General features: G+C 39.6%; 7 protein-coding genes across 25 annotated transcripts; 3 read left to right on the forward strand and 4 right to left on the reverse strand.

Annotated features, from left to right (window-relative positions):
• Positions 1-364: 364 nt before the first annotated feature.
• On the reverse strand, positions 365-36,023 carry CDHR3 (cadherin related family member 3). 2 transcript variants are annotated; one of them, XM_048302321.1, is made up of 19 exons: positions 35,886-36,023; positions 32,414-32,616; positions 27,554-27,722; positions 25,199-25,284; positions 23,404-23,498; positions 23,195-23,299; positions 19,483-19,631; positions 17,960-18,149; positions 17,526-17,694; positions 15,962-16,061; positions 15,718-15,816; positions 14,887-15,113; positions 13,063-13,234; positions 11,367-11,611; positions 8,624-8,796; positions 7,243-7,256; positions 5,764-5,795; positions 4,320-4,368; positions 365-1,577 (listed from the first exon to the last, which is right to left on the reverse strand). In XM_048302321.1, exons 1-19 carry the CDS (start codon positions 35,953-35,955, stop codon positions 1,264-1,266), a joined length of 2,661 nt encoding a protein of 886 aa, XP_048158278.1. In that variant the 5' UTR covers positions 35,956-36,023; the 3' UTR covers positions 365-1,263. The 2 variants fall into 2 exon arrangements, with proteins under 2 accessions (XP_048158278.1, XP_048158279.1); XM_048302322.1 differs by lacking the exons at positions 25,199-25,284; positions 32,414-32,616; positions 35,886-36,023 and having other exon boundaries at positions 27,554-27,686.
• Positions 36,024-59,013: 22,990 nt separating this feature from the next.
• On the forward strand, positions 59,014-179,620 carry ATXN7L1 (ataxin 7 like 1). Of its 7 annotated transcripts, none has more exons than XM_048301508.1 (14): positions 59,015-59,281; positions 59,775-59,843; positions 97,369-97,473; positions 139,492-139,714; positions 147,357-147,640; positions 152,372-152,454; positions 153,307-153,563; positions 156,150-156,342; positions 158,596-158,717; positions 161,310-162,261; positions 166,151-166,225; positions 168,814-174,303; positions 175,680-178,562; positions 179,455-179,620. In XM_048301508.1, exons 1-12 carry the CDS (start codon positions 59,167-59,169, stop codon positions 168,820-168,822), a joined length of 2,487 nt encoding a protein of 828 aa, XP_048157465.1. In that variant the 5' UTR covers positions 59,015-59,166; the 3' UTR covers positions 168,823-174,303; positions 175,680-178,562; positions 179,455-179,620. The 7 variants fall into 7 exon arrangements, with proteins under 7 accessions (XP_048157464.1, XP_048157465.1, XP_048157466.1 ...); XM_048301506.1 differs by having other exon boundaries at positions 59,016-59,281; positions 169,263-174,303; XM_048301509.1 differs by lacking the exon at positions 97,369-97,473 and having other exon boundaries at positions 169,263-174,303.
• On the forward strand, positions 179,087-180,896 carry EFCAB10 (EF-hand calcium binding domain 10). Of its 2 annotated transcripts, XM_048301519.1 has the most exons (5): positions 179,087-179,338; positions 179,455-179,619; positions 179,896-179,980; positions 180,335-180,395; positions 180,499-180,896. In XM_048301519.1, the coding sequence occupies exons 1-4, from the start codon at positions 179,239-179,241 to the stop codon at positions 180,375-180,377; spliced, it is 393 nt and encodes a 130-aa protein (XP_048157476.1). In that variant the 5' UTR covers positions 179,087-179,238; the 3' UTR covers positions 180,378-180,395; positions 180,499-180,896. The 2 variants fall into 2 exon arrangements, with proteins under 2 accessions (XP_048157476.1, XP_048157477.1); XM_048301520.1 differs by lacking the exon at positions 180,335-180,395 and having other exon boundaries at positions 179,096-179,338.
• Positions 180,897-181,573: 677 nt separating this feature from the next.
• On the reverse strand, positions 181,574-192,655 carry RINT1 (RAD50 interactor 1). The gene is made up of 14 exons (XM_048301513.1): positions 192,380-192,655; positions 191,141-191,336; positions 190,743-190,984; positions 190,400-190,573; positions 190,173-190,322; positions 188,905-189,061; positions 186,963-187,073; positions 186,549-186,774; positions 185,799-185,936; positions 184,864-185,063; positions 183,445-183,659; positions 182,618-182,798; positions 182,416-182,534; positions 181,574-181,815 (listed from the first exon to the last, which is right to left on the reverse strand). The coding sequence occupies exons 2-14, from the start codon at positions 191,315-191,317 to the stop codon at positions 181,602-181,604; spliced, it is 2,304 nt and encodes a 767-aa protein (XP_048157470.1). The 5' UTR covers positions 191,318-191,336; positions 192,380-192,655; the 3' UTR covers positions 181,574-181,601.
• A 489-nt stretch (positions 192,656-193,144) lies between these two features.
• Positions 193,145-215,010, reverse strand: PUS7 (pseudouridine synthase 7). 5 transcript variants are annotated; one of them, XM_048301516.1, is made up of 19 exons: positions 214,908-215,010; positions 213,579-213,827; positions 212,093-212,152; positions 211,057-211,435; positions 209,191-209,275; positions 208,959-209,060; positions 208,148-208,292; positions 206,176-206,193; positions 203,769-203,880; positions 202,436-202,513; positions 200,669-200,797; positions 200,328-200,453; positions 199,953-200,014; positions 199,434-199,594; positions 198,435-198,561; positions 197,632-197,733; positions 195,721-195,850; positions 194,542-194,633; positions 193,145-193,858 (listed from the first exon to the last, which is right to left on the reverse strand). In XM_048301516.1, the coding sequence occupies exons 4-19, from the start codon at positions 211,404-211,406 to the stop codon at positions 193,722-193,724; spliced, it is 1,956 nt and encodes a 651-aa protein (XP_048157473.1). In that variant the 5' UTR covers positions 211,407-211,435; positions 212,093-212,152; positions 213,579-213,827; positions 214,908-215,010; the 3' UTR covers positions 193,145-193,721. The 5 variants fall into 5 exon arrangements, with proteins under 5 accessions (XP_048157473.1, XP_048157471.1, XP_048157472.1 ...); XM_048301514.1 differs by having other exon boundaries at positions 209,179-209,275; XM_048301515.1 differs by lacking the exon at positions 214,908-215,010 and adding an exon at positions 214,316-214,537 and having other exon boundaries at positions 209,179-209,275.
• Positions 215,011-235,400: 20,390 nt separating this feature from the next.
• SRPK2 (SRSF protein kinase 2) lies at positions 235,401-372,488 on the forward strand. Of its 5 annotated transcripts, XM_048302413.1 has the most exons (17): positions 235,401-235,474; positions 235,574-235,652; positions 328,876-329,027; positions 334,837-334,945; positions 335,500-335,587; positions 335,833-335,920; positions 341,397-341,503; positions 343,870-344,035; positions 346,095-346,120; positions 347,586-347,832; positions 348,801-349,289; positions 353,061-353,161; positions 353,252-353,359; positions 362,917-362,986; positions 363,705-363,797; positions 364,230-364,322; positions 370,824-372,488. In XM_048302413.1, the coding sequence occupies exons 1-17, from the start codon at positions 235,459-235,461 to the stop codon at positions 371,006-371,008; spliced, it is 2,217 nt and encodes a 738-aa protein (XP_048158370.1). In that variant the 5' UTR covers positions 235,401-235,458; the 3' UTR covers positions 371,009-372,488. The 5 variants fall into 5 exon arrangements, with proteins under 5 accessions (XP_048158370.1, XP_048158373.1, XP_048158372.1 ...); XM_048302416.1 differs by lacking the exon at positions 363,705-363,797; XM_048302415.1 differs by lacking the exon at positions 364,230-364,322 and having other exon boundaries at positions 235,403-235,474.
• A 1,811-nt stretch (positions 372,489-374,299) lies between these two features.
• KMT2E (lysine methyltransferase 2E (inactive)) lies at positions 374,300-433,510 on the reverse strand. 3 transcript variants are annotated; one of them, XM_048302410.1, is made up of 27 exons: positions 433,189-433,510; positions 424,530-424,586; positions 414,789-414,973; positions 408,038-408,149; positions 407,461-407,690; positions 405,748-405,828; positions 405,516-405,574; positions 399,220-399,392; positions 398,187-398,225; positions 396,350-396,562; positions 394,781-394,911; positions 393,595-393,712; positions 393,335-393,444; positions 392,210-392,471; positions 390,222-390,320; positions 389,321-389,485; positions 388,029-388,337; positions 385,958-386,212; positions 385,639-385,783; positions 384,602-384,855; positions 384,388-384,444; positions 382,915-383,478; positions 379,761-380,062; positions 377,914-378,002; positions 377,702-377,815; positions 377,457-377,548; positions 374,300-376,572 (listed from the first exon to the last, which is right to left on the reverse strand). In XM_048302410.1, exons 3-27 carry the CDS (start codon positions 414,857-414,859, stop codon positions 375,058-375,060), a joined length of 5,559 nt encoding a protein of 1,852 aa, XP_048158367.1. In that variant the 5' UTR covers positions 414,860-414,973; positions 424,530-424,586; positions 433,189-433,510; the 3' UTR covers positions 374,300-375,057. The 3 variants fall into 3 exon arrangements, with proteins under 3 accessions (XP_048158367.1, XP_048158368.1, XP_048158369.1); XM_048302411.1 differs by lacking the exon at positions 424,530-424,586; XM_048302412.1 differs by lacking the exon at positions 377,702-377,815 and having other exon boundaries at positions 433,189-433,509.
• Between the last annotated feature and the right edge of the window lie 52,040 nt (positions 433,511-485,550).

The raw sequence follows: 485,550 nt of genomic DNA on the forward strand, positions 1-485,550 counted from the left end.
GTATCATTGTGGTGTTCATTACACGCTGGGTTTCTGACTGTGCAATGAAATTGGACTCAAGATCATTTGTGTTTGTTAGGGAAGTTGCTCCTGAGTCAAGACACTCCTTTGGAGCACAGCAAAGAGCCACAGCACCATGAGGGGTGCTTTTTTGAAGTGTAGGATCCTTGGTGAAATTACTGTGGATTTCTCCATCCAAGTCCTTCGTTGTATGACAAAAAACAATGTATGTGAGAGACTGAATAAAATCTTCATGGACCGCCCCTGCTCAGGTTAAACCAAGATTTTCTTTTGCCAACTGATAACAGTCCCTCATTGTCAAAAAACTTTTTTGTAATCAGGAAAGAAAACAAGGCAAGACATGGAGTATTAAGTCATCGTTTATATTTGTTTTTCTTCAGATTAAAATAATTTTATAAAATCTTGTCAGGTTTGCTTATTTTATGTGAGGTTCTTAGACAGAACTTACATTATACATGCTCACACTCAGAAAAGATTATTTCACCCCGTGTATTTACTGTCATTATTCTTTTGAGTATGTTCCACTTGATTCTGTAAAGCAGTAAATGTGCCAGAGGAAATATCAAAGGTGAAGATATTGAATGCTGCTAGTGTTACAAAAGATAAATAAGCTGAAAGTGTTGACATGACAGCCTGAGATACCACAAGAAGCTCTGGGTTTTCTCTACTCCAGAACTGCTTTCAAGCCATGGTCTTTCCTACAGCAAGATGGGAGGGCAAGGAAGGGCTGAAATAAAATACTGAATGAAAAGAAAATATTTTCAGCTTTTACCAGCAAACATTTCTACCCTGATGTGCTTTTCACTCATTTGGTTGCTCAGCAGGGACAGGAGATCTCATTCACTGGTGAGAAAGCACATCTGTGTATGCTGCCATTCCCAAAGGCGCTCAGAGGATGTGACCATGTCTGCTGGAGGTGCAGAGCTCTTCTAGGGGAAAACTACCACTGGAGGAGGCAGTGGGCACTGAATGCTTCTGTCTGTGACTCTGCTTTGTTTCCTCTTCTTCTCTCCTGCTCTTACATGCACCTGCCAAAGGTACATCCAGATTCATCCTGCCTTTGGGTCCGGTTTGCACACCTTATGGCCACCTTTTGCTTTACAGCTGAGATAGAGCGAAAAATCTCATCTGACTATTTGGCTGTTCAAATCAGGGGTCAGTTGGGAGGCACCTTGGAGTCTCATGCACTCTGGCATAACAGCAAAGCAGAGTTCATTTTGGGAGATGAAGTCAGTTCCTGCCTTAAGGGGCTGGTGAAGATAATCCCCTGTCCTCAGACTCCTCTTTCTGCTTTTGCAATCTCAGCCCAGCCTGGCCTGGTGTTTCTGATTGCCATGCTGAGGGCTTGGCAGCCGGTTTTGTTGCTGCAGTCAGCTCTTTCCTCTTCTCTGAAGGCTCTTTTTTGCTTGATGCCTCTGGTCTCTCTGTCCCTTGGCCACTATTGTCTGTGGCACTGGATGTTACCTGCACAGCTAGCATTGGCTGAAGGGGCTCATTGCTCTTCTTCCACCTCCGGGCCCCCGACTGTGTATTGAACTCGTACACTCTGCCAGTAACTTGCAAGAACAAAAAGACAACAGGTTAAAATCATTCTTGCTTTAGCAGATTGGGACATGGCCATTCTCAGCATGGGGTTGAACTGAGAAATGTGAAGCACTTGGAATTCAGCCAAGCTGGGGAGGTAGCCCTGAAAGGGAAAGCGTCGTTTCTATGGGGACCTGGGTGTCGCAGTGGCTGCTTAGAGGAGACGCTGGCTGTTTTGCCGCTATAAGAATTGTCTCTGCAGTTCGGGGAATAGAGATATTTAAAACATTCCCATTCCAAAAAAACCCTCAACTTTCTTATCACCCTATAACTCTATCCAAGTTCCAGCTACCAAGGATTAACATGGGCAGTGTAACAAACACATCCATAGTCGTGAGGACAAAACTTCTATCTTTGGCCATACTGAGCACGACCATTATATATGTCTGTGCCTATTTTGTCATGTAGAGTTGCCTACCAGAGGCAGTAAAACCTGCTTAGGAGCACAATATGCCACATACATCTTCAGCTCATCCGGACTGACCCAGGATTTGGAGATCCAGTGAGTCTTGGCTGCATGCGTTCCTTCTCCATTTGCACAAAATGCTTTCCTCCAGGCTTGCCATGCGCATTGCCGTTAATAGAGTGAAGTGTTTTGTACAAGTACATATTCTCTCATTTATAAAAAATATTGTTAAATTTGTGTTGTTTAGCACACATGTCTACCTTTCCTTGTCAGAAAGATTTCTGTCTCTATTCAGGGTTTATGGCTAATTTCTACTTGCACATTAAAAGCAAATATATCTTCTCCTTCAGTTCATTGCTACTAGAGATAAGTCAAAAAATTGCTGTGTGTCCTGTGTGATTGCCTCACAGTCCAAAGCACTGTATCTTGCTAAACAGAGAATCAGGAGCTATAATGGCACTTTCTGTAAACATTAGTAATAGGAGACAAACAAAAGACCATTAAGGCTTGGAAAGAAACAGTGTCTACGTGTTACTACATGTTGCAGTTTGTATCAGAATTAATGATTTATGACGCATTAACACAATTTGAGCAACTCAAGATGAAACTGGATCTCTTTACATGTTATTTTTTCTGACTGCTTACAAGGCAGACATGTTAAAGCAGCCCAGATCAGAAAACAGCTTCTGACCATCCCTCTTAATCATATTCAACCGATGATGTCCTGGGAATTATTAAATCTCATTTCCAAACAAGCAATTTTGATCCTCTAGGGTTTGGGATGAGCTGTGGAGAAGAGAGGGGAGGAGTGGGGAGCACACATTTCCCTGCTGCCCCCCAGAGCTATGTTGCAGCCTAATGCTTGTGTCAGGCACAACACGAATGCTGTGGCTCTGCATGACAGTTTGGATGGGCTCAGACATCCTTAAGTCCAGTATGGTCAGGTTTGTTGAGAAAGGGAGCCCCAGCTATCCTGCAAGAGCACTGGAAAGCAGCTCTTGCAGTAGCCTAGAGACTATCCATTTTTAGTATGTTACAAATGCAGTTACTCAGGGAAAAAGCAGGGATTTTGGAGCCCATTCCTCCAGATCTCTATAAATAGCAGGTGAGCTTGGACCTGGATCAAACTGGCCTTGAGCAGCCTTGTGGATGGGCTTAATTGCACGGTAGGGTCCCACTTGTTTGCCCAAACTGTGTTTCAGTCTCCATGCCTAGTGTTTCCCATTAGCTCAAGGCATCCAACAGCCCTGAGCCAGCTAATAAGAAACACAAGTTACAGGCACTTGGGTGGAAATTGGCCAGATGAATCCAAGCCTTGAAACAAGCCTGCCTTCTGGGTGATTTCTAGACCTATTGTTTTAGACCTATTTTCAGATCTATTTGTTAAAAACCTATTTTGACTGATTGTCACATTTTACCAGCTCCCCATCTCTATGCTGGGGCCATCAGCCATTAGGGACAGGGCTGGGCACCCTAATTCCAGGCCAAGCATCAAACTAAGGGGCTCAGGCAGGGGCTGTGTTTCAGGGCAATGAGGTAAGCCAGATCAACCCTTAGGAAAACAAAAATATTTTTCCTGCAATGAGCTCTGCTGCAGAGCAGTGGCTGTCACCTGGGGAGCTGGATAAGCACACACCTCCCAGATCATCCTGAGGTTTGTAGCTTTTGCCTTATTTTCGCTTTTCCCAGCTGGTTAATCAGATATGCTCAGAGTCAGCACAGCTGGAGCCTGGTGACACAATCAGTAGCTGTTGCCAGCTGATGGCCTTCCCTTTTCTCCCCAACAAGCGATGCCTGAGCCTTGGATAAACAGCAGCAATGCACTGTTGCTGCAAGGGAAGAGGTTTGTACAGGAGCCAGTAACTCACCCACCCACCCACCCTGCATCCAGGGAAAGGTTTAGGAGATGAAGGCAGTACTTCTGCAGTGACATTAACCTCCTGGCCATTTCCCAGACATGAGAAGAGTGAGACCACGTAGTTATGACAGCACCAGATCAAGAGACTTGCAGCAAATTCCTCCTCCTCTCCCACCTTCCTATACCACATCCATATATGCCAGTTTAGCAGAGGAGTAGTGAACAGTCTGACCATCAGATGTGTGCTTTCAAGGACCATAAGTATATTCTACCATTATGAATGCTACTAAGGCACTGTCTTGATTCTCACTATCTGTGAGATATAGCTCCCATTCCTTGGAAACAGCTAACCTGAAATATGAAAAACCAATGTTGAACCATATTTAAATCAACTAATCCAGTTTGTTTCCAGCCTAATATTCATATTCCCTGTTAATTGCTTTTTATTACCTGGGTCTATGGCTTCTCCATCAAAGACAGTGTTTAGCTTTGTCATTGTCTGTGAAGAAACACAAAATGTGAAATGAAACCTGTGAATTCGTCAAGTCAGAAGGAGGAGCAGTGACTTGGAAATGGTGACCTACGTGAATGGAGGTAGATTTGTATGACTTGTATATTGCATTCCTTTAGGATGGGTTTAATCTAAACCGGCAACAAGAGCCATTTGTGGTGTATTGTTTCGCCACTAGATGTTCAAAGGAGAATTAATAAGACATGCTAAATGCCTCCACGTGTGTAGCCACAAGAGGGTCTCCTCCTGTAGATACAAAAATGCTGCTAGCAAGGATTTTCTTGCTATTTTCTAAGTCCGTGAGAGACTTTTCTCTCTCACAGAAGAGGTAGCAGAGTTCTGTAAACAGCCAAAAACCTGCAACCTTGAAAAGTCTTGTTTATGGTACAGTAGAAAAATATTTTGACAATGGATGTTTTAGGATTTTAGCCAATCACCCCAAGGGGTGGCTGATCCTTTGTCCAATTAGACTATGAAGAAAAAAGTCTACAAAAGAGTTTGTAAAATAATTAAATAAATCAATCTTGCTGCACAATTCCGGCCTGCTGGATCTTCTCCTCCTCCCTATGGCTGCGGGACACGGTGATACACCCTAGGGCCCAGGCCTGCGGTAATATTTGGTGGGGTAATATCCTCCACCCAGAGTGGGCTTGGGAATCCCCTCTCTGAAAAACTTGGGGGGAGGGAGTTCACTAATCAAAGTGCCTTGCATAGATTCACAGAATATCCTGAGTTGGAAGGGACCCACAAGGATCATCAAAGTCCAGCTCCTGGACCTGCAAAGGACCACTCCAGGAATCACACCACATGCCTGAGAGCATGACAGCCTTTGTGCAATAATGTCTATGAAAAGCAAGGAGCCCCAAGATCCAGGAGCAAAGAAACATCTCCAACAGTGGAAACATCTATGATGTTTTGCTGCAAACAGCTTATCAAGGCCAAACTCTTTACAGTTTGGGTATGCTGGCATACCTTACTGGTTGCACTCAGGTGGGTCAGAGTTGGCTGCACAGGTCAGTGGTGTCTCAGCAGTGCACCACTGCCATCAGTGAAGCTGGGGCACTTGTCATCCCACCTCTGCAGCAAGTCTCCCTGTCCCTGTTGTGGGCACAGCCTGCCTGACCTCCCAAGTACAGCATTTTGGCACTTGGAAGCAAAGGGGCCCCAGGGCAGGTGAGCACCCCTCACACCCCATGTTGTTTCCAAACACAGAGGCCAGTTGGGACAATGAAATGTTTTGCACTTGAGGGCAATCCTTTTTTCCTTGCCTATCGTTTTTATATTCTCTGGAAAACAGACACCTTTCATAGAAAGGGTCCTATGATCGTATTGCATGATGAGGCTGGCAAAACTGGGGTTTGTTTTGAGGCCAGCAGTACTTACCACAACCACTTCTTTCTTAGGCTTCTTCTTTTCTACAGAAAGGAAAATGCACATTATTAATAACCAGAATTTTCTGATGATGACTATAAACACTAAAGCCAAGATATCCTCAAAGAAATAGACATTCTTGCTACTCAAATGCTGAGACATCTTAAATGAGCCTTACTTCTTTTCAAATGCTGAGTGACAATCCACAGTTGCCAGTGACTAATCAAAAGTCTAGCCTTGAAAAGTCAGTAATGAATGAATAACAGTGGTTTATTAAACAGGTTTCCATTTCTAAATAATACAAACAAATACAGAAATTCACCTTTGGGAATATCTGAACAAGAAATGTAGATTATTGTTTTCCATGAATGTTTGTAGTTGCAAAGCTTGTGTCAAATATCAGCTTGGAGACAAAACATGGAAGAGCTGCATTTTCAGTCAAGTAAAACTCGGATTGAAGAACAATTTGGTTGTGTGTCAATTTGCCACACTATTAACTCATCCCACATGCAAACAAACACAGCAGCAGTGCCATGGGCATCTCGACAGCATGGATTTGTGGATGATACCCAACTACTTGCTATGATTTCTTCTTGCTCACTCCTTGCCAATTTGTTTAATGGCCTTTCTTTGGAGAACTGTGCCTGACCACAAATGTGCTTTGTGGCCAGGTATGCAAAACTCTGAGGTGCTGCATGTGGATCTCAACCTGAGCATTGATGGGAAACCTGTTCTGTCTGGCCTTTGCTGCCCAGCATCTGGGAACCAGTTTTTCAGAAAGCAAAAAAAATCATTTTTTGGAAACCAGCCAACACTGAAATGTCTCAAACTGGGCAACCAAGAGAACAGTTAATTTTGTGGGGTTTGTTAGTCCTGTGTTTTTTCCAGTTGGGAGACACTGACTGAGGAAAGGGGGAATTACAAAACCAGGGTCCTACTGAGCCCATATGAGCAATGCTCTCTAGCAGAAACGTAATGGGACTAAAAGGAGCAAGACTCCTTAAAAAAACCATGCTTTTCCATGTGCAATTTATCTCCCTGCTAAGTTATACAACCCCTTTAAAAGGACCAATACTTCAAAATAAATCTTTATGTACATGAAGTAATGGTGTCAAGGGAGAAAATGAAGGGATCAGAGAACATGGAATTAGAGTGGAGAGGACTTTTGAAGGTGCTATAGATGGATGAGATTATTTTTTAACAGATAGCGTATAAATTGTGTGTGAAAAATACAGTTATTCTTTAGCATCTGTGCCAGAATACCAGACTGGGTATTCTGAATCTGGGTTTTGCCTAATAGCTGATAGATTTGAAGACTAAAAGGGCCATGAAATCACTTTGTCAAGCCTCACATAATTGGCCAGGATTATCTAATCTCAGTACCCTTCTACTGTGTCAATTTTTTATCTAGAAATTAATTTACATATTTTACACTGAATCAAAAACAAGGTCTTGTTCTGAAGCATTAAAATATAGAAAAGAGGTACACACCTGGAGCGTTTATCCTGTAATGAAAAGAAGATTAAGAGTGTAGTTAACAAATGTCATAGTTTTGCCTACACAAAAAAATCATAGTTTTTGTTCTCTTTCACTTGGCAAGAAGGATGTGTTTCCTCAAATTCTGAGATTTGCTTGATTTGTTTGGTTTCTGGTTTTGCTTTCACAGAAAGCCTGTATCATTTAATGCCGCTCTCAAACAAGAAAACAGCCCTGAGCATTGCTCTAACAGTTCTTCAAGAAGGAATGCTATTAAAATAATAAAGTCTTATTGATGATAGCATAATGGATTTATGTAAGCTGGGAAAATATATTTTCAGATATTGTCATTTTTTCCATTCTTGGAGGAAGTCAATTTTTTGGATCTGATGTGCTCAGAGAATACCTTTTAAAATATTTGAAAGGTTGTAAATGTTTTTGAAAACATAGAAATTGCTTTTTAATGGGAGAGCCCGGCTTCCAATAAATCATTTCCCCAATTAATAAATAATAGCAGTATCTTAGATTCATTTGTCATTTTTTTTCACAAGCTGGTAAATGCTTTGCACACACGATTTGAACTATAGTCACAGTCATATAGTACCTCTTTACATTTAATCTAACTTCTAAATTGTTGTCCAGATCCTGAGAATACTTCTAGAAATCCCGGGGTTTTTTTAATTCCAGCCACTTAAAGGACTGCTTATCTTTGTTTTGTGAAGAACAAAGTCAATTTAGAGGCAGCCAGGTTCCAGCCCACTGAGAAGGCAGCAAGCAGGGATATCTGCACTTCCCACAGTGACTCAGAGCTGGTCCCAGGTGCTTCCATGCCTTTTGCCAAGCACGAGCACTTAGAGGTACTGTGAAGCTTTATGGGCCAGAGCCTTGTAACTGGCTTGGGTAAAACTCCTGGAAATCAGCAGAAGTTCTGCCAGAACAACAAATCTGGCATGAGAACCAGTATTTGCAAGGAACACTGGGATCTGTAGCTGAGAGGGAGGAAAATGCATCCAGTAACTACCTAGATAGGAGCTCCCTTGGAGTGGGAGTCAAATACAAACCAAAATATTTGTGGTCAGCAGAGTCTGGCACAGGCTCTGACTGAGGCTCATGAGCATAGTTGCCTTTAGAGGTCATAATTGCTAATTCCACTTCCACCTTCTGCTAACGTTAATGTTACTAAACCATGAAAAAAAAGCCACGGACACATTTCCTGGATTTCATAACATTAACACAAATATCACTGTAGCTTGTATTAGCATTTACTGCAGTACAGGGCATGCCGCTATAAAAGATTTAAATCATCGATACCATCACGGCTGAAAGGCCCGAGCCATTTCTGTCATTGCCAGGTGCTGCTGGGGACTTCCCCAGGGTGACACGTAAGAGGACTCACAGAGGCGCTCTCCCTGCCGGAGGGCAGCGGGTGCGGAGCCGCGTCAGCAGCAGGAGCCCCAGGTAGCCCAGCAGCCCGAGGAGCAGCAAACTGCCGAGGGTGATGACGAATGGCACGTACCACGCCGACGGAGAGTAGAGGTTTTCCCTTTTTGTCACAACAGTGAAGCCAGGCTTTTAAAACAAGACAGGAAGAGTTCCTCAAGGCTGCGTACCGACACCAACAGCACCTTTCATCTGGCTGAACTTCTGCACTGAGGCACCCGGCCCGAGCTTGCCCTGGGGCTCTGCAGATGATGGGCAGAGGGAGATGGAGGGAGACAGTGATTCATCCTATGTGCCTGCCTGCTGACTGCCAAGGCAGCTCAGATGGCTGGGATGGACCACTGAGCTCCTGGGGCAACCAAAGGCAGGTGAAATGGAGCCCACCCACAAGGCAAAGGGGAGGTTCCAGATCATGTTTCAATATCTTATATTAACACAAGCATGTCATGGAGAAGTTTAAAAGCCTGAGAGGCAGCCTGTAAGCACACTGTTGGAGGGTGGGCAAGTTCAGGGAATACTACCATTACTGAGATAATGTTTTCTTGTTATCTAAGGCAAAACTGGAAGTAGGTCATCTTCACAGCAGTGATCATCCAGTCTGCTTTGTAAGAGTTGAACCCTAAGGAACTGGGTTATTGTATAAAAAGAAATGAAACTCCTTCTTTTTTACCCAGTGACTTGTTCCAGAAAGGAAAAGCACACTTCCTGAGCAGTTGCAATCTCCCACATCTTCCTGAGTGTCAGGAGACACATCTCTGAGCTGGCATATCACTTGGTGCTAGCAACCCATTCATTAAGGTCCCATCATGAAACTATCCTCACACATTTCAGACATTACTCATTTGCTCTACCTGGTTCATTACCTAGTATGGTACTATTAGTTTTGATCACCTACTGAAGTTTTTATTTAATTTTCTGTAAGACGTTTGTAATAACAATGAGTACGAAACTGAGCAGGCTATCTATTTCTTTCTAGTTTAAGGATAATTTTGAAATAACCTACTTAGTCTTGTCAAAAAAAGATACATCCAATGCTTAGAGAAACTCTCAAATAATATCACCACCACCACCACTTTATTCTCATTTGGACTAAAGTCACAAGAGACTTTTTGTGACGGGGTTTCTTTTCTACACTACCAGCTTTCCAGTATCTGACTCATTGAGTCGCTGCACTGAACACATGTAAAGGGTAGTGATGGGAGAACTTGCTCTAATGGAAGTGTTCTTCTGGAAAATAGCCTGAAAGTGGAAGGCTGGTATCTCTAGGGAGACAGATTTAATGCTGTGGTATGTGGTTGAGACTGTTTGTATTTGTGGTAAAGCACGGGAAAGAAATACAGAATAAGTTTATTCAGCTTAACTTTTCATTTCCACATCAAGTAGGGGGAGTAGAAGGCAGTGAAAAAATCATTTATTCCTTCCCAAAAGAGCATTAGATAATAACAGAGTTATTAATCAGTCTGAAAATTTGGATCTAAGCATTTTCATAGCAAAGCAACCAGACTTGCATGGGCTGTTAGCAGGATTCTTTGGTTCTGGCTCAGTTACCAGTAGCCTCTAGAAGATCCAGACCATTTTACTGCAAAAGGGTCTTTTACTACTTCACTTGGAAACTCATATTTTCATTCCTGCATGCAAGAGAGAAAAGGGTAATGCCATCTGCAGGCAGGCAGGGAATGGATGGACTCTGGATGATGGACGATGGTGCAGCCAGGCCTGAAGGGGTGACTGCTACAAGGATAGGGACAGAGTGGTCGGTACCCTGAGGCTGTGTTACATCTATAGGCAAGACAAAAGCAAGCTCTCTTCACATCATGCACCAGCCTGATGGAAATCAGCTTCAAAATTAAACTGGTAAGCCAGAGCTCAACTGGGACGGCTGTGCAGAGAAGTGAATTCTATTGCTGGGACACAGGCCCACACCTCCACAGGCTGTGCAAGGTTAGATCCCACTCGGGCTGCCAAAAGCTGTGCAGGCTTCCTCAGCTCAGCTATGGACCACCATATGGGCAAGGAGCTCAGGAAAGACCCATCCCACCCCTCTGGATTTGCTGTCGGAAACCTGCTGAAAACTCAGTGACACTCTGAGGCTGTGCACAACTGCATCAGTTCTTGACATGCTGCTCCAAGTTTTACACGACAGTGACCTCAGGGATGGGAAAAGGACCCTTTCAAGTGATGAGGATTTCTTCTTGTTGTTGTTGTCTGTTTCAACTTTGGTAGGCACAGATTAATGTGCTCCAATGATAAAGAAGCACAAAGAACTGCAAGGCAGCTGGGGGAGTGAATAGCTATGAATAAAAAAAGAGGTAGTGCAAAATGCATGAGGTAATTTTAAGGTTCCAGACAAAGGTTAATCCCTGCTCTTTCCTTATTAATAAAGCTGCCAAAATCTTTAACTTTCCAGTTGCATGGTAATGGCAGCCTGCCCGGTCCTCTGGCTTCCTGCCCTTTTTGTTTTAGAAACTGAAATACAAAACACATGTTATGACGCTGTACCTGGGACTAATCCTTCATCACTAAGCACGTCAACCATCTCTGGCTTCATCATAAGAGCACAGGGCTCAGAACCTCCCAGCACTAGATGTACTCTAGGTTTTTGCTTTCCTTTTGCATACATCTATCCTCTTTTTTCCACTCCTGTGGAGATTAGTCCATAAAAGAAATGCAAAACTGGACAAAAGTTTTAGTGAACTTACTGTAGTGGTAGTGACAGTAGTTGGGTTTGGGATAACTCTGATGCTTAAAGTCACTGTTCCAGTTTTAATTGAGTGTGTAGTTTTGTCCCTGGCAGATACTAAATTGTCATCTGTTATGTGGACGCGCAGACTGTAAATCCAGTTTGTATCAAGCCCACTCTCATAGTCAAACTTTGATGCGAGAATCAGACGAGATGTGTTGGAGCCAGCACTTGGTGAAAAGATGAAATGATTGTTCTTATTGCCTGCAAAAAGGTAACACCAATATGCAAAAATATTTACTTTAATTCCACATTAATGTGTGTAACAAATGGTGAAGTGTGGTGAAATGTCAATGGCAAGAAGAGTTCCTTGAGCTGCCCTGTACCATATAAAATAATTTAAAACAATGCAGTCACAAAAGCATTACAATATAGAGTAAGACCCTCTATGGGGACATAGCAGAGAGGAGGCTGTGGAAACACTTCAGAGCCATAGGGCACACAAGAAGTCACCTGAATGACCTGAACTTACAGCCTGGGGAGCACCCAACAACAGCCAGCTGGGGTGAGGACCCTGCACTGTGGCAGGGGTCATTCTGCTACTGGGGTGTTCCTGGAGTGTAGCTCCAGCCTCTCTCCATGGCTTCTCCATCTGCCCAGAGGCAGTGGCCTTTGAAGAGGTCCCCCAGAAGAGAGTTCATGACTCAGTGACATTGGTTGCCTCCAGTGCTTTGTCAGCAGCATGGGGCAGGGAGGAGAGTTCAGAAATACTGGCTCCCCACCCCTTGCTTTCTGTCCATTGTAGCTGGAGAGCTGCTCATGGCCTGGGCTGCAGGCAGACTTGACCTTGAAGGCCATGCCTATTTTACAGTGCCTATTTTACAGCCATGAGATGCTCTGTGGCTCAGAGGCCAATGCATGACACAGCTCAGGTCTGTAGCGCCAGGACACCAGTGTGGTCAGACACTGATTTATCAACATAGCCATTGTATGGATTCATGTGTCAATACTATGTCCACAGAGCTCCTTCTGTGGCATCAAGGGACTGCAATAGGACAGATTCTCTCTTTTGATGCTCACAGCTTTTTACTGACACCTGGACATTCTGCTCCCTTCTTCACAGCAGTCACCTCAGCAACAAAAGGAGGAATTGCCCCAAGACAGTGCATTCCCATTTTTGTGAAGCTGTCATCCCATACCACTGCAGTTTTCCAAGTGGATGCAGCTGATCATGAAGTTCAAACAAGGATTCTTAAAATGAGGGTTTATTGCATATAGCATGGACCTACGACATGCAGGTTCGAGCAGTTGTTTTCAACGGTGCACCAGCATCTAGAGGTGAGATATGCAGAGTAATAGAACTTTCCATCATTTCTCAAGATTTACTCAGCAGTAGTTGGAAGAGAAATTTGACACTGCACACCCTTCCAGCTCATTCTTCCCAAGTTCTTTTCAACTGTGTAATTAATAGCCGATTAATTAATGTGGCATGCAATCCAGCCTTGCAAGGGAGTGGTTCTAGCTGCTACCACCAGTAGTACCAGTAGCCAGCTTGTGCAGAGAGCAGCAATGTAATGATGTGCAAAATTTGTGGATCACAGCTAGCTCACCATGAAAAGTAGCACACAAACTATATTAGACTTTTGTTTATAAATGTAAGTGCAGCATCTGCATTCACTATTTTTTTTCACTGCTCCCACACTGTGACACAGTACCTTCATTAATGAAGTAACGGAAAGACCTGGGATCAGAATCACGATCTTGACATTCAATCCTGAAGCCATTAATATTGGTCCCAACAGCTAAGCTGACTGGGATTTGAAGTGAGAAGAAATTGGGTGAACAAACTGGTTCTTCATCATTTACTTCCAAAACATTCACAGTTACCTGGAAGAAAAGAGGAATAGCAAGCTGAAGCTGCTTCCATGTGCTGAGACAGAATTTTATTCATTTCAGAAACTGTTTGGCTTTGCCCATTTTGTTCTTTTGATCAACAGCTTTTGAAGAGCACTGAAGTCCCCTTTCAACCTAGTTCCTGCCAGAAAATGTCTGTGATTCAATTCTTGTGATCAGCGCTCTTCTGGGATCATGTTCCTTAACCTGAGCCATCTTCCAAAAGTGAAGGGTTTTCAAGCTGATATGTCTGACTGTTTGAATAACCTGAATTGTGTTATTGTTAAAATGAGATATAATAATAGTAACACATAATCATTAAACTCCCTTCCAAAACTCTCAATTTGCTTCACAATCATTAGTTAGGCTTCTTAACATATTTAATAACCATTCAGAGCATGATCCATGGAAGGAAGAGTGTTTATAGACTGTTCCCAGTGAGAAAGAAATGCTGGTAATGGCCTCCTGCATGGCTGAGAGCACCCACAGAAGCACCAGATGTGTTTGATGTCATCTGGGAATAGCTAGATAAAAGAAAAAGTTACCCTTCTTAAAGTCCTTTCTTCTAATGTCTGTTAGTCAGGCAACAGACAAGCTTGACATTGTTAAAAGCTTCTGATGCTGAATTGTCATTTACCATCACCTTGAAGCATTATACATGATAAAGAGATTAAACATCTCCTAGCTAGCAACTCTATAGGTGGTGCTTGGCTGGAATGAAAAGCAAGCCTAGTACCTGTGTCACCTCAAGAGATGTGCAAAAATCAAATGTAAAGCAGTCATGAGGGGGAAAATGTGAAAAGAAGTAAAAGTGAGTCTGTCTGTGAAGGACAATGGGGTTGTTTGAAAGAAATAACTATAAAATACCTTTGTGGATATACCATCTGTAATTTTTCTTCTGAATAAAATAGGTCTGGGCAGCAAACCTAAGCACAACCCTGCTGTTTAAAGTTATCTTGGTACCTGGCATGGTCTTAGCTCCTGCCAGACAGCACCATCAGGGAAAAAAGTAGATCATGGTCAGGGCAAGGTACAACTCCAGCAGGCCAAGCAGACACAACTCTACTGGGCTGGCCCTCTGACATTAACCCAAGAGGCTGCCCAAGCCCTCCTCCCATCCACATCCTCTCTGTACTGCTCAATCAAAACACAACTCTGATGCACTGCAACACAATTCTCACATGGACACTTTGCAGGGAAAGAAAAATCACAGACAAAATCAAATGTGTATTTGAGGGCCAAGGGACACTACACAGGTTCCAAAAAGGATTTGTCACTAAACATGGCTACAACTAGGTTGTGCTACCTGGCTTCAAGACCCTGTCCTTTTTCTATTTTCTAGTACCTCTGTATCCATAAAGAGTAACTTAAGTTGTCTAGGGCACAAAAAACAATTTCACTGCCAAGATAAAATAAGAAAAAAGTCTGAGAAGCAACCACAGTCAAAAAGATTAAAGTATTATTTTATCCTTTTTGTAAGAAATAAACCAACACTGAGTGAAAAACACCTCTTTCATCTGAGTGATATGACTGGGAAAGGTTTGACTTTTACAGACCAAAGTGCTTTGTCCAATGTCTTACTGTTCTTACCAGGAAGAAGAGAGAAAGTGTAGATAAAGGGGAAGAAGTGGAGTGGGTTTACTCACTGATGCTGTTGTAGACTTCTCTTGGTCTGAGGCCTGTACTGTGAACATATGTTTCTGAGTTGTTTCATAGTCTAATCCAGCTAAAATCCTCACATCTCCTTTCGTTGGGCTGATCCAGAAGATATTTGTGTAATCCCTGGTGCCTGTTCCAGCCACAATGGAGTAAGTGATGACATTAGGTGGCCAGTCCTTGTCTGTGGCATGTACTCTTCCAATGCTAGATCCAGCTGAGAGACAGAAAATCCATATTTCACTAACATTTAAAGTAACAGAAGATACAGATGAAACTGAACTAATGATTTGGTTTAGAGTTTTTCACCCAAGAAAATTAAAGCAACAGCGTGAGAAGCACTATTTCACTATGGTGTGCTATGGCTTCCCTGTGCATGGTCTGGTAGCAGCAAATACCAAAACACAAGAGTCTGTAGAGAACCTCAGAAGAAGTGCTCTGTGGCTGGGCCAAGGGAGTCCTCACTCATCTGTGTCAGTCTATAAAGGTTTCTTTGCACCACCACAGTCCCTCCAAAGGGCTAATTTAGCAAGAGCGGAAAGACAGTCTAAAACAAGACATTTGAGTTCAGTTCCTGGCACTGTCACAGATTTCTTGTGCAATTGCTGAATTTGTCTGTGTCTCAGCTTCCATCTGTACAATTGGAGTTTTTGCCAGTTTAGTCTATTTAAGGGTAGTAGGTGGTTGTATGGTGAGACCCTAGTTGAACAGGAACTTTGAGCCATTTGCCTTATTTACATATATGAAAATTCATTTAGAGCAAAAATGCACTTAACAAAATGACAACATTATTTCTATCATGTAGGTGCTACTTACTGTACCTTTAGTAATCTCTGAAACACTAAATACATAAGATAAATTACTGAAGACTGGAAAAAATTCATTCACTGGCTTTATCCTGATGTAAATGTAGATGATATCTGGAAATATAACAGAAGATTAAATCATAGTTAAGTATGGCTGTGAAATTTTCTCATGCATATATTCAAAATACATATGGTATTCCTCTCTCCATGCTGTTACAGCACAGAAAACTATGAAAAGAAATGTAAAAGGGATACTTGCTTGAGTAATTAGGATGGGCAATATCTTGCACCCTGACAGTCAAAGTATAAACTTCAACTCCTGGATTAGCTGGACTTTCTAAATCAATAGTTCCGGTCATCTAAGTTAGAAAGGAACACAATTGTATTTATACTTCCATACATGAAATCACAGTACATATGATGACAATTGCTATTTTCAGCATTCTGTAAGTGTGATCTGCCCCTTGGATATATAGAACTGTTCCATAGGAATAACACAGGCTATTAGTCAATTCCAGGATTGAATTCCAGGCTTTTCCTACATGCTCACACTTCTGCCAACAAATTTCTTCCCCTTAAGTGCAGAAAGTTTTATCATTTGGATCATAAGGTCTTGACCTTTACCTAGTCAATTCAAAGCATGTGTAAAGAGCTGGCTATTTACCCTGCCCTTTGTTGGCTCAACAAGGATCTGTGATTGCTAAACAGTAATAGTTACTCCTTGAGCTCATGCCTGCAGACATTAAGCAAAGGTATCAGGTCCAGCCACAAGTGCTTGTCCAGGAACCAAGTTATCACTAAATGGTGGCTCGCACAGATTTAAATCCTAATCTCCCAAGCTCTCTATCTCGCTGTAGAAGCCTCATAAACTTTGGGGCAGCAGGACTAACACAGAGGCATCCACTGCTGGTTGTCTCTGCAGGGAAATTCCTGGAGGAACAGGTTACTTCACATAGTCTGTACATTGTGCATACACAGTGATCAAAGGCTTGATTGACAACAGTCATACCCTGTGCAGCAAGGAAAATGCTTTTTATGTTGGCAGATGAAGCAGCTAAGGGCAGTGCTTATTGACAAGGAAACCTCAGATCCAAAATTAAAGTAAACCATACAAAGCCATTTTACTGCTCCTGTAGCACTCCTGTCTTTTAGACAGAATGCCTATTTTTCGTTGTTTCCCTTTTTCTGCAGTTGCCCACAGTTCTTTCTAAAGCAACAAAACAACCACCATTGCACATGTCCAGGAACTGGTGGGGTTCTGGCCAATGCAAGTTTGCCAGCAGCTATCAGCATAAGGAATTCATATTTTGACATGCAAAATCACAGAAGTGCAAATCCCACCACACTTTTGTGAAAATTTGCCACTCAAAGTGATTTTACAATTCTGACCAATTACTGAGTTACTGAGTGTGAGATTTCTCAAGTATTTAAATTCTTCATGCTGAGTAGCAAGGATCTTCCACAGTCTGTCATGAGTAAATGGGTATGAAATGGCATCAAATTTCTTTGTTTATCCATATCAAAGTTGGTGCTTCACACTCCCTAAAAAAGAATATTTTTTTTCAATCATATCTAGCACATTTATTTAAAACTGGAGGAAACAGTCTCTGTTCACTAAATTCTGTAGAATCCTTAGAAAGCATCCTATCAAGGGGTATATAGTTCACAACTAGTCAAAACAGTCATTCTCCACATCATACCTACTGTGAAATGGATGACAGTAATTCTTTTTTCTTGTACAATGAATTTTAAAAACCCTTATAATATTTCATAACTTGACTTTTGTAATGGGGTAATCTAATATAAAGCCACAAATGACTGACCACAAGTCTTCCAGACACAGTGGAATCCAGAGAAAAGTTATTGCTTCCAAAACCAGATAATCCAGTGAAACTAAATTGGTTGTTTGATGGATCAACATCAATATCTTTACAGTAATTTCTAAGATCAACAAGAAGTGTCCCAGGAGCCATATTTTCATTTGCTTCTTTCCTGTTTAAAACAAGAACATTTCCCGTCAAAGTAACTTGTATTTCTCCTTTTGAACTCTTCATATATCACTGGCCAAAACATTGATTTATTTTCTAAGTGAAATCCTAGATCAAAATGTGCAACAATGGAGGAAGCAACCCAGAATCTGACCCATATGTTGTGATGGACAACAGCCCTGCAGAATGGGCAGGCTAACAATAAATGTCCATCTGCACACTGGTCTGGGGCAGCAAGGCAGCACCAAGGCAAGGGAGAGGCTCCATACCTGAAGGCAGAAGGATTGCATTCTGGTGGGTTGTCATTGATATCGTCAACAATGATTGTGACCTCCATTTCACTGGCATGGCCACTGCTGGGGCTGTCCTCTACTCGGACTATCAGTGAGAGGTTAGGATGGAGCCGCAGCGGAAGCGCATCCCGGTCAATTCTCCCAGTCACCTGCAGCACTCCAGTTGCTGTCAGAGAACAGCCAGAAGTCAGATATTCACCATGGGGGGAAGAAACAAACAGTCATGGTGCATGTGCAAGAGGACAGGGCAGTTCAACAGACAGGTAGCAGAATAAAAAGTCTTCTGTTGTGTGCAAATCATGGCTGGTTTAGTTATTTTTTTAAAGTGGTACAAAATGGCTCTGAACATTCTGGGTAAGATTAACGGCTAGATACCATTGCTCAAAAATACACCTTAGGAGGCCTCAGCAGAGGGTTTGTAAAGCATTTAGGTTTCCCTTACTCTCAAGCTTCTAGTGCAAGCCAGAGTCGAGTGCCTTCACAGAGCAAGGACAATGAGCTGCTAATGCCTGTCCTTGCTCCCTAGCTAGTAAGACAGCTTCACTTTCCACTGTTATCATTTAAGCATCCTTCAGCACCTCCAAATCTACTCATACATCAACAGAGCTGCTCTTAGCTGTGACAGACTGCACCAAGTGCTCTGGTCAGCCATGCACTTAATACTTTTTTTCACTTCTGTTAGCCTCTGTTCAAAAAGAGAAGGTTTTATGGCACAGTACAAGTAGTATTCTCAGAGCACAGAGTTGAAAGAACAGTGCATATATCCTCCGCCTTTTATAGTGTAATTGAGGAGGAAGGTGGCAATACAAGGCCAAAAGGCATAGGGAATTCAAAGCATTTAAGGATCATCCTGATCCCCCACAGCACTGTGTTTTGTGGCACTTCTTATAACTGTGATAGGCAGTTCTAAAGCAATAGCAGACAAGGAGCAAAGCCATCACTGAATGCCAGCCCTGGAGCAAAAACCTCTGGGGAACAGATGTACAGATCCCAGACAGTATGAAGAAGATAGGATCACCACGAGAAAGAGGCCTCTTTTGGATGGTCTTGCCTGAGGAGTGTCTTGAATAGAGCAATGAACCTGAGATGTAGATTTGCTGTGCACTTAAATGCTAGAGAGGATTTCAGGCAGGAGGGAGGACTTTATGGTCTAACTACCTGAAGCTCTTTCAAGAACCCCAGAAGGGTCACTGCAGTCCTCAAATATTAGAAAGAAGTCAGCAATCTTAATTCTGCCCAAGGAACCATCACCCTCGAGCCACAAGTCAATATTTGTCAAGAAGTCAGCTTTGGTCTACTTTCTTCAAGATATCTTGCCAAGTCTTGGTCAGCTGACCAAAGAATTCGACCTTAATAAGGGACTGAGCATTCCTTTTTGCTATAAGGAGCCACAAAATAAAGTAAGTCTATTTAAAACTAAGTCAAGAATAATTTCTCCAAAGTAGATGGTCTTTTTTTTTTTTTTCAGATGTCAGAAGTCACATTTTTCTTTGTCTTACCTGGATTTATGGAGAAATGTCTGTCAGATGACTGGATGCTGTAGAAAAGTCTGCTGGGAGAGTCTTCATCATCAGGATCTTTAGCTGTTATATTGGCAACAATGGTGCCCGGGTTTTGTTCCTCTGGAATCCTGTAGATCCTTTGTTTTCTACAAGATAAAATTCAGCAAAGCGTGCATCTTGTTTGCAAGGGCAGCTGATTACAGATTTAGCTGAGCAGCCAGTTGTGGCAGCAGAGCCATGGCCATGCTGGGCTCAGAGATGGCTATTTGCATGTCTGGATAAATACCCCAGGCATTGGTTCTGCCAGCTGGGCATGTAGCAGTAGCTGAACTGGCATGTGTTCATAAAGCATGACACAGCCACACAAGTAAGTGTTCTTTCCTTACAACTTTTCCACAGTAAAAGCAATTTGACTTTCACAGAACCATGGAAGTTGAAGAGGTAAGGGGCTGTTAAGTCATGCCATCCATCTCCTACAGAGCTGCCAGCTCATAAAGCCATTTGCTTTAATTTCTTCATTTTGCAACAGAAAAGCAAAAATACAACAAGTAATGTAGTCAATCATCTTTTGGAATGAATGCTGGAGCCTTCTTGGGGGCAACAGTATTACAGAAAAGCTGAGTTGTCCCTGCAGTAGGTGAAGGCAGGAAGGAGCACTCTTCTGGATGCCCAACAGATGAATGTGCCTCAAACTCCCAGCAGCATCTGTCTGTCTGATGCATTTTACATTGGGAAAATGGTTCTCTACTGCTGCTGTTTGGTATGCCAGTGCTCCCAAATTTCCCATGATTTTAGTTTTATAGGTCAGATATGGTCTGGCAGGCAATTGTGCAGGATTCCTTACAGTGGTTGCAGTTTGATGTTCACGTGGGTACTCAGGTGGACAATTACAGTACTTGAACCACATGCAAAAATAGGCATGGGCCAGAACCCAAAAATGGTGCAAGGAATTTCAGAAGACTGGTTTATATTACTGAAAACCACACGAACACACACACATCTTCTGATTCTAGAACTCAAGGAGAGTTGAAGGTCATCAAGAGTTAAAAAAAGCATTAGAAGTGTGTTAAAAGACTAAATCCTTTTTGCCCTTTTTAAACATCCTATGCTGCCACTTAGGTAATTGACTGGTCTGTAGTTCCCAGTACAGGAGAACATGAGTCCTTTGTTGTTCTCTGAAGACACACATCATAGGGCACTTAGCAACTGGAGCAGAGAATTGCAGAGACAGAACAGAAGATGTCATGTCTCAAGGCCTCCACTTGCAATTTTTAAAATGGTTAAGAAGACACACTATCTTCAGCTCTTCTGTCAGATCATATGAAAAGAGGCAAGCATACAGGAGAGAAATCACATAGGATTTTCCCAGTAAAAACACCTAACTTACAGCCAGATGAAAACAAGGAGTTTATGAAACCTGTTGTGTCAGTGTATTTACAAACTTTCTATATCAGTCTTGGCACTGGATCTCTTCCCTCCTTGTTCTCCTGTTGCTTCCTGAGCCATGAAGAAAGAAACAGATCCCATTCACTCCCACAGCTCTAACTGGTTTTGGCCCAAAGTAGGAAACTCCCTAGGCCCACTGGAACCCCAGCTCCAACCTCTCTGTGAACAGCAAACTCACCCCAGCTCCACCCTCACAGCCCTACCAACCCTTCTGCACCCTGCACTGGTTGTTGTCCCATCCCCACTAGACCTTTTGGGAAGAAGCAGGACATTACCAAGCACATCCCCATAACACAAAGCACCAGGACAGCTGGAAAGGACTTAGGGGCTACCTCCTACACAACTACATCTGGGAAGTGTCACGTTGTCCATCTGTCTGCCACCTGCCAGTAGCTTTTCACAGGATGGTTCAAGCAGATATTTTAGTCACTGCAATGTAATTGCAAAGGAAACGTATGTTTGTTTTCTTGCCTTCTCCTTTGTTTTCCTGACTCCACAATTTTCCATTGATTTTAACAGCCACAATTTCAAAAGGCTGAATGCCAATATAGTGTTGTGAACACCAAAACCAGATGTGCTTGCATATACTATGGGAACAATTTAAAAAACCCTTTGAAACTCTATCTTGACATCTATGATCAGGGTAAAATAAAGGAGGTTTGCTAACTCGTCAAGTTTCCTCAGCTCCCATTCCAGCACTAATTATTACAGTGTCAGGAAGTACTTAGCCCCAGCATACAGCTCACATTGTAGCAGGAGACAGGCCATACATGTGCATATTAAGGATAGATCATGAAGTGCAATTTAATCTAAAATTCTTTGCAAACAGAACTGCTCTTTCTGGTCAGTAATGTCAATCTAAAAGGGAGAAGATTCAAACAAGTACCAGACTCTATTTGTGCCATATGAGTCTTGGAACTTAGGTGTTACAGATTCTCAAGTCACTGCAGACTTCACTGATTCAAACAAGCAGATAAACATTTTAAAAAGTTCTTTTAGCATTCCAGACACAAGGATGAATACACAGAAATGGCAACATTAGGAGGGAATAATCAGTCTAGAACGCAATATGCAGATGTTGGCACTGGGAAGAGGATTCCTCCTGCTTTCAGAAGTACAGTAACATGGAATGAGCTGTTAATGTTATTGTTTATTGCAGGCATGAGGTTCAAGCATTAAATAGGTAGCAACAACAACAACAACAGCAACAACAACAATTCATGCCTATTTCTAGCATTTAATTCTTGTGTCTTCAGATTCTTCACCCCTTTAACCATCAAGGTCCAGATCCTTGGTCTCAGCCCAGGATCTGTCTCAAGAATGCTCTGGCTCGAGAAAACACCCAGAAGATTTTTCCAAACAAGTGGTTGGAACCTCCTGGTGTGGCCCCAGGTTCTATCTTGTCTTCACTTATGCAGAGACGGCAGGAGAGGAGCCATCTTAAATATTCTCAGCAGGGATCTTGGAGAGTCTCACAATCAGGAGACATAATGACAGTGCCTTAAATCCCATCAGTGTCTCATGCAAGTGACAAAGATAGATCAACAACAGAGCAGATCAGCTGTAATAATTGTCATGCTCCTGCTTCAGAAACTACCATCCATTGTGCTCTCTTTCCACTGCAAAACAGCCTGCTTGTAGCACATGCATATTAGTTCCCATTTTTCCAAATTTTCAATATATCCTGACTCCTTTAGTCTTCAAAAGCTGTTTCTGACTTGTGTGTTATGACACAATTTCCTGCTTATGACACAGTAAGAGACAACATGTTTCAAAGATCACCAGGATTGTTTACAAGTGTGTCTGGGAAGAAGACTGATCAAAAGGGAGACTTTTTATGTCTAGACATTTCTGCATGAATAAACACCATTATGGTGAAATGCAGACCTGCATAAGGAGCAAATCCTTTATGATTGTATTCACACTGGGTGAAATTAAGCTCCTTGTCTGAACTTGTCCACAGATCTTTGCATAACTTTAACCTCTGTAAATGCTAACAAGTAAAACAAGCTTGTTTGGCTGTTCTTAGCACAAAGGCAGAGCCTCTTTAAACTATTAAGAATACAAATAATAATTAATGAGGGACATTAGGACAAGGCTTTCCAGTATAAGAATAGGAATCACAGCAATATTAAAATACTTTTTTCAGTAGTGTTTTGTTGTCATAGTTATTTGCCCTTATGTTAACCCCTCCCATAGCTGCCAAAGCAGAAAGCCTGAAAAAACACCTACATTTTGAGTGCAGTGGAAAATTTTTACTCACGTGGTAAAGTAAGGCCTTTCATCATTGGTATTAATTATATATATATTCACTGTTTTAGTTGAGTTGAGTCCACCTGGATCTGTCACTGTTACTTTTAAAAAGTAACTGTTAAATAAGAAAAACAGAACAAGAATAATTCCATGTATGTCAGAAAATATTTCTCTGAATACTATAAGCTAATAGGCCACGAGCATAAAACACATTCTCACCAATGCGGATCTTTCTCATAATCAAATTCTTTTGTGGAAAAAATGTCTCCACTTTCCCTGATCAAGAATGGTACTGTTGCAGGGAGCAATGAATACTGAAATGAAGAGAGTAAGGAATTAGTCTTTTTACCTTAAAACACCCTTCCATTCATTCCTTGCCTTGTAGAACAGGCCAAGTTACAGTGCAGCATTTGCCCCAAACTGCATAACGAAATGCTGACACACAGATGCCAGCACACCTGCTCACCACACCCTGGTCATAAGTGCTTTGCTTACAGCCCATGGAGAGTCACAGGCACTGAGATACATTAGCACCCACTCTGTTTTCTACCTCTGTGGACTCCAGGTCTGCAATGAGAATTTCCCAGAGAGGGCAGCCAGCAGGACCACAGTGCTGCAGGCAAAAATCAGCTTTGTGGTGGCAGTGGCCTGCATGCACAAAGGAGAAGTGAGAGAAGGGGCAAGGCTGGATTTGGCTGGACATAAGAGCTGGAGGAGGAAATTAAGTTTGGGACTCCAGATGATTGAAGAGGGCAATGAGGGGAGAGTGGACTTTCACAGAGTACATGAGGGTGTAAGGCTGAAGGGTGTTCACAGCCTAGTGCTAAAAGAGGTAGGACACAGCATCAGCCACTTTGTGCTTTGCACAACAGCAAGAGGTACCACACCACTGCAGAGGTGTGGCAGGGAGCAGAGCATACCCACACTGTACACAGGAGTCAAAATGCAGCACTGTGCTCCCTGTGGCCACGAGGTAGCTACTACACACCCACCATGTCCTCCCCTCTATCTTTCACATGCCAAGGCAGCACAAATAAGCCCTCAAGGACATTTCCTTTACTAGTCCAGGCGTTACTAATACACATACAGTCTGAAGTACGCAACAACAGAGGGTCATGCACCATGCAAATAACCTGCAAATGCCACTGAGCAGACCTGCCCAAGGACGTAACAGCATTTCTTCAATTGCAGCTTCTTACGCCTCAGATGTTTTAGGGGTTAGAAGGCACATGGAACTCACTGTCATTGCTTTCAAACACAAAGCAGAACTAAACCCCCACAGCTCTGCTTTACTTCTCACCAGCTCAGTCTGACTGGGCAATGACTGAGGACAGACTTCAAGCTAATTGCTTTCTTGAATATCGCTAAATATTGAAATAGCATCTTTCTGTTCAGTCCTTGAATGTGCTGTGTTTTATAAAGCCAAAGTCAATAAAGCAAAGATACAACACAATTCCTAGGTAAGTGCACTTACTTTTCCCCAACTACCAACTTATCACTTTCCAGAAGTTTTTCTGAATACCAAGAGTATTTTTAGATCAGCCAACACATTTTCCCAACTGAAGGTCACAGTTTGTCCTGGGATTGTCAAAAACCTGAGATTTGTTTGCCTTGTAAGTGATTTCTTTACTGTTTCATTTAAAAGAATTTACATTGTGATACAGAAGGTTGAAAATTTTATTTACTTTTAGTCACTCTCATCTACAACAAACATTTTGCGAGCTTTTTTTTTTATTTTAAATTCACAATTTCTACTGTGTCTCTGATTAACTATATCAAAATCTGCCTTCAATATCCCTTAATTTTGGAAGGCTGAGAACTTAAAATACAGTTTGTGTCCAGGCATTAAGGCTGTTTTTTCTTAGTTCAGTATTGAGAATGCTTCTTTTTTTCCAGATTAAACCTTTTACTGTGTTTCTGATAAGGAAGGAAGTTGTTGAAAGATGATGGTAATTCACATTTCAGATACAGTGGATTATATAATCTCTAGGGTTTTTTGTTTAATACAACTTACTTTGAGTTTTGCATTTTCAGGATCAGCTGCATCAACTTGGTAAATGCGTCCTGGAGGTATCCCTTCCAATATATAGATAGTCACAGCTGCATGGATAAAAGTGTACTGGGTAAAAGTAAAGGACACAGCAGCAAAGAGACTGATGCACTGAAGCTGCCAGGACATATTACTGCCTGCTGCATCTTCTCACTCCACAAGTGTAATTCCAAAATCATCACAAAGATCACAAATAATCAAAAGATAAAAAGAGACTAATTACATATCTGTAAACAGGCAACCATCACTGCAAGTTTCAATATGAATTGTCCCTTCAGGGGAAAGACTGATCTTTCCCTTGAGCTGTTCACAGGTTATGGAGTAAAATTATGCATTTGGGCTACATCTGTAGGGTTTTTTACTAAGCAGATGGGGAGAACAGAGTCCTGTCCTAGGTCGTCATCACCATCCCCTTCCTGTCCACATCCTGTGCCCTGCCAGGAGAGCTCAGAGCCTTTCCTCTTCACTTCTGCTTTTGCTTCACACCTGTGAGGCAAATAAGTAGTGGATGGTCTGCACTGACTTACATGTTTGCTTTACTAAGGGTGATAATTCAGCGCAAGGTACATTTCTTTCCATGCCAGGGATTCTCACAGCTGGGCTATCCCATACTGGACCACTGGCAACAGGCTTATCTCTCGTTGGGCAGAGCAATTAACAGGACAACAGATCTTTAGATCACATTATTTGCTTTATGCCCTTTTGTGTCTGCTGGATCTGCTCTTTCTGGACTATTAATTTCCACTGTGACCCCTACTGCCTGCTGCTTCTCATCAGAGCAGTGGGAATCCCAGAGCAGCATAATGAGTTGTTCCCAGAGGACAACAATATGAATATAAAGTTTAATGAGAGGGAGATGCTTTTTCATAAACAGCAAATGTGCAATTAGTGTCTAATTGTGGCTGGTACTGTTAACTAAAGCCACACAGTTAGACAGATCAGACATCTGTGCTCACCAATTTATGGCAGCTCTAGCTGAGAGTTAAGCTGATGCATTTATTTGTAACAAGCTCCCACGTAGTGTGTTTCATGCTGTGTCGATCCCCTGAAGTGTCACATTTAATTATTATTAGATTCCAGTGGCACCCATGATATGCAAGACACCAACTATAGCAAGAAGATGACACAGCCTCTTCCCTGGGAGAAGCTAATTTGCTTTACAAACTAAGTATTGTATGGAATCGGGGATGTCGGTGTGCTCAAGAGGCATCAGCGAGGAGGGCTGAGTGTGAGCAGGCTCTGAACCTCTCCGTGTGGAGCAGGCAAAAGTCAGGCTGCAGCCGTGCTGCACTGCTCCAGTGTGGTCAGTCCAGACCTGGGGGGTCAGCAGCCAGCTCTGAATACCTGCCACAAAGGGATCCCAGTTTAGTTTTCAGATTTTTTAAAACTGCATATTGAAGTGTGCTTGGCCATACAGTCCTGTTAGGACAGCCAGTCTTCGAACAGGCTCTCAGTACCTTATGGAATAAACTGAACTGTTCTGTCTGCTTGTGAACATATAATAAATAAATCATTATATTCTGTTGCATCTGGTACAACTTTTGCAGGTCTTCTTCATTAGTACATAAGCAAGATAAGATCTCTCAGAGAGTAACACAGTTACTTCCTATCCTTTCTATTGATGGCAGTGTCACTTGCATCAGGTGATGACCTCGCAGCATGAGGTGCAAACCTGCACTGGCCACAGCTGCAGCCCAGGCTCTCCAGCCTCATTCCTAAGGCTACTGCACATTCCTCCCATTGCATCTTTGCCCCTGGTCTAAAAGTAAACTCGGTTAACATCAACTGCCCCATGAAGGAGAAAAAACTCTCTACCTCTTTTCATTTGCACCACCATAGATCACAATCTCTGAGGTCTCACTCTTAAGACTAATTTTCCACTTAATTTCTCATGTGAAGGTGCAAATGCAATATGCAGATATAAAACATCTGCAAAGCAATGTTTTTATGGTTTTCCCACAGAAATTCTTGCAAATACAATATACACTTGTTGAAATTTATCTTGCTTGTCCACATACATATTTATTGGTATCATTTTTTTTCTTTTAATTCTTCAGGTGCTTCAAAATGGTTAAATAATTTTAAACAAAATTTCAAGAAAAATAAAAGGACATTTCCAGAGATGAAGCATACCAACATTTGGTGTAAAGCAAAGCTCTGACAAAAACATTGTCCTGTTCCTCTCTTGCTTTCCTAAAGGAAAATGCTTAGACTACTTTAGCTAAAGGCACTGTATGAACTCAGGTTGGTTTTTTTTTAAGCTGATGACAATGTCATCTTTCCAAGTATGGTTCTTTTCAAATTCTACTATTATCTTACTTTGAATTGCGATATTTCCTCGAAATACAGGATGTTCATTTTTATCTGTTACTTGAATAGTCAATATGTTAAGGTCAGTCCTTCCATTTGTATCTTCAACAAAAATCTGCAAATCAAAGCTTTTTGGCATCGTTTCATAATCTAGGACAGGATTTCCAGTGGTAACAACCTGAAAATAAAAGATTATTATTAGCACGTGATGCAAGAGATGAAAGTTATAGTCCAAATGAGTGAATACAAATAAAGGGAAACTTTCAATCAGTAAAGACTGAATGTTTTAGATAATCTTTTACTTGTTGGCACATTCCTCGTCAGTGGCAAAAATGTGACAGAAACAGAGTGAAGAGAGCAAAATGTTGTGGCCTCATGGAGTAACTCAAAGATTTTTTATGTGAGGAGCACTTTGGAGAGGAGAAAGCCTGGAAGGAGCTGCCCTGCCCCACAGGCAATGCTTTGTCTTCAAGTTCAGGACTACATCTTGCAGGTACGTGTCTGTGCCAAGTGTTTTCCTTTCCACACCAAGCTCCTGGAGCAGTAAAGGCATGAGACTGAGAATTCTGAGGAAGCCTTGCAAGACACAAGGGCAGCTTCACTTTTTCTGTGAGTGAGGAGCATGAGGAGGAAGATCTTTTACTTGAAATCAGGAGTGTGGAGGCAGGAGATCGTATAGTCTAGCAAGTACCAGAACCTTTCTTGTGTACCCCGTATATAGGAGAAGACCTGCAGGAAAACCACAGAAGAAGGGAGCTGTTGGGGTCTCCCCCTGCCATGGGGTCCTGGGAGAGGGGCCCTGGGGGGAGGCACGGGTTTTCCCTGCCCCTGGTCAGCCTCATTCCCCACTGGTTGTTTTGTGTTCCCCTGTGTGGACAAGGACCCTCAGGTCCCGTGATTGCCACAGTTCCTCGGCAGATCCCAACCATGCGGCTGGAGAAATAAACATCTCTGAAACATCTATCAAGAATCGGTCCATATATATTTCTTTTCCACAGGCCTTGTTGTCTGATACATGTGTTACAGTATCTGCACTGTAAGAGGGAGCTTCATGGGTACGTTGTCTGAGAGAGGCATCAGAACTGTTTGGGGAAAACTCTGAACTAATAGAAAAAAAATACTCTAGGCCTTGAGTTTTGCAAGACTGATATGGCAAACATTTGCTTTTTTTTGTTTTCATGTTTTTTATTTCAAAGGCTTGCGGCTCTGCATATTGCCTCTTAACACAGAATATGTACAAGCACAAGACTGACATTCTATGAAAAAACATTAAATGCAATCATTCTGGATTTAGGATGAGTCCAGAGCAACAGGAGGATGCTGAAAGTTGTATGCCTTAATCTTCACTGCTGAAGTCAATAATAAAACAAGACCTTTCCTTTCTTGGACAAGAAACAACAAGGTGACAGTTAAGTTTCTTGTGTAGCTAAAAAACTGTGAAACTTGAACACAGAAGCAGGGTGCTGTGGAACTGGAGAAGGAGAACAGTTGGGGTTCATGAGTGTGTGTGAGGAGTAGCATGTCAGTGTATTACAACACTCCAGAATAAAGGGGACTGAAGAGGATGCAGAATGAGGACAGTGAAATAAATCCTTGGGTTTAGATGCGATGCTGTCAGCCGGAGGACAAACACAAAAGTGATGTCAGCACAGTTCGAAGACAGAAGTCAAAATAGAGCCAATTGACAAAAACAGTTGGAGGAGAGTGAACGGAAGCACAAATGTTTTGTGCCTTCTGGTACATGAAACAGCTGCTGTCTGGAACCTCGTGGATCTTTCTGTTACAATACTGCAGGAGAAAATAACTGTGTCCTGGATGGTGTCCTTTCCTCCTATACTGTACAGATACAAGTTTCCCATACAAGAGATGCTAACACAGAAGAAACATTATAAAAAGCTTGTCACACCAGTGGAAAGGTTGATGTCCAAAATGAATATTTGATGGAGATCTAAATACAGTAAACACATGCAATTAATTCAACATTTTAAATTGCCCAGTTCTAAGCAGAAATTATATCCTCTGAAGATTATCCCTCCAGTTCACAGCCAAATATTTTCATTGGTGTTGTAACTACAGCCCAGATAAATGTGTCTAAAAATACACCCTCCTTTTTAAAGGCCTTGGAAGTGAAGATATGAATCTAAATGGTCTCTTTCTAGGTTGCTTTTGAACCTTTTTGGAAACAGCATGCCACTGGCATAGGCTGTGAGCCACCATTCACCTTTCCTTCAGGCAGGAGCAGAGCTTACTGATGAAGGCAGGACTGCACACACTTGAAGAAGATGCAGGCTTCATGAAAGGCGATCCAGAGTCACTCCTAAACTGTCTATAACTCATCCCACATTAGAATTTCATGGCTCCCTGCTCCCCGCTCCACCACCAATATATTCAGAGTGCACCACTAAGAGCATCCAGGTAGTTTCAAGCAACAGCAGGTTTTCATGCATTCCACACATCTTCTGCTCTTGAGAACCTTCAAACAGGAGTAAGGTGAGGAAGAATGGACAGGACTCAGATCTCAGAAACTGTGACTTTCTCAGAAATCTCAAAATATATCAAGAAATGTGATATTGCTTTCTGTTGCTGCAACAGGACTAAATGTGCTTCATAAATACTGAAGAGCCTGTCCTAGCAGGTACTTAGCTCATCTGAAAATCCCATAATTCATTCATTAAATACTGCCTTTTTCTATATCTTAGCAAAGATTTAATGGCAGTAGATAGGGCTGAGGTATCTGGTTTTGGATCACATAACTTTTGTGAAATATTGTACAGATCTGCTACAACATAGCAGAAGTAATTAAAAGTAGCAATCTTCAAACAAATTAACTAAGAACACCTGTGTATTTATTCTTGCTCTGTGACTTGTAATTAGCACTCGTCTGCTAATTTGCAGAATTTGTATGTAGCTTGCTGTATGATTTTTTCATGACTGATATTCACTAGCTCACACTCTTTGTTCTAGTCCTCCAAGTGACTTAGGAAATGTTGAAAAAAGCTACAGTTCAAGCAGAACATAGAAAGGTTCACAGGCCATTCTGGTAATGTGGCTGTGGTATGAAATGGATACAAACTGGCACTTTGGACGAAGCAGTTTCCAGTCTACAGCTTTTTTGGCCATCCATTTTCATCCTTGTGTCACCTTGCACTGTGCTAGAAGAAGAATTTCTCCACTATCCTTGCCATGAAAAAAATACAAGAAGGACTTTTTGTCTATTATTTTTCCTCCAGATGAACTTCTCAGTCCCACTCAACAAGCAGCAATATAAATTCTTGTGCATCATAACACAAAGATGATATGGGACAGGAGGAAGCAGGTATAAAAAAGGACTATGTTTTGTTTTGCAACAGAAGGGACAGCTTTAATTCAAAATGCCAAAATAAAGCTTAGGGAGGGAGTCCTACATTATGGGTTCTCTGTCAGCAGAGACAGTTTAAGGGATGTATCCATTTCCTTCTGACTGTTACACAGGAATCAAGGAAAGAGCATGAAGCAGAGTTAGGGGAGGTTTAGGTTAGACATCACCCAGAAAGTGGCTGGACACTGGAACAGGCTGCCCAGGGAAGTGGTCACAGCAGCAAGCCTGGGAGAGTTAAAGAAGCATTTGGACAATGCTCTCAGGCATCTGATGTGACTCTTGGGGCGTCCTACATAGAGCCAGAAGCTGGATTTGATAATCCTGAAGGGACCCTTCCAACTCACCGTATTCTATAATTCTATGATTTCTTCAGATGAGCCAGTCCATGTGTTTGTCCAGACACACCCTATGCTTCACAGGTGAAAGAGGGCTTTTTTGAGAGGTTTTTTAACCATTTCACTGACCTGGCTGGGAGGCAGTAAAGAGCCAGCAGAGCTGGCACAAGTGATCTTTGTACTCTGTTGGGAGGCTGGAGCATGGGAGCCACAGCAGCTCCCCACAGGCACATCAGATCCATGAGCCAATACCACCCAGGGCCACAGACTTACTATTCCCAAATTTTCTCCCAGAAACACCAGCAAAGAGAACAAGAAAATAGCTCTTGTATCAGTTCTGTGAAAACCTGAACTTCCTTCCAAACACTCAGAAAAGGATATTCAAATCACCTTTTTAAGACTCTGCACCATTTCTATCTGTATCTATTAAAGCCACTCTTCAGTGTCACTGTTCAGGCTCAAACATACAAGCAAATTGCAATGGAATGACAAGTTATCATGCATCTGAACACTCATTGCCCATGACAAATGTGAACTAATACTTGCTAATTTATGCAACAATGAAAATCAGCCTGAAGTAATGGAAATTTCTCTGCATTTGCCATAGGACAGGAGGGTGCAATGGAGAGAAACAGGTCATAGATGTGTGGAAGGGTGATAACTTCTTACCTCAAGATAACTTCCTCATGTGTCACAGCCTTTGTTCAAAATTAAAAATTACCTGATTCAGCTTCATTTATTTTGGAAATGAGACAAATTAACTTCAATTCTTGGTGAGAGTGGCCAAATGGAAGTTGTATGTGGTTTATCAAATCCCCTTTCAATTCACAGTGACTTCATACATATTAAGCTGAAAAACTATGGATAAAACCTCAAAACAGAAGCAGGTCCTCCATGTCCTTCTTCACCTCTTTTTTTCTAAAAATAACATTTTTTTCTATCACACAATTAATGGAATTATTGTGATGAGTGATTTTTCCTAGATGCAATTAAAAATCATAATCACTATTGCTATTCATCTGTCGTATCTATTGCAGCATTTTCAAATACTACCACAGTCTGCATTTAAAACGCTTTTCTGATTTAAAAATGAGACACTGTGCACTCTCAGTGCTCAGTAATACAGGAAACATCAGCCTACAACTGAAAATTGCTCAAGCTAAACTTAAAACTCACCCTGTATTCAAGACCTCCTTTTGATTCAATGTCAAAAGCTTCTGTAAGTGGATTTGAATTTACTATGGTAGGAAGAATTGCAACACCTCCAGAAGCCAATGGAGAAACAGTTACATTAAAGCTATAGACTAAAACACCAGCTGCTGAGTTTTCTTCAACAGTGCTTGTTGCAGGTAAGCCCTTAAGCAACTGGATTCTTCTTCCTGCAAGATGGAAAGGAATGTAAAATTACTTCTGGGAATCTTGGGCTAGCAAGCACAGCTTTTGTCACATAATGAACACAAAATGCCCTGACTCTCTTTTTACATATGAGTGGGGGCATTGCATGGTAGTAAATCCAGCGTTAATGGCAAAAGAATCAATCTTTTCTGTAATTCAGTCCTATAGTGTTGTCATCTAGTGTGGCTATTGTTAAAGTATTATTGTTACTGCCTCATTTGCCTTCATATATGTCTTTATACAGAAGCAAAGAAGTCAAAAATGTTTCTATTTTTACATTTTGCTCCCTACACCAATTGCTGCCTCGGTTCACTATCCCATCAAAAAGTACCTTGAATCACACAGACCCAGATACTAAAGAAGCAATGGTTTTTTGTAGACTACAGTATCTGCAGCACCTATTTCCTCCCTTTTCCGTCTTCTAACTCTTTCTACGGCAGCTGTGTGCGAGCCTGGCTCTTCAGTAGTGTGAGTTAGTAACAATTTCAGGGGTGGTACTGTCATGTCTCCTGCTTTGAGCAAGGAAGAGCAACCTGGAGTCTCTGGAGAAGATGCAGGGCCACAAAAGCACCCTATGGTTCAAAACTGCACAGAAGCTGCACATACTGGTGAGGCATACAACAGATTTGCAAAAGCTCCTTGCTTATCCAGACCTTTGGACTCCCCAAACCAAACTTCTCACTTTTTCTGTCATTTAGCTTCTAGTGTTTGCTATTTTTGACAAAGGCCTGTTGTGCTTTATCTTATGAAGAGTGTCTAGAAAATACAAATCAGGACTGCTTTTGATGCCCTGAAACAACACCTTAGTAATCTCACATGCCTGAACCGGCAATGTACCTCAACACTTGGCTATGGTAGGCCTGACTGTTGCTTGGGGATGCTTCACTGGCTCATCCAAAACACTCTCCAAGCAAGCTGGCTGTGTTCAGCCAGACTTCCTACACATGGTGTGTGCCAAGAGGGAGACAGATACTGCCCACTCAAGGGCGTGGACAGACTGTTCATACACTAGCAATTACTGTGCAAAAGCCCCATTGAAGCCATGATGATTTTTCGCCTTTTCTTTTATATAGCTTTTATATATCCTCAGTGCTCTTAGCATGCATACTTCTAATTCCTTAAATCCAGTAACTTAGCATAGTCCTAATATTCCGTTAAGCCAGGAGACCAAACATCCTGGAGGCCTCGCAGTTGGAGGCCAGAAAGCCCTATGCTATCCTGAGAAACCAAGGTCCTCTCTAGAACACATCCTGTAAACTAAGATAGGCCCATCCAGGGGAAATTCCTTGGGATGGGGGGATATCACGATAACCATTCAAGCCTCTCATTGGGGAATCTTTAGATATGATATATGCTAATTTGCAAGGTCTATAAATTGTGTACATGATCTATCGTGTGTGTGCATTTCAGTGCATTCCACCTTGGTGAAGTGGTGTACCATAAGGATCCTTATTAAATACCCAGATAAAAACCCTTTCTTCCCTTAACCGTGTCTGGCTCTTAATTTTTAAGACCAGGAAGAGGCATCACCATGAAGTCTTTATTTTTGCTGCAGAGCTGCAAGGTAAAAAGCTGCTACAGGAACTAGTCTGAGACCGCTAGGGCTGCAGCCTAAGGGTCTCTCCACAGCTGCATGGAGATTCCCATGATCCCACACTGTAGATCATGGTTCATGGGTCATGTAGCAGGTTCATGAGTCACTGATCTGGCTGGGATTACTCTGGCATTTGTGGAAAAAATGGTGTTGGAGATACTCTACAGGTACAGGCTGGGATGTGGGAAATGCTGAGGTGGGAACTGCCTGGAAGAGTTAATCTGAGCAGGTCATATTGACACCCTGGTAGGACTGAGTTCAGCTGAGCTGTTACTGATTTATGTCAGCAGGAGCAAGACACAGTGAAGGACTAAGTTTTTATTTCTGTTCTTAAAGATTCTGGAAATTGTCAACAAAAATCACCCATGCAAATGAGGCTGGGTTGAGAGGGACTTCTGGAGATACCATAAGTGGAGCTGAACTTTGAATGTAATCTCCTGTGGACAGTACTTGATGAATTCAGTTCACTCATCAAGCCACAGTTCATTAATGGAAACCATTTATAAAAGCAATGAAATCATTTACAGCATTTAGAAATTTAGAAAGGAGTTGCTATTTTTGTATTATCTCCAAAGATTTCATTCGCTGTTTATTCGGAGTATGTCTTTCTAAATCAAAATTTCTTACTTCTTGCTCTTTATTTTGAACTGAAATTTTAGATGCTGCATCTAAATGGCTTCTTTTTTCAAACAATTTTATAAAAGCTCTCCTTCCATATTTACAAGTTCTTGCTTACCTCTTTACTTTGCAGAATGAAATATTTCTGAAGCAATTTAATTTTTTTTCAGAATTATCAATGTCAATCATTGACAAATGCTAAGTCCAAGACAAAGCAATAATGAAACTAGTTTGGAGAAGTTTATGCATATTTAAGACTTATTTATCTGTGATGTGCTAGTCTTTAGAGTGTGCTTGAGCAATACCTTCAAGATTTTCTCTACCCACAACCACACAGGTTAGAAAAATGCTGTTTTTCAAAGAAAGACAAAATTGGCAGGTAGTGTCCTAATCACAGTTTGGGGAACATCAGGAAAACCATCAAATACTGACAGGTTCCTGAGGGATGGCAGAAGTCTTACAGTTTCTTGAGAGCAAAGTGACCCTACCTGAGCAGGCAGCTTGCAGCAATACCAGTGCTTTGTGTGTCACGCAGACTTCAGACAGTTTGAAGATCTACTAAGTTGCTAAAGTGCAAATACTCATATTGGCAAATCTTCCATGTATTTACACCAATCAATGTTAGTGATGTTATCCTACTAATATTCTTCACAAATTTCTTTCTGTTTGGTCCCATTTGGTTGCTTGTTTTACTTTATCAAAGAAAAATGTTACCAATATTTGAAAGGGGGATACTGGACTATAATTACTAGTTATTGCTTCTTGGAGAGCTGGCCTCCTTTCCCACTCCAGTGCTGTCACACTGAGCAGTGGCTATTAGAAATGAAGCGCCTCATCCAACAAAGTGTTTTAGCAGAGTCATATTCTCTTCATTATACTGCTATAACCACAGAGCCCAATCTATTTCAGTAGGAAAATAGTTGTTACTTGATTTTTCCCATCCATGTCTGATTCCTAAATATGTATTATAAAGTTCCCAAGAGAAAGTATAACAGCCAACAGCATTCTAATTTTAGTAGCATAATGAAATCATGTTCTTACCAGATACTACTCCTAGCAAAATTAGGAAAAGGAGCATGGTCTTCATTGTCTTTACGACACTGTCCTTCATGTTCCCAGGCTGCAAAACAAAGGAAGATCATGGTATCTTTTCCTCAGTTTACTTCAGCTCCACCTAAATTCTTCCTCTTTTTCATGTTGTGCAGTGAGAAATGAAACAAAGGACTTGTGTCTCTAAGGGAGTTTCCAAACACTGTCAGCCTGTTTGCTTGTCAGGGAACTGCTCCTTGCTGACACTTCATTCACAGCCCTGGTCTGTACTTGGGAAAACAGCCATTAATTGTCCTTTCACTATAATCATCTTATTCAATGAAGCATTATGAAGAGAATTTAGTATGTTTTAAATCTGGAAATACCATGCTGCTTTCACCACTCTGGCAATGAGGTGCTCTCTTCACACACCAAAATAAAATATTCATGTTTTTTTACTCAAACCAAGAACCTGAAGTTTTCCTATTTCTCTATCAGAGAATCATTCAGACCACACACACTGCATACTTGGAGGTGCAGCATGTGTACATGATGAAGTTTGTACATGATGCAGCTTTGCTGTAGCTGTCTCAGGAACAGCATGAACCCCCATAGAAATGCACTGGCTCCCTTAGATTAGGCATTTAACTTGCTAGCCCACAATACAACCAACTTTTTTTAAACTAAGGGCAGTCCTAGCGTTATTTCATGCAGCATAGTAGAGAAGTGACACTAATACTGGAAGTGGATGCAATATATAGGTGCATTAGAATCAACTCATAGAATAATTTAGGCTGGAAGGGACCTCTGGAGGTCATCTAGTCAAACATCCTGCTCAAAGCATTAAATCAGGTTGCTCAGGGATTCATCTAGTTGATTCTCAACACCTCTGCACAAACTTAGCAGCTCTGCTAAGAGGCAGAATTTTGAGATTCAGATTTAACACAGCTGTGGAGAAACCTGACTGATTTGTGACCTAAGCTGGCATTTCTAGATGTTTCTGCATGACCCTCCGTGGTTGTTCCACTGAAAGCTGACAGTAGCTCAGAAAGTTCTGTCCCATGCTTCTGCGTTTTGTGTAGCACGAACACGTTAATTGAACACGCTAAACACGAGCAGCCAGTTTAAGACTGGGGCAGGCAGTGTTTATGCTTGCTGCATTCACACCTTAGACTATGTGCCCCAGAGAATGCTGCTGATACAATGGACCTGGAAAAGATCAGGAAAACCTACCGATTGGAACTGAACCATACCTATGTATCAGATACTGATTGGGCGAGTCATGAGAAATACTCATGTGATGGCTAATCTGCATCTATTTTAAAGTGCTGCTAGGACTTTGTGATGGTTTAATGTGGATGTGGCCACAACATATCATCTGGGAATACAGCCTGTAGTACTGAGGAAGCTGATCCTCCTTTGCCCCAGGAAATGTGTGCCTAGACTTGATGTTAGTAAAAAAAGCATGTGGAAAATCTCACTCTTAAATGACCTAGTTATATTGATAATAATGTAAATATGTTTATATTGGCAAAAAATTCTAACCTGTTCCTTTACCTACCAGGTCTTTGCCCATCCCTTCATATGCATTTCCTGAGTTCACAAAGAAGCTTTTGATCTGACTGGATATCTCACAAAGATGAGGTCTGTGTGCACAGGCATGAACCAGACTTGTACAATGTGATGTCTTGTACAGCGATCTTCTAGTAATTACCAGAACACTGTAAAACTGCTGCTAGCTTTATTCCCTCCTTTTAGTTGCAATATATAACCTATCCCATTATAAGGCTGTTTTTTTAAGCCTTGAAAAAACTATAGAAACATCTGGGATTCGTTTTAAAGTCTTTCAGATGCATTTCTAAATTTGTTTTGTATCTGCTTTGAGTGATAGGACTGATTCCATCCTACACTCTGAATAGCCAAGACTTCTCCAGAACTCAGAGGTCACAGTTTTATCCTTTATTTTCTTTCTCTTCTTCTTCAGTTGGAGTTTGGTGGGGAGAAGGGAGGACTGGTTTCAGTGTGGTTTGAGGTAGTTTCTTCTTCCTATAAATACGTTTCCCAGCTTCTTTATTTTGACCTTCCTTCCTCTGACAATGTACACAGATCTACTTTCAACAAGGGTTCAATGTCCATATACATAAACCGGACATTATTTGATATAGACACTATAGAGAGATACAGGAGACATGTATGGGAAGGGCATCTGGAACATACACATGCTTGAAATGCTGGCCTTTCCCAAACTTCACCTGGAAATGGAATGGGTAACTATTTCAGGTGCTAGGTGAATACCCATGGAGAATCTCTGCTTCCTCTCTAAAGGCCAGGCCTTTCAAGTAGTTTCTGTTAAGCCTCATGGTTCAAGTATGTTGTGAGAAGAGACTGTAGAGGTGACCATGGAGATGAAGGGAGAGCTAAGTGTAGCACACAGGAAGGAGAGTGTGGAGAGGAGCTCATATGGGTGGAGCAAGGGTGAGCAGAAAGGGCTCTGGCTCTTCTTCCTTGAGTCATTTTCAATATGTCTCATTACTTCCCTTAGATCACTCATTTTTTACATTCCTGTGAGTAGATTTCTCTGGTTTTCTGATTCAACATGCCAGGTTGTGAGGCATGAAGTGAAAGGGCAGCCAGAATTTTTAAAAGAGAGCCCAGAAGGGGTTGAAAATCAAGTAAAAAAAAAAGCATATGAGCTGATTAGGAACAGGTGAATTAGGAAAAGGTGAGCAAGGAAGAAGTTCACTGGCAAGTTTAGCAACAGCAGCACTTACACTGCAAGAAGTTCAGGAATGAGCTTCCTGTGAATAAAAAGCAACTAGAAGAAGAGAGGTCAAGGCAAAACAAGCAAGAATACAACCAGGGAATTTTCAGGCAAAATAGAGGGAAGATTAATTGGAGAAAATGAAGACATCAAAGTAAAAAAATGGGGTTTCAGTAATTCTTCGGTTTTCAAGATGATTTGAAACTTTATTTGGGTACTTTGGAGCAAAAAAAATGCAGTTCTGAAAATAATGTCTTCTGGATAATCAGGTAAAGTGGAGAATATGAGTAAGATGCTACATCTTGCAAGAAATTAAAGAATCCTGAGTCCAAGGAAAAGATCAACAGATGGGAGTATACACCGGTCTTAGGTTGGGATACAGAGAGAAAGAACATGGGAAGTGAGGGATATGAGATGGGAAAGAGCAGAACTTGACATGCAAGCTTTCAATTGCCTGTCCTTAGGAAAGAGAGGGATTTCAACAGAGGCCAGCTTCAGAGTAGTCTACTTGCATAACAAAATGTGTGGGTTCAGGATATTCAGCTGTTTTCTATGCATTTAATTCTCCATCAGCTTCCAGTCTGTCAGCATGAAGGAAATGTTCTCTTACTTTTCAAACACATCAGAGGTTCAAGACATAATTTTCCCATTAATGGTTATTTCAGCCAGAGTAGTGGCCCTCTTCTCCTTAGCCAGCTCATGGGAAAGTAGACATTTTGCTCTTACCGTGGTAATTACTCACCAAAAATTAAGCAGCCTAAGGAGAATTTTCATGTACCCGATCCAACCTCAGCTGATGATTATTTATTATTTTTATTTCATTAATTAAATTACTGAGACTGTCAGGTTTTATTTTCATCTCCTTTATCTTTAAACATTACAGCTTCTCCATCCACTGCCCTGGTAACCCTTCCTAAAATATTAAAACAGTACCTTAGCATCCTACACCAGAAATTATGCACTTTCCTTCAATTTCTCAGCTAAAAGCTTCCTCTGTATCATTTGTGAGTGACAAGAACAACATAAAAGTCATGGACTACTACCATGCTACCTTAATCTCACCTAATGCAATCTCATCCTAGCAAGGTCAGTAACCCATACAATTATCAAAAAAGTCCCAGACAGGTATTTTTCTAGTATTGACTTGTAAACATGTAACCCCCCATTAGTCACTACCTTGATAATTAGCTTGAAGTGTTAAGTGTTTGTTACACAGTGTTCGTATGATTCCATCATGCCTAGTTCTTTTTTGGAGGTCCAAGTTTAAGTAAAGAACAGCCTAAAATCTGGGTGAGTACACACAGAAGGCTGAAAATTATGCTGTTGTCTGTGCTGAAAACAAGTCCTCCCAGGACTCCAGCAGTTACACTCTCGAGAGATGAAAGCATTTTCCAGAGAAGAAGGAATCCTGAGATTCCTTCTGTCTTCTGCAACAAAGATTTTGAGCATTTATTTTAGGACCACTGGGAATATGAAAGGCATTAAGTTAGCAGAGACTGTTCTGATCCTTCCCATTCCCTCTACTCCATCTAGACAAATGGGGACTGAGGCAGACAGATGATTACAAGGACGTGAATTCAAGAAAGCTACAGAGGTACTTGAATCCTCCCTACGTAAAGATCAAGTGTCGTCAACAAGGCCACACAGAAACTCCAGAAAAGCCAGAGGCCTTAGTCCCACTCCCAAACTCAATCATGACAACTGTAAGACACCGTGACTGTAAAAAACACATTGTTGCCAAATGTTTTTCTCTTTGAGAAGTTCTTGTGCTGCTTAAAAATACTACATTTTCTTCTGCCTTATCAAAACATGGAAGTCAGTGATAACAGCTTTAATATTCATTCACCCAAGCAAAAGTAGATGTTATCAGCAAGTATTTTGCGTTTTATGGTTTGAGATGAATAATGTGTTGTGGGTAGAACACTTGGTGCCTGCAAGAAATTATGTCATTTGTCCATATCAGACATGTATAACACTCGAATTTTAATCATGTCTTCCAAACTAAGTTCTACTGCCAGTGAAGATAGAGTGAAAAATATGTTGAGGCCAATGAAGTCTTCCTCCTGCATTTACTTGTTATTGGACGAGGGCCTGAACCCATGCAGCAATACTTTGTACTTCATGATACAACATTTCCTGCATATTACACATTCGTTGTTGTAATTGCTTTGCCACCTGAGCTGTTTGGTAAATACATAAACGAGGATGTGAATAGCAAAAGGTACAAATGCAGCAAGAAAAAATGCTCTGGGAAAACATGGGTACACAAAATCTAAGGTTTCTATGTACACAATGTGATGCACTTCACTTAGTCAAGTATTTACTATATCATCAAGAATTACTTAAACAGGCCTTTGCATCATGAAACATGAAATACATTCCCTGTTTTATCAGCAAAAGGCATTTGATTATTTTTGCAAAAGCAATCTTGCATTTTAGGACAAATACTATGGACTTTGAAATAGCAACCCACAGAGAAGTGTGCAACTAATACAAAAGAGCATGGCTGGGCACAGGGTGAGGGCTCAGGTGGTGGAGTTTCACTTGGAGATAGATGGGTTTTTACACGTAAGTTCCTCCATCCTTTGAGCAAGAGGAGTGAGAGTAATTCACTGCTTCCTAACAGTGTGAAATTTTGTTTATGGTTTCAAGAACTTTGAGATTTTCAACTGGGCTCTGTGGCTCTCCAGGGAACCAGAAGAGGGGTGTGGTGTGTAAGGAGGGATGTTTCACTCTCCCCCTTTGTTCCAGAGTACTTAATTATTGGAAAATCATTAAAATGATCATGGTCTCACAAAAATCAACAACAAGCCTGATTTTGAAAGGAGCAATTTCAATAGACCTGGACCTCAATAAAGTGGTCCAAAGGCAAAAAAATCCTACTCACACAAAGGAGATATGCAATATTCATTGCTGGCCCTGTTCCTTGCTGTCTATAAGCTCTTTGACTAGACAAAACCTCCAGAAATAACACACAGGGAGAGGGTTAAATTCATCTGGGTACAGACACAGAATTACTTTTTTACAGTTGCTGAGTTTAGATTATGCTGATTTTACATGAGAACAAACATGAGTGGAAAAATAATCCACTTACAATTGACATGAGGCAACATTATATCTGAGTAATGATTTGACTGAATCTGCCACCACATTAATACACAAAAGGCAGCAGGAAATCAGTGCAATATTCCGGCTGTATATATTTCTTGCCTGTGGATTTGAGCGTCAACACCATGGAACAGCCCAAGACCATAAGAGCTTTCTTAATGAAACAGAAGATCCCACACAGTAAATCTAGTGTCCAATAAATGTTTTGACAGAGAACTGTGAAGCTGTAAAGGTAGGTGGATGAATGCACAGAGATTTTAAAAAAACCCTGCAGCCCAGATTGAGCTTACTCACATAAAACCTGGCTGTTATAATATGAGCTATGTCGGTGATAACAAGGAAACAAGGTCAGGATGTGTCCCGTTACTGTGTATGGCTCCCCTGACCATTGTAGGAGCTGGGGGAATATTGCCATCTAGTGCCACACAGAAATCCAGCTGTCTAAACAGAAAAGAGCCATTTAATTCATGTAGGCAATGGTTACAAAGCATCCTAAAACCCAGGGATATTATGTGCCCGGGACATCATTTTGGTCAGTGTTTTTGCCAGGCTTGTTATTAGAAATGTTATATTTTCTCCTTCTAAAAAATGCCTGTGTTGTGGGAGCCAAGTCATAACACTTTTGAGAAAAGGCCCTGTTCAGTTGTTCTGAGGTCGTGAAAAAAGTGCAAAATATTCTCATAGCAGTTTAGCAAGTAGCTACCAGAATGAACAGGATGCTGCTGAGAATGGGATTTATCTTGCCTGCCTTGAATTTACTAAAACATGGACCAGTATATGTTACTGTTATATGGTCACCCTGGGCTTCTTTTGGAAACAGAGGCACTACTAGGGCACAACTGGTGTGACCAGCTTTAGCTGTTGCTTTTAGGATGGGAAGTGCTGTACTTCTGAAACATCTGTTTCTCTGCAGAGACAATAAGGGGGGTTTGGGATGTCTGGTTCTGATGTTCGGATCCTTTGAACCTTCAATGCCTGTCTCTCTGTACCATTTTTAAACCAGATAGGCAATAATTTCAAGGACCTGTTGGTGGAAAAATAAATACCACTTTTAGACTTCTAAACCCCACGATCTCAGTAGCATGATTCTCATTCAGGTTGTGGGGGACACATGTACTCACACAGAAGCTGCTGCTGGCCTGTAGCAGGGTGCACTTTCTGCTGGGCAGGAGCACTGGGCCATGACACACTTCACATTCACCTCTGCGCGCAGCAGCATTATGAAGTTGCTCCCATTGTCACGCCAGAAAAGACCCTTAGGGGTGACAGAGCTGCTCAGTTCCCTTCAGCCAAAACCCCGCTGAGCCTGAGTTGAGGAGGTTTTTAATCAGTGCATATGTCTGAGATACTCTTAAGGAGGCTATCAACTCACTTATCTATGCTACCAAATACGTGCCAAATTACAACAATTTTCAGTCATTGCCCATCTGGAGCAGATTCAACCAGTGGTGGATTTTCAAAAGCAATTTGAAAATCAAAATCAGTTAAGTAATCAAATCTTCCAGCTGCAAATAATGTCCAGATTTTCAAGCTAGCAACATCATGTTTATATATGTTGACTTAAAATTACTTAAAAGTCCCACCAGTACCTCTGAGGTAATTGCCACGTTATTGCTTGTGGTTGTGACTTTTCCACTATTTCTACTCACTAGCCATGTAAAAGAAAGGATTAAATCACAAAGAGAATCAGAGTCAATAATGTAAAAGAATATTGTTTTTCAACCTGAGAAAGTTTTAGACATGCACCACTCCTTTTCTTTTAAATAGCATGAGTGCCAATTAAGCAAGAGGCTGCTAAGTTAATTGGCTTCTATTTTAAAAATCCATTATTTCACATCATCAGATATAAATCCCTACATTAAATATAAGTCCTTTCCTTTTCTACACTGATTTTAAAGATGTTGCAAAAAAATGTGTATTTGAAGTTCCTCCAAATGAGGAATTATTTGGGTAATAAAATGTCTCACAATAATAGTGTATAAAGTTACTGATGTCAAACTCTGCCAGGATTTTTAGGATTATTTTCCTTGCTTTTGTTCATTTGGCAAAGTCCTTGTATGTGGTATTTGAAAAGAAATAGAATATGTGCACTCTCCTGAGTGTCCATAATGTGAATTAAAATTCCATCTAAGAAGGAACCTGAAAAACAAAGGTGGTAGATTTATAAACACATTTTAAAGCACCTAGAAATGTGACTTTCCAAAGCCCTCAGTCTTATCATCTCAGTTCCCCATAACTAAGTTTAGCTAAAAAAATTCTAAGCTAACAGCTTCCAGAAATAAATAGCAAGAAACTGGCAGCAAATTCTGGAATTCCCCCATACCTCTTAGTCCATAGGGACACAGACTGACCTTTCAGATCACAAACCCAACTGATTTCCTCGGCCTTTTGCATGAAATGAAGCCTGACTCAGACAGTTTGGGTGTTCTAGGCAGGCAGGAAATGATTACTAACATTAGCTCAATATCTTAATTGCTGTACTTAAGAGGCTGCATACTGCTGGATCCAGCACAGAGAGAATGCTCTCACTGACTTCACAGGGATCTGGATCAGTCTTTTTAAGTTTGAAGGAGCAGGGGAAGTGGCAGGAAAGATGGATGGCAGGTTTTACCTGCTGGTACAAACTGTGTGACTATACTGACATTTGCACCAGTTGACCCTTTACGCCAGGACCTGCAGTTTTATGAAGCTGTGGCGTAAAATAGATTCACAAACTGCTTTCCTGTGCTAAGGAGCAGCAGTGAGATGACATGCCAAATCTCTTTAAGAATCAAGAGGCGAACACCCCAAAATGTCCACACACCCAGCAGTCCAGTTGGACGAAGTCTTAATGCAAAGAAGGGTGATGTCCATATAAGTTGAACATCAGCACCTATTAATCTTTTGTTTTAATCTACATTAATGGCAAGCAGCAGCGTTTGCCTAGTTTGCTTTACTGATATTTGCAAACCTCTGAGATTATTTCCTTGCATAAAACATTTTTCTGGACATGGACATTTTTGTTGATAAAACCAGACTAAGCAGCACAGTCCACTCAGTTGTTTCGTATCAGTCTGGGCTTTGTCAGGCTAATGTACCTGCACAACTGCTGGTGTTACTACACAGAGAACCGGCTCCACGAATTGAGACCAGATAAGAACTGAGCAAGTGGATTACTTATCCAGGAACAAATGGCCACGAAATAGGGGTCTGGGCAAGAAAATTCCTGTGGAACCACAACCTGAAACATGCCCTTTCTTTATGTTCAGAGGTATGGAGTAATGATGGTCCAGGTTGTGGGATACACCAAGAATGGGTTTTAAAGGTCCTGAAGCCTCTTATGTTGTTGTTGTTTGTGACTACAGAAATTTAGCCTTACTTCTGTTTAAAAGAAAAAAAAAGTGCTAAACATTATAATGTTAGCTTTTTTCTGTTGAATTAAATGCTCTGTGAAATAGCAGAGGGCCAGTCACCATGTCCCAGCTAAATGATTTGTTTGTAGCAAATTATTTTCTATTCTTAAGGAAAAAGAATTTAATCAAGTGTCAGAAACAAACTACGTCTTGACAGATTAGCAGGGTTGCTGCTGTTAAAATAAATTTGTTGCCAGATTTGTTTACAAAACTTATTTTTTCAGGGATGGTTGAACTTCCTGGAATTTGCCAATCTTTTGAATAAATATTGTGGAGGATTTGTAAAATGAGAATTAATTAAAACTTTTCCTGTCAGTGTCAACCAGACATTTTGCTCAGTGTAAATAAATTGCTTGAAAGCTAAAGGGAAGACTTTGAAGGAGATGGGTGGAGAGGCAAGGAAATTTGAGCACTGTCTTTCCTTTTCCAAACAAAATTTGGGATATAGCAACTATGACTAATACAGGAATTATAATTTATATATCAGATTTGATATATCCATTTTTAACTTTCTTCACAGTTCTGAACTGACTTCAAGATATTTGACTTCAACTTTCAAATCCCTCAGAGATTTGTTTATTTTTCTACAAGTCTTTTTGCTTTGGCTGATTCTGTACAATACGTGGCAGATGTGCTCATTTCTGGATGTGGAGCTTTTTGATACTGGCTCCTACATATGATTTGTGTTGCTCTCAGGAAGCCTTTCAGTGTTAGCTTGGATGGGTGGTATCAGACAAAGAGATAAGCTTACTGTCATCATCCATTCATTCTGCTGGGGTAAGGGAAAGAATCAGATAATGAAATGCTTGTCCTATCCAGGGAGAAAACAAGGACAAGTATTTGCATTCCACCTTTTCATTCACTGCAAGTTGGTTTTACTGGTGGGATTTTGGGAATTTTATTATTTTTATAAGTGATCATGACAAAAATATTCTTCACCTAAGAAACAGCAGACAGCAAACCTTCTATTCTTTCATGCATAAAGTCAAGGAAGTGTCACTAAAGATCCTTAGAATGATTCTTCTGTGACTCCATTGGAAAGGAAATCCAAAGATAGGTTTTCTAATAAAAACACAAACATTCCTCCCATTTAGACTAAGATTGTTTACTTTTTTTTTTTTCCTGGCAGAATGTCCCTAACCTGAGAAATTAATCCGGGACCAAAGCCTTCAATGCTACAATTTGGAATACCTTGTTTCTGGCAAAGCCAGGGGCAGATGTCAGTCTGTCAATGGATAGTCTACAAATGGCAGCAACAACTTGAGGGACACCATCACTGTCCAGGCAAATTAAGCACACAGGCCATCAGTAAGTCCGACAAATAAGTTACAAAACAGTTCATGGATTTCACAGAAGACACAGGATTTTAAACCATGCAGTATTCAGGCAAACAGTCTTTCTTTGATTCTTTAGGTATCAAATCAGAAGGATTGATTCTTCCCAGTCACCTTTCCCTAAAAAAATTCCAGCTTTTGAAATTACCGTGATTGGTCTTAAAGGTTTGATTGGTTAGAGCTACCACACACTGCTGCTGTACTAATTAAATTAAACTCCTCTGGGTCCATGCTTCCAAAGCCTTGTGCATTTGGGCAGTGTTTCCCACGGTCATATGTATGAAGCTGCATGTTGGCAGGATGGATAAGCATCTCTGCTCTAAAGACAGCCTCAAGCTTTTGCTTAAAGAGGCTAACACTGCCACTGACAACTAGGAAATCCTGGCAGATAGTCCACATGAATATCTCTTTCTATATTTGCACAATGTCAAGCACACTATCAGCACTGAATAAATAATAATCGTAGAAACCTGGAGTCAGCCAGGAAATAGCTGTGAATGAGACATTCATGTTTTAAAACCTGAAACTGCAATATTATTGTGTTATGATTCTGGGAAAACTATTCTTCTCCTTTTTCCCTCTTGTTTTCTTTTCCTAAAAGAGAAGAAATGCTAATACTGCTGCTAAAGGTACTAAAAAAAGCTTATTCGGTCCTGTATTACAACATTAAACATCTGAAGTGTTCTGGCTGTTTAATACATAAAACCCCTTTAAAGAGCAAAATGGAGAACAGTCCTGATTTTAAATCCAAAGAATTTATTTCTAAGTGAAAAAAAAAAAATATAGAGATGGAATACAACTGTATTATATGGGAGAAAAAGGGAGAGTAGCTGAAAAACAGTTTCACAAGGCAATCTTGCTTTTGATAATGTCTTGGCAAAGCTGAAATTTTTTCTAAATTTAATTGAAACTCTCTGTTTAAAAGGATTTACATTAGTCATAAATCTTTAAAACAATGAGCAAAATTCATGAGGAATTCAGTCTCCATCTCTATGGAAATAATAATGAAGAGCAATTCCCTGTAGTAAAACTGGTTGAAATTGGTAACTCTTATTTAATTCAGACTCCCGACAAACATTCAGGGTTACTCCTTCTTCACAAAAGAATCATTTATGTCTCCTTTTCTGTTCAGATGTAGGGCTAAGCATGTTTCAAGACTGTATTTTTATGGTTACAGATGAGAAGAAACAGATTCTTACTTTAAAATCTGATTTTATAGTTGCTGACAGGGATACACACACAGGGGTTTTTTTTATATATCGGTCACCTTTAACAGAAATACAAAAAGATCTGAGATCTGAGGGCTGTCTCAGTATAATCAAATTGCAATTAAGTTAGTCCAGAAGCATTTGTCAGAAGATATAATGGCAAGGATTGTAAAGGAGAAGAATAAACTGAAAACACAGAATGCCAAAAATCACCATCTGCTGAGATGATGGGAGTATCACGCTCAAAGCTGTTAAGGTGTTACTAGAGCTGTTGTCTGTTACAACATTAAACAGTTAATTGCAGTTCATGGGGTTTAAGTAAAAGGACTGGGGACCGCTTTTTACCATAGCAACCACAAAAAAGAAATCTCTTCCAGCACGTATGCAACACGCGCCAACAAAAAAGCAAAGAAAATAAATATATTTGGAATTCAGCATTTTAACTATAATTATTTGGAGAAATTCTTCTTTCCAAATTTACATTCAGAGCATCCTGGAGAGAATTAGATGCTCATTCCAAATTTACCAAATGTCTTTCCTGAGGGACAAGAAGATGTATCACATTCTGTATCTTTTCCCACTAACAACTGCTGGGATGACTCGTGCTGCTTAGGTAAACAGAGTAGGGAAGTGAAAGAATACAAAGGAAGGAGAACTTTATCATGTCACTAATATGTGGCCACTTGTGCTGCAGGCAGGGCATGGGTATAAACGCATCAGTCAAGAAAACACGTGTACCACTGCTTACCTTCTGCCACTCCACCATTTCTGCTGTGTGCTGAGGTCAGCCCACTTGTGATCTTTGAGCATCAGAAACATGTTACAGTGACAACATTTCTGATTGTTTACTCCCAGGTCAGATCAGGTCAAGTTGGAGAGAAGGACAGGAGAAAAGGAAAGTGACAGTGACATCACCATGCATTAAATACTAACAATCATGCCTTAAATACTAACACATAATATTTTGCTGCCAATGGAACTTCTTATCCATGTTACTTTTTGAATAAAATGCTGATGAGTTCAACCATCTTTCCAGACATAGTTCCATTTTGATGGAATAGTTGTTTTGAGGCATGATTTTTCTGAAGCCTTTGCAAAGTCCAGACAACTGAAGAGGCAGCAAATCAGAGAGGCAGCCCAGAAAATTACCAGGAACAGTGACCTAAAAGGTGAGCCAGGCAGGTGAAAAGCAATGAGGAGTGAGAAAGAGGGAGGTCCTGCTGGCTGCAATCCCTAGAGGATGTCTCAAGGGCAGGAGACAGTAGGAAGGATTGTGTTTCACTAGCCTTGAACTAACTAAAGGTTTGAATATGGAAATATTTTTAAAACATCTATTGTAGCTGCTGAAAACAATTATGTCTGTGGCATCTGCCAACTCTCATAATTATCTGCTGTTGTTTTAAAAATGTGTTTGGGAAATCTTGCAAAATCTAGGACCAATAATCCCATGGCTGACACAGCATGCTCTTAGACTCTTACACCGCAAATGTAGTGTGAGAACTGAACAGAACAGTTGGCTACATTAAGATTCAGACTGACAAAGACAGACTGACGGGGTTTTGTCAGCTGACATAAAAATTTCCATAGGCAAAAGTATTAAACCCTGAATAAATGGAGAAATTCACCCACATATGAGCACTTTCAGAACCCAGAGATGCCTTTCAAGTTTTCCCTCTACAAATCCAGAAGACACAGGTTCATGGCTCTGTGCACCTGTTAAGTTCTCCAGACAAGACCATTTCTAACCCCTCCAATGTAGACTTATCTCTCAATTTAAATTCATATTGTACTGCTATTAAATATTGTGTTATCAAGGCACTGTTGTTAGGTCTTTTCGCCACCAAATTCATTTTGTTTCCATACAACCTCTAACTTTGTATTTGTTTATAAGAGCATGACATAAGTTTTGCTCCATTGGTTACAAACAACTTTAGAAATACTCAGAAGTGCCCAACTCTACTGTGACATGAGCACATAATTCAATAAAATGCCACTGCTTATGCTAATAGATTTGAGTGAGTTGTATCAATTGTGCTAATTGTGATGATGTGTGAGAGCACAGAAAAAGGGCTCCACTGCTCCTGTAAACAGAAGAGTAGACATTTCTTTTCATAGAGAACTGACAGTCAATATACACTTAGACAAATAATCTACTGCAAAAATTTTCAGCCCACTATACATAAAACATCCTGATTTTGCTAGCTTTAATATATCACAGGCCACAATTGTAATAATATTTTGAAGTCACCAGTAGCTGCAGTGCCAATACTCTTCTTAGTGCAGAAGGAAACACAGGCATAGTTGTATCAGATTATTAGAGAGTCCTTAAATGTCAATATGAACGCAAGTAAAATTGTAAGAGCTCAGATTTAGCATACACAGAATAAGATTCCAATTCCATACAAGGAGGAAGAGGAGTTTGTGCTTAGTTCATGGTTTGAATTTGAATATTTTCAAATCATCTATTATTATTGTTATATATTATTCAGCAGAATTAAACACAGACAGTGGGAATCCACAGATGCCTGCTGTCTCCTAAAGGAACACCACTTTTTTATCTGTCAATTGAAAGATTTGCAAAACAATAGCCAGTTCTGTTTATAATCTTGGATCAAATGGGTATCTGAAGTTGAATTACAAGATTCTCAAATGCTAATTTTGTCATGATTTTTAGTTAATTTTTTTCCCTAAACCACTATTGTTCACTTTTCATCAGTCTTGTAACTTTTGCATATACCAGATGTCACATGCTGAGTATCTACAAGACTTGATTCCATGTACAGATCTGCACCACTGGATGTTATTAGCCAGTTAAAATGTTTGATGGCCATAGATGTACATAGATTCTCTTAATCTGAGCCTGCAAATTTGCAGTCTTAGCTCACAAGCATTTCAGAAGTATGCACCCTTCATAAGTAACATGGGATATTTTTAATAATGTCTGAACTTTTGTCTTCTTTACCAGCTATGGTTTCCATTTAAACCTGAAGTATTATGAGTAGCATGCTTATACTTGGATTGCTTAAAGGAAATAGTGCCTCAGCAACACTCATCAACCACAGGTTTCCAAAAAATAGACTAGCAAATGACAATGTATTTTTATCATTAAAAGGAGGATTTAATTAAAAAATTTTTTTGATCTGTGAGACTGTAACTGAGGACCATCTAAATCTGGTCTCTGCAACCACATTGCCTTTGTAAAAGGTCTGGTTAAGTCTGATGACAGAAGTTAAAGGTGGCCCATGAGAGGTTTATACAAGTCAATGCTTAAGTATCACATTTACTTTGGGTGCCTTTAGCTGTCAAGCACATCACTAACTATACTCCAATTCTTGCTAAGGCCTTTGAGATCCATTTTGACTGAGTACAGGACTTGCAGTGCTTATCAGAAGATACCACCTTTAACTCTTCCAGGTGGCAATGGGAATCTTATTAGGACAAAGGCCCTTGCAAAGTTAGCACATTGATGCAAGGAGCTACAAGAGAATTCCCTGTACAATGGATGAGACACAATTGATTTCTGGCACTCCACTTTGCAGCCTCAGCCAGAAATACAAGATGAACAGGCTTGCTTTCTTCTGTGATTTCAACATGTCCTCTTCCTGTATGAGCTAGAAGTAGGACATACTGTAACAACAGTCAAAACATTTCAGAACCTCGAGCAAGGTGTGATTGGAGCCAGCTTCTGGAAGCAGCAAGGGCTTGGGGAGCCATGTGAGCAGGCTGGGCCCTCTCTGCTCTCTGCTGATCCACGGACCAAACGTGACCTTACCAAAGGCATAGCAGTGTGACTCTTACTCAAACCTCTTTTCTGGGCGGCCCCAAACTTTCACAGCCAGGCTGAAGGACACTCGAGTGATTCCCAAACACTGAGGGACATCCTTCCCAGGCTGAAATCTTCTGGCAGCCCATGGGTGCCTGCCCTCAGCCCACTCACACATGGCACCTGGCTCTGCCAGAGATGAATCCTTGTTTACAGCGGGGATCAGTGAGCTGCTGGGAGAGGGAGACAGCCAGGGCACCAGCACTTGTGGAAAATGAAGGAAGTAGAGGCAGACCCCTGTGTTGAGGCCAAGGAGCTCCAGCCAGGGCCAGGGCAAGGTTGGGAAGGAGAGCTGGCTGCTGAGAGGAGGGGAGAAGGAAAGGGGACTTGCCCCAAGAGGAGAGGAATCATTTAGAGAGGAAAAGAGGGCAACTCCAAACAGCTTTGTGATGGAAGAGGTAGATCACAGGTGGGAAGGGGAGAGGTGACTCAGGACTGGGAGAAACCTGTCCTCCACTGAGGAGGAAAGGAGAGGAAAGTCTCCTAACTGCAAAGTAGGGGATAAAAACCAAGGCAGTGTAAATTGAAAGACATGGTTGCCTCTGGTGATGCAGCTGGGCCCAAGTGGGAGGGTGGTGAGAGTAGTTGAGAGTGAAAAACAGGCCCCAAACTGGTGTTTCAGTGGAGTAACCTGGCAGGAGATGAAAATGCACCATGCAGGGTTAGGGTAAAGTGACAGAGAAGTGGGAACAAAATCCAGAAAGGGAAGCGTTTGGGAGAAGGAGGGATACAAACAGGACAAATATGGCATCTATGTTGAGAAGGTACAGGAGAAAATTGCTTACAATGCATTGAGGGAAAGGCAGGAAGCTGCTGTTGTGCGCTGCCAACACACACAAGTGTGGCTGGTGAATGGAAAGTTATAATATACATTATTCATCGGGGCAAACTTAATTTTTAATGGAAGAATATTTCTATGCCTACCTCACGAGAAATGTGTGAAGATCTTTGGGGACTCATGTTTTGTGGTTTTGGTTATTCACATGGGCATAGTGAGAGAGCAAAGCACAGGAAAGCAGCACACTATTTGAATGCAGACTTCATACTGAGGCAAGGTAACTTTCTCCATGCCCAAGTGGTTTTATATCTCAAAATCTAAAGAACTTCACTGTGTCTTTCAAAAATGCAGGGAACTCCTACAAGTTTCTTCCTTTCTGTCTCAACTGGACCATTAAGAGCCTTCCTCTAAAATTTGGATATGGCCTTTGAAAATATTATTGTTACTATTATTTACCAAAAAACCTCTTTCAAATTAAAAAAACACAAAAAACAACCAAACAAAACTGATAAATATTTAGTAAGTATAATACAAGTGATCTGCTGCACCGGTGGTAGATACGTTTAATAAATTTAAGAAACAGTAAGAAACATGCAGCGACGATATTTTAAAATAATTTTTCTGTGATCTTTTCTGAGTACCTGCCAATACAGGCAAACTGAATTTTTAGCCTGTCAAGTACTCTGACCTGTCATTCATGTCTTCCAGTTTCCAAAACATATGCACTAGTCCTCACTCTTCTTCAGTGAATGCACTCCTCTGACCTGGTCTTATCCTCAGTTTCTTGCCACAAAAGCAGCTGATGATGTGTTAGACCAGGGACTCCGGGTAGTGTGTTTTAAGAAGAGAAATTGAGATCCATGTTTCATACAGTCTACACTATAGCACTGAGACTGGATGTTCAGGTGTTTGGTGGAGGTCAGGACATGGGAAATGTTTTCGAGGGAGAGAAAATTGGCAATTAAGATGGGTCTGAAACTGAATTCTCAGAGGCTCCTGACTGAAACCCGAAACTGTTGCAGTAAAAAAAAAGAATCTGTTTTGCTTCTCAGAAGCAACTGGTAAGACTTTGTGTCTAGTGAGGATACGTGTCTGCACTGCACAAAGCCCAGTGGTACACTGATAGTTACCATTGCCAGCTTTGGTATGACAAATACTCCAGCAATGGTAATAGAGAAGAAAATGTATCCGCTTGAAAAGACAGTACAGTAGTAGGTTAATGCATTTAGATGACAACCAACACTCGAGAAAAATTGTTTAGAACAAACTTTTAGGCACTGGAGCCAAAGGACATGAAATTTTTTTCACAGCACTTGCATAACTCTCTTGGGTTTGAAATGTGCAGTAACTGTTGATTTCAATCTCTAGTTCATAGCCTTTTTTTTGGTAGAATTTTTTCTTTAAACTTCACAGAGTCCAATGTAATAAGTTACCTAATTGTCCATCGTCTGTTCACAAATCTGTGTGGTACACCTCTCTTTAGACTTCCCATTTCATTGATTAGTGCTGCTGTGGTGTTTCAAGCATTGCTTTGTATTGTGTGAAGCAATTTGCAACCCTTTTTTGAGAAACATGTTTTTGTTGGGATACAAGAGTATCTCACTTCAAATTTCTTTTTCAGTTCTCCATTTTTTCTGACTGTTTCTTTTTTAAGTGCTAGCTTCTTTGGCTAAGATAGAACCGAAAGCATAATTCAGATTTTTTTTCTTGTGTTATTTCAGAGGACATTTCTCTGCTATAAATGTCTATTTAATACAGTTTTCTAGCTCAAGTCATCTATTATGGTATTCACATAGTGTTTGAGACACCTTCTGAAATTACAAAGAGGTCAGAAAAAGTACAGGGACTGCACTTTTTGCCAGAGAGGCTCTAGAGAGACTGGCTCATAGTGGCTTCTACATTTGGCTTGCTTGCTAACTGCTGAGTTGTTTTAATAGCCATCTTGTATACATCTTTTTGCAGAAACTTAGACACAGACTTTTTAAAAAGTATACAGTTTATTTACCGAGTTCAGCTACTCTAATTATCACATAGCATAGTAGAATGTTACATTGTATTAAAAAAGTTTCAGAATCAGTTTGGATGGAGAAATGCAGGACTACCCATTTGGTGTATTTTGCACGGTCTCAAGACAAACTTTTCTGGTAACCTGAGGTGTTGCTGTAGTATTAAGTAGAAACTTCATTTATCCACTGTGGAAAGAGAGACTGCAGATAGATAATCTACAGGTTTAAAATTAGCAAGGGTGTAAAAATCCACTATAAAAATCGTTTGCACACAAATCAACATACAAGTTAGTTCTGCACTCCTCAAAATGCTGAAGGAGGATTGAAATTCCCGTACCCCTGTGACTGACAGCCAGCTACTTTGCTGGTGCTTTTCTTATGCAATCTCCATCACTGACTATCTGTAAGAAAATCTTGTGATTCATTTACTGCTCCATTCCCACCAAAGTAGATACCTGGGTTCATATAACTGTCTGCTAAGTAATAATTTCTGCTATATAAAACAAAACCACTACTGTGGTAAATCCATTGCAAAACAGGATCCTGGGAAGTACTAATGAATCTCCTGCCAAACTGCTTAAATCATGACTTTGTCACAAGCATCATATGTTTATAATCTTGTTATGATAGTGAAGCCTTATACAGCAGTTTCTCTATAATACTTTTGTAGCCAGTTTAAAGCCATGTGGTGCATGTATTTCCAGGTATACATTATTATGCTGTTGTTGTGGCTACACATGCACCCTCAGCACTCTCATGGTATTTTCTCAGTGTACAACAGTATACTTGAAGTTAAATCATGTCATAATTTATTTGTACATGGTGACTACATATGATGCTCCTGATAGCCACATGTGAGAATTCCGTTTTAGCTTGTTATGTCTTCACATTCAGATTCTGAGAATTATATAAAAATGGTGGATTGATCTCCAAATAAGCCAAAGATTGATATGCAGCTTTGGATCTCTGCTAATGTCATCATTTTTACTGTGCTTTTACAAAGCCCAAGTCTTTAACTATAATTCTAATAAGTAGGTATAGGAACACATGATTTTTATCTTCTGGTTACTTAGCAAAAAGCTTGCATTTGGAGATCATTTTATTAAAAGACCAATGATATATGTATTAAAAAGATTAGAGTTGAGGTTTTATCTGTATTTTGCCATTTATTAATTAAAGGCCATAATTTGCTTATGGTTTACCTTTTTAATACCATGTTATGATTGGATCACTGTAGTATTTAGAAGCTGCAAACAAAATCAAGGCTGCATTACCTTGAATTCTGAAAAACCACATAGTAAAAGGAAGCTTCTGCGTGGCAATTGAAATAAAAAATCCTCAGGGACCAGGGAGGGAAAGAAGGACCTTTCCTGACTGACTTAATTATTTTTCTGTGGCAGAGTGACTTGTTCAAGGTCATAGAAGAATTACATTTCTGTATTGGTGAGCAGGTGGGAAAAAAAACAGCGGATGTTTATTCTGCACTTTTATATGTAGGTTTTTTTACTTATTTCCTAAGGAAGTACGTCTTCTGTGACCATGTTTGTCCCTTTCCCTCATTTTTTTTCCTCTCCACCCATAAGTTTTGTCCCAACTGATTAATAAAAACTAATTTGAAAGAGGAGTGAAAGTCTTAAATAGAATTGTCTTTCAATGAATTTTGTGGAAGCAGATGCCAGGAGGGAAGAAGAAATCATCTGAATGTTCTTGCTACAGTAAAGCTGCAGTTCAAGTTCACATTCACAAGACAGAACTACATATATTCCCAACAATGGGAAAACTTCTAGGATGTCAGATCAGTTCTCTTCCTATTTTGCTGTAAGGATCTGGAGCACAATGCACAGCTGTCCATGTTACATACACTAGTTTATTTGGCACCAATCTGGAGTGAAATAACAGGTGTTCCTGGTGCCGAAGTGAGGATACTTTTCTACAGCTTCAGGACTTGCACCTTACAAGCCAATGGAGACAAACCAATGGCTGGTTTGCTCAGGGATGGGGTTATTTCTTGGTGCAGATCATAGAGGCAGCACAGATGTAATCAAAGCTGAACTCACACTCTTTAAACAAAAGATGCTGCTCACAGGTAAGTCAGGCATATGTGTAGATGTGTCACTTAGGGACATGATTTAGTGATGGAATTAGGGTTAATGGTTGGACTCAATCTTAAAGGTCTTTTCCAACCTAAATGATCCTACGATTCTGATTGTGGAACCATTTGTTTAACGATAATGTTGTTCTTGAATACATATGGTAGGGAGGAGAAATTCCCTGGGGAGGGCTTTGGAAACCTTCCTCTTTAAGTCACCGGATTGTTTCTTTTTAGGAAGGAATTGGTACATCTTGAATCTTTGATTTTATATTAATTTTCCTTCATATGGTCTGATTCTGTTAAGAACCTAGACTGTAGCTCTGTAGTGTGTCATGGTAAACAGCATGTAGGTCGGTGCCATGTGTTAAAGCTGGAAAGTTTCTTCACTTTTTTTTTGCTTGTTTAGAGGCAGCTTGTATTAAACACTTTCCCCCTCCCCTTTTTTCTCAGTTGTATGGTTAGGAATTGCTTTACTACTTGTATATCCTGTGGTAGTGTTTAATACTAGTTAGACCTTTGGCCATCCCTACTTCCCTGAAATCTAATGTTGGTTTTCATTGCTGGGGATTTCCTGGGTGCTCACATGCCTTTCTTTCATATCTTGTCTCCAGATTCACATCTTGGGCAATCACACCAGTGTTATGGTATAAGCTGTGCAGTTTAACTTCTCTAATTATGAGACTATTTGGCCACTGTCAAGACATTTGCTCAACTATCTTGCAGTGAATTCGAACACAAGTGCCAAACATGGTTAACTATTAACTTCATGTCATTATTGTTCCATCTAAGGAATTCCATCTTGCTATTCCTGACCAGAGTTTTTCAGTATAGTGGGCAGAGTTTTCAACCTCAACATAAGCAGTTTATGTCTATTCTTTATTTTTCTTCCTCATTATGATCATGTCCTTATAATTAAAAACAACAAAACATACTCACTACCAGCTGAATTTTGTTAGACTAAGTAAAACTCTTCTCATATGATAGAATCTTAATTCTTCTATCTTTCTGATAACCCTTTCCACACTTTTATTTTGTAGGAAGAATAACTTAAACTGGTAGATAGAACTGTACTTAATATTCCTGAATAGATCTTGCCAGGGCTTTGTATTACACCACAACTACACTTCCTGCTTCTGGAAATTCCACATGCAGTGTATCTAAGGTCGTGCATCTTATATCTGCTTCATGATGGTTGCTAACAACCCTGTTGTGGTTGTCTGGTTTTATTTGAGGGGTATTTTGGTGAGCTTTCTGCTTCTTTGATAATGTTACTGAAGTTTCTTGTAGCTAAAGTTAACTTGACTGGAGGCACTCCGGCTAGGCCATACAGAATGAAAGCTATTAGGCTCACCTCCGGGTATTAAGGATGGGACCTGTATACTGCAGCTACTTTTTGGAAGAGGTGGAGCATGTTGACAGCATACATAAGGCAAAAAGTGTCCGTCCTTTGCCCTACACCTTTATCCATTTTAGCACTGTAAAGAGCCTAGTCTTAATGAAGCTGTGGGAAATTTACTTAAATCCATTCTAGACTGCAGCACCATACACCTTTCAACAGGCAGCAGTGCTTCAGCAACTCCTGTCCTTCCCCTCTGGCCACAGCTCCAACTCCTGAGCAGGCCTGAAATGTTGGTTTTTGAGTCCACATTAATTCCATGCTCTACTTCAGTATTGCCTCACAATGGTTTGAACTAGCAAAAAGTGAACGAGTGTCTGGGAAAAGATGCAGGACAGGAATGGGACCATGCAAAACTGATATCACCACTCTGAGACGTGTCTGTTGAACCATAAACTTCAGTCATCACCACCCCTAACGAGACTGCAGAGCTGTATGAAAGATGCTACATGTGGGATCTGTGAAGCTGCTTACATGAAACCAAGTCCTTCACCAGGAGTGTTTATGTTTGGCTTAAGAGGTGTGAGCTGAAGCAACAGGCTTATGCTGAAACTCCTAACCTAGATCAGGTATACTGAGCATAAAAATTTTCAGTTATTTTCTATTCTTACCTCAATGGAGAAATAAGCAAAAATGACACTGTCCTAAACTAAAAGCTTGTACGTTCCCTAGGCTATGTAGAGCGAGATGAAAACCTCAGTATTGTTTAAGAGTAGCAGGACCTGCGAGTTCAGAGCTGCTGTATCGTAGCCTAGAACACCAAAACGAGAAAAATCCCATTTGCAAACAGACGAAGCCTACTACAGATTAGGCGGTATTTGGACAACAAAATGGCTGTGGTTGTGGCTATAGGTGATCCACAGGAGCGCAGCTGGAAGTCGGGGAGCGGGGGAGCCCCAACCCAGCACTCCGGGTCCGATTCGCGGCCGCGCTGGGGCGCGGAGGGGCCGTGCCGCAGTTACCGAGAGCCCGTCCCAGGGACTTACTGCGGGGCGCTGCGAGACGCGGGGCGCGCAGCCCCGAGGCGCGCACGGCCGGCGGCTGCGCCTTCCCGGCGGGGCTCCTCGGCCGCCGGCCCCGCTCCGCCGGGCCGGGCCGGGCCGGTGCCGGAGGGGCAGCGCGGGATCTACGCGGGTCCGGCGCCCCTCGGGGCGGGCGCGGGCCCACTGCCGGCGGCGCGGGGCGCAGGCGCGGGGGGCGCGGGCATGCGCGCTGTGCGGCGGGGAGCCCGATCTGATAGGGAGCAGGGGCTGACACTACCCCCGTGTGGGCGGCGGAACGTCCCGAGGATGACGTGCGGCGTTCTCGAATCCCGTGTCTCGCTCGCTCGCTCGCCGCCGCCGCCGCCGAAGGAAACGGGAAAAGCAACAAGGAGGCAGGAGCAGGCGCGGCGCCATGGCGGCCCTGGAGCGGCCCGTGCCCAGTCCCGAGGCGTTCCTGGGCCAGCCCTGGGCCGCCTGGGTGCGGGAGGCCGCCCCCCCGCACACGCACGGCGCCGCCCCCCCGCACAGTAAGGGCAGGGACCGGCCGCGGTCCGGCTCCGCGCGCCGCTCCCCCCGGAGCGGGGCCGGGGTCCGGCCGGGCCGCCCCCCCTCCCCTCCCCTCCCCTCCCTCCTCCCGCCGGGGCCGGGAGGTGCCGCCCCCCCGGGCGCTCAGCTGACGCTCGGCCGAGCCCCCGTGCCATGTGTGCGGGAGGCGCACGCCGCGCCGCGCCTGCCGTGCCGCTGCCCCGCGGCGCTGGGCCGGCGCCGCGGTGGGGGAAGGGGGCGAGGGGGAGGATGCGCGGAGGGGCCGGAGGATGCCGCGGGCGGGGAGGGGGGGGTGAGGGTGCTGCCGCGGGGGGCCCGGCGGTTCCGGTCCCTGGCAGATGCTCCGACCATTGTGCTTTTGCTGTTGCAAATAGAAACACTGCTCACCTCCTCACCTCTCCTCCTCCCCTCTCCAAACAATAAATGCACACCTCAGGGCCCTCGGCGCTTCCTGACTCTGCTTCTCTTCTGCAGGTGTAGATCTGGAAGAGACTGGAAAGGAGGGTGGAAAAAGCAGGGAGGTTATGAGGCTTAATAAAGAAGGTAAGTGGATAGTGCTGGCACACCTCTCTACCTGTCTGTCTCTTAGTGGTTGTGGATGACTGTGGTTTGGCCTTGACAGGGTGGTCTGAGAGCATATGGATCTCTCTGCCTTGAAGAACGTTTCAGGGCTGGATACACGCAAATGACTGTCACTGTGTCAACTTCTTTTGAAGTATGGGTATAGCAGGTGTATACATGCAACTGACAGACATGGTAGAAGATAAGACAGTTCTGAGTCAAAAGACAACTACACATCAGTGGCCATATTGGATTTTTTTGTGGACCCTGTCCCTTGGTGCAACGTTCCAGTTGCTCCAGTGTGAAGTAAGCATATCAACCTTAAACATTATATTATTATTAGCAACTTAGTGGAAACATTTTCACTTGCAGTGAGAAAGGGTTCGTTACAGTCTTTGAGTTCATTCACTTTAGCTCAAATCGCATTTTATTCTTCGTTCTCACTGCTGAGTGTGACCTATAGTCAACTGAGCAGCTAGCATCAAATATTATCTTAGGTTACACTAACCCATGCATATTATGCAAAAACAAATAAAATGAGTCGTTTGGGTCATAAGTTCTTCTAGTACCATCAATGTGAACAGGCAAATTCCAGGTTAGTGGCATTTGCTAATATGCCAGGCCTGACACAGTTCTGTCACCTGCAAGAGGAGAAACTTTAGTGGTGAGCGTAGGCAAATCAAATTTACACATTTTGTTTGTGATGTGTGTCATTAACATCATGCTGAGGTAACACCTAATGCAACTAGTGAAATGGTTCAGGACGTTTTTTCAAGTAGCTTTGTGTTTGTTTCTGTTTCGTTAGGAAAGCACTTTATGTACACAACCTCTCTGTCTTGAGAGATGCTTCTTGGGAAGTCAGTTCGTGATGAACGATCCTATCATAGTGAAACTTTGGTGTGACTTACTTGTGCTGAGAGAAATCCTGCTATTACCTGTAATGTCATAATGTATCTTCTGAAATGATGTTAAGTTTCTCATTATATTATAGTTGTCATTGCACGTGCGTTCGATTTTGAGCATCTTGGCAGCTCAGAGGAATCTTATGTTTTCTAAACAAGCTCTTGATGAAAGAATTAATTAATCAGTAATGTAGATTTGTATGATAAACTATAAAATTGCATGGAGTACACATTAAAGTTATTTAAAATACCATAAAACTTCCTTTTTGAAAGACCTTTACAGAGATGCCAAGCTCGATTGTGTTCCTATCTTGATTCTTATGTGCCTGAACCTCTCTATTTTGTCAGCCCAAAGATAAGTTAGCAGCAGAACTGGGATTTTCATGTAGTTTATTTATAGGTAAAAGGTTCAAGGCTCTGTACATCTGTCAGTAATGTTGATTCAAAAATAATTGAACAAAAATTTTGCTACTTCAGCTGTGCCTTCATAAAGAGCTTAATTTGTTGAGATAAAATGTTTTATGCACAGAAGTCCTTGAACACAAATTCTTATTATAAGCTTGAGACATAAAGATTGAAGCATGTCTCTACTCCTTAGTCATACATAATATGCAAATTTTTTCCTAGAACGATTCAGTTTAAATTATCAGTTCTAATCTCGTTTGGTTTTTTGGGGGGTCAGAGACTCCATCAAAGGAGCTCTATTTAAACTCACTATCCAGAAAAATTACTTCCAAACAAAGTGTAATGTCGTTGCTGACATTATGATCATGACAGGTGTGAAGCACTTACTGGCTTTTATAGTACTTATGTCATAATACTGTGTAAAAAAAACCCAAAATTGACTGTTATATTTAGAAAATAAAAAGCCTTTAGGGATGTTATTGCTTCCAAGTAGTAACTTGTATTAGATCACTTAGAAAGAACTTCCATGAAGTTTGAATAAATTAGTATGTGTTGAAGTATTTCTACTATATTCACTTAGGCAGTCTGTTAAGACAGGTGTTTTCATCACACCCATCTGTGTGTCTAAACACCCACTGTAAATCTTCCTTGGATCTCACGATCTTTATTAATAAAGGTGGGGAAAAATATGAAGAGTTAGATTGGTCTGCAGGAAACATTTCTCATGTATTTGCAGAAATGCTTGTACTTCTACTCTGACCTTGCTCACATGTTGTGTGACATGTTGAATTTTTTTACCTGCTTTGTTCATAGGTAAGGGTTGTGGTTATGATAGGTCTGAATACAAAACACAACTCCTTTTTTTTGCTATCTTACCAACTTGAGCAGACCTTTTTTATGGCATCTGTGGTGCCAGGAGATTGCAAGTGGTGTCTTAGAAAAATCAAATGTTACTTGTAACTTATTTGTATCAAGTAACTGGGGGCAACAGACGGTCAGGATTTTAAGTATCAAAAATTACTTACCTGTTTGATAAAGATAGTGTAAAACCTGATCTCTCTGCACTTACTTCTTGACATATTTGTCTGCATTTCATCATCTTTAGTTGATATGACAGCTTTATATGGCCATTCCTTTGTAAGCAGTTAAGCAAGAAGGCTTTTTAGAGGAGTGAAACTGTGTGCAGAGCATGGTGGGAGCTAAGAAATGTGAAGACGTTGGTCTCCAGACCATGACAAGGTGTTTCACTTTGGTTTTGTAGAAAAACAATGGTGTTAGGTGGCAAAAAGTGCATCAAGTTAGCTTGATCCCTGCTTTGCTGCCTCCTTTCTGGTTGTGTACCATGCATGTTTAGAGCGGTGAGCTGCTCTTCCTCCTCACTTTGGCCTAGAAGGGGATGTGGGAGGCAGCATTTCCTGGAGATGGGGGGTAGGAACACTCCCTGCCTAATCCCTGCCTGCCCAAGGGGTTGATATTTGCATCCCTGGGCAGAGGGGTCACAGTCTGACTGCACTGTTCATTTCTGTAACGCAAAAGATGCACCGAGGCCATGTGCCCCCTGTGCCCCATCTTCAGGGTAAAAATAAAGACACAGAAGTAGTGCTCACTGCTTTCCTTTATTCTGCAGTGTATATGTAGGCAGCATAGAGGGAGAGAAATTCCCTGAATGTTTGTTCAGTTTTCTAGACAGAATTGCTTTTTGCATGCTGATACTTAGAGTAAGTTTTCCTATAGCAAGTGCAGTCTGTCCATGGTTGACTTTTACTGGTATGTGGGTTTGTAGAGAGGGGATTACAAGGTTCCAAGTGTTCACAGAAAATGAGAAATTTTATACATAAATGTTTGTGCCAGAAAAAAGAAACTTATCTGCTTATCTAATCAGGAAACAGAAACAGTATTGTGTAACTTATCTGACAAATCACTACCAAGCAACTGGCTTAGCTAAAAGAGGGGTTATCAGAATTAGAGCAGCATTTAGAATTTATGTTGAATTTTAAAAAGTTGAATGGCATATTTGAAGAATTGAAGATTTTCTTGCAGATAGCAGGCATAGTAAAAGAAGTCTTTGAGAAATTGTGTTCTGTAAAACATCACAGTAACTGTGTGCCTGAGGCAGGTACAGTGTTCAGTTATTATCAGCCATAACCTGTAAATGATTATAGATTAATTTTGGAGGCACGTGTTCTACTTTATACAGTATTTGAGAAAGTAATGGAAGAATGGGATTTTTTTGGTTTTGCATACAGAACTTGTATTAATAATTGTTTTAGTAATTTGCAAGTATTGAGTGCTGTGAGTGTTTGTAGGTAGACACAGGCTGTAAAGGACTAAAAGATATCCTGTGTATCTTCGTGAATTACAGCAGAGTTAAATATGACCTATGGGATTTAGGTCTGTGTCTGGGTACTTGGTGTCATAGTCAACTTCAGTTTCCCAGTTCAGTGGGTTTGTATTATTGAAGTTTCAATCTGATGATGTATGTGTTTTGTCATAGAGAATCTTTTCACTAACCATACTGATTCGTTATTGTTTGATGTTAAGAATGTTATGTAAAAAATTCTAATTGTTTTTCTGATTTGTGTTAAAAGCAGAGATTTTTTTATCTTTATTGTTCCGCCTCAAACTTGACCATTTTACTTTATGATTACACATGCAAACTGGAGTTTTAATTCTATTGGATAATTGTTTACAATGTATTTTTTTCCTATTTTGACTTCCCACACAAATATCTGATGGAAAGTTTTTTGATAAGTCCTTTGGCAACGTAAGAACAAAATTAAAGGGAGACTGATTAGTTTTGCTTTCAGTGTATTTTTAATTCTTCAGAAAAATATCTTGATGATTTTATTATTCTTCTTGGAAAAATAAGAAGTTAAGGAGGTTAGGTGGTGGTAGGAAACACTTCTATGGGGGTAAAAAGGATGTGACATACAGCGTTCTATTTTATGAAAAGCAAGAGGAAGAGAACTAAAATTATTTATGGGGAGATTGTGAAAGAAGAGAAGACAAAACCAGATGATTAATGTAAGCATAGAGGTTGGAGTTGACTTTTATTTCATTTTTTTTTGTTGTTGTTGTTTACTAGTGGTTTGCCCATGGTGCTATTTGTCTCCTTTAAAAACATACTAAACAAAAAAGAATAAAAACGTTCTTGTTTTTCTTACCTCCTTCCTCTTCCACCTTTTTGTGGTAGTAGGGAATGTTAGAAAGGGCTGCGAGGGAAAGACAATTATAACAAGGTTTTAAACACATACTCCGAAAGAAAGAAGTGAGGTTATTGAATTTAGACCACCATAGTTGGGGATTTGGGGTTGGTTTTGGTCTTGGTTTTGCAGTGGGCAAAAGAGAGGGTTGGATGTTGTCTAATTTTCTGTCTCTTCTCTGTAAGCCAATACAGTCTTCCAGAGGTATTGATTCTTAAAGAGATGTAATATTCTGTGGTGCTCGATGAGTGAAAGAACTGAGGATTGGCAGGGCAGAATGTGGCTGTTTTCAAGAGAAACTTTTTCTTACCATTCTTATCTTTATGCTGGGAATAAGAACAGTAAGCAGAGGTCCCCATGGGGTCTTTGTTTAGGATAAGAAATGACAGTGGGATTGAATTCTGGTGTGCATTCTGGTGTGTAAGTGACTTCTCAGTTCTGTATATGATATCTGGCTCTGATTTTTTTTTTTCATATGGACAGCTTCTGCAGGGGGGTGGCATGTCTCCTGGTTATGGCTGTCACCTCATTTAATGTGTTTCAAGGAATGATGACAAAGGAAGAATGAAACATTTTATATGATAGCGCCCAGAAAACTTAGTCAGGATTGTAGTTTATCTTCATAGTTACATAGTTATTTTCTGAAACCTGTCCTTTAGTTCTTCATCCCACACACTGGATAAAAGGAGTGGAGTAAGGCTCTCTGATCAGACATTCTGTGTTTTAAGTCAAGATTTTGATGGTTTTGAACGTGTATCTAAAACTGTTCTGCTGTAAATGACTTCATTAAAAAATCTGGTTTTGTTAGGTGCCACATATCTTGATGAAGTTCAGTATTTGTGCAACAGTTGTTCTGAAGAGGTTAGATCTCCTGTAGTTTAAGGTACCTTTTTTGATTGTGTGTGGGGAAACCATGTGTGATTCCCTGTCAACTGCCAGCAGTGTCTCTAACGATCTGTCTCTGACATTCCTTCTACGTGTTGTAATTTATAACCAGACTTGAGGAAGAGGGAAATTTATGTGTTTACTAGAGGGTACCCCAAGCCCTGCTGTCACTACAGAAAGTAAAAGACTTTGTCTACCTAATTTTGATTGAGGTATAAAAACGTGTGTGTTTTCTTCTTGATCTGCCTCTGTATGTAGTTAATAGTTTATTGATGGAATATAGATTTCAGTGTATAAAAAAAAGACTACACAAGAGCTGAACCATTTCCACTGTGAAATGGAGTAATTTCTTTGAAATGGGCCTTTTTTTCTAGTTAATTAAAAATTAGGACATTATCAGGTTCTGCTTTACCTTTGGGGCAAAAAAATACTAGCCATTTAAGCAAGGCTGATGTGTATGAATGAGATTAAAGCACTGGAAAATCCTATAGAAAACATTTCAAATTACATTTTATTTAAGCTGTGAATCACAGGAGTCCTGTAGGCAGAAAGCATAAGTTTCTGATAGTCAAAGTGAAAGTTTCTGGTAGTCACTGCATGCATTACTAAGATCACCTTCAGTAAAAATAGTATTGGTCCTATGAGTGTTTCTTAAAGAGTTAACTCCAATATAAGTTTACATGAATGCCATGATTATTTATTATTAAGAGTGATTTTGGAGTAACTAGCAAGAAAAATTTTTGCTTTATATGGGCATAGATTAAGTTACTGGATCCTTCTGTCTTCCAAGTTCAACTCAATGCAGAAGTTCTTCAGCTTGTCTTTGAAAAAGCTGGTTCAGGAGTTAATGGTGCAGGATGCCAGGTGAAGCTGGTGTCTTTAGGTAATTAATATGCAAAAAAACCCCTTGGTAAGTGCTGTCAGTAACTGCAAACAGTAAGGGTGTTTGACAGAGGTCTGTTAGCAAGTCTATAGCAAGAAATCTTTGATAGTTCTTTTGCTGGATGAGAAGGGTAGATGCTGTGAGAGTAAAAATGGCCCAGTTTTTTATCACAGTGCTATGCAGCTGACTAAGCTGACTCAAAGTGAAGAACGAATGCAGCACAGTTACTTGCAACTGATACGGAACAGAGGAAAACCAACTATTGCATGCATAATTTCTCTTTTTCTTTTCTGTGTCCCTTTCTACGGTTGATTTTAAAGGACTAGTTTTGTCATAACTTTTTGTATGGCTTATTAAAAGTTATGCCTGAAAGCCACTGATGTTGCTGGAGAAGTGAGCTTTCTGATTTCTCTTGGTCTTGTACTCATAGAAATGTCTTCCTTATTTCTGAAATGTTTTGCTTATTATTCAGCAATTTCCTTTCATATTTTACTAAGCTCTGTTAATAATACAATGCTTAAGCCCAACACATATTCCTATCTGTCTGTTTTCTTGGCAGTAATTAGAATTTACAATTATTTGGTCTTCCAGCTTTTTGGTTTCTGCATTCATGTATTTACGAAGTGTGTGCTGTTTGGCAAAAGAGAAGGGGAGTTTTCCGAGATCAGAAAGAGCATCAGCCAGAAGTAGCAACGAACTTGGCAACAGAAGTTCTAGGTTCTACACAATTCCGGTATCTGTCTAGTGCAGTTTCACTTAGTCCGTGGGCCCCTCCTGAATCATCTGTGAAACGGAAGCTGTTGTATTGTGACAGAGCTGTGCGTGGTACACAGGGGTAAGGCTGGCTTCCCTTTCCGTTCCCTGGGAGCAGGTGTTCAGCAGAAGAGACAGAAGGGTGACTGATGAAGTAGCATCAAGACATAAGGATGACTGGCAAAGGGCAAGAGTTCATGCGGTTTGGTTCTGTGTGATCTTCTATCTTCTCTATGTTCTTTATTTTTATATTTTTTTCTCTTATACAGTGTTTTATGTTTTCTGTCCAGTCATTCTTTCTCTTCCTTTTCTTCCTGCAGGGGCCTATACATACAGGGCAGGCAGAGTCTGGGAATTTGAAATTATATTTGGATTAAACACTGCTAATGTCATATAAATAGTAGTTGTTGAGAAGTTTGCTGGATCAAAATTCTCTTCTCTAGCAAGACAAAAGAGGATGGGACTGGACCTTTCCAGTGACAGAATAAGGTGTTTGAGCTTGTCATCATTTTGAGCTGAAATGGTCAGAATGGAAGCTAAGATTTAAAGAAATGTAAATCATTATGTGTGTTCATTTTTTAATCTCTGATAGGTATCCTGTCCTCAGGTGGCCACTTGTGATTGTCTAGATGAGATAGATTATCAGGTGATAGCATATTCCGTTGTTTTTTAAGCTGCTCTTAGTTATGTCATATTGAGACAGGATGATACGATGACTTAAACCTGAAAAGTTTGTTGGACCCATGCCACCACAAGAAACACTGACAGAACCAAAACCTTGTTTGTTTGGGTCTGATAATGGAGATAGAGGATAATGATCTGGAAGAATATAAGTAATTGGTCTCTTACTGCAGTGACTAGGGAGGCAGTATTATTATTTGCATGATCCTAATGCCTAGCAGCCCCATCAGACACTAGATGCTATTGTGCAGGGTACCAGCACAGGGAGGAAGGGTGTGTGCTTGTGTGTGTTGTGAAATTGTGCTGCAGAGAACTAATTTTTTAGTGTATGACAAAGCAGGAGTTTTAATATTGACGAACAAAAGGACTTAATTGCTCAATGTGATAGATAGTTGACTTTAGGCTAAACTAAAGTGGCTTTCTTAGAACTGTAGCAAGGAAAGCTTTAAGGTGATATTTGGAGGGCAGTGAAGTTATTTTGCAAGAGCTTGGAAGGTGTCCTTACTCAGGTGTAGAAATTTGCCTGAATGAAGATACAGACTGGTTGTTGAAAGCTTCGTAAATGGATACTGACATCATGAGCCAACTAGAAATGTGAGCAAATGGTGTGACAGCAAGTAGGATGTGGAGAGTATACTGTACACATGACAGAGGAACCTGGAAAGCAAAGATGAGTTGTTCCCAATATTTAAATTTGGACTGGAGGATTGTGCATAGAAGGATGCAGAGAGTAAAGCAGTATTACTATATAGAATAAGGAACTTTTGGAACAGTGTGAACAAGCAGGATAATGTTTGTCAGCATGAAAAAGAAGAAAATATAACTAATGTGAGGTAAAGGCCCAGACAAATCCTTAGCTTTTGAAGATGTTTAGAGCAGACTTTGTCCTAGGGATGCAAGACAGGAAAAATCATTTAGATATAGATGTAACCTGAATGAATGGATCAAGAGAGAAGTTACTGGCAAAGGTGACATAGTAGTTTATCATAGTATTTTATATCTGAATGATGGACAAGTTGATTATGCTGTCCAGGGTGATCAAGAGAGGAGGTGGAGAAGAGAGGGTAGGAGTGGTGAGATCTAAATTCTGTTCTATCTGTATCGAGCTGAAGCTAACAGCTACTCAGTGGCAAGAAGTGTCAGAAAGATAGAATGCAATTTTTTGTTTAGACATAAATCCACTGTATTTGAGACCTATTCTCAGGAACAGAATGTAAAATTCTCAGACATGAGAGTAGGAGCAAAAGATACAGCTCAATGGAGACCTGCTAAAAGACAAAGGAGGAATAAGGAGCCTGCCAGTGCTCTGTGAAGGGATTGGTACAGGAAGGATGGGCAGTAGGAGAGGGTACAGCCATGGAAGTCAGAAACAGAGAGTGAATGTTTCAAAAGGAGAAAGGCATTTAATTTTTATGAAGAATGCACAAGGGTTATGGGTGGTGGAAATAATTAATTTGTGATGTTGCAATAGTAAAAGGTTTTTAGACATTTTAGTGAGAATAGTTTCACTGTAGTGCAAGGGATAGATGAAGGAAACTCAGGCTGAAGTTAGAGACAAAAGTGTAATTTGTTATCAAGCAGAGCATAATAATGTTAAAGGTGAAAGAAAGAAAGAGTAGTGTAGTTAGAGAATGAAGAGGTCAGAAGTAGATTTCCAAACACAGAAAAGACTACCTGTCCTGCTGTTCTGTCAGAGCAGAAGAAAGGAGATGGGAGGTATGGGCTGATGTGAGTGAGGCAAGTGGAGAGTGGGACAGATGTGTTTTATATCTATTGTACAAGGAAGAAGGGAGAGCTATAAGGGAGAGAAAGAGAGTGGGAAGAGAGAATGTGAAATGGTTATTATGTTTTCCCTCTTTCTCTTGGAATAAATATTTGCATTCTATTGCAGAGAAAGAAATAGATACAAAAGAGAAGGTCTGAGGAGTGAGTCAAAAGTAGGAAGAAAAAAGGCTGAAATTGCAGGTGTGGGTTCAGCTCAACTGGAGGAATGGCACAGATTAGTAAGCAGCAGGAGAGAGAGAGAGAGAAAATGTACGATAACCTCATTTTCAGACCGGTTCTCTTTTCCACTGCAAATTCTAGGACAGGCAGAATACAGTGAAGAAAATGGATGTTTAAGACGAGCATGAGTTCAGGATTGGTGGAGTTGGACCTAGTACTGGCAAGCAGAAGCAAAAACCATCACAAAAAAAAAAAGCCCTTCAAGGAGAGGGAAGAGTGTCTGGTCATATCTATAAGATCGCATGATTGACATGAAAGTAGTAGTTCTGTTCCTTGCAGTGCATCATAAGTAGATAATATGTCTACATGGTCTGTCACATACTGATACTGACTTGTACTTCCTGCTTCCAGAGCTGAGACAAGGCCATGGAATTGCATTGTCGTGGACTGGGCCCGGGTAATGTCGTATGCTCAGGGTGTATTGTGAGAGCTTGGGTGCGGTGCTGCAGTAACCATGGTTGTATGGCTTTTGCTTGTCTTGCAGGGCAAAGCAGCTTGTTCCTGTCTACACGCTACAGGCAGGCATGCTTTATGATACAGCATTTTTTTTTTTTCTCTGAGAAAGCAGGACATAATAATTTAGAGGGGTTACATGGAATGGCTGTCATTCATGTCATTCAGTGTTTAAGAAGTTAATCTCACGTTTTCACATCTTTTTAGTAGATCTAAACAACTGTTTAAAGAAGAGGAGAATACTGTGGGAGAGATTTGTTCCCTCATGCACAGAGCATTGAGCCGATCCTTTGACTTGGAAGGCTTTATTCATTACCTTGCTTGCCTTTCCCAAGCAACTTTCTGCATGTCCCTGTATGTTATCAATGTTCAGTCATCCCAGCAGCTTATACACGTCACCATGCAGAACTGCTGAGAAAAAAAGGAAAGCAAAAAAATATTCAGATTTTCTCTTCAGGGTCTCTCAGGGTTTTTTTGTGCACTATAATGAAGTTTTGTGGTTCTGATCTGTATTCATGCTTTTGCTGTATTTTTGGCTTTTTAGAAGACTTGGAGAACCTTGGGCAAATATACTAAGAAACTGAATGCATGGCAATGGAAAAACATGAGGAGAAATGGGAGGAAAAATGTTTCAGCTCTTGAAATTATGGTGAGCTGTGTGTATAGTGCTTTTAATAGAGTCTTCGAACATTCTGTGCTTGGTGTAAGTTTTCTTCAGTTTCTCTCATAACTCACAACACACTGGGTGTGAACATTACCAAGCCTTGTAGGTATTTAAATTTTGAAAGAGGTAATGCAGCTTTACATATTTTTGAGTTTCTTGCTCATCAGGAAAAATTATTCTTGACTGCATTGCTCAGGGAGAGAATGCTACGAGTTTTATTTTGTGGCATTTATTATTCTTTCCAGCTTTTCAAGATACCTGTCACTATTCTGACTGTTTGTTTTTCAAGCTCCTTGGCAAATCAAAGGTATTGTAAACTTTTATCCCTTTCCTGGAAGGTAAGAGTTTATCCTCTGTGGGAGTTCTTGTAGGCTTTCCATTTGTTTTGAGTTTTTTTAACTTCCTTGTAATTAAGTATGTATTTGGAAAAGTTCTAAAGAGATGTGTCACATATGTGTTCAAATGATGTAATGTATGCAAGTGTTAGCTTTAAAACAGCAAGATATGGTCTATATTTCTGAGAGCTTCCAATACATTTCAGACAAAACCATAAGTAGTGTATGTTGTGAAGACAAAAATCAGTCTATGAATGTTGAAAAATTTCGTGCAGTAAGCTATTTTAAGGAGGAATTTGAAGGAGGTAGAGAATAATTAGTTGATGTGGAGGAAGGAGGCATCAAAGCTGATAGTATAGCACACAGGAAAGTAGCATACAGAACAGATTTCTAGTGAAAGCAGTTAATTTGTAAAAATAAACTCTCCCTGTTCTGTTAATATTGTCTTACTGTCTTGGAGCTGGAAAGCAAAACCAATTGTAATTGCCAAACTGCAAAAATAACATAAATATTGAAAGATAAATCTTAATATTTCTTAACTCTGTTCCCTAAACATGCCCTCTGTTCTCCAAATACTTAAACATTCCCTTTTTTATTAGGCATCATCTGTTCTCTTTAATAGTGCCCTAGTTTTGCTACTAGGTAAAAAGTGAAGACAAACTAACGCATTGAGTATGCAACAACATTTGTCATTCTTCTACACTCTTTCTTCTGTATTAGTGCTTTTATTCCTATTTGTTTGTATATTACAGGACTGGAGGGTAAAGTGACATACAAAATTCTAAAGAGTTTTGACTCTTGTTCTAGAACATCAATCTTAAAATGAGCCTGTTGTGTCCAAATTCCTCTGAAGTTTAAATTTTTTTTTTCAAGAGAACCCCTTGAATGTGGGCTTTCCATGGCAGATTTCAGACATGCCATGTGCAAGCATATTGTGCCATGAAAACAATACACAGAACAAGTGCTTTTAAAAGCCTGCTCATTTTAATACTGTGAGGTTGTGAGAGAGACTTTCCCTGTGTTCAAAATCATGATATTGAAGCTGCCTTGAGTAATAATCAGGACAGTGTGTATATATCCAGAGGAAGGGTATGACATACAATTCAAGTCAGTGTGAGGAGAGGCAGAGGGAATGAGTGGATGGGAAGAAGTCAGGAGAAGTAGGAAGTTGACTACTGATGTTTTTAGATCACCTCTCTTCATAAAGAGGCCCAAGGTGTCCTACCAGCTGTAGTGTGTAGAAATTAATCCTTTGTCACTGAAAGAGGACAGGCAAACATGGCTGCTGCTGCTGAAAGACCAATCGTACCTGCACTGGAATTAACTGAAAGAACACCGAAAGCCTACTGTGTACTGATGGGGTGTAATCCAGTCCTCACTGAAGTATGTTACTGCATGACAATATTGAAAGGAAAGGAACAATGCCTTATTTCTAGATTACAAAGAGAATACAGTACATGGAATGTATATATTTACAGGGGGAAAGAGAAAAAGCAAAATACTAAAGCATATTACCTTTTCCTATGACAGGTTGTGGTAGGCTTTACTGACTAGCACTCTGTTTACTGTTTTTCAAAAGTTGATGCTGCCATTGACACCAAATTTTACTCATTAAAGTAAGGACTGACATATTTCAAAATACATCGCTGGGGTTTTTCTTCCAAAGAACAGTTACCCAAACCACACTTATGACAATAGGTCAGTTCTTATTATGGCAAAAACCTGCAGTACTTCACTATATTTTAGCAAGTCACCACGTATTCTAGTATGGTGCTTTTCAGTAATTTTTAAATTACTTAAAAGCAGAATTTGATGTTACTGGTCCAAAAGCTAGCTAGCTTGCTCCTTTTCTGTGCGAACATTACAGTCATCTTCTTTTGTGCACCTGCTCTACCAGTGAGAACCGTGTACACTTTACCAGATATTATAGGATATGATTTTATAATCTCTAATTGGAATTTTTGGGGAGTTTTCTTTTTGTTGTGTTGTGAAAATGGTCATCCTGGATACTTCATGATTTTATTCAGGTTTCTTTTTCATCCAGAATAGGAAGGGGAACTAGCTGATGATACAGTAATAATTGAAGATTGTAACTGGCAATTAATTTTCACTACATGGGTAGATTTATAACATTAGCAAATCCTCCATGACTAGCCTGCAGCTCTGCCTTTTGTCTGGATGAACACTGGCTTTAGCCTGAAGCAATTTTTCGTTGTGCCCACCGGATTTTGCTGAGAATAAAACCTGCTGTGACCACCCAGCACCTCAAGAGGTGAATATATAAGTAAGCATCAGAACACCATAGTGCAAAATAGGCTGGGAATGTTGCATTTATTGAATGAAATAGTGGTTTAAAGAGGGAGCTTTAAATTGGGTAACTATTACATGATTGCAGTGTAATCTTTCTCTCTGCAGTTTTTCTCTTGTAAAATACAGACACCGAATTTATGTATTTCATCATACTTGGAGCTTATGCAATTGGGGTTAAAAATACATTATGTTTTTCTTTACAACAAACAGAAGTAAACTTGGTCATGGTCCATTCTGAATATTTTGTATTAGAAAGAACTTCTAGATACAATAAAAGTAGAGATGAAGGAATTGCTTTTGAGGGTTGGTTAATTTAAGTGTTGCTCCTTTTGCAAAGCACTCTTGAAGGAGGCTGAAAGTGCATGACTGGGAGAGTAGGGGGAGGTGAATACTGCTGCATTTTATACAGCTTTACTGAAATGTTGTATCCCAGTTCTCACGTCCACATCTGGTGTTGGAAAAACTGGAAGGAGTTCAGAAAAAATCTACATTAATTTGAGGCCTGGATAATCAGCTTTGGAATGGAAGATTTAAGAAGCTCAATCTATTTAGTTTATCAACAGACAGTAGAGGCTACCTGATAAGTCTATAAGTACTTAGACAGGGCAAAGGTATCTGACAGTTAGATGGTTCTTTCTCAGGTAGATTAAGGGGATTCTCATGGCTGGAAGCTGAAGCTAGATCAGTTCAGACTAGAAATAAGATGCAGTTTTCTAATGATACAACTAAATAGGAACAGCTTATCAAGGGATGTAGTAGACTTTCTGTTGCACAAAGTCCTTGCATAAGGCCCTGGTGCTTTCCCTGGAAGCACACAGTGCTTTAGCCATCCAGAAATCTTGGGTTCAAGGCTAAAATAATATGATGGAATTCTGTGGCCTCTTTTAGCATAGAAAGTCAGTACAGATCACAAGGAAGATTTTTGTTCTAACTCCCTAAAATTTTATACATAGTCGCTGCTTCTTTTGTTAAAAAAATAAGCTCATGTGAAAGATGAGGTGACAAAAGCAAAAAGAAGCTTTCTGATGTGGTGAGTGAGAAGGGACCATCCTTTAGTAGAAGGTAAAAGAGAAAGTAAAACTTTCCAATCTCGCTTTGTATTTTTCTGGTAAGCACTGGTAAAACCACTAATATCCCTCCAGTCATTAATTCTAAGGATAACATAATCATTTACCAGTGTAACTGTTAGCCTTTTCAGAAGCATTCAGATCGTTTGTGCCTTCTCATTGTAAGGTCAGGTAATTGACAGCTGGACCCAAATGCCTTCTTCGACTTTGTTTGCAAAGCAAAGCAATCTTTGTCAGCATGTTTTCCCTGGTGCTGCCTTCTTGGCCATGGATTTATGAGGACATAGCAGGTCAATCTTTGTAAAGAGTAAAAGGCTCTGTAATTTCTAATGAATTGTGTGAGAACTGATTTTATCCTAGTTTTGCAAAAGAGACAGTAGGAGTTGTTTGAAGGATATTAGTACTTGCATCATTTAGTTTGCCTCTTTCTTGTAAAATCATCACCAGTATGACTGAAAGTGTCACATTTTTTCTTGATTATGCCAACAGCAAGACCAATCAGTGCTGATTTAAGGTAGATTCAACTTAGATGGGAAATATTGTGTATGTGGGGTTAGAAGAATCACGTAACTTGCTTTTAGACGTTTTCTCAGCACCAATGGTCCTCTAACTCTTGTAAGCACTGTCTACAAAATAAGTGGAGAGCAAATGTGCTGCATCTCAAGTTAATAAATTCTTCACCCTCATACCCTTACCAGTACTGCTGCCTCCAAAAACTTCTAAAAGAAGACAGCATGAATTGGTGTTATAAAAAAGGAAAATAGTCAATATTGAACTTCTTTGTATTACATATTAGGGTTTGGGGCTTACAGATCCAACAAAAACTAAAGAATTTCAGTACTGCAGAATAGACTTTGTTGGTGGTGGTTTTGCTGCAGTTGGAAGGGCTAAAACAAATTGTGAATTGGACAATGAGGTTTGCTCCAAGTATGTGTTAGTGTGTGTTCTGTTGTAGAGCCATGTGAACTTTGAGCTTGGGCTTTTTCTGGTTGGGAGTATACAAGGTCACACGTATCCTGTGCTAGCTTGTAGTAGTACCATGAGGAGATTCTAAAGGCTCAGGAAATCTGAGTCTTCCTCCGTTCCTTGTTGTTGCCTGTGACAATGTTGCACAGCTTGGTAGGCATCTGATCCATCAGGTTTTGGCTGAGTAATTACAAAATATTTAGAAGTTTACATTTGGAGTCACCTTTAATGCTGCTTGTATAGTGAGCTGGACTGAATGTTTGGACTGTGTCCTTGTCATGGTCTCCTCAGTAGGTATATGCTGCTATCTAACAAATGTTGGATTAGGTCAGGATTTGCTGTAAGGCCTATATTCTCTGCAGAATACTAACAGCCATGCTAAGATCAATCAGATGATTGGTCTACTTAGCCTTCCCAGCATCATTTAATCCATACCTGCATTCAAGTAAATTGTGTTTGAGACTGTAGGAAATATGACAACAAAAGATGATATTTGCTTTGACATAAGGCGCTAAAAAGGGTAATTTCTAATATGATAGCAGGCGTTCAAGAAGGAGATGGAAACCCTGCAGGAGGGAAAGATTCATTAAAAATTGGAGGAAATAGTCAGATAAAGTTACTCTACTGGTGCAGCGTGCCTGGCCAAGGCAGTGGTGCTGGGGTGTGTATTAGGCAGATCTGTGTCACTATTGCTGTTGGATAAGGATCTCTAAAATGTATGGAAACTCTGTGGTACTGTAGAAAGCTCAAGGCTTCACCATCCTGTGAGGTACTGTTCCTCATGGCTGTCACTCAAGCTGGAGGTTAAGAGCACCAAAGTTCTTATATCTCATTTTCTTTCTACAGGAACAAAGTACATGTTGAAAAAATCATGCTCTACATTGTCATGCAACAGTCTCAAAGTTTAAATGGATTAGGATCATCATCTTACAAAAGTTGTGCTTGCTTCAGAAGAAATAAGGTGCAGAGCTTCAGAACCTCATGTAGCACATGACTGCACCAAACCATTCAGGGTGTTTTCTTGGCTTTTTGTCAGTGTCCTGCCTACCAAAAGGCAAGGCATCTTGAGCCATGTGTTTCCATCTTATGCCAATTGATTACAAAAAACCCGTTCCTCTCTTCCCCACTCCACTTGCCAAAATGTAACCGCGTGCTTCTGCAAGAGACAAATGACAGCAGTCATACCAGAAGAGTTCCTGTCCTGAAATGTGCAGAAGCCTGCTAACTTTCTAAACACTATATTCTTGATATGGCACATAGGTCAAATGCTGGCTCCAGAAGAGAAGTATGTCTATCTCTGTGTGTCTGATGGAGCTGAAACTGTGCTTTCTTACTGCCAGTCACCTACTGAGAGAGAGCCACACTGACCTGTCAGGAGGAAAAAATGTTATTTTTACCATAGTGACTCCTCAGGATGCAACAGACAGGATAGGTTCTGCAGTGTGGACATGGAAGTGTGGGATTGAAATACTTTGAGCTGATACAGGAGCTTAAGGACTCAGAGAGCTAGCACACAATCCTGACAGTTGCATCAGGCCATCTTTTAAATTGTGTGCTGGATACACTAGCAGCAAAGTGCAGCACGAATATACATTTGCAGTCTGAAAAAGATATAAAGCACATAATAACAAGGTTAGCTGGATTAAGATGAGGGATGGCACCAGAGCATTGCTATGTTTATATGCTGAAAATCTGCAGGCAGATTTCCTATAAACATATGCATATGTGTACACATATATTCATATATCTAGAAAATTGTCTGTAATCATGTTTGCTGTTGGGTTTCAAGATTTTTGTTAAGTATCTGTTGATTCAAAATGACCCTCTTTCAAGGTATCACTTATGTTCTTTGATCTAATGTTGCAGCCTTTATACAGTGTGCTGGGGCTCTTTTGTGTAAATGAAAACTGGTTTTAATCCGTGATACATTTGAGATTGCTTGTCTTATTTGGCTATTCATATTTTAATAATTTAAAAAATTACAAGAAATCATACTGTCATTTGTTTCTCTTTTGAGTTTCTTATTTTGCTCCAGCTGCCCCTTTTAGCTGAGTTTAGCTATAAAAAGCATGTATTATATACTCTTAAGTGGAACTAATATTTGGGAGTTGGTCAATGTGTCTGTACCTTATATAGCTGGTATTTTAAGACAGTCCTTGTCCATTGTCAATATTTTAGGTGAACTGTTTTGCTTGCCAGAAATTGCTTCCTGAGAATTCTTTCAGTGATGTTGCAGTAAAAACAGCAACTGAAAAAGAGCAGAAGCCTATACCTTGAGTTTATATAGATACAAAACTTCCACAGGACATACTGGTTTGAAAGACGTCTAGGGCTTAAATATGTTTACTATCAGTATTTAGTATATTGTCTTGCAGGTGTTTGGAACAGTTTGCCCTTGTCTTTATTAGCATCCAAACTGTTTCCTGCCCTGATCAGGTGACCTTTAGTTGACATCTGCTGTCAGTTAAACATTGTTGGTTCCTTAGTAGAGGAACTCACTGTGGCCTGGGGGCAGTGAGTCTGGCTGGGCACGTGTCACTTTGATTTGGCATTACTGGTTTGTTTCTCTCTGCTTATCACCTCCTTTGGGAGTGTAACAGTAAATGGATGGAAAGGGGGGTCAGAAGAAAATCAGATGTCCCGATCTCCGAATGTAATAAAATACCTAAAGTCTGAAGGCTTTTTTTTCTACAAAGGCAAATACCGTAAACGTGATACTTCTGCATTTAAAAAGTGCAGCCACCTTTTAAGGATATTGTTGGTTTCATTTTGGTTTGGTTAATGATTTACCCTTTCGGAATCAACAAACAGTTTTAATGCTTTAGTAACACACTTCTCTAAAGCACTTGGCAGGCTGCTTAATAAATTAAGCCTCTCAAGCTTTCTGTGAAGCATCACAGATGGAGAAACAGAGAAACATGGAGAGGCCAAGTGACTAGCTCCAGACATAAAATAGATCTCTTGTTGTGTTGCTGGAGTGCTTTGGTTAAATGCACCTACCTTTGGAGATTGTGTGAGGCTGAGGTGAATAAAAATAAATAAATTGCTGCATATAATTGGAACACATGACATGTTTTAACAATATTCACCTTAGACATATATCTTGTTATCTACACAGCATAGCTTGTTGTATCTGCATAGAAGCTACATCCTCCTTACCACTGATATTTTTATGAAAGGTAATGGAGGACCAGGTATATGTGTGGGAACTGGGAGACTGACCAGCCACAGCTTTACAATGCTGCTGTCAAGTTAAGTTTTAATTTTCCTTTATTTGAGGAGAGAAAAACTGCCTTTTGGTCTCTCCACAAAGTGCCTGTCTTAAGGGCTGTCTCATGGAAGAGATTTTGTCATCAGAATAAGTGTACTTTATTTCTTACTGTTCTTGTTTTCTTTAATTGTTTTCAAAATTTGCTGTACTTGCAATCAACCAGATGTAGGTACTTAACAAAATCCAGGTCTGTGAGACAGCACTGACAAAGCTTGCCTTGGAGTATAGAATGTGTACAGGAATATCTGTGGACTGCACTTCAGTAACCTGTGTACTGAAACCTTAGACAGCTTTGAAATGTGGGGTTCTTTTTCTTCAGAATTTGTGTTTAAATCAAAAGAGTTGGCAGAGTAGCAATTTGATGCTGCTGTGTATATTCCGTAGCTTGAAGGAGGCTTTCCTTCTCTTTAGCAGGTATGAGTTAATTATTTCCAAGAGACCAAATTGGCTCAGAGTGTTCCTGTGGAGTTGGTTCATTCAGAGAGACGTGTTTCAGCAAGGAACTTAGGTTGTATGTGTTAACTTCTTTTACATGGTTTTGAGTTGCTCCTGGCTTTTTTTTTTTTTTTGCCATAACTTTGTTTTTAATTAGAGAGGTTTGAGCAAGTAAAACGATGGAGGGGGTTAGAGGTGAGAGGAAATTACCCTGGAGTAGGATAGGCAAGAGGAGCTGGGGGGAATTCATACCGTGGCAGGAACTGGGAATGTATCATCTGAAGTTTCAGGGGATGTGTCCTGCCTAGTAGTGTGACCTCTTGCCTAATTTGCTTTGTGCAAGTGCTTCAGATATGCCTAATGTGAAGACGATGGGAGCTTGCAAATCATCAGAATCTGTTTGAAGGAGTCAAGAAGTGTGGTAAATGATTAAGGTTTTGTTTGCTTAGAGTGTCCTGAGTTTTGATGTGTCTGGGCTACTGACTGCTTACAGTTCCTTTGGTATTGTGTGTTCAGCGCTCTGCACAGGAAGATATAGGGCAAAGTTTTCATTAACAGCAGCACAACTCCCATTATGAATGATCTCACTCACCTTACATGTCCAAAATCTTTCTTAAAAGTTCAGAATATTGACTGTTTTGAAAATGAGAACATTTCTTCATGTAAGTCTGGAGGCTGTAAAATCTAGAAGTCTTCTGAATGTGACTGAGAGCCATGCAGTCAAATCCATGCATGTTGCCTAAGGAGATCTTTATATTCTCCTATGCAGATGTCGTGGTGGTATCAGTAATCCAGTCATTGAACTGTACTTTCGTTCTGTAACTTAATAAAGTGAAATGCAATTCCAGTGTGTGAAATAGCAGTTGACAATAGAACTGGAAAAAATAGTGCTGTATTATTTGCATAATTATTAGTTTGTGGGGTTTTTTTGCAAAGAAAAATATTCACCTGGAAGGAATGCTTCCGATTTTGGAGGGGTTTTTTGTATAGCATATCCTTTTAGTGGAATTTTAGTAGAGATGATTTTATTCACAATTTCATCAGCGGTTTTGCAACAAGTTTGACATTTTGTAATGCTCTGTTTCCACAGAGGAGTAAGTCCTTGTAAAGTTATTGAAACATGCAGTTATAAAGCACTTGGAATGTAAACAGTGATTGTGAGCTAGCTGTGAGTATGTTATTTTAATAAGATTTGGGGCATGTTTTGATAATTAACTGGGCATGAATGATTACTAGTGATTTTTATGGTAGTATAATTTCTTTTTCATTATTGCTCTCTTTTTATTTTTTTTCTCCTTTCTTTGACAAGGGGAGTGGTCATCTGTTAATTTTTGGTAGCTATCCTGTTGATACTAAACCAAAATAAATTAATTGTGAATGGCCAAGTGGTCAGCTTCTGAACTGTAAGTGGTAAATAGTTGCAGTATTCTCCTTGCTGTAAAATATAACTCGGAGATGAAACTCAATTTTCCCACTTGATGTATGTGGAGACACAGACAAAAATTTTGAATCCAGCATTAAATCTTAGTCATGCCTGTGTTTTCTCTTGAAAATGTTAGTGTATTGCTATTGAGTTTAATAGCCATTGACTTTGCTAGTGTTAGCTGTAAAATTCAGCTGGTGCATGAAACAGAAAATGCTTTCACTCAAATGATAAAAGAATAGAAAAGTAGTAATTACCAAGTTCTAATTTGTGTTTATGAAGAGTTTAGGATGATACAGTCAGGGAGAAAAAAAACCTCTCTTTTTCACTAACATGAAGCTATGTTGAAAAAATGTAATATTATAAGATTTTTAGTAGTTAAAATGCTGATCCAAGTATCCTTCAGGTATTGCAAAATAGGTAGAGTGATAAAGTTATAAAACAATTTTTCAGATAGTAAAGAAACTTATTAAATTGGTAAAGAAATTTATGGGTAAGGTGTCCAAACTGCCTTAACTGTATTGTATCATCATGTAACTATGCAGCAACTACGTACCCTAGTAACTTAAGAGGGTGTGCTTCTCTGTAGGTAGTGCTTTCTTTTTCACAGTTCTTGCAGGCTTTTTGCATTGCAGAAACATGTTGTTAAAATCAAAATTTTTTAAAAGAGTCCAGTTTTGTTAACTGGACTCTTTACTCTTAAATGCTTGTGATTGAGAGACAAGTTTTAAACAGAGTCAAAGAACCACATTTTAGGTACTGAATAATGTACTGCACTTGAACATGGAGACTTAAAATAACACATGTGGTATGAAACTAGTTTAGGAAGCTTTGAAGGTGCTTTGTATTTTAACACTCTGGAAGAAAGTGTATTTGGGACTTAAGAGTTTTCCTTAGGCAGAGGCTTTCTATGATGAATGCTTGAAAAAAAATGGACTGTTCAACCTTTCTGCTCTGATGACTACAGAATATCCTTTCTGTTGGAAAGTTGTTGGAAAAAATAGTTGTTATCATCTTGGAAACAAGATGGTATTTAATTGCAGAGTAGCTGGACAGATCATTTACAGAAGCTTCATTAACAGGGAGTTTGCATTAACAAGTTGTGTCTGCCACTCAGATGCACAGTTCAACAAAACTCACGTCTGTCAAAGAGGAGATTGGGAAGAAGTGCACATCACTAACTTTGGAGGTTTTTTGAATGATACTCCAAAAATGCACTTTACAGATGTGTATGGTCATTCTTTGTGCTGTGCTGAGTGGCGTGTTAGTGCTAGTTGGTGTTAGTATTATTTTTTTCTATACTCAGGTATTTAGACTCCTTAACAGAGTTTCACAGACTCTTTTGATTAGACTAACGATTCTGTCTGGTGTTATACTACCCTTCATTACCTTTCATTAAATCCATGCACCGCATTAATCTCTCACCAACCTGCTGGCAAGATTCCTGAGGCTGGTGCCTTCCGCAGCTCTGGTGCTGCAACAGCATACACAGTGCAGTCCTGCGCTGAGATGTGTTGCATCCCTCAAAATGTGCATGTACCTGTTCACACTGAAGCAGTTCCAGAGTTTGCTTCTGATCTGCAAGTTGGAGAACATGCAAACAATTTTTAGTGGACAGATGTTCACTTGCATGGCTGCTGTACCATATTCAGGCTATTTTCTGTTGAGGTTTTTTTTCAGAAGCTGAATTTTGTTGAATTCAGTCTTTTGGAAAAGTAGTAATACCAGTGGGTTTTTTCCAGATGAAATGCTGTGATAGGAATTAGCTGTCACTTATGCCATTGCAATTATCACATAAAGTTGCAGATGAGTTGTTAGCATTTATTCAAATGTGCATAAGAATGGATGTGCTTCTTTTCTTGTGTGATGCTTTTCGATAGTAAATTTGGAAGTGTTTAGTTATAAGTTACAAATGTACTTAACGCCTCTTGATATACAGGGAAAGACATTAAGAATTCAAGAAATTTGTCTAAAAGCTTTCCCCGTAGGGGATGAAGGAATGCAGGGTTTGACTACTTCTTTGTCCACTGTCCTGTCTGTTGGATTAAGCAGTAATTAGTAACAGCCCTCCAAGGATCTGTACTGTTAATGTAAATGGGGGTAAGGTTTGTTCCTAGTGATAATGTGGAGGATATTTTTGTTAAATGGAATTGGTGAAAAAATCTCTTAAGTGGTCTCTGTCCATGAATCTTGATGAATTTTTGTTGCTTTATGATGCTGGAGTGTACTTTAAATGCATGAGACAAGGCAGTGTATTTTTACTCCTCTATCTCCTTTTTCTTCTGTCAATTCAAGGCACTATCACTGCTGAAGCCAGATATGTGCCAGAGAGCTGTGTGTCTCTGAAAAGCTGTGTCATGAACTTTATCTAGGAAACCTCTTGTTCCAATGAACCTACAATTAGATAAATCATGGAGTACTAGGGGGCACAGCAGACTTGAAGAAAAAAACGTGGACTCTAAACACATGAAGAATCAGTCTTTAAACAGAACTGATTTGTTGATTTTTTTTTTTTTAGCTGTTGAAGAGCTAGCACAACACTCTTAATACTGGATGAAATAAATTAGCAACTGCTTCCCTACACCCCAATCCTCAGAAATAAATGAACAATTGCTTTGCACGCCCAAATCCTCAGAATAGTATAATGCTGGAAGGGAGATTGCTTCTAAGCAAAGTTGACAGGCATCAGACTGCAGCATAAGAAGTGTTAAGTGGTCTGTAGTCATGTACTTAAGATTAAAACTAGGAAAAACTGTTATCTTCCTATATTTTGAGTAGTTCATTTCACAAAAGCCGCCTTTTTCTCCTTTCCAGGAAGCAAAAAACCAGCTCCAGAGGCATCTGAAGCTTTCCCAAGTCTCTGAGAACAAGAAAACAAAATCATTGCATTTTTTTTTTTGTTAGGTAGTGAGTATTACATATGTGCAGGTGAGAATATGACATGTGCAGTATTCAGTGTGGCAGAAATCGAAGCACAACAATAATGTGATTGAGCTGACAAACTGCTTCTTTCTTTTATTAAAAGCTTCCATTAATAGCATTTATTATATTAGTGTGTATGCCTTTGAGTGACAGTATTAAACCAATGATTTGTCTCAGGAGTAGGTGCTGTGCAATATAACAAGTTGATGACAGATACAAGTAATAAGTGTGTATTCCATTGCTTTTCATTTCTTTCTTTTGCTTCTTCCATACTACTAGATGGGCAGGTTACTTTAGGCTTGCCCTGTAAATTTTTTTAAAGTCTTCAGAACTGAAATATCTTGATATTTCTGAGGGAAAATACTTACAGTTTCTTCTGCTCATTCTTTAGTTGATAAAATCTCCTCAAGATTCTTAAGGCCTTTTTTTGCTTGACGTAGGAACAAAAAACTTTATTATTTTTACTCTTATTTAATGGCAGCAAATTTCATGCGCCTATCTTGCTAGTGGAGTTTGCTCCTTTATAAAGTGGTCACTTTAACTGCAAAGGTTTATTTTTTGATTGATCCTGTATGTTTGAGAAACTGTTAGTAGCACTTCTGGAGGAAGGAGGGAGGTGGAAGGAACAGAATACCTCTGAATGGAGTGTGTATATATTCTTTAATATGTTCATTTAGTTCACTTTAGTGGCATACAGACTTGTATTGACCTGAGCCCTTCATCATCATGTTCTTTAAGGGTTGTGTCTGTTAGAGGTAAGAACACTCCCTGAGGTGTGCAGCAGGCTCTCGTCATGGACTCGGTTAGTCTAGCAAAACTGTGCTCTTGTCTCCTGGAATAAGGAAGAGACTACTGTACCAGCACAGAGTGCTGCATTGCCTGACTTGTTTGTCTGTAGGCAACATGTTGAACCAGTAGGAGCATATTCCTATCCTGGGAAATGTTTGTGGTGTGAATGTAAGTGTACTATATAAATCTCAGTGTAAGAGCTGATGAGGTATATATGCTTTTTCAGACAGTACAAGTATTTGACTGATTGCACTTGCAAAGATAATTATTCCCTTGAGAGCAGGATTCTTAAAATGAGAGCTTTTTTCTGGAGTTGTATGTTAGTGGAACTATAGGCTGCTCTTCAATTTGTAGAAATTTTTTAACTGTTTTGTCTAAGTGGCCTTGGGGTAGACATTTTGAATGTTTGGACTTTGGTTAGAAAGTTTCTCATTCATCTTTCTACATCTTGTTATCCATTAATATTTTTTCTCATATATTTTTCTTTGACATAAAGTCCTCTAACTGAAAAAACCCCACAGTTAAACACTTTGAGCAGTACCTTGATCTGTATGTCAACAAGAAAGAGAACTTAATCTATTTCATTTGGAACTGTGTGAAGGAAAAAGATGATGTTATTGAAAGTCTATCTGAAAGTAACTTTCCAGAGAGTTGAGTGACATGAGAGGCAATATTCCTGAAAAGAGGTGCTGTTATAGGTAGGAGGCAATACAGAAAAAGCTCAGAGAATTGGCATAAGAATTATTTGTGTCCTTTTAGGCAGTACATTTAGACAATACATTTCCATTTAATATCCAGCTGTTGATTAAAAATGAGCAGACACTCTCCATCTTGGGTGAGAAGAGAGTTATACTAAAATACTTGGCCTTGGATCTTGTTGTAGGGAGAAGGGAAAATCAAGGAAATACCTAGTATTTTGTAAAATTACATAGGTGAGATTAAAGATCTCATTTTTCTCAATGTTTATTTGCTTGTTTACTAATTGTTTTCCTTACTACAAAAATTAGTCATTGTCTGAGAAATATTATTTTGATAATGCTATTTTCATTGTTAATTTTTAATAATAATAATAATAATGTTATTAAAGAGCTGGCCTAGAAAGCTGTGAACATTTCATTTTTATAAGGCTTTCTTTAACCCTTAATAACTTCTGTTCTTAATCAAAAAAACCAGGATTTCTGTAAAGATTGTCACACACTGCTTCTAAAACATGCTGCAAGTTATCTTATTCGTTGCTTGTTCTATTGTCATAGTGAGGTCCCAGCCAAAATGAAGGGCCCCATTGTGGTCCCAGTGTATGGACAAATAGTAAGAGAATACTGAAAGGCTGCAATCTAAACAGGCAAGGCAGACAAAGAGCGTATTATCCTGATTTTAGAGATGGGATACTGAGGCACAGAAAAATCTAATCAGGGTCATGCAAGAATGTTGTTTGGGAGCCAGGAATTAAGCCAGCTCTCTCCTTCAGTCCAGTTGTACTGCCTTAAACCAGAGTCGCTCTTCTGCAGAAGATAATACAGCTTTGCAGGCGAATGCATGAGTGCCAGTTGTGTCTTGCTGAGTGTTTATGAAGGAAACACCAGTTGGAGGATTAAAGTCTGTTTCATGGCGGTCTGCACAGAAGAAACAGGAATGAATGGGGTTTTTGCCCATGGGATTTTTCTCCATAGGACCATTTTACTGCATAGATAACTTTTTCTTAGTGTGCATTGACAAGAAAATGAAAGAAGAGAACCTGCTATCCTTGTAGTATTTCATTACTAGCACTCCAAATGTTGGAATTACTAAAAGTATTGCAAACTAATTGTATTTAAAACACTTCTGTCTTTTTGCTGCAAATTCGGTAGTCCCTAATGTGACTATTAGTAGTCCTTAATATGACATATTCAACATTTCCTTAAAAAAAAAAAAAAACTAAAAGAAAATGTCAGTAAATATCAGAGAAGTTATTTTCCTTTCAGACTTTATTTTTCGGATCACTAATATTTGTTCACTCAATATAAGATCATTGAAGCCATGAGGGAAATGGGGAGAAATAAAGAAAAACCACTTTAGTACTCACTCTGACTTGCTCTAAAGATGATGTGTAGTAGAGGTACTGTTGTGAAGTTACAGATGGGTTATTAAATTATTTTGGTTCTTTTTCAACCAGCATTTGATATCTCCAAATCTTCATCACACTGCTTCTGCAGGACCAGTATGTTCATGATGTTTCCATACCTGTTTAGTTTATTTGGCTGTGTGTCAGAAAGCTTAATCATCTTCATGCAGAAAAATCAAAAGTTGAAGCATCGTGTATTTCTAAGTTATTGTAGTTAACTTGCAGATGACATCTCTTCCTGTGTCAAGGTGTGTTTTCCCAGCCTAGAAGCTGTCAGAGTCTACCTGCTGCAGAAAGTATGGATGTGGTGCAACCCTCTAACTGTTGCTAAAGGTCAAACGTCTGATTCTGGAGAGCTATACATCAATCTGAGCTGAAATTTAGTGCCATCATCCATCAAGGGTACTACTTGTGCTGACAAGTCTCATTTGCAGTGAGACTTCTCGATACATATTTGAGAAAGAAAGAATTGTTCTGTTGCTATATGGTGGTTTGTGGAGACTGCCTGGTCAAGGTGCATGACATTTGCTTTGAATAATGAGAGAAATGATTTCCAGCCATTCCTCTCGTTATGTTCCTCTCCATGCCCGTGGGATGTTAAGAAATCGGAATTCTAATGTAGAGACTGATGATTTTCCTGCACATTCCCTATCCTTTGTATGCACACCTGTGTGCAGCTATGCTCACTCTCCCAGGTTTTTGATAGTGATATGCGGGGTATGCCCAGCCCCTGCCCTGGAGAGAGGCCTGCTGAGATAAGGCGATTGCATAACCTCCCAGCAAGATCCCCTTGGAAAAGGCAGGACTTCGTGGTGAGGGTGAGAGAAAACAAGAACCATGATCCTCCGGGAGACCCTATGTAGATTCTTTGTAACCCATTGGCTTCTACCCTCTCACACCCACCCTTGTATCCCTGTAAGATTTACCCTTCTGCCCGTTTGAGTTTGGAGAGCTTGTCCCTAGCCTCGCCTTCACAGGGTGCGGACTAATAAAGCTGCTTCACACAGAATTGCTAAACAAGCCTCTCGTCTCTCTCCTCCTGGTCCAGCCTGGGGTTTGCCTCACAGAACAAAAGCTGGAGTCACTAAAGAGCTGACAGCCTGCTGAGACGGGCACCTTTCTGCGAAGGCATCCCCAGCGGCCGAGGGATCGCCGCAGACCTCTGGAAGACTGTCCCTTGCAGGACACTCTCTCTGGATCAGTCACGGCTTCCTGGCTCTGAGCCACAGACCCCAACCTGGCTGCGACTGCGATATATGTGAGATCTAAGAGAAATCCACTGTATCTGCAGGGTTAGAAAGTCCCGATCAGGTCTTTGTTGTGCTTTCCATACTCAGGAGTCTGGGGTCAGTTATGCTGTATTTTCTACAGATGGAACATCACCTCTTCTTCAGAATATGGAGTACATAGTCTGGATACTTATAAATAATGTGTCTTTTTTCCTTGCCCTCAGTTATTTAATTTTTGCTGTCATTGGATAATATTATTGCTGTCCTGAAGATTTCCAGATATAAGCAAGATGAAATTTGTAGCTGGAGGTGATATCTTTAATTAGACTGAGTATATCTGGTTGGGAAAATAGAGATATTTGGTGGCACACATCTTAAATCCCAAAAGCCAGATCTAAATGCTAACCTGTTGGTCTGTTTGAAGATACTGTTTACATTTACGTGACTCTGGTAGCTTGCTTTTGAACACATTAAAAGCCTGTTTCTTCCTTGTATTTTGCTCACCTAGATTTTTGAGGCATATTTGTGAAAAATTTTTTGTGATTTGTGGAAAATTTTTTTTTTGTTTGAGGCTTTTTGTTTGGGTGTTGGGTTTGTTTTTTTTCATTTGTTTATATCTTTGGATCTTAATATACTTAACTGGTATCTATTTTACAATGTAGCAGGATTTTCTTCTGGGTATTGACTTTGTACAGTTTTATAATACTAACTTCATAAGCAATGGCTCTAGTTCCTGAAATATGTTGTTATATGTAAAATAGAAGGCAATTCAAAATCAAAGTTCCTGAGGAAAGAGCTCCTTTAGATAATTTCCCTAAAGTGCAATCTAATAATTAAAGAAAAGTGTAAAAACAGTTGACGATTTTGTAGATATTACTGGAGTTGTTACAGTTGTCTGTTTTTCATATGTTACAATTACACTTAACCTTACTGAAAACTAGATACTGTGTAATTGAGTGATGTCCATTTCAATTACAAACATGGGTTTTACTGACTTTCACCCTGCTAAATTGTATTTTGTCTTGCTTTGCAGCCTTGTTCCACTTTCCAAATTCTTCCACACAGACTTGCAAGAGAAGGGCCAGTGCAGAGCATTGCCAAGTTGGTGAATGGGCTGTCTTTACTCTAGCTGACCCTTTCCAGTGCCATCCTCTGTCACTCCGGCCCTGGAATGCAGTGTCCAATGCAAATGTTCACTACTATTTATTAATATATTTTCGCAACTTTTAATGTTATATTTGCCCTTAATTTAAACTCTGATGGTAAAAAAAGTAAAGTGAAAGTGTTAACCAAATTTCTCATAGTCATCCAAACAGACCTCAGTGGTTTATAACCTGCTCTCTTAAATGTACATTGGTCTCTGAGTACCTGCACCCTGTGTGTCTGCAAAGGGGAGGTTCCTTAACTGAAGGGCAGGCAGGAAAGTCACTGTGTGCAGAAACTGATAAGGTGAAAGTTACCCTTTCCGATTACTTTGCACAAAATAACTGAAAAGTTAAATGGCAAAATGGGAATCTGGTTTTAAACATTAGTTCAGTAGTAGGAAGTGTTAGAAACAGATGGAATTACGTGAAGGTTGACTATATGCTTGTGGTGGTTGGACCCTAGTTGGACGCAGGTACCCACCAAAGCCACTCTATCACTACCCTCCTCAGCTGGACAGGGGAGAGAAAATATAGCCAAAGGCTCATGGGCTGAGACAAGGGCACAGAGAGGTCACTCGCCAATTACTGTCACAGTCCAAGCAGACTTGACTTAGGGAAATTAGTTGAATTTATTACCAGTCAAAATCAGAGCAAGATAGTGAGAAGTAAAACAAATCCTAAAAACACCTTCCCCTGACTCCTCCCTACTTCCCAGGCTTTATTCCCGATTCTCTACCTCCTGTCCACCCAGCAGCACAGGGAGACAAGGAGTGGGGATTGTGATCAGTTCATTACATGTTGCTTCTGCCACTGCTGCTTCCTCAAGGAGAGGAGTCCTTCCCCTGCTCCAGTGTAGGGAGGGTCCCTCCCATTGGAGGCAGTCCTCTACAACCTTCTCCAGCCTGAGTCCTTCCATTCTTCATGAGCTGCTCCAATGCGGGTCCCTTTCCATGGGGTGCAGTTCTTCAAGAACAGGATGCTCTAGTGTGGGTCCCCCAGGGGGTCACAAGTCCAGCCAGTGAACCTGGTCTAGCGTAGGCTCCTCTTTCCGTGGGGCCACAGATCCTGCCAGGAGCCTGCTGCAGCACAGGCTTTCCATGGGGTCACAGCCTCCTTTTGGGCATCTACCTGCTCCAGTGTGGGGTCCCCCATGAACCTCCGTGGTGAGACAGGCTGGTCTTCAACATGGGCTGCAGGGGAATCTCAACTCCAGTGCCTGGAGCACCTCCTCTCCCTCCTTCACTGACCCTGATGTCTGCAGGGCTATGTCTCTCACATGTTCTCTACATCTCTATTCTCTGTCCACAATTATTTCTGCACAGAAACTTTTTTTCTTCTTGAATATGTTGTTACAGAGGCGTTAATATGCTGATGGTCTCAGCCTTGACCAGTGGCAGGTCTGTCTTGGAGCTGGCTGGCACTGGCTCTGTTGGACATGGGGGAAGATTTTGGCAGCTTCTCAGAGAAGTCACCTCTGTAGCTCCCCCCACTACCAAAACCTTGCCACACAAGCACAGTGAAATGTTTCTGAATCTTTTTATATGTTACAAATTAATAAATACATTTACTGCTGTTTTTAACCGATAGGCAAGTAGTTTTATAAAGCTTCTTTTGGAGCCAAGTGTCTTCCTTTAATATTGCACAGATAGCTGTGTGACGGATTTCAGAGTAATCTAGAGAGGCACCACTGCTCCACTGCAGTTTGAACTGATCTTGGTCCTGTTGGCCCTCCTGCTGTCCAGTTCTGGGCTCTGCATTTCATTCTCCTCATGCTGATGGTAGCAGTCATGAGGTTCTGCAGCAAGGCAGCTTATGGAATGAAAATGTCAGAAAACCTTTTCCTGTTTTGTTCTGTCCTTCATATTGCTTTGCTGCTGATTCAGAGTTGGCTTGAATTTGACTCCTTGTGTAATCAGTTAATTGATGGTACAAGCACAAGGGAGGGGCAGGAATATGAAGCTTGGAGTCCAGAAGGACCATACCAGAGCCGGACTTTGATCAGTTTAAATTCTGAGTTGTACAGGGAGTGAAATAAAGGTTCCATAAGCAGACAAGCTATATTCTGCCTACCCCAGGAGCTAAGGGGCCCTGTGCCTCCATATAGGGAAGTTTTAAAAAGTATGTTTTTCAAGGAGGAAAAACTTACATTAGGTGCTGTCTTATTCTCTAGATGGCTTAAGACATGAAAAACTGAGATTTCTTGGTGTCATAGGTATGCTGTATACTTTTTGACATGTGAGTTTTGGGTTTTCCAGTATTCTTGTGATATGTTAATTTGGTAGTCCAGGCAATTCTGGTTCTATATTGCCAAATTACCTTAGACTGGGATGGCAAATAGCCTACATAAATTACATAAAAGCCTTCAGAATTGTAGAACAACAGCATTGTCACATTTTCCCATGCTTATTTCATTTTTCTCTTTATTGACATGTGGTGTCTCATGCAAAATAGTAGTCAGTGTTGCATAGCTTACTTTATAATCCCTTCCAAACAAAGGTTGTTACAAAAGATATGCAGATATGGTTAATCCACAATATTTGTTTAGATCACTAGTTCCCAATTATGAACTTCTGTTTTTTCTTTTATTATGGGTCTTTGGGAATGGAAAGCACCACTTCTATCTTCAGTACCAATGCCTAGATAAGGCAGTGGAGTACAAAGTCTTTCTGCGTCATTGGGGGTGGTATTTATTGTGTACACTATAATTAATGAACTATTCCCAGCATTCTTTAGGATTGCCACTGTCCTCGTGATTGCTCTAACCTGGGAGGCTGCATACCATCTGACCGTACTGGACTGGTTTAAAGGTGTCATGACCTTGACTCTTTACCACACTGACGCTTAAGTCTATTTGCTGCCTTTTCCCTGCATTTTTTTTTCTTCCTCACAGTCATGTTTCATTTATTTTTGCTGTTGCTGAGAAGGCCAGTATTTTTGTTTTCTTCTCATTGATTTTCTTTCTCACTTGGCTTTTTAGCATGCAGAATCTTAAGTGTCTTGTATTAGCACCTGAAGGGCATCAGTCAGGACTTATGACAGTTGTGTTTGGTCCTACATTAGTTCTGTCATGAATATTTTAATTTTATTTTTTCCTCAACTTTATGATTACTTTAACCATGACTGCATTTTTCGATCAGAAAAGAAATGATCTTGAGGATTACTTCGTGGTGCTGACCCTGAAGTTAGCCACGATTTCAGCAGGATCTTGGAGTAAATGACATCCAGCAATCTCTTTCAGCTTAAATCATTCTGTGATTAATTTGCAACTGTGACTGACATTTTCAGCGGTAAAATGCAATTTATACTGGAGAACTAATTACTGAAGTGACTTACTGGTTTTTGTGTAAGAAAGGAAAACTGCACTCAGGGGACAATAGACTCATGTTAAATGGAAAGGTGTGACATTTATTTCTGTGATAAGACCAGCCTGTCTATGCAAGCGTATTTAACTGCTTTCTGAATAATGCCCTGAAGATTGTCTTTTTATTGTTTCAGTTTCAAGTTTCAATTCATCATTCGAATGACTTAGTTTTTTAAGTAATCTTAAATGTAGAAGTAATCTACTGCACTGAAAGATTTTGTACGTTACTCCAGTTCTTGAATGATGTACAGATTTGTCACTTCTGTGGAACAAGAGGGAAATATTGGGCACATTTCTAGACACAGAGTTTAAAAACGTGTAACTCCAGGAGCCAGAAGAACCACATGTATTTGGTTTTGTCCATTGCCATTTTTGCCATTGCTTTTTTTTTTTAGCTTTTCTTTGTTAATTTTAAACCAGTGTGCAGTGTGTCTTGAATAGTCTTTCTCTTCCTCTCCTCCCACCCCTTCTCTCTCAGCACATAAACATCACTAATGTTTTTCAAAGCAGGCTTTGTGGGTATATTTAGTGGAGCAACAGATATATAAGTGAATGCTTAAAGTGTATATAATTTATAGCAAAAGATCATCATTAAAAACTTGATTTCCCACGCAATACTGTGAGGTCTTACTGTTTGACAGCCTTAATTCTGCAGTGAAAGAATGTTTTAGATTATTTCTAGCTTGTGTTTTATTATACAGTGGGATGTAAATGATTATGAATTATATAATAATAGAGAAGGAACTTCATATAAGTCATCTGTCTTTGATTGTTACTAAAAATAATTCCTTTCTGTGTGTTATTGGAGAAGATAAAAAGTGGTATCTGACACCTGCCTTTTTATGTTTGTGCCACAATTTGCAGAAGCAACATTTTCTGTTGTTTCTATGTTATTTGTGTTTTTAATGCACATTTCACCAAATTTTCTTACAAAACTAAGTCATATGGCTACAGCTCTTTTTATTTGCAAATGTTAGTAATATAGAACCTACAGGCAGAAGTTGTATTCACTTTTCAAGTACCATAGCAAAGTATAGACAAAGTAATATTTTAAGATTTTAATCTATGAAAGTAATTTCAAACAGTCAGCATTTGCTGTCTCAGATTTCCACCTATACAGAATATCTTTCCCATGATATGGGCCACTTTTGCATCCTGTAAGTTCAGTAGCTCATTTTCAAGAAGGCTTTTGTCATTGATAGTATCAACGGGCACGGCTGTGTCAGCTGTGTTTCATTTTGAGTGGATGACGATTCAGAAGTGTAAGGAGAGAGGTATGTGTGGATGGACCTTCTGGAAAGTGTGTGGGTACTGAAAAATAAGTTACCACTTCTTTTTACCATCGACAGTCTACTTTGAATCTGCTGGAAGTATCTTCCAGTAAAATGAGGGGACTGTGATGGGGGCTGTGGAGTGCTTGTACCTTGCAGAAGGGCTGGGCAGCCCTTTGTGTCTCACATTTGTGTCTGTACTGACACACAGGGAACAAGCAGGTCACCATGCCAGTGTGCAGGGAGACATGCACACCGTGGTCACTTTGTTTCACTTTCAGGGGCTTGGCAGTTTTTGGTAGAAAATAAACACTCTTTGCAGTTGCTTTTCTGTCCCTCCTTGTTCTTTTTGTGCCTTGATAATTATTTCAGTACCATTTGATAGTCACTCACCTTATTCAATAATTACTGCCTGTCTTTTTCAGTGGTCTTTCCTCTTTCCATGAAGAAGTCTTTCCTGCGCTAGCTTTAGAGACATATTTTCTTCCCCAAAAGTAATCTTTTCTGAAAAGCTTATCACCATTGCTTCTGACTAAGCAGGCAGGGAGATGGGATTATTGCCTTTAGAAGAGTTTTTTGTTTGGAGAAGCTACTGTCTTTTTTTGTTGCACACAGAAGGTCCAAACTGTCAAATGGCTGCAATCTGATCTAAGAATGGTACCAGTGTCCAAAATAACCTTTCAGTCTTGGTTGCTTTGAGTAGGACATGGCAGCATTGAACTGTTCTTATTAAAAACAGAAAAACCTGTATGAAAATATATATAGCTGTTTATATTTTCTACTTTCTTTTAAATTTCAAATGTTCCTTCCTTTATTCATTGTAAATTCTCTGATCTGGATTGCATTTTGTAATATTATTACATCTAATAAAGTGTATCCCCAGTTGGAATTTGTAGCGAGCCAATATTAATATCTTGTGCAATTTCTGTTGAAAAGTAATTTATATGTAATGTGTGTATGCTTACAAATCATGAGTTTAATCATGAAAAAAGATTTCTGCCAATTTTATTAACATGAATACACTAAGAGAGGTAGTTGAACCTGCTTGGACTTGATGAATTTTCCTCTTTTAAAAACTCTTGCATAGTGAGAGTTTTAAGGAATCTTAAAAGTCTGAAAGATAGTTTTTAATTTAAGTTTTTTATCTATTCTGATTCAATAATAACAGTATAGTTCTGTGCTGTGATTCTTATTTTCAACCTTCAGTCTTGTATCCTTGAGATTCTTGGATTATTTTAAGTGGACTTTTGAGAGGGGGCTCATAACTTCAGTTCATACAGAAAACTCACCTTTACAATGGACATTGGCCCCTCCACTGGGCTATTTCTAGGCATCTGCAAAATGAAAAAACTTCCAAAGTGCTGCTTCAGAATGTGACTTACTCTGCACCTGTGCATCCTTTTGATGCTGGTGTGTCTCTCAGCAGCATTTTGGTGTGTTCTCCTACGTGTCTGTGCAGTTTCTTTGTGTATCAACCCATATGGAGTATGAAAAAAACCCTCAAATGGTGGTATTTACCTGTTAGGTGCAGTGGTGTTTGCCAGGGTAGTGGAGCAAGCTCGCGGGTACCAGGACTTTGCCTTCACTGCTCTCTCTCCTTGACAGTGCCTGGTGAAAAGGTAGATGGTTTTGTGATCCTGTGAACTAACCTGATTCCTTTTCCCACCTATGTCCTTGAATGGTTTTCACCAGTATTAATACCTTATGTTTTTTGTAATTTACTTCCTGTAGCAAGAAATCATAAAAATTCAGATTCAAACCCAGCCAAGCTTTAGATGCCTCAGAGCTGGACATGTTTTAAAGGTTAGGATACAGTCCTGTGAAGGTTAAATCAACTTAAAGAATTTCAACTGGAAAACAGTTGTAACTTTTGTGTTTGTGAAGGGCAAAGTCTATATGTTTTCATAAGAAGATTGTCACCGTACCTTTCAAACAACAGAAAAAGATATTTTGAGATGTTTTAACCATTTTTAAAATATTTAGTAACTGTACTTAAATGCATGTTTTTGAGCTGAGACTTTGTGTCAAATCATACCTAGAAGAAATACTCCTTTCTGTGGAACTCACAGTGCTGCTATTGGAAATCCGTAGGTTCTGATCAAAACTATCCAGCTAAGAATTGCCAATGTAAAATAATTTTTAAGATTGCTGACTTACCATATTAAAACAATAAATAAAATAAAAAGACCTGTTTTAGTGGCTGCTTAGGGTTTTGTTTATTTGTTTTACCAGTAAGGAAGATTTGATTCAACCAAACTTTGCACTTTTGGCTTTGCCACTACTAACACTAATTACACCGAGGGAGTTTATACCTCACCACTGGAGTTCTTTTAAATTTAGGCTGAATGTGTTGGTTGCATTCATCTGGCTGTACTGCATTTAAAGGCTTGGTTAGTGCAAGACCAGCACTGCAAAGGTGTCATGTCTGGTTAACCTTTCAACTGGATTTCATAGCCTTGTACAAGCAGTAAGAGAAAGGGGTTTGGTTTTCAGTGGATAAAGGAACAATTCACATCATATCATACTATGAAATACCTGCAGGTTGGTGAGGCTGATTTGTGCCCAAGAATTCTTGAGTGAGCCTCTTTGGATCTATTTGTGGTACTGCCTGTATTCCCATGAGTGTGATGTCCCGTTCCTCTGGGCTTTTTGGGAACTGAAGACATTATACACTTCATTGTGCCAAGTATTGGCATCATAAGCAGTGATGTTACCTACAGTGCCAGAGACCAGGGCAGAATTACTTGCGAAAGTAGTTCTAGGGCCAAAATAATTGCTTTGGTTAAGAACTAGTGAAATAAGGTACCTGCTTCAGTCAGTTTTTGAAAGAAATTGCTATTTTTTAGAAATGCGTGACTTACTGCAGAAGTAGGATTTAGTTTTTGATGTTTATCAATCACAGCTGCTGTTGTACGTTTGTCGTCTCAGTTTTCCTCCTGTTTAAAAGGCACCAGGTTAATATTTCAGTCTGCATTTGCAAGTTCTGTAATAGATTTCAGATGCTCCTGAATACCACTGAAATTTACGACATCTTTATTTTTATAATCGGAGAGGTAGTGTGATCTGTGGGGCCAGTACTTGGCATGGGGTTACTAATGCAGCAGCACATTCATTAACAACACTGAGTATGGTGACATGATCCCACTGAAATGCATAAAAGTGACTGGAGTTTTGTCCTCTTAAGCTGAGCTATGGTAGATGAGTATGTGTGCTTGTTCTTAAGTTATAGCAATGAAGAGTAGAACAGGTTACCTCACTTGTAATGTTGGAGTTCTGAGGGCTTCAGTTAGTAATTTAAGCCCATTTTACTCTGTCTGTAATGGCTTAAGAATGCATGTATTGCATTATGTGTTTCAGCTGAGAGGGACAAGTGCCTGTCATCATCTGACTGTACCTGTCTGTGGATTTCATTAAATTCCTCATACCATCCCCAAGAAATACCTCATTAACCAACTTTGTCTTTTCCCACAGTATTTGTTGGGGACAAACAGCAGGGTGTTGGAACTAGGGAAGGGCATTTGCACAGAATCAGAAATTTCATATGGCATGGCATCCTGGCTGTATTTTAAGCTGTAGGGTCTTTGACCTTGGTTACTATAACTAGCTTTTAAGCAGGAGCCTTTCTCAAGCAACTTATAGTCAAGCTTGGAATATTATAACTTGGAGCATAACCTATGCAACGTGTTTTCTATAAGGATCTTTAGGCAGAGATTTTTAAAACAATATTCCTTTGTACAGTATTCTGTACAGACCAGTACAGAAATCCTTATTCCACTTCTTGGCAGTGAGTGTTAAGAAAAGGTGTTGCAGTCTGTGTTCTGACTCAGACTGAGGGATAAGACTGCAGCATTAGTACAGGACCTTGAAATCCAAAAGAGGGAAAAAACATCTCTTTAACATAGTAAGAAGCTCTTATGGAGCAATGCATACATTTGCTTTGTATAAATTAATATAACAGTAATGGCCCTACAGTATTTTCAATTTTTTTTCTTAATATATATTTAAAGCATAATTTCTAATTCTTGTATATATTTTTAACTTTCCCACAGATATGCACTTATTTGGCCATTATCCAGCTCATGATGATTTCTATCTTGTAGTGTGCAATATCTGCAATCAGGTAGTCAAGCCACAGGTTTTCCAGTCACACTGCGGTAAGTGAATGTTTTCTTTCCTGAATTACAGTGCCAAACTGGCGTATGGCTCTCTTAAGAATCATTGCATACAATCATAACAGAGGCGTTGCAAATAGACTTTTCTGGTTATCTTGTGTTCTTTCCACAGAAAATACCAGCAGTGCCTTCAAATAAGCGTATTTCCTGTAGAGGAAGTTAAAGTAGTTATTCTAGAAGCTGAGCTTTTCAAGTTGAACTTGTCATCATAAATTAACCTGTTACAATAAATAAATCCTGTTAGTTAGGGACTAGCTAGGCTAAAACTATTATGATCTAACACTGGATTGTCTTTTCTCAAAGCTGCAAAGTGAGGTCTATGATGCTGATCTACATTAACTAGAAGTTGGATGTTATGGATTGTTTTCTGGTGGGATTCATGCATAACTATATATAGGGTATATTTTTATATTTATCATAATGTTTAATTTTTTACAAAATTGGCATTTTGAGACACATTTCTTAAATTAACATTTTTCAAGAGAATCTTGAGAAGCAGCAGACATATGCAGATATTCATTTCTCAATTTAGTATTACAACAACGAGATGACGATTTTAATGTTGACTCTTTGAAAGCAGAGTTACTCCAGTTAGAAATTTTTGGTATTGATTAACAAACTACTTTCAATTATTTCTGAAAAACTTAATCCCAAGGTCTGGTTTATTTATTACTTGTCTAGTTGTTTATTTGTTATTTGTTCAGTGATTTGTTTCTGTGGTGATTTTTTTTTTGTTCTTTTGTTTGGTTTTTTTAAGATGTACAAAGAGTGACTGGCATTGCTAGCTTTGTAGGAGGTTTAATAAAATTTAGTTAAATCAAAATAATTTGAAGGCGATTGCATAATAATGAAAGGCGGCTACTACTGAGGATGGAATCAATTAAATACATTAAGAAAAAGAATAGCCCAGATTTTACTTGTCTAAATACAAGTAAACTTCACAAATCCTGTACCTCTTTTAGTCTTTTTGACAACAAAGCAACTCAGTAATGGAAAAATGTAAGTGGGATGGACAGAAAAGTAGTTTATTTTCTTGAAAGATATTATTACCAGATTACTGGCTTGTGTTTGTATGGACGGGCTGCTAACAACCAACCAGGAGCAACTGCATTCATGTTGGGAGGCAGTTTTAAGACTTGCCCCAGCTTTGACCTAGATTGAAATAATTGTGAAAAAATGGTAATAGTGAAATACAGCTTTTCTATCCAGTGAATAAGAAAAGATCTGAAAGTATTTTCTAGGGTGAAAAGGGCTTATTAATTTAATGGTGGGGGCAGATGTTGATTTTAGTGTGTTAACAAGCCATCCTGCTATTTCTTTTCAAAATTTGTTTCTTGCCCTTAGTCTTACATGGTTCATTTCTGCCGAGCTTCAGGTATCTTAGGATTCTTTCAGTGAGTAACAGAAAAGCTTCTCTGCATATGGTTGTAGGTACAGTGGGTACATAAACATTGAACTCGTGCATCAATAGAATGTGCTTCAGGACAGAGGAACCTGTGGGAGGCCTTGCTGTAGCCTTCCATAGCTGTGCTCTTTCCTGGGCATGAACCTGCTTTGGTGAGCAGTGTGAATGTTGGTCCTGTTTTCATGTAGCACGCATATAGAATGATGTTACTTCTAGGTGAGAGTAAATTACTCTGTGTTAGAAAGGATTTTTGAGCTCTTTGTAAGTAGTATGTTGCCATCAGTGTTAGTGTAGTGCATGTAAACTACAAAGATCCTGTCTGTTACTGTCTGGTTTTCTCTTTTCTCCATTACTCCATTATTTTTGCTATTCCATTTACTTCATCTTCATTATACCAATCCTTTTACACTGGTTGATTGAATGTTCTGAATTGCTTGATTTAAGAGCCTAAGGCCAATAAAGACTTGGAAAAAAACTAGGTTGTGTTAAAAAACTCCCAGAGAATAGTTGACCAAAGGTCTTGAAGATTGTACTTAATCTAGTCAGACTTGTTTCAGGAAAGGTATACTGCAATATTGCTGAAAGGGGTGTGAAAGAGCTTTAAATATATAAATTATTTTGTTTTAAAGAAGAAACAGTAAAGGTATTATACTAAAACCATACAAAAGAAGTTTTAGAAGATAGAAGGTTTCTTCAAGGTCTCAAGAATTGTTGTAAAATAACTAATAATTTTCAAAAAATTAATCTGTTAAAAGTACACCATCTTGAGTATATGAAATGAATCTACTAATTTATAGTTGTTTTCATAAGAAATGAATAAGATTTAAAGAAGAGCTACACAGAGATGTTATTAATTGTTCTGAAGTTGCATTGTCTGGTTAGAAAATGCTAAAAATCTCCCATTAGAAAACACATCAACTATTAACTGCTTGTGATTGAATAATTTTTTGCTGGATGTGTTATGGTTCCAGTAGTCCATTGAGAAGGTCTGGACAAGGCCTCATTTGCGACATAGATTCTGGCTGCACAGAACTTTTCTGTAAAGCAGGAGTATTTGATTTTCTATTCTATTTAGAGTTTTGTCACCTTCAGACACATTCATTTTGGTGGATCAGTGTTTCTTTAATTAGAGGATGCAGCAGAATGCTTGTAAATTCAGTGATGCTGGGCATGTCTGTCAGTATACTTTGAGGTATTTTAGACTATCATATTTACCACAAAATGCATTATTATACATGTCTTGAATTGCAGCTTCAAAGTTGTAACATGGACAATGGAATGAGAAAGCATTAGAAGGCACTACTGGTTTTTTGGCTCTTGTAGGTTGTATCATGGGGAGTCTTTATTGCTACTGACAAGGACTTGTAGAAATCTATTCCAGAATCTCCCACAAAGTGTGGTTTGTTGCTAATATCCCTGGTAAGATCCAATCCATATCCTCTCAGTAAGAAATTAGGTCCATGCCAGGCACATGCTTTATGTTTCTAGGTTCCCTGCATTGTAACTTGAAGGTCTTGGCTTCGGAGCAGCAATGGAATGTTTTAGTTTAGCAAAGGTTTTTGTAACACTTCTCTTGAGCCCTTGCTGGCATCTGCCTTTCTCCAGAGCATAAGAAGACCCACTGTTTCATTTGCCTCTCTTTTCAGACATGTGGCAGCCATCCTTGTTGATGGCTCTGGAAAGTTGTGAAAATTATAGAGGCAGATGTTGTTTAACTTTTAAGGGTTTGATTCCAGGAATATCAAGCAGAAAAAAAGAAAAATCTGGTTATGGTTCAAGCTATTTTTAATGGCAGGCAGTGCATCATAGAACCTTAGGCAGTAGAAATCAGGAAGGTAAAAGAAGAGATCTGGCTAATTAGAGGACTGACTTGCTGGGCTTGAGAGCATATATAGTGAACACAACACGAAGTTTGCTGTTTCAAGGTAACATATCTGTTCTAGCCCCTAAGTCAGAGAAATACTGAGCTATTTTTAAGAGCAGTTTCACATCCTTGCATCTGCAGAATAAACATATACATTTGTAAGGATTAAACTATTCATTTATATATGATTTAAGCCCACCTGAAAGAGACTTGCTGTTATAGGCTGCTGGATAAACCATGTAAATCAAATAATTTCTTGAGGTTGTTCAGTATTATTGTGCTCTTAAAAAATAGTATGTCGTAATGTCATCAACAATAGGGTTGAAATAGTGGTATTTACTTCTGAAGTCATTTTTTTTTGAGTAACATAGTGGTAGAGTATCTTTGATTTGCTTTTTTTTTTTTAATGTGCAAACATGTAGTTGTATTTATCCCTCCACAAAGTAGTTTGAAATGAGAAGTCAGTCTCAATATGCAGCTTGTAGCATTCCTAAGTGTACTTGGCATGTGAGGAACTGTAGTTTTGATTTTCAGAAAATTTTAATTCTTTCTCAAATGCCAACCTCAATGAAGATCACTTATTGGAACATCAAAATATTGTACCATAGTACAATACTGAAATAGGATAATGTTCTTGCTGTTTGTTTAGGAGACTTCTAGGCTGGCAATCTATGCTTAACTCTGTCCCTATGACTTCTGTTAACTCCAGTTCTGTGTCATTGTGAAATACTGGTGAAGATGGCACCCTGTGCCATTTCCCAGGAGACATTTTCATTTTTCTTAGTCCCCAGAAAGATTAAAGCTTCATATTCTTATACTGCATTGTCCTTTACTAGACTGAAGAGCATCAGATACAGTTCTGGTTATTTTTTTTAATGTTTTGTACAGTAATAGTCTCATTTCTTTGGTCTTTCCCATTTAAAAGGAAAATCTCTCATAAAAGGTAGCTGTGGCACAGTGAGGTTCAAGCAGTGTACACTTTTAGAGACCTTGTCAAGACATCTTGACTTTTGTTGGAGGAAACAAATTAATGATGGGAAAGTGTTAAAAAAAAAAAGTTGGGAGGAGGGAGGGAAGAGGTGAATTAGCCAAGCTAAATAGTGCTGCTTGGTAAAACAATAGGAGCAGTATAACCATCAAAGAACGCTTCCACACATGCTCTGGAACAGTTTCCAAAGCTGTGGATGGTATCTTAATGAATTGAATAGTTAAGATCCCCATTTGATGAAGTTGTATCATACAACTCAGAGGAAACCAATTTTGCTTCATCAAGGAGAAATGTCCACAAAGACCTCTATTTTGTGCTGATTTCTTTACTGGAGGCTCATTGATCCTGCCTGTCTGTAACGTTCTTCTAACAGGCTTCAAATTAAGAAGTAGAAATTCTTATTCCTTAAAAAAGTAAAAAAACCTATACTTGGTTTTCATTACTTGTGAGTTAGAAATCGTTGGATTAGTATCTTCATGTCATCCTGTAAGTTGCAAAGGGATATTTCTGTTTTATCCTTTCATTTGGCTGTGTGTCATTTAAAAGAAAAACAAACTAGAAAGTAATGGAGCACTGAAGAATATAAATAAATTATTTTCCCTTCTGTATCATAATTATTTTCCTGAGAGAGGTTATATATTTTGAATTACTCAGACTAGCTATTTTACATTGTGCTAGTTGTGTGTTACAATTTAATGAACCATGGTTAAAGACAAGAAGGGTGAACTTCAGTATGAATAAGAATTATTTGCTTTCTTAACACTAGCTTGAACATTACTAGTTAGCACCTTTCTTGCGTAGGGATTTTGGTAGAGGTGTCAGTGTCACATTTGACAGATTATTCTGGTTTTATATTCTCAATTATTCAATACCTTGTTTTTTATTAAATACAAATGTTTGGGGGTTTGTAATTGTTAATATTTTATTCACGGCACTTGACCTTTTGTCAGAGGCACTTTTGTGCCCTTAAAGGGCAATGACATTTTGAGTCGTTCTCCTTCTGTTACTGCAATTTTCTTTTTTCATAGCCTTGTCAAAACTTGTTCTATGATATCATTATTGATTAAATAACTTTATACTTGTCACATGTTTAGGTTTCACTGCGTAAAAGAATTAAAATAATAAAAATTGGTCTTGTCCCTACAGCTTTTTTTTCCAAAATGGAAACAGTAGCAGCTAAACAGACAAGATTCCAAGTTTTTCTTTTGGTAGGGGTGGGGACAGAGGGAAGATGGAATTGAATGTTTTATGTATCTTATATGTACATTTTTATTTATGTGATGGCCTAGGATACTCTGATTTTGTCTGACACACTAATTTCCATTGCTCTAAATTGGAAATCCCTTGTTTCTGAAAAAAGTTTCAGTAGCTTTACAGTCTTTCTATCAGAAATCTTGTTCTCAAGACAAAAGCCAGCAGCATAAACCTCTGTCTTCTGCCAGTGATCAAAATCTAAGCTGTAGTTCCTGCAATGGTGCCTGTGCGTCTGTCATGTTCACATCCTTGTAAGATTTCCAAGTCCAGCATAATGGCAGACACTGTGAAACTGGGGTCACCAGCTATCTTTTGCACCATTCTTGGAGTAGTCCAATAGTACATTCCTGTATGGACCATCCAGGCTGAGTGACTATTACCCATTAAGAAGCAAAACTAAACCAGCACTCCTTTGAATTATCTTTTTCCTTACATATTCTTGTAGTGACATATTTTTAGACGGTCAGCAATTCTTGAGACTCTGAATAGGTACAAAAACGCAAATTCTGCCTTTGTTTATTCTGTTACAAAATCTTGCTTTCTTTATATGCTAACTGCTAATAGAGTCTGGCCAGATGCAGAAAAGCACTTAGCTGCACAAAAGGCAATCAGCTGACATTTCAATACTTGATTCAAATGCTACAATGAAGAAAAATCCCTCATAGATGCTTGTATGTGTGAGAGTGTTGGTCACCTCTGTATTGGCTACTGTGCTCATTCAGGACTGGAAACGGTCCTGGGCTTTTTTATATTTTCACTGAAAGATAGATTGACAAGATGATGTTCATTCAAGAAAAATAATGACAACAAAATCCTGTCTTCTCTGTACTTACTTGTCCGGGAAGCAAGAGATTTTTATTTAGTAACCTTACTACCTAGGAGCTATTCTCTCACCTTCCACCTCCTAAGAGAGGAAAACAGGCCCTCCATAACCCAGGCTAAAGCAAGACAGCATATGCTTTTTTGCAGCAGAGACGTATCAGACAAAGCGAACCTGAATGTAGAAAGTAACACCAAGATCAAAGGGACGGACTGTGATGGGACTGAAAAATGTGCATCTGATGTTCAGAACAACAGCAACATAATATGTCTTCACCTTGCAGGTTGCTGAGACCTGCTCAAGGCTCGAAGGAGTTTGTTGTGCTTTCTTTACTTAGTCTAGCATGTGAATTAAAAGTGGAGCTGTGTTCAGACCTGCTGACCTGCTTCCTTAGAAGCAAGTAGCACAATATTGAATAGGGTTGGCTTTTTTTGGTATTTTCTGCTTTTTGGTATCATCCTGCTGCTTCAATTGCTTTCTTTCTTGTTACTAATTCATCGTCAGTGACAGAACCCAGAACAGGGAAGTTCAGATATGATACACGAAGAGTTACAAGGTCAAGAAGTGGTGTAAGTAAGAAGCTGACAACTTCCCACAGATAACTTGGCCTTGGGTTGATGTGTCAATAATTGAAAATTTCTTAATTCAAAAGATTCTTTGAATGACAAAGCAGGAACTCTTCAGCACTTTGAATTTCAAAGGGTTTTGCATTGGAGAGCAGTAAGTATTTAACGAGAGAATACATTCAGCAGTTAACAGAATGCCACTCGTATGCAGTTGCTATTCCGCATAATAACCTGCACACCCTCCCCCTGTTTCTGGTCCTGTGCATGAAATTGAAGTCTGGAAGTGAGACATCAATTAATTGTCTTTTCCCTTGATGTTTTCTATTAAGTTCTTTACAGTGCCTTGACTGTGCTGTAATTTTACAATGCTGATCTTAAATAAACCCACATAGGAAGGAGATTGAAAGAGTAATAATGACACTGGGCTTTTCAGTGCACTGGAAGTCTTATTATTCTAGTTTACATGTAATCCCTATCACTATAAATTAACTTATCTCTTTCACATCGTGTATTCATTGATCGTATTTGATTAGTGAACCTTTTTGTACTTTTTTACTTCGGATAAATTGTGGTAAAGGATGCAGTACAAACTTGAACTGGGTGTTGTCATGGCAGTGATGGGCGATATGTATCACATGTAATTTCTTTCAGTCAAGATTTTAATAGAGTTGTAGTTTTAAATAGTAACCAATAAGGATTTCTTTTAAGGAGTGTCCATTAATAGAACTCAGCTGTTGAAGGTTGACTGTAGCATTAGGCTTAAGTTTAATCTCCTACATACTATAATTTACAGGGCTGTGTTTAGTGCATCAGTCTTTCGGCTGCTTCATTGGTGGAGGGATGGGGGTTGTGATAGTGGGAGAGAGGAGAGAAGTGTAGTGAAAATTTTCTGTCATAATCTGTAAAAATCTGACAAAATTAAAATTTGGAGTATTCAGCTTGAAGTCTTCCATAACGTGTCTTACTGAGTAAGGTGGATGCTTTCTATCTTAGAGAAGGAGTGTTTTTAAAAATAATTTTTAAAAGACTTTATGGTCCTATTCCCAGACAAAGTCCAAAACAGAATTAAGAGCTTTTTGAAGTCACTGTTGGGAAGTGTTTTGGTGAGTAAAGGATAAGCAAGATGAAAATCCTTCTTATATCAAATTGTGGTGTACTATAAAGAGAGAAAATTTGAAATGGAACCTAAATTTGCAAAAGACCCAAATAACAAGTCATTGCTTCTTCACTGCATTCAAAAGTATTGGAGTGTTAAGAGCCCGTCTTGTCTCTCTGTTATCTCTTTGTACTTCCTGCATGTGATTAGACAAAGAAGATGTGGTAGAGTTTTTTGTGTGGGATGTAGGATTTTTTGGTAATAGTGTTTCACTTTGCATGTGTTACAGAAGGTAATTAACATTTGAATTAGCCACTACCAAATATTGTAAGTTCCATTTCAAGTCTGTAGAAGTCATGTCTGCATATAGCCCTCCCCACTTACCATGACTTTTAGTAGTTGCCTCAGTATTTTGGGTTTAGTTAATTTTCTGAACGTAGCCATTTCTACTGTGTTATCATTTAGCATTTTCTTTTAAAGCATATCACAAGTCTAGGAATTTCTTACTGTCCTTGTATTAAAATTTTTCTGTAAGCTGGCTCATAAAGTTGATTCCTATATATTAACTATTGGGCTTTTCCTTGCATAAGGAGTAGCACTTTTTTGGGGTAGTGTCTCCTCTGGCAGCTGAACATCTCCTGTGCCATGAGTTGTGGTTGCTGAGCCTGCAAGTGAGGTGACAGGTGGGGCTGGAGTTGCAACTCCTCTTGGGCGTACTTCAGAGCTGGAGAACTGGGCCTGGGAGGAGGTTGGATGACCCCAGAACACAGCTGTGGCACTCACAGCTGTCTTGTTATGCACACTGCTGAGTGGAAAGAAAACTGGAATGGCAGTTTATTAGGTTCTGGAAGTACTGCTTCTGAGAGGCTGAAGTGCTTCTTTCCAGCAATGTTTGTGTTGCCTTTCCTAACATCTACGGGCCACTTGGGGTGTAGTGGGTAATACAAAAGTCCATTGGCACGCAGGCAGATGGCAGGGTAGTCTTATGTCCTTGTTAATAGATGTGCAATGGACAGCAACTAAATTAAATATTGGGATGTATTTCAAGAACTTTTTTTTTTTTTTTCAAGCTGGAATTAGTTACATTAAATACCTTTCATGAAGAAATTATTTTTTTATTCGGTGTTTAAAAAAATCTCTTATTTTTAGTACAGGGAAATCTCACCTGTGAGAAACTCACTAGTACAAGGTTTGCAAATTACTTTTCCCACAGTTTTCAGTAGTAATATTTATCCTAGACTTTGTATACCTGTTTAATTTTTAAAAATATTTATTCTTGCTTATTTTAATGGGTTTTTTTTTTCATCTAGTATGCAAACATGTTTGTCACAGCCCCATGTTTAAAATCTATTGAGTTCTGTTTATTTCATTGTAATAATAGTACACAGCCTCTTGGTACCTGACTAGTGCCAAATCTATTCAAAACATTTTATTTGTGGGCATACAATACTGTACTTAAAGTTCTCATCATTTCAAATATATCTGAAGCTCCTTGTGTTTCCCATTTCATACTGCTGTAGTGATTCATATAATTATCTTAATGGCTTATTGCTATTATCTTTAACTGGTGATATTAATGTAATAATTGTCACATTAAAATGTAAAATACTGAATTAGGCCTTATTCTAAAACGTGTTTTATTATTACAGGTAGGTTAGGCACACTGTAGGCTTCAGTTTTCAAAATATTTTTTTTTTGCATTCATTTAGATAGATTAAAAATCATATTATTCATGATTCAGTGAGAGAACTGTTTAAAGTGTTATGCAAATAATGATGGACTACTGGTTCACCTTATTGAGTGTGTATTTTCATTATGATTAATTTTCAAATACTTGATTTAGCTTCCTGCACCAAAACCTACCTATTGTTAAGATGTCTGAATAAAATTTAGAAGAGTTGCCTCACCAACTATTTGTGTTTGTGAGGTTAGTGATGCTGTTAACTAGGAACATTTTCTTTGACTAGTGTTCTGGGAAATAACATACTTTTCCACCCACTTTTTTTTTGGGCAGACTTCTTGTTTCTGTGAAATACTCTTTTATCATGCCTAGCATCTGCTCTGCAACCAGGGAAGTATAACGAATAGCATACTTACATAAAATATCAAGCATTACATGTGAGAAATGTGTTTAAGGCAAGCAATAATGTATCATTATTTCATACACTTGCTTTCAGTTCATTCCATCTGTCTTATAAGGTATTCTTTTCATGAGTATGTAATCAATGTTGTGCTTTATTAATTGGGTAACTAGAGAATTTTGATTTTTTTAAATTTTTTAAAAATTAAATGTAGTTTCAGGTTTTAAGTTTGAGATTGGTGATTGAAAATCTATTTCACTTTTTAATTCAGTTGGTTAGGATTGACAGGGAAGAGTCTCTTTTCAGTGCCACTTCTACCTTAAAATATTGAAGCAGGAATACATCTGTGCAAGCTGAAATTTGGACCAGTAATTGGCCAACAATACTATAAAGGTCTATACTGATTATAGGTGACTCAGACGTATTTAGTTTGTGTGTCATGTTGACAGGACTGCAGGAACTGTGGAGACCAGTGCATCCTTGTGTGTTCTTTAAGCTTTCTCAATCTTGTGGAAGTACTGTGCATGTCCTAATGAGTCTGAAGACAAGTGTTTCTCATTCTGTGATTCTACATAGATGAAAACTGTAAGATATGAGTGGAAGTAATGCTTTTAAATCTGGCTAGGACAACAAAGGATTAGTTTGCAGTTTAAATAAATCTTTGTGTCACTGTCTAATACCGGATGTATGTAGCAAGAATGCTGAAGGAGCAGTAAAAGTTTCAGCATTTCTGCATGGGCAGGAAAGGCATAGTCAGGACCAGACAGATAAAGCTGTGAAGAAGAGCACAGTGCAGAACTGCACATTTAGTTAGATGAGTATAGAAATGGTGCAGCAAAAAAGGAAACCTTGAAAAGAAAAATCTGGTATTTGTCACTGTGCTGCTAAACAATTCTGTTGACACAGTGTGGGCTTTTTGAACCTAATGGAAACTTGAGAGCTATGGAGTCCCTTGGAAAGGATTCTTAAAACTTTAAAACTTAGCTGTACACTGTGTGAAGAAATACCTCATTTTTTGGTTTGTTTTTGAACCAGCAACAATCAGTCATTTCCTGTCCGTGTTCATAATAAATGTACACCATAACCCTCCTCTGTCATCACTCATCCAGTTTGACAAGTCTAAATTGGTCTAATTGTCACTTGTGGAAACTCCCGATGTCTTTCCTATGTGTTTTTATATCTTGCCTAACTCATCTAAACCATTTTGAAGGGAGGGAAGCAGTGGCATGATGTGCTGTATTCCTTGCCTAACGTTTGGTTTGCCTTTGTGACCACCACAGATCATTAAGATGATAATGTCATAGAACTGTAACAAGACCAGTGTTTCATTACTGTGTAATAATAATTGAAAGACCATAATTTTATATATAAAGTGAAGATCATTTTCTTCTTCCATGTCTGTCACTTTACGTTTCCCTACATTGATTTCATTTACTATTTTATTACACTGGTCAGTATTAGGTCTTTTTGCAATCTGTTGATTTTAATCTTTAGTACTCTGAGTAATTATATACCAAAAATCTTGTTCTCTCACTAACCACCACCTTTTTTCAATCATTTCTGGATATGTTGAATAGTTCAGGCACTAATACAGGCTCTTGCTGCATGCCATTGCTAAATTCTTTCTTTGAGGACCATTTTTGCCTTCTTTTCCTTGGCCTGTCAGTAGTTCTATAGCCTTTGGGTGAGGGTTGCAACCTTCTGTTCTGTCTCAACATCAGGTATCTTTACTTTAAGAGATGTGTATACACGGCCTCGTTTCACTTGGATGTTTAAGTAGACTGTGTCAGTTGGATTTCCCTTGTCCAAGCCACTAGTTCAGTTGGAAATGGGTTTTCCAAGTACTTTGGGGCATCTGGACCATAAAGATAATTTTTGTCATGACTATAAACAAAGCAAAGTTTTATTTGTGCACAAGTTTCTATGTTTGTGTGTGCATTTCTGTAGGTATTCACATATATTGCCTGACCTGTCCATTGCACCCCAAATGCAGTTGTAGCCTTAATTCTGAAATAACTACTAGGGAGTGGTTTATTGCCACTTCCTGGGTAGATGCAATTGGTAAAAGAACAGGATTTTTTTTCCTATAGCTTGCTGAAGAAGAAAACACAGAGGTTTTTCACATTAAAAAATGGCTTGAGCATAACTGATTTTTCTCTCATTTTCTTACCAAAATAATTTCCATGCCCATAGAGGTGAACTGTTGCACTTGGCCTGAGGTAAAATCTCTTTTGAGAGAATGGAAAAAAAAACCCCAGAGGAAATGAAATTTTAAGTCTGCAAAATTATTTCTGTTCCTTTAGCCACTAGTGTGGTGATTAGAACAGTAAATGTGCAGTGTGGGACATTCTCTTTACACTTTTCTTCCCAAATCTGAGGGGAGTTGAATCAGGGCACCTTAAGCAGGCTACCTGGTGTTGATAGGTGTTTTTTCTCCTTTCCGTAAAGAAATGCTAATGAAAATTGGGGCATCTCATCTGCCAGGGAGTGGTGGAACAATTCTGCTTTCGAGGCTTTGCCTGCTTCTCCAGTTGCATGTTTTATATGGAAAAGGAATGCAAAGGATTGAGAGGAACAGAATCACCTGCAGACTGAGGGCTTCTGCTACTGGAAAACACAAGTTCCAGTCCACACTGATTTCTTCTTTCCTTTTGGTGATTTATTTTGCATAAAATTACAGCTGTTGAACAGAATAACAGGGCAAATTCGTCCCTAACTTTGACAAGTAAGATACTTGGCATCTCATGGCAGGGTAAGGTTAGAAATAAAGGCAGTTACAGAATTGTCAGAGAATCGTATATTGATACTTGACGGGGAAAAGCCGTATTATATCAGCTGCTTTGTTTGCTGGTCCAGTGATAACTACTGATGTGTTGTGCATATGAGGTAATTTTGAGGACAGTCCGAATGCTCAGGTAGCAGTTACTAGCAGTGAGTTGGTTGGCAAAGCCTGAGCATTCCCTTATAATTCCATTACATCATTCATGTCTAGGTGGTCCAGTAGAGAGCTATGGGCCATACATACACTGAGTTAAATATTCCCTAACATATGGCATCATAATAGTACAGGGTAAAAAACATAATAGTACAGGGTAAAAAAACAAACCACAATGAAAAATGAGGTACCCTTTATATTGTCTCCCAAAAGCAGCAGAAGGAGGTGCATACAGCTGTTACACATAATCCTAGTACCAGAGTTCACATGTTCTGGCTTAGAATCCTGGGAGTCATGAAAACTTCAACTAGTGTTTGTAAGACAGACTGGGAAGTACTGGAGTATTTTGGCCTTTCTTCTCTTCCATGTCTCAGATCCCTACAGCTCCATAAGCATTATCTGGCAGACTGGAAATAAATTAGCTCAAAATTAGCCTGTCTTTGCGTTTGAAAAGGGACAAGAATGAAAGGTCAATGGCAATCCTGCAGCAAGGAACGAACTTAGCAGGGTTTGGGCGTTTTTTGTGGGAGCTAGGAAGAGAGGCAGATCAGGATATTTGCATATCCAGTCCATGTTACATTCACAGCTTTCACTCTAGTGTATTTTCATAAATTAGAGAAACGAAACCACATAGACTGGACTACCATGTCTCACAGACAATAGTAGTTTTGAGATCACTATAATATTTATTCAGCCATCCTCCAATTTAGGATTTCTTAGAAACAGACAGTTGAAAAGATTTTATCTTATGGTTAGCATGGGTCAAGGGAAGATACTTGCCTATGCATGCTCTTAGGTTGTTCCTCTTCAACACTTCGTGCCAGTATTTATCCACATGCTTTCCTGCCTTCCCATGGTGATTCTGTTAGCGCTCAGAGCGAATAGCTGGAGGGAGGCGTAAGGGAACAAAGCTGAATTGTTGCTTCTGCCCTAATTTGAGGATCCCCAGTCATCTTGAACTTGTGAGTGGCCTGTTCTCGCTCTGTGTGATGAAAAGTCAAAGTACAAAGGCAGATTTTGGGAATGCAGGCAGGAAGGAGTGAATTGTCTTTCTTCTTTGCATGTTCAGATCTGTGTCAGTGAAACCTGGCAAAGCTGACTTCAGCCTCTTGTGCTTTGCTTTCATCTGCAGAGGGATCCAAGTTACTCAGTATCCCCTGTGCTAGCACAGTTTTATTTCCAGGTGCTTATCTTGTGATGCAGTTACATGAAGGAATTACAAAGTTGTTGTCAGCATTTGTACCAGAAGCACTCCCTAAGAAGATAACTCATGTTTAATTTTGTATTTTAACTCACGGGTTTAAAAGTGACAATTCTATCAAGATAGTATCACTGAGATGAAACAAAGTTCAAATAAAGGATACATAGAGCTTCAAGTACCACATTTTAAAAAGAGAGCTATAGAAACAAATTCATTCCACTGAGCACTTAAATCCAGCTAGTTTAATGGAAGACTTTAACTATTGTTCATTGACATTTTGCTCCATAGTTGCATTTTATAAAACAGAAATATTTTCAGTTTTTAAACTTAGTTTAATGTCATTTTAGTAGAATTGCCTAATATCTTGCTTTTGTTGTTTTAAACTTTGATGTTTAATGTAGGGTTAGACTGACCATTTTTTTCTTCCCTAAAACATACATATAACACAAAAAAGAAAATACAATGTTATTATTTTCTTTAACACTTAGAGAATTATCTCTCTGAAAATTCTGATTAATGGGAAGAGAATGTATGAATGCCAGTTGACTCTTGGCAGTCAGAGTTGCATAATATCAACTGCTAAACAGGTAAAGCAGGTGGTGTTTTTACGTGTGTATGATCTAACAGAACTGCCTCCTCTGTTGCGGCAGCACATCGTACCTTCCCTTTGCAGCCTTTCCTTCTTTAGCTCTGGCAAATTGCAAACTATGCTCCACTCGGATCTATCCAGACAGGATTTTGAGGGGTCCACTCCTACTTTGATTTTTTGAAAAACTATTACAACCTTCATAGCTTCAATTAACATAATCGTCTGAAACTTGTGTGTGTCTGTGTAAGAGTCAGCTAGCTGCAGATCTAACCTGGATATTTTACATCTATGAAGGAAATTAATGCATAAAGTGTAGCTTAACTCAGCATTATAAGGCGTACTTTGGAGTTGTATGAGATGCTAAGGTACCATTTGCTCCATGATCTTGTGTTTTTCTTGTAAATTTTATGGCAGTCATTTTGTTTTCTTAGGTTATTACAGGATCTGCGTAAAAAACTGAAGTTAATGTTTATTTATGAAGTCTAAGTTGTGAGCTATTTCATCACAAGTAATGTTATGGAGCAGTTCAAGCAACAAACATCTGAAGATGCTCATTCAAATACGTCTTTATCTCTTCTAGAACTGGATGTCATACAATATGGTGTCTTTTTTGATACATATGTGTCTGTGAAGCTGATAGAATTGATGTTTGTTTTACTGCCAGTAGAAAACATTAAGTAAGTGCAGGGAGTTGTGACACAGGAAGGGGTCAGACCCTTGCTTCATTCAAAGAGGAAGCTGCTTGCTCCTCAGTATTTGTGTTGCAAATTGTTCCAGGCTTTTAAAGGCTCTATTTCACCCTGCCTGACCCTTCTTTTTTTTTTTTTCCTTTCTTTCCCTTTCAAGTAGGATTCTTTTTTTAGTGCAATTCACATAAGACATTTGCACTGGATGAAACAGCATCATTGTTGACCTAAGCCGGTTTTACTTGTTATGCTTTGCCTTTCCCATTTTCTGATATGTTTCACTTTAAAGCTCAGCTTCAGCTGACCCACACAGATCCATCCCAATTGGTTTTTTAAATATTCCATTTAACAGTTAGTTTTAGGAATGTCAGTTTGTTCTTAAATAATTGAACCCTCTAAGTGGAAGCAGAACCATGGTTATAGCACAAGCATGTTACGTTGTGCAGGTAGTAGCTGACTTCTTTGAGATCACCTTGGTTAGCAGGATTTATACTGATCTTATGTGGGAAAAATGGCTTGGGGATTCTAAGTCTGCAAAGTTTCTGCCAAGAACCTCCATGTAACTTTTCTAAAATTTGAGAGGATAAAGTGTGGTCAATGTAACATTAGCTAATTCTACTTTTTATGCAATTAGAAACTGCAGTTGGGTATCTTAACTGTCTCATTCAGATCACCTGAAGATATTCCTGGGAATTTTGAAACATTGTCTGTTTTTATTGTTATTAAAAGAAAAAAGTATACATATTTTAAAGAATTTAAATTCTGCTTTTTAAACTAAGAACAAGAAGTTTCTTTAGATCATCTAGAAATATGCATGAGAAGTTTTGCTGGGTAAAGCTGTAATAATTAATAACTTGTTTAAATTGAAGAATAACAGCCACAGTAACTATAGGAAGCTGTACTATGGCTTAAAATATTTGATTTTCATGTAAAAAGGAAGAATGATGAAAGTTTGAGAATCAGTATTATTACAAAATTTAAGATTTTATCATGTGGGCTTTGCACATATTGTCATGTGGAATGGACATGGAGACCTGGGCTTAATATTCTTTAGATGAATACAGCATAGACATCTATGTGTAAGAAACTCATTCAGTATTAGCTTTACAAAAGGAAAGTAAAGGGAATTTTCGTAAGATTACACTGACATTTAGCAGTTTATTTTAATTATATTAAAAAAATACTACAGGAGGAAAAGCTGAGCAACGTTATTTGTTTTACTGCCCTATTTCTTTCCCTGCAATACAAGAGTATCTGTTTCACGTTCCCTGCAAGTGTTCCCTGGTATGCAGTGCCTCCCCCACACTGTGGGACTGAGCTGGCCGAGCAGCGCCTCTCCCCATTAGTCATCACTGCCTTCCCTGGTGCTCTGTGCGGGAAAGTAATTCTTTAAAGCAGTTGCTCCTAGTTCATTTTTTTAAAGATTATTTCATAATGCATCATTGCTGTAGTACCTTCTTGTATGGACCAAATCTCTGTCACTAAGCACAGGCATTTTTATATGGAATGAAAAGATACACTGCAAATAAATCACTACTTATTTCCTTTAATCTAGTTTCCAAATTGTTTGACTTTTGCCATTCAAACACAGCTTCCATTCATGTGTTTGGGAAGCTTTTGAAAGCATATGAATGGTAATTTTCCCAGTTTTTCTGGAACTTTATGTAGTTCCAGCAATGTCTGCAGCTGGCTGCCTAATAAAAATGACTTGCATTCCTAGAAACATGGGGTTGTGCTGATGGATAAAATGACTAAACAGTTTTAAAATGTAACCCATTGCTGTTACATTAAAATATATTTTGGCTTAGTTGATATAAATCTAAAGTAAATTGTTACCTGCAGTGATGTTTAATAGTGGTTTTATTAATGTGGATTAGCCATTTACAGAAAAGGTCTCATCTTGTAGCAGTTTGCTTTTTTAACATTGATTGTAATCCATCTATTCTTACATTATTGAAAGGCTTCCACATGTCTCTTGCTTTAGTGATTTTTCTTTTCCTGATGTGTGGAATATTCATATAGTGTTATACGAAATGCAGTAATCACTTTGCTTGTGCTGCAAATGAACATTACTAACAGTTTCACACTGTCTTTCACACTTTTTTTTCTTCTGATGGGCAACCTATGTTTTATTTATTCCATGTTGACTATTTTGGTATAGTGAAACTTTGTTTTAATGTAGAACTTCATTTTAATGTAGTGAGATTATTTTTCTTAATTCCTTTATTTTTATAATTATTTTAATGAAAAAATGAGGTTTGAGTAACTAAGTTGGTTTAAAACAGGTTTGGAAAAAAAATGGAAGTTTAAAACTAAGTTTTACTAAGTAAATACTGCAACTGTTGTATTTCTAGTTCATATTTTATTTGAAAACTTTGGGGCAAATTAAATGTGCAAAATGCTTTTATTTTTAAGTTTAGGATATAGAGAATTTTCATTGTCAGGATTAGATTTTTTTTTAATGAACTGTATTAGTCTCTCAAGGAAGATACTAATATTATAATAGTGTCAAGTCCCAAGTCATGGAGAACCATTATGACAAATTCCTCATACTCTGTATTACTTCTCTAATAGTCTTTTCTTAGATATGCAGAAGTAAGTGATGAAGTAAGTCTGCAGTGTCCAGTAGGCTCAGCAACTCTAAGTGTTTTTGTGTTTTGTTCTTCAAAATGAAGTGTGCTTTTCCTTGGTGATGCACAAAGATAGTGAGTGAAGTTTTCTCTCGTTTTTTTATCCAGTTCTTTACAAACTCCTAATCACATTTCTCAAAATACTAGAGTTAGTTACTTATTCTTACTATATTTGTCACATCCTCTCTGCTGTCATAGCTGAAGGCAGATAGGTTAACTAAGACCAGTCAGTGTGGTGCAAGTATCACGTGATTGGTGCCAGATTATCACACTTGCCATTGTTTTCCAGAATAACACTGTTTGAAGTAGCACAGTGGTCAGTGATGTTTTGTGAGAATAAACTTTTGAGCCTTGATTGATAAAGATTGGAAGAGGACAATATGGGTTGGAGAGTCAGCTATGAGAGCAGCCACAGGTCATGAGGTACAGTGGTGCTGTTTTACAGCAAGGACTGATAACCAAGTGGCAATCATGGTCCTTGTAAAATAAGCAAGAACCTGTTTCAACAGCAGCAAAACCTTCAGTAGCTTTAACACATTATCATCTCTCTGGGATGTTGGTGACATCTCACTCTGTTGGTGATATCAGTGCCCTTTCTACAGCTCTGTTGACTATCACTGTGGCAAGGTGTCCCAAATGGATCTGAAGGCATGCTGCTGCAGAGGGCAGAGCATGCTCTTCACACCTCACCCTTTCTACCCAGTCCAGGGATCCTCTTCCCCGCTGCTATTCAGTTTATTATCAAATAATAGAGGAAAGCTATTCACTGTTTGTGATTTAGCAACTTTTCACCCTTTCTTTGGTTAGTTTCCTGCTGGTTTAGCAAGCTAAGCTCATCCATCACGGCAGCAGAGACAGTGCAAGGCAAAAGCAGGGAGAATACATGGTTCAGAGTAGCACTTGCACAGGGAACAGCAGCCACAATTAATTATTAATTCAGCTCTGCCTGTCTTCTCTAAACTACGCTCTTAAAAGCATCTTTTGAAAAGGACACCTGACCTTGAAGATGAAAGATTTACCATTTGAATTTATCTTAAAGTGGTCTTTTTCTGGGCTGTGCCTGTTCAGATTTGAGTTGGGTTTTTTTTTAAAGTTGGTACCTACGGACTGTTGACATCACTATATTGATATATTGGCAACCATATCCTCAGCTGCATCAATAGGAGTGTGGGCAGCAGGTTGAGGAAGGTGATTCTCCCCATCTACTCTGCTCTCAGAAGAACCCACTGAGAGTACTGCGTCTAGATCTGAGGCCCTCAATATAATGTGGACATAGACCTGTTGGGGCAAATCCAGAGGAGGGCCACAAAGAATGATCAGAAGGCTGAGGCACCTCTGCTGTGTAGACAGACTGAGAAAGCTGGGTTTGTTCAGCCTGGAGAAGAAAAGGTTCTGGCAACACCTTGGAGCATCTTCCAGTACAGAGGGGCTACAGGAAAGCTTTAGAGAGACTTTTTACAAGATCATGTAGTGACAGAACCGGGGGCAATGGCTTCAAACTGAAAGAGGGCAGGTTAAGAGTAGCTATTAGAAGAAATTCTTTAATGTAAGACACTGGCACAGGTTGCCCAGAGAAGCTGTGGCTGCCCCATTCCTGGAAATGTTCAAGGCCAGGTTGGATGGGGCTTTGAGCAACCTTATCTAGTGAAAGGTGTCACTGCCCATGGCAAGGGGGCTGGAACTGGATGACTTTAAGGGCGTCTCCATGCCAACCCAAACCATTCTGTGATTCTATGATCTAAGAATTGGTGGCAACATGATATTTTTTTTTGCCCAAAAGGGCTCTTCTCTAACAGAAATTCACAGCCCTAAAGAGGGATGTGGTGAAGAGTAGGTTTTAATGTGTGAAGTAAGCCTGTTAAAATTACCAGAAGACATAGAAAGTCTAGAAGACAACTCTAAAACTTCACACATTCTGACTGATTAGGATTAAAGTAAAAATTGTAAATTACAGAAAATGAGATTTAAGTGGGGAAAAAGTGGTGAGGACTGCTGGACTGCATGTCCGGAATATTGCCTTCTGCAGCGCTGAATTCAGGAGAGGAGGAACAGATTGAATACAAGTTTCTGCAAAAACTTTGTGAACTTTACAGATTGCTTACGGATTGCTTTTCTTGTATGTTATCTGAGCAAATGTATTTAATGAGTCTGCACAGATGTTACAGTTTTTCAAAGGCTGGGGATCAGAACAAAATAAGTAAGGAAATCTTTAATGTTTAAAACTTTTTACAAATATTTTTTAATTTTAGAAGTATTATTTTATAATATCCATTATACAGAGAAAAGAATTCTCTAAGTCTGAGGTGATACATGTGGTCATAGAGTAAATGATGGGCAAAAGCTGCAGTGTTTGATTCAGGAATTAAAAATGTAGCAATAAAACCTGTGTTTCTTCAATGCATGGAGATGACTAAAATGTGTTTTCTGCATGTACTTTTGTATGTTCAGATAAATCCACTCTGGACTATTTTTGAGGTACATGTCAGCAAGCAATTAAATACTGGTTTGACGGTTTCAATCAACTTCTGTGCAACTTGCAGCACATTCTTGCAGTACTGTCAAAACATGCATACCCACAGGACATGAAAATTATGTGAATTTAATTTAAATCTAAATCAGTGATTCTAATGTGAGACTAATTGAAATAAACCCTTTATTATCAGTTGAATTAAGTCAGTAAGATATACCAACTAGTACCTGTCATTGTGGAATTTCACAGCTAAGAAATATGATGTCGGGGTGCTTGTGAAGGTGTATGCAGCATTGCACACATCAAGCAACAGATTTGCTCTTGTTTGCTGTTAAGTAGTTAAAAGATACATCTGAGGCCCTGTAACACCTTAAGGAAGCAGCATGTATATGAAGACAAAAGCAATAAACTTTAGAAACCACTTCAATGTACAGCAGCATTGCTCCTGTAAAAAATGCTATTTTTGCATCATTTACTTGTGAATTCATTAACTCCTTGTGTATCGTTTAGCATTATTAATTTACTAAATATCACACTAAATTATATTAGTAAATATTATTTTTAAATACTCAAAAACTTCTAGAGCCATAGAGCAGTGGAAAACGTTGTATGACAGAAGTACTAAAAGATCTGTTGTCTCCATGAGCTCACTTGAAGAATTGCAGGTTTTAAGTGTTGGAGGATGTTGCTGGGTTAGTTTCATTGGTTATCTTGGAAGTGCCTAAGCACGATGTGTACCTAAGTGAAGTACCTGAGCCACCTGCAGTGGTACTGCTGAACTCATGGTACTGGTGAGGTGCCCAAGTGTTTGAAATCATCATTTATAAGCAATTGAGAACAAAGACTGGGTTTTACATGGTTGTACAATATTAACTCTAGCTATTTTGGAAGGACTGTGGGATCACTTCTTGGTACTTCAACTTGCCTAGATAGTTTAGGTTAGAAGGTTTGCAGCAGGAAAGCTGTGTCCAACTCAAAATGGAAACAGAACTTTTTTCTTAATTTTGTTGTTATGATAGTCCAACTTTAATAAGACAAACTGGTCTTACCCCTAGGGAGCCTGACCAAGAAACAAGAAATCCTGTGCTAGACATTAAATAAACACTTTCTGAAAAGATGATGTTTTCCTAAGAAAGCAGAGGGTAGGTTGTCTTTTCTTATGCTGCTAGAAGCTGGTTTTAAAATGTGATTCGCTTACATTTTGACACCTAAATGGACAACACCTTCTTGGCCTGGATAGAGAATGCAAAGGGAGAGAACCCTGTTTGTCATAAATCTCTGTATGAGTAGGATGGAGCAAACTTCATGCAAGGACTGACTGAAATCAAGTGAAACAGACTGGAAGAGCTGTTCATTGCCTCAAATATGGACAAATTCTGATACATGGAGAGGATAAGCAGGGAAAAAAGGGACTATCTCAGGGTATGGATGTACCTCAGTTTTTCTAGGATTTCCCAAAAATAATAGTCTAATTTATGGATTTAAGAGTGGATTGTGCAGTACTAAGGCACTCCTCAAGTAAACCAGCATTCCTAATTTTTCCAAGAGATTAAATATGAATCCAGAATCCCATGGGGTTTCTGGAGGAGCTGCTGTGAAAAGTTGGGATTGCTGAGGCATTAGTCTCATCTGTACAGTAACGTAAGCATAACTGAGTGTCTGTCAAGCACCACTTGTTAGTCAGAGCTTCCTCAGTACAACAGTTTGATTTGTTTATGAAGGTCTGTAATGCTTCAAGAGTAAAAGGATTGTCTTATAGGCCACAAACACAGCTTTGTAGAGTGTGTTTTGATCAGATGCTTGATCTGTTGGAGGAGTTGAGTCAGGATATTCAGAATTCATAGAAATCTGGGTCCCCTCTCTTCTTTTCTGCTGCAGGTAAGATGTCTGCAGAAATGATCAGTTAGAGCTTCAGAGATTCTTCTGAAATAATCTCTACAGGCAAAATCAGTACAATTTTGGCTGTCCCAAGCACTCTGACTCGCATTTCTCTAACACCTCTCTTCTGTCCTTTGCTGCTGAAATATCCATGGTACTGAAACAAAAGAAACCTGATTTGGGGTTCAGAGTGAGATTAATGTACAGATACAGAAAAAGCCAAAACACTTCATACAGCTGCCACTCAAATATACATGCTGGTATTTTATTGGGTTAAAGTTTTTTGCCTGAAGTCTCTTCTGGTTTTGCTGGTGCTGAATTGCCGAAGCTGTAGCCTTGTTTCTAGGTGGGGAAAAAACCCTGCATGTTGACCTACCTAGCAGTACAAGGAAACAAAATTAATTTTAGCACTATTTTAGGCCCGCACAGCTTTAGCAAGAAACATGTATACTCCCAACAGATTGGACTCTCGTTTCTGCATTTTAAAGTTTTAGTCCCAAAACACATTCCAGACTAGGTGGTTTCTGCGTGCCGGGTACTAAGAAATGTTGCTGGCTCAGGTAGCTTAAATGTGCAAGCTGCCTGATAATGCCAGTGTCCATCAGGAAAGCACTTAATATTTAAATTTGGGGCCTCCTGTTGAAAATTCTATGGAAGTATTCTGATGCACAGCATAAGAGTCTCCATAAAGTGCTGCTTGCATATCACTTTTTTTTCTTCAATAGAGACAAACCCAATTTTGTCAGTCCAAAACTTACTTACAGAGATCAGATATTTTCTTTTCAAGATAGGCTTAAAAACACCCTGATATCCTAACTTCTTGCTGACATCAGGCAAGTTAATGTCTGTATCTAGGCTTTGCTAAGTAGGCAGTCTCATTAATGTTTTTTTATGTATTATTACTATAACTAGAAACACATTGATAGCCTGAAAACATCAGGTTACAAAAGAATCATTCTTAGCTACTCCTTATTTCATAGCCCCTTAATTAAAGTTTGCAAGATGAGCAAAGAAAGTGATCCTTTACCAAAAAAAATCCTTTCCCCCATATCACCTGCAATGAATAGTTCTTTTAACTATTGACTAGTTTTGTTCTTAGCCTTTTTGCAGATTGTAGGTTCTGTGCAAAAATTTCTGTATTAAGATTCTAGAGTTTGAAAATAATTATTTACTGTGCAGTTTTCTCAATATGATTGAATGTAGAACTTGTCTGTGAATTAGCACAAACTGTTAGTATCACACTGTATAAAGAAAACTGTTTACAGAAGTTAGTCTATAAAGTAACTGTGGTCTTCAGCTCAACTGTAGAAGGCCTTTCCTATTTAAATAAATGTCTTGATATTGTTGATAATTTCCCTTTTTAGATTGAAAACTAAAGTACTGGTTATCACTTCCTGAAATATTTGGTTTAGGTGATTTATTGATGGATCACTTGAGATGCCCAATATTAAGGTACAGAAACTGTCAACGTCCTGATTGTGCCTTAAACAAAAGCTAATATCATCCTTGGTTTTCAGATGAATTTTTATTTTCAGATAGTGAAAGCATCACTTTCAATTTACTTCTGCTAGATTGTTTGCATGATTACTATGCATATTCCCCACCCCCCCTCAAATACTGATGTGTTGTTTTGTTTCTTTGTAGAAGTTAACCTTTCCTTAACGTAACCGTGGTATATTCTAAATATTCATGACCACTCAATGCTTTATGGCCATTCAAGACCTGTGATATGACCTTTATCACATGCTGACGTGAGGCAGCAATCAGCATTCACTTTGCAGCAGCCTTGCAGCCTTGTGGATCCCCAGGATTATGTGTTACAACATGCTTTGACAGCTGCTCCACAGGCATGAATCTGAGATGTACAAATAGGTATTAGTAGTGTGTAATGTCCTCGCCATAAAGTGATGGAGTTATACAACACAACCAGTAGTTTCTTTCAGCCTTCTGTTTCTCAGCTTAGCTGGAGCTTTTTACATATGTACATTTTTGCTGGGGTTTTTCTTCCAGTCAGCTTTAAACTTTTTACCTATTTGTCTTATTTATTTGCATGTTGATATTACTTGCCTATTATTTTTATACCTACTATTGTTTCTCTTCTGCTTATTTATACTTCCGTATTTTATTGTGTCTCATTATTCCTTGGCTTCAGTGGTTGCCTCTTCTGTGAGGCATTTATACCTGCAGTGAATGATTTCCTACACAGGAATCCCAGAAGGATTCAGGGCTATTTTATTTAGGTAGACTTATGTCTCAAACATACAGTGTTTTATTTTTTACTTCACCTCCCATGTTCAAGTTAAATTTAAAACAAAGCAAACAAACAAACAAAGCCACAAACCAACTTGTTATGCACCTTCAAAGATCTGTTGACTAAATTTCTGGGCTCCATTTTTGAGTCCAGTGAGTCAGGATGTCTTGAATCCAGTTCTCTCTCCTGTCCAATTGAAATCACTGCCAGAAGGACCCATACTGCCCTCTGAAGAGCTTACTTACTCTAACTAATCTTTGAGAATTTGGTTCTGTTTTCACATTCCCTGTTTTCTTCCAAGGCCTCAGGCAGAAGATTCTGTGATTAAGATAGAAACTTCAATAAATTGGGGCCATCCCTACTGCTGCCCCACTGGGATCCCTGCATAGTCAGGAGGGTGTGCAGCCAGGGAATGCAGCACTCCAGAGGACATCTTCCAGCTTAATTTCCTGAGGAACACCACTCCATGTATGTGTTCAAATATATGGAATTTAATCCTAAAACATTGTAAAATATCTTGCAGTGTGAGCTTGCATTTGTTGGTGTGTTTTGTGTTGGACACAGCTGTGAGAATAAATTTGCATTTAAACTGAGGTCCCATGCTGGTCTGCTGCAAATTGCTGGGTTTGGCTGGGTTCAGTGGACAATCCAACAACTACTTGGCTGCAAGAGGAGTTGCATGTATGTGAGAAGAGCTGAGTGGCTGCCCTTTTAAATATAATTGAAAAAAATTACTTGTAATGGTATCAGGTAAACATTAAACATACTGACATTGCAAATCTTGAGAGTTATGCCAATGGAAGTATTTTTGGTAACGTGGAACCCACCATTTCCAGCAGCAGTCAGCTGGCTGAGGGTTTAGCACGGAGATGCTTTAACACGTAGAGCTGTGCCACAGCAAAGCTCAGCTTGTTGATTGAACCTCTTATTTTGGGTGGTGACACCATAGCTGTGATATCTGCATACTTGTGAGTATGAAGTACTTGTAAGAAGAAAAATAGGTGATAAAGACCTTGTGTTTATCCAGCAGCTGACTGTAACAGGATCTTAATCCTGGGTCCGCTTGTACTCCACTGTGTAAAAATCAAAGATAATCAGATCCTCAGAAGCTTAATTTTTTGTTACCAGTTACCATACATTACTGTGTGGAGTTCGGAACCTGAGTTTGGAGCTCACGTGGACAGCGTGTGTATCCTTGCCGGCAGCGGCTGAAGCTGTGGCAGTATTGGTCGAAGGACTGGCTCTCCCTAAGCCTTCCAAAAGTAAATTAGAAGTTTGACAAGTTTTCAGGAGAAAAACCGTGAGTTAAGTGAAACGAGTTTTGCATTTAACTCTGCTGATCCTGAGCTTTTCACTGTTGGGGCTTTTCCTGCTCGGCGCGTGAATAGGGACGGTACGGAGCAGAAAGACGGATGTCGGGAGCTGGCGGCGGTGGCGGGTCCGGGAGGGGGAGCTCCGGGCCCGCTGCTCTCCCCCTCCCGGCCTTCTGCTCGCTTCCTCCCGGCCCGCCGCTCTCCTCCTCCCGGCCCGCCGCTCCCGGCAGCCTCCCGGCCGCTGACGGCGCCTGCGGCCCGGCGGCCCCCGCCGAAGGACGGCCCGGAGCCCCGCAGGCGAAGCTGTCAGCGCGCCAGGGGAAGGTGCTGCTGGTGGGTTTTGCAGCGGGGGGCTGAATGTGAGTCAGGATGGCTACAGATCCTGCCTTGCTTTGTTGCTACTGTGATCGAGCGGCGTGAGAAACCTGGTGCAGGAGCCGCAGGAGGTTGTAGGACACAGCTGTTGCTGGAGAAAAACATCCCCAGCCTCACATACCTGCGCGGTGCGGAGGGAGGTGACACGTGTTTAAGGGCTGTCGGCAACACCTACGGTGTCCGAAGTAGCTAAGGCGTTCCAGGGTGCGAGGATGCCGTCCAACTCCCGCCCCGCTCCGGGAGGGTGCTCCTGGGCTGCGCCTTGTGCAGGAAGCCTGAGCACAGCCCTGGCCTGCGTGACTGATTGTGGCAATGCCTCTTGTGGACCGAAGACCTTTTAAAACTGGCCTAATGGTTCACAGTAATGTAAGTGAGCAAATCAGGTACAGATCTATGAAGGTGGGGAGAGAGTAGCAGCTCATTACTTTAGCAAAGAAGGACAAAATAGATTTAATTATGAGTATTTTAGACTCAGAACAGGAAGTGCCAATACTGAAACTTCATGCATAACCAGAACTTTGACCCTTGGTTATCTGTACTGTGATTATTTTTACTTTTTTTTCCCAACTATATCAGCATGCTGTTGTGCAGATATGATAGTTCGTGTTGCTTACAGTCTTGGCATCTAATACAGTCTGTGATTTTTATTTTTATCTGCACAAATCTACACCAATTATTGCAAAGATTTTTAGCTTGAGAGCAGACACTAAAGCTCTGTTTGCAGCAGTCTCAGACAGGTTAAAGAAAAATGGATGCAGGTAACTAGAAACTTAGCAAGACCCATATTTTCAAGAAGTCACCTTGATTTCTCCCTTAAGTATGTAATGTGTTTTTATGTTCTGGGTTTTGTTTTGCCTTTTTTTTGGTATATTTCACATGTGACAATGTGCTTTAAAAAATAATGCAAACTATGTCTGATTACATCGGTAATAGGTAGTGTTTTAGAAATATGTAATTCACGGGGTTTTTTTTAAAATTTGAGTAGTAACATGACAGTGGTACCAAAGTAGTTTAAACAAAACGTGCTACTATAGTGGGAAACTGCTGACTCTTGAATTGGCAGCTGTCAACTTTTTTATGCCCTCTTTTATATGTATTCCATAGAGCTTTTAAAATCATGAACAAGGCAGTTGCTGAGTGTTTGCTTTTGGAAGCCTCAATATGGCTCTAGATGTCTAGGCTTAATTTAAAAGAAAGTGACTACTTTCATGATACTGAATTATTCTTTAAATATATCTGATTTCTCTCAGTGTGGAGTTCTTGGAAAGAGAGGGATTACCTGCAAGCTTTAAGGGCTAAATAGTATCAGGTTTAATGTCGGCATTACCGCTTTACCTCTGCTGTGCTGTAGTATGAATTACAGCTGGATTACTTGCTGTGTGCATGGATTACAGCCTCCCTCTATTTGTTCTAATTAACTTAAAAGGAGAAAAATGTAAAGTTCTGTATCTCTGTTACATTTTTCTAAATGGTTATAAATCTAAGTGACACTAGAAAACTTCCTTAGAGTTTTCAGAGGGAAAAAAAAAACAACCCTACTTGTTTACTTGAAACCAGTGTTATCTGATAGAGGTGTCTAAGTCTGTGAAATACTTGTCTGTTAAAGAGCTCTGATTTCTGTAAAGCGAGAAATGTCCCGAGGTATCTAACCAGTGTTGCTTTATATTTAATTAAAATACAAAACCGGCATAGAATGATTTGTTTAAAATTCACTGTGTACAGATTTTGACAGGTAATTACAAAGAGGTAGACAGAAGCCATACAAAATAATACAAAAGTAGTCCATGTAACTCTGGTGTTTAATAATTTTACAGTTAGCCAGGAAGGGGTGGGGGAGCATGTAATAAATAATTGTAACTCATAAATTGGCATAAAATTGCTAATGAGAGAGGTCCCTGATACAGGATGAATCAAGATTCCTTGTGAAAGAGGGCTCAGCAGGCCTATTTCAGTATACTGAACCTATGAGGCTACATCTGGAGACAACAATACCCACTGTACTTGCAAGGTGAGAGCAGCCTATTCTAGGAAGCAATTGCTGAAAGACTCAAGGTTATGTTATACAATGTACCCGGTCTCCATCCATACGCTGTAATTCAGCCATGGGTTAATACCAGGTTGAAGCCAAAGGTGTGCCAGGAATGTTTTTAAAGGGAAGAAGAGCAGAAAAAGGAATTGCATCTCTTTTTGATTCATGGTACGACTGCAGCTATAACATGCAATGCCCTGTGCCAGCTGCCACACTTTGTTCTGGGGCCTTCAGGCCATAAAAGTTCACTGTCCTTTTTTAAGTGCCACCTCTGATGTTCTCTGAAAGTGTTTCATAGTCTGTTGCTAATCAAGTTCTTGGCTAGAATTGATATCTTGGCGTGGGAGGAGCAGTAAGGGAGCAGAAAGTTTATGTAAGTGTGGTTCGCATGTATGTGCTTGACAGATGTGCAGCCAATTAGCTGGAAGTTACAGGCTGAAATTTACTGCGGCAGTAGCCCCTGATACTTAGGTATCTTTCCAATACTTTGAGCAGGGCATGGAGTTTTTTCAGTGAGTGAGTGAGTTAGTGCAGTGGTTTTATTTTTATGATCTTCCCTGTTTTGATGGGGCTAAGAGACAGAGGGGAGTGTTGACCTAATCTTGTTACAGTAAACAAGTGGTAAAGACTTTTAAACCTGTTGATGTGATTGTTGAATGTTTAACAGTCTTTTGTTCCCAGTTGTTTACAGTAATTGAGTCTTTCCCCTTCTAGTGCTTGTGCTGCTGTCCTCAGTGTGTATTCTAAGATAAATAACATACATGAAACTTGCAAATATTGTACAGCAGACCTGTTCTCTGGTTTTGTTTGCTGAATGTTACACCTTCCAAAATATGTTAGTCCCTAATACTGAGACTAGACTTCATGTCCTTAGGTAAAACAGCAAAGACTGACAGCAGACCTTTTGTAACTGCCACTACTATCACCTTTTAGGCAGCAGGCATTTAGGAATCTGAAATGTAAGGAGAAATAAGAGCAACTAAAACTTCCAGAGTTCTCTACTAAGTAATATCTATCATAGTGAATTTGCTTTTGAAGCGTTTTTTTTCCTTGAATTACTTTTTTTTCAGACCTTAAGCAACTTGGAAAGTCAAGGCACTTTAGGACTAGGGAGCAGGAAAGGAGGGGAGTAATAAGGTCATCGATTTAGGACCTGCAGATTTCCTCAACTGTTACAATGATCTTCTGGCCTCTTCCTCTATCTCATACTGCACTCCGTGACCCTCCGTTTCTAGCTATCATTTGAAACTACTTGAGCTGTTCAGTGTAAATAAACCTTTTTCTCTCAGTATTTAGATACAGTAGACAAATCCCAGGGATGATAGCTCAGGCATGGTTAGTTTTGGTTCACTTGTTAGCCATTGCTGGTTAAATCTGCTGTACGGTCTAGCTAACAATTGGCAGACTCAGCAAAAAGCTTTAGAAAAGACTTGTTCTGTGATCCATTTGCCAAATACAGAGTTTAGTTCCTCCTCTGTAATCAAGCTGGACTCAGTTGATTATAGCTGAGATTCATCATGCCAGTATCCTGCTTGTTGTCCTTTCCCTGCCTCTTTGGTCAAGTGACTCCCATTGCTGGAAAAAAATAAATTAAATCGCAAATTCCTCCAATTTAGAAGTATCTCTTGTTATCTCTAAACAGTAGGATTTCTTTCAACTATAGAACATGAATTTGATGAGAAGGGACAACTTCCAGAAGATCATAGTCTTCTGGAGTCTCTTCTGGAGTTTGCTGTCTCCTGACAGATGGAGAAAGGTTTCAGTCCTTGAGCAAGAACACAGATAGTCTGATTCAGAGGAAGCAATTGGTAGGTAAGAAATGTAATGTTGGATTTTTTCCATTTCCTTCCTTTTTTTTTTATCTACCTTTGTATTTCACTGTCAATTACACTTTTGGCATTGTGGCCAGGAAAACAGCTTCAAGCTGGGTTAATATTGCTGTGGCCGTGTTTTTCTTGAAGTTAGAAAAGTACTTATTTTAATTTTTCTCTTATTTAGAATACCTGGTTTAAATGACTTAACTTTAAACTGTAATCTCAAGTGATCTCATGGCTCAGTCCCTCTGCATGGAGGCCACCCCAGCTGTATTTGAGGTGCCTGCTGTTTGCCATGCTGGCTGGTGCCTGGCTCCTGCCTTGTCACAAGTATCTGGTGCTTGTCTGCACCCAGCTCCCTGGCGGAGGCTGCAGCCCTGACACAGAATGCAGGAATGCACACAGCCAGCTCAGGCTTGACGCTGTGCCTGAGTTAATAAAATTTCTTGGGACCCAGAGCATGGGGGTAACACTGCCAAGTGGTGGCTTCGTCTGAAGTCTTTGCCATTTTCCCCAGTGCTCTTGCCTTTGGAAATGCTATACAGAAACAACCAAAGTGACTCATTTAGATTGAAAAAAGGGCTTCAGCCTTATGCTGAAAAAAAAGATGCTGCGTAATTTTTGAACCCACAATGTCCCTGGAAGTGTAGGAACATTTGCACCGAGCTGCACCTCTGCTAATGAGCCCAGCTGGAGCTGATTTGTTTCTGCATCTCTGGTACAGATAATCTGACCATGGATAATTGAGTGTTGACTCTATAAATAACCCACTTTGAAATCCTTGTCTTAAAATTGTTCTCTTCTTCCTGTTAGCTTCCAAGCTTACTCTTTGTAGTCATTTTTGGCTGACCAAGGGTTGACAAACATATGTCCTATTCATTCTTCCCACCTGAAGTTAAATGTTACACCAAGCATGGATGAAAACAGGTTCTAGCACTATGAAAAGCCAGCTAAATCCGGGTAGGAAATAATCATCCTAATGTTTTACCTATGCTCCAATTGACTCTTGTGGTTTAAACTAAAAATTACTGACACACATGAAACATTTGATACCTTGGAAAGATACTTAATTGCATGCTGCTTCTCAGAGACATCCTGTTGCATTTATAATAGTTAAATGTCTTCAGGTAAAACTGGTTCATTTGTATGGACTTGCTTTAAGTTGGACTTCTAATCATCTTGGTTTGTTTGCTTACTGTCCATGTTAAAACTCACAAGAATTGTCCTGAGCTATGCCTTATTTTAATGAGATTTTTTTCCCCAATGAGCTTGTAGAAGTAATTATAGAGAGTAATTAGAATGCCTCATAAGAAAAATATCCTGTATCTTCAGCTGGTCAGCACCTACACTTTTTTTTTTTTTTTAACCAAAAGTTTTTCTAAAATATGGTATGTGTATGCTTCTGAGAAGATGCATGGAAAGTTGGAACCACCCGCACTGGATGACAGGTTGTTCAAGGCACTGGAAGTGGGAGAAGGGAAAACAGAATTGCACAGCTGTGCTGTCACAGCAGTTCATGCACTTTGGTCGGTAGTTGGACTGGAAATCACCCGTGTCTTTCACCTGTGCCATTCCTGCCACATTAATCTATAACAGAGACAGCATCAGTGGGTGAATGAACTTGGAATGCTTTAATGTAAGATCTGCATTCTAATGGCTGTGTGGCCTTGGAAAATACCTTTCTTCACACAGCATCTGAAACACTGACCATGCTTCAACAAACTTGGGAAGCCTGAACTTGAAAAAACTGCACAAGTGCCTATCTGAGAAAAAATTATTTATATTTATATTTATATTTATATTTATATTGGTATAGCAGACATTTAATATTGTAGACATAAAAAACTCTCATTCCAAGCAATGATGGGAAATTTGTTAAATTATGAATGGAGAAATAGTTTACCCAAAAGAAATAATTTGTAGTATGGGAAGTTCATTGCAGTGATGAATGGTCAAGAGGTGCATGCAGAGACAGAATATGAAGCAGTTGTCCCTTGTACTCTCAGAGGTTGATTTGCATTTATTTCATTCATGTGCAGTTATGTCTGAGTGTCTTTAGTTTGCACAGTTAGAAGTTATAAGTGATGCAAGTTAAAATGAAAACCAACTTTAGAACTGAAAAGCTGTATGCAAATATAGAACTAAAGAGTTTTTTAAAGGGAGAGGAACAGATTAAAAATGCCCTACAAACCCACTTTTGTATTTGGGTATGGTTTTCAGTGTTGTCTCTTGAGTTTTTTTCTGTAGAAGGTTTAGAGTTTAGTTTCTTGTTTGTAGGAGCTATTATATGTAATGAGGGAAACACGAACAAGTGACCTCTTCAGGATTTATTTTGCACATTCACTTTAGTGGCTGCATTTTAAGGGGTTATCACTTGTTATTCATCCAGCATTCTAAATAATAGATTTTCTTACCTTTGGCAAATAACATGCCTGAAAGATGAGTGAACTGATTTATCTAGAATGTCTGGAATGAGGAAATACTCTGAACTGACAGTTATGCTGCTTTTGTAAAGCCAATTGAAACTTAAATGTAAGCTTATTCAATTTCCAAAACAAAATAGTGTCCTTAGTTGGGCAGATCTGTATGGTTACCTGGATTTTGAAAAGTTGTCAGAATGTTCCAAGGGAATAAATTTGATGCCTGGGAACACCCATGAGGAGTTGCAAACAGAGAAAAGCAAGTAAAAAAAAATCATACATAGATCTTAGCTTGGATTTCCTAAAATATTATAATTATTGTAATAATGCTACTAGTAATAAAAATAATAATAGCAATAAACCTTATGTGATTATTATCTATTTTGTCTGAGAATTTTTAGCTCTTTGCTAATTTGGTTCAAAAATCTGAAGTTTCAGCAGTCTTGTGAAAATCAGCAACTGTGAGGAGACACTTTAATAATGTGGCCCAGAGAAGAGTATTCCATGTGGCAGTAGTACATTTGCAGCTAATACTGACAGCTGGCACATGTCTACCTGCAGACCAAACAGAGCTTATCCTGTCTCTTTGGGGAGAGGGACAAAGAACTGTGGATACAGGATGAAACAATGAGGGTGCTGGGAGACAAAGAAGCTCGGGATAACAGAAATGGAGCAATTTAGCATTCAAACCTGCATATTTTTAGAAAAAAAAATTCCATTATTTCTGTGCTTAGAAAACAGCTTGTTAAGAAATACATTGATTCACTGGGTGCTGGTTTTGGATCCCAAGTAACAGAAAAAGCCAGAAGGTTTAAACAACAGATTATATGCAAGTCCTGCAAATCTATTATTCTGGGCTATACTGTTTCTCTTTAAGTTATTTGTAAGGAATGATAAAATGAAATAGTGATATGTGATCTTGATATTGAATAAAATCTGATGTCCTGTTTTGCACAAAGCCGGATTAAGAACATGTCACCTAAAAAGGATAGCCTGTTTTCTTGAAGTCATAGTACAGCATTGTTTTTTTCCGAACCAGCTCAGTAGTCCCTTCTCACACTTTGATGGCTTATCTTTTCTTATCTGTAAAAAGAAATGCCATAATATATTTTTGGGTTAAGTAAAGCATTAAAGAAGTATCACTTTTCTGGTTTATGATAGATGAGGGGAAACAATTAGTTCTTAAAACAATAATGTACATAAATTACCTCTTTTTTTGTTATTGTTATGTAAATATAATTAAAGATGGAAATAGAGATACAGTGAAATATTCTACCTGATAAGTATAAGTAAATAAATAAAAATATATGTCATTAGATGACCTTGAATGTGAAAAATCTGCTTGAGGAAGCTTGTCTGTTACATGGTACAAAGCACGAGAGGATGACAATGTTAAGTTTTCCTCTTTTTTGCAACCATCTCGAGTGTTATTATTTAAGTCGTGTTTGAATAAATGAATAGGTGAGTTGTTTGTAAATATGTACATTTAGCCAAATAAAAGATTTCTCTTCACATATGAAATCACCCACAAAATTCTGATTTGTTGGCAGTATTTACCTTTGAGAGTACCGTGGCTTGATTGCTAGAAATATTTTAGAATTTCACCTGATGTGTCTGACCTAAGTTTAGGGCTGATAATACATTTCCATCCTCTGAGTACAAAAATGATGGGAATGCTGGTCAGGGGTAGTAAGATGCTGGTGCAAAAGGATGGTGAGGGCTGTCCTTGTGTAAGCACTGGACATAAGGTTTGAGGTGCTATTTAGCTCAAACTCTCGTTTCATGTTGGGCTTACCTGAGCAATGCCTCCAGCAGAACATGAAATTTCTGTGCATAAGCTTTCCTTGCTTTTCTTTGGTAGGCTGTCACTCAAAAAAGTGTGTAGCCAGGATTCACTTGCTCTGTTATTTCTTTTTTGCCTGGGGATTTTTGGCCTTGCTGAGCTGAAAAATATGTACGACTTAGAAAACTGTAATTTTTTCTGCAGTAGCAGTATGTCAGGTGGCAAGTGCTGGTTACACGTGTGGAATTGTGTCATTACAGGAGTGATGAATTCCTACTTAAGTCTTCAGTTCCTTTTTTTATCAAGTATAATACCCTAAATCATTAATATCCCCTTTTATAGCTGCAGAAACAGGCCTTGGCACTACAGTTAAACCCAGGTCTTCCTGCTCAATTACGTGAAGACTGACATTGTCACCAGGGCAGGGTATTCACACTTCTATTGTTTTCCTGTCTCTCTGATATTTCAGTGATACCTTGGAGCTTCATACTTATATCTCAAAATCCTTGTGAAAGAAGCAGGCAAGTACCCAGAAGCTTCAGTTTACATTTAGGATAATTAATGGCACTATTTGAAGCATTTTTTGACATGGTGGAGTTCCATTTGACCCTTCTTTCTTTTAATGCTTTTTACTCAAGAGGAATGAAAGTGTTCTGGGAAATGCTTGTGTGTGGCTCTTTATGGAATTTTGCCATTTTTAAGATACTTGGCCACATTAGTGTAAAATAGTGATATTCTAGGGATTATTTCTCATGTCTTTTATAATTACCCTGACAAATGCCAGGTTATCCCCCGAAATACAAAAACTTCCAGGAAAACATCAGGTTCATCCTACTGTGTTATAAAAAAACATTCTTCTTCTTTCCTGGATCAAGGAAGTAAAAATTCAGTGTCTTCCTCTAAATATACACTTACGGGTTTTGCTGCTTTTAATTTTGCACTTTGGTTCATTTCTGCAGTTACTTGAGTTGTATCAACAATTATAAAAAAAAAAAGGAGAGAGAAAAAAAAATCCCCTGCAGCCGTTTTCAGCTCGTGTTGTTCTTGGCACAGGTTCAGTTCTGGTGTCCAACTGGTAGGACCGAAACTTGGTGCTTAACAAGTGCCTGTAGTCAAAACAGTTGGTGTGTGCGAGCACTGATCTGGTATTTGCTGCGGCAGGTCATCTGCCGGATTTTTCCCCGTGTGCAGAATACCTAATCACGTTGCTGTGTTTCTCTGACGGCATCTGTGGCAATGTGAATCGCTTCACGTTCCAAAAGTACATGTTTACAGTCGTCGTAGAATCAGATTAAGTTGGCAGCCTGCTCCTCTCTGTAAGTGGCTCAGTTTACATTTCTTCTTCTAGCAGGATGTTTTGCATAATTTTGCTGATCCTACTCACTTGTAGACTTTGTGAAATGGAGAATCGTTTTAGTGGGTTTCTGTCAGAAAGCGAAGCTTGTGTTTATTGTAAATAAACACCAGCAGAACGGTGGTTATTTTAGCACTTGATAATTTCCCAATTATGTCATTTGACCTGGAATGAAGCTTGTGATTGTTGAGCAGTGTTTTGTGCAGCGGATCAGTTGGGGGGTTGGAGCTGGCAGTTTATTTCCTTTGTCAGTTTACAAGAAGTATCAAAATGAAACCGACTGTGCTGTTTCCTTTCCAGTGCGCAGTGCAAGAAGGGTGGAACAGTTTGCGGATATTATTTCCAAACTTTTTCAGCTGGACTTGGAATAGTGTTTTGTCAAAAAAGCTGGTAATGTTATCCTTCAATCTAGCAACATTATGCTGTAGTTTGCTAACTTCAAATCCAATTTTATTTTTGTTTAACCTCACGTACCGGGTTTTGCTAGTGTTTTTTCAGACCGTGGCTGCAAAATGAAAGTGCTTACAAGGTGTTTATGAATTCTTGTTATGAACCAGCTGCCAGTTCCTGCAAAATGACACATTTCTGCAAGAGTCTAGGTTGTTCATTTTCTGGTTGCTGGCTGTTGCTTTTCGGGCATGTGTGGGGTTTTTTTCTGTTTTTGGTTTTATTAGGATTAATGCCAAGTACATTTGCAAACTTTGAACTGGGATCAGTACAAGGTGGTAGGTTTCATTTACTGTTTATTGAAATTGTAAGTATACATTGCTCAACTTTACACAGTGAAGGGCTGTGCAACAAAGCACCTCAGGATATAATGTAAATAGAAAAACTGTAATTTATGCATAGATGGTGTATGAGTTACCATGAGTAACATATTCATCAACAAGACTATGAGATACTAAATTTCATTACCATCTGCTTAAATATTGTAAATGGGGAGTAACAGTATTCATATTGTGTTAAGGGCAGTTGGATCAGTTACTTTATGCTATTTTAAGTAAAAGGGCTGTGAACTCAAGTGTTGTGATGAATGCAAGCTTAAAAAGGAGTTTTATTATTCTATAAATGTTTACTAGCAGCAAATAACTTTCTTACCTTTCTGAGTTTTAGCAATTATATTTTGTTTCTTTTTACCAAGTATAATACCAAACTATAATCCATAACACAGGGTCTCTGAGTTATTCATGGGTCAACCTAAAATTGGCTTTTGCTTTAGGCCTCTTGTACACAGGAAGTCAGATCATGCTAAACAAGAGTAATGTTTCAAAATGACTCGTGCTGACAAAGTTTTAGTATCTGTCTTCAGACAACATTAAGGGGTTTTTTTCTTGTTTTGTTTCAACTATCTGAAAAAAAAAAAAAACACTGAAAGACGAAAAGCATCTCTTTCTCTATGCTCAAACTATATCATTACTTTTTTTCCTCCACGATTGTCTGTCATATTGATGGAGAAGACACTAACTGGGCAAAAACCGTTCACTTGATCAATTTTGAGTAGCACATGTTGGGTGAGAATGTGGATGTGGGTGGGATATACTAAGAAATGGGGTTTTGTTTCTAGTCCAAATTAGAGATATCTGCAGTTTCAGGATCACATAAAGATCTTTTTTGGTAGGAAACTACTATGTTTGACATATTTTACTGGCAACATACTTGCTGTAGTGTCATTGTAAGGTTTGCTGTGAGCTAAGTGAGTGTTTGATCTTGTGTGAAAGAGTCGAGGCAAAAATCTGAAAAGAGACTTTCTACTCAGAATGTGGTTTTGCCTCATTTTCCCACACACTGTGCTTGTGGCTCTGGAGCTCATGTTGCCCCTCTCTTGCTTTGCTTTTTTTGCTTATGATTAGAAGGAGATGTGGCGTTTCCTGCAAAACAGCTGCTAGTACTCCCTGGTGACCCATCAGAGAGGATCCAGTGGAATTACAGATTTAAAGGCAGACCTGGAGGACTTTGGCAGCTGCAGCAGGGAAAGGTAGGGGGTTGTATTGTGCAGGATGCAGGAAGGAGGATTAAAAATGGAGTACCAGGGCATAGGAGAGAAGCTCTGGAGATTCAGGGACTGTTAGGTCTCTAACAACATAAGGACTTCACATCTACAAACAATTCAGATTTGGCTGAGAAAGTTGGACTATATCCATGTTTCCATAGGACATGGAGAATCTCCTGGAATAGTTAAGGATCATTTGCAATGCCACTGATGCAGAGTTTGCAATGCACATTAGAATGTAGCGCTGGGCTTTTAGACTCTTGCCACTAAATAGAAAAAATAACAGATATTGATCTGAAATTGATTCTATAGAAAGTGAAATAATTCAGTGAGAGTGTTAAACTTTCCTCCGAGATTAATGCCATTAATACGTTAACTGTTTGACAGGATAAGTCAGATGTTGCTTGTCACTTGCCTACAGTGGCTGTGCTGAGACAGCTGAGAGGTTGCAGAAGGATTAATGTGGTAAAGAGGATTGTAACTTTGATTGTGCTCTTCTGCTCTTGGATTTGACAGCACCTGGTATTTAGAAACAAAACAGAATATGTGCTGTTATTTATGGGGAATGTAAGCATCCATTTAGAAGTATTTAAATGAATTCGAAAAGTTGTATTTTAAGCTGGAGCACACATTCATAGCATTGCTGAAAAGTGTGCAGAATTTAGGTTAGTATCTTATCAGTGATACTTACTGGTTCTTTAGTTGCCTTGCAGTGTTTTATCATTTCTAGGGGCAAAAACTTTCATTCTTCTTTAGTTTCATCCATGTCCACTGCCTGTGTCACTGGTGTATGTGAACAGGGACAGCCATGTCCACAGCAGCGTGAATACGAGTTTACCTCCTCAACTAGCTCTAGTCTGTCTACATATGAACTGCAAATGAGCATAGAAACTGTTACACAGATAACTGATTATCTCCTGGATATGCTAGTATGTGAATATTTATTATTTAATATTTGATTAATCAAATATTTAATATTTGATTATTCACACATTAATTTATTGCATAGGCTGTATAATAGCAGATTTGTACATTGTGTGTCATTCCTTGTATATATGTAAAATAGGAGCAGACAAATTAGTGAGAAATTTTAAAAACAGATGTGACCACAAAAGTCAGTTTGATAGAGGATCCACCACCACCCTGGTATAAGCAGTTGATTCTGACAGCTGATGGTGTTCTTCTTTTGTCATATATTCCCATTACTTCTCTGAAATGTATTACCAGCATCTAAGGGTGATTCGCTACCACATACATTGTAAGGAAGGAAGAAGTGAGTGGCAACTTGATAGTTCTTGAGAAGGAATATACTAATATTTAGTTAAAATTTATGCCCTCACCATCAAGATTTGTCTGAGAATTCATACCTTTGTCAAATATAGCCTCTTGCAACCATGCTTGCCCAGCTCAAACATGTAGCCATGTTTTGGGGAAGAGGAGAAGTAGAAGGAAATGCTAATTATAGCAGTTGGTTCTGATCTCAGGAATGACCACCAATCTGACACACTCTGCTAAAATAAGTAATTTTTTCCTTCCCTATCTTTTAAGTAAACATCTGCTTAAAGTAGTGGGATGCACTTTATTATAGTGTCATATTACAACAGTGCCTCTTCCACCATATTCTATATTAGAGTAAAAAATCCAAGGTTAATGTACCGGTTTGCTCTTGGGAGCTAATAAATTGAGAAAGTTGCCTAGGGAAAAGCACCAAACATATAGCTTGACTAAAAATCCAGTACAAAAAGACTGTTAGAAAATAGCTTGCTATGGCATGTGATACTTAGATGACTTTAAAATATAAATTTAGATAATCAGTATCTTGAATGTTCATCTTTCCAGAAGATGAATTTTAATAACAGAGTAATATATTTCATTTCCAAACTTATCCATAGGGCTGTTATTGATGACACAGTTTACTGGAAGGCAGTCAGGCTTGAGAAAACCAGTAACTGTGGTGAAAATTGGAGTAATTAATCCTAAGTTTATATAATATGTGTGTGGAAATCATGTTTTCTCCCAAGTTTAACTTTATATATGGCTTGATTTTGCTGGTTGCATAGCAGTTCCTTTTCATCAGTCCTCAAGTAATTAATGGGAAAGTTGCAAATTAATCACTTAAAATTGATTGAATAGTTGCTGAGAAGATTGGTAAATCTTGAAACAGTAACTATTATTTAATAAAATAAATAGTCTGTGAATGGAACTGTGCATTTTAGAATCAGATGTGTAGCTTACACAGGTGTTACCACAAATGTGAGGTGAAATGAATGCGTCCTGCGAAGGACTTTTAAAGGCAGGGACTGCACAATGAAGTGTGTGGTGGGGTGGAAACTGACAAATGATAAGGGGACATTTTGGGAGTGAGGAGAGATACTTTTGTATTTGAAAAAAATTGACACTGTTTTGTTCATCAGCTGCAGGAGAATCTGGAGGGAATTTCAGCATTGGTAATTAAAGCTGTGAATGTGAAGATATGGAAGTGCTTGATCTTAAATAGAAAAAGTCTCTGTTTAGTCATTGGAGATCTAACAGAAACAGTTGGGAATATTCTTTTTTTTAAGCATTTCTCTTTGTTCTTGAGGTATTTGCCTATTGCAAGTTAATCATGGATGAATCCTTCTGCTACTGGCAAGTTTTTACTTGTGAGGATACCAGACATATTGTCGTGTTTTCATTCTCTGTGGGAAAATTTTTCTTAGTTGTCCTTGAAATATCAAACTTGCAAGTGCAGGGTTGGTGATGCAAATACAAAACCTTCCCATGTATTAGCAGGTCACTGGTGCTTCCTTAACCTGCTCTTGGCTGACTGGGTGATGCTGTTCAAGCTCAAAGAGTAGCGCACCCACTTGGATTCTTCAAGTGCTGAAGGCTTTAGACGAGGAAAAATGGCTGCATGTTGAACGAGAGACTCCAGCTTGTCTGAAGTTCTCGGTCTACGATTTCATTCTGCTTGCTGCATTTGGTTACCGTGTTGGTTGTGGGGGTACCTGGCTGATGCCTGCTATGGAGGCTCTTGGTGTTTGGGCACCAGCAAGCTGGAGTCAGTGCCAAAGAGCCAGGCCCTGCTGACTGGAAAATTCCTCTTCCCCCAGCCCGTCTACGCTGCCCGCTGCTGCCTTTGGCTAGGGAGCACCAGGGCTGGCTCGCTGCAGGGTCAGCAGGCTGGGGAAAGGGTGCTTCACAAATAGGGCTGACAGGACTGTTCAAGACCTATAGAAACCCTCAAAAATCTTATAGCAAAAGTCAGCTCCTGTTTCTTGTAGTATTTTGTAGTTGTGTTGAAGTTCTCAGCACAAGCCTGTTGCTTGCTGCACACTGATGCAGCCGGTTGGCCAAGCATTGGCACTTCTACTCTGGAGAAAGATATGATTTGTAAAGAATGGCCAAAACAGTCTTTCTACTTAACAATATGAGTGATAGGACATTTATATTTTAAAAAATAATAATACCAACCAAACCAAACCAATTTCGCAGAGGCCTGTCTGTCTTGTGTGGGGTCACCCAGGCCTTGCTTTTTTGCAGTGCTTGAGAGGTCTCTGGTGCGAGCGAGAGCAGTGCTGACCTCCGGATGCCGCGTTTGTTACTGAGACATAAACTTCCTGGGGTTTTTTTTGCACGTGCCATTTGCTCTGTGTGGGAAAAAAACCCTTTTACCTTGAATGGTGCTTGGAGATAACCAAGTGAACAAGGCAGAGCCCACCTCTCTGGAAGGGCCGGGAACAGTAGACCTTTTGCTACTTTTCAGTCTTCCTGTTGTTTTCCTTATAGTTTCTCATTAAAATTGGAACAAGATAGTCATAAAGAAAACTGCCCAATAACCAGGTCACATGAATTCATCTTGAACCATTATAGGAGCAATCTCATGTCTGTCACAGAGCATTTTACTGAGTTGTCTTAGCTGTTACATACTCTTCTTTCTTCTTGGCATGAAGGAGCTGGGACACCAAGTGCACCTCACACAGATTTTCTGGTAGATTATTGCCATTTATTTTACTATTTTTTACACTTTTTTCAGAGCACTTCATGGAACTGATTTTCTCTAATTATCATTTGGCTTGATTACATTCACAACAGTAATGAACTGGTGTTCTTTGGAGTGATGAAAATCATTGTAACTAGCATAGAGAAGAACAATTTCCTCTTTCCTGACTTATATTTTTAATTTTAGCCTATGACATGTTGTAAAATTGATTCATTTTCTGTTACAGAACGAAGACACGGTTCAATGTGTAAACCTTCCCCTTCTCCAGCTTCTCCAGCCTGTAATTCCAGGACATCCCTAGTACAGATGAAACCGAAATCCTGTATCAGCGGCCATAACCCTGTCAGCAGCAACTCAAAGCCATTCAAAACGCCCAAAGACAATCTACTTACCTCCAGTAGCAAACAGCACACAGTCTTTCCTTCAAAAGTGTCACGGGATAAACCATGGTAAGTACCAAAATAATAGTTGCCAAAGATGTTGGTGTTCAAAGTATCTCTATGTATATATCAGAATCATCAAAAAAATCCATATTCTCATTTTACCTGAGTTTACATTTTAAGCCTCTGTACTTCTAAGGGAGGAAACTGGGATATTTTTAAATGAAGAAAAAAATTATATCTAGGAAGAGCAAGAAGGACTGGATTACTTTTTCAATGTTCCATCAAATGCGTTTTTGTAAGATGCATATAGCAAGTGAGGTGTTGACCCAGTTTGCTATCTTTAAGGTCCATCTTCCATTACACTATCAGCCCTTAGAACTGATGCTTTTAAACAGTTTAACAGGATAATTTTTGCTGAGTTCTTAATGTTGGCTTAGTTGATGTTCATGAAAACTTACTGGTTATAGTCAATTATCGTCAATAGCAGCTGCTGTTGGAGTTCATTCTGTATTTTGATAATGTTTGGTGCCTTATGACAAGAAAATTCTGGCTGCAAAAATCACTATTTTGGGGTGTCTTACATCATGTACTGTGATATATATACACATACAGGCTCCGAGACTGCCGTGCCCATCCTCCCGTGACTGTGATGATAGCAGCAGAGTTGCAAAAATATAAATGACAGCAGAACTGGGTCACTATTTTATCCCTTAAGAAACCGTTTTGTCTTTATTATCTGCAGGAAAGATGCTTTGAGATTAGGCCATTAGGTTGGTGACTTGAGATCTGGGTTGAGTTCCTGGTTCTGTTATGCCTTGGTCTCTTCAGCTTCAGTTCTCTGTCTGTAAATTTGAGATAGTGAGACTTCCTTTTTCTTAAGATTTATCTACTTACTTTATACAGATCCTTCCCTTTTATATGTCATATCTAGCATAAGAGGGTCATGATTTAAGGTAGTGTTCCTGGACACAACTGCCTTAAAACAGTAAACCATTTAATGCAAACCATTCACTCATGAGACAAAGAATAAACTCAAATTATGTTAAAGGAATGGCTCATGCTTTCTGCCTGATACGTACACAAGTTGGCATGATTTCAAAGACAACAGCCTCTGCCTAGCTGTAGAATTTACCTTGCACTGGAACAAACTTGATCAAAATATATTCTTCCTATAAATCTGAACCCACCATCTTTTTAAGCATGATGAGCATTGTGGGAAATTATGGTATAAAATTCTGAAAATAGAAAATCTGATTGTTTAGACTATGCACTCACACATTAACTAGAATAGCAGAATAGCCTCTGTCTCATCTGTAAGTGCCTCATTTACTACTTGAAACCAAATATTATTGACTGAATAGTGACTTTTTTTCTGAATGTTGGAGGGGAATTTTATACAATTTAATAGATTTTATAAAAGAGGATTCTTTTATAAGTCTAATTAAAAGAAAATCAGAAAGAACTTCAGAGTATTAACAGTATTGACTATAAACCTATTTCTCCTCCTGTTACAGACAGCAACTTACATATCCACATTTCAGCAGACTAACTGAATCTATAAACAATATCTTCCGTTCTGGCAACAGATGGCATTCTGGCAGTCAGTAAAAGCTGGAAGGGAACAAAATAACTGAGCATTTCCACCAATCCCTTTTCCCTCTATTGGGAACATCCTAAATATTTACTGATGATTAACAAGGTAGATTTAACCATTTAAAAGTGTTGTATTGCTCTGTTGCTTGTTTGGCAATGAATATGACAGTAGTTGTACCCAAGAATTGCCTAATTCTTGCAGCCCTGCTGGGAGATAGTACTGCAGTTTTGGTTTGTTTTTGGGGAAAAATGAGGCATGTAGTAGTTAAAGATACTGTAATTACCACATAGCAAATCACAAACAATCTGAAGTGAAGATCAATGAAATTGTCTTGCAAAATATAGTGTTAAGTGCCTTAGATTACATGGCTTGTTAAAGAATAAAATCTGTCTGATAATTATCACAGGTTATAGAGAGCTGACAGCTGTTACAGGAGAAAGTGTTTGTTCCAATTCCAGAGGATTATAATATTTATTTAGAATCTTAGCAAATATTCAGCGGATCTGATTTAACGTGAAATTATTCATGAAATTTATTATTTTTTAAGATTCTGTCTTCCATTCAGCTGCCTGTACAAGCCATAGAATTTCCTGTCTTATCTTTTAGAAAGAAATTCTCAATTGACACAGAAACATTTGTCTCAAAAATGCAAATAGTATTCATGGTGTATCCAAGTGTGTTGTGGTTTATCATCCTCAGAAGCTTCCAGTTCTTCAATGCTTTTGTCTGTTACATTGTAATCTCATACCAAGCATTTATTTGACATAGGTTCTTCCAGACAATTGTCAAATTAGCTTATTTCAGGAATTATATCACTTTAATGATTGCTTTTCAGACCTGGAGCAACCTTTGTTAGGTTTGCCTGATTCTTTCGTACAGCATCTCCTTTAAATTTTAGTTGTTGCAATTAGAATTTTCGGAATGGCCTCTGCAACAGCAAAGCCCGGTAGATCTATCTGTTGCTGTGCCTGCCTTCATATAGATCCAGCTTCTGTTAAATTTGTTATAGTTTTGGTTGAGGCACCATCTTAGCCATTGACCAAGTAACTCTTTCTCTTGTTCATGTCCTGTGTTGTTCTAAGATGTGCTACAAGGATTCAGGTTGCTCCATGGCTAATGCTTTAAAAATCGTGATTGGGATGATCAGATAAAAGAGATCTGGAACTGTTTCATTTTTTAGCTGCTGTTTTAATACTTCCCTTATTGTAGTTGGAATATAAAGTATTACTGTGAATACATCATCCAGAAATATCTGTCAGTTCTGATTTTTTCCCCTGTATCTCTACCATCGTTGCTATTAATACAGCAGTGCTTAAAGATGGAGCAGAGCTGGAGCACCACTGCACTGTGCACAAGATAAATGCAAACCATCATTTTTTGTAGTTTGCAGTCAGGGTGGTAAGGGTATAGCAGAAGGGTAGAAAATGGGGAGAAAAACAATTAGTAGTAGTAACAATAATAATGAACAAATGATCATAATTAGTAAACATAGCTCAGATGCTTACCCTTTATAAAAAGCACTCCTGCAGCCAGGAGCTCTCTTCCTCATTGCTGACCTGCCTGAAGGATGCTGCTTCGCTTGTTGTGCCCTAGCACACTTCTGGGTGCTGCCATGGAGGATTTAGGTGCTGTGATGCTACAGGATGTTCATTTCCACCTATCCGTAATCCTAAGGCAATATAAAATTAGAGTAAAGTGTTGAAGCAAGCTAGCCCTGAGATACCAGATGAAGCAGGTCTCCTTGGCCACCCTCCACAAAGTTTAGCCTGCCAGAAGTTCTGAAAATGAAAAAAATGAGATGGAAATGATGTGGTTTTCATCAACACAGAAAAAACTGACTCTTTCTGTAAACAGAAAAAGGATCCCAAAGGTATACCTGTGGGCAATCCTTTAAAATTTATATTGTCACTTCTCAAAGTATTTCTTAATTATCTCTTGGTCTTTATTTCTTTGTGTTAAAAAATACCATTTTTCATACTGAGACTGAGAAAGAGAAGATAGTCATGACTTAAGGATATTCCTACTGCAGCATGGAAGCAAAACTCAGCAGAGTTAACTTGGACCATTTAATCTGACATTAAATCACAAACACTTTGTACATTGTAGAAGCAATCCCAGCAATGCAGAATAGAGCAATGTTTTATGTTTTTCAATGTTTGTGAATTTCTTTTCTCACAAATTTGAAGAGTTGAACTAGAGGCTGAGCTTTTAGAATTAAAACAAATGATCAAAACATAAACCCTGAAAAATTGCATAACAGAAAGGAGAAATAATTTTTAAAGGCCAGGAGAAAGGAAGTAAAAGGAGCTGCAGGTATGAGAAGTGTTGTGACATACTACAATAATTTTTCTTGCTTGCTGAAAGGGACCTTCAATGATCATTTAGTCCAACTGCCTGACAAAGCATGAAAAAACAGAGGGAAATGTTACCTTATTTGAAAAAGAGAATCAGCTTCTAAAGCCTGTCATGATCATGCACTTTGTGTAGCCCTCATTTTTGAGCCTTTTTCTGGTTCCCTTCTAATTCATCAACATTGGCATTGTACCACTGGTCAGCAACACTGGAAGCCATATTCCAATATCAGTATAAACAGGGATGTGGGAAAACTATTTCTTACCTCCCATATCCCTTTTTTGTTTTAAGTACAACAATACAATAAAACCTCATATTGCTTATTCACTGTGACCCCTAAGTATTTTTGTCACTATTTTCCAGTGTGTTGTTTCCCTGTATTTCACTGCAGACTGAGCAGCTTGTTATTTCATGTGTAACTTTACATTCCATTGTATTAAAATGTCTCTTTGAGTTAATGAACTTTACCAAATACTCCATACTGCTTTTTATAACTCTCTTCATTATTTAATTCCCCTCAATCCTGATTCCATCAGCAAATGTTATCACCAGTAATCTTATCTTTATTTCTCAAGCCCGCTGAAGTTTTCATTCATGTCAAACTTGATAATGATGGCTAAAAATGCCGCTAGTAATGAATCATAAATCTCAGAAAAACTGGGTTTGAATTTGTTCTTCTTAAATTGTTCTTATTTGTGTTTTATAACGCCTTTCAAAAACTGGAACATTTTCATAGTTATGTTTGTCAGCTAAATTGGTAATCTCATCAAAAAGTGAAACCATATTTCTTTGCCAGGATGTGATTCTCAGCAAAACCATGTCAACTTATTGTTTATCGGTTTATTTTTATTAGCTTTTCCATTATTTCTTCCGAGACACTTCAGTGTGGGTTTTCAGCATGGATGCAAGAACAGCACTCAGCTACCTTCTCCAAGATTCCAAGATTCAATAAGAAATTAATATGCTGAGACCCAATATCTCTCCAATTCTTTTGGAACCCATGGCCACATTATGCAGATTCCCTTATGTAAAAAGAAAAAAAGCAATCATTATTTTTCGGCTGGCACTTTGCACTTACTGAAAGAATCAAAAAGCATTTTTATCTGACTGGAGGGAGGTATCCTATTTCCTTCTTAGTACAGAAGAAATAAGGAATGTTTCTGATATGTTTGCTTTGGTGGTAACTGTTTCATTGTCTTTTAGGTAGATACTGCTATTCTTATTAGAGTTTCTTGTGTCAAAAAAAGTAAACTTGTCTGTAGTGAATACAGATTTTTTTCCTCACTTTTTATGTTTGTTGCATGTTGTTTTTCTAATTTTCCCTTTCAACAGCTGTCTTTAAAAACATCTAAACAAGCTTTTTGTTCAAAAATACCTTTTTAAATGTAGTAAATAAGACTAAAAACCTGATTTTTATTTTTCTAACAAACTTTTAAAATGAATCCTCAATTTTTACTGAAAAAAACTTTGCTTGGGAAAAGAATTCTTTCTAACCATGAGATATAGATACAAACATTGGTGATTTGTTTACTTTTTTAGACCTTAGTAGTTGACTATAGTCCCTGGTCCTGTGCACCTTCCAATTTGACATTTGGTTTTAAATTCATCTTTATGTTTTATGCTAAGATTAAACTAGAAACCATCACTGCTGAATGCAGCAAAAGAGAGATAGAAATTATCATCTGTAGCTTCTGAAATCATAAATAATTTACTATAGAGTGCCAGGAGTCCTATAGAATGTGTGTGTCCACAAATACTGGAGTGTTTTTCTATTTTCTTCTACACTACAATGAAATGCATAATGAAGGTTGACTTGTTGATCTGTAACAAAATGAAGCAAAAAGGTTCACTCCCCTGGGCATTTTTCATTATCACAGTAATCCATCCATACATGCCCTATAATTTGAGATTCTGAACACTGCAAAACAGAGAAACCCTGTTCGTTTTTATTAACCCTATTTCACTACTAGACCAGATAATACACTTGATTTTTTCATTGTGTATCAGCATTTTGAATTAAGATTGATCTTAGAAACTGGGCATGAGTGTTTGTTCATATGTTTTTGTATAGTTTATGTATAGTAGAACTACTTAATTTAGAATAAAATTCTCCTATTTTCAGAAAATGTAATTGCCATCTGTTTAAAGACAAAACCAATAATTCCTATGCTGAGATGTTACAATTTTTGCCTGCCATTTAACTTAATAAATTCAAAGCAGTTTAAAAAAGGAGAGGATCAAATCCTCCCTTTCATAGCTACATGTTTGCATTCATTGAAATACTTAACGCAGTTCTGATTTTGTGAGCAAAGTACATTTTTTGCTTAGTTACTGGCCACTGCTCTACACTTTACTGCCTCTATATCTGAGTAACTGACTGCTATGTTTATGGTATCACAGGTGATAGAAGTTTTATATAATTTAATTCCACCTCCAGAAAATGTCTTGGTGTCTGAATCTTCTTTGTAGTTGTGTATACTTACTGTTTCTATCAAAATTTGTACATTTTCCTATGCTAAAATACCCTTAGAATAAGGTTTATCATCTTCAGCAGCTACAGAGAAACAGAGGTTTGTAGGAGCCCAGGAAAGTCAAGACTTGAGTTATTTTGGACCCTGCTTGATGTTTCCAAAGTGTGTCCTATGGAGAATGCCATCTCAAAGTCATCTTTTTCTGATTATGAAAACTCCACACCTGTTAAACATTCCTTCTGTAGAAAAGCGCAGCAAAGGTGCCATTTTTCAGACACAAAAGACTGAAATTATGTGTGAGTTGTGAATGGGGAGAAGTCCCTAACCATACATGTATTATGTAATATTTTTTATTTGGGTTTGTTTCAGTAGGGAGGGGTATATAATTTATATATTCACTGGTACTCACAAGACATCCAGTTTTGGAGCTGTTGAGTAGATAAAAAGCTATCATTGGATATTTCTTCATGCAATTGCCATGCAGATAGAACCCAGAAATGTTAAAATGCCATTGCGACTTGTTGAAAATCACTTGTCTCAATCTTTTTTGCTGCCAAATTGAGACGGTAGCATTTGTTAGTGTCACAAATATGCAGTGGTGGTAGTTAAGTTAGAGGAAGTTAGTTACTGCAAACTTTACTCTGAAAAGAGCCAACTAATTTATAATAATTACAACTTAATAATTATATTGAGAATTTTTATTTTTAAGTCTCTAAGATTTTATTAAAATACACTGTAGTAATGCTCAAGTCATCAAAGATTTTAATACTTTTAAAGGGTCAGCTGTGAAGATTTCTGTGCTTAGAATCTCTTTTGTCCTTGTTTCCAGTACTTATATGTCATTCAGACACATCTGAGCAAATTAACTATTTTTGTGTTTGTTTAAAAATATTATTAGCAAACTGCTTCATTATCATGGTGAGTTTAGTACACCATACACATATCTGGTATGTGCTTGTGTTAAAGGCATGAGACCATATTTGTAAGGGCTATGTTTTGCTTAGTACCAAATACTGATTTTGCTTATGAATAGTAGGAGATTGGATCTTAAAAAAAATACAAAGGTTCATTTTCATAATTCTCTACATTGCCAGGATTTACAGATGCCTGACTTTGTAAACACCTGATTGAACAAAAATAGTCAATACTGGTACCAAGTATTTAATTTTAGCCTGGTCTTAACACACTATGTCACTTGCATCAAAATTTTTGTGTCTGTGGAAGGGGATTAAGTAACCGTAAATATTTGATACGGAAAATACCACTTGAATATTTTTCTTTGATCTTGCAGTGTTCCTGTTCCAGTAGTCAGTCTAGAGAAAATTCCTAACCTAGTGAAGGCAGATGGTGCCAATGTTAAAATGAATTCTGCAACCACTACCACCATCACCTCCTCCTCAGCTTCTTCATCCAGCATAACTGCTCCAACTTTGGTTAAATCTGGTTTGACATCCAAGTCAGTGCCACCATCGCCAGAAAAGATTCTGAACGGCAAAGGAATTGTAGCTCCATCAATAGACAAGAAACATCAAAATGGCACAAAAAGCAGTAACAAGCCTTACAAAAGACTTTCAGGTGAGCGATGTTGTAGTTCACCTTTTGTGGTAGTCTGTCTTTCTTTGTTAATGCTTCTATAGCTCAAAATGCAGCTAATAAAATTCTGGGTTTGGTTGGGTTTTTTTGCTGTAAGATGCCGGTTTGCATGTATGAAAATGAAAGCTTTCACACTCTTAGCATGTGTAAAGTATTTTCAAAGTACACATTCTGTTTAGCTTGAAATTACTGGTAAACAGGCCAAATACAAATTTTTAAGGAAGTAAATTCATTAAAACACAAGGGCAGTAGACTTCTTCAAGCCATTATGGGATTTGGTTCTGTTTACAACAAAAGAAAATGTGCCTTGGTTGGGGGATTTTGGTTTGGTCATGATCAAGTTGAACAGTTGAACAGGTATAAGACATTGGTTTATCCCAAGACATGATTTTTTAAATAATCTTTTTTTTTTTTTGGTTTTAGATACAAGAAAATTCTTAAGGAGATACAGGAAATGCTGGGGAAGTTTTAAAAGTCATAATTTCCCTTCACCCCTCTCCCCCTGCAACTCACATATGAGTGGCAATGTTTCTAGCTTGAAGATCTTGATCTTTCTCAGGAAGACAGGACAGTGGAGTTGAGGAAATGGCATTAAATGGGAAATTCCCTGGATGGCCTTAGGCAGGGTAGTTTTGAGGATGCAGGTCCCTGTCTCAACCTGCCACCAAAGCACAGAATGCCACACTGTTGGAGGGCAGAGTCTCCATTAGAAAGGTTGCCATCCACTGGGAGGAAGAATTATTTTCTGTGGAGTTCCCCAGAGGTGACCCGTGCCAGCTGCTTGGCAGTGAGGAGAGAATTTGCCCCCGAAAGCTGCAAACAGATTTTTGCTCTGAAAGGAATGAAAGGAAACAAAGTGTTTTGAGGGATTTTATTTTATGTTTTTTTAAAAGCAAAAATAACTGACTCAAGTTTACGGCTGCAGAAGCTGTGCAGGGTCTATTCATCAGCTGGCAGTACTTTGTGACTCGGGCAGGAACTTCTTGTGTGTACTGAAAGGCTAATTTTGTTAATGGCAGCATGATCCACATTAGATCGTCACTTTGGCACAAAGTTAGTTCACATGATTTCTAAATGTGCACTAGTTATGAACCAGTATAAGTTGCACAAGATAAATGCTTTCATTTCCAGTTAATGAGTGTGTCCTATTTTTTGCCCGAATATCAGGTTTATTTTTTTCATTTTCTCAAATTTGGCAGTTAGCCTATGGTACTGCTACCCTGGCTGGATTTCAGACCAGTGTGAGGTGTTTGCTAGGGCTGTGTGGGGCATGGAACAATGCCATTGCCTGAAAGGATTCAGTACACTGATTGCTTTCTTAACTAGTTAAGGTGGCATATAGGAAGACAGTACTGTTGTTCATTTATAGCTTTTCACGAAATGAAAATTGTTACAAGAAAGTAGCTTAAGATTAGACTTTAACCCTTACATTTCACTTTTTAAGATCCAGTATATTATTCTATATTATTATTAATAAAAACTCTCTTTATTTTACAGTTAATTTAGAGTATTGCTTCCTTTTAACTTCTTATGTCCTGTAATGGTTTAGATGCTTAATTTAGCTAATCAATTCAGAATTCCTCCTTGAGAAATTGAAACTGTTAGTGGTTTTCCTCATGTCACCACTTACCACTGCAGGGCTGCAGGTGATACTTGTACATTTTTGTGCAAGTGCTTGCAGAAATGCATTCATAAAGGAGAATCAATTCTGTAGGGCATTCCTTCAGCTTGCTGGCTTTTTCTGGGGAGTTGACTCTAAGCTCTGAATTGCAGTGTCTTCCAGGCTAGGGAACTGAGACCTTTTTTTACTGCTCCTCTGTCATGATCAGATTTGTGATCTGTTCAGTCTTGCTACCATTGCCTTGAGTATTGATGCAGCAACACAGTAATTTAGGGATGATGCAAATCATAGAAGTCCTGAGAGCACTGGAGATGAATTGCCTGTAGATTGTTTGTCACTATGATGGATTCCTCTCCATTATTATACAGGACTGTGCAAAGGCTGAGAAAAAGATCTTGGAAGGTCAATGCAATGATTATTAGAGAGATCACATAATTTCACTCATTTCACATGAAAAGGATGAAACTGCAGCTAAGGGGTTTAGGTTTCCCTCAGTCCACTGCCCTGGAGCTGTACAGATGTTAATTTTTGAAGCTCCATAATAAATTTGGCCCGTTTGTATCTGTTTCCTTCCCTTTTTAGCAACCTCTACTCTCTCTCACACCATTTCCCTGACTGTGACTGAGGTTTGTTTTTTTTCTTTGCTGAGAGCTTGTGGTTGTTTGGGTGATGAATGAACCTGCCCTCTTTTCAGGAGCACTGTCCTTGTTGAGAGAGAGGAAACAGCTTGCGGAACCACAAAAGACAGTCTGTAGCTGCCCAGCATAAGTGGATCAGTGTTTCCTAGTAGCAAACTGCAAAAAAATTATTTTTTTTCCTAAATCTCCCTTAGTTCTTGTTCTCTTTGGGATGACATTAAAGAATGCAGATGCCCAGCTTACACCAAGAAAAACTGTTATGTTGAAAACAGGGGTTTGTCACAGCTCAGTTTTGGCCCTTGCTCTTCTCTAGGTAGGTTATAACAAATGCTCTTCACTTTGTCCACTGAACATGAAGAAGTGGAATCCATTCCAGAGAAACAGCTTTCTCAAGCTGTGCCTGTGCATAGGGATCTGGGGGTTCCCACACTCCACATTTCCTAACACAGTAGCCAAAAGCTGCATTTTGGTGTTGATAAGAAGGTGTTAAGTTTTATGTAGTGTGGTGCCCAAACCAGGCATGTCTGTAGCTGGCAATTAGATGTTCATGAATTCTCTGGAACAGCCACACACACTTCAGCCAGGAGAAGTGGTTCCCTGTTTGCTCAGTATTTTCTGTTTCTCAGGGAAAGCATGTTATTTTGTTGTTCAGTCAATGGCAGAGGCTTCCACTCTTTCCTCTTATAATTCCTTATGTTGATTTTATCTGTATATGTTTTCTTAATAACTGGCTTTGCTATAATCAGTCCTCTGGTTGGGCCTCCTACTGACAAGTACCAATCTGGAGTACTTTTGATTTTTGATGTTTCCCTGTTGGTCCAAAGCAGTCCTTGCTTGGTGACTTTCAGAACGTGTTCCATAGCCTTATAATTGCCCTCAGGACTTTTCATTTGAAGGCATATTAGTCCATATTGTCTCTTTAGTGTGGTTTTTTTTAATTTGCATTGAAGATTTTCAGTGGCTGATTCAGGAAACTGTAATAGGAACATCTTACACTCAAATCCCAGGAGTAACTAACTCCTTTAGTTTATGAACATGTGTTTTCATCTATTAAGTCGAAAAAAATAGTTATTCTATTAAGTCATACACAGCTACTTTTGTGTTTCTGTTGTGTTGTAAATGCCAAACCAACTACAACTGCCTATAACATATTTTAGTCCCTTTGTAGATTTCACCAAAAAAGCTGTGCCAGCTGGTTTTCCCAAGCTCATTTTTTTTGTATGGCTCTGCTAATAGGTTAATAATGTAACCATTTAATGTTTGCATAAGCATTTTAGGTCTATAGAGCAGAATACATAAAACTGCTAGTAACTGTGAACTCTGGAGGACAGTTGCTGTCTAACATAAGCTACTTGTCCTTACTTTTCTTCTTCCAGCTGTTCTGCTTGCTGTGATGCTGTCAAAACATTGTAACACAGCTGTGAATCACTGTCTCCCTCTTAGCTCCCATTTGTTTGTTTATAAAGATTTTTTAAATCCTCTGATTAAATGTTGTATTTGAGTACAGGATGTTTATTATATCTGAATGTACCACCACTGTATGGTTAAAATAGGATTTGGCAAATAGTTTATATTTCCTTATCAAACAAAAGCAAACCAGTCTGCCAATTACACCATAATTTGTCAAGGTGTATGAAGGTAATGGTAGAAAGTTTTGATGGCGTAAAATGAAAAGTGTATATCCATTGTTTTGTTACAGCTCTTAGTGCAAACCGTAAAATTACATTAACATAACCTAAAGAAGGTGATGCTGTCTGTGGTATAGAAATAGTAAAATATTAATGAAATTAAATATGCAAACATAACATATTAAATATTAATGCACTTTTAATGTTAATCATGAGTAGAACTCATGTAAATGCCTTTTTTCATAATCTCTGCAAACTTTAAATTCCATCCCTCCCTTCACTTAGGGAAATAAAAACTAACATACATGTTATTTTTATAAAGATTTAGGGGACAGATTTAGATAAATTTTATTTTAAAATGCCACCAGTAATCAACCATGGGTTGTTTTCTAGAGTTCGTAAGTATGTCAGAGAAATGTTGTTTGAAGCACTTGTGATACCATTTGTGTGTTAGCCCAGCTCAGGAGCCAGATCTGCAAATGCTGTATTTCATGGCCTCGGAGGCAGCCAGAGTTAGAGAGGAAACTGAAGTCACAGGGATTTGGCTTGGTCCTTTGTTTGGGCCACTCCACTGTAATCAGACTTACTTTCATGAAGTCTTTGGCTGAAATCCTGCTCTAAATGGCTTTAATCATGCAAGGACAAAAAAATGCACAACTGTATGAGTGATGCACATAGCACTGTTACGGGATGCTGCGGTTGGGATCAGTGGTTCAGGTTGAGCCTGATTAAATTAAGTTCTAACAGGCAAAAATTGTAAGCTACTCTGATTAAAACTTCTGTAATGATCTATTTTTTTCTCGTTTCTCATTCTCCCATCAAACAGAAAGAGAATTTGACCCAAATAAACACTGTGGAGTACTGGATCCTGAAACAAAGAAACCTTGCACAAGATCGCTCACCTGCAAGGTATTTTTCTTAGAAGATAACATATCAGATGCTTTGTTATAGTTTAAATCCTACCACAGTAGTTTGAGAGGTCATACCTGCTCCTGTCTTACAGACAATGGGTATGGTATTCAGGCGCTGTCTTCAGGTAATTCTTTTGTGTAATTCTGTTTATTTGAATCAGAGCATCTGCATTATTCCACTGATATTTCTAAAAAGATTTTTTTCTTGTCATTTTATGATGCAAAAAGCATTAACGTTTCATTTAGAAGCCCAAGTATTATTTTAAATGCTCCTTCTTTGGTTCATCTGTGCAACAATGTTGAAGTATAGTCAGTTTTTAGTAAAAAAAAAATTACCATATTTTTGTATAATAAATTACTTGGAGGCTGCCCTTGTGATAGTAATAACTCCCGTGTCAAAAAGTAGCTACAATGTGAGACATTTCTAATGAACATTTGTATGTGTATGTGCTGCCTGTCAGTAGAGATGATCAGCTAAATTTGCTTTAAAATGTATTCATGTTTTTCAATCCAATGAAATAAGTTTTTCATTGTAAGTTAAAAGCTACAATTATTTTCTTAATATCTTAAAATTACTGGAATTCTATTTTCCATCTTGGAAAAGGTAAGTCAATAGTCTCTATTATATAAAAATTGTTGCAAAAAGTAATTTTAGCCGTGACGTTGGCATTTCTTAAGAATGACTATAAATGATCAAAGATAATGTGGAATAGCAGCTTTATTTCCATAACTGTGGCTAAAGTTGTTTGAAGTAGATTTTATCTTTTAGAGTATTGGTGTATCAGAAGTGTAGAGGACTCATAAACAATGTCATGCACACACAAATGCTTTTTAACCACCCTATTTTTAGACTCATTCACTTAATCATCGACGAGCAGTTCCAGGCCGTAAAAAACAGTTTGACATCCTTCTAGCTGAACACAAAGCTCGATCCAGGGAAAAAGAAGTCGCAAAAGACAAAGAGCATCCACCATCTGCAAGGGAAAGCTATCAGAGCCAGCCCACACCAGCACAAGACTCTCTGTCAGGATCCTCAGTGAACTCTGGGCAAGAATCTAAAGTAACATCTCCTGCAAAATCTAGACCACCAAATTCTATACTTCCAAGGTAAGCAGTTCTCCAGTGTGAAATGTTGCATTCTGAAGGTGCTGTAAGACATTTCTTAGTCTTTCTTACAACTCATTTTATAAGCATTTGGTACTTCTTTAGCCTATTGCACAATAAAACATACTAATATAAGAATTTCTGCTAGCTTATGTTAACCTAACTCTGTCCATGGTAGCCTGTGATCTGATTGGGAATGAGGAAAGGAATAGTGTGCACCTTTGGCTCAGAATCTCAGACTAACTGCATTTTTTGGCTAAAATTGTCAGTAATAATTAGGAAAGTTTATATTCAAGTCATTCGGTCACAGTTGAGAAGAAAAGTCTATTTACATGAATCAGTATAGGTATTAGTAGTAAAATTCTGCACATTAATGTAGAATTTTTCTCCAGAAATACTTTGCTAATTGCATCAATGGAATTGTTGTAAAAAAAGGCGTAATTTAGTGTTGATTTAAAACTATTGATACGAAACCGTCCATAGCATGTCTTCCCTTGTTTTGAAGATTTTTCTTAGAAAGGACAAAAACAGTCTTCAGAAGGACAATGAAAACTTCTGAAGGCATCCTTTTGCAAAAAACAGTGTGAGGCGTTTGAGCTACTGAATTCTGATTATCCTTGGAAAACTTCCCATATGTTTTCTTTATTTGTGAGATTTTTTGGTACTAATTTTGGCTGGAGTGCATAGAGCTAAACTAGTTGGCTTTGTTCATATTTACATTTTTTCATCATTCATTTCTTGCAGAAACCTTGGTCAGGATTGGGTGCTCATTTTGGGACTTTCCTACCACAACAGTCCCTATTTCAAAGAGATATTTCTTGTATTTGCTGTCTCAGATCTTACAGAGACAGCTGTTTCCAATGTTTTCTGTGTGGCCACCAAGCCCTAATGAAGTTTTATTCCTTCAGTGACAGAGGTGGGCCTTGCAGGGTTTGAGTGAAAAGACAATGAAAGAATAGCCACAGATGAATTGTGCTTCTCTGCCTAATTCTTGTAAAAGAGGTGACCTTACACAGCCGTTCATAGAGAGGAGCACAGACAGAAAGGTACAGATTGGGTTTAGTAGGTGTTACAGTCAAAGTAGCAAAACTGGAATGCAATTCCATGAGAGTCAGCAGCAGAAATTACAGAGGTAGTAGTACTCGAGGAGGAGGATTTTAGCAGTCCTATGTTGTGTTTGTACAGCCTGCATTTCTGTTTCTGCTGCAGTGCCTCTGTTGGGTTGTCCTGCCTGGTTTCAGAGCAGCCGTGGCAGCCTTGCTGCCTCTCTGTGGGGGCCAGCAGGCCTGCGGCTCTGCTGCTGCGGGTGGCACAGCCCGCCGGGGGCACCGCGGGGCACTCACACATCCCGGCTGCAGCCCTAGTCCTGTGCTCATGCCATCCGTGAGCAGTCCCAGCGCAGGTCAGGAGAGGGCTCCTGTCCACAGGCTGGGGGGGGGACTGCTCTGTCCTGAGAGCAGGAACTCATGGGATGGAAGAAGATCATCTGTAGATACAAAAACGCTGCTAGCAAGGATTTTCTTGCTATTTTCTAAGTCTGTGAGAGACTTTTCTCTCTTACAGAAGAGGTAGCAGAGTATGTAAACAACCAAGCCACCTGCAACCTTGAAAAGTCTTGTTTGTGGTATAGTAGAAAAATATTTTGACAATGAATGTTTTAGGATTTTAGCCAATCACCCCAAGGGGTGGCTGATCCTTTGTCCAATTAGACTATGAAGAAAAAAGTCTATAAAAGAGTTTGTAAAATAATTAAATAAATCAATCTTGCTGCACAGTTCCTGCCTGCTGGATCTTCTCTCCTCCTCCACCCTATGGCTGCGGGACACGGTGATACACCCTAGGGTCCAGGCCTGTGGTAATAATCATTTGCAGAATTTGCCCAGTGTGGACATCTCCTCCAGCTTCAGGGCTCTCCATACAACCAGAGTCTTGGTTGTACAGACTGTAATTGAGAACCTTTTCCACCCCCACTTCTAATCTAATCTAATCTAATCTAACCTAATCTAATCTGTTTTCAAACTACTTTTGAAAGGCAAGGCACCATCACACCCTGTGGTGCAAAGACATTCCTAATTTGTTTTATTGCATTTTAGACAAAGGTAAAGAAAACCTACACACTGTGAGGAGTTCTCCCAGTTCCTTCACTCACTAATCTACCTGTAGAGAGTGTCGGCTAAACACTCTTATATTTAGTACATTAATTTTAGTAGGATTTTGGTATGAAATATAATTTCATAAGTGGACCCTTGGGATTAATCAAGTAGCTGAGTAATGGTTCCGTGTAAGAAGATTTTATACACCTGGTTTTTATTTGTGTTTTAAATATACTTTGCCTCTTTCAAGATCTGAAATCCAACTTCATGACAAATTTAAAATTTCAGGCAATAGAAAGGTGCTTCTGCTAACATTAACTTGATGACAACCGCACAATATATTTCTGACAAGACTTAATGTCAGCTATTCAATGTCTTTTACTGTCCTTGTTTACATTGGTAATTTCTGGCATCATTTGCTTTGATGCTTGATGCCAGCAGGTAGGTTTTTAGAGCCTTTTACTGCTGATGATTTAAATGTATATTCTCCTTCTAGACCTTCATCTGCAAATAGCATAAACAGCAACAGTTCTTCAAACCACAGTGGGTATGTACCAGAACTGCCACTGCCTTCCATGGGAGGAGATATCACGAGCAGATTGTCCAGTGATGAAGGAGAAGCGGATGGAGCTGAAGAATCCGATAAATTAGACTGTCATTTTTCTGGACACCATCCCAGACCTCTTGGGGTATGTGTCAGTCTCTGGCATGCCTTGTCATTGTTCTTGCATAATTAGAGAGGGGAGAACAAATAAGTAAATTTAGTAAGAATGAATAATAAGGAATGAAGACCTTACATTCTGAACACTGTTCTAAAGAGAAAAAATACATTTAACACAAAATGGTAAGGATGGGATAAGGTAGAAGGAGACCACTGGTCAGTACACACGATACATTGATGTAGGACAAGATGGGCAGCAGAAAATCAGAAGTTCTATTTTTAGATTGTCTTCTCAGTAGACCTCAAATTGGGTGTAGTTGTGCTAAACTGAGGAAAGTTGCATTGCTTTAAATGTGACATGAGCAGATATTCTCTTGGTTGTTGTCCTTCTTACGAAACTGTACCTTGCAGTTGGTGGCAAAAGGCAGTGCTCCGTTCATTTTTGTAGTCTGGTTTAAAGCAGTAATTAAATGTCATTTATGTGAGTGTGTGTGGACTTAGAAACTATTGCTTCATTCATGTCAAAATGGAAAGGCTCTGGTGGTGGCTTAAGTATGTGTTTAAGCAGCTGGTTTTGTCTTTCTTCTGTGTTAGTGAGAAATTTCACTGTAAATAGCAAAAGCCGCTTTGTGATATTATCTCTGCAGTGTGAATTTATTTATGCTGTTCAAACCAAGAAGCAATGGAAGAACTCTTGAACTTCTTAGGAGTTGGTTCTCGTAAAAATTGAGCCAAGGAATACACTTACATGTTTTCCATATGATATGCAGAATAAAACAAACATTGTGATAGCTGGTAGCATTGTTTGTATTCCCTAGAGCAAAGGAGAACTTTTTACTGTCAGACACCAGGAAGAAGTATGGCCTGAACATAAAATGACTGTCAGATGAAATCCTGTATTTGGTTCTTACAGAGAAAACGAGAATTACTGTACTCCACACGATACTGTCATATGCAGGAACCTCCTGTTTCCTTGGTACTCTTGTATGCTACTTTGGTTTTGCTGACTGCTTCTCTATGAATTAAAAACTAAAGGTTCACTGCATGGGTGCCCACACAAAAAATAATCTAAGTGCAGCCAGTTCTTGCACACGCCTCAGCAGTGAGGCATGGCTGTCAATAGCCATTTTGGTTTAGGATCCTTGTTCTGTTTCAAGGCAAACCCACTGACTCATCTGTTCTTTGAAATCTTAGTATCACTCAACTGAAACAGTTACTGGTAGTGAAACTTCTTAGTCCATATCAGCGTGAAGACAGAAAAGATGGTGTAAATCACCTCCAGCTCAGTTCATGCTGAATTTCATATTCAACTAAACTGTTTTCCTTACGAAGTCCCTCTCCCGGCCAGGTGGTAATAATTGATCAGGGGGAAAGTCACTAGCTACTTTAATTACCTCTTGGTGGTACCTGATGTTAGTGTTAGCTCACTGGGAGATGAGGCGAGTTTGTCAACTTAGGTGGTGGTTTTAATTAACCTGTTTAAACCTGGTCATGAAACAGATGGAGAATGAACAGTTGCAGTCACCATGCAGTCCCTCTTACGATGGAGAGTTGTATTGTTTTTTGAGGATGTTTTGTAACAGGTTTCTCTCCTACAAACAGGCATTGTAGCAGTTCTCTGCATCATGTAGATCAGTAAGACTGAGCTGAAGCAAGAACATGTTCCTGATTGTAACATCTCAGTGTTGTAGGACTTTTCAGGAAGCTCTCCAGAGGAAGTAGTGCAAGGACTCCTGAGCTCAGCAGAATTCTCAGAATATTTACTACTCCTCCAGTTGATTTTCATGCGCTGTGAAGAGTGTATCCCATGTTGTGTTGTAGCACAGATGCCATGGATGATAATATACTTTTTTACTGAAATGTCAGTGGTTTGTTTATTAAGTAGATACTAAAGATGTTCCTGTTGCACTTTTTTCCCTCTTCAGTTATATTTTTATTGCTGTCATGCAGTTATGAGATTTAAGATGCACAGAACAGTGTAACTTGTCTTTCTGAGGCAGTAAGAATTTTTTCTTTATAAGTACCTCAGCAGTTACATTCTTTCTCTGGCACTGATTCGTTAATGAAGTATGAAATATACTTTACACTAAGTTGAGATATTATGCACATATTTCATAATTCGTAAAAAAACTATTTTTGCTGCAGATAGTGAAAACCACATTTAAAAATAAGTTTTATGTGCATGATACAAATTACAACGGTTTTCCTTGATCTATCAATAAATATTTCATAATGTAGAAATACATTTTTATAAGCAACATTGAAATACCTTTTCTTTCAGTTCTGTTCATATGGCAGTCGTTTAATGGGAAGAGGGTACTATGTCTTTGACAGAAGATGGGACCATTTTCGATTCGCACTGAACTCCATGGTAGAAAAACACTTGAACTCACAGATGTGGAAGTAAGTGGGATTTTTACACTTGGTGGATCATTTAACATTTTTAATTCTGTAAAATTAAACACTCCATGGCCAGCGTTTGTAAAATTACCTCTGTACTAAGGTATAGCAGTAGCATGTACAAATTTTCTCTTCTCTATTAAGGTATATACAGCCCACCAGAACAATCTCCTAGTCTGATGTAAATTTCTGCCAGATTTAGGACTCTTTATAGCTCCTAAGAATCCAGATTTTTGCTTAAACTTTTATCATGCCCCTGCATCACCCATTCAGGCTTCACTGTGTAAGGCTCATGAGTTGTAAGATAAGGAACTTGGTCCACATTTGTCTGTGCATAGGATGGAATATGATAGATTTTTAGTCCATAGTGCCCTTACTGCCTTTGGGATCTTAAAATTCTGATTATTAGTCACTCTTGAAGCACCTCTGTATCACATATGCGGGTTCCAAGCACCATAGGCTTTGCCTACACAGCTCCATTAAAATGGACTGCACTTCTAAAATAAATGTTAATTCTTTAAAAAAAAAGTAACTGAAAGTTCATTACATCTGCAGATAGGATTGATTTTTTGGGGGTATTCTGCTACAGAATATGCATTCTTCTTCCAGTGTAATGACACTAAAGTGCAGTGTTTCATGTCACTGTTTATTATCAGGACTGTGTTATATTCATTGGATGCCAGCCATTAGATAAACAAGGTTTGATTTTTATTTAAATATATTTTTAAAGCACTAAAGCTTGGCTTGTCTGACTAACCTGGTATCTTAATGATGACAGTGCCACTGTGCTAGGAGATATAGTTTGGAAATGGTTGGTTCTGCCATAAAAGGGCCAGTTTCATGTCTGTTTAGAGACTGATTATGCTCGATCTGCTTTGTAAATTTATAAACTAGTGTCTGTCACCTTCCACAAATAAAAATATTTTAGTTTCCTTAAATAGGAAGATTAAAATTTGTTACTTATTGGCTTTGTTTGTCAGGAGAAAAGATGCTTGGGCATCTGACAAAACGTGTGCCACTACTAGTGCAAACTAGTGCAGAAAACCAAAATAACCTCTACAGTAGTTAAGTATTTGATACCAGAAGTAAACAGGCCTTGTCCTGCTCCCACTAAATCTGATTTCAAACGTTTTCCCAAATTCTAGCTGTTTATGTAATCTCTAATATTTTAATGAACTCCAGCCGTACTCACTTGCCTGTATAACACAGGGAGCTGACAGTGCCTAACCTCTGTTTTATTCCTCTGTTGTCCTCAACCCTCCTCTGGACTGACCTTTTCCTGTGCTCCCCAAGCAGGGCTGGGTGTGAGGCTGCTGTTCTATAGCTCTGCAGCTGTGGCCAGAGGTACAGGGGTGCAGGGCTGTGTTTTCAGAACTGTGACATTAACAAAGAACTTTTATCCCTAGTTCTCAAAGTACTTTGCAAAGGTGGGTGTGAATTGTTGGTCCTTCTTTAAAAGTAACCTGAGGAGCTGCTCTGATGGGCAGCTTTGTTTGCATTGCAAGTAGCAGGCAGTAGGACTTCTTCATTTCTGGCACCATGGACTGTATGTAATCCCTTATGTAACTGTGACATAAACAGTGTTCTGGCCAACAGTCTCCATAGGAGGAATACCTGGAGAGAACTCGTAATTAGGATTTGATATATGATAACACAGCACACCCAGGGCTGCTCTTTTACCATGCTATGTGAGGGCAAGAGTAAGCCTTTAAAAAGGGGAAAGGTGTCAGTAGGAAGGATAACAAGGACAGAGTTATGGGGCTGTACAGCTTCTTAGCAAAGAGAAATAGGATTAAACTGTGAATTAAATGTAAGTCTAAATAATGGGAAAAGCTCACATAATAGTTTTCCAAGAGACATTAGGAAGGTCTGGTTCTTTGATAACACCACACTACATAAAATAATAGATGATGGCTGAATGGAAAGGAATTTGAATACATCCTACTAATTTCACAGGTAATATTATTAGATTTTCTTCTCAGAAGAGTATTCAGCTGTTTATAAAGCTTATCAAGCTCTGTTTAATATTTTGTCAATTTTTCAATATCAGTGAAAATTAATCAATCATTTCCCTGTTTAATCTCATCTAACCAGCTCTCAAATGAGCTGTTGGGAATAGCACTGCATTTGGAAAGGGATGATCTTTCCTCTTTAAATTCAATGATTAATTGCTTCACAACCCCCCAGACTGGCTCATTTACTACCTTATTGAAATCTAACCTATGAGTTTAGGTTGATATTGAAACTGTTCCGCAGCATGAACTTTGACGCAAAACATATGCAATTAATGAAACATAGTGACTAAGATACATATAGATGCCACTGTCAGGCATTTTAGTTGCATTTTTTAATTGTTTGGTAAAATAAGAGAGGGGGAAAGGAAATGAAATTTGTAATAATGTGTTTAAATTTTAATCCTGTGCACTTAATTGCTGTATGTGATTGGTAGAATAGAATAGGAATCAAAATTATAATGAACTAGGTTTGCCTTTTTGGCCTTCATGGAAATTATTTCCTATCTGCATTGTTTGGATGGAATATTTTATGTATCTAAATCTCTTCTTCTTTTTTTTTCCCCTTTCCTTTTCTATTTAGGAAAATTCCTCCTGCGGCAGACAGTCCCATGCCTTCTCCAGCAGCACATGTCTCCACTCCTTTTCCAGCATCAGTCTTACAGCCCTTCAGCAACCCCAGTGCGGTGTATATTCCTTCAACACCTATCAGTTCAAGAATCACTTCTTCTTACATAATGACATCAGCCATGTTATCAAATGCAGCCTTTGTGACAGCGGCAGAGACGAATTCCATTATGTCACACACCACAGCTTTTCCTCACGTGGCTGCAAGCCTAAGTATCATGGACTCAACTTTTAAGGCGCCATCAGCTGTATCACCAGTGCCAGCAGTCATCCCTTCCCCATCCCACAAGCCATCCAAAACAAAAACCAGCAAATCCTCAAAAGTGAAAGACCTGTCATCACGGAGTGATGAGTCTTCAAGTAACAAAAAGAAAAAGCCGCAGTCGTCGTCTTCATCGTCATCATCGTCCTCATTATCTTTGCAGACATCTCCCTCGTCTTCGTTTTCAGGGTCCCACAAAAAGAACTGTGTCCTGAACCCCAGTTCAACGTTGAACTCCTATCAGGCGACATCCTCCTATAACAGTGTGTCTGTGCACAATACCAATAATGGAACAAGCCCACTCAGTGCCAAATCGGAGCCCTCAGGACGGACTTCATTGTCAAGTAGTTCAACAGACTCAGTGAAACACATGAGCATGGTAGTGAGCAGTATTGACTCTTCTAATCTGTCTGTATCTTCTCTCGTGCACCACTCAGGGGACCACTCCCTGGGAGCACATAATGCAGTGTCTTCTCTTCCCCTTTCTTTTGACAAATCAGAAGGAAAAAAACGTAAAAACTCTAGTTCTAGTAGCAAAGCCTGTAAAATCACTAAAATGCCTGGTATGAATAGTGTTCATAGAAAGAGCACTGCCAACCTTATTTCTGCGGTGCCAGATCCTACAAGCAGCTCCATCTCTCGGCAGGTAAGGGACTCTTCCAGTTATTTTTTTGCAGATCATGTCTGACTTCCTTGAAATGTTTCATGCATTATGAAAAGAAAATACCGCATTTGCTTCAGATTGGTTTTCACCACACAACTTACTTTCTAGATTAATACAGAAACGTATTTGTATTTGTTTTGTACCAGTCATAGAAAGATGTTTTGAGAGTTTAAAAAACTATACATATATATATACACACTTTCTCAAAATATTTTTATGAGATTTTTATTCAATTATTAAAGTAGCTATTTGTATATCTGAAAGTAAAATTGAATGTCCAGAATGGATAAATAATTTTTAGAAAAAATATTTTTTCTTAATTCTCATCTCTCTGAAATAAATTGTGTTATTGAAACAGGAAGATGAGAGTCAGAATTTCTGTTTATTTCTTTTCCCAAACTTGTTGCTGGTTCATTTCCTAATGTTTTGCAAGTCTCTTCATGTCTCTTCTGTAAGATACATGTGCCTTTCTCCTGGGGAGAGTCTGAGGTGCCTGAACTCAGATGTTATTTCCTGTTTGAAACTAGAAAAATTAAGAAATTAAGATCTTAACCAGATGACCTTTAGTGGACATTTGGTTATCTCTTTCAGTGTACATGTGTTCACAGAATACTGAAGTCAGTGCAGCAGATAAGGTTACACACGCTTGCTTCATTGACAGCAACAGAGCTTTGGCTTCTCTTTCAGTGGTGCCATATAAGGACAAAAGTATGTGTGAAGTAAGATCTGGTGGGAAAACTGCCAATATGATCTTTATAATGATCTACTGTTTCATTCTGCTACTGTGTCCAGTGCTGTGCAGTGCACACAAAACAATGCTTGGCCCTGGTGTCTGGAAGACAAAGCCATAGAAAATAGGATACCTCAGAGAATCTAAGGTAGCTTAGGAATTCTTTTTTTTTTTTTTTTTTTTTTTCTTGTGAAACTCTCATTTCCTAAGGATATTGCACATACAAACAAGTGGAATTTGGAAAAGAAGATGGTAAGGGCAAAGCAATCCGTAAGTAATCTAGCAGAAATGGGAGAGGAAAAAAGGAATAAATGAACCCTAAAGCTGGTATAGGAGACAGAATGAAGGTCTCAAAGAATGGCCTAGCAGGTATATTTTCACTTTCCTACTTCTAGCAGAGGTGCAACAGAGATGACTCGTTTGGCTTTTTAAAATGGGTAGTGGCATTGTCTTTCTATTGTAAGCCTCTTAAATGTGTCTTGCAATCAGAACTGATCTTCAAGTAACTGCAGTCAGCAGAGGATGCTGTAAATTCTTCCTTCTGTCACACAATCAGATTTTTGAAACATGTGTGCCCAGAAAGATTAAATTGCCCTGAGGTTTATGGTGTCAAATGGAAAGAAAAAGTAAGTACAAATTGGTGCTTTGGTACAGACATGGGTAATAAGAAATGGATTGTGTCATCTTTTCACAGGACATAGACTGTATCTGTAGCTAATGCAGTGTGAGGAATCTTATGGCTGCATGCAGGAGGTTCTGAGTTCAAATTCTGAGACCCCTTGGGATCAAATCTGTTCCTGTGTGTCATTCCTGTTTCAGTTTATGTATTTCATCCTGTTGCACAGTAATAGAAGTAAATAAACCACAAGGAATCAATCAGAGGTCTTTGCTGAATATTTGTAAAAATGTTAAAAATTCATAACTAATATTTTTTTCTTAAGTAAGAGGTTAAATGTTTGTAATGAATGTTACCATATAAAGATACTTAAACGTATTTTATATATATACATGTCCAGGTGCATACATATATATATATATATATGTATACATGCATATATGTGTATGTATATATGTAAACTCTCATCTTATACTGCTGGTTTTTGGAGCTACAGCAGTAGTCAAAATTAGGAGGTAAAATGGAGTTACTTGTATTTCAGAAGTCTTTCTGGCAGCTAATTGTCTTTGTGACAAGGATACTGTATGCAATACAAAATAAATGGAATTTGTACCCATTTAAGCATATGGGACAACTAATATGACATACTCTACGTGGGTTTATTAAAGCTCTGGAGAGTACATTACTTAAATTCCCTTTTAAGCTGTGCTGTTTGACTTGCTGGGTCCAAAAAATCCAGTTACAGTAAAAACCCCACCCCAAAAAATGTCATGGCTTATAATCTTGCTGCTGTTCCTTCATGTAATATGGCAAATTGAAGAGACTAAGAACTCAGCAACAGGTGATAGGCTCAGATATAGTTTTCTTACTTAGTTCAGCTCTGGACTGGATAGATAGTAACTGGAAGTGTTAACCATTGGGTTTTGAAGTACAGTTTATTTTTAAAAGAGACTGGGGAAAAAAAGAGGATTTGAGTTTTGGCCTCACACTAATACTTTTGAAATGGTGTTTCCTGTCATTAAAGACCCAAGACATCTTGGAACCTTTCTTTCATTTCAGAGTGCTGTACCTGTTCAGCCTGTGTGACTATTTCTCCATTTAAAAGGAGGACATGTATTTATTATGAAGGGGTTTATGAATGCTGTAATAGTGTTTGTAGAGAAGAAAGGTTTGCAGGTGTATCCCAATATTCTGAATGGCTAGGAAAGATACAAGGTTGTGTAGATAAGATTTGTATGTTGAAGAATGTTATCTTCTAGAGAGCAGCTGTGGAAGGCAAAACAACAAGCTGAAGGGAGCAGGACCCATCCTTTTAATCTTTGTGCACCATGGGAGCACCTTCAAAACTGGCTGTAAATAAAAACTTTAAACATTTATTCCGGATAGAATGTGAACAGAGAACACTGTTTCAAAAAATCCCTGTGTGAGAAAGGGCAAATGTGGAGAGGAAGAGAGAAGCTACCTTTCACTCTATGTGAAATGGCAAAATAACAAACAATGCAGAAGGGAAGGAGAAAGCTGCTCTTGTGAAGGCCCTGCCAGCCAATGCCACAGCCCCACCAAGTCAGTAAGAAACTGGCTGCTGCATTTCTCACTGTTTAGAAGACAGGTCCTTGCTACCTCTCTGTCAAAGGATTAAAGTGATGTTACTTGAAGTCAGTGACTTTGTAAACAAGTATTCATGCTGCAGTCATCTGCTGTTTGTAGACAGGTATCCATGGTTAATTTCTTGTAAAGTCTTGTAACCCCTGAGGAACTACTCCTCTGACTCAACAGCCGTGTCCCCTCTTGTATCGCAACAGAATTATCTACTCCATGTTTACAGGTCGTTGTAGAAAAACTTACAACAGGCTGCTCTTGCAGAGTGCTGTAAACTCACTAACACTGAAACAAACTGATTGAATATAGCAATATTATAACTAAGTACTTTTAGAATGTATCTATGTGTGCTACAATTTACACTCATTCCCAAAGAAATTCTCTGAAGCGGTAAATGAATACAAATGCAAATTTTAACCTCTGGAGTTTGGTTCTTGTGATTAATATTTGCTTTATTGAGCAGTGATATGTGGAAGAAAATGGAATAACTTAGGGCATGCTCTGGTGCTTGGCCACGTGGTTTAAGCTCCCCAGGAGTGGGGAAGGTCTCCTGGGAAGGATCCCATGACCTCAAACACCCTGTTCTCTCTGAATAGCTGCTCTAAGTGACTCCAGTAACTAGAGAAACCATTCTTTCACTCTAGAGAGGTGGAGGGTTACAGTTTATATTCCCTCAGCAACTGTTTTGTATGTTATTTTCTGACCTGTAACAGTATTTATGTACCTTTTAAGACTATTTAAAGTATACAGGCTCTGAGAGATAATGATGATTCTATCTGAAGCATATCTTTTGCAATAGCAAAATACTTGTGTTCCAAATGCAGCGTGATTAGTACCACGCTACATAGGAAAGGGAAGGCCATCACCAGCATCTGAATTCAACTGACAAATATGCCTCTCAATACTGCTCAATTAATGTTTTTCAGATTGGAAAAAATAGCAGTGTAGCTTTGTCACAATCCAGTCCTTCGAGTACATCAAACCCAGTACACAACAGACAAGTAAGTTGCTTTAAAAAAAAAGTGTACTTAAGTAGTCTGTAAGCAGTTTTGAAACATTTTGTACTATAAAACCTTAAAATACAATTTCTTTATAAATACAGTTCTTTATAGAAGCTGCCTTTCAGTGAACTAATACTAGATTTCTCCTTCCATGTAATTTTCTTCCAGCTATTTTCCCCTCCAGGAATTATGAATTACAAATTTTTTGCTTGTTTTTCACCCACCTGTATTACGGCTCAGGCTGGCTCATGTGCTGCTCACTGGCTGTTGCTTTGGTGATAGAGGCTCAGCAGCAGCAGCAGATCTCTGTTGGTCTTTTTATCCAACTTCTCCTGCTGAGCAAGATGGCACAGCAGAGTCCCCAGACTGGCAGAGGAGGGACAGCATTTAAAAATAGGCCAGAAATGAAGCAGCAAAGGGAGAACAGAAACAGGATAGAGAAGATGAGGCACTTGACTGTTCAGAGAAACTAATCTAAAAGGATAACTAACCCATGTGTAATGCGAGTTCTTCTTAGTCTGCAAGTTGGATAATGATAAATGCTGTAACTCAGCTTTTTTGATCCAGCCCTCATCTGTCTGGAGGACTGATACACTAGTTTGTTTTAATATGGTGCCTACTATTTGACTCTCCAAGTTGAGTACTTTATCAAGAATTTAATATCAAGTTATTCCAAATGGTTGTGCCTGCTTAGTTCCTGCTGTGTAGACATGGGAAAAGAATGGTAATGATAACCCACTACTGTATGCCCATTCAAAATACTCTGAATCACTCATATCTTGAGATGAACTGCCAAACAGTAAATTTCTTTTTTTTCTCTCACTGCTGAATGCAAAGCAATATATGCATGGAAGAACTACTCTGAAGGGAAAAAAGTGGAAAGTTTCTTCATATTTCTAGGGAGTGGCATTTTCCTGTGTGAGACACTGTCATCCAACTGCCAGTGACAAACTGTTCTGAAGTGCAAAACTGTTTTTGTTGTAACATCTTGCTCCTGTGTTAGTATAACATACACACTACTCGAGGAGCAGAACTTGTTGGGATCTGTTGCCTAGATCCCACTGGAAAAACCTAAGGGTACAAAACATTAATTTTGTGTCAGGTCTATGTAAACTGAGAGTATTGCAGAGCTTTTCAGCTGCCTGTTTTCATAACTTTATCAAAAATAGAAGTGTTTGCTTGTTTTAAGCCCCACAAACTCTTTATTTTTAAAAAAAAATGTTTCTTTCAGTTTGGTAGTTGAACGTGGAGTTCAAAGTACAAATACAAAAAAAATCAAGTTGATACTAAGTTTTATTAAACTTTTTTTTTTAAACTTATGCAGGATTTAGTATTTGGAACCATGAATAATGATTCCCTATTTAATAAATGCTTGTCACTGTCAAATCTGAGCTGCTTTGTTGGCAGCTTTCATCTCCAATCTAGCAATTGAGTAGTCTCTAAATAAAATTTCTGTCTTAAACTGTGCTGTAATATTTCATTATAAAGCTGTTAATAATTAGGTACCAATAAGTGGATCTACAAGTACATGCTGTGTCAGTAAAGATATTACTGTGGAAGCTGAGCTCTCTTGTTTTGAATGTTAGTGCTGCTATAACCACGATAATCAGGGAGTCCAAGTGAAGCAAGGTCTGTAGGCAGAGACAATCTCTGCTATACACCAGGGTTTATAGTTGGAAAAATCTGGCAAGTTTTCATGAATACATCACAACTACAGACTTCTAACAATGCAGTTGGAAGCAGAGTTGCAGCTGCCAAGCTAAATGTGCATATGGAGCAGTTCCTCTGGACTGCCTCCGCTGTGTTCCCTGGCCAGGCAACCTGGTGAGGCTGTCTGCTGGTGCAGAGGGGGAGCCAAAGGGAGGAGAAGATTGTTGTTCTCAAGAGAAGGGAGAGAGGTCCGTAACTCATCACAAGGTTGAGTGGCTGGAAAATTGTGGCATTTGGAAAATTGTGTAACGCTGTAAACCCGGTCTTGTTTGCACCTGTGACCGCCCGGGCGCAGTCTGACTGGGAGAGCTTCCCGCCGGCCTTCCCAAAGCAGCCGGTCAGAGTGAGAGGACACACAGCAGTGCTGTGGAAGTCACCTGCCACCCATAACTGAGTGTTTCTCACTCAGTGATGAGTTGTGAGCTGAAGGTGGCCTGTAGTTGTTTTGATGTCACAGGAGTAGTTCCTTTTGGTCATTTGCTCCATGTGTTGAAGTTCACTCAGGTACTTCCGTGGGACTGGTGGATCATGAGAATTGTTGTGGGCCTGTGAGTTCTCTCCCATTGCATTAAACTCCCATCAGGTTAAACTCCAACGGATTCTTCTCAATGAATGTTTAATATGAATATTGCTGCCTCTCTTTGAGGCCTGAACTAGGGATTGTATTCATAAAAACGTGCCTGTTTTTCCAACTATTTTTGCTTGAGTAAAAGAAATACTACTTTTCCCTATAAAAACTACTTGGTCTTTAACAAAAATTAATGGAACGGTTGTTTTATAGTGAAATTATTTGTGCCTGTATGTATTAAAAGTTTGTTTTCTCCAAATTTTATACTTGTTCTAGGTTTTTTACTAATCAAGTGTTTTTGTCTTCATAGTGCTTTTAGGTGCCTGGAAGTGTTAACACTTCAAGACCTCAGTATGCGGTGGTTTTTAAATACTGAGTAACTAGATCATTTTATTAAGGGAAGGTGACAACGTGTATGCTGTGTGAGGATTCCTTGTGCATGAAAACATGCTGTGTAGAGGAAAAGATTCTTCAGAGTTGTCGTCTAATTGCTGCTCTTTATTTGTAATGATAACCAAGTTAATGAACATGAGATTCACCAAAGCTTACTAAACTCAGACCGTCCCAAAAGGAAATATGCTGTTTATTCAAAGCAGTTCCTTTTCTTAAAGGTCTAATGTCAGTAAACAGGGAGGCAGTTTAGTTCAGGAACTTGAAATAAATTCCTGCTTTGAGTACTGTCAGCCACAGACTTTATTGAAGTGTTTTATACCAAAAAACATTGTGTGATTTTGAACCTGGCTCTGGTTTCTCTTTTAGAAGACATCAAACCGGACTGGTAGAATAAGGACTCTTCCATAACAAGGAAAAGGAACCAGCCTATAATCTCTAGCTCTCAGCAGCCCTACTCCACAGGGTTTTTCTTTTCTATGTCCTGCAGATGGATTTAATCTTTTATGAATTTGTGGTTTTAAAGAAAATTAAATTTACAGAAAACTGTAATAGTGATTTGTTTAGTTTTTCCACTTGTATTTGCCACTGATCTGTGCGTTCTGCTTGGTTATGTTTCATGCCTTTTAAAGCTGTTAGCATTGCAATGCTCCCTTTGTTTCCTTACCAGAACACAACGGACATTCCAAAAAAAAAAGAAAAAATCCAGATCATGATATGAATTTATTTAAAGGATCTCCAAATTTTTTCATTAAATAAAAATTACAGTAATTCTGTATTTAAGCTTGTCCTATGGATAAAAATTGAGTGCATTTCTTAGTAATTTACAAACAGCTGGGGCACTGTAACTTTAGGGACTAATCCTGATTGGTGCTCTGTACCTACAGCATTTAATAATTTCAGTGGGAATTCTGAGTGTTCAGCCTCTTCCAGGATCAGACTCTTAAGGAATCTATACTTCAATCAATGCATAGCAGATTTTGCACCAAACTGTAATTACTGTTATCAGGGGCCCAATGTGTAAAATCCCCATATCTTGGGGGATTTCCAGACCCTTAAGAACACAGCACTTGATAATTTCAGTGAGCAGTTTGGGTTTGAGAGGACAGGAGTTGAGCAGATTGGCTTGCATTAATAGAATTGCACTGACAGTGTTTCTTATAGGATTACTGAATAATTTTTTAATAAAATATAGATTTTATAATCAGGAAGCCAATACTAGGTACTGAAACAACAGTACAGAGGAGTTAATTTTTATTTCTACAGTGTTAAAAGTGCACTTATATGCTGGTTTATTTACATCTTGGGGAAAGGCGAGAGACTGCAAATAGGGAGATTATTACTACTTTCTTTTTTAAAAAAAGAAGGCTTAAGGCAAATTTTAAGACTAAAAATGTTTAAGCAATTATAAACAAGGCTAGACCCTTTGAAAAAAGTTTAGAAATATTCTTAAAATAAATTTTTATAGTGTTAATTTTGTAATAATTTATGTTTTGCTATACTTCAGAGCTAACTGACCGGTATAGTTTCAGAAACAGTATGAAACTTAGGAAAGTTTAAGCAATGTTTATATTTTTAAAATGTTCTTTGAATTATGTTTTTATTGTACATTTCTTCAGACTGAAAAATGTGTACATATCTTTGTTATTTTTGCACAATTTTTGTCTTGTTGAGTTTTAGGAGCAGTACTATGTTGATTTTTTTTAATTTATTTTGAGTTATAAAACTGCAGGATTTTAAAAATCTCAGTAACAAAGTCATCCTCTGTAATCAATGAACTGCTATTTCTAGTTGTTGAGGGAAAACAGTGGTTGTGAGATTCAGTGGTTGCTTCTGAGAAATAATGCTTATCAGTGACTGAAGGAGCAATTTTGTAGTTTTAGGAAGCTTTAGCTGTTTCCATGCATCTTTTAATTGGAAAGCTGAATTATGGAACCTGTCCTTTGAATGCTGCTTAAATTTTGTTTTCAACTGGCTTACACCTGACAGCATTTCAGGAAAGTTAAGCACGAAGTAAAATCCCGTGGTGTTCTTTCATCATCAAAGAATCATTATTTGATTAAATGTATCGGAAATTTTAGCCTGCAAAATGAAATGGAAGTAAACATTTGGAAAAAAATGGATACAAACTGGACCAGCCTATAATGCATTCTTAGTGTAGCATTCACTCGTAGGTCTTTTTCTTCCCCATTTGCCTGAAAACCTTGTGATTTGTTTCCAGCAATAGAGGCTCAGAAGCTTTGGTTGTTACACATACGCAATGCATAGGCCCGTCAGCCATAAAAAGCAACTTGGATAACTTGTATGCCTTCTTTTGTATTGATGTAACAATTGTAAATAGTGCTGATCGACCTTTGTAGAGAATAGTTTATACAGCATATTCTATTATTGCTGATTCTCAGTGAACTATTGTTTTAAAAAAAAAGAAGAAAAAAAGAAATTTTTCTATTTACACCTTATATTTTGTTATGCTGTTGACCCATGGCACTTTAACAAAACTCTGTGGGTTTTGCATAGCTGGTCAGTCATGGGATATATTAAATAACTGTTGTTGCACAGAAATGAATTTGCACCTGCTATATTGTGCTTTCCTACTACAGATTTTAGAACCTTTTCCAGAAGACTTTTGAAGAAAGCATGTCCAATCATTCTAAGAAAAAAAAAATGCCATACTTGTACAGCCAATTTCTTTTCTACAATCCATATTTTGTAACACTAAGTATTTTCATTCTTTGTCCTGCACCTTTATGTATTAGCAGTATCAAATAGAATTCATTCCATGCTTGTGATAATTGTAAGCAGAATAAATGTCTAAAGTAGGTGTAAATAGTAAATTCTATGGCTTACAGTTTAAAAAAGGAAAACCAGAACAAACATGTATCTGATTGATACTGCCATGGTTCAACACCGGGCCTGGAGATATTCTCTAGTGAGCGATTGTATTTTTTGTTTTTTGCTTTATTATTATTTTTTTTTTTGTAACATGGCTTTGTAAATAAAATAATTTATATGTTTGTAAGAAATAGATGGGGTTTGTCATTATTTCTCTTTGCAAAGCAAAAATGGTGTGTATTGCAAGACTGCCCTTTCTCTTCCCAGAGACTGAAATACACTGTGTGGATACCCTGCACTGCGATTTCCACGGCAGTTCAAAAGATGTGCCCAGCTTTCTGCACAGGGCTGAATTGCTCCGGGATTATTTTTGGCATTCATGTTTAAAATATTTCTGTATTTACATGTCAAGACACGTGCAGCGATCAGCTACTGAGGTTTTTTGCACTGATAAACCATTTATAAACTCCTTTGCTTAGCTGAGTGCATTTTCTCATTCCTTGTCAGTGTAAGAATTAACTTTGTTACAGCTGCTAGATTTTGGAATTCTCACTTCAGTGGGCAGTACAGATTTATAACCAGTCTTTTTATCATCGTTAATGCTAAAAACGCAGCTCTTATCTAGGCATTAGGATTCTTGTTCTGTGTAAAGCCTGTTCAATTACAGATCAAATGAGACTTAAATTGTTCATTGGCTCGACAGCTCTGCAGAGAGGATTGCAATTTTTTTCTCACAGCCACCCTCTTCTGCAAATATGGGGAAGATGTACATTTTTATGCTCCTTTTATGAAGTATCTGGAAACTGCCTTGGAGATACTGTAGGGAAGATGCTCACAATTACAGTATCTTTTTTAAAAGGAAGCAATTTGGACTGCAGACTACATTTCTATGTGCACACAGAACTGGCAGAGGAGGTAGGAAGCTGGGCTGCCTTGCAGGAGAAGGGAATTGAAGGAGGGATATTTTACATTCTAGGAACGGCTTGTTGTGTGATGTCTTGCACCTTCTGATGTCACAAAAGCTAATCCTGAATTTCGTCTTTACTGTCCAGTTAATGCCTTGATCTGAGATACTCTGAGATACTTGTATTTTGAAAGCTTTTTTTTTAATCTTTAGTTTATCTTTTCCAGTATAGAAAAAATGAACATCATGAAGTAGCAGTAGATGCTGAAGTTTCATCTGATACAAGTGGTCCCCATGTATGGCTAAAGAGTGACACTGTGTTTGTAAGATGCTTTGCTATTTCTAGCAGCCATTGGAAATTAAAACTACAGCCAAGAAAACAGAATATTGCTGATGTATTAGTTGCTTGCCATCATTGCCTGTGGCCAGCAAAGGTTGAAGATCACTGACTTTACTTCCCAAATATGAATCAGTCATGTTTTAGCTCCTGTGGGTTTGTTGGAATGATCTAAAAACTGTTCTCATATTTGGAGTTGGGTTTCCCCTCCTTTTCTTGGTTATGCACAAGTATTTTGCTCGTAGCACTCCTCTCCTGCTCATATTCTCTAACATGCTCTAAATACCATCAATTTTAGAGGGAAGCAGATCACACTGTAACTTCTTTATTCATTGCACTCTCGTTTTTATGCTTCTGTTTTTACCATGGAACTATTTATTTTAGAAGAAAGTCATTGCTGTGTGTAACCAGGATCTGTTTTATTTTTCCAAATTTGTCAGGATTCACAATTGGAAAAAATGCCAAATACTGATTCCAGATATATTTGGAAGAGAGTCATACAACAGATTCAGACTTCAGAACACAAGAATGTTTATTTCATGCAAATTTTTCTATGCTGTTTTGCTCCTTGAATATTTCTTGAAAGCAACTACTCAAAACAAATGCAGATCTCTTTCTTTTAAAAGATACTTTCGTAAGTAGAAGAAAGCTAAAGCTGATAATTCAGTAGCAGGTCCCAGCCTGCCCTTTGACTGGAGCATCCATGGCAGATGGTACTGAGCTCTTGTTCTCATTTTCTAATGCACCAGAAATGACACAGGCTGGATTCTTTTGTGAGGGGGTTTTGTTGTCTGTGGCTGACCCAGAAATATTTAGCTTTAGTCTGTGATCTCTTCTCCCTACAGAAAGGAGAAGAGAAGCTTTAGGGGAAGTTTGCCAGCAATAATAATCAGGATCCAGGAGAACTTGATTTGAGGGTAAGGACACCAGCAGGGATTTGAGATGGGGCACTATCTTCAGCTGTGCCCTTTGCAGATTTCCCAAACCTGACAGATTTACTTCTGAAATTCAGTCTGGGTTTGAGTAACTTGGAGCAGTTGCTAACATGGTTGATGTGACACCACAAGGGTAGTTTTTCAGAAAAGCTGTCTATCATGGACAAAATGCATTTACAGAATCCACAGGTGTGAAGGCCTTTTGGTGTAAGTACAAAGAATGGCCTGATGAACACAAGTGCAGCCCTGGGAGTCCGGTGTCTGTGTCAGCTCATTTCCAGCCTGGCCCTACTGAGGCAGCAGATGAAATGGTGATGGAGGAGACATCACTGCAGAAGAGAAGCCATCATCCCTTCCCAGTAGGAAATGTCCTCAGTGCTGATTTGGAGAGCTGTGGCACAGGTGAGTGAGATAGGTCACTACTGGCAAATGACTACACAGGCTCAACCTCTTTGCCTTTCCCACCAAGGGTGCAGAATGTATATACATATGTATGTGTATATATATATGTATATATATATATATATATATATATATATATATATCACCTTAGTTCTAAGACGTTCTCAACAGTCTACACAAGGAACTTTCTTCTCTGGTCAGCTTTGCTCTTAAATTGCAATTATTTGCCTTCCTTAGTTTTCTCTTATTTTGACCCATAATCAGTTGAGGGGTTTTGTGGTGTGGTTGCTTGGGCATTTGGGGTTTTTGTTGTTTGTATAATCTTGCCTTGAGCTACTCCTTCTGTGTTGCTTTTCTTTAGGATTTGTGTTACACGAATACAGAATCTGAGCAGTAACACCAACAAGGGCTCTTACTGGTAACTCTGCTTTTACAAAGTACTGTCCTTGTGACTACTGTTTGAGTGGATGTGTGGATTTGCATTCAAGTACAGGAGAAGACTGGGGTTACTCTTTAGAAACACAAACCTTTGGAGATGCATAATCCATACTTACCTCTGCTTCCTAACTGCATGCCCACTTTTTTGTTGCTCAAAATGTCTGTTTGGACTGTGTGGTGTCAGAGACACTGCGGCGATGGAGGTGGATCTCTGATCTCCCCCACCCTGTGTAGTGTGAACTCATTCTACAGATACTGCTAGAATAAAAGCATCTGTGCTTTGAAGAGCGGTGGGCTCAGAGCCACACTTAAACAGATAAATATACTGTATATTTCAAAAAATGCAGGCTCCTGCTCAAGTAACTTCTTTTTTCCCCTTTGCCTTCAGCAGGAGTCCAACCATAGTCCCAGGAAATCAGTTTTGTGGCTTTTCAGCCAACTGAGAAGTGGACAGTTCTGTAAGACAGCAAAGTCTCCTGATATCAAACTAGCCTTTTTGTGACAGATTCTTACTTCTCCTTGACTCAGAAATGTAATTCCTGATTTATTTTTTTCCCAGTACATGATTTCTGATGGTAGGTTTAGCCTTTATTTCGCAGCTGACTGGTTGCAAGAAAAAGCCAACATTCGCAGCTTAGACTGATAACTACAGGCTCTCGTTCTTGTGGAGAGGACTGGGATGGCACAAATGCTGATCCAGCTACTTCTGTAGTACATCAAGGACAATTTTTTGACAGAATGGCTCAACAAGCCGAGTGGGGCTATGCTAGACATGCTGCTCACACATAAGGAAGGGCTGCTGGGAGCACTGACACTGGTGGCAGCCTTGGCAGCAGCAACTACAGGATAGCAAAGCTTAAGTTTCTGAGGGAAGTGAGGAAGATAAATAGTTGAATTACAACCCTGGAATTCAGGAGAGCAAACTTTGTCTCCTGCAGACATTTTGCTGGCAGAACCCCACAGAAGACTGCCCTGATGGGCCCAGGAGAGCTAGCTGAAGCACAGGAACAGTCCATTCTGATCCGCTGGAAGCTGAGCAGACATGGGAGAAGGCCAGCATGGCTGAATGGAAAGCTCCTGACTAAGTCAGAGGCAAAAGGCAAGTACACAGACTGTGGAAGGAGGGGTGGGCTACCCTAGAGGAATAAAGACTGCCTAGGCATGCTGAAACAGAAGCAGGAAAGCCAAAGCTTAGCTGGAGTTGGAATTAGTGAGGGATGTGAAAGACACTTTCAGTACATTAACATGGAAGGAAAAGTAAGTAAAATGTGGGCCCCACTACATGGAGTAGGTGACCTGGTGACAGAAGACAGAGGGAAGTGGTGGAGGTATACTCATTGCTGCCTTTGCTTCAGGTTTTAACTGGAGAGGTCTGTGCTCAGAGCTTTGGACACAGTCTGGACAGTGAGGTACTATCCCCAGGCTGTCTGAGGGAAAGACTGCTTATCCTGCATTTATAGAAGCCTGTGGGAAAAGATGGGCTTGATTCAAGGATGCAGGCTGATACCATTACCATGTAGCTGAGCACTGGAACACAGACCAAATGATGTTGTGGAATCTCCATTCTGGAGACAACAAAAACTTGACAAGGCTGTGAACAACCTGAGCTGGTCTTTGAAATTAACCCAGTTTGAGGAGGAAAGGGAGTTGACCACATGATCTCCAGAGGACCATTCCAACTTAATTATTCTGATGATCTATACAGTAAAAACAACAAAAAAAAATGGTTCTGGCTGTTGACTTAATTAATACTCAGAAGCTCAGTATTTCTGTAGTTAAGCACTTTCCTCTGTAAATGTATAGTGTAAAATCCCCTGATGAGGAACTCACCTGTATCTTGGAAGTCCTTGGGGACACAGAGAGGGAAGGTGCAGTGGAACTTTTCCAAAGCAGGTATAGCAATGGCAGGACCTATCCCTACAGCTCACTGTTTCCCAGCGTCCATGCTGAGGAGCAGCAGAGGCAGGTAAAGCCTTAAGGGAGCTGCTCTCAGCAGCTGTGTGCACAGGAAGCCTATGACACACCATGGGATCTTTCCCAGATCATATTGCTCCTGTCTTTCCCACAGCCCAAGACTTGAGTCTTCTGACATTCACATTTGAAAGAATATGTCTATCTGCCTGTTTTCCCCTGCAAGACAAATGGTTGTTCTGGAACCAGCTGCATATCTGACCTGCAGTCCCTGTTTCTCTTCATGACAACTCTTAACAACTCACTGTAGTCTATTTAGTCCTATTAAATTAGATGAAAGGCTTAAATTACTAATGATATTCTGTAGAAGGCTCAGCTTCTGTCACAACAGGTATTAAGCCTTTTGAACAAATCCAATTTATATAACCAGAACACTTTAGACAGATGAAAATAATTTGGTCCTTCAGCTCTTTATTAAAACTCATTTAGTAGCATCTCTATAATGGAACCAGAATACTTTCAGATGTTTGTCAAATCCTGTTTTTCTCAGCCACCACAAGTTCAATTTCTCCTATAGTAGCTCATTAGAGCTCCTCACAAATTATCCTGGACTATGATACTTTTAGGATTCATACATATAGCTGGTACTATCATTATATGAACTGAGGATAATAATTTATTACATAAATAATAAATACATTATTCATTATCAGAATATTTTTTCAAGTAAATAAATTGTGCTTCCTTAATAGTGAAATAGAATTTTAAAAAATACATTTCTAGTTATAAATCAATTGGGGTTTGCTCTGTTTAGTGTTTTTTTTAAACCATTCCTCAGGGAAACACATTTAAATCTGTAATTCCTGTGCTTATTCTTAAAATTTTAGCCTTAACGTGTATTTCATACTGGTTATCTTTGCTGACCACTAAAGGAGAAACATCCTTTTCCAAATGCTGGTTTCCTTGACCCAAACACTGACCTACCTACCAGTATTTCACTTGCTCCTTCTTTTCCTGTCAATCTTCCTATCCTTAGGTTCTCATTTTCAATAATGTATTTTCCATACCTTTATTTCTCCTCTGCTGACCATCTCTTCTCCTGTTTGTACTTCACATTTCAATCTACACTTCCTCCTATGACTCTTTTTTAGGAAAAAATTTTGCAAATGCTTTGCACACTCTGCAGAAAGGCATAAAAAGACAAATGCAGGAATGGATTGAGTAACTATGGGATGTTTTACTTAGGAAAAGGAGGTTTACATCACTGCCTGCAACTGTCACAGGAGGCAACTGTTAGAAACCTACAGCTCCTCTAGCCCTCATTGAGACTCAAAGCAGGTAGCATAGTCAGTTTAAAATACTAGAGCATACAGACAGCACATGGCTGTACAATCTCTGCAGCTTTGGATGCTGCCTTTCTCCCACTTTATCTAAGAAAAAATAAGTGAATTCTATTAATGTCTTAGATATTTTAATTTTGGCAAATAGTTAAATATATTTAGTGCTACACTTTTCACAGGAATATTATTCTTCTTTACTATATGCTCATTTATCATTGCCTGGTTTTATTTGATGGCAGATAGTTATATCTTTGTAGATTTCCTTATTTTTTTTTTAGTGGGATGCTTTACTTGATTATCTTTCTCCTACTAATAATGGGTAGTACAGTCAAAATCTTCTTTGATGTCTCTTCTCTGTTTGCATAGGCTATGCTGCAAGGCTCAATAGTGGTTTTAAAATGTAAACTCTCTTACTCTCAGTTGCTGGCCACTGGTTTTGCACCTCACACGGGTGTGGAACACTGGGAACATCCTGGCATCCCCGCACACCTCGGGGATGAACCAGGACTGTACCTGCGGAGCGGTGAGAAGTGAAGGTGGTACCGCCGGTGGAAGGAAACGTGACTGGAGGTGAGAACACAAAATCACAAAATCCTTAGGGTTGGGAGGGACCCCTGGAGATCATGCCGTCCAGGCATGCCAAGGCAGGGTCACCTGGAGCAGGTGACACAGGAACGCATCCAGGCAGGTATGGAACGTCTCCAGAGAGGGAGACTGCGCGACCGCCCTGGGCAGCCTGTTCCAGAGCTCTGCCACCCTCAACATAAAGAAGTTCCTCCTCATATTGAGGTGAAACTTCTTGCGTTTTGTTTTATGGCCATTGTTACCCGTCCTGTCGCTGGCACCATCGAAAAGAGTCTGGCACATCCTCTTGGCACCGGCCTTTGAGATAGTTATATATGCAGTGGGAGGGGACATCATTAGTCTTCTCCAGACTAACAGGCCCTCAACACCGGCATACGTGTTAAAACCTACCGCGTGTAATTTGCTTTCCCCACGAACCAACGCAGAGCCGGTGCCCTGCCGGAGCGAGGTGTGTCTGTTCCGGTGCTAACGTGACGACTTCCAGGACAGTCAGTTTTCTCTTCCCCCTTCCTGCCCGCCTCAGCGGAGCGTCCCACGGCAGGAGCCGCTTGAGGGAGCGCCGGCTCCCCACGTCCCGGTTCTCTGCGGGCTCCTCTGCTCACCATCCTCCCGCTGGTCCCGCGGGTCCCGGTGCCGCCTCACGCCGCCCCGGCACCGCGGGATGGCGGCGGGCGAGGAGCAGAGCCGCGAGTACCTGCGGAGGCACCGGCTGCCCGAGCTGCTGCACCGCCTCGGAGCGCTGCTGCTCTTCCACCGCCCCGGTGCGCACGGGCCCGGCCCCGCCGAGAGCGGGGAGGCCGCGGGGGCAGCGGGGCTGCGCGGCCTTCGCTCCCCGGCTGAGGGCCCGGTGCCCGCGGGCAATCTGACCTCGTTGCAGAAAAGCCACGCGAGTTCCTGATCCAGGTGCTGGAGAGGGTAAAGGCTGGGAGACGAGCCGAGGGCGAGTACCCGTTCCTCATGGACGAGGCCAACGTGGACGCCATGTTCAGCCTGCTGGATGTCCTAGGCCAGGGCCACATCAGGCCAGCGCAGTACAGGGAAGGTGCGTCCACCTGCACCCCAGCGAACTGTTTGCTTGCACAGAATTATTAAAATAGTTTCAAAGTTACCTATCTGTACACTTCAGAATTATCCACACACCTCCCCACACAACCTGGAACTTGGAAAGTTTAAAAAGTTACTTGTGGTTAAGTTTCCTATGTTTAAGTTACATGTTGTTACGCTACACACGTTTACCTTTTGTTAGATCTAGGCACCTTTAAATTTAAATTTTTCTTTCCAAAGGCTTGCATAAGAAATTTTCTTTTGTTAACTTTAGCTCTTAAAACTTTGGGACTGAGCACTGAGGATTTGGAGCTAGATGATGATGTGAATATCACACGGGATGTATTCAAGGAAGGAATGTAAGTTTAATTGAAGTTGTGGGTGTTTTGGTTTTTTTGTGGGGTGCATATGCATAGGAGATACTTTACTGAGATTTATTTACAAAGCTACATAATTAAAGGACTTGCTGGTTTAAGCTTGACTGTGTCACTTTGCATTGCAAAATTTAAAAAAGGTCAGTTATTTCCTGACCTTCTTCCCTTGCTGTGATTCAAACTCCATGCCCTCCACCACCTCAGTTCCAGGATCCTCTCGCAGGAGACCTCTCACAGTACCTGCCCCTCAGGTCAGAGTGAAGGTCACCAGGCAGCCCAGGGGTTAAAATACTGATCTGGAAATGTGGAACTGTGAGGCCCTGTTGTTTTCTTTGTCAGGGCTGGTACCACAGCTGGAGATGAAATAGGTTCGCAGTTCTAATAATTTCTCATAGTCAAGGTATGGTTCTAGGAGCAATTTTTAAGTAACTGTTGCAATCACTGAAAGGTACTGAACTAACTATCCTCCTTATCTAACTAGAGATTTTCTTTTTCTGTCTTAGGAAGAAAAAGATGCTGGAGAGCTGGTCTGTGTATTAGTTTGAGCACTGGTCTTCTATATATATTAAAAACAGACATCTTCCCCAATTTTTCTTCTGGTTTGTCAGCTGTGAAGTCGATTTTAAGCAGTACTCTTTTTCTCATCTTCTCCACCCTTCAGAGGAGCAATCAGCTGAAAAGGACAAATGACAAGAACTCATTCATGTCTAGCAGGCACTGGAGGGAGTATCATTAAGAACTGCTGTTCTTAATATAATTAGATGGTTTAAAAAAAAAAGTAGAGCTCTCTTATGCACGTGAAATAGTATTTTGGAGTTTTCCTCCTTCAGGTTACAGTTTACAGTAAAGGATTGTTACCTGTTGGCGCATTACCACTGAATAAAATTAAATTGATTTTTGGGCTTGTGCTGTGTTTTGGTTTTTGTTTGGTTGGGTTTTTTGTTCGTTTGTTTGCTTGCTTTTAAAGAAAAAACAACAAGTTATGACAAATGTCCACAGGTAAGGGTAGGTAGCACTTCCAACTGGTATTTTCAAACTTAGCACACACTATGCAATTTATAAGGAGAAACTTTTAAAAAAATTAAGATATAGTCTCATATAGGAAAAAAAAACTTAATTTGTATGAAGAAAACAGTGACATATTCCTTCCTTCTGCATTGATTATATACATTTTAATACAGAACATCCATTACCTGGAATTTGGAGATGTAAAACATCTGTTTTTAACTGAAGGCTAACCAGTTCATAGGGAAGAGTAGCCCACGTTGTACAAAAATGCATTTACACTGTAAATACTACGTGTTCCTCCGAAAGATACAGCAAACACTGACAAGGCAGACTATTCATTAGAGATGAACACAGTTTCAGCTTCCAAATGCAATGGCAAGGTGGCCATGGAAAATAAGATCTGCACAGTTCAACACCAAGGCAGTAGCATTTGGAATTTTTTTTTTTGAACTGTACAGAATAAGGCATAAGTTTAGATTAAAACAATCTCTCAGTATACAGAAATTAAAAAATAAGTACATTACAAGATATTTGCTTTGCGTTTGCTTGGAATAAATAATCTAGACCAAGTTATTAAACACTTCTGAAGAAGAAGTCTTTATTTTCCTGTATTTGGCCAACTAGCTCTCAAATTAAGAAGAATCTCAACATCCCTTTGAGCCAGTTTATAAAGTCCAAGTTCATTTAGTGCTGCTGTTGCAGATGGCTGGCTTGGCTTTGATGGTTCATTTTCTGAAGCTGACTGTAGGACGTCCTTCAGAAGCAAGGCAGAGCCAATATTCAGGTTCAGGATAATGCAAGCTTCTTTTATGCTAGAGGAAAGGTTACATGGATTAATGTAAGCAGCACAAATTTAAGTATAACAAAAAAACCTTCCATGCTCCATGTTGGTCTAAAAATATTCAGATTTCAGCCCCAATTAGCCAAGGAGTTTGATGCTGGACTCTTTAGGAGACTGTGGGCTAGTGAAAAAGACCAACCACAAAGAAAGTAGCAGCTTCTCATCCATGACAGCATCTAGACTGCTATACAAGGCAATCCTAAGAAGCAACATAGTTTTTAGTCCTTCTTCTAACAATAAAGTTTGTTGTGTTGTAACTGTATCTTTAACTAGTTTCTTTGGCCCCAGTTTCAGAGCTTTGTGCTACTTAATATTCCTTCCACAAGTTAATCTATCTAGACATCCTGACTGCACAAAATACTCCAGGACACATGCCACAATCTGTTGCTGTCTGAGCACATGCCACAGAATCAACTTTCCTAGTTGAAAACATCAGAACCATGAATGATCAATACATTTAAAGTGTGGATCAAAACTAACTGTGAAAAAATCTTGGTTTTAAGTAAAACACTTGTCATTCTCTGGACACTCACTTTTGAAATACAAATAGATCAGAAGTTTGCCTACTTACTGCTTGAAGTAGTTTTCTGGCCTCTTGCAGTAGTGTGAAAACAAGGGGAACAAATTCCGACTCATGTCAAACTGGAGTTGTGCTGCTCCTCCTTCATTGAAATGATTTGCCATAATGATCTACAAATACAAAGAGGGGCATCTGCTGTTTAAGCCAGTCCCTGACACCTACACAGCATTGCACAGGTCACACTGATACCCACTTCCTGATAGATGTACAGATCCACTTTCTCTGCAAGCATTTGCCAGAAAGTTTTGAACAGAGAGTGGCAGAGCTGCTGCTCCAGTTGTAGCAAACGGTCTCGCAGTGTCTGCAACATTGGGCATGCTGTGCTCGACAAAGACATCACTGCTTGCTCTGCTTGAGAGGGCAAAGACAACCACCTGAAAGAAACCATTGCACTGCAGTCATTAGAATGAAATAACTCATTACAACAGCTGAAGCTAAAATTGTCCTTAAAAAAAATCTTACCCATTTACAATGTTTCAGAGGCAGTGCTTTCCCATTTCTAATCTAAAAGTTATCAGTCTAATGCTATGTTTGAATTTCATTTAATATTAAACTCATGCTTTAGTTATAAATCTCTGAACATGTCATTCTAGGGAATCCCATCTAATCTGGAAATCACTGAGTTCTATTCGTTTTAGGAAGTACTTCAGAAATTCTACTCAGGAGAAAATACTCAAGAAGCCCTAGGAGTCTGTGAAAACAGAATAGTTGTGACAGGCCATTTTGCATAAAATCTTCAATACTACTATGAAGAAAATAATTCCTGTTCAAAATGGAAAACTAGAACAATCCAGAATTTTTCCTAGGGTGGAACTACTTTAGAAAACATATCATGACAACAGTCCTAAGGTAAGAATCAGGAGAATTTTCCAGAACTTATTGCCCTGCAGCTTTCCTACTCAGGAAAAGAAATATTGCCTATTATTTATTCTTGCCTTTACTGACCTCAGTATTTTTAACACGAAACAATACTGTAATATGGGAAGAGATTAAACAAAGAGATTAAACAAACAGAATCACCTCTCTTTTTTGTAGAGCTTTGCAGCATCTTTGACCTCTCTGAAGACATGATCTACTTGTCGTGTCAGCATGTCGTGCTTCAGGCGCTCCAGGAGGTTGATCATGTCATCAAAGACCGAGCTCTCCATGGACGCCAGCTGTCCCAGCTGGAGCTGGCTCACGGTGTCACTTTCTGCATGAACCTCCAGCTCAGCCTGCTGCAGCTGCAAGAAGAACTAGGCAAACAAAACCAGAGAGGAACACCACAAAAAATGGTTATCCCTTGAACTTTTCAGTGGTACTTTGTTAGGCACAGCTCTAGAAAAGCCTCTCCTGGCACATTTATAAAATTAAAAATTTAAGATTTTGAAAACATTTTCTTATCTTTCCCTGTGGTCCTGACTTAGTCAAAAACAAAACATGGTGGTTTAATTCTAGTGATGGAACTGATACAGGTTTCAGATACAACAACAGATAGGTAAAGGGAACACATCTAAAGAAATACTGAAAAGATATTTTAAGATTGCCAGCAGCATGCTTTTAAAAAACCCTACCTTGACCTCTTTAAGATTTGGAAAAGTAAACTTGAATTGTAATTTTTAGCAATGATTATTCATTGAATCATAAATTTACTGTGCTGACAACAGCAAGAAAATGAATCGAGTTTAACAAGTTTAATGTGACATTGTGGTAACAGCGTATTGGTTTTGCTTTTAAGCAGATCAAGACACTGTAGTAGATGCAGTTACACAACATGAAGGCTGCTGTCCTATCACAGCAAGATTATCCCCTGCTAGAGCCACAGCTTCCTGTGAAGACAGTAAGAATTTGGAGGCTGCCCACAGCACACACAATATCTTATTCTGCACACTCTGTGTGTAACAGGTTTTTTGACCATTAGCACCAATATCCATAGAAAAGCTGGAATTCTGCACTAGGCCGTGCTGCCACCAGGCTGTTGTATAGCAGTCACTGATTCCCAGTTATCAGTGTGGCCTTTCTGGGCCACAGCTGAACTGTGTTGCAACACAGATAACCCACACTGGATCTGGCTAAGCTCTCCTGCCAAGGGAGGAGTTCAAGGACCAGGCAAAGGCTGCTGCTCTGGTTCAGAGATCTCCAAAATCAATTCACTTTTTTTTTTTACAATAAAACACATGTAAAAGAGACTACTTTTTTTTGGTCTCTTCAGATTATTCCATTTTCCAGGCTCTCTCTGCATTTCCCTAGAAAGTTTATAATTAGCAGCTTAGACCTCAATAACCTGTCCTTATTTATACATCTTTTACTAAATCTGAATTTATATCTCATTTTACTTTTTCAGTAATTCATTCTCCTGAATACACCTAAAAAGTGCTGAAAATAAAATGTTTGTTACGAAACAAATATCCAAAGTCCATTTTAAAATCTCTTTTTTCCTACAGAAGAATAATTACTTACTACATTGTCAGCCCAGTCTGCCAACACTGTTGCTATATAATTAACAGCATTAAGGATTGCACAGTATCGGAATCCTAAGGAAGCTCTTGTCTCTTCCTTCATTACTTGAGTTAATCGTATCCTGAAATCATCAACTAACTCCTTCTGTAGGCCTAGGAACTGTAGTTTTCTGGAAGCTGTTGGAAGATTCTTATACCTGTCTGGAAAGACATTAATTAAATGTTTTTAGGCTTTTCAAACTAAATAAAAACTTTTCAAAAAGAAACATTACAGGCATCTTATTGTACCACCTTACGCCTATGAGAACATCATATAGTCAGTATTTAAATGTCAGTATTTAAAACAGCTGATATATCAATGATTTCAGGGAAGCTGCTCATGCAAAAGCTAAACATGCAAAGAAACTACTTCCTTCCCCCTCCTGATTCCATGAGCAGTTTGTATTCTAACACTTGAAGCAATGTGTGATTATACCGCACCCTCCAGTGTGGCCCCTAATGCGTCCTCACAAGAGAAAGCAAGCCACGGAAGAAGCAATTTAGTGTCTCCTGAAAACATACCTGCTCTTATGTTCTGTTGCAAAAAGGGAGAAGTTATTTAATAGCTTCTGAATTGTTACAGATTTAAAATGAGTGTCAGGATTTATTACAGAATTGCAACAAATTATATTCTGCCAAGCGAGAAAAAACATGGTAAATATCACATGTGTACTTTTAATTATTATTTTGTAAACATGTCACTAGCTCAAGATTATTCATGTGTTAGTGTCCAAAATACAAAACAAACAGGATGCTTTTATTAAACTGCAAACACCACAACTTTGCAACATTATTTGGTGACTGCTGCTGACAGTAAATATTTAGTAAAGAAATATGTTAGCTGAAGGTTTTTTACTATTCATTACAAACAAGAGCAATGCCCATAGATACAATTACCTGTTATAACTAACAAGAGAGTCATAAAAGTTTCAGCACAGTCTGGAACTTTCATTTCATCTACATCAGTGATATCTTCATACTGTGATATCCATGCAGCCTCTGATGAAAGCATAGAGTCCATTTTCTGAAGAGCAACTGAAATGCACAAAACTTTTAAGTTTTGAATTTTAAAAAAATTCCAACAAAAACCCCTCTAAAATATATTAACATAAAAGCCTTACCTTTACTATGTTAAATATTGCATTTTCAGGTTATAAAAACTACTGACAACTCATTTCATACAAAACCAGCTTCAATGTATCTGCATTTACAACACTATTAACAGAGTTAAATGTCAGAATTGATTGGGGGGGTTGGTTTTGTTTTGGTTTTTTTTTTGGTAATAGTTGCCTTGCTCCTTTCCAATATATTTCTTCTTCATTTCTCAAAAACTAGTAACTCTCCCTTATTTCAATTTAATGTCCCTCTCTGTTTGCACACACCTAACATTTGTCTAAAAATAAGCCTACCTGATAACATAAAGCTTAGGGGCAAGAGTCCTACAAAATACAGAAGCACTGTTGAAACCTAATCAATTTTTATTCAGAATAATTACAGAGCATAAAAATACATATGCTTTTGGCAGTAGCCCTGTCCAAGTTGAGAAGGGTAGCTGTGTAAGCTACTTGAGAAGGGTAGCTGTGTAAGCAGACACATACTTTCTGATTGTGCAATATAAAGGCCAACAAAATCCACTGGAAGTCTTACATTTTTTTTCCACTGTTAGCCACCTTTGGAAGCAGGATTCTTCTGACAGAATATGCATGCAACTGGGAAAGCTGCTGAGATAACCATGAATGCTGTACAACTCTCTCTCAAACAGAAGTACCTCATCCACAAGGTGACAAAAGAGTGTATCATCATACAACAGGCAGGGAATATCAGCAGCCAACTTCTCCAAAATCAGCATTACTAGAGCACGAGAGAATTCAAGCTTTGGAAAGGAAAAAAGTCAATGTCAGAGATAGGAAATACTGACACATGCAAACATGTACACAACCAACTGCTACTAGACTAAGTCTCACCACATACAGATTTCAGTGGAAATGGGCTTACACACATATCTATCGGAAGTTGACTTAGTTATTATATTCACATTTAAAAAATCATTTAATTGCTTACCCCAGCATTCACTGAAGATCCTGCCTTTTCCAGTATTGGCTGGATTTTGTCATCAAGAAACTTGGAATGATTTCCAATCCACATAAGTACTTGTGTTAAATACCACTCAGGCTTATTTAAAAAAGAAAAAAAATTATTAAATGCATCCAAACAACATTTATTCAAGTGTTATTAGTATTTTAGGACAAATTTCTAAAAATACTGCTCTCTTTCCCGGCCTTCTCTTGATCTCAGGTCACACAAGCCTTTCACTGTTTTACTTAGCTTTCATTTATATAAAAGCATTATCGGAAAAATATTTCTGGATTTTCATTGTCTTAAATGTACCAAATATTGTCTCTCAAGCAAAAGCTCCATTTTTATTTCCCCTTTCTCTACTGCTTTCTCAGTCAGGAGAGCCTTGTTTCTGCTTCATATACTTCTGTTCTCCCATGTGGCCTTTATTTCTTGGTACATCAAAAAGGATGCTCTCCTGAAAAAAGCTCTGCTCTTACTGTTATTGTACCTAACCTCAGCCCCACCCTCCCCCTAGAAGTGGGGAATCTATCACCTTCTCATTTCATTTTTTAATGCCTTTAAGCTTTTTCAGTTTCCACAAAAATTCCACGGGCTGCAGGTTTTGATGAACGCTTACTTCAGTGTTAGTGCAACTGGAAGCAGTTCCTATTTTCTTCATTCCCAACAGCCAAGTGAGTGCTGAGGTGCACTCACATTTTTTGTGTCTGTTTCTCACCTCTGTATTCATTTTCATTTGTGTCATTAATTTTAGCATGCTTGAGTTGTTGGGTTTAACACTCCTTCCCCAACTGGGCAGGGTCATTGTGAACTCTGAGCCTCTCCTCTGAAATACCTGTAACCCTGTCCAGGTTGCTGTCTTTCAAGTATTTTACATTGGTATTTTCTTTATTGCATTATCCAAGTAATTACTCAAAAAAAAAAAAAAAAAAAACCAACAACAAAATCCCAACCCAACAAACCCAACCCAAATTTCAGCAAGGCCCTGTTGAAATACCTTCCTGATCTGACACTAGATTACCTGTAACCTTTTCTTGACAAGTTCTTATTTTTAAAATAGTTTTTCACCTATTGTTGTTTGCAAATTTTATGTCTTGAACATATTTTTTCCATTTGCTTTTTAAATAATTTTGTTCATATCTAAAACACCTCTTTCCCACTAACATACACAACAGTATTTTTAAAAGCTCTGTAGTAACATCTATCAAGATTGCAAATGTATTTAGATTTACACAAGATGGTGATCACAAGCAGATTTGTGCAACTGGACAGTTATAAAACATGTCCCAAACTTTGCTCCAGATGTATTACGGTGGCATTAATGCAATGAAACCCATTCCAACACTAATTCTCAGAGAAAAATCCTCTGTATTTGAAGGCAATTCACACAAAAAGTGAGTCAGTTTCCAACTGGTAAACTCGGCATCTCTTGTTTTATGTCAATTAAAAAATTCAACCCATTAAAAAAAATTATTATTTAACAGTGCCTTTAGACTAATCACATTTCATATCCTACCTGCAGAATCCAACATTTTCAGTTACATGAAGGCAAAACACAATACCAAAACTCAAAGTCACAGCCTTTGAGCTCAAGAAATAGAGAGCAGTGCAAAACCATTTGCAACAAGACACAGGAAATTAATCAAAACTTGTGAACTGATGGGAGTCCGTCTGAGATTGTAATAATGCTTTATTTAGAAGGATCTGGGCAAGGGAAAAACATTGCCTCGCCCAGAGAAAACGCCTGTGCCTCTGGCAGGTCTCGAAGTGCTATCTCGATGTCTCTCCACACTTAGGTAGGCACAAGAACCACACAATTTTGAAGAATCCTAATTCTGGAAAGTGTGAAAGCTATACAATTTAAACACAGCAATCCAACTGTTGATTGCAAAACCATTTAGAAATGTCAAACCATTTTCTCCCATACCTTGTTTAGAACATTGGTTTGTTTATTTCCAGTGAAATGATACTTGAATCTTTTCTGAAGAGGATTCAGCATGATCTGTATCGGGAGGACAACTGGTGGTGAAGGGGGTAAAGAGTACTTCTCCGGCAATTGTTTAGGTTTGGTTAACAGCTCATCTCTAAGTTTGACAGTCAAGGATGGACTTAAGTGTTGAATTACCCCAACATCGTCATTTCAATAGAATGTGCTTATAAAAATGAACACTGCTTAGTTCGACACCATTGACTGAAGGCAGTATTATGAAAACAGTGAAATTCCTCAAATATAAAAGATATTTCAAAATATTCCACTTTATGTAATATTTAATATAACTCAGGCCTTTAGGGATTATTTATTCAATGACAATACAAGTCCCTTAAGTCAGTTTAATTTGGGAAACTTTTAGGAATCCAGCAAACCACCATTGTCAGAAACCAACACAGTGGCTGTCCAAGAGACACACTTATTCATATTTGTTAAAGGAGGATAAAGACTCCTGGGATTAATAAATGCAACACATGATTTCCTGTTTTCATGTAATGGATTTAAGTGAGCCACTCTGCCAAACCAAAATTGTTACCAACTCAGGGTTGTGGACAATGGCCTTGCATCTTTCTACTACATGATAAAAGGGAAAAAAAAAAAAAAAAAAAAGGCAGCCACAGTCTCTCACACACAAAAAAGGCTTAGTTGAGCTTTAATTTTAACTAATTTTTGTGAATTATTTAATTCACAAAAATCGGGGACAGATTGAGCAGCAGTGCCTTCTGAACAACCTCAAAGTCTCCTTCCAAGACATGTATCTTTACTTTTCCCTCTTTTCCTTCTGTAGTGGGACACATTAAAGTGATTAAAGCTGTTTTCACAAAAGGCTATAAAATAAAAAGCATTAACTGTGTGTAATGAAACACACATCACCATTTTTTAATTAACATGCATGAGTAATGATACCAAGCAGGGTAAGGCCTGATCCTCATGCAACCTGAACTGCCAGCTATCATGAGCACTGGATCTGATGACTTGGAGTAAAAATGTTGCTACTGCCAAAAAGGACAAATTTGGCACTTGGCACTTTCTAAATGACAAAAAAACCCAAAGAAAAACCCCCACAACATTCTAATGTTAATACAAAGTAACATAAATTATCTTCCATCTTTAGGGAGAACAAAATTTTAAATAATTCTCCTTGAGAATGGGCATCTGTCACAGTTTTTACCCCTGCTAAAATACACAACAATTTAAAAGGATACGAGGTTTGCAGTTTCAGAAGCTGACAGAACAGCATCTCCAAGCTGTTGTACACATCAGGAGCGTTGGCTGGTGCAGCAAGGCCAAATGCCTGGGACTGAGGTGGTCCCACAAAGGGCCAGCGGAGCTGCACCAGCACCTCCTCAAAGTCACTGCAACACAAAGTAACCACTTGGACATGAATTTACAGTACAACGTGAAGATGAAGGAGTCACAGTAACTCTCTCACCTCGTCAATTTGTCCTTAAGGATTTTATGCCAGAATTTAACAGTGGATCTCACAAAAGCAAGAAGATGAGAACAAGATGACTCCTGAAGTTTAATATCCAGTTCTGCCATGCATGCTAGAGTACTGGCTGCCTCCGGAACATTGTTGGTCATCAGATACTGCTGAATGCTATCACTATAAAACACAGAGAAGTCAAGGCCAAATATTCATTAATGATAACAGAAAATAATCACTTGTATATTGAAAAGTAAAGACAAAACTTTCTTGCATTTAAAATACTTTAATAATGGGATAAACCAGGTTACCAGTCTCAGAACATATATACAGTACTCAGGAACTCTACCTCAGCTCTTCTATGCGACAAATCCATTTGAGGTAGGCCAGGTGTCGCTCGAGCTCTTCTACTTGACCAATCACTACATCGAGATCCTCCATCCATGGCTGAGCTTTCAGCAAGTGGCTATTGATGGACTCAGACAGAACAGTTTCTTCCTCTAGAAGCTGACTCAGAGACTTTTTGGAATCTTCTGCTTTCTTTAAGGCATTCTGAATTCTTTTAGGGACTTCCGATGAAACTGTAAGTACCTGCATTGACAGAGAAGTATTAGGGCAGACATAAAAACACTGCACTGTGTAGAGCAGTACCATTGAGATACTGATACATTTCATTTAGTTTCATATTCTTAATCAGTCATGCAGCATGTTAAGAAGAAGAAAAAAATAAAATAGAAAGATGCTTACCTGTTCTTCTAACTGCTTTTTGTTTTCAGATAGCTTTTCAATCAGGCTGTCTAGCTTCCCCAGGGAATCATAGTCATTTCCAAGTTCTCTTTCCAGAAATTCAGAAACATAGTAGGGAATATCACAGTGATCTAGATCTCTAGTGACTTCTTTCTCTCTAACAGCAATGCTTGCCATGTTTTCTTTCTCTGCAATACTGAGTATATAATTTCTAATTAGCCCACAGTAAGCACAAACAAATATAACCTATTGAGGAACAAAATTCCATGAAAAGCTGACAGTTCAATACAAACTGAGACTTAAATACCACATTCATGAATTATATCGCTTTAAGTGAGACAATTTGCTGGCTTAAGTCTTATCTGAGACCTGATAAAACCTTGCTTACATATCCAACTGGTGATTTATTATATATTAACTACTTAAGAGAAATACATCTGGATATTTCTTCCTTCCCCAAAAGCATTAATTTTATTACAATTAGTCCAATAGTTCATGCATATATAATATAGAAAACTTAATGAAAACTACAAAAAAAAAAAAAATTGTTAAATGCAATGGAAGATAATGTTCCACTTTACCTTTTCACAAGTTTAGGATATTTCAGAGATACCAACTCAAGTCTGATGTGTTACTAGCAAAGTATCCATGTGGGCCTTACAATGATTTGGAAAGTAAATGCATCACTAAAATATTTACTAGAAAAACCCACATGGTATAGCATAAAAGACACTTGCTGATCCACACAATTGGCAGCATCCAGAGAAAACCTGACATTGAGAGGATGTTCACAGTGAAACAAAAAAGGCAACAATGACAAGTGTTTGGCTAGTTCAATCCTCAATTTCTTAGTATCACTTTCAAAACAGTATTTAAAAATAAAAACCTATACACTTACACTTTATCTGCTACAAGCTTTAATTAAGCTAATCCCCCCTATTAAACTGACTACAGGAGTGACAAAGTGGTGCAGTTGATGAGCCAGAGTTGCAGAGGCAATAGAGAGCACCAGGGAGAACAAACTGGGTGACCAAGGGTGCTGCAGAGGAAGACGCGAATAAAGAAAACAAAATAGTAAAACTGCAGCAATATAGACATAATACGGCAGGAAAAAACTAGCCAAGCGGTGCTCTTTTCGTACTTAGAGGAAAGGATCAGGTTACAGGAGAGAGGAACAGGAGGAGTCTGGGCGCATCCCTTCCAGCAGCTGCCAGCTCAGCCCCGCGGCTCAGCACCCACCTCGGCCTGAGGGCCGGACCCTTCCAAGCGCCGGCTGAAGCCTCTGCGGGCTCCGGGAGGCTGCGGGCGAGGCGCCGCCGACCACGGCCTGAGCTGGGAGGCCAGGCAGCTCCTTAGCCCGGCGGCAGCTCGGCGAGCCCTTCCTTCCCCGCCACGGGCGCCGACCGACGAGCCGCCGCTTCCCCTCGCAGGATGGTGCCGAGAGGACGGGAAGACCGCGGGTGCCGCCGCCCAAAGCCCTCAGGGCACTCCCCGCGGGTCCCCGCGGCCGCAGCACCGCCCCCGCCGCGTCAGCGGCGCCGCAGATGACAGAGCGCGGGGCGCAGGCGCGGCGCCGCTCGGCGGCCCCGGTCCCCGCCTGCGGGGCCAGCCGCGTCCCGCCGGCTCGGGGGCTGTGCCCGCCCCGTGCTCCGAGGGACCCGGCCCGGGCAGAGCCGCGTCCCGCCGGCTTGGGGGCTGGGCCCGCCCCGTGCTCCGAGGGACCTGGCCCGGGCAGAGCCGCGTCCCGCCGGCTCGGGGGCTGGGCCCGCCCCGTGCTCCGAGGGACCCGGCCTTGCCGAGGCCCCTCACGGCCTCCCCGCCCCCTCCGCACACAGCCGGTGTGGCCGGCGCCATAACTTTGCATTTGGCTGAAAATACCAGGTCATTTTAGAACAGCTCCACAGTATTTTTTTTTTCCCAGCCGGAAGCCCGGATCATTATTCGCCCCCCGCCCCCAGCAGTGGACAGGGGACAGGCGCAAAGGAAGCACGCACTGATACACACTCAGAATTTCAGGTTAATTTATTTTTAGTACCGGTTCTTTGGTACAGGTACTAGCTGGAAAATACAACTATATTCTCAATGAAAAGTCGAACTATTTAAAAGAGCTGTACAGCTTTACAGCACACAAAAGCCTTGCTAACAGAATCTGTTACTGCACCAGTGCCAATGCTACCAGCAAAACTCCTGCACTACATATATTCATCAGTATCTTGATTTTGTTGTAATTCATCTTTTTCCATGTAATTCCTTGTATTTGAAAAGACTTCAAGGTGTGTTGAACTCGTGAAAACATTCAGTGCTTGCCCAAAGAAAACAAGCTAAACATTCCATTATAAGCTCAATTCTAAAGATGCACCCATGTTACAGCTCAAGCAACTTACTCATTCAGTAAAAAGCACCAGTCACTAATATCTATATTATATTACAGCCACCGTTTTGCAAAGGACTACTGAAGTTAAATGCTAGCACTAAAAAAACTTAAAAAAATACAAATCTCTTACTGTGACTCTTTAAAGATTTGTACAGAACATGTAAATAAGAAAACACTTTGTTAAAATTAAGTAATTTTGCAGTTCATTCAGCGCAACCAGGTTGTATTCAGTTGTGTCTGGTTTTTTATACTTGTGTCCATTTTCAAAACTTCTCGAATTGCCATGGTAGCATAAGTGGATGGGGGAAGGGAGAACTCCATCTTTAGTGCCCTGAATTTGCCATCTATGAGAAGGCGTAAGAGACAAAAAGCAAGAACAAGTGGTTAAGGGCATATATAATGCTTATTCTGGATACCATCTAAACTGGACTAACGGCTTCCACAACCAACTTCCCCAGCCCATAAAGCAAAACAACCACCACCATCACACTCCCATTTATAATCCACAGTGAAAAATTTAATGAAACAACTTTTTAACATTTTCTCTCAGCACAAAGTGGTGGTGTGAGAGTTTTCTTCTTTTAAAAGCAAGCATTTGTTCTTTCAGACTGAATTCCTAGCCTGTCTTCACTTTTCTGGAAAAGAAGTGTCAAAACGCCTTGTGACCAGAGTTAAGTATTTGAGTCATCTACTGTGTTTAGCACCAATAATACAAGCTCAATATATAGACAACTTGTGACTTAATTCCACCTTTGTTATTTGAAGACATTTACTGCTAAGCATTTACTTGATTTTACAGATGCCTGTAGGAAAATACAAGAGTCAATACAGATGTTGGAGGAATGGCTTACACCCTTGAGAAATAAGGGTCCTTATTTAGGCACCTGGCTTTGGAAGTCGTTACCATTGCTTAACAGTCTATAGTTAAATGAAAGCTCTTCCTTAAAGGAGCTTTCAATATGTAGCAGTTGAAAGGAACAGCCAGATCAAACTTCCATTTAGCAAACCAGCAGAAAAATCAACTTACCTGTAGGGAGAACTGGTAATGGTTTTCCTTCCAGTTTATCCAAATCCGTAGTAAATAATGGGATTTTAGGATCATCATATGCAACAACTTCCCTTTATAACAGACATAAAATTTATTATTATAATTTTAAATTATTTAGGTTAACATTTTGTATACATGTGTTCTATTATAATATTATTTTTTATTATTATTATTCCAATTTGGCATTTACAACTGAAATTGAATTGATTAAGTAATAAAAAAGTTATGTGGCATTTATGGCAAAATAACAGGTAGAGCTTTATGTAGAAGGCTTGCCTTGGCTTTATGAAGATTATTAAAAAGCAGTTGAAAGTTAGTGAGATGTTTCTTTGCAGAACTCATCTGGTTTGCCCTTGTGGGCTGTCAGAATTTCCAACTATACAAGAAGTATAGTTCATGAAATTAAGTGAAGAATGGTGTCAACTTTAAGAGTACCTCGCAGGAGCAAAGCCTTTCAATACAGTAATCTAAAATTTAAAAGGGCTTAAACACATTCTACGGTTTCTGCCGTTCATTTAACAGAAATCCCATATGTAACCATGAGCCTGAAAAACTAAAAGGGAAGTAGATGAGCTTCATATTAATTAGTGCTGATGTTCCAAGTGTATAAATATTTGTATTTTAGGGCTCCCTCCTAAGCCCTATATATCTTATTCTATGCATCAGTGATCAGATTTCTGCACATTTGTACAGTTCCCTGTATAAAAGGTATTTATTCAGTTGCCATATGAAAACTAGGTTGTCTCGCTAATGACAGTGATTTAGTAGGATTAAGTGATACAAATTTTTCTGATCGACAAGTAATAGGAGACCAACTTTCTCACAGCAAGATTACAAAAATCCCCTGGTTTGAATATTATCTATCATTGTTTCAACATAAGTAATTATCTATGAAGTGTTCAGGCAAGCCCTTGCAAGGAGTGAACAACTAGATAGATGTCTTGATACTCCTCCACCACAGAACCAGAGAACCAACGAAGAAATAAGGGTATAGTTCCACTCTGACTGCATTAAAAACATGAGAGAAGTGCAGAGAGATTCCTCTCTACCTATTTCAGTCTGTGTGGATGTCCCATGGATCAGTCTCATTTAAGTTTTGTACTTAAATAAACTCTATGCTGTCAATTCAAGGGTAACTTCCTTTATGCTCCCACTCACCAATTGACATTCTGAGGCCGAATGATAATCTTTCTGTATGCTCCAGAAAGTGAGTAATCTCTGATTTTATGCCTCATGTTGTTGATATCAAGATTGTCAGCTACCAGCATCTCCTTGTAGGCCTCACCAACTGCAAGAGAGGAAAATATTTAATAGGAGAGACTGTAGTGTGGCCAATTTAAACAGCCTGTTTATATGAATTGTTCCCTTCCTTACATTTAGTCATTTACAGCATATATGGGATAAATGCTACACAGAAGTTAAAAATTACTACAAATCTTATTACCTGTTTGCTTCCACACCCTGATTAGTAGAGGCAGTAACAAAAAAGCATCAAATCAAATTTCAGCTGAAAACAAAATTTACAATATACTTTGACAATGGCTTTATTGACATTTAATTGCCATCTCATATATGCTTTCTAATTTTCCAGACTTCACAGGATTAATCTCGGGTATATTGAAAAAAATAATTAAAAATAAAGGGCTAGACTACCCATTACTCTCTAATTGAAAAGCAGCAGAGAAAAAAGAGTTGACAATTTGACAACCAAGTACAAGAACAGTTCAATCCAATATTGAGGAAAACGTGCAGGGAACCCATGACTGACCTCATACATAAGGACACATAGAGCAGGTGAAAGCTAGGGCCAGCTACAAAGGGACTATATCAGCATTGTCCAGGCACACAGAGATGGTGTTAGGAAAGCCAAAGCTCAGCTACAGTTGCAAGCAGCAACAGACATCAAGACCAGCAAGAGTTAAGCTGCAACATAAGGAATGAAAGAATACAAGGAAAGCATTGGTCTGGTGCTAAATGGGGCAGCTGGTCGAGTGACAGACATAAGGCTGACGGTCTCAGCGCCCCTTTTGCCTCAGCCTTGACCAGCCAAGTGCCCCAGGCCTCCCTTCTTAGAGGCAAAGTTCAAGAAAGAGAAGGACTACCAGTACGGGGAGAAGATACAGGCTGAGAGAGCTGGCTCACATCATGGTGAAGTTTTTCTCTACATTCTCTGAAAGATTGTGCAGATCTAGGGATGCCCAGACAACTGCAGAAAACCAAGTGTTGCACCCAACTTCAGAAAGAGAAGGAAAGATAATTAGGGAATTACAGACCAGTCAGGCTCACTCTGGTCCCTGGGAAAAATAGTGGAGCTAATCCTCTTTGGGCACACAATGACTGTGGTTTTAATAAGGGGGAAAAAAAGGAAGAGAAAAAGCAAAAAACCCACCAACCTTACTGTCTTCTATGATGAAATTATTACACCTGTGGATGAGGGGAGAGCAGGGACTGTTGCCTGCCTTGCCTTTAGCAAGGCTGTCAACATACTCCCACAGCATCTTTGTGTCCAAGGTTAGAACATTACAGTGGGTGGACTGAAAAGTGGGTAACAGCTATCTGGCTCATCATCTCAAAGTATAGTCACTACTTGTTTGAGGTCTACCTAGAAGCAGAGTTCCTCAAGGAACTGGGATGTGTCCTGTGAAATAGTGGAAAAGAGCTGGAATTTACCCCAACCAATCTGTGGGCTAAACCAAGCTGGTGGCATTCAATACATGCAAGGACAGGACTGCCATTCAGAGGGACCAAGGCACACTACAGGAATGGGCCAAGAGGAACCTCATGAAATTCATCAAGGACAAAATCCTGTACCTGATTAACTCCTTGCAGTGGTACAGGCTAGTGAGAAACTCTGCTCTGCTGACAGTCATCTGGGATTCCCAGTGGGAAGGAGACTGAACAGAGCGCCCTGGCAGCAACAAAAGGCTGACATTAATGTATCAGAGATCTGAAGTAATGTATTGCTTTAAAAGTCACCAAGGTTGAGTAGATCCAATCTTCCTTTGAAGAACAATCTTAAAGCAGACTTACATTTTCAGAGTAAATATGTCAGTTAAGAGTCAGACTTACTTTTATGCTTTGGATAAATAACATCAAATCCAGGCAATGGCATCACTACATCATGGATAGTGTAGTTATCAACATCTCCTTCTTCAATGTGAACAGCTGTGGCTACAGTCAGGACAGAACAATGAAGTTACCAGTATGGATGTCTGTGACAGTCAACTTCAGCTAAATTTAAAATGAAGCCTTTGACTGAAATAAGCTTACTCTGAGAGGGATAACTACCATGTTTTATCTCCACCTAATAGACAACATCTCCAAGAAAAGAAGTAACAGCCTCCAGGGCTGTTGCAGTTACTGGCAGAATCACAGCCTGGCTTCCAGTCACTTAAAGCTACACGAAGTAAGGACTGCTAGAGGAACAGCCCCCTTATATGCATCAGGCACACATAAAGGAGAAATGCTGTAGGAAATGCCAGAGCAAATCCAAGCAAAGAAAGTTTTAACTGAGTGGAGCTTCTGCTTTACAAGATACTAATGCAATCAAAAACTTCTGTGGTTAAAACTTCATAACATCCTTCCAGAGTTCTTCATAGCTCAACTAGGTTTGAGGTCATTTTTGAGAACACTCAGTCCTCCATAGTCTCTCTATCCAGTTATTTGAAAAAACAAACAGGTCATGGAAGTGTAATACCTAACTTCCAACTCCTTGCACAATTTGTCTAAAACAGACCAATGGATTCAGATATCACTGGGCCAAAATGGGTGAGAAAAAAGAAACTATGTAAGCAGTATCAGACAAACAGCTACGTGCCTTGTTTTCCTAGGAATCTGAACTACACAGCATCACTGTCTTTGTCTGATTTTACCTCCTTTAAGTATGAGATCTCCTGGTACAGCTCTAAGTCCATATTCTTCTATTCTCTTGCTCACCATATTATTCCACACATAACTCTGGTAGCTATGAATATACATTAAACGATTGTTTCTTGGTATCTAGAGGTAAAGAAAAAAAAATTAAACACTAGAAAGACACTTTTTTTTTGTTTTTTCTCACAATCATAACCAAAAAGGTGTATATTTGAAGTGTTACCTTATCTGGCAACAAGACTTACACAATTTCTTAGTATACAGATTTGATTTTTGTTCATTGTTTGGGAAAAAGATATGTGAAGAAATAATGCTTTTATACATTTGAAATGTGCACAAAAAAGAACTGTGCTTAAATTCACAAAAAAAAACCCCACATTTTTTTAATTCTACAGCTCAAACACATGGGTCTATTACAAAACACTGAATTCATACTCAACCTCCTGAAATCTTAAGTAAACTTTGCAGCTGTGAAAGCACAGTGTTATTCTAATTATCTTCTTCATAAACAAGAAATTATCCCCCAGCTCCTACAATGGGCCCAATAGTTTGCTGGTGATGAGGTATTTTCTCCAAAGATTTGATCCTGATTACAGCACTTGAAAACGACAAGTGAATCCATCACCTCTATACCAGGCTGATTCATTAGCCCAGCATCAGTTTGATTTACACTGTTAAAGCAACAGGAAAACACTGAAACTGAACATTTGCACAATTATCAGATCCGTATTATACATAGCTACTAAGTGTAACTGTATTGCTTCCCACATACCAGGGAGATTGTTGTATAAATTGGAAAGATCATTATGCATACATTAATTAGAGATGTCATCAGTTACTATGCAGCAGTACTTCCAGCAAAAAGGCAGGATAAATCTGAAGATTTTTAAACTTAACCTTCTACTCATCAAGCATCTATGAGTCTACTTTAAATTCATCCTGATACCATCAAAAGAATGTTTATTCAAGTAAATACCGCCCAGCACTTTTACACTCACTATGCCAAATGCAGAGATTATGTTCTTCATTCCAAACTTTAAGAGTCCACGTAGAAGCTGTCCTTCCACGCACCTTTTTACAGGTAGTTTCTTGAGGGCTGCTGCTGGATCTTTAGTCTTTGCCCATTCTTCTCTGCATTTGACTAAGTATCCCTTTTCAGCTAGAGCAAGGATGTGAAATAAAAATATATTAACTACATACCAAAAAAACCATCCATCTCACCTTTTGTTAAAACAGCTGAAAAACTAAAGTTTCAGTCATGGCAATCAGAGATGAACAGAATCATAGAACACCTGAGGCTGGAAGGCTTCACATGGAGCTTGAGCAGACACTGTAAGTATTCAGGTCCCTTTTCAGCTCAGCCCCACTGCAAGAAATTGCACAGCAAGGAAAGTAAGGCAAAAAAGCAGAGTCTGAAGATTGCTTCTCCATTGCTAAACTGGCTCAGGGTTTTCCTAAACATACACTTCTTGGAGAACAGGCAGAATACATGTGATGTATCATTTTTCAGTTCTCACCTCCCGGTCGTGGTTTTAATATCAAATCCATTACTTCATTCCAGTTGTTCTGTAGAATAGCTCTAGGATTCAAACAGTAATGTGTATTAAGAACTGACTAAATACATTTTAAAGGGAATACATTCTAAATACATTTTAGCCAACTTATAAAAAAAAGTATTAGTGTTTAGACTTATGCAATATTAAAAGTAGTGCTATTATGCAAGATAACTGCTGAAGCAAGTTCAGAAACAAGATCTTTCTTGAATCTAAAATTAAAACTGGTACATGCAATATGCTAGAAAAATGTTCCCAAAAATACATTAAGTTACATGGTGGTAAGAATAAATTTTTTTTAAAAAAAGAGGTGGGGGGGAGGATGAAAGCAAGACATACCTGCCAATTTGATAAGTAGGAACAGCTGTGGTTCCAAATCTTTGCATTCCATAGTAATTAATGAATCCAATTTCCCTGAGTGAATGCATTGCTTGCTCTATCTGGTCATCAGTTCCTGTTATGTTTCTAGCATTAAGAAAAAAAATTATAGACAGATTAAGGGTTTATGCTATTTTGTGATGCCCATTATACTAAAGCTCAACATCAATATTATATAGCATGCATCAAATTCAACTGCCTCCTGCCAACAGGACTTCTTTTTCATAACACAAGTTGCACTGATATTGCTTACCTATTTAAAGAAAAAAAAATTCTAACAGAACCATCAGAATACATACTACCTGAGAACAACAGTGAAATGGTTCCCTTGCAGTTCTCCCAATTTCAGTGGATGGTTCTTGTAACTGAAATTTCCTAACTTGAAGTTCATCAAACATTTATTCAAATGAGCAAGTCTTTGTGCAGTGATTCTAAAAAGAAACAGACAACAGTGACCAATCTATGTTTAGAAAAGCAGATAAATATAGAAACACTGGCATTACAAAACAAAAACCAGTGAGTCTAGTTTTCCCCAATTTTCTACTGTTGCCTTTTTGAAGTATTTTAATGAAACAGCTAAAAGAAAATAACACATGATTCTTAAGGGTACTCATACAAAAGAAATGTATACTGTGACAGACTTAGCACTGTCTTTTGACATCTATGTTAAAACATGCACTCCAAATAAAATATGTTGCGATATTGATGTATACTGCACCCCACAAGCTGAACTCTGCGTTATTTGAGTAACTACTTCATGAACACACCCCAGTTAGCACAGTCATAAACACAGAGTTAAGTAAAATTAGCTACTGTGTATGCTTAGTGCAGATGAAGGAACATGGAATTCAATCTGTCACTGATACCTGCCATTTTTGTTGCTAGCATTTTTGGAAGCATACCCTGTTCTTTGCATCACCAAGCTGCTCTTGGACACTTCTGCTAAAATTTTACCAGGATAGTGAAGTTTATGAACCACATGGCTATAGCATTCTCAGCTCAGAGCATGCTGGCAACTGGCAATGCCCCCTCTCCTGTGCAGGAGAGTCAGGTGCTGTGGCACCACTGAGCAGACACTACACAATCAACCCTTAAAGCACTCTGGAGCTCTTGGACACAACACTGAATGTGATGATGTTAAAAAGTAAATGGAACAGCACCTGGGATGGTTACACAACACATTTGGTTAATTGTCACCACTCTGCAAAGCTGCTTTGCAGCAACAAGAATCTGGGGCTTCTCACAATTCACAAATCAGTATTTCCTTTATATGTGCTAACACATGCACATACAGAACACTGGGAGGAAATACACGAACAATTCAGTAGTGGATGCCCTCCTTTTAACAAGGATTTGATCAAAATTCTAGCTTTCAAATTGTGAATTCCTCACTCAAGGAGTGTGGTTTTCAAAAGTTGTAAAAAGAAGAGCAAACAAGATATTCCAGCTACCTAAAATGATATTGTAATACATAACTGGGAGACATCTGTCATTCTCAGTTATGGATCTAACATTAAAGTGCCCAGAAACCATATAATTGTCTTAGAATATGACAAAGTAAATTTTATTTACTCTTAAAAGGTGAGTTAAGAGAGTAGGTTAAGGCAGGAAAAATTCCTCATCTTTTTCTTGCCCCTTCTGGCTACTCACAGATAAGCAAGGGCAGTGTTAGCCTTCTCTGGCGCTGTTCAGAGAGTTCAGTGAGAAAGAAAATAGGATTCTAGCTGTAGAAAGGGGGAAACAAAAGCCAGGAAGGAAGTGGGACATAATTTTCACCATGTCATTCTGTTTTTCTGCTGTTGCATGAGATCCAAGCAGCCTAAGAGCACGTAGGCAATCTGTCCCACTGCCACAGCGAAGTACACGTAACCAGCCTATGACTCAGAGCACCACTGACTGAAAATACCAGCAATCACCACAGAATACAAAAGGATTGTGGCATCTTCATTAACACCAGTGCTTTACAAGGTCAGGACCTGAATGTGCCATTTGTGTCACTGAGTCTTTTAGGTATTTAGTGAGATATCCAAGCTACCACAAGTGCAAATACAGATTGTATTTTTACTCACCTGAGAACAGCGATCTCTTGAACTGTTATAGCCCTTTTATCTTTAGTTCCCATGTAGGAAAATATGTTTGGCTTCACTCTTAAAAGCAACAGTAACACATTATGTATATTAAAACAGCAACAGATCAAACATAATTTTCAGCATAATTACCTAGAATTATTAATCTTATAAATTAAAAATAGAAAAATATACCTCCATTCCTCAGAACTGGGTTACAATTTGACATTTTCTAATCTCATCCAAGAGTACATAAAACACAAGAAAACTTCTGTTTTAATTATATACAGACAATTAATTTCTAACACAACAGTGCTTTCAAAATACGAGCTTGGAAGTACTTCTTTATATACATTCACTCAACGTAAAAACGCACAGCCACCAACTTCACTAAAAAAAATTCACGTCCACTTCTTCCTTAACTTCAAATATGTCTGTTTGAATACCATGCCTGCACATTATGAGAGAGTATGAGAAGTTAATTTAAGATCTCATCCACTCCTTTCCTTGAGAGGAAAATTTCCTTTCCACTTTGTACTTCACGGCCTGTGTTAGACAGGGGAGTATTTCCAGTTATTCCAGTTAAGGGCACCAGGGGGTAGCAGGAATGCCATTACACAGTTTTCCACCTAACTATGCTCTTGCCAATCTGTGTTCACTGGTTACAGTCTCGATTACAAATTTTTTTTTTTTTTTACAAGAAGGGCAAAGGGAAAAAGGAGGGGAGAAGTGGGAAAGTTTCCCTACAAGCAGATCACTGGAATGACCCAGTTTTAAAACTGCTCTTCCTCTGCAATTCACTGTGTTCGTGTCATGCCTTGGCAAATCTTTTTGTTTCTGCACTTGATGGGGTGAAAGGAACTAAGCCTGTGTTGCCATGGAGAAATTAATACATGGAACAACAGTTTATCAACTGTAACTTCTTAGGAACTGATCAGCATATTATCACAACAATATCTGACAGGTTCATAACATACTTGCATATATTCACACACTGAGGAAAAAATGGCTTTTAATTCAGGTTGCGCACACTGAGGCTTTGAGCTGCCAAGCCTTTCTCAGATCAGCCAATGTCAATTGTGGACTTTTTCCATTGAAGCAGTAGTCTTCTAAATTTCTTAGGCTCATTTTGTTCCATTCTCACCTCTTCACAACGCTTCTAAGTTTTAAATTTAATGTTCTAAAATAGCTTTTCATTTTAAACTGTTTACAAATTAGAGAATAGCAATCACATGTGTTGCTCTTACATAATTCTGAAGCACAGCATTTACAGCAACAAGAAGCATGGAGGGGGAGGGCTGCATGCCAGCCAGGATGGCAGAAACAACAGCCTTACCTTAAAAATTTGGACAGGACATTAATGGCATCCATAGTGTCCTTGTTCTCCTTGTACAGTACAAAATGGCAGTAGCTTCCCCTAGATTTTGGCCAAGAGTGTTTTCTTGGATCTTTAAAAGCAAAAAGGTCAAAGTGTCACTTTAAAAAAATTTAATATATTTGCCATTGCAGCTACATTTATTTTAAATATGCAAGATTCAATTTCTGCTAATTTCCATCTGCTTTAAAGAAATGAAAAGGAAAGAGTTAATTACTGACAGCAAAAGCAGTAAAGCACATTGAAAAAGACCTCGCCTTCCACTGGCCTGTAAATTTCTCCTTAATCAGTTCTGTCACCTAGAAAATCCTGAATGAAATAGTGACAGTTCCTTTGTCATGAGATTATCTGAAAATATACCCTAGTCATTTAATTGCTGTATCACCTGGTTAAATTTCTCAAAAACATTATCATTATACTGACTTCCAGCAATAGAAGCTACACCACATTTCTTCTAGCTCCTTCTATAATTAATAGTTGAGGACCACTGGAGCCCTGTTTGTGGGAGGACTACCATTGTTATTTATAGTACAGACATATTTTTATTTCTGGAGGATTTTTTTCTGTGTGTCATGCAAAAGAATGAATCTTATTGCTACAAAACCCTAAAAAATCATACTCAAAAAAACTGCTTTAAAATGATTCTTTTTCTAAATCCAATGGGAGTGAGAAATCTGCTACAAGAGAGACATTAACATACAATCCATGGCAGGTACTGTGCCATGCTTAGAGAAGGCCAGAGGTTGAAACAACTTCAGATCCCACAGACTAACAACTGATTTACAATTTTGTGCTACTATTTGACATTTTCTGGAGAAGGAAGAAGACTGTCAATGATTTGTCAAGCTTTTTTTTGCACATAAAAACCCCCAGAGGTAAAACTTTACTTTTCCAATAATCCACTGTCAATGGTATTATTGGGAAGGGGGACTGATTCTATACAGGTTTAGCAACCAGTTGTAAAGTTCCTTCAACTCTGACGTTTTTCAATTCCTTGGTTTTTAAGAACAAAACTAAGAATTTGTTTTGTTTTAAATAAGAAGTCCCTTATCTCTTGCTAGCCACTAAGCAGACATTCCTGGTTTTGTAAAAAAAGAGCATAAGCACCTTTCATAACAGCAAAAGCTAACTGAAAAAGCCAGCCTTATTTCAAGATACAAACACCAATGCAGGAAGGAAGTTCTTGGGAAATACTGCTTTTTTTTCACATTAGTTTTATAAAGTCCAGATATCCCACACAGATAGTAAGTAGTTTAATTCTTGCTTGTTTTTGAGAAGCTGCCATGCCTGCACACACTTCTGCAAAGATAATTTTGGATGCTACAGTATAAAACACTGCACGTAGAGGTTTTAGTCACTTAGAATTATTGCACCACTTGCCTTGCACCACCAAGTTTCTAAACACAGCCCCTCTCCCACAGAGTTTCATAGGACCTGAACTGGAGACCTCATGCTCCTGCTGGTCTCCCCTTCTGAGCCACCACTGCTCTTAAACTCAGTCAGTGAAACACTGCATTCAGCTGGAAGAGCAAGGCTCTCCATGAAGATATCAGCAATTAGAAGGGAAGGGAAGAGAGTAAGACAGAGCTCAATTCACAAAGAGAACCTTCTCCAGCTGGAACCATTCTTTATATTTAACTAACACACCTTGCACATGGTCATTTCAACACACTTGAAGAAGTGAGCCCTAATGTGACCTACACCAAAAGGATTTGGTAGGTGCTATAGAGACCAATGGAATCCTCATGCCTTGGGCAACACAGCCATGAGCCTGTCCAACGGAGGCTGCAGCCACAGTCCTGATACTCAACCATTCCTCACCCGATACTTCAAAGCATTCAACTAGGTAGACTGACCAGTGAGACAATTTGCAGTCCTTACTGCTGTGCTTCAGAGTCATGTTACAATTTTATTGTCAAAAATGTATTTCCAAGCCCTTTTTCCAAACCTTTTGCTGAAACTCAAGGGGTGGAAGCTCTGTTTTAGTAGCAGGATGCATGATTTATGCTTTTGAAGTTGTATAAAGACAGAGAGTAGTGTCTGAAATACAGGCTGACGGGCAAAGGCTTGGCTAACTGAAATCCATGAAAATTTTACCATAGTTGTCAACATGTACTGTCAAAATTGATAATTCACATCACTTATTACTAGCAGATTTTCTCTGCACCAAATGAATACTACCTATACTGCACCGCACAAAAGAGGTAGAACAAGCCTAATTCTTGGCTGTTTCAGATCATTTTAAGCAATACTTATGTGTAGGGATTTTTAAGAAATTGTTACTAGTTTGGCCAGGCCTGTTGCTACTTAGGAGGTCATAATGGTTGGCATTTCATTTTTGTTAGTATGAAATGTCAACATCTCTTACCTGTTGCAGTTCTGACCTCTGTCCCAATGCAGAGCATAAAGAGTACAAAAGAGTAGCATTTAATTTTTAGACTGTCGAAGGGTTTTTAGAGGTGAACATGCAGGTTTATGGTCATGGGATTGTTTATGCTTCAGGGAGCATCCAACAGCTAGGTGGTGGATGACAGCAATTTAGACAATTATGGAATGGAATCGTGCAGAGGCAAACAGTGAACATACGAAAAGCTTCAATCGGAGATGCAACAAAATTAATTTGTGGACAATGATGAAATAACAGTTTACTGACAATTCAGTAAGACAGTATTTTAAGTATTTGGGGGGTAAACTGACTATAGACACAAAGCAGCTTTTGATTTTAAATTTAAAGAAGTACGTTTGGTAACGTGTTATGTTATCAACAAAAGTAATCAGGTATCTCAGCTAATAATACAATATTCTACACTTCTGAAATGTCTCTTGCCTGGGACGCCCATTCAGGACTAAGACGTGTTTGTGGCTATATAAACAAGAAAGATAAATATGACTTAAAAGAACTTCAATCTTACATCCATAAGCATTTGCACACACTCACAGAAACTGACATCTCCACCAACATGCACAGGTGCCTGCAGCATCACAGCTGGGGAACCCAAGTTTAAATAGATGATGCTTCTCTGCATCACAAGATGGTGCTTCACAATGTTTTAATCCTAGAGACACACCACTAAATTCTTTTCAGCATATTTCAAATACTTAAATTATTTTATATAGTATCCCTTAAATCAGCTTAACAACATCCACTTGACTGTAACAATTGTTAAAGAATAGAAGCAGCAGAAGGAAAAGGTGAAGGAAACACCATTACAAACCAAGAGAGAACAAAACTGGCTGAGGAGAATTTTGTGCTGGTTAAGTATACATACTCCATGCATAAAGCATGCAAACATACACATTTTCTAAACATGATTAAATAAGACACATGACACATTATAACTGGACCAATAAAAATACAACATTCCCATATTTGTTTACAACAAGCCTAAAACAAACAACTAAATTAAAGGGGAAATTATTTTATTTCCCATTTTAAATTACTCTATTTCCTTATTCTTCCTCCATCTCCTTCATCTTTAAAATTAAAGGGTTACGTTTACATACCATGCTTGCAGTAGGTTGAAATGGCAGAGGAATGCAACCAATTTAAACTAAACCTTAGTATCTTTTATTAAATGTGCACCGTTCCGCATGTAGGTAATCCTCTAAACTTACAGTAGCAACAAGTTTTTAGTAACATTAAAAGATGTAAAACACGTTAATTTATTCCCAGTATCCAAAACAGTATTTTGCAAGATTAAAGTGGGTAACACTTCATTTTGAAAATCCTTCGCTACTTTGACTATTCCAAAAGAGTAACTGTGGTCTATAATGAATAAAGATCATTTTCTGCAAATATAATTAGCCTTGGAAGCAGAAGTGACGATCACGGTAAATAAACTCTGTTTATATGAAACTATAACTCTGAGAAAACAAATAGATGTTTGTCTCTACCCAAGTCATTGAGAATTTTGTCATGAATATTCAAGACAATCAAGATTACACGAACTATAAATGTAATGCACATGTTGCAACTACAACCTCTTACTTCCACAAAGTACACTTACACACACAGTCAAGATCAAGAAAGTTAAATTCAAAAAATACTGAAAATAAAGCCTCTGTTTTGCCTATTCCCACTGAAGTAGAAGATAATGTTCTCTCTTCTAATATGGTTATACTGGATGAATTATTTGGAAAGAAAAACAAGTAGAAATTTAAATTTAAAACATTTCTTGTGGTCCTAATCATCTTAGATGCACAGCATCAGCTGCAACGAGGAAAAAGTGAAGCTAGGCTACATTAGGAAGCACATTCACTTGAAGTACTTACTAACAATTCTTACTTTGGGGATAATTTTAGCATTTACTTTACCCATATGCTGTGATACTGAAACTCACTTGCCAATGCTTTTTTCCCAGCAGCATGATAAGCAATAATGTATTTCTTTCCATCTCGATCTTCTGTTTTAGTCTCCAGCCCTGGAAACAAGGACTTCACAGCCTGATGGATGACAGTTCTTTTTTCTTTGGTGTCTTCAATTACCTGTGTTAATACACATACATGCAGAAACAAAATATATTAATACAAAAGGGGAGGATGCCTTAAAGGAAAAAAAAAAGCTAGATAAGATTATTTAATGTGTGAATGCTTTTTTGGAGCTACCAGATTTAATCCTACTCATCTCCGTGTTCCAAATTTACCTCAACAGTTATTCTTTGAATATGTGGAATATTTGAATGTCTAAAAATATCAAGGTTTTAATTTTACTTCGCACTTTCTGACCTTTCTTGTTACAGAAGACCATATTAATCTTCTTTTCTATTAAACCACTGACCTTGAAAGTAGTGTTTCATCAAGATAGATGTTTTATATAAACCCTCTTATTCTTTAAAACAATACTAGACAGGAAACCAAAATACTGCAAGATAATTTTAACACCACAGGAATTAAAACCTATATTTAAGTTCCTGTGTACGGTCTCACCAAAATCAAAATGACAACTCACACATGCATGGATTTGAGTACATCTGTAAGACTTTACAGAATTAAACCCTAAACTGGACACAGTTTGGTGTTATCTGTCACATCATGTTCAAACTGCTCTTACACCCTACATGCATTAAAAAGCACGTACCTTCCACTCACTCCCTGCTTCCCTCATCCTCCCTCTGCCCCTACCCCAAACTTCATATCGTTTATTGATTTTACCTCTATGGCAACACTAGTTTCCTTATTCTTAAAAAGCTGGAGCTCCTCTAAACGCTGCTTGTCTTCATCTGACAAAACTGTAAACGTTTCTTCTGATGGGTCCTAATATATATTCGGGGAGAAAAAACAAACATCCAATAACCCTCATGGAGCAACTCACAGTCTTTTAATGTTCTTGCTTCAGGAGCATTAAGAAGTATAGCCATTACCAAATCTTTACCTCAAAATTTACCTCATCATCCACTGGAACAGAAAAGTCATCTAAATGGCTCACACGTCCATCTTTGCCTATTTCGTGGACAACAAAGTCTGAGTATCTGATAGAAAGAAACATGCATTACATTTGTAATAGAAGTCCCACACGACATAAAGTCCTTTCCTAAAAAGCTGTTTGTTAGCAGAATCCACTGAAGAATCCTGAATTCACATAAAACAAACCTAACAATGAGAAAGCTGTACCTATTCCCACCCCCCAGAAGGATACACAACAACACATATCTAAACACAGCAGACTTCTCTGCAGATCGCCAAACACCTGCTGTAGTTATTCTGAGTCATTTTCTCACTAGCTTGAAGAGATCAGTAATGCTTATCCTCAATCCCAGTCATTACTGGCAATTAAGACTCTACTGAATTGCCACAATGTGGAGTGCATTAACTACTGCATTAACTCTGCCACTTCAAATAACCTGCAAAATAAAGTGCATTTTAGCCACTCTACAGAAGGCAGGACAAATTCAGCTTTGTTCATATATTCAGTTATAGAAAACATCATTCAAATAAAGTTACTCTGCATACTCTATGACAGCAAGAAAGTTTTACTGTGACATTTTCAATCCAGTCGCTTGTGTCCAATAATAAAACAGCCCAGCTATAAGAGAGGACACTTGGCTTGTTTTGCAACTGTTAAATTATTCTTAAGTAGCATTTGCCAGCAAAGTGGAAAAAAAAAAAACCAACAATTCCTATTCTATCAATGTTGAAAGATTAATAAAACTTCACCATGGGAAGCTTTCTACTGTACCTCCCCCAAGCCCCCTTTTGCCACCCCTCTGTGCAGATATACATCATATTTGTAGCATTCCCTCCTGAGGAGTGTTATGTGTCCTCTCTTGTATTATCTGTAGCTGTCTAGACATGCTAGCGACGGTACCACAAAAATGTCAAGAATGAATTAATAATAGGTGTTAAAAACTAGGATCCAAAAAACCCCCACAAACCCACAAGTTTTCTACCACGTGGCTACCTTTGGCCAACCAAAATTGGCAGATTTCCCAGAGAAGGATCCCACTAGCTCCTTAATGCTGCACATAAAGATTAAATATATACATAATATGTACATATCATTTTATTATGTAAAATTATCTATATATGAAGCCAGTATTTAAAGACAGGGACTTTTCAGTGTGTAAACAAAGCAACTTTAACTGTTTTGCTAAGTCAGGGAAACAGTGATTCTCACTCCAGTGAGCTTTTGTATTTGCATTTTGGTTTAGCCAAATATATTCTTTAATTTTAAAAACCTAGAAGTTTCATTAAAAAAAGCTACTAAACCCCAATCATCTTATTAAACATATAATATGAATTTAAAAACTCCCTTCTATGTAAATGACATTACACCTGATCAGACAATAATTTAAAGCTTAATTATACTTGTTTACAGACATTAGGACAAAAAAGTCAGAACAAAGCAAAGAACCAAAGAAGGATGGTTTTGATGCCATTTTTCAGGGCATCTTGTATCAGCACTGAGGTACAAAAGGTGGGTGTACTGCATAAGGCTTTATGTGTGCTGCTGCCAGAGAGCAAAGGAAACAGCAAAGGTCAGTGTAATCATGTATCTACTCATACACAGCTTCCTTCTTCAGAGCTCCATTTGACAGGAAAATAAATTAAAAAACAAAAACCCCCCAAACAGCCCACAATCTAAAAAAGTCCTGAATTAAACCTTTCTTTCAGTCTCAGCAGTAAAAAAAGTAATTAACCTCTCTAGGGGCCACATGTAATCCAACTGCAATCTGTGAGTCCAAAAAGGAAAATGGGGAACTACAGCTGTGTTACACAAGGAATTAACATATGTAACAAGACAAAGAGTTACCTCTCCTTTAAGATTCCAGAAAACCCTTTATGAGAGCTAACAAATTTAGTTATGCCAACATCACTTTCTGTCAGTCCATGCTTCATCATGTCTGCAAAGCTCTCTGGATCTCCATCTTCATCACTGTCCTCTAGTTCCTCTTCTTCCTGCTCCTCACTTTCCTCATTGGGGATTATTTCATTTTTCGTGTCCTCAGGTTGTTCTGTTACAGTCTCAATACTCTGCCCAGAGTCGTTCCCTGCCTGAGACTTCTCCAAGATCTTCTGTCTTTTAATTTCGTCTGCATTGGCTACATCATCCTCAGAACGAGGACGTTTCAAGGATACACTATTCATTTCTACAGTTTCCATGTTTAAGGCACAGGGTAGGATAGAAAGCCCTGAGAAAGAAGAAAAAAGGCTTATTTTCTGTCTGCTAAGAACAATATCAGTACATAGTCACTTCATTCCAAGGACTCTGCCCCCTGCAATTCTTCAGGAAAGCCATAAACTTTCTGCATTTAAGTTAAACATCAAGTAAACATTTTGAACACCTAGAAACAATATGTACTTGGGGAGAGAGAAGGAAGATATTATGAGGGTTTAATAGTACCCACCCAGGGCATGCTGGGCTATAGCTGAGAAGGATTCAGTACTACACTGACCATTTACCACCATCATCACTCTTGCCTACCCTTACCACAGCTGCCTCCAGGCCTGTGCACACACAGGCTGTACTGTCAACAGCAGTTTAGTGCCTAAGAAACTTTTTGTTTCCAAGCCTTCTCTTAAACATGACTACTCTCAATTATTGCCTTCTTTATCAAGATTCCATCTTGCAAAGACTGAGAGAGAATGGCTGAGTTCCCCCAAACCTGCAATCTTCATGTCTTCCTTTTCTACATTCTTCCAATACACACAATGCCACACAGAACTCAAGGTGGCAGTAAGTCAGCCCAAAAAGATAAGAGGGACGAGATACCAAAATCATCGAATCAGTGGGACAAACAAAACAACAAGGAAATGAAACGATCTCTGAGAAGAACATGACTACTCACGCTGGTGGAATAGGCCTCAGAGCTGCCACCTTTGTGTCAGCAGAACCACTGCCTTCAGATCTGAAAAAAAGAGGAAAACTTAACTCTTGAGAAAGTTTTATTAAAAAAAAAAAATTATGAAAACATGCATGAATACAATCATTAGAGAAAGCAGCCACCCCTGACCCAGGTATCAGCAGGTGCATAGGAACAAACATACTGAGATGGACACATTAATAAATACAATTGCAAAAGTATTACCATTTTAGTGACACAACACATTATTGCTATTTAGCAAGCTATATGAGAGAACTTTGGTTTTACTTCTAAGCGTATAAAAGGAAACTGGAGTTCCTATAATTAGCCATGGATGGGACCTTTCTTCCAGCATCACTCAACTGGCACATGAGTGCACTGGGGATAAAGTGCAGGTTTTGGTAGCAGGGGTTGCATGGGAGGAGGCCATAAACTGCCCTGTGTGGGCCATGGCAACTTCCAGCTGGCTCCACAAACCCACTGCCTGCCATCCTCCAATTCATTGGATGAGTGCATGGTGCCTCCACTCCGCTTTATTCGAGAAAGAGAGAAGCTACTGGTGGCAGCAAATGCAAAAGAAAGCGCAGGAGGAGACATGTGAGAGTGCTAAAAAAGGCACAGGGAAGCATGAGGAAGGGGACAACTGTTGGGGACGCAGCTGGAGATGCACTCTCCAAAGGAGACTCTCCACACTGGAGCAGGGACATCCCTGAAGGGACTGTGGCCTGTGGAGGTGCCCACGCTGGCACAGGGACACCCTTGAAGAGCCCATGGAGAGGATCACACAGGAGCAGAAGAAAGAAACATCCATGTACCAACCCCAGCCTCCTGTACTACCACTGCCTTGTCCGAAGGACAGAGCATAACCTGAGGGGCCAAGGAGAAAAGTAGAGGGAAGGAGTTTTTCCCAACCCTGTTTAAGCAGCGGTCTTCTTTGTATATCACTAGCCAACTGGTAATTAAAAGTTAACTGGTAATAAATTAAATTTCCCATGTTAAGTCAGCTTTGGCCACAACAGCCAAGTTTCTAAATTAACAGGATTCAGCTGTTACTGAGAAATTAATCTAGGCATGGAGCAGTATTTTAGAGCTACACACATCACCCTATATTATTTCTCCTGAAATAATGAATAGCATAATCTATACAATTTAAAGGGCATGCTTTTAAAGGAAGTCCCACTACTAACTTGATAATCAGCACATGCTGGGTTGGTAACTAATTGTTAGCTATTAGCCACTGTTGACTTCATGGCCTGGACTTCCCATTGAAGAGATCACCAACTTAGGGTAAAGAGGCAGGAACAACTGTTTTAGAAACACCTGAAATGTTTTGCTCAAATGAAAAACTGAAAATGGATGCTGCAAAAATAAATGAACAAAAGGGAAATAAGGAGAGATTTATAAAAGTAACCCTATACCTGAAGAGTGACAAGATACAGAAGAAAGCAGAACAATCAGCAAAACAATGTACCTTCGAGCTGAAAGCACCAGTTTTAGTCTGTCTTCAAAGAAAAGTTCATAAAATCCTTCTTTCAAGAGGAACAAAAACTAAAAATCATGGCCAAGTGAAGCAATTCACCACTGTTTCCAGATTCTCCTCCCATGTGCCAAAATTTACAGAGGTTGGGTTATAAAGCACTGAAGTGGAAAAGGCTTTTACATGGCTTGTATCTTCACATGGTGAAAACAGCACTCAGCACAGTGGAATCCTCTGAGACACCTGCCAAAGGTGGTAACAAGAGAAATCTCATACTTCTTAAATAAAACTGTAATACGTAGTTATTGAATTATACAAACTGTTAGACAAATTCAATGTTGGGGACAAACACTCCGAAGCTGTCACACACAGACTATTCTCACAGCAGAAGAGTGACTCACATACTACAAAGTACTATCCTGTGCCCAACGGCACCATCATCTGGGGTAAATTCTGCAGAATAATTGCTTAAAGGAGCACGTTGAAGTGAGCGGGGCACACATTGCCTCACTTGTACAGATTGCTAGTGAGAGGCGCCTATTACTTTTTTGACAGCTGCTCAACTGCCTCGGCCCTTTTCCTAACAGGTGGTTCCATAAAAGCCAGAATCTGCATAAACATCAACTCAGCAGCAATTTCAATGTTTTAACAGAGACTGAGTTTACTACTACAAATAACAGACTTGATTCTCCGCAACAAGAAACGCCGAGCAGTTACTCGTGGCGCGGTACCTGTCAATCAGGCACGGCGGGCGGTGGGGGCTGCAGGGCACTAAGTAACAGCCGGAGCACGGCAGCGCTGGGTACGAAGCCAGTTTCTCATGAGACGAGGTACGCGGGATTAAAAGGCGACCAAGGAGAGGGCGATGATGCAGCAGCAGCGCCCCAAGGCCAACCCTTGCGGCGGGGGCAGCGCGGAGGGCGCGGGCGGGAGAGCGGCGGCCCTCGGAGCCCGCGGGCCTGGCCGGGCCATGCAGCCGCCAGAGCGCTCCGGGCGCCGAGCCGGGCCGGAAGAGCCGCTGCCAGCGCCAAGGCTACCGGGGCAGGGCGGGAGGACGCACTGGGGCCGGGGCAGGCGAGGCAGGAGGAAGGGCTCTGCCGCGGGGTCCCAGCAACACGCGGCGCCCGCCGGGGAGCGGCAGGGGAAAGCCCGGCACTAGCGGGGGGCAAAGTTGCCCCGAGGCGGAGCCCCCCCCCCCCCCCCCGCCCCGCGCCCGGGCGGGGAGCGGAGAGCCGGCCCCACCGCGGAGCCCTGCGCGGCCGCCGGGGGAGGGCGCGGCTCCGCCCGCCGCCAGGCAGCAGCCGCCGAGGGGGAGCCACTTACCCGCACGCCGGCACGGGAGGACGGCCCGGGCGTCAGCGCAGCGGGGCGGGAGGCGGAGGTGGGAACGAGCCCGCCCCAACCCCGCGCGTGCGGAGGCGGCCCCAGGCTGTGCCCGCCCCCGGCCGGCCCTGCCGCGCTGACGCCGGGCGCGGAGCGGAGCCGGGGCGGGAGGTGGTACCTGTCGCGGGGCTGCTCCTGCCCACGCTTCCGTTACCGGCGGCCTGCTGAGGCTTCCTGTGAAGCGGCTAGGGTAGGCAGGCAGTGATTTACAGAAGAACTGCAGCTGTGCAGAAATAAAGTTTAATTCCCAAAAGACGGCTATGGCCAAAGCAGGGAACCGTGTACACGAGATGGTGGCCTTCCTGAGCCGCCCCGGCATCTGAAGCACATTGCGCTAATTAGACATTAGTCCCAGGACAAGGGAATGTTCGAGTACCATTTCAAAACCTACACTGTACCCATGCAAATCACTTTAAAAATCAGGCCAAATCTGTGCTATCAGTTTTTACTGACATAGTCAGAACGTCATCTTCTACCCTCTTTTCTATTTTAAGCACTGGTGCAAGGAAGGTATTTTCATTAACTTCAACACGTAGATTTGTCCTTATTTTTAAGACCCTGTGTGTCATGTCCTAATCCCAGCCTGTCTCAGACTTCCTCTTTGCCAGGCTACTAGTACCAGTATTTAGTGTCTCATACTTCTCATTCTCTAATTTTATTGTATTCACAGTCTTCTTACGTGATGAGAGTTACAACTGGTATACGTATATGGGTAGCTTATTTTCTCATCTCTCGTACTTACCTTCCCCCTTGGAGTAGAATAAGAAAGTAACACAATGGAGTGCTTTGCACTGGATTTAAAAAATCTCAGGTATGCATATATCGCTCAATGAGCACCTTATAAAGGAAAAAATGAAGGAGCAAAGATGCAGCTCTCCTTAGTTCTGAGCAGAGATGGATCCACAGAGATTTATTTTATATAGCACTAGGGGATCAAATCTTTGTCTTTTCCACAGAGCTTTAGTTTACTCTCTGTCCACCCTTCACACTTGGAATTTAATTAACCTACTAGATACCAGTAGGGGTATCAGGAATGGGTTTAGTACACTTCTGAGAAGAGTGGACTGCAAACAGCAATGGAGGTTAGTGATTGACAAGGCAGATTATGGCACTTCTGACGGCTGTAGTGTCATGGAGGAAGCTAGGACTATCACCCAACTCCAGGCTGTCCGAGTGGTAGGGGCAACAAAGAAAGAACTATGTGTCATTTGAATATTGCTGTCATTTGGCCAATGACTATGGCATTGGTATGTTGAAAAGTCATTTCTTCACCTCTCCCAGGCAAAAACATCTAGCTGAAAATACCTGGCTGGGGAAAACCTTCAGCAAGACTTTTGCCTGCGTTGGTCCAGCTTTTTTTTGTCATGTAACTTCTTGCTTCTTCTATTTTGTGCAGGAGAGCTTCCCTAAAATACGTATTTTTCCTCATCCAAATTCCTACATTAAGTACCTTGTCTACAAAATCCTTGTAATTAAGTAGCTTGTCTCTTACAACTGTGCATGTATGATAATTGCCCTTCTCTTAGTTCTCCCTGTTGACTATGTGTTCATCTATCATCCCTTACCATCAGCTCAGATAGAGTTTTGAGAATTCTATTTTAGAATTTGAAGGACCTGCAGGTGCTACCACAAGGTAAATAGCTTAATAAGATCATTCCTAGGATACATTTCCTGAGTCTTCTAATATATTCAGCAAGGTTTATTACTCCTTTGTCAATACCAGTAAGCATTCTCTTACATATTAAAGAACTGTCTGCCTGTGTCTGAGAATCTACAGACAAAATCCTTGAGACCACCCTTCCTATGGTTCAGGGGCTGGAAGGAGGGAAATGCTAGTTCTGCTTCAGAGATAAAACTGATCCGCTCTGGCAAGTTGAGACCATCAGTAGAGACCACTGAAGATGGGTTCCTCAGTCACCTTCTGTTATGATCTACCCTTAAAATGGTTTCCAAGCTGGCAAAGTGCTTGCAGTCATCACTACTTTCTCTTTCCATTAGTCAAGGGCTCCTTTTACATACAGAACTCTAGTGTAAAATATAAAAAGAAAATAATAATATGGCTGCAACTTGAGCTTGATTTTTTTTTTTCCCTCTGGTTGGTTTAAAAGCACGTCTATTATAAATGATCTAATATGTCCATTGGGTGGTATCATTAAAATATTATTTTAATCTCTATTACAATGTGAGTATTAGTACGTTCCCATAGAAACTTTGTTTAATGTAACAAAGTAACAAACGTAACAAGGAGGTTTTGTGGAAAAAAAATATGACTGACCATAGTTATGGTCTGTAATAAGTTTGTAATGTCTTCCTATTCTCAGGCTCCCCAGGAGGGGAAATCAGGATAGTGCATCTCAGCAGATGGGAGCATAAATCTGGCTAGGAAGAGAACGCAAGTGAGAAGCGTGTTGAGTCAGTCTCCTTCAAAGATGCTCATCAAAATCTTAAGGTACAAAGTTGAGATGTTCTCAGTCCATAGAAAAAGCAAATAAAATAGAGCAGCAATAACTGTTCTTGCTCTTCCTCAGTTTTATGCCTCCCAGGGGCACAGACAATCAGGCAGATAAGTTGTATTTTTACACCACTTTGCACCAGCTGCACTTAAGTAGTCTGATTTTTACCTGTCACTAATAACACCACAGAGAACTAAAATGAAAGAACTATTAAAAGCCTAATGTCTTTTTCATATGTAGGTTGTTTGCATTTTTCATGCTTATTTTGAGGCCTTCCATGAAGCAAAAAGTGGGGGTGATAACTCATTACCATGCAAAATCTACAAATAGAATATGATGAAAATGGGATGTCTTCGAAAATACAGAATTTAATTCACAAGGCAATTTCAGCAAGAAGGTTCTTTGAGGAATTTTGAAAACAGTCCAAAATGAATCATACAGATTTTCAAAATAATGACAAAAAAGGGTTTTCAGAGAACACGAATTATCAAAGTTTATAGCACTTTAATAGGCCATCACCTTTAAGTTGATTCTTCCCCTTTTCCCTTCACGCATTATTTTTTTTAAATGAAAAGCTGCTTATTTTTCAAATTAATCTCTAAATCCTTCGGTCAATTAGTTGGCAATAGAAGAAAGGTGGAAAAGCATCTTATCTGGACAGACAAGGAGAATTTTAGTCAGAGAGGGGTTTTTTTGACCAAGTCTGTTTGTCTCTAAAAAAATTAATGTGCTCTACGGGGTGATTTTAGATTAAGAGTGTATATGACTATAGAAGATCAACCTTAAGCCTAGGATTGGGAGGTAACTGTGAAATATATTTTCTTGTTTTACCTTAATTTCAAGGTAAGACATTTGTTAGACATTTGATTCAGGGATGTTGTAAAGCTTTGCAGCAGTGTAACAAAACAGGATGCCATCACCCACAGATCAACTGAGAGACAGCGTTCAATTTTTGCAAAGATGGTAAAAAGCAAGTACAATATGACATAGGGATCTGAGCTGGGGAAATAATTATATATTTCTGCCTCTATTCACAATTATCTGAGAAGGCCTTTAAGGGGTGAAAGACCTTTCTGTGTATTTGTGCAGAGGAGGAGGAGAACAGCTGGGACAAGACAGAGGCTGAAGTGTGAGCTGCCCGCAGGGCTGACGAGGGCCACAAAAGAGAGAGTGTGGGGAGTGATGCCAGGCAGGACCCTCTCCTGCAGCAAAGCTGCTGCCTCACACATGGCAGGAAAAGCGAAAGCTACAAAGGTGGAGGGAGAAAATGAGCTCTCCTGTCAGCTCATGCTGCTGAGTGCTGGCCTGCGGGGTAGCAGTGTGCTCTTTACATGCCTGCCTGCCTTGCCTGTGCCTGCTGTCACACTGGGTTTTCCATTAATTATTTTTGCTGCCTTTGATCACTGTTATTGCTGTGAAATTTTGTACCCTATTAAGCTCCTGATAAAATGCCTGTTTTTCTCAGTGCAACTGGATCTGGCCACTAAAAACTGTTTAGAAGTCACAGCACTTGTATCAAAGATTCACAGATGTGAAACTGAAATGGATTATGGGAATACCTGGGGTATTTTTTACTCAAAGCTGTGAACGGCTCTAAAATCTCATTCCTCATCATCCATACAGAAAATCTTGGTACCTGAGTTTGGTAAATTTCTAGACTATAGCCACAATGTAGTACTCCTTCACATGCCTGATTTTGCATGTAGTTAATGGACAATAAAATCTAGAATACAAATAATCCTTCACCTTTCTATCACCCATGTCTTTCCTGCTGTCTGAAGATACTGGGATATATAAAGGAGACCTCTGGCATTCATCATTCACATATGGAGTTGTTCAAACTGATTAACACTGGCAAAAGTAATCCCTGGGTCCTCCTTGCTGCTTGACAAGAAGAGCACAATGGACTTCAGGCTACTCTGTAGAAGCAGTACCAAAAGCATTCATGATTTCAAACAGGAAATAGATAATATTAAATGTATCATTTCACAGCAGCTTGTTTATCTGAGCATTCACTGGGCCAGTGCATCCATAATAGGAGCACACAAATAAGCCGTCCTATGCAGGCAAGGATGAGGAGCAGAATCCTGAATCCTCTCAGGTGCCTGCTAGGTGATCAGCTGGGAACATGGAGTATGTTCTGAGAGCAACCACCTTCACTGTATTTTTCAGTGTACAAAATTACTTTGTAGCTATGAAATAAGGGCAGTGTTAGGGATAACACTGAGCTTGGCTGTGGGGCACAGTGGAAGCTGGATAGTGGGCTGGTACAGTGGTTTGCCTGATTCTGTTTCTTCTGTTAGATGCTTGCCAATGTTGCCTGATGAATAGTAGGGAGAAAAGAAATCTGAAAAAGCCCTAAACCAAGTGAAAAATTAGAATATTAGAGTATTTCTGCTGCCAGTTTGTCAGACAATCCATGGAGTTACTGCACAAGGTTTAAAAAGTAGAGAGAATTCTACATATAATTTTTAGTATGCAGATAACCTCTGAATCTAATAAAGCTTTTCACCAAAATGGGATGTTACATGCAGACTGTTTTGTTACATTTGCTTCTGCAGAAAGGCACCCAAAACCTGTGCTATTTGTGCTACTCTGTTTCTGTGGAAACTGGGTGGTGAAGCGAAATAGAAAAAACAGGGGAGAGAGAATGAGAGGTGAAATGTTTTTGGCTGAAGTCCCGTTGGCCAGTCACAGTTTGAGCTGGGGTAAGTCAGACAAGCCAGCCCTCAGTATTGAAGTCCAGAGTTTTCTTTCCTCCTCTTCTTAACTTGTGGTGAGGGAGGAGCCTGGTTCAACAGACACCATTCAGAAAGTAGTTGCTTAAGCAATTTATCTGGGTTTTCCCCTGATTTTTACTCATATTAAAGAAGTAATATTTACAAATATTTTATGCAACAATAATTTTAGTCAATCAGGAATGTTAGAGAATAGCTACCTAAAGCGGTAGAGCAAGATTTGCTCTGAAAGGAGCCTTCCATTGGTGGACATGTTGCACAGTCACTGCTCTTCTGAAAAGCACCATTGTATCCTTGAAAGGGCAGTCTCCTCTTCCAGGACTGAAAAGATACCTTTTCATCTTTCTAGGGCTTCCAACACATGCATGTTTTTGATGAATTGCTATGAAAGACAGCCTTGACTAATAAACACGGCTCCTTATTTTCTGCTCCCTGATAACTGGTTCACTGCCAATCATACTGCTTTTCCCAAGAATAGAAACCTTTCTTTAAAATAATATCTAAATTAACATCTTTATATATTGTGATTTTTTTCTGTTGTTGACCAGGATTTGCTTGCTGCCTGTGGGTGTGGGTCCAGGTAAAAAATCTACAATGATACAGTTGGGACTGATGGCTTTATTCTGTAGAAATAGAAGCAGGGGTGGATCTGTTTCTACCACATACACACAAAAAATGACCAGACTATCATTGCAGTCTGGTGCTCCAGGTTGGAAAGCCTGGGCATCTTCCTGTCTAGCCTCAGTAAATGCTGCTACAGAAAATCAAATGGAAATGTGCAGCACATAACATTATGTCCAAAGTAATTCTGGAACAGATTCCGCTGGAACAGATAAAGCAGTTTGGAAGAATGGAGATTCTGGAGGAAAAGTTAACTAAGAAACCGACATTATCTTTTCAAATTCAGGTATAAGTGTGTGAAGACCCAAAAATTTCAGAATAGTTTCTTACAGATAGAAGGGAAAAGGAAGGGCCAAACTCTCAGGGAGAGTACCTGTACATTTTCAGGTTTTTGCATGGAGCGATGAACATCTACTTCTTGCTCTGGTGCTGCTTCAGCTTCTTAGTAAGACCTTAAAATCTATTCCAGTCTCCCTCTAATCTCTATGCATGGGAGTTGGCAATCAAACATGAAGAGAGTTGACTGGAACAATTCAGGGAACCCTGTAGCCCTTTTCTTTTATATGCTTGTAGTGTGTTGCACTGCGCATGAAAGCAGCAGAAAGAGAGAAGAGAAAAAAGCAGAAAAGCAGGGAATTGTTACCAGGCACTGGTGCTGCCTTCATTCTTTTGTGTATTAATGTTTTCATAAACTACAGCTGAGTTGCAGGTCAACCTAACTTTTCAGTTTTATTTTACTTGTAAGCTATTCTGCATTTTAGAACAGTGTTTATTGTTTACAGTTGGCAGGCCTGATTGCACTTCTTTTTAGATTATTCAGGCTTTGAGTTTGACAGCTTAAGAAATATCTGTTTGTTGAACTGCTTACTGCTGTTCACTGATTTGTAATGAATAGGAAGTTCAGGCCACACAAAGACATTATGGATACAGACAGAACATGCCAGAAACACAATACATTGAAGCAACACTCCATTAACCCAAGTTAGGTAGTGCAGAAAAGTGATCACATTTATATCAATATATGCTTTAGGAGACAAATTAGCCTTTTATTCACTGTAATCCATAAAATTCTCCAGGCACAGAACAGAAGGCATTAATCAGCAGCTATTTGGCTCTACACACCACCTTACAATAGGGTCTGGAACGGCCTTTTACAAAGTGAGAAAGTGTGAAAAACTCTCTCCAGTGCAGTATGAAAGTCCCATTTGAAAATCATGATAGCTGAGCTAGGTATACAGCCTCCACAGAAACACTGTGCTCACTGCTGCACTGTCACACCACACAGCAGCCCTGTGTAGGCAGTTTCTGTACAGAGGCTTTCCAGAGACACACTCCTCTGTAGACAGAGTGTTCTTTCATAGGTCCATTAAGTTTTCATGCCACTGTTAGTCACTGCAGGTCTACAAATAATAATTCCACTCATTTTCTTGGTGCTAACTTTTCCCATTACAGAAATGCAGTTGAGGATAGAGTGGCAATTACAATGTGAATAATCATGTACAAATACATTGTATTTCCAGTGCTTTCTCTCTTGCTAATAACCATACAATCTAATAAACCACCAAAGCTTCTTAACACATTTTTGAAGCATCCCTCTACAGAGCTGTTCAATCACATACTTCCTTAGATACATTCAGAAGAGATCCCTTAAAAAAACCTTCCTAAGGGTGTATTTTTACAAAATGCATTTACATAGTGTGTGAACAGCATCTGCATCCCCTAACAATACAAAATATTTGTCATTGATCTGATACTGAGAAAAGATGCCCTACAACACACTGCAGACAGAGTTTTAGAAGGGTTTTGCTCCACGTATCTGGAGCAGCTCCAGGTAGCTCAAGGTAACCAGCTCACAGCGCTGTACCAAGTTAAAAGAATTTAGGTTCAGGATTTTTCATAACTTTTAAAAAAACTGTAAAAATTACAAGGGCAAGTAGCTTGAATCCCCCCATGCTCAATAACAGCATATTGATAAAGGTATGCTCAGTTTTTGTCAGCAAGGCTTGCCAGATAAACACACACTCAACAAGCAGGCAGCTTGAGTCACTGCATGGCTGCAGCTGAGACAATGTGCCTTAAGCAAAGCTGCAGCTCAGGCTAACAAATCCATGATTTGCTTTAAAGAACAAGATGGTGAATTCTGATTTTCTGCTTTAAGTCTAGATGGTTCACATAACTGACATAGAGACAGGTGTACTTTTACAGCTAAGAATACCTACAAAAGATCTTCATTTATTTTACTTCAGATTTATTTGTACACATTGGTAAAAATATGAACAGATTTAGATGTTGGGAATAATGCAGTTCAGCTGGTCCGTGAGAAAGTGAACAAGATGATCTTGAACTTGGTGCAAATGAGAAAGTATTATCTTAGAATCCTAACTTTGCAATTTTTCTTGCGTCTCTCAATCAGAACAAAGGCATAAGATTCAATGTCCCTTTTGAAACCTCTCTTACGTATAAATCACAATATGTTCATTAGCTGAAAATAATTTATCTGCAGATAGGTTCCATTAAAAATAAGACAATGCTGAACTATGAAACCACTACTGTGTTTCATGAATAGTAAATCCAGTGTAGGTTGGTTTTTGATAAATTTGTATTCTGTGTTCCTTACAACTTCCCACCATGATGCCGTCAAAATATTCTTCCAGTCTTTCTCTCTGCTTCCTGTACTTCCTTCCAATACCCTCAGCTCCCTTCTATATCTCAGATGCCTTCCCCCCACCTTGTAATTCTAGTAATTTGTACATGATTCTAGTCACTTGTACATCATCTGTACACCCTCTGCTTGCCTTTTCCCAGCTTGTTGCCTGGACCACAGTAGGAGAATGGGTTGACTCATTCAAATTCTGCCAAATAGAGTAGAAAGCTTCTCAGTTCTCCTTCATTTGCTGTCAAGAGACACATTAGTAGTGGCCATCCCTAGTGTCCTCACAGTAACTTTGAGACTTAATAACTGGCAGACTAACCCACTGCCAGCTTCATTTGAAATCAGGCAATTATTTAAAAGTATATCAGAGGGAGACCAACTCTTCATACAAACCTTGTTTTCTTGGAAAATATGCATAAAAAATACTAATAGAAATACTACTAGAAATTAAAACAGGAATAAAAAACCAATTAAAGTAGTTTTATGGATGTTTCATGTGGATATTTTAATTAGCTTAGCATATAGGATTGCTTGCACTTAGTAGAAACAAATAATTTTCCACTTTAGGAAAAGAAATTAAGAAGGAGATTAAATGAGTTATGAGATGAATAAGTTATTTAGCGTGAAACCTCTAAAAACTTAACAAAAAATTTCTGGCTTTTCAAATGTTCTGGTGATAATATTTCTTGACATTTTAAAATTACTGTCTTGCGAGCTGTAGTACTTATTCAAACGAGAGCAATTTGACATATATCTCTGTTTAGGTTCCACACTTTTGGCCCTACAAAAGGATGATTTTCCAATTTAATTAAATGCTACTTGATTAAAGAACTGTGTCTGTGGTTAACTGAGTGTCTGTTCTTCATTAATAGATGTCTTTGTTGTATTGCTTAGGAAACAAACAAATGCATCACGACAACGAACAGGATACTTTTCAGATAGATTTTTTGCAAAGTCTTTGGACATTGCAAACAGAAGTTGGGAGTTAGGGTACCATAACCTCTTTAGTTAAACTTTCCTTAGAAGATGAGTGTAGTAAAAATAGAGATGTTTAAAGTCTAAGTGCTTAAATATAGAGGGTGAATTGTTGCTATATACAAAGAGGAATGATTATCCAGAGGTCAAACCAAGAAACCCCCCAAAAGGAACTCTTAAGAAACAGGAAATTAATGGTACACTACTTTAAGGAAAACAGGGAAAAAATCTAAAGTGTTTATGCTCTTTTACTGTCTGCTGAGGAAGCATGATTAAGCAGTGATTAAGTTTAGAAAAAAACCAGGTTTTTATACACACAGTATTCAACAAACACATTATTAATCTAAAACAGTTGAAACTTTCTCAAGTCCAGTCTAAACTGCAAAGTGTTGTGCTGCACAGTATAACGAAACTCTGGTTCATTAGTTCCTCCAGATCAGAGACCATACCACAGCACAGTATAGCTGCTTTCTGGCCTCATGCCCAATTCCTATTCCACCCTGTCCTGGGTTGCAGTGTATTCCATTACCATCCTCAGGAGCTGTTGAAATCAGGTGGGGCAGTGTTTCCTTGCCTCCTCCCCCCAGACTATCTTTCTGTTAATGGCCCATCATTGTCCTGCCCATGACTCAGAGATAACTCCCTCCGGACTATCTTCTGTTAATGAGCCTCATCAACACTTGGCCTCATGACTCATTACCCCATTGTGAGATGCTCCACCCAGAGGGAGGAACCAAGCATCCCATCATGGATATAATCTGAGACTGAACACCAGAGACAACCCTTTCCACTGGATTTCCAGAGGACAAGAGCTACACAGCCACCACTGGACCTTCTGAGGAAGAGCAGACCCCTTTACTACAGGATCACTGCTTCAGAGGACTGCAGCCACCATTCTACCAGACTGCTACCACCACCCTGACTAACAGGGACTCAGGTTGTATCTTGACTCTGTCAGTTTGAACCAGCGTTTTCTTTTACTTTTTTCCTTTTCTTTAATTTCCATTAAATTGTTATTCTGACTTGGTGCCTCCCACTGGTTTGTTTTCAAACTAGTACACACCCATGAAACCAGGTAGTGGACAAGGTCAAGCCTGGCTGGATTTCATTTCAGTGTAAGGCTGAGAAATAGCTGGGGATTCCGGGTCCTGAATTTCAGATCAACTCAGCGGTCTGCTGGCCAGTGAGACTGTAATGTATTGCTACATGGCAGAGTGTAATTCAAGGTCCAAGATCACAGATACCGTTCTCAGCTCTGTAGATCCTGAGTAACTACAGATTGTCCTAACAAATTTAAGCTAATTTTAACTTGTTGGCTTGCATTTATTCAGCAGTGTAGCCTGCTAATTTTCTAGGTTACTAGTTCATCAATTCACTAATTTAGCGCAGAGTAACCACAGGTTCCCAATAAAAAGCTGCTGCTATAGTACCCAGACTAGTTCATTTAGAGCTAACACAGACCTGCTTGTGCAAGTTGCACCTGGATCTTTGTCTGCAGAGGGCATTTAAAAAAATTCAGGAAGGCATGTTTGTTCCTGATAACAAAAACCTAAAATTACTATGATGAAACTCTGAACCATTTCTTCTCAGAGAGGGGAAAAGTTAAGAGTTACACAAAGCCACTGATGTCCAAAAATAGGACGGGAGAGGAAGCATGGCTTATGCTTTTATACCTTGCAATCTCTTCCTGAAAAAGTCATATTCGGAAATGTTCTTGAGGTCCCCTGAGTCTAGTCTTATCTCCCTAGCTAAGCAGATAAAGTAACTTGATATCCATCCCACCTATTTAGTGGAGTGAACATCAATTGCAGCATGTGCACTGTGATACTATTCTGTGGCCTTGCACACTTCAAGACAACTTCTATTTCTGTCTGTCTGCTTACTCATTTTCCATGAGGGATCATATAGCAGTTTAAGTCCCTGTTTTCACATTACTTTCTCCATTTCTGTGCAGCTATTTCATTTAAACAATACAAAAAGAGAGTTCTGGGACAGCTGTGTCCAGGCATGCTGTGAGCTAGCTGGAGCTAGCACAACCTTCTAGTGGTCCTCTAGGGGGAGCACAGGAAAAAAGATAATTCAGGGTGCCAGACTCTTACAGATAAACACTTTCTGTAAGTTTGATAATGAAAGAATCAAGCAGGGAGTCATTCAATGCCAGAAAAAGAAAATAAAGTACATCAACTTGTCCATTCACATTGGACAGCTTTTGAGGCAGAACAATTTGTATCAGATTTTAGACTGGGGCAAAAAGGGCTGTACTGTAAGAAATTCCTGCAGCAGAGGTAGTGAAGTGGTAACTGAGATATGGAGCAGGTTTCAAAAACAACCAAATGGCCAGAGACCATGACATTACCAAAGGACAGACTGACACAGAAACAGAACTGATAACAGAGCCACTGCATAAAATGGATAGAATTAAACATCACCACAATATAACCTGTGCAGGTATTAATTAGTGTGGGGGATAACAGATGGCATAATATGACTGATCCTTTGGTTAAGAACAGGAGTTGTAAATTCTGTCTCCTTTTCCCCTTGGGACCCTTATTCTATTGGGTAGGTGCATGTAAAATCCAATATAAATTCCAACTGGTGAAAATTTACCGATGCAATTAACGATTTTCTCTCGGCATGGTTTAACTGGTAACTATTAAACTTACTCAAAGGTGGGATTAGATGCTTGGCGAGAACCAAGTGCCTGTATTTTTATCTACACCTGAATTCTGTGAGTGTCACACAAGTACTAGCATTAAAGCACTGTTACAGGGAGTGTCCATGCTAAGTCCCACTTGCTTGAGGTGAAGAAATAATTTTGTATTTCCTGTGTCTGATCTCTTGTCTCCTTTAGTTCACAGGATGCCTTCCAGCCAAAAAGATAAGAATCAGATTTATTTTTAGCTAGACTTAGCATTATAATTCAGGATCCTTTTAATGTTCAACTGTGTATTTTCCTTGTTCTTGCTTGATGAGTCTTACAAATGAGTGAAATATGAGGAACATCACAGTAGTCAGTGAAATTGTTGTAGAGAACTCCCTGTATCTGTTCTGCAGCTTACCGTCTCTCTCCATTCAGTGGTTTGCTGATCGCCCTCTAGACTAAAATACTCTTCTGCCAGATACCGGGAAAAGTTGTTTTCTCTTCCAATCTAGTATCTCCAACTGATTAATATATTCTCATAGCACTGCTGTTTGAAACCTTAACTGGTAAACATCCCTTTTATCTGACAGCTTCAGTCCCTCAGCAAGGGCCTCCCTAACCATCACAATCTCTGTGTAAGAGCACATTAATATGAAATACTATAGGCTCTGTACACTGGCAGCATGGGATACAACTGTTTCTGAACAGAAAAAAGAGATGAAATGAAAGCACAGTAAGGACATAAAATATTAATTTAAGGCTCAGCATGATACAAAGTGTTACAGAGTGACACTTTTTTTCCTTTCTTCTCTCTGTGGGCCAAATCAGATACGCATTTGGTGAAAGGTACCCTTATCCAGCAACAATTAAAAAACCCCAACAAAACCAAAACAACAAAGATTCAAGGATAACTTGCTGCAAATAAACCTTGGACATGGGCCTAATGTGCATCTTGAGTTCTACTGAAAAAGAAGATGGAACGAAGTAGTTGCCAATAGTTTAGAGAACAACTGGAAAGTTAAAAAACATATTACAAAATCAAGAACAGTTTCTTGAGTTGCTCTTTCCCCTCACATCCAATAAATTGTAGCACCCACTTTTTTACCCTGTTGTATATGATATACAGGGGACATGTATTTCACATAATCAGGTTCTTCAGCTGGTTAGGCAATTCCAGATTTTAAAGAGTAATAGCCAATCATTAACTCCTGAAATGAAAGACCATTTGGACATGTGTAATTCTTTCATATGAGGACTAGCCTGACTCTAGAGAAAAGGATAATAGTATGCTGGCAATGCAGACTTCCATTACAATGGAGATTGATTTCACTGCAAATAAGATTTTTGCATACTTTTTTTTTATTTGCAGGTAAATTCCCAGTACTATTTCATACAGTACTTTAGTTTGTAACAGAATTCTTAATCTTGAACTATGTATTATTTTGGGGAAAAGAAAGGACAAGGAGCCTCATTCAAAAATTTGATCAGGGCAAATAAAGATCATAGTCTCTTAGAACTGTTTAGGTTGGAAAAGACCTTTAAGATCATCAAGTCCAACCATTGTTGCTATAACCAGAACAGTCTTAGATAAATTGGTATGTACAAAAAACCATCAACATCATCGTATTTCCGCATGGATTTCAACTACAGTTCAAAGGAAGAGACAGAAAAGGAACTCTATTCTCCTGGGTTTTCAATGATAACAGGCATGCTGTGAGTGTATTGTGTTCACAGTATCATTTCTTGCTTCTGTTCCCATATAAATGGTCCAGTGCACTGTTCCACTGAATGCAAATAGTGCCAAGCATATTGGTAAACATGTTGATTTCGACGTATCCTACCATCAACTAATCAGATGCACATTCTATCACCATTTTGCAATTGTTTCTTGTCATTCTGCTTTTTCTGCAGTTTTCTGCAATTTTCTGCTTACTTTAAGAATAATGCATAAGTTAGGACAGAGGAGGAGGTTTTAGGAAATGGACTTATATGCCTATTGCAACTAGTGTTTGAAGAAAAGAAAAACCCTTATTTTCAAAACAAGTTAAAGTCAGGTATCTGAACAAAGAAGAAATCATTGTCCTACACTGGATTTCTTCCTGACTAGGAACTGATATAGCCACAATCCCTTAGTTTTGTGGTTTATCTGTACCAGGGCAGTCCAGCTAGTAAGGCACTGAGGGTTCTGGAAAATGGGTAAAAATCTTGATGGGTCAGAAGTTACTGTAAATAGACAGACTTATTGTGTGAATATATTTTAACAGTATAGTGATTTTAAAGGCCTGACTTAACAGTGCAATGAAGACATACTCTTTGGTGACAATATTTACGTTCTTAATGTTTATTATAATAGTTTGCAGCTCTGAAGGCAAAAGCATGTGAATTTTTCCTACCACAGTCATTTGTGTTACTACAATGAATGGCAAAGTAGGCGTAAAACATGATTAAATCAAACCCAAAAAATCAACCCCACGGAATTAATTTCCAAGAAACAATGCACAAGGCCAAATTGCAGTAGATTAATTCTCTGTGCTTTGAATGAACATAGCTGACTGTTTATAATATTCTCACTGTGACTTGATGTTACACATCTTACAGTAGGAGCACGGGGAATTTCTCATGCCTAGAGGTGGATAATCAGTCCTTCTTCAGTTCTTTGAAAATAATGAGGTTCATTCACGAGTGCTCTTTGTGAAGGCTAACAAGGTTGGCTAACAAGTTAAGCTATTCCTGCTTTTATTTTAACAACTAGCTGTAAGATTTTCTGCTTTTGAAAAAATTCATGTTGCTGTTTTACATGGTTTATATATGTTATAGACCTATCCAGATGGAATGAAACTGAAAGGCTAGTTCATACCAGTTATGAACCAGGCTGGTAATGCCTATGACTCTTGAAGCCGGCTGACATTTTACTTTGTAAGATCCAGTTACTGTTAACTTTGTAAAACTTTAATCATATGGAATGAAATATCCCATGCCGAGTGATGAAATAATTCATATTTTTTAAAGAATGCTGTTTTGATAATATGAAAAGAATCCTCAGCCACTTCTCAGAAATGCCCCTCTAGCCCAGTAGCTCCTTGGATTCAGTATGCAATCAAAACTAATTAAGCAAAAGATGCAATGTTCTGTGCATTAATGGCAAACAATAATATACTGATAATTGTAGCTGCTAATGCACATTGCCTGTGTAACTGAGCCATCCTTTACCAAATGGTTGCTTCCTATTAAACAGGACAAGTTTACTCTGCTGTCAAGATGAAGCTCTGGAACTGTGTCCAGACAAACTTGTTTGGCCAGTGCTTCTTTACTGGCCATTCCCCTCACAAGAGTTTATTGCAGAATGCATTGTAATCCAGAAGTTTGTAAAGGAACACTGGTCTTCACTGAGTGGCAGCAGGGTAGTGGCTGTTAGTTTCCCAGACGGTGTTGGCGAGGGCGTTGTAGCGAGGTCACACTGCAGGATGTGTGAAGAAAGGACGTTTGGGGTACTACTGACATAACATGGCATCATCCTACTAGTCAGCTGGTGTCTGGTTTTTCTGAAGGCTGTGAAAACATCTTGCATCAAGTAGAAGAACAGGGGAGCTTAAAGGGAAGAAAGAAGCTTTATTCTTCTCGAGAAAATTAGTCCATTGCTTCCTCTTACATTAAGCTTAAGCTTACGGTTTGTCCCTTATTGTTTTTGTGATTATTGTTTGTGTAGTCCAAGTCAAGAGAAAGCGAAACAGGGTAAGCCCTACATCTGATTTCTAATGGATTCTCATCTCACTCGTTGGCAATCCCTACCTTTGAGTAGGAGGCTGAGATTCATAGAAAGGGGCCTTAATATCAAAGACGTGCCATTGAAATCCTTATGAAAATCTGGTTAAATTTGGGCAAATTATGAGACTTTGTAAAACAGCATTTTGCACATGTTGGAGACATATGAGAGTTTAATACTTGTCTGAAAATATTCCATGCTTGCTTAGCAGATAAATCTCTCACATGCACGACCAGACTGCATAGCTGCCAATCAGAAAGAAATAGTAGGACTGAGTCCAAAACACCACTGCATCACTGCTGAAAAACTTTCCCTATAATTGCTTGTGTTGAGGTTGAACAGAAAACTGAAAGCAGCTGCTAATCTTTCAGTGATCCCTTCTTCCCTTGCTGACCTCTAATCAGCATGAAGGAAAAAACCATCCAATTTAAACAGAATTTCAGAAAAAACAGTGTATTTGAAAAAGGAGATGATGCAGGTCAAGATGAGAAGGGCAAGCTGGGTAAAGAGCTGGAAACCAGGGGTAGAGTCTAATGAAGAAATTTAAGACCAGGACCCAGGAAACTGGAGGTAGTTTAACTGAAGGGGTGTTTAGGAACCTGCTGGAAGTAATGGGGGAAGTTAGAATGAGTCATTCTGAAAACCTGAGTGCTTCAACACCAGAAGAAATATTTTCATAAAAATATTTCCAGCCAGAGTCTGTTTTAATTCTATTTCAGATCTGAGTTAAGTCATGCCAGTTCATGCCCTGTTTTAGACAACATTCAATACATATCTGGGTTGATGCAGCTATTTCTGGGCATAGGTTAGTCTCTAATTTCATGCCAAATTGGTGTTAAACCGGTCTGCTTTGTTCTTTGTCTTTCTTCTTTCATTAGTAATCCAAATTAACATGATAAACAAGAGTTCTCTACCAATGTAAACTCTCTGTAGCTGGCATGCACTGTACCATTTAAAGATGAAGAAAATTAGTCAGGTGAGTCATGTAATTTGCTTTAAGAAGGGCACAATGAATCAGTGAATGAGCCAGGAATCTAAACAGGAATTTCTGACCTTCTGTTTTTTTTTGGAAATCCCGACTCATGCTTCCTGCTATTTTTTCTCCTCACACTACCGAGATAAAAAGTCTACTCTTCTTGTTTAATTTGTGCAATGCTCCTACTAATGTTAAGTGGGTATACTTAAGCACTGATGAGCCAGTAGTCTTGACCTTACAAGAAACTCAGCTTGTTAGTTGCTTAATCCTTCCTATCTGTAGGTTTGTTGTCTGTGTTGCTCAAAACCAAGCTGGGAATTGTCCTTTGCTTTGTTTACATACTAGAGGAGGAAAAAAAACCACTTCGGTAGACAGAAAATTCTTCAAGTGAGCAAGAAAAAGACAGACTCATTGTTTGTATGCGTACTTGGGTGTGTCATACCAAAAGAAATTCAGAATGGGGGTGGGAACTGAAGGAACAAGAGACAACAATGAAAGGCGAGAGGATGAGAAGGCTAGACTTGCATATTAATGAGGGCTCACCCGGTAATTGGGAATTTCCTTTCACTAAATTTTTCTTTTTCCTTTTTCCACCACTTACAGTTTGGTTGGGTTTTTTTTCTTCCTCTGCCTCATGTGTTATTTCATGTTTGTTCCATTCTGTGCAAGAGCAGTGTGAAGTTGGCTCATATCCTGATTTCTGAGAAGTGCAGAAATAAGGATATGAGCCTGCGCTACTACACAGTGGGAAAAGCAGTGCTAAAAGGAACTGGTACAGAAATCAGGGCAAAATTTTCTAACATCCCTCTGCTGAAGGAAGAATTTTCAATTATTCTCAGAAGGATGACAGCATCATGTTTACCGGACTGCTGCTAGTAACTTCTTATTCTGTACAAAATGAAAAGTTAATGTCTTCATGTGTAAGGGGCATATTTCAAAGCTAGGTCAAAAGGAAAAACCAAACATCTGTGGATATCAGGTGACTGCTCCAAATTATATTATAGGCAGGCAAAAATACCATTCTATAATTTGATACTTAATTCTCCTTCTCTCCTGATGTTTGCACATAAGATCACCTAAATCTGCTGTTGTCCCTCCTTTCTGCATAGGTCATATCACCTGAACCTCACCTTTCCCAGAGTGAATGAGCTCTATGGTAATCCCTGCAACAAAACAGACACTTGTTCCCATATAGTGTTCATAGAGAGGCAGATGCCTTATGGCTCAGTCCACCTTTATGTTGTACACTGATTTTGCAAATGCTGCCTTTTGCTGGTTAGTCTTGTCTTCTCTCTTGGCTCATCATTTCCATTAGAAAAATACATCTATTTAAATAAAGATGGGAAATTTCCCTGAAATGAGTGGATTCAAATAAACGGGCTAGATTCTTTCTTAACAAGCACATAAATAAAATTATTCTTGTAATTTTTTAAAAATTTCATTTACTATTTGTGTTCTCAGGGACTTAGTCTATTGAGTCTGAGAAATAGGGTGGGGGTTTTGGTTTTGTTTTTTTTTTTTCATTTTCTGAAATATATTTAGCCTCTACTGACCTTAATTTACTTTCCAGTCAGTTAATTGCACATGGTAATCCTCTATACATAGAGAGTCTCAGTGATTTTTTTGCACTTCTGCATGATCATCCTCTGAGTGACTCTTGGCACAGTAGGGGAGGAAGAAAACAACAAAACCCTGAAAGAATACAGTCCCAAAATATGTTTCCACTAGAATTGAATGAAATTGTGTGTGTAATATACACCCAGCTGGTCCTAACAATTCCTTTCTCTGTGTGCTGGCAGATTGTTCCCTTGTCCTGATTATGTTGTTGACTTTACGCTCGTGAGGGAAATTCCTTCCTGACTCCTGATCTGGTGGATTTATAATCCTGTTGATGTAAGCAAAGCTCCCTGTACTTATCTAAGACCCAATTGTCCAATAGTTCTACATATAAAACTCCTCTTAAAGTAAATAGAATGGCACACAAGTCGCTGAAAAGATGATCAGGACCCTGGTATGGTTTCTGCTCTAGAACCATAGCCACAAGATAACCTTAATGCAGCACTGCCCTGACAAAGAAAAAAAGCAAGTCTCACTGTTTTCTCCATCATCAGCTGCTTGTCTCTGTCATTCTCTACACAGGAACAAGTATTCATGCAGGCCCACAATTTACCCAGTGAAGTTAGAATTAGTCTGGAAACAATGAGTAAATACATAATCCGCTTTTTTAACTTTCAGCTATTATTAGTTTTCACGCACCTGAACTTTCTCGGCAGAAAGCCTTCAAAATTTCAATAAAGCCTTCTGTTACCTAACCTATCCCACTGAACTAAAAGGCTAACTACAGTAAGGGAGAAGTGTGACCTGCCAGTGTTGTGTATTACTGGCAGCAGAAATGTTTTTTTCCTGTGCACTTTTATGATGGAGGATGGGACACAGAAAATGTTTTGATTTAGAAATGCAGCTGGGATGTCTTATGAGAGCTGCAATTTAGAAACTTCATGGTCCTATTGTTTTCTGTTCACCAGGCTCTCTAGTCAGACAAAAAAGCAGTATACAGTGTAGTGCCTCCTTTTTGGGTTGTCTAGCTTTATCTTTCTGTGGCTCTCCCCTTCCTAAGCTGAACTAACCAGACCTAGGGATTCAATCTTCTGTCTAGATGAAATCTCAATGATCCAATTACTTAAGACCAGCAATTACTGCTAGTTCCCTTCACTCTCACAATGCCTTGACTGCAGCTGCTTTCAGGATCTTCATCCTTATGGATTCTTTGTGTGGCCATTTAGAGAGGTGGTTCTGCCTCAAATTTTAATGACCGTCCTGTTACCTTTCAGTTACTATGCCTTGGAATTCCAGTCCCACGTGAAGATAAGCCAGACAAGCCTCACACTTAGACTGGAGTTTAGGATATTTAACCAGATCATAGTTGGCCCCGGGTATTAAGGTAGAGATGGCACAAAATTTCAGTCATAACACTGTCAAGCATTGAGCCATGCTGCGCACAGTAAGCAAGAAGGGACAGCGTTCAGGGGGTCATTATTATGCCAAATCTGAGCAGTGTCTGATACTATGGACAACAAGATGCCGTTGGCAGGAAAAAACCAATTGCCAAGACTTGTCCGTCATGATAATCAAACAACTTAGGGAGAATCAGAATTAAGGAAATCTAATTTCCCTGGATTTGACCATGAGGTTAATTGGTTCTGGCATCTCACCCCACAAAGGTTTCGGGACAAGCTAAAGCTCATCTCGCCCCAGCTGCTGCCGTGGAGAGAACATGACGCCTCTCTCCTCTGCCCCTTGCCACAGCTCCCAACGTGGCACAGCAACAGGGCGGAGCGCTCCGCTACTCCGACCAGGACCCAAAACTTGGCAAAATTAATTCCGATTTCGCTCGACAGACCGACGAAGCTCCTGGACGGCGGCCGCGGAGCCGCTCCCGCCTCAGGTGCGCTCGCCCGCCGCCACCTGCCGCGCCGCGCCCCGCCCCGCCCGCGCCTTTCCGGCCGCGGCCCCGCCGGCGCGCCCGCGCCTGCGCAGCGGCGGCGCGGGGCGGCGGTGCCGATGCTGCCGGACGGTGCCCGGCGCGCGGTCGCGGCTGGCGGCGGGGCCGGGAGCGGGGCCGGGCGAGCCGGGGAGCGGCGCGCCCGCCGAGCAGCGCCCGGCGCGGGGCGATGAACTCGCGGAAAGGTACCGCGCTGTGCCGCCGGGCGGGAGCGGGGTGTGGGGGGGCTGCGCGGCAGCCGCCGCTGCTCACGCCGGCTCCCGTCTGTTCTGTTCTCCCGGCAGTGCTGGCCCTGCAGGCCCGCAGGCGGCGGCCCAAGCAGTCCGCGGCGGCCGGCAGGAGGGACAAGCACCTGGCGAAAAAGTGAGTACGGGGATCCCCGACCCGCCGGGACGGAGCCTCCCCCCGCGACCCCTCCGTTGTCTGTGCGTCCCTCGCGCGTCGCTCCCAGCGCCCCGCAACGCCCCTGCAGGCGGTCCCGGCTGCCCGGTCCCGCCGCCCGCGGGACACACGGCGGCTCCCTCGGCAGGGCACTGCACCCGCCCGGGCCCGGCCCTCCCACGGGGGATGTCGCCATCCCCAGCCCGGGTGCCGGGCTCAGCATCCTTCGGGCAGGGCCTCCCAGTGCCCCCGTGGGAACCCGCGCCAGGCGCTCCGGCTGCCGGCCTTGAGAACCCCCGGTTTGTCGGGGATCTGCCCAGCCCACGTGTTCCTCTTGATTCTCTCTCCAGTTCTCTCATCTTTGTGGTCTCGTTTCTCAGTGCTTTCTGTTCCGAGGTTTCTTTCTGCAGCATTGTCCCATCTATAGACAGTCCTTTTCTCATCCTCTTCGGTACCATCAGGCTATTTCCCCTTCCCATATGTGTCTAATCGTCAGTGATGCTGATATCCGTATCCCTTTGGTTTGTTTTAAGTCTCTGTTAATCTTACAGATAAGAACAGAAGTCGCTCTCTGTTTCCCCCTCCTTGTCTTCTGCTAGCTCTTCATGTTCTTGTCACTGTCAATTGATCTTTTTTCATTCTCATGATACTTGTTTTCACTGAACCCCATAGGAACATTCTTCCATCTCTATCGTGTTCACACTTTGCTCTTTCCTAGGACAGTGTGGCTTTGGACTATTTCATTTTTTCTCCTTGAAGGATTACATGCTTCTGTCACTAACTTTCACTGTGTTTTGTTCAGTGGGACTTTATTGGTGACTCATTAAGTTGCCAGTTGGCTCTTGTCTTTGTTTTGGTACTTGGGGATCTAGTCTACCTGCTTTGTTCTGACAGGGAAATATGTCCTGTTGTCACTCATTCCCCTCTCCTCCTAGTTCGTCAGTCTTAGAACTGGAAAGCAGTGTATGGTGGATGGATATATATGTGGTGGGGAGAGATGTTGCTATGTGCTATGGCAAATGATTCAAGGGGCAAGGTCTTTTTCTTTATGACTTCTATTGGAAGAAATAATAATATATCTCTGACCATGAAGTGTTTGGTTTGTTTTTTTTTTTCTAGTTACAATGAATGGGTGCTTTTTTCCCCTTTAAGATGGGTAAAAATAACATCGGACGAGGTGCTGGTGTAGCAGTGATCAGACTTCAACAGCTAACTTTCGTTCACATCCTGTTCCACTAGTGCTATTTCCTCCAGCATTGTGTAAAAGCTGTGTTATGCTTTCAGTTGTTTGAATTTGGAGTTACTGCAATGGAAACAAACAAATGTTATGTGCAAGATATGCAGTAATTGATTCCCTTGTTTCCAGAAACCTTTTGGAAATTCAGTTGGTAGTGTTACATGGATTTGTTTTTTGCCAGTTTGAAAATGGAAATAGGTTAAATTTCATTGTAGCTCTAGGTTCAGAGTTATTTTTGAAATTTTCAGTTAAGTCTTAACCACAAGGTTGTTAATAAACTTCTATTCTTAGGTGATAGAACATTTAATACACTTCTTAGTGGAGCTGCTTTGGGATGTTTTGCTGAATGAGTTTGTTAAAAGTTTGCTTTCACAGACGCTTAATAAGTACAGAACTGGTAGTCTTTGTTTTTGCTGAAGAAACTGGCTGCTGTTAAGTCGGGGTGCACAGTCAGGAGCTGGCCATTTGCCTTACTGAGTCGGCATTTCTAGATGCAATGCTCCAATCTGGTCAGTTGCCTCCTGAAACAAGTGGTTTTGCTGTAGTTGACAAGAGCCATCTTGTCAACTCTTCTGCTGCGTATGTTTTCCTCTGCAAACCACTTTTATGCTCTGGAGGCCTTCTACTCTGTTTTATGCTTCTATATGAAAGCAAAACTCCTTTCAAGTTTTTAAGTCTCCTTGCAAATAGTTGAGGCCCCCAAAGTAAAGCCAGTATCAGATATTCTTTCAGTATCTCTTTTGTCCTGTTCCTAGCCTTGCTTTAAATTCCACTGCTACAGCATATACTAGTGTTTTAGAGGAGTATGGTATCTGTGATGCACATCAAATGTACAGTATATGGAAATGAAAATATTGATTTGAGGGGTGGAGAATCTGTGGCATAAGTTCCTTGCAGTGAACTTGTTCACTACATGAAAATTGTGAATTAGTTTTGAATCCAACGCAGGTTTTTTAGGTTTTTGTTTTGTTTTCTTCTTCTTAACTGTGATTCTTAGGAACACTTTTCTCTGCCAGGTCATAGCTTCATGAAGTAACTTCCATTGATGCTGGTAACAATGTGCTTCAAAGGGAACTGCAGGAATCCTCCTGTAAAACTAGCTAGGAGAGTTATATCGTTTTGTTGCTTACTTGCAGGCTTTTGTTTGAAGAGTATTAGGATGATGACACAAGAAGAAAAAATTTTGGTACTCAGAATAGCTTTTTGTTTGTTATGACCTTATTTGCCAAAGAAGGCTGTGAGATTGGTCCTCAGTAGCTGCTCAGTGTTGACCCCCTAAGTCAGTGATGAGAACTGGTGGAGGTGAATCTGTATTTTTTTTGCAACAAGGTGGAAAAAAAAGAAAATAGAAGCTAAGTGTCTCATATTCTGAAGAGAAAGCACTTTGTCTTGAATCAAGACTATATCTATAGTTGCATGTAATAATAAAATTTACTTGATACGGCCTTACTTTGAAATCAAACATCCAGGCTATTGAAACAGAATATCTCACTGTATTAAGATAAGTTAGCACTTGATTTTGGTTATAATAGATGGACTTGCATGAAGTGTGTGCAAACTACTTATGTATTTTTTTAGCTGGATAAAAGATTAATCAAAATTGTTAATTTGGGTCCTCTGCAATTTATTTCTCCTTGAAGTGGAGGTCTGTGTTGAGAGAGGTCTGTGAAATAGTGATTTTAACAGATGCCTGAGTCTGCTCAGAGAGAGATAAACGTGCTTACAGACAGACAAGCCTGTTTACTGTCCTTCACTTAGTGCAAACAGATGGCCTCAGGTATATTACCTTTTGCGTTCAGCAGAATGGTAGGCTCTTTGTGTTCAGACTAGTGCTGCCTTCAACTGGGGTGAACTTCTACCTTGGATATTTTTTTTTTGCTTGACTTTATTTCTAAGTGAATATGACAAAAACCAGTTAGAGTTGTCCTCTTTAGCACGTCAACTGTACATTTTTATCCAAAGTTAAAGGAAAGCATTTTGTAAGTAAAAAAAAATCCAGATGATGGTGTGTGGACCTATGGCGAGAGGATTATGTGTGCTGCATATTTTGATAGAAATATATAAATCCAAATACAAAGACTGATTTTGGTTTTGTTTTTAAGCAGCACTTTAGAACAGGTGATATAGACCATGTGATACTACTTCGTAGTGGTGCAGTATATCCATGTTGGTTAACATGGGAAGTGCCAGATTTCTGTACTGTGAACTTCCAGATATCTAATTTCTTGAACCCACAAGTATTGTACAGCTATCAAGGTTTAGGATATATAACATTATTATGAAATCTTAAATGTGTAAAAGTAATTCACTGCTTTTGTTTGTTAGTGTTCCTCTACCACAGTGTTTTTCAGCCTCTTTCAGTAAGTTTCTTTTCTTAGAAGCAGCATCTATTAGGTAGTTCCTGTTCTCATGAGTATTGACTGAATATATTCTGGGCCCTGACCAAAGGCTACAGATGAAGCTCTTGGCCTTTCTATGTGAGAATGACCATAAACTCTCACAGTCTGCAGTGGTGTTGTATCTGCCCCTCAAGTGTAATGTTTCTGAAGTTGTTGGTTGGATTTTTCTTTTTCTTCTTGGGATGATTTACTGAAGAATGTCAGAGAAGCTAATGTTAAGTTTTTAAAAGCTTTTAAAGAGGAGGATTAGGAAAGATTCAGAAGGATAGAACCCAAAGTTATGCCAATATCTAATGAAAGCGAATGAGGTGACCTCAGTTATCTACAGAAGAAAGGGACAGGACTGATGAAAATGTAACTATATAGCAGTTGTATTCATAATTGATCCCTTCCCTTTTAGCAGTGATTGCTTTTGTTGTGATTCTACCAGATTGTTGTCTTTGCAATCTAACCTATAGTTTTATAATCAATAACTAATTCTGTTCTAATTGCCTATGGGGACTTTGGGAATGAGCAGTGTTCTACTAGGCTGCTTAAAAAAAATTAAAAATATTTTATTAATATCTGAAGAAACAAAAAAATTGTCTCTCTACCTGTCATTACAGCTCCCAGTATTTGTGTTTTTAAAGTACTGTGTCTCATCCTTCATATATTTGAAGTTACAGCCCTCACTTTCCAGTTTTCATAGCAAGACTTCTTTTTTTTTTCCCCTTCTCTACAACTCTTATCCTTGTTTTCTCATTTTTCACTTCTAATCTGTTAACAGTTACAGCACATGGTAAGTGTGAGAAGGATGGTCCTGTCTGAAGTTGGCAGAGCTTTGACAGCAGTCTTCTTGTGTCTGCTTTCTACCCCAGTAATACACCTTTTAGGATGAACTCTGCTTTTGGAAACTATTATGTTCGGATGGATTTCTGATAGTGTGCAGAAAGTATGTAGAGAAGTGGCTGGAAAAATAAGCCTGATATAATAAAGCACAAGTTACAGAACAGAATTGCAGCAGTCTGCATCTGAGCCTAAGGTAACTATAGAAGAAGTTTTTGTATTTAAAGGAAGATACTCTGAACAAGCTTTTTGGCTGGAAAAAGGTGGTCTAAGTTTCAAAGTGTACCTCTGTAAAGGTACTAACTTTTTTTGCATTTCTTGTGTACTTTTTTTATTTTAGGCTGTACATTGGGAAATCCTATGATTAAAATAGTGTGCATGTCTAAGTAACACATTCTGGTTTTATCCAGCAAAGCAGCTGGCAGACTTTTGACTTTTATATCGATGTCCTGCATAATGAAGTAATGTTCCGCTAAGGAAATGTCTCTGAATGTTAATGCTGAAGGAATCTTATCTTGAGCTTCTTGGTTAAAGGCAAACCACTGAATAGACTCTGGTGAAATAATGCTTCTTGACAGTATTGGTGCCTCACTGTTTTTCCTCAACAGAAGTTAGTCAATTAAAAGTCGATAATTTGAATGTAGGAGGTTAAAAGAATCAAGGGCTTCAGTTGCCCTGAGCTACTGTCAATGCTTAGTTTGCAGTTTTCTAAAATGCAAGGGAGTATTCTATAGTTAGGGGTCAATTATATTTTCCTATCCCTGAGGAAAAAAATTTTTATCTCTACTGTTCTTGTTGCAATGATAAAGGTCAGAGCTGTCTAGCTACAGCATATATACCTTATATTCTGATGTTAAAATCAGTTGTTTGTTATTTTTCAAACTGTATTAAAATTGTATTGGTTTCATATTCATGTTTCTAAAGAAAGCTCTCTTGGGATGTATTTCTTCCCTTTGCTTTGCTCTGCCTTTTCTTGTCTCATGTTTCACCCCAGTAATTTCTCTGTGTAATAATTGTTTGTCTCCTGCTTGGTACCCTCCTGTTGTTGCTCACCTGTATGTGATGTTATTCCTTTATCACAGACTGGGACATAGATGTTTGTACAGAATCACTATAGAAGAGGTTCTTAGGTAGCTGCTTGGAGCCTGGAGATGGGTGTGATGGAATTGCTGTTTCTGTGACTGGTTGCCTGAAAGGTTGGTATAAGGTGAGCAAATGCATGATTGAGGGGTATCTTCAAGAGAGAAGGTACAGTCAATAGAGAGGGTGACTCCTCCCTCTTCTAGAGTGGTTAGGAAAGAAACAATTCCATATTCCTTTCGTTGGTTGGGATTCATCCTGCTGCCAGGTGGGCAGTTACACAGGCTGCACCCACTCTGTGTGCTTTAAGGCAGCTGGTTTTATTCCTTTCTCCTGCCAGAGTGGTCACTTAGCACCTTTGGAATTTGAGATCATGTGCCCTGTAGAAATAAAACCATAGGACACTGAATCCTAGGAAAAGAAAGCATAAGTTATTAAAATCCACGTAGAAAGTAATTAAAAGAATGCCAGTTAAGTGCAGCTGAGACTTTAGTTAAGTAAGGTACTTAACTAAAAATGTAATAAATAAAGCCAACTTTTTTTAATGGCTATTTTAATGTTTGAAAGTTAAAGTTTTAAAATAAATAGTGTTTCTCTATAAATTGTGGTTTACATGTATGGTTGTTATGTAGTTCACATCTTCCTGTTTCAAAAAAGATTATGTAGAACTAAAAACTGCTCAAAGAAGGAGATAGTAAAGGTGATTGAGGATATTGGGCAGCTTAATTTATGACTAGTAGTTTTCAGATATGTAAAGCTGGTTAAGGAATGTTTTGATATGCCTGAAAAATCATTACAGGTATAGAAGGGGAAGAAGAAATAACTTGCCTTTATTCATTACAAAACAGTGAATGACTTCAGTGGAAAAAAACTCCAACCCAACTTCTTTTTGTACAGTACAAAAAGCAGAATGTGGCTTTGCAATATGTTGTAGAGTCCAAGTTACAGGTGGGTTTAAGAAGGATAAGACTGGTAACTAGAACCATTAGTTTTTAAGAATGCTATTGTCAGTGCAGTGTGATCTTCCAAGCCCCTGTTTGCTCAAGCCCTATCAAGTAAATTTGTCCTAATAGAGAGTGATCCACTTGTATACTCATCTCTAAGCATATGTTTCTGGCACCCACTGGTATAATACTGGCCTAGGTACTCGTTTGACCTAGATTAGTGTGGCAGCCCCTAGATTTTCAAGGCCACCTCTGTGGATCACTTGCAGCATCTGACAGTATGCACAAGCCTGACAGGATCTGTGAGCCTAGATCCAAGCAGGGTGATCTAATGTGTAGCACTTCTGTACCTGGCTCAAGAAGGAGCCGTAAAACTGGAGTTAGCTACTAAATCTGTACAGTCAATCAGTAGAGGTGTGTTTGAGAAGAGCTTTCATGCCCAAAACCAGTAAGGTAATGATGATGGTGGGGGAGGCTTTCCCGGGAGTGAAAAATAGTGAAGAAATGGGCATGCTTGAAATGCTACTTTCCTGTAGGCTTTGATGCCATCTGCAGGTCTGAGTTTGATGTCAAAATGAGCCTGGGATTGCTTTAAAGTTGTGAATCTAAGAATTCAGATTATTTCATCAGTAGCTGTGAAAAAGTAGCTCTATTTTAAGGTTTTGGTTCCCATGCTTATGTAATAGCTCAGTAGTTCACTCACTTGTGAAGTAAGAGTTAAGATGCCTGAGGAATTTCAAACTTCTTATTTCAACTTGCCATGTGCAAGTGTCAATCACAAGATAATAGGCCGTGCTAGGCTTCGGTGTGTAAGGGATGGCCAGTGGCTTTACCACCCTTCTGCAGAATAAATAAGAGCAACAGACTGATGGAGTTGGAAGGTGAGTGATGAAGAGGGAAGCGTTGCTATCAAGTTTCACTAATAAACAGGTATCAGCATGCTGCTTGACTGCTGCCAGGTAGCTCTGAGTTACAAAACAAACACATGGTGATTTGGTTAGAATGAGGCTGTATGGGTCATTAAATGATTTTTCTTTTTAGCACAGCGGTCCCAATTCATCATTTTTATGAAAGAGAGAGCCCTGAGGAGATCAGAGGCTTAAGCTTTCTTTCAAGTTCTCTTTCCTGGTGTCAGAAGGCACAGTATGACAGATCCCTTTTGCCAGAATCTATTCCCAGGTGAATGTTGTAAAGTGTCAGGGAAACCTGGATACAACCAGGAGCTTCATGGTACTATTAGGAGTTCTGGCTCAAAAGAATAAAATCATCTTAAATGCTTTTTCAGATACTATTATCCATTTACTTTTTTTTTTTAAGGTAGTCTATTGCTTGGGGTGACCCGTTTTGTATATTAGTAACATGGTGTCCAGCACATCTTGGTGTCCAAGTCCGTGATGCTGGTCCCTAGACATCTAATTAAATTCCACTCAGATGCTTAGAGCATTGCCTCTCTTTTTAATGTTAATTAGAGATTTTAATGTTTATTTTTTTGTTTCCCAGAAATGTTTGCTATATGGCAACATGTAAGTTAGATTGTGTCAACAGTGTTGAGAAGTTGACACACAGCGATTTCGGTATTTGCTTCCACACTGTGCATTTCATAGAGACACTCTTCAATCAGGAATGAACAGTTCTGGGAATTGAGCGCTTTGTGATGAACTCAGCAATGGTGCTGTGGGCAAACATAATTTGGGCACACCAGCCAGTCAAGGCTCTTGAAGAAGCTGGATGTGAAAGCACATGTGAGTCTCGAGTGGGCTCAAAATGTGAAATAGAGTGGCTCAAAATGTGAAATAGAGCTATAAAGAACTATGCTGAAGCTACCAGTATATTTTAGATCACCAGATACCTGTTACATAGCTACTTTGGTGTTTAGTATGGATCAGTTACTTTTAAGTGTTGTGTTCTCACTGCTAATCCAGGTTGCTTGTAAATCCGGAAAAAAACCAAGGTTGAAACTATATATTCCAAAAGACAATACCTATTTTTCTTCAATTGTCTAAAACAAGTGCTATTGAGAATTGATTTTTAGTTTATCTAAAAATGTTGCAATAAAGTTTGACAAATTTTCGACATATTGTATAAGAAACATGGTGCAGGAAATAAAAATATTTATCCTGTTTCTACAGTTGAAAAGTAGTATATTTGTATTCTCTAGTGTTTATTTCTGAAGCCAGAAAATCAGTTTTGTGTAATGAGAATATTTGTCTTGGGAATAAAGATGTTACCCTTTTAAAATAATCATTTTGATCTAATTTTTTGTTTCCAGAATGACTCTCAGTAGCTTGTGTCTCACAGGGTGCCATATCTTGTCCTAATTGTAGCATTATGAAAGCTTGAGATAAAGTTTAAGTAGATCAGACTCCTTCTCTTCCACTTGTACCTTCTCTGCAGTAGCAGCTTGTCTTAATCCTTGCCTTGTGCTTCGCCATGCCAGTGAATACAGAGAATTTTTAATAGCTGCAACTAAAAGGAATGTTAAAATAAACCACAGCTGAATACATATATTGAAACAAAACCACAGATTTATTTTGAAAGTTTTGCTGTTTTCATTACAGTTTTTTCTATACATCAGTGTGTGGGTTTACTGTATGTATCAGTGTCTAATGAGCAGAATTCATATTGTAGTTAAAATTCTAGGGCTCTCTTAATGGCTTTGTCTGATATTCTGCCTTTGCTAATGATGAAAAAGGAATGTGCTAACTTGTGGTCTATACATGTAAAAAGGAATAATTCACTCTCCTAATTGTGCTGCAATCTAAATCAAACAATTTGACATATTTGCATTGCTATGCTGTCTTCTTTCCCACTCTAAAACAATCAAAATTTTAGACAAGTACGTCAAGTAGTAAAGCAACTTTAAAAATAAAACTATGAAACTGTAAAAGAAGGTCCTCTTATGATGGTTTTAACACCAGAAAGTTAAGTGTCAGCAAATAATTATCTTTTCAGTTTATTTGTGAGATGCATAGATTGCTAAAAATCACTTTATGTGATTTCTTCAATAAGTGGGAATTTTTATGGAGGACATACATTTAAGTAGAAGAATGTGACTGAGGTTTTAAATCAGAAAGTGGCATTATATATGTGTTGACAGTGTCTCTCAAATCTATACAGTATGTGTTTAATTATGGCAAAAATAATGAAAATAATGCAAGAGTTAGCAAAAACTTAAAAAAGCAAACCAAACCACATGGGACCTCTGAGAGTTGTTTCTTAGCATCAGGACCTGATGGGCAAAGTGCAGAGAACGTGCTTGTCTTGTTAGTTTATTCAGAGTGTTTTTAAGACACAGCAATGTTAATATGCAAGGACAATGGAACTGAATGTGTGCCAGCTTCTTCCTAATTACAGTTCACAGTCCGAGGTATTAAGTTGAATTGAAACTGTGCATGGTTTAAATTACTATGTTAAGCTCTGAACTGTGGTGCACCAGATGCTGGTATGTTTGATTTAGCAATGATTGTTGCAAAGCAGCAATCTCCAGCAAGAAGAATCGTAATTCTCACAGTCTGCTTTTCAAACTTTTTCTCAGATTTTGTTCTGTAGTGTATTTCAATTTTGATGCTGTGAAATTTACATTGGTAATAAAGGAGTTGGTTTAAAATAATACTGCAAAGCTAAGACAAAGATTTTATTGCTTTTCAGTGCTTGTATCCTTAGCCAATTTTTTTTCTCCACAGTTTATGCCAATACATTATACTTCATATTTCACAGTTCATTTGCATTGGCATAAGTAATAAGCAATAGCTATGTATGTGTATGTACATAAAATACTGCCTTAACATAAGGAACTTAATTTGGGAGTCTTTAAATATCATTTAAACTCAGTAGATAAAGTCCCTTAGCACTCTACAGAGGTAATAGTCTCATAGCAGGGATGAAGTATGTAATCTCTTAGTGTTCCAGGAGAGGCTAAAAACCACAAAGTAGAAAAATTGGTCTCTTCTCACTTCTTTGCGTAGTATTATCACCTTTGTTCTTGGGTTTGCTTCTTGTGGTGTTCCCATCAATGTAGGATGATATTATAAATAAGTGAAATAAAAAGGAGCAATCTGCCTTGTTTTTAAGATAATATAATTTCCTTCAAACTGAATTATTACAGATCATGTGGAAATAAAACCTAATCAAGAATTAAAAGCATGTTCAACCCATTTCACAGCATAGAATTTAATTTTGGCTTTTATCAGCAGTGATGGAAAGCAGCAAAGCTGTGATTTGCTGCCAGTAAATAGAATATACCTAGAATATCAGAATGAAAAGTCAGTGAGCATATAGTGACATTGCCTTATCTTAGCAGATACACATGAATATAAAGGGGGGGTGTTTGGAGAAAGGAAATAGAAGACAGGGCAGAAGCCAGAGTCAGGGGACTATTGCTTTAGCAGAAGATGGAAAGACTGATGTACAATGTAGGGTGTCACTGATGGGGAAAAAATGTGCATGTACTCCAGTTAATGTGAGCAGGCACCCAAAATGCTCTAATAATTCTGGGAAAATTGGAAATGGAGACTTAGTGAGGTGAAGAGAGAATGTGTGTGTGTTTGTATGTATAAATAAAATGGCCTGCTATGTCCCCTCCTAGTAATGCATTGTCCTATTTAGAGGATGATACATTAATTCTGAACTCTTCTCTTTATGGAGGCTGGGAAGGAGGAATCCAGTGACCATTCCAGCTGTGTCCTTTCTCATCCTGAAGTTCTTCACTGTTTATCTCCCACGTTTGCAGCATGATCTGCACCCACCAGCTGCTGAGGTATTCTATTAATGCAGCTTGGACCTGTATTTCTGTGCAGGTTAAATAGCTGCTAATGGATTCATCTGTATCTGCCCTTCCAAATCTTGGAGTCTCTCCTCACTGCTTTGTTGCACAGCTTTCAGAGAGGTTGCTATAGTCTTAAAGGGCCAATCAAATAGTTATTGAGAGCTGAGTTACAGTGATATCAGCATTTGTTTCCAGTTGCTTACAGACAAAATGATACATACCCAAACTTTGTAGTACCTGCTCTTTCTCCAGTGCTATGCCTACTCTTCTGGGGTGGATGCTTTTATTTGGGAGAAGGGAGGGATATGGCCAGACATCAGCCTCCTGGCCCTGCTGAAAGGTCTGAGGTTGATGTTGGTAGCTTTTTACTCCTTATTCTGAAATCCACTTGAATAATTTTTATGTGATTCTACATGTTGTTTCTGTGCTGCCTTGTAAATCCATGTTACAATGTATGTGAAGCCATCCAGATTTACTATATAGTGGTGTATTTTACATCAGTTTGATGCCTGTTCTTTGTTCCTTCTGTGAGTGGTTTTGCCCAGCTCACAGGTTGCAGTTCTGCAGCCAGCAGCTGACCACTGGTGAGATGTTTGTAGCCCCAAGTCTCTGTATCATCCTGTCACTTTCTAGTCCTCTGCAGTGGCTCCAGGTCTTGAATGCTTGATACTGCATTTTATTCCAGCATCTTAAATGGTTATTTACACAGAATAATTATTATTGCTATATTATGTATAACAATGGCTGCTACACGCACAACTGTAAAAGGTGAAGCAACAGCTGAAACAAAGTAGGTAATAGTCCTTTGATCAGTGGGCTGTTTCTGTTCAATGCTAAAACAAATCTCCAGGCAGGCCAAATCTTCAGACAGAGAGTGGTAAGTCCCAAGGCTCACCTTAACGCAAAGTCTGTGGCCCATTACAAACAATGGCAGCAGTGTTTTTTATTGGCTCCATGGTCTTGCTTAGTGTGAACTGTGGTGAGCAGTCATCACTGTTCTCTGTTCAGGTAGCCTGGATGCAAATATGCTGAATACATAAAATTGCTGTTCTGGACTTGCATCTGCTCAGGTGATTTCAAAGCTGGCAAGAGGCAGTTAGGAAGTGACGAGGCATAAATTTAGTGTTGATCTGGTGATGGCTGAGTGAAGTGGCATTCTGGGCCTTTTTGCAGGAAGATGGATGATGTGGGAATTCAAAAGATGGTACTTAAATCAGCACATCTGAGAAAGTATTTGCAGAAAGTACAAGCAGAAATTTTATGAGGAAGGGAAGACCTATGAAGATTGGATCTTGTTGAAGTAGTATCTTTAAATATTGGTGGTTTGCAGAGTAGCTTTTGATTTATTTACATTTAACATGTAGTTATTCAGCACCTCATTAGAAAGCTGTTATTTCTTCTCACAATAGAACTTTTGTACCTGAAGTCATGAAAGAGGCTCTAAGGGCTTTGAGGTATAAGAAGACAAAACTATGTAGCATTGTGTATTGAATAAACATTTTAGCTAAATATTGAAAGGGCTTGAATGCATTTTCAAGGTATTATCTTCCTTCATTATAGAAATACTTAGTGTTCTAAAGTAGATCAGAAACATGGCAGCAAATAATGGAGAGATTCTTTGAGTATTTTAGAGAATGATATTATAAGCAAAAGACCTGGTCTGTGTATCTCCTCAAGGTTAAGGAAAAAAAAAAGCTTTTTTCTTTCCTGATTATGACATCAGTATAATTTTTATATAAAATGTGTAAAAAAAAAAAAGTGGAGTAATAACCAGTCTTTCTCTATGTGTATGTGAATATATATATTTGTGGGCTGTACTATAATAATGCCATTGGCCTTCTTGGCCACCTGAGCATGCACTGGTTGATGTTCAGCTGCTGTAGACCAGCACTCCCAGGTCCTTTTCCACTGGGCTGCTTTCCAGCCACTGCCTGAAGCCTGTACTGCTGCCTGGCCTTGTTGTGACCAAAGTGTAGGACCTGGCATTGGTCTTGTTGAACCTCATGCTGTAAAAAAAGCTTGGATGGATAGACACATGAAAATTATGTAGGTTTTTTTAAGCAGCAAGGTAAAAAGAAAGTCTTTGTCCATTAGAAATAGGGATGTAGAAGCAGAAAGGATGAAAATTACAGTCTTGTCAATTAGCTTTTACTAATGCTGCGTAATAAGCACCAATGTTTCCACAAGATACTGAAGATGGCTGTAGTCTGAACAGAGAGCAGGGTTATCTGTAACTGTAGGACTCTATTTTGTGTGTAGGTTTGGGTCACAATGAGCCTGTGTGTGCCTGGCTGGCCAAGAAGGCCAATGGCATCCTGGCTTGTACCAGCAATAGTGTGGCCATCAGGACCAGGCAGTGATTGTCTCTCTGTACTTGGCACTGGTGAGGCCACACCTTGAATCCTGTGTTCATTTTTTTTTCAGTGCCTCACTGTAAGAAGGACATTGAGGTGCTGGAACGAGTTCAGAGAAGGGAACAGAGCTGGGGAAGGGTCTGGAGCACAGGTCTGATGAGGAGCAGCTGAGGGAGCTGGGGGTGTTCAGCCGGAAGAAGAGGCTCCGGGGTGACCTTAATCACTCTCTACAACTGCCTGAAAGGAGGCTGCAGACAGGTGGGGGTTGGCTTCTCCCAGGGAACAAGTGACAGGACCAGAGGAAATGGCCTCAAGTTGCGCCAGGGGAGGCTTAGGTTGGGTATTAGGAGAAATGCCTTCACTGAAGGGGTGGTCAGATTGCCAAAGGAATGGGCTGCCCAGTGAAAGAATGGAATTAGCATCTGTGGAAGCGTTCAAAAGGCATGTGGATGTGGGCCTTAGTGACATGGTTTAGTGGTGAACATGGTGATGCTAGGTTAATGGTTCCAGCTGATGATCTGAAAGGTCTTTTCCAACCTAAACAATTTTGTTATATGAAATAGCAATGGAAAAGCTGCATAAATACTAAGAACTTCTTGTCTAGTTTTTAGTTTCTTTTACAACTAAAATGCACTTGCCAGCAGAAGTGTTTTGAAAGTTGGTTTCCCTTATATTAGGACTTGTTCTGCATTTTGTTTTCTGTATTTAGGGTACTCACATCACCTTGACGTGAAACGTACAACAACAGACCTACAGTAAACTGAATACCAGAGAGATGGGAAATATGTTCCTCTTCTCTATTTTGTATTCAAGAAATTAAAAAAAGTAATCTTTATAAATAATTTCAGAGGAGAAGTACCACTACGAAAATCTGTGTTTGGAGAGTTTTTCAATATTGCATTATTACATAACAAACCAAATGATTTTATGATGCTGTTTTATTCTGCCCATAGAAATAATTTTATTATAAGGAGTGTGTACTACCTTAGGCTTAGTTCTGTAAGTAGTCCTTGGGGATTTCCTTTGTTTTGGGTGGAAAGCACTATTAGATTTTTTTATACTGGTGAAATACTGTATCTGATGGGTTTTGGGAAACTTATTGTAGAAGTTGATGTTCTCCTGCTGGCTTTTATGATTATTTAATATTGTTGAAACAAGCCACTAGGTGGCAATATCAATTAAAAATTTTGCACGACGTGCAATTCAAGTTTTCATCTAAAATGGGGCACTAAGGAGTTTGATTAAAGTGAAAACATTACAATTTGTTGTATGCAAAATTTTCTTGATGTAGAGAGGAGGTGTTCTGCCAAAGCACTTGGTGTGGGTGATTGGTGACTGAGGACACCTGGGTGTATTTGCTTGGATAGAGAGGAAATGTGGTTTCCCCTTTTTGTATGTCTGCAATGTTTGTTAAACATTTGCAAAGGTGAACTATTATCATACTACTTCTTGATGAAACTTGTTTTAACCTACCAGTTAGAATCAGTTGGGTCGTATCAGTGTTACTTAAGAAACAAATCCTCACTGGTGTGAACATGAAACATTTAGAGCTAGTTAATTTAAAGTCAATACGAATTTACTTATGGCAAATTGGAGTGAATGAAATTATGAAATATTTAATTGTCTGTTACAAATAGACACTTATTAATGGATGTGCTGATTATATCTTTTTTGGTGTAGGTGCCGCTGCACTGCACAGCACACAGGCTGGGTTTGTATGTGAGAGAGAAGACTGAAGAGGCTTGTCATTAAATAGCTTGTGAGCGCAGCTTAGCACGTATAGAAACCATATCCCATGTCACAGGGCTTGTCTTATCAGAGGTGTCTGGTCCTTTTATTTAGATATGTATATCCTTTTTCAGGAAGATGCTTTTGCTGGTGTTTCTGCTCAGGAACTGTTCAAGCTCCTGTTTGGGTTATTACTTTGGTAATACATATAATGAAATTGCTGGAATGCAGTAACAGTGGCATTTCTGCTTCAGTGTGGTTTCACTGGAGCTCCTGTCTGCCTGCTCCATCCTGCCTGTACCACTCCACATGCATTTTTGGAACATCTGTGTAGTATGCTGTTCTCTTGTTAGGCTTTCTTCCTGGGTGCTTTAGTTTTTTGAGGTTTATTTCCAATGCTTTGGCTTGTCAGTAATGGGCATGTCAGTAACCGTGCTGTGACCATCAGGTATTTTTGAGGAGGTAGTGCTGTCTATTACTTTAATACTTGGTCTTTATTTTGTTAGGATTTATAATCATTTTATCAGGCAGTGGCTAGACAAACTAATTTATCTTGGAGTGATTCATATTTTGCCTTTCTCTGTTCTGTTTGTCTGCCGTGTAATTAGGGTTTTGCAGTGACTCTGCTTCTCAGTCCTTATGTCATGCAATTTTTCCTGATCTATTTCTGGTGTGGTTGATACAGCACAAGCATTCCCGTCAAGTGCTGCTTTTCAAGTGGTGTTGAGAAATCTTGATTTGGTGGTCTTTGTGCCCAGTGAATTCTGTCATAGATCAGACTGGACTGCTTGTTAGAGAGGTTGTGAGTGGTGCTTCCTAAAGTCTGTGGTAGTGTTTCAGTAAGTACGTGTCTAGTATATGACGTCTAGGCAATTAAGGATCATGCCCTTAAGGATTGGATTTTTTTGGGTTTTTTTATTTGCTTGTTTAAGTTTCTTTGCAGGTTTAACTTCAGATTCTTTTCTATTTTCTTTTTAAGATAAGTAATGACATCATACACGGTGGTATTGTCACTGTAACTTGGTTCTGTGCGTGTGCTGCCTCTGTAATTGCAGGCAGTTTAATCTTACTCTATTACAGTAGACATTCAAACACTACTGGGATAAAAGGAAAATCTTTCCAAAACTTTATTTTGTGGTAAGACCTATGCCTGTAGAGTCTGCTGCTATTAAGGTTTTATTAAGTTTAATAATTTATAATTTATACACTATGCTGTCAGAGGCTGTGTAGAAAGTGCCTCATGGTTATGGGCTGTCTTAGGCATAAGGATCAGTAAAGCCACGTCAATATTATATCTGGGATAACTGAGCAGGGAATGTAAATGCTAAAATTCACTTAGCAGGCAAAATGAGTTGGCAAATGCTGTTAGAGGTTTTTAGACTCTGTCCCAGAGTCCAGTGCAGACTTTCTTGCTGTTTTTCCTCTTTACTGGTATTCATTGTTGCATGTTTCTGTAGGTGAAGTATCCTGGTTATGTTTGAGGCCTGTGTTAAGTGCAAGGCAGAAACTTGCCTGTATTATACATTAGGGTGTATTGTCTGTGATTGTGTCAATTTTGAATCCTGGTGGTATTTCTTTTGCTACAAAGAAACATACTATAATTCTCTTAGCTGTCCTTTTTCTCAGGGCGTATTGTAGCAAGAAATAATGTTATGTCATTTCTGCTTAACAGTTTTTCTTCCATGTGTGGCATGTACTTTGCACAGCGTGTGTCCATGCCCACCTGGCATTCTTGTTCTGAGTGCTTTGCTTTCTGTGATGGTCTGGTGTCTGTGTTACCACAGGCTTACTGTATCTGAGTCTTTTCAAACGGGTCTCCTTTAACAGTTTTCTGACACTTTTCTGTGATTTTCTACCTTAGTGTTGCTCCCTTGCCTCTTCAGGCAGCTCCTGGTTTCTATAGGGACAAGGACAGCTGTGACACAACTTGAACATTCCTTGTACTTCAGTGTCTGTCATGCTTTCCTTGTTGTGATTTTTTTTTCTGATATTTTAATGGTCCTTCATTAGAATTTTCTTTTTCTACTGAGGAATCCCATTAAGAATGAGTCCTGAATGCCTTTGTTCTTATAAAAGCTGGGTCTTCTTTTACTGGTTTCAGCTGGGTTAATCACTAAGCAGGTCCCTGATCACATTTATATCTGAGAGAGCTTTTTTCCTTTGGAAACAAGAATCCTTGAATAAGTTAAAAAAAGGCAAAAACGTAGCAAAAGTCAACAGATGGACTGCTTGAACTACCTGACTCAGCAAGTATCCTATCAGGACTTGTGCTCTGTAGACAGTCCTGTGCATTTCTCTAAGGCCATCAGAAAGTGAGATGCTTTGAGGGATCTCTGGTTTTTTTGTCTGCCTCACATGCTGCAAATGCTTTAATTCCTTTAATTTAAGGCAATTGAAACATTTTTTTTGCAGTGCTTTCCAGTTTGAAGTTTATAGATTGCACATGCTTTTTTCCCCTATGCAAATAACAGTTTTGTTATTTTACCTTCTGCTTCTTAAAGGCAGAGTAAATTCTGTAGGTGTGCCCTTGGTTTCTGTCTCCCAGTGATCCAGCAAAGCAGTACCTGGTTTTGTGTCTAGCAGCAATACAGCCTTGGGGAGCAGGGATTGCAGGCAGCTTCTGCAGTGAGGGAGATGTGGCTCCTGGGGAGGAGGAGATCCTTGAAAGCAGTTGAACACTCAGCACCCATGCTAATTGATCTGTTGTTTCTTTAAAATCACCAGAAGTGTGTAAAAGAGTTCACTGCTTCTTCCTGTACCATACTGTTTGTGCTCAGGAGGTGCTACCAGTGTGTGTGTGTTTGTAGACCCTGAAATAAGAAGTGTTTCTGGTTCACCTGTGTTCTAGTGGCTCCTTAGTTGTGACCTGACAGGCAGGGAAAAATAATTTGCAGTGACTTTGCAGAACTACAATTAAACACAAAAGTTGACAGTGAGTTTTGGTGGTGGTCTGAGAAATTTTGGAGGATGGCAGTGGTCTTTGCTCCAAAATCATCTGAATCATCTGCTCCCTGTGTGGATTTTCATTCCTATTCAGTACTGCATGCTTTTGAGAAATGGGTTCAGCAAAGTATGGATCTATTTTTGATAGCTGCAATACAAAAAACATTTCTTTGCGTGTAGCAGAATTATTTTCCTTACTTGTTTTTTTACTTTGAAAAAGAAAAGCAAATGTAATGCAGTTTGGCTACAGGGCTCATTTTGTAAAATCCTGAATAAAAACTAAAATAGTGTTTCTATTGTGTTGAGTTTTCTCCTGTCTTAGACAAATTATCCACGTAGCCTAGGCCCAAGATCTTGTCTTGAAAGATAATCAAGTTATATGCTGCAGAATCTATTGTGTTCCCATTAAATTAAACTTTGTTTCCATGTGTGTCCCAAGTAATTATTTGTTTACAAGGTACATGTTGAATTTTACTTCATTTTTCATGCAATAAAAGGTGACTGCTCTGTCAAACATGAATGAAGTTTGACATATAAAGAGCTGTGTAAATGGTAAGTCATGTTTACAGGGTTAAAATTGAAATTTTAGCTGGCAAAGCAGCCAGCTATCTGTGGGCTTACGAACAATTTGAACATAAACACAAATGCAAATAGTAAAGGGAAGTCAGTCTCACAACCACAAAAAAAAAAAAAAAAGCTGCATCTTTTAGTACCCTTTAGTGCATTTTTTAAATTGGACCTTTTGTTTTTCTTTTTTTTTTCTTTATCCTCCCACAAAGGTTTGGCAGGTCTGTGGTAGCAAGCAGAATACTGGCCATCAGTCAGCTGCATGCTTGGGTTGACCTCTTTACTACTTTTGTTTGCATTGCATGACTGATAAAATCAGTCAAAAATGCACTATATAGAATGTTTTGCAGAATTAGGTATTTTGTAGTTTGTTACTAGGAGCATGGGGAGTATATAATAAAAATGCAACTGTCCTTGTAACTGCCATGATATAGTACACAGCCTGATTTTTTTCACTTTAAGAATGAGCAACTTAAGTAATGTGCTAGTCTGAGGTAGGTGAAAGGTCCCACCTGTTGTCCTGTTCAGATTTTCTGTGAGTTCTGTCCTCTTCTACAGTGAGGTTTTCTTTGAACAAAACTTTCGTTTTTATTCTTCAGCATAGAAATTACATTTGGCTTTGGTAGATTTAAGAGCCAGAGGACACTGGCTTATGCTTTTGTCTAGAATAGTCTGTGAAGTAAAAAGGGTCTCACATCTTTGTGCTGTGGTAGGTTTAAAATACAATTTTAATTTGCTTTAAACTGCATCAGCTAATGTAAGTAATCTCCACGTTAGCATGTTGAGGTGCTAAGATGAACTTTACATGCTAATAAATCCCTTGATGTGCATATAAATCAGTCCTAGACTGAAAATAGTAGCGAATGCTAAAATACCAATTTTTATAACTTCTAAGGACAGGTAATATTCCAGAGAAGTTGCGTGTTTCAAAATCTTCCAGGTACCCAACAGGCTTTGCAAGCGAGAACTTCTTCTAGCCTAGTCTTAAAACCAAATCAGGAGATCTGGGTCTCAAAGACAAACCATGAAAATGCATTGGAATTGCCTGCTGGGCAGGGAGTGCTGAATTAACACCTCTGGTTTGGGCAGGTGTCAGAGTTTTGCTGTCCTGTGTCAGGAAGGTGTATTTGAAGGGTGTTGGAGAAGCTTGCAGTAGCTGGAGTAAGAGAGTGGTGGGGAAAAAGGTTTTTAAATCATAGGAAATCAGGTTCTGGTTATTATGTAATTTGTTTATGACAGTGTTCTTGTGATTAGTTATTTCTGTAAGTATTTCTACCCACCCCATTGAATTTATTTAGTGAACATATGCAAAATCTCAATATTTTAACAATTAAAAAATACAATCCAAATTTATCTTAATAAATATTACTAAATGTGAAAATTAGTGTGGGAAGGAAGCTGGAAAGGGTACTTCCATCTTATTTAAATTGTGTAGCTGGTTAAATTTTTCCTAAAATCACCATAAATACTAATCAGAATTGTCATTAAGAAAAAACACTCCTGGACAACCTTGTTATTTCATTTCCTGCTGTGGATTTACCTTGTGCTGGAGAGGGAGCTATGCTGCTATGAAGATTTTTCTTGTGCTGTGCTGCTTTGGAAAATGGCTTTTGTGTTCTGCAAACCTGGAACTTGTGTCTGTGTGACTGTATTTGTGACTCACTGCCACGCTGTGCTGGAATGGCTGTAGAAAGCAAAGCTTATGGAAATCTCATCACTGTGGTTTTAAAACTGGAACTTTAAGCAAGAATTAGGTATTCCTATACTGCTTTATTTTGGTCTTTAGACTACAGGTCTATCTGCATATCTTAACTGCAGTGATCAGGAGTGTGGATATGGCTTTGAAGATGTGGTGTTTCAGGACAGCAATATGTGTTCTGGTCCACCAGGGTTATAATTTCAAAGAGCCGTGGTTATGAATTCTATGCTGTTCTTTAGTTTGTGTGGTATTATTTAACAATGCATTAAGAAGTGACTAGTGTGAGTGAAGCTAATATTGTGTTATTTAGTTTTTTGAACACCATTAGGGTGATGTAACTGCCTTAGACGTGACATTTTGCACTTGTGCTGAGGTGAAAAGTATGGAGTGGGCAGAAATGGTTGAAAGGCTTTGTATTCAGTTGTGTGAGAAGAGCAATCAAAGTGCTAGTTAATCTTACTATATCAAGTTAAAATACCAAAAACTACAATGGGACACAGCTTAATTTTAATACCAGAAGAACAGGGAGAGAAAGCTAATTTACTTTAAATAAATTAGATCACTAAGGAGGCTGCTTGGGAATTATTTAAAAAAAAGTAATCAGAGAAATTGGCATATTTAGTTTTTCTGGGTCAGATTTGGGGAATGAAGTTTTAAACCAGGCATTAGGGCATTTATTCATATTTGTGGAGGCTTCCATGGAAATATAAACCCAAAGCAAGTATGAATATTTAGCTATTTATTTAGACAGTGATGGGAGAAAAAAAAATCTGACTTGTAAACAAAAACTGTACAGTAGCTGATAGCAGGCTGAAACATGAGTAATTAAAATGCTAAGTCAATGTGGATTATTCTAGAATGAGCCAGTGTGAATTTCCTTCAATATTTGAGTGTGCTGCTGCTGGTGATGAACTGAAATCAAGACCTTTGGTAATTTAATAAATCCATATAAGGAGATGAATATGATTAGATTTTTATAGTCTCAGTCTTGTACTGATTTTTAGCTACTTGCAGCAATACATGTATTTGAATCAAGTGTTCTTGAATCATTATTTGAAAGGCATCCATAAACCCTTGAATCATTATTTGAAAGCCATCCATAAACCAGACAATTTTGTTTTTACATGAGGCCTACATTTAATTTTGTTTTGGGCTCTACATGTTGTTCATTTTTGATGTTACTTGTAGCACATTTGATATTCTAAATTTAACATACTGGTGTTTTTTGTAGTAACTTACGCTAGGTAAATTCAAAGCCTTTAGCAAAGGTCACGTAGGAATATAACCTCAAGATTCATGAAAGCGTCAAGCTTCTCCTTTAAGTGACATGCCAGAGGTCACTTGGAAAAACATCTTTTAGGCAGACAAAGGAGACCTTTCATTCACATCTCAGACATCAGCTGATGGGGCTCTCCAAACAAATTGTTTGTTTATGTGCATGTCATTTACAGTTATTAAATTACCAAATGAAAGTTAAATACTGTCTTAGGCACTCAGAATATTTGTACAGTCAGATGCTCCATCAAAGCAGGAATTACTTGTCAGATCTAAAGCAGATCAAAAATAAGAGGGTGGGTTCAACACTTGTGATGTTTTAAACAGAACAAATGTTATTTATTTTTTTATGCCTTCAAGTGATAGATCTGTGTACTGCAGAGTTTCTAAAGTAGAATTGTTTGTCAGACTTATTTGTGGATTGACAAAGCTTTTATTTATCTTCTGCTATATGTGTTTTAGAAATTATTTGCTCATTTTGCCTACTCTTGATACTTAGTTAGAGATGACTGAAGATGTTAGTTCTGCTGTATAGTAATATTTTTACATTAACTGTATAGTTATAAACCTGAAGCCCTAATACATCATAGGAGAAAGCAAGCTTTCCAGTGCCTTGATAAGAAAATAACTAATAATAGCCTGTAAGTAAAGGGAAAAGATAAATTCCTATAAATGTTCTCAGGGTGTTTAAATTTGGAGCAGTATTTGATTTTTAGTCTGCCTTGCAAGGGAAAAATTTTGATTTGAACCTCATTACTTCAAAGTTTTTATCTGAAGGATTTCCCTGCTGGCATTGATTTCAGCTTTCAGAACACAGGCTACTGGTATAAGGAAGAGGCATTTGTACAGGGACTGCCAGGCAGGGTCATCCTAGAGCACAATGCACAGGGTTGCAGAGACACATTGAGCTATCATATTGTACATATGTTTCTTGTTGTAACATTGAGAGTGATGTCTTTTTTTTGTTTCATTTTTTTCCTATACCTGTATTTCATTTTGCAGGAGTTTAAAGCTGATGTAGTGACTTACCTTTCAGATAATGGGAAGCTCTGTAATTGTTTTCTGTAAATAATACTGAACATTGTGATAGCTCACCATATGCCAGCTCTCCAACAGAGAAAAAGACTTTGCATTCTCTAAAATTGCCCTCTTAGTAGGTTTTATATTCTTTCATTTGCCTCCTTCTTGAGAGAAATTATGGCTGAGGGCTCTTGAAGCCTGTTGGACATTTCTCACTCAGGGTGACTCAAACTCCCTCATCAGTATCAGCAGTTCTGAATTTTGAGATGTGCCCTTCCCACAGGAAAAAATACCTCAAGCACAAACCCAAGTCTGGGGATTGCTTGTGATATCTTAGTTCAAAAAGAATGACAGTTTTTCTACATTATTGTATTCCTTGACTGTAATGATTAAATATACAATAGTCAATTTATTTTTAAGTAATTAGAGGAAGTATTGCTTTGAAAATGAATTCCCTTAAATGTGGCCTTCCATGCTTTGATTGATGATCTACAAATATTAAAGCATTATCCTGTGAAACCCTGTATCACTAGGTTTCAGAAGTTATATTTCTGCCTTTTTACTTACCTTCTTTATTTTTAATGGGATGTAGATTAAATGCACTGGTCAGTTAAGACCTCATTGAAGAGGCAGGACCTTCTGAGATTCAGGGTTGTATGCAGACTATGTGGACGTAAAGCCATTAGAATCTACATAAACCTTTTGACATAAATGTTGCAGATGTCCCTAACACTGATATCTCTGACAGCTGCACTGAAGACTCAGGGGTTTGAGTAATTTCATTCTATGTCATTTTTTTTGCTTCTAGATCTGTTCTCCTTGAACTTGTTTTAATTGATTGTCTTGATGGTAGAAAAGCAAGGACCTTGAACTGGTTTGTCCTGATGATACACACTCATCCATGTGTTGATGACTATTACAACTTGAAGTCTTCAGGGGCTCTTCTCAGTGAGCAGGTAGTGCTTATGACGGTGACAGTGCTATGAGATTGTTACATTTAATTAGCATAATTTGACTTAAAATAGGACTTTCTGCTCAAGAATGAGAAGAGAAGCAATCAATAGACAAAAAATTTTTGATCTTCGTTTATTAGCTGGTATTTTTTTCTAGAAAATCATTAGGTGTATGACCTTCGGGTTGTTTTTTTTTTTTTTTAAATAGGTATAGGTAAAGTTGTTTAACCTTTCTCTTGCATGATTTGGCTAGCCACATAGTTAGAAATTCTGCATGCCAAATTTGTCCTTGAAGTGATGCTTAGCACCTTCTTTGACAGAGGAGTTTATTTTAACATTGGATGTTGAGAGTAGATTCAGAATGAAGGTTGGAGTGGGTGAAGGCTACTTTGATCTCTGTAGTTATTGAAGAATCTGGGAAGGAGACCCGTGATCATCTTTTGGAGAACTAGGTGAATAATTTAGCATCTTTTGTGGTTTGGGTTCAGCTGTAGAGAGGAAATGTTGACTGGTCATGCGACTGTTGATAATTACTAGCTGCCAGTGACACTGTGCAGTTGCCTACTTCATCATACAGAAGTGTGTGATTCAAGAAAAGCATTAGAATATAAATGAATGATAGCAGTTTCTCCATATTGCTGCATACTTAGAGGCAAAAAGCAGATAGACACAGTGTTAAATGTATGCACCGTTGTTTTAAGGGTTAAATAATACTGAGATCCTACTATTCAGGCATATAATTAAGTGAATACAGAATTCAGTAGAGATTGAAAGAAATGCACATTTATTTAAGAAATCAATGTGTAGTCATTTTGTCATCTAGTGAAGTCGTAAAACCAGTAACAGGAAGGTATTTTAAAGTACATGGTTCTAGAAGACACAGTCATTTAATTCATAGTATTTTCATATTCCTGCTCTCAGAGGCATTGCAGCAAGATTATTACCAATCCCTTCTCCTTCAAATTTTGCATAACATTAATTCCATATGTTAAAGAACACTGTGCTGCTAAAGATACCATATTGCAGATGAAATTGTGTTAGACTGCCAGTTCATTCCACATGAAGCTAGTATGGAATCATGAAAACTCTTAGAACAATTAAGAAAAACCCCAAAATCCCTGAAAAACCCCTGGAGTGTGTGATGTTGTGCTGTAACGTAAGATACAAAATGCGGAAGAGCATCTTAATTGAGGCTGGGAGCAGTATATCTATATACTAAAAGGCAGCTTCTCAAGTGCGTAGAATTTATGTGAGAGAGGAAATAAGTATGCCTTATCTACCAGCTTGATCACTGCAGGATCATGCCCTTGAGTCCTTCCAAGAAGCATGCACAGTGAATTCTTTTGACTGAAGTATCCTTTTAAGATTTCTTCATCAACATTTGCTGCTAAGCTGATCCTGATTATTTTTTTTCTTGTTATCTACATTTGCCCACTGTGTTCCTCCCTCATGTGCAAATCTGATTGCATCATCTGTCTCTTCATATCTGTCAGCATTGTAAGCCTTCCCCACTCATTCCTTATCTCCTGTAGATGCTCCATTCTTCTTCCCATGGTATTCCTGTCCTATAAATACCCTTCATCACCAACATTTGTAGCTGCTGCACTCACCTTTTTCAACATCCTTAGCCATTTCTGCCATCCTAGCTATAAGGAGTTGAGAGATGATGGATATGGTTGGCAATTGCATTACTCTAATGATAAATGTTGCCTGTGTAGATGCACTTAAAAATGCTTTTATCTCACCATGCTTGCCTTCTCTTCCCCCATGGTATACTCCTTGTATTCTTAGCCCATAAGCTCTTGGTTCAGGGAATCAGTCTTGTCTCTAGGTTTTTATATGGAACAGTATGTTCTAACCCTAACTGAGGGTAATGTAATGTAAACTCTTATAAAAATACTTCATTATTATGTAAGATGTTTTGGCTGGTGTAAATGGGATCCTCAGTGTTTGCTGTGAATTGTGTTTGATGGCAGTGTTGGAGCTAAAATATGAAAAACTGGAGTCTTAGTAGGCTTTAAAGTCTGTCACAAATGCTCCATGGCTATAATGCTGAAGGAGATAAAAATAAGGACTTAGCATGAAAATGTATCTTAAAAAGGCTTTAATACTATAATGTAGGTAAGTATTTGGAGCGCACTTATCCTACCATTTCTTTGTGAAGGTACAGAAAGTACTTACTAATGTGTGAAGAAAAAGAAAGTGATTTTAATTGGAAGGTACTATAATAGTCCTCAAAAGGGAAACGTCTGGCATCTCCCTGACAGTTGACACTCTCCAGAATCACTGGAAAAATGTGCATTTTGGATTTTGAATGAATTTACACTACAGTGTTGTGTCAATAAAACACAAACGTATCCTGGTACTTATTGGGCATGACCGTGGCTTTTTGAGGAACTGTGTGCAGTACAGCTGTCTCTGAGATGAAAGGAAAGTGGTGCTTCAAGAACATAACCAGCGCCAAGTGTCCTCTGCAGCGTTTTGCTCACAAAGAGAGAGAAGGCAGTATTATAATCAATCTGCCTTGAGGAATGCCGCAGGAAAAAGATGACTAATGATTTTTTTTTTTAAACAGTAAAGCAAACTGCAAAGGAACAGGGATTACTAGAGGGATTTAAACATGGACTGTAATAAAATACTGATTTCAACGCCTTTTCCTCTCTGCCACACTAATGAAAGTTTTCATTGTACTTTGTCAAAATGGGTCTTACAGGGCAGAACTCAGGTCAGTGATGAACATGTCCTCCTCTTCCAGAGAGCCAGTCTAGCTCTGTGGGTATAGCAAGACTGAAATGGTTCTTGTCTCAGCATTGGAAACCTGTGGTGAAACCTGCTGTGAGCTCTACACATGGAAAACACTGAACTGACTGACAGGGTCAGGCGAATTGAAGTGAATATTACTTAATCAGGAGCAGTATTTCAGGTAGCTGTGGGATATATAGCTTTGTGTTTAAAAATGGAAAACACAGCTATTCACCATGCTAGTTTTCCTCATTCATACATAACAATTTACATATTCTTTTCATATTCAGTAGAAGGTTGCTGCTTTTTGAGTCAGTCACAACAATGCCACCACATAACAAAACTATTTGAGAAAATGAACAATATAAAGGAGACTAGTAGTTTAAAATATGTTTTCTCTGAGCACATTCTCTCTGGGTAGATCTTAGGAGGTTAACACACAGCTTAAAATATATAGATAGTCTATTTGGTATACAAAAATAGTCTTAAGAACAAGGTAAAAAAAAAGAGGAGTCCTTGACATGATTCAAGACCACGTACTCACAATGAAGTTAGGAAAGAATGAAGTAAGGAAAGGAGTAAAGGCCTGCCAGAGGGCTTAAACTGGGATTGTGACTAATGATACCACTTGTGAGTAAATACATGCAGATCACAGGTTTGCTTTTGGAATGTGTTAGCAGCTAATGATATGCAGGATTTTATCTCTGCTAGTAACCCCCTAAGTGCAGTTACATTTCGGTCTCATACTTGTGCCAGTTTTAGCATCACCAAAACCTCCTTAACTGGCAAAGAGAGACAAATCTTGGCTGTAAAGTTTGAAAAACTTAAGGCAAAATTTGTGAAATTAGCAGCAGTCTTGAATATTTGATTGTTGTGGCTGTCCAAGGGCAAGAGGGAGGAGGCAAAAATAGGCTCTGCCCCAGTGGCACATACACCAGTGCTATACAAGGAGGGCCAAATTATCAAGTCAGGCATTTCTGGTGTTTTGTAATGACTTAAGTGACTTGCAATGACTGAAAATCCCACACCTGTGTGAATCCTCTGCTCTTTCAGGCTGTTTTGCAAAACACTGATCCTCCCATCTCAGAGGAGAAGTTAAAAAAAAAATAACAGAAAAGAAAAAAAAAGAAGGAAACAAAATCATCCAGTTATCTTCCAGCTGACTAGTTTTTGTGGGTGCTGTGCCAGAAGTACACAGAAAGTAGTTAGAGTATGGTTGTATTTTGTGTGTGTTTGTTTTTAACTCTGATTATCTCATGCAACTATTCTTGCTTGGACACTCAGTATGCGTATACTGTTGTCAGGAGTGTAATGGAGAGGTAATTTAAGCTGCTGTGGCACCAATCTGTATGCATGGCAGTATCCAGGTATGAGCCAACCTGTGCCATCACTAGGATGGCCTCTCATTAGCTTCTTCAAAGATATTTCAGTGATCTGACACTGCAGGTTAATTGGCAGAATAAAATAATTTATACTTTGTGACATGGTTTAATAATAAAAGATAGCTACAATTTAGGTAGTATTTTCACTTTAATGATTGCACTCTTGGTTTGAATTCTAACTGTATCTTTATATTTTAAAATGTTGCATCATTTTTTTTAATATAAACATTTATTACAAAAGTGTTAAGTCAGAGCAAAAACCACTACATGTCAGCACTCTGGGATAGATTTTGCTACACAGCAAAAGATGACATCTTTGTTGATTGACCTATTTCTCTTTTGCTTGTTACTTGGACTGTGGAAGATTCAATTTTATTCTATCATGCAGCTGCCTTCTAGTAGATTTGTTAAAACCTTAGTTCAGTGAATGGTTACAGGATTAGGTCTTCTATTGTTTAACTGTTCTGTTCAGACACTTTTCAACTGATGTTGACTAAAATGTGCCCTTTTATAAGATACTTTAGTCTTTCTGATGAGGATTCCTTGAACCTGCTGTGTGTTTAAAACCTTGTCTTCTGTCAGGAGTTCACATGCTCTATATATGTGAGCAGATAGTGTGGTATTAGCTTCAAAGTTTAAAAAAAAATGAAATGCACAACTGAGTCAAAAAGGGTCAATAATGGTTGCTGTAACTGTGGCAGTATCCAGAGTTTTTCAGAGCCTGGCCCTGGCTGCAGAACACAGGCTGGGGCCATACCTGTTCTGGAGCACTTGTGCTCTGGAAACAACACAGTGACTACATTGATGATTATGTTGTGCTGCCAACAGTAGCAATATATTTATCCCCCATGAAGTTTTATATTTTCTAGGACAGTAAATAAAAATACTGATTCTACAATGGCCTTTACTCTACCCATCACAGGGGGCAATTTGGGGGTATTTCATATTTAAAAAACAAAGGTTTTAAAAAAATCACAGGTTTTAAAAATTTGGCTTGGTAACCAGAAGTTTCATATGTATAGGGATTAGGGGCATTATTGGTCTGAAAATGTTCTTACAGTCCTGTATGTGTCTCTTAATCCACAAATATATCTGCTTAGATTTATCCCATTTAACTTTATCAGCCTGAGTGCATTTCCATCAGTATTTAAATTTCCCTGTGCTGTTGTGTACTTCTTTGCCTATCTTGCCATAGTACTTAAAAAAAATCAAATACCCCTTTTGTTACTTTGCATAAATATAAGAATGATGATAAGGAAACACAACAGAAATTTCTTTGGTTTTCCCTGTCTGCTTTTTAAAAATTATTTTTTTCAGCCGACATGCCTATGCACTCTTCTTACAATTTTCTTTGAACTTTTATAAGCACTCCATTTTTTCTCCACTGATACTCTCCCTGGTTAGTTGTGCCTTTCCTGTCTTCAAACTTTGTCATATCCATGTTATTTTCTTTTTCAATGAAGATGAAATGTTAATGTGACTGATGACTTGTGTCTGTATAAGGGGATTTATGTGCTGGTGGAGGGATATTAGTACCTGTACTAATATTTATCATGTATGGATTGCAGTGAATAACAGTAATTTAAAAAATTACAGCTGAGTGACTCTACTGTTCAGCAAACTAAAAAACCATCCAAGCCGTAGCCTTCTTTCCCTGTTTATACCTTATAGAAGGAAAGTGAGTTGGTGTCATTAATACACAAAGATGGGTGATGTTGATTGATATTTTAATCCCATGTTAAATGACAACAGAATTTGGTAACTAAATGGGTGAAGATTATATGAATTGATACAACTACCTGAATCTGTACAGCAAAGGTGGGATCCACTTGATCTCATGTGGATATCTTCAGTGTAGGCATCCACATACAACCTGGTTACACAGACATCTTTATTGTTGGTGGAGAGATGCCGGCACCTGGGGGAAGTCAGCCTGTTTGGGATTAGATTAACCAAGTAATGAGTTGAACTCTGTCCAGAGTTTGCAGTTTCCCTGCCTATGGTAAAAGGAGTTTGGTAACTCAGATGAAGACACTAATAGGCAGAATTAGTTCAATCAGTCTAAAAGTTAGTGGCTGAAAATTGTCATTATGCCTGTTCAGTCAGTGGAACAAGTAGAACTGCAGGAAAGCCATTTTTTATCTCTTAAAAATAATGCTGATATCCTCAATGATCTTGATAGTACACTAGGGATTTATACACCTGCACATCCTGGGTTTAGTAGCTTTTAAAACTGTTCCAGCTAGATTTTTACGAGGATCTTTGGACATAGCCGAATGTAACGTAAAATAATTTAATTTACACTTCTTCTGGATCTGGCCTTTTCTTTATCTAGTCCCCTTATGTGCTTTCTCAAGCATATTAACAGAGGAATGAAATAATTGTAATAATTCTCCTAGAGGAATAAAGTCTGAATATTTTGTCACTTTCAATCACTTTTCCTAATGATATTTCTAAGAAAAAATAAACCAGGGCAATGTTAAGTCTTGCCTTTTTTTTATTCTTGTTGGAGGAGTGGTTTGCTGACTCATTTTGTTTGGAAGTTTTTGGAACTTTAACATAGCAATTTGGGGGTGTTCCATATTTAAAAAATAAAAAAAGCAAGCTCTTTTCCCTAGTCTTCTATATAATAAGCATGAAGAATAACTATATAATAAGCATGAAGAATAACTAATCAAAACTCTGAAGACGATCCAATTTTTAAATCTATGTTTTACTTCTTGTTTCCATGATGTTATTGTACTGCCTTATTCACAATGGGCAAAAGCTGAATTTCTAATGTAAAAAAAGCACATGCTGCAGGTTCTCTAAATACACTTTGTACTCTCTTAAAGTCAGGTTAAATTGTACTCAAGATATCATATTTTCCACTGTATAGAAATCTCCAAAACATGGTTTTAAATGTAAGGTGATGGGTGCAACTTGCGAATCTGCCATTTCCTGAGCTGCTCTTGTCATTGCTTAGTTGCTTGTTTGAGTAGAAGCAGCAGTGCAGGCATGGAGGGGGAGTAGTAATGTCCTTACTGTCATGTCCTTTTGGGGGGAAAGCAAGTGTTATTTTCCAGTACATATTCTGGGGTACTGTGTAGACTCTGCACAGAAACGCACACGTCAGTCTTCCTTAAAATATTCAAAATGCTGCTGTTGTCCTTCTCCTTAACGACCTCTTATCAGCTCACTTAAGTTGAACACATTTGCTGCATTTAGTGTTTTCCCTTGTAAGTTTTAGTCCTCATCTTTTTTTAGTTTGCTTTTCTTCCTACACTCTGCTGAGCTTTCTCATCCTTCTTTGTCTATTGTCTTCAGCTGTCTGTTTTCACCTTGGCAACATACCTTTTCTTTGTCAATGTTCCTTCTCTTTCTTCCAGAAATTTTGCTGTATTTTTCTCTTGCTTAATTTTTCTCTGCTCTCAGTGATTTCTGCCCATTTTATTTTACTCCATGTGTTTCCCAACTGTCTCTGTACTCTTTTTAATTTCTTTTCCTTCATGTAGTTACTAATTAACATTTGAAGCCATATTGGTGATTCTTATAACTTAACAAAATCACATTGTTTAGAATCAATTTGTTAGATGGTCTCTTCTTATGATGCTTATTCATAGTTTCTCATTATGGGTGTTAAATACCAGGAGCAAATAAAGATGATATAAATGTATTCACATTCCATGTTTCCCAAAGGTAGGGGGAAGTAGTAGTGGCATTTAAAAATACATAATCTTTGAAGTGTGTTTCCTTCCTTGTATGGGAGCCAGGGTGATCATCGGTGAGGTTTGTCTGGACTAGACTTGCCAGTCCTGTTGAAACTCGAGTGATCTGATTTTCATGTGTTGGGGTCCCTCCCCTGCCGTGTAGCCCTGGGAGAGGGGCCCTGAGGGCACAGACACGGGGTTTCGCTGCCCCTGCTCAGCCTCGTTCCCATTGGTTGGTTTGTGTCCCCTGCGCGGGCAGAAGGACCCTTGGTCCCGTGACTGGGACAGTTCCTCAGCGGAGCCCCGGCCATGCGGCTGGAGAAATAAACATCTCTCTGAAACAGCTATCAAGAATCTGTCTGTCCGTATATATATTTCCTTTCCACGGGACTCCTGGTTTGATATATGCGTGTTGCAGGATCCCCACTGCAACAAATGGTGGAGATTTGTGAGCAGAACGATCCCCGATCCCTAAGCGACTGATTTGTGTGAGTAAACCCTGGAAACTTTGGATTCCTCTTCTTGGTTTTGCTTTGCTATTCCATATCTAAACTATGGAGGAACCGTGGGAAGACTCTTGGCTCTCAGAGCCGCATATGGACATTTATCTTAAACTTAAAATGATTCTTGAACAACGATTTGTAAATTTTAGCTTGATTCAAGCTCAAAAAGAACTGAAACACTTCCTGGCATGGTTGTTTAAGAACTTTTTCTATGTTTCTTGGGATTTAATTCTTACCAAGGGCTTTTGGAAAACCGTTTGGACACAGTTAATATTGGAGTCAAAATATATGCCGATGGAAGAATATTTTCGTGAATATTATTTGGTTACCGAGACTGTTGAGCAATGTCAGCTGTGTCCTGGCGAAGGGAATCCTGGCGCAGGGACCGTGCGGCCCAGGCCACGTGCACCGAGTACTCTGCGAGCAGCAGCGAGGCAGTTCCCGCGCGCGGGCGGAGCCACGCGAGCCGCAGTGTCGGCGGCGGAGCGAGGCGCGGCGGGAGCGGCGGGACCCGGCGGTGCCCGAATGGCCCCGTGCAGCGCGTGGTGGAGCGAGCCCCGTGAACGCCCGGCCGAGAGGGGCGGCGCGCGGGCGGCGGCTGGCGGCGGTGGCGATGGAACGGAGCCGTGCCCAGCCGAGACGCCCGCTGGAGCAGGGCGCGGGGGAGTCATCGCTCGGGGGCCCGGCCGAGACGTGGGTGCAGCGCCCGGCAGCGGCAGCGAAGCTGCGACCAGAGGAGGCGACGCACGGAGAACTGAGCGGCGGGGCCCGGCCCGGCCCGCACAGCCCCGAACGCGACCCCGGGAAGAGCGCGCAGGCACGAGCAGCCCCGACAATTCCAACACGGGAGCGACCGAAAGAGACAGCAAAGACGCAGCGAGACAGAAAACAGCAGCCACTCGGAAAAAGGAAAAGATCATAGCAACTAAGACCTTAGGGATAGTAAAATGGTATAATGTTAAGCAAAATTATGGTTTTATAACAAGGTATGACAACCAGCAAGACATATTTGTGCATAGAACTGCTATTAAAAAGAATAACCCTGAAAAATGGATCCCAAGCTTGGGAGATGGAGAAGTGGTGGAATTTAATATTGTACTAGGGAGAAAAGGGTTACAAGCATCGCAGGTCACTGGGCCTGATGGTGTTCCTGTAAAAGGCAGTATATATGCAAAAGATCGTAGTCATGTTAGACAGTATCTCCATTGTAAGCCCCCCCTACAGTTTCCCTTTCCTAATCCCACCTTTCCCTTTTACCCTATGTCCTATTACCCCCAGTGTATTCCCAATCCGTTTTTTCACCCATGGTTTCCCTCACAAAACCATGCTTTTGCCAATTGTTTCCCCAAAAATCCCTTTCCAATGCCGAGTGGGGGATGAAAAGGGGGAGGGAAGAAGTTAAACCCTCTCCTGCCTCAGTTTCCCCACAAAGCATGCTCAGAGTTCTGTCTCCCTTCTGTCAGCCCTAAGATGTTCCAGAGAATCTGTTTGGACATTTAAAGACTCAGGAGGGTGGCTTGTTTTGTTTTGAAACTGTTCTTGTTATGTTTATCCAGTTGTTTTCATTCTCCTTTTATTAAAATAAAACGGGTGAGGTGTTGGGGTCCCTCCCCTGCCGTGTAGCCCTGGGAGAGGGGCCCTGAGGGCACAGACACGGGGTTTCCCTGCCCCTGCTCAGCCTCGTTCCCATTGGTTGGTTTGTGTTCCCTGCGCGGGCAGGAGGACCCTTGGTCCCGTGACTGGGACAGTTCCTCAGCGGAGCCCCGGCCATGCGGCTGGAGAAATAAACATCTCTCTGAAACAGCTATCAAGAATCTGTCTGTCCGTATATATATTTCCTTTCCACGGGACTCCTGGTTTGATATATGCGTGTTGCAGGATCCCCACTGCAACATTCATGCACATATCGTCTGTGACTGTAAACTTAGATACTTTAGGGAATGGTGAATAGGATAGTGAAACTGGAAGAGAATTCAGATAATACAACTTTCCATGCTATTTCATCAGGTTTTTTATCTTATTTAACAAAGTTTTCAGTTTGTTCCCCTGTGTTTATATGAAGGGAAATGCTCTAAGGATGCACCCTTGCTCTGAGTCCTCAGCAAAACCTACAATAGTAGGTAGAGTGTTACCTGTCATTCTGTCTTCCCATTTTCTTTTTCCTTTTCATGTCTTTGTGATTATCTGCATTGGTCAGTTTCTAAAACAGTTTATTTTAGTTCAGTAGGGTTTTACTTTTATGGAAGATGTAACTGACACTATTGGCAGCCGTTCAACAGTATATTGTTTAGATGTTGCTCTAACAACTGCCAAACTTAGGACTGTGTTGTTGAAAACCTGTCTTGCCACCACTGAAGTCTGTGCCTCCTGTGCAGGGAAAGATGTGTAGAAGTCCTGAGTTCCTGGTTTGAAGATGCCATCAGCTGGGTATGAGCACATGGCAGTGATGCCATTTGCTGGCTCATTCACGGCAGCCACCAGCGCTGGGACCAGGAGTGGAGCGCCTGGGGGTGCAGGGGAGGCGAAGGCTGGGTGCCAGGCTGGGTGATGTCCTCCTGCACCTCTAGCAGCATGGCTCAATAAAATCTGCTTCATGCAATCTAGGAGAAGATGGGAGGTACCAGAGGGCTATGACGTCGCCACACATTTGCAGAGTGGAGGGTGATTTCTTGCCACCTACATCACTGTCATACATGAAATCCCTATTTGTGCTTGGTCTTTGCATATTAAGTGCTTTAATTAATTAATTTTGAGTTAAATATTCTTAAATTGAATCTTAAAATTAACCCATCAGCCCAGGTACAAAAATCCAGTTCCATTATCAGTGTTTTCAGTTGTTCAAAATAGTTTATTAAGAGAGTTGCACCCTTCCCAATTAAAAATTCCCCAGTTAAAAATCACTAACTTGCCCTTTTCAAACTTCAAACCACTGGTACACCATATGAGCTACCTTTCCTGTGTTTACTGTATACTTTTACAAGTGTTTTGAGGTGTGTTGGGTGTATTTTAATACTTTTTTTTGGTGTTTTCACTTGCATTTTGATTCCAAGGCCAAAAAAACCCCCACCCAGTCTAATAGCCAGCAGCTATTTTTAGCTACAGAGCCATTACTCTGCAGGCAAGCTCCGTGGCAACCTGACTACCTGAATTTTAATGAAGGCATTGTAACTCCCTTATCTCGACCAATACCACCCCCCCCCCCCGACAACGATGAGCCATTGGTGGACGAAGATGATCCATCAAAGGGAAAACACCAATCGCTTTGGACCAAAGGGGCAGGCTGTGGGCGGACTGGGGCGGAGCAAAAACTATAAAAAGGACGAAGCGGAGAGGCGGCGTCTCTTTTCCCCTCTTGCTCTGTCTAGGCTGTCTGTGGGCGACATCGGTGCTGGGCATTAAAAGCCTTACCCCTTTTAAGGGGCTTTTAGTAATTTTTTTAAAGTCAGCCCAGCACTGCAAGTTCTTTTTCTCTACCTGAGGTCTAGTGCTGTCTCAGCCAGAAGATCTCACATCCCTGCGCTCCTGGGGCATACCATCTACTGAGCCATAGGATCCCAAATTTTTATATTTTTCTAATTCCTGTAATTTTTCAGTTTTTCTGTTTTCAATAAATTAATCTTTTTAAGAGTTGTTACATTCCTCACAATCACTGTGTCTTCACTACAGAAGAAACTATTTGTAGCCAGCTTTTTAGGCAAGACAATAGCAGGTTTCTCATATGATTGCTGAATTAAGTGATGGGGAAGTCAGATGGAGAAGAGGAGAGGGTGTAAAAAGAAAAAAAGTAAAAAAGTAGAGCTAAAAAAAATAACCTTGAAAGTCTTAATGTTTAAGAGGTAGGTTTGCAGGCCAGCCAAGAACACTTGTAATTTTTCATCAGCAGTGGCTGATTATGATAAAATGTAGACGAGATATTAATGAACAACAGAAAAAAAAAGGCAAGCAGCAGAGATGTAAATAGCCTTACCAATTGCAGGATCAGATCTCATCAGTTCTGGACAAACCTTTGCTTTATGTAAATACCTCCCTTCTTGGGGTTGCTTTCAACTCTCTTCTTTCTATAAAAATATTTTGTCCTTAGTATCCAGAATTTTTTTCTGATCAGATTTTAAAAAATTTCTTCTTCCTTTTCTCATATCTTGCAGCAAAAATTTACAGATATTTCTCCAGTTTCCTTTTCAATCATTTATTGTTGTTGCATATGTATAATGTTTTTTTTTTTTTTTAAATCATCCCATTTCTTTGAAGAACTGAGCAAAAACAAAGCAAGGGGATATTTTGACATGTATTTGAACGAATGTTGTATGTTTTATCTATAGAATTAAAAATATTCTTAATAGAAGTCCTTCAGGAGTAGAAGGCTTTCATAGCACTCCCTTACCTGGAAACACCTCATATTTTCTCATTCCATTTTTGTCAACATAGTATGTTCTTTTCAATATTTCGAATTACAGATATTCAGTACATGTATGTATTATGCTGTAATTACATTCAGACTTCACAAAGGCATCTGAAGAATTAACAGTATTTCCGTTCCTTACAAAATGGGAAGTGTAAGCTGGCTGAATGCCAACTTATCAGTGTTGGGTTGTCTAACATTTGTATCAGTTTAAAGAAATACTTTCCTGTGTTACTGCTATGTCTACTGCACTAGAGAGAAGCCCACTAGAAAAATCCCCAGTATTTTCATGTTGCTATGTAAATTCAGAGCACTGGCAATTAAAGAGTGAAAATGGTATATGTGAGAAAAACATTTAAAATATAATTAGAAGGTTCCTCCTTTCGTGGGCACTGCATGCGTATTTAAAATTTGTCATCGGTACAATTTTATCTCCAGTAATAATTCTGAAATTTAATTTTTCTGTGTTACAGCTTTACTGATGATACTGTTTGCAAAAGATTAAACTTGATCAAGTTGTAATTTAAGAATAGGTAGATCCATTTACTTAACTAAAATTTTTAAAGTAATAAAATGATGCTATGTTAATGGAGAATCATATTTGTTCTCAGGTGTGAGCATTACAGCTTTATCGTGGTTACTGGGGGTGTGTGTTACAGTAGACAGTGATTTCCTTCTATGCAGTGTCTCGGGTCTTTTTTGCTGTCAGTGGTCGTGGTTATGGCAGCAGGAAGGCACAACCATGTGCGAGAGGCAGGGATGGTTGCAGTCAGTGCACATGCATTTCTAAAGACTGGAAAGCGGTGGTGCTTTCATGTTAAGTTTCTTCTGCCAGTTGTGTGCTTTACCTCAGAGATAGCAAAGGTATGAGCAGGTGCCACAGATCCAAAGCCTTTTCCTTGCAGTAATTGATGTTGGTCTGACAGGCTCTAGCAGGATTTCAGAGCTTGCTTTGGCCCTTCAGTTGTCTTTTCTACAAGAAACAAGCTGCAGAGAACATACTTGAAGGATGGCTGACTGGTCAGATACAGAATTTCGAGGTTTGTTTAATGTTGGGAAGGTTGCTGTGAGGCAAATCCTTTCTATTTCATTCAATGGTCACTGGTTCCAGAGCCTCTACGACTGAGTGGACGTGGTCAGGCTTATTTACACAGGAGTTGTACTATGTTCAAATGTAGGAACTAGAAGTAAAGCCAGGAGTATACGATGTTATTTGGTGAGTGTGGCATGGTACAGCTGGCATCATTATCTTGGTTTTGGCACTTTTAATGGCTGCTGAGGATGCTCCTCTTGCTCTTATTCCTTCATGTAAAGCCACTTTCTTTTTCCCTATTCTGCCCCTTGTTTCTATTATAAACAATATGGAACATTTAATGGGAAGTTTGACAGAGACAACTCTGTAACCTGTCCAGTGTTCCTCAAGACTTAAGACTTTGGGTAAGCTGATCACCATGTGGATCCATGTCCCAGTGGGACACAAGTCACTGCTAAAGTGGAAAGATTTTTGGCTTGCTTTGGGCTTGGAATAATGTGCTTTTTTGATGGAGCTTTTCCTGAGAAGTGCTTGTACTCTTATGAGGCCAGGAAGAGATGAAACAAGTCCTTCTCATGTCCTAGAGGAACAGAGCTGAGAATGTTTTTGCATCCGAAAATTCAAGGAGTATAAGAGCCCGATGATCTGCTGGATAAGTAATGTCAAAAACCTTGCAAGAATATTTGGAAAAACCAGTTGTGTAGATACTGTGATGATAATTACAATATAAAAAGTTATTGAAAAGCATTTGGTGAATATGCTGTCTAATTATTTTAATTTTAAAATATTTCTACTATAAGGATTCCTAGCTGTAAATTTTGTAACAAAAAGTAAAAATATAAAGCTTTTTAGAACAGTGAATGATTCTAAAAAATATGACTGAGAAGAAATTCTAACCTGAAGTTTAAGGTTATAACACGTATTCAATACTTGTGACCTCGTTTAATCCTTTTGGGTAAATCATGTAACTTCATCTCCTAGGAGAGGGAGGAATCAATGTGTGCAAGATTTTATGAGTCATTGCTTTAGTCATTGCTTTATAAGGTTTTCTTTAAAACTGGAACTGTCATTCTGCTACATTAGAGCAATTTATTTTTTTTCTTGAATTTTGAAAAAAACCCCAAAAGCACATAATAACAAATGATGGAAAAATAATACTAATAATGCTAATTTTGGATTAGAAATCAGAAATCATTCACTCCATCCATTGAGTTAAGGTAGTAAAGATAGTAGAAATGATGCAGTTTGAGGGTGTCTAACACTCATTTTGCTGGAAGTTGAATTTTTTTCAGCTTTGGCAGAAAAGCTGTCCATGTATGCTTGGCAAACCACTACCTCTAGACAAGCTTTGGAAAATACAGCAGATGACTTACTTTATTTTATCTAACAGAATAATAAGTTCTTAAATCACTCTGTTTGTAGCTACCTTGTGTCCAGTTATTTCTGTATGGAAGTATTTTTTTTGCTTAGTAATAACTGACTGGCAGCTGATTTTTAAAGGACAGAGGATATGTTTTAACCTACTTACAATATTTTGTGTTGGGTTGTTGTTGGTTTTTTTTTTTTTTTTAACCCTAAAATGAATAAACTTGTAGGAATAAGCTTTTTGCTTTCTAGCGGCTCTAGGAAATGTCCTTAACTCTGTCCCTTCCAAACAAAATCTTTCTCATAAACCTTAACTACTTACAAATAATGAAGGTCAGTACATCAATAATTAGTAAATAACAAGCACAGATATATTTGGGGTTAATAGTGCTTTCCTTGGTGTGCTTACTGGTATTTAATCTGACAAGTAGTTATGCAAAATGAACATTTTTTTTTTCTTTGCAGAATGGCTTTCTGTAGAAGCACAGATTTTCAAAGAAACTTAAGTCAGAGTTGGTTATTGGCATGAGATGAGAGGAGGGAGGGAAAGAAACAACGTGATGCTGGGCATACATCTGGTACAGCAAATGCTGCCAGACCCAGCAGAACTAGGAGAATGAAGAATTCCTCTTATTGTCACCTTTGTATTTCAGTAAGCACTTCATTAAAGAATATTACAGTCTGGCAATAGATAAAATGCCAGATTATGTCAATGAGGCTTAGTTATGTGGGTGACTAAAAGAAATTCAAATTAATAGTTAGCTTTAGCTAGTTAAATATAGTTAGGTAATTCTGCTTCCCTGTGTTCATAATGGGCCATTTATTGACTAATTGTAGCATGTTGTAATGCTTTTTGTCTTAAATATCTAATGCTTCCTCAAATTTATCTACAAACTTCCTCCAAAATTATTCTCTCATATATATATATATATATGCGTGTATATATATGTATATTAAAACTGTAAAGCTATATTAAGACACTATTAAAAATTCTTCAGAGGTGTAACTTACGTGAATTATGTATATTTACGTATTTGGAAACTAATTATTTAAACGAGTAAAAAACAAATTCATCTGTGCATTTTGTGTGGTTTTTTCCCTTTTGGAGAAACAGAAACAAAGTTGACTGTATGGTGGATGTTCTCAAGCTTGTTTTCACTCTTGTGGTCTGCAGTGTGTATTTCCTTCCTACCATGTTTCACTCCTTTCTATATCCTGTGTTTGTTGGTGTCCTCCTCACGGTGAAGATTCAGTAAAATGTTAAGTACTGGTGGTGCTATTTTTCTTGAGTAAAATACTATTGTTCTGTAAGTTCTCAGTAAACAGTCTTCCATTTTCTTCTGCAAAAACAAGGCATCAGCTACCATTAAATGTATCTACTGTCTTTCAGATCAGCTTTGGCCTCTATATCTGTTAAGGAGAATAGTGCTAGCAACTGTCAGTGTCATCTGGATATGAACGATGTCTGTCTTTAAGAATTAGGGTAGACTTAACTCTTGGGTGCTAACTGGGAGTAGCAGCCATTTTGAAAAAAGACAGGTTTTTCTCAGAATATTTTCTGAAAGTATTGTTTTTCAGCCACAGCTCATGTCTGGAAAACTGTTCAGAAGGATCACAGTGATATTACTATGAATATGAATATGTTTTTTAAAAGTACCTGAGCATGTGATTGCAGTAGTTTCAAGTATATCAGAAATGTAAAAAGCAGAGGCTCTGAGATCACTAAGAGAAGATCAGAAGCAACATACAGTTTCTCAAAAACCCCAAACGATACGGTACTATTAAGTCCAGTTAATGTACTTGTAGATACTGAGTAAATCCATCTTCCCCTTTATGCAAGGGAAAATGGAAGACTTAAAAAAAATTTCCTATTTATTTTTTCCTCTCATTAGATATTGACTCCTATTATGTATGTCTGCCAAGATGAGCATGAGTGGGACTCAGCTGTAGTTGAACTTGTGCAGTGTATAGAAAGAAAGGATCTGTACTTCCTGTTTTATCTTTTATCTGGTCCCTAAGACTTGTGTGTGGGATGAGGGAGTGTTTTTTCAAAACATACTTTACATTCAGAGCAGTAATTAAAACATGACTCTTACAAAAATGTTTAAAATTTAAAGTGCATTTCAATATTACTGACTTCTTCTTATACAGGTCTTTAGGAAAGGAGAGAGTTTGCTTTATCATTTTGAAGTAAACAGTTTCTTAAAATGGTGATTTTAATATTTCAAGTATGGCATAACCTTAAAAGTTCTATTGTAATTTCCTCATGCTCTGAGCAGAAATATTATTTAACATATTGAAGAGGAATAATACTAAGAATAGTAATGTAATCTCCTCAACAGGAGATTGCAAACAGCTAGTTTTCTGTCACTTACTCTTCAGTGAGGCAGTCACTGGCTTGTGTATCAGCGTTGATGTGAATGTTATGCATGAAAGACCTGAAGAAGTCCATAAAGCTACTATTTTTTTCTTCACTTCAAAAGCTTAGTAATATCCGGAAGAACAATTTATTTTAGGGCAGTTATACTCATTATGGTTCCATACTACTCCATTTAGTATTCATATGCTTATCAAATTTAGGCATGCTCTGGATTTGTGCCATTTTGAAACCCCTGTTTCAACCACAGAGCTTGTGATTCTAGCAGTCTTTTAGAACTATTTATTGTAAAAGTACATGATCTAAAAGATATAAAGCAGTGAACCTCTCAAGCTGTGTGCAAATCTGTCTAATTTTGTCTGGTGTCCAGTGCTTCATCAGGGGAATTTAAATTTATTGCCTTCTTTTGTGTTGTTTAGCATGTCACTTGTTACAACAGTTATCCAAAGCTCAAAACATAGATCTGTCCACACCAAATCACGTTACTGATACCAAAGTTCTTAACGCATTTCATTACTTCAAGGCTGAAAAATTACTTAGAATAGGCAGTTTGATTAATTTGATTTGTTTAATAGTTTCAGATCTGTCTTCATAGATTCATTTGGGAAGCAGGACTATTTCTTTTAACAGTAACACTGGAAGTAGTCAGCTTGCAGCAGGATGAGAGTTTTATAGGCAAACTGTAAGAGCCAAGCAGCTGTAGCTGTGATATAAGGATGGAAGATTCAGTGGAGAATAGACTAGGATGGATATTGATAAGGAAGTACATGTTTAAAGACAGTGTAGAAGAAAGGCTAAAATCACCTCAAGCTTGTGTCCCAACATACACACCACACAGAAAATGGAAGAAAAGCTCTGAACCTGCTAGTGTATGATCAGATTATACTAACAAAATGTGTGTGGATGAGCCTACCTATTAATTAAAAACGAAGTATCTTTTTCTTGCATCTGTTTAGTATAATATTTATTTTAAAAAGCATATATGGAAACTATGTATGGCAGGCTTTACACTGCAAAAAATTGAAGGTACTTATGTTTAGCTGCTACTTTGTCTCTTCCTTTGCACCCAGAAGGCATGGGGGTTGCAGGGGGAGAAAGCTGTATTAGTTGAGTTCTGCAACAGTGGATCTCTGCCCTGGATAAATTTAATACATGCACTGTCAGTAAGATATTTTAATCTTGACTGATGAACATGTTGTAGACCACTGAGATAATCTGTTTGTGGTAGACATGATTAAATTTTTAGTGAAACAGTGACTTCTGTCACTTGACTTTGAAATTGTGGTGACTCTGATAACTACCCATATGTCATAGGGAACAGTTTGTGCAGTGCCATATACCTTGTCCACACTTTTCCATCTGTGCTTCAACAGCAGCTAGGGTTTTTTATTTTCTTTGATTGTGGAGAGCTCTTGTGTGGTCTTTTTATTGATAAAATAAATAAACAAAACTCCAGGCTAATTCTGCTCCTCTGATTTTCTTTTCCATCTTATGTATATATTCCTCAGAGATTCCCAGTTCCCATATCAATTTTTTTTTGTTCTTCTTTCACACCGTTGAAATAAAAAAATTTCTCTTCTTTAAGAGTTTCTTCCCTTCTGAAGTTTTTTGTTCTAGATTTGGTGGGGAAACTTCAGGTTGTTTGGAGCTTTTGGCATGATGCTCTCTGAAAATCCCCTGTGAGTTTACAAACTGCCAGCATCTCTTTCTAGGACTCCCCTCTCCATTTTTCCAAGCCTCTGGTCTCTTTATTTCTTGGCAAAGCAAATGATCTTTCTCTAAAAGGAGATTGCTTCCTGTTTTTACTTGATCTGTTGCCTTTTTCTCTGGTCCAACACAGAATTTGCACTTGAACGTATTGGAGGAGGCAAACATCTTGGCTAAAAAAGAAATAAAATTATCGTTAGTTTCTGCTTTGCTTTGGCTTGAAAAAATAAAAATCATGATGATTAGGAAGCCATTTTGGGCAGTGCAGAGCCTTTCTGGTTTTTGTTTTCATTCAATCACAGCTTGAATAGTATGGCTTTAGGAGACTTAGTGTATCTGCTTCTCTCAGGGCTTGGCTGACAGCCAGTTGTCTGGCACTTGATCTGTACACAGTGCAAAATTACGCAAAGTGGGCTGATGAAGTGCATGGAATGACTGAGGAGTTGGTGACAATGATACTACCCCATACCTGAACTTACTGTTATTTTGTAGCTGAAGAAATTTGCTGCATTAACTGCTGCTTTGAGATGTGCAAGCCCTAATTTTCATTCATCTTCAACTTTTTTTCAGTGTTATGATCTATTCTGGATGTGGTTCTATGTAGAGTGCTATCTTTTTTGTGGCCTCAGAAATTAGGACAACCCAAAACTCTTCAGTGAGGACATAAATGCTTGCTCACTAAGCAGAGGTTCACTGTACCTCTGGGTGCTGATCAGTCCAGTTATCTAATTAAGTCATGAAACCCATTAAAGGTGGTTCTTGGAATCTGTAACAGGTGTAGGTCCTGAACAGTCCAGCATTTGCCTTTGTGCCCCTTGTGTAATTGAGGTAAACTGAAGGTGGAACTGTTAGTTCTGTGCTGGGTTTGGAGGGTGTTGAACCAAGAAACCTCCAGGAAGAGCTGTTGAGTTGTAAAACTTTACTTTTTCCTCTCTTTTCTTTTTCTGTTACTTTGAGTTTAACAAATACTACTGTAATTTGCATTCTTCTGGTTGCAAAGGCTGGTAGAGTGGTGCTATGGTGACTGCAGTTTGAAGGGTTTTTTCTGTAGTTATTTGGACTTGGGATGCAAGTTCTAAGTTCTAATAAATTCTGTAATTGAGCCCAGATTTCTGGATATGTAATTTATAAATAATCAAAATAAATGAAACATTGCTATTTCTGCAGCCATTATTCTCTTATGGCCTATAGGCACTTAGTGTAAAACTCATCTGTTTTATTTTGCTGACATTATTCCCACAATCAGTTTTGATGAGGAGTGATAGTGATGTTATCAGCCTGACCTTACTGATGCAATATGGATGTGTAAAGGTACACATTTGCTTTTATGAATGAACAAAAGGGGTCCACTTGCAAAAATGTCAGGTAGCAGAGAAAAAAGATTGGTAAATCCCAAATAAGAAAATATTTCAAATTGACGGAAGAGAAACAGAGGAAAGAAAAACCCCAAAATCATGTGATGAAAGTTTTATCTAATTGTGGAGTAGAATGCTCATTAAGACATTAGAATTTTTTTTTCCTGTGAGGTCTCATTTTATTTAAATTCTTCTTGCAGCAATATTAAATAAGTCTTTGTTGTCACTTGGTTACTAAAAGTAAAATTAAATTATGTGCTATGATGCCATCATGGAGAAATGTCTGTGCATCTCTTAAGAGAATCCAGGGACTCAAAGTTTGCAGTGAAGTAACTTATATCTTGGGTTTGTTTTTAACATCTTGTAGCATACTGTTAGCAATAAAGTATTAGTGTAATAATCTCTAGACATCTATTGCAAAGCCTATGTGGAGACTTAATTATGGAATAGATCATTTGATCACTTCATCCCAAACTCTGGATTTTGTTTTGCTATAAAATCTTGCCTTGTTAATACCTGTTTATGTAATCAATTTTCAATTTTAAGCATCTTCAGAAGAAATTAAAAAACTTGTTGGACTTTGAGATTGAGGATCATATCTATTGGTGTCAGTTGGTGTCAAGGATCTGTGGTAGGGGAAATGAACTTCAGTTCATCCCTGCATTGGGATGTGAGTCTGGGTGTGCAGAGAAGTATCCCACTAGCTGTGATGGTAGGAACACTCGCTGCCTGGGATGGACAATGGTAAAAAACACTTTTTATGGTACTTGCAGTCATGCAGTGGAGCCAGTTGTGAACATACTGACATTTAACAGACATATTTCCAAAGATCTGAGAGGCATCTACTTTGGATATGAGAACTGAGATACTTTTGGAGGTTACTCTGAATAGTATGTTTTGGGAAGAGCAAGTGGCATATGCTTAAAGAAGTGATGATCACTTGCTAGCTTGCAAGCCTTCCACCAGAGCATGAGGGTGATAAACTCATTCAGATAGTAATAATATTTTTGTAACTTTGGTTGAAAAAAAAAAATTAATTAGTTATCCAGCTTCTCTTCTATTTTCAGAAATTTCCGAGGCTTTGTACCTGAGATAGGTGTGAAGAGAGAAAGAAAATTCAGGTTGAAGGTCTTCCATTGTGGAATGGTTAATCCCAAACAGTTCGGGTTTACTGTGGCTGTAAACAAGTGGATGTAGTGTTGCTCAGGTCTTACCAGTATTACCATAGGTGGCACTACGGTCTCTGGCGAGGATATGATCTTACAATGATGCTCATGTCCCTGACTTTGTTCTTTGGGTTTTTTGGGTCACAAACCTCTCGACTCCAGAGCTGCTGGTGAATTCTCTTTTTAGCAGTCTCTGTTCTGCTTCGACAGGGTCTTGTGAAGTGAGTGGCAGGGTGCATCTCCCCTTGGTGACAGCACGCTGGGTGTCCGTGCCTGGGCGCGCTGCCAGCGTTTTGGTAATGAGGCACCAGCCCAGGCCTTACCAGTGCTGGATTGGTGATTACAGAATCACGGATGTGCTGAGTGGGAAGGGGCCCACCGCGATCATCAAGTCCAGCTCCTGGCCGTGCACGGCACCATCCCCAAGAGTCCCACCACGTGCCCAAGAGCATTGTCCAAACGCTTCTTGAACTCTGCCAGGCTGGGGCTGGGACCGCTGCCCTGGGGCGCTGTTCCAGTGCCCAACCACCCTCTGGGTGCAGTACCGGGTATTAAAAAAAAAAAAAAAGAAAAGAAAAATAAAGGAAAATGAAACACAACTTTTCAGTGTATTTGGGGGACATTAGAGGCAGGCCCCTACAACCGAAATCCAGTTGTGCCTAACGTTTTCCGCGTCTGGTTTCTCACCCGTGTATGAAAGTAGTGATTTAATACCTCGCTCTTTGTGACAAAAATGATTCAAAGAGCCATATTTTTCAGGGCTTTTGATCTGGAGGCTTTCGCGGGTGTGCAGTACCTCTTTGCAAGGTACCCGGGAAGACGATCCGTGTCGGGAATCCTTTATTTCGGCGTTTTTCCCCTCGGCAGGTCCCCCCGCGTCCCCCCCGCCGGCGGCAGCGGTGGCGCGGCCCCCGCGGTGCCCGCGCGCGCTCGGGCGCGGAGCGGCGCCCCCCGCTCGGTGATGGTTCCGCCCGCCGTGCGCGGTCATGTGCGCGGGCCCGGCCCTCCGAGCGCGGCTGGGCGGCCTCGCACAGCGCCGCGTCCCGGGCCTCCGGCGGACAAAAGGGCGCAGGGAAGCGAGACGTCCGGAAGGCGAGGGCAGGCGGGGTCGGTGGTGAACGTTTTCTGATTTTTCCAGAAATCAAGCAGAAGACTGAGCTGCTGATGTCAGTTAACTCTGAGAAGTCGTCTTCTCCAGAAAGGTACGGCCGCATCCCCGTCCGCATGAACGCGGGGCTTCTCCCTCTGCCTCCGCGGGGCTGCTGGCATTGTCCGCGTGCTGCATGCTGGATCTCTCACCGTGCCCACCCAGCCTCTCCTCCTGGTCGAGCTTTGTGCGTTTTTGCCGAGGGTTCCGGGTCCCACCCTGTCCCCCGGAGCCCGGCGGGCTGCAGCATGCGGATCGCGGCGGGGCGGGCTGGGCTGGCTGGTGCAGACCCCGCGCCCGTCACGCGAGCGGCATCGCAGAGACCCCGCCGTTCTGCCGCGCTCCCCGCGCTCCTGCCGCTTCAGATGGGCAGGAAATAGAACTTGGCGAAGCGTTTCATGCCCTGTTATGTGGAAAAGGGAGTGTCCTTTGGAAAGTAGCTCAGGAATCGCAAATCCCCCTATTAGTCACATTTTGTAAGATAGATGTGATCCCTGTTCAAGTCTGTGCTAGGAAATGGAGCAGTCGCTGCATGCAGTAATGGTTCATGCCTGCAGGTAAGGACAAAATGACTCAGAAGTGTTCTTAAAGCAATTATTTTATCTGTCCATCAGATTAGTGCTATTTCAAGTAGCTGTTTCATTTTTAAAGAAATACTTAAAGGAACTGAATGTACATTTAAGTCTTCTGACGTGAAATAGCCTCCTAGTGATTATTTTGTTGATTTCAGATAAACCAGCCCTGCTCACTTCTGTTTTGCTTGCAACTGAATTTTAGGGCATTTTTATTTTTGAAACTGCTTCAGTCTAGAGAAACATAATACCATTTCCCCCCCATTATTTACAGTAAACATTTTGGCTGTATGCAAAAGACCCTCTGAATGTTCTGTTTCTCCATTTTAGTATTGGACCTTGGCAAAAAAAAATACTATTAATTTTAAGTTATCAAATTGTGTTAGGCTGAAATGATGGTCTGAAGTTTATTTTATTGAATGGCTCAGCACAGAGAGCCATGATAAGGCACTGAATGCTATCTTAAGGAAACAGGCTAAAAGACATCTTTCAAAATGAACGAGTGCTGTGTGGCATGGGTGGTTTGAAAAATCAAAATGAGCAATTCAATTTGACTTACAAGTATATTTATGTAAGGTATGTAGAAGTAAACTGCATTGCCTTTCACCAGCTGTAGTTATAACAAAATATCAGCAATGAGAGATACAGAAAATGGTGGGGGGGAATGGGATGTTAAGTCACTTTTCCAAAATGGAGAAATATAAGAAGAGCTTTGAGAGAAATTTTAGTATTTACTTGTTCAAAATGAAGAATGAGGAGAGAAAATGCAAATATTTATTTGGTAACCTTTATCCCACTCTTATGCCTAAAATTTTTAAGTACAAGACTCATAAAATGGTGGTGGTAACACGGAGGGTGATGGAGTGAAAATAGTAAAGGAAACAGGTGTTAACTCGAATTTTGGAAAGACTTTTGTTGGCATTGCTGTGTGGGAATTTGGTATGTAACACAGATATTTATTTTATCAAAATGAATGTTATGCAGCACCCAACATCTGATCAGTCTGGTTTTGAGCAGAACATGCTCATAGTTGAACTAATGGTAGTCCTAGATGAAGAGGTCCTTTAAAGGCTCATAACACACAATTAGAAAAAGATATATTTGTCTGAGATTCATATGAATGTGATTTATTAAAAAGTAAGGTTTTTTTAACAGCACGATGTGTTATCATGCAATAGAGATTAAAATGTGACTGTTGTATATGAACACAGATTTCTTTTGAGGATTTAAATATGTGGTACTGTTCACCTGGAGATTGATTTGACATATCAGCTGCATGGTCAGTTATAAATGAAAACATTGTTATATTTTATAGGAGAGTTTTTGTTTTCTGTTTTTTGGGGTTTTTTTTAAATAACCACATTCTTTTCACCTATCTAAAAATAGACTGAATTTTTTTGCAAGCTGTTATGAAACAGTGCTGTCTATCCTATTAGCTGCCAGTTCCTTTCAAGGCTCTTTGAAAATTAATATGTAAGATTTTTAAAAAATAATTAATTATAATACTGGGTGTCTGAACTGCTAAAGTGGCCTAATCTGCTCTGTAGAAAAAATGCGATGTGTGTTTATGCCATACAGACATAAGAATATGCATGTTCTTGAAAAACACAGAAAGGGAATTAATTCTTGCATATTTATTTATTGCTGCTTTTTATCCTTGCTCCTAGTGGTTAGAGTTTTTGAGAAGCTCGAGTTCTCCGTGTGGGAATGCTGTGTGGAAGATCTGAAAGAGTCCATGGCTTGTTTCTTGTTTTCCACGCTAGCAGAGGCTGCTAGACAGCGCTTGCATAGCCAGAGGGGAGGGGAGAGGAGGTGCTCTGCGCATTTACAGAGACTGATGAGATGGGCATAGAGAAGGAAGGAGAGAGAAGCCCATTACTTGCCTCCTTCTTTGGTTGGTCTTTGTTTTTACAAGACAGTTTAGTGTTTGTAGGTTTTCCTGCTCATTTGGCAAGTTCAACATGCTGTCACGTCTTACTGATGAGAAGAAAGCTGGAATATAATGGATGGTTTGGCTGTTGTGGAGGCTAAGCATTTTAGAAATCCTTCAGTGTTTTCTTAGGATAGTTGTTTGTTATAATTTTGGGAACCTTTTAGAAGACATTAGGAAGAAAGATGAACCTTTTTGTTGAGGAACATATGAGATGTTTAAAGACACTGGCAGCCTTGAAAAGTAAATTAATACAAACCTGAGATATTATTCATAGATTCCTTCCTTTCCCCTTACCTTCTCCTTAGAAAAACTGAAGTTGCAGAAGTGAGGTGATAAGATTAAGATACCTGTGTTTTGGTGTGCTATGGGATATTTCATTAGCAGACACAATCAGACAGCATCTCTGTGTCCTGAATTTCCGAGTAGTTAATGCTGCCTTTGGCCAAAGTCCTGGTTCCTTGTTGATAAGGTAACCCAGGTAACTGCGGATGCGTGTGTGCACATGGAGTGGGCGGTGGATCAGGTAACCCGCTGCAGCTGGTGTTGCTGAATTGATTTGTTTGGTTGTCTGAGCCTTAAGGAGACCATGGATGTTTTCCTGCAGTGTGCTTACGATGTGACACTCACCTGATTTCATTATCTAATAAATAGTAATTAAACTACCACGTACCCTCATATTCTTTGTGTTTTCCTGGAGGCTGCATGAAGGTCCACGTCTTGCAAGTGTCATGAGGAAGCAAGTAGCAGCACCCAGATGGAGGAGAGATGGTCTTTCAGGAGCTCTCCAGGAAAGCTAAAATACTTTCATTTCTGTTGTATGAGTTATGCACTCTTCTCATCTACATATTCTCATCACAGTATAGTGAACCCTTTGAGTTGCACAGATTTTTTTTTTTTTTTTTTTTTTTTTTCCTTTTTAAGGGCCATGTGGAACTCTTGGCACGTTTCTGGTTTTTTTTGAGAAAAGTTAATTCTTTCACCTGGATCACTTGATACTCTTAAGACTTCAAACCTAATGTATGTAGTATTCTTTTTCACATATTAAGACAAAGAACTTGTCATTTCTTTAGCTCTGATTTTGGATTCTAAATCTGTGTCAGCAATGCAGTTTGACCATGGAGCATTTTCTGATAAAGGTTCTTGGCAAGGCTGATCACTCTGAAGTGTTTGACCTGCTCTTTTTCCCTCATTCTGCAAAGGCTGCATATGCATGTTTCTTTGAAATGAGTTTCTGCTTCAACGTTTTTAAAAGAAGTTAATAGTGGGCACTCATGAACAGTCTTAAAGTAGGTAGCTGGTGTGTATATAATTCAATTTTCATGATTTTGAGGGGTTTTATAAATAACAGTAAAGGGAAGATACTTTCAAATGACGAGTTCGTGTTAATGGGTAGAAGTATTTGGGTTTATGGAACACTGGTGGTTTTGGTTTGGCTTTTTGTTGGGTTTTTTTTTTTGGGCCTTGGGTACCCCCTCTATCTTTGTAATTTATCTTTGAAGAGCAGATTAATGTATTTCTCACTGCTTTTACATGGTTTCTTCATCAGGTCATGCCATGGAGGTAGTCAGGGATAAAAGGAGGAAGAAATCTAAAATAATGAGAAGGAAGAAAAAGGATGGAGACTGAGTACTGTCTGCTTCCTTTTCTAAGAGACCTAATGTTAGTTATAAGAGGAGGCATTGTGAAACAAGTTATGATGTTGAAAGATTGCTTCAGGTTTCGGAACATCAGGGAATTTTTTTTTTCAGTTTTTGTCTGTGTGTTTCTCTTTTTTAATTTAATTGTGGGTGCACTCCTTCTAAGGCAGAAGTGTAACTTGTAATAAATATAGAAAAAATGTTTAAAAGTAGAAACCATCAGCTAACAACATGGGCTATAAGCTGATATTGCTGTGTGTCAGATAAATGGTTTGGAATAATTATTAGATAATAGGGCATTGTAAGATAATGATTCTATTATTTATGTAACTAACGTGGAAAGAAAAAATAGTTGTCAGAATAATGCAACTATTTAATCAGTTCCAGTAACTTTTAAACACATTTTCAAAATACTGTATTTTCTTCAGTTCTCTTCCTGCTTTACTTGTTCTTTTTTATAGGATAAAAGAAGTATTGCACAGCTTCTGCTTCAGGACAGTTCAAACCTATTTTTAGTAGTCATACAACTACAACTTCTGTGTTTTGTTTAATATATGGTAACAGTGAACAGTATATATTTTTCCCCCTTTTTTCCCCCCAAATTACAAGCTGATTCTATTTGTTGTATTTTATCTCAGAAGTAGAAAGAAAATCATCCTATCTTAGTGTGGGCCCTAAGCTATTTGTCCAGGGAGGCACTTGATTCCACCACCAATTCTGTTGGGTGAGAGTGTACCTGTATAGCTCTCTTACACTAGGTGCTTGATTTTAGATTACCAGTCCTGGCCCAAAATAAATCATACATTTTGTGTGGTTTTCCTATTAAAGGTTTCCTAGTCTCACTTGTTTTAGTGTGCAAGGCTTTTAAGTGAAGTATGAAAGGGATGTAGAGGCAAGGAATGTTGCACATGCCATTGTCCTTGTGTAGGAAAAAAATGGAAATAGCCTGTATAGAAGCAGCCACTTGTGGAGCAAGTCTTTCACTTGAGGTGATATTTTTAGGGGATACTGTACTCTTTTTTGGAGCTGGGAGTGCCTCTATCAGTTTATCAGTTGGCTTTGAAAAGATGGAGAATTTGAAGTGTATTTTGGTTTTCGGGGATAGACTTGATTTATTTCTGTGTCTGTCTGGAATTTCATGCTGTAAGTAAAAAAATTGTGTACTTTGATATTTAATAACAAGTGAAATATGCCATTAGTATCCCTATTACTCAGATGGCCTGTGCACTACTTAATTTTTTTCTTTAATTTTTAAAAAAAAATTATTAAGAACTTATCATCATGCAGGTATTTGTGAGGTGTTTATTACAGGGAAATTTCTAATATACCTTCTGAAAACTAAAATCTCAGATTTTGTCACTTCCTGTTGGAATGAAAATGGGAGAATTTTGTGAAAGAGAGATTGAAAGTTCTGGGGAGTTGTATGAGGTTTTCCTGTGTGAGAACTTTTCACTGGAAACTAACTCGAGCAATCCAATGCTGGTTTGAATAGAGTTATTTAATGGCTAAAAAAAAAAAAGTACGTCAAAAATTTGAAAACTGACTTGCACAATATACTTTCCAAGGTATTCCAGTTCTATCCCAGGGTAAAATGTCTGGATAAAAGGAATGGAACATTTTAAGCAAAGCCTTTTGTATTACAGATTTACTCTGTTTCATGACTTGAAACTTTTTGCCTAATCACTTTCTTAGTCATGCCTTCACTAAAAGGTCCACTCCAGCCCCATGGTGGATGGTAAAGGAACGTTACTTGATAGATTGCATAAAACAATGTGTACCTATGCCCAGTGTTTGCGTTTCTGTTGTTGCTGTAGTGTACTTATTCATATTTTATACTTACAAATCAATAATAAAATGTTTAGACTTCCATGTAATTTGGTGAATTTACTGTGTTGTGATACATGTATTTTCATTGATCCGGAATTGATGTAGTTACTGAGGGATGCTAGCAACAGATTAAGCAAATGTATGCAAATTTAAGCATTCCATTTTGTTGCATATTTTTTGTTACAAGAATATTATCAGGAAATTGTGGCATCTCTCAGCTTTTGACTTGATGAGAATCCTACTATATAGTTTGGAGGACATCTAAACTTTCCAGTGGACTGAAAAATACTTTTTCTGTCCAAAGGATGTTGTGACCAGAAGGTCTTTTACTAGTTCTGTCTTCAGGAATTTACACTTCCTGAACCAGTGTCTGCCTTAGGTGCTTCTGTATTGTCTTCAAAACTCACCTTTACTCTTGGGTAAACCCTGACAAAACCTAAACAGTCACTGTTACCTTAAAAACAGATCTGAAATTTCTCATCTAGGATGTCTGCCAAACTCATGCTGATATTTGTGACTAGATGGATAGTAAGCTGCGATTTCCTTTTTTTTTCTGCTTCACTCTCTCTTTTTTTATTCTTTAAAGCTTCAGTTTCAAAAGAAATGTGTGCAGCTCCAAGCTGTGCCTATGTTCTTCACCGAGTTTATCTACACAGCTTTCCTTGTCTAGTTATAGCTTTAGGTCAGTCAGGCTGGTTGATTGCTTCTCTTTCCTGATTGGACAGTGTTCAAAACCAGAACCACATCCCATGTAGATGTTCTATTTGTGTGAAGTTTTGACCATTGTGTTTAATAAAGGCACTTTAAATAACCTCTCTGTATTAATAAAAGTGTCCTAATTTTATCTTGATATCTGCTAAATGGCCATAAATTGGTCATACCCTCATTTACTAAAATACCATATTTTCTTCTCTTGAGAGGGTGTGAAACATTTGTATTTTACTGTTGGGCTGGTTAGTCTTCCAGACCTTTTTCCCCCAAACTTGGAGCAGCCTAATTCCATGGAAAGGAGAATTTCTTGAACCTACTTCTTACTTGGTAAAATGTCATTGGAGTAACATGAAACCTTTTAAGAATTCAGTGCCTTATTTTCATGAAGCAACTTCCTATGCCACAAATCTGCTGGAATGGTCACAGACTTTCTAAGAAGGCAAGGACTCATCCTTACTTCTGTTGCTCAGTACAACTGTACATGGCAATAGTGTGTATCTTTTCTGGGGGCAAAGAAAGTCATATTATTGCAACAGAAAGTCCTATTAAGCTTCATTTCTGTCCTGTGTTGTCAAAGCTTAACTTGTAATAGTTCTGGCAGAAACTTGGAGAATTGTTTTTTCATTAATACTACTAGAAAGAGTATTTTTTTCTCTTGCAACTGCTATATCGGAACATCCAGCAATGATTTTTTTTTTTTTTTTTTTTTTTTGTGGAGATGGAAAGGTGGTTTGAAATTTCTGTGGGTTTCAGTGGACAGCTCTTCTGTTATTCTGTATCCAGCATCAGGACCTACAGATTCTCATTGTTGTCTTCAGCTGCTGCAGCCACTGTCCACAGAAGCATTCAGTTCCTGCTATGCCCACATACCAGCCACGTATCCACCTCTGTTTATTTCATGCCATGAACTAGAATGGAAGATGTTTGGAATTAGCCCTGCTCTTTATGAATCCTTCTATAAAAGGATTACCTTGCCCTTAGCAGACCACGTTTCCTCTGAGTGCTGCTTTGTCATCCCCAGTATGACAGTGTAAAGCCTTTCTGACAGCTCCTGTTGCGTATGTGACAAGAATCAGGAATTTCCACTGCTGCTTGGTGTCTTAGCTATGAGAAGTGCCAGCTTCTGAGAAGACTAATACAGCTTTGGACCAAGACTTCCCTAAGGTATGAAAAAGATCATCAGCCACAGTGATTCTGAAGTACATTTTTATCAATTAAAACCTTTCATTCTGTTGAAAGTAAGAGTACAGTCTTCATGGACTTAGTTAGAAATCTCACTTGGCTGCTTTCCAGGTAATTAATGTTTCAGAGTATTAGTCTAGAAAGCCACATAAAGCCATCCTCAGAATGCTTGTGTTCCACAACAGAAGTAAAAGAATGAACTTAAAAAGAAATTGGTGATCAAGTTAAAACTCTTCTCTTTCTCTCAAGAACTCTTGATATTTGTGAGTGAATTACTGACATGATGAATTAGCTTAGACCCTATTCCTTGGGCATCCCAACTATGGTATGCTGCCAGTGAATGCATGTTTTTTTTGTGCAGACCATTAATATTTAAAAGTGGTAGTGTTCTTTATGGAAATCTCTTCACAGGTTTCTCCGAGGCAATCTTATTAAATATGTTCCTGTAGTTTAATTTATATCTACTTTGTTTCACCTGTATGTTTGCTTTATTTATGTTACTTTTCTGTTAAATGAATCCTGGCTTGAAAAGAAAACATACAGGAAAGAACTGGTCAAGATTCTTTTCAAATGTGTTTAGCACATAGGAATTTCAAGGGCTATTAAAAGAACCAGAAGTCATCCAGTTGAACCAGAACAGTGCCTGAGAATGCCAATACATTTTTTTACTACAATTTAAATACGCCGTGCTTTAAAAAGTGCCTTAGCAAAACTGCATGAAGTGTGTTCCAACAGATGCCAGGACAGCTTAAGCAGTCTGCAACTAAAAGTCTTAAAGACTACCCAAACTCAAATCTAAGGCAGATATAGACACTTCACCTTCAAAGTGTTACTGATAGCTTTGCTAAGAAACTTGTAGAAGTATGTGTCCTTTTAGCCATGCCAGCTGTTAGAGGTAGCCAAGCATGGAGGGCTCTGTGTCCCAGGGGCAATATCTCCTGTCGTAGCTAAATAGGTAAGTGCAGGACTGCTGTGTCCCCAGGGCCAGCCAGTGAGGAACGTGTATTCCCCACAGGTGTGTGTGCGTGCACTCGCTCACGTACAGAAAATGCACACACAGCTGGCCATGCAGGGCAGCAGAAACTTAAACCAGGGTTTTTACTGGCACCCACATAAACGCGCACACACGCACACAGAGCATTGTAGCAAAAACTGCGCGGACAGCCCTGTCCTTTTCCTCCTTTCCAGCTCCTCACAATGGAAGTCCAGTGGAATTTTTGCAGAAACTCATACACAAGCTCTCTGTGCTCCCCCAGCCAATTCTAAATGGTCTGTGTAGTTTCTGGCCCCTAAACCCATGAACCCCCAAAATTCATGTTCTCACTCCAATTGCTGGCACTTGGACCTTATTTACTTGATAGCCAGTCTGACTTGAAATTGGCTTGAGTTCACACAAACTCAAAATAGAAAGTGCATTCACAAAGAAGACAGGTATAGGGTTTAGTGACAATATAGGATGGACTGTCATGATCAAGGGCAGGGCTTAGTCAGGCAAGTGCCCTGACCAGATGCCCATTTGCACTGGACCTGCCCCATTTATCTATTTTCCCTTACTTATTTCTCCCTTACCCACTTCTATACCAGTCTTTCTCCACATCTAATGCCTTCCCCTAAGCATTTCATAGCATCCTGCTTATTCTCACAGTCCTGTGCTAAGTTTTACACAATCCCAAAATGTTCTTCCTCCCTACATCCCTTAGTAAGTCCCATACCCCTTAAGGCAATAACCTTTAGTTTTCAAGGTGTTTTTTGGGAAGACTTTCTTCTTTGAGTCATCATGATAGGTTTCACACTGGGGGAATAAAGTCTAATTGACAGTCGTAGGAGTAGCTGATTCACATGCTCCATTTTCACTGTTGGGGTTGTTAGGGTTGACCTGTTGTTTTGCTTCTGATCCTTGCTGGATCTGTTTTTCTATTATGATTAGCTTTTAATCAGATAACCTAACACTGGTCTCCCAGGGTGTCATAGGTTAGCAAGCATAGTCCCGGAAGTGATGTCCTTGCCAAGGGGTGCTTACAGCTTCCTCTGTGACCTGACAGAACCTATCAGCTGGCCAGTTTGAATATGGACAATTCTTTGAGCCACTTAAAATTGTGACCGCCTCTGTGATCCACACTTAAGAGTAGACAAACTCCCCCCCAAGCTCTCTCTCGTTTCCAGTGCTGGCACAGGTGGCTGCGGGCCCCGTGTGGGGGCCAGCGGGCCCAGCCCAGGCCCTGCTTGGGCCAGGCCAGGCCAGGCCACGGCCATCCTGGAGCCGATGGACCTGTTCCACCCGCGGAACCCCCCCACAGCCCTGCTGTGGGCAGCCGGAGCGGCCCGGCTCCCCCTCTCCAGTGCGGCCAAGATTCAGCCAAAAGCTGCTCACCTGCCCAAAAGCTGCCCACCTGCCCACCGCTGTCCAGCAGAGATCATGGGACCGACAGCGATACGCTTCATTCCAGCTGCAAGGCCTGGGTGAGATTAACCCTTTTAGTGCTGTGAAGAGCTGAAAACCTGAGGGGGAAGAAAGAGGAGATGCTTAAAGCTGAAATTCTGCTGTAAAGCTATGATGTATCAGAGTACCTGTTGTAATTTCATGAAGGCATGGGGGGTGGAGTGTTCAACGTGTACTTGTGAGCAAAAGCACCTGCGCTGAGATAGGCAGATGCTGAAGCAGCTGTAATTTAATGAGAAGTTTGAACAGGGAGAGATGGAAGTGATGAGGACTTTTGCTCCAAATGGAAAAGGAGAAAACCTCAATTCGTAGAGATGCTCCCAGAGATAGTCCTAGAGATGAAGATGAGGAAGACCCTTGGCTCCCAGGGAAGGAGAAGGGCCTCTGTTCTTAGAGATGAAATGCTCCCAGAGATGGGTGAAGAGAACTTTTGTTTCTGAACGGCTCAACCTTAAAATTGTACTCCAGTAATTCAAGAGTGGACCCCAAAAGCAGTTGTGGGTAAAGCTGCAAGTCGTGGGAAGAGACTCGCATGCGAGCAGAGAACCAACCTGGGCAGCTGCCTCGTTGTGATAATGTTTTCATAGCATGGGCAGGAGAGACTCCTCTTCCTAAATGGACTGAACAAGGTTATTATGGAAGTGGTAAACAGACTTGAACATCTCAAGGGTTGTCTTTTTACATTGTCAGTGGGAGAAGGGAGAAAGGTGGGGGGGGGAGGAGAAGTGTTCTGAAGGTGTGGTATGATTTTTTTTTTTTTTTTTCTTCTTTTAGGTCTGTTAATAAGCTTCTTTATATTCTTTCAAGGTTGGTGCCTGCTTTGCGTTTCTCCTAATTCTTATCTCACAGAAGGTAAAGAGTAATGAGTATTTTGGACCAAACCACTACACAGGGGTTTAGTAGGACCTGTCAAAACTGGATCTAGGTCTGTTTGGATTTTTGGCCATATAATGTGAGCATCCAAAAGATTGAAATTAGCTGAGGATATGAAATGCACAGATGTTTTGCTACTACTTCTCAGTCACCTGGAAGTTTGCTATTACAGAGTTTTGTCTACTATGTAACTCCTATTCAGTTTTTGGACCTATGTTTCTGGAAAGGAAGAGTGATGTATATTCTTACCATGTGTAGATACATACTCTGTGCTTCGAACTTATGCTGCTGGGTGTGTCGGGCTTATACATCTTGTGAAGGCAAAGCTCAGGCATGACCAAAAGCAAGTAGTGAATGCTACTGACTCTGCTGAACTGGTATCTGTGCTTGTTACAAAATCCATTTGAGGTAGCGCAGCACAGCTGTGGGAGCCCAGAGTGCGGAGAATATTTCTCTGCCTGTTTTGAGGGGTTTCACCCCCCTGAACAACACAGCTTTTGACCTCTGTCTGTGGAAAAAACTGCCTACTATTAGAGAAGAACTAGAAATGACACTAGTGTAAATTAGGTGATAGACTACTATTGTAAGATTGTCACAGGATGAAAAATTTAGAGGTTTTGGGTTTGTTAATGTAGTAAATAGATAAAAGCAAAACCCATCAAAATGGAGGATTGTTGTTGTTCTCCAAACCTTCTTCTTCTACTCCTCCATATTCTGCAGTAAAAGTAGTTTGGGATGATTGGACAAAGAATTCTGCAGTTCCTGGCTGTGTTACTAAATAATTGGTAGAAAAGTAAAAATAATGTACATTTTTAGTAACCATTGGTTGATTTACCTTTAAAAAGGCCGTGTAATCTTGATAATTAGGCTTTCTCCTGCATTCTCTGCTTTGTGCTGTGTCTGGATCACACTAGTGACTCTTTTTCTCTGATAAGACTTAATAAACAACTATCAAGAAGCAGCGAAGGCTGAGAGTCCCGTTTGTCTCTGGAACTCCTAGTAAGGACTTTAAAGATCTCTCCCACCAGGAGAGGCATAATTACAGCACAATCAGTGTCACACAGGGATGCATAATAATAGTTCTAATATAATAATAATAATAACAGCTCTGGAGCATAAACGGTCTCACATTCTACTTCTCTGTGTTCTGGTCCAGAAAAGGGATGTCTTGATAATAGCGGTCAAAAAGCGCCAGTTTAAAAAAGGCACAAAGAATCATATTACTCCCATTCTAAACAAGGCTGTGTCACCAAGGTAGACTGGAAGACCAGTTGTTAATCTGAGCCGCAGGCGTTGAGACACTGCTCAATTCCTCTTCAAGGTAGCTGAGCAGACAAAAGACACAGAGCCACAATGTGTGTTAGTCAATATCTGGCTATCTGACATTGGTATTCGGAAAACCTGGCATGTATTATTTCTACTCTCAGAGCCCAGGAGAGAGCTAATGCTTGAGGCTTTGCCAAGTTGTTCTTCTCAGGAAGAGAAATAGATTATATTATTTGAAGGTTGTGAGTTTGTGTGTGTGTGTGTGCAGTGCTGTTTATTTACACAAAACATGTAAGCACAGCTCATTTGCTTGAGCAGAGTAGAAACAAAGTGCAACAAGCAGCTATTCTGCTGATGTTTTCAAGTCTGCCTGTCTAGCAAGTACTGTACTTAAAGAAATTCCTTAAAATTCAGAAAACAACACCCAAAAAACCCCACGCAACTCTCTCCTGAAATCACAGGCACAGCATTTTTTTGCTGGGGTTTTTTTTTCCTGCTTTTTCAGCTGTTGTGTAAAAGACCTAATGTTCCTTTTTTACTGAGACTGAAAGGAGGGTATTCAGCCCAACTCTCAGCCTTGATTGCAGCCAAATACTGAATGCTTAGAGAGTAGCTCAATCTTAGACATAAAATTGTAGGACAAAAATGCTATACCTAAAGTATAGCTTTAAAAAATGTCTTTATGTGCACTGTAATACCTTTATTAACTTTCTGGGCACTGCAGTTTGTTCCCAGGTCATGCTGTATGGCATCTGAGGACTCCTGCCCTTCACTGCAAATAGTTCTTGCCAGATCTTTTCCCATGGACAGGTGTGAGCTGGTTTAAGATCTGTTTTTCAAGGCTTCTGCCAGGTTTCCACTGGATTTCTTTGGGACAAGAGTGTTTAGATTAAGTCCATCCTGGGTTTTGGTTGTAGGTTTTTTCCCCCCTTCTAAATGATTGCTTTTCTTCTCTAGAAGGCTTCACTAGGTTTTCATCTGGTGCTTCATCACCCTGCTCCATTGGTCTAAACCTGTATGAGTCAGCTAGAGCTGAAAAAAACCTATCTTCCTTAAGTCCTGAAAGCTTCTGAGACTAACAGCTTCTTGGTTCTGTAAACTACTTCTAAGACCTTATTGTTTTGTTCACAACTAGTAGTTCATGTGTGTACGGTTGCCTGCAAAGAGTAATCTGAGACTGAATTGCAGTGGAGTTCTACATGGAAATAATACAGTGGGAGATTTAGCCTAGAGCTTTCCCTTTACCTCCCACTCCAGTCTTCATTCTTCTTGTCACTCCTTTTGCTGAGTTACCATCTGGTCACAGTCCTCTGTCATCAGTTTGTTTCATTACCTCATACCTTTGATTTTGTGCTAGTTATTTGAACATTTATTTTAAAGTATTGATGCATTGAAAGAGATGTGGAATATATGAAGTGAAAGTCAGAGACATGAAAATACTTCAGTTCTGTGTATATATATAAAGTTTGGTAACTCAATTATCAGCTTGTAATGGCCAGAGTTCACAAGAGACATAGTAGAATGTGTTGTGCTATAGCAAAAAAGTGGTCGAAGTATATACTCCGTCACAACTCTGCCATTCAGCCAGTTCTCAGTCTACCTCACTGTCCCTTCATCTAACCCACACTTCGTGAGCTTTCCTATGAGGATGTTAAGGGATTCAGTGTCAAAAGCCTTGTGGAAGTCAAGGTAGACAGCATCCACTGTTCTGTCCTTATCAACCCAAGCTGGGCATGCCATCGTAGCATGGTATCGTATTGGTCACACTTGATTTCCTCTTGGTGAATCCGTGTTGTTTCCTCCTGATAACCTTCTTTTCCTTTCAGTGCTTAGAGATGCTTTAGATACTGGTACACAAGGATTTACTTGTAAAATACACAGCACTGCATTTTTGTTAGGATAGGCACATTATAATAATTAGTGGGCTACAGCTATTTTTATTGAAATGTAAACCTTGGTGATTTATATTGTGCGTACTGCCATATGTAAATGAATTCTTGTGAGTAGTTTAATTGATTGGAGGAGGAATGTATTATCATAGAATCTTAGAAAATGTGGAGTTGGAAGGGACACATCAGGATCATCGAGCCCAGCTCCTGGACTTGCACAGGACACCCCAAGAGTTGCACCATGTGCCTGAGAATATTGGTCCAAGACTTCCCTGGGGAGCCTGTTGCAGTGCCTGTCCACCCTCTGGGTGAAGAACCTTTTCCTGTTAGCCAGTCTAAACCTCCCCTGACAAAACTTTAGGCCATTCCGTTTAGTCCTGTCACTGGTCACAAGAGTGAAGAGATGGGTACCTCCCCCTCTGTTTCCCCTCATGAGGATGTTGAAGACTGAGTTCTCCCCTCAGTGTTCTTCAGCCTGAACAAACCAAGTGACCTCAGCCTCTCCTCATGTGGCTTTCCCTCCAGACCCTTCACTATCCTCATGGCCCTTCTTTGGAGGTGTTCAAGGCCAGGCTGGACAGGGTGCAGAGCAACCCCACCCAGTCAAAGGTGGCTCTGCCCGTGGCAGGGGAGTTGAACTGGATGAGCTTCAGTGTCCCTTCCAACCCAAACAATTCTGTGATTCTATGATTCTGTGAAGTGCAGCAGATAAAAGGCATTACAGGCAGCTACTATTTATTTACACTGTATTTTATAGGTGGAATTGGTTAAGAGCATAGTTAACCTTTTGTCCCAAAGCCATGAGCGTGATACATCTAATTTTATCTTTTGTTCCCAAGTAATTTAATTCTTTTTTAATCAAGTCCTCCAGAGCTGAAAATCAGAGTTTTGTAATTTAAATTACAAGAGAAGACTGGGAGTTTTCAAGTTTCTTTCTAATTATATTTTGGCACGTTTGTTGCTGCTGTTAGCATTCAGTCCCATAATTCCATAGCAATGCAAAAGTCTGCTTTTAATTAGAATGTTATTTCATGGAATGTAGCAGAAATTGTTAAAACTTTGGTGAAATTCAGACTGGTTTTAAATTGCTGTTTTGTAGTGGTGTGGGTGATGTCAGCAAAATGTCAGTGGAGGTGATTTGCTGGGAGTGAATCACTAACTGGATAGGAAGATGTAAAGTTGAGAGTTTATAAGTCATCTTATTTTGTATGTTGATTTTACTTCAAAATGCCAATTACTAGGAACCATGAAATGCACTATTTATTTTACAAAAGGAAAAAAAATGAAATGTAAGGAAGAGTAATGTCTCATGGAATGATAAGATGCTTTTGGTTGGGAGGGACCTTCAAGACCATCTAGTTCCAACTCCTCTGTCGTGGGCAGGGACACCTTCCACTTGAGACCAGGTTGCTCAAAGCTCCATCCAGCCTGGCCTTGAGCACTTCCAGGGATGGGGCAGCCAGAGCTTCTCTGGGCAACCTGTTCAGTGCTTCAGCACATTCACAGTAAAGAATTAACTTCTTTGGAATCTAAATCTGCCCTCTTTCAGTTTGAAGCTATTCGTCCTGCCACTACATGTTCTTGAAAAAAGTCCCTCTTCAGCTTTCCTGTATCTCCCTTTAGGTACTGAAAGGTGCTCTAAGGTGTTGCCAGAGGCCTTCTCTTCTCCAGGCTGAACAACAGCTCTCTCAGGCTGTCTTCATAGCAGAGGGGCTCTTCCAGCCCTCTGATCATCCTGGGAGCTACTCTGGACTCCTTCCAGCAAATCCATATCCTTCTAATTTTGGGGGCCCCAGATCTGGATGCAGTACTCCAGGTAGGAGTACAGTAGTGGAGGAGGAGAATCACCTCGACTTGCTGGCTGTGCTGCTTTGGATGCAGCCCAGGACACAACAGGCTTTCTGAGCTGCAGGCACACATTGCTGAATTGTGTCAAGTCTCTCATTCACCAGCACCCCCAAATCCTTCTCTTCTTCTCACTCTGTTCTCCACCCAGCCTATGTTTGTGTTTCAGATTGCCTTGAGATTTGCTTCACAGGTGCAGCTCCTTGCACTCAGCTGTGTTGAACTTCATGAGGTTCTCACAGACCCACTTCTCAAACCTGTTAAGGTCCCTCTGGATCCCTTCCCTCCAGCATGACAACACCACACAGCTTGGTGTTGTTGCAAACGTGCCGAGGGTGCACTCGATCCCTGTCACTGGCAAAGGTGTGAAAGAGCACCGGCCCCAGACTGACCCCTGAGGAACCCCAGCCCTCACTGCTCTCCTCTTGGACATCGAGCTGTTGGTCACAACTCTTGAGTGCATCCAGCCAGCCAGTTCCTTATCCACAAGTGATCTGTTTGTCAAACTCATGTCCCTCAAGTTTGAAGACAAGGATATTGTGTGGGACAGTGTCAAATGCCTTGCATGAGTCATCATGCTGTTGAAATATTTATTTGATTTGGCAGTGTAGTTTTCTAAGTTTTATGAGCTTCCTTCTAGTTAAATTTGGCAAATATGTCTAGATATTACTAATTACTGTTCCAATGTTGCCGATTTGAGTAGTGTAATTTTTCCAAAATCTGTTGAATATACTGTGTTTTGCATAGGTCATATTGTGTGCTTTTTTTTTTTTTTTTAAGTTTTAGTCAACTGCAAGTGGTTGTATCTGCATACTTCAGGGCAATCCAGGCTCTTGTTGAGCTGGACTCCATAAACATAATTAAGATGATGATGATGGTGTTGTGGTGTAATTAGGTTCATTAACAGTATAAACACGAAGGGAGTGTCTTATTCACAGGAGATGCTAGCATGTCTTCAATTGTATGACTGTGATTTGTCTATTTAGAACTTTCCTTTCAAGTGATTTGATTTTTCTTAAGGACTGGGATTCTTAGTATGAAAGATGCATATATATGTTTCTTCCAAACAAGTATGGAGAGACATAGTATGTGTATTGTCTGAAGAGAAGGATTTTTTTCTCCCAGTTTTCGTTTTTTCAGAAGGAATGGTATTTCAGCTTTGAGAAACTGTTTGAAATGTAAATACAAAGGCACATGTAAATGAAATATATCTTTTAAATTTTGTTATGTGTTTAACTTAGTTTAGTATCTCTTGCTTTTTTTTAAACAAAATTTAAAAATTCACCTGATCTTCTCTTGTGCTTGTTTTAAGTCAGTCCTAACACCTTAGCATTGTTTAGGTGCCTCTTTATCTTGTTCCCACTCTTGTTACACTTGCAGTTTGCAAACATTAAAGCATTAGCTAAAAGAAACAGATACTGACTGAGGGTGGCCAAACCCTGGTTTCTATGAGCAGCATTAATTTATGCCCACATTGATTGAAAGTACCTATGTCTGTATAATACTCTTGTTTCTAGCTTACTTTTACCGGGCTGATGATTAGAACATCCTTGTCTGAGGGAAGCTTGATCTATCTCCCTCCAGGACTCATCAATGACTATATTTATTTGGATAGTCCTTAGGGTTTTAAGCAGAGCATCAAAAGTCATTACTGTCCCGCAGGATCTGATTGTGCTGTGGCTGAAATGATGCCAGCCTGTGACAGTCAAAGCAAAAGTCCTGTGTTTGGTTATCAAATGCTGTTGTATTCGTACTGCCTTAACTTGTAAGCTATTTTGATCATTCTTGCGGCCATTTTTATTGTCATTTTTATTTCTCCATGTTGTGTTATGCAGTTACAGATCAGCGAGGAACTAAGGCATGGTTGTGGTGATCCTTTACTGGGTTTAACATACTTTGATTTACCTTTTGATGAAGCTTGTGTTTTCTTGGATTTTTTGGTGTTACAGCAGGAAACAGCAGTTGTTCTGAAGCTTTTGGCAGGTGCTCTGTGTGTGTGCACACCCAACCCAAGCCGACCTTGCGAGTGTGAGGATTGCTTAATTAATGCTGCTGCCCTTCTTGCATCTATGTAGGCTTGTTAGGGAACCAGTATCTGGTAGTACTGGGATTAATGATTAATGAATTATGGGTATAGTATTAGTTCCCTCTTCTGTTTACCTTCCTTCAGGAAGGCTGATTTCTGGAACAGAAACAAGTACCTAGAGAGCTGGTGATATCTTACACTGTCCCGGCTGTCTTTGAGGTGGATAGCTGCTGGATTTCCAGTTGGCAAATGCTGTAACAGGATTTTGGTGCTGGTGACATGACAGGCTTACCCAGATTCCGTATGCTTCCCACCAAACTACAAGGGATAAATAAATAACTTTTGTGTGTGGGTCTGTGAGAAGGGCTCACTGCAACCTAAATATTTTGCAGCCCAAATGAGCGGTGCAGCTTTCCTCACTAGCACCAGCCTTCATGAAGTCCCCTTTGCCCCAACAAGTTTTCCACCACAATGAGCTGAGTTAGTTTGCTGGGGCATCAGGTAAGTGCCAGAGCCTGAATGCTGGATGGGAGCATAACATTTGTGTTTAGGTTTTAAAGCTTCACCTAGGATTCTTTTATTACTGTTCTAAGTCAGCCTTAGCGCTTCACCCTTATTTTGTGGATTTTTTTATTGCAGTCCTTGCCATTGTAACTGCAGTTGGCAAACATTAAAGCATTAGTGAAAAGAAAATGTTGCAATTGAAATTTTAGGATTTAACAGAAATTCTGGCATAAAAGAGTATGATGATCTAGATGAAAGCTCATTTAGTATTAAGTAAGAATATGGAATGTCTTCCAGCATATTGAATAATCAAATGCCTAATAAAGTTCGTGCATGGTTCCACATAACTGAGTTATTTAGTAATCAATCCTTCAATGTCTACCTGGTAAGTAGGCAGACATTTCTTTCATCTTAATGATTAGATAGTGCGATCTTCACCTTAGCATACTGCGTGGGTATTTTGGGTTCAAGGTACATTAAAATGAAACAGCAGGAAGAAAAACTATGAAATGTTCTTGGGTATATGGTTCCCACTCAGGAATTGCTAAGTCAGCCACTACTTGAAGGCTGATGTAGAAGAAGAGCTGACCTACAAAACACAGGTGCATTTGGTCTTGTAGAGCCTTATCACACAATTCCTTCCAGTATGGGGGGATGAAAGTTAAGACTTTCATGGGTGTTTTTTTCTGGATCCTGTTCCTCTTACAGGAGCATCATGAGTGTGACATTTTATCACTTCTCTCCAGAAGTGTCTAGGATAGCTGGCTATCTTTGCATTTTGATGGTTTCCGTTTTTACCACTTTTTTTCAGCATTAATTGATCCAGCATCTTCTAATTCACAGATCAACAGCAACAATTAATCTGTGTGGTATAAGGCATTTAATGTCTTGTCTCAGCAGTTCTTACTGGCAGCAGTGGAACTGTTGGACTTTTAAGGCATTCTGTTTCTGTTTGTTAAAGTTTTGACAATGTAGTCATAGATGTTTAAAAAAAATGTATAACAGTTTGACCTGCAAAGATTACATGTCCAGCACGTAATATTGCGGCTTTTTTTGACCAGTCTTTGAATGAAAAATGTTTCTAAATATTAACCCTGGTTCAACAGTAACACTTTTAAGAAAAGTTTTCTGAATTGTAAAAGAAAATCCCACCAAAATACCCTAGAGAATTACCTTTCGTGTTTTTGCCCATTTCAGTGATCTGGGTACGTCAGCCAGAAGCTGGAGATCTAAAAGCTGTCAAAGACCCATTTGAAACATGAAAGTAGCTGTTATAGACAGTAATAATGGCTTCAAGTTCACTGTCTCCAAAATGTTATGATTTTGTTGCAGGAAAAGTGTTAAAGCTTTAAAGTTAGAACAGTACATAGCTAGATCATGCTAGTATGAAAGGACATTTGATCTAAGGTTTAGTAACCCCAGGAGATGGGGCTGCCTTGTTGATAGCTCTTTATGGAGGTAGAATAAGAATATTTGCCAGTCACTGGGCTTTTGACAAGGTGACTTAGGGTGATGGCATTTGCTCTCTCTGAAGCAGTTTAAAAGGAGGGATCTTCAAATACCAGTGACTAAAAATATTGCACGATTCAGTTTCATTCTGAGAAGAAAGGCAACACCTGGCTAAGGAACCCTGTTAATATAGTAAAATGTAAGAGCTTTCTACCTCTAGTAAGTGTTTTGGCTCAAATACATATAATACCTATCATTATAAAATATTCATTCATGTATATACTCTCAACATTGTTGAAATCATTGTTCATCTACTCAAAAATGCTGTGTTTCTTTATCACAGTTTACAATACAGAATGTTGAATTAGTCAGGTCAGTAAGACAGTTAAGATGATGCTGAAGTCTACATAGAATGCTAAAGATTTTCAATACAAGGCTATACTGTACAGATCAAGAGTATGAGAAGATTTGTGTATGTGCATTTATTTCAGTATCATTGGCAGGAGAAATGTTGGGGTGAATCACCCAGCTCACCTGAGTTTTGTTCTTGAGTCTGTAATGAACTATGTGTATTTACCCTTCAAGCCATTTGTACTCTATGTGTTACTGCATAGTTCTTAAGGTTCTGTGTAAAATTTCAGAGAAGATATTTCATACAGAAAAAACACAACAAGGCTGCTGTTTCACAGTTGGCTTAAGCCCACATTTAAAGTCCTGCCTTAGTCCCAGTGCTTGCTTCTTCTGTTTAGTGCTGGCACTGATGCTTTTTATGTAATCAGTTGGATGAAGGTTTGTTGAGCCTGAAAATTGCCACAGAGGATGGAAGCAGGTTTTTGTCCAGGTTAGGGAGCTATGGGGCATAGTGGTGTGAACACAAACACAGGCAGAGGAAGTGCCTGGAATTAAGCAGAAGTCCTTTTCACTGGAAGAATTGAGTTGGATGCAAGTGAATTGTGCAGATTGTAAAGTGGTAATTCTAATAAATACCACTAAGAAGATACACTGAATAACAGCAAATCCAAGACCTCATTACCATTGAAATAACTTATCCATCCTCTGTACAGTGTTGTCCACATCAGGTTATCCCTGCATTTGCACTTACTTTGCAAATTGCCCATTATGTTTCAGCTTGTTAGAACAGCTTCCAAAAGACATGAATAAATGAGTACTAGAGCTGCTGCAGAGGGCAGAGCTGTATGCCCGTGGCTGTGAGAGAGAGGAGCAAACTGCCTCTTTCACAGCAACACTGAGTTCAGGTTGACCTCATATGTGTGACTGAGCCACAGATCCACGCTCAGCCCCAGGAAAGGAAAAGGGGAGATTAGTTCCTGCCATCAAAAATGGGAAGGAAGGGAAGGTGTTGATTCTGTCTTCTGGTGGTGTTTATTCTGTGCCCTATCTTGCTTCAGCTATGTCATTTGCAGCTCTTCTGTTCACTGCATTTAACCTGTAAGACAGAAAAGTTAGCCAGTTGGGTTTTGTTTTGGGGACTTTTTGGTGGATTTAGCAGGAGAGGAGGCAGGTAAAAAAAATTAAAGTAGGGAGTTTGACTTCCTGCACTTGTAGTGTTAGTACTAGTCATGCTGATACTGTCTGGATAGTAAAATTGAGGGATTACTGAAAAATTGCAGAAAAATGCTACAAGAGGGAAATAATGTGCCTAAGTGTGAGAAATGTGAAATGAAGCTCATGGGGGAAAAACGTTTTACATCTACGGATGGGATCTAGTGCAATTATTATCAGTGTTTGAGGAATGCTGGGTCCACAGAAGTCACAGCTCAGTGCTGTGAAAGGACTGTAAAGACTGTCAGGAAAGGAAGTAGTGAATAAGCACTGTCTCGTGCCTTTAATATGGTTTTCATCTCAGAAAGAATAAAATGATTGAGAGAAATTACATGGAAAATATAAAATGGTGAGTGAAATGAAAAAAGTAAATAAAAAATATTTTTCCTTTGTTTCTTCCAACAGAGGAAGCTTGCATACAGTTTCTGAACAAACAAAAAGGAAATTATTCTTCAGATATGGGCAGTTAAGTGTGTAGAAGTTCTTGCCACAGGATGTTAAACTTTTATCAGTTCAAGGAGCAACTGAACAAGTTTTTAGAAAAATACTTCACTGAAGAATGATAAATACAAAGATTTTGTCTGTGGGCCACAGTGGCACATTGTTGTAGACTGGGCCAGTGTTTGGCTGTTGTTTGATCATTCCTGTATTCTTCCCAAGATGTCCACTTTCAGCCGCTGCCAGGAGTAGGATAATGGACAAGGTAGATGCAACTTTGATGTGACTCAGTGTAACTGTTCTTCTGCTAGCAGAACTCAAAGTAGCTGCATGGATTGTCAAGATAAGTTTTGTTTTGGAGAAGATTAGTTATAATGTGTAAATGGCTCAAGTAAATCGAGACTTTTTCTTACTGAGCATTAATGGACCACACTTGACCCTGATAATTTCTGAACTCTTCAGGTAAGAAAAATGTTTTTTGAAGATAAAAATATGCAACTGTTGGTTACTATACCTCTACAGGTACAATAACAGTTGTGCTGTTTTATATTAAATTTTAGAAGATGGGTTAAGTCACATATGCAAAGTGATTGACATACTCAGTACATAAAGTATGGAGTGTTGTAAATTCATGCTACGTTTTTGAAGACCTTGCTCAGTGTAGATCCCTGAATAAAGTCTTATATCTGTAGATAAGAAAAAGTTAATATGTGTGGGTTTGGAAGTGATCAGTAGTATATAGTAAAAATCACAAACTTCGTGGTTTTTTTCTAGAAAATATTTCTGTATTAGTCCTTTGTTGTGAAGACTGTTTTGAAATGGTGAGCAGTAAGTTGTTGAAGCCATTTCAGGTGCTATGCTAAAGGCCATAACTGTTCTCTCCCTAATGATTATTCACTTGGACATGCCATGTACAGAATAAGGAAGAAATAAACTTGTACCTTATCTTTGAAATGTATACAGAAGTTGTGAAGGTGTTCTGAAATGTTCCCCTCCTACTCTCAGAAATGTTTTTGATACTCATCCAGGTCTTTACATTTTTTAAATAAAATTTCTAGTCTGGTATATTCTCTGTTTTGCATGAGTCAGATGTGCATTAGTAGTTCCCACTGTTTTAATTAAAGTGGCAGAGTTGTTGAATCCTTATCAGCGCAGACTGAGGTGGAGAGGACAAAACAGAATAAAACCTCACATCTCATCTTGATTCTTAGGTTAATCATCTCTAAAGTCATAATCACATAATTCTTGTAACCACCTGCAGAATCTTCAAACATAGATGGTAGTTTTATGTTGAAGGTAAGAACAAGCAAGAAAAATATTTAAATTCCAAAAGGAAAATATAAAGGTTTTCAAGCTTCTTGCAAAAGGAACTTGCAAAAGGAGGGTATGTAATCCTACATCTTACTGTGTTCTGAGTTGTTCTTTTTCAAGGGGGCATGTGTTTTTTAAGTAAAAAACGGTTGAGTGGATGCAACATAGTTTTTGATGACAATAACAATGTAACTACAGTATGTGTGAGATATATGCAGGGTGATGGGATTCACACAAAACTGGACAAACTCTTCCAGTACTTGCCTGGTTTTGAGGCTGCTTTAGATATGCGTGGTATACATTTTATATGTATTTTATAGAAATAGAAGAGCTGGGAGAACATACAGAATTAATGAAGAAGTCATGACAGTGTTTTGGAGTTCTCCTTAAGAGAACCAAAGCCAGAATTTTTCTGTTGCGAGAAGAGTACTAATTCTTGGAAAATTTCTGTTTTGTTGTCTTTCTATTTGTGTCATTTACTGAATTAACCTCGGGCCTTAATGGCTTTAGGTTGCAATCCTGATTTTAAGTTGGCTTAAAAATTTATATAAACTTTAAAAATTTAGAAGTTCTCTTCTAGTTTTAATTTTTTTTTTTGTTTCTGTTACAGTTGAGAAATTTCAAGCTACCCTATAGCCTGTTCGTATGGATGAATGGAGTCCATTTTAAATCTAAGTAGATTCAATTATTGCTTTCCTGTTTTCATAACTGGTGTACAAATTCCATTCTCTGATTCTTGCATATGGTAGCTGACATCTCATTCATCTTGTCACTTATGTGTGTTTCAGATCTGTTTTGATTTCCCAGTTTAGTTTCAGTCTCTTTCACAGAAATGTGACTACAGTCTTGCAAGTAACTTCAGTCTCTGTTTGCCATAGTACTGCCATACAGTTTTTAATTGCACCCACACGCTAATTTATTTAATGAAAGCTACAAGCCACTACAAGTGATGCAGTGTTTGTCCAGAGTTTTAGCAATGCTTTAAAATGCTAAAAATCACCTTTGTATAAAAATACGTTACACCACTGCTTTTTTGTAGTAATAAAAAGGCATTATTATAAGCTTATTTACAAGTAAACTTGTGAAGTTTTTTATAGAAGTTAACAGTGCCTTATCAACTGCTGAATTCCCTTTCACCACTGTGTACATGTAGCACATGCTGCCTGAATATTACACCCACTTGTCTATATTTTTTAAATTTTTTTTTTAATCTGAATGACAGTTCATGGGCAGTGCTGAAGAGTAAGATTGTACTCAGCCAGACCCATTTGCAGTTTTGAAGGCAAGTGGCGTACTCTGGATTTGGGTACTGTGTAAGCAGTGTGACTCTGGACTGCAGTTTCTTCCTTGTGCAAAAAGGGAGAAAAAAAATCCTCATAGAAACACAGTTAATTTGTTCTGTTTTGTTAGACTCTTTCTCTCAGAATTCAAGGTTGTCTTTAGCCTGTTTTTTTACACAGACTGTTCTACAGTTTTGCTACAAAGAACCTCCTTTCTTAATCAGCCCATTGACTGTCAGGCACTTCCAGTGATGCTCAGTTTTATTTAAAAAGAACTCCTTTGTTTTTGGAAAGAGTGTAATATTTTGGCAAGTGACTTAAACTCCAGGCTTTGTTTTGATACAAGTGTACATTCAGTAATTGCAATGGAAATGCAATGATCCTGTTTCTTATGAGAACATTTTTTTAATCTTAAGTATAAAATGAGAGTCTGAATTGGATGCCTTCATGTTATATTTCTCGACTACAGCAATTTCTCTCCCCTCATACCATAATTTAATAGAGCAAAGAATCCATAATATAAGCAGTAAGTCCTTCAGAAGCACTCAGCTTTTTATGTTCAAAGGTGGCATCTCAATTTTTCTGCTAAAGCTCCCTGGTTGTGCCGATAAGGCTGCCATTATCTGTAGGTGTCCAACCTTACTGTGTGGGTAGAAGTGTAATGACAGGACTTCATGGGGACTGCAGAGAGCCGTGAGCCGAGCATCCCGTACTGTGCCTTCAGTGCCTTTGGAGTGCTCCCCAGGCAGGCTGTGCCTGGGGTACCTGTGCCTGGAGCTGCCTGTGCTCTTCAGTGTGTACCTGCTCTGGCACTTCTCACACTTACCGTGCTCTTCCCAAACTCCTTGGGACTCGGCGCCAGAGAGGAGTGTGGAGATCTCACCCTGCGGAAAGCCGGTGGATGTGCTGGGCAGCAGGACATGGAGCTGAGCCCGAGGGCCTGGCAGCCAGCCTGCTGGAGAGGTCATCCTGTAGTGAACACAGAGGTGTTGTTCTGGAGCAGCTGACACTGAGGAAGTGCTGAAAGGCACCTGCTGGAGAAATGAAGGCAAATCTGTGAGCCTTTATCTGAAGATTTCCGCATTGTCTGTGTGCAGAAGAATCATTGTTGCAACTACACATAACTGCTCCGTCCATCATCTGGACGGATACAGGCAAGAGTGTTTTTCTGAAATAACTTTGCAATGCAAACAGTTAAAATTACAGAATACCTTATGCTTTTATTACATGAAATTACATGGAGAAAGTGAACATATCTTTGGGCTTAGAGCTTCTTCCTTAGCTCTAACAAGAACCGGCTTACTATCAGTCTGGTTGAATAACCCTGAGCCTGAATACTAGCCTGCTTATCATTCCCAGTATCAAGAACTGTTTATTAAAAGATTTTTGCTGTTCTTACCTTTAGGCTTTTACAGTTTTAACACCACCATGATGCACTTGCAGGTGAAGGCTGAGTCCTATAAAAAATACTGAATGACTTTATTTTGCATTTTGATGTTTGACTGTCCTTTTAAAGTTTTCATTAAATATTTCTTTATCCTATTATTCAGGATAACTTGTCCTTTTAAATTTATATAATTATTTACAATGTTTCCAAATTACTGTAGATTAGATTAGGTGTGAGGAGTAAAAGAGATAACAGCTTAAGAGCTGTTTGTGTTATGAGTTAGGTTTAAGTCTTTTTGAAGTATGGCTTACCATGGCAGAAGAGTGTGCCCACATTTATAAACTTTCAGTGTGGATTAGACCCTGTATTCAGACATGTTTTGATTTAGCTACAGGCCCTATCCTGGGAGAATTGAGGGCAGATTCTGTGGTTCTGAAAGCAGACTTCCAAAACTGTCACTTGCTGTTCTATTCATACACTCTCGCAGCAGTAATTTTTGAACTTTCCTGTCCTTTTTGCATGTTTATTTTAGGAGGCTGGTTCTGCAAAACATGGCCTCCTTTGGTTTGAACTGGTTATTGAGCTGTAAAAATGGGACCTGCAAGAGTATATTTCTAAGAAAAAATACTTTTAAAGTTACTTGCTATTTTTGATTTTTTTCTCATTATTTTGATTTAGAGGAAAAATATGGAAGAACACATTGTTCATAGCCACATTCTCTCTTTGACCTTAAGCATTTAACTTCTTGCAGAGGAGTTTGTCCAGTCTTTGTGGCCACTAGTGCAGCAGCATACTTAATGACACAATCATTACATGCCTTTTTAATTTGATTTACAGTAATTTTTAGCTTGTAGAAGTTGAATTTACTAGTTTTATTTAGGGTCATGCAATTTTACAGTAAAAAAAAATTCTGTGAAGTTTTAAGTTGAGCAAATTATTGTGGGTCATTTGGGCGTAGTTCCTAATTGTTACTTGATCTGAGATAGAAGGAAGCAGGCAGAAGAATTGTTACTTTATTTTTGGCCATAGACTAAATAAAACGAGCATGTTTCAAATACCTATGCTTTTCAGGCTGAATAAAACCAGCATGTTTCAAATACCTATGCTTTTCAGGTAGATTGCTTGGTAAATCTGGGGTTTTTAACAGTTTGGGCAGTCTGTTCATTTTTAGAATTGATCTTTTGCAGCAGTGAATTACTTCCCACTAGTGAATTTCTTCCAGTATCTTTCAAAGAGCAATGTAATTTAAGTTAAAAAAACCAAAATGTCAGGAGTATTGCAGGAACTGTAGGGATTTCTCTTAAGTCTATATCCATAAACCTTTTTTAGGCGTGGAGTCATATGCTTGGTTGCTTAGCCTTGCAGAACTGTCAGAAGCTGAGAAAACCAAAATGTAGCAATTCATTTCATGTGTGTTGCCACACCAGTATTCTCGTTTGTATTAAAAAAAAGTATGGCTTTGCAGGCCCTACCCCTTCACTTGTTTCTGTCCTGGCTCCTCCACCTCTGGGAATGCAGACAGTCTGCAGCTGCCTTTCAGGTGATTAATTCAGTTTACAGTACCTGTATGAGTAGGAGAATGCTGTAGTTCGAGCTCTCTCTGAGGTGTAGTCACATGTAGCACTAAGAGTACATGCATCCTGGTTCTCATTTTCTCTAAAGAATTTAAAACCCCCAACTCTAAAATAATTAATTAAACAACAGTAAGTAGAGCATGGGAAGTAACAGTGCAACAAACAAGTCATGTTTTCTAATCTTTTTACTTCTTCCTAAAGAACCATTCCTGTACAAACATGCAGCCTGACTGCTGTATTTCAGTTTTAAAAGAAAATCCTTACTAGGGCAGTTATAAATATACAATTGGTAGGTAATTGAAAGAAAATTGAAAGTTTTGAATTTCCCTCAAACCTGTTTTCAGATAATTTTCTGTGTTTCTTAGAGGACATCTGTAATAAAGTTTCTCACTATGATTCCTGAGGTCCTCACCCCCAGTATTTGTGTGACCTTGAAATCCTAGATTTGTTTTTTAAGGAGCAAATAATACTGTTTTATTTCACAATGTGTTTTGCACTGCACATTGACTGCAATGCAAATTATTGCCATTTTTAAAAAAAATTGTAACAGCAGTTTTGCTCACATTGTTTCTGGTTCCTGAGAATTTCCTCAACCTGAACAAAGTTTTCTTGCATAATTTTGTCATCTACAGAATCAGTATGATTATCTTTTGCTTTCGTTATATCTGACAGACTAAAAAACAGCGGGAGCTTAGAAATTCTGTGGTGGCTGTGTATCAAATCTGTTTTTTAAAAAGGTAAAAATCCCCTCAAAATTATGTATCTTTTGAGGCATCTGTGTTGGTGTTGTGTGTGCATGTTCCTTTGCTTGTATATGTGTATATTCTTGACATTTTCATTTCACTGCAGTACCCAGAGTGATGATGCATTCTGGTCCTTCCTTTACGTATCAGGGTTGAGAGTTTTAAGAACCATGTTTTGCAAATTAGTTTTGCATAGGCCCTTAAGCAGCCTATACTTTGCAGAAGGAGAGAGGGAGTGCTTAATTTTTGTCTACTCCTGACATTTTGTGACGAAGATTGTGGTTTACTTTCATGGAGATAATGTATCCCTTAACTGAATATTAAATATAATTACCAGAGATAAATGCCTAAAATAAATGGCAAAAAAGGAGGGGCTGAGGCTGAAGGGGCAAAACAAAGACGGGTTTTTTTGCCTCTCAACTGAAGTAAAATCTTTGTACCTACACACTCCTCTTGCTGTGATCTCCGCTCTTGAACCAAAACCCTTTCTTTTAGTGGACGCTGTGGTACCTGCAGTTCCAGTCACAGTTCAAAACCAGGCAGGAGAACATGAGCTAAGTCACATTTCTGATGTCTCTGTTTTTCTTTAATTGATCTAAACACTTAGCAGAGTCAGAAAATTTACAGGAAATAAATGAATGAATCTTCCTGTTTATATCTTACGACTGTTTTCTGCTCTTGCTGGGCTGGGTCAGCTGGAGGATGTGTGGAGAGGCTGGAGTGAGCAGAGCCTTGAAGATCAGCAAGGGAGTATTCCTTCACCTATCTTTGTCCTACCTTAGATTTGTATGTTACTCTACAGATGGAAAAAAAAGCCCCAAACAGACGTGAAATATCCACAGGGCTTAAGCCCCACTTTATAATAACAATTTTGCATCTGGTCATTGATTATTATGAAGTAGTATTTGTAACCATTTTAACACCTTGTAATTGTGTGTTAGCACGTGAGGTAGTGTGGTGTTTTTTCCAGTGGGATCTGACAGAAAAAAATTTTAAGAAAGTCAGAGCAAGCTTCCTGAGGTTTACCATGAATTTTAAGTGCAAACTAGTATTTTATATTTAAAAAGCAGTTTTCATTTAAGGATTAATTCCTGTTAATTTAGTTGTATTTATTACCCGTGTATTTTGTATGTTTGTATTTTTCCCAGTTGCTCTTAAAATTCCTGATGGTACTGACAAATGTGTACGTTGTTCATGTGGAGTGGAAAGTACACCTTTTGTGGAAGGTACAGCTGAGAATGCTGCTGAATGTCAGACTGCGTGAACAAAGATCACTCTGGTGCTGGAGTTCTCATTTGCACGAAGAAGCAGCTGCTTTCAAACTAGTATTGGTTTTTTTATTCATTTTTATAGATCTTAATGATTCATAAAGATTTTTTACTTTTTCTTTAATGATAGACATAGGTAAATAACAGGCATCTCTGAGAAAAGCAGTTTGTACAGAAATAGCTGAAGGGAAAATTTCTTTTTTATGTTATTGGATTAAATTGCAGCTTGCTGTAATTTTGTAGGATCTTTATTTGGATATATTCCAGTCACCTGAAAAATAATAAATAACGTTATAAAGTCCAGGTCTCTTTGCAGTTGTAGTAATGAAATTAAAATAAAACATACTACACTGCAAAACTTAATAAAATTTTCAGTATATTGCCTTGCTACAAACACATGGATGACTTCTACTAATTTATAAATTGCCTGAAGAAACTGCTGTCTTCTCTAGACTGCTAAGCAAAAATCTTCTTTAAGCTTGGAGCTGTCTGGCCTACACTGATCCTTGGCTTCTGTAAATAGCTAGCAATGAAGCCCAAATGATTGATTTTAAAATTGTTCTCAATTATCTTTACCTATTGTCACTAGGATTTTATTAATGCAGCTGTTTCCAGAGAAGTACAGTTTTTCTGATCAAAACTTGTGCCCTGTGTGGTTCATTTTATTCATATTCTGGGAGTGTAAACAGTTACCACCCGAATTTAGGTAGCCCTGTCTTTCAGTTGTTACACTCTCCCCATAAAAAAGCAAAATTATTTTTAATAAAGTTTATTCATTCATTAATATAGCACTCATTCACTTGAAATTAAATGCCTATTTTTACTAGTCACCTAATGTGTAAATTGCCCTTTTTTTCTGTCATTGTTGTAGACAGTTGAAGTCAACTCGGTTTCTAAGTTCTAGTTTCTAGTCTCCTCACCTTTCTGAATTAGGTAGGTACATTTTATCTTCCTGGCATATGGCTTCAAAATTGTGATTATGAACACTATTCTCTTCTAATTTAGTCTGTACTACCTAGTATTTCATGTTGATACTTTCTTCCTGTCAATTATTTAATCTTTAAACTTGAATTTCTATGAATGTGATGACTGTTTTGAAGTCCCAGGTTATATTATAAATTGCATATGTTCTTTTCAAGAGAGATGACACCTGAGTAGTATCTTTGAGCCAAAGATAAAATTATTTTAGAGAATATGTCTTCTCTGCATTCTTTTGCAAAGCATATGTTTTTTGGGGCTGTCCAAAGTTAACTAAAGCAGAGCGGGAGTCTTTGTGTATGACTTTGGTCAATATTTTTAATTTCAGGTCTCTTACAATTCTAGAATCTTATTTATTTAAAATTCATGAGATACATAATTATTTTTATGTAAAATGATATTTTAAAAGGAAATGTCATTTCCTTTTAGAGCTACTGATTAATCTGCTTCTATTTAAAGATCTAATAACTCATACCGTAATCACACTCTCGTTAGAAAATAATTAGGTGGTTCTGGGGAGTCACAGTTATAAGAGCTAGTCATAGACCTGGGATGTTAGAAACAAACAAAAAACCAATCAAATCTTTGTTTTCCAGGAGATACAAAGAAACTTTTTTTGATTATATTATGTGATGGAAGTATGTGCATTTCTTCTTTTTCATTTTTGTCTTTGTGGATCTTGGTCAAAAAAGCTACATCAGCCCCAGTTCACCATACTCATACCAGCATTTTGGATGTCAAAATGGCAAATGAAATTCAGCCTAGATGAATGTTGAAGCAGTACACACTGAGAAATAATCGTAACTTTTCATATAAAATAAAGGATTCTGAGGTGATAATCATTATTTAGGGAACTACTGGTGAAATAGATGTTTCATTAAATCATCAGCTTTGTGCTCAGTAGTGATAAAAAGAGGCAAATACATGATTAGAAACAAAGGAGGAGACAACATTGTAGAAAATGTCATTGTACCAAAATACATACCCTCCACACGTTGCCTGTGGAATATTGCTTACAAAGAGAATAGCATGACAGGGTTCAGGGAAGAGTGAAGGGTAGGATCTTGAATTGTAGAGCAGCTTTCCTGTGAGGAAAGACAAAATTGAGTAGGACTCTTCAAGGCTGACAAACAGATGGCAGAGGGTGTACAGTAGATGTCTCTTAAAATTGTGTGCCAGGGAGAAGGTGACTGCAGAATGAATGTTCGCAGGCTTTCAGGACAAGAATCAGAAGAAATCAGTTGAAGCTACGAGATGGCAGATACAGAGCAAACACAAGGTCATGATCTTTTGGAAAAGGTGTAAGTGTGCTCTGAAATTCCATGCCATGCGAGATGGATGTTAGAAGTTTCCATTTGCTCAGAGGGGAACTGGATAGATTTGCAGAGTAAACATCAGGTGGGAGTTACTAAATACACAGGAATCCCATCTGGTGGCCTCTGAGCTGCTATTTTCTGGAGACCATAAAACTGCTTATGGGAGGAAGGATCCCTGTGTGCTTAGTTTGCTCTTAGGCTTTTCCTTTGACATCTGCATGTAGCTGTTTTTCTAAATATAGGTTATTGGTCTGTCTAGATCACTGAACTGACCTAGAATAGCCTTTTTAATAACATTGTACTCAAGTTCCTGGGTCTGCTCCTTTTTATGGGATTTCTGCCCTCAAGATAATTCATTCCAGTTAATGTTTGCAATTTTAAAGCATTTTGTTTGGAAGAAAGACGATAAAGGTAAGAAAGATGGTAAGACTTGACTCTAGTAATAGATTTTGGGTATTGGCTTTATGGTATAGGGAAGAACTAGCTACTTGAGGTAAAAATTACGTTTCTGATTGTGCACATCAAGGATTTGAATCAGCTTTTGAGTCTTTCTCATGTTGTCTGCGCGTGGAGAGTATGTGTAGCCTCTGTGTCTCCCACTCTGATATTTCTAGTAATAAATACATCCAGACAAAAAAAAAAAAAATTGCTTAAGAGCAGTAGTTCTTTTCAAAACATGTTACCTTTGAAACAGTGTTCTAAGAGAGTCTAAGAGTGGTGAGAGAAATTAGACTTAGTTTTTTTACTTCTACGTGAAAGTCTTGGCAGCATTTACCACCCCTTTAAATAGTCTTGAAAGGTATTTTGTGTTAGTCGTTTTACAGTAAGCTGCCTAATAAAGTTGTTTTGGTATTGAAAATGTATTTTGGGCATCATTTAGTGGGTTGTTTGCTGTTTAGAAGTTTGACAGTGTCTCCTGATCTCATGCCTGGTGCTGAAAGATGAGCACCAGCATGGGTTGGTTGCCCATGAGAGAGGTGGTAGAATCTCCATCCTTGGAGATACTCCAAGTAAGCCATCTGGAGATGGTTCTGGACAGCTGACTCTAGGTGGTTTGGCTGGAGCAGCAAGGATGTTGGACCAGATGATCTCCAGAGATCCCTTCTATGCTTGTGGACATAACACAGTTTGTGTTCAGAGGAAAAAACTGACACCAAACCCCCACCAGAATTGTGGGGCAGTGTTTTTATGGCAATATTTTAGCAGGAAATTTTTTTAAAGGGGGTGGGGGGAAAGAGAAGAAAGACATGCCATCCTCTTAAAAGAAGGGGAATGCTGAAGGTTAGGTTGGCTTTCCTTTGTTTCAGATTGTGTTACACAAAGTAGCCTTCATAGTCTCCTATCATGCCTTTTTTCGAGTAAGGCCCTTAAAGGAATAAATTAACTTCTAGTTTTTTCACAGGGCAATTGAAGAACACATGATTTTATTTACTGATGAAGTATGGAGCTTGTCTGTCTTTTTGATTAAAAGCAAGGAGAAAGGAATATACTGAATTCCACATACATGTGCATTTCCTATGCTGTGCTTTCGAGGCTAGTAATAAAAATGTACTTTGTATGTGTGATAGAAACTGTCTGAGAATACTTAAAGCTGCTTCAGCCAGTCTGGAGGCCTCCAATGAAATCTGAATGTTGTATATATGTTCTCTGTTGCATATTATATAAATATTACTTAAGCTCATTTCCTGCTTACATGGAAGCTATGTTGGCAGTCGAAATCAGGTCCAGTTTCCATGGCAACACAGTGGCACTGGGAGAAAGGCTGATGCTGTGCTGTGGTTGGTATTTTTATGCAAGGGAAGAGATGCAGACCTACATTTTTAGACAGGAAATGTATTTCAAGGCACAAAAGCATCTAGCAACTTTTATAAATTTGTTGGATAAGTAGATACATCTAATAATAGAAATTGAAACCTATTGTTTGCTGTTTGCAATAGAAAATAAATTTTTAGTTTTATCTAACATTACAGAAAGCCACTGTTAAATATATACACAATTATAACTGCTATATTTGCATGGAAATAGCAAGGAGACGTATGTATGTACTGAAGACAAAGGAGGTTTTGTACTGAGGCAAAACGGGCAAAACAGACTGAGGCATAGTCTCCTAGCCTTTTCATTCTAGTTTTCACCTTCTGAAATCCTTTCAAATAATTTTCACAAAGGTCTTTGCAGACTTAAAGAAAAATGCTTTTCTTTTTTTTCATGGTAGTCCTTTCACTCTAGTTTTCTTTACTATTTCTGTATTTCCAAAAGATAGTCCTTGCTTGTTTGTTCTTTCAGCCCTCTGTTATCCTTCAGCGGTACTTAGTAGTGGGACTCATTAAGGGCAGGGAGTTCTTAAGCCTGCAGTTTTGATGTGACTAGGGTGAAGCTTTGCTCATCTTGACTGTTGAGTGGGTGGTTGAGTCACCAACCCTGGAGGTGTCTAAAAGATGTGTAGATGTGGCACTTAGGGACCTGAGTTAGTGGTGGACTTGACAGTGCTGGGTTAATGGTTGGACATGATGACCTTAAAGATCTTCTCTGACCTGAATGGTTCTACGATCTCTTCGACTTTCTGTATTCCTCCTACACGCAAAGTTCTTGCTCCACCTCAGGGAAGTGGGATGTTCTGAGAAGATGAACTGAACTGGAAGCAGTATTCTTTAGAAGTGTGAAGGGCTCTTTTCATCCCTATGAATCATCATCTTTCTTTCCCAACCCTGGCACTATACAGTTAGTCTGTGTCTGATGTTGCCTAGCAACAATTCATCAAATGTCTAAAGGGAACTGATTTACCCTAGCTAGGACTCTTGTAGAAATCCAAGTAGATAAAATGTTCGTGGAAGAATATTAGCCTCTTCCTATGTCTGGCACCCACACTATCAATCAGGATTAAGCTCGATTTTACAGCTGTCCAAGGCTTGGCTGCCTTGTCACACTGATGATTTAAGGATGTCTCATTTTATAGTGGAATATCTCCATCCCATCCTACAATCAGCCTGTGCTTCAGCTATCATGTTTTCAGAGGCTTAGCAAATCATAACTCTCAGTGATAGCCTGTGTGCACAGTGGCACTGACCGCATATACGCATCCTCATTTAGGAGGAGAAAACCAACTTTGCCTCTGCAGTAACTATGTGTACTTAAGGGGAGATGAACCTTCTATGCTTCCAGTTCTTAGCTTTGTCTTCTGAAACACAGTGATTCAACTCAGAGTTTCCTTCAGCTCTTTTCTATTCATTATTACTGAGAGTCTACATAGCTTGAAGACTTCTCTGAGGCTTGTTACTGAGCCAGTGGCAAAGAACACTTTAACTGCCTTTGACACTGTCTCAGTGAAAGTCATGGCAGTGGCACATCACAAACATGTAGTGTGTCATAGTTTTAGCACCAGTCAGATCAGAAGCTGTGTCACCAACATAAACCCTAAACATTTACATTTTCGATAGCAGTAAGCTTGCCATGTTCCTTGGACCTCAGTTTCTGCTTGTAAATGTCATGGGTTTGAAGTCATGCTGTCAGGGTCCTTTACTGCCATTAGAACTCAGCACCACAGTGTTTCTCATCTTTATTGTGCCTTGCCAATCATCCTGCTCATTTGACTTTTGAAACCTAGAATAGAAAAGTTGTTCAGTTTTTCAGACAGCTCTGTGTGGGATCAGGTGCAGCAGGCACCATTGTCCTTCCGAGAAACCCTGAGATAAGGTTACCCCTGGAAAAGAAGTGAACTGGAGGCTGTAGCCTCGTGGAAATAATAGTTGCTGTCCACTTCCTGTTGTAAACTGGGTCCAGAATTTAGCTTTACAAGGTGAGCTTCTTTTCCTGAGCTGTAGAGTTTACTGCCCTGGTGGAGGAAGCTTCAGGCACAGCGTTCTGGTAGCAAGGCACAGGATATGGAAAGATCTCACTCGCAGAGGCAGGTGCCTCTTGAAGAGTTGCATTTTCTCTACAAAGGAGACAGTTCATCTGGGATATCACGACAGCTGGGATTCCTTGAATGCTTTTCCACCATGGATGAGACTCTCTTTTGCTGTTGGAAGTAGGAATATTCCAGTAAGTGAGTCATCCAGCATCCATGCTGTGAGGTAAAGCATGCCAAGGCTGGGATGAGTCAGATGGTCTGATAACCCTTATTCTCAGGCTTGCTGACACAAAATAGATTCTGAAAATCTCAACAGGAATTGTCACAGTATTTAGTATCCAAAATTGCCTCATTCAAGCCAGCTGGACGGTGCTCTGTAATACTGGGGTGACTTTCCTAACTGCTGAGTGGCTGCTTGCTTGTTGAAGATCCAGTCAAATGAAAGGTCCTTCACTTGCAAGCTGTAAAAATAATGGAAGGCTCTAAAATTGCTTCTACAGCCCCCAAGACAAATGGTTGATGGGCATAAGGGATAGAAAGGCATTTCCCTGGAAACATCTGGAAAGTCAAAGGGCTCATGGAGGAGCCTTAGAGACTGAGAATGATGACCTCTTCATTGGGGGAATGTGACAGGAGAGCATGCTGAATGCAGTGGCTTTTGGAAACAACATCTGCAAAAAATAAATAAAATATACCATGTTCTATGAGGTTGTTGGACAAGAGATCAACTTAAGTTTTGCATTAAGAAGTATGAAAAGTAAACTAACAGCAACAAAAAAGAATATCAGAGATCTAGGCACTTAAAAAAAGATACTTTTTAACCCAAGGAGCTTAAGTAACTGCTTTCCTAAAGATCATTTTATCAAAGTTATGCAAATAAGAGTGTGTTTTCATGTGTCTGAAGAGTAACAGTTGTTACTGCCTCTATGAAGACAAGAAGACAGAAAGATTAAATGGTCATGAAGCTAAAACCAGCTGCTTGTTATTTATCTGTGTTGGTGAGAATGAGTTTTTGTGAAAAACATATCTGTGATTTTTCCATTTGCTTGCTTTTGACTGCAGCTGGACTTGGCAATCTTTTTGCTGCTTTTACTTACTTCTGTTAGGAAAATCAATGCTTAATTTAACATGAATGAGCAATATACAGAGAGAAACTCAAAGCAGACATTTCATATATTGTACTTATGACCACATGTACCAAAATGGAAGAATATAACTGACTATTGAACACTAGCAAAACGTTTTTGCATGATAGGCATTTTTCCAACTTTTGTCTAATAATTAAGTTAAAATGTTTTGAGTTGCATATTTAGCTTTCTTTTATCAGTTTTACTGATACTGCAGTGCAAGCTGGGTACTTTCATAAAATGCTAGTAGGAATTGCGAAGAGATTTATTAAAACTCTTGTTTTATAGAGGAAATGCTACTGGAATTTGGAAGTTTTGGGAGAGGAGTTGTGTGTTTTTTGAAGGATTGAGATGAATTCTTTATTTTGAAAGAAAGCCTGTTAGTGAAAAGGAGTTATGATTGTTAATGTAAAGAGTTCATGTAAGATGCTTGTTTCAGCTTGTTGAAAGCAAGGTTAACAAGGAGAAGTTAGTTATCAGAGTTCCAACTGGTGCATTCAGAATTTATCACTGCAGTGAATGTTTGTATTTGCTGGAGACAGAGAGGTTCTTCTAATTGCTGACTTAGTCATGCAACCTTATTCCGTCCCTTTTCTCATTGCCTGAAGAACTGAGTTCCCAGACATAATCCAGAGTATGATGCATTCGCACTTAACAGGATGAATGGGTCTTTTAAACATTAAGTAAACATGGACATGAAAAATGCGTTTTTGCACTGAGATGATCACATGAAGTCAGGATTCCATTTTACCAGGGTGCTTTAGGGGTCAGGAAGAAACAGCCAACCGAAGGCAAGAGGTACTCTGCTGCTTGACTGCATTTGATATTAAGTGAAGGGTTACAATTTTACTGTTCCTATGAAATCTTTTCTACTAGGCCATTAAATAGGTAAAGAGGGTGTGAAACACTGCATTTATTGGTTTACTTCAGCTCATTTTGCTTCATTTGTCTTCAGTTATCTTCATATGGTTTATAACATAAAAATGGAATATATACTTCCTTGAAGGAGTTACTGTCCTGTGATAAAGACTAAATCCCGTATTTTGTAATTTAGTTATGAGTTCATATTTCAGTCCATATTTGACCTCAAAGGGTCAGTTACTTAAGTGGTTTTGGTGCCAAATCAAGTTAAATCTGCTAACTACTCCAGGGTCAGTTAGGGCTGTTGGAGAGCAGAGGGTGCTTCTTCCCCCTCTCCTTCAAAACTTGTAAATTTGTTGCTAGTGGCAACTGTAGGATACTGAAGCAACAACAGCATGTTTTCTGAATATATCTTATTAATAAAAAGACTAGAGACACTAACATGCCAAAGAGAAAGGCAGAAATTAAATACTACAACATAACATGCCAGAAAGAAAGTAAAAAATTGATTTCCATTTATACACTTGTGAGTCATTCTGTTAAAAGTAATCCATCATGCGGCCATAGTGAGAGGAAAAAGAAGTCAAAATAGCGTCCATTTCTGTCACTGTCTGCCAGTGTTTTCTGTCAGGTCATCCTGTTGGTCAGAAGTGGAGGTTCTTGCACATAGATAGAGGAAGAAGCTGTGCAGCATGAGAAGAGACTCTTGTTGCAAGAGGATTTGAAGAAGGTGAAGCTTCATGTGTGGTTTATGAGATTAGTTTATTTTTTAACTAATTTTTTATCATTGCTTTGGAGTGGTATTCCATGTCTGACGTACTTCAGGTGGAGGTTTTATTTTGACATGTTAGGATGCACATATAAGGAACTGAATTCTCTGTTGATTAGTCCATGGTACATGGATTTATGACAGGTGTCTGTTTCTCCTCTTTAGCTCTTTGGAATTTCTTAATTTGTGGTAGCCAAAAGCTTTGGAATTTCTTAATTTGTAGCAGCCAAAAGCTCTTGTGGGACTTACTGATGAGACTTGGGTGTTGCCAGAGCAGCGGTGGGAGATGGAAATGCAGTATAACCACCTCCATGCTTATGAAATGTAGCCCCTAGTGAGTGCAAGCAACCACAGTAGGCAAATAGGGCATGAAGAAAGGCTCCTCTCCATAGGAGGCCATTCCACTGGCAGAGTGAAAGAATCAAGTACATGTAACCCAGGCACCAGACCGTGACATCTGGGAGCTGCTAACAGAGGCAGTGGACAGACTCAGTAGTTGGTGCAGAAGGGCACAAAGAGGCACCCTGATCCCCAGTCTCAGTAGTGAACTCTTGCTCAGGGTCGGTCTGGTCATGCCTCAGAGCTCATTCCCCTGTAGCTGCTGGAGTCACTGCATGGAGTCACACCTGTGACAGGGACCTCCATCCAGACAAACTTGATGGTAGGTGTAGTTCTTTAGGTGTCAGGTTGCCCAGTGCGTGATGCTTCTCTGTGAAGCTGGGTCTGATAGTCACCTCTTCTGCAGAAGGTGTGTTACTGATCTCTTCACTCCCGTGATCAGTGACAGGACTTGGGGAAGTGGCGTGAAGTGAGTCAAGGGAGGTTTAGGTTGGATATTAGGAAAAAGTTCTTCACCCAGATAGTGGTTGGGCACTGGAACCCCATGGAAATGGTCCCAGCACCAAGCCTGACAGTGTTAAGAATCATTTGGATGAAATGTTCCGGCACATGATGTGATTTCTGGGGCTCTGAAGGACCAGGAGTTGGATTTGATGATGCTAGTTGGTTTCTTCCAACTCAAGGTATTCTATGATTTTAACATTCTCAGCCTTTATAACACTTTACTGGTGACCAGAAATACAGGTAAGGTGCTGAGTATCTATTCATATATTTTCTTTTTGTGCTGCCGGGTGGGTCTTTATTTTTTAATTAACTGTTGACTTTTTCTCTTTGCAAGTCTGTAATGAATGACTCGTCTGGAAAATACAACTCTGCGGAAAAAGCAGTATTTGAGGAAGAAAACACATGACTTTGGCAAGTCCAATTAAGCCTGAGGCTTTCTGGGTAGATTTGGCTTCTGGTTGACTATCTTAGTAACAGTTTAACAGAATTGCATTTGTTTGACAGCAAAACTTCATTTGGGACTGACTTTCAGAGCTTGAAACCAGTTACTTCTGGGAACTTGCTGTAACTGTGTCAGAGAAAGGCCATAAGAGTTGCCTCCTCAGCTTGGCAGACTTCTTCATCCTAGGTGTGATTTGATGTAATGGTAGGCTGCTACTGGCTCCCTTCAGCTCTGCCCATGGTGATGTGCTCTTCCTGTGATGCTGGGCTGGGGTGGTGACGTGGTAAAACTGCAGTACTTGCTGCGTGAAATGGCATTTATTTATAGTAGCTGTTGTTTTGAACGGAAGAAGGCAGTGTTCCTTGGCATTTCACTTGGACTTTGAGTGTGCCCAAGGTGGCCTCCAAAAGACTAGTAAGCAAGATGGGAATGAAAAATTCATTCTGTGTTTCTGTTTGAGGTTATGAAAGCTACTGTGTCTCAGCCTGCTCCGTTCCGGGATGGATTTTTACTGGTGCTTCTGTTAATGTTTGATGGTAGGATAGTATCTTTGGAAGGAATGTTAACAGTCCCAGGAGGAATGATAATTTTGTTTGATAATGACCAGATGTAGAAACTGCTTAATGCTTATGACATACCAGCACTCTCTCTTTTTATGCATAAATTTGCTAGAATTGGAGATTGTAGTACAGATTTGTACCACAGTAAGAACACAAATAGCGCTTTTCATACAAAGCAAAGCTGTCCCTGGGAGTTCACATCAACAGTTTCTTGGAGTTAGGTAAAAACACATCACCTTATGCCCTGTTTCCTTCTGGGTTTGTAGACTTTCTTTCTGAAAGCAGTAAGATGACCTCTGGCATAATTAAAAATAATGATTAAATTACAAATGATTTATCATAACTATTAAAATTTTAAAATATTCTGAATTACAATCCACTTAAAATCTTACTTAAAACATGCGACATAATTTTGTTCATTGAGTGATAACTTCAGAGTTATTTTGATATTTTTTATGGTTTTTGTTCTTTGTTTTATGTATGTGGATTTTTTTAGAAAGCCTTCATTTAAGGCTGCCTCCGGTTCAAAGAGCTCAGTGTTAGAAGGCACCTGTCTAATTAAGCTAAATTTGCATTTGGGAAAAAAGAGCAGGCAAGAATTCAGCTCATAAAGCAGACACCATTTGAACAAATGAGAAAGAGATCCAAACAGCTGAGTCTCTAAGGAATTAATAACAGCTGTAAGAAATTTGCGTATAAAGATTTCAGACTTTTAACTCTACAGAACGTTGAGAGCCTTTCCCAGGAGCACGAAAGCTATTGCCTTCTGGAGCTGGACAGAAGCATAGCTGGAGCTCCTTCCAGATGGACCCCCACACACTAGTAGATTTCATAAAGCTCCCATCTCTTAGGAGGCTTACAGCGTAATTCTTCTGATGCTCACTCTCCCCCTTGCTTCCTCTTTTTACCTCTTCAGATTGAAATTCCCTGTAGAACCTCTGTGGACGTGTCAGAAGGTTCGTAACATTGTTAGAATATAGTTTATTCCATATTTTATTTTATTAGGTATATGAAGAAGTTATTTAACCTAATTTTAATTGCATTTTCTGTTAGCAAAAAAAAGTCTTTGGTTGTGTTCATCTGAAAATCTTAGGGAAAGTTTTGTTTTCCCCTCAGATTGAGGTAGTTCTTAGCTTAATCTGACCAATTTCTGTCTCACAATTTTTTTTCATTTGGCACAGTCTGTTTCCTTCTGAAAAATGCTTTCCTAAAGTTAGGAGAATCGGGTGCAGGTTTTAGTAGTCACCATGTGTGCAGTACAGTGTTCGTAGTGAAGGACTCCTGCTGTTGCATTCCTATTCCCCATGAGAACATGAGGATTTCCTCAGATAGTCTTGTTCTATAGCAGTCTTGCCTGCAAGACATTCTTATCCACTACTTCATAATAAAAACATACTTTTTGTCTATGAGGGTTTTGGATAAAGAGGCCTGAAGTCTGCTTTGGTTTTGAGTAATGGAAATGATTCATTTGTTGAGGAAAAGATGAGGTGACTGCACAAGGACAGACCCAAGGTGCACCTACATTCCCTCTGGCCAGGAGCAGTTGCCTGGGGAGGAGTGCAGGGTTTGGGCCCCAGTGTGCTGAATACTGTTCTGCATCCAGCGGTCTCAGGCTGCTGGGCTTCACGAGCCAAAGGCGCTCCTGGGTTAGCCATCAGTTGATTTTTCTTCCTTGAGTTTTTTTGAGCCCTATTTGAACTTAACTAACTTCTCTTATGCGTGATATCAAAGGGAAAAAAGTCCGCTTTAGTTTTTAACATCATATTGCATGAGTAATTTTTTTTTCTTTGCATTTTCTGTCACCTTGGCCCAATTTGTGTGGGATGAGGCAGTGGACAGCCATTTCCTATTGGCTTTCTCTGTATCTCTCAAGATTTTGTAGCACTCTTCCGTCTTGTTTTCCTGGCTGAAGAGTTCTGGTATGTTCAGATGCTTCCCATATGGAAGGCATTTTGTGATTTTAATCACTCTCACTGCTCTTGTTTTACCTTTTTCAGAACAGAAGAATAACAAATGAACCCACAACATCAACAACAGCAAAAAAATGAATGGATTTTTCTGGATTTCTCATAGTATAATTTTCTCAGCATTTTAAGGTCTGAATGTTAAGGAGATTGCTTTTACTGTTGGCTGTTACCCAGTGGGAGCATGAAGCAACATGTCCATGAGGGAGAATAATAAAATTAAGTTGTCGGAAATGTTGTGTTTCATAACAGTGGGCAGTTGGTTTTTTTGTGAGACTCCATGCAGGGTTTTGACGTATTTTGCTTCAAGTTCACTGCAGAGGAGAAATACTTCAGCTTTTCTTTTGTCTTTTCCTAAGTATTCCCTCTAACAGCAATTTAAAAATAGGTTTTAATTGTGTTTTTATTGGACTTTGCTGTCAATTTATTTTTGTCCACAGAAAAGGCAGTAATTAAAAGACAAAAAATGCTGGCTAGTGTTTGCTAATTGTTTGTAGTGTTTCTTTCAATACAATTATAAGGTTTGTCATTGTAGCCTGTGGAGATGGTCAGTTCTGGGCATACCTGCTGACAGAATACTGAGACTCTAGAATGGTGTGTCGTCTTCTTCTGTTAATTAAGTGTTTATGCTTGGATGGTGATGAGCAACCTAATAGTGGTAGACCACAGAGTACCAAGTGATTACTTCAGAAAAAAGAAAAGCAGGTTTAGTATTTATCTCTGCATGCATGTGCTACATAATGCACATTATTACAAAGCATTTTAGGAGTAAGAAAGAGTAATAACTTGAAATAATGGTTGTTGAATAGCTCTTGATGTTATGATAGTATTTGACAATTATATTTCTGAAAAGGAAATGGAGATTACAGACATGTTGGTGAGTCACAGCTTTCTAAATGGTTGGGTTTTTTAATGCCAGTGATGTTTGAAAATCTACTCAAAAGAAAAATAATTTACATTTTAGCAGACTATACTGGAAAAAATGAAATCTAAGCTGAATAAACTGTATATTCATGCCATAAATTGCAAATGAAGATGTTGTTAAAGCATTCATCATAACTTATCTTTGCAATTCGATAAAAGGCCTACTAAGAAATAGCAACATTGGAGTTCTCTCACTGATGTCCTTCCTAACACTGTGGAACTGTGAATTGGCAGAAGAGCTGGATTGGGGATGCCAGGATGAGTTACTCAACCTGTAGGCAGAATTTAAGCTGTCAAGTGAAGTGTTGAAGGCTTGATCTCTACATATACCCTAGAAAAGTAAAAGTGAACAAAACTAAAGAACAACAAGAATCTCTTGCTAAGAATTCTAAACTAGAGGAAAAAATTGCCAAAAATGCAGAATTAGCAGTCAGACTGATGTAACTCAGCATGTTGCTTTCCTTCCCTCATGTTTCTGTACTAATATTTGATTGCTCCAAAAGGTGCAAGCAAAGCTAAATGGACAAATCAAAGATCTTCCTCAGTTTAAAGCAGTGTTTTGTTATTTGCAGATAAAAATCATAAATCCAGAAGGAAATAAGGTAGTATCCTTCCTTTCTTCCTGATGTCCACAAAGGACAGTAAGAAAGCAGTCCTGAATATAAAAATCAACTGGGATTGAAGACAGGAAAAATAACCCTTTTCAAACCAAAATCAAATACAGTAGCTTGAGAAAGACTCAGAGCCAACCCTGTTTTCTTAACCTGTTTCCCTAGGAATAAATTTATCTTGTGGTTTTTTTGAAATCCTGTGCTGGATACTTCTGTCTCTCTCAGAGGGAGATTCTTGGAATGGCTTAATATTTATTTGAAAATGAGTGACAAAATGTGTGAATCTCAATTCCTGAAATGCTTCTGATTCTCTTTAAAATCTGTCATGTAAAGAAATAGAGCAAGTAGTTGTCATTTTAAAAACCAAAATCAGCACAATTTCAACGAATTTTTGAACTTACACCCCCATATTGCATTTCCCTACCCTACTCTGGGCTTTCTATAGTTGTACCATTTCATGTGACCAAAATAGTAACATGGAAACTTGTGGTCAGAACAAAGGAAGATGATGGTACCATCCAAAATAAGGAGTCCAGGCACTGATGGATGTGCCTCTGTTCCTGGCATGCTGCTTTCAGATATACTGATGAAGTGCAGACTATTTCACTATGCGTTCTTTTTTGCTGCTTGTAGAATCATTTAGGCTGGAGAATACTTTTAAGGCCATCAAGTCCAACCATTGGTTTTTAATTTTTAAGAGTTCATAGCTCTTGATCTGTGTATCCAAAATGGTCCTGTGCCTAGCAGATGAAGTTTCAGGGTTTGTAATGTAGATCCTTATATGATGGTTTGTTGGATTAAAGCTTTCAGGTCAGGTGTGGGAGCTGTCAGCTTGCTGACACTCTGAAACCTGGCTGGTTCATGAAACCAGGAGGGCCAGTAATCTGGTTTGTGGTAAGATTAGCTGGTCAGAGGATTTGCTGCACCTTGCATTTGCAGTTTACTTTCCTCTCAGTGTACCAGATAAAGACTTCTGTAGGGAGCCAGAAATGAAAGAGGGAGGCAAACAACCAACATAATTTAAGTAGGAGCATTGCAAATATATTTACTGTTTCTCCTACAAATGGATCCCTTCTTTCTCTTCTATTCTGTCTAGTTTCATGTGGTTAAAAATTACATAAATTTATTTACTTCGTTAGATTTCTCATCGTAACTTAAATCGTTGATAAATTAGTTCAAAATACTCCTTTTAAAATCTGACCATTTATTGATTGAAGAATTTTATTATCTGAAAGGGGTAGCAGGCAGATAAATTTGGTATTCCATGCAGCTTGCAGTGATGTCTTATAAAGCAAAGGTGTAACAGCAGCTGCTGTGCAGGTGGTGAATGTTGCCATTGGAATTTGTTTCTGACCAACCATGTTCTCTTTGACACCAAGTGCTCTGTCTGTCTTGAACAATTGCAGTGTGTAAGAAGAAAAAGAAATTATGAGGAAGGGGACTTAGAAGTGGGATAAACATAAGTACAGTTTTTACTCATGATCAAGGAAGTATTCGGATCTTAATTCTGAAACATCAGCAAATTACAGATTTCTGGGTTTTTTATGACATGAAGGATAAAATACTGTTAATATGGGGTTTTTTAGATGTGGTTAATTTGAAATAGATATAAATGTAAGTTATAGCAGCTTTTGATGGCACAAATGCTTTTAGTTACTTTGAAATTGTATTTGGAAAGTATATACTTTTTATTTGTAAGAGGTATGAATACAAAAAATAACAGCACCAACCTGTTTGGGGAAGGCTTTCTTAGTTATATGACAAAGAGGTCACTTCAACCCTGAACTTAAGTCTGTTGAAAATGCTCGATTTTGAAATGTGAGTAGTTCATAGTTGTACCTAGTATGGCTTTCTTCGGAACAGGATATAAAATATATTTCACTTTGGTTGTTTTTTTTTTTTTAAATTGGAGCTGCAAAACAAGGAAAAAACCCATCTCTTGGTTGGTGGTGTCAGGCTTTGGTGATTTTGTTTTGGTTTTTTTAATTAATTAGTGCATATTAAAGCATGTGATATGCTCTGGAATGAGAATCGTAGACTACCTAGGAAGATCAGTTTTTTTCTCTTACTTTCTAATAGATGTTTTCAGTATTTTGTATACTGATACAGCTTTCCATAGTGTTGGCAGCAGCTACAGAATGAGAAGTGCATTAAGATTTGGGTCAGTGTCTGTAGAAGATTGTTTCTTGCTGTCTATTCATGAGATCCTTCCTACTGCAGCTAGCAGGCAGGAGCTTCTGAATAACTTGATATTTTTTGAAAAAATACTTCCCAGTTGTGCTCAAGAAGATGGGTCTAACATCTCATTTGCTTGTCAGGAATTTCAAAAGCTTGTCTGTATCTGATTATGTATTTCATGTATCTTTTGCAAGCTCTTTCACTTGAGACCTGCTCTTGGTTTGGCCAGGTTCCTCTCTGTCCATGCCTCCCTAGTGTACCAAGGGAGATACAAAAGGTGACAATGAGAATGGAGATGCTTCACGGGTTTTTTTTCATTTTTTATTTCCCACTGGTTTTTCATCCCCCCCGAAGGGCTGGGCTACCCTAGTGATGAGGCTCTTTACTAAGTGTGCTCTCTCTCCCATTTCCAGGCCAGAGCCTCAGCAGAAAGCTCCCTCTGCACCTCCGCCTCCACCCCCACCCCCGCCTCCGCCCCTGCCGGAGCCCGCCCCGCCTGAGCCAGAGGAAGAGATTTTAGGGTCCGACGATGAGGAGCAAGAGGATCCTGCAGATTACTGTAAAGGTGTGTGCAATTCACCACTGGCGGTGAGGTAAACGCTGTCATGCCAGTCTTGGCTCTTGTTCTTGAGGGATTTTTAAAGAGCTGATCTTTAATTATGGAATTTGCTTATACAAGAACTAGGAACAACTCTTCATTTCAGGTCCCAACGCATAATTGTCTTCAGCTTTAATTTTTCACTTAGCCACAGCTTCTTTATACCTTTTTCAATAAATATGGAAGTACTTCATCCCTGTATTCTTCCTGATGTCCTAGTTAGAAGAATAGAGAATAAACTTCCCTTGATTGATGTGAGTTGTAAGAGAAACAAAAACACCCAAACCAAGACAAACAACCCCTCTCACACTCCAAAAGGTTCTAAAATGCCTTGGTGCCTTTAACAGCATTACCTAAAATTATTTTTTAAACTGTATCTTTTTTTTTTCCTTCCTTCTCACACTTGCACTAGCTTAAGGTGTTACATGCTTCTTTTCCACATGGTGTCTTCCACAGCTCTCAGCATTGTCTGAGGCTCTCTACATCTTCATTTTAACTCAATTTCCTTAATTTTTGTATTGGTTATATTCAGTTTTAAAATACTGTTAAATGTGTAAAAGCATGACTGCAGTACAGCCGTGTCAATACTTAAATTTTTTTTAATGTCACTGCTAAAGTTGCAAGTCTGTTCCCATTAGGGTAGAATGTACACTGTACTTACATAAAAAATGATATATAACAGTTTTATCAACTGTGGGTTATCTATTGTAGTAGATTTCAAGAATACAAATATACTTACTTACATCAGAGTTCTATCACTTCAGATTAGTATTTTTGAATAGTCAAAAAGCACTGTATGGACACTGACTATATCTGTTATTCTGTATTCCTCATACCAAGAAACACTTCCTGTGTCAAATATGATAATGTTGTCTTATCAGAAGTTTCTGTATAAGCCTGGGAATGTGCTATTTTAAGAATTCCCCTTCCCAGCCTGGAACAAGTGTTTAATGTTTTCAGATTTAACAATGGAAAGTGACTGTTTCATTTTGGTGTAAGGAGTTTTATTAGTATATTATATTTCAAATGTGTAAGTGGCTTAGAAATGCCAGTAGTGAAAGCTAAAGAATGAACTCAAACTAAATGTCGAAGTCTGTGGCAGGGCAAAGAAAAACATGTTGCTAAACCATGCTCCGGTATTTTGGTTTTTTATTATTTTGTTAAAACACATTTGTTCCTTAAGATAACTCTTTCAGTGTCCTTAACATCTTCCATCAGTGAATAAGGATTTGTTTAAACATCTGTGTACTTGTAAACATCCGTATTTCCTTGAGATTAAGCATTTCAAAGCTCTCACTTAATTCTTTCCCGAAGTAAGGGCTGCATTTAATTTCAAACAATCCATTGTTGTCTGTTTTCCAATATCTCTTGCAAAAGTCACCATCTGCAGAAGCTAGATCACAAAACAAAAAAATAGTCTAAGTTGAGAGCCTGCTTATGAGTTACCTGTTTAACTGGAGCAGGTCAGTAGTGAGATCTGTATACTTTTAAAATAAACTACGTGTTACATTAAAAATACTTGCAGGCTTCCTGAAAAGTTAAAGGGAACTCCTGTATGCATACAGGTTCTTCTGAATTCTTCTGATCCCGAGGCTTTGAATTTTTGAAAGTATATTAAAGATGGTTCAAGATTTGGTCCATTTGGATGTCATGATCATTACTTGTTTCTGCAAGAGCAGTGCTTTTTTGCTTCAGTAGAGGATTTACTTATTTTGTGACCCTAATTTCCTGTAAGACTGAGCAGTGCATTTCCTTCTTTCAGTCTGCTGATGTGGAACTGAAGGGAAGGTCACCATAAGGATCTGAATTCATGACCACATTGGGATTTGTTTATATGTTTTATATTCTGTATAGGGAATGAATAAGTTATTTGGTAAAGAACTCCAGGAATGGCATTTAGATACATTTTCCATTTTTTTGAGAGATTTTTTTTTTAGCTTGAATATCCTTTTCTGTTTTGGGTAGCCTAATCTGTATTTACAGAATGGAAGACAAAGATTTGGAAATTACTATTTATTATTGGAGTGTCTCTTTTATTCCTAACTTGGTCTTCAAAATGGCAGTCTTCCAGGATTTTTGACTGAGGCACAGAGCATACTTATCTCTTCTCAACCCCAATCTGAAATTTCATAGGAGGGAAATTTTGATGACGAGTATATAATTATTTTTTTCAGGAATTCAACATATGGCCTCTTAGCTGTACTTCCTGAGTATTTTTGTTACTGATTTTATTTTTAAGGTATGTTACTGTGTGCTGGGTTGCATCTTGACCACATTACATGGTGATTAGTAAATAGTCATAGTAGTATTTTTTAATGAGGAAAATGGATCAATTTGTATTAGCACCTGATGTGAAAGAGACTGACTAACAGCCGTCTGTGAAAAGCAGACTAACTTCTGTTCCCTGGGGGCTTCCTCCAGGGCCTGTTTAAATCTGTGACATTACTTCTGTTTGTGTCACTTAATTTGCATAACATGCTTTTCAAATATTTATTTGTTTAAGGAATAGAAATACCAATAGTCCAACTGAATGATTTTTTCAAGGGGTACCTTATAAAGCTAGATTTTCTTCTTCTCTGAAAAGCCTTGAAACACTTGGAGATTTTTTTCAACAGTGTGTTGTGCCATGGGTGTAATTGGAATTTTTTGCTTCTCTGATCATCTTCTTTGCCCCCGGAGATGTCTCCCATTCATCCAGTTCACAAAGGGAGTAATTCCCTATACAAACATAGAACGAGCCAGCTACAATTACCAACACATTCAGGAGACATTCAGGAATAATGAACTCATTTTTCTGACCCTCTTTCTTGCATGCATGTAGCTAGCTAGCTGTGAGAGACACTTTTTTTTCTGTGTGTGCTGCAGTGAATAGTACAACAGGGTTTGGTTGGTTTTTTTTTTTTTTTTTGGTTACATTATCAGCAGTGCCACTTATACATTGTATATTTTCAAATGCCAGTATTGTTCTTCCAAAAGCACATAATTTTTATCAGCTTGTTAATTTTGCATGGATGCTTTCTTGTTACTAATATTTAGAAATACTTTCGTTACCATGGACGACTAAATGGTTACATTAATCATGGCATGACACCGTTTTTTAAAATACACATAACTAAGTGGGTTGTTACCTGGTTGTCCACAACGTGTACACGCATATGTTGCTGATATGAATAATCAGAGAATAACATGTAGAGGAGTGGTAACAGATTATTTCCAAAACTGCTCCTGTTGTGACTCAGGACAGTGGAAAGTATCTTGTGAAATATATATACTTGTATGCTATATATGCTACCTCTGTTGGCATCTGTCACATATGCTGATGTATTGCTATAATTAGTTATGACAGTGGTGTAGGGACCAAAATAACATGGTTTTTACATATATAGTATTGTTATGCTTCCAACACGTAGAATTTACTAAAATAACTTCTCAATCCCCAGTTTATTAACTTCGGAGTCTTTCTCTTATTTCCCCTCTGCTGTTTTCTGTCTGTGATGGGAAGAAACTATCACAAGTTTTTGATTATTTTTGACCCTTTGAAACACAAGTATGCCAAAAGCTGTTTGTAGAGTCAGACTTAAAAGGCACTTGTTTGCCTAAACTATTTATAGGAATATATTTTTATCTGTGATGGTGTATTGTGTAGAAGTCTCATATAAATTTTGCAGGTCATCAGATTTGATTCACTTAACAAATGCAAACCTTTTCAGTAATGGAAAGGTAGAATTCCTGTATGTTCTCTTAAGTTTCCTCTGGCATCTATGACTTCATCATCTTGCATAGAATTTTGCGGGAAAAAAAATTACCAAGTAATTATATTTTTGTTTGTTTGTTTTGAACCAGTCAATAACTGTCTTAAATAATGATCATATTTATCCAGATTGTTAAACATCTCCATCAGCTGTTACTAGAAGGATGCTTAAATAGACAAAATAAAATTTAGTTTTGTTTTTAGTTTTTGTATTAGTACAGATTCATGTATTTGCATTTATTCAGCAAAATTTCTATAATAATGAAGCTGCAATAGACTTGGGATTCATATGTGGCTGATACTGTTGCTTTTTGTAAATGGACAGTATAATAGACAGCCCTTACTCTCAGTAAGTCCATGTCCCCCCTTCTCTCCTTGACAGTAAATCCCATCAGGGGTTCCAAAAGTGATCTGGTTTTTGATTTGGAAATAAGGAGTTCCTGCTTGGCAGTGTGGGCATCCTTACTGAGGTTGGCACAACTCGGGAGTGGAAATTAAAGTATCATTTTAGTTTGCTGGGTGAGTTGTCCTGGCAGCTTTCAGGAATATTTCCTTCCCAGTGATGGGAGGGGTGGGGAGGTCTTCCCCAAGGGAAGGGTCTGCTGTTTGCTAAGCTTGCAGTTACACCTTAGCACATATATATCAAAGCTGTGTGTGTTTTAGAGTTTGTTAGACATACCAACATCTAACACAACACGTCATTTAAGCTTCTCCTGAGTATGTAATCTTTATAATTCTGTTGCACAGTTGTGTTAACTTTATTAATCTGCTCTGGCAGCATAAGAGAGTTCATAAAAAAACTGTTGAACTTCTGTTAAGGCAGAAGATGTTATTAACAAAAGAAAGAATATAAATATATCCAGATTGGACATCATTGTTCCCACAGATAAAAGGAGATAAGAGAGAAGTGCCTGTTTTAAATCCAAGGAATTAAGTTATAAATTCACGTTATTGTCTTAACCAGTTCTAACAAGATTTTCAGGGGATTCAAAACAGATACAGCAACTTACAGAAGTAGTCTGAGGTTTTAATGATTCAATAACTGAGGGTCCTGCCAAAGGACAGTTGGGCATGACATTGTGAAGGACCAGAAAGGGACAAAGAAGTGATTCCTTGAAAGCTGCTCTGAGTCTGCTGCTGGTGATGTCCTGGAGGGTTGCATGGTGCAGCTTTATTGTTTGCAATTTAGGTAGAATTGTGGATGTTACTGTTGGTGTGTTAAGGTCTGAATAAAAATCTTGGGTGTTCATTGTCTTCCCTGTGTTTAACTAGGAGTAGGAATGTCTCCTAAAATACAAAGGAAATAAAAGGCTTCATTACACCTCCTAGAAACCTGAGCTTCAGCTTGCCCTCTCCTGTTGGCTTTTCTGCCTAATGGAGTTGTGGAGAACCTGTGTAGCGGTGTAAGTTTGGACTGCAGACTTTGGTAATGAAAAAGCAGTTTGGACAAAGCCCAGAGCTGCCTGCTTTCTCTTCTTCCTCCTCACTGTAAAACCTTCAGAGATGAGAAAAAGACATTGCTACTGTGGGTCAGGAGCCAAGTAGAAGAGTATCAATAAATCCTGCATTGTTCATAACATTTTCTCAGGAAGTATTTTATTGCTGCTTTTATTACTAGAAAGCAAATGGGAATTAAAACAATCTCTGCTGAGATTCTGCAATCATCCAAAATACGTTGACTGGAGAGGCTTCAAATATGATAAAGAAATAATGTAGATATTTTCTGTCCTGTCTCTGAAGTGGAAGATAAGCCTGAGGAAATAGAGAACAGATGGTAATATTACCATAAATAAAAGCCATAAGAGAGAAGGGTGAATAAACTCTACAGTAGTTACAGGACATGATTTTTTTCCTTCCAGGCCAAGCAAGGCAGAATTTTTAACATTAAAGTTTTCTTTAGATTTCCTATTTATAGTACAGGACAATTTGAAGAGGAACATTTGTACTATGAGAGAATTACTTGAAAACCTGAAAATTATTGTTTGTTTTCTAAATATTCTTTTTTCTACTTATTTTTCATGAAAGGAGGCTATCATCCAGTGAAAATTGGTGATCTTTTCAATGGCCGGTATCATGTTATTAGAAAGTTAGGATGGGGACACTTCTCTACAGTGTGGCTATGCTGGGATATGCAGTAAGAAAACTATTTATTTCCATATACTTTTTTCATAATATGTTACTGTCTTTTGTTTGCAGTAACTTTTGTTTTATGTGCATGATAAAGTTATGTAACTGTTTACTGTCATTTTGTGCAGAAAGATGCCTACAGTCTTATTTAGCTCTTGATTAGCGGTGTAGTTTATCAAAGCTCTCAGAAATAAATGTAATTCTATTTTCTTTGACAAATTAGCTTTGTTTATTGAATTTGCATGTTGCCGTGAGCATGCAAGAATAAGCTAATATTTTTATTTCTGTGGTATCTTTAATGAAAAAATGTAATTACCTTCATTAAATGATAAAATGTGTAAGCAGATTCCTCTTTTAGAAACATTAGCATCAAGGAGACAAAATACTCAATAAATTAGGCTGTTAACAGAGTATTGCTAAAAGTTGTTGTTAAGTGTAATTTCAGCATTTTCTGTCAGGATGCATTAGACTATGAAATAGTCTATTTAAAATTTCCCAACCTTCAAAGTATGTTTGTTTTAGCTCAGCATATGTGTTGAAAATGTATCTTTTCTTTTCAAGGGGAAAAAGGTTTGTTGCAATGAAAGTTGTAAAAAGTGCCCAGCATTATACAGAGACAGCCTTGGATGAAATAAAGTTGCTCAAATGTGTAAGTATCACTATTGCAATACAGTGTTCAATAACAATAATAACAGTAATAATGGATTAAAAAGAACACAGAGAATTGGTTTTAGATTTTTTTTTTTTTTTACATATTCTCCTGTAAACATCTGGCTTGTTATGTGTTACCATGTTTTCTGAAGCTCCAAAATACTGTTTATGTGGAAATCTAACTAATTAGTATTTTAAAGTGATTTTTTTCCTAAAATGTCAGTGTTTGCGTTCTTGGTTTAGGTTCGTGAAAGTGACCCTAATGATCCCAACAAGGATATGGTTGTACAGCTAATTGATGACTTCAAAATTTCTGGAATGAATGGAATTCATATCCTTTTAAGAACATGGCATTCTCATTAAAAATATTCTACTGAAATAAGTAAGCATTTGGTGCTGGATTTTTCTAGTTAATCTTACTTCACATTTACAAACTAGAAAGATTAAAATATATGTATATGCAAGGAGAAGTGCAGTGTGTAAGGCACTCTCTGGAGTGAAAGTAACTTAGCTTTTCTAAACACAGTGCAAAATTAAAAAAGAAGTCACATGTATCCTGTCATAGTCTGGTATAACTGGAGATAGTTTACTTAAAAACTAGAGTTTACTGAAAACATTTGTAGTAACTGAAGCTTAAAAGAAATATTTTTTTGTTCTAGATTGGTAAAGAGAAATTGTCAGTGTCATGAAAAAGCTGATTTCTGTTTTCTTGTGGGAAGTGTGAGGTCATGGAGATGCTTCTCTTGTTCATGTAATCATCTTTTGGCCAGGTATTAACCTTGTTTTTGGCAAAGGTTGTGAAGCTTCGCCTTCAAATGCTTCTTTTAAAAAAACAAAAGGGGGGAGGTGGAAAAGGAGACGAAGTGAAATATAACTGACTTGTTCTCGGGGTAAATTTTGGGTCTGTAAATACATTTGATTTTAGAGTTGAGCTAAACTGAGTTATCCTTGCTAATTATATTAGGCATTTTAGCAGCTTATTATATTACTGTGCTTTCATTTACTGTTACTGCTGGATTTATGTATGTGCTCATTGTGTTTTGGAGCCCAGTAGCAGACCTCATTGTTCATGATGTCATATTGCCAGAAAGACAGTTCTTGCTCTAGAGAGCTTAATTATACATTGATTTCGATGATGTGCCTTCAGTCTTCAGCAGATGAGATTAAGGTACTTTTCACCAGCTCTCACCTTCTAGGAGAGGAGTATAGAAGGTGACTGTCAGTAAATGTGAATTTACTGAAATATGCTTTCACTAGAAAGCATCCTTCCAGAGAGAAGTGTGCAAGCACTTTTCATCCCATTCATCCATCTCTTGATGTTAGTTGTGGAGCCTTTGGGTATGTGGTGAGAATGAGAGTGTGGGGTCAAGTATTCTCAGTTACAGACTGGTGTCTTATCTCTTTTTCCTTTGCCCCATTTTTATTTGTTTCCTGGTCGCTTCAGTGGTCAGCTACTGTGGTAGAAGGATATGTTCTGCTTAGTATGGTCTGCTTTTGTCCTGGGTATTACCATCAAATTAAAAAGAATTGAAATAAACCGTATAGTTGCTAGTAGCCATTTAAAATATAAATGGTGATCAAGGAAATTGTGTAACACAGTGAGGCAAAGAACACTGGGTTGAGTTTCTCCATGCTGCTGTTGTGCTGCAAAAGATAGGTTTTTGTTTGAGCTGAGATGCTTATGAAGAAGTGTTATATAAATATCTGTATTTTGTCTGTGTTCACTAAAATACAATGCAACCAAAGCACTTCAGGTCTTCATCTGACAGTTGTACAATTGAAGAATAATTAAGTTGTTTTTAGAAACCAAAAATTTTGATCTACTGTTTTATTGTAAAACACTAATACGAAATACGGAGTAGGATAATGCATTAATAGCTATACATAGAAATAACTCTTATCGGTTTATCAGAGCAATTTCCCAATAATGTTCTTAAATTCTTGCTAAAATTCACGTGTATATATACAACTGTATTAAAGGTGAGGGCTGTTTCTAGGTGTGAAGAGTAAATTTTGTTAGTGATAATACTTTGAAAGCATATCCAAACTTATTTCTTTTTGAAATATAGCACTTACATTGACAAAGCCAAAAGAGACCATGTGCTAGTGAAAAATAAGGGGTCAGGTAGCTTTGTGTTGGCAGATTAAAATTGGACAGCTGATGTTGATTTATTCTATTTCAGTTTTACCTTCATCTTGAAAACTGGCAGTACAGAAATTTTTATATGGAAAGCAAATGTTCCTGCCTTACTGAAAAGTACATTTCCCAGAAAAGTACAAATACATGCAGGATGGGCTGATAACTGGACTGAAATTTAAATTACAGCTGGAAGTCTGTCAAAGTCCTGACTGCCAGCAAAAATAGAACACCAGGTATCTTATGCTTAGAGTTTTCTTGTGAACAGCTTGTGCATCCTGGATTATTTGAGCAGCAGTTGGTTGCACTGATTATTTAATCAGCTCCTTTTTATCTTCTAGGGAAAATAATCTTTGGTGTAGGTTCTCTTAGGATGGAGAAGGTAATTGATTTTAATGTTTTGGTGCTGTTTGCTTTTTAAAATGCCCTATTAGTGCTACAATAGTGTCATTGAGTTGCACAGGTTTAGAGAAGTAGAGTAATTTGAGATTTCTTCCATGCTTTGCTGTTTCCAGCTTCCTTTGGGCAAGTCACTAAATATCTGTTGCTTGACTATAAAATAAAACAACATGTGCTTCATAGAAGCTTGATTATTGGTCATGGAATGCATTTAAAAGCTAAAGCAAGACAGAAGAGAGGTGGGTGAATCCTTTGGATGGTTAATACCACAAAATGTCAAGGAGCTTCCAAACAGGGAAAATTGTCCCAGCTCTGTTCTACCATGTAGAACAGAGCTGGGAATGTGCAGAGCCATTGGCCTGCACTGTGTGACTGCAAACTGTCATCTTTCTCTTAGGAGCTGTAGCAAGTGTTTATATACAGAGGAATTTTAATAATATGTTATGCTGCACTAGGTTGATAATTTTTTAGCTACTTGTATATTTTACGTAGATTGCAGTTATGACTTTCTCATGAAATAACAGAATGCATGAACTTGGGCACTTTAGTGTTTTCAGTAAGTGTAAATTATTATGTTTGTTTGCAGTGGACATTTATTAGAGACATAATAAATGTTCATTTGAGTATAGCAGTTTTTTAATGAAAGATTCAGATAATCACATAATGGAACAAGAGTTTGGAGAGGCAAATGGAAAAAATAAAGAAGAAAACATTCCCACCAATCAGACATTACAATGATTGTAATAAATGTATCTCCAGAAAATAGAGAGTATTAATTAAATGCCATAGTGCCTAAATGCTGCCAATCCAAAAGCAACTGAGATGCATCCTAAAGACTTCAGTGATGGTGCTAGAGCTTAAGTAGCCTTTAACCTTTGTCATTTCTAAATGTTCGAGTAATGTGTATTTGTAGATAGATAGATAGTTTACAGGTAGGATTTGAGTGAAGAAAGAACAGCTCTCAGAACTTAAGTCTGTCAGCTGGTTAATGTTACATTTGCTCTCACTTTTGCTGCTGTGCTTAGTTTCCCACTGGGAGACATCCCCCATGCTGCTTCAAAGTGCTTTTCACAAGAAGCATGTTTGCTGGGTGGGCTTCAGGGATTTTTTTGCTGCAGGACTTTTTGGACCTCCTCATCAGTCAGGTTATTGGTGCTGTAGGAGGATCCTGGGACTTGAAAGGCTGGTTTCCTAATAGTTAATGCACAGCTTTTCCCAAACTCTTTGTTCTGGACAGTCTGGCTTCAGGTTAATGTTTTTCAGATCAGGATAGTAAATCAGACAGCAGTCACATTTTTGCATACCTACTCCCAACACTGAGCCTGCTCTGTATCTTCTCCCCATTCCAGTTGTCTCTCCAGTATGGAGTGTCCCTTGAGTTTGTCCAAGTCCTCCCAGCAAAATGTTGCAATCTCTTTTTTTCAGGTAGGCATCACTTTCATGTGACCCTCCCTCTTTCTACCTGCCTCTGCCATTCCTCCTACATTTTCCTTCTTGGTGGCCTCCCCTTCCCTCTCAGCTGTTTACTTCCTTACATCCCCTTTTCTTTTGGTTACTGGCAAGGCTTAACACTTTTGTAAGTGCAAGGAATGTCAGGAATGTGCATTGGAGAGTCTGCAGCAGCAGTGGTCTGAAGGACTGTGGGCGGGTGGCCTATATTTCATTTCTGAATGTTTCAGTGTCCTGCCTTTTTGAAATCTCTGTAGCTTTGCAACTTGACTGTGTGGGCTCAGTTAAAAAGCCCTGCAGAACTGATGTGCTCTGCTCATCCTTTATGATGGCTGTATGCTCTACTAGTGACTACTGTTCATTGTGGGGTAAAGTAACCAAGACTGTTTCCTCTTCTGAATGGAACTGAGTTTTATAATGTTCTGAGTGGATTCAGTTGATGTGAGTGGGAAATTCAGTGTCTCCTCTAATACAGGAATTCAGGAATGTGATATGAGATGAACAGTTGGCAACAGTTGTGTTACAGTTCTTCACAGTGTGTTTTGACCAGTCTTAAGACCTTTTACTGTTTGTGTAACTTCAGTATAGGGGATGTCGGTGTCAAAACTTGAGTTACCTTTATGTAGGTACCTGAGAAGAATATGTGTGATAAACTGACAGACAAGGTATGTCTCATTTTGACACAAGGCAGTGACTCTTAAGATCATTGCCAAGACTCTACTAAATAAAACTTAGAGAAGTTAGGTAAGATTTCTCTCCTAGCAGTGTAGTTCCATATGAATGGTCTCTGAGATAGTCTAATTCATTGAGATTTTCCTGCAGTATCCATCAATTAATACTCTGTTATTTGTATTACATTATTCTTTGCAAGGTTATAGTATCATGTAGTTAAGATTTTAATATCCTTTCTGATTTCCAGGTACATTAAGGTCATTCCCAGCTCATGTTTGAGGATTAATACAGTACAGTCTAGTTGTATATAACTTCTTGCCAGAACGATATGGATAGTGAAACTTTAGCTTCAATATCTGAGGATTTTCTCAATAGAAAGATAGCATACCCAGGCATCTTAAGTGTCTCTTAACTTAGGAAGCCCTTGAACCACAAATCACAGAAAGTTCCTACATCTTGTTTTTTCCTAATAACCTGCCCTGGTAATTGACTGTTTGCCTCTTGTCAGTGGCCAGTAGTAAATGCTGTGTCAAATATTTTGTCATGGTGTTTTTTGCATGTTGCTTCTGAGTTCTGCATTTCTTTTGTTCTTGAGTTCTTTGGTAATTGCCATTATTCTCGGCAGTTAAAACTGCAGGTTTTAAGAGATCCATTCTCTTACTATGTTAGTATTTGTTGTCAAGTGACTATATTGAGCTTAATAAAATAATGTTTATTATGGTTCATTTTCTAAAACATGGTTGCTGCACACTTTTGTTATTAAAACCTCCTATTCAGATAATTTAAAATTTATTAAAAACTAGAAATGATAGGCCAAATCAGTACTTTTAACTGTTTCAAGGAAAACAACAATGAATTAGTTACTTTTTACAATTACTTATTTTAATTATTCACCCTAATGCTGTTATTAACATGTAGAAATAATGGACAAGATTTGCTTAATTAAAATGTTTTATTTTAATTTGTTCTGCAGTTGAATACTGGTTTTGTATAATTGAAATGACGTACCAAAGCATTTACCATGCTCATTTTAGGGGAAACCGTTTTCCCTCTAAAGGGGGTGATGATTCCTTTAGCCAGAACAGAAGCAAACATTTTTGTTGATCTCATGAACAAGTTTATTTGGAAGTCATCCTTAATTAAATTCCAGATGTCTGCATGGTCTTTGAAGTACTTGGACATCATCTTCTAAAATGGATAATCAAGTCTAATTATCAAGGCCTTCCTATCCGTTGTGTAAAAAGCATAATTCGACAGGTAAGTTTTGTTAATATTTTCATTAGGTTTTTCCACCATTGTTTACAGTCTGAAGGTTAGAATAACAATATTTAAACTGAACTCTTACTAATATCTAAGATAAGATAATTTTATTTTCATCTCAGTGCGATTTGCAAGAGGATCTTAATGGGTAGCCTGCACTTCTGCACGCTGGGGTTTTTGGGGGGTTTGGGTTGTGTTTTTTAACCGAGGTTTCCCAATGACAGGGGAGTTTCCTGAGCTGCCTTAGAGAATAAAAAGTTGAAGGAATGACTCTTTTCCATAGGTGTGAATACTCATATTAAATTGCAGTTTTGGTTGACATGTCATGCTTCTTAATAAAATCTGGAAAGTAAATCATTGTAAGAGTAAGAAATAATACCATTAGCATGATGATAGTGATGAACAAAAATGGTATCTCTCTGAAAAATGAAAATAACCTGTTCTTTAAAAAAATTGCTGTCTGTCTGTATTTAAGTTTTTGTAGAGTCAAAGTGTTAGCAAGTTGAAAGACTTCAGAACATTTCACTGGGATGTGTTCTTTCAAAATATGTTCTTTTGCTATTCTATGAAAATAAAGTTGATGAGAGGCAATCATAAGGAGAAAGTGTTTCAGCAAGGAGAAAGCATATATATAACATAGCATAGAATCATTCAGGGTGGAAAAGACCTGAAAGAGCTTAGATTCCAGCCATTAACCCAATGCCAAGTCTGCCACTAGACCATGTCCTTAAGTGCCACATCTGTACTTCTTTTAAATACCTCCAGGGATGGTGGTTCCACCACTTCATGGGGCAACCTGTTGCCTTGGCAGCCTTACAACCCCTTCAGTGAAGAAATTTGTCCTAATATCCAATCTAAACCTCCCCTGGTACAACTTGAAGATATTTACTCTGGTCCTGTCACTTGTTACCTTGGAGAACAGAGTGACCCCCCACCTGGCTGCAACCTCCTTTCAGGCAGTTTTAGAGAGTGATGAAGTCCCCCCTCAGCCTCCTTTTTTTTTTAAGAGACTAAACACCCCCAGCTCCCTCATCAGACTTGTGCTTCAAACCCTTCCCCAGCTCTGTTGCCCTTCCCAGCACATGCTCCAGCACCTCAGTTGTTGTAGTGAGGGGCCCAAAACTGAGCACAAGATTTGAGGTGTGGCCTCATCAGTGCTGAGTACAGAGGGACAATCACTGCCCTGGTCCTGCTGGCCACACTACTGCTTACACAAGCCAGTATGTCATTGGCCTTCCTGGCCAGCCGGGCACACACAGGCTCATGTTCAGCCACTATCAACCAGCATCCCCAGGTCCTTTTCCCCATGGCCTCTTTCCAACCACTCTGCCCCAGCCTGTGGTGCTGCCTGGGGTTGTTGTGACCCAAGGGCAGGACCCAGCACTTGGCCTTGCTGAACCTGACACAACTGGCCTCAGGCCATCATCCAGCCTGTCCAGATGCCTCTGCAGAGCCTTCCTGCCCTCCAGCAAATCAGCACTCCTGCCCAACTTGGTGTCATCTGCAAACTCTGTGTGGATACATTCAGTACCCTTGTCCTGGTCATTGATAAAGGTATTAAACAGGGGTGGCCCTAGTACTGAGCCCTGGAGAACACCACTAGTGATGGCTACCAGCTGGATGTAACTCCATTCCTCACCAAGCTCCTGGGCCTGGTGTCCACTCAGGTTTTTACCCAGCCGACAGTGCACAGCCCAGCCAACTCTGCATTTGAGAGGTAGGTGGAAGTGAATTGGATGAAGGCTCTGAGCAGGCTGGTCTGATTCTGAGGTTGGATACAACTCTGAAGGTGGTATGACTTAGACGAAGGTTTGAGTCACACAGTCTTCCAACCTGAATTGCTTTTTGAATGTAGACAAACGTAAAAATTCCAAGTAATTGAAACAGTTCATACCTGAGAAAAGAGGAAGAGCTTAGTCCTGAAAGATTAAAAAGCTTTAATTTTTGTGAGACTGGAATTAACTGTTTGGACTAGTGAGAGTGGCATTGTTTGGTAAGGCTTTCAGGTTATTGGTAAGGCTTATTAAAGGTAATACAGATATTTTTTTCTTTTTCTCCTTGGACAAAACTTGTGCTATGCATGTTTTAAAAACTGATTTTTGAAAGTTGAGTATTAAGCAATTCAGTTATTGTACTGGTATTACTATGCATCCATTTTGTTTCATAAACTACTGTAATTCCATGCTGCACTGGAAAATTACGTTGTTATGCTATTACTTGGTACTATATTTTTTCCAATTTCTGGGTACTTTTGAGCATTGGGATAAAATCAGGCTTTTTTTTAAATGCAGCTGAAGGCTGAGTTTCTTAATAAATTTAATTGCAGTTTCAATCAAATTTTTTGAAAATCCTGTTGTTATTAGGTACTTCAGGGTCTAGATTACCTACACAGCAAGTGCAAGATCATTCATACGGATATAAAGCCAGAGAACATCTTGATGTGCGTGGATGATGCCTACGTGCGCAGGATGGCTGCTGAAGCTACCGAGTGGCAGAAAGCTGGTGCTCCTCCCCCCTCTGGCTCAGCAGGTATGAACAAGATATTTAAATGCAATGTAGTAAATTACCATCAGTATATTATTGCTAACAGTATTTTGTTCAATGAAAATTCACATTTTAAATAATTGCATGTGAAAGATGCATGCCTATTTAATTCTTATCCTGCTCTGGAAACTATCAGAGAAATGTTTTCCTACTGGTTTTGCACATTCAAGTTTTCAGGGTCACCCAATACAGAAAAAGATTTATTGGTATAAACTTATTCCCCTCCCATCCCACAAGCTTCAATGCCTGGGTTTTAGTCACACTGGAAGCTTGCATGTCTAATATTGACAATAATTAATAATCTTATCTAAATTACGTGTAGTTCCGTTACAAGTTCATCAGTGTCCTTGTGGAATTACCTGCCTTCTTGTCTGTTGTAACTTATTCTTAAGATGCAATGAAAAGTTTTACATTCATAGTTTTCACCCTTAAAAATGGAATTTATTGTACCTAACTGAACTTGTGGTAAGCCCATTTTCCTAGTGGTATAAAATGTTTTAGGTTAAGCTTGCTAAGAGTTTAGATAGGAGCTGTACCTTATGTTTAGCTAGGAGAAATCAAGGTAAAGAAGTTCACAGCAATCAGCGAAGACAAGGAGGAAGTGTGGCTTTTCTAGTGATTTTTTTTTTTAGTAGTATGCACTATGTATTTTTAGTACTATGGTTGCTACTAATTTGCCTGTTGAGCACATCAGCTACAGGCAAGGGAGAAATAACTCCCTTTGTAATATTGTCAGAACATATATTGCAGATTAAAATCTCTGAGGTATGCTAAAAATAGTTTCTGTATCAGGAACAAATACAGTGGTCAGAATCCATTTCACAGCGTTATATATTTTTAGATGAAAAATTGTTTAAATGGTGAATATATTATATTGAATTTTACATAATGTATAATCGCATAGCTAGAGATTGTATGTTATATGTGTGGGAAATAACTTGTTTTTGTTCATGCAGCTTTTATATTGCTTCCTGACATTAAAATAAATATTATTTTAAGTAACGGGGTTCTTATCACACTTTGTTCTTAGCAAATTGTAATTAAATATATGGCTGAAGATGTGTTTTCTTTACAGCACTGCAAGAATAAGTTGTGTATAATTTCCCTTTTTATAGCAGTGATGGTGCTGAGGTTTAATAACCTTTTCGAAAACCTTGCCCTTTCAGGGGTATTCAGGCAGGTTTTTCTCTGAGCTCAGCAGCAGGATCTCAACCTGTAAAGCAATGCTGTATTTTATTTTGCATTCCTTAACTGCCATAGGCCTGTGTGTCTGAAGAAGCTTGTGAGAAGTTCTCCCCCGTTCAGTTCCTCTTGCTCACTTTCACTTTGCTTCTGTCTCCCATGTTTGGTTATTTCTTTTGGTTTTGATCACTGGAGGGAGGTTTTGTGTGGCTTGTGGTGCTGTTCTGTGCATGTCGCAGGCAGCATTGCAATCTCATCAGACCCACTCACTGATGGAGTCTTACTCAGAGGTGCTCAGGAAGAGGTCTATGCTGGAGCTGATTTTTCTGTGATATGGTGTGTTTTTTGCCTTAGGCACTTCTTCATGCCTCCAGCCCTAGCAATCAAACTGCCTTGTTTCAGAATAAAAAACATGAATACTTGGCTTTTCTGTTGGGTACAACACAGTAGTTGTATCTTTGCTAATATTCCCTGAATTATTTAATCAGTCTCTACCTGCTCAGCCAGCTGACTATATCCATTTAATCTGTGACAGCTCAGCAGTCATTTGATGTTTTCTATCCACTCTTCATGGTTCAGACTTTTTTTTTTGAAATTTCATAAACTGTTTGCCAACTACAACACAGTGAACACAGATTGCTGTTAGCTTCTTTTAATTCCAGATGCTCTAATGGAGACATCAAATGATTTCAGGCAGCACGTACTTGTAAGGAGTAAAAAATCTGGCTAACAAAGTAAACTTAACACTGCCTTATTTATTTAAGAATATTTTAAAATTATTTCTACTAGTTTTTGCTTTTATAGAGTTGTTTTTGAAAAAGAAAATCTTAATTTTATTTATAATTTTTTTTTGTCTTTTTAGTGAGTACAGCTCCACAACAAAAGCCTGTAAGTATTGTTATATAACACAATTTAATTATCTTATTTTCTGTGTTTCTGTGGGTATTAGTAGATATTAGACTGTTAGTAGTCTCGACCCTTTTTAAAAGCTTCCTTTGAATAAAGCTTTTATCTTTCACAGAACATTTTTCTTTTCATGTCTCTGGCTTTACCAGTTCTAAGCACAGTATTTTTGTGATGGAAATCCTCACAGACATATAGTTCTATAGCTGTGTCAAACTAAGTTACGGACTGCCATTTTATTCTCTTGAGGAATCATCCATTCGTTCAAATCCTGACAAAAATGGGTGAATGCACTAACTATTGTGCATTGCAGATATCTTAAGGGCATAAAGGCCTTAATCATCAAGGCCTTTAAGGAGAGGCAATTTTATGAGGTTTGAAAGATCTCTTTGCCATATGCATATAGCAAATGACCAGTGGTAATACAGCTGTTCAGAAATATCTCTGGTCCAGCCTGCTTTCTGTGTGCACAGTACATGTATCATTTCAATGGGCATGCAACATGGATGAAAATTACCAGGGTTGTTGTGAAACTGACGGTCTTTTTTAGACTATCCCTTGGCTTCTTACAGAGAGAACAGGATTAACAGATAAACCTTTGAGGAAATGTTTCTCTCTGTTCCTTGGACTTAATTTTTTAATTATATGAGGATTTCTTACTGTGATATCTAAACATTAATGAATGAAAATTGGATAGATCTTATTTATCAAGTAGTAAAAATAGAAGTCACAATTCAGTTAAAATGTAAGGGAGTGTTTCAATCTTAGCTCTGTTGTGTTCATTTTTCATTTCCTTGTTGTTGTGCCTGAGTTTTTCAATCATTATGTTATATAAAATGAGAAACTTCATGATGGCCATCTGCTGTTTGTAATTCATATGTTTTGGGCCAGAAGGGAATAATAAAAATGCTTTCGTTTCACAAGAAAAAACCAGATTTGTTTAAAATTCACTATTTGCAGTCTCTTTAGTTTTCTCATGTCTTTTTTCTCAGAATACTTTTGCTGGTTATTACTTGCATTGTACACAGAGAGAAATTATGTATTAAATTTATATGCAAACAACTAATATGATACCAGATTATTTTCCACGTACAGTATCATCTATTAATCTGGATTGAAGTTTAGGATTATTATGCTTACTCAAGGTTATAGGATCATAGGAATTTTACTGTGGCATCTTAGATGTATAGATGTATTTTGCTCTTCTGTCTAATAATGACCATATAAAAACATGATTAACTGTGTAAAATTTTGGTGGATTTTTGCCTCATATAACCCTATATCATTCTTGATTTGTAGTAAACTGGAAAAAGCAATATAATTACTATATTAGTTGCCATCTAGTATTTTCAAAAAAATGGTAATCAAACGGCAAATGAGTTTGGTGTGAGATGCCTTGAAAATAATTGTTTATGGGGTATTTTTTCTTTCTTTGGTATTAATGTTTCAGGTTGGAAAAATATCCAAAAACAAAAAGAAAAAACTGAAGAAAAAACAGAAGAGACAAGCTGAGCTGCTAGAAAAACGCCTGCAGGAAATAGAAGAGCTAGAGCGGGAAGCTGAAAGGAAAAAGATAGAAGAAAATGTAACCTCAGCTGTACCATCAAATGAACAAGAAGATGAGTACCACCCAGAGGTGAAACTAAAAACAGCTGATATAGAAGAAGTAGTAGATGAAGAACCTGGAAATGATGATGGTTAGTATTACTTTCTTTTATTGACTCTGAGTTTGCTGTTTCAGAGGGGAAAGTAATTGTGCAGTGTTGCATCTGGTGCAGTGAACAAAATCTCCCAAACTGTCCTAGATTATTAAGTTAGTTTTTTCCTGTAGGTAAAATTGTAACTACAAAACCTAAAAAGGTAAAGAAAAGTCAAACCTACTACAGAAGTGAAGAAAACCATCAATAGTAGCCTGTAGCTATAAACAACTCGAAAAAGCACATAGAAAACTCAACAGAACAGTCATCATGCCACATTAAGTGGAATAACTGAATATCCTGGTGAAGTAAAAGAACAATAAGATGTATTTGTTTTCTGTAATATTACTGTAGTAGTTGGAGTCATCATCGCTTTCCCCTTTTCTTCTTACAGTGTTTCTTTTAATGATCTGTCTGGTAGCAATGATTGCAGCTTCTTCACTAAAATTTTTGAGATGTCTTGTTAAAATTCCTGTTTAATCCTGGTGACTTAGACCATAATCATTATGGTCCAGCTCCATTCTGGCTTCCCTGACTTTCTTGTCAACTTTTCAATCCTGATAATGGTGTAACTACTGAGACTGTAGTTCAGTTTGGTTTGTTTTTGTTCTGCTCTTACTGAGAATTTTCCTACTTCTATGATGATTCCCTGCTGACACAGTTTGAGTTGTGGATTTTTAAATCTTGCTTTCAAGGCCTCATTCATCTTCTCTTCATAACATTATTCTCTTCTGGATTGTTCCCTCCTGATCCACTTCCCATTGTTTATTTTTCCAACAGCCTTATTAGTCCTTTCTTTTGCCTTTAATTTAGATTTTAAGGTTTGCATATTTCAGTGATATTCAGTGTTTCCTTGTGTGATATGTCAGAAGTCAAGTAGTTACTGAAGAGTTAAAAATGGTGAATGCCTAATTTTGGTCTGATTTATTGAGGTATGATGTAATGTGTTGCTCACTGAAATTTTTCAGGTGAAGCAGAAGATCAGGATGAAAAAGAAGACACAGAGAAGGAAAACACTGAAAAAGACGATGACGTTGAGCAGGAACTTGTCAACACTGACTCTACAGACCCTAAGTGGATAGAATCCCCCAAAACAAATGGCCATATTGTGAACGGCCCATTCCTATTGGAACAACAGATTGAAGATGAAGATGAGGAAGAGGAAGAATGTCCAAATCCAGAGGAGTATAATCTTGATGATCCAAATGCAAAAAGTGATTACTCTTATAGCAGCTCCTATGAACAGTTTAATGGTGAATTGCCAAATGGACGTCATAAAATTCCAGAGTCCCAGTTCTCTGAATTTTCAGCGTCGGTGTTCTCTGGGGCTCTAGAGTCTGTAGCTTGTGGTTCTGCTGTTTCTGAAGGATCAACTGTAACTGAAAGAGAGGAGAGCAGCCCATCTCATGACAGGAGCAGAACGGTTTCAGCTTCCAGCACTGGGGATTTGCCAAAAAGTAAGTGTTCCTCTTAGTGACTTTTGTCTAGTAGCATGGGGGCATATTGTATTAAATACAAGAGGCAGGTAAATGGAATACAGAGGCAGTGGTTAGGTTAAGAAAAGATTGTTTAAGTAAATTGCATGATTCTTCTCGCAGAACTGTGATTTATGGGTTATTTTCCACTCTAGAGCTTGTTTTTAAGGGGTATTAGATAAATTATCGTAGAATAAATATTTGCATTGACAAGTCAGTCTACCCAGGAAAGAGAAAAGGAAATCTATAGTTGCAAGGAAACATCATTCCTGTAGCTTAAAGGTAGAAGATGAGCATGAGCTCATGTAACCTGACAACCTTTGATAACAAGTCAGTAATATGCCATCTGTTAAGCCCAGTAACCTTTACTGTTGGCTTATAACATATTTTTGAAAGAGATGCCTGCTCTTAAGTGGACAAATGAGATTATAATCTAGTGTGATTCAAGTGTGTTCCACTGCTTGATACTCTGAATTGTTTCAGAGGAGTAGTAGCAAGTTTGAATTTGTCTGGCTGCATCTTCTATCTGTTACTTTTTGTCACATCTTTTCTGTCATATTGAAAAATTCTGTAATATGCTGTGTTTTCATTCATTAATTATTCTTTCTGTGTCAAACAGTTCCTGTCTTAACCTGTTATTAAAACTCAACAGGGCATGTTGCCAACCCTCAAATCATTATGGCTTTTCTATATTCAGCATGGTTTTGGACATCTAAATTCTGGCCATCAATCCAAAACTTTTGCCTGTAAATCCTGTTTGCCTCTAAATCCGTTTGAAGATATGGAAGGTGAAATCTTGGTGTCATTGCAGAGTTGGATTTTTGCCACTGAATTAAATAGCTTCAGGATATTACACACAGGTCTTATTTATAGTGCCAGTGGTTAAATGATAGATATATGGGTTTCAACTTTAATAAAGAAGATTCTGAGAGACTAAATCTGTAAGCAGATAGAAGAAAATGAGAGCTTAGGGAGAAGATCACCAAGCCTGCCATCACCATTGTCGCAGATGAAGTTACTAAATTTAGATAGAGCTGCATTGAAAAATGCAGTCAAGTGTATTTCTTGGTTTAAGACTTTAGAAGAGCAATTCACACAGTTTATTACAGCGTCTGACAGGTAAGGTAAGAAATATGAAATAAAGTACAGCTCAGTAGAACTGCTTTTCTGGAAGATCCAGACAAATAAGGCTTCTAGTCCATCTCCTGACAGTCTGAAGTCCCTGAAACAATGTACAGGAGGTTCCTAGATGCCTGGTAGTTTCTTTCATTCTGCCAGCTGTATATAGGCAGAAAGACTCTACTGCTGTTTACCTGGAGTGGTGTGTAAAATCCTCATGCCTCCAGAGATTAAAGCCGGTTTTGTCCTCATGGAAACAGCTTATCTCCATAAGCAAACCTACTTTACTCCTCCTTTTTGTTATCCCATCAGTTCACACACCTTTCGTGCAAAGAAAGACAGACAGTAAATTCAGTGATAGTTCACTTTTTTTGCAGAAAGAAGAAAAGCTGAATGTTACAGATACTAAAGGCATCAATAATAACATTGAGTATAACAGTAATAAAAGAGATGAAGGTATTTAGAAAGAAGATGCATACAGGAGTTAGAGGCTATTCAATATTTTTAAATGGTGCTACTACCCATTTTCCACCATATTTTAGTGCCCTTTTCTTGTACTGAAGTAGACTTTTATTTGTTCCTCTTTCTCTAGGCATGGCTATACATTATTAAGTGACATGGTCTCATTTTTGGGGGGTACTTGCTTCATTCAGTGCACAAACCAATTTGTGTTCAGTGGATAAGCAGTTTTTATCTTTTCCAAGTTTTCACTGCGTGACCAAATGCCCTGAAGATAGATCTGTAATTTCCTCACGACTCCCCTCCTCCTCCTTCCAGTGTTTGAATGTTTGCTAAGTACATTGTCATTCTGAGACTGTGAGAATTAAGGTGATATTTCTTAGTTTTTATGGAACTAGGACACAGAAGTGCTCACTAATTTTGTGCACAGGTTAAGCTTCTTTGGATGCTTTTTTGTGAGTACTTTCTAAAAGATACACTTGTTCTGGCTTCACTTTCCGTTTTAAATGATCTGTGTTTGTCAGATACAGAATCCAAGAATTCATCTTTCGGAAGAGACAGGACATAAGCATCACAAATTTTTGAGAAAAACACAAAAGTGTAGGCACACTTTCGCCTATTACCTGCTCAGGTCCCTCTCAGAAAAGAGTTGAAGAAAGCTGTTGCCTAATGCCATATTCAGATGTCTTAGTCATGAGGCTTTTTCCCCCCCTCCTTCCTTCCGCTTTATTTACTGCAGTCCTTCAACAAGACATGTGGGAAGGATTTATCTCTTGCTGGGGTTTTTTTTTGGTTTGTTTGTTTTTGTTTTTATTTTTTTGCAAAGACTACTGAGCTGAGGTCCTGTTATTTCTTGAGTAATGCATGTGATTGTGTTAAAAAAATTACACTGTACTATGCAGCATGCTTTTAAGGGAATACTTTAATATTAAGCTTACTAGTCTTACTAGTTGCTGTCTTTTGAGTGTTTTACTTCTGTCCTTACGTTGGTGCTTTTTATAAACTTGAGTCTTGGACTCCATTGCAGCTCTTTTAGAGGGCTGTTTGTTGAGGTCACCACCCCCTCTTTTGCTATTTACTCCTGTATTTTCATTCCTTCTCTCCTCTGATGGATCCTGCCACTTTCTTTTCTGCTTGGCCACTATTCAGTGCTCTGATGACCCATTCAGGCTTCCCGTGCCAGCAGTTGAAGATCCCCATCTGATTTCAGTCACTCCTAATTCACCATTAGACCTCCAGTATTTTTTGTCCTTGTCCCATGTCTGGTGTATTTTCCTCTTCCAAGTCTTTTACCAGTTTAACAGATCATTGGGAGTCACAAGTTCTTTTTGGATCTTGTACCTCTTTCTTATCCTACCATCAATTTCCAATTTAGTCTTTGTAGCTGAGACCAGTCCTGTGCTGCCCTGTGATTTGTGATATCTGGTTCTGTTATCTGCTTTCTTTCCAGTGCAGTTTGGGATCTAGCAGGTGGTATGTCAAAACAGAGAAAAAAGCAGCACCTCCACCGGTCTGTGTTAAGGTTTCAGTGTCCCAAGAGCCTCTAAAGATTGCAAGATTAATTAGATTAATGTTCTGCCTTTTTAGTCTGGATCATAGTTGATGCAAATAGGACCTTCAGAGAACTTTGAATGCTGACTTATTTGTGAAAAGGATGACAGCCCCCTAGGCTCTCAAATTAGCCAGGTTTCGGTGAGTCTTTTACCCCTTGGGATAGGTTTTTAAAAAAAAAAAGAAAAATCCAACCAGATTTTATTTACTGTAGCCAGGCATGGAAGTGCAAGATTTATTTTCTCAACCAAACTGTTCCAAGAGCATATCTTTCATGCGTGTAGTGGGTGAGTTCTTGGAGTCTGAGTTCTCTAACAATTTCTGTCTGAATCTGTTCTGGGAAACATATACACTGGGTTTGCTTAGAAGCTCCTCTGGATATTCTAGTAATAGTCATTTGGCAGCTAAAGAATGCAAAAAATTTGCGCTTGAAGTGTATAAGGATATTTAGAAATCTGGGTAAGAAATCCTATTTATGTTGCTTTAATTTCTTGTAACATTCAGCGAATTATTTTGATGTCTTCAGTGTATGACAACACTGAATGAAGTGTCAAGGCAAAACTGCTTAGAGATAATGAATAGTAGGCTTAACATACTAACTATTCTGCCTTTTGCTTGTGTTAGCAAAAACTCGTGCTGCTGACTTACTGGTGAATCCACTAGACCCAAGAAATGCAGATAAAATTAGAGTTAAAATTGCTGACCTGGGGAATGCCTGCTGGGTGGTAAGTGTGACTACATCATTTTAGCTTTCACTTTAGAACAAGTTTTTTTATTGTCCTTTTTTTCCATTAATGTGGTTCTTTCTATTTTAGCATAAACACTTCACAGAAGACATCCAGACAAGACAATATAGATCCATAGAGGTTTTAATAGGAGCAGGTTACAGTACACCTGCTGATATCTGGAGTACAGCATGTATGGTAAGAGCAATACAATGTGTATTTTACAAGAGTAAACCTTCTAAAAACAGTTGTTATTCAGTGAGGAAACCTGATGCGGATGGTTCTGACATTTTGACCCAAATATATTATCATAAATTATGTTGTATCAGATAGCTGCTGCTGCTTTCTTTCCTTTCTTTCAATTTCTCAAGCCTTCTTAATCAAAAGGAAATAGTTTGGAGGCCACATCTAATTTTCATGTGATACATTTTAAACTTGTAGTCAGAAACATGCAAGTTTAGAGAGAAAATATATGTCTATTTTGAATGACAAATTGTAACTGAAAAAGTACAGCTGCTTGTTTCATTCCAGTCATAGAACCTGTGCTACTGTTAGCTGTGATTACATCCCTTTTTCTTGTGTAAAGTAGCAAAACAGTGAAACACTTTAAATTGGTGCCAAGTGCAGTGAAAACATGGATTGAATTAGGATTAGTTCTAAACTTTCAAGAGAAGGAATTCAGTTTATTAGTGTAAAATATATGGTAAAATTCTGTAGAATTAGTTTTAACACAGAACTGAAATTACAGCTTTTTAAGAGTCTTTAGAGAACAGAAAAAGTGAAAACTTAATCATGCAGCTTTTTGAAACACTCTGTAATATCTCTTTGAGGATAAACAAGCTGCATACATCTTCTCATTAAAGATAGTACGTATTTCCAAAAAATAAATTTAGAAATACCTTTGCCTGTTTTAAAAGCAAAAACTTAATCAAGTCTTTATATTTTACAAATGCATGTCTGATAGGAGTAAATGTGTGAGGAGGAGGAGGAGAAGATTCAAATACTAGACACAGTTTGCAGGCGTGGGTGATGAGAAGAATTATGCAGCTTGGAGGGAGAGGAGGAGGAGGAGGATTGAAAGGAACATAAAATCCTACAGATATTATAAGCTCAGCAGGCCATGTGTTGGAAGTAACTAACCCATAAGTTAAATTAAAGTATGTTTCCTCTGGAGTTTAATACTAGCTTTTCCTTTAGTACACAGAAAACCCATCCATTTCCAAATTTACTCTTCCATTTGGGGGCAAAATGGAGAATTTTTCTATTACATTGAAAATAAAGCATATAAAATATTTCACAGTTAGTTCTTTAATTCTTTTAATTACTCTCCTCTTAACTAACTAAAAAATTACTATAGAGACTATTTGCTCTGTTGCCTAGTATTTTGTAAACCTCAGTTGAGCTTGGTAACCTTTTATTTTATTGGACACCCTTTATTCATCTTTCTTTCAAGTTGTACCTATTGCTGCTAATTTTATAGTCTTTTATAGTCTTTTAGTCTTGTAGCTAAAGGCACATAAATCAGGCTGAAGTCTATCTAGAATTGTGTTTAAAGATAGTGGGGTACTTAATAGCAATATCACACCTAAGGAATATAATATTCATGCAGTACTCGGGGTTGCCCAGCCTATTACAACTTCTCCATGTTATATAAGGGTTACTGCTTTCTTCAGACTTAAGGAAAGAAAAAAGCCTAAAGCATCACTGTCACTGGAGGTATCTTAACTCAGATTCACAATTATGAATGAAATTTCAGTATTTTAATGAGAAAAATATATTTTTGCTTTTTTGTTACGTAAGCTTTGCAGGTAGTAAAAGCATTTGAGGCAGTAGTGCTGTAATTCTGCCTTGTGTCACACCCTCTAGGTTTTTGCCCCTAAGAACTGCAGTAGAAATTTACAGCCCTGACATACAGTTTTTGAATTCAGTTGTCATCATGGTATAGATGTGTAAAAAGTAGAGAGCAGCCTCTCAAGCTCATAGAAAAAATTCATTGTTGGAAAGCCCCCAGAATCTGCTTTCATTGCTGTGTGGCTGAGAAAATGGGTCAGAGCACTGTGGATGCTGATCCTGTATCAGATGGAAAACAGCACTGAGGTAGGGATTGCCTTGAAGACCTTAATACCTCTTTCTGCAGAGGACTTGGAACAGAGGTTAACAGCCAGGAAAACATTCCTGATGTGGAACCGCAAACTCCCAGATAACTTACTTAGGCTGTCTTTGGAAATTATGATGTGAATCTCTCCAATCCCTAAAGCAGTCAAAAACTGTGAAATGAGGAAGTGTTTTAATGCCACTACAGCCCCACTCGCTTTCTAAAGTTTGGTTTCCTTGTTGTACCTAGATTTGGTTCAAAAAATGCCCTTCTAGGTTATCTTGCTCCTGTTTCGTATTTAATTCACTTTGTTCCATAGTGTTTACTGTGTTTTCAAAGGGATTGTCTGCTGGAGCAGGTGGTGTTTATTTTCAGCCAAAATAACAGCTCCGATATCCTGTTAGCCATGTTGTCCAGGACTCTCAAAGGGGAGCAGAGATTACTTTGCTTGTACAAGTCCAGAGTCATTAAGGGCATTTTTGGAAGCAGTACTGCGCAAAATGAGTGGTCCAGCAGTATTTCCATTACTTTTTCCTTGTCAAGTTTCCATCCATCCATACTTCACCTAATGTGACAGCACCAAGCACACATGAGTACTGCTTAGATTGCAAAATAGAAGATTTTCTCTGTATCCGCTCCTGTGTCAGATATTCTGGCTCACATATCCATTTAAAAAATTGCAACAAAAAAGGCCTTTCTTGGAACTTAGTGTCCATAGGGTTTCTGTGTCAGAGATTTATGTGTCTATAAAACACACCTATCATTTTATGTGTCCTGGGTTTTATGAAGGATGACTCGGAATGCTTGGTACCAGGATTCACCTGGAGTCTTAACTTGGTCTTATGCTTTATAGATCTCCATTTGAGCCTAAGGTTTTCACTGCCTTTTGCTTGCTAATGAAATAATCTTGCTCACTGAGGGATAGCACTGACCATGAGTAGCCCAGCTGCTGGTTCTTGCATTGGCTTGTATTTATGGCATAAAGTGTGTTAAGCACAGAAGGTTGTGTTTGATCTCAGCAGCAGCAGAATGTCTTTTTTCATCATACCATTAGCCTGTCAATTTTACACAGTTTTTAATAATAAGGATGAAGATGAGGTTATTAAACAAAAGCCTCTGATAAAAGGGCCCTGAGCATGCAAAGCATCTGTGTTCCCGTATGTACAGCAACTTCCAGAATATCCCTGTACGAATCTCCTGGGACATGGTATTTTGTGTCTGCATGGAGAACATTCCTTTCCTGGGCTCAGTTAGTTGAGATGGCTTCATCTAGCCAGGAGCTCGATGGTTTTGATGCAGCTTCCAGGAAAGAATAATCCTGTTTTATTTGTATTGACTTTAGTATGGGACTAGCCAGTTTCTGATCAGGATTACTTGTGCTGGAAGTGTACGTAATCAGAGCCAAGTAAGGACTTTACCCAAACAGCAAAAGAGGGCAGAATAACTCAGTGCTAATAACCTTACAGTGCTGTTTCTGTGGTGTTATGTCAGTGAATAAGTAGCATTGCAAGCCAGCAGCCTGTGAGCTGAATCTTCTAATTTTAGATAGTTTGACTTGGCCCAGTTCTTGTGCTCCAATCTTCTTTGAATCAGGCTTAAAGGATGAATGTGAATAGCCTCAGACCAGTACCAGTCCTCTGCTCAGGTGAGCTGAGTCGAAGTCTCTAGAAAAACAAATAAAGGAAGGGAAAAAAGAGGATGATGCATATCTTTGGAGGCCTATAATCAGTGCATGCATGAAGTGCTGTGAAGCCAGTGAAAGAGGTTAGATGTCAGTGGGCTTTTCCAGATCACAGTAGAGTTGTTTGCTTGTTCAGTGCTTGGCAAAGAATGCAACGAAATGTACCTTATTTTTTTTCCTAAACTTTGGTGACCTCTGTCTGAATGATTGTTGCTGTCATTTGCTGGACATTCCTAAGTTTGCTTAGGGAAATTGTACAGTGCCCTTTTATTTTTCTTTTAACAACATGGCCTATTTAAGTGGAATACTCAGGTGCTCTCATGGAAAGCTAGACACTGGGAATCTCTCCACATTTACTAAATTCTAGAAGGTGTTCCCGTGCTGTACTAAGCCCTAATTTAATTCGGCCAACAGGGAGGTGCATCTCTCATTTTCACCCAAAAAAAGGAATAGATTTGGAACCAGCAGTACCTTTGACAGGATTGAAAACAGTGTTGATGATTTAATTGTATCGATTTGAATTTCCACATTAATAGTATTGAGAGGGTTGCTGTCTTTAGAGCAGAAACTGAACAGACACGGAGTGATTTAGCATTTTCTAAATCCCAGAAAACATGGAACACAGTACTCCACTGCTGCTGCCAGGAAATCCTGGCAAGATAAGAGAGTTAGTACTGGCAGATGGCATCCCTTTTGTATTGCTTCTGGAAATGACTGCAAGTGCCATGATTCCACTGCTTTTCCTTGTTACAATCTCCTTGGATTAGAAACAGGAAAAGCACCTGAAGTGATGAATCTCATCATCTGACTTCTGTTCATTACCTTTTTTTTGAGTTGTGGGGAAATAGGTGACTGTGTTACAGGCTGGGACGTGAACAAGACTTTTAAAGTTTTTAACACTTTTCTGAGGTGGCTTTTGTGGAGAGTTGTGATTCCTGCAATGTCTTCTCTTTGTAATAAGACCTAGCAAATAGATGACAGCTGTAGATCAGCAGGAAGTCAGAGAAGGTGTAAATTGTACTTGGTGTTTTATCTACCCAAAGAGAATACAGATGATTAAAGAAATCACTACCAGGTGTGAGGGAAAGGGGGACAGGCAAAGAGCTTTGAAAACAAGGGACATGCTACTACAAGACAAGCAAGTTTACAGCAGTGGGGTTTATTCATCGGCATTTCTGTTCATGTGAGAGAACTCAGAGGAACAGAATGAAGAACGAGCAAGATATGTTGTTAAAATTAAACCTCCATGTAAGTGCCCTTACGTAAATTGCAGGCTTGCGCCCCCAATTTACTTCTTTGTATGATGTTCTCGAATGTGTAGTGGAGAGGTAACTGTCCTTAGCTACTCTTCCACTGTTGTAAGCAAGGAAAAAATGATCATGTCTCCATGGGATCATGAGTATCATCGTGTTAGTATGTGTGAGTTGCACATACCAAAGGTGTGATGACAAGCCTCAGTCTGCACAGAAGCAGTATTTTGAGGAAAAATGAAAAATCAAAAATGGAGTTTTGAGGGGAGAAAAAACTGAAGTTGCCATGCACGTATTTTTCAGTAGGCAGATACAGTACAGAATGCTGTTATTACTCGCTGTACCCCCTTTTTGAAGGTGGTGGGTGGACAACCTGAAATACTCAACAGAAAATGATTTCCGAGAGGGAGCTGACTTTCCAAGGCAACCACTCAGTATGTGCATGATTCCAAGACTGGAGTACAGCAAATAAAAGAACCCTGTTTCCTTTCCGAGCATCCCATGCAAGTCTCTTGTTTTGTATATCTGGCCTTTCTTACCAAGCACTAACCCTGCAAAATGCCTTTCATATTCTTCCCATTGCCTGGCTCTTCGGAGGGAGATGTCCATGGGAGAACAAACTGTCAGCTGGTGTGTGTATCTCAAAAAGCTTTTTGATCTTCTTTCCATGCTCCCACTGACCTGTGGAACAGTGTTCTTAAAACCAAGCCTACTTTTAAAGCAGTTACAGTCTTCCCATTCACATCTCTTCATTTCAGCTGGGGCAGAGAAGCTCTGGCCAAGAGCTACAGCTCATCTGTCAAAATAATAATTCTGGCCTATAGCTTGTTCTTTTTCAGCTGGGGCTTCAATTCAGGGAGGCTGATGCAGTCCAAGTGAATGTTCTTCCAGTCCTCTCCCAGACAGCTTTCCCTAGGCGTGCATCCATTTTTCAATCACCAGATTGAGTACACAGCTGTCACACAGTGAAAATGTAGCTATTTCCAGTTGTGTGGTTGGATATGGGTCCATTATATACAATAGTGATGCCACCCAGTTCTGTACTCTGGTAGGTTCGCATGCAGTCGTGTGGCAGGAAAGAAAAAGAGCCTCTTCAGAGCCTATAAAACAGCAGTGGAACCGTTCATATGAAAGGTTCACCATCTGCAGGTGGAGAAAAGCAGTCTAGACTGGTTTTCTGTGATAACCTTAGGAAAGTGGTAAGTAGAAATTGCCAGAACAGTCTGTAAGGATGGATGATTGCCTTGGGCTTCTGTGCCATATGTTGAGTGTGCTGTATCTCATTTTTTATCTCCACATAATAAATGAAATGCTGACTTCTCTTGGTAAATGTCAACATTAAGTAAAAAAAATCATGGTATTTTAAAGTTGGAGTTTCATGGAGTCAAGAAACTAGCTTTTACAAATTAACACTTTAAAAGGGAAAGTAAGTAAATATGGTTAGTCTGTATTTGTAGCATCATGGAAATTATAGACAAAATCAGGTTTAAAGGGATCTCTGTTATCTGCCCCCTTCTTGAACAAGGGTTGTTGTCAAACTTGAACGAGGTCACTCAGAGGGGTGCACACCTGTCAGGATGGCATTTCCACAGCCTTTCTGAACAGCCTGTCCCACTACTCAGCCAGTCTCACCAAAGAATTTTTTTTCCTCATATTTGATTGGGATTTCCCATCTTGCTGCCTGTGTCTGCTCTCTGTTGTCCTTTCAATGGGAAGCGTGTATCTTGTTATTCTCTGCCACTGCCTTCAGACAGTGGAGTGCAGCAGTTAAATCCCTCCTTCTCCCTTCTCCCACCTGAGCAAACCCAGCTCCACCAGCCTCCCCCTCCTCTATCTTCTGCTCAGCCTCCATACTGCCTGAGGCCAGGTCCTTCCTGGCTTTTCTCCACTTTGACACGGTCTCTCTCATGCTGGTGGCCCCAGACGGGTCACAGTTGGGCGAACCAGACCTGTGGTCACTGTGCCGCCCTTGGGGTCTTGGTCTCCTCATGTCGTCACAGTGTCAGTGACCTCCTGTATGGGGATTGAGGCACTGTATGTGCCTACAGCTGGATGTAAAGTGTGAGAGAGTACTGAGAACGCCCAGGAAGTTCAGAGCATCAGTGGTTCCACAGCCAGAGCTGTGGCTCTCAGTATCCAGCAGCAGAGAGCTGCTCTTCCAGTGGCACTGCGTCAGTAACAGCACAAGCTCTCCGGTGCACCACACCTTTGGATATGGGTTTAAAGAGAAAAAAAACTCTGACTGATACAACCCAGAGATGTCATTGTCGTTCTTACAGGTATTTATGTGTTCGTTATAGTATCTCTAACACTGATTCTTTATGATAGAAACCTAGGTCTGGGTTTTACTCTTTGTTAAATGAGGACAAATGAATTTCATTTATCTTGCACTGTGTAGCCAGTCTGTCCTGATAATACATGGGAACATACTACCAGGTTGCCACAGATGAACCTGTGAGACATTGTCCTCCTTGGGTGCTACGAACTATCATTACAAATACTTACCACAGCAACTGGTTCTGTGCATCCGAGTCAGTTTTTTTGTTCTTAGAGTCCTTTAGGGACAGCCAGAAAATCAAAGGCTGTGGCCCAAGCCCATCCTGGGCATGGAGTCAGAGCTATACAAAAAGGAAAAAAGAAGCATCATCATCATTCTGAAAAGCTTTAGTTTTTGTTCAGTGAGAGGGTGGTATAAATACTCCAAATCTATGAGAGCTTTCAGCTCTTGCGATACACAGACTGATCTCAAATTTAGAGTACCACAGCAGTATGCTTACCTATTGTGCTTCTCTAGAAACACTTTTCACAGTTCTTCAGTTTTCATCTTTTTAGTCCCACGCAGACATATCAAGCTATTAATACTTCAGTTTTGGGACAGGCGCTGTATTCTTGTGTAGTCTACCTTTGTGGCTAAATTCAGCTACGTTTCCATTCTTCTCCAGGGATCTGTGTTTCATAGCAGTGAATTTCTCAATGTCCTCAGGAATCAGCCCCATCAGTATGTGCTCTCCTGGGAAAGCTGGCCCAGCTCTTCCTAAGAATAAATATATTCCCATGAGATACAGAGAGGACACTTGGGTCTTCTCTGTCTCATCTCAGGAGAATAACAATGTTCTCTGTGTTGTGTTCAGAGATCTCTCCCAGTGATGACTTCTGGCTGCTCTTAACATTTATTTCAGTTTAGAAACCTGGTACTTTATGAAGTCCTTTAGATTTTTTTCAGCTGTAAAAGGAAACTGCCAATCTTGAGCTAAGAATAGAATAAGAAAATAGTGAATGACTGTTTGTAATGATGGTAACTTCAGAAGTTAAAGGCTCATTCATAGGATCAACGGAAATGTCAACAAGGAGTGTTCTTGTTTTCTTGGCTGCTGTGTGTGATTGCAGTGAGTTATGTTGGCCGTAGCCCACTTGGATGACACTGCAGTTCACAGCTTGAAGAAGCCAAGTGCCCATAAATAGGCTAAATTTACAGGTGATTTAACAACTCCAGATTAAAAATTGGAGCAGAAAAGTGTCTGTTTTCAGGAGACAAGTATTTTATAGTAAATCTTCTAATGGAGTGAAATCCCATCCTAGAATTGTGCCAGGAAGCTCTGCCTCATTTTTGGAATGCTTTTCTGGATCAGATGTCTTCCCATGTCTTGGACATGGAAAATAGTTTGATGTTTGAACCACCTGGAAAGAATTAGATTCCTGTGGCTGCTTGGGCAATTGGTGAGCCAGAGCTGAAAGAGAATAGTTTAACAAATTAGACCAGATGAATCCATGTCTGTACACAAGTAGGGGCTCTCATAGTTGCTTTGGTGCCTTGCAGCTTTTCATATTCATTAACCCATAAAGAGAAAGTCAGTTTTGCCCCCACCTAACACAGGGTTAGCATCCAGTGGAAGCATTGCCTGCCCTGAGGGGATCTGATGTCCTGGTGTCTGTTCTGGATTCCCCCGTCAGTGTCAGTCTCACAGTTTATCCCATCATTGAGGTATTTAGTTTGATGACATCTGATTCAACAAAAATGCATTTTAAAAAACTCAGATTTAGAGTCATCAAAGAAGCTTACCCTGTTGGCCAATTTCAAGTGTTTAATTATAGTCATGAGTGGATTTTACTTGGTATTCAGACTTTAATTCAGTCTCCACCATGCAATCTGACAGGTAAATAGCCTTCGGATACATGTGTAGATTTTATTACGTATTTAGAAATACCTGACACGTGTTTAGAAATACTTGACTACAATCACCAGACTACGCACGAGTCTGTAAAGCCGTGTTTACCATCAGCTCAGTCCAGTGCAGCCGGCCTGTGGGGAGCCGCTCCCTCGGCAGCCTGGTGCTGCTCTGAGCTGGCAGTGCTGCCGGAATGCGGAATGTCCCGGGCCAGGTGCTGCGGGGAGGGGCTGCACTTCCAGCCCTGTGGGATTTCCTTCCTTCATCCCAGCTGGATGGGCAGCAGCACCTGGGGGGTGGGCACTGCTGGCGCCTGCGGCCCCAGGCGTGCGCGGGGCTGGACACGAGGCTCTCTCCAGTGCCTGGGTTCGTGCTGCCTCTGCACTGCAGGAATGATGTCCCCAGGTAAGTGGCCTCTCCTCAGTCTTAGATCCAAGTCATAGGCCTTGAGCTTCGAATGTTAATTCCCTCTCGCTTCTGAGGTGGTTGTGATGTTTTGCTGACATCTTATGATGGAAAATGTTATTTTTGAAATACCCATAACCGTGTCTGTTACGTTATAGGCGTTTGAGCTAGCGACTGGAGATTACTTGTTTGAACCACACTCTGGTGAAGACTATTCCAGGGATGAAGGTATGACTCTCTTGAGATTACTGTAAGAGTTTCTTCATATTTTCATTCTCCTTCTCTTAAATTTCCAGTGAGCTTACAGTGAGTTTTAAGTTTTGTATTTGAGTAGAACTGTTCATACACATTGTTTTCAGAATATAAATGTGATTTTTTTTCTTTTTAGTTTTAAGTTCCACCACTAGCAGTGGGTGGGCAAAAACTCCCTTCTGCAGATACTCATCTACTTAACAACTGCCTGAAGGATTTAAACTGCCCTTCTTGTAAGATTGCATATGTGTGGAAACCTGATTGAAAATAACAACATTTTAGTTTAGAAAAGAAACAACAAATTTGAACTTTATAGTATTTTCTCTTTATAAAAGAGTGACACTGGAATAATGTTTACATTGTGTATTTTTATTTTAATTAGACAGTTACTAATTACTTTTTTAAAATCAGAGTTAACTCCTGCTTCCATCTGTATACCTGTCCATTTTCATGCTTGTTTGCTTGTAAATGCTCTTTGCAGTGGTAATGTGGGCATCATTCATTGTTCCTAAATGCTACTAATGATGCCAGAGCTCTGCTGATCCTGGAAACCTCTGCATGGATTTGCTGCAAACATTGTTGATTTGAAACTATTTCTGATTTTTTACTAATTCCAGTTTCTTTCCTCTTCTTTTTTATCCCATCCTTTCCCTGCCCCTTCCACTCCCGTGTCCTTTTTTTCTCTCCCTCATAGACCACATAGCACACATCATAGAGCTGCTAGGCAATATCCCAAGGCACTTTGCTCTATCTGGAAAATATTCTCGGGAATTCTTCAATCGCAGAGGTAGTACCTCTTCTTTTTGAAAGGTGCCGTGATGCAGACAGAAGTGGAATTGCTGTTGCTGGTTGTAGCATGTCCCAGTGAGGAGCATTTCCTGAAATCACACAACAAAATTTTTCATTTTGAAAAGCAAACTTCCCAGGAATCTCTGACAATTTTTTTTTTACCCAAATGTTCTGAAAAATAACTGTTGGTACATTTAAAATTACATGGCAAAACTTGTTTGTGGCAGCTGACACTCAAACATTGTTTTGAGAAGGAAGTTTTGCTGAAAGCATCTTTGCAAAGTAGCCACTGAGCGAGCAGTGTGCACGTGTGTTTTTTACCAGGATCAATCTATTTCTGTCTGTACCGGGCCAGCGTTAGTGTGTGCATGCAATGTACTGATTAAACTGTTGTATGTTTCTGTTTTGCTGGCAATGTTCTCCAATGCAGACCACATAGCATTGATCATTGAACTGCTGGGAAAAATCCCTCGAAAATACGCTATGTTGGGGAAATATTCCAAGGAGTTTTTCACCAAAAAAGGTAACGGTATTTATGCAACACTAATTTAAAGCATAATACTATCCAAAAGGAGAATATGTTCATTTATGGGTACTGAAGAAATATATCCATTTAAATGGAGAGCTGTTATTAAAGAAGAACTTTGGTGTAAACTTGGCTTTCTGGGAAAAGCCACAATTTGCGGTGTTCTTTTCAGTATTTCATTTAAAATTCATTTGGGGATGTACTCAGCAAAGTGTGGATATTAACAAGTGTCTGTCTGAATCTGTTGTCTAATGTTCATGTAAGTGTGAGGACTCAAGTGATGTGTGGCTCATAACGTGGTGGAAGAACATCTGTCAGCAGCTGTGGTCCTAGATGGTGACCAGCAGGTGCTACTGGTAAGAAGTAATGGAGGTGGGAAGGGAATAACTGGCAGTGGACACTGAGCTGAGTGTGGTCACTGCACACTGGGGGAGCAGGCAGAGCAGATGGGTGTGTGCCAAGCGATGGAACTTTGTCTTTGCCCAGGCTGCTTTAAGGCAGGGTTTTGACACGTGGGGGATGTGGTGATGCCTCAAGTGTCTTCCATCCCCTCGAAGTACAAGACAGTGCTGTGCTGTATGGAGGGACAGGGTCTGTCAGGAGCATCCTGTTCTGCGGTAGAGGAACATCTAGGGCTGGCTGGCACAGCTGGGGAGGGCAGTCCTGCTGACCAGAGCTGTGGACTGCCCTGCTTGTGGCTCCATGTGCCTGAGCTGTGCCGTGGACTGGGCAGTGCAGCCCAACAGCTGCAGTGAGGTGTTGGTGTCCGGGGGCTGAGCTGGCAGTGCTGGGCTCTGGGAGCTTGTGAGGCTGGACACAATCAGTGATTGACCCTCCTGTGCACGAGGGCTGTGTGTTCTGTGCTGGATATTTCTGGTACAGCGGGGACCTCCATATGCCTCTGTGTCCTTAAGGAGGCTGGTGATGGCGTTGCAGTGCAGAGAAGGGCAGCAGTGATGATCTAGGAGGGAGCAGCTGCCCTTTAAAGGGGGGCTGAAATGCCTGGGGCTTTTGAGTGTGGAGCAGAGAGGGTTGCTGGAGGAATCAGAAAGGTTTACTTAATTAGGAAGTCAGTGGATAAGCTGAAGACAGAACTGCTGTTTGCCAGCATCCACCATGTCAGAGCTGGGGGGAAGCCAGTGAAATTTGCAGAGGATGGCTTTAAAACAAGTGCTTCCCTGCACAGCAGGCAGTGAGCTTCAGGAGCTGGCTGCCATGGTGGGCAGAGAGAGAGACTGTGTCAGCAGGCTTCAAACAATCTCCTGGTAACTGAGATGTACAAACTTGAGGCCCACAAGTCTGTAAATGTATAAAGCAGTAAGAGGGCCGGGCACGAGATACCCTGTGGCACCTTCAGACAGCGATTGCAGCTGCTGTAATGTATCTCACATTCCTAATTTTCACTTTACAGCAGACAGATTGGCATTTTCTAATGATGCCAAAGAACTGTAAAATGACCTAACAGTTACTCAGTAACTGCAGTGTTGGCAGTGCACAGGAGAGGGCAGTTTGTAAAATTCCTGTGATGTGGGGTGTCTCTGGTGCTTCCACGAGCATCTTATACTGCAGAGTGTCACTGTTGTCCTCTAGGGCCTGAATATCAGTGACATTCCTCAGAGGCACTGGGGGTGCCTCTTAAAATCCACAGGGTGGGATTTAAGGTAGGATTAAAGGCTTGGTTCACCAACCACACAAAATACAAGTGCAAGTTTGCTGTGGAAGATTAAGTAGACTGGATCCCACCTGTTTCTACTTAAACGAGAGAATCTCACATGCAAGACAAAGGAGTAACAAACGAAGCTGCATTTTCGGATCATACCAGTTACTCTACTGCTGCAAGTTGGGGAAACTGAAGTGCTTAGTGGAGGAAAAGGAGAGGTGGCAAGTGTCTTGCTTACTTGAGCATCTTTGCATTGGGCACCAGGTATCTTTTTTCTTTTCCCTGGCCACCCCAGTACTGCTGGCCTCTGGTGTCCCCAGCAGGGATTTGTGTGTGGTGGCCTGGCAGAGTATGAGGGATAGGCTTCAGAGTCTGCCAGCAAGCTGCTGCATTTTGTACTCATCTGCTTGTGGCCTGAGCACCAGAGATCAGAAGCCTCGAGGTACAGGCCTGAGGCTCTTGTGAGAATTTCTTGCTGTGGTCTAAGGGTGGACTTAGAAATCCCACTGTGAGCTCCTGTTTGGAAAACATCAGTCTTGAGTGAAAATCAGGAAATCACCGTTTGAGTTTTGCTCCTGTCCATAAGCAAGTCTGACCTCAGAGAGATGCTTTAAACATTTGAGTTGTGCTACTGAAGTCACAGGCACAAAAAGAAAAATGTTAGTAACTTAATGAGTTTACAGGATTGAGTCCTTTCTCAGTAATTGCCTGAGGCAGTTTGTGACACTCAAATAGGACGGTGCATTTAAAAGAGGAAAAGCATTTGTAAGTTACTTCTTATACTATAACACAAATGCTCACGTGTTTTTATAGGGTCTCATCTTGACTGAGCCCAGTAGTAACTCCAGGGAATCCTTTTCTCCAGTGTTGTCATGGGAGCTATTTTGACTGTAAAAATTATTAATATGTTTTGGCACTAAAAGATAAAACCCTTTTGTTTTTTCTAGACCATGGTCCCTTCTGTTGTTCTTCTGGTATTTGCTAGTCCTGTTTCCTTGTGAGCTAAACCTGTGCAAGATGCTAGCCAGGTGCTGGCTTTGCCCTTTGGAAGCTGAGCAATGAGAAGCACTGTTATGCTGCTCATTTAACCTCCTGGAAGGGAGGGAGGAAGGGCTGCCTCCAAGCTCCTCACTTCCAGCTGCTGTACCAGCAGTCCTTGCATTAGTTCTTGGGACCGTGTCATAGGTGTGTAGCAGCAGATTATATCCCACTGCTGTTTCCCCAGTCCTTCACAGCATCCATGTCCTAGTGTTCAATAACCTTCCTCTTGCCTGGTGACACATCTTAAATTTGTCTTGGATGAATTTCATCGATGAGCGCTGGGTTTTTTGTATTACGGTCAGCAGAGAAAGCTTTAAATAGCATTTTAACCCCTGGTCCTTCAGAAATTTTCTTAGTAATTTCCTTCTGACTTAACAGTCCATTTTTCAGAGGGATCATTGCTGCCTCTGCTTTGGCAACAGGAGTTTTATGGCTCAGAAAACTCCCTTGTTCTCTGTGCATTATCTCCTGTGTGCTTCACTATCACAAATCCAAATAAAGAGCTTCTCTTAGGAAGTTCTCACAAAGAAGTCCATTTCTAGCACTTCTTTGAAAATTCATGCTAATGCCCTGAATACAGATGGTGTCAGACTGGTGGGGCCTGTGCTTCTTAAATTTCTCCCTTAAATATAGGTACAGCCTTGCTCTCCTCCAATGACATGGTACAAACTTCTTGAACTAGATGAAAATACGTGTTGGCAGACACCTTCATTTCCTGTGCTACTCTCATGCTTTAGGATGAAAATGAGAAGGACCCACATGAAAATTAATTCTTAGACTTTTTTGTGCACCTGAGTGGTGTTAATTGTCTTTCACTTACCCTATTTTTTTCCATAGTTAGCATCATGATCCTTACTGAAAATGGAAGCATTAGTCTAAGTGTGGCCCCATACAGATAATTTTTACTGTATCCTATCTTAAGCGCTTTTACAATCGTCACGGAATTTCTTGTGGAAAACTTCAGTCCATAGTGCTAAATACTTTGTTCCTCAGCAGAACTCTGCTGAATATTGTGCTGGCCTTAGCATGGGCTTTCACAAAATGAGGAGTATTCAAACAGCAAGAACTCGCCTTCCACTGTGGCACCAGCAGCCTCATCATGCAGTCGTACCTTATCAGATCTGAGGGAGGAAAGATGCTGGAAATGACAAAATGTGAGTGCAATGATGAAGACGGTGCTGGATGGGAACACACACCCACCCTCCCCCATAGCTAAGCCTAATTTGGTACATGATTACAGCAGCCCATGCAGTGAATGCTGGGAGCTGGAGAAGCCATGGACATGATATTTTTTTTTTTTTTTTTGGTAATTTTTTTACTTGCAGTCAGTAACAAGTCACCTTCCTATTGCTTTTTGGCAGTATTTGAGTTCGTGCATTCCTGTTACATAATTTACTACCTGTTCTTGTAAATAGTCACCAATACACTCTTTTGGAAACCTTCCAAAAGGTAAGATTTTCAGCAGTTAAATTGCAGAGTTGCACAAAAATTTAAAGGGCTGAGAGTGAGCATGGAAAAGAATATGCTGCTCCAAGATGTGCTGTCCTTCCTGTTATGTGGGGCAGCTGTGGGCCCAAGGCAGAGCCTTTTTGTGTCTTTGGGTACTGATGGGACATGCTTGGACTGTGAATGTTCACACATAAACCAGAACATGGCCTCTGCTGGCATTCCTTGCTGTGGGCAGCACACCTTGAGCTTCTGTTACCAGCAGGACTCTTCTTCAGCTTGTGGGTGATGGATTGTTTGCACACTTGCTCTTGTGGGGACTTCGTGACAGCAGCTGAGAGCTGCTTTTTCAAGCACTACCTAGCAATTTCAAGCACTCAACCCAGCCTACTGCTGAGGGCTGAGGCAGCAGAAACTGCTGAGCTGAGCAGGGCCTCCTGAGCCTTTGGGGGTTTTAATCCATTGCATTGAGATGCTCAGCCTCTGGGGCAATCATACGGACACAGCTTACTTCTCCTGCCCTGGAACTTCTCTAGCCACAGGGATGCGCAGAAACTCTGAGCCATGAGCTGATGTCTGATGGCATTTTATGGGCAGTAGGTTACAGGCACGGACAAGCACCAAGCTGACAAACCACTTGGCTTACAAGTAGTATGGCCTGATGCCCCCATCCCAGGTGGTGCAGTGAGCTTGTGAAGCCTGCTCAGCCTCCAGTATTGGGTGAGACCCATCACTCTCCTCAGTGCAGAAGCGTCACTGGGGGCTCTCAAAAGGTTTTTGCAGTGTCCCAGGGAGACTGTCTGGCACAGATATATACCTGAGAAGAAGGGGGATGGCCATGGGTTGCATTAAGAGTACAGAAATTCAGCAGGAAACAACTGCCCTTGTGTTCCAGCTGGTCCCCAGAGATCAAAGGGGCTTGGTGTGGCAGAGCTTGATTACTGATTAGAGCAGATTGGCACTCTTAAGTCTGGTCACATTCAGGAAGAACTTTCACACACACAGATTCATGACTAGTGTAGTCGTTGAAGCAAGGGGCCATAGATTCATTAGATTGTTGGTGATAAATGCACTGGATCTACAAAGTGTAAGTGTATAGCACTACATAGAAGTGTTCCTAGCTGTGGTCTGACACAGTCAGAAGGCAGATGTTACCAAAGAGATGCCCCTGCTTTGGGGAGGAGAGAGGAGCAAGCCTGTCGACTTGTCTGCAAGGTGGGGTCCTATTCTCATCCTCTCTGAGGAGGATTTCAAATGTCAGATACATTCTTTTGGGAGAAGTAAAGATGCAACTGTAGTCAAATACCCTGTTACTGCCATCATGAATGGTGAGGGGGCAGCCACATCACATATAAATGAGGGATATTGAGAGCCTGGATTTCAAAGGCTGTGGGTCGCATGCAAGGTGACACCTCAGTATCGCTCCCTCCTGCTGGCAGCAGTGAGGGTCATCTGGCCTGACAGCTGCTTGTCTCGCTCGTGCCCACGGTAATCCCTTCACCATGTACCTCATGGCACATCTCATGGCTTTGGGCCTCATTCCCACACAATGGAGGAACAGGAAACTGAAGAGTCTTCCCCATCATGTTGGATGACCCGTGGACAGACCTGGGTAGTGTTGCTGGTTTGAATTACAGAAGGGTTCTTGCCTGCTTTGTTTGGTCTGGGACACATTGCCAGGTTGGCAGAAGTCCCCTCTCTTTGGGGAAACTCAGTGCTGCAGCTGCTGCTACCACTTGTGTTGGTGGTTGGTTGAAAGAGACTGGAGTGGCAGCAGGTGCTTCCCTCTCAGGAAGGATTCATACCAAGCTTCCTGGGGGTGTTTGCCTGAGAGATGGAGCAGAATCTCTGGAGCACCAAACCTCTGCTCGGCTTGGTTAGGAATGAATCAGTGCTCTGAATCAGTGCTCTGCTGCATTGCTGGCAAATGCCACATAGTGGGGCAAGGACCTGTGTTTCTGAGACCTCCATTTTGGGATTGGAGCAGATTCTGTGAAATTTGGATTCAGTGGCTGATTAAGAAGGAAAGGCCTGCAGTGTTGTTTGGCCATGGTGTGAGTGTGAATGAGTGCCTTTGTGCACGGGAGAGTGAAGACTGCAGGAAGAACCAGTGGAGTCCAGGTGTAACGTACTGACGGCCAGTAGGAACAGTTTCTTGGCTTTGACATCGAACATACTCATCTCCTTTGAGGACCTCGAGCAAGCTTGGTGTGTGCTGCCTTTCCTAAACAATGATTCCCAGCCTGGTCAAGGTGCTGTGAATGCAGAGTGGGAGAAAAACGAAACAGGGATTAGTCATTGACCTGGGTAACAAGGTGTTTTTCTAATGCTGTTAATATTTCTGTTTGCAGGAGAACTCCGACACATCACCAAGTTGAAACCTTGGAGTCTTTTTGATGTGCTTGTGGAGAAGTACGGTTGGCCTCATGAAGATGCTGCACAGTTTACAGATTTCCTGATCCCCATGCTAGAAATGGTCCCAGAGAAACGTGCTTCAGCTGGAGAATGCCTTAGGCATCCGTGGCTGAATTCTTAGCAGAATCTTCCAGCTGTTTAAAAAAAAAAAAAAAAAAAGCCAGCAACCACTTTCCAATGCGTTGGACCTAAATGGTGACTGTCACAAAATCTTTAGCAGGATCACACGTGAGCTGGCTTCAATCCTCAGACCTTTATTTTGCTTGAGGTACTGTTTGACATTTTGCTTTTTGTGCACTGTGTTCTTGGGGAAGGGTAGTCTTTTTGTCCTCAGCTAGTAGTTTACTCACCCACTTTCTTCAGAAAACACTTAACGTGTCTTTAAGCATTGTTTCTTGTGTTGTGTGACATTCAGATGTCAGATTTTTGAACAAAAGAAACTTCCCCCCCATGTGTTTTGGCAAGTTTTGTAACTATTTATGAAAAAAAAAAATATTTTAGCTGATGCATATTATATAATTTACGAGTGTAAGAAATTTATCAAGTCAGAACTGAGTTACGGCGAGGAATTGTACAATTTTATCTTCTGGCAAAGGGATGTCATTCTTGTATTATAGTGTATGTAAATGCACCCTGTAAATGTTTATTTCCATTTAAATATGGGACTGGGGACTCAATTTCAGAGTAAAGCGACTAAGTTTTAGAGAGCTTTATAGCAAACCAATTGCATGTAGTGGACTTTAAACTGCTTTAAGGAATTGTGTAAACTTTCTATTCTGTAGCAGTTCCTGTTCATTGGATTTTAAACAAAGTGGCTCTGGTTTACAGGATTTCATTCCCCAAACGGCACTTTAAAGGAAGGCTAGACTTCTTTCTAATAAAGTATGCATTATCATTTAGCACTCCCTTTTAGAACTTTTGCCTATTTTAAGTGCTTTTAAGAAAAGAAAAATAGCAATTTCCCTTACAATGTGATAGTGAAGACATGGTACCATATGGTGTTGCCTTTTTATAAGCACTGTAAGTTGTACTATACCTTAAGAAAAAGAAAAAAAATTAAAAGTAGAGCATGAGAACCACTCTCTGTGTAGAATTACTGATCTTTTATAATAAAAGTGTGTGCTTGGCATCAGTTAAGGAAGGATATAGCTGCAGATATTTACAGTGCAGTGGGTAAAATAATCCAAGAAGCAAGATCATGCTCATTCCATTCATAGCTTTACATGTTTCTAAAACAAATTGCACTAGCTTTATTCTTTCCCATCCGTAGACATACGACTGCCCATTGTAAGTTGCACGCAACAATTATGTGTTTCCTAGGAAAAAAAGCTGCATAGGCTGAAGCTTATAGGCAATACAGATTTTAGAATGTACAGTACGGAGGTGTGTTTGGGCCTCTTTTAGAAGTCAGTGGGATGAATGTAAGCTTACTCCTGATCTTCATGTAACTACAGTGCCACTTTTTTCTTGACTTTGTCCATAAAAAATTTATTCACATGCCTTTGCAATAACTAGATTGTGAGAAGATAGCCCCATGCTGTAACAATAACCAGTTGTTTGAGGTGCTTGCAGTTGTCTAATTAAAGTGTTTTGTTTTTTCAGACAGTGTTGCTGGTCATTGGAATCTTTGCCTAGCCACGACTCAGCTGTTGGGGTGCTGGAGGGGTGGGAGGTGGGGGCTGGCTTGTCCTGGCGAGAGAAAGGCAGCTTCCCGTGTTCATTTATGAAACACATCACCTGGTGTCAGTCAGAGCAAACCCACGGGTCCTGTGGCAGGAGGGGCTGGGTGGGCGTGGTTTGCTGGGTGAAATGTGACCAAAAAAAAGCGTCTTTCCACCAGCTGTTCTGTAACAAGTCCTGTAAACAAGGGAACGATTGTCCCATGCCGAGGGCTGGGGCAGCCACTCTTCCAGAGAACTGCCAAGGCACCGCAGTGCGACACACTCTGGTCCGGGGAAACTCGTCCAGTGCTGAGGCCCTGACTGCAGTTGGGTTTCAGGACCGTGTGCCTTCGTCCTCATCCCTGGAACTGCTTTTAGTGGCTGCAAGGACAACGCTGCTCAGAAGGATGGTGCCACAATGGACTCACACTGGAGGTAAAAATTATGTTCAGCTTCACACCCAGCCTAGCCCTGTAGTGCCTGGTTGCTGCAACCAGTTACAAAGGCGTTCTTGAATACACAGAAAATGCTGGCACTGGAAGAAGTGCCAGGGCCAGCCCAAGGCAGGTGAGCGAGCACTGGGCTGGCACAGCTCTGCCCCCTGCCTGGCCTTGGTGCTGCAGCAGCACTGGGGAGCCCTGCCCAGGCCTCGTCCTGTTCTGCTCCCCAGTGCAGCAGCTCCCTGTACTGTACTAAGACCTTGCCAGTCACAGTTGGTATTTTATGTTCTCTTGTATTTGAAATGATGTTGTCACTTCCTGGAGCTATGGAAGAGGGGCAGAAAACCGGATCTGAGTGCTGAGCTATACAGGATGATGCACATATTTTCAAAATCAGTGTCTGAGCAACTACACAGAGGGTGGGTTGGGTTTTTCTGCTGTTTTTGCTAGCCTAATCCTGTCCTACACTACAGATGCTAGTGTAAAATGTGAACTCCACAGTGTGTGTTCTGCAGAGCCAGTAGCTATTCAGGAAAGCATTTCTGGTGGATGATTTCAACTAGCAAGATTTTTCAGTAGTTATAAGCAAATCAGAATTTAAAGCTGCCTGCCCCCCCTTTTTTTTTCCTACATGTTTAAAAGAATTGCCACTTACTTTCAGGGGGTAGGAGCAGCCACTTCCCCTCCTATTCTGTTTCAGCTTTCCTCTCACCCTGGGGTTCTCCTTTCTGGTCTGAGGTGGAGCCATTGAGCACCTTCCTGCTGTGTGAGCAGAACTGAGCAGTTACTGCTGTGATGGAAGGACACCCTCACCCATGACAGAGTAACTGCACTGATGAGCACAACGGCACCAGCTTAGCTGCCGCCTTCAGCAACAGGAATAAAATCACTTCCCTTACCAAAACCCCAAACTGCTACAGAGTTTGTAACATTCTGTACCCCATTACAGCACCACCCACTCAGCTTCCCCCCTACACCCCAAGTGGAGGGCTTGAGGAAGCACGAGAAAAGGGAAACAGGAAGGTAGTGCAGCAGGCAGGTACTTCCCTGCTCTGTAACCAAGGTCAGAACACCTCTAGCATCAAAATACCCCATCAGTGCTCCTGATTACATGCGGAGTAAACTGACCCAAGACCCTAAACTGAGCAGGGGAAAGAATCCCCTCCTTGAGCTTGTTCCACATCTCTCTGGGCTACAGAAGTGAAGCCAGAGCTGGAGACTACAGGGAAGTGAAGCCTCACAGGGAGCAGGGGAGATCAGAGACCTAAGGCCACTTTCCTGCTGATACAGGACCCTTTCAGGACAAGTAGGTAAAACTGACGTAACTGTGATTTATTAACATGAATTAAAATGCCCAACCAGTGCTGCAATGTGACAGTATATTAAAAAAAAATTAAAGATCATATACTGTACTACTATCACAAAGATCACACTTTTTTTTGCAAAAGACTTATTATATACAATACTATATCAAATGAAAGAAGCTTTAAGCAACTTTACAAGCGAAAGAAATACAGTATTTACAGCACTTGTCTGAGACATTAGAAACAGTCTATACATTAAATTACAATTTCTGCAAATAACGGATGAAACAAAAAGCCATGTCCACACCAAAACTATAAAAATCTGTATTGCATTGTTTCCTATCTCTATGCACACAAAAACTGTTGACAGAAAATGGGAAAAAAAAATGTTAGTGCCATCACTTAGCCTGTGTACTTATTTAATTACATTTGTATAAAAGTAATATAGAAAACTTTCACTAAATGAATTTAACTGCAACAATAAAATTTTAAACATTATGCAGCATCAAACCTACTGCCAGAAAAAACAGCTGGAATGTCCACTTAGAAAATAAAAAGAAATACCTAATACTGGCTTAACAGCACATTTTCAGGAATTTTAAAAAGCAAAAAATGGAAAGGATACAATGGAAGAGCACTGGTGTTTGCTTTTATACAAAGTATCATGTACAAGCTTTAAAAAGTACCTTGAATAGGTACATATTAAATATACACGGTTTATATTACAGAACATTTTAAAAATGTTTATAACTAAAGGGATCTGTTTTAATGCCACCCTGACCCATGGTAATTGTTCTGAAAGGTGGGTGGCACCTGTGCTCTGTGAATGGGGATCTGTCCCGGCACGGGCGAGGCCTGCTGCTGCCCTTGCACTCCGTGGGGAAGGGTCACGGAGCCGGGGTGAGGGCAGAACCCGGAAGCAGTAGGTGTTGCAATACTGTTTGGTCCTTGAGGTTGGATGTGAGGACCCTGACCAGGGAGTGGGCAATGAGGTCCTGTGCCAGCAGGCTGATGTTGAGGTCCAGGTCCTAATGCTGTGTGATGTGGGGCTTGTGAGGAATAGGAAGAGACGCTTGTGTGAGCACTGGAAGGGAAATGGGGGGGTCCTTGATGGGATGGATGGTGTAACCCTTGTGCTGATGCAGGGTGGTGCCCCGAGCCGATAACATTGGAGGGAGGGGGCGGCGGGGGAGGCGGTGCTGAGTTTACAACATGCTGGTGTTGTGCTTGCAAACCTTGGTGTCCTGTTGAAGGATGGGGAGGTTGGTGGTGGGGGAGAGGACCTGGTGGTGGAGGTGGTGGTGGCAAATGGTGACCAGCAGCTTGAGAATGAATGTGTGATCCAGGAGCCACTGCCATGGCATGAACTGGACCGACAACATGTGCTACAGAGTGCTGCTGATGAGTACTTTGCTGCTGGACAAGGTGGGGTCCTGGAGCAGGTGGTGGAGGAGGAGGAGGAGGAGCAGCAGATGCCGATGCCTGATGATGAATACTGGGGTTCTGAGAGGGCAAAAAATGCCCTGCAGCTACGTGGTGTCCCGGCACTGTTTGCTGACCTGCAGTGCCAGGAAGTGCTTGATTTGGTCCAGATGAAAACACAGTCTGTTGGGGTATGTTGCCCTTCAGCTGGCTGTAGCTCTGAAAGTTTCCAGAGGGCTGCTGGCTTTGATAGTAAGTAGAAGAAGGGGGTGGAGGGGGTGGTGGAGGTGGCGCGTTGCTGTTCAAATTTTGTTGGTTAAACTGGCTGTAGGAAGCTGAAGATTGTCCTGATGTTGTCTGAGTGAAGAGGGGGCCACTGGCCTGCGCCTGATTACTGGGCTGAAGGGTCGGTGCTGCCGGGTAGAAGTTTCTGTGTGTTTCCCTCTGGGGCGTTCCAACTTGAGGTGACTGTGGATGATGAGGTCTGTATGGAGATCCCAACTGCTGTGAGTGAGGCTTTGGTGAAAGGTAACCGTGCTGCACAGGTGCGTGAGGGGTAGAAGACTTGGGGGGATTTTCTACATGAGGCGAAGGGGGGCAATGCAGCTTCAAAGGTGCGGAAGGCAACTTCTGTGAATGTGAAAGTTGCTCAGCAGAGCTGCGCAGATGTGACTGAGATGGATGATTTTTTGAAAGTGCTTGGACATTGTTTGTCAGCTGTTTTTGTTGCAGCTCGGATTTTGGATGATTCGCACATTCAGTCTCAGGTGCATTAGCTGCAGTTTCCCAGTGCGAATCTGGTTTTGTGGGTGTTTTCCCAAGTGACTGTGCTGAGACTACAGGACTCGGTGAAGAGGGCTGGAATGAAAAGAAAGGCAGTCAGTGCTAAACGTTCAAAATATTCAACCATGCCTGCAATAAACAGAAAAAAACATCTCAGAACACTCTCCTCCTAGATTCTGAAAGAAAGTGCTGAGGCACAGGATGTCTATTTGATGTGAGAAAAACATCAGTAACAGAAAGAGTAAGCTTAAGAGGGCACTATTTTTAGCAAGTATATATATCAATAATTCTTCCAAGTCAAAGACTACTGAAGTGTGTTTTAAAGTTGGAACAGAAATATGATCCATTAGGTCAAAGCCTGAATCCATTCTTTGTTAAAAGTTTTAGATTTCTGAATCTGAAAAAGTAATTCCAGAGAAGATCATTTACAGAAATAAACAGTGATTTAACATTTTAAAGCTGGAGTAGTTCAAGCAAACAGACTAAATGAGACAACCTGAATTACTTCATTTAATATGGCAACTAGTCAAAATCCTTCTCCATATTATCAGAGCCCTGACTGCCAAACAGTGCCAAACCCTGGCACAGCAAGAGCAACCAACCTCCTGTTAAGGGTAAATCACATCACTGCTGTTGGTTCTGAGTGCCAGTTCTTCAGCACTCACCCCTTAGACCAGCACTGATACTGAATCCAATGATACAATCTCTTCTCTGTCTAGAGAGTGTAAGATCATCCATAAACACACACAGCTACTGAAAGCACAGCATATAAACCCACTTTTTAGTGTATATGGACAAATATTCTTGCAAATGTTTACCTATGTGAAATTACTGCACAGACAGATGAACATGTGTGTATTGTCACCTAAGTAGTAAATCCTACAATTAACATTTTTAAAGATAAATCAAGAGACGGATGAAACTATTCCTACGCTTATTGTGCAAACACCTTGCATTACCTTGCTTGCTTTTGATGGACTCTTACAAGTCCTTTGTGAAGTATCTGGGGACGGACATTCAGAAGTTGGCTCTGGGTTTTCAGAATCAGGTTCTACAGAAATAGAGATACATGTCAAAGTGGGAAAATCAAATCTTTTGCAGAGATCAGTAAGCACATTATATTTGAGTTTAAAAGAGCTATTAAAGCTGTTGTTAGAGACTACTGAATATGTCAAGTGTCATACAAGGTCATCTGCTTACTGACCTTCAGTAATTTCAGTGAAAGAAGGGACCTTAAGCTGCAACTGGGAAATGAGATTTGAATGAGATGGAGACTGAACATGAGACGGTGAGCATGGCCTACAAGGTGATTCTCCCCCTACAGATGAAGCAGACCCAAACACAGTATTAGAATGATTACGATTACCATGGGGAAACTGGTTAGATTTATGTATCTTCAACAATAAATCAACTCACCACTGTCCTTGTCTTTCCTATGATCACTGAGAAGTAAAGCTCTCTGATAACTTCGTTCTCTCACTTGTTCCACAGAGGTTGATGCAGTCCTGCAAGAGAAACACATTTTAAATGTAAGAGGATGTACTCCCAGGGACCAAATTTAGGACAATGTATATGCAAATACCGAGTCAGAGAAAGTTTACAGCATTGGCTGCTCATAACAACCAAAGAACTGGTTGTGCGTAAGGAACATTATTACTTAAGTGGTTTGTATCTATTTTCTCCCACTTCGAATACAGTGATTTCCTGCAACCTTGTTATATTATGAAAATTGGCATTTCCTCTTATTAAGGAAGTATCTGTAGATCTGTGGGTTTTTCCTTCTCTGAACAACTGAAAAGTAAAAAAATAAAGGTCACAGTTACTGGTTCGTAGTCTCCATTTGTAGAAAACTGTCTTCTTCCAGAATTGGAAAGAGTTGTCTTGTTTGTTGGTTGTTAAGAATCTGCTCTTTAATAGAAGATGCATAGCTGTAAATTGTGTACCACTACAAATCTCTCTCTGTTTAAGCTTCTACACTTAACTTGCCGGATTAGTGGGCATGCAGTGACAGTCCTACCTTCCCTCTTTTAATTGATTACATCTCTCAATCACAACCCGATCAAGAACATTGTAAGGGACAGCACTCCACAAAACTATTTTCCTTTCTGGCAAGGACATACGCCATCACTCCACAATACTGCTGCACTGGAGTAAGTTTTGGTGCTGCTCTGCAGGGTTACTGCAAAATCTTAGTAGTAAATTCTTCCCTGTTTAGCCTGTTTCCACAGTCTTTGCTTACAATTTAGTGCAGTAGCTTCTGCAAAGTGAACTTAACAGCCACTTTTCAGTGGAACACTGAAGACTGCACTTATGTTCTCCCTTCAGCTGGCTTTACAAAATCCTTCTATTCTGGAATAGCTAGAGCATCTGAACAGAAGGATGTTCAACTTCTAAGCCCATGGTTCTTCCCCACCACACTTAGGCCTTCACTACAGCATGAAAAATATCTGCAGGTTTATTTTGCACTAATAACATTTAGGAGACAGGGTCACCACAGTTGATCATCTGTTTTAAAGCTACCAAAAACTCAGTGGAAAATTTGTGCAATGTTTTACACAGACTGAAGTTGCTCTATCTCCTCCCTATCCCTACTCCACCTCTCCTCAGGATCTTGGGTTGTTTGGAGTATCTGGCATTGCACACTCTGCCCATATAGTCGGGTCTGCAAACAAGGGAACCACTGAGCAATCAAGAACGATGCTGCGAGTGTCACCACATGCTCCCACCTGAGTGCGAGCCACTGGCCAGGCTGCATTCAACCCCGCACCTGGGCAATTAAGCAACAGCAAACATCCCACACACATTCCAGCCACGTGACTGAAAAACAGACCTTCGAAGGTCTCCCAGAAACCTTTGCTTATCAATACAGATTATTTTCCTGTTCCACCCTATGCCCTACAATACTTTTGGAAAAGCTTTGGATTTAACATGAAAAATTCTCTTCAGCCCACAGACAACACAGTGGAAATACAAGGACATAAATGCTCAAACCAATACCTATTTTGCTCTTAGAAAATAAAAAAGCAGGATTAAAATAATTTAGCAAGTATCTTATGGGTAATCATTCATGTATTTTAATCATTATGAGGTATCTGCTGTATTTCTGAGGAAAAGGTAAGACAACTCTTTACTAAGATGAAAGAAGGGCTTCCAGTCAGTAATCTGCAACAGCAACCTTAATGAAAACTAGATTTCAAATACCAAAAACTTAATTTACATAAATAAATTCTTCTGAACTTTAGTCCTATAGTTTTGTGGCTTACCACTGAACTTCTGGTTCACTCTTCTCACTGGAGGAAGATTCCTTAATTGCACAGTTGTTGCCAGTGTCTTCTGGAGCTGCATTATAAATAGTAGTTGGCAGTGGTAAAGGCAGGCTTGCAGTGTTATCAGTTTGCTCCCCATTTTCACCACTATTGTTGTACCCATCATTAGCACCACTGTTACTACTTGTATTTCCTCCACCAGCAGCATGAGGAGATACAGTAACCAGGGGGAAGTTGTCTGTCTTTGAGCCACTTTTTCGAGCTTCACGTTGCCTCTTACGGTATTCTAACAAGGACACCTAAAGGGAAAAAAACCCCATGAAAAAAACATTAGAAAGGAAGTTTTACCCATTTTCTTTCTCACAGTTTCTATTAAACGTACTATATTTCAGTAAGACATACCACATAAGTGGTTCTAAAAAAAGGGCAGAGATTAATTGAAGATATTTCACCACATCTGCAGTGAATTTACAGATTACTGAGCTACTACCAACTGTAAAGATGATAGTAAAAAAAATGCTTCTGCCAAGAGAAGGTATGTGTTCTGCCTCAGGGAAGAAGGGGATGACACAGGTCAGCACAAGGTCCACTGCTGAAGTCATTTTGTTGGCTGTAGTTACAAGGGACCCTACAGTTTTTCCTGTAACTGCAGAATTTTAAGATTATACTGATCTAGTAAAGCTAATTTCAAGAGATGTCACATTCTGCTCTCAAGACTTACTCTCTTGCATGAGAACCCAGTACCCTTCTGCTACACATATCAAAGGATTCGCTAAGCTCTTCATACCTTTTCTTAACATACAGAATTTGGGACTTACTTTTCCCAGAGTTTACTCTGAATTTGTGTCTTTACTGCATTTTAAGAGAGACTGATTAAGAACACATTTTTAAGCTAATTATTATCACCAAAAATAATGACACATTGTTCCTATTTCATGTATTATGTATGTAGACTCACTACACCGACACTCCATAGAACAGAAACCAGTTTAAATGGTTAGTAAATTGCTTCCAGTGAAAAAAAAATACATGTTCAAGTGTTTCCACTATGAATCTTCAGGATTTGAAGTACAAAACTGAAATACTGACCTTCAGACCTACTTTATTCAGTAACTACTGAATAAAAATTTAATGTCTATAAATTTTCTTCTAGTTACCAACATCCTGCTCTGAACCATACAGCATACAAACCAACAAACTGAAGTGCAATAATGAAAAAAAAATTAAATCTTTATCTGGCTTAGTCCTCAACAAAATTGGACATCCATTTCTACACACAGAGAGAAAAACCAAGGCAGCTGCTCTGTTTGCAGGCCCAAGGGGTTTTGTTTGTTTGCTTTCAAACAGACCTATTAGAGACCCATCCATATGTCAGGGCAGAAACTGAAAAATATCTGATTTTGCAAAAAAATGTTCAGGTTAAGAACTGATCTTGCTTTCAAACAATTTTGTAGTATTTCCATGTCATGTGACAGGGATCTCCTACAGAATACTGATTTAAAGAAAGCTTAAAATGTTAAGAAACCTATGTAGTGTGGCCACAATGTACAGGACTGTATTGATAAAGGACTTGTGCAATAGTAAGAGAAAACAGGAGCCAAGTGTCCACTGAAATGCAGAAATATGCAAAAACATCCTGCAAAGACCTACCTAAGGATATTGCTGTCTTAGGTGACCTTAGGGAAAAGGCTCTTATTAGTCTCCTACAAAATTCCTGAATTCTCACCTTTTACCTTAGGTGGGATCCAGCCCACCACCTCTTTTTTTATACTGTCAAATGTTTCAAATTTTTGTGTGTCCTCAGAAACTCTAAAACCCCTTCTTTCAAGGGTACAATTTTCTCTGCTTGTTTCTTCAAACAGACTTCTAGACAGGAATCCTGTGATTGGGGGGCATCAGGGGGCAGCCAGCCCTTTTTTTATTTGAGTATTAGTGTAGCGTAAGCTCTCAGCAGCAAAAACCTGGAAGAATCCTTGCCAGCAAGAGAGGTGGGGAGGGTTACTGAAGCACTAAGTGCTGCTGGGATTTGTGAAGACTAATTTAGCCTTCAGGAAAAGAATAATGTCAAGTTACAGAAATTTTAGCTTATGGGTTTTCTTTGGGTTTCCCAAAACAGAAGGGCTGCAGTAACACACACGAGATCTATCAAACTCTCAGGGCTGTCACCAGGTAAGAACAGAGATCCTGCAACGTTGCTCCATTTATGTCTCAGCTTGAAGCAAGTAAACAAAACTCCAGTTCTGATGGCAAACTGCTGAAGGTACACTCCTCACTGCTCCCCAGCAGGATGCCCCCAGAGGAGCAGGCATATGCAAGGGGCTGCAGTGGGACCAAAAATACCCAAACCCCACTGCATGCATGTACACACGCAGGAAACAACCCCACCCTCCTAATCCCTACTTCCATAAAGAAAATAAATCACACCTTTCAAACAAGAAAGATTACTAGAGTCTGTGGTGAGACAAAACAGGCAAGCTGGTACACTGGAAATTACTGCCTTTCATGTTTGTCATCCTTTCTGCAAAGGGAGTCAACCTGACAGTAAAATGCAGTCTATGAGTTATGCAAAGTAATTTCCAATCCTGGTTTGAGTTGCTCATGACTACTTCACTTACCTACATGAACTGTTTCATGACAGTAGAAAATTTAGATTGTACTTATTTTTCAAACAATATTTTAAAAAACCCAAACAAATTAAGCCAAGAAAAATACCTCTTGGAACTAAGGATGTCTGTGCAGTTCTAACTTTAAAGTCTGAGTAGCATAAATCTGTTGGTGCAATTTCTTGCAGTAATTCATAACAGATGCTCACAGTGTATGATCTCTATGATGCTAGTATATATTCTGTGTAACAGAATACTGTAACACTGGGTGGCATAAGGAACCATTTTCAAACCTGAAAAGCAGTTATTTATTGGGCAATTCATTTAAGACTCATATGAAATAGAATTTGTATCTTTTACGCTGGAAAAATACATTTACTGATGGTTTTATGCAGCTTTTCTCTTTGCCCTTCATCATTTCACCTGAATGTCTACTACACTTAAGTATGAGCCACCAGTTGGTTTTTATTACATTGGGATTCTTTCTGTTATAGAAGTAACATTAGCAGACAATGGAAGGCAGACCAAATGGTTCTTAAAGTTATAACCTTTTTCTTTTGTGGAGGGTTCTGGGGTGTGCAATTTCCATCCATCAAATTGTCATTATTGACAGTCCTTCCAAAGCCAGGTGCAATTCCATCTTCTGAAGTACAAAAAACAGATGCTTCCATGAACATGCCTCTTGCATCGTCTTGAATCAGGCACTTTGACTCGCTTATTCTGAATCCACCTCCTACCTCCAACTGATGTGAAGGGGTCAAGTCCCTCAAATTAGAATTCATTGAGAAATTTACACCTGTCCTGTCAGGACTTTTTACCCATGACGAATAAATTGTGCCCCGTCCACAATGAGCAGTTTCTAATTGGCTGTTTGAATCAGTCCTATCATGTGTGGGGGCTTCCAGGTTTTTATGCAGTGCACTTTGCTCAACTACTTCGAGTCCCAGCTGGAGGTCTGACACAGATTCCATTTCTCCAGTGCACTGCCGTGTGACATCAGTCCTATTCCTTGGACTAGAATATCCAATAGTCTTTATTTCTTGCAGGCCCATTTCTGTCAGGTTGGAATTTCTGAAAGAATTCAGTGCTAGAATCGATGTTCTGTCATAACCCTGCATGAAGAAAAAGCATGTAACTATTTTTTCACGCTCCATCAAAATGGCAACTATTTGACATTCACATGTGCCTTTAAGTGGGATTGAAGGCCTTCCAGTACCATGAATTTATCTGTTTTTAAGAAACAATTCTACAGCCAGACACTTAGTTCTACTATTCCCATGTATTAGGTTAAAGCATTTTAATAAAATGTACATTAATCCAAGTAAAATAAACACTAAGTGCCAGGTTTTATTTATGACTGGCAGAGGAAGGGGAGGAGCTTCAAAAGGTGCAAGTCCCAGGCCGGGAAGCTACAAAGCACCTGCTTCAATATAAAATCAATCCTCCTCAGTGTCAGAACACCCATTTCGAAGAGGGAGAAGGAAGGAGAAGTTTTTCCAAGACACTTCTGAAAGACACTTGATGAAGCCCCACAGCAGGACACATGCATCCTTGCAGGCTAGGAGTACCCAGGCATATTCCAACAGCACTTGCTCTTCAACTAATCCACCACCTATGCAGATTTACTAACTTTCTGTTCTGCTCTCTCACTCCGAGCGTAACTGGGATCAACAAAACTGGTAACAAGGAGAAATGCTAATCTGAATCTAACTGCAGCCTGGAAAGCAAAGTGTTCTTTTTCTGTTCCTGTCTATAAATTGCAGTAGTTACTCCTTTCCATTACAGGAGTTGATCCTTATCCAAATCAAAATTTTTAAGTGATACAAAGAGAAACCAGTTTAAAATGGAGAATATAATAGGTGAAGTGGAAATATAAAGCAGTAAGCAAATAAAACTAATGGGGAAGTTACCCTTTAAATTCTCAGAAACTTGCAATGGCTGGTGAAAAGCATTTGCTAAGAACAGAGCAGTCATACAGGTGAAATCAAGATACCATTTGCAGGTTTTGCAAGTTTCCTTACCTCTTGACTGTAAGCTCTCCTTTTTATTTCTGGGGAACTGTCAGGTGAGGAAATATTCTAAATAAATAAGAAAAAATTGCAAGTCAATTTATTTTTTAGCCTCCAGAAAGACCACCCCCCCAACATTTTGTAGCAGGAGTACAAATACTGATTTACACTGCAATGTCTGAACATTTTCTCCGAACGCTCTACAACAATTCATTGTAAATCTCACCTCAAAGTGCATGGTATTTCCATGTATACATGGAGTTACAGGAGTAACTGGTGAATATATGGGTTTGTAACCATTTCGACAAGCTTCATCTTCTGATTTTACCCTTGGAGGAGTAGCAAACAACGATGGTTCAGAGGCAGTGATGTCAGCATGGGTTGGTGTGGCATAGGGAGAAGGAGTAGGTGTAGAGGTTTCTGAGAATGCAGACTCCAACAGCTGATACAGTCTTCGTTTTTTTAGTGGTGTGGTTAGATCTGTGTGTTAAAATTAGAAAAAAGTTAGAAGATTTCTAAATATAATAATCACTAACAGTTGTTTAAGTGCTTTATGTAATGAAATTGTAATTCCAAATTAAAGAATTCTAAGATTAAAAGAAAGTCTCTGAAGGGCAGGCTTCCTGAGAGATGAACTTTTAACAGCCTACAGACTTCCTGAAAAATAAACTCTTAACAGCCTACAGATACGTCAGTAACTGAATTCTGTGTGCTAGGATGCTGGGAAGAACTGTCTGTGTCTCCAGAAAAGGTAAAGTCAGCTTCTATGCATTTTTAAGACTGTTCAGCTAAAAGATGGAAATTCAAAATTCAGGACTGTAAACAGGAATCACCTGATAGGCCCTATATATGCTTGTGGAAGGGTGTTGGTTTTAGTACACTTTGATTTTCTATTATGCCTACAAGATTACACAGCTTTTCCCCTGGTGCTACATTGGCCTACTGAGTTTTAAAGGGATTCTAAGTATACAGAAAGCATAGAAAATTTAATTTATAACCTGACCTCTTAACACTAATACCAAAACCATTAGTCTTTTGTTGACTGTAAATGCTAGGAAATACAGTGGTTTCTTAACTAATATACATTAAAGAGGGGAAAAACTCCCAACCACTATGAAACTAAGCATTTCTTTCAATGAAAGTACCAGGAAAACATGCGAACGCCCCTGGAATTTTCATCAACTGATCACTTTAAAAAACAGTGCTCCACAATCAGCTACTCTGATACAGCTCTTATGTAGTGTATTTATAAAAGCTTCACACCTGTTAAGGAACAGCTGTCATTCAGTAATAAAGGACTTTTATGTTCACCATTGATGGCTGGACTTCTAGATCTCTCTTGTGATGGTGAATTAAATCTATCAATCATTGTTGAATTTTCTTCTTCCAAAGCCTGCTTCAACCAACGCTGTAATACAACAAGTTCAAATTAGTGACTTAAAACTTTAATGACGAACATTTCAAAATGTGCAATACGACTGGTTTGCCAACCAGCCTTTTTTCTGCCTGAATTTATGCTAGTAAAGAAAAACTTCTTTTTAATTAATACGGGATAGAATACCATAATGAAGGGAAGCATTACCTTCTTACAAGAGCCAGTAATGTTTTCCACAGGTTCTTTTTTCCTCCTCTTTTCTGAAAGGAATGGAGAAGTAAAACGGATATAGTGCTTTGGAGTTGAATATACGTGTGGACTGTAAGTGAGTCCGGGTAAAGAATTCAGCTGAGTAGCTAGAACTTCAGGGTCGGTGGTTATGCGTAGAGGCCTTTCTGGCAGACTGTCCACAGGCTTCCCTGCTTTATCACTCTTTTCACTTAACCATTCACTAACCAAGTGCTAAACAGAGAGAGAGAAAAAACATAGTGTTTTATGAGTGTGTTTATCAGTGGCTTTTAAAAAGTGTTTAGTTCAATTATTCACCTAGTCAACTATTACACAAACCAGAAACAGTTTGTTTCCAGCCTCCAAGTTTAAACATACCTGGCAAAAATGAGGTCAGTTTTAGAGAAATCATGGGGACAGCAGAAGAAATCAGTACAGATTTGCTTACACGCCAGTTGGGGGGGGGGTAGTGTAATTTTTTTTTTTTGTTGTAAACTACATTTACTTCTGCATTCAATTCTGACTGAACATTACAAGTTCTCAGATCAACTGTATTTACGATGTCAATTTAGTAACAGAATTCCAAACCAAAATTTAAACTTGCACCTGAACAGTGAGGCTGAGGGGAAATAGTGTAACATTAACAGAACAAAGTTAAAGAAACACCACATCAGATTTCCATACTGTCAAGACTGTGCCTCAGTCAACACATCACATAGCTGCCTTGAACACTCTTTAACTGTAATAGTAAATGTGGTGTAATTTAATATGAAGACACTGGTCCAAAAAGGGTATTCTTTCCTAGCTAGTTCAGTGTTTTTAAAAAATATGCCAGTGGATTTTTGTTTCTATTAATAGATAAACTAACCTCCTAGATTTTACAATGACTCAGAGTTAAGGACATGCAACATTAAAAAGTATTAATATGATATTAAGGCTTTAACACAAATTATCATAATATATTTAATTTTGAGTTGTCTTTTAGAAACCCATTTTTATTTAATTAATTTTTAAAGCAAGACCTTCTCTGCACTTAGGGTACACTGGGTGCAATGCAGAGGCATTTCACAGATACCGGAAACCTGAATTTTACTGCACTTTTTTTCTGTTTCATAGTATTAAGGATGCCTTCCTTCTTTTCTGCTATGCAACAGGCAAGAAAGAAAGAAAGATTCTAGCGTTCCCTCTCACAAGAATTTAACAGTGATGCAGTAAGCAGTGTTACAGAATGACTCAGGTACCTTTTGGAAAAAAAAAGGTAAGTTATGTTTGGGGGTTTAAGACAAAAAACCATCTTGAAATTGTTATTTTTCTATTGACAAGGAGTTTCAACCTATGACTTCCTCCCCCTTTTCCTCCACTGATGGAAATTTTCAGGACTTCTTGTACATCACACTACAAATACTTTTTAATGCATTCTGTGAATTTTAAAGCAGAGAGCTGTACTGCTTTAATTGCACTTGCAGATTTAAGGTTTTTGAGTGTCTTTTAATATTGTGCTGTTTCTTACAAGTTTCTCGCAATGCAGTCCAATGGAAAAAAATTAAAAAATGAATCACTGAAGAGTAAAGAATCTTTCCCCCAAACATGCACATATACATTTGGGGTGTTTCTATCAATTCACTTCAGAACAGACATTCTGAGAAGTACTAGAAGTTAGTGATTTCCTTAGAGATATTGTTTGCTATCTGAAGCACACAATGAACAAAGGAAAGAAAGGCAACTTTTATTTCCTTGGGTTTTTCTTTAAATTAACAGCTTTAGTTATGTTTTGGTTATGTATATTATTTCAATCAATTTAGAAAATATTTTGTTCCAAAACTGCTCTGGACGATGTATTCTGGAAGTGTCTTAAATCCAAACTAACTTCCACCAAAGGACATTCATTACATGTATTTGAATCTATTACCAGTGAGTGATTTTTTTTCAAGAAATGAGCGAACATTTTAAAGAAAACATACATGCAGTTGGATACTGATGAAGCAGCCTATAATTTTTTTAAAACTCTGTTAAGGTGCATCTTGTTTTCCCCATTCCTCAAGAGACTTACCTTCTTTGTTTTAGGATACTTAGTAGGGCATTTACTAAGTGCTGGAGCTTCTGTTTCAGTAACCATTTCTGTAACAACAGTTTCTGTTTCAGGCTCAGCTACCAGTGCAGCATTCTCAGTTTCGTTATGCTGTGAAGTGACTTCCACATCAGGAGAGGAGGGCTGGATATCTGAACACATGCTGACAGTCCTGTGTCGCCTGCGCTGCTGTCCAATGTGAGTTCTACTCCGGGAGAAGCTTTTTCTCTGTTTAGCTCTATTAACTTTGGCTGGGGTGGGTTTGGTGGCAGTTTCTTCTTTTGCCGGCTCCTGGGACAAGACAGACGTCTAGTACACAGATCCCACACACATTTAAGAACTACCTATCTTTCTTAGGGGGAAAAAAAAAGTCAGTTCCCTCTTCTTTTACAGGTCCAAAAAGCCTCAATCTCATTTTTGTTGTCAGAACTACAATACTTCTCTCCTTCTTGAAGGATGACAGGATTTCCTGTAGTTTCCTCCCAAGCACGTGCTGTATCATCAGCAGAGTATTCACACAAAACCATCACCAGTCAGATCATGACAGATTTGTGTAAGAACTGACATTCATTCATCCATAAGCTAGAAATCAACTGCTTATATGATGATGTCTTTCAGTCCAATATTCTTTTTGCAATTTATAGTTTACTAGGTGTTTAGCTTTGTCACAGAAGGTACTTAAAAGAATGCTGACACAAACTGCTCAGGGAAACCACCTGGACTGAGAATCATTATGTAAGTATTTGTAAACTAAGAAGCATCCATTAACAACAGAGTTAAAAACTGTTTATAAAACATTAAGTATCATCTGATGGAACTCAGAAAAAAAAATACACTTTACTAACTCATTTCCTTTAAAATAACAGAAAGATTATAGTATTGTATGTTCCTGAAAAACCCACTGAAGAAACTAATTGTTCTCCCCTGGTTACAGAGGGTGCCTAAGGAAAGTCACCTGTGACTAAATTCAGCATCAATAAATGCTTCTATCCTGAACTTCAAAGACAGACTGAATTACACAGCTGGTGTGTGTATGTTTGCATAAACTCATGTAAACTGAAATTCTTCATTAAAGAATTCTAAATGTATCTTATTTGGAAAAAAATTCAGGAGCTAATAAAATACAATGTCAAAGAACCACATAGATTTTGGTCACATATACTTGAGTTCAGAAGAAAAAAAAATTCTTACATCTTAACATGCAGCTCACCATCCAAATTGACAAAATATGTGATGTTAAAAGCTAGCTTTAAAATAAAGCTCCAGGTAACTACCTGAATAAATTCAGCATCATTGAGAATCTGTGCTTCCTTGCATTCTGATTTAACCTCTGTTTTTGCTGTGCTGATTCTTTCCAAAGCCTGTTCTCTTCTTTTTTCTCTTTTTTCCAGTCTGGCAAAAGCTTGCAGGATAGCTTCCATTTTCCGTTCTTCTCTTGTCTGATGGATTTAACAATAATCATGATCAGTTTTAGTAATAATCTTTCATATATATAAATATGTAATTTCTCTATTTTTTAAGTACTTCAAAACATGTTCAATGTATGTTTGACATGAAGATGGAGTCCAGCAGAACCTCAGATTAAACTGACATGTTACAATCACTGCAAATACTAGACTTCTGAAGAAAGGCTTGCATCCATACCAGCCTGACAAACAAGAGAATCCTATTTTGGATTTAAGAACTTGGTAAAATTTTTGAATACTTAACAAAAAAAAGCGTATTTTAAGATGGTACTTTTATTAGCACTGTTCTAACCAAATCTGAAAATTAGGATTTCTGAGACTGTTGACTTAAGTTGGGAATTCAAATAAAATAGGCAAAAATCTAGATTCCCAATGCTATTTATAAAAATGACCATTACAAATAACAAGCAATAATAAAGAACAAATAATTAGATCTAAAAAAAACATTGCAGAAATCATCTAAAGACACGAAACAGATTATATACAATTGAAGATAAAAGCAGATTTTTGTCAGAAAGCAGTAATGAACCCAGATGATGTGTCCTCAAATAGCAAACCTTGCTTTTTAAGGATAAGTTCATGTAAGGATCTGACTTTGCACATGCTCAGATTCTACAAGCCCACAAAAAAGCAGCAATTAGCATGGGAAGAGCAGATGTCACTAAGCCTTAGTGATGCCTTTTAGGCAACTACTTGCTTCCCAACTTACCATCTTCCTTTTCCTTTCTGCAATCTGCTCCTCTGATTCCATTTCTACTTCATTGCTAATGGGAGTTTTTTCTTCTAGATCATCAATAAAATCTGGCTCCTGGAAGATAGAAATGACTGTTTTACAGAAGTTCTACTCTCACAAACTAGAGTGAACTAAAAGCTACACAGAGCTAAGAATCCTCAGATTGCTACATCAAAAGTAACCAAACCAAAAAAACAGGATGAAAGTGTTCCATCTCCGCTCCCCCATCCCACCAAGCAAAGAGAAGTATCAGAATTAAAACTTCAAAAAAACCAAAAGAAACTTTTGGACACTAACAACGCCCACTGCTCTAACCACTTAATAATCAGTTAAATAATTAGGAGCTTTATGTCATACACCCATAAAAATAGTATTAGTTTTAGTAAAATAGAATGAATGCCAAAGTAGATGTTAACCATTACACAGAAGTTTTTTTTTTTCTCAGCTCAGAAGTGTATTCAACTGAAGTCACACTTTCCATTTAAACACTCACTATATAATCTAATGACAGTGCCATATCATATGGAAACACAAAAGTTATCTAACTAACAATGGTTTCCTGTTTTGAAAGAAAAACCAAGCATGAAAGCATAACTTTGAGATGAATTAAGTGTTCACTAGTCCTATATTTAATTTCACTTTTACATAAAAGACTAGACAAAGATTTATAGTTTGTCTTAAAATGTATATCTAAACATAGAAACCAGTCAATTAGTAGCTTTTTTCCTGGGATGATATATATGATGCTACTGTAAAGAAAGTGTATGGGAAAATGTAAATGTACTTTTAACAGCTTTATTCTTCCCACAATTCCTACTCTTTAGTTTCGAAAAACAATAGAAGTTTTCCTGTTCTATATAAGCACTGTATATTACATTAGAAGATCGGGAGAAGGTTCCATATACCAGTTATCACTTCTTGGACACATGACACAAAACACAAAGCAAGTATCACTTAAGATGGGAAAGTTTAAATACTACCTCTCTGGAGGTGATAATTTGCAAGGCATGTGCATGCCTTCTGGACTTCCAAGCATTTTTAAGCTATTTAGCTACTAACACTCCAGAACAATTTATCATCTTAGGGAAACTGGGTGTCAACATGCTCATTTTTATCTTATTTCCTTCAGTCCTAAATGACGTTAAAACAACTAGGAATTGCTCCCTCCCAGAATAACTCCCTTTTCTCAGCCCCTAAATCATCATCAAAAACCATCATATTAAAACAAAAAAACCCAAAAAAAACAAACAAAAAAAACCCATCACCACCACCCCCAAAATGAAGAAATATAGGCAGTTACTAAGGTAACAATCTAATCATGTTAAATAGTTATCTTTAATAGGTGCTCTGCAAAATCAGTAATTTATGTCATGGACCCTTCCCAAGAGCTCTTTCAAATTGACACATTCAAAAAAAGACTAATTTAAAATTTACTATCACAGTACATTACCAGGTAGCTTTATCATTCTACCTACACATTTAGCTTCAAAACACACTTTCTTCCTCCCAACTGAGTTAAACATGGAGCTGCAGAGCTCTATTAAAAATGGAGCTGCAGTCAACACTCAGTATTCTGGGCTGGAGTTCTGTTTTAATAACAGGGCTACTTACTGCTATGTTTAAAATACTACTGAGTAACACAATTAACCAAAAGGCACTTCAGGACAGACTGGGAGCTCCTGAAACCATGACAGGAGGCCTTCACATCAGAGAGTCACAAAGACATTCAGAGGAAAAAAAATATACTTAAAACCGGTATACCAAACCAATACACTTTTAATTACAACCAAATATAAAGGAAAACTGAAAATAATACATAAAATTCTAAACAGCTTATCCATCATTCTGATTTTTGATAAATGTCCACATTGCTTTTCAGTGACTTGTTAAAATTCCTTAGTAGCTATAAAAAGAGAGTATCTGTATTTAAAAGTTCTTATTTCTGAGTATCCTTGTGTCAGTACCTGATTATTAGAAATGGACAGCCTGAGGGGAGAGAGCTTCCTCTGTTTATTATCTGCAATTTTCATTTTGGTGGCTGCTCCTTCACAATCCAATGTGATGTTCTGATTTTGAGTCTCCTTTTCTCTTGAAACATCTTTCTCTTTCTTTCCCTTTTTCCTTCTAGTTTCATATCCAGTATTGATGTTTTCTGTAGGCTCAGAACGTCTGAGAACTGGACACTCAGGGTTTTCTTTGAGGCAAGCACAATCCACTTTGTACTTACTGCAAGTAATTAAATGCAAGAAGGCATATTTGATTAGGTTGTACAGCAATGACACCCTCCAATACTAAATCACTGATATTTCACATTTAGCATCTGCTATAATGCAAACCAACCACCTTAAAACGCAGGTGACTCAAGTTTTCACCATAATATACAACACTACCGTAACTCAAAAACCTTATCTATTGGTTAAAACAAGTTTTGGCTTCTTTAGCTTTGCTACACAGAATTCTTTTGAACTCAAGGTTAGTATTTTAATTGAAAGACAAAAGACATCTAAAATCTGAGTATAATCCTAGGTGGAAGTATAACCCACACAAAATAAACAGATGCATCAAAGTCATATGCAAAGATGGCAGACACAATTTACAGCATGAGCACACCAAACTCAGAGTCACTCTGCACAATTTTAAGCTCCCCTTGGATACACAGGAAATGTTACTCAAACACATTCAACTGAAACACGCTGTCAGCTACAGGTACTAAACACAACTACGATGTACTTCTAGAAGGAGTATGTCTACAACTCTTAACAGTACAGGGTATCTATCTCGAGGGAGTCTGAACCCATGCTGATTACCACACCTACTCTGTGGTCATACATAGCTCAGGTCAAGTAGCAAAGGCATGTCTGCACAGCACTGCACCCAAGCTGGCTTAAGAGCAGGCCACAGAAACGCAGTAATAAAAATACACAGCTGTACCCACGCAGACACTGTTCATTGTAAATACAGTGCCTAAGGAGCCTTTTGTTACTAAAGCATGCAAGAAAGCAAACGATACAAAACCAAAGCCATTCTGAATTGCAAAGTAACTTAATGAGCATTTGATGTATTTTAGAACAGCATTCTCAAATACTTACCAATTTCCATAATCAAAATCAAATGCTATAGTAATCTCTGCTCCCTTTGGAATGTTATGGATGGAGTAAATATAAAGATGAATTGTTCCATCTTCAATTACATGCCTCACCTGTAGTCAAGAGAATGTTATTATACTACCATGAATTACTTTCAAGTACTTGTATAAAAATTGTAGGGATTGCTCAAATTATCAGGAACCTCAAGGAAAAGGAGATTTTTAAGTAAATAAAAGCTAGTTTAACTTTCTAAATGCGCTCACCTCCGCATTTGGCATACACGAACGCCTGATGAATCGAGCTTCATTTCCAAAAGTCCTTGCATCAACACACATTTCTAGCCCATGGAATTTGGAGTAGAACAAAACAAATGGGTATGGCCTGAAAAACACGCAAGAAAACCATGAATTTCGTAATTTTTATGATGCTAAATAGTGCTTGTTCTTATTAGTCAGCTTTGTAACATGATGCTTGGCACACTATACCAAACTTGGAGGTCAATCTAAGAATGATATGTTTAAGCTTCATGATTTTAACTGGTACATTCCCCAAATGTATTCTCAGAATACCTCAAGATGGAGGTACAGCCCTGTATCATCTGCATAGGATCTAAAGGGAGAACACTAACAGAGCAAGCACTAGACATGGAAAATACCAAGTTTTTCAAATTTAAACTTTTCTTATGACAGGCCCCAAAATGAAACTCAGGTATTTATATGCCATGTAGAATCATTTAAGAAAAAGTAAGACCTCTACATCTGCCTAACAACTGCAGCATCACTAGCACCAACCCTCCTGAAGGAAAGGGGCCTCCAAAATACTTTGTGAAGCCATGCTTCAAGTTCTGCTATTCCAAATGCCAAGGAACCCTTCCATCTTTACTGAGCAAAAGCTGTGTGTTTTATCTCCTCCAACAGGCCTTTTTCAAATTCCCAAGTAGGTGTGCTCATGCAGTTAGTGGCAACCTTGAAAACAATTCACAGGAAGAAGGAAGCAGTCACACACAGCACAGTCAATTAACCAACTAGAGAACTCTAGCAGTAAAACGGCCCCAAGCTGACCTGTGTCCAATTTCATTCTCAGCCTGATGGACTTAAAATCCATTTCTCTCACAAAAGATACAGCCTTTATCATTACCATATGAATTATTTTAGGATGGTAGAACCTGTCTATTTCCTAGTTTAAGGTGCACAACTACCCAACTGAGCATGCAGGAATCCTGTAATCAGGGAAGAACAAAAAAGAGAAAACTAGCTCCTAAACAACAGGATATCCAGAAGAGAAAGGGGCAGAAAAGATTCCAGTTGTCATTACTTTTAATCAGACAAAGTAAAATACAGACAAAGTAAAATACACTGCTGGTAACTAAGACCCATTTGTACTTGAAGCAACTGTTTGGCAAACAGCATTTTAACACTTACTTTACTAAAACATTAGGAATTAACAAACCTTTTAAAGAAATATCCATTAGCTTCAAATTGTTCTCTCAGCATGAACTTTCCTCTGTATTCAATAATAAGTGCATCAGGAGGCAAGTCTTTGGCAGCCTTTAAAATTTTCTTGTTTTTTTGCACATAACTCTGTAAAGACATAGATTCATTTATGAATTTTCACTTCCTACCATTTTTCCATTATTATTAACAGCAGATTATACTTTCACAGCTACTAAACAATTTTGTATGAACTAAAAAGGCCCTCCTTTTTGTAGTTAAACCTCCAGACTGAACTGACCAAGCTGTCCTGCTCCCCTACCAATGCTGCTACTAATCAATTTAGACACAAGGAATGCTTCAGCCCTAGTTCTCCAGGACATGGCTGAAAACCAACATATTCATGTTCTCACAATTCAAGTACTATAGCCTTTACTGCACTTAACTTTCACCATGACTAGGATGAATTGCTGCACTGTTTTGCACAACACTTTCAAAAGGCTTCAATTCCTTTGAAGAAAACAAAACATGCAGACATAAAATGACATTCACAAACCATTCAAGGAAAAACAGAACAGGGAAAAAACATAATTAAAAAAATAGAATCCTGAGAGAGTTTCCAAATTCATTTTCATATCTTTAGATGGAAGGATGGCTTTAATTAAAAACCAATACATACCCTGGCAATTAGTGAACTCACACCTCTCATAACTGTCATCACCAATCAAAAAGGAAGTAGCCTCTATGTAGGCAAAAGGCTCTGTAAGTAGGGATATTCCTCTAAGGAGGGTGTCCCATATGCCATGATGGTCTTTGAGAAAAAGAAGCAAAGATGCTTCCATTAATCTGCTACAGTAACTACTCCTCAAGATTTCTGCTATAAAATGCTAAGTCTTTTACATGGCTCTGATTTTAAGCCTGTAAGTAACTGATAAATTCCTGATAAGTAAGGCTAGAAAAAGACATAGCACAATTTCTTCATAAACTAGAAATTACAGGATCACAAGGTTTAAAAAAAAGTCAGTATCAGAAACACCATCCATGAACATCCAGAACACCTACCACACCTTAAGAAAAATGTAGACAATGAACATCTTGATACACACAGTAGGGGGAAAAAAACCAAATTCAGCTTCAATGATTGATTCTACTCTAACCACTCGAGATATCCCTCAGCAAGAAACAGCAGCAAAGTTGACTAAAGCTGACTGTGTGTCAAAAGACAGTCTAAGGACAATCCAATGTTCAGGCTGAGACTAACACCTTAGCTACTGTTTAGGATAAATGATATGCAAGTGTAAACACAACCAGGGTGGTACAGAATGTATAAAAATCAGTTACAAATTCTGAAAATTATGTTAAAATGCTGATGCTTAGGTCTGGTAAGACAAGGAACAGAAACTGAATGTGAAATCCCTTTTTTGTTGTAGTTTGTTTTGGTTTGGTTTTTTTTCCCCTCCTGTGTTTATTTTTGTTTGGGGTTTTTTTGGTTTGGTTTGGGGTTTTTTGGTTGTTTGGGTTTTTTTTAAGGCATCTAATATCATGGCACAAACAGCATGCAGTAACACAACAAGGCACAGCTCATTACCTCTACTGGAGGTTTGAAAAGCAGATTGCTGGTGCTGACTTCTTTTTTGTCATTTCCATTGCCTAATCTGAGAGCTATTTTTTGTGCCTCCCTCTGGACACCTTCACTGTATTGGTTATTATTTGCTTCTTCATAACGATCCATCCATGCCTTGATTTTAGTTTCCCATCCAAAGTTCGAACTGTCAGTAGGATCAATCTCTGGAGCTGAGCCCTAAAAATTAAAGTAAATGACCAGATATTAGAAGGTAAGATATTAAAATTTAAAAAAAAAAAAAAAAGTCTACAACAAGACACAAAAGGATGGGAAAAGATATGCCACTGATTTAAAGTTTGGGTTTTTTTAGCAAGTCTGGTATAAAACTTTGCATTACTTAAAAACATTGAGTTAAATTCAGTCACTTTACATTTGTCCTTTCATTGTCCCTTCCTTATTATTTACTAAATGTCATCCAAGTTCAGGAATACTTTCCCTCCTCAACAGCGATTCCCACTCTTAGTGGGATGAGAATGGAGAATGACATTGTTTCTTCCCACAACTGCACTGCATCACAAATCTAAGTGCAGGAGTTGGAGGGTCAGATCTCCCTGCCCACTCAACTTTTGTGAACATATGCAAATATAGAGAACTCCAGCTTTTATCCTGTAATACACAGACTTGATTTTCCCCTTTCAAAGATCATGCCTATCTTTTCTTCCGCTGCGTAACTTACTAAACTTTACTAATCGTACATCTGCTACATTAAGGTTGTAATTCTAATGTTACAGGCTTTGCACATAAATTTTTTCTCTCCTTATCTGCTCCTCACTATACAATTTTCTTCTGCAGTGCTTCAGATCCTTTCACTTTTAAAGAAAGTGCCATTGTACCTCCAGACCTCACAAGCAGCAGCCAGGCTGCAGCCAACCAAAGCTCCTTACGGACAGCAGCAGCCAGCCAACGCTCCCTTTTCTATCCACCTGAGCAGAGACACTATTAAACATTAATAAAACACAAGTAGTTCAGCAATTCAAATCACCTGTTTACATTTCTTTTGTGCATGAAGAAAACCATACAGACAAACAGCATTTAAAAGGTGTGATGCTAAGACAACCATGAAAAAACAGTGGAACCTTACAAGCACCATATTAAAAAAACCTCACAAAATTAGAGATTTTTTTTCCCCAATTCCATCTTCACAACGCACATCTTACATATTTGAAGCATAAATTGCATCCCACTTGTTTTGATATATACCAAGCATGAATGAACTATGGAAACACCTAGTTCTCATACCATGGACATTTTTATCTAACAGAAAATTAAAAGACTGCTGTAACACTTAGATCTTACAAAGCAGACATCCCAATAATGATTCCCTCGGACTATGTCAGTACCAGTGAGTAAAATCCCACCAGACATCCAGGAGTCCCACCAGGTATAGATGGAGGTTTGACAAGAGCAGAACCACTAACTTAGCTTTCAAATGCAATACAGCCATTTCATTATTTCGCTGCTTAACAGTTACGAAAAGCTGGAGCCACTAAGTTCGAATGAGGTGTTCACTCAATTTTACTCCCTTGCATAGCACACATGAGCCCCAATTCATCCACTGGCTCTTGAAAACCACCTATTCTTGACAAAAATTTGCACTAATTATTTCAGTTAATTTCGCAGGACAAAGATGCAGTGCTCATTATCTTAATTTAAAATCACTGTGATGCTTATGTAATATATTAGTTACTAAGAAGAGAATATTGTAGTGCTTAGTGTATAGCCCAAATTACACTCTTGATGCTTATTATTTAAGTAATGTACAGTTAAGGTTTGAAACAAAACCCAAACAAAATCACATTACCTTTACTCTTGAAGATTTCCTGGATCCTTCTCGAAATGCCTGGAATAAAATTAGATATTTTTAGTCACTGGAGGAAATACAAAATCTCTAAAGGAATTAACTTTTCAATTAAACATGCAAGATGAAAACAACAGAACAAGCTATGCTGAAATCTCAAGAAGGTAAGAGGTTACATCTCACAAAATGTATTTTAAAAACCAATTCAGCATTCCAACCTAAGTGCACAGTGGTCAGGTACCTCTACCTTTCTCCCTCCTTACAACTTGACTCTCTAGAATTTCAGAATCCGAGCCAAAATATCAGAGGTAACGGAAGAGTACACGGCAATAGATTTGTCTTGAGGATTGTTCAATCAAAGGAACATTTTACTAAAGATTTCCAAAAAGACATCAGTAACTTATTCTGACTTTCAAGTTTTAAAGGACAAAATTCTCATCCAAGCCAATGAAATTAACTATGAAAACCACTTGTTTAGGAAGTTCCATGTACTTTACTTCTTCACAAAGGTATTGTCTTCACATGTATCATACTGTTTATACACCCGTAGCTAAACATTATAATGCCAGCATTTTAAAAATCTAATTAGTTTAGCAGCCAACTTTCTGACAGCATACTTCCACACAATTGCAACTCAAATAAATGAACATGGAGTCACATCAGGACAACTGACAGCAAACATTTCTGTGCTCAAAACCACCACAAATGAAGACTATCAAGGAATTCTCCTTTGAGTATCCCAAAGCTTGGTCTGTCCCACCTCTAAGTATTTCAAATAGTCATTTAAATTCAATTCCTGTGGTGAGACTCTGCCTCAATTATAAAACTGAACATTCCCAGCCAGGATACATTAACTTGAAGTAAGGAGGGGCCATGGGAGTCAGGCACCCAAGAAGACTATCATTTACTGCAGAGTAGTACATTTCAAGCTAAAACCAGGTAGTAAAACAGCTTGATTTTTAAATCAGTGTCTATTGGTAAGAAATGTCACATAGCTGTAATTTCTAACACAGAATAATAAGAGAAATTCACTTACTTTTTTACATTTTGCTATGTTCTGTTCTTTCTCTCCACTTTTTTTCCTCTTCTTATCATTGACTTTTGTAACTCTTGTAGGAGTTAAAGTAATTGTTGTTGGTGTATGCTGATAAGCAGTATACAGTTCCACAGGAACCTCATCACCACTCTCAGTCGCACTGGTATCCCCATCTTTAAAACAAAGAGTATTCTGTAAATAATCAAGTCCTGCAGAAAGAACATTCACTAGTTACTCTACCTCTGCTTTCAAAACACTGAAATTCATACTGACAAACGCTCCAAGCACTCATATGCAAAATTCACCAACAGTTGCAACAGCATGAAAATGACGCACCAATGAGAAACTGGTAATTAAGAGAGGTTTATAATGTGAGGTAAGAAAAAGGTACCAGATTAAATTCCATTCCTTGAATGGAATTAATGACCATAGTCCATTATAAGCAGAATTAGAATCAGAACAAAAAAGGTAAAAAAACCCCAAAACAAATTGTTAACTTATTCACTTATATATAGCTTTTACTTGTAACAGGGCATTTGGATTCTCTCAGAAGACTGTATTCTAGAAGGAATTAAAATTAATGACTGACCAGCATTTCTAGTGAACCTCTATTAATTCATCACATGTAAGTCATAATCAACTATTTCAGCTGCAATTTGCACTGTCAAATGCCTTTTTCAGGGTTTATATGTCAATTTAGCCAAAAGCCTTTTGTACTCAAAATCCCCTAATATAACATTCTGCTACTTAGGGAAGAGAAAAGAGACCATCAGACACAAACTGACAGACATTTTTCTTTGTGCTGTGCTCTCACAGACCTAAAGGCCACAGCCTGAAATTTAGCACACATCAGCATTTATGTCAGACAAACACATATCCTGACCTGAAACGGGATTACCCTAGTTCTGTCAAGATGAAAGGCTGTGAAGGATGGGGAGGATTGGAAGAGAGATGATGCACACAGATAAGAGACTGCTGTTTGCATGTGCTCAGTACAGACTTCTCAGATTTTAGCAGTTTTTCCAAATAGTCTGCATTCAGTAAACACACTTCACACTAAGCAAAACTTTCTCATAAGGCACAGAAGCAGGCTTTACAAATACTTAATACGAGAACAGAGAAAACATTCCTTCTGATCTCAGAAGGATGTTGCTTTAATCAGTGCACTCAGCAGTCCTAATTCGCGAAACCTTCTTTACTAAATAAAGAACTGCAGCTACTGGTTACTCTGGATTTTTCCTGCTCACAACATTCCTTAACAGGATTCTTCTGTGCATAGCAAACAAACCCATTTTACCATCTTGGTCATTCTTTTGAACACTTTATCAGGCACATAATTATACTTCATAAATTAGGAACTGATGATGTTTTCTCAATTTGTTTACTTCTCTGTGGAGAATATTTTCTAAATGAGCACAAAAAGCACACAGAAAGAAGAAATGTCTAATCAAAGAAGAAGAAGTAGCAGAATAACCAACACCTGAGAAATAGAAATCCCAGGCCCTCTTGAAACTGTCAGCATCTGTAGTACATACAGTAGTGCCTACAGAATCATGACATCACAGCCACACACCTCTTCCCCTTGCCCCAAACCCCACAAAACACTGTCTTCCTTAGGGAAGCAACATTTCAATATTGTTGTCTACACTGTGCTCTAACTTACTGCAAAGAATAATTACCTCAACTGAACATATAATTACATAGTGTTGTTTTGAGACACTCCTTCCTAACCTACATAACCTGCGTTCACTTTGAAGAGCCTTGGTAAAGCACACTAAGGGGAGATCTTGAATTTTCATGTCATAAGCAAGATACAAACTCTCCGAATTTCACAACAAGTTATGGGCCCAGATTAATTTACCCAGAAGCAGCAAGTGATCTTGACAGCATCAATTTCAAGGCCAAACAGCTTAAAGCAACATCCTTGTGTTGTACATCTAGATATTTTATCTTAAAAAAAAAAAAAACAAACCAAACACAAACCCACCAATCAAACCCAAACCATCCAGTATACAACTAAGTACGGGCTTAATGAAGGTGCTCGCTTCACTGAACCATAGTAGGTAATCCAGTGCACAGTAAGATGCACCAGAACTGGACTTTTATACCAGAAACACAAAATCAACAACATCTCATGCAATGACAGGCCCCAGAACAACAGGCTAAAAATGTTGCCAGAAAGAAAGGTGATGTGGTTACACATAAAAGTTTAACACACACAATTTTCTACCATGTGAAATGTTCATTTAAAAGCTCTTTTCTTGAAACACACCAACTGATCTACTACTTTCTCCCCACTGCTTACCTTTGGATGAAACACAGCTAAGCCAGCAACTCTTTAGAAATCTTTACAACGAAAACATTATACTGTGAAGAATTCTCATATCTAAGTAAAAAGCCCTATATATATAGACTTATTCAAAGAGCACCCAAAATACGCACTTACATTTTATCAAATACCTGTAAACTAGTAATAATTAAGTTAAAAGTAACATTCTGCTCCTGTTGACTATCTAAAACATTGAAAAGATCCATTCAAATTGATGCCACTTTTGCTTTTCCTACTTGAAATCATCCATGAAAATTGCCCATTTTACTAATGTCTCACACAGTTTATACCCAAAATCACCAAGTCCAAATGAACTGTACAGCAGTCAATATAATGTGCATTCAGCCAGGCTAAATGGAAATTATGAGGTGTAAGCACAGACATTCAAGTTATGTATTAATAAATCACAATAATCAACATTGCACTTTGACCACATTTTAGATTAAAGAGGACCTGAATTTGCCTTTCTTTTTAACTCCGTTTTGATACTTTTGCTTTACCATTTAGTATTTCCTTTCCTATTGAATGCATATAACAGATTTAGAACACTGATCATCAAGACTGAGGAGGATTAAACACTAACTTCAAAGGTAAGATCTTGTCAGCTCCTCCTAAGATTTTTTATTTCTTTTCCCTTAAGTTTACAGTAAATGATCAGATAGTGTGCATACAAATCCTAAGATGTTGGGGTCCCTCCCCTGCCATGTAGCCCTGGGAGAGGGGCCCTGAGGGCACAGACACGGGGTTTCCCTGCCCCTGCTCAGCCTCGTTCCCCATGGGTTGTTTTGTGTTCCCTGCGCGGGCAGAAGGAGCCTTGGTCCGGTGAATGTAACACTTCTGGGCAGAGCCCCAGCCATGCGGCTGGAGAAATAAACATCTCTCTGAAACAGCTATCAAGAATCTGTCTGCCCATATACATTTCCTTTCCACAGGACTCCTGGTTTGATATATGCATGTTGCAGTATCCCCACTGCAACATAATGGTGGAGAATTGAGAGCAGAACGATCCCCGATCCCTAAGCGACTGATTTGTGTGAGTAAACCCTGGATGAAAAAACGGATTGGGAATACACTGGGGGTAACAGGACATAGGGTAAAAGGGAAAGGTGGGATTAGGAAAGGGAGACTGTAGGGGGGACTTACAATAGAGATACTGTCTAACATGACTACGATTTTTTGCATATATACTGCCTTTTACAGGAACACCATCAGGCCCAGTGACCTGCGATGCTTGTAACCCTTTTCTACCTCATATAATTTTGAATTCCATGACTTCTCCATCTCCCAAGCTTGGGATGTATTTTTCAGGGTTATTCATTTTAATAGCAGTTCTATGCACGAATATGTCTTGCTGGTTATCACACCTTGTTATAAAACCATAATTTTGCTTAACATTATACCATTTTACTATCCCTAAGATCTTAGCTACTATGATCTTTTCCTTTTTCCGAGTGGCTGCTGTTTTCTGTCTCGCTGTGTCTTTGCTCTCTCCTTTGGTCGCTCCCGTGTTGGAATTCTCGGGGCTGCTGGTGCCTGCGGGCTCTTCCCAGGGTCGCGTTTGGGGCTGCGCGGGCCGGGCCGGGCCGTGCCGCTCAGTTCTCCGTGCGTCGCCTCCTCTGGTCGCAGCTTCGCTGCCGCTGCCAGGCGCTGTACCCACGTCTCGGCCGGGCCCCCGAGCGACGACTCCCCCGTGCCCCGCTCCAGCGCGCGTCTCGGCTGGGCGCGGCTCCATTCTACCGCCACTGCCGCCCGCGCGCCGCCCCTCTCAGTCGGGCATTCCCGGGGCTCGCTCCACCACGCACTGCGTGAGGCCGTGCGGGCACTGCCGGGTCCCGCCGCTCCCCGCTCCGCCGCCGACACTGCGGCTCGCGTGGCTCTGCCCGCGCGCGGGAACTGCCTCGCTGCTGCTCGCAGAGCGCTCGGTGCACGTGGCCTGGGCCGCACGGTCCCTGCGCCAGGCTTCCCTTCGCCAGGACACAGCTGACATTGCTCAACAGTCTCGGTAACTAAATAATATTCACGAAAATATTCTTCCATCGGCATATATTTTGACTCCAGTATTAACTGTGTCCAAACGGTTTTCCAAAAGCCCTTCGTAAGAATTAAATCCCAAGAAACATAGAAAAAGTTCTTAAACAACCATGCCAGGAAGTGTTTCAGTTCTTTCTGAGCTTGAATCAAGCTAAAATTCACAAATCGTTGTTCAAGAATCATTTTAAGTTTAAGATAAATGTCCATATGCAGCTCTAAGAGCCAAGAGTCTTCCCACGGTTCCTCCATAGTTTAGATATGGAATAGCAAAGCAAAACCAAGAAGAGGAATCCAAAGTTTCCAGGGTTTACTCACACAAATCAGTCGCTTAGGGATCGGGGATCGTTCTGCTCACAATTCTCCACCATTATGTTGCAGTGGGGATCCTGCAACACGCATATATCAAACCAGGAGTCCCGTGGAAAGGAAATATATAGGACAGACAGATTCTTGATAGCTGTTTCAGCGATGTTTATTTCTCCAGCCGCATGGCCGGGGCTCTGCCGAGGAACTGTTTCAGTCACGGGACCAAGGGTCCTTCTGCCCGCGCAGGGAACACAAACCAACCAATGGGAACGAGGCTGAGCAGGGACAGGGAAGCCCCGTGTCTGTGCCCTCAGGGCCCCTCTCCCAGGGCTCCATGGCAGGGAAGGGACCCCAACACTAAGAGACTGAATAGCTCAGATCATCAACTTCCCCTATTCTGTATGAAAATTCAAGTTCAACCTCACAGTACTGTCAGACCACTTAGTGAACTCATTAACTCCAAGCGAGTTATAAATCTACTTGTTCTACTATTTTAATAGAATCAGCAAAAATAATTTTAAGTTCTAGAAATATTTAGAATTTAAATTTGGGTGACCAAGTCATCAACCAAAACGTTGTAAAATAAGCTTGGTTTTGTTGAAATGAAAACAGACAAAACAAAAGATGACTGTGTTTTTTTAAGTAGGTCATGAATGCCTTTAGGGGGCTTTAGGCAACTTAGTACCTGACAACACCAAGTGTCAATGGCATCAAGGACAGCTGTGCTGCATACCTCCAAATTTTCTGAAGCCTAAGAAGTGGGCAGCAGGACCGTATCTACATGGTATTTTTAAAAGAAATCTTAAAACACACACACATACACTCCACTGCTTCAGAGACGTGATCTGAAAGTAAAATATGTTACATTTAGGAGGATAACCTCCTCTCAAATTATTACTTTTGTAATAGAGCTTGAAAGTACCAGCTGCCAACCAAGAATTCTACAAAACACTTTGGTAATGGCCAGACAGAACTTCTGACAAGTTAGGCCAGATGAGTTTTAAAATCCCATAAACAGGTACAAGAACTACTTGCATAAAATACATAGATTGAAACGGGTACTTGCACTACACGCCATCTGGTTATCAAAGGTAAAAAACCCTCAAAGCATCGTTATAACCTACATTGTATTAACTCAGTTTAGCAACTTTTCCCATTGCCCAAACAAACCCAGAGCCATAACAAAAGACCCAAGCTACATCCAACAAACCAGCACTTCCTCCCAAAACTTTTTTCCAGAAAGAAAGACTTAGAAACCCTCTCTCATACCAATAGAAGAAACTTGAAGCTTTTCCATCTTATTTTCAGCACCTTACTCAAAGAAGTTATTAGAAAAGCAACACTGCTTATTATGAAACTTGAACATTGTTCAACAGATTGAATTATTCCGCACTGCTATAAAAAAAAGGCAGTGCTGAAAACCATTAATAAAGACATGTGAAACTACAACAATTCTGATACGGTGTTATCTTGGTAAAATACAGTCAAGTAAAAGGCATTGATTTACTGAACCTTATATGCTGAAGACTGTCAAAACTGCAGGAACCATGTACGCACTCTTAAGTCTATATACGTAACTTATACTTATTTTATGACCTTTACTGAGGAAAGAGCTTTACATGTCACTCACCTGACATATTTTCCCTTTTCCTTCGTTGCAACAGCACTGCTCTTTCTTTATCTAAACTCCTGAAATCAGAAAATAAATCAGTATGTCTAAGTATTAAAACAGACCTCCAGCATTTACCATTGACTATTACAGAATAAACAGAAAACTACCTGAATGTTCAGATACTTAGAAAAACATCAGTTGTGCACTGTTCCATTCAGTTTTAGAGTTCAAAATCAACAAAACTACTTACCTGGGTTGGCAACGTTCACACAGATATATGTCAGGAATATGCTGTCTGTCAATCCCCATGCAGTCAATGTGCTGCCAGACACTACGAAAACACCAAAACAAAATCCCAACTTTAAAGTACACTTTTTAAAACAGTGCAGAACACACAGAGAAAGTAAGATGTTCTTTTTTTTCACTGGCATCTTTACTCAGATTCAATACTGCCTGAAACTACATCTCAATCACTGTCTTTGCCACCACTCTGCTAGCTGACTCATTTTATCTCTTGGAAATTTTTCTCTAGCATCAGAAATAAAATGGCAAATTATCACAATAGACAATAAGATAGAGACAAATACCCTCAGCAACAAGACTTACGCTTTATGTAGAAACAAGTGGTTTGGTTTTAAACAGAAGGATTCAATTTCCTTTTAGAAACAGATACATAAAATATTTTTATACTGACAAATATACACTAAGATATGGTTTGATTTCCTTACATATTTTAAGAGAAAAATAAATACATATTTTTATACACCCTGTTATAAACTGGTAGTCTGTTGTGCAGCATAGAAAGAGCTTTAACTGATTCCCAGAGTCAGGGAAGAGACTGCTTGCTAGACTGAAGGCTAACCTAAAACAGTAGCTAACACTCATCCCTACACTGCTAGAAGGATGAGGGACACAAAAATAGTTATCTTCCCACTTGGAAAGAGTCGTGGTAAATTCACAACTCCTCACAGAAAATCTCTTCTTCAAAGGAAAAAACTCTACCTACTCTGGTGACTGCCTACAACTTTACTGCTGGAAGAACATCTTAATACATTTCAAAATAATGAGCAAGATTATCAGAATCAGGGACCATCAGAAATTACTAACAAGCTTGTTACATAAGCAGACAGAAGAATGGAGCTCAAATTAGTATTTTAATTAGCTATAACTATCATTTTATAAATACACAAAGATCAAAGAAATTCAGCAGCATTCATTAACCATACTGAATGTAAAAATACAGGCTAATATTGAGTAGAAACATGAGATTTGTCTTCTCTTAAATATATCAGCTCTAAAAATTTCTGATTTTTTTTTCCAACTCCAAGTATTTAACAGCAGTCTCTTATTATACTATGATCAAGTAGGTGCTTAAGCATAAACTCAGAAGTCTAAACCTTTAACTTCAGCTTCTCCAATAAGAATCTAGGTTAGTCTTTTAATACTTATTAACTAAATCCTTTGAAAATTAAACAGTTATCAGAAGGATCATGCACAGAGAAACCAATATTCGAGAAGTTTCTTTCACATTATTTTGCATCCTTCCAGTTCTTTGATTCACATATACACAATTCACCAAGACGCTTTATTACTCAGTACATGCAGATTAAGTAATGCCCAGGTCTTTATTTTACCATACTAACAAATAACTTGGGACAGAGTACCAGAGACATTATTTTTAGAGGGGGAAAAGGTATACCCTTTGTAACCAGCAATGCACAAGTGAAGGCATGACCAAACTAATGAGCAGTCAAGACTGACCAGAATAAATTATACAATATTCACTGGCCTTAACCGAGTACATTGCCTATGAGAAAACCACACAACCTTCAAGCGCTTTTCTGATGGAAGGAAATTTCTTGTGACTCAATGTAATTAAAACACCATTTAGTTACATTTACTTTCAGTGCAGCCTTAAGTTTTAAGTAATTTTTACTTTTTAATTTACTTTAATATTTATTACCTGCATTTGTCACAACAGATCATATATCCATCATCATGTGTAAAGCCACAAATGCATCTGGTAATATCTGTCCCATAGCTTCCATCCTCTGACGTACTGATGGTAGTAGCACTGGAGGTTTCATCGAAGTTGGGAGTGGTAAATATGCCTACTTCATTCTTGCTTATAAGCACTGATGGAGGAGGAGAAGCTGGAGGCGTTGGAGGAGGCCGAGCACCATAGTTATGGTCCTAGGATTTTGTTAAAAGGTTAAGTTATTGTAAATGTTCATACACCGATGGTTATTCAAGCCAACATGTAAGAATTGATTTGCCAAAGAACTTCAGGCTTCTTATTTTTGTAGTAAAAGGTTAAAATTTTCGTTATGTCACAATTCAATCTTATTTTCTAACTTCTCAACTATGTCATATATTTAAGTGCACTATATTCTGTATTTTGCTTCTAACTGACCATTTTTAGCCAACTTACCCAACTCCCAGTAAGATACAGAAATATAAGCACGAATCAGCTTTTCCAGATAAAACCAGCAGATTTTTATATAATATATTTTGTCCAGAATAGTTAGCACAAAACTTACTGCATAGGGCAAACCAATGTAACTGTGTGAATGCGAGCCACTGGTATACAACTGGTGTGGATAACTGTTCGATTTTTCAACTACCACAGGGCTAGCTTCTACAGATTCTGGTCTGCAAGGCAAAAGACAGATGAAGAACAAATGCAATTACTATGTAATTTATATCAATAAATTGGAGGTACTTGCAGCACAACTTCTAATTAATTTCCTGCTGATTCTGTTTAAAGGAGCACACGGAGGCAGGAACAAACTTGCAACCCCTCCAGCAGCCCCCTCATGCAAGAAACACCCCCCCCCCCCCCAAAAAAAAAAAAAAATCGAGCAGTAACAGAAACTGCCAGAAGGAATTCTGCCCAAGGACTGATGCTGAATTCCGAGGGCTGCACAACAATAGAGCCCTGCAGCGACACACAGAGGCAGTGGCAGGGCACCACCTGCACTAACTGCTCCTACAACCAGAAATCCTAACTAGAGCAAATTATCTAAACAAGGTAGTTTCTATTGATTTATCTTTAAATAGAGAGAAAAAGGTGATAACAATTTGCAAGAGAATGTTTTGTATCAAAGGCAGTGCCTTCTTCAATATACAAACTATGGTAGATATGCACTAAACCACAATATGAAAGAACATAAAGGAGTACTAAAACAGGAAGATCTATTTGAGCACAAAAAATTACATCTTCACGACCTTTCTCAAACAGTTACTCGTGTCTGCGTGACTGAGATAACTTGCAGGTTTTTTGTTGCACCATATGATTTAATCACACTAAGACAATTGAATCCAGGTTACCTACAGTGGGTTTTTTTTTAAACAGTGAAAGGCACCACAAAGTATCAACATTTAAAACTGAAGCGGACTTGACTCACATCATAAATCTAGTTTACTTTTCTAGTTTTATATTTATTGTGCGTGAATTCCAGTTCCTATCACATATCTTATCAATTCCTTGAACTGATTTTTAAAATAAACTTGGTATTTCTGAATCTTAAATTAAAATAGATACTGACGGGATTTTTTTCTTCGACATTAAGATACCTGACAGAGGCTTTTTTGCTATGCCATGAAGCAATACTAGCTTGATTTAAAAGGACACCAACAACATTGGAAAAAATATAATTAATCATTAACTTTCTGAACAAAATGCAGTATTTTCACATCTATTTGAAAGTGTCCTACTTATGGGTTTGGTTGCCCATTTCTCCTTATGAGCTTTTTCCCATGTGAGGTTACCACATGATAAAACTGTTTAATAAGAAACTAGTTAAAAGCACTACTGGGGGAGGGCTTTAGTTTCTAGAGTCCAAAGAAAAAAATCTTTTTTTAAAAGATTATTGTCTCCAACAGTCATCAGCTGCCTTTTTTTGAGTGAACAAACATGTGAGCACACAAATCATGTGAAGTATTAATGTTAAAAATACAACTTCTGACTGGCATGAGACAAACCAACTCTGATAGCACTTGCTCTTTGTTACCTCATAAACCCAGAAAAATCCTCGCTTACTCTTACACCCCTTCACAACTTGAAAATACGATTTTATTTGGAGTTTGTTAGAATTAGCTTCTAGAAGCAGCTCAGAACTTTAGCTCATGACTAAAAGACAAAAATGAAAAAAACTGTGCCTTTCCAACCGATTTGCTTTTACCTATTCACCAACACATCTGTGCTGTAATCATACACCTCTTCTGCGATCCAGTAATCCTTCTGATGACCTAGCCAACTAAAATGCCAGTGAATGAGGCATTAGCTACACATTCCTCATGGCTAGGGCAGAAATTAGCTTCTCCAGTACAAATAAATCTTCATCACTGCATTGCTTCTACTACTACTACTCTTCACCATTTCCTGAATGGCACAAGTAATAACACGGGTACTCTTACCCACTCTGCATTCAATGCTCAACCCAGGTCTTGCTGGAAAATACTAAGTTTTCAGAGCAGGAAGGCTTACTAATAAAGGACAAGCAGGACGGGATTCTGGTACAATCCATCCAGGATTAATTTAGCAGAGTTTCCTTCATTAAAAATAAGTATTATTATGACCTAAATACCAGCTACTTAAACACAGAAACATTCAGTGAAAGATACCAGAATGAAAGTGTCTTAAGAAAGAGAGGTTGTGTATTTCATCAGCTGACTACAATAATCAGAAAGATACTCCAGGTCTCTTGCAAAATATGAGGAAAGGCATCCCTACATCCATTTCTTACTTACTCTAACAATTTATAAACCATTTAAGAGAACAATACTTAGTATTTAGAGGCATAACAGTGGTGGGAAGCAGAAGTGTAAAGCCTCCAAAACCATTCATTTATCACTATTTTAACACTCATAAAACAGATTCAGAGAACAATGTTAATACGAAAAAGGCATGTCATTACTTGAACAAGGAAAACCACAAAAATGGTGGGAGAAAAATCAGGTGATACAGAAAGGCAACTATTTAAGAAGTTGTAACATAAATACAAATTTGGAGCACAATCAGCTTTCAGTAAAACTTTTCTCAAATGCTCATCCAGGCACAGACACTACTTTCAATTGTAACAGATGCTCACTAGAGCTCTGAATGTAACTGTTACTGTTCCATTTACCCACTGCACTGGGCTGGGGAAGTGTGGAAGAAACCAACAACTAGAGGAAGGAGCTCCAAAAGCATTCACTGAAGCTAGAAATTAACCTTCACAGGTTTCCTTTACAGTCAACAGAAAGGTGATACAGACCCCATAAGCAGTACAGAATGAGCACCCTTTTTCCAGAGAGCCACAGACAGAATCAACTTTGGCAGATAGGTCACTGAATTCCTTGGTTTTGCCAACCATGCCCTATATAATACTGTCTGTTCAAAGGTCAAGCCCTTCTTCTGAAATAGGCATCTCAGAGTTGGATAGCTTTGAGAAGGAATGCCTCTTGGAAAAATATTTAATTGTACAGATGATTAAAGCATGAGATATCACCTAATTTAAAAATCAAGTTTTACATTTTTTTGGGACTCAAGTAGCAGGGCCCAAGCAGCAAGGCACTAACTACTGTGCTACAGACAAACACCCCCTAATCCCACCATTGGCATTTCTACAGGCATCCCAGCAAGTTTTGAGGAAAAAGTGTAAGCATTCAGATCTGTGAGAACACTGTAAGGTTTTCCTTGCCTGTATTTTTGGACATTAGCCAGTTCTGTAAGAGACTGAGATACTAAGCCTGTCAGCCTACTGATCATACCACATTTTTCAGCTTCACCTCAAACAACTTCAATCTTACTGAAGAAAGATATTTATTGTATTTCTGGTTTTCATCAAAACTGCAATGTTTGCATTACAACACAGTATATATGAAGTTTGACCAAAACGTTAGTATTATTTCCTACATAAACAAACATTACTGGGATAAACTGACCATGTTATTTCGCTAAAATATCGTATATACTCATTAAGCGTTGTGGTCAGCAATTCAAAACTGTGTGAAATGTTCACAGGGAACAAAACAAAAAGCTCCATAAAAAAGCTTTCTACATGCTCTTGGGCTGCAGTGATTTAAGACATACCTATACCTTGAAAACAGAAATATAGTATTTTCTCAAATCAATTATAAAAGCAGAGATGCTTATATATATATAAAAAAAACGAAAAACCTTGAGAGAATTTTCATTTAGCAAGTTAAACAACTACATGTTCTGGGTCATTTCCTACTGTTCATATCTAAAATGGAAACAAAATATTCTGCATGTTGCCAGCAGATGGCATTAGTGAGAAATTAAAGGAACACACGAGACCAGTTAATTTACCAAACCTCAGTCCCCAAACACTTATAGCTAACTTATATCAAGGGAGTCGACCGGCAGCGATTCAAAGAAAGTCAATTCGTCTCCAAAATGTGATCTCCCCACTCCACTCCTTTTAAATATTGTTTTGTTTCTGACCATTTAGCAATAAATTAAAAAAAAAAGGGGGGGGGGGGGGGTAAAAGCAAAAAAAAGCACACTGTGTTTGACTAACACCCAAAATACAATCGATTAGAATTTGGGGCCATCAACCACTGGCATAAATACGTAGATATTCAAATGGGAAACAAAATCTCATTAGAACTAAAATGTTCAAAGGCAGGTGCGGTATCCAAGCTTTAAGCTGTGAAAACCTAGCTAACAGTACTTCCTGAAAATGCATCTAAACTCCAAACGCAACCTCAGCAACATCAATCTGCCACAATCCAGGTTTGTTTTCTGTTTGTACCAGCACACCTGAACAGTATCTAGCTGAAGGCCATCTCAGATAAAAGAATACAATATATTTTGCATGAGAAACAACATTTTCTATTTCAAGACACTTCTAACCAAACACATTTGACAGGCTTCACTACCTAGACAACAAGAACCAAGGACTGCTTTCTCTACAACTGAGTGGGTTCTGCTACCCAAGCACCTTGTAGCAGGCCCTACAAGTATAGGCTAGTTGGATGTTATCTGTATTTAAGAATACACCAGTGTTCTTTTTCTCCTGGATACTGAACTCAATACAGTGATCTGTACACTGTAATTGTGAAGTTTATTACACAGGCCTTCTCTCTAAAGAACATGTATAAATATTAAAACCAGAAAAGCAGTACCACCAATGGCATTTCCCAATGTGTAGCTTATACTTACGGTCTAAGCTACACTAGCACTCTCTGAAGCCAAGGAAGCACATTTTGAACCTTCAGAAATGGCTTGTTCTGCTTACTATTACAAGGACCTTACCACTAAAAAGTCACACATACTCATCTTTAGTAAGATCGATAAGTAAAGGCAAAATATGTGTGTTTTGACTATGACAGCACTAAGATCTATCTGGAGACCCCACTTAAGTACACGTAATGTAAGAAACAGACCATCTCACCCAATTTTTAAGGTGTTTAAACATCTTAGTATGTTATTCTATAGACAGCTATTTGCTACAATTATTAAAATATGTGGAACTATTAATCGTATAAACGACCCCCTTTTTTAATGGGCTTATGCCTTGGTTTGAAGCATAAGGAATAATCTTCCAGCACTAAGAGACTGCACTACACAAAGAGCTTTTTTCCGAAGCTGCTTCTCCTGCATAATCAAGTTTGCCACTCCCCCATTCTTGTGTTTGCTCATGCTTCAGCAACTGATGAAGCAATATCAGACCTGCCAGTCACAGTGGAAAAATTCAGCTCCTCCCTCTTGGGAAAACCCCAGAACGTGCTCAAAGACCATCTATGACTGCTATTAATGCACTCTATCTCCAACACGCTACTCTCTGGAGGAAAATGTACAAGAACAAAAAGTAAAATCACAAAGACAGTGACAGAAAAGGTTTACAACTGTGTAAGCTGGTAGGTTAGGGACACACCTTCGTGTCACACTTCTTGTGACAGGGACATGGCTTTTGAATCAGCGTACACCAATCATGCAGCTACACATATTTCAGCACGAGTATGGCAGAGATGACAAGAATTCATCTAACTGGTAACAGCCACTTAACATGTGAAGAAAAGCAGCTACTAACTGGGTCGCTCTGCCACAGCATCAAGCAAGTGACACACTGTGAACCCTATCTTGTTTATACTGACAACTATATTTATTTATTTTAATTTCAGCATGACATGCTGTGTCTGCAAGGAATGTCAGCAACCTCAGGAATCATGACCCTCTCTAAACATAAAAGAAAAGCACAGGAAAAGATAATGAAAAGATACATGAATGGTTTACTGAAGTTAAAAAATCTTCTGTACCAAGGTATATAGTGTTCATAATACGAAAAGATAAAACAACTTTAAAAATTTTATGTAACAAAAAACTTTGAATTGCAAATTCTTGGTTCTCTTCAAAGAAACGGTGCAAACCTGGAAGAGCCTCATATATAACTGGAAGCACAGGAGAGAAACATCCTTTAAAAAAGCCATTCTAGAGTTCACCTCAAACTTCCCTTCAAAGTTTGAGAAGAAAGTGGTTTTTCTTCCAAACATTCGACAGTCATGTTGATGCTACACACATGGAAAGATGTTTGACAAGAGAAGTATCCAGTCAGAGATCAACAATACCTAAACCTCAGCCAATCAATACTGTACAGGGGACTAGGGGGAAAAACACAGAAAGAACCACAACACAAAAAACCACACATGTACATGCACAAGCCACCATCCTCATCCCCCAAAACCCAGAAACTCACTACACTTATTTCATGCAAAGCCAGAGATTACTGAATGCATGATTTCATTGGCTCTTTGTAATCGCTCATACACAGTTACTAAATGAATTATTTTCTACTAGGCTTTACAACTAGAAATAACTTTCTGAAGACATGGTATTGGCCATTTAAGCTAGGCCTTCAATTTCCATGAAGAAATGCACCCTTGTCTTAATTACTACTACTTTCTTGCAGTTTAATGCACCAAATTAATTTACCTTTGTAATGTGCAAAATCGAAAATATTTTTTACATGTAGTTAAAAAGGAAACTGAAATGGCAAAATATTTGAAGCATGAAAAGTAAACCAAGCAGCATCTTTACTTCTCAGTGTGATAAGCAAGAAAAATATGCATTTGTAGAAACATTTAGCTTCTCTCCTTTGCTCCCCCTGAAGTGGAAGAAACTGACATAAGAATAAAGTGACAGTTATTAATTTAACTAATTAAAGATTCAACAAAACTAAGCAGACATTTTTCTCCAATTGTATTCAAAGAAGAGTCATGAACGAATAAAAAAGTAATTAAAAAATAAGTAAGAAAACTTACAAATTATGTTCACATACTTACTCTGAGCCTGCAGCCATTTCCAAATAAGAAGTATCTGCTGTGTCAACCCCCAATGGGATCACTATGCTCATGACGTTCGTTTCTGATAAATTCGATTACTACGGAGTCCTATGCATTGGTATCCAAAACACTGGGGCATGCCAGCCACAGTGCTCATTGCAAACATCTAAGTGCATCCACAAACCCTGTTAAAAAAACCCAAAACATGCAAAAGATTAAGGGAGTTCATTTTAAACCCAGGCAATTTTACATCACGTATGTATTTTAATTTAAAAACTGCCACTTATATCTGTCACAATTATTTCATTAATTTTACACAAGCAAAAAGAAAGGAAAACATTCAATCCTCTCTAAAAGTTAACCGCAAATAAACTTCTTTAAGGAGTGTGACGATCTTAACAACTGAACCTGAAAATATTACAAATGGACAATCACTCAAATTTATTATTAAAAACCCCAGCACAATCAGGGAAGTGCCAAGGACTCACTTTATGGCAGACTTACTGAACATGAAATACTTTTGCTTACTGCTCTGTGTTGTCAAAGCCTAGTTGCTGTACCTTTCAACAGAAACCTAGTTAGAGAATTTGCAACTAGGTCTCAGACAGCACTGTTCACTTTTGTTTCGCACTTAAAAAAAAAAAAATATAATGTCTTAACTACCATTTAGGATTTTTTTAAAAGCAAAACCATTCTAACAATTCACAATAATGATAGGAAACATTTTCCATTTTAATAAATCACTGCTAGAAGATACAACGCCTGTTCAGTGCCACTTTTTGAAGTGATTTTTTTAAAGAAGTAAAATTAAAATAATCGCTAGTAGCTTTTAACTGTAGAGCAAACTACAACCTGCTTGACTTCCATGAGTGCATAAAGCATCTGACCTGTCTGCCACTTACTACAAGTCCCCCACTTCCCTTACTGCATAGGGCAGAAGACCCAATCAAGTACAGGAGAAACGTAAACAGCTCTCAGCTATTCACTGATTAGTAAACTAGTGCACTTTTATACACTAATACAGACCAGGTTTTACACAAATGACTACATAATTTAAGTAAAATAAGACCAGTATCTTCAGTACTTACGTAACAAATAATTGCAAACTCTTTCCAAAATGTCAAAACTGCAAGACCACAGACCACTTTGCAATGAAGCACGTACTGTGCCTAGTAAAGACACTCACACCACAAAATGTTGTATCTTAGCTGATGTCTACAAGAGCACAACAATTTTGAGATTAATGTATTTTCAAAGAATTACAGAATGTGCTCATTTGGAAGGAACCCACCAGGATGATCAAGACCAACTCCCAGCCCTGCACAGCACCATCCCCAAGAGTCATGCCATGTGCTCAAAGAGCATTGTCCAAACACTTCTTGAACTCTGTCAGGCTGGTGCTGTGACCGCTGCCCTGGGGAGCTGTTCCAGTGCCCAACCACCCTCTGGGGGAAGAACCTTTTTCTAATATCCAACCTAAACCTCCCCCGACACAACTTCAGGATGCTCCCTCAGGTACTGTCACACTGGTCCATCAGAGCAAAGAGATCAGTGTCTACCCCTCCTCCTCCCCCCACGAGGAAGTTGTAACTGCAATGAGGTCTCCCCTCAGTCTCCTGTTCTCTAGGCTGAACAGACCAAGTCACCTCAGTCGTACCTCATAGCCCTTCCTCATAGTCGCTTCTCCTCAAGGCCCTTCACTGTCTTTGTTGCCCTCCTTTGGACACTCTCTATCAGTTTAATGTCTTTTTTATATTGTGGTGCCCAGAACTGCCTCCAGCACTCGAGGTGAGGCTGCCCCAGAGCAGAGCAGAGCTGGACAATCCCCTCCCTTGCCCGGCCGGCGATGCTGCGCCTGATGCCCCCCCGGACATGGCTGGCCTGCCTGGCTGCCAGGGCACTGCTGACTCAGGTTCAACTTTCCACTGACCAGGACCCCCAGGTTCCTTTCCATGGCGCTGCTTTCCAGCCTCTCATTCCCCAATCTGTCTGTACATCCAGGGTTGGACCACCCCAGGTGCAGAATCCCGCACTTCCCCTGGTTGAACTTCATCTTAACATCTTATCCTTGTCAAACACTATGATGACAAAAAACCACAAGCCCCCAGTGAAAAATGGACTTCAGACAAACACTGTGGAATTAAATCTGAATTTCTTCTTTTATTGAATAGGTCAGCACTTTCAGGATGACAAAGTGGCATGTACAAGACATCTCTAAAGTACGAGATGGCAGCAAGTCTTCATCTAACTTCCTAAATTTTGTAATACTGAAGTTTGGCAATTAACATAAGAACATACCAAGATGCTTGAAGTGCCTAAACGTACAGTTCATTCTCCTTCTAGACAGCAAAAGGTGTGTTTTGGTCCTATTATACAGTGAACTGGAAAGCTATCGGGCCAAGTAGCCTTCGGAATATTTTGCTTTCCTCATTTAAATGCTGGCGTTTTCTTACTAAATACCACAAATAACAAACCGTATCACTAGCTATGCATAAAATTAAGAAAAAACATACTATTTTCAAGAATAAGTAGCAAGAAAAATATGTTAAACCAAAAGCAGGTATAGAGTACTTTCAGTAGAAGGCATGAAGAAAACCGTAAACCCCTCTAACAGTTTAAGTGAGCTCTCATTTTGCCGCCATACAGGTAACTCTACTTCTAGGGCAGAATCCTGAACAGCTGCACGTACAATTTACAGGAAACATCAAATCACCATTTAGTTCCCACCTTCTGAAAAAGTAAAAAAATTACCCAGTAACTGAAACCATGAATGTTTTAAATCCAGGTATATTGGCTAGCCCAGGGTTAATGGCTGTTCCATTACTCCCTGCAGTGTGACCTATGCTACCAAATCATTAGCAGAATGGACTTTTTACTTTATGCCTGTTACTAGGTAATTCTAAAAAAAGTTTTAGTGGTTCAATGTAGGTCTAAAAGACATACTGGACACCACTGCCTGGGATCAAGATCCTCACTTAGATATTTCTTGTACTTTAACTTGATTTTGGTGATGGTGCGGTTTTAAACACTTCTAACCAGGTAGAGCATCAGCTGTAAAATAATGCAGGCAAAAACACCCCCTGAGGTTACCCAATCATCATATATTCAAGTGACCTCCACTGTCAACACAGAAAGAAGAGATTTGCTTACCAAATCTGATAATCAAGTGATATTTGGGGTGCTTTTTAAAATGTAATGCAGAAGAAGAGCTACACATATGTTTTTAGAGCTATGTATAGATTGAAAATCAGCGGCTAATGCATATCTCAATTAATGACAATCTCTGACAAAGCAAATACATCACCATTCTTGCTCAAAAACCACAACAACAAACCAACAAAAAACAAAACAAAGCAACAACAAAAAAGGGGGGGGGGGGGCGGGAAACGGGGGGGACAAACAGCCAAAACAAACCTCCTATCCTATGGCAAGCTACTCAAATACAGCTCTGTCAGAATTCAGTCAGAAATTCTAATACCCTGATCTACACCAAATAAAATCAGAAACTTGAGGAATCAAATATTTTTTTTGCCTGAAGAGCAGTAAATAGATGTTGTGGCACCTAAACGGAAGTGGAACATGACTGCAATAGTAACTCACTGTTTTTTACCACCTTTTTCATCACACACACAAAACCCTCTAATGCTTTTCCTCTACCTACAGTTAAGTACGGAAGAATGGAGGCAGTCACTGGCTTGCAATACTTACACAGCCAAGTTAATTCAAACAAATACTGCTCATTATTTATGAGTAGCCATGCTCAACAAATGCCCATAATGGGAGTGGGGGGAGATGCAGGATAAATTAGTAACACTACACCCACTTATTAAACAAAACTGTGACCTTATATATAGGCCATCCAATAATGATTACTACAGTGATGTCAAATTTGGGATGATGGGAAATAATTATTTTCTGCCAACAGAAAGTAGGCTCACCAACAGAAACAGAAGCGTTGTCATGACATACTTATATTCCCAGTACTTTTATAAGTTCAGAAAGGAAATAACACAACCACTGGGGAATTTTATCTAAGAAGAGATTGCTTATCCTTTGAAGCAGAATACTATCTGCTGTCATGATTTGGTACTTTCCAATTTCTGCAAGCATCCATCTATTTCAAGTAATTATTCTTTCAGAACTCTGACAATCTGTCATCTGTGGCCTTTAAGAAACGGTTTTCATAGGTACACTCATTTCCACAACTTCCTGTTTAAGAAAGTCTTTCTTCAAGCAGTACATGAATTTTAAAGATAGGAAGACCCCACTGGTTTGTCCAGTTAATTTCAGGGTCACAGAGTTAAAAGCCACTATATACAAACTGCTAGTCCAAAGTTCATTGATCAGCTCTTTACTGGACAAAATGGCTCATCTCCTGTACCTTAATTAATAACAGTAGATGCCCTCCAATTTTGTTATAGTCCACTCTATTAGTGATAGTACACTCCAAGCTCTGAAAGGATTTTGGCAATGTCTTAGATTCACAAATTTTCTCATAATCACCCTACACCTTTATTACATGAAAAAAACCCATCCCCTATTAAAATAAATTTTGCTTTTATTTAGTTGCAGTAAGAAAGTTTCTCTTGCCCTAATAATAAAATGTCCATCTTATACCCAAACAAATTTCTGTTCTATCTGGTTAAAACATTTATCTTGTCCAAGATCAACCTCTTCACACCCATCACACTTCACTGCTCGTTCATACTGGTTTATACTTTTAATGGCACTTCGCGTCTCTACAGAATACAGAGGAGCTTTTTGACTCAACAGCCACATCAAGTCTAAAATATTTGAAGCCTCACCATACTTCTCATGATCCACTTTATGACACCAGAACCCTTTTTTAAAAAATTAATTGTATTCTAACAACAGCAGTATAAGAGCATAATACATTCCAAAATATTAATCTCTATGACTTTGTACAGAGAACATAATTTATGCATTAAAGAACAAAAAAACCCTTACATATTATCCCTGAGGTATTCCACTTACACAACATTATTCTGTGGTCTAACAAAGACCACATTTCCTTTCTGTCACATACCGCTAAGATCACTTGTGTCACATCAGAAGAAAAAATTTAACTTTTCCACTGGTACACAAAGGAGGAAAAAGCCCCAAATAGAGACAGCTCAGCTCCTGAATCAGAAGTTAAGTGGGTGATCTCCTGAAATTACATTAGTAGTTTTAAACCTGCTAAACCCTGTGTTGTATGTCTAAGAATACTAAAGCTCTCATCTAGATGCAGAGATACAAAACTTTCCATAAAAATCAATTATAAGAGATGGTGGCAACACCAGTAACAACTTGTCTTAGATATTAAAAAATCCTAAAGAGACTTTAATATATCAAGATAGTATTATTACTTATAATACTTAATGTTATTTATTACAATATGGTGTGGGTTTTTTGTTTGTTGGTGTTGTTTTTAACCATATTTATGTCTAATACTACAAAAACCAGAGGGGAAAAAAAAAATTAATGAAAGCTGTTTTTACTATTCTTCTTCACATCTCTGACAGTTTTTTACACAGGGTTACTGTTCCTTGTTTTTCCCTTTCCATGAATCAATTTTCAGATTCTATTGTCATGTGACAAATACAAAAACCAAAAAGCATACAGAAGTTACAAAAAATACATTTACTATAGAAGTTAAGAACAAAGCAACTTCAGACTTAACATTTGTTTTCTAATTAAAAAAAGGACATCAGTGAAATAATGAATTAAGCTCACAATTAAATTATATCCTACCTCAAATATAATAATTTCCCACACACTGAAGACTACACTAAATTAAGTTGATTGCTAAATCAGTTCAAGTTTCTCACATCACTAGGCATTACAAAAATACTAAGTCTTATTGTTACTGGTTTTATGACTTCAATATACATGTAAGTTCTTCAATATTTTTTCTGCCAATTGCAGTTATCAGTAATCACCCATCAACAATTACAAGATTAAAAAAATAGTTATTAGATAGTTTAGATTTTATTAGATATTAGAATATTAGATATCTAATAACTATTAAGTAGTTATTAGATAGTTTCAAGATTTGGGAGATTTCATCACAGAATGCCTCTGCAAAGAGAATTACCAGGATCTCCCTAAACACAGAGGTTTAAGGAGGAAAACTTAATTCTAATTAGCCTATAATTAGGCTAAGTATTTCATTAGAGAAAACAGTGCTGGTTGAAGATAAATAATTATTTAGATTTTATACTGACGCATACAACTTCACCTTAAAGTCCTTAACTAATGTCACTACAGAAATATTAATACACTAACCAAATTACCATCTCTCTATCTACTCTGTATTTTCACAAGGTCCATATACAAAATCCACAGAACTAGAGTTGAAGAAAAATTAATCAAAACCTTCTAATCTATCTACATATGACAACTACCTTTACTTAAAAGCAGAATTATGTAACTTGAAATATGTACTACAAAATACATAAAAGGTAAAAGCAGTAATTTTCCCATATGTAGTAAATTGAGTAACTGAAATGGCCAAGAGTAATTAATTGTCAGGCCCGAACACCTAAAAAACTACACTGTTTCCCAACTTATCCCACAATGGACAGTTCACCTCATGTTCAAGTAGAGCTTATTTCCCCTGAACACAAGTACAGAAGAGGCTCTCCTTTGCTAAACTAAGAGTACTGGTAAACCCCTTGCCTCACACCTTTAAATCCAGGCAAGAAATTAGTAACCATTTCCTGGAGCAGCACTAAGTATCAGAATACACACATTAATTATAAAGTATATAAAAAGGCTCATTTTCATGAGATGTGTACAAATCTTAAGGGAATTAACTTTAAGCAACAAATGAAATTGCTGAAACAGGCAATTTTCCACTCAAGCACTGACCAAGAGAAAAGAGAAAGGGTAGAAGAGTTATGAGACTAACAGATAAAAAAAAAAAAAAATCAGTGTTAAAACACAAACTACCTGCGTGACAGTCTTGAGCCAAGCAAAACCTTTCAGTTTAACCAGCTCACAATGCTAACCTGGTTGTAACTTCAAGTCAATTTGATTGTAAAAGTGTTCTACACCACTAAGCCCAAACCAAAACTCTAACTTCCATTTGCTCCCAGCTGAAAATCCATGCTACTGTGAGTCCACGTTGGCTCCAAAATTACAAAGAATCACTACAAAACTAATTACTGTTTCTGATACCAATAAGGTCCTTCAGTCAAGATGTAAAGATTTCCAAGACTGTATTACTGCTTTCAGACCTCTGCTGACTCCTGCATATCTTATTGTTACTTGTTTATACGAAGTCATCTCAGGTAATAGATGACCAAAAGGTAGTATTCTGTTTTATTGTATTTTATTACCTCACCATGCATCTTCTACGCATAAGCTGGATTTATTGAGAATGCAATCTAAACATTCTCCTCCTCCCTCCAATTACATCATATGTGTACACACGTTTTGCAATCATGAGCAAAAGCAATTCTTGTCATACTTTCCTTCAGATTTACAGGCCAATAATTTTAACCCATGGTCATGGGAACCACCCTTGATCCCAAGAAATCCACAATAATGGAGCTAAGGAAAGCTGATACACCTATGCCCTAGCATGATCTATACAGGAGAAATCTAATTAAAAATGCAACTACCAATAGTCTGGCAGAGTCCACAAATACACTGTGAAAACTCATGTCCTGAACTGTCACAAAACCAACAAACTAAGCGTTACTACTTGGCTTTCCTACCTACAGGTTTTTCTCCTCTTTGGAATTTGTTTGCTTTTGGTTTGGAAGGTATGTGTGTGTTGGGTTCCGTTTTTTTCTTGGGTTTTTCTGTTTGTTTTTTTTTAACTTTTTTTTAATGGGGAAAGGGAGAAGAGAGAAGATTTAAAGAGGATTTTACTAAATAAAATCACGCTTTTCTAAACTGCTTTCTACTAGTGCTCTGAGCATACAAGTCTAACAAGAATTAGGTTATTTTTAAAATTTGCAAGAGCAACTGGCATTTTAATGGTATACTCTAGATATCCTTCAAATAATAAACTACACTATGCACATGTATATACGTATATGCATGTATCAACACACAAATGTGGAAAAAATATGCAGCATATATACACATACCATAAATAAATGTATAAGGTAATCAATATTTATTCATTACTGTGTGTTTCTCAGAAGGTAACACATCTTTAATCAGACCTAAAAGCAGAATACATGAATAAATGACTAATCTTACATACAAGGAAGTTTTCTCTGTTTCCCCTAACATGCTCCATAACTGTATAGATTTTCCTAAGAGATTAGGATGGATATCCAACTTCCAGATGTTACACCACTGCAGGTGCAGTAAGAACTGTGCAGGCTTAGAACAACTGTGAGTCCAATTTAAGACCTTTGCTACTGTTTGCTGCTTTCCATGGTAACGTAACAGATAAATTAGCAGCTTACTTCTAATTTGTGCTGAGACAAGTAAGAAAGGGGAGTAGGAAAAATATGACATAGTAGGCACACTTAAATACACAAATTAAGACCTATTAATGACCAACTCCTGCACATCATATAGAAGAAACAACATGTTCTAAAAGGAATCTGGTATTTGTAGTGTGTGCTCAAACATTCCCACTGATTTAATGTTCTCTATATCCCTCTCAGCAGTATCTTCCTCCCCATCACAGTATTAACTCTTCCAGCCTCACTCACAAGCCCCTCAAAAACCTCCTATGCTGTCCACTGTCACCTATACCTTGTCAGTACTCATGTCCCTCTAACCTCCTCCTCATGTGCCCTGTCAGACAAAAACCGAAAAAAGTACCTGCTATGGCTGGTTTGAAGTTAAGCATGACAGATAATGGCTAAAATTATTATGCTTTCTCTCCCTGTTTCTTGCAGGATACTGCTCATAGCTGCCCCCATCACCTTTTGAATTTTCAGTAAGCTTCAGAGAGCTCAAGGGTACTAAGCTCCTAGCCCTGTCAAATTTCTGTTTTATGACATTATTGGTTGTACTGACACAGACCTACCTGATGATTAGACCAACAGAAATACTGCTATTACAACTGACAAAGTAAGACTCCTCCTCCAACTTCGCTTTTAAAGTAGTGCAAATAAGCACGATTTACTAGCACAGAATCACAAAATGGCTTGGGTTGGAAGGGACCCGAAAGATCACCCAGTTCCAACAAGCCTGCCACGGGTAGGGACACCTTCTGCTACCAGGCTGTTTAGGGTCCCCATCCAACCTGGCCTTCAACACTTCCAGCAACGGGGCATCCACAACTTCTGTGGGCAAACTGTTTCTTTCGGCTTATGAACATCCTGAGACAAACACAGAATTTTACCTTCAACAAAGAGCACAGTCACATTTGGAATGGCAGCCAAACTTTATGAATTGGTCAGAGTTTAGTATCTCAAAGAAAGAAATGAAAACCCCTGTCTCCTTCATGGTATCCAAGATTTATGCATAAAAAAATTGAGTTTCTATCATGTAACAAGGTTTCCATCAGTACACAGGTCATAACATGCACTACACAGACTCTAGTCTGCACAGAGCAAGCCACACTTTTAAGTATAAACCAAGAGTAAGTCTGCCAGTTTACCCAAGTCTCTGCTATACAGCAAAGCTGCTTTCCACTGGACATAAGCCATTTTCCTTTACTATCTGGTCCAACAGTGCTGCTCTTGCTTATTCCCATGAGTGAAAGCAGTGTCTCTTACTCAAATATTTACATCAGCCCCTTAAAACATGAAGACTTGCCCTTACCTCCTCACTCTCTTCACTCCTTTTCTTCTCTCAGTGGAAGTTAGACAAAATATGGGACTAGGAAGAGAAAAAGAATGAGTGGTAGAAGGGAAATAAAGGTAACAGCAGTCACAGAAAGAGTAAGAATTAGTTTATTGAACAGAAATCTATCAAAGACACAGTAAGCAGAGATATTCAAACAAACACCATGCTTACAGATTTTGTTTTCTATTTGCAGAACTCAACCAAAATTGAAAATGAACTGCAAATTGCTTGATGTCTCTAAGTTTACTAAACACCTGCTATACAACTGAAAGTAAGTCACACAAAAAAAGGCCTAGCCATTCAAAAACCATAAATTATTTGAGCTGGAGAGTCAAAGAACTGTAAACTACAAAACAAGTACAGCACATGAAGAGAAGTAAGAGAAAAATTATTTTTTCATAGCAATATCACTTATTGCTTGAAGAAGTATATATATTAGCTACCTAACATTAGCCTGCTATGGTATATCACAGAATGTAAAATGCCTTTAATGAAGAATTCAAAAGCTAAGAACACTAATAAAGTGATTTCCCAGTAAAAGTATCTTGGCTTTATGTCATTTTTTGTGTCAGCTATTTTACTGCAAATGCTTATTTCTCCATCTAGCACAAAATGATAAAAAGCAGTTGATTAAACTTAGACAAAATGCCTGTGACTTAGCAATTGCTCACCAAGAAAACATTACATCTGTTACCTTACGTTGTTACTCTTGACAAACATCCTAAAATATAAAGGCTTTCTGCAAGTAGATACAGTCCACATTCTGTAAGAATTCTAATTCATGTCTATAACTGTATGGGCTAAGTTTATTTATTTTTTATTAAATATAACAGTAATGGCAATTCAGTCACCAATATTCCTCCCAACAAGTACAGATTTTGGGATGGAAAAATATGTGGCTAAAAATAGATACTGGTGTTGCCTTCAACACTATAAACATTTTGCTGGCTTCATGAAATCAAATAGACTAATTATTTTTTTTCTATGCTGCTTAGTAAGACTTGGGAGTCTACTGTAATTATTAGCTACCTACTACAGAAGAAGTAAATTCTTTTGACTTATTTCAAGTCTGACACTTCAGCTAAACATATTTTTGTTTTGATAAGTTTTCACTTATGTAGATTCCAAAAACTAGCTCCTCTTTTTAATCTGTGGCATTTGATTTACCTAACTAGATCAACAGTGCTTTTACTTCTACCCATGGAAGCAATTTGTAAGCATTCGCCCAACTGCTACACTTAGGCCTAGGAATCTAAACAGAAGCAAGTCAGAAAGTCACAGTCTTTCAAACACAAACTTTTAATTCTTTCTGGCAGTTAGAAGAACTCCTCTGTGTAATTTTAATTACAGCTCAACCTAGACTATATTTTTTGGTAACAAAAATATTCTTGGTAACAAAAATGTTCTTTACAAAAACTTGGGGAGGGTACTGGCAAGAAAAAATGAGGGAACAGATGGAGGGACTATATCATGTTCAAGGACACACACAAAAAAACCCGAAGTGTTAAGACCAAAAGATCTTTCCTACTTTCAAGAAAACAAACCCCAACTTATTTTCAATTGCAATTATCTTGCAAAACTGTATTATCTGGGTTAGGAAATTTAGATTCCATGCATTTTAACTCTATAGCTTTGTGCTTTCAAAGGAGGTTTCAGTATGTATTTTTGACTGTAGTAACAGAGATAGAAAATACCTAATCTTCAAGCACAAAGAAATTCTGCCCAGCAATGGAAGCTCAACACATGGCTTTTAATTTTCACTACTACTGCCACACAGAAGGGGACAAAAAGATGCAGTGTTTGGCTTTCATTTGTCTTTCAGCACAAAAGATATGACTGGAAAGTAAGACAGAGAACAAACATTTAGAAGAACCCCACAACACAGTCATTCATAAAAATCCTGCATAATATTAAAGGTATTAAAGATTCACATCAAACGTTCCTATTCTAAGCAAAAGAAATTTAAAAAAATCAGCTGAATTACTTGGTAAGGCATTTGAGGGAGGAACCTTACCCTTATCACCAGTAAAATAACTACTGTATTGTTTACGAATTATATATAAACTATTCATGTTTCTTCCACAGTTCTAGAATGATAGGTTTGGAAACCAAAGGAGACGTAATCACTCTGTACCTTCCTCAAAAGCTATATATAAACTGCTGCAATTCTCAAGTCTTCAGTTTAACCAGAACTGACTAAAACCACTCCTTATTGGAAAAGTTTCTTTAAATCAATAGTTAAAACAGGATTAACCGTCTAGACTTGGAATATCATCTGTCTCGTGATACAGTTTTCAACCCAGCCCCGTTATAACCATTCTAATTAGAAGTTAGGTGCCTCTGTCTACTCAAGGCAACCTAAGAGCATCACCAACTGTTAAAAAGTATCTTTAGCCCTATCAATTTAGAAAAGTTAAAGAGTAATGAACACCAAACAAATTTAAGTATTCAGAACTCTTCAGGGTAAAAGACCCAAATCTACCATCCTGTATACAATTTTAAATTCTCAAGTGGCAAATACAGGCTGTTAGTTTCATCAGTTTCTATGACTGATAAATAACGGTTCTGCACAACATCCTTAACGCTAAAATGGGGAGACATGAATGTGATGGATGGACCATTTGGTGGATATGGAACTGGCTGCATGGTTGCATTCGCGCAAGTTGCAAGATGTCAAGCTTGATGTTAAAGTGGAGACAAGTGATGAGCGTCATTCCTCATGAACTGGTATTGGGACCACAGCTGTTTAAAATCTTTGTTGGTGACATGGATTAAACAGTCTCAGAAAGTTTGTCAACAACATGAAGCTCTGTGGTGTGGCAACACTCTGGAGGGAAGGCATATCATCCAGAGGGACCCTGACATGCTTGAGAGGTGGGTCTGTGTGAACCTCTTGAAATTCAACACAGCCAAGTGCAAGGTGCTGCACCTGTGTCAGGGCAATCTGAAGCACGAGTACAAGCTGGGCAGAGAATGGGTGGAGAACAGCCCTGAGGAGCACAGAGGCTTGCAGGTGCTGGTTCACAAGCAGCACAACACAGTTCGGCAGCATGTGCTCACAGCCCAGAAAGCCAACCATGCCCTCGGCTGCATCAAAAGCAGCATGGGCAGAAGGTCAAGATTCTGCCCCTCTACTCCACTCTCAAGAAATCCCACCTGCAGTTCGTAAAGCTCTGGGGTCCGCAACACAAAAAAGAAGTTGTCTTGTTAGAGCAGATCCAGAGGAGGTCACAAAGATAATCCAGAGGGCTGAGCACCTCTCCTACAAAGACAGGCTGAGAGAACAGGGGTTATTCAGCCTGGAGACAAGAAGGCTCCGAACACCTCAATGAAGCCTTTCACTACCGAGATGGGGCTTATAAAAAAAGAGGGAGAGTGACATTTTACGTGAGTAGATAGTGATAGGACAAGGGGGAAAAGTTTTAAACCAAAAGATGAGAGATTTAGATTAGATGGTAGGAAGAAATTCTTTACTGTGAGAGTGCTGAAGCACTAGGAACAGGTTGCCCAGGGAAGCAGTGCATGTCCCATTCCTGGAAGTTCAAGGCCAGACTGGATGAGGCTTTGAGCACCCCAGTCTAGTGGAAGGTGTCCCTGCCCATGGCAAGGGCAGTGGAACAAGGTGATTTTCAAGGTCCTTTCCAACTCACACCATTCTGTGATAAGGGGGCCAGCAACAGATTATATGTCTTCCTTCTTAAATTGCAATATAGATTACAATAATGTAGTGAAAATTTAGTCTTATCATCTTGTCTTTGAACTTGATGGCAATTTTTTTTTGCGATGAAGATATAAAAGTGAATGATTACCTAGATTACAATGGTATCAAATACACAAAACGCAACTACAAATGAAAATAAAAATAAAAAAGCTTTCCTTAACCTGAGCCTGCAGTATGAAATTTTTATATCCACACTATCCAAGTGCTAACTTAAAACTAAACTGTAAAACTAGGAACAATACTATTTTGGCAAGTGCCTGATTTGCAAAATTGCTGGTCCCTTCCAAGTCTCAGTTAGGTTTTACAACACTGGATCTCCACCTAAGCAATGCATGAACTATCACATGAAACAAGAGATAGATAGCACTCTTGTAATACAATATTCAAAAGTAACAAACACGCTCTACTTGCACAGGGTGCAATCTGTGTGTTACTATAATATATTCCTCACATGCACTTTTGAAATACATAACTTGAATGGACACTGACTTACCATAGTTCTTACCCATATTTTAATTCTGAAAAATAATATACAGGGTCAGGCATGTTAAAAAAATACTCTGTGGAACAGAACTATCTTCAAAGGTTTACAGATAATCTTAATTACTAAAATTTTCTAACAACCAACACAGCTTAAAATCTTGCCTGTTTCATTAACACATTAAGATTTGCAAGAGGAAATAAAAATAATGTCATTTTCTCCTAGCAAGGATATGAAACCTTGAAAAGGTTTCTTTTAAGTACTTGTTTGTTATACCTTAAAGGTAACAGCAGTTTTTCTTTGAACACAACTACAGCAGGTTTTTTCTGTAATATGAAGGTCATGAGCAGAATTTTGGATCCTCAAAGAAATCAGGTTTTGTGGGTACAATCCTTTGGTTACTAATAAAATGTGAACACTGAACTAGACAGAAATATCCATCTTGCACAATTCAAAAGTCCACTATAATTAATATTTTAAATAGTCCAGAATTTGGAAGGATGGAATTGAGGGTTTTTTTCCTAATCCACGTTCCACATTTGCTGGAACCTTTTTTTCCCCCAGAGATGCCTTAAGTGTCACTCTCAGCAATAAATCAAAACTATTATTTGCACAGTGGAAACACTTGAACAGTGTACCTGTTGAAAAAACACTGTCCAACGAAATTTGCTTTTGAGAGATTCACAAATACTCATTTGTATGGAAGTCATGAGGCAAATAACATAGATGCACTTCTTTAGGATCTCTGCAGAAGTCTGAATTGGGTTCTATTTTATATCTTCACCGATCTATACCCCTCCTACTAAATTTTGTTAGAATGTCGCATGACAACAGCAAAATACTTTAATTAAACTTTCATTTACATTGATCTCGTCAGAACAATACCACGATTCCACAATTACATACACCACTCCTTAACTCAGTCCCACAAATAGTCCTTACTAAAATTAGTATTAGCATGCATGCAAAATTAAGACTGTCCTTAGTCAAACCAAGATCAGAACTGGACAAACACCACGGCCTTCAGTGTGACACTGATTTCTGTATTTCTGCTGCTTTCCAACAGAACTTTAAGTAGTGTGTGCTGAAACTGCGCAAGAGAAATCAGGAGCTGCATTACCTCAAAATAACCTGAAGAGGTTACTTAGTCCTAAGAGAAACTTTCCCTAGATTTAGTCTAGAGTCAGTATTATTTCCCCTCTGGAATTTCCCAGACAGCAAAAACACTCACCCAAAAGGCTAAGTGACAGTTAAGCAAATTTTTCCTTCAGACACGAAAAGCTTCAAGATACATATATGGTTTCATAACTTCAATCCATACTACTGCATTTGTAACACAATATTTGTGGAACAGAGACGTATCTTAAAAAAAAAAAAAAAAAAGAAATTTAGATTTCAAACCTTCCCCCTTTCAAGAGGTTTGTATTAGGTTGGGGGGGGGAGAGAGATATTTCATTCTTTATGAATATATAAATAAAAACATCAGTGGAGTTAAAAAATAAGAGTAGAATTTGTTTCGTAGACTCATCATCTCCTTAAAAAAAAATCACAGATCTGTTTTTACAAATGGAGAAACAAGAGTCACGAAGGCAAACTGACTCATTAAAACTCATACAGGAAAACTCTGGAAGATCTCTCTAAATTCCCAAGAGGTTCTTAGTGGAGAAAACAAGCTATAAAATTTGAAAATTTGTATTTTTTGGGTTATTTCATTACCCTCCCCCAAACACTTTTTGTGAAGTGTACAAAGTTATTTTCCTCTAATTGTGAATCAGATGTCTGCTTGAGAACATGACAGAGGCCATGAAGAGTTGCAGACTGTACAGCCCCCTAAGTCACAATGTCAGAAAAAAATCAAGAATAGGAGCTTTCAACTGAAGGAAAGAAAAAACGGAAAAAGGTTTCCATAAAGGCCCATATACTCTTTAGAGTTTTTTTTCATGTACTTTTAAATAAAGAGAATAAGGCATGGTTTAGGAAAAAAAAAAAAAAAATCACATTTATATAAAGATGATGGGAGCATGCATTACTGGAGAATTAACGAAATCACTCAGCCTCTGGCCTCAAAACACACTAAAGGTATGCATGAACAACACCCTAAAAGTCTAACTGTCTTACTGTTTAACTTTAGGTATACCTTAAATCCCACATCAGTGTTTCTAAATGGTATCCAAATTAAAATTCATCAGAGATTGAAGATAGCTTTGCCACTTCAATACCTTCAATATCACTTCTGATTGCTTAAATCCAGAAGGTTCTAAAGCTATACTGGAAGAGGAATTAATATCTCATTAATTTAAAGGATGAGATTAAAGACAGGCACTAAAAAAAAAGTGAAAAATTATTTTTTGTTATTTTGGCTTAAAACATACAGTTTGCAGCCTCTATAGTATGCATCAGAGTACGCTACACCAACTACCAAATAATGAATCCTTGTGACCTCCCTTCCCCCCACTCAACCGTATTTATAGTGGTGATACTAAAAGGTTCATATTTCATTTAGGAAAAAAATTAGGGGTTACGAACTGCCCCTTCCCTCAGTATTTGTGCATGTATTACCACATATACAATTTATACAGCAATACACAAAATAAATTGAAAAAAAATTGTAATGCCAAGATTACATGGCAGCAAGAAATTTCACGTCTTTAAATAAAGTAACAGGTTATAATCTTGCATGCATTGTTCCCTTAAATTCATTTCGTATTCTCCAACTACAAATAGATGGAATTACTACACTGATGTCCAGTGAAGGTATTTCCTGGAAGATGAACATGAGGTTCACAAATGTGTTTCCAGGAAGAATTTAGCTGACTGCCTCAGTGATCTTAATCTACTGCTCGTGTTGATAAATATTACCGATTTTATATCGTTAGTAAGACAGACACAGGACAGTACTGATCGCAAACGCAGCAGCTTTTCCAATTTACTAAACTGACATACATATTACCTTACAGCACCATATACACACCCCTCGAAGGAGCTGCTTGAGTCTGTTGCCTCTTTCCACCCCCCTTCTCCCCGACAAGAGTGGTCTCGTTCACTTGCCTTTCACACACATAACCAATAAAATTAATCAGCTGGAACACAGCATTTTTAAATCACAGTAAAGTCAAGAGGTGTTTTGTACGTTATTTGAAGGGAACAGCCTTTTCATTTAAACATAGTAAGACACTAATATGCTGCAGACAAACGCACTGCATGGGGTGTGGAGGACCCGAGCTGATTAGATTACCACAACATCAGCCTGAGGCCGCCATTTTTAGAATCTCTAAAGGACAAAAGAGGGAAATTAATAAATTTGCTCCATATTTTTTTAAAAGTAACTTTAAAAGTATAGTGATGATAATCAATTAATCATGCATTGTAAGTACTGCCATGGATATCTCCTGCTTTTCTCTGATCTGAACCCTGAGTAACAGAAACGCTTCGTTATTATTCCTTTAAGGTACTGTAAATAAATGGACTAAAACATTCCTAAATCTAGATGCAGCACTGAACTTCTGCTTTTGACGACACGTAGTAGGTACCATTTTAGGGACCTCAGGGCTTTCAGACACCGCACATTCCCTAATAGACGAGTATGGGGGAATACAGGACCTTTATAATCAGACTATATTATGTTTCTCTACCCTATTTAGTAGTACACAGTGAACCGTTTGTTTCTCCTCCCCTATGTCTGCAGCAATACGGTCTAACCCACCAACACTTACTGCTTGAGGAAAAAGACGGAAATATGCCACCCAAGGAACACGAACACTGGCTGCAGAAACTAAAGCAAGAAAGGGGTGCACCACTGTAACTACTTACAACCTCGAGAAAGGGGGTGGGGAGAATGATCCCCTTTTAAATTGGCACAGAAACTCCTGGGGACAGCTCTCCGTTTGTCCAGGTTACACCACGAAGCGGAGATATTAACAGGGAGGCAGGCGGGGAGGCGGGGGTGTGGAAGGCAAAGAGATTAGGCCTATAACGAGCCATTTTAGTACCACAAAGCAAAAATATACAGGATGGAGGAAAAGAATAGGCTTCCCCAAGCTTCGTAAAACTCAATACGCAGTCCCAATAACGCACAAACCCGTTCTGAAAACCGTCAGCCCAAGAAAGCCTATGTTGTCACATAATAGCTCCTTTTGGCTCATTTTCCAAGCATAATGCATAAATCTGGCGTAACTGCCAAAAAATTCTCCTCAGCTCCTCCAGTTACAGTAACCCGCCATATTCATAAGATATAGCGACAGCCTGCCATTTTTAACCAAACCCCACAAAAGGATAAGCAAATTCAAGGCAACTTAAACAGAAATTAAACACATTTCAGGGTGGGAAGGAGTTATACTCGCACCGAAGCTAATGAGACGTTCCCGTCGCATTTCATTCCCTTTTTCCACCCCCCCTCCCCCAAAGCACCCACAACAGAATAACCAAAGACTCACCTGTAATGGTCACAGGCCAGGCAACAGGACCCCTCAGCTGAGCCCCTTCTCTATCCCAACCAAAACAATGCAACAGCCCACTGCGGATATCCCTACCCTAGGCAGGACTCAGCCCTCAGTAGGCTTCAGCAAAAGAAAGAAAAGGGCAAGAGGAGACCCCCCCTCCCCCCAAACCTAGCTCAGTGTGCAGAACCCTACAGGGACCAGCTCAAAAGCGCCTTTGCCCTGGGACCTGTGTACAAACCCCGCTGCTGCCGCCGCTGCTCCCGTGCCTCCCTCCCTCCAGCCTCCTACGCTCCCTTCTATGTCACTGCCTCTCTCTGGGAAAATGGCGTCCGCTCTCCCCTCCCTCCCCCTGCACGGGGCTCACCCGCCCCGCCTGACAGGGGCAGGGTTACCAAGGCGAAGCCAAACAGCCGCCATTTTGCTTACGGGCCGGGAGCGCAGCCCGCGCCCGCCGAGCCCTTAGAGTCCATTTTGCAACACGCTGAATGGCTCGGGGGTCTGGGCGCGGCCGCGGCACCAGACTGCGGCAGGGGCTGGGCAGGGGGGCCGTGAGGCGGGAAGTAGGGCAGCGGAGGAGGGGCGGCTGCAGCGGGGGCTGGCGCCGGGGGCGATCCGCAGCCCCGGCGGCGTAGCCCGCGCGGGAGGGGCGGGGGCTCCGTCCTGGCCTGTTGTGGGCCCGAGCGCGGGTGGGAGCAAGGGTGTCTGAGTCACAGCTGCATCCTCGGAGGAATAAGCGCAAAAACTCCCTCCTCGGCCGCTATCACACCCCCAACCTCCGGCTTCTTCCTCACGACCATCGATGCTCTCGGCATATGTGTTTTTTGTGAATCTCAAACAGCACATTTTCGGCCCAAACTGCGCGAAAAGCCGGGCAGACCCGCCGGATCTCACACACGCAGAAGAACTGAGGGGCGGGGAAGAGGGGACCGAGAAAGGAGCGGGAGTATTTGCAGACCTGCTCAGGAGGTTTTGACTGAAACTCTGACACTCGAGGTTGAGAATCTTCCCCGAAGCGCTTAGGACTCATATATAAGGCAAGTGGGAGAAAGCTTCTTTCCTTAAAGCGAGTGGGACAGCACTCGCTGAAGGCGTTTCTGTTCTGCAGGGAACGAGACAACCAGCGAACGAGCCTCGTTTGCCCTTTAAGGGACAGCGCTCGGGAAGCAGGAATGGCGCCCTTCCATCCCGACCAGCGGGCGCTGCCACAGCCAGGAACTCGCTCAGTCTTTCAGGGCAGACACAGCCTTTGCCATTCGTAAGGAGCCCCTCTTCCTGCTACCATATCTCCTCCCAGCTCCCGCTGTACCCGTACGCCGCCCTGCCTCCCTTGCCCGGCTTCAGCCCCTCCAGCGATACGGCTGACTGAGGGAGGGGAGGCGGCGGCTGGGGTTTCGTTCGACGCCCACCAGGGGCTGAGCGAGCCTCCTCCAGTGCGCAAACTCGGGGCACCAGATAAAAGCTGGGCTGGCAGCTCTTACTCTGCCTCGATGGAGCCGCCACATTCGGGTGATTGGAGAAGCAGTTAGCAGCAGCGTCATAGACTAGCGTCCCCCCACACCTTGGGCACAGAGAGTTTGGGGCTCTAAACAGCTGCTGCTGCGGCAGGAGGGAGCCGAGGTGAAGGGATCTGCTAGCTGGTTGGACGCAGAGGAGGCGGCTGTAATGGGGCATTAAGTCTGAGGGAGGAGGGGGGGTGATTAAACGTCTTGTGATCATGGCGGAGTCTATGGGTATTTTTTTCCTGTCTAACTCTTCTGTGCGTGTGTCTCTTGTTTCTTTCTCTCTCTCTCCTTAGGGCGCTTGGCTGGGGCTGCTCGCTCGGGTTCTGCCTGTTGTTGCGCGAAATGGCGGCTGGCGTCTTGGTGGGTTTGGTTGTCGGTTTTTTGTGTAGGGTTTTTTTTTTTTTTCCCCATTCCCCTCCCCGCACTTGTGCCTTGGCTGCGGCTCCGCAGCGAACCGCGGCGGAGGCCGAGTCAGGAGGGGGGCGGGAGCGGCGGCGCAGCCAATGGCCGGGCCGGCCGGGGTGGCCCGGCGCGCCCTGATTGGCTGGTGCTGACATCATCCTGCAGCAGGGGCAGCCGCAGCTGGGCAGGGTCGGGAGCTGCCGGGGGAGGCAAAGGGAGAAAACAGGCGCCATGATCCCAGCGTCAGGGAGGACTCCGCGGGCAGGGCGTCCCTGAAGAGCTGGCGAAAAGGAAAGCAGGACCAGGCCTGGGCTTTTCCTTCCCAAACAGTACCGGGGCTGTGCGGAGAGGAGTGGGGAACGAGCGAGAGGGGAGCAACTCGTGCCTGCCTTTGTAACTGCGTCAGTACAAGATGGCGCAGGGTGTCCCTGGAGAGGGAAGGGAGTTGCACGTCCGCCGGAGGTCATGTGACCACGTTGCATTCCTGTGGGGTTTGGCTGCGGACCAAGCTGGCTTAGGCGGCGGCGGCGGCTGCCCGGGAGAGCCCGGGCTTCCCTCCCCCTCCTCCCGCACAACGTCGTCGGTCCCGCGCTGGTTCCCTTCCCCCATCAGACTTATATGCACGAGGGTGTAGCTGCTGCCGAGGAAAGTTCTCGCTTCTCTCCTTACTCTCCACCCACTTCCAGGGTGTAGCTGCTCATGGGGGAAGCTTTCCATTTCGCCCCCTCTCTGCGCAAGGCTTTACCCACCGCCAGGGAAAGTTTTCCCTGGGCGCCTGCTGGCTCCGCCCGAGTGTGGGAGCCGGGTGCGCTCACGGTAGTGCTGCCCGCTCGGTGCGAAGGCACTCTGCTCTAAGTTAAGTTCCCGGGGGTTATGAAGCGGTTCTTACCGGAACAGTCGTTTTAAGCGATGTCTAAATGACTTCATTAAAGCCGCTGAGGAAAACGCACAGGCTATGCGGAGTTGTTCTTCTGATGAGGAGGTCTTTGCTGTTCTAGTGTTGCTCTGCCGGGGGTACGGGATGGAGGGGCCAAGGGAAAATCTGCCCGGTGTTCATGACTTTATTCTGTTTGAACAGGAAAAACGGATCGCTGTTCTTTGTGTGTTGTTGATTCCTATTGCAGGAGTTGAGCAGCTTTCTGTGGAGTGATGGGTGTATTCCTAAATCAGGCCGCATACGCCTGCGTCTTTAACATGGGAATTGATGTGGATGCTTAGCGCAAATGAAAAATACAGTCTGCGAATATGATGAACGTTCCCCATGTTGTACTTTGAGGTCCATAGGAAAATGAACTTGTTACACAGGTCTGGATAGGCCTGGAAGGTTGGCAAATCTATTTTCTGGGTGTCTTATTTCAATATTCGATGGATGGGAAGCAAAAAATGTATGTTTTCCAATCCTAACTCTTTTCTTAAAGGAGTGCAACTCCTCTTACTGTTTGGTTGAGGTTCTCGTGTTTTCAAAGCAGTTTAGTGCTGGTTCTCATGTCTTGTTCTTGTATGCCAGGGTGTAAATTTAGCCACTGCATCTAACCCCATGAACAAATTAACAGTTAAAATTGTTGATGGTTTAATATGCTGGTTTGTTCTATTTAGAAATGTTTCACTTTTTTTGTTCTTAGTCCGTCCCTAGGCAGATAGGATTTTTTTTTTCTTTTTACCTCCACAGTAGTAACCTGATAGCCTGAATATTTCACAAATGTGCTGTTTGAGAACTACGGGAATTAAAGTAACTGACTGTATGACTAATATACAAGATTCCTGTATAATAGATGCTCTTTATTATGCGTTACATAAGTAATATGGTGAGGTGGAGTTCAGTTACATAAGAACTGACTGGGGACTTGGGAGCTACTGTAAGTAGTTCATACTGGTCGCATATATAGCCTGCAGAGCATCCCTATATTGTGGGAGGAGGGGTAGAAAAACAGGATTAGAAGCATCTAACAGCACTACATTTTTCCTTTGTAGGTTTATAGAGGATACCAGTTAAGCATGACACAGTGTGAAGCTTTCAAAAGCCTGTAGTGTCATTTGAGCTTAGGTTTTAGGATGTAAGCTCTGGTTTCTGAAAGAGCAATCCCCCCTTTTTTGTGTCAGAAGGTGGCTGTCAGCATTGTGCCAGCTGACTTCTGTGCAGACTATAAAGCGCAAGATTCTTGAGTCCTAGAGATTGTGAGGCTGTGGTGGTTTTTTTCTTTTTTTTTTTTTCTTTTTTTTTTTTTTTAATAAAAAGCTTACTGGAAATGGTGTTAGGAGGAGGCAGTTGGTTTGTTGATCAAACATTAAAATGACTGGATTACTGATCCTTCTTGTGTAGGCATTGTATGACACAAGGTAAATACTCCCTTTGTAATGGAAGCTTCCAGGGATGCTTTCAGTGTACAGTGATTCTTTTAATACAGCACAGATTTATGTGGGACTTGACATTGTGACTACTTTGTTGCAGATGTGTTTAAGGAAGAACATTAATTTGAACTAAAGATGAGGGGGAATAAACCTTTTTGTTGCTACTTGCATTTAGGCATGTGTTCTATAATTATGAAACAGAGTAATTGCCTGCCTCACTGTAAAATAATTGTTTGAATGCTTATGTTAGAGAATGGTTTATATAGAAAATCAGCTAGAATTTTAATTCTTAAACCAGCCTTTTAGGTAACTCACTTTGATACAGATTTTGCTTGAAAACCAATAAATGAATTATTTTAAAAGTTCTCTGTGTAACTCACAGCTTATTGCAGCAGTACTTGAACGGAGGTGTGGCTGTGCTTATATGAAGCTATAGGCAAGTTTTAATGAGCTGGTAGTAACTTCTTGTTTCAAGGTTGTTTTTATTAGCAGTTCTCAGGGAAGCAGTATTAGTTATCTTCAAAGAAGCAGTAGCTCCAGCAGTGTTGCAGTGCAGTCTCAAAACAATGTCTTATGGATTCTGAATTACTTGTGCTGCAGGAGATGAGTAAAAGCAAAATGTGCATATTTCTTTGAGACAGGGGATTTGCCCAACAGCCAGTCTGATGCAAGCTGTGTTTTAATCTCGAAGGAAAGAAAAGATCTGTAGGAGAGGGAGACTGGGTAAAAAGTGGCGTGTAGTTTACATTTATGGTAGCTTACCAGGGAAACTAACAATTTCTATTGAACTACAATTTGTTCTTTAATGGGGATACTTCAATGGGCTGGATGTTCTCCAACAGTTAGACTTGTGGTTCTAACTTGCCATGGTAGCCTGTCTGTGCACGTATGTGTGGTCTGAGCCCTTGCTAAGACCTGTTATTTAAACACCGTTGTTTACCTTTGGCCCTGCAAAGGGACTGACAGGAGTTCAAGGGTATTTAGGGGAGAAAGGAGAGAGATGCTAACAGTGTAATAGATCCGACTATGCATTAATGTCATAGTTGAGACAGTTGAAGTGCTCATGCTGAAAGATGATCCTTCACCTTTTTTCAGTTGTTCATTCTTCATGGGGGAAGTAGTAGTGAAGAATGGATCAAACATAAGCCTAATTGTAATGGATGGTTCTCTAATGTGAATCTTCATTGTGTGGCTTGACAAACGGTCCTGTTTGTATGGAAGTAGACAGAAGCAGCTGCTGGGAAAATGGAGATGTGCAGGTTTTAATTGTTAGTGAAGTTAGGTGTGCTTTTTGTCAGGAAAGCTGTAGTTATTAGGGAGTTTTGAGGGGCATGTCTTAAAGGCTTTTGGCTAATGTAGCCAGAATCACTGAGTCAGGCACTCTCAAAAAATAATTCTGAACCTTGACTATATAAGTCATTGCTAGATTGACCTCCAGTTGTGGGTGGCCAAAGCACTTCAGATTCACTGAAATTGTAGCCTGTAAAATTAAGTGAAATGTTGTTCTCAACTACAGGCTAGTTAGGTGTTCACAGGATTTTAGATTTAAGCATATTTTTTTTGGTACAGGGTAAAACTTGAAATAAGCTTGCTTCTTCCAGAAGTGGCTGATAATCTAATAGCTGGGGTATTCCTACAGGATGAGTTCTTAGCTAATAGCAAAAAGTGATACCTGTGGGTCTCAGTAGTCACTAGTCAAATGAATTTGCATTATTTGCGAGGTAAAGGAGTTCTAGGGACTGACAACTGATCAGTTTATCGACCTGGATGTGGAAGGACTGTTGAATGCTCAAACAGCAGCAGGACAGGAATTTCCTTTGCACACTGCTTCAGGCTTTGTGTTATAATGAGCCTTTCTGAAAAAGTTGAGATTAGTAAGGTTTTGCTTTAGGAGGAAAATAGGTTATTGGCTAGTTCTACAATTCTTAACAGTTGAGTTCCTCACTTAAAGAAGCAACTTTAAAGCTGTTGTGTGGCCTCCTAATCCTGGGATTAGTGGGAATTAGCACCAGGTTCACTGCTATCACCTTTGGATAGTGAAGTGGGGCAGTGGTTTATCTCCTTCCAGCATGACCTTGTTACTTGAAGTAGAGTCTAATGAGCTCCTAGTTGCTTTGGAGAGCAGTATTAAGGTCCATGTAGCTACTTTCATGAGTGAGGTAGTGCTCAGACATGACTATAATGCAGCACTATCCCTGAAACACTGTCAATAGCAGTTCTTTGATGAAGATGAAAATAACCAGTGATTGAATGGTTCCCGAGTAGTATATGCACAACCGGTACTTTTTGAGGATCTTTAGGAAGAAAATGGGGGGAAATACTGCCAGTTTGGAGACTTGGACTGTGCCAGAGTTGGGAAATTACTGAACTGGAGACTTTAACATCCCAAAAGTACTGCTGAAGGTGGTCCTGTCACAGAAAGCAAGAGTTTGTGTTTCTTGTAAGCTCAGAAACCAAGGAAATCTTAGCTGCTGTGTTTTTGTGCTTATTACATGTTGGACAAAAGAAACCCTACTGAAACTTCTTACTGTGACTGCTCCATCTGTGAGCTTGTTAATGTGGCATGGTCATGCAGTAGATGTTACTCAGAAGTAGAAATGCAGCATTATATCATGTCTCTCCAAAGGTTTAGCTTGTGAGGACTGCTGTAGTCCTACTCAGTGTGGTCTGTTAAGACTCAAACCAGAAATACTCAACAGGCTGAGGGAGCTGGAGTTTTTCAACACAGAAAAAAGAAGGCTCTTGGGGAGACCTCACTGCAGCCTTCCTGTATTTAAAGGTGGCTTATGAAGAATACAGAGTGACTTTTTACATGGGCAGACAGTGATAGGAAATGGGTTTAAACTAAGATGAGAGATCTGGACTGGATGTTAGGAAGGGATGCTTAGAGGATAATGAGGCACTGGAACAGGTTGTCTAGAGAAGTTGTGGATGTCCCATTCCTGAAAGTGCTCAGGGGGAGATTGGATGGGGCCCTGAACAACCTGGTCTGGTGGAGCTGTCCATGCCCATGGTAGGGGCTGGGAACTAAATGATCTTGAAAGTCCTTTCCAACCCAAACCATTCTGTGATGTCTGACAGCAGAAGGGTGTGCTAAGAATGGGTACCTGTTTGACATAGAGTACCACTGGTTATAATAATTGATTTGTTTCTAGCAAGCTTCAGTAGATTGGTAACCCATGAAGCTTTCTTAGGTGGAGTTCAATTCTTAGTATTCTATTGACAGAAGTTAGTATCTTTCTGTCTAGTTGGCTGTTGTATATGGATGTTTGATAGCTGTTCGATCCAGTGCTAGTACAGCTGCTATAGATCAACCGAAAACAAGTCCAGAACTAGCTTGTGTGGCAGATATGAGGTGTTAGAACTAGTGTGGAGGGCACAAGAGCTTAAGCTGAAGAGGTAGCTGGGAAACAAGCATTAGCATCCAATTCTTGTGCCAAACTCCCTCCTTCCCTGTTTCTGCCTTTACTTAGCAGGTTAGCGGACTGCCATGTGATTCCCCAAATTTTAGTGAAGTAAGGTAAAAAGAATTGGAGGTGCAGAGCTGTGCCACTTCTAGTGCAGACAAAGCAATCCCTCAAAAAGACTGAGACTATAGCTGGTCATGATATTGAGATAGTGATTTAATCTCTAGCCTAAGAGGTGTTTTACCAGCTTTATTCCCCAGTACGTGCTAAACGATGGTTGTGCTGCTTCATTTTGGGCCACAGTGTTTGTGGTCCAATTTGTCACACTGATGATAGATTGTGCAGTGTGGTCTTATCTGTTGAGCCGGGGTAAGCTGTCTCAAATTCCATCCAGAACAACTGTGGGCCTTCTAATTAGAGAATTATTAAATATTACAAAATGTCTTTGTCACAAATATCCTGATTTAGAGGGCTACTCTTCATAAAATGAAACTATTGCTTTTATCAGAGTGGTACCGCTTCAAATTCATCTCCAAAGCTGTGCTCCATTACCCCAGCATACAAATGTTGGAACAAGCTCATAAGCTTGTAAAGGCATGCTGGGCAGTTGTCAGATCCTATTTTTAAACTGTTTCTGAGAAACACTTCTGCTTCCCTATCTCTGCACAGTCATAGGAAAGGCTATACTTCATGCAGGAGCCACAATGTCTGGGCTCAGCTAACAGTAATTTTTGAACTTGAGTGTCTCCTCTTCAGAGATAGTAAAATTGAACTGCACTGACTTCTGTTGGGCAGGGGAGATGACAGATCACTAGGAAACAGTGGTAGTGGACTATAGAGTCTTTGACTCTGGGTACCAACAATAAAAGATAACAGGTCTCTTCACTCCTGTGACCAGTGACAGGGCTTGAGGAAATGGTACGAAGCTGAGTCAGGGTAAGTGTAGGTTGGATATCAGGAAAAGTTTTTCAGCCAGAGAGTGGTTGAGCATTGGAATGGGCTCCCCCAGGGAAGTGGTCACAGCAGCAGCCTGTTTAAGTTTGAGAAGCATTCAGGCAATATTCTCACGTGTTCTTGGGGTGTCCTGCATGTGGCCAGGAGTTGGACTTCATGATCCTAATGGATGCTTCCCAGTTTGGTATGGTCTTATGATTCTAGGTCTGTGGTGACAGTCTAGCCAAACTTTAATAGGAGTCCTGATGCGTAGTGCCAGAGCACCTGCTTTGCTATGTTCGGGAGAGTACAAGAAGAGTTGAGAGCTTTAAGTACCTTAAATGGTCTCTCTCCTGGTGAATCTTGAACATAGCAGGTTTGCTTAATCTGCTACTGATTTGCAGTAACCCACTTAACTATAACTGTGTGGCACTACTGTATGCCAGCTTTAAATTTTCACTAACACTGGAAAATTGCATAAAAATGCAACTGGGTTCTGCAGGGAAGTAGAACTAGTATTTTAAGGCTTTTTGTCCCTGTGTTTAACATTGCCTACTTTAGTCTAGGCCTGAAGTACAGACACTACATATGGGTGCTTACATATTCCTGTGCTGGAGAGGGAATTCCAAAATTGAAGGACTACTTCAGAGAATGTGTTACGTAGTTTGGGTCAAAAAATAAAGAATACCAATGAAGCATTTAGACTTTATTTTGTTTGTCTCTTAAATTTGGCAGGCAGGGATATTTCAAACTGGGGAAACTACTATGAACAGGAAGAAAAAAGTCATGCTGCTATAAAATGAATTATGCAGTGCAAAGTCAACATACTGAGTTCTATGTATCTTAGAACTCTTTCAGGGCACTCCTGGGACCTTGCAATTGCTAATGTAGACCTAAATGATGGGAGGGAATCATAATTTCAAAGCATTATTAGGACTGTAGCCTGAAGGCTGTAGCTAAGCCTGCTCTACTTCTAGGAGTTGACAGTGCAGGGTCTTCTCTTTTTCTAGAACAGGCAAGCTCTTCCTCCACGCTTCCTGTAGATTGTGTGCTACAAATATTGGTGGCCTTGTAAGTGCAGCTGTTAGTTTGTCTTGTCCTCTGTTTCAGTGGTATGACTACTTAATAATCCTGTTACCCTTTAAGTAACTTGAAGTAGTTAACAGAAATCAAGGAGAAGAGCAACTACCTAAATTTTGCCTTGTAGGCCAAGTGTTCCTGCTTACAGGAAGAAGAGGAACTTAACATTGGACCTATTTTAACTTCATCCTACAGGTAGCAAAGCAGGGTGATCTTTTTGAAGGGTATGATACCTTTTGTCTGTTTGCTTAAACATGCCCTTTAGTTTCAGTGATGTAATGACACTGAAATGGGCTATAGAACTGTTTCCTCATTTAAAACAAACCCCATAAATGCCACATACTTTTGTAACCTAACAAGAATATACTCATATACTTTCTGTTCAGTGTAATGGCTGTGCCTTACGTTTCAAATTTCTCCTATGAATGATCCTCACAGCCTTCCAATGTATTTTGTAGATAGCATATCACAAGTAAGAGGGCTTGAGCTGTCTACAAATGCTCGTCTGTATAGAGGTGACTTGCTGAAAGGTACTTGTGTGTGTCTGTAGATGCTGCATTAAGCTTAGGTTTTTTTTTTTCCTGGAGCCCACCTATGTATTGAACAGTGTCTTGCTCTGTGTGCTTCTTTTTTGCTTGAATGGCATTGAGCCAGATTTATGTATTGATTGCACTTAGTAAAAGTAAATTCTACATTCTGTTCTGGATGTGTGTATTAATATGTGTAGAACATCTGTTGCATCTTTCTAGAAATAGCATGTTGCAGTCTTGGATCACATTTCACATCTGAAGCCTTTAAGGGATATCTGAAGTAACAGTTTACGTAGTGGGTTTTTCTTACACGATGCAAGAATGAGTACTGTTTTAGAGCTGGTATTACTCTTCTGCATCATCAATCCCTACTATAGAAATAGATCAGCAAAGAGGAAAAGAAACCCACTGAACTGGGTGTCCAAAAAAGCAGGTCCTGTAGACGTTGTTTTCCTTTGTGTGTTTTTAAGATTCTTGGTTGAATCTGAATTTTGGATGTGCCCAGCTGGCACTGGAGTGAAGGAGAGGGTTTATTACTACTAAGAAACGCTTTTACTGTAGTTGATAAGCTGAGATCTTGGCTCTGTTTGTCATATTGTAAATAAAGATGAGATGTTTCATTAAGGTCATTTGCTTTTCTTTTACATGAGTCTAATGTAGGCATTTATTTTAATATGTATTCTTGGGTCTCATTAAGCAGTAGCATGTCTGACATATGATATCTTTTTGAAACTCCCTTAGTTTTGATTTTCAGTTGGAAGTGTTTGAATGGGGACTCCTGGACCTTCTGGCTGTTCCAAGGAAAAATAAGAATTGGATATATTCTTCTGTAAACAGTGAGTATATACCCAAGGTCCATTTAGCCTGTTTAGCTGTTCTTCAGCCTATGGAAGCCTAAACAGTGAAAGCACAGAATACCAGTATATGTGAATGACTGTGCTTGTGATTACAGATGGCCAAAGGGAGGGTGATGGAGGCCTCTACTGGTAACTGCAGCACTTTAGAGGGGTGGGTAAAAAGGGTATATTCCTGATGTTAACCAGAGAACAGTTGCTGGAAAAGTATTTTTATCAGTATTTGTAGCTTTTCTAAGCTGCTGTTCACTTAGTATTTAAAAAAAGGGAACTGAAGAAAGCTTGAATTTGAATACATCATCAGTAGAGGGCTTGCCCCTAACTGCAGCAACAGGATGGACTGTAAGACGGAAACCTCACTGAAATCTGTCTGTCTTGGCTGAAAAATAAGCAGGCCTAAACCTGTAGTTCTTGAACAGTGTACAACTTTTAAGTAGCTCAAGGCTATGTACGTCTGTAATCTACTGATCATAGAAATTATGAAAACAGATGCATTATATGCAACTATAGAATTCTGAAAGACCAGTTTAGAGGGGATCTGCATGTGAGTAACATCCCTATTTCAAACAGTTACACTACATCCTACATCACATTATTCCTAGCTGTTGTGCAACAGGAAAGCTGAGCTTTTTTCCATTCATCCTCTAGACCTCGTGGAGGGAAACACTGATTGGACTTGTATTTAACTATAACTTCCTTCCCTTTGGGAACTCACGTCTGAACTACTACGGATTTCTGGCCACGTGGTATACTTTGGTTTCCTGCCCATATGTGAAATTTGAGTAAGCTTTGGAGCCTCAGGATGGAGAGGGTGACTGGGAGACTTCTTTCTGTGGAAGTAGAAAGTCATTCCATGATTATCTCCTTCCCCAGTTTTCTGCATGTGTACAACTAGGCATACTCTCTGTCATGGTCAGCTGGTAGTATGTATGAGCTAACAATACAGCATGTAAGATTTATTTAAGCTTTCTTATTTTCAAATTTAAGGACTCCTTCAAAACTTAAGATAGTTTTGCTGTATCTGAATGAAATTGTTATTTCTAAATGTCAAAAGAAAATGCTGGGCTGAAGGCTAGCACAAAGAATGGCAATTTTATGCTTAAATTTTCACCTGCCAAACAGACTTGCCAAAATCAGCTTGTAGGTTTTCCATTCAGTGAACAGATTGTGAGAAGTATGTAAAAAAATCATGGAAACTGGCTGAAGAATGAGAGATTGCAGTACAGAGAGGAAGGTGCTTATCCTTACCTAGATACGTGTTTTACTTTAAATCCTGTTTTGGAACTGGATGTTCATGCCCTATCTTTTGTAGCTTTTTGAAAGGGAGGAAGTTCAAACAACCAAATCAGTAGCCTTTTTAAATGCAGGAGAACTGGAGTAAGGAAGCCTTTGAGCATGCATGCCTCCAAAATCCTGCAAATGTTCTTTCACTTAAATTTGTCTGAATAGCATAATCAGTCTTGTGTTTAACAGTGCTCAGTTACTAGGAATTTAATTTCCATGTTTATACATAATGTTTTCTACCTATTCTGTAATGTGTGCATTTTTTTTCTAGCAATTTTTGCATGCTGTTTAACTTCATTTTTTTCCCCGCAACATTGTACCCAACTTTATGATTGAGGTGTTTGTTTCCTTTGTTTTCTAATGTGAAAGAGAAACTGCTAAACCTGCAGATTTTAGTGCTCAAGTTCACAAATCAAAATAGGCTTGTAGCTTGTAGTTACAGCTTAACTGACTGGCAGGAAAAAAAGCTATAGTTTAAGAAGACAGCTGGCAACAGGATTATGTCTACCCTTAGAAAAGTAAACTTTCCTGCCACAATCTCCAGATCTGTTTGGATAATGATAAAAAGATACTGGGCAAAAAAGGAGTTCTGTGACTGTTTGCCCAGAGTATAAATATTTCAGGCTTTATTGAGTACTTCTGTGGTTTAAAAGTTGCAGAAAGCTGTCTTAGTTATTTTTAGGTTGGGGGAGCAGGAAGAGTGCTTGTTTCCTGTCTTCCCCTCCCCCAGGAACCTTGGGTACCTTAATGAGGAGAAGAAAAATAGCAACTCCTGAGTTGGTTTACCAGTTCCAATTGAACAAGGTCAGTACATTTCCTGACCAGCTTTGTGGAGGGGGTGGTACAGCCACACAGTGCTACATTGTAGCACTTCGACAGTATTCTCCCTTTTGAACCAACACAAGGGCATCGAGAGTTGTAACTGAAACATGTCTGCACTTGATAGTAGCATATGAATAGTCTCCAAAGCAACGACTACTAAAGCTTATGACTAGAATTAGTCCTCCAGGTGCTGTTATGGGAACTTTGATGCTATGCACAGGCATGACTAACATGAGAAATCAGTGAAACCGAATACTCCAGTTCCCCTTAGTTATAATAACCTTAATATATTTAGGTAATAACCATTAATGTCTTCGCATTAGCTGTTGCTTCTCTTGTGCATAGCTATGAGTTCATCCTACTTGGAGGTGTTGGTACATACCTATGCTATAAAACAAAGGAATGTGGTAACTTGATAATAGTACTTGTCCAGTTCAAGCAATACGAGACTGCTTCACTTGGCAGTTCAGGGTTTTTTGTTACCTTGATCCATAGAAGCATAAAGAAAGCCACAGCAGTGTTTTGGATTTTTTTTCCTAAGGGAGAGAGGCAAAAAATGCATATGGTCCTGGTTACTGGAAAAACTGTGTAAGACAATATAATTGCTTCTTTTCGTCTTGCGTGAGTATTGGCAGCAGTACACAGGTGTTAACTTTGGGAGGAAAAGTGTCTGGGCCTATTGTATGAGTCTCAGTATGTTTGGCATCGGTGTGCACATACACTTCATAAAAGCGATCAGTCTTCCTGACAAAAGCCAGTCTGCAGCAATCCCCCTAGAAGTACAGAGCTTCTTGGCACTGTGAAGCATGTGCAGAACAGGCTTAGAATCACTCAGGCAAGAAGCAGATAAATACTGGTTTTGGCATGCAGAAGTGTCCCTGTGTGTGGAGCCAGGATAGAAACAGCAGGCTTGTCCTAGCATGCTCCTCCAGCAGCTACACAGAAATGTCACTGCTATGTAGGGCTGCACTTTTTCTTCAGTCTCCTTTGTATTTTCCACTATGTGTTTTCTACTCATTTAGTGACAGTGGTGATGCTCTCTTTGGGGATATTGGTTTGCAGTTAGGTCTAGAGTTTTGTTTCATTTAAAGTTAGGATGTTAGAAAACTGAACAGATCGTGCTGCTTACTTTGATTTTTCCTGCTGAATTTTATGCTGGTATTAGCTGCTTTGGGAACAAACTGTATATGAGAGGATACTAACTGAGAATACAATTTTCAATATCTTGAGATATTGGAGAAAATGGAGTGTCTGTTTACAGAGACTTGTAGCCTCTCTCATCACTAATTAGGCACAGGCAGTCAAATCTTAATCTCTTGATGTCTGAATTATACTAATTCAGTTAAAAAGACATAGCAGTATGTTTACTTGACTAGTGAGAAAGTTAAGCAATTCCAGTTGGCTTCAATTATATTTTTAAATTGCAGATGGAAAATAAAGAGTTTTGCTGCTAGTTAAACTTCTTTGTCGATAATTCTATGGACTTGTGTAGTTTGCTCTGTGGTTCAATCCAGGGGATTCCCATTTTCTAACAGTTTTATTTAATACAAAATGAATAATAAACTAAAAACTGTGTGAACATGTAGCTAGTTGAATATTGGTAGGAGTATCCCTATCAAAAGATGAAAAGGAGCCTTTGTTATTAAACAGTATATAAATATAAGCTGAAGTGGTGAATCACAAGAAGGATGGGCTTAAGTCAACATGCACTGCTTTCAGACATTAGGGTCTGCACACTGCAGGCAAGTCCTTTGTGGGTATTGAAGGGTCTGAATGTAAGCAGGGATGGTGCCTTCTCCTGTTCTTGATGAAGTTGTAGGTAATAGAATTGGGGCTGCAAGGTGAATCATGCTCCAGTTCTTGGTTTGATGCTTTAGAATAAAGCCTTTTGCTGCTTATTTGAGAACTCACCAAAAAGTTGGCCAAGCTGTGAACCTCTCATGGGAAAAGAGTGTATCCATGTGGTGGAGGGGGATTGTGGGTTGGTGTGGTTAAAGAAGTTTGTGTTTCAAAATGAGCCTTTCACAATTCCTGATTCTGGACAGTTTATATATTCTTCACATGTGTGAAATAGATGCGACTTGGCTAGGTATAACGTAGCCTGTTTGCATGTATCCTTTGGAGGCTGAGAATAACATTATCTAGATACAGAAGACCTGGGATAAGTTCCTCATGTAATGGTCACCCTGAGGTGCTCTAATCTGTGTATGAGCATGTATTACTGGTAGTTATTATAACTGCACCAATGTCTGAGCAGAAAGGAAAGAAGAAAGCATGTGGTTATAGCTTTCTGGTGGTGTTGGAGTATTAATAATAGGATGCAAGCGGTAGATTGATATATAATATACATGGTAAGGCTAAAGGGGGTCCATTAAGATGAAATTTAAGGACTTCCAGGTAGGAAGACAGCACTGAAAGCTAGAGGAAAGGGGCTGGGGAAATTGATGAAGTGAGCTGATACCAAGGAGAAAAGTGTGGTGAGCTAATCCCCGGAGTAAGAGAAGCGCCTATGGTGAAGGCAGCCATCTTTCGAAATAGTGAAAGGACAGGAAGCTTTACATGAGAACCTGCTGAAAGTTAATGTCTGTTAGCTAATGACACCTATCATCAAGGAGTCAGTGCAGAAGTCTGGAGTCATGGCATGGCCAAAACCAGCACTGAGACAGCTGGTGGGGTTGTTAGCTTGGCCTGTGGGCTGGAGGAGGAGTTACGGAGGTGTTGTAGGTGGTTGGACAAAAGACTGTAACTACTTGGAGGTTACTGGTGGTAACCCAGCTGAGTAAAAAGTGATTAGCAGTAGGGCCATGTTCATCGAGGTTACTGGAGTTCAACTCAACGTTTAAACACTGACAGCTTCTTAATGTGCCTGAACTAGGAAGTGTTAATTTGGGGCCAGTTGTGGATGCCAGAGGCAATCACAGCTTGAGATGTTCTCTTTAGTTGCTCTTTACCAGTCCTGTGGGCTGGTGTTCTGATACTACAGTGTAGTGCTCCATCACCTCAGTTGTTGATCATTTGTGGGACCATGCTGTGAACAAAGGACTGATGTGTTTAATAAGGAGATCACTTCCTCCTAACCTTGTATTCAAATTTTGAGTTGGGGCTGGCTGTGAACCCAAGATTAGTCAAAATAGATTTTGTATGACGTAAAACAGGATCCCTCCAGGACCATGCTACTGCAGAAACACCCTTCTCCTTTTTTTCACTGCGTAAACTGTGTGAGTGGCTTTCCAAAGCACATCAGTGCCTCATGTCAGGGGCACAGTTAACTAGAAACTATTGGGTTGAGGAAAAGGCAGAGATGGGGCAAAGTTTAGTTAAATATTACCACGAGATGCTCTTTAGCTGTAGTCTCATTATTTTGTCACAATTTAACAAAACTGTTCCTGCAGGAAATGAAGCAGCAATCTTTTACTGATGACAAGAAATAAATTAGGCAACAGTATGCAGCCTATAATCACAAGCCATATAAAATGGATGTCAGTGGCCCAGGCAGTCTGTTCTGACTTTACTCAACTTTCCCCTGCTTGTTTTCATAATGTTGCAAAACAACAGAGATTAGTAGAACTGGATTTTCTGCAAGTGTGTGTCTTTGGAGCATCAAACACTTCTCATTTTCCTTTCATGGCTAAAACAATGCAATAAAACAGGTTTAATGACAGAGCAAGTCCTGCTTTTTCATAGACCTTTTTCTCCTATCCTCCCCTAGCCTTTCCATGGTAACTCCGGTGCCTCATGAGTTACTAGGAATGCTGGCAGAGCCTAATGTTTACAATGCAGTCTGTTTTTTGAATACAGGCTTCAGTCTTCTCTAGCAAATTGAAACCAGATGGGAATAGCAGGGAACAGAATGGAATTTAATTCTCTTATGTGGCTTGTGATATTAAGAAAACTATTTGGGTATTTTTATTGTTACTTTGCCTAGAAAATGGCTTGTACCTTCCCTCTGTCCAGTCTCTGTAATGTGGAAGCCTACAGCACTTAGCCCAGCACACTGAAAGCCTTCACTGAGATGTTTTGCTTTACTTCCACCGCAGTGACAGACTTTGGTATAATCATATTACATTTTTTGTGGGGTGTTTTGGGTTTTTTTCAAGTGAAAGGATCAAAACTAGTTAATCCATCCAGAAATGTTTTTTCTGCACAGCTGATGGAGGTGAAATGCAGTTGTCTTGCAACATTTAACAAGCCTTTCTCTTTTCTCCAACTATCCTAGGTGAAAGTATGCTAGAGGAAGACGTGTTGAAATCTGAAGAGGGAGACAGGCTCAGCCACTCAAAACTCCAGTGGTTCTAGGATCTGTAATGCAGACAGCATAAGGATTTTTTTCTGTGCAGTTATTGCTGTGCTTTTTATGCTGGTTTCTCAGAGGAAAAGACTCAACATGTTGAATCACAGAGACGTTGCTTCCTGCTGGGTTTTGGGATTTCCTTGCAGCTCTCCCCTCCATGGCTGCAGGAGCTGTTTTTGCATAATGCATGTTCTCAGGCAGGAAGTTGCTGGAGATGAAGACAGAAGCCAACCAGTTCCGTGCTGAATGTAATAGTTTCTGACTCAAATTGTGTGGTAATTGTCAAAATATCATAGGGTGTGGTAGGAACTGCTGTGTCTAACATGGCTGAGGATTTATTCCCTCATAATTTGCCTAAATGAGTATAATATGCTAATCTCAATTAACATATGAAAGTGGAAGGGAAGATTTCTTGATATTTTCTAGCCACTTGAAACCTGATTGTGTGCAAAAATAAATTTCAGTTTGCTGGTGTATTAATGGTTTTTTTCCACTTTGCCCAATCTTAACTCCCATTCTTTCTGATTCCCCCAGAAAGAAAAAAAAGCTACTTGCTATAGCTTCAAAAATACTAACTCAAAAAACTGTGAGCAGAGGAAATATGATAGAGCTTCAAATTACTGTGTAGTTTCACTAGGAATTAAAAACATGTAATCCTGGAAGTTACGGTAGTAAATTTATATCAAGTATTTTGACACACATACCTGCTTCATACAGCTGCTTTCCTTGTAGAATAGAAGTATTCCTAGCAGCTTGTTACAGTACTGAGTTTCAGTGTCAAATACAAGATTGGCACATTTACTGTGAAGACAAACTTTAGGAGAATTCGTATGAACTCCTTCAGCAATTGTTCTTGTTAAACCAGGACTTGCAGCTCCAAGAGGCAAACAGGAAAGGGATGGAGGGAGGGGTCGTAGTCAAATTATCAGGCAGATCAATTCCAATTGGAATTAAGCTCTCTGAATGTGGAGTAGTGTAAAACAGTGCAATACTCCTGTATGCTCTTTTTTCAAAAATTACTTGAGATCTGCTGTCTTTTTACCCTGCACTGCTAGAGGAAAGCTCTGGATGAAGCCATTTCTCTCTTGTGTTTAATCTCTGCTGTACTTTGTCCAGTCCTTGTTCAGCAAAGTTCCTTTAGGTGGTCTGTCCTCTGGTGCTGTTCAGAGAAAAGGGAGAGAGTTGATCTCTAGAAGAGTGTCTGAAATATGGGACTTCAAAGGACTGCCTGAAGTTGTTAAACCTAGTGTCTTTGAGCATCTAGAAAAGCTGCTTTATAGGATAATCCTTCCCAGCACATTCCATGATAATGTTTCCAGTGCCTTTGAGTTTTTGTCTCTGGGCTGTAATGATCCTAGAATGTGAACTGGCACCTAAAGCACTATCAGAAGTGCAACTTCTGACTTAATTTAAAATAAGTGAATCTTCCATCCCTAGATGTAGTTCTTGCTGGATCAAAAAAGGCTGTATATTTTAATTAGGTAGGGTCTATGTGCCTAATTTGGCATAAAAAATGCTTGAAAAAAATATTAATGAAAATTTTCCTTAATGGTGAATGACAGATGTGTAAACTACTGTTAGACTCTGTGTATGTGTGACTGACTGTTTGTTAAAGGAAAAGCATGTTTTCAGAGTGTGGTTTTGGGACTTTCAGACAGATTACACAAACTCAAGGAGGCCCAGCCCACATCCTGTGTAGAAAACCAGCTCACAGAAATGCTCATTGTTCTTCAGGGTTATAAGTCACTGTATTTTGTGCCTCCTTTCTATTTCACAGTACTGTATGGAAAATCCTAATGCAAAGGAACCACAGCAGCTTAACAAGTGCTTGTTCCTGCCAGGTACTGAGCACTGTGCTCTTACCAAAAGACTGGGGGACTGGGATTAAAACATTAGGCTCCCTGGCTAGAGAACAAAGGGTTTGTGTTGGTAAAAGTAGCTGAGAGTATTTATCAGGTGAGTAAATCAATTGATAATTGACATACTTTCAACTGAAAAGCTGTTTGTATGCAGCCATGCCAATATTTACTATCTTGGAGTGCAAGTTACAGGATATGAAGTTTGCTTCAAGCAGGGTGAGTTCTCCCTGACACTGATTCACCTCTGCTCAGTCTTTACTGCAGAAAGAGAGAATGTGGCGTATCCAGATCTGACACCGCACAGAAAGATAGTGGTTAGTGTTTCTGAATCTACCCATGCTTATTGCTGAGTTGTGTTATTCCATCTGCAAGCTAATGGACCTATCTATAAAGGGAGCTATCAAGTAAAAATGGTAAACCTGTTCACTCTTCCCTTTTTTTTAACCTACATTATCATCTTGGAGTTATTTTTAAAAAGCTGAGGTGCTACATTTCATTTTTAATTTTCAAACAGGAAAAATGTTCCAATGTGAATTTTAAACCCCTTGTTTTTCTTACTTCAAAAAGCAACATCTTATATTTTTTGCTAGAGTTCAGTACCCATTTAAGACCGAAATATTTATGATAATACACATGTAGCTAAGCAGAAGGCTGCTTTGAGAGTGTTTGAGGTTGTGTCCTGCTTTTCTACAGCCCTCTGAAAGGAGGACTTCAGTCCCTTCAGTCTCTGCCAGTCTCCTGACTGTGCAGCATTCCCAAAACATGTGGCCCATAAAATGGGATTACAGGGAAGGCATTCAAGTAAACAGAAGTTCCCTCGGGATGAGATTTGCTTTTTCATACTGAGCTCCTGTGTGCTGTAGCCTGGCGCTGCAGCTGCATTCTCTCACCAGGAATGAATTCTCTTCTTGGTGACCCCAAGGGTGGGAGAGCACCCAGGCCACCCCCGTATTTTGGGGATAGTCTTCTCCTGGCTGGCACAATAAAGTCCCCCTTTGTAGTGTTTTTGAAAGGACACACCCAATTGCAAGTTAAGGGCAGATAATCCTTTCTGTGTCTCTTCAGTGTCTCTATGGAACAATAAATGACCAGTCTCATGATGTGGCTATAGCTGCCAAAAATCTGCAGTGAATGTACCGCTGTATCAGTCATTAATTGTACAGTATTGCTGAAGCGGCCCAGTGCTTCTGTGAATTGTGTTCGGATAAGTAGCTGCTTAAAGGTAAAAACCTTTGTGCTTCTATGAGCCCACAGTTCTCTTGGTGGACAATAGTGTATTTCTGTGATTGCATGGTCCTGTTGAGCCTGTTCTGTTGAAAGTATACAACCTGGGGCAGGCTCAGTCTGCAGTTCTAGTACTTTTGAGTTCTTTGTTAAGACTAAATTGTATTGGTCTCAGCAGGGAACATTTCCAGACCTGCTCCCTGCATCCATCCTGGCCTCAATAGCTCAGGCTGTCATTGCTGCTCCACAGGATGATGCTGTGTGGGATATCAGGGCACAGAGCCTTCAGACTTGTGTTCATTTAACTGCAGCTATGTTTTATATTTTGAAGGAACTTGCCACAAATGGATATTGTCCTTCTACCTTTGCAGTGGCTGCTAGTCACCAGGGGAATGATTCAGTCAATAGTGTTCCCCTTATCATACTCCTAGAATGGTCTGGGTTGAAAGGGATCTTACAGATCATCTAGTTCTACCCCCCTGCCATGGACAGGGACACCTTCTCCTAGACCACATTACTCAGGGCCCCATCCAGCCTGGCCTTGCACACTTCCAGAGATGGGACATCGCAGCTTCTCTGGACAGCCTGCTCCAGTGTCTCACCACTGTCAGTAAAATATTTCTTCCTGGTACCTAATGTAAACCTGCCTTCTTTCAACTTGAAGCCATTCCCCTTGTCCTATCACTACATGCCCTTGTAGAAAGTCCCTCTCTGGTTTTCCTGTAGGGTCCCTTTGTATTCTGGAAGGCTCCTTACTGCCGGTAGCAAGGCTTCAGGTGCTGGTGGCCTTGTCTTGGCTTCCTGGAGGTACTGCTCTGTACCACAGCATGGAGCAGGGAAAAGCTGCAATTGTAAATACTGTCCTTAAAACAGCAGGAATTCATACATTCCCTTAGGTGACTGTATTCCAGACATGGCCTGTGTTTGTCATGTCCTTGATGTGCTACTGGGCATTAGTGAGGAATATGATAAGAGATCCCTACAGACTGGAAGACTGCCCTCTGCATTTGGTCAGCACAGCCTTATTTGTACTGATTTTACCTTTCTTTAGAGGTGACTCTGAACAGAAACAGTTAAACTTCTTGTAATTGTGAAGCTTTGAAGCAATAGCAGTACTGAGAATTTTCAGTTATCTGAAGAAACGTACATCAGAAATTCTTGTTTTTTATTTCTGCACCTGGTACAAAGATGTAGAACAGCCCTGGGAACAGGCAAGGCAACCCAATTCCTGCCACTGTCAAAAGCAGCAAATCTATTCATTTGTGTACCTCCTATTGTAACCAAAGCAAAGAATTATTTGCTATCGGTTCTAAATCGGGAGTTGCTATTCTTTCTTGTTTGGTGTCTTTTGAAAGCCTTTACAATGGGGAGCATGCTTACAAAATCAAGGGAGGTAAACTTGGGGCCTGTATCTCACACCACAGGTGACTGCACTCAGGAGTAATGTCATTGTCACAGCTGCACACAGCTTTTGTTTCTAGACAGTCAGATTTTCTGGCCTCATCTATGGGGGGGGGTATGAATGAGACAAAGGCTGACTTAATTTGGTGGCAGACTATTGATAAGAGTAGTGGTTTTTTGAAGACTGCTTAGTCCTATTTAAGGTTGGGATTTTTTGAAAAGGTCTCTGATTTATGGGTGTATTTTATACAGAAGCCCATTTAAGAGCTAGGTCTGAATTAATCTCTCATTTGCTACATCTCCATTGGTATTTTCATAATATTTCAACTGTATGAGGGCTAAACAGGATTATTAAATAAAATTTTCTGAAGGTCAAGGAGATTAATTAATGTTTTTCATACCTGTAGGTTTTAGGAAAACTGATGCTGAATTATGAGGGGAAGTAACAACTTACTTAATAACTATTTTTCTAATAAATATAGGTGATATAGCTATAACTGCAGGGAACTGAAAGTGTCATATGAATAACAGTAACACCTGCTTGTATTTAATGTAGTTTCTATGTGGGATTGTTTATGTTGTAGAAAATGGCAGGTTATGAACAAGCTTTTGACGGGAATGATATGTTGCTAAGGCTGCAGTGTTTTGTATTGTACTGTACAGGTTCTGTATCATAACTCAAAGGATTTGTGAGCTTCCGTCCCTTCCCAGTCCGCTTGCTTACCAGCGCTGTCAGGAAGGTGAACTTGCAGTGAGCTGGGTCAGCAGGAGAAGCCTCACTTTGCTTGCCGGGGTTGATTGATGCCAGCGTAGCTCTGTGAATGGCTCATTACAGAGCCAAGTAAGTGGCAGTGCAAGGGAAGCAGGAGGGAATCTCCTGTTTTGGCAGTAGTTGGCAATCAGATTTGCTTTATGGTTTCATAAAGTCCTATCTGTAAGTTATGCCCACATCTGTAACTGGAAAGCCGTGGTTGTTGAAGGCTTTGCTTCCCTACTGCCAAGTGCCACCTCTCTCCTGAGCACTGCCACTGTTTGTCAGCTGCTTGACAAAAAGGCAGGTAGGAGACACAAACTTGGCTGTCTGTGAGCTTCTAGGATCTGGTTAGAAATTTCTAGGACTGATGGAGAGAGAACTCTTACACATCAGGTTTAGATGGGCCTGTATGTTTACATTACAAGATGAAATAGGTCACTCACGAGTGACTATAAAGAAGCCTCAGCTCAGACCTGGGCAGCTGCAATTCTCTGGAAAATAAAGGAATCCACATAGTAGAAAGACAGACAGATGCAAGAATGGCTTACGAAGACCATTGGTAATGCACTAGTATAACTTGGAGGAAAAAAAAAAAGGAAGGGGAGATTTAAAAATCCCGGTCAGTTTATCTGGATCATTATACTGCTGTCAAAGTACTGAAATTTGTGGACTGGGGTAAGATGGTAGAAGGTTACCATCACCTGGAAAAAAAGAGAAAAGGCCTCAAGTGGTGTCTTTCTAAGGTCATGGGTTTTTACTACCTACTGTTACAAGTGACACTAGAGCTTACTAAAACTGGAAGAAGTTAGATGAACCAAACCCTTTTCTTGTTTTCTGGTTAGCGCCATTGTTAGCATTCTTGGCAGAACTTCACAGACTCTTTCCGTGGCTTTTCTGCTTCGTTGCACTTCCTGTCTCATTTATTGGCATAATGATGTCATTGTCACACACCACTGGGGAGGAGCACAGTGGTGTGATCTGCCCCAACCCCTGCAAGAAAGGCTTTCTTGTGCCCCTACAAGAAGACCTTGCTCCTGCTCTGATGGCTGAAATCCAAATGGAAGGTCCTTTTTTTGAGTCTCTGCTGGATGGAAGTGGGAAGCAGAGCAGAAGGAAGAGGCAGCAGGAGCAGTGCCATACCTCATGCCATCTTCAGTAGGAAGCTACTTGCAGGACTGCCTGCGTTCCCTTAATGTGGGTGAGCATCTGGAGCCTGCGTAGCTCTGTGTGTTCCTCCATAGCCTGTGCGGAGCTGTAGAAGAGAAGGCAAGGGTAGGGAATATGCTTATTCCTAAGCAAACAAAGCAGTGAAAAGCAGGAATGGGAGCTTTATACACATCCCTGCTCCTCTGAGCAGGCAGCCCTACTTATGGGAGGAAAGCACTAAGAAAGTCCTATTTGCCCATGCTCTTTCATAGACCAGAAGAGGAGCAGGGTTTCTCTGGTTCTCCTGCCTGTCCCAAGAAGGCACCATGGATGGAGCAGTTTGTCCTTTGGGATGTTGCTGCAGGAGAGGGAGGAATGTGGCTCCAAGGGGGGAGCAGTTGGCCCTGGGAGCAGCCTGGGCCTGCTGCTTGGTGAGGTCTGTACCTGTGCACCAGGCCAGGCTCTGCTGTGTGAGCTGCAATTATGCAGGGAGCTTTAAAGTGGTAGAAATCAGTGTGTTAAAATGAACTTGGGAAAACCTAAATCTGGCTCAAAGGGGCTCTTCCAGCATGAGTCATCTGCAGCTGTGGAGTAGCCCTGGGCAGAGCTTTCCTCTCCTCTGCTGAAAGGACCTGTCAGGGTGCCGGGAGACAGGGCAGGGAGAAAAAATACCCAGTTCATTTCCTAATGAGGTTTGCATGGGAGAATTCCTCACAGGGACACTGGTGGGGGTTTGTGGCTCTGTGTTTTTCAATCCCTCAGTTCCACATAAGAACGTTGTGCAGCTTGGAGCTCTCACCTGGTGCACTGAAACACCCTGAGCCCATCCCCAGGAAGCAGACAATAGTGCTGATATGCCTCTTGCTGCAGAGGAAGTGGCTTCTGTTAAAACCAACAAGCAATCTGCCAAAGTCCATGGTTTGACGGTTGCCAGAATAAATTTGACGTGAAATTATTTAGCCTCTTTGGCTTTTGTCTTGTCTGGAGATGTTTCTCTTCCACTCCTCCCTCCCCCCCAGTTAATACAGACTTTGGAATTGTTAATAGAGAATCCAGCATTTATTTAATAGATGATGAAAATATTCTTAAATGCCTTCAGTGGGGTAGCAGAACTGAAGGTAACCATATGTAGCTATGGCATTGCTTAGGGCTTTGTCATGCCATTGGAAATACGACATTATTGCCGAAAAGACTGTGGAAGTCGGACTTGAGGTGTTGGAGGTATCAGGCGCCCTCTTGTGCTGTTTCTCTGCGAGCTGCATAAGGTGAGCAGCTTCCCGGGAGCAGAGGCTGACCCCAGCTTCAACCTTGGTTTTAGTTTAGTTTGGGGGGTAAATGGTGTGTGCTTTGGCACCTAATCGTGATCCAGTGTGGTTGTGATGCGTAGGAGTTACTTGTTGATGGGTCCACAAACTTCACTCTAGCTATACAGTGTGGTCATTCAAAATGAAGCTTCAAACAGAAAAAATAGACTTAGACTTACATCTTCCAAAAGACAAAAATAAAATCTTTAGATTCACACAAAAGTAGCAGTGTTTGCTAAGTACTAGATTTTTCTAATGGGCTAGATTTTAAGTTGACTTTCAGACTTCACTGACTGTTAATAATATGATGGAAGTTTAGATTTTTTTGTTTGTTTGTTCATTTAGATTGTGCTGTATGTTTATAATCATTCACCTCCGTGGGCTGTAATAGTATCAGGAAAATGTGCTGCATCTCCTTAGAAGTTAGTTGTGGGTCTAGTCAAATACTTTTTCATATCGCTCACTGCAACTGTCTGAAAATACCTAATTTCTCTAGATACCAGACCATAAGCAGAGGTGCAGACTCCAGAGTAAATGAGGTACATCAACTTGCAAAGTTAACTAAACATCTATGTCAGATCTGAAAACGTGAGTCTTTGGTGACTTGCTGCCTAAAGAAATAAGTTTCACCATTTTTTGGTGTGCAGAAGTCAAAGTCATTCAAAGGACACAAATATCATTTTTCTGGCCTGATGCAAAGTCTGAAACTTACTGGTACCTCCAGGATGCAAACACAACTAAGCATAACATGTGCCTTGCCAGCACTTTTCTTCTGGCTGTTCAGAGATTAAAGATGTTGCTTATTTCAGGCTTATTGACCCAGAGCGGTTTTAGAGTGGGGTACCTGCCATTCTGTGACAACATTTATAGCAAAATAGTAATTTCTATCAAGTTTCTCTTTGGATGAAAGCTCTGAGGATTATGGCCATTTCACAGAGCAGCAGCTAGGATATAAAAGAAGAATGATTGTGCTGGGCCTGGCTGAGATCCATCTGTCTGATACTGATCCTTTCTGCAGCAGACACTGTAAGCAGGTGCCTTGAAAGCCTAAGAGAGCAGGTATAAATGCTTTTTCCTGGACTGCTGTCCCTGCTTCCAACAGTTTCCATGTCCTGAGCTGAATGTGGAGTTTGTACATCTAGCAAACCTTGACAGATTTAATTCCCAAGATTTTTCTAGTCCTCCACTGAGCTAATACTAAACTTTTGCATTCACGGCAACCTTGTTGCACTGATGAACTTGGACCACTGTGAGCACTGACCATCTTGTCTCCTGTCTCCTATTTTTAACAATTATTTGCTGCAGAAAGACCATCTCATGACCATACCTGATGTTGTGTGAAAAATAATCCAGACTGACATTTGGGAATCTGTAGGGGGAGAGAGGGGGGCAAGTACCCTTCCTTTGCCCAGTGAAGTCTTTGTGCTCACACTTTCTCTCCATGAAGAGGACGGGGAAAGGCTTCAGAGAGAGATTAAGAAAGAAACAGTTTTTTTCTGAGTACAGCTTTTGTGGGTGTTTTGCGAAGTACTGGGTGAAGCTCTTCAAAAGGCACAGGACTTCACTTGTGTGGTTTGCATAGCTAAATAGATAATGTAAATGAATTCAGAGACAAATCTGCCTAGCAAAATCAGGCATTCCTGAGAACAGAATGTTGTCATTAATAATTTGAGCAAAATGTGTGGTCTTTGTTGCCTTTCGTTAACCGTGCCTACCTTAAAATATCAACAAAACGCTCCTTGTGCCTGCACAGCTTAACGTCAGTCTTTAAAAATTTTACAGTGCCAGGTCTGATGTAGCTGCTGGGGAAAGATCATTCACAGATTTACTCCTAAATTATCCAATGAAATGAAGCAAAATATGTGAAAGGGGAAAAAAATGCTCAAACAAATCCAGCAACTTGGGAGTAAGTCATCCTCTTAGTTTTACTAAGCATCTGAATTACTGCTCAATGAGTAATGGAGTAACAATTTGCAGAAGACTGCCAGCTATACTGTAATGTTTTGACAAAACAAAAGAATGGACATATTAGCATAGGCCTGATAAGTCTGTGGATTCAAATGTCTGCACTGAGCATGTACAAGAACTGATGTTTCTGAAGTACAAGAGCAACACTTTGTAAAACACTGAATCCAAATTGGTGCTTCACATCCTGTTCTGCTGTTTCACAGTAGGTGTATATATATGCTTTTCCCTAAAATATACAATGTATTTGTATATGTAGGAGACAAAATGGTCAGTGCTCACAATGGACTGAGTTCCTTAGTGCACAACAAGGATGCTGTGAATGCAAAAGTTTAGTCTTACACAATTTATGACATAACTGAAAAGTAGTATCTTGCATTTACAGGAAGAAGGGAGGGGGCAGGTAAGAGTGTGTGTAGCAGAGCTGCCAGCTTGCAGCAATCCTTATTCAGTATCGCAGCAGTTAACTCCTGCCTTTTAAAAAATGAATTGTTTAATTCCACGTAAAATACTTTCCTAGATGTGTCCAGGAGTCAACTCTGAGCTCTATTGCCATATTCTGTCCTTGCGTGCGAGATTATATTTCCAGATAAGCATGAATAGAGTTCAAATGAATCTATCAATAATCAGTGGAAAGGATGTCATAATGTGAAGTCTGATACTGTACAAAAATATACAAGTCCTTGAAAACATGTGTTTGGAAAGGAACTGCTTTATTCTTAACATAACTGGAGGTCTGGCAGCAACAGCTCATGAAGAGGTGTGGGAATTAGCTGAACAGACTCCCTGCTGGCAAGCAGAGCTAGGAGGCTGTATGCTACCGATAGGAGACTGACTCCTCATTTTTAAGTCCCTTTGGGTAAAGAAAGGTAAATTATTTTTCTTTGCTGATGAAAAGCCACAAATCGAGGGGGGGAAAAAAGTGTTGAATGGTAATAAAATCTCTAAAGTTAAGTGAAATAAAGTATGTAAGATTTCGATTTCTTTTAGATTGTCATAATCTCTTAGATTCATCACAATGAATTCAGCTAAAAGATGATGTATGAGGAAGGTGGGGAAAGGAAGAGATGGCTGAAGATGAAACACATTTTTAATTGTTCCATTGCTAATTCTCTGATTTGGATCTGCTTATAATTAAGCTAAACTATTTCCAATGGAATTTTTCTTTGAAGTATTTGCAGCAATGCAGAGTATGTGTGGTACTGTGCTGAGTCTAAGAAAAGGGCAAACAGAAATATTCCCTTGTCCTGTGAATGCCACAGTCTCTCTAAGGACTCCCATGGCTATTAGCAGGCACTTTTCCCAAAATCTACTTTCTTACAGCATCATTTATATGGAACTTAAAAAGCACTCTGTAATGATGCCCTCTGGTGACTCCAAGAATTTTTACACTAGAATGAAATAAAAAACAAGATGGAATTTGGCCTGCTAAGTACTCTGGCAAGTTGGACTAGTCATTAAAGATTAATGAACAAATCAGAGCTCCTAGGGCTCAATCAGCCAATATATACAAGCAGTACAGATACAGAAGTCCAGGACCTCCTCCAAGTGTTGTAGTAGCAGAGCTGTAATGTGTAAGACAGTCTCTCACCCTACCATGCAAGTAATCTCTTGTACATTAACAATAAAAAGAAACCTGCCTTTTGGCACTGCAAACTGGTAATTTATTTTCTAGTGCTTAGAGAAAAGAAAATTAAAAGATGAAACAAAAAAAAATATCTTGAGCTTTTCTTGATGCAGAGAATGTGGAGGATGTTAATTGATTATATGAAATCTTAGAAATTAACCAGCTGTGCAAAGGAATGTCTCTTGTATACTCTACACTTAGTGTGGCTGCCACGAAGTCTCTGGAAAGCTGATTTCTTCCATGCACTGTTTTCTTTCCTGGATATTGCTTTTTATATGCACAATCTGTCTGCACCATCTAATGTCTCTACATTTGCTGCCCATCATTTCCCCGCCATACAGGCATACATGACTAGTACTGTACTGACTCTGGAACTCGTGAGGTTCTTCCTCTGTTCTGGTTGAAAAGGACTCTTTTACTTGCAGGGTTATATTATTTTACAGCCAGATCTATGTTGTATAGTGTCTGCAGACTAGTGCAGATGGAAGGAAACAAATAGTTGTGGCTGGGAATGGATGGAGTAGGTGTGGGCATCCCCTTCAGTATTGCTTCTGTTTTAAGTCATGGTTATGAAGCTATGTCCTGATCCATATGGATGCAACACTGGCAAGGTAATGAGATTATTGAACTCTAGGGCAGTTAGCCCAACAGAAAACCATCCACAAACAGATACAAGCAAGATAATGAATAGGGGATAAACCAAAAAAAAACACCCCGCCAAACCCCCCCCCCCCAACTGTCCCACCCAAAACTGTGTTAATAACTTTGTATGAGATATGAAGTATTAACTAATTACTTCATCTTTATTAACTCAATTGTCAAATTAGGCTTATACTCCAATAACTGTATCAGGCTAAGTAACTCCTCTGCTTTTAAGCACTATTCCCCCATGCCATGCTGGGAGAGGATGCATCTCTTCCCATTCATGTCCTTTGCAAAACAGCCCCTTAAGCACAGTGCAGATCAACTAGTTTTTATGCATATTTTCTCTAAGTAAAACTAAAGGAGTAAACAAAATATTTGTTCTGACAAGATGCCTACTTTGATCATAAATGTTAAGATCAGGAGGTACAAGTATGATTTTATTCTTACTTCCCAAACAATATAACCTGTAGAATCTTCTTTACTAACTTCTTCATTAAGTCAGTAATTTCCCTTTCAACTGCAGTTTGTATTTTAGGAAAATACCTTATCTTGATTTTACAGGCCATTTAGTATCTGTAGAGGAGTTTGTGATATCATTTTTAGGTCTGATAATACATCAGGGAAGGGCTGTTTTTCTGTGCTAGCAATTTGTATTATTTCAGTGTACATGTCTTACAGTCACACAGTGGTTTCTCCTGGCCTGAAGAGTTACCTGGGTTCTTTGAGGAGGGGAATAAGTCCATTGATAAATTCATACATCTTTAGTGCATGAATGTAGCACACCCAAATCAGTACTTTTCTTAGTGGCCATGCCCAGCCTTTCATTTCTAGCTAAGCTGATGTTTCAAAGAGCCTCCACTTCCTTCATGATTGAAATTGGAGTTGCTTACTCTGTCTGCTGGCCTGCTGATTCTTTCACAAAGGCTCATGTAGCTCAACCAGTTGTCTCCAAGCTTCTCTTTCCATTGCAAATTTATGTCCCATGTGGTGTACTTGGGCAGTGATACTTGCTGTGTCCAACCATCTTCCTCCATAAAGGAACTTCATTGCTCTTTGATTTAGCCTCAGTGAAGGGTAGCTGTCAGGCTCACTGCCCTGTCTTCATCAGCTGGGGGCTGATCAATGATACATGAGATGTCTTGTGCTTTCCACAGTCTGACAGCCTTTGAGATCATGAAAACAGCAGTAGAAGGAGACGTCGGTTTTGATATGGTTGTATGACTGGTTGTAGAATATCGTCCATTTGTACATATCTTTTCAGCTGTATGGGAGGTCTGTTATGCAGTCTGCTATCACAACATGAGGAATGTGTAGAACAGAGCTGATTTGAGTACAATGCTTGTTAAGTGGTCTGCTTTTATTTTTCCAGTCTTCTCCATCCATGAGTTATTGTGGTTTAGCAGCTGGAGTAAGACCTAAAAAGGAACATGTATTCTACAAGCATTTGGGGGACAGCTCTGAAACTCATAAGCTTTTGAATGTAAATGCACTTGTATCTTTCTTCTTATCCTATGTAGAGAGAACTCTAGGGCAACATTTTCAAGACTAGGCCTTTGGGTAAACTAGCGTAGGGAATGCTGCTATATAGCTAGCTCCTTAGGGGAGGCTGCTGAAGTGAGATTTTTGCCTCAGTTATGATTCAGATAATTTGCCCTCTTACCTGTCTGTGTGTCCATCCCCCCTCTCTTGTTACTTACCTGCTCTCCCTGTGGCTTGTATTTTTATGCTTGTTCATAGCAGAGTTGGGGCAGTTTTCACACAGGCTTTCACTGCACTGGGATGGTTTCTTACACAGGTGAAAGAGCTGCTCCTACAGATCATCGTCCTGGGCAGGAGTGGCAGCAACTTACCCCAGGACAGGACATGAAACACCTCAGTTAGCTGAAGTTGCTGTGCAGAACAGGTCACCATATCCACTTCTCTCTGTGCTTTGTTTTGGTAGGTCTAGGAGTTTTGAACAGAGAGGTATTGGCTACAAGAGAGGGGTTGTAGAAATAGAGAACCATGCAGAGCTACAGAGAAGTTTCACACCTGAGGTACATGGAGAATTATCCTTTGATCTCATCGATGAGAGGGAGTCTCCACTCAGACAGTTCCTCCACTGATGTGTTGAGGCAAGTGACTCAGCTCTGCAGTGGAGAAGAATGTCCCCAGAGCAGCTTTCCCAGAAGCACCTTCACCTGGAGGTTTCTTGTTCAGGAATTAATTTGCTTGTGAAAACTCATCAGTTCACTGATGATGGGGTGACAGAGTTGTGGGCAGATTGCTCTCATGGGCATGAGGAGGCACAGCTGTAAGCAAGTCTAATTAAGGCCTCTGATGAACTTTCCAGTATAACTGCACCAGTAATTGTCAGGATCTATGAAGTAAATAAAGGTTAGTTTTTCTCTCAGTCCTGAGAGTTGCAGAAGTTTATAATTATCCTATCTTATCAATGAAATACATTGAGGCCTATTAAAGGAGGAAGCAGTTGCTATTCACTGGTGATTTGTTAACAAATAAAAGCTTTCAGAAATAGCACAAGATCAGTCTGGCAGCAGTCAACTGACCTGTAATTTTAAGATTGGGGAAACGATAAGAAAAAGGAAGCAGAGCGTAGCATAACTCATAGCCTGGTAATTCCCATGAGCTTATCTGGAGCTTGAGCTGCTATCACAAGTGAGACCCCAAGTATCTGAGTCTCCTGAACTGTACAGGTTTGTACTGCAAGTCACTCTTCTGGGAAAAAAAAAAGACATGAATGTTTCTGACAGAATAGTTTTGTGAGCGGCTTTTTCCCTTCCAAGACATCAGCCTTATAAATAGCACTGATACCAAGGTCTACGTACTCTCTATAGACATTATATCCTAGCCTTTTTTTTTATTTAAAAGTAATTTGTGGGGTATGCCCAGCCCCTGCCCTGGAGGGACGTCTGCTGAGATACGGAGAGTGGTTAACCTCCCAGCAGGACTCCCTGGAAAGGCAGCCACTTTCAGTTACAGCGAGAAGAAGACAAACCCAGAATCCTCTGGGAGACCCTGTGCAGATCCTTTGTAGCCCATTGGCCTTTACCCTCTGACACCCACCCCCTGTATCCCTATAAAGCTAGCCCCCTGCCCCTGCGAGGGCAGAGAGATGCCCGTCCCTGGCTCCCCTTTGCTGGACCAATAAAGCTCCCTCGTGCGGAACAGCTACATGGGCCTCTCGTCTCTCTCTCTGGTCTGGCCTGGAGGCTGCCCTGCAGAGCTGAGCTGGAATCACGAGCTGACAATCACTAAAGAGCTGACAGCCTCTGCAAGGGCCCTCCTGCCAGCAGCTGAGGGAAGACACCGGGCCCCGGGAAGACGATCTCTCTTGGGACCATCTCTCCGGACCGGTCACAGCTTCCTCGGTCAGAGCTACTGACCCCTCACCAGCTGCAATAGTAATTTGCTTGGAGAAGGTGATCATTGCAGGGAGAGGCTCAGTTATGAAGATACTGGGGCCAAATCTTCTGTAACTCCTGTAAACAAGTTTTGCTTGGTTCTGGCAGCACAAACCAGTTTTAAACCTGGTTTGAAATGGCTAGTGTTTATGGAAGTCCACTGCATATGGCAATGGACAGAAATGACAAGGGGCCATCCCAACAGCTACCTGCTATCAGAACACCAGTTAGCAAGCATTATGTAGGAGAAGCAGTCCAGAGTCAACATCTGAAAGCTGACTTTTCATGTGGAACAGGAAATTGTTGAATGTCTGGAGCATCTGCTTTATTTGCTGTCAGCTTTTCAATTTCCTAAAATCTCCTAGAGATAAATACAGTGACACATGGAGTTTGTGAGTCCCTGTGCTGGCATCGTGAACACTCTTCTGCATAGGAGAGGGTGGTGAAGCAGAATAATTAAGGCATCTCACTATGCAGCCAGATGTGCAAGTTTATGTCTTCATTTGCTAGCCCCTCACCAACGAAGGTGAAAGAGGTCTTTTGGGATCAGTTAAGTCCAAGGAAACCAGGTGGTATATTAACCTCTTTCTTTCAGGACAGGGTTAACTGCAGAAATGGAAGTGCCCTGGCCTTGTTCACCTGATAGATTACTCTGATCTATCAAACCTTTGAACTTTTCAGCCTGGATTCATTCAAACTCTTAGGTTGGAATTAAAAAAAAGAATCTGTTGCCATGTACCCTTAGGATGCAGCTTTACTTCCCAGGATCATCTGTCTTACAGTAATACTTTCAACATGGGCTTCAGAGTGAGGCACAAACCCAAAGTGGTTCACTGGCTATGTGACTGCAAAGGCACATTCCTCTTTCCTGGCTCTGACATATATACCTTGGGGGATATATGATTGATGCATATGGTAAGAAATCAGCATGTTTTGATTAAGTGTATTCAAAAAAGGGTGTTCAATTGCTATTGCATAAGGAAAAAAGTCAGCTTGTTCTTTTGAAATACCCTGGCGCTGTTTGGATTCAAGAATTTTTATTAGGGAGACTTTAAAGTAGAATGAAAGTAAGAAATCCTATGAGGAAAATTTGTTTGTTTCTTATATTTTCTCCACCCCTCCCTCACCCTTAACTGTTCAATATGGTTAGAAGGAAAGTCCTTTTCAAACCCTTTCCATCTAAAATATCATCAGATGGAGCAAAAGGAAAGCTGAACTTGCTTCAGAAGCCTTCCCACACTGAAATGTTAGATGCTCCACCTCCAGAGCTTGGGATACAAGGAAACTACAAGTAGCAAGATGTCCATGCTGTTTGTGGAGAGAGGGATTGCAGAGTGTCTCATGCCTTGGACGCTTCAGGGAACAACTGGGCAGAGCAGAAGTCGTCCTTTAGTGTGGTGATGTGGCGACTCTGGTGGCAATACCAGCCTACAGACTTCTGTCTTGTTCTCTGTCCCTCCTTGTTTCTTTCCATGCCATGGGGCATAATATTTGTGGCTGGTTTAAAGCAATTCCCTACAAACAACACTGAAGACCAAAACACTCGCGGGGCACGGTGGTGGTGTCCTTTGAAGCCCAGCACTGATTGGATTTACGGCACAACTCCACGAGCAGTTGCAAGCGGGTGATGGCCTCTCCCATTGCTGGGTCAATAAGTGGTGCACTTGGGCACTGTGCTGAATAAGGTCCTTGCTTTAAGCTTGTAGGTATGTTCTAGAAGGCTCTGCTCCAGCTTCAACTCCATAAAACCATGATCCTGGGAAATACAACATCATAAAATAGAGCGTCCCTGTGCTTCAGAGCAGCTGAGGAGGCATAGGGAAGGTTCAGATGTAGGAAAAATCTATTGTCTGAGCTCCACCATAACTGCTCAGTACTGTCACAACACTGCATTCATTAACAGGACTTTGAGGAGAGTTTAAATTTAATAAAGGTGGAAATACAATCTACTAAACAGCTATAACTTTTTCTTGTCATACTGGACAGGAGAGGAGACAGAAACCATTTCAGATATTGCAAGATTAGGTGAGATAGAACTACCTCTAGTTTTGTAACACAAGTCTGGATTTCTAACAGCTTGCTAAGAAAAGAAAAAAGTTAGGCTCTTTCTCTTACTCTAGTCAACTATGAGTACAAGCAATTACCTAAAAGCTTATTTTTCTATGACATTTATCATTACAAAGAAAATGAGAGAAACTGCATGCCAACATTTATTATAATTTTATTAGTATCCAAGTAGATCTAATTTATGTGGAGGTTCTGTTTCCAAGATGAGGATGAAATGAATCTCATCTGACAGACAATTAAGTTAAAAAGGCTTCACATGAGAACTGTTCTCCAACAGAATGTAAGCAAGACATATTGATTAATAAGGTCAGACATACAATAGGGAGCTAAATTATGGCAGGACTCATCAGCCAGCAACACATGCTAGACCTTTTCAAGTGGTGCAAGTTAGCATGTAGTAAAGCAAAAGTTTTAAATTAACCCTAGTGTTTTACCCTCTGGGCAGTAGAACTAGAAGTTAGAGGAAATAAGTTTATAAACCGTAGAAGTAATATGACTCTCTGTGGCAAGTTGTAAAGACTTGAATTTCTCCTAAAGACTCACAGATTTTTAGTGTTAAATATCACTGTAATTATTAAATCTTGCATGAAAACCCCAAGGGGAAAAAAATGTAGCATAAATGTAACATCTGAGATTTAAAATTTATGTTCTGGGAACTGACTGAAACCGCACAAGCAGAAGATTCATGTAGCAAAATGTTGAAAGGGCATCCCTGCTAAATGCCTTGCGGAAAGTGCTAAGCAAACTGGAATAGTTCCAAAATATGTAGGTGGGATTGCTCTTCACAATGCTGGGATTTACTCCATTATTGTCCAAGTGACTCAGCTGAAATTACCCACAATCTACTAGACATATTTTATTGTCAATACATTTTGCCTTGGCCTTTCCTCTCTGTGGCTACATGGTCTTAGTTCACCTAAATTTCTAAAATGGTGGTGCCAAGTAGTCCTGATAACAGCACTGCACTTTCCATATCCAAATACTATGTAGACTCATCTGCATGTTCAGAAGGACAGTGTGTCATTGCCTTGTATCAACATTTTCTTTGTTAATCTACTGCCAAGAGAAAGACACTGCCTTCCCTGCCTTTGGACTGAGCTCCTTCTCTTCTATGACATTGCCAGTTGCTAAATGACCTTGAAACTGATTCTCAAACACAGAAAAGCACTTATTTGAAGACGAGATGCTTGATTAAACAGTCAATCCATGAATCAGGTTTGCCCTTACTGTGGCAGAGCAAATAGGCCTTTTGTCATTCAAACATGGATTGGGCTAGATAGCTTTGTGCAGATAAAAACACAAGGTTTCCACTTCTGTATCTCACATCTGTATCTAGCAGGATGATATCCCCTGATGCTGTAGTCCACCACTCTTTTTGACAGAAAACAGGCTGTTCTTCCTGCCTTTTTTCCTGGAATACTGTTTGACTTAAATATTGGATCAGGATTTTTTCAGTCAATTCACAGCAGTTCATGTAATCTCAAATGGAGATTAAAATCCAACCCAATGCATGGATTGCAGTATTTTGTTTTTAGGGCAGCCAGTGCCAGCTGCTTCAGCAGAAGGTTTAAGAAGCTCCTTAGAGGACAAATACCAAATATTCTTGAATTCTACCTCTGAGCATTTGAGGAACTGGGCTCTGAAGCATAGTGGTTTGTACCTCTAGCAATTTTTCAATCCTGTCTAAAAAATGTCAAACATCCTCATTACCCTCTTAACCCTCCAGTGATATTTTGGATCCTCTCAACAATACCTATTGACAGGGATTTTGTAGGTTGGCTCAAGGTATCACCTTCCTCTGCTCTTTCAAATTTGCCATTTGTAATTGGCTTGCTTTCCATTTCACTGTGTTTCCCTTATTCACCTGTTGAACCAAGATAATACATACTGGAGCTCCTAAGCACTTTCCATCTTCTAGTATTTCACTCAGTAAATGAGATGCCTATGCACTAAATGTTCCCCTCCATCTCTCCTGGCTCCCCAGGGAAGGAAACCTAGGCATGCTGGCCACAAGGAAATGCTTTGGCCAGGTACCATGCAGGTCAGGACATCCAGTTCCCCTAAGTCTAGGCACAGCTCTGGTGCCCTTTCTCTATATTCTGTTTAAAGGAAGTTCTCTGTATGATTTTTAACATAAAATTCCCTATATTTTTCTCTGTTTTAATCAGTGAATTAATTCTAGTATAAATACCTTACTATACTCTTTGAGATTATGCAAAACATACCATTGCTTTTTATTAAGTCTTAAGCACACTGGATATCCCATAATGCCAAAACAGTTGCTCTTGATGTTGGATGAGGGCCACAGATCCTAAAAGTTGTGAAAGCGCCTAATTACTTTAAAAAATTTAGGCACAAAAATAGATTGTAAGGTACTTGACCACGTCTGTAAATGCAGGCCAGAGCTCTTCTTTCCAAACAAAGTTGCTGAAAATTGGTTCTTAGGTTGTGAATTTGCAAGACGAAACAAGATAACCTTTGTGTCTCACAAGGGTTCCTGTTCCTGGCCAGGGTAAGGAAGAGGCCTTTCCTGGAGCAAGCAGCCAGGAAGAGACAGGGCTCAACAGCTAACAGGGAAAGAAACCTATAAATTGAACTCTGCTAGTGCTAGCAAGCCAAATTGTAGGGACTGTGGAGATGATGGGGGACTGCAGGAAGAAAACTAGTGGCTGAATTTTGAGGTATGTAAAGAAAGTAAAAAAAAGAAGATCTGTATTTTATAGGATACTGAATGGCACAAAAGAACTATTGGACCCCAGGCTAACACTTTTCAAACCACTTTACTGACAACATGTCATAACCAGACCAGAACACAACTACAAATAACAGTAGGAAATCTACCTACATCATGCCAAGAGAGTGAGTCAGTGTTAGTCATTTGGTGCTTTTTTTAATAATTGGGGGTTTTGCCCAAGTACTACTGAAAATCACTCCTTTCCTCCTTCCTCTGTAGTACCAGAGGGTACTTGGTGTATATATACGTGTATATATTTTTTTCCTCAGATTCCATGCCATCACTTTGCCTGCCCAAAACATTTACCAAACTTCCTAGCATCCTTATTAAACTTGTTTATTAAAATAAATTCCCTTAGAAGTTTTCCAGCAAAGTGTCCAAGCCCTATGCAAAGCACAATTAGCACATGGGACAGAAAGCTGTGTGGAGAAAAGGGAGAACTTGTGCTGTGTTGGTGGCATTAATTCCCTTTGTCTTTATACCTGTGTAATCACTAGTATACAGAAAGGATGTTTAATACTGATCTGGCAGCTTCCTTTTTGTATTGAAATATTGCTGTGCACAGAACAGTGGAGACAGCCCTTCTTACATTCTTTGACTATTTTGTTTTTTATTTTCAGGCTTTTAAAGCACTTCTTTTGAGATTTATAATAACCGATTGAATAACTATCCATATATTTAATAATGCAACCCATTGTTACACTTAAGTATTTTAGTTTCTCAGCATTCGGTGCTTTGAAAGTATGTGCTACCATTCGAAACAAAATAGGAATAGCTCATTTAGAGGATTTTGCTAGAAGATCCATTGACCAACACTAGTAACTTACTTGAAATGATTTATCATGCCTCAATTAAAAACAGCCTTTCCTCATGGGCAACAGCTTTCTGTGGGCTTGATACTCCCTCTTCTGCAAGCAAAGTCACATATGTGGGGAGCTGCCTACGGGATGGAGCAGAGCCCAGGGGAACACAGGGCACCATGGGCCATTCTCAGATCTGTTGTGGCAGGTCTGCACTCCCAGGGACTAGTTTCTGGAGAACCTAAACAAGGTGTAAGTTAATAACATGCTTTATAGGTCAGCTGCAAGCCTCCTTTGTCCCAAATGTGGGGAGCACCAGGTGGGCTGTTTTATATGTAAAGAAGTATCTTATGAGGAAGGCAAGTTTGGTCACACTGATTAAATTGGAGTTTTTAAGACCAAGGTTGATCTGAGAAATCCACAAAGAACATACATCCATAGAGATGCCTTCTCTTCATTAAGGACAGTGAACTAAGAGGGTCACTGAATTCAGGGTCAAACCTCATCTCTATAGGTGTCACACTCCAGTAGGGAGGTAAATTTGGTTGAAAAAAATGTCCTGTGCCAAACTAAGTACCATCAGAGAGCTTTTTTTTTTGTGGCATGGAGCTAAACCATCTATAGCAGTACAGTGGTTCCTAGGCTGGTTTTGGCCTGAGGCAAAGATTGTCACCCAGATGAGGCTGAGCTCAGATTTGGGAATTAGCATGTGCCAGGCTCCCTTTCCAGTGGGCAACCTGGGTGAAGCCATGCTGCTTTAGAGGCTAAGACTTCAATAGTAAGGGTGTGGGCCATTCTCTGCCAGAGAATGGTTTCAGACAAGTTTAATTTACTTTAATAAGTTAATTTTAATTTATATACATGGAACTGTGGAGTGTGGGTGAAACCTTGGAGGGACAGGAATTGCAGCTGCCTTCGCTCTTCTCCTGCCCCAAGGGATTCAGATCTCCTTGGTGTTCATGGATGCTCTGCTGCTGCACAGCAGGAGAGTGTCTCCTGCTCCCATCTTCGAGTAATTTGGTAGCAAATGGAGGTGTGAGGAAGCAGGGTGGCCATTGCAGGAGTAGTATCAATACCCAAATGCACCTGTGTTACCCTATGCTGTTGGTTTCCTGCCAGAGGCCCCAGCTACAGACCAGCTTCTGGGAGGGAAAGGAAACCTTTCCAAAAGGAATAGGACCTCATGTAGACACTTGCTGTCCTGTGTCTGTGCTGCTGGGGACCAGTTGTGGACCACATGTTGATGACTGATGAAGGTCACTCATGAGGCATATTTTAGCTTTACTTTCTGTGATAATCCCATCACTACTGACCCACACAGGTTGGCAGGATGGGAAAGGTTGCAGTGCCTATGGCTGCATATGTGCACGTAAGCACATGAACTGCTTGCCAGGTACAAAAAACCCCATCTACCTCCCACTGCTGTGCCTTTGCAGTGGCTGTTTTGAGTCAGGATGAAGAAATCTGCAGAGGACCAGCATCCCTTGTGTAAACAAACATGCTTGCAGGCGGGTACTGGGGCCCTATCAGAAAAGAAGATGATTGGAATGATAAAGTACCAGTATAGTCTTGAAGGAGCTGGGTTTGCTAAGAATGTGCAGCTTCATTAAGGAGTTTTTGTGGGTTAAAGCATGTTTGAGCTGGTAAAAGTAAATGAGGGGTAGGCCCTGATGCCCAGGCAAACACCCAAAATGGCTGCACTCCCAAGGCAAAATCTTGGAGCTGACAGAGTTCCTACAGGGTGAAACTGCTGAACAGAGAATGCTAAAATGCTTTAATTAAACCACAGAGGGGAGCAGAAGGCAGATATTTCTCAGGAAGGAGAACATATTGTGGTGTTTCCTCATGGGACTTGACTGCAGTGGATCAGAGAGAAGCCATTGCTTCAGACAGGAGCTCTGGCCCAAATGTCAGTCCTTGGCATCTTCCTGCAAAGAAGAATAAAGATGTAAAGGTGTTACAAAAAAACCTTCCCAGAGAAATGGGGTTGGGGGACTGGTACTGACCCCTCGCCATGGCAGCCCTCGCTCCTGCCATGGCAGGGGCCTGGGTGGAGGGGTGTCCCCAGCACTTCCAGACCCTGCTCTCTTGGATATTTTTTGCGTGCTTAATTTCTTTGGAAGTGTTCAAATGATTTAAAGCACACATCAAGGTGACACAAGAGCAAACAGGTTCTCCACAGAAATCACAATGAATTGTTGCTCAGCCATTCACTGTTGCAGGCAAAAGAGGCACCAGGAGATGCAAGAAGGAAATCTTCAAAGTTAATTATTTACTGGTTTATAGACTTTCAGCTTCTTCAGCCTGGCAGGTTTGATAAGGAGGCCTGGAGCTTCAGCAGAAGCAATTAGCATGACTTCTCTGAGATATTAGTGAGTAATTGTGCCATTGTTTATTTCCTGTAAAGCGACAGAGTACTAGAAAGGGTTTGTTTGCTGCTTGTAGATTATTTGTGTCAGGGTGGATGCATTCACCAGGAGAATGGCAAGTAGGAGTGAGAACACTACAAAGACTTTCCCCGTGACGGTACAAGGACATGCACTTCTCCCCATCTTGTTCACTGTCTAATACATTTTCTCTTGCTTTTATTCTGTGGTGTTAATAATGGTGATGATCCCCAGAGCTAGGTTTGTATTGGTATTAGCCCTGAGAAGACTCCAGGAGGGGAACAAGAGTGCCCTGAGTTAATGGATGCTGGGTAGGCAAAGGGACAAAGCATGGGGCAGATTTGTGCATCAGTCCTAGAAGACTAGCAAGAAGATGGAGGTGTCCTTGATAATCAATATTGAAGAAGACAGTGGAAGAAATAGCAAAGGTTGTTTTTCCCTCCACTTGCAAGTAGGTTTCCTTTTCCAGTTTATATTGTTTCCTGCCAGACATAAAATTGAACCCCTTTATAAGCAGGAATAATCCAGTTCACCTCAAACCAATTCAGTTCTGAAAATGATACATGAGAACTACTAAAAATAAGTGATAACAGGGCATGAAATAAATAATCTACTGCTTTGTCCAGGGAGAAATACTTTCTGACTTGGTCTTCAGCAAGTAATTATCCTTGCTGGAAATGGCTAAGAGGTTAACAAATCTAGAGTGCATAGCTGACCTTGTCTTGGGGAACATGGTGGCCTGGGATACTTTTTAAGGCCCTTTTCAGGTATGATTTTAAGAATAATGTTACAGAAGTTATATAGAAAGCCTCTCTTTTCAGCAGGGAGTGATTTATAATTTGCCTTTATTTTTTTCTGGAACTCCTGAGCACTTGGACACTTCAGAAGTTCTCAAGGCCAATATTCAATTGTTACAACTTTTGGAAGCATTGTGAAAGATAAAGGCCAATGAACTGAGGATGAATGGGAAATATACTTTCTAAAATGCTTTAGTCCAAATAAATACTTACAATCTGTGAATACCAGTACAGCCAGAAAAGGAAGTAGAAAGGAAAATTTTGCACGCAAAATAGTGTTCAGCTTGATGTTGGGAAAAACTGATATTGGGAATCAGCAAAGCCATCTGAAACAAACAGGTTATCCCTTTGTGAGAATACCTAAAGTCCTTTGTAATGAAAAAAAGACACAGTAACTCTTAGGAGATCATGTAAGTTAATATGAACCACTAAAGACATTCCAAGGATGGGATACAAGTCAAAAAAAAAAGGGCTTCTCAAGGCACTTTTGAAGTGATGCAAATCTGCGTCAGTGAAACCAAGATTGCCACAGGCAGCACTGACCTTACAGTCAATTTCAATACTTGTACTTAGGACTTTTAATTCCAAGGTTTCTTGAAGGTTGAGTGGACTGAATGGCAAAAAACAAGTCTTGTTTGCACTCCCTCCCTGTGTGCTGAACCTCAGCTGGGCTAATTCTTTGCAGCTGCCCAGGCAGAGAGCCAGACCCTTCAGGTAGTGGATTATGGACAGAACAAGAGAAGGAGTTTTGGCATCCTCACAAACAGTGCACCCTTGGGCAGGGGAAAGCCCAGAAAATACCAAAGTGCCCAGTTTGGGCTTTTTAAGAGCCAAGATAAAGAGCATCCAGCAAAGCAGTATAATGTAGCAGTGGGACTCCAAAAGCCAGACCATGGAGAAGAGGAAGGGATGTAGGTCAACTCTGCTGTCTTCAATCAGGACACACGGTTTTACATATCTTACATAGGGACCTTTGATGCATGTGCACAGTAAAATTTGTGTGGATGTTAGAAACCTCTTCTGCACTATAGTCCTGTCATTCTGTCATCCCTCCGTCCTCCCTCCCTCATACTGACTAAACCTCTAATCCACTGTGGTTTGAGTTCTCCTCTTGATATTTTTTTTTCTGTTTGAAAATAGTTGGTACCCTCCTGATTTAATTGCTTTACTATTGTATTTCTCTTCAAATAATTGCCCTCTGTTGTAGTCAACCTTTGGCACAGCACCTCCCCTTCTCCCAACAGAAGCTGTCCCATAGAATCAAAGAATGGTTTGGGTTGGAAGCGATCTTAAAGGCCATCTATTTCCAACCCCCTTGCTATTGGTAGGGACACCTTCCACTAGACCTGGTTGCTTAGAGACCCATCCAGCCTGGCCTTGAACACTTCCAGGGGTGGGGTATCCACAACTTCTCTGGGCAACCTGTGCCAGTGTTTCACCACCCTGATTGTAAAAAATTTCTTCATTATATCTAGTCTAAATCTACCCTCTTTTAGTTTAAAACCATCACCCCTTGTCCTATCGCTACAGGTTATAAGAACACATACGTGAAATGTAGAGAATTTAGAAACAACTAAACAAAAAATCATTATCACATTTGCCACAGAGCTACTGCTCTGCTGCTGTTTACTGGGATTCAGCTGGGATAATCTCTCTCCCAGTCTTAGCTTCAATGGCAACAGGACAGTTACAGTAGGTTGGACGAGATGACTTTTAGCAGTCCCTTCCAACCCAAACTATTGTATGATTCTGATTCAGACGGGGATGCTGATCAGCACTGGCCAACACCCAAACCCAGCCCCAGGGCAGGCAAGCTCCCTGCGTGGATGGCTGGGGCTGTGTGGCAGGAAGGAGCTGTTGTTTCCTGCTCGCTTTGCTAGCTGTTCCACTTAAAATGTGAGGCCATAAAGAGAGATTGGGAAAGCAAAGTCTGGTTGGAAAGTTTCAAGTGTTCTCCTTGCTTATAAAGGGTTAACCTTGCCCCTGTCAAGCAAGTGACCTGGAGATTTATGTTAGCACCATCAGGACTGCTTGTCACCAGCCAAGGTCTGAGTGTTATTTCTTAAACGAAATCAAAAGCCTGTCCTCCTGCAGGGAGGGTTGGCACTCCCGGCTGTCTCCCTCAGCAGGCCGGAATCTGCCCATCGGTTGGGCCAGGCTGTGCTGGATTTGGAGAGGTAAGTAAGGTATGCAGGCTCTGGCTGAGGGCTGCAGGGTGAAAAGAACCTCCCTGGGAACTAGCCTGCCAAAATCTGTCTCTGATAAAACAGCCCAACCCATCCTGTAAAGACTTCTACTGAAAAATCTTGAAATAATCACAGAGGAAGTGACAGGAACTCAGCCCTCCCTTCCCGCCCTGGCCAGACACTCCCTGGCTTTTTCCCTCCCGGCAGCCTGACACGCCGTGTCCCTGGGGAAGGGCCAGGGCTCCAGCTGCAGCACGGCCAGACAGGCTGAGGCGGCAGGGAGGAGGGATTGCTGCGACGTGCTTCGTGCTGCACTCCTTGTAGGAGCATGGAAATGTAGGGTCAAGTTCAGGGATTGCAGCGGCAGGAGAGGGAGGAACAGAGCGATTCCTCTGGCCTTAGTGACATTTTGCTTATTTATACCAGCTGCAGATCTTATCTGAAATCTTGAGAGACTTTAGTGTGGCTTTCCTTATTTGCGTTAAAGAGGGCATTCAATTAACACAAGTGCCACATACTGAAATACCTGCTTTATGAGGGGGCAGGGTTGAACTTCTTAAAAATACATAGGACTTTGGATTATATTACTTCCTATGGAACAGTTTCCAGCTCTGCTGTCCCAGACCATGTATCTCTTCCCTTAAGCGTGGATGAGATATAAAGAAACCACTCCCATATTTTTATCAAGAAGGTGAGGCCATTGTGTTTGATTTTTTACCTTGTGGTTTGTAACGTGTCAGATCCTGGTGAGACAGTCTGAATTAGTTTGGTACCTTTGTAAATTGCTGAACATCACAAGAGGATAATAAGGAATATGTTGTACATGCTCTACCTGCTGTCCATCCTGTCTGTCTTCCTTGGATGACCCCAAACCTTACTTTAAGTGCAACATCCCTCTGTTGCACAACTTTCCTTCAATGCTGGGTTTTTTTCTGGTGTGCACTAATGTATTCCTGTCCCAAAGCAGCTACAGAGGATCAATGTGTCAGCAGGCTGCAATGTTCATTGTCTCCGTTTTTGAGACAAAACTTCAAGAGGAAACACTCTGGAGTGTCTCCTCCAAAGGGAAAAGGGCCTCCTCTTTTCCTCCGTCAATGAGACAAGTAGGTCACAAGAAGTGAAAGTGGGAAAAAGAAACCAAACTGTTTATTAACACAGAAACAAAACAGGGTAGAACAGGATAAAAAAACCCTCAAAACCTCAAAATTCCTGGGAGAGGGAACAGACACGTGGGCTTGGACCAGCCGGGGCCACCCTGTGGGCCTGCTGGGGCCACCCACAGGCTCCCCGGATCGGCGAGGAGAGAAGGGAGGCAGTGAGGCAAGGAGAAGGAAAAGGAAAAAAGAACAAGAAAAAAACCTTTTTCCAGCTATCCAGAATACAAAAGAAACCCAAAAAGCAGCACAGCGCTCCCGGTGCACTCCCTCCCGAGCCCTGCCAAGACCCCCGAGCCCCCCGAGCCGTTGGGCTGAGCCGTTAAACTGCCCCGCACTTGGCCCCGTGGCCTCGACCCCGGGTCCATCTTAGAGGCACAGCGTCCTTGGGCATTGAGCGGATGGTTAAGGAATAAAGCGGCTTCATACCATCACCCCAGGACATTAATGCATGTGCATGCATGGTGGTCATCAGTCCACAGGTACAGTTCTGGGCTGAGGAAATTATGCTCTTAGGAGCTATGTTCCTAACTCCCCAAGATTCACCTGAAAAAAACTCCAACTTTTAATTTGTGGAATTGCACAGACTGGTAACACAATCAGGAAACATGAGAAAACGGAGAAAAAAACCACAGAGATACTGCAAGGTTTGGTAGTAAGAAGGTTCCCCCTTCCCCTGGCTTCCTTCTGAAGGTTGCCACCATCACCTCCACTTGGTTGGCTTCACAGACTATCACCTCACATCCTGGATGGATGCAGCAGCCAGCAGGACATTTCCTGTACCTTTGCACAGCTCCAAGGTTTGTAAAGCTGCTCCAGACTCCAGAGAAAGTGTGTGAAGCCTGTTCAGCCTGTATGGAGAAGCTGATGTTGCCTCAAGGCAGGGAAGGGACATAGAAACCACCAAGTGATCCAGCCAGCCATGGGAAAAGTCACAGAAAGAAAGAAGTGAGCAGGCTTCACTCTGGTCTTTGGGCATCTGCAGTCGCTCTGAGGCTGCAAACCACTTGTGGCAGCAACTGTCATCTCCTGCAGGGCAGAGCGGGTTGTGTAGGCCACATAAAATGCATATGAATCCCAGTCCAGTCCAGACTGTAAAACTGGTTTAAATGAAAACAGACTCGGGCACTTCTTGGACTGTGAGCAGACATCATCTCTGGAATGTCACAGCTCCCTCCAGGCCTCTGTCAGTGGGTTGTCCTTTTGCTGCCTTGATGGAGCGTTGGCCTTCCTCCCATCCCATGGCACAACTCCCCATTTTTGTTCGTTCGGTGGGCGGCCGGAGAAGTGAGTGGCAGCAGCATGGTGACCTCAGGCAGGGCATTGACAACTGGAATGAATGGGAATGAAAGCCTCCAGCTGGCACCACTCCCTGTGGAGTGCCGTCCTGTCTGCCACGGTTTTGGTTGGTGCCTGACAAAGACATGAGCCCTTCTCAGCTGTTTGCTGCAGCTGCAATGCCAGGGATGCCCTCAGATCTGCGTTCAGGTCAGGACAGGCACTGCAGGCACTCGCTAATCCCCTCCAGGAAAGTTCCTGCGGTTTATTCCAAATACCCAGTTTGAACTGGTTAATCCAGCAGGTGGGCCGGTCTGACAGGCGCTGACACATGTGCTGCTGTGGGTGAAGGTCGGCTGCTGCCCCAGGGCAGTGACAAAGCGGCTGGTTCTGCCGTCCCCAGCCAAGCCTCTGCCTGCAGCCCTGAAAGCCTTTTGTCCAAATCCTCTGCAGTTCTGGGCCATTTCCCATGCAGTTTTTAGTGCTTTTTTATCCCTCCTTAGTTTAAAACGACTTCCGTTGCTTCTCTGGTGAGACTAGTAAAGGCTAGAAGGACATTCATCTTACATTTTCTCTGTACATCTTATTATACACCCGGGTCACAAAGTAATTTATCGTAAAGAAGCAGATGGTGTGAAAATATGACTGTTCCCAAATTCCACAGCATCCTAGCAGATGACATTTTAACCTTGACCTGTGTTTTGCTGTAGCCTGGTTTATCTGGCTCAGGAGAAATTTCAGGAAGTTGTGCAGAGCAAAAGGGTGCAGCTTGGTCTCTCATTGTTTTCACTGCTCCTGCTTGTGTATGGCACAGGAAAACAAGGGGAAAATATCCTTTTGCTGGGACTCAGTCCCTTGTTTCTTGTGAACCTTGAGTTCAATCAAGTTTTGATAAAATGGAAACTGAGGTCATGCAGAACATATTGAGGGAAGCATGGTGGTCAGTGCAGTGCATGCACTTCACATTTGGCCAAAGGTTGTTTGCTTCCCCTGCCTCCTTCAAGTAATTTCACTAGCATCTATACATAAGTAACTTGCTATGGCAAACATCAACTCTGAATCCACAACTCTATCTTTGCTCAGGAATATTCATCTAAAATTGTTTTTTTTTCCTTATAAGCCTAATGAAACTTGGAAATACTTATTTTCCAGTCAAATAATGTTAATTATACTACATTCACTTAACATATATTATGTCAGCTGAAAGCCAGGCTGCTTTGTGAGTTGTTTGGAGGACTTTGGTAAATTAAATCAAGTAAGTGCCCTTCCTTCAGTTTAAGTTGCTTTTCCCAAGTCATGACTCCTCTCCTCCCTCCTAACTCTTTTGTGACTCTTCCCCTCCTTCCCAACTTCTCTGCTGGTATTAATGCTCTCAGAGGAGTCACTAGATGACCCTGTATACTCATCCTAATTGCCAGTTTCTAACAATCATGACTTTTTTTATCTAAGTGGCAAACTCCCTTCTGTGAGCCCCATGATAGGTTCAGCAAGCCCTGGCAGGGAGGTGCAGGGAAGAGCTAGGGGCAAGTCCTCCTTGAGCAACAGCAGGAAGATTTCCTAAAGCCTGTCTGTCAGGGGTGTCTGGGTTTTCCATGCAGTGCTACACAGTCTCTGTACAGATACCACTGCACTCAGAAATGCCTCAATCAAGGCCAAATATTGCTTTGCTGAAAATCTTGATTCAAAACTTGAAATGGAGGCAGTTTTCTATGTACTAAAATTGAATGACTCTCCTACTTACACATTTTTGTCATATTTCTCTGAGTAGCTTCAACTTCCAAGTATATGGAAGGCTTTGTTGTCAGATTAAAAACCTCTGTAGTCAAAGTCATCTCTCTTCCTTGTCTTGGGTAGCATTTACGGCTGACTCATCTGTATCTGACTCACCTGATGCCACAGCAATTTCTTTCAGGACAGCCCTGAGAATGGACAGTCAACTACAGGTGGGAAATTTGGGAATCTGCAGGCAGAATCATGGGTGGAAGTGGTGTTGTCCTAGGAGGAGCTGCCCTTCCCATAGATAAATGAGAGATCCTGCTGTGTCTAGGGAGCAATGGGCACATTCAGCACATCCTGCTGAGTGGTCAGACTTGTCCAGGACAGTCTGTGCATATTCAGTGGTCTTGGTGGTCACACAGAGATGGACTTTACAGCAAGTGTCTTTTATGACTGGCACATGTGAGGTGTTTTGGACCACCTGTGTGAGTACTGAGTGGGTTGTCCAGTATATGCACAGTGTCACCAATGGGATCAGGATGCACCAGACTTACTCTGCACACACAGTCATTGTGCAGGGTGCTTGAACAAGATATGTCAATCCACTACAGACTTCCCTTTCAGTCCCCAAGCTGGTGCTCCTCAATGCATTTTGGCACTGATAATCATGTGGCCATAGAGTGGGTTGAACCAGCTCAGTGGTGCAGCTGACTGTGCACACAGATGAGCACCAGTATTGACACTGGAGAGGCAATGGGAGTGTGCAGGGGAGGGCAGGGCTGCTCCTCTTGATAGCAGCTCACGCTTAGATTGACATGAACCAGCCATGGCACCACATTCTTAGTGATTCATCTCCGATTTTAACATGTTGGATAGCCCAGGTAAAAATATGGCTGAGGCTCATGCTTTGATGAAGCTGATGAAGTCTTGAGACCAGCAGACAAATTTCTGCTTCTGTCTCGTAAAGGGGACAGAACTGGGATACTGGGACAACTGGTAGTTCTGATGGAGCTGGCCTGGGCACAGGGTGGACTAATCCCTGCCACAAGAAAAGAGCCAGGATCACCAAGCCATGTGGCTGGACATATGTGGAGACAGAAATTGTGCCTGGTTTGAGTAATGCATCTGCTGATCTCCTCCAAGTTAAACTTTCTGACCAGTCCCAAGAAAAGGATCCTACTGATCTCTCACAGCTGTAGCATACAAGTACAGTTTTTTCTAGCAACATGTCTGGTCCTTAAGTCAGGCAGTGAAATCCTGGGTCATGGTGCTTCAGCCCTTCTGATTCTCTGTCTCTTCCTTCTGTGATGACCCCAAAACCTTTACAAAATGGCACATACCAATGTCTTTGACTGGACCTTCACTTGACACTGGAGGGATTGGGGGGCTTGGAGGTATCCCTGGGCTTCTCATCTAACAACATGGTGTGCAAAATATTAATCTTGGTCTGGGATGTACAGGGGCTCTGGAATGCTCTGTCTTCATAAATATTTCTCCTCCCTTGTTCCTTTGGAAAGTCTTTTCCCTTTACTTCCTGTTGTATTCAATAAATCCCTTTGCTTAAAAAGGTCTCTTGTTGATACTAACCATCTAACACGCGGTAAAAAGGAGGGAACAGGAGTGAGAACTGGGAAAACTGCTTCAGGCTGTTTTCTGGCACAGTGCCCAGCAGGCACTGCACCAGGCAGCTCAGACCTGGAGCCTGTTTTCCCTGCTGTGCTGCTTCATTTTCTGGCCTGGGACGACATCTGGCTGGCATATTCTTTTCCACACCCTTGGATGAGTGCTCTTTTTAGCTAGTTACTGCAGGACTTGGCATTAAAATACAGTGAATTAGACTACAAAGTAGCATGAGTTCAGCTTAAAAATAATGAGGTTTAAGTGCAGTTGACCTTTGAATACTTTTTGTTTGCCCTCTGGGTTAGAAAACTTTACAATATGTGATGTCCATATTTTCCTGCATTTCATCATGACTGTGAGTGCTCAGAAGTCACTTTAAGAATAGGAAAAAAAACCCCAAACAAACCAAAACCACAACAAAACCAACAAAATAAAACAAACATAATACATCCATACCTCTTTACTGAGAAGTCCAGGATAAATTATTTGGGCTTTCAGAATAACAGTAGTTATTACAAACTCTCTCTCTCTAAAAAAAAAAAAAAAAAAAAAAAAAGAAGGATAATTAGCAATAGAAAGGAAAAGGGAGATGATGGGAAGAGAAAAATCACAGAAATGGGAAAGAAGACTCATTACCTTCATGATATTGTTCAAGTCCAGTAAGAAACAGGGGCTGTGATGATGTAACACCACACAGTTGTCTCCAGATTTTGAGTATTTTCCCAGTGTCTGGAAAGACTTCCCCCACTAGCAGAGAAGGGTCCTAGATGAACAGAATTCACAGTCTGGAAACAGACACTGCTGACTGTAACACTGGTCTTCTACACCTCCAGGCCAGCCTGTGCGTTCCTACATCCACCAAGTTGTACGAGCACAAGGAACTTGTGTTTGGCTTCTTTCACCTCGTTCTGGGTTTCAGCAGCGCCTTTCCATAACCTGTTTCAGTTTTCACTGACAACCTGTTGCAAATTTTCCAATCTACCCCAGCAATGCAAAACAGTTTTCACAGAACCTGGTGTTTTTACAGAGGTACTGCATGCTGCCAGAGTTGTTTAATGTACTGTCCAGGCTGCAGGCATGGGTCTGGGAGCCACATGTGGGCTCAACCTGATTTTTTCTGCCTGGGGTGGGGAATTCTGTAGAAAACACAGCTACAAATATGAGGGTTACACACCAATAATTTCTCTGTTGGTCTATATACCTTTATTACTTCTCAACACAGTAATAAAGCTTTCTGACTTTAGCTCTTATAGGTAGAATGGACAAGCTTAAGTGAAATACATCCCTTCCAACTACAGCAAGAATATAATTCAGTACCAATGACAAGTTAGCACTGTTAATACATTAAAATCTGACCTCTGTGCACATGTCTATGAGTTAAAAACATACTGTAAGAAGACTGGAATGGTTTCCCTTAAGAGTGTAGCCACACACATAGCAGCTGCTCTGATATCATGTGTCAGCATGTCCCCATTGATATTTACTTAATTATTGACTCATTTGCAGATTAATTAAGCATTGGAGCAGTCTGCCCAGAAACACCATGTACTTTTCACTGCTGATGTTTATGGGACCAGAATGGAGAGTGCCGTGACCCCATGGAGCAGGAGGTTGCACTAGATGCCTCCCAAAGCCCCTCCAACATGAATGTTCCTGCAGTACTGTGACTCCATGCCTTTCCATGTATCTCAGGTTCTGAGATTCTTCCCTGCACTTGCTGAATTTAGCTAAGCCTCTTCCTCCTCTGTAATTCTTGTAAAAAGGAAAAAAAGAAATACATGCTACTGAAAAATAGTAAAATGTGATGTGTTTGTGAGTTTCTTATGGGTTCTGAATACAGATATGTATGTATTTTGCTTTTCTATTTTGGAGGAGCCTGTAAGGGTAGAGAAGCAGCAAAAAGGGGAAGGAATATATAAGGAATATATAACTATATATAACATAATATATGTTTTATTTGGTGACAGCTGGAGGTATGATCTCTCTGTGAGAATAGAAGCACAGTCCAGTGATGACTGGCAGACATGAGTATCACCTTCTCTGGTGGTTCCTCAGAGCTCAACACTGAGCAGTGACTCCTACCATGAAAAAGCAGCAGGCAGAGTTATTTAAGTTGGCTCACATACATGCATGCCATGTTCTTTAACAAACTCTTTTTGGAGGCCTGTTGTGTAAGGCCTCTGAGAAGATTACCAGGTGCCTCAGTATGAAATACATGCAATATACGTGTGTGGTGATAATTTCTTATTGCTTTGGGAGCTTCTCTGCCAAAAATCCTGTCTCAAAATCAGTGTTGGCTTTGGACTTTTTCCAGTTTACTTCTCTGGGCTTTACTATATCCTCGGCCTTTTCCTTCCTCAGGCAGTGCCTATGTAGGATGTCTCTGCCTCTGGTTCCTGTTCTCCAGACTCCTTTGGGAGTGGTAAGGGCCTGGGGACATCACTCTGGGAGGCTGCACAGCCTCACTAGGCAGGAAGAGTTCATTGTTACTGGTATGCCTGCCATAGCCTGAATCTCACTGCACCCTCACAGCAGGCTTTTTCTCGAGGTCAATGTGCTAATGGCTTCTAGAGTCCCTGCATTGTTCCTCTTCGATTAGGGGCTTTAGGTGCTCCCAGCCCTCATCCTGGTAATCCATAATCAGTTTTCACCATTTTAGCATTTCTCAGAGCAAATGTTATCTTGGATGGCCTAAATCTGATGTTCTGTTCCTTTAGGGACCTTCAATTTTCTATGTTCTGTTGCCTTTGAAGATGCTCATTAGTCTCCTATTGCATGACCATAGCTCATCATTGCCATATTTAGTATCATCTCAGAGTCATTATTTCAGTAGC

Source organism: Corvus hawaiiensis, chromosome 4, assembly GCF_020740725.1.
Source record: "Corvus hawaiiensis isolate bCorHaw1 chromosome 4, bCorHaw1.pri.cur, whole genome shotgun sequence".
In the NCBI taxonomy this organism is placed as follows: domain Eukaryota; kingdom Metazoa; phylum Chordata; class Aves; order Passeriformes; family Corvidae; genus Corvus; species Corvus hawaiiensis.

Coding starts and splice junctions, on each gene's coding strand:
- CDHR3 (XM_048302321.1), bottom strand. CDS start 35,955: ATGAAGGACAGTGTCGTAAAGACAATGAAGACCATGCTCCTTTTCCTA. Junction 25,285..27,553: donor AGGAAATATCGCAATTCAAA/GTAAGATAATAG, acceptor TTATCCATGCAG/CTGTGACTATCTATATATTG. Junction 13,235..14,886: donor AGAAGTCTACAACAGCATCA/GTGAGTAAACCC, acceptor CTTTTCTTCCAG/GTAACTGTGAATGTTTTGGA.
- ATXN7L1 (XM_048301506.1), top strand. CDS start 59,167: ATGGCGGCCCTGGAGCGGCCCGTGCCCAGTCCCGAGGCGTTCCTGGGC. Junction 97,474..139,491: donor GGTTTTCCAGTCACACTGCG/GTAAGTGAATGT, acceptor TTTCTGTTACAG/AACGAAGACACGGTTCAATG. Junction 152,455..153,306: donor CAAGATCGCTCACCTGCAAG/GTATTTTTCTTA, acceptor CCCTATTTTTAG/ACTCATTCACTTAATCATCG.
- EFCAB10 (XM_048301519.1), top strand. CDS start 179,239: ATGGCGGCGGGCGAGGAGCAGAGCCGCGAGTACCTGCGGAGGCACCGG. Junction 179,339..179,454: donor GCTGCTCTTCCACCGCCCCG/GTGCGCACGGGC, acceptor ACCTCGTTGCAG/AAAAGCCACGCGAGTTCCTG. Junction 179,620..179,895: donor GCCAGCGCAGTACAGGGAAG/GTGCGTCCACCT, acceptor TGTTAACTTTAG/CTCTTAAAACTTTGGGACTG.
- RINT1 (XM_048301513.1), bottom strand. CDS start 191,317: ATGGCAAGCATTGCTGTTAGAGAGAAAGAAGTCACTAGAGATCTAGAT. Junction 187,074..188,904: donor AAACCAATGTTCTAAACAAG/GTATGGGAGAAA, acceptor TTTTTAAATAAG/CCTGAGTGGTATTTAACACA. Junction 181,816..182,415: donor CCAGAAAACTACTTCAAGCA/GTAAGTAGGCAA, acceptor CCTTTCCTCTAG/CATAAAAGAAGCTTGCATTA.
- PUS7 (XM_048301514.1), bottom strand. CDS start 211,406: ATGGAAACTGTAGAAATGAATAGTGTATCCTTGAAACGTCCTCGTTCT. Junction 208,293..208,958: donor AAACTAGTGTTGCCATAGAG/GTAAAATCAATA, acceptor GTATTAACACAG/GTAATTGAAGACACCAAAGA. Junction 200,015..200,327: donor CCTACTTATCAAATTGGCAG/GTATGTCTTGCT, acceptor TTTGAATCCTAG/AGCTATTCTACAGAACAACT.
- SRPK2 (XM_048302413.1), top strand. Junction 335,588..335,832: donor AAATAAAGTTGCTCAAATGT/GTAAGTATCACT, acceptor TTCTTGGTTTAG/GTTCGTGAAAGTGACCCTAA. Junction 353,360..362,916: donor TCTGGAGTACAGCATGTATG/GTAAGAGCAATA, acceptor GTTACGTTATAG/GCGTTTGAGCTAGCGACTGG.
- KMT2E (XM_048302411.1), bottom strand. CDS start 414,859: ATGAGCATAGTGATCCCATTGGGGGTTGACACAGCAGATACTTCTTAT. Junction 380,063..382,914: donor ACCCTCCACAAAAGAAAAAG/GTTATAACTTTA, acceptor TTTTCCCTTTAG/GTGTCCTTGTTAGAATACCG. Junction 376,573..377,456: donor GTCCATCAAAAGCAAGCAAG/GTAATGCAAGGT, acceptor TTTTCATTCCAG/CCCTCTTCACCGAGTCCTGT.